Genomic DNA, 551,008 nt, shown 5'->3' with positions numbered 1-551,008 from the left:
TTATTATTATTATTATTATTATTATTATTATTATTATTATTATTATTATTATTATTATTATTATTATTATTATTATTATTATTATTATTATTATTATTATTATTATTATTATTATTATTATTATTATTATTATTATTATTATTATTATTATTATTATTATTATTATTATTATTATTATTATTATTATTATTATTATTATTATTATTATTATTATTATTATTATTATTATTATTATTATTATTATTATTATTATTATTATTATTATTATTATTATTATTATTATTATTATTATTATTATTATTATTATTATTATTATTATTATTATTATTATTATTATTATTATTATTATTATTATTATTATTATTATTATTATTATTATTATTATTATTATTATTATTATTATTATTATTATTATTATTATTATTATTATTATTATTATTATTATTATTATTATTATTATTATTATTATTATTATTATTATTATTATTATTATTATTATTATTATTATTATTATTATTATTATTATTATTATTATTATTATTATTATTATTATTATTATTATTATTATTATTATTATTATTATTATTATTATTATTATTATTATTATTATTATTATTATTATTATTATTATTATTATTATTATTATTATTATTATTATTATTATTATTATTATTATTATTATTATTATTATTATTATTATTATTATTATTATTATTATTATTATTATTATTATTATTATTATTATTATTATTATTATTATTATTATTATTATTATTATTATTATTATTATTATTATTATTATTATTATTATTATTATTATTATTATTATTATTATTATTATTATTATTATTATTATTATTATTATTATTATTATTATTATTATTATTATTATTATTATTATTATTATTATTATTATTATTATTATTATTATTATTATTATTATTATTATTATTATTATTATTATTATTATTATTATTATTATTATTATTATTATTATTATTATTATTATTATTATTATTATTATTATTATTATTATTATTATTATTATTATTATTATTATTATTATTATTATTATTATTATTATTATTATTATTATTATTATTATTATTATTATTATTATTATTATTATTATTATTATTATTATTATTATTATTATTATTATTATTATTATTATTATTATTATTATTATTATTATTATTATTATTATTATTATTATTATTATTATTATTATTATTATTATTATTATTATTATTATTATTATTATTATTATATTATTATTATTATTATTATTATTATTATTATTATTATTATTATTATTATTATTATTATTATTATTATTATTATTATTATTATTATTATTATTATTATTATTATTATTATTATTATTATTATTATTATTATTATTATTATTATTATTATTATTATTATTATTATTATTATTATTATTATTATTATTATTATTATTATTATTATTATTATTATTATTATTATTATTATTATTATTATTATTATTATTATTATTATTATTATTATTATTATTATTATTATTATTATTATTATTATTATTATTATTATTATTATTATTATTATTATTATTATTATTATTATTATTATTATTATTATTATTATTATTATTATTATTATTATTATTATTATTATTATTATTATTATTATTATTATTATTATTATTATTATTATTATTATTATTATTATTATTATTATTATTATTATTATTATTATTATTATTATTATTATTATTATTATTATTATTATTATTATTATTATTATTATTATTATTATTATTATTATTATTATTATTATTATTATTATTATTATTATTATTATTATTATTATTATTATTATTATTATTATTATTATTATTATTATTATTATTATTATTATTATTATTATTATTATTATTATTATTATTATTATTATTATTATTATTATTATTATTATTATTATTATTATTATTATTATTATTATTATTATTATTATTATTATTATTATTATTATTATTATTATTATTATTATTATTATTATTATTATTATTATTATTATTATTATTATTATTATTATTATTATTATTATTATTATTATTATTATTATTATTATTATTATTATTATTATTATTATTATTATTATTATTATTATTATTATTATTATTATTATTATTATTATTATTATTATTATTATTATTATTATTATTATTATTATTATTATTATTATTATTATTATTATTATTATTATTATTATTATTATTATTATTATTATTATTATTATTATTATTATTATTATTATTATTATTATTATTATTATTATTATTATTATTATTATTATTATTATTATTATTATTATTATTATTATTATTATTATTATTATTATTATTATTATTATTATTATTATTATTATTATTATTATTATTATTATTATTATTATTATTATTATTATTATTATTATTATTATTATTATTATTATTATTATTATTATTATTATTATTATTATTATTATTATTATTATTATTATTATTATTATTATTATTATTATTATTATTATTATTATTATTATTATTATTATTATTATTATTATTATTATTATTATTATTATTATTATTATTATTATTATTATTATTATTATTATTATTATTATTATTATTATTATTATTATTATTATTATTATTATTATTATTATTATTATTATTATTATTATTATTATTATTATTATTATTATTATTATTATTATTATTATTATTATTATTATTATTATTATTATTATTATTATTATTATTATTATTATTATTATTATTATTATTATTATTATTATTATTATTATTATTATTATTATTATTATTATTATTATTATTATTATTATTATTATTATTATTATTATTATTATTATTATTATTATTATTATTATTATTATTATTATTATTATTATTATTATTATTATTATTATTATTATTATTATTATTATTATTATTATTATTATTATTATTATTATTATTATTATTATTATTATTATTATTATTATTATTATTATTATTATTATTATTATTATTATTATTATTATTATTATTATTATTATTATTATTATTATTATTATTATTATTATTATTATTATTATTATTATTATTATTATTATTATTATTATTATTATTATTATTATTATTATTATTATTATTATTATTATTATTATTATTATTATTATTATTATTATTATTATTATTATTATTATTATTATTATTATTATTATTATTATTATTATTATTATTATTATTATTATTATTATTATTATTATTATTATTATTATTATTATTATTATTATTATTATTATTATTATTATTATTATTATTATTATTATTATTATTATTATTATTATTATTATTATTATTATTATTATTATTATTATTATTATTATTATTATTATTATTATTATTATTATTATTATTATTATTATTATTATTATTATTATTATTATTATTATTATTATTATTATTATTATTATTATTATTATTATTATTATTATTATTATTATTATTATTATTATTATTATTATTATTATTATTATTATTATTATTATTATTATTATTATTATTATTATTATTATTATTATTATTATTATTATTATTATTATTATTATTATTATTATTATTATTATTATTATTATTATTATTATTATTATTATTATTATTATTATTATTATTATTATTATTATTATTATTATTATTATTATTATTATTATTATTATTATTATTATTATTATTATTATTATTATTATTATTATTATTATTATTATTATTATTATTATTATTATTATTATTATTATTATTATTATTATTATTATTATTATTATTATTATTATTATTATTATTATTATTATTATTATTATTATTATTATTATTATTATTATTATTATTATTATTATTATTATTATTATTATTATTATTATTATTATTATTATTATTATTATTATTATTATTATTATTATTATTATTATTATTATTATTATTATTATTATTATTATTATTATTATTATTATTATTATTATTATTATTATTATTATTATTATTATTATTATTATTATTATTATTATTATTATTATTATTATTATTATTATTATTATTATTATTATTATTATTATTATTATTATTATTATTATTATTATTATTATTATTATTATTATTATTATTATTATTATTATTATTATTATTATTATTATTATTATTATTATTATTATTATTATTATTATTATTATTATTATTATTATTATTATTATTATTATTATTATTATTATTATTATTATTATTATTATTATTATTATTATTATTATTATTATTATTATTATTATTATTATTATTATTATTATTATTATTATTATTATTATTATTATTATTATTATTATTATTATTATTATTATTATTATTATTATTATTATTATTATTATTATTATTATTATTATTATTATTATTATTATTATTATTATTATTATTATTATTATTATTATTATTATTATTATTATTATTATTATTATTATTATTATTATTATTATTATTATTATTATTATTATTATTATTATTATTATTATTATTATTATTATTATTATTATTATTATTATTATTATTATTATTATTATTATTATTATTATTATTATTATTATTATTATTATTATTATTATTATTATTATTATTATTATTATTATTATTATTATTATTATTATTATTATTATTATTATTATTATTATTATTATTATTATTATTATTATTATTATTATTATTATTATTATTATTATTATTATTATTATTATTATTATTATTATTATTATTATTATTATTATTATTATTATTATTATTATTATTATTATTATTATTATTATTATTATTATTATTATTATTATTATTATTATTATTATTATTATTATTATTATTATTATTATTATTATTATTATTATTATTATTATTATTATTATTATTATTATTATTATTATTATTATTATTATTATTATTATTATATATTAAATTAATTATTATTACAAATAAATAACAAAATTAAATTATTCAACATTTCCATAGAAAAAAAGTGATTTTTATTCCTGAGGTTAACATATTATGGGTACAGTATCGAGGATATGAAATTTTAGTTGGGTATGTTACATACCATCGGAAAGTCTAATGTGTCTAGTTTCTCTGCGTAAGTTTAATTTTTAAGGTTTACACACAAATATGAACAAAATTAAAATAGTGCAAATTTAAAAACCTTTGTCTTGAGTTACAAAACATTTATTTTTTCGCATCCCACTAAGCGACCAAAAAGGTTTTAAATGAAAAGACCTAAGCTTTCTTTGGAGAAAAAAAAATTAATAAAAAAAAGAGTCCATTTTGGAAAAAAAAGTCAAAAAGGTTTTTGATTTTTCAAAAAAAAGTAAAAAATTGTATGTCTTGAGTTACAAAACATTTTTTTTATAGATATCCCACTCGCATCTCACTAAGCGACAAAAAGGGTGTTAAAGGAAAACACATAAGCTTTCTTCTGAGCAAAAAAAAAATAAAAAATTTGTCCATTTTTTTAAAAAAAGTCAACAAAGTTTTTGATTTTGCAAAAAAATTCAAAAATTTTAAATCTTGAGTTACAAAATATTTTTTTTGATAGATATCCCACTCGCATCCCACTAAGCGACCATATAGGTCGCTTAGGAAAAGACCTAAGCTTTCTTAAAAAAAATAAAAAAAAAAATAAAAAGGGCCCATTTTGAAAAAAAAAGTCAAAAATATTTTTGATTTAAAAAAAAAATCAAAAATATTTTATTAAATTTTTTTAATTTTTTTTTTCGAAAGATTGCATAAATAGCTATCTAAACTATTTGGGACACATTTTGCTAAGAACAATAGGTAATAAGTTATATGGATAAAAAAAAACACCTGTTTGGCCAAAATGTCAAATTTTGACCTCCTATAACTCAGAGAGTTCTTGACCGATCTTGTTGAAAAATGGTGTCCGAATTAATATCCAATAAAACTAATAAAAAAAAACACCTGTTTGGCCAAAATGTCAAATTTTGACCTCCTATAACTCAGAGAGTTCTTGACCGATCTTGTTGAAAAATGGTGTCCGAATTAATATCCAATAAAACTAACCTCCTATAACTCAGAGAGTTCTTGACCGATCTTGTTGAAAAATGGTGTCCGAATTAATATCCAATAAAACTAACAAATTTCATCGCGATCGGAAGACATCGATTTCAAAAGTTGGTTCACTTGACGTGAAATGCCCCACATATATAATATATATATTTTTCTCAAGTTTCATTAAAATCGGCCCAAAAGTATATAACATTTCGCTATCTTTCCATTAGAAATTCCAAATATTGAAAAACTTGACCTTTGACCATCACGATTTAAAGGTTAACGTTTTCCGATTTTAGTAACACTTTCAGAAGAAATTTAAAATTACCTATCATGAATTGGTTTTACTTAAAATTCATGACAGTCAGGAAATTGGGATCATTCGCCAAAATATGGCCAAAAAATTTGTTTTTCTCGAAAATCGCAAAATTCAAATCACAGGTACTGAAAAACTGTACTGGAGGTATTGACATAATTTTTTCATATTTTTAATCCCTATTATAATCTCAATAAATCCCAATATGATGATCAACAAATTCTGAAATTTGTTTAACAAAATTTTTAAAATTATAAAAATGAAGATTTGAAACTGCCGTTAAAAAATTAAATTTTATTGGTCATACTTGCGAATTGGTTAGCGGTATCTTACGAAGACAAAAGCTCATTCACAAATAAATACGGATATATTTTAGGTAGGGTTTTTATGCCGAGAATTCCCGGGAATTTTGCCAATTTTTCACTTCCCGATTCCCGGGATTTTTGGTCGTGATTTTCGGAAAATAAAACCTGATGAAATTACAAAGAAAACATGTTAGAACTCCATTTTTTTAAAGTGAAAAGTTTTTTTTACAGTTTTTCGTTTATATCTGGGAAATAATAGGTCACTTAATATTATTATTTAGTTGGGGTTTAACGAATTGACATTTAAAAAGACATATGGAAAACTGCACGATCTAGAAATAAAAGTGAATAATATTCAATGCCAAAATGGACCGGTGCGAATTATTCCACAAAACTCTAGTAGAATAAAGGATTAATTCCTTTTACTAAAATAAAATTTGTTTCAATTCATTTTGTAAATGATTAAAAGCTAAATAAAACTGAATGAGAAAAAACATTTTAACTCAAATTGAAGCTTTTAAAGGAAGCTAAAGAATTAGATATTGTGAATGGATTTATGAAATGAATTAAGTTCAAATTGAATTAATTAATACGAAGCTTTATATATAATGATTATAACACTAAGTTTTTATATGAAATTTTTCTATAATCACCCTTATCGTGGTTGGCGTAAACGTCATACGCCTACGACAGTTTCGTACTAGAATAAAGACACAGTTTGCATTTTATCTTTAATCTAGTACGAAACAGTCGTAGGCGTAAGACGTTTACGCCAACCACGATAAGGGTGAATATTCATAATTCACAGTATTATTATATACATTTTGTAGAATGTAGAAAAACATTTTCCCGTTTCCCGGGAATCAAAAAAGGTCGGGAAATTAAAAACCCTAATTTTAGGTAAAAATTACATTTTATTTTAATATTTCTCAAAATATTTTAATTTTTTCCCTAAATTTCTTGTTCAAGTGTAGACTTGTCAACCGTCCCGTTTTCGTCGGCACAGACCAGTTTTAGAGTCGAATGTCCCGTGTCCCGGCGATACTCTGAACGGGACGCCATTTGTCCCGTTTAAAAAAAACAACTTTTTCATTAATTCCCACAAAAAATATAAAAAAATCAAAAATTGGAAATACCGATAGACAAGGATGCTTTATTTTCTGAAATATAGTATTTTCTAAAAACTGAATATCACTATTTAACAATATACATAGGTACTTAGTGCATTAACTTCTATGTGTTTCAATAAACTCATTAGTAAACATTATTTAACTTTCATGAAAAATAAATGGCACGATACTCACTCTAGGATACTTGTACCTTTAGTTAAAGGTGAGTTGTTGAATTTATTACTTCAAATAATAAAAAGCTGATAAAAGCGATTAAAAATACAAATTTTAAATTATGGACTGAAATAGGTAAACTTTATTAAATAACCCGCTGCGCTTCGTTACTCCTACGTAGTAAAATATAAAAATTTTAAAGATTTTATAAACTATTTTTTTAATGAGGTGAAACAATTAGGTAAAATTATAAAAAATAAATTTTTAGATAAAGTTTGAAGAATCTCGCAATTTTAATTATCCAGATATTCAAAATTTACTATGTACTTTGAATGGAAAGTTTCACACCCACTGTTCCGATCTAGACCATTTTAGCTAAACTCTGTACAGTGATAAGAATTTGATTCATACAAAGTTTAAATACATTACAATTATAGTACTCCAGATATTCGAAATTAACTATATACTTTGTGTGGGAGGTGTCACTCCCACTAATCCAATCCCGACCATTTTACAGCCAAACTATGTAAAATGATAAGTGAGCTATCGGACAAAGTTTGAGGAATCTCGCAATTATAGTTCTGAATATATTTATTTTCCTTTGTGCGGCAGGTGACTTAAACCTTGTTCCGATTCTTCCCAATTTGGTTAAACTTCATGTCGTGATATAAAATTGATTCATATAAAGTTTGAAGAATTTCACAATTATAGTACTCCAGATATTTGAAAATAACTATTTACTTTAAAAAATTCAATCTCACCCATTTTCAGCCAATCTCCGTGTAGTGACAAGAATTTGATTCATACAAAGTTTAAATACTTTACAATTATAGTACTCCAGATATTCGAAATTAACTATTTACTTTGTATGAGAGATGCCACGCCCACTAACACAATAACATTTTCACCCAAAAAATTTAGAATAGTAAGGGTGATATTAGGGCAAAATTTTAAGACTTCCACAATTATAGTTTTCCAGATATTCGAAAATAACTATTTACTCCTGTATAAAGTTCGAAGACATTCACAATAATAGTTCTCCAGATTTTACACAATTAAAATTAATGTGTTATTGTTGATTTTAATAAATAAAATATGATAATAACACTGCTTCAAAATAACACTTTTTGTCAGAACTTGAAAAGCGACCTAATGGAGGTTGAATGCCTAGGTGAGGATAAAACCGTTTTCAAAATTTTGAGTTACATATTTTGAAACAAGTATTTTAGGGTAGGTAGTACTTCAATACCTCTAACTCAGACATTTTAAAACCGATTTCAAAATTTTAAAAAATTATGGATAGTTAAAAAATTAACCTTTCATTTTATGCATGCTACAATGCATAATCTAAGAATTTGTTTGAGTTATTAAAATAGTTAAATTTTTTTTATTTTTTTCGTAATTTTTCAAATTCTACAATAGTTATTTTAATTTTTTTCTATGAAAACCAAATTTTTTTTGCACAGTGCTTTAATGACAATTATATAGACAAAAAGGAGATATTACTTATTAAAATCGGTTTATATTTGCAAAAGATATTAAACTTTTTCGAAAAAAGTTCGAAAATATTTACCCTGTTTTTTTTACATTTATGTATATGCGCTGGGGGAGAAAATACTCAAAAAGGTATTAATGAAAAGTTGAATAACTTTTACAGTTTTCATCCGATTTGAATTTGTTTTATTAAGAACTTTTCTTTATACATTGATATAAATTTTTATAAGCTTTCATATCAAAATAAGCAATGAAAAGCGACTCAAATCAAAAAAGATCGTAACAAAAACAATACTTATAACTTACAAATGTATCAATAAATGCATGTCATTTTGAAGCGTAATAAGTTTTCTTTTCCAACACGTTAAAAAATAAAAATTGAACAAAAACTGACTGAGTTACAGATCGATAAGTTGAAAAAAATCACTGTAAACGGTTTTTTCAGAATAACTTCTGAATTTGAAGGTGTTTCTGAAATTTTTTGACACAATTTGTAATGTACTCAGCAAGTCCTATAACCCACACTAGGTAATTTTCCATGTTTTTTTCCATCGTTCTCTGATCATTTAGTGACACGTTAATGGTCTGGGGAATTTTTAATAACTTTAACATTTTCTAACCAATTTTTGTCATTTATATCTCATTACAACGACAATTACGTACGATTTATTTTATTTTTTCGATTATTTTGCATTCAATTGCAAAAGTAATTATTTAGTAGCAAAATTTTTACAAAAACAGAAAAATTTGCATTTTTTCCGAATTTTAGCGATAATACAGTTTGTGGGTAATTTTTACCCAAAGGAGAAATAGGGTTAATCTCCAAAAGATTTTTTTACTGTAATTTTCATTAATATAAATAAATCTACATATTTCTGTAAAATAATGCAGCGTGTTAAGGATTTTCAAAAATTTATTTCATATAAATAGTAAAATTTTGCACATTTAACTTTTAGACCTAAAGTCACAATAATCCGCCCGGCACTCTTTGAAATTCGAACAAACATTTTTTTCTAATGTACATACATATAACATAACATAAAATGGAAATTTTTTATTATTTCACTACTCGTAAATCCAAAAAATACACAATTTTATTAAACAATATATATAATTAATATGATTCAGTTTCAATTATTCACTCTCACTTTTTCGTCTATTTCAAAATCATTTAATATTTTGATTTTTTTTTAAACCACAAAAAAGACTTAAAACAGACCACTAAATTGAAATAATGAAAATGATGACCTTTGACATTTCAAAAAAATAACGCGCTTTTTTCATAAAACATTCCTTTACGTTTCCCCATTTTTAATGATAATAACGAATAGCGATGTAAAAATATTTTATATTTCGGTTATGATTACTCGATTCTCAAATGTTTTCAGTGATGTATTTTTCAGTATATGTATTATTACGAAATCTTTAAAATGATGCTTATTTAAGCTTATGGTATTTTTTATAAAAATTTTTATATTTTTATTTCCCGTAAACAAAAACCCAAATGTGTCTTCATTCCATGTTTGAGTGAACAAATTGATAAAGAAAAATTCGATATACATATAATTAAGAAAAAATATTCAGTAGTGTTGCATAATCTAATATACATCACTAAAAACTAATGCAATATGAAATATGAGAGTGTTTTGTTTTAACGAATACAAATTATGTTTTTAAATTTTTTTTTAATGTAAAAAAAATCGGTAAAACAAGAAGTTTCTTTCTGAATCTTCCCGAAATACTAGAACAGTTAAATTCGGCATAGTGACAGTACTAGTCGTATAATGCATTTTAACTTCTATCAGTAATTATAATTTTGGTGTGGGCTTTAATTATTTGCATTTTCCAAAAAAATATTTATAATTTGTTTTCGTATTTAGTAAACCGACATACAATTCGTGTCAAATCTACAACAAACAACAAAAATTACAACAAACAACTTAAATTAAATACATGGCCGTTTAACAAGGCCACCTTCAGCATTACGTGTGGTCATCAAATTGGTATATTAGAGAGGATTTTATTTTTCTTGAATTATTTTCAAAAAGTAAAGTGGAATATTTGTTTATTGTTTATTACTGAATACGATGGTGACATGTAGAGCAAATGATAACCATTTAACTACCACTTTACCAGCCACAGGGAACTAGTGTATTGTACAAGTAGTAATATAGCTAGTGTATGGTTTCCAATTGGTACTTTTCAAACTGCTGGGAACTTTTAACACAGTGAGTTAGAGGATTTAATTTCTATAGTGTTTAATTTAAGTAATGTTGAATTTAATTAATGTTTAATTCAATAAATGTGTAATTTAATTAATGTTTAATTTAAGAAAAGGGTTAATATTCTCATAATATGTAATAGTTAGGAGATAAGTATAGTTTAATTAGTTAGAATTTAATTTAGATAATTAGTAATAATTAGGTTAATTTAGATTAATTATTTAATTTGTTATATAAATTATGAAGACATAGCAATTAGTTATTTTAATATTGTTATTAAGGCCAAAAGTGTGCCTTCTCTTGGAGAGATTAATCTGATTTGGAGTTTTACAAATGGTTATGATGTTGTAGTTGGAACAGCAAATATTGTTTTGTAGATTTGATTTGTAATCAAAACCGCACAAGGACCTGATAATTTGTTCTTTTGTTTTAAGGTAAGGTGATGACAAAATCGTTTGGTCTGATTCGATTTTGTATCAGACATTAAAATGTGGCCTAGCTCCACAAACGAAATGTTCCTAATGGTATAAAGTAAAACGGGGTTTGTACTACACATCTATATATATAAAAGAGTAACGTTACTGACTCACTGACTGACTGACTGACTGACTGATTCATCATCGCACAGCCCAAACGACTGAAGCTAGAATCATGATTGCATTAGTTGTGGGTTCCTCCCTCCCCAAAACGATCCGATAAGAAGGGATTTTTGGAAATTCGAACGTTTAGGGGGCAAAAAAGGATAAAAACGGGTAAATTCGGTAACCTTATATCTTAAAAACTAATAAAGATACAAAAAAACTTAAAATTGCATGTTACTCCATTCAAAAAATAAGCTGACAGGTGTTTCGTACTTTTTCGAAATTCGAAACTTTTAGGGGAGAAAACGGGTAAAAACTGTATTTTGGTACTTTTTTGGCACCCTATGTATCTTTTAAACCAATAAACATAGAATTAAATTTTAAATCGTATTCTTTACTTATCAAAAAATAAAAAATACAAGTTGTGTACTTTTTGGAAATTCGAACCCTTAAGGGATAAAAATTGTGTTTATTTTTGGTACTTTTTCATAAAATATGTTTTTCTATAATTTGACATAGATATACGAATATTTTATTATGAGCTCCCACCACGTTACAGAAATTTATTTGAATAAAATTGTACCACCTCAATGGGGATAAAAAAGTTACCAAAAAGGGGATAAAATCGGGAAAATACATTATATTTGAAATTATTAAGCCAATTTTGATAATTTTTTTAACGTTGGTTCCTGGATTCATACAAAAATTAACTAACAGGGTGTTATTTGGAACTCGAGTACCAAGGTGTATATTGGGCCAAATCCGGGTAAATAGTTTGGTACTTTTTTTAAAACATATTTATTCTTGGGCACATTAACACAGATTTTAATATTTTGAGACATGCCTGTAGCATAAACAATTTTGGCAAAATGGAATATTTTTAAATTTCAAACTTGACGGGTGTTCAAGGAAGAAAGGGAAATTGGTACTTTTCTCCTAATGGTACTTTTTTAACATTTTAAATTATTTCAGTTATCGACATTAAAGTTAGCTGATATGTATCTGAGTGAAGTTAGTGTTAGGAATAGGGGATAATATTCATGTACCAAAATGTGTGAACTGAACATAGGTACTTTTTTGTTCTTCTAATGGTACTTTTTTGAAATTTCTATAACAATGGACTTAGATACATGAAATTAAACATATATGGTCCTAAGTGAGTGAGAATTCTAGGGGGAGACTTTTTGGTACTTTTTGTAATTTCTTCACCAATGAACCTAGAAACATGAAATAAAGCTTATACATAAACCGAGTGAGTGGGAAACTACAAGTGTGGGTACTTTTTCTATATTCTAATGGTACTTTTTGAATTTTCTATAATATAGTGGACCTAGAAATATGAAATTAAGCGTATATGGTCCTAAGTGAGTGAGAATTCAAGCGGATACCTCATGGTACTTTTTGTTTATTCTAATGGTACTTTTTTTAATTTTCTATAGCAATGGACTTAAAAACATCAAATTAAGCATACATGGTCCTAAGTGAGTTAGAATTCTAGGGGGAGACTTTTGGGTACTTTTTCTTTATTCGAATGGTACTTTTTGTAATTTCTTCTCCAATGAACCTAAAGCCATGAAATTAGGCTTCTATGGACCCGAGTGAGTGGGAAACCACAAGTGGGGGATTTTTGGTACTTTTTATATATTCTAATGGTATTTTTTTTGAATTTCCTATAATAATGGACATAGAGTTTCCAAAAAATCGAAGAATTTCAAAACCGCGATTTCGGTTTTAAAAAATTAAAAACCGATTGGTTTCGGTTTTGTGATAATTTATTAAATATTAAGTATTATAGAAACAAAATTAGTTGATAATATAGGAAATGATTACAAATCTAAAATTCAAACTTGACGGGTTAGTATGGTTTAGTGAATGCGAATTTAAAAGTGATAATCAATGGTACTATTTCCTTATTGCAATGGTACTTTTTGAATATTTTATAATAATAAACCTAAAAATTTAAAATTAGGAACACATTTTGCATTTTCTGTAATAATGGACCCAGAAATATGAAATTAGACATTTACAAATAGATTCACAAAGTGAGACTTGATAGTATTATTTCTTTCTTCTAATTGGGGTGGCGAAGCGCACCGGGTCAGCTAGTTTTATATATTAAAACTGAGTTTATGACTTACCAATCGTAAGGGCATACGACTGCGTAGGAAAGTTATAACTCTAAGAAGAGGTGTAAACTATAATCCTGCGACCATGGGGTTTAATAGGATCCTACTCCAATTATGTGGGGGCTCCTTGATATGCAAAGGCCATAAAATGTGTAACACAACTTATGTTAAATAAGTATACTGCTTATATCAAAAGAACTTCACAATACTTCACCAACTTTCCAATAATTTAATTAAATTTAATTTCATTTACTGTGAATTTCTATAATTGGGAATTTTCTTTTCTAGAAACTTCACTAGATATGTAAAAAGTTATAATATACATATTAGGGTGGCCCTTAATAAACGAAAGTTGGATTTTGGCCATTCTCACCCCCCAGTTTGGTGAACATTAGTAAAAAAATCATCCTGAAAAAATTTTAGGTAAATCGGTTGGGGTTAAGACGTGCCGCAAGCCCTCTGAAGTTTTGAGATGCATTTACAAGGGGAAAAATGCATTTTTTTCAGTTTTTGTAAAAATTTTGCCATTAAAAAATAACTTTTGTAATTTAATTTAAAAGAATCGAAATGTATACGTAATTGTCGTTCTAATGAGACATAAAAACCAGAAATTGGTCAACAAATTTTAAAGTTATTAAAAATTCGCCAGGCCATTAACGTGTATCAGGTCACTAGAACAAGAAATATAGGAACAAAATTAACATATTTTGAGAAATATTAAAATAAAAGCTCATTTTTACTTAAAATATGTCCATATATACTTGTATATGAGTTTTTGTCTTCGTAGGATACCGTTAACCTATTCTTAGGTATGAACAAAAAAATAAAAATTTTTTAACGGCAGTTTCAAAACTCCATTTTCAAATTTTTAAAAATTTTGTTAAACAAATTTCAAAATTTTTTGATAATAGGGAATAAAAATGTGAAAAAATTATGAAAATATCTCTTATAGTTTTTCCGTACCTGCGATTTAAATTTTGAAATTTTCGAGAAGAACCAATTTTTTGGCAATTTTTAGGCCAATGAGCTCTATTTCCTTACTCTTATGAATTTTAAGTAAAACCTATTGAGAATATTATGGTCCAGATATTTCTAAATATACTCTTTATTTTTAAATTTAAAATTTTTTTTTTTTGTTTTTTAAATTTTTTTTTTAAAAAAAAAATTCGGGTTAAAATTTTTTTCCCGATTTTGACCCATTGTAGGTCCAACTCACTATGGTCTTATATACGTCGTTGCAAATGTCTTTGAAATATCTATTATTAGATATCCATATTGTCTATATTAATGTCTTAGTAATCCAGATATAGGTAAAAAAATAGGTAAAAAATCGAGGTTGTCTTGGTTTTTTCCTCATATCTCAGCCATTTGTGGACCGATTTTGCTGATTTTAAATAGCAAAATTCTCGAAAGCATGTCTGACAGAATTATTGAAGATTTGGATCCCGAAGATATCTGGGGTCTTCAGAAAACTGATTTCAACAGACAGACAGACAGACAGACGGACATGGCTTAATCGACTCCGCTATCTATAAGGATCCAGAATATATATACTTTATAGGGTCGGAAATGAAAAATGTAGAAATTACAAACGGAATGACAAACTTATATATACCCTTCTCACGAAGCTGAAGGGTATAATAAGCTTTTATTTTAATATTTATCAAAATATGTTAATTTTGTTCCTACATTTCTTGTTCTAGTGGCCTGAGACACGTTAATGGCCTGGCGAATTTTTAATAACTTTAAAATTTTTTGACCAATTTCTGGTTTTTATGTCTCATTAGAACGACAATTGCGTACACATTTCGATTCTTTTAAAATAAATTACAAAAGTAATTTTTTTATGGCAAAATTTTTACAAAAACTGAAAAAAATGCATTTTTTCTCCTTGTAAATGCATCTCAAAACTTCAGAGGGCTTGCGGCGATTTACCTAAAATTTTTTCAGGATGATTTTTTTAATAATGTTCACCAAACTGGAGGGTGAACTTTCGTTTATCTTACTCCGTCACTTTCTCAACTAAAAATGTGGGTTTCAATTTCCACAAATGTTTAAAAGGCCATAAAATAAAGAATGTGAAGAATGCAAGGAATGTATATAAAAAAAATTTAGCCTTTACATTAGATTCAATATTAATTTACACTCGATTTTATTACGCATTTTAATATTAAGTGGTAGTATCAACTGGTAGGGTATTCAATCGATTAATTATTGGTAGGCATAATCTTTGTTTTTTTAATTATCTGAACAATTGATAAATAATAAGAGAGTTATGTATAGTAATTGAAAATTATATATAATTATCTTCATAATTGAAAATTGTTCAAATGATGAATAAACTGATTATATTATTTCAATTAAGCTGGCCACACACGGAATGATTTGTTCGCCTGATTTGTGATTGAAAATTTTCAATTACTTGTGATTTTGTTCGCGCACAGCCCCATTAACAAGTTGAACATGAACAAATCGGACTCACAAATCATCCGTGTGTGGCCAGCTTTTGTAATAAATCCTTCATAAATCATAAAAGATTTCAATTCTGTAAGTGAATCAAATGATCACTTGATAAAAGGCTAAATAATCGAAAGACTGTGGGAGCCATAAATTCACTAGCTTCAGTCGGCCGGGGAGGTTCGTGTCTTCCTACATTTAGTCTCAAAAGAACAGATATTATTTATATAGACTCCCGTGAAATTAATTTAACAAAATTAAAAGTGGACCACCATAACTATACATATCATAAGAAATTCCCCAATATAGTTAAATATGAGATAAACAAAGCAAGTCTGTGATAATGTTACCTATTATGTTAAGATTCCATGATGTTGTTTGGAATCTACGGCTCACAACCCGCGCCTGCCTATATTCTGTTGCCGAATCTGTGTGGTCAGAATCCCATAATAGATCTATCCTAACTTAGATTACACCATGAACGAAAACATTAAAGATTTTAAGAATTCATCGCAAATTTATTAATTTTAAAAATTATTCAACACATAAGGTGTATTAGAAAGTAAACAAAAAAAAATATTAACTAATATAATTTATAAAAAGTAATTAATAGTAAATAAGAATATATTAATAAATTTACAAATAACAAAAATAACGATAATATTTAATAATCCATTTGAATGATTCTGTTTTCAAAATATTTATGAGTCGAATAAATTTAAGAGAAGATCGGTTAAGAAACCAGAATTACAAAATTTAGAACAACAAAAAAGAAAATAATGAGAATATAAAGTTTTTTTCAATTGTTACAAGTTTTATGACTATTTAAATTTAAATTAACATTTTTCTGTTGTTCTCTTTTTCGTTTTCGTAAGTTTAGTTTCTCTTTAATATTTCTTCTTTTCTATATTTTATTTTCTATAACGACTTTGTTGTTTTTGTTATTTGCATGTTATTTTAGTTTCAAATTTTAATAAAATTCAGTTTAGTTTTTAAGAGAATATGCAAGAGTAGTAATTTTCATTGATTTAATATACAAATTATTAAGTTATTTTGAAACTCACCAACTAGATATGTCGTAGAGGCCTCTCGATTGTCATTAGATGGGATGTTGGACTAAATGATAATTAATGAAAATAAAATTCTTGCATATACGTACAATAATATCTATAGTATAATAAAGATATAATGAAGTTTAGGGTTTCCCTTTAGAGTTTAAGTTTTAGCAAAGTTATTTAACATACATTAAAATTTATGATATTAGGACAATATTTAATATCAAAACCAAAACTTAACACATAAGATAAATATTTACGTTAAAAAAATCTTTTTTTTAAAAAAAAACTTGTCTTAAATTAGTTTATAATTATGAAGCAAATGTTTAATTGGATTTTAGGTAGGCATGTATCAAACGGAATATTTTGTTACAATGTGCACTAGATGGATATTAGCACATGAAGAAAAATGTATAATAGTTTTAACAAAACTATTATCTCTTCTTGAAAATAATTAAAATAAAATGTGAAATTATAATGACTTTGGCTTCGAAATCATAACCAATTTGAAGATAGTTGAGGTTAGGTATTTGATATTTGTGCTTTTAGGTTATCGAACGTGCTTAAACTTCACTTTGGGATGGAAAATATATTGGACAATAGGATTATGAAAATTGTAGTTACGATATGCAAGAGTAAAATTTGTTTGCTGGCTATCATTTAGTCAAATTGTTAACGATGATAGACCAGCCAATGATTTACTAGCACTGTTGAATTTGGAAATATAAAAATTATCTAGTTTTGTCAAATAGAAATTAGCAAAACCGAACACCATTTGGTTACACAATGTTGAACTCCGGTAAAATGTATTTGGGATTACATAAATTTATGGGTAAATCTTATATCATGTGGTCTTTCAATATTACATAAGATTTACATCCAGTTTATAGATGGCTTTAACACTTCGTGTGCCTTTCAATTATTTGCAAGATCTTGGAGTTGACAGTAAATCTTTTAATTGTAACTTGATCACTTGTGTAGTTTTAAATGTAAATTTTTTTAATAGAAGTAAAGACGTCTAAATAGTTGCACAATCCGATGATAAAAAGAAAGAATTTTTGGAGTTTTACATTAACGAAAGCACGTTCGTGGCTAGTGTTGCTAAAACTTTTTTCACCAAACCTCAATGATTATTTTTTATAAAATAATTATTATAATCAGTAATTCTACCACAACATTTAACCCAGAGTTGGTCAAATAAGCTTTTCACTAGTTGATCACATTTGCTTATTAGTGAGAATTAAACATGTTTATAAACATTGTTTAATGTGCTCTCCACAGAAACATGTTTTTATATCATTATTGATATCCACTCTCCTGCATATGTTAATAACAAAGATAGATAAATACGAATGTTGATAAACAAATGCACAGTGCATCAATGGATATACAATTATTATAGAATTGTTTATTTAAATGCTTATGAAAAATATATTTTTTTTCATAATAAATATATAACAAATTTCATGTATAAATTCATAACAAATGTACTTTTATTGATATAATAATTTCATAAAAATCATAATAGAGTAATATTATTGAGTTAATTATAATAACTATTAAACATGCAAATTTTCTATATTTTGTAGAAGTTCTAATTAAATTTAAATTTAATTTGTATAAACTTGGAATAATAAGAAAAATCCGAAAAAAATTGTACTATAAAATCCTTAAGATTTTTTTCAAGAGTAATGTCTTGAGTTTGTTGAAAAATATTAAAAAAACAAATAATTTTGAATTTTGTCATAAACGTCTATTACAAAACCAAGTAATATTGAATCCTTGAATTGACAATATTATCTGGAAAAAAGAACGTTTATAATTTAAGATCTTTAGAATGAAATGTGCCGATAAGTTTGCCTTCCATATCTTCGAGTTTGTAATAGTGATTTCCAAGCTTTTCACGTACTTTGGCCTTAACAAACATAGGGGCAAATTTCGCATTAAAGCGTTTTTCGAAGTTGCTTTGCACATAATTTCTTCTCCATACTTCTTGACCTATTTTATATGTTTGGGGTCTGGTTCTCAAATTATAACGATCTCTGTTATGCTCGTATGCTTTTTTAATGTGTTTTTGCAAATCACGTCTAATTATTTGAAGGTTATCGTCCCTTGTAAGCTTATACGAGGGCTCATCCAAAAGTTTAAGTTTCCTCAATAGTGAGTAAGTAGATCCATGAGTTATCATGTCGAACCCATACAGGGCGTGATAGGGGGAAATTTGGATAGAGCTATGTATCGAATTTCTTAACGCACAGCTTATGGCACTTATGTTTTCGTCCCATCTGGTATGGTCACTTTTGAGATAGGCTCGAATTCCGGCAATCAACGAACGATTTACTCTCTCGGAAGCGTTAGATTGCGGCGAGTAAAACTCTGTATACACATGAGTAATTCCTAATGAGGTAAAAAGGCATTAAGGTCGTTGGCCTTAAATTGAGAGCCATTATCGCTCACAATAACCTCAGGCACTCCATAAGTGTGAAAGATTTGTCTTTCCAAGAAATCTTTGATAGCAGATGAGGTGAATTTTCGTAGGGGATGCAACCAGTGGAATTTAGACAGATGGTCTAAAACAATTAGTAAACCGATATTACCTGACTTACTACGAGGGTATGGGCCTAATAAATCGACATAAAGCCTTTGAAATGGACGTTCAGATATTACCTGCTTACCCATTTCTGGCTTCATTATGAAGTTTGGCGCTTTAGTCGATTTACACACCTCGCATTCTTTTACAAAATCTCGTACATCTTTCGACATACCGGGCCAGAAGAAAAATCTTTTCAGCAATTCTAATGTTTTACACATCCCTCCGTGAGATGTGGTTGTAGAGCTGTGATGGCTTAGAATTAATTCCCTTCTCATGTTGAGTGGAATCCAAAGTTTCCAAGATTTTCCCTCATTTTCCGCCACTCCATCATAATGTTGCGTCCTAATGTAAACAAATTCATCTACTATTTTGATATCAGGATATTTTTCTTGATTATCACTGATTTTCATACGCAAGTTTACGTAATCGTCGTCCTGAAAACAAGTAGAGGTAAGGTCAATTTTTGGGAGATCTTGTTCTAGGGAGGAAATTTCATCACTGGGAATGCTAGAGAGGGCATCCGGCACAACATTATCGCGACCTTTGCGATAGCTTACAGAGAACTTGAATGCTTGCAACTTTAGAGCCCATCTCGCTAGTCTGCCGCTTAAATTTGGTTGTCGCATGAGCCAAACAAGACTAGCGTGATCGGTGATCACTTCAAATTCCTGTAATTCCAGGTAACACCTAAAACGTTGGATGGCCTCTAAAGCTGCAAGACATTCGCGTTCCGTAACACTGTAGTTACGTTGTGCGGAATTGAGTTTCTTGCTCATAAAAGCGATCGGCCTCTCTAGTCCCTCTTCATCCATTTGAATCAAAACGGCCCCAATGCCATAATCACTGGCATCGCAATGAACGAAAAATTTCCTACTGAAATCTGGGTTTACGAGTACAGGTGCTGAGGTCAAAAGGGATTTTATTTTTTCAAAGGATGTTTGGGCCTCTGGAGTCCATACAAACTTTCTTTTTGATGACAGTGTCTCGGTAATGGGAAAGACTATGGTTGAAAAGTTTTCAATAAACCTCCTGTACCACCCCGCGATTCCTAAGAATCCTCTGACTTGTCTCAGATTGGAGGGTACAGGCCAATTCACAATCGCGCTTACCTTCTCAGGGTCAGTCGTAATTCCCCCGTCCCCTATTACGTAACCAAGGTATTTAACTCTAGTCACACAAAAGTGACTTTTGCTGACATTTAAAGTCAGATTTGCTTTTCTAAACTGACCGGCGACTCGCAATAAGACTTCCAAATGGTCTTCAAAGTTTTCCGACACAACTACCAAATCATCCAAGTATCCAAAAACATTATTCTTGAGATCGGCTGGCACAATATCATCCATAAGGCGGCACATGGTTTGCGGGGCATTACACAGCCCGAAAGGCATTACAACAAATTGGTATAATGGCCTTCCAGGTACTGTGAATGCCGTAATTGCCTTGGACTCTTTTGTTAACCCGATCTGCCAGTAGGCATCTTTCAGATCGATTTTCGAAATAATGTTTGCTTTTGGAAGACGTGAAAAAATTCCTTCTATGGAGGGCAGAGGATATGCATCCTTTTTTGTAACAGAATTAACCTTCCTAGCGTCCAGGCAAAGGCGTACCTTATTAGGTTTGATCACGAGCCTCATCGGAGAGCTCCAGGGTGAGGTTGAGGGTTCTATGACACCTAAGGACAACATGCGATCTATCTCAGAATACATAAGTTTTTCCACCGCCGGTGAGACGGGGTAAAATCGCTGCTTAATTGGTTTGGCATTGCCAATATCAATCTCATGTTGTATTAAACTGGTTCTACCAAGGCCCTTATTTTCGAAGTTTGGAAAAACTTCGATCACAGCTTTTAGTTGCTGTTGTTGACCTGGGGTCAATTTATAAAAATATTCATCAATTTTAGTATCACCTTTTTCACATAATCAGACGGACTTTTGGATATGTTGTTAGAGTTTTCGGACAAAATATTCGACGATGTAGATCTATCTAAGCTATGAATAAATGTGTCTAAAAGATCATCAGTGTCAGTTATATTGGGCAAAAGTTTAAATGTCTTACAAAAATCAATACCAAGTAATAATCTTTGGGATATTGCTGGTATAACAAAAAGGTTAATTTTGTGAGTTGTGTTTTTAAAAGTGACATCTACTCTAAGCCAACCTAAAACTTTTTGTGTCGTACCATCAGCAGTTTTTACTGTCGAGTTACATTTGAAGAAATTTACAGATTTTGAAGAACTTTGTAATGCTAAGTCTGCGCCAATGCAGCTTATACTTGCACCAGTATCGATTAGACCATACTCAGAGTAATTTAGAAAAAATACTTTTGCATAGTAACGTCCATCAATGGAATTATTAACTATGGCTGAGATTAAAAGTTTATTAACAGATTTACGACGTTTATAGTAATTTCTAAGCCTAATTGTAGAGCGTTTGGGAAGACGTATGGAATTCACTTCAGAAATATAAGAATCACTAAAAATTTCATTCCGCTTAGAAATATATAATTCCCATTTCTTATGCCATGGTGTTTTTGGGAAAATTAGTTTAGAAATATCAGTTTTACAGCTATTGTTTGAAGTAGAAACATCTTGTTTTAATATTGTATATTTCGAACATTCTTCATTATTTTTCATATCAGGGTTTAAGGATTTTTCTTGAAATTTATCAAAAACTAACTTATTCAATTTATCAGAATTCGGGGTAATATCAAGTTTTTCATCAAGGTTAATATTTGAATTATCTATTGCTCTTTCGGAGCATTGCTCCTGTAGTTTTTTGATGTTTTTTTAGCTATACATTTGGAACATTGTGGGCGATTTGTGTTTTTGGCTCCACAGCCGTAGCAAAAGATTGTTCGTTCCTCAAGGCAGTCTTGGTAATAATGACCAAACTGATCGCAGTTCCAGCATCGAGGGTTTGTTTCATCCCTTTGAACAGCATCAATTGCTGGTTCTTCTACTACGTCTAATGACATTTGTTGATCTTTAGCGAAATCAAGTTCAGCGATATGACGTTTGGGTGGAAATGGGTTTGAAGATCTAGCAGAGAAGTTTCTTCGCACATACTCATCATTTATGAAGCTTTCTCTCATCTGAACGAGTTTTCTGAGATGTGGAATCGAGTGAACTGGAATATATAGTAACTCGTGCCTTATTTCTGGTCTTAGGTTTCGAGTTATTATCTCTATTAATTTCATTTCAGAAAGAGGTGTTGGAAGCCTATCCATTATGGCAGAAAGAGCCTCGTAAAACATGTCAAAACTCTCTCCTGACTTTTGCTTACGATTTCTAAGCTCTTCGCGAATGTCAAACGACGATTTAAAATCTTTGTATTGGAATCGAATGGCCTCATTAAAATCAGACCAGTTAATAACGTCTACTTGCTTATGGTATCGCCAAAACCATTCCCTGGCTTTACCAGTAAGCAAAATATGGATGTTTTTACATATAATATTAAAATCTCCTTGAAAGTTATCTATTGTTAATGATTTTAACCTGTACAAAAATTCCTCAACTGTTAGACCAGTTGATGTGCCATCGAATTTAAGTCCCCAATTTTGGATGATCGAAGTTATCTTGTCGTTTTGATAGTTTGACCTATTTGAAGATGGGGAAAAGTATGAGTTTGGCAATGGATTATTATTAAATTGTGGAGTTTGAGAACTATTTCTCTCTTGTGAATTATTCATAAAAATTAGCCTATTTTGAACAACGTTCGGCTGCTGATTTCCTGCAGAAACATTTGGAACTATGTTCAGATTCTGTAATATTCTAGCAATACTATTTTCAATCATTCTGTTGATTTCCTGATAATGGATTGGATTATTTTGAGACACATTTGGTCCAGTATTGGACGATGCATTTTCCATTGGATTTTGTGTCGATAACTGATTATTTCCAGATGGGTTTGACGCAGTAACCGTATGTGTATTACCACCAAGGTTTAATGAAAGCGAAGGCGATGCTTCATTAAAAAGATTTCTTGAAAAACTACGTGTGTGATATTGTCTGGAAATGAAATTTGCTTTAAATCGGCCAATTGACAAGGCAGTCGACATATTGGACATTGACTGTCATTTGAAAGATGATTTTCTATACATGGTCGGTGAAAAATATGATTACAACTACCAATAATCAAACATTCTATTTTGCCATCAAGGCGTTCATTACAAATGCTACAAATCTCATTTGAAGTGGGTGCTATTATGGGAGCTTGAGAAGGTCCAGAAGCTAAAGATGGAGATGGATTTTGGAGCATATCTGATGCAGGAGGAGGAGTTCGTTCTAATGACATTGTTATCAAAAGATAAGAAACGCAGTGAAAATAAATATGTAGTATGTTCAAAAAAGTATATGGAAATCAAAATTCTCAAAATTCTAATTCAATCAATAAGTATGAAATCAGTATTTGAAATTTTACTTAAAAAAAAAATGTTTGTTTTATTTTTACAAATAATAATGAAAATTCTCTTCAAATATGTAATTATTATTATATTAAAGTCACTTGTATCTTAGTCAGTAGCATTTTACAGGAATTTCTAACAAATAATTGTTTTGCAAAATATATTATAGACACTGTTAATATTAAATTACTAGCTGACCCGGTGCGCTTCGCCACCCCAATTCGCAGAAAGAAATAGTACTATCAAGTCTCACTTTGTGAATCTAATTGTAAATGTCTAATTTCATATTTCTGGGTTATAGAAAATGCAAAATGTGTTCCTAATTTTAAATTTTTAGGTTTATTATTATAAAATATTCAAAAAGTACCATTGCAATAAGGAAATAGTACCATTGATTATCACTTTTAAATTCGCATTCACTAAACCATAACCCGTCAAGTTTGAATTTTAGATTTGTATATCATTTCCTATATTATCAACTAATTTTGTTTCTATAATACTTAAGATTTAATAAATTATTACAAAACCGAAACCGATCGGTTTTTAATTTTTTAAAACCGAAACCGCGGTTTTGAAATTCTTCGATTTTTTAGAAACTCTAGGTCCATTATTATAGGAAATTCAAAAAAGTACCATTAGAATATATAAAAAGTACCAAAAATCCCCCACTTGTGGTTTCCCACTCACTCGGGTCCATATAAGCTTAATTTCATGGCTTTAGGTTCATTGGTGTAGAAATTACAAAAAGTACCATTCGAATAAAGAAAAAGTACCAAAAAGTCTCCCCTAGAATTCTAACTCACTTAGGACCATGTATGCTTAATTTCATGTTTTTAAGTCCATTACTATAGAAAATTAAAAAAAGTACCATTAGAATAAACATAAAGTAACATGAAGTATCCGCTTGAATTTTCAATCACTTAGGACCATATACGCTTAATTTCATATTTCTAGGTCCATTATATTATAGAAAATACAAAAAGTACCATTAGAATATAGAAAAAGTACCAAAAAGCACCCACTTGTAGTTTCCCACTCACTCGGTTCCATATAAGATTTATTTCATGTTTCTAGGTTCATTGGTGAAGAAATTACAAAAAGTACCAATCGAATAATGAAAAAGTACCACAAAGTCTCCCCATAGAATTCTCACTTACTTAGGACCATATATGCTTAATTTCATGTTTCTAAGTTCATTGTTATAGAAAATTCAAAAAAGTACTATTAGAATAAACAAAAAGTACCAAAAAGTCTCCCCCTAGAATTCTCACTCACTTAGGACCATATATGCTTAACATCATATTTCTATGTCCATTATATTATAGAAAATTCAAAAAGTACCATTCGAATATAGAAAAAGTACCAAAAAGCAGTCACTTGTAGATTCTTACTCACTCCGGTCTTAATTTCATGTTTTTAGGTTCATTGGTGAAGAAATTACAAAAAGTACCATTCGAATAAAGAAAAAGTACCAAAAAGTCTCCCCCTAGAATTCTCACTCACTTAGGACCATATATGCTTAATTTCATGTCTCTAAGTCCATTGTTAAAGAAAATTCAAAAAAGTACCATTAGAATATAGAAAAAGGACCAAAAAGCCCACACTTGTGGTTTCCCACTCACTCGGTTGCATATAAGCATTATTTCATGTTTCTAGGTTCATTGGTGAAGAAATTACAAAAAGTACCAATCAAATAAAGAAAAAGTACCAAAAAGTCTCCCCCTAGAATTATCACTTACTTAGGACCATATATGCTTAATTTCATGTTTCTAAGTCCATAGTTATAGAAAATTCAAAAAGTACCATTAGAATAAAGAAAAAGTACCAAAAAGTCTCCCCCTAGAATTCTCACTCACTTATGACCATATATGCTTAATTTCATGTTTCTAAGTCCATAGTTATAGAAAATTCAAAAAAGTACCATTAGAATATAGAAAAAGTACCAAAAAACCCACACTTGTGGTTTTCCACTCACTCGGTTTATATATAAGCTTTATTTCATGTTTCTAGGTTCATTGGTGAAGAAATTACAAAAAGTACCATTCCAATAAAGCAAAAGTACCAAAAAGTCTCCCGCTAGAATTCTCACTCACTTAGGACCATATATGTTTAATTTCATGTTTCTAAGTCCATTATTATAGAAATTTCATAAAAGTACCATTAGATGAACAAAAAAGTACCTATAGTACAGTTCACACATTTTGGTACCTAAATATTATCCCCTATTCCTAACACTAACTTCACTCAAATAAATATCAGCTAACTTTAATGTCGATAACTGAAATAATTTAAAATTTTAAAAAAGTACCATTAGGAGAAAAGTACCAATTTCCCTTTTCTTACTTGAACACCCCTCAAGTTTGAAATTTAAAAATATTCCATTTTGCCAAAATTGTTTATGCTATAGGCATGTATCAAAATATTAAAATCTGTGTTAATGTGCCCAAGAATAAATATGTTTTAAAAAAAGTACCAAACTGTTTACCCGGATTTGGCCCAATATACACCTTGGTACTCGAGTTCCAAATAACACGCTGTTAGTTAATTTTTGTATGAATCCAGGAACCAACGTTAAAAAAAATTATCAAAATTGGCTTAATAATTTCAAATATAATGTATTTTCCCGATTTTATCCCCTTTTTGGTACCTTTTTTATCCCCATTGAGGTGGTACAATTTCATTCAAATAAATTTCTGTAACGTGGTGGGAGCTCATAATAAAATATTCGTATGTCTATGTCAAATTATAGAAAAACATATTTTATGAAAAAGTACCAAAAATTAACACAATTTTTATCCCTTAAGGGTTCGAATTTCCAAAAAGTACCAAACTTATATTTTTTATTTTTTGTTAATTAAAGAATACGATTTAAAATTTGTTTCTATGTTTATTGGTTTAAAAGATACATAGGGTGCAAAAAAAGTACCAAAATACAGTTTTTACCCGTTTTCTCCCCTAAAAGTTTCGAATTTCCAAAAAGTACGAAACACCTGTCAGCTTATTTTTTAAATGGAGTAACATGCTATTTTAAGTTTTTTTGTATCTTTATTAGTTTTGAAGATATAAGGTTACCGAATTTACCCGTTTTTACCCGTTTTTACCCCCTAAACGTTCGAATTTCCAAAAATACCTTCTTATCGGATCGTTTTGGGGAGGGAGGAACCCACAGTTAAAATTTCGTGATTCTAGCTTCAGCCGTTTGGGCTGTGCGATGATGAATCAGTCAGTCAGTCAGTCAGTAACGTTACTCTTTTATATACATATATAGATTATAATAAAAGAACAATTTAGAGGCAAAACGGTTAGTTTACTCAATCCTCAAGTACCTAAAGATCCTGTAGTGCATAAAAAGTTATTTATCACAACAATATAATAAAATCATTATCTATAATAGTTTGCTATTAATGAAATCTAAAAAAAATTACAATTCGGAACCGATCATGTACCAATATTATGGGACACTTTCGGCCCCACGTTGGGCGCCATTTTCTGTAATAAATCCTTCATAAATCATAAAAGATTTCAATTCTGTAAGTGAATCAAATGATCACTTGATAAAAGGCTAAATAATCGAAAGACTGTGGGAGCCATAAATTCACTAGCTTCAGTCGGCCGGGGAGGTTTGTGTCTTCCTACATTTAGTCTCAAAAAAACAGATATTATTTATATAGACTCCCGTGAAATTAATTTAACAAAATTAAAAGTGGACCACCATAACTATACATATCAAAAGAAATTCCCCAATATAGTTAAATATGAGATAAACAAAGCAAGTCTGTGATAATGTTACCTATTATGTTAAGATTCCATGATGTTGTTTGGAATCTACGGCTCACAACCCGCGCCTGCCTATATTCTGTTGCCGAATCTGTGTGGTCAGAATCCCATAATAGATCTATCCTAACTTAGATTACACCATGAATGAAAACATTAAAGATTTTAAGAATTCATCGCAAATTTATTAATTTTAAAAATTATTCAACCCATAAGGTGTATTAGAAAGTAAACAAAAAAAAAATATTAACTAATATAATTTATAAAAAGTAATTAATAGTAAATAAGAATATATTAATAAATTTACAAATAACAAAAATAACGATAATATTTAATAATCCATTTGAATGATTCTGTTTTCAAAATATTTATGAGTCGAATAAATTTAAGAGAAGATCGGTTAAGAAACCAGAATTACAAAATTTAGAACAACAAAAAAGAAAATAATGAGAATATAAAGTTTTTTTCAATTGTTACAAGTTTTATGACTATTTAAATTTAAATTAACATTTTTCTGTTGTTCTCTTTTTCGTTTTCGTAAGTTTAGTTTCTCTTTAATATTTCTTCTTTTCTATATTTTATTTTCTATAACGACTTTTGTTTTTTGTTATTTGCATGTTATTTTAGTTTCAAATTTTAATAAAATTCAGTTTAGTTTTTAAGAGAATATGCAAGAGTAGTAATTTTCATTGATTTAATATACAAATTATTAAGTTATTTTGAAACTCACCAACTTTAGATATGTCGTAGAGGCCTCTCGATTGTCATTAGATGGGATGTTGGACTAAATGATAATTAATGAAAATAAAATTCTTGCATATACGTACCATAATATCTATAGTATAATAAAGATATAATGAAGTTTAGGGTTTCCCTTTAGAGTTTAAGTTTTAGCAAAGTTATTTAACATACATTAAAATTTATGATATTAGGACAATATTTAATATCAAAACCAAAACTTAACACATAAGATAAATATTTACGTTAAAAAAAATCTTTTTTTAAAAAAAAAACTTGTCTTAAATTAGTTTATAATTATGAAGCAAATGTTTAATTGGATTTTAGGCATGGAATATTTTAGGAATATTTTGTTATAATGTGCACTAGATGGATATTAGCACACGAAGAAAAATGTATAATAGTTTTAACAAAACTATTATCTCTTCTTGAAAATAATTAAAATAAAATGTGAAATTATAATGACTTTGGCTTCGAAATCATAACCAATTTGAAGATAGTTGAGGTTAGGTATTTGATATTTGTGCTTTTAGGTTATCGAACGTGCTTAAACTTCACTTTGGGATGGAAAATATATTGGACAATAGGATTATGAAAATTGTAGTTACGATATGCAAGAGTAAAATTTGTTTGCTGGCTATCATTTAGTAAAATTGTTAACGATGATAGACCAGCCAACTGTTGAATTTGGAAATATAAAAATTATCTAGTTTTGTCAAATAGAAATTAGCAAAACCGAACACCATTTGGTTACACAATGTTGAACTCCGGTAAAATGTATTTGGGATTACATAAATTTATGGGTAAATCTTATATCATGTGGTCTTTCAATATTACATAAGATTTACATCCAGTTTATAGATGGCTTTAACACTTCGTGTGCCTTTCAATTATTTGCAAGATCTTGGAGTTGACAGTAAATCTTTTAATTGTAACTTGATCACTTGTGTAGTTTTAAATGTAAATTTTTTTAATAGAAGTAAAGACGTCTAAATAGTTGCACAATCCGATGATAAAAAGAAAGAATTTTTGGAGTTTTACATTAACGAAAGCACGTTCGTGGCTAGTGTTGCTAAAACTTTTTTCACCAAACCTCAATGATTATTTTTTATAAAATAATTATTATAATCAGTAATTCTACCACAACATTTAACCCAGAGTTGGTCAAATAAGCTTTTCACTAGTTGATCACATTTGCTTATTAGTGAGAATTAAACATGTTTATAAACATTGTTTAATGTGCTCTCCACAGAAACATGTTTTTATATCATTATTGATATCCACTCTCATGCATATGTTAATAACAAAGATAAATAAATACGAATGTTGATAAACAAATGCACAGTGCATCAATGGATATACAATTATTATAGAATTGTTTATTTAAATGCTTATGAAAAATATATTTTTTTCATAATAAATATATAACAAATTTCATGTATAAATTCATAACAAATGTACTTTTATTGATATAATAATTTCATAAAAATCATAATAGAGTAATATTATTGAGTTAATTATAATAACTATTAAACATGCAAATTTTCTATATTTTGTAGAAGTTCTAATTAAATTTAAATTTAATTTGTATAAACTTGGAATAATAAGAAAAATCCGAAAAAAAAATTGTACTATAAAATCCTTAAGATTTTTTTCAAGAGTAATAGTCTTGAGTTTGTTGAAAAATATTAAAAAAACAAATAATTTTGAATTTTGTCATAAACGTCTATTACACTTTAGACAAATAATTATTATAGTAAATTATTTTAATTTTCAATACTTGGACACCCTAACAATACCCACAGTAGTTAATGCATATGATTTTGTTTCTTATGAATTAAAACAAAATGCAAAAAATACTCAATGAGAAGATACAAAAAAAACTTTATTACCCCTGTCAGAGATGGATATGCCATTAAGTAAATTGTTATACTAACATAACAATTGACTGATATCATGCAAGCATGACAAAATACTTCTATTACTTAGTATGAAACATTCAATTTTGGCAATTAGATATAGAGTGATAAATTTTTAATACCTTTTTGAATAATTAGGTTTTCACCCATCACAAAACAGATATTAGTTAAGGAACACTGCAAACTAAAAGCTGAAAAGGGCGAAAGAGTTTCCTAATTTTTCTACTACTCTACATTTGATTCCAGTAGGAGCCCAAAAACGCAATGAAGTCTTTACTTTTGAATTGGCTCCCGTTTTCTGAAATTATGATCTCGGGGACACCAAAACAATCAAAAATGTTTTCCTTGAGATAGGATATCATAAGATTTGAATTCAATTTCTTAAGGGGTTTCAAGAATGAAAATTTACTAAAGTGGTCTAACTACGTGGGAAAGGTCCTATAAAATCCACGTACAACCTCTGAAATGGTCGGTCTGATTCGGGCATTTGGCCCATGGTAGGACGCAAAGTTCTGTTAGGAGTCTTGGAAGTGGTACATAATTCGCAACTAGCAACAAATCTCCGGAAATCTGCCACAATCCCTGGCCAATAGAAATACCTACGTATTCTCTCAAGGGTTTTGGCTATTCACCCGTGAGATGCTGTAGGTTGGTCATGCGAAGCAACTAAAACATCTTTTCGAAGTCCTTCGGGCACCAAAAGCTTCCAGGTGGAACAATTATCTTCCACTCCTATGTCAAAGTCCATCCGATGGTATATATTTCCCTATAACATTAAAATCAAGCAATTCAGATTTCAGATATTTCTCCCTTAATGAACTGTACTCATCAGAGTCGAAGAATTATTGGCAAAGAATCCACCTCTATTGCATCTACCAGTGGTTCCTCGGCATCAAAAGACCGCTAGGCCTTTTGATGCCGAGCGGTCTATATATATACCAACCCGCTAGGCCCAGAAATTGACGCAATTGCTTTTAAGTTTTGGGGACAGCGTAATCAGAAATTACCTTGACCTTGTCCCAAATATTTCACCTTACTCAATCCAAACTGACTCTTTTTGATGTTGATTGTGAGACCTTTTCTCAATAATGATGCGACGTGGAGAAGGTGTTCCTGCAGTGAATATGATACCACTAGTAGGTCGTCCAAATATACGAAAACTTGGGTTTTTAAATCGTAGGGTATCACCTTGTCCATCAATCGGCACATAGCTTGTGGGGCATTGCAGAGCCCAAAGAGCATCCTCACAAACTGATAAAGTGGCCGATTGGGGACAGTAAAGGCTGTTTTTGGACGGGATACTTTTGACAGACTAATCTGCCAAAAGACATCCTTTAGATCTACTTTTGGTATCACACTCACAGGAGGCTAGATTAATCCATATTTGGGATAGGCGTCCTTGACAGTAACCTCGTTTAATTTACGAGAGTCAAGACAGAATCTGATTTTCTCAGGTTTTATCAGCAGAACACCTGGCGAAGACCATGGCGAATTCTCACAAATCTCTATCACACCCAATTACAACATCCTGTCAATTTCTGTGCAAAGGAATTTTTCACTAGCTGGGGAGATAGGGTAATATCGTTGCTTTATCAATACCCGTATCAATAACATGTTCAATAAGATCGATAGAACCCAATCATTCTTTTTCAAACGAAGGAATGAAGTAATGGCAGCGTTTAGCTTTCGTTAATCAGATGGGGTCAATTTTAAAAAGTCAGAATCATCATCAATAATACTAATTTCACTAAAATTAGGTGTTTGCTGTACAGAAATTGATGTTTCTGTGTCTAAAGGAGTTAATATTTTGAAATCGAAAATACTCCAGAAATCTACTCCACAGATGATATCGTGTTTAAGGTTGGGAACTAATAAAAATTCAACTTGCTTCTTAATGTTGCCATACTGTACATCAAGAGAAATTGAACCTACGACCTGTTGATTCTGTCCATCGGCTATTTTAACATTTCCCAAGAATCTAATCAAACCTGGAGTCGATTTATTTAAAATTTGCTGACATAAACTTCCCGCTAGGCAAGACTTATTTGCTCCACTATCAAGCAATGATAAAAATGTTTTATTCAAAAGAGAAAGATTTACAAAGGGCCTGGTATCTGAACCATTATTAACTATCGATGCAACTACGAAATTTTTAAGTTGTTTTCTTCGCATCCAAAAATTTCGCATTATCATTGAAGATTTTAAAGGTTTCCCAGATGGAGTTGGATTCGAAAAGATTCTTGAGCGTACCTTTAAATAATGTTTGAGTCTTCCTTTCGTTCTTCCTTGCCTCCATTCTTAAGGTAGAAATGCTGTTAATATTCAAGTGCAGTAGCTCATGACTCAGATCTGTTCTCAAATTTCTAATAATAATTTCAACAAATTCTATTTCGCTAAGCGGAATCCTAAGTTTATCACTCAGGTTCATTATATTATTTAAAAATGAATCGAAACTTTCAGAATTTTTCAGTTTCCTACGACGCATGTCATCTTTCACATCGTAATCTGTGTTGGTATCCTTGAATTCTCTCCTAAGTGCATCACATAAATCAAACCATACTGGCGTGGTGTCTGTTTGACGATGGAATCTCCAAAACCACTTGAGAGCTTTGCCCTCAAAAAGAGAATGAACATATTCAACGAGCAAATCAAAATATAGATTACTAGAATATAGAATACTTTAAATGCCAATTATTAATAAGATTTGAAATTTGATGTAATGTAAGACGAGAATTATCAACATTTAATGGTATAGTTCCACTACGTCTATGTGCTTGTGAGGGTCTAAATGACTGATCAGGTCTAAAAGGATTGTCTTGTGGCCATTCTGGTGGAACGTTATGATCTGTATTTAACACTGATGAAGTTTTATTCTTCTATTTTCTAAATTCGGCACCTGTGCTCTGTTATTACCGACATTGGATTATTTATCGGATGATTGTTTCCTATATTAAGATTCTGAAACATTGTCTGTAATTCGTTAGGAATTATGGAGGTAAATTCTGCTCTAAAGGCATTAAGAGAATCTGAATTTATATTTTGAGTCTCTAACCATCTACGTAAACAAGGTGAATGAAAAAAGTGATTACACGCTGTAACAGTTTTGTGTTCTGAACCTAAATTCTCATTGCGGAAGTGGACCTTATATTGGGCTATGGTCAAATATGGACCGATATTTATAAAATCCTGCAGTATGATTTCTAAATATAAATTACGGATCTGTGTACTATTTTGTTTTGTTTTGATATTTTTTTAGATATTTATGTAGGTTTATGTGTTTTTCGGAAGTGGTCCTTATATGGGAGCTATAACCAATTATGGGCCGATCGTCATAGAATTAGGTACAGCGATTTTGGTATATATGGGGACTATTTATGATGAATTTAAACATTTATGCTTATTTAAGTGATTTTCGGAAGTGAACTTTATATGGGAGCTATGATCAAATATGGGCCGATCCACAGAAAATTTGGTGTTGGGATTTTTTAAGCTTGAAACTTATTTTTCCTGAAATTTGTGTGGATACTGCAATTTTGTGAGCATTTACAGACCATAGAACCATATTTCGGGAAGAAATTTGTATGGGGACTTGGAGAAATCATGGACCGATTCTTATAATTTTTACCAGAGTTAGTCCTTTTAACATAAAAATAACGGGTGTAAAATTTTAAGGTATTACCTGCAATATATTTGCACAAATAACAAAAACTATTTCAAAATTATCAAGTTTTTTAGGTTGTCTCACATTTTGGTTCATAACTCTGGTTCCACTGATCCGATTTTGCTGATTTTAAATACCAAACTGCTTAGGAGAACAATAAACATTTTTTTTGCAAGTCTATCAATTTTGTTTTTCTATTTTGGTCGTGAGCGTGTTTTACAGAGACAGACAGACGGACATGGCTCAATCGACTTAGAATTTCATAAGGATCAATAATATATATACTTTGTTGGCCCTCAGATGAATATTTCTCAATGTTACACACGGAATGACAAACTTATATATACACTCATTCACCACTAGAGTGCTTCAAGATTGTATGGACGAAAAAAATTTGCTAGGTACAGGCCGTCCCCCCTCTAGAATAGTTCTATGTAGTGTAGAAACACGTTGTGTACAATATTAGGATGATAGGATAACGTTAACAGGTGCCGCAACGACGCTGAAGTTTTGAGGTGAAAAACCTAATGCAAGCACTTACTGAGAATATTTCCTCTCTTAATCAAAATATGACTAACTTCATGTCATCCATGCAAAACACAATACAAGAGCTTCTGAGAGCACAGAACCAAATGATTCAAATTCTATTAACAAGAAAATGAATTTTTTGAAGATATGTTTCTGGAATGCAAATGGTTTAAACCAGCACAAATCGGAAATTTCCCATTTTATGTTAAATAAAAGCATCGATGTTATGTTAATTTCGGAGACACATCTTACAAATAGATATAACTTTAATATATCAGGATACTCATTTTATTACACAAACCATCCGGATGGTAAGGCACATGGCGGTACCGGTATCATAATTAGAAACCGATTGAGACACTATGCCCTAGATGCGTTTTCAAAGGATTATATGCAAGCAACATCTATTCGCCTTGAATACCCAGCTGGAGACTTAACTCTGAGCTCTATATATTGCCCACCACGTTTTTCGATGACCAAGGAGAAATTTGAAGAATTCTTTATAACACTAGGAGATCGGTTTCTGGCATGTGGAGACTACAATGCCAAACATACATATTGGGGTTCGCGATTGGTAAATCCCAGAGGTAGACAGCTGTATAAAGCTCTAGTTGATCGCAAAAATTGCTTAGATTTCGTGTCTCCTGGACACCCAACTTATTGGCCAACTGATCCTAGAAAAATTCCTGATCTAATAGACTTCGCCATATGCAGAAATATTATTCGGAATGCAATATCCACAGAAATATCCTATGATCTGTCTTCTGACCACTCTCCTGTAATTATTAATTATTGGGAGAGACCCAACATCCCAAGATTTCCTAAGGACTCTTTGTATTTTAACACAAATTGGCTAAAATATAGGAAATATATCAGCAGTCATATCCACACAAATCCTAATTTACAGTGTGAGGAAGACATAGATAGGACCGTCAATGACTTCACGTCATTGATTGTTTCGGCTCTGGAACACTCTAGGTGCCAGATCCCTCCAAAAACTAATACACCTATTTCAAGTTCGGATATTGAAAGACTTCTTCTCGAAAAGAGAAGACTCAGAAGAGAATGGCAACATAATAGATCACCTGCTGCAAAGCAGAGGCTGTCCGCAGCAGTACGTAAACTGAAAAGAGCCCTTCATTTAGAAGAGGATCGCATAAACGAAAATTATACTAAAAGTTTGACGAGTACAAAATACACAAATTTCTCTCTTTGGAAGGCAACGAGGAACATTAAGCCACCGGTAGAGGCACAAAGCGCTTTAAAAAAAGCTGACGGAACCTGGGCACGAAGTGCTATAGAAAAAGCCTCAGTATTTGCTGAACATTTAAGTGAAGTATTTCAACCCAACTCCACGGCAAATGAATTTGAACTAGAAGAACTGCCAGCTTCAACAATGGCTAATGCAGCCCAATTCGATATTAGTCCTGAGGATGTTAATAGAGTAATTAAAAATAAATTAGACTTGAAAAAATCACCGGGATATGATTTAATAACGCCATCAATGATTAAGAACCTACCAAATGTGGCAATAATTGTGCTATCTATATTGTTTAATGCGATCTTGAAACTAGGAATTTATCCAAAAAATTGGAAAATTTCTCAAATAATAATGATACCTAAACCGGGTAAAGATTTAACCCTGCCATCTTCTTATAGACCTATTAGCCTACTCCCTTGTTTGTCGAAGATATTCGGGAAAATATTCCAGGAAAAGATAATACCTTTTTTGAATGATGGAAACATTATCCCAGTACACCAATTTGGTTTCCGTGAACATCATGGCACCATTGAACAGGTCAATCGTTTAACTGGAGAGATTAGAAAATCTTTTGAATTAAAGAAATATTGTTCTGCCGTCTTTTTAGACGTTGCTCAGGCTTTTGACAAGGTATGGCATAAGGGTCTAGTACATAAAATCAAATGTTTACTACCACTATGTACTCATAAATTGCTGGAGTCTTATTTATCGAATAGACTTTTCAGAGTTAAGTACAATGATTATGTGACGAGAGAATACAAGATTGGAGCTGGCGTTCCACAGGCAAGTGTACTAGGACCTACGCTATATTTGATTTACACCTCCGACCTCCCTACGTGCGATAAACTAACAATTTCAACATTTGCTGATGATACCGCCATTATTAGCTCAGACGAAAACCCACTCATGGCATCTAGTCAACTGCAGAATTACCTCGTACGTGTGGAGTCATGGTTGAAAAACTGGCGAATAAAGGTAAATGAGCTGAAAAGTAAATATGACACTGAGGCATCTATTTACAAACAACAAAACAAAAATTGACAAACTTAAGAGTGATAATGTGGTCTATGAGATAAAATGTGACGGTAATGAAAGGGAGAGATGTAACTTGGTTTACATTGGTACGACAAAGAGAATGTTGGGGACGAGAGTTAATGAACACAAAACAGATATTGAAAAAGGAAAAATAACGACGGCATTATCTCTGCACGTAAAGGAGTGCAATCATAAGATGGATTTTGACAATATTAAGATATTGGACAGAGAACAAAAAGAGAACAAACGATACACTCTTGAAAGCTTAAGAATACAACAAAAAATACACAATACAATGAACACGAAAGAGGACAAGGATAATACAAAACTGCAATATTCCGCTGCAATATTTAATTATTAAATCAGTTGAAGTTCTGTGATATTAGTATTAAGTTTGACTTATAGTATATGTTTGTGTTGTAATGATTATTTATTTATTTATTAATTCTGTGTCGTGAAGTCCAGTTTTTTAAATAATAAGTTAATTGACAATGTAAACAATAGAATTTCGTAAGTTGAACTGTGATATCTTAAGTTTTTCAATGATTTATAATAAAATATTTATATGTTTTTGTCGCTAGAATTCAACAATAAAAGAAAACCCCTGAAGAAGTTTGAAACAAACAAACGAAACGTTGGGTAAATAATAATAAAAATGAAAATACTTTGATTTTTATTTACACATTTGGTAACAAATGATTGACCATAAATAGCCCGTAAGATTGGAATCTTAAAAACTAAAATTGTCAACATCATTGGTCATAAATAGAAAACTAGAAAATTAACTATCGGAGGGCCCGCCGAAGAGAGGAGGTGAAACGAAAAATAACATCATGACGACAAAAATAAGTATGGAAAGTTTCTTCGAGAAAATTAGGAACAAATACAACATTCATACTAGCAGCTTACTGAAGAAATATAGCAGAGAGATGGAGAGATTGGCTAAATTGATGGAGAGAACAACATTTTTACAAGAATGCAGACACATGGGAATCATACCAACACATGTAAGAAACAGTACAAGAACATTAAAACAATTAGTTACAACAAAAACATCACGGATAGACATAGAGAAAATAGAGACAAACTTACACGCAAAGTTATTGAACATAGAGATAAAAGATACACATACAAACACAACATATACAAGATCAGAGATCAGAAAGATTGAAAAGGAGATGAAAAATACACTTGACAAAATGGAACTTACGAAATTCAAGAACCAACAGTGGGATAAATTTTACAATATCAGATCGAGGATAAAACTTACACATTCAATGAAGATGACGAAATTGAAACACGAGAGGTTTGAGAAACTGAACCTCGTATACAATGACGACTGGTTTATTAACCACACGAGTATAGAGTTTGAAATGGAACATAAATGGTTATTATCACTGGGGAACAAGTTTGCAATACCAGTAGATAGAAAGAATTTCACACCTATACCGCTTATAGCTGACATGGAACAATGGGTTCAGGGTATAAAAGATGATACAGAAAAGGACATAACGCGATCGAAAATAGCGAACAGAATTGCATACTTCAAAAGGAATCTTAGGAATACGGAGAAAGATAAATTTATACTGAGTATATACGAGGTCACCAGGAACTTCATTAAGAAACACGAGAAGGACATAATTATAACTACGGCAGACAAGGGGAATAAAACTGTGATATTATATAGGAGAGATTATATGGAGAAAATGTACCAATTATTAGATGACAAGAGCACATACAGGAAAATTGAAATTGACCCAACAACTAGTCTTCAGAAAAGGAACAATAACTTAATTACACAATTGGGAAAAGATGGGTACATTACCAGATACGAGAAATTCAACATGACGACACAAGCGGCAGCAGCACCTGAGTTATATGGACTGCCAAAGATACACAAAGACGGAATACCACTTCGACCGATATCTGCATCCATGAAGGTACCGTGTTACAGTCTTTCGAAGTATATTGGAACAATTTTGAGGAATATTGTGTCGCCCAAATACAATATACAAAATTCAGTAGAATTAAAACGAAAACTGGAAAGCGTCTCATTGGAAAATGACGATATTATGGTCTCTTTCGACGTGGTATCATTATTCACTAATATACCGATTCACTTGGCTATAAGGAATATACTTGACAAATGGAAAACACTTAAGGAACACACGGCAATACCAAGGCAAACATTTTTGAAAATTCTTCAGTTTTGTTTAACTGATAATAACTATCTCACTTTTGACAATAAATTTTACCATCAAACATATGGTATGCCAATGGGAAACCCCCTATCGCCAACAATTGCAAATATTGTACTTGACACACTACTGGACGATGTAATTGACGAATTAAGGGCTAATAATATAGAGATTAAGTTTATCACTAAGTATGTGGATGACTTGTTTGCGATTATAAGGAAATCGGACGAAGAGAAGATATTAAAAACAATGAACGTTTATCACAATAAGATACAATTTACAATAGAACGCGAGAAGAATATGTCAATACCGTATCTGGACATCAATATCATCAAGGATAATGGAAGAATAAGGACAAATTGGTACACGAAACCCACATCTTCAGGTAGAATGGTTAACTTCAACTCTACACAACCATTGAAAATGAAGATAAGTACAGCGACGAATTTAATAAGGAAAGTATTACAGATAAGTGATGTTGAATACAGGAAAACCAATATTAATAGAATAAGAAAAATACTTACAAAGAATAGTTACCCAACATATATGACGAACAATTTAATCAACAAAGTACTAAAATATGAAAAACAGCAGAAAAATCCAAACACTGAGGAGGAAAAAGTTTTTTACAGTGTACCATTTATTCCCAAACTAACGGAGACAAAAACAATGAAGAGAATGATCACAGAGAAAACAACAACAATAGCTTACAAATCAAATATGACACTGAGGCATCTATTTACAAACAACAAAACAAAAATTGACAAACTTAAGAGTGATAATGTGGTCTATGAGATAAAATGTGACGGTAATGAAAGGGAGAGATGTAACTTGGTTTACATTGGTACGACAAAGAGAATGTTGGGGACGAGAGTTAATGAACACAAAACAGATATTGAAAAAGGAAAAATAACGACGGCATTATCTCTGCACGTAAAGGAGTGCAATCATAAGATGGATTTTGACAATATTAAGATATTGGACAGAGAACAAAAAGAGAACAAACGATACACTCTTGAAAGCTTAAGAATACAACAAAAAATACACAATACAATGAACACGAAAGAGGACAAGGATAATACAAAACTGCAATATTCCGCTGCAATATTTAATTATTAAATCAGTTGAAGTTCTGTGATATTAGTATTAAGTTTGACTTATAGTATATGTTTGTGTTGTAATGATTATTTATTTATTTATTAATTCTGTGTCGTGAAGTCCAGTTTTTTAAATAATAAGTTAATTGACAATGTAAACAATAGAATTTCGTAAGTTGAACTGTGATATCTTAAGTTTTTCAATGATTTATAATAAAATATTTATATGTTTTTGTCGCTAGAATTCAACAATAAAAGAAAACCCCTGAAGAAGTTTGAAACAAACAAACGAAACGTTGGGTAAATAATAATAAAAATGAAAATACTTTGATTTTTATTTACACATTTGGTAACAAATGATTGACCATAAATAGCCCGTAAGATTGGAATCTTAAAAACTAAAAAAAAAAAAAAAAAAAAAAAAAAAAAAAAAATAGTAAACATGTTATGTTCGCTCTAAGAAGAGGAAATTGCCCACCTGTCACACTCAACAACGTTAATATACCGCAGTCTGATTATGTCACCTACCTTGGTATTCATCTGGATAGACGGCTTACTTGGCGCCGACACATAGAAACCAAGAGACTTCACATGAAGTTAAAAGCCTCTAGCTTTCATTCGTTAATCAGTAACCAATCAAAATTAAGCCTTGAATATAAAGTCATCCTGTATAAGACCGTTTTAAAACCAATTTGGACATATGGAATTCAATTATGGGGAATGGCTAGCAACACCAGTATTGATCTTATACAGAGGGCCCAATCTAAAATTCTTAGGACCATGACGGGAGCACCATGGTACATAAGAAATGAAAACATCCACAGAGACCTAGAAGTGACATTGGTAAAGGAAGAGTTCAAGAAAGTCCGTGAGAAATATATTGTGAAGCTGCGAAACCATCCCAATACGCTTGCAAGACAACTTGTGCAGACCCAAACCCGATCCAGGCTCCGTAGAGCAGATCTACCACCCCGCTAAGATGAGTGACAGTTTACCATTATGGCTCTCTTGCTGAAGAGCAAATAGTTTTAATTTTAGTTATAAGATTTAAATACTTATTGTAAGGTCAAAATAGACAGATTCAATAAATCAATAAAGCGTTAAAAAAAAATTTACAAGGGGAAAAAATGCAATTTTTTCAGTTTTTGTAGAAATTTTGGCATTAAATAATTACTTTTGCAATTTCGTTTAAAAGAATCGAAATGTACACGTAAATGTCGTTCTAATAAGATATAAAAGACAAAAATTGGTTAAAAAATTTAAAGTTATTAACAAATCGCCAGGCCATTAACGTGTCTCAGGCAACTAGAACAAGAAATGTAGAAACAAAATTAACATATGTTGAGAAATATTAAAATAAAATTTTTACTTAAAATATATTCATATTTACTTGTATATGAGTTTTTGTCCTCGTAGGATACCGTTAACCTATTCGCAGGTATGACCAAAAAAATTTAATTTTTTTAACTGCAGTTTAAAAACTCCAATTTCAAATTTTTAAAAATTTTGTTCATCAAATTTCAAAATTTTTTGATCATCACATTGGGATTTATTGAGAACATAATAGGGAATAAAAATATGAAAAATGTATGAAAATACCTCCTATAGTTTTTCCGTACCTGCGATTTAAGTTTTGAGATTTTCCAGAAAAACTATTTTTTTGGCCATATTTTGGCGAATGAGTCGAATTTCTTTACTGTTATGATTTTTAAGCAAAAGCTATTCAGAATATTATATTCAAGGTAATTTTAAATATATCCTGAAAGTTTTACTAAAATCAGAAAACGTTAACCCTTAAACCGTGAAGGTCAAAGCTCAAATTTTTCAATATTTGGAATTTCTCATGGAAAGGTAGCGAAATGTTATATATATTTTCGGCCGATTTTGATGAAACTCAAGATAAATATAACACAAAGTCTAGTATTTACAAAGACAGCAGAAAAATTTTAATTAACCCTTAATAGCACTTGGGGTTAAAATGACCCCAAACTTCTAAAACCATAAACAAAATTTTCAATTTCAATAGTGGAAAAATTTAATTTTTTCCCCTTGTAAATACAACTCAAAACTTCAGCGTCGTTGCGGCACCTATCATCCTAATATTTTACACAACGTGTTTTTACAATACTTAGAACCATTCTAGAGGGGGGGACGGTCAAAATTCGCAATTTTATTTTTTTGGAGCACTCTATTCACTGTTAATCTGTTATCAATGTTAACCGTTTCATCACAAATGGTAGGAAAACGGAAACTGCATTTTGCAAAAGTCCAAATATGAAAAGTTAATTAAACATTGGAAAAAGCAAGTAGAAATAGATGTTATTGTTTTTAAAATTGGTATTAAAATTACAAAAAAATATCGACTTAACAAAGTCCAAGCTTTAAAGTGACAATAATAAAGTATTAGAGAAATTTCTTTCATATTACAGATATTGGTAAGTATTATAGCCTAAACATAATAATACACAAATTCCAAAAAAATCGCATATGAAAAATTATAGAAAAATTACAAATATATTAAGATAGATAAAGAAAATACAAATATGAAAGTGGAGGCTTTCTAAACATAAGGGTTTTGGTGGTATTTAATTGAAATGTCTTCGAATGATTTAATTTCTTTTTTTTTAATAAAAAATAGGTTTAATTTTTTTTAAATATTTCCATTTTCAGTTTCGACTTAAACTTTTCAAAATAAATTTTTTTTAATTATGTTTTGTATCAATTGTTTTTTAACTCAATTTTGAATGAAAATTAAGTGCTGTTTTTCTATAGCGAACGAGTACTTTGAGTGGAAATTTAACATGTGTTTTGTTATTGTAACAAAAACAAAATACATGTAAAACGTCCACTCAAAGCACTCGTTCGCTATAGAAAAACAGCACATTAGTTAAATTAATTTTTGGATAGCAAAATCTTTAGGTTTTTACCAATTTGACTATTATTATTTTTAAAAAAATCTTCAAAACCATTATTTATGTACAGAATTTTCTTAAAATGACCACAGACATGAAAAGCTGAGAAAATTTCCTTTTAAACAAGCCCTATTCCAGTGATACACATCAACAATTCAGCAATAGCAACGACAATAAGGAGTGAGATCGAAAAATTCTTAACATACATATATGTTTATAAAAAAGAAACCACTAAACTTACAGCTTTAATTTTTTTTTTATTTGATTGAAATTATTATTACAATTTACAAAAAAAAATATTTTTATAGTTTTAATCACTAGTGATGAAATTTTGAACCTTTTTCGGAAACCACTTTGCTCGAACATGTAGTCCATCTCCGTTTAAAATCTACCACACTTTTGGACACCTTTTTTGTACTCTTCAATTCTCTTTTAACAAGAGCCCAATATCTCTCCACTGGCCTTAGCTCCGGGCAGTTTGGAGGATTTGCCTCTCTTGGTACAAATACCACATTATTGTTCTTGTACCACTCAAGGGCTTGTTTGCCATAGTGACAGGATGCCAAGTCAGGCCAAAAATAAGTGGACACATTATGAAGTCTTATGAATGGAAGCAGCCTTTTTTGTAAACATTCCTTGATGTAAATTTCGGTATTTATAGAGCCCGTTGTAACAAATGAGTGGCTTCTTTTGCCGCAACTGCATATTGCTTGCCATACCAAGAACTTTCTGGGAAATTTTGTCTGCTTTTGGGTCCTAAACTTTTCTTCAACATTCCCTCGAGCATCAGCAACATAAAATTTTTGACCTGGAAGTTGCGAAAAATCTGCCAGAACATACGTTTCGTCATCCATTATGCAGCAAGAATATTTTTTTATAAAACTTGACTTCAATTTCCGTGCTCTGTTTTTGGCCTCTAAATTTTTAGTAGCGTTCCTGTCAGGAACTTTTTGAGCCTTGTATGTTTTTAAACCTGCATTAGCTTTAACTTTTCGTACCAAATAGTCCGAGCACTGAGCTAACCGGGCTGCTTTCCTACCGGATGTGTTGGGAGCTCTTTTGAAAATGCGTTCTATTTTTTTGGCTTTAGAAACATCATGTGGACCATTCCTTCTACCTGAACCAGGTTTTCTATCAACTGACAAGTTCTCCCGGTACTGTTTAATAACATTGGAAACAGTTTGACGGCAGACCTTTGTATGCTTGGCCAACTTTTTGTAAGACCAAGTTGGGTTTTGTTGAAAATATTTAATAATTTCAGTACGCACTTTTTTCTGGTCACTCATTTTAATCAGATTAACAAAAAAATTAATATAATTGACATTACACATAATAACTGACATGTTTTTCAAAGGTAACTTGATCAAAAAAAAATTCAAATAATACTTGGGTTAAAAAATGTAATGAAAAACGTGTGTTAAGAATTTTTCGATCTCACTCCTTATATGAATATTTCCAAAAAAGTAGCATTATTGTCAATGATCATGAGCACCAAATTTTCTAGTAAAAAGCCGGAAGCTCGATTTTGATTTTAGAACCATGGTTTCTTCGAGAAAAGTTCTTAGAATTTTCCGTAGATTACGAATTTGATATACGCTCAGTAGAACGAAAAAGCTAAATCTGAGCCTATTCGAACAGACTTAAGTGGTGGCAGTGTTACGTAATACCATTATCAATTTGTTTTAAAAGGTCTGTAGCGGCTGCTTGCAACATTAATTTGTTTATAAATATTTTTTTATCAGTAACATTACGGGTGTGTTTTTAAAGTACATCAAGCTAGTCCTATTGGATAGTAATTTGGATACAATTTTTCAACAAGATCGGCCAAGAATTCTCTGAGTTAGAAGGGTTGAAAACATGAAATTTTGGCCAAACTGTTGTTTTTTCTCATCCATGTAACTTATTACCTATTGTTCTTAGCAAAATTTTTCCCAAATAGTTTATATCTTTGATCTTTCATTGTTATGGATACAGTCAAAGTCGCTCGTGAAAAAAAGATATCACAGCGTTTTCCTTTGATGGCAGGACCAATAGTCCAGTCTCGATGGTTAACAAAAGTCAGCAGAATTTTGCGATTGTATGTAACAACTAACTCACCCTACGCCCTTCGAAATTTGAAATTTTTTATCAAAATTGCATTTTTGACCCACATGTTCTAAAATCCCAAAGCTGGGATCAGAAAACGGAAAGCAGCTTTGGAAACCCTGATGTGTTCCGTATTTATCCCCAAAGTATTTGCCCAGCCCCGAAGGAAATGTGGACCCTGTGATAAAAATTTTAAAAAATACCATTTTTGAGATTTGCGATCCAATTTTCAGGAATTGCGGGATACCCTTTGACTAGGGTTCCTACGCGGGAATATTGCTTTGTTATTTTTCTGGAAATCTTTGTCGGGAATTTTCGGGAATTTCTTCATCAGTTTTATTCTAAAAGTTAAAGTACACTGCGTTGCATTACTATAATTACACTTTATTTTTGATATTTCTCTTAAAGTTAGAACAATTTTTTTTAAACCTTTAATTATTTTTAAGAGTATATTAAGTGATCTCTTATTTTCTAAAATTTGAAATATCACTTAATTTTTTAAAGAGAGAAATTGTGAATTAATATTTTGTTAGTGTTTCATAACTATAATTACACTTTGTGATAAACGAAGGTGAATGGTAGACATGAAAATAAAACATTTATTTTTATTTTGCAATTTAAAACAATTTGAAATAAAATGCCGCGTGGTCCATATCTTAGCGATTTTGAAAAAGGTCACATTTCGGTATATTTAAAAAATGGTTTAAGTTTTCGAGAAATTGCTAGAAAAATCAACCGTTTACATGTGGTAGTCACAAATTTTGCCAAAAATCCGGGCCCTTATGGTAAAATGCAAGACAAGACTAGCGCAACTAAATTGCCTAGTGTGAAAGGGGTCTATAGTTATGAAACACTAAATAATTTTGTTATATTTTTTTAAATACAGTAATTTTGACTTACCTGCACAACCAACTTTGCACGATATTTTGTGCAGGTAAGTTAAAAGTGCCGTTCACATCAGTTAACTTAACTGCTCATTGATGCTGGTAAGTGCATTTAAGTTTACTGACCAAAAAAGCAGCTAACGGCATATAATTTACATGAAGTTTTGTGATGTTTCCCTTTAAATAACGACAAATTTGGTATTTTAACTACTTTTAAAATTATTAAGAAGTTTACGACAAAATTTTTTATTCAAAATCGTATTTTTCTTATTTTGTTTTGATTTAATTTTATATTAAGCAGCTAAATTAAATTTTTTTCATGAAAACCAGTAATAGCTTCCAAAAGTATTATGCTCTTATCTTAAATGTGCAGGTATGAACAATGCACTTAAATTAACGAAATTGTATGGAGTTTGATAAATAAATATACAAAACACAAGTTTTGTGCACTTATATGCAAAATACTCTTAAGTGAAAGGCAGGTAAGTCAATACTACTGTAGTATAATAAAGAAGAACTGAATTGTTTTATTATTATACCCTTCAGCTTCGTGAGAAGGATATATATAAGTTTGTCATTCCGTTTGTAATTTCTACATTTTTCATTTCCGACCCTATAAAGTATATATATTCTGGATCCTTATAGATAGCGGCGTCGATTAAGTCATGTCCGTCTGTCTGTCCGTCTGTCTGTTGAAATCAATTTTCTGAAGGCCCCAGATATCTCCGGGATCCAAATCTTCAACAATTCTGTCAGACATACTTTCGAGAATTTTGCTATTTAAAATCAGCAAAATCCGTCTATAAATAACGGAGATATGAGCAAAAATCCGAGACATCCTCTGAAAATTTCATCAAAAAACACAATGTATTGCATGCTTTGACAAAAAAGCAACAAAACGTATGTTTTTGGATGTGCATGCTTTTCGTATTTTGTTTTTTTTTGTTTTGTTTCTTTTGGCGTTGTTGTTGTTTTTTATACAACTAAACGTTTGTTTGGTTGTGTGTTGGTTTTTTTGACAAAACAGCAACAAATCGTATGTTTGGATATGCAAGCTTTGCGTATTTTGTTTTTCTTTTGTGTTTTGTTTCTTTTGGCGTTGTTGTTTTTTATACAATTAAACGTATGTTTGGATGTGTGTTGGTTTCATTGGCTTGCGTATTTTGTTTTTGTTTTTTCTTTTGGTGTTTTGTTTCGTTTGGCGTTGTTGTTTTTTGTGTTCTTGATAAATTTAGGATGCTGTACGCTGAAAGTGGGTAATGTACATACATATATGGGGCATTTCACGTCAAGTGAACCAACTTTTGAAATTGATGTCTTCCGATCGCGATGAAATTTGCACCAATGTTAGTTCTATTGGATATCCATTTTTCAACAAGATCGGTCAAGAACTCTCTGAGTTATAGGAGGTCAAAATTTGACATTTTGGCCAAACAGGTGTTTTTTTTTATCCATATAACTTATTACCTATTGTTCTTAGCAAAATGTGTCCCAAATAGTTTAGATAGCTATTTATGCAATCTTTCGAAAAAAAAAATTAAAAAAATTCAATAAAATATTTTTGATTTTTTTTTTTTTAAATCAAAAATATTTTTGACTTTTTTTTCAAAATGGGCCCTTTTTATTTTTTTTTTATTTTTTTAAGAAAGCTTAGGTCTTTTCCTAAGCGACCTATATGGTCGCTAAGTGGGATGCGAGTGGGATATCTATCAAAAAAAATATTTTGTAACTCAAGATTTAAAATTTTTTAATTTTTTTGCAAAATCAAAAACTTTGTTTACTTTTTTTAAAAAAATGGACCCATTTTTTAATTTTTTCTTTTTGACTTTTTTTTTCCAAAATGGACTCCTTTTTTATTAATTTTTTTTTCTCAAAAGAAAGCTTTGGTCTTTTCCTTTAAAACATTTTTGGTCGCTTAGTGGGATGCGAGTGGGATACCTATCAAAATAAATGTTTTTAAATTTGCACTATTTTAATTTTTTTCATATTTGTGTGTAAACCTTAAAAATTAAACTTACGCAGAGAAACTAGACACATTAGCCTTTCCGATGGTATGCAACATACCCAACTAAAATTTCATAGCCTCGATACTGTAATACCCATAATATGTTAACCTCAGGAATAAAAATCACTTTTTTTCTATGGAAATGTTGAATAATTTAATTTTGTTATTTATTTGTAATAATAATTAATTTAATATATAATAATAATAATAATAAAAAGATGAATAATTTAGTAAAATTTAATCATAATCACAATAGATCAATTTATATAATAACTATTTTTACACTTAATTTATGAAGTTTTTAAAGTAGATGCAGAAAACTTTTTTAATTTGAGTCTTCCATCGACAAGCGGTATGAAAGCATGGTATTGAGCAGTGCCATCGATTGTTACCGCAGCATCGAATCTGCTCTTTAGTGTTTTCAATGTTTCCTCATGATCCTCTTTGCTACTAAAAACTATTTTAGTTTCTTTACAATAATTCTTTGCCCAATGGAATAAAGCAGTCGCATCTAAGATGCGATCTTGATGAGAGCACTGGAGGCTATACTTCGCTGCATTTCTTTTGAGGTTTGCTCCAATACCATCACATGCTCCTTTACCATGAGCAGTAGGATGAAAATGCCACTCAGCTGGCATTCCAAAATCTTTTTCATGAGCTGTAAGATTTGCGAAGCTACTTTTGTTTTTAAAATGTTGACGAGCTCCGTCCGAAACGTAGTATACCTTTTCTACTGTAAATTTTGATTTTAGATAATTTAGTATTATCTTCTGGTACTCATAAACTGCAACGGTGTCATGTTTTAAATCGTCGGATATGACTGCCATACTTTTGTGTTCCAGGTTTTCTTCTTTCATGTAGTAAATAACTACTGTGAATATAGTTGCTTGGTCGTTATTGAAGTGGAATGCTTGTATGGAATCCTGAAGAACATATTTATAGTTCTCTGCGAAATCAAATGAAATAATGAATTCACCAGACTTCAAATGTGTTTTCAAGTCCTTGAAGAATGACCACTGCTCTTTGACTAAAAAGTCATGGGTTCTCAAATTTAGCAATCCTCTACACAGTTCTTCCACAAAATCATCCACATTTAAAATTATGGTTTTCAGTGTGCATCTTTCAGTCTGAAGCCAAGATTCAAATTTTAACTCCTCAATACATTCTCGATCAAAAGAGTTGATTAAATTTTCTTTGATGGATGTGGTTTCCGGGCAATTCGAACATTCACCTAAGTGGCAAGAAGTTGTAGCATTAGGGAACATAGTCAATTTAAGGTAATCGCGGTAATGGTGTAAATCTTCTGATGAATCATCTTTTAAGTAATTTAAGTTGATTTCCTTCAACATCAATTTAACATTTTCATGGTAAATACAAACACATACTGTGTGAGTTCCGCTGCTTCCTGCCAAAACGCAATGTTTTGGCCTCAGTTGTGTAAATTTTGTGAATCCAATTTTGACATCCTCGTATTCAGATTGAAATGTTGCGAATAATTCATTCAGGTTACAGAGAACCATTCTCTTCTGCATTTGAACTTTCTTGCCATCGATTCGTACAGACATCCAGTCTTTCATCCCTGGCATCAGGCGACTCATATCATCTCGCTGATAAAACTGAGTTATTAGAGATTTAGTATCGCACTCCAAAGTTTTTCCCTTCTTTTTGTTTGGGAGTGTGAGAATCCCATGCTCAGCAACCAATTGTTTAGCAATTCTTGGTTTTCGTTGAGACGTTTCAAACTCAGTCATTGTTTTTGCAGAACTCCATGTTCTTGGAGCAAGCGTGAGAAGTTGAATTCTTTCAGCTTCACTCTGTGACGTTTTGTATTTCTCTTTTATTTGTTCAAGAACTTCTACTGCATCCTTATGGTATTGGTTTCGACACTCATTCGTTGAATTTGAAAAGTTAGAATAACCATCATCATCAACAGTTCTGTCTTCATTCTCGGAATTACTTTTGTCTTCATCTGGAATAACTTCAACGCAAGGCTCATTACTATTCAAATTCGGTAATTCGTTCAACTTTCCAAACAGGTGTTTTTTTTTATCCATATAACTTATTACCTATTGTTCTTAGCAAAATGTGTCCCAAATAGTTTAGATAGCTATTTATGCAATCTTTCGAAAAAAAAAATTAAAAAAATTCAATAAAATATTTTTGATTTTTTTTTTTTTAAATCAAAAATATTTTTGACTTTTTTTTCAAAATGGGCCCTTTTTATTTTTTTTTTATTTTTTTAAGAAAGCTTAGGTCTTTTCCTAAGCGACCTATATGGTCGCTAAGTGGGATATCTATCAAAAAAAATATTTTGTAACTCAAGATTTAAAATTTTTTAATTTTTTTGCAAAATCAAAAACTTTGTTTACTTTTTTTAAAAAAATGGACCCATTTTTTAATTTTTTCTTTTTGACTTTTTTTTTCCAAAATGGACTCCTTTTTTATTAATTTTTTTTTCTCAAAAGAAAGCTTTGGTCTTTTCCTTTAAAACATTTTTGGTCGCTTAGTGGGATGCGAGTGGGATACCTATCAAAATAAATGTTTTTAAATTTGCACTATTTTAATTTTTTTCATATTTGTGTGTAAACCTTAAAAATTAAACTTACGCAGAGAAACTAGACACATTAGCCTTTCCGATGGTATGCAACATACCCAACTAAAATTTCATAGCCTCGATACTGTAATACCCATAATATGTTAACCTCAGGAATAAAAATCACTTTTTTTCTATGGAAATGTTGAATAATTTAATTTTGTTATTTATTTGTAATAATAATTAATTTAATATATAATAATAATAATAATAAAAAGATGAATAATTTAGTAAAATTTAATCATAATCACAATAGATCAATTTATATAATAACTATTTTTACACTTAATTTATGAAGTTTTTAAAGTAGATGCAGAAAACTTTTTTAATTTGAGTCTTCCATCGACAAGCGGTATGAAAGCATGGTATTGAGCAGTGCCATCGATTGTTACCGCAGCATCGAATCTGCTCTTTAGTGTTTTCAATGTTTCCTCATGATCCTCTTTGCTACTAAAAACTATTTTAGTTTCTTTACAATAATTCTTTGCCCAATGGAATAAAGCAGTCGCATCTAAGATGCGATCTTGATGAGAGCACTGGAGGCTATACTTCGCTGCATTTCTTTTGAGGTTTGCTCCAATACCATCACATGCTCCTTTACCATGAGCAGTAGGATGAAAATGCCACTCAGCTGGCATTCCAAAATCTTTTTCATGAGCTGTAAGATTTGCGAAGCTACTTTTGTTTTTAAAATGTTGACGAGCTCCGTCCGAAACGTAGTATACCTTTTCTACTGTAAATTTTGATTTTAGATAATTTAGTATTATCTTCTGGTACTCATAAACTGCAACGGTGTCATGTTTTAAATCGTCGGATATGACTGCCATACTTTTGTGTTCCAGGTTTTCTTCTTTCATGTAGTAAATAACTACTGTGAATATAGTTGCTTGGTCGTTATTGAAGTGGAATGCTTGTATGGAATCCTGAAGAACATATTTATAGTTCTCTGCGAAATCAAATGAAATAATGAATTCACCAGACTTCAAATGTGTTTTCAAGTCCTTGAAGAATGACCACTGCTCTTTGACTAAAAAGTCATGGGTTCTCAAATTTAGCAATCCTCTACACAGTTCTTCCACAAAATCATCCACATTTAAAATTATGGTTTTCAGTGTGCATCTTTCAGTCTGAAGCCAAGATTCAAATTTTAACTCCTCAATACATTCTCGATCAAAAGAGTTGATTAAATTTTCTTTGATGGATGTGGTTTCCGGGCAATTCGAACATTCACCTAAGTGGCAAGAAGTTGTAGCATTAGGGAACATAGTCAATTTAAGGTAATCGCGGTAATGGTGTAAATCTTCTGATGAATCATCTTTTAAGTAATTTAAGTTGATTTCCTTCAACATCAATTTAACATTTTCATGGTAAATACAAACACATACTGTGTGAGTTCCGCTGCTTCCTGCCAAAACGCAATGTTTTGGCCTCAGTTGTGTAAATTTTGTGAATCCAATTTTGACATCCTCGTATTCAGATTGAAATGTTGCGAATAATTCATTCAGGTTACAGAGAACCATTCTCTTCTGCATTTGAACTTTCTTGCCATCGATTCGTACAGACATCCAGTCTTTCATCCCTGGCATCAGGCGACTCATATCATCTCGCTGATAAAACTGAGTTATTAGAGATTTAGTATCGCACTCCAAAGTTTTTCCCTTCTTTTTGTTTGGGAGTGTGAGAATCCCATGCTCAGCAACCAATTGTTTAGCAATTCTTGGTTTTCGTTGAGACGTTTCAAACTCAGTCATTGTTTTTGCAGAACTCCATGTTCTTGGAGCAAGCGTGAGAAGTTGAATTCTTTCAGCTTCACTCTGTGACGTTTTGTATTTCTCTTTTATTTGTTCAAGAACTTCTACTGCATCCTTATGGTATTGGTTTCGACACTCATTCGTTGAATTTGAAAAGTTAGAATAACCATCATCATCAACAGTTCTGTCTTCATTCTCGGAATTACTTTTGTCTTCATCTGGAATAACTTCAACGCAAGGCTCATTACTATTCAAATTCGGTAATTCGTTCAACTTTCCGAGCTCTTTCCTGCATGATCCACAAATTTTCAATCATTTTGACAGCGTAGGGAAGTTTTTTAATAAGCCGTCGGAAATATTTCGCATATCTGATGATCTGTGCTTCATTTTGTTAAAGGGATTAAAACAAAAAGACGAATAAATTTCATTTTCAACCTTAGCCTTTTTAGAAGTCGTAGACATTTTGAATTTTGTAAGTATTTATGTAAATAACACACGTCTTAACTTTAACGCTGTTTCTAAAAAACTGATTTCCGTATGTCTTCAGAATGACAATAAATAGTTTTTTAAGATCATATAGGTAGTACGTTTTAATTAATGAGTCTAAAATCTTTTATTAGGGTCAAGAAGGGCTTACATACTAAAGTACCTAGTTTAACCAAATGTTACAAATAATAATAAAAATAAACCACCATATAAATAACCTACCTGTCAACTTCTACCTCTCCACCCACTTCTTAAAGTCAAATGTCATAAAATAATAAATAAACTGGTACTTCGGAGAAGGGCCATAAAATATTTCCACTTGATTCCAAAAATTTGTTTCTGGGGCACCTGATATTTTAACAATGAAAATCACGTGCGCTGAAAACTACCTCTAGGATTGACTAAAAAAGCCGCAAGATACAAAACTCAGACAAATTTTGGGGGTGGAAAATTAATAGCGGTCGGCCTCATATTGCTATTATCGGTCAGTTGTTGTGGTTTTTATTTTTAAGGTTTTAGAAACACTTACACACAAATATGAAAAAAATCAATTTAAAAACATTTGTCTTGAGTTACAAAACATTTATTTTGATAGATATCCCACTCGCATCCCACTAAGCGACCAAAAAGGTTTTAAAGGAAAAGACCTAAGCTTTCTTTTGAGAAAGAAAAAATTAATAAAAAAAGAGTCCATTTTTGAAAAAAAAAGTCAAAAATTGTATGTCTTGAGTTACAAAACATTTTTTTTATAGATATCCCACTCGCATCCCACTAAGCGACAAAAAGGGTGTTAAAGGAAAACACATAAGCTTTCTTCTGAGCAAAAAAAAAATTAAAAAATGGGTCCATTTTTTTAAAAAAAGTCAACAAAGTTTTTGATTTTGCAAAAAAATTCAAAAATTTTAAATCTTGAGTTACAAAATATTTATTTGATAGATATCCCACTCGCATCCCACTAAGCGACCATATAGGTCGCTTAGGAAAAGACCTAAGCTTTCTTAAAAAAAATAAAAAGGGCCCATTTTGAAAAAAAAAGTCAAAAATATTTTTGATTTAAAAAAAAAAAATCAAAAATATTTTATTAAATTTTTTTAATTTTTTTTTCGAAAGATTGCATAAATAGCTATCTAAACTATTTGGGACACATTTTGCTAAGAACAATAGGTAATAAGTTATATGGATAAAAAAAAACACCTGTTTGGCCAAAATGTCAAATTTTGACCTCCTATAACTCAGAGAGTTCTTGACCGATCTTGTTGAAAAATGGTGTCCGAATTACTATCCAATAGAACTAACATTGGTGCAAATTTCATCGCGATCGGAAGACATCGATTTCAAAAGTTGGTTCACTTGACTTGAAATGCCCCATATACTAATTATAAAAAATTATAATGCATCCACAACAAAGGTGAAGGGTATATAAGATTCGGCATAGGCGAATATAGCACTCTTACTTGTTTTTATATAATTTAATTTCATTCTTATTTCGGATATACAGGTAAAACTGTTGATATTTGTTTTAACTTGAGAAATTATACAAGAGTATATTATATTTATAGTTATGGGACGCAGTGTATTACGGTTGAAATAACCGAATTTTTTTTACTCAACAGAAAAATTTGGTTATTAAGAATGAATATAATTTAATGTTTATTCACAGAAAGAAAAAAGCACTTCTAAATTTAAGTTTATTTTGCTCAAATTTAGCCAGAATTGTGCTTAAAAATGTAAGTACGATTCATACTCATTTGTACTTACAACAAGTATAAACGGGATTGATTAAAAAAATCAAGCGGAAATTTTCTTAAAACAATAACGAAATTATTGAATTAAGTAAGAAAATCTTGTTCTAAGTACAAGTGAGAAGTTAAATCAAGTAGTTAATTCTTAAACTTCAAATTAAGAGTAAGTTAACTTGAAATAAGAAAAAAATTCTTATATTGATCCATAATAAAAAAAGAGCGGTATAAAATTTACTCTCTGAGCTGTTCTCAAAGTAATTTTCTACTCACGCTGTCGCACTGTGGGAAAAATTACCAATCTGGCTTATAAAAAATACAATAATTCTATGATATTTGCTAATGCATTCAACATTTTTCGATTGATATGTTAATTATGAAAATACAGGGCCTTAAATGTATGCAATGAATAAGTAGTACGTTCATGAGGGATTTTGGTTTCATGTTTCACCCAATGTATTATCAAAAGTTTTATTGCGCTATTGAACCTACACTTTATTTTTGGATAAAACAAATCTTAAAGATTTGTTGTAGTGAAAATGATTTTATTAATACCTTTTGCAATTAAATATATAAAAGTATATTTTTGTCAAAATTTCTTAATGTGAAAAGGGATTAGAATAAAGTACCCCTAATTGCAGCCAAACTAATTTTTGAATTTGAAACTGGACCTAATGAAGTAAGCCTGGACAAAAAATTGGCTGCCATCTGGCTCTGACACCAATATTTTTCAACGAACCCTGGCACTATTTACATTTGTAAATACGTTTAATTCAGTAATGCGCAGCCCATACCACAATTGTGGAAAATAAAATCACACGTATTCTTATTCTCTTACATTTTAGTAGTCGTTGTCAGCGTTGCCACTCATAAAATATTTCTCCTACCAAATTTCTAATTAAAAACTACCAAAACCTACCAAATTTAAAATATTTGATAAATGCTATATGAATTCGTTTCAAAATTAATAGTTAACTTAAAATTATATTATTGCTGCTATAAAATTATCCAGAGGAAGAATGATATTGAAGCAGAGTTTAACACATATTATTAGAAAATAAAAGTTTTGAGAGCCCTTTGGCATTTTTTGAACTCAACCCTACTAAATAAATACACATTTACCTGACTAAACTAAATATTTTAGAAAATGCTATCTTCATATTTTGCAAATATGTAGTTTTATTATTTTGGCTTAACATAAGTAGTTTTTTCGTTATTATATTAATTATTTTGTTCTTAAAAATACTTCTGTATTCAGAAATATCGTAGCCTACCAAAATACGACAAATATCGGAACAAACCAACCAAACTACCAAAAGTCAATTTGTTAACTTCAAACTACCAATTTTGGTCCAATTGGACCAAAGCGGCAACGCTGGTCGTTGTCCACTCAACGAGACAACTAGGAATACGCATGAGCACTGGTGTATGACTTTTTCTTTATTTTTTCAGTTTTTGTATTTGTGTGTTTGTACCCAGCGGGAAAAAATGATAGGACTTCAATTTGTTGGCCTTCTAAAAGGCATACTTACACATTCTAAAAGATCCGATACTCATTCCACCCTGCCTGCTCTTAGAAGGTGTTCAAAAAGCCCTATGAATCCTCTTCTACTAACAAGTGAGCTTGTTGGCTGCCAACAGACCATCATAAGTAGGCCTTCTCTCAGCCCTCTAACAGCAGCGAGTATGCAAGGCCTTGGCTCGCAATGACACGCCGTGTAAAATTGAAATGATTTTGCAATGCGGCAAAATGATTTTGCAAGTCCTTGTGTCTGCAAAATTAGGCATTTAGGAAGGCCTCTTTACTGCATCTTTTTCCCGCTGGGTAGGTGCACTGAATAAAATAAAGAATTGAATGTGTTGGTGAGAGTAAGTGTATTGGTGAGAGGATTTATTTTTGCGAACCTCTGGTTTAATTTCTTGTATAATACATTTAATTTCCTATATATTCATATTGTTAGGGATACTCAACCATTAGGGATACTGGTGTAGCCGTCCTTAACATCCACAGGCTTCAAATAACTGGGACCAAAACAGTGTTTAAAATTGAGATATTTACGTATATAAATAGGGTTAAACAAATATAACTTGTGGGCGATATTCAAGCGTTTGTTTTCTATAGGTTTTTGCCTGTTTTTTGAAAGTAAAATAAAAATTTTCGTTTGAATTTATATTGAAACGACAATAAAAAAACTAAAATTTGTTTTTGTTTTCAATATAAATTCCCAAATGGAATTTTTTTATTAAAACAGGCAGAGAAATTATTGTGCATCTGATTTTTAAGCAATTAATGTTTTTCCAACATATTATGGTCTTTTACTGTGTAATAAGGCTGTTTGTTTCTTACAGATAACAAAACGCGAGAAATTCCATCATAAACAAGAGGTTTTTTTCAATGAAAATTCATTATTTAAATAATTTATATTGCAAAAAGCTATTGCTATGACTTAATTAACATATAAAAAAAATGTTTTGTTTAGTTTTATTTAACAACAAATTCTGATTTATTTTGTTGAACTTTAATATCAAGAATAATTGTAATTTCCACTATAACCTTCCCTTTGGTGCACCCTGTAATGAAACAGGGTGTCTACAAATACAATATATTTAAAGATTACTCTATTAGCTATAATCGCTTCATACATTTCTTACTCCTCAGATCAATAGTTTAAATTTTAATCGTATATTTTAAACTTTAAAATATACGATTTTTAATAAGCTAGATTGATGAATTTTCCCACTGTGTGTCGGTTAGTTACATGAATAAACAAGCAATTTGCATCAGTCTGTTTTATGCGTTCCGTGTTGTATTGTTTTCGGTCTTTTGTGTTGTGTGAAATAAATATGAGTGAGGCAGAAGTGGTTCCGGACAAAGAAGTCACCCTCCTGCTTCTCAGGTAACATACAACAGCTTGCAATATTTGAAAGGTCAAAACATTAAGGAAGCAATACCTCCTCTTGGTCTTGGAATCGAATTTAGGAAGAAGCTTTTAAGTGGAAAAAATTCAGGTAAGCATTTAATAATACTGGGTTTGCAATTATAATTTAACAAATCTTAATCTTATTTTATAGTTTGGCATCGATGACGACACAATTTCTGTCCAATCCAAAGTTGACAACTGGCTAATTGAAGAATATGACTTCCGTGGCAAACGAGTTTTAAGTAATTTAATACTATAGTTAAATTGTACATTTCTTTTTATCTCATATTGCAAGTATTATTAAATATTAAATTTTAAAACAAAATAAAATTTATTAAAAATAAAAAATAATGTGTTTTTCTTAAATCGATCTTAGTTTGGCTTACATCAAGTACGAATTCGAGCTTATATCAATCCTATTTTTGGATTATATCAAGAACGAATTCGTGCTTAAATCTAGTTCAGAATTCTTGAAACAAGCTCATTTTGGGATTAATTCAATCTCGGACATTCTGAAATCAATCAGATTTTTGGATTATATCAACTATGTATTCGTGCTTAAAGGGAGCTAAAATTAAGATTTTTGGGCTTGATGAATCCGTACTTGAATCAAGTATTGTACTTGCTTTAAGAAAATCCGTACTTACCCTACTATTGACACCGCTCCGGATTGATTTAAGTACGGATTACTCAATTTTTTTTATGAGTGTGCTCTTAAAGGAATTATTAAGATGCCTAAGATTACAACTTTTAGGGATATTCAATGAATATTATTCATATTTAGAGAAAATAATAGTGGATATGAAAAATATTTCTAACTACGCATGTTTTATAGATTTAATATAGTCGCAATTCTTAAGTTTTTTAATTAAACAAAGAATTTATTGATTTTATACTCATTAAAACTACGACTGTGACAATACCGATAAAATGCCACTATTAAATTAGAAACCCTTATAAAGGCTGGACGAACATTGTACAACCAAATATAGTTATTTTATAAGTCAATTTATTAAAAAAAAATTCCCGGGAATGAAACGATTTTTTAATTTCCTCCCGGCAAAGAAAAAAGTCCGGGAAATTAGGAACCCTACCTTTGAGCTTTTGAGAAGTTTTTTTTTAATTTCTTATTTAGAATGACAAATTTTAATAACGTTGAAAATTTCATTGAGTTTTGTTAATAAATAAAGATATTTATTGATTTTCTAAAACTAAAATTTGTATCAAAATTTTAATAGGATTGCAAATATTAGTAACATTTTGATCCACATTTATTTCGAATTAATTTTTTTTGTTTAGAGAAGTTAATTTTCGGAATTCCTATAACTCGGAATTTATAAGAGATAAAAATCTTTGAAATCGGATGGGAAACCGAAAAATGTCACGTGTTTAAAAATTTTACATGTCGAAGGTATGCTACTTTGGGCTCCCATAGCGCCGCCCCTGGAGCGTTTGTAGGGTTTATTTTAATAACTTAAACTCGTCTTGTCTACGCTCACGTAAAATTTTATCTAGATCGGACCAGCCAGAAATGCCATATTCATTTCCAAAAAATTTTCATTCTGCCCACTGTGGCATCGGAAAACTTGAAATCATAGAGAGATTGTTAATAAATTTGTGCAAAATAATGCGTAGTTTGCTCACCTGGAAAATGTTTTGATGACAAATTTTTTCGATGACAAAAAAAGCCGTGCGTGAGAGATTCACAAACAAAATTTTGCATTTTCGTAACAACCTTTGGGATCTGTGAAAACTTAGAGCTTTTTTTCTAGTTTCCGCTCTATGTTTCTCTATGGCTCAGACTACGTTGACATGATTGACTTAGATGACGATAGCATTTTGTCTGAGCCTCCATTTACTACAAACATCCCCTACGAGCATTTGTTGGGATACATTGATTTTTATGATCCTCCGCTTCCTGATCTAGCAATACCGGTACATATTCAGGGAACTAAGCGATTTGTACAATTGCTTACAGTTTAAGCGTAAATCTTCATATATATTTAAGTGATCTGAAATTAAAATACTGTAATATAAACAATAGAATAAGAAAAACAATGGAGAGAGCGATAAGTAGCTAGTTACAAGTAACTTAACGAATAGCCACTCTCTCATTGAAAATATTGTAACACTCATAAAATTAGGCAGTTGCAATCGAAAAAGAAATCAAAAAGGTTGGTATATTACCAAACTAAATAAATTTGAAATTAAACCCCGAATCTAACCGCAGTTTCTTTTTATTATTTTGCATATAAAATGTTTGCGATTCGACACAAATATGAAACAGAATGCCACGAACGGATAGCAAAAATATATTTTATGTAAACTGCCGCTATAGGTCAATGTTTAATTTATTTACCCCCGGTTTCCCATATCTGTGCTCATAAAATGAGCACAGATATGGAAATCTGAGAAAATTTCCTTTTAAACAAGACCTCTTCCAGTGCACAGTGGGGCAGAATCGAATTTTTTTGGAAATAAATCTGGCATTTCTAAACGGCTGGTCCGATCGGGATGAAATTTGAATTGGGCGTAGCCAAGGAGTATTCGAGTTTAAGTTATTAAAATGGGCCCTAAATGGGCGCTATGGGGGCTCAAAGTAGGGTACCTTCGACATGTAAAATTTTTAAACACGTGCCATTTTTTTGTTTCCCATCCGATTTCAAAGAATTTTATATTTTTGGAAAGCGCTCGGCTAGATCTTGCGTGTGCTATTTATCTCTTATAATTTCCTAGTTATAGGCATTTCAAAAATTTTTAAATTTTGCCATACCTTGGTGCGCTTTTTTAAAAATATAGGGCGCACTTTTGGACCGAATGGACTCGAAGATTTCAAAAGATTTCAGAGCAATATCTATTACAAATCCAAAAATAACAGATTTTCAATTTAAAAATTCAAAAATAGTATATTTTTGCTGTTTTTTGGACAAAAAGGTGACAACTCTTTTTTTATTAAAAAACAACTTTCTTTAAGAACATATAACAATTTTATGTTTTTCTATAAAGTTTCTTTACGGAGAACATTTTGGTATAAAAAACATGTCCTATTTTACGAACATGTCGACCCTACGCCCTTTGGAAATTGACCTATTTGTTTCTATTAGATTCAAAAATATGCCACTTTAAAACTCCGTCCTTCAAAAATATTGCAGTTTTTCATACTAAATTTTTTTTATAAATTTTCTTAATATTTTATTCAACGCAAATCATTGGTTCTGACTCAGTCACATTAAGAAAATTTATACAAATTCTTTAGTATGAAAAAGTGCAATATTTTTGAAGGACAGTTTTAAAGTGGCATATTTTTGAATCTAATTGAGATATTGACTTGAAATTTGAAAGTTGAAATTTTGATAAAAAAAATAGGTCAATTTCCAAAGGGCATAGGGCCGACATGTTCGAAAAATAGGACATTTTTTTTATACCAATTCAAATTTCATCCCGATCGGACCAGCCGTTTAGAAATGCCAGATTTATTTCCAAAAAATTTCGATTCAGCCCCACTGTGCAGTGATACACATCAACAATTCACCAATAGCAATGACAATATATGAATAGCACCAAATTTTCCGGAAAAACCGGAAGCTCGATTTTGATTTTAGAACCATGGTTTCTTCGGGAAAAGTTCTTAGAATTTTCCGTAGATTACGAATTTGCTATACGCTTTATCACTTTTTTAGGGCCAGAACAAATTGACCCACCCTAATGTGCAACCTTTTTTAAAATTTAATTTGTCACGTTATATTTGAATTAAATTAAAAGTTCTAAAAAATTTGTTTCCAAAAACGCAGAAGTAATGATAGTAAATTTTTTGTCGTCACTAACGTGACTTTAGAATGTCAATGAAATCATGTAAAAAATTTTTCGTTTACAGATCATTATTTACTACTTTTGTATTTTTTAGGAGTTAATTATTGTTGTAGCTAATATTTTGTGGTAAGAGCACTTCCATTATCGCTCTTAACTGAAATCTCAACTTTACATTCCGTTTGATTATCATGGATTATTACGAATAAAAGTTTATACTCTTTAATTAAATAAAATGTAAGCATTTTTTCCTATAATAATGCATCAAATGGAAATGTTTGTCAACTTTTAATTTTTCTCTCACGGTTGACATCCCTGAAGGGTCTTTGGGGTCCGTCTTTAAAAAATAAACTCGAACACTCCTCTGCTCCGCCTATGTGAAACTTCAGCTAGTTGGAAATGACAGATTTATTTCCAAATTATAAAAATCAACATAAAATTTTAAACCGGGGTTACGAAATCCATCCGTAAAAATATTGCAATTAGAAAAAAATGCCGCGTAAACAGTGAATTAATTTTTTATTTGCGAATAGCTAATACCATGTTCACACGACGGCATTATTCGTCATTCACGCTCTCATTCGTCATTCAACCCCCAATAACGAACTGAATTACATGATTCGCCATACAAAATTTCAAGTGCGAATTACCTTGTTCGTACGTAATTCAGTTTGAATTACCTTATGAATTACGAACGAATGACTGTCATCTCTAATTTTTATCGATTATTTATGTATCAAAATCAGCTGTCCAAACAAAAATGTCAAAACAAAATAAAGAAAAATATTTTTGTATTAAATAAATAAATTAAAAAAAATAAAAAGTCTGATTAAATTTAAATTCATTTGTAGAAGTAGCAGCTCTGCCATTCTTTCAGCCCACACCTCTAATAAAGCCCGCTCGCTGCTCTGGTCCCACTTGCTTGCACTTTTTCTTTTTTCTAATAATGAAAATAATAATTAAATTATATTTGTTTAATTAATAATGCAACAATTTTATGTTTTTACTTACCTTTTTTATCCATTGCCAAATTACAAGTTTAAAATTCGCACCAAACAAACAAAATAAACAAAAAAAAACAAGTAAACAGAAGAAAAAAACAAGAAGAAGAAATAAATAAATGTCAAACTGAATTACGAATGTTGTCGTGTAAACAGGTTGATTCGCAATCGTAATTCAAAACGCGAATTAAGTAATTCAGACTGCCGTGGAAACATGGCATAACTCACGAAAACAATTCCTGATTAACGACACTATTTGCAAATAAGATATTAAGCATTGCCATATGTTTTAACGCTTTTAGTTTATTAAGACGTTTTTTAAATATTTCATTGCGTTTTTGAATTAATTGGATTGCAAGACGGACAAGAATTTTTGATTCTATAATTTTTACATTTAAAAAAATAAAAAATGTATCATATTGTATTCAATAAAAGAGCTACCAAATAATTACATTTTACCATCCGGCATCTCATAAAAAGAAGAATTTTCCGTAACTAATGTGACATATAAACAGTGAGTTAGTTAATTGCAAATAATTTTTATTTGCGAATAGGCTACGTATAAACGTAGTATATAAAAAACTTGGAAAAACTGGAAAAATATCCCAAAAACATTTTTTAAAAAAAAAAAAAAATCTTTACTTCTCAAAACACTAGCATGAACGCCTACAACCATATGGCAAGGTAACACTGGTTGTGTATTTTGGAAGTGAGGGTTTTACATAGAAGGACGTAGAATTTTATGGCGATCAATAATATACATATATGATGGATCTTAGATTTCGGAAGGCCAAATTTCACCTTATTTATTCAGTGTTCTTTAGTTGTATTCATGATATTTAAACAATTTTAAACATAACATATATTTTTTCAGAATCCCATACAGACGGATCGTATGTTGGAACTGATAATGAAACACCTTCTGTTGCTCCAAAATTTTTATCACGAGGTCATTTGTATAAAGTAATTGTCGGAGAAACAATTGAACTTCCTTGCAAAGTTCAAAATTTGGGATCATTTGTGCTATTGTGGAGAAAAGGATCATCAGTTTTAACAGCCGGCCATTTAAAAATAACAAGAGATGTTAGGTTTAAAATAGTTGGAGATTATAACCTACAAATTAATGGCGTAAAGACTCAGGATGCCGGTGATTACATCTGCCAACTGGGAGATCAAGAAAATAGAGATCAAGTTCATACGGTAGAAATACTAGGTAAGATACAAAATATTTCTTTATTATAAATTCAAAACTTTTATTTCTGCTTTCAAATATTTGTTTGCAATTTTTTAATATTTCTGCTTATTATACCCTTCACCTTCGTAAGAAGGGTATATATAAGTTTGTCATTCCGTTTGTAATTTCTACATTTTTCATTTCCGACCCTATAAAGTATATATATTCTGGATCCTTATAGATAGCGGAGTCGATATAGCCATGTCCGTCTGTTAGTTGAAATCAATTTTCTGAAGACCCCAGATATCTTCGGGATTCAAATCTTCAATAATTCTGTCAGACATGCTTTCGAGAAGTTTGCTATTGAAAATCAGCAAAATCCGTCTATAAATAACGAAGATATGACCAAAAATCCGAGACAACCTCTGAAAATTTCATCAAAAAAAGACAATTATTGCATGCTTTGACAAAAAAGCAACAAAACGTATGTTTGGAAGGGTGTTGGTTTCATTGCTTTGGTTATTTTGTTTTTTTTTTGACAAAAAAGCAACAAAAGGTATATTTGGATATGTGTTGGTTTCATTGCTTTGCGTATTTTTTTTTTGTGTTTTGTTTCGATTGGCGTTGTTGGTTTTTATACAACAAAACGTATGTTTGGATGTATGTTGGTTTTATTGCTTAGCGTATTACCGTTTGTAATATCTACATTTTTCATTTGCGACCCCATAAAGTATATATATTTTGGATCGTTATTAGGCTTGCCAGATTTGAAATTGTCAAAAAACTTACATCGAAGTTAAAAAAGCAGTACAATTGAGTAAAAAGAAGTACAATTGTTTATTTTCAAAATTTATTTAATTCAATAAATAAAAACTAACAAAAAATAGTTCGCAACAGTAACAATGAAGAACATAAAAAAAAGAGATCATAACTACATATTTCTATTTATTATAAAAAAATAACTTTATCGATTCAATGCCAAGACGATTAAAAGAAGTCATTAAAAAGATAGGCTACTCCACAAAATATTAAACTATTAAAAAAAACTATTTTCCTATTAAAAATTAGAAACTGTGTGAATATTTTTGTCCCCCTTAAAATCGAACTTCGAAACATTAGATAATTATTTTTCTGAAATGTGCCACCTTATGTTTAGTTTTTCCATATATTTCCATAAGTTATATGTAAATAAATATTTTTGTTGAAATCCGTACAAATGTTGGGTCCTTCGTTTAAAAAATATTGACGATTAAAGATAAATCTGAATGCTGTGTGAATATTTAAGTCCGGCACTGTACATATATACATTTTTAATTTTTGAAAATTATTGACTTTAAAATTTACTGATACATTTAAATAAATTATAAATATTTTTCACTTTTTTGTATTTGTTGTACAAATTAATTTTTACCTTTTTCGGTTTTTAAAAAATTGAAAAACTCAGTACAACTGTATTCAAAGATTGTTTTTATTATTAACTCGCTTTCCATTTTATATAAGTACTTATATTCGGTAAAAACTCTGCTCAGCGTTTCTTAAAAAGATAATCTTGCTGATTATTGCAACTGCTACATATACGTTAGGCTAAAAACCCATAGAAATTTTCATCCTGCTGTTGTTCAAATTTGTTGTTTAAGTTTACCTCTATAAAATTATGGTGAAAGTACAAAAAAGGTAGAAAAAAAGTACAAAAAGAAGTACAGATACTAAAAAGAAGTACATTTGCGTACTTCTTTAGGGGTTATGCAGTTAAAAGTACAAAAACTAAAAAAAAGTACGCGTACTGCTGAAAACAGTACGTCAAGCCTAATAGTTATAGATAGCGGAGTCGATATAGACATGTCCGTCTGTATGTTGAAATCAACCAAGGGTTATTAACAAGGTGAGTGCGTCCCGGCAACAAATACAACAATGCAAAAACAACAGGCAATTTGTTTTTGTTAAAATATACGGTAAATGGTAAAATAAATGTTTATAATGAGTTCTCATATGACCAGTGTTGCCACAACCTTCAAATATTTGTAACCAAGTTTGATTGAAAAAATAACCAAAATGCTAAAAAAAAGTTTATTACAGACGTCATGTTTTTAACTTTTTTTAAAAAAATATGAACAGAAGTATGTATGAAATTTAATTCTTTTTAATACATTTTAACAGGTTTTTATACTTCAAGATAAATTTTATGTCAAGATTTTAACATTTAGAATATTATGAAAATAAATTCTTAATAGCTGAAAAAATGCTAATGGGGGCCAGTGCGTTGCCCCACAAAGTTGGTCACCACGGTTCTCAATTTTTTTAAAAAATTGCCAAAAATCCATTTATGATCCGAATGAGCTGAAATTTTAAATATAAATAGTGCTTAAGAAGATCTACGGTTAGATGTTAGGTTATCTCTATTAGTTAAAGAGATATTTAGGTTTATTTATTTTTTTTTAATTTTGCTCGATCTTTTTATGGTTTTTTAGATGTGGCGGGCCTATATTGGCGATATAATGCTAAATAAAAATAACTTGGTAAGTTGGAACATGTAAAAAGTGCCGTATTTTTAAGGTTTTTCCCAAAAAGGCCTATTTTTTCTTTGTAAAAAAATTTTCTTCGGGACTATATACAATTTTTATATGATCCGTAAAGAGAATTTAATGCAAAAGCGTGTTACGCGCGTTTTATAATTACTCGATAAATTTCTTAAAACTTAAAGTCAATCGCATGTACATACATTAAATATTTTGGCTAGCTCTGCCCTCAGTGGCGTAGTTCTTGACCCAAGATTCATCGACGCGTAAACATAGAATATTAAATCCATGCCATTAGTAGTTGCCACATATAAACATCAAAAGTGCAAAAAAATATTAATAATAATTTTGTGTGACACAGACAAATTTTCAAATTGAAAATGAAGAAAAATACCGGCAGTAAGATGACGTGATGTTAATGTCATCTAGAGTGTACTTTTTCCCTCCCAATGATGACTACGCCTATGGTAACATAAACACTCGCTTTTTTATTTTTATTACCCCTTTCCTTAGAATCTTTCACTGATTACTCATACCAAACATTCTGATTAACCTTCGTATCTGTGGAAAAAAATTAGATTAGGCGAAATTCATTTCAATTCAGTTTTATTATAATAATTCATATGCAATTTCCGATAATACTTAAAAAAAGGACACTAATACTTAAAACAATTATTTTATGTATACAGTAGTTTTGACTTACCTGCCTTTCACTTAAGAGCATTTTGCATATAAGTGCACAAAACTAGTGTTTTGTATATTTATTTACCAAACTCCATACAAATTCGTTAATTTAAGTGCATTGTTCATACCTGCACATTTAAGGTTAGTGCATAATACTTTTGGAAGCTATTATAACTGGCCTTCATGAAAAAATTTCATTTAGCTGCTTAATATAAAATTAAATCAAAACAAAATAAGAAAAATACGATATTGAATAAAAAATTGTGTTGTAAACTTCTTAATAATTTTAAAAGTAGCTAAAATACCAAATTTGTCGTTATTTTTAAAGGGAAACATCACAAAACTTCATGTAAATTATTTGCCATTAGCTGCTTTTTTGGGCAGTAAACTTAAATGCACCTATGAGCATCAAAGAACAGGTAAGTTAACTGATGTTAACTGCCCTTTTAACTTACCTGCACAAAATATCGTGCAAACTGTGAAACTTTAATATAAATTTAATAAAAGTTGAAATATGTAATATATAAATTGCTTAATTTTAATATAATAACCTTACTTGTAAGAAAAACTATAATAATCCTGATAATTCTAATAATTCCGGAACTGGTTGGTTTTTATGTTGAAGCTACATGTAGCCGGAGCTTGATGATGTAAAGTTGACTTATATTACGGCAAAAAAAACGTGTTGTTGAGCTTAGGTGAGATTGATATATAGTTGTATACGATGTGGTCGATAATTATATAATGTGGATGATGTGGCGGTTATCAAGTTGATGGTTACAGATGAAGCACATGTTGTCAAAATTACACAATCTGATTAATTTACAATAACCAGTGCAATCATATTTCTTTTGCAATTTTAAGGCACATTGTCACTTGGTGAAATTTAGACATTCATGTGTCACAAGGCGAATTTATTCAAGGTGGAGTCAGTCAAACCATTTTTTTTTCGCTTTTTGTTTCTAACAACTGTCAAAGCTTGTTTTTATATTTAAATATCTACATATTCTAAGCTTATTAACAAAATATTTATTGTTTAAAAATAATAAATAAGTAAAGCCTTCAATATTTAATTATCTACACTATAATAACTTTAAATACTTATTTGTTTAATTTTTCATTTTGGTTTTTTGACATTTGTTAAGACCAGTCGTTGTTTTTGTAGAACTGACACCACCTTTTATGAATTCGCTTTGATGTGTCAGTTACAAACAAAATTGGCCCATAATCATAGTCAGAAATAAAGTATATTTTAATAGAAATAAAGTCGTCTTTACTTAAGAGTGGACTTTAGGTCTACCATAGACAAATTAAAGTATATTTTTGACGTTAAAGTCGACTGTAAATATAAAACATTCTGAAGCTATTATTAACTCATTTAACAACAGCATCAGCTGTTCGTCGCCATGTAAAATACTTCTGCAAAAAGTAAAAAAAATTAAGTTACAAGAATTTGGCAGAGATTTTGCAATTATTGAACAGTTATCAATAAAATTAGTACCAAAATATTCTAAATATGATATTAATCTTTTCCATTTTTCCACCACAAAAAACTTTTTTTCTTTAGTTGTCCCGGTTACTTTTATTGCTTACCTTTTTTGGTTTTTGTTTTAATTTTCTATGTCAGCTGTTCAGCGGTGCCACTTGTCAGTATTTTGTTGTATATTGTATGAAAGCATTTTCTACATTTGAGGTGGCACCCAGTTAAAGTCGGTTCAATTTAAAACATACTGGCGCATATTCATAAAGGATCACCAAGTATTAACTTTTTTAAGTACCTATTTAAGTTATTCACAATTGGTTACTTTCAGCACAATTAGTTACTTAATCATGGGTAAAGTTATAACTAAATGCCAACTACTAATACATTCAAAAAAAACAGCTGATTGATTTCATTTTAATACATGTATACAAAAAGAAAATAATCTAGAGATGTGTTTTTTTTTTGTCAACAACATTCTATTGAAAAATTTCATTCTACATAGCCTTATTTTAATTGATTTACATACAAACTATAACTATAAATTTTTTATGTACTTTTAGAGAACAAAAATAGTCTCTTAATAGCTTTATAAGCCTTTTAATTAATATACTGTAAATATTATCGATATTTTGTTTTCTCTATATGTCAAAGCAGTAACTAAGCTAGTTATGAATTGTGAATAAGATCTACAACTATCTATGAACTATTTTTTTATTTTCTGTTTTACTAGTTCCGACTTTAGTTATGATTTATGAATATGCCCCACTTTAATTTTGACTATAGTTGGGAAATAATATAAAGCGGGTTTTTAATTTAAAGTTGTTTTTAAAAAGAACCGACTTTAGTGTTTGACTATGATTATGGACAGACTTGGGCGTTGCCAATTACTTTTCAATTACCAATTACATTACATGTAATTGGTAATTGAAAAATACAAATTACCAATTACTAGCAATTAGTAATTGAAATTTGCCAATTACAAATCCAATTACATTTTGTAATTGGCAACCAACAAATACCAATTACAAGTAATTGATAATTGGCTTTTATCAATTACCAATTACTGTAATTAGTAATTGGTAAATGGCAATTACCAATTACATATAATTGGTAATTGGTAAAGTAATTGCAAGTAATTGATAAAAAAGTAATTCTAATTACATAAAAGGTAATTACATTTAAATTTTTTTCTAAATTTCTAAACAACATTAAATAATAACACTCTGCTACAAAATAACACTTTTTATCAGAACTTGAAAATCGGCCTAATGGGGGTTGTTAGGGCTAAGTTAGGCCATACTAAAACCGTTTTAAAAGATTTTGAAACACCCTCAAAATTTTGAGTTATTTTGAAAAAAACTGTTTAGGTTAGGTCCTAGTACTTTAGTACCTAAAGGCAAAGAATTAAGCTTTCATAAATTGTATATTTTATATAACACAGACAACAAAATCGAAAAAATTAGAGGCTTTTTAAACCACTACACAATTTTGATGTATTGTGGTTCCAGTAGTTATGGTCCAAACTTTAAATTCTATGGAAAAGTTTTTTTTTGTAAAATCGGGAATTTTTTTAGACGTTTCTCCACATAATTTATGATAACTCAAAAAGTATTAGTCCGATATTATAAAAATAAACTTAGAAACGTTTAAAGTTACATAACCTTTAATACGCTATTTATTGCGTTTTAATCGGCTCAGTAGTTTAGGAGTTATAATAACAAATTTAGCAAATTAGTTTGTTTTAAAAAAAATCGAAAACGGCAGAAATTGTTCAGATTTATTACCTTATCGCAAAGCCTCAATTAAGAGAATACACTTATTTTCAGAAAATTGTATTTTAAAATCGTCAATATTTTGATCGAGCTGTAAGTAATAACCCAGCAGTTAAGAAAGTAGTAAATCTATCCCTTATAGACTAATGTTTGATGACTTGATTGACTCCAATTGATATATTTTGGGTCATTTGACACGTATGTGCTATTTGTATTGCAGAGAGATGTCAATTAGTTACTTTATGCATCCCATGTAATCTAGCGTAATGACAATTGTCACTTAAATGCATCTTTTTTTTTTTTTTTTTTTATTATATTATATATTTTTTCCTTTATTCAAATTTTTCAAGTTTACAATTCACAAATTATGAGATTTTACATAAGTATTTCAACAATTAATAACAAATTAGCTTATCCTTATATAATCTATAAATTATATCATCTAAGTAATCTAAGTATTGCATTCATCTCTATGTAATACAAAGGATCAATTAACCCTCTGCTAGTTATGTAACTAGTTGTCATCCTAAATGATAGGTAAAATTACTAGTCTCATAGAACTGCTGGGAAATGACTGCGGTAAAACTTTGTATCTATGTGAAGTTACAAAATCGTTCAATAACGAAATCTTTTAAAAATTGAAATTGCAAATTGTAATGAAACAATATAACTCTAAACTTTTTTGAAGCGAAATGTTTTGAAATGATAATTTTCAATTGTTCATAGAAATGAAGAAGTTAGTCGACAACGTTTGGAGTTATTTCTATAACAAATTCGACAAATATGTTGCCCATTGACGAAAAAAAATTCTTTTTTTATTAAAAACTTGGATAATATGCACATAAATATGCAGTTTGAAATTAAATATAATTAAATATGCAAAAATATGCACTAACAAATCAATGCCATTTTACAGCAAAATATGCGATTCTAATAGATAATTAGTCTACATTTTATTTGGAAGTACTAGAAAAAACATGCATTTACATATTAATCCGCACCCTAATAATAATATGTTTGGATTCTATTATTTTGTTTTTTATTTTTTGTATATTGTGTAATGTACGAGTTATTTAATAATTACATTTTTGGTAATAAATACTTTAAAAGTAATCATTACACATTTTTTATCAATTACTTTCTATTTCAATTAATTTTTACCCATTACATGTAATTTGTGATTGACAATAACCCAATACCAATTACATGTAATTAGTAATTGGCAATAACCAACTACCAATTATATGTAATTGGCATTCACCAATTACAAATTACATTTAATTGGCAATTGGCATTTGCCAATTACAAATTACTTATAATTGGTAATTGGTTATTGCCAATTACCAATTACACGTAATTGGTCCTGTAATTAATTACAAAATGTAATTGGTAGTGCCCAAGTCTGATTATGGGCCATTGTATTTTTTTTAAATAAAAAGGAAAACAGACTTTTGTTCTTATAAAGTTTTTTCTTTAATTTAGTTGGTTTATTTTAGAATTAATACACATTAGTTATCTTTATATATATAATTCTTCTGTACGTGTGTTAGTAACTGAAATACTCCTTAACGGCTGGGCCCATGAAATTTGTTTTTGAGTGGGTCCCTGGATGGTTTAGATTTACAATTGACCTATATATGTATAATGGGCATGGCACCTACCATACAAAGTTAAAATTTATTATTGCATATCTGGATACTATTATAGTGGGAGTCTTCAAACTTTGTTTCAGCTATGGCAAAACAACGTTTGCAGGGACAGCTAGTAATTTATATAATTAAGGTAATAATTAGTTTTGTGTATTTTCTTTTAAGTAACTTTAACCTACCAATTCTATCAATTTAGTGTATTATTATATCTAAATTTATATCTAAAAAGTGTCCAGAGAGAAGATAATGTTTCCAATTCTGCTTCTGGAAATATTTTATTGCATTCCAGTTATGAAAACAGTATGCATATACTTATTTACATTAAAAATAAATAAAATAATGATACAACTTAACTTAATATGACTTTAATTAAAAATTACAATATTAAAAATTATATAAAATAAGTTTCGCTAATTAAATGGAATACGTATTTACATTTTTACAAAAAAATTCACTAGTTATTGCACTAACTCTATACCTTTAAAAAAACTTTATTTATTGATACACTTTTAACAAACACTTCAATTACAAATATAATTTAAATTAATCACTAATTATTTAATAAAACCTTATTTATCACTATTTAATTTGAACTTATGTTAAAACATACACTCTTTATTTAACACAACCGATGATTTTAAAATTCATAAATATACTGAGTATTGTCATAATCTTCTTCTTTCTTTTCAAATGTAAACAGTAAAAAGTCGGTATTAATGTAATTTGTTATTGTAAAATTTGTCACTGACCAAAAATAATATTCTTCTTGTTATCGCTGGCTGCGATGGTCGTCCATAAGGGGCGAATTTAACAACACCAAAAAAGACACAAACAATTTTAAATAATTTGCAGTAATGTGCGGTGCGTTTGTATATGTGCGTGCGTTTATTTCTATTAAAAATGATTAACATTAAAATAAAAGAAATACAAATTTAATTGCATCTACTTACCGCAGTGCTTTTCCCTTATGAACTGACTTTACTTTTAAATATTATTTTGTTTGGACCACTAGTTATTTATGTGTATTAACACATTAAAATTAACGGTACCAACTTAACGAAACAAAAGCACTGCAGTGAGATCAATGTAAAAAGGAACAACAACTAATACATAATCTTCACTAACAAATAGGTATATAAGACAAATAAACAAAACATTAAGGCGGCTCACAGGACGCCATATAAATTCAAATAAATATTTTAAATGAAATACAAAATTATACAATGACAAATAATAAAATAATAAAATTTCAGTTCGCTTATGAGCCATTCGGCGACATCCCCAACCCCGTGGATCGGCTACGATTCACTACTCCAAATCAAGGACAGCAAGTTTGGAAACAGGTCGCTTTAGTATTCCTGTACTAGTACGTACATCAGCACGACGAATAACACCATCTCTACCTTTAAACACCTCTTCCACTCTGCCTCGTTTCCAATCTCTACGGGACACGGCTGGATCGCAAATTAGAACGAAATCACCAATAGCAATAGGCTTCGTACGTTGACACCATTTGGAGCGTCTAGTCAACGTGGGCAAATATGACTTTATCCACCTGTTCCAGAAGTGATCACGTAGCTGACGGGAAATGCGCCACTGCTTTTTTAGTACAACAGGCTGTTCGTCTTTTGCTCCGGCAGGAGTTTGTGTTGTATTAGGGCAACCCAACAAAAAATGATAAGGCGTTAGTGGTTCTTCATCTTCGTGGCTCAACGGCAAGTGTGTCAACGGACGGGAATTCACAATATTTTCCGCTTCAATCAGGAAACTTTGCAGTGTGTGTTCACGAGGAGCGGATTCTTTCAAAGTTGACTGCAACACACGCTTTACACATTGGACCATCCGTTCCCATATACCACCTTCTGCAGGATTATGTGGATAATTAAACTGCCAGTCTATACCTTTAGATGTAAGTTCATCTTGAATTTGAGCCAAGATGAACCTCTTGCCAACTTTATCAGCACCAACAAAATTTGTACCATTATCGCTCCTCAGTCTTGTAGGCAGGCCACGTCGATTTATAAAATTGCGTATGGCAAGAATACACGCATCGGTTGACAAATCGAAAGCGACTTCCAAATGAATGGCTCTTATGGTCAGGCAAGTAAATAAGGCCACCCAGCGTTTTTCATGGCGACGACCAATGGTTACAATGAGTGGACCAAAATAGTCCAAACCAGTGTAGGAAAATGGACGAATATATGGCGTCAATCTGTCTTTTGGCAAAGAACCCATAAGTGGTGGCACCGGCAATGTACGACGAAATCTGTAAATAAAACAATTAGAAACACGCTTACGTAAAATTTTTCTAAGGCGGGGAATCCAAAATGATCTTCGAATTTCACAAACTGTAGCTTCAAAATTTTGATGTTTAATTTTTTCGTGTACATGGGCCACAAACAAATCGGTGACAGGATGAAACGACGGTAATATAATCGGACGTCTTATATCCAATGGTAACCAACTAGCTGCATCCACACGACCATAAACTCGAAGTAATGAATTTTCATCCATATATGGAGTCAGGGCATACAACTCACTACTTTTGAGCAAAGTACCTTCATTTTTAATAATTTCAATTTCAGCGCTAAATTTTTCTCGTTGGGCTTGACGGCAAAGACAAATGTCAGCACTTTTTAACTCTGCAGTAGTTAAACCATTTCCTTCTTCAGGACCAATCTTCTTTTGGCAACGATTTATAAAACGTAACACCCAGGCAATCGTACGTTTTAATTTCAAATATGATGAAAATCTATCGAATTCAAAAATAACAGGGGTATTTACCAGCAAAGCAAATTTGGGACGAAGTTCTTCAGAGTCTAGGCTACAAGTAGGTATTTCCTGCGTTTTTGGCCATTCATCTTCATATTCGTATAGAAATTTAGGTCCCGTAAACCAGCGGCAATCATCTGAAAAATTAACCTGGCTTTTCATTCTGGTAGTTTCATCGGCAACATTAAGATTTGTTGGCAGCCATCTCCAATCTGCTGGGCTAGTAGAATCAAGAATCTCAGTAATTCTATGGGCAACAAAAGGTTTATATCTTCGACTTTCAGATCCAATCCAACTAACTACCGTGGTTGAATCACTCCAGCAAACGATTCTTGATACCTTAATGGAATGTTCCTTCAAAATTGTACCCATCAAACGAGTACCCAATACAGCAGCCTGAAGTTCGAGCCGAGGAATACTCATCGCTTTCAGAGGAGCACATCTAGTTTTTGCAGCTACAAAAGTCACTTCAATTTTGTTATCAGCATTTATAGACCTCTAGTATGACACGGCACCAAATGCATCTTCACTAGCGTCGACAAAAACATGTAGTTCAAGGCGAGAAGGAACATCATTTCTAAAATAAAATCGAGGCACTTTAACATTGATGACATTTTGTAGCTCTTGGCGCCAATTATTCCACATCTCGTTTAATTCTCCGGGCAATGCATCATCCCATCGTATATTGTGTCTACAAACTTCACGCATCAGTAACTTTGCCGTTATCATATAGTAGCTCAGGAAACCAAGTGGATCAAAAACAGACATAACCACACTTAAAAGCTCGAGTTTTGTTGGACACCTCATACCTTCTATAACATCAGCATTCACGTTGTGGAACTTCAAATTGAACCTGAAAGTATCATCTTTAGGTTGCCAATACATACCAAGTATCTTCTCTGATTGTAGCTGGTTGACATCGCTGGAAAAATTCACCGGACTTTCCACTGTACCTTTAAGAGCCACAATTACTTTAGAAGAGTTCGATGAAAAATTACGTAGTTCAAACCCAGCTGATTTATGAATGTCGCGCACTTGTTTGGCAATCTCAATGGCCCTTGCTGGCGTCGGAAAACTATCCACAAAATCATCTACATAATGATGATCAACAATCGACTTCACTGCACGAGGATATTTATCACGATAGCTTAGGGCATTTGTTTCTTTGACATAATGGGCTACACAAGGCGAGCAAGCAGCACCAAAAGTCATGACTAGCATTTCATAAGAATCAGGTGGTTCTCCAGTGTCTTCGCGCCAAAGGAATCTTTGAGAGCATCTATCTACAGGAGCTACAATAACCTGGTGAAACATTTCTTTGATGTCTCCACACACTACTACAGCACCAACTCGAAAATTAAATAAAACGGATGGCAGAGGCTTATATTGCTGCTGGCAGAGGCTTTTAGCAGTTTAGAATTCAGGGAAACACCTTCAACAGTTGCGGCAGCATCAAACACTAAACGAATTTTTCCTGGCTTATTAGGATTAATCACTCCAAAATGCGGTAGATACCAAGTCCTGGGGCACAAATCAGCAGCTTCAATAGGCGACAATTTACGTACATACCTCTTGGACAAATAATCCTTCATAATGGATTTGTAGGCAGCACCAAATTCAGGACTTCTATTCATCTTTCGCTCAATACCAACAAGTCTATTTAGAGCCATGGAGTAGCTATCAGGCAACACAACATCATCTTCACTCCACAAGAGCCAAGTTTGGAATCTACCATCAATCTTAATTGTAGTTTCGTTCATAATTTTCCGAGCCCGTAAGTCAGCCTTTGATTCTATGACCGGCAATAACTTCACACCAAAATTCTCCGTTTCAAAATAATTTGCCACTAAGTCATAGAGTCTTTGCTCTGGCTGAACTGACAAAAGACACAAATTTTCGCTAGATTGCTTACCCATCATTTTCCCAAATACGACCCATCCTAATGGGGTGTTAGTAGCATATGGACCATTTTCATCCAGAGACACAATTTCATCAGGAAGTCCCAGATGACAATGATCCAATCCAATCAGAACTTTGGGAACAACATCATTATATAATTTAATGATTAAAATTGCCGGGCTTTTAGCCGGCAATTTTAAATTTGAAACTCCATATACGTTTCGCAATTCATATTTTCTCTGCTTACCAATTCCACTTACGTGCATATCAACCAGTGTTGCCGTTTCTTGCGATGCCTTACCAGCATACCAATTTAAATTCAATTGACTTTGATGCCCCTGAAGACCAAGTTTCTTCACCAAGGAGCTGTCCACCATAGTAACCGATGAACCTTCATCCAACAACGCATAGGTTTCAATTTTGTTACTGGGACCATAAAGCACAATTGGCACCACTCGGAACAACAACACACCATTATCTGCAGTTTTAGACACACAGCTAAGAACAGACTCATTTTCATTTGTGGAACCACTTGGAGCAGGCGACTCAGACGAAAGCGTATTATTTCCACCATCATTAATTTTGACATCATGTAATAATTTGTTATGTTTTCTTAGGTAACCATCTACGGGACACGTCTTTCGATAACGGCAAAATCTACTCGAATGTCCACTACCCAGACACGAAAAACATAACCTCATTTTTTTCACTTCACTCCAACGATTAGGCACACTTACGAACCAAATTTTCTACAATCAAATATTTTATGATTTGCCTGGCACATAGGGCATTCTTGTTGTTTACGTTGACCATCAGCAGCATGAAGGACAACTTTTTCTTTTTGGTTCATTATTTTGACGATTTCCACTTGTAGTTTGCACCATTCTTACCAAATCAGCAACATCTTTGAGCCATTTGCTAAAATCCAAAATAGTTGGGTATGGTTTTATTGTTGAGGCACAGCGGGCCCACTCCATTCGTTTACTCATTGGAAGCTTTCCGACCAATTCTTCCATTAATGTTGGATTAGCTAAATGCTGTTGTCCATTAGCAGTTTCCAAAAAGGCGGCAAGATTCCGCACTTTAACAGCAAAGGGCACAAGTTTATCCACAGCACTTTCACTAATGGGCGAAATTTCTTTCACTTGTTGTAGCTGGCAACGAATAAGCATCTCTGGGCGACCATATTGAAAACACAATTGTTCCATAACCATACTCACGTTATCTGCATGGATCAGCAACGACTTCACACATTCACGGGCATCACCCTTCAAAGCTTTTTAGAGCCTTAAACAATTTTCAAAATTATTATAATTATAAACAGCAGTCGATTGATTAAAAGCCGTTGAGAACATGGGCCAATCTTCAGGCGAGCCACTAAAATCCGGTAAATCATAAATTTTTCGATGCATCAATAACGAACCACCATTTTGAGACAATCGGAAATTTGGCGGCAACGGTTGACTTCCACACAAATTCGAAAAATTATTTTCATTGCAGCTTACCGAAGAAAATGGCGTACGACGTTCAGTGCAGTCAACGTTGGCTGAGGCAGAATTGTCAACGTTGACTTCGCTGGTACCCGTTACTGGCGGCGCCATATTGGATGGCTGTGGCATGGCGGCTGAAGAACCCGGCGTCGAATTAGCGTTTGTGGCAATCGACAACGCTCGCTGGGCATTTAACAACTGGGCCTGAAGAATGTTGATCTGACTTTAAAGGCCTTCCAAATTAAGCTGTGCAGAAGAGCTTAAATTATTTTCAGCAAAATTTTGTTGGTTATGTTCAACATTGGCAACTGTGGTAGCTATGGCATAAGTTGTTCCGGCGGCGGTGGAACTTGTAGGCACTCCGGCGACAGAAGGAGCAATTACAATTGGTTGATTTGTTGTGATGTCAATGGTACTTACGTTTTGTGGAGGCACTCCAGTGGCGGAGGGAGTCGAAGATGTTCCGGCGACATGGGAACTGGCAGGCAAAGAAGAAACTCCGGCGACCGATGGAGCCACTTGTTGAGAAACAATTTTTGTTCCGGCAGGCGAGGAACCACTACTAGGCTGGCTCATTGTTGACTGTAATCGCTGGCTTTTTCTTGCTGGGGAGCGATGCATTATGAACCACAAATAATCACAAGCGTTTCTCAAAGAGCACACAAAATCTCACAAAAATCACAGCAAATAAGCACCAAAATGTTTTAAATATATTTTTATTTGTTTCGGCAGAAAGGGAACCACTTTAAAATATTTCAGATTTAATTTTATTTGTTCCGGCAGACAAGGAACCACTTTAAATATTTTTAAAAAATGTATTTTATGTTCCGGCAGGCAAGGAACCACTTTATTTATTTCCAAATTAATTTGTATTTGTTCCGGCATACAAGGAACCACTTCGCACAAAAATTTAGCAAATATCAGCTCAAAAAGTGCGAAATAAAATTTGTTATCGCTGGCTGCGATGGTCGTCCATAAGGGGCGAATTTAACAACACCAAAAAAGACACAAACAATTTTAAATAATTTGCAGTAATGTGCGGTGCGTTTGTATATGTGCGTGCGTTTATTTCTATTAAAAATGATTAACATTAAAATAAAAGAAATACAAATTAAATTGCATCTACTTACCGCAGTGCTTTTCCCTTATGAACTGACTTTACTTTTAAATATTATTTTGTTTGGACCACTAGTTATTTATGTGTATAACACATTAAAATTAACGGTACCAACTTAACGAAACAAAAGCACTGCAGTGAGATCAATGTAAAAAGGAACAACAACTAATACATAATCGGCTCACAGGACGCCATATAAATTCAAATAAATATTTTAAATGAAATCCAAAATTATACAATGACAAATAATAAAATAATAAAGACAAATAATAAAATTTCAGCTCGCTTATGAGCCATTTGGCGACACTTCTGTATACTAAAATGGATCGTTTTTTTTATCATAATGTACTTTTTAATATTATCTATTAAGTTAATTTTTAGGGATCTTTGTTTGTAACAAAAATGTACTTTAAGGTGAGCATAATTCGATAGTAATGTAATTTGTTTTTTGTAAAATGTTTTTTATATGCTGAGTAACATTTTTGCGACACAAAAGAGACACATTTTAGTATATATATCGAAAATATAATTTCCAATTGCTGGCAGGGTTGTACAACTGCGATCGGCAGACATATCTTAGCAGTTCTAGGAGACAGTACCGAACTAGTGATTTTACCCATCATTTAGGGTGGGAGCTAGTTACTTCAATAGCCACGTAACTAGTCATTTTAACACGGGCATGTCCTAGGCAGGGGATCAATTGTCTCTTTTTGATTACAATGGGACTGTCTAATAGCTGGACCAAAGTAGGCAACGCATTGGATTCACATATTGGTTACATAGCGTCAGTTACCTTGCTAGCTTTGTAACTGGTTACTTGATCAGCTACATGACTAGTTATTTTAACATGTGCATGTCCTAAGAAGGGGGTCAATTGACCCTTTTGATTACAATGTGATTATCAGATAGCTGATCGAAAGTAGTCAATGCTTATGGTGGGTAAAATAAAGTGCAGTACAAAAAAAGTTTGAAGTGACTTCACCATAGGTTACTAAGAGGCAGTAAAGTGACTATTGAGTTCATTATATTTTACATGGGATATCAGTATACTTAAGCAAAAATAAAAATAAACCGTATGAGAATTATATTAACACAATTTGTAACAAAACCAGTTTGTACGAATTACTCACAAAATATTTAAAGTGACTACACTCTAGATTACTTAGATACACTTAAGTGACAATTGTCTTCACGCTAGATTACTTGGGATGCATAAAGTAACCAATTGTCTTCTCTCTGCACTACAAAGTGCACACACGTGTCAAATGTCCAAAATATATAAAATGGAGTCAGCCAAGTGATTAGACATTTGTGGCAATTACTGTCTTTAACCTTCGCTTTACCAATACCCACCCGGGTGACCACATCGATTTTATTGGTTTAATATTTTTTTTAATTTTGTTTCGATTTAAATGAAATTTGTACTCACTGAACAAATTCTAGAGTTCTATAGAATTTAATAGAACCATTTTAAACTTTTTATAAGGTTTTTTCAATTTTTTAAAATTTCGTTCGTCGCATATATTTATAGAAGTGTAGTGTCACCCGGGTGGGTATTGGTAAACCATGTACATAAAAAAACCTTTGGTAAAGCGAAGGTTAAGGCAGGGAAAGGCAAAACATGGGCGCCGCGTTTTTCATTTACTCTTCTCTTACGTACGTGTGCACACGCATTGTAGAGAAATAAACAACTTTTAATCAGTGTTGCCAACTTAGTGCTTTTCGCGCTATTTATGGTGCTTTATGAAACGTCATACGCGTAAATTTTTTCTTATTGTGCCTTTTTACGGGAAGGCACTTTATGGTGCTTTTCAAATTTCATTACAGTGCTTTCAGTGCTTTTTTTTAAGTGTAAAATTTACAACAACATATGGTAGCTTACTAAAAAAATTTAAAGAAATGCTGTGTGGCATCTTCAGAAAAACCAACGGTACTTTAAAATGTGATACAAAGAAGAAATGAAAAACAACAGCGCACAGTGGGGGATCTGGAAAAAAAAGTGGAAATAAATCTGTAACTTCTAAACGAATAGCCCGATTTTAATAAAATTTCCCATGGCTATAGAGGAGGTGTCGATAAGTTTAAGTTTTGCATTTGGGCTTAAACAACCAAGAGGGGGCCGAGCCACAATGCCCCAAAGTGGGCCACCTCGGGTATATCAAAAATTAAAAATGATGCCAAATTTTTGTTTGCGATCCGATTTTTATATATATGGAATGTACTAGACGAGATCTACAAAAAACATTGCTTTAGCCATATATTATCTCTTATAGTTTACGAGTTATTCGCATTTGAAAAGTAAAATTTTATTTTTTTTGCCTACCTTGGTCTGCCATTTTGCTAATAACGGATCCAATTCTTTCCCGATTTTCTTGAAGTATCTTTTTTTGAATTAACAACAAATAATCTTAAGAACGAATTGTTAAAAAATATCTACTGAGTCAAAAGTTATGTGCATTCAAACTTAAAAAAAATAAAAAATCGTTTTTTCGCCATTTTTTTTCGAAAAAAGTACCTACATTTAAATTATACAGAAAATGAGAAAAAATAAATAATGTGTTTATATTTTTCTGAAAGATAACATTTCGGAAAATATATAAAAAGCGTGGTCCAGAGCCTTCCGAAGTAGACCTATTTTTTATGTAAATTTCAACTTTAGACAACATATTCTAAAATCGCATAGCTGCTTTCAGAAAATTAAGACCAGTTTTGTATGTCCCAATCTGTTCTTCAATATCATGCAAAGGGATTTCATAGCCCCAAGCTTGGTACCTTCAATAGATCCAAAAATCAAAAAATCCCAATTTTGGGATTTTTGGAAAGTTTTTTGGGAATTGTGGAATTGTCATTAACAATTCACAAATATCTTTTTCACTTTTGGATTTGCATCGAACGTTTCTATATAAGTGTAAAATTTCATTAAAAACGATTCATAAACAAAACTTTTATTGCATTTAAAAATTTTAAATTTTCCAAAAAAATCAGCTATAATTTTTTATTCGCATATTTTTGAAAAAAGTCTTCAATAATTTTTTTAATTCTTAAAAATTTTGTACATTTTTGAAAAGAGGACATAATTTTCTACACGCTGATATATAATATGTATATCTTTTCTTTTCCGCTAGTCAAATTTATGGATTCAAAATCAACAACAAACTGAAAATTATAAAATCTTGCCGTTTTGTAATACAATTTATTGCACTGCCTTGCCGACTGCTGCATAACCAAATACCGGTGAACACTGCAAGATGAAGCTAATTACTGTGAGTAATGAGACTAGCGGAAAAGATCTCTTTGTAGATCTCGTCTAGTACATTCCATATATATAAAAATCTTTCAAATCGGATCGCAAACAAAAATTTGGCATCATTTTTAATTTTTGATATACCCGAGGTGCCCCACTTTGGGGCATTGTGGCTCGGCCCCCCCTTGGTTGTTTAAGCCCAAATTCAAAACTTAAACTTATCGACACCTCATCTATAGCCATGGGAAATTTATTAAAATCGGGGTATTCGTTTAGAAGTTACAGATTTATTTCCACTTTTTTTTTTCAGATCCCCCACTGTGCAGCGTTTGCAAAATAATAAAAAATATACATACATATAATAAATGTACATGCATATAAAATAAAAAATAAGAATCTTTGAATAATTTAAACAATTTAATTAACTTATATGTGTGCTTGTGTATATATCTATACATATACATATTTTTTATAATACACAAAAGTCTTTATATTGACAAGTATGTATGTATTTGTTTGCATTATTATTGATATTTGTGTTAATAAAAAAATATTTGTTGATGGACCGGTCACTTCAAAAATATATATAATATTTGTTGAAGATTTAAGTAACATTATATAAAACTTTTTTAATAAGGAATTTTGTATAAGGATCGTATACCAATGTACTTAAATTTGTTTTAATTATAAATCTTAATTTTATAAACTATACTATATAATATGAATTGTTTTCTTTTGTTTTGTAACTATATTTTATTAGTTTAACCATAATATTTACTTATCAAATAAAGAATAATAAAAAATAAAAGTTTTATAAACGATTTTTCTTACTAAAAAACGGTAGTGCCTTTTTACCCTTTTTAAGCTCAAAAAATACCCTTTTTTACGCGTTTTTTAATTTTTTGTGCGCCTTTTTATATACAATCGTTGGCAACACTGCTTTTAATCAGTCTAGCTCAAAGTAAATTGATAAAGTAGACTCAGTAGAACAGCTGACTATTTTTTTTACTTTGGTCTGATCTGTCAATTCACTTGTGGTTGCTGTGGCGAAAAATACAACAAGCCCAAAAGCAAAAACAACAACAGGCAACTTTGACAGCTCAGACCTTAAACCAAAAACAAAATTGCTTGTGGTTTTTGTAAATGTTGTATTTGTTGTAGTACTGTCGCTACTTTATTAATTTACTTTGGTCTAGCTCAGCGAAATGCAATGAGCTCTCAAATGAGCTCTCTTGTTTTTATTTTCACATGTACGCAAGCACACACATTGTATAAAAACAGTCAGTCTCGCATGAGCATTGATAGAAGCAGGTTGTGTTACGCTTTTATGCTTGTTTATTTCATTATTTCAGCTAGTTGTTTTTGTTTTTGCCAGAGAATAATTCTCAACTCATACAACTACAATATCTAAAAACTGTAGTGGTGTGAGTTTGCATTTCGCTGGTCTAGCTTGAGAACTCAAACAAGCAGGTTGTGTATCGTTTTTTTATCGCACAATTTAAAAATCAGCGTTGCCAGTGAAAAATAAAAATGTCCCAACTTTTAAAGATGTATGATGAACAATATGAGATTTTACATTTTTAATTGGGGAAAAGAGTCGAAAGTTTACTGGCAACACCGATTCGTGGTGAGAGCGGAGAGAGTGTATAACTACCCTGCAGTTCATTGCACTAGTTCCGCCACGTCGAATTCGTTGGCCACTAAGAACTACTACTAGTGAATTTTCAACCCACTCACAACGTTATTGACTGGTGAATTTAACACGGGGATGTCATTGCAAGTGGCCGATTGGCACACTCTGCATAACACTTCACTATTAAATTCTGTAGTGAAAATACTCCAGCATTTGCTGTTCACTAGCAACACTTGTAAAATAACTCATGTTCGTTTTTTAATTTCGGTTTCACATGTATAAGAAACACACATAGACGACGCCAGCGGGCGTTCTGCAGGAGACCAATGCTTTACATAAAATATTTTAAATGGAAAAAATTTGAAAATTTTTAGTACCGAGGGGACCAGGTCCATTCAAAATACGCCTATTTTTTTATGTAAAATTCAATTTTATGGCAAAAATTCTCAAATCGCATATTCGATATCAAAATATAGTAACCAATTTTAGATGGCCCAATATGTTTTTAATTGTTTTGTAAAGGGTTCCGATTTCTGTTCTGTGCCGTTCTGAATGCTGTTTTATTGCAGTTAGTTTTTCCGTAAGATCGTATCAGCTTTTTTTAAAATAATAACCAAAAAACCATCTTGGTGATTTTGTTACTATTTTTAGTGTTTTTTGTATTTAGACCTTCAACATATTATTGTGAACATTTTTATAAATACATACATATATTTTTTGTTAATGATTTAATTTAAACTAATTTTTTTAATTTATATTTGTTTTATTAAATTTCAATGTTTTTTTAAAAATTTTATATTTTTTATTCTTTTGTTAATAATAAATATTTCCCTTTCAAAAATGTTGGCACCACTGCTTTCATATTGTTGGCATTTTTGTGTATATAAAGAAAAAATAAATTTTTCTGAGAGCGGGGTTGAACACATAACCACTCGTTTTCTAGTCAAATGCTCTAACCACTAAACCACTGAGCTCTTATTTGTACTGCTCTCTAATTGTTATTAAGAATAACATGTGAGTCTACTCTCTTTTTTTGCATTTTCTACATCATCACTGTTGTTAGTTGTGCAAGTAGTAATATAGCAAGTGCAAGGTTTCCAATTGGCACTTTTCAAACTGCTGGGTAATACAATCGTAAAATGCAATAGTATAGGTTGCCTTTCCCTGCTTTAAGGGATACATTGACTACTTGCTTAACTGCTGGGATACTACTACATTTTGCACTTATATAAGTGTAAGAGCGAAAAAACAAGAAATGAGAAATAGTTGTACCAAAGACCAGCGTTGCCACAAAGAAAATATTTTTCCTACCAACATACACTCTAAAACCTACCAAATTCTGTCCTATACTACCAAAAATTTAATTTTAAATAAATATAAGCATTTGATTATACAGGGCAAAAAAATCATTTTGTTGCTATTACATGTGGGTTTGACATAATGCAATAAATCTGAACAATTTCTGCCGATTTCGATTTTTCATGATTTTTATAAAACAAAAAAATTGGATATTTTTATATGAAAAATATTTTTTTTTTCAAAATTCAGCCAATCGAAAGAAGAACCATACCTACTCAATTTTATGTATATCAAACAAAAAAGTAAAATATTGTGAAAATGAGCGAATTCACTTAATTGTGAATAAATTCGAAAATAATCGATTTTTAAATATCTCGTTAAGTTGCTATTATATTAGGGTTTGTCATAAATTATGTTTTCGTTCTGCAGCAGCATTATTTATGTGGGAGCAGTGATTTAATATTGTTTTGAAACATACAATGCAAAAACAGCTTCCATATTTCACTTGCAACCAATCAAAAAGTTGAATCCACTCACTCCTAAATTTCCGCTTCGTTTTGCAACTTTATTCACTACAAAAAAGTAAAATTATAGATATTTTATTCATATTTATTTTCTATCATTGCCGTTTGATGTTTGGTTTTCTCCATCAGCATCAATTGCCAGTCTTGGAGTTTTTGAAAGATATCTAAAAATACTACATATTTTAACTATTAAATAAAATTGTAAAAAAAAATAACTGTTTTACGGCCTTTTGTTTAAGAAATACAAGTGTTTGTTTACATTTAATTTGCACTGACACTATGATTTTGATGTTTTTCATTTAAATGCAAAGATGTTATACATTTAACGGCGTTAAGTTCAATATTCAGGGTTTCTAACTATTTTATTTCACACATGTTTTTTATTTGTTATCTTTAAATTTAAAAAATATTAATTGTATTTCCTACCAAAAAATTAAAAAAATTGAACAAACCAACCAAACTACCAATCGTTGTACTTGTAAATAAAATCTACCACTTTTAGTCCAATTGGTCCAAAGCGGCAACGCTGATACCAATACCCCGTTTCTGTAACTTGGGAGAAGTTTTCACATAGAAAAAAAATTAAAAATTCTAGTAGTCATGTAATGTTTAAACTGAATACATTAAAAGTACAGACACAGTAAACGATTTACTAATACTCGCCCTGTGTTTAACAAGAAGTTTATAAATGTTTCGAATGAAATGTTTCTCACATACAATACAGAAACGAGATACAGGGTCGGGGTTAAGGCCTAGTTAGTTTGTACGTTCCGTTCCGAATCAGCTGTTTTGTTTTTAGCATAGGGAAAGTTGTGTATGTCGTTAGTTTTTCTGTAACGTTGCCGTTCTGTTGCGGATGAATCTGTTGAAAACAGAATTTTCTCCGCAACGTTAAGTGACAGCTAAAACAGCTGATATCATATATACACAAAAATGCCAACAATATGAAAGCAGTGGTGCCAACATTTTTGAAAGGGAAATATTTATTATTAACAAAAGAATAAAAAATATAAAATTTTTAAAAAAACATTGAAATTTAATAAAACAAATATAAATTTCTATTAATGTATGTACTATGTATGTAAAAAAATTAGTTTAAATTAAATCATTAACAAAAAATATATGTATGTATTTATAAAAATGTTCACAATAATATGTTGAAGGTCTAAATACAAAAAACACTAAAAATAGTAACAAAATCACCAAGATGGTTTTTTGGTTATTATTTTAAAAAAAGCTGATACGATCTTACGGAAAAACTAACTGCAATAAAACAGCATTCAGAACGGCACAGAACAGAAATCGGAACCCTTTACAAAACAATTAAAAACATATTGGGCCATCTAAAATTGGTTACTATATTTTGATATCGAATTTGCGATTTGAGAATTTTTGCCATAAAATTGAATTTTACATAAAAAAATAGGCGTATTTTGAATGGACCTGGTCCCCTCGGTACTAAAAATTTTCAAATTTTTTTCCATTTAAAATATTTGATGTAAAGCATTGGTCTCCTGCAGAACGCCCGCTGGCGTCGTCTATGTGTGTTTCTTATACATGTGAAACCGAAATTAAAAAACGAACATGAGTTATTTTACAAGTGTTGCTAGTGAAGGATATTTCATAAGAAATTTGGTATTGTGAAAGAAAATATATATTGTGATATTTGGATCCATTTGTAAGGGCACTGCTACACGTTCAATATATATTGATCGCGATATTTATTGAACGTGTAGCATGCAGTATTGATGGATCGCGATCCAAATCGCAGAATAACCTAATTTTGCGTGATCCATTAGCGCACTGCTACCCAGCCGTTAATGAGGATTTCTGTTACTAACACACGTACAGAGGAATTATATACATATATAAAGATTCTTCTGTACGTGTGTTAGTAACTGAACTCCTCCTTAACGGCTAGGCCGATTTCGATGAAATTTGTTGTGTGTGTTTGAGTGGGTCCCTGGATGATTTAAATTCACAATTGACCTATATAGGTACAATGGGCAAGGCACCTCCCATACAAAGTAAAAATTTATTATTGCATATCTGGAGTACTATTATAGCGGGAGTCTTCAAACTTTGTGTGAGCTATGTCAGAACAACGTTTGCCACGACAGCTAGTTATTTATAAACAGAAAAAGTGACAAGAAATCGTAATTCTTTTTCTGTGGAAATCCGCAAAGTTTATCAGATTTGTCGTACAGAATTTTGTACTAGTATGAGTAAAACTATTAAAAAAACTAGTTTAATAATTTTATTTCTAAAGCCTAGTACTCTGTTCATATTTGCGAAAAATTATGGTTTTTTCATGCGAAAAATTTTATATGCTGTTTGACAGTTTTAATTTCGTGCGAAAGAAGTGCTGCTTATGTTATTTCGTGTGGAAAAATAAGGTTGCCAGGTGTATTTCACATGTTTTCCACAATAAAAACAGAGTACTGCTTTTGCGAAATTATTTCGCATATATTTCATTCCAAATATTTTATATGTAGTTTGACAGCATTTCGCACGGAATTTTGAACAGAGTACCTAGCTTAAAATAAAAATTTAGTTACTTACATTTAGATACCAATGTTTTATAACAGATTTTGACTTGTTGTCAAAATCCCTTAACCATAGACAACAACTAGATAGGTAACTGAGAGACAAAAACCAAGTCTGTTGTCAAAAACCTAATTCATGAGAATGTATTGCATGTATTTTGTTATTGTATCACCCGTATGTGTGAAAAGAGAGTAATTTTTCCATATATATTACTCTCTCCTTCCGTTCTATGTGTTTATTCTATGCCCTTAACCATAGAGAAACATAGAGCGGAAACCAAAAAAAATCTCAAACCTTGTATAAATTCGCCTTGATACGAGTGTTGTTTTTGTTTTCACATATTTTTTCCTACTAATACTTCTCACCACTTAGGTTTCTGACAACTGAGTTAGGTCCAGCATTGCCACTGAACAAATCTTATTCCTACCAAATTTTTGTCAAAAAACTACCAAAATCGTTTTAAACCTACCATTTTTTTAAAATCATATACATATGTCAAGAATAAAAAATAAGTTTTGATTTTATTAGACATACTTTCTGCCAGTTCTGCTGCTCTTATACCATTTACGTCATAAAAACGTGATATAAAATACAATTTTAAACTGTCCCATTGTTCTATAATTCTTGCAATAACACCTTCTAAAGATAACCATCTTGTTTGGCAAACACCTAATATTTTATGAGATTTTACAGAACAGTATTCCTGAAATTCTTTAAGCTCGTTAATTCTTTTGGGACTATGAGAGAAAAAAGTATATATATTACCACAAAGAAGCTCAATATTTGGCTCAATATATGCATAACTGGAGCAGAGTTGGAGTGAGTGACATGTGCACTTAATGTAAAACAAGTCAGTTTCATTAGTAAGTAACGTCACCAGTCATAACGTTAGCATCGTCTGTTACCAATCCGATCAAGTTTTTTAAAGGAACGTTATGTGTAGGGTTTTTATCCCGGTACAAATTTCCCGGGAATTTTGCCAATTTTTCACTACCCGATTCCCGGGATTTTTAGTCGGGAATCCCGGGAATTAAAAACTTACGAAAATACATTGAAAACAACTAAGAACTCCATTTGTTTCGCCAACAAACAGTGAAAAGTTTTTTTTACAGTTTTTTGCTTATATCTCGGCAATAATAGATCGCTTACTATTATTATTTATTTGTGGTTTTTCGTATGAAAATTTAAAAAGTGAATTCATTATTTATAGAATTTATTTCTTATTGAATCATTCTAATTTCTTTAAATTTCTTCTTCAAATCCATAACAAAATAGCTTCTCAAATTTATTAATTGATTAAATTTTTCTTCAATTCAAATCTAGTACAAAAAGGCTTAAGAAAATTTTTTTTCAATTAATATTGTAAATGATTTGATTTAACAAAAATTTAATCATTCAAAGTTTGAATAAATTCTGTTATTAATTAACTTTAAATTTAATTCAGTTTAAACAAAGGCTTTGGAATGAATCTAAAAAATTAAATATTAGGAATGGATTTATGGAATAAAAGGCTGACATTTTTCAATTTAATAATTATAACGCTAAGTTTTTATGAAATTTGGCTATAATATTCCTAATTTACAGTATCATTATATATTTCGGGTACCCGGGAATGTAGAAAAAAATTTCCCGATTCCCGGGAATCAAAAAAGGTTGGGAAATTAAAAACCCTAGTTATGTGCCGAAAAGAAATCTGTTATAAGTTGGAAAATTGAAACTGCATCTGCCTTAGTGATCTCTAATAATGCGATAAATCTATCTTGTAAATAAATACACAGAGAAAACAGATTCGTGATAGCAACCGAATTTGTTGCCAATCGAATGATACTATCTTAGTGGCCGAATTTTACAGTTGTGGCTACCATATTTTGGAAGGGGTAACTAAAGTTTGGTTGCCTCAACTGAAATTCTTCTTTATCAACTGACTTTTTGTTGTTAGAACTGAAAAATTCTATGTGTGCAACCGAATCATTCGATTGGAAACAAATTCGGTTGCTATCACGAATCTGTTTTCTCTGTGTACTTTTTGATCCAACCTACCAAAAATCAATTTAAACTACCTTCCTACCAAACGAAAAAAATCCTACCAAATTTGGTAGGAAAAACCCAAAGCGGCAACGCTACCAAAGACTATAAATCAGTGATGTTCAAAAATAAAAATGAAGATGTATTGGTGAGAGAGCTACCCAGAAAACATAATGTCAAACACTTAAAATAATAACAAAATGAAGAAAGTTTAGATTTAGGATTTTTGTCAAATAAAAGCAATTTATTAAATGAATGTAATTTAAATTTTAAGGAAATGAAAAAAATATACATTGTAAGTCCGAAATTCTCTTAAGTATTGTATTTATTTTTGACTTTGTTTTATTGCGTTCAATTGTAATTGAAACGCGTGTGTTTGCTATGCTTCGAACGAGAACAACCAACAACAATGCTTAATAAATTTCTGAAAAAATGACGATATTCCGCCATATGTGTTTCCTTCGCATGCTCAGCGATGAATGATCAAAAGTCTTTAAAAGAGCATAACAAATGTGTGTAAATTTTTCAAACAATTGTTGTATGGCGTGAACATCACTGCTATAAATATATAAAGATGTTGCACACAGTGTATTTAAAATTGACAAAATTTTATGCTTCTTATTGATGAGGGGGCTAGGTAACAGGGAAGCTAAATCTTCGTGCTCACTCTCATGTTTACTGAGAGAATTAAAGAGAACAAAAAGCACATACACATGTATATGGTACATTCCTATAAGCAATTGTGTGCATTGTTTTTATTTTTTCGTGAAAACACATTCATAACATTAAAAACTAAAAGAAGTTTTGTTTCTATACAATTTAGAGTTGTGTAGCTCATGAATGACCTAGTTCAATTGAACGATTCACTCAACTGAGCGAAGTGAATCATTCATCATACTGAGCGTTTTCAGCTCAGCACTGAGCGTTTTCAACTGAGCGGTTTCGTTTTATGCTCATGTTTCTTTCAGTACTCATGAAAGAGGTGCACAAGCACATTCATTTGTCATCTTCAATGTTTCACATGTTTCACTTTCAATTCTGTAACATTCTTTCGCTCACTGACATTGAAAAGTGAGTGAGTATTGTGTCATACAAAAATAAAACGATCATTCGAATGTAGGTTTGTTATGTATGTATATGATCGTATGCTGCCGCGTATATATTTTTGTTTCAAGAATTATTAGAGTTATTCAAATTGTTTTTGTTTTCATGAAGGAATTTTTATATGTGTGCTATTGAATGAATGTGAATTTATTTATGGTATGGTGATGTAGAATGAAATAAAGAAAGAGTATTGCTACAGTTTGTAAGTAAATTTCATAAAATAATAATGAAAAACGGAAATACATAATTGTTATTGTTAAAATAATAATTGTAATTGAAAGTATGTAATTAGTAAAAAAATACTATTTCAAAAATACAATATTGGGATTATATCTAACAAAACACATAACTAAGAAAATACAAAGTACTGATATTCTTAATTAAATTAGCAATATTATTTCAATCACTTTTTTTAGAAAACATATATCTTATGCACTTTTTTACTATACTGCTACATCAACAGGTTAATGTTGAAAATATACAAATTGTATCACAAAACTATTTTTCTTTCGTATTTTTAGTAGAAATTTTGTTGATCATATATGTATATACATATATAAGTTGTAATAGTCACGTAAAAAATATATATTTTGCCAATTGATAACTAACATTATGTAAATGGGAAAACATCCAAAAAAATGCAAGAATATTCATTTTGGTTTAGCTAAAATTTCATCAAAATATTTTTCCTTTTTCAAATTCCAGTTAATATCTTGAGTTTTTTTGGTAATTTTATTAATTTGTGGTAAAAGAATACCTTATAGTTAGTGAATGTTCTGCTTAACAAATATTGTCTAAACATTTGGTTAGCATCGGAAATTAGAAATAATACAAAATTAACTCTTTTTTCCGCAAAAATATTAGTTTAAATAAAATACAATTTGATTTTTTAAAATTTTAATCAATTATTTCACGCATAAATCTCTAATTGTCAAAAGACTGTGTGTTTTTACAACTAACAACAGAAATAATTGATTTAATTCACTACAAGCAATTCTCAAAATGAAATGGTCATTATACAACATACTGAGCTAAAAGAGCGACCTAGTTTATTTCAGTGAGCTGAGCTGAAAAGAGCGGTCACTTCACTGAGCTAATAAACCCAACTCTAATACAATTTATGTGCAAATAACCTGTGGAAAAGAAAATGTTACCGATTGTGTAGTTGTAGGGTAAGAATACGTGTTTTATTGTTGTAGAAATAAAACTATATCTATTCGCACCGAATTATAACGTTATTTTTATACTATTCAATTATGTATATATGTACTTACCATATATAATTTTATATTTTTGTATAGAATGAAGATGTAATAACACGATTTTTGTTTGCTTAGTATTTATTAAATTTATTTAGCAGTTTAATGTTTCAAAATTTTAACTTTTTCTATACTGGATAATTTGTATTTGTATGTTTCCCATGTGGAATGCTTCCGTGGTAAAATAAGAACTAGTAAATTAAGCATCTCCATTCTGTGTTTATAACATTCGTTATTCTCATCAAACCAAAAGGAATAAATTGTATTTTTGGTGCAACTTACTAATTGCTCAACAGCAAATGTTTTTATGCACAAACTTCCAAAGTCGGAATCTTTTGTATAATTTTTTGCATTGACAAATATTTCGGAAGGATATGACAAAATTTGCGCTGGTTTAATTATATCCACACGACATTTAACGCAACATATCCGTTGAGCTATGTAACCAACAAAATATCGACTTGATGTTAATTCTATTGGCACATTGTTGGAGGTAAAACAATCGGCGTCTTCATTAAAATATTCTTTATTTTCATCGTATATATCTGCGACATCTATTACAGGGGTATGGATACTTTCTGATATACTTCCAGTCCTTTCAGTATCTTCTAAAATTGTTTGAAACTCGATAGGTAAAAACATTGCATCGTCGTTTGCACAATTTGATGAGGTGCTAAACTGAGTCATTTTTAAAGATAATAACTTAGCTACTGCCATATTAAATTCATGAACCGATGGATTTTTGCAGTGTCCTTTGGCACGTATATATGAAAACAAGTTTTCTATGGGATCTTGGTTAAAATGGCTCGTTAGAATGCAGAGTAAATTTGAATTTTCTTCAAACAGTTCTTCCGATAAAGATAAAATTGCACTCGTTGTTTGAACTAGCCCGTTAATTGAAAATATTTTATTACCGTCATATTCAACCTGTTTCATGTAGGTAATCAGCTCTTGAAGTACTTGCCAAGATGTACTATTAAACTTTAAGCCACGTTTCAGGGGGTTGGAGTCGTTGAAGTGCCTGCTGTTTAAACAGTCAAAGTAACTGTCGAACTTTTTTATAAATGCACATGTTGAAGTGGCTACTGCTGATGAACTTCGTGTAAACTGTCGATTTTCATTAACAGATTGGATTGCAGCTGCTACTGAATTGCTAAGAGTTTGGACAGCTATGCCAACACGCATCTTTTGGAAACTATTTGCATTTATATGCACTGTTGTTAATTTTGTCATTTTTATCACTTTTCCATGCTCTAGCTCGAAAACTTCTCTAACAACATCGAACCGCGCTACTCCATGTGGTGTTTTAAAATCGCCCTTTATCAACGCATTTCTGATGGACTTAAAAATATGGGGAATATCGTACATTAAGTAAATTTTATCATTTTTATAAAGAAAATAAGGTTTATCAGTAGATCCGCCCAATATCTTGTATCATTTTCTGTTGGTAGGACCTTGGTCACACGTTAATCCACGCACATTTAATCCCATTTCCTTTAAAATATCCAAATTTAATACCACAAGAAGTAGCAGTAACAACATAATTTAAAACAAACTTCCAATTTTTTACAAGTCCTCTTATCATAAAAACGCAAACTTGGGAACCCATTTCATCCACTCGCTGATATCCAAGATCTACAACTCCATCTATAACATCTGCACAATTTTTGTATGTCAAGTTTCTTCTGATGGATACTTCATCAAAAATTAAAATGCATTCTCTCTCAAGAGGCTGCAGCTTTTGAACTATCGCTTTGAGTGCATTATATATGCATAAATTGTTGCCTGGCTGCAAATTCTTTATAATGCTCCATCTACTTAGAGACGATGGGCTTGGAAAGTTTAATTTTAATATGTTTCGTAAAAATAAGTATGTGGAAGTAGATCTATAATAAATACTTTGTGCAAAACTTATCTCATGATCATCCCAACGAGCAGTTGTTCCCCTATTTTGTTTTATAAGCATTTTACATAAAGTTTTTTCGTTTGAATTGATGTTTAATTTGTCAACTTCGGCTTCAATAGATTTTGTGTTCATTACTTTTTTTTTCTAATATTTTGACACTTCTTTTTAAACTTTCGTTTTTTTTCATTAAATTATTATTTTTTTGCGTCACAGCTTTAAGTTTTTTAAACATATTAAAATATTTCTTTCTATAAAATTCTTCATTTTTACAACTTTTTTGACAGTTTGTGCATAATGATGGTGATTCCGATCTCTTACGTTTACGTGGCGAAGATTTATATAAATATAAGTCAACATCCTCACTTTCGAAACTGTTTCCGTTTTCTTTACCTGTTTCCTCGTTTTTGTCGGTTAAATTCAAGGTTGGCACGGCACCTCGCTTCAAATATTTCTTTCCAATACAGTCTGGCGAAAAATGTCTTTCACATATGTATAATGTCCGTGATCTTTCTAGAAAACATTCGTCAAAATTGCAATTTTCTAACCATGCTTTAAGCAATATGGCGTCAAGATATGGGAAACGAAAGATTTTTAAGTTTGGAACACTTCTTTTGGATTTACCACAATGCGGTAAACAACACTTGGTGCCTGATAAAGACGATCTTTTTTTTTGTTTTCGCTATTAAATTCAACATTTCTTTGTCCTTCTTCGTTCATTATGATTTTAACTATTTATAATATTTGTTAAACTTTTTATTAGAGCGATTCACTACAATTTTTAAATTCACACTTTTTTATTCTATATCAAACACTACCTACATACGATTAACTCACTTTTACAAGAATACTAAAATAAATTACTTTTTGAACAGTTTCAAATGTAAACACAAAATGTGATGAGTTAAAATAACGGTAAATCAAAATCTGTATGTCTTTTTTCTATATTTTTACCATAGTAACCAAATGTAAATATAATTTGCAGCAACATTTATTTTAAAATAATGCTTAAAAATGACTACTAAATTTTAACATTTAATTATGGTATTTAATTAATGTATGTAATAATCAGGGAAACCAAAATATGCAAATGCATGGTTTTTCTGGTGAGTCTAATGAGCACATGGGTAAGATATTTACACGTTTCAGAACTATTTAAGAATTTTGGCATCGATTTGTTAGTGCATATTTTTGCATATTTTACCCTTAAATGCATATTTTTGCATATATTTGTCTTAAGAGCATATTTATGTCATATTTTTGCGTTTTTAGTACATATTTTACTGTTTAATAGCATATTTTGACTTTATCAAAAACATATTTTGTCTTACTTATTTTTCGCTGTTGTGTTACAGTTTTTACTTCATTTGTTTAAAATTCAAAATTGAAAAATAGATGTCTTTTTTTAATATAAAATAAGTGCTATTTAATAATAGCGTCATCCAAATATCAAATTTTAGTTCTAATTCAAACTTAACCGTTCTAAGTGTTAAAGAAGTATTGTGTTTTAAATTTGCTCCTATATCATCAGTTGATGTCGAAAGAACATTTTCTATGTATAAAAATGTTTTCAGATCCAATAGACAACGATTATTATTTGAAAATTTAAGTCAATATTTTGTAATTTATTGCAATAATAACCTTAATTGAAGAATTGACTTTATATTTATATAAAATATCATCAAAAAATACCTCTCGAAGCCTTTTCATAGCTTAAGTTCCTATTGTTTTTATGTTGTATTTATTTTTTGTTATACTTGTTTTAGTTCATGTTATTTTTGTTTATTTTATGTTACTTTACCTTTTTAGAAATGAATTGTATTGATTTTTTTAAAAAAAAAATCAATACAATTTTAAATTTTTAATTAAAAATTATGTAAAAGTTTGTTTTTTAAGAGCATATTTTTTAAATTTTAAGAGCATATTTTAAAGTTTTTACTGCATATTTAAAGCGCTTAAAACGCTTTTTTTAGAGCATATTTCCGGTTTCCCTGGTAATAATTAAGTGATTATTTTCATAATTTGCTAGTTTTATTTCTCTCTTAATATGTAATTCTAAAAATTTATATAATGAAGGTTTTTTATTTCGGTGCGAATCGATATAGTTTCATTTCTACAACAATAAACCACGTATTCTTACCCTACAATAACACAAACATTTTGTGAAAACAAAACTTCTTTTAGTTTGTTTGTTTTTGATTCGGCAATATACATCTGTATACATCAGTGATGTTCATCCCATACAACAATTGTTTAAAAAATTTAAACACATTTGTTACGCTCTTTTAAAGAGCATAATAAATGTCTCATTTTTTGAGAAATTCATAAGCATTGTTGTTGGTTGGTTTTTGGATGAAGCATAGCAAACACACGCGTTTCAATTACAATTGAACACAAAAAAACAAAGTTAAAAATAAATAAAAAATTTGAGAGTATTTCGGCCGTATAATGTATATTCTTTCATTTCCTTAAAATTTAAATTATATTCATTTAATAAATTGGTTTTATTTGACAAAAATTCTAAATCTAAACTTCCTTCATTTTGTTATTATTTTAAGTGTTTGAAATTATGTTTGCTGTGTAGCTCTCTCACCAATACATCTTCATTTTTATTTTTGAACATCACTGCCCAGCGGCGAAAAGAAGTAGTAAGCAGGCCTTCTGGAAGGCCTTATTTATCAGACACAAGGCCTCATTGCTCCATTCCATACTAATTACCTTTTAAAATTAAACATATTACAAATTATTTTAATTTGTTTATAATAAAAACTCGTAAAAAATTCACACAACGCACAACCGCTTTGTCAAAGAATTTAAGCAAAACTATTTTAAGTTTACTTCTTTTTTTCTTTTCACTTTTTGCATTTTTTTTTGTGTTTGTTGTTTTGTCTTTGGAATGTGATTTTTTAACGGTATTTTGTGCTTGTACTTTTTTTGTAGCAACAAAAAGAAGGGAGCAGGTAGGCCTTCCATAAGGTCTTCCTGAGAAGGCAAGCGAGCATGAGTACTGGATCTAAAAAAAGGTCTAGGAAGGTCTTACAGAAGGCCTTATAGCTGAAGGCCTCAAAAATTTCGCCGCTGGGTGGTATACATACATGCACACACGTATACACGCATATAAGAATGAATTGCTGAGAGATGAGAATAATACGTTCTCTGAGTATAATAAGTTCTCTGAGTACAATAAGTGGCAGTAGCCGCACTGCCAGCGACAAATTTGGCACTGGCAGTACAATGTATGGCCATGAATTAAATAAACAAGATTGCGACATCGGCAATTCCGTTATTTTAGTGTACTCTTTTTTCGTGACATCAACAGTGACCCTTTTCTTATGTTTTGAATGTAAAATACTTATTTTTTATAAGAAATTTCAAAACAAATAGTGACAAATAAATAAAAAAATTAATTAAAAATTAATATGTTAATTTTCATATAATACAATCAGTTTGGGTCACTGTTGACGTCACTGAGCTTAAGAGAGCCATGTCGCCATCTGTGTTTATTTCTTTATGATGTATGGCAGTGCAACATCTTTATATATTTATAGTCTTTGGTTGTACTCTCATCTTCACTACAAAACAGGCATGGAAAACTGAACATGTTAACCAAGGCGAATTTATACAAGGTGGAGTCAGTCAATCAGCTGATTACTCTTTTTTCGCTTGTTTGGTTCTAACACCTGTCAAAGCTTGTTTTTATACTTTATACGTTGCCGTTCTGTTGCGGATGAATCTGTTGAATAACAGAATTTTGTCCGCAACGTTAAGTGACAGCTAAAACAGCTGATATCATATACACACAAAAATGCTATCAATATGAAAGCAGTGGTGCCAACATTTTTGAAAGGGAAATATTTATTATTAAAAAAAAAAAATATAATATTTTCAAAAAACATTGAAATTTAATAAAATAAATTGTTTGTTACTTCTTCCAATGTAACAAACAATATATGTATGTATTTATAAAAATGTTCACAATAATATGTTGACGGTCTAATTTCAAAAATGTTGGCACCATTGCTTTCATATTGTTAGCATTTTTGTGTATATACTAGCTGACCCGGTGCGCTTCGCCACCCAATTAGAAGAAAAAAATAGTACTATCAAGTCTCACTTTGTGAATCTAATTGAAAATGTCTAATTTCATATTTCTGGGTCCATTATTATAGAAAATGCAAAATGTGTTTCTAATTTTAAATTTTTAGGTTTATTATTATAAAATATTCGAAAAGTACCATTGCAATAAGGAAATAGTACCATTGATTATCACTTTTAAATTCGCATTCACAAGTTTGAATTTTTGTATATCATTTCCTATATTATCAACTCATTTTGTTTCTATAATACTTAATATTTAATAAATTATCACAAAACCGAAACCGATCGGTTTTTAATTTTTTAAAACCGAAACCGTGGTTTTGAAATTCTTCGATTTTTTGGAAACTCTAGGTCCATTATTATAGGAAATTCAAAAAAGTACCCATGAGAATAAAGAAAAAGTACCACGAAGTATGCCCTTGAACCATATACCTCACTTGGGACCATATACGCCTAATTTCATATTTCTATGTCCATTATTAAAAAAAATTAAAAAGTACCATTATAATATATAAAAAGTACCAAAAATCCCCCACTTGTGGTTTCCCACTCACTCTGTTCATATAAGCTTTATTTCATGTTTCTAGGTTCATTGGTGAAAAAATTACAAAAAGTACCAATCGAATAAAGAAAAAGTACCAAAAAGTCTCCCCCTAGAATTCTCACTCACTTAGGACCATATATGCTTAATTTCATGTTTCTAAGTTTATTGTTATAGAAAATTCAAAAAAGTACCATTAGAATAAACAAAAAGTACCAAAAAGTCTCCCCCTAGAATTCTCACTCACTTAGGACCATATATGCATAACTTCATATTTCTATGTCCATTATTACAGAAAATTCAAAAAGTACCATTAGAATATAGAAAAAGTACCAAAAAGTCTCCCCCTAGACTTCTCACTCACTTAGGACCATATATGTTTAATTTCGTGTTTCTAAGTCCATTGTTATAGAAAATTCAAAAAAGTACCATTAGAATATAGAAAAAGTACCAAAAAGCAGCCACTTGTGGATTCCCACTCACTCTGGTGCATATAAGCTTTATTTCATGTTTCTATGTTCATTGTTGAAGAAATTACAAAAAGTACCAATCGAATAAAGAAAAAGTACCAAAAAGTCTCCCCCTAGAATTCTCACTTACTTAGGACCATATATGCTTAATTTCATGTCTCTAAGTCTATTGTTATAGAAAATTCCAAAAAGTACCATTAGAATATAGAAAAAGTACCAAAAAGAACACACTTGTAGTTTTTTACTCACTCGGTTCCATATAAGCTTTATTTCGTGTTTCTAGGTTCATTGGTGAAGAAATTACAAAAAGTACCAATCGAATAAAGAAAAAGTACCAAAAAGTCTCCCCCTAGAATTCTCACTCACTTAGGTCCATATATGTTTAATTTCATGTTTCTAAGTCCATTGTTATAGAAATTTCAAAAAAGTACCATTAGAAGAACAAAAAAGTACCTAAAGTTCAGTTCACACATTTTGGTACCTAAATATTATACCCTATTCCTAACACTAACTTCACTAAGATGCATATCAGCTAACTTTAATGTATATAAGTGTAATAATTAAAATATTAAAAAAGTACCATTAGGAAAAAAGTACCAATTTCCCTTTTCCTCCTTGAACACCCCTAAAGCTTGAAATTTAAAAATACTCCATTTTGCCAAAATTGTTTATGCTACAGACATGTCTCAAACGATTGAAATCTGTGTTAATGTGCCCAAGAAAAAATATGTTTTAAAAAAGTACCAAAATGTTTACCCGGATTTGGCCCAATATACACCTATTCACTCGAGTTCCAAATAACATCCTGTTAGTAATTTTTGTATGAATCCAATGTTAAAACAATTATCAAAATTGGCTTAATAATTTCAAATAAAATGTATTTTCCCGATTTTATCCCCTTTTCGGTACCTTTTTATCCCCATTGCGGTGGTAAAATTTTATTCAAATAAAAATCTGCATCGTGGTGGGAGCTCATAATAAAAAATTCGTATGTCTATGTCAAATTATAGAAAAACATATTTTATGAAAAAGTACCAAAAATAAACACAATTTTTATCCCTTAAGGGTTCGAATTTCCAAAAAGTACCAAACTTATATTTTTTATTTTTTGATAAGTAAAGAATGCGATTTAAAATTTGTTTATATGTTTATTGGTTTAAAAGATACATAGGGTGCAAAAAAAGTACCAAAATACAGTTTTTACCCGTTTTCTCCCCTAAATGTTTCGAATTTCGAAAAAGTACGAAACACCTGTCAGCTTATTTTTTAAATGGAGTAACATGCAATTTTAAGTTTTTTTGTATCTTTATTAGTTTTGAAGATATAAGGTTACCGAATTTACCCGTTTTTACCCTTTTTTACCCCCTAAACGTTCGAATTTCCAAAAATCCCTTCTTATCGGATCGTTTTGGGGGAGGGAGGAACCCATAGTTAAAATTTCGTGATTCTAGCTTCAGCCGTTTGGGCTGTGGGATGATGAATCAGTCAGTCAGTAACGTTACTCTTTTATATAGATATAGAGTAACTTCGGGTATTGTGGACTATGCGTCTAATGTGGACCAGTGTCTTTTTTCAGAAACTATTGAAGGTATGATAAAACTGATTTGTCGTACATTTTACAATTTGTTTGAAACGACAATTGCACATTTGCTTTCATGAGTTATTGATATGTTGACTTTTTATTCTTGTATTGAAATTAATGCGCCTGCTCAACATTTTTTTCGGCTCAAGTAAGAAACAAAATTTGGTACAGTTACTTGGTAGAATTTAATGTTTGGTTGTTTTATATAGTTAAAGTGGACACGTAGTTTTGCATATATTTGGTAAGAATTTAAGCACATTTAGATTGTTAGGTAAAAATAACTTTTTACCACTGTAACCCAAGTTCGTGTAATGTGGACCACTTAAATTACTTGATTATGTACTACTGGTCCATATTACCCGACAATAACTATGTACTTTGTAAGCAATTTATCTAAGCCAAGAACGCGACTTTTTAGTTTGTATTAATAAAAATATATTGAAATTAAATTTTTTAATCATTCATGATTAGCTGGTTCATGAATTTTATGTATTAAATACTAGTCCACATTACCCTCATATAGTGGTCCATATTACCCTCCAATTTTTTTAATGCTGATTTTTGGGTTCCTTAAAATATTTTCACATAAATTTTTTATCCTTTAATGGAAAAAATTTTCAACTGCAAAAACCATTAGAGAATACATTAGCTAATTTATTGCTTCACAACTCTTTTAATATCCATATATATTGTGGCCAAAATTTAGAAAAAACAAAACGGTAGTCCACATTACCCGAAGTTACTCTATATCTAGATGATATCAACTGCTTTAGCTGTCACTTAACGTTGCGGACAAAGTTCTGTTTTCAACAGATTCATCCGCAACAGAACGGCAACGTTACAGAAAAACTAACGACATACACAACTTTCCCAATGCTAAAAACAAAACAGCTGATTCGGAACGGAACGTACAAACCAAGGCGAATTTATACAAGGTGGAGTCAGTCAAACAGCTGATAATTTTTTTTTTTCGCTTTTTGGTTCTAACAACTGTCAAAGCTTGTTTTTATATTTAAATATCTACATATTCTAAGCTTATTAACAAAATATTTATTTTTTACATAAATAAGTAAAGCCCTCACTATTCAATTATCTACATTATATTAAGTTTAAATACTTATTTGTTTAATTTTTCATTTTGGTTTTTTGACATTTGTTAAGACCAATCGTTGTTTTTGTAGAACTGACACCACCTTGTATTAATTCGCCTTGGTACAAACTAATTAGGCCTTTACAAATCAAACACACGCATCAAGGCGTATTTAACCAGGTGGCAGCGTAACGCCAGGTGACTGTATTTTGCTCTACTCATGTTTACCTTCTGAAATGTCAAAAACTTGTTTACAAAATTTTTTAAATTTGTTATAAGAGTAAAAAGATTTATGTGCGTAACATATTTTAAAGTGCCAAAAAAAACTCTTTCATTTTAAAAAGTGTGTTTCTGTGAATTTTGTTTTTGACAGTAAGGTAAAAATGATTGTTGTTCTTGTATGTTGTAATTGTAGTAGTTACACTGCCACCTGGTTAATACATCTCGACACGCATACATAATTTATATGTATTTGAGTGCGTTTCGTTTATTTTTTTTATTTTTGATGTAGTTATTTTTTTTCAACATGCAATTGTGCAAGACTTGTTTTGTTTATTTGGTTAGTTTTCACTGAGCAGTCGTAGCACAAAGTATACAGAGGCGACACGGCAAAAAAAATATATTTGTCTCTTTCGCTCGAAACAATTTCAACTGGTTTGGTTTTGTGGTTATTTTTAAGCGCGTTTTTATGGTTTTCTTTTGGTTTTATGTTTTAGCGCGAAACACGATAGCAAAAACATAATGGCCCATAATCATAGTCAAAAATAAAGTACATTTTAAGAGAATTAAACTCGACTTTACTTAAGAGTGGACTTTATGTCTATCATAGACAAGTTAAAGTATATTTCTGAAGCTGAAGTCGACTCTAAATATAAAACTAGCTGAAGTTGTTTTTAACTGGTTTAACAACAGCATCATCTGTACTTCGCCGAGTAAAAAAGTTCGTCACAAAGTAAAAAATGTTTAAGTTACAAGATATTGGTAGAGATTTAGCAATTATTGAACAGTTATCAATAAAATTAGTACCAAAATATCGTAATTATGATATTAATCTTATCTTTTCCATTTTTCCACAACAAACAACTTTCTTTCTTTAGATGTCCCGGTTACTTTTATTGTATACGTTTTTTGAATTTTTTTTTTCAATTTGTATGTCAGCTGTTCAGCGTTGCCACTTGTCTGTTTTTTGTTGTATATTGTATGAGAACATTTTCTACATTTGCGGTGGCACTAGGGTTGCCAGACGGCCTGGAATGGCATGGATTGTCCAGTTTTTTGTGTCTTGTCCAGTTTCCAGCTAAAATATAATTTGTCCAGTTAAAAAATAATTTCTTTCATTTAGAAAAATATTTTTTGTATTAATTATATTTTTCATTAATACATACATATTATGTACAGAAAAAAAATTTTATAGTTATACAATTTTGAAATGTATAGTCAGTTGAATTTTTTCCGTACAGTGATTAGTATCTAGCCAGCAACCGACCGAGTAATATATTCTTGGCCAGCAGTAAATAGGTAAAAGTCATTTAAATTTGTTATAATGATGATGATGAATATATAGATGAAGGCAGAGTATGAAAACAAACAAAACAAAACGTTTGCAAAATGTACAAAACAAATCAAAATATTTATATTGTATTGTATATGAGCAAAAACAAAACAAAAACTTTTCAAGTGAAAGAGAGAGAGAGAGAGAAAACGAAACGATTATCTTTTCACTCATCTGCATTATTTAATTTACCTTTACAATCGTACATTTGAGTACAAAACAGATAGAGAAGCGTATTTTTTAATGGTTTTGTTTTTTTTTCGTACTGTGTTCTCTATTATAATGAGTAAATCAATTACCAAACGTTTGTTAAACGTTTTTTATCAGAATGTTTCAATATTGTTCTTACTCTTTTCTTTTCTAGGCGCGTACGTTTATATTAATGTACAGTTTGCGCTCATGAGCAAAAACAATACAAAACAATATGGGACAATTATTCTCATTGTTTATGTTTGGTTTTTGTTTTACTCACTGCAAAGAACAAAACAAAACGATAGCAAACGTTTCGATTTGTTTATTTCCGTACTCTGGATGAAGGTTTGTCAGAGGCATATTTGTATTTTATGTATAACGTAATGCATAAAGTTATTCCTGCATTATTATAGAACTGTACAATGAGCCATTTATCTCTCGAAACAAAAACTTTAAAATTCGAAGCAAATCAATTTTTAAAATTTGATATTACGTACTTAGAGCAATTATATGATTTCGGAGACGAATCACTTTACTTCAAAATTTCATTTTTAAATTTAAAACAATCACTTTTATCGTGGGATAACTTATCACAGCTTACAAAGTTTTAGAAATATCAAATATAATTGACGACACGTTGTACAATGACTTTTGCTGCATTCGAGAAGCCTTTGATAATTTGCCGCAAGATATTCCAATTGATATGATATGGTCTATCTAAATTCTATTAATTAATTACTCAAAGCGTATATGTTGTTTTGTTTAAGAAAATCATGCAATTGATGGTATGTTGTGTGAATTTTGGTTATTTTTGGAAGTAAAAGTTTAAAATTTGTATTCATACATATATGTACACACAAAAAATTAATCGAGGTATTATTAACTAAGCTTGCATAGGTAATTTCTTTTTATATAAAAATAAAAAACTAAGTTTTATTATCTATGCCAATATATAATTTTTATAATACATTTTACCTAAAATCTATGTTAATATAACAATTGGAATAAGGTATCATCTTCGAATTTATTTGTATAATGTTTTCTTTTTATTTTATTGACAATTGAAAATTTTCTTTTCTGGAAAAAGGTGTTTAAATTAATTTTAATAAAAAAAAATATTAATATAAATAAATTATTTTTTACCAAATAACACAAGAAACCGTTAATGCCAACAATCACATCAAGCAATACATCAACAGTTCTAGCAGTGATCAACCACCGATAAAACTAGATATAAATGTGCAGATATGCTGGTAAAGAAGAAACTTGTCTCATTACTCTGGTTCATTTGCTGTTGAATAATAAGACAGGAGAGTTGTCATTAAAAATTGCTACAATCAAAGACAATAATGCAGAATATCTGAAAAACAAATTGGTCCTGCTCTTCTATCAGATCATAATAAAATAATAGGAGTAGTGTTCTGTCGTCCGTCGCGTCTACACGCATTTTTATTTTGTCCTCAAATAAATGTCGTGATCCGTCCAATATTGATAATATGTACTTATATTCTAATGTGTCTGCGTCGAGTGTCGTCTGAAAATAAATAAATTAAAATATAAACAAAACTACATTAATTAATTACGAAAAAATAAATAAAACATCTTTAAAATATGCACAAACAAATATAAACAAAATTAAATACAACAAAAAAAATAACAATAAACAACAAATGCTTTAAAACAATTACAAATAATCCAACATAAAATCAACGAAAATAAACCGCTAAAATACACAAACAACAACCACAGCAAAACAATAAAAAATCAACAAAAAAAATATCCTCTCAGAGAACAGTGTTGATACAACAGCAATAGTGTTGGCACTACGGGCCTTTTCTCTGTCTCAATGACCAGATCAGGGCTTTTATGGCCTCTCGTCATTGTGTAATTATTTCCCTGTCCTAATTGTCCGTTTTTTCCTTAATCCTTAAATTTTTATGATATTTGTACAATTGTATTAATTGTTGTTTGACTGTTTGGTGACGAAGGTATAACACTGGTCACTAAACGAGTCTTAATAACAGCAATTAATATCATTGTTACTTATATCATAGAAATAGACACTTTATTTGAATTTTCTGAATATTGAAATGACAGGTAGCTTCCGGATTGACTTCTGCAATATACGGGGGTTACGATCGAATTTTTTCTCCTTTACGCCCATGTTTGTTTCCATCGGCCGGATGTTTTCGCCTTATGTGAAACGCAGGTATCTGAGAATGCTGATCCACAGGATTTTCAGATACCTGGGTATCACTTTCTATCGCTTTTTAACTTTCATCGGGGCATTGCATACGCAATGAAGTCGTGTACCAGTACCAGCAATCATTAGGTACGTATGATGTAGAATTTAACTGTCTCTGGGTTAAGTTCAAAATCAGGACACACTGTTTGCACTTCGGGTTTCTTTATAGAAGTCCAAATGCGGGAAGGGATATTACTATATCTAGCTTCGATGCCCTTTCCGATTCCATATCGAAGATTCTTGAGAGTTGTCCTAACTCTGAACTTCGTATCGTTTCACGACCAGCTACGAAACGTTCAACTTTTATTTACGAAAAGGCTCGTTGGGCTGAGCTCAACGAGTTCTTTCGGCATTTTAATTGGAAACTTTGTTTCTTAGACAATAGCGTCAATGCCACGGCGAAAATGGTGGAGAACATAATTATGATGGGGATGAAAAGCTTCATTCCATCTAAGAAAATTTCGATTAAAACTATGGAAAAATCCTGATTTAATCAGAAGTGCAAAATTCCAATCAGATCTAGAGAGGAAGCATCAGAATCTGGCGTAACAAAAAAAATGCCGAAACTGATTCGCTACGCAAAAGGGCGAGATCTTCGTGTGCCAAAGTGCTGAGGCGTGAAAAATCTCTACACGAGCAGCGCCTTCGAGCCAAAGTTCTTACTGCTCCCCGGGGCAGTAAGAGCTTTTGGTCATTCGTTAAAAGAATTAAGGATAATGCTAGTTCATCAATTCCTACACTTTTAAGGGATGACCAACCATTCACTGACCCGGTTGATAAAGCTAACCTTTTGGCTGAATTATTTTCAAATAATTCGAACTTACCGGAAAGCAATCAACCACTACCCGAGCTCGAAAGAGTATCAGTTACTATGCCGGATATATTCTTTCGCGCTCGCGCAGTTAAAAGGGTTTTAGCGGATCTCAACATAAATAAGTCTCCTGGGCCTGATGGTATACCAGCACTGGTCTTGAAGCAGTGTTCTTCGACGCTAGCTCGTCCATTAGCTAACCTTTTCAGCACTTTATACCGTGCCGGCAAATTTCCAGTATGTTGGAAGGTTGCTAATGTAACGCCAATTCCTAAAAAGGAAGAGGCTAACAACCCTGAAAATTATCGCCCAATAGCAATTTGTTCTGCACTTTCCAAAGTTATGGAGAGTATGGTTAACTACCATCTTGTGAAATATTTAGAGTCCAACAATTTACTCAGCGACCGGCAGTATGGCTTTCGTAGAGGACGCTCTACGGGAGACTTGCTAGCCTTCCTATCGGAAAAATGGTGTCGTTCCATACACCGTTTTGGCGAAAGTAAAGTGGTGGCTCTAGATATTTCTAAAGCGTTTGATAGAGTATGGCATGGTGCGCTTTTAGCAAAACTTATTGCTTTTGGTGTTGGTAATAACTTCTGTCGATTTATATCGAGCTTTCTCAGAGATCACACTATACGAAGTTGTTATAGATGGAATTTCATCAAACGAGTTCAAGATCAATTCAGGGGTACCGCAAGGCTCCGTCCTTTCTCCTACTCTATTTCTTATTTTTATAAACGACCTTCTACGTCAAACTTCCAACCCTATCTACTCGTTTGCAGATGACAGCAACATTTGCCATTCATATGCATTCAATTATAGACCAAGCCTGTCGGAGATTGGGGCAATGAGGCAAAATATGAATGATACGCTCAACCAAGATCTTGTGACAATCTCTGAATGGGGTTGTGCGAATAGAGTCGCTTTTAATGCGCGCAAGACTCAATGTTGTATGTTAACCCACAAACGCACAACAGATCATGTTGCTCCATCTGTTTTTATGGGTGGTGTAAATATTAAGGAATCAGAAGCTCTTGATGTTCTAGGCATGAGTATTCAGTAGGGTATTCAATCGATTAACCGTTAATCGGTTAACCGATTAATTTTGGACGGTTAACTGTTCGAATAATTTGAAATTGCCGATTTTCAAATAACAAATAAACCGATTAATTTGTGTCGATTAACCGAAATTCCTTTTTTTTGCACTTTAAATTTTTTTTTGTATTTATTTCTCCATTTGAATTCAAATTAAAATTAGATAGATTGTAGTATGGAACACTCATAGAGAAAACATTGAAATTTGGATTTGAAAAAGTTTTCATAAATTGAAATTTCATAAGAAAATTTTCTAAAACAAAAAATTAAATAAAATAAAAATATTTAATCAATTATACGATTTTATATAAAATAATTGTAAAATGTTTGATACCTCCTCTGGTATTCAATCTGGTGGAAGACCCCCGGACAATCTTGCAAAGACTTCATTAAATGTTAATGATAGCAACATTCAATTAACTGATAAATTGCAAGATCCCAAAGAAGTTCAACCAAATGTGACTGCAAATAATTCGACTGTTTTAAAAGGAGCCATTCGTAAATCATCTAAACATGAAAATGTAGATAATGAGGTTTCAAATATAGCCAAACTAAATGAGACATTAAATGTTAAATCATCTTCAATTATTGTTCATATTAACAATGAAACAAAAGGTATACATTTATTGGAATCAGACCCTGAAGCAATAGCAATTTCTCAAAAATCCATTGGATCAACTAAAGCAAACATTTTGGAAGTAATTCAACTCCCTAATTTTCAACAAAATAACGATATGGATATGGATTTTGACGTAAGTTCTTTTTCTGAAGAAGAATTTCTAAATATCAACAACAAGCGCCAAAAGCGATCTTTTAAAGGTGAAGTTAAAATTGATTTAGCTAATCTGAAAAAAGGGATATTATTTATAAAGATAGTATTAATCGTACTAATCGATACTCATTATTATGCGATTTAGACTTAGAACAAGAAAGTTTTGAAAATAAAACATCTAATAATAATAGTAAAACAAAAAATATAAATTTAGAAAATAATTTAAAAAATAGAAATTCATTTTGTCCACCAATATTCCTGCAAGGTGTTAACATAAAATCCCTCATTGATCAACTTAATTTATAAAACGTTGAATTCAAAATTCAAAATCAAAGTAAATTTAAAAGTAAACTGTTTCTTAAAGACGCATCAGTTCATGCTGCTATTGAGAGAAAAAGAAATCTCATCATATTCATACACTCCCAAAGAATTTAAACTTCAAATTATTGTTTGTAGAGGTCTATACCATAAATGTGATGAAAATGAAATAAAAATATATATTGATAAACTTGTTCCGGATACTATTGATTCGATCACAAAATTTTCAACTGATTATTCCAGAAAAAAAGGCATTGATACAGGTTTATTTTTAGTTACCCTTAAAGCGAATAGAAACATTAAGGAGATTTTAGGTATAAAGTATATACTAAATCAAGTAGTTTCTTGGGAGCGACCAAAGAAAAATACAAAGATACCACAATGTTGGAGGTGACAACAATGGGGTCACTTTTCAAAAAATTGTAATCGACCATATGCATGCTTGAAATGTGATAAAAATCATGCACCAGGCGAATGTTCTTTTGTTTTCGATAATGACGCACTTCCTTTTTGCGTAAATTGCAATACAAATGGTCATACATCCAATTATAAGGGTTGTCCAACATATAAAAGATTTTTGGCGTTAAGAGAAAAATCTATAAAAGAAAGAAAATATCGTTCAAATTTAGCTGCTGTCAATGTTGATAAGGAATTGTATTCAAATAATTTCACAACCAAAGGAAGAACATGCGCTAGTATGTTTAATTTGGAAAACCCTTCACAAAATATTTCAAAAAAAGCTCCCATTATTGAGCAATTTTTGGAAATTGCAAAACTATTATGTAATCCAGAACCTACTTCTCTGGAGGATAGAATAAAGATATTTTTAGAAAATTTTAGAAGTATGTCAAAGGATCAGGCCAAAAAAGAGTGCCTGAGTATAATGAAAGATGTTCAAAATGTATATGGTCCGTAGATCAATGAATTTATTGACTTATAACGTAGGATCGCTTGTAAATATAAGCAGGAAAATTGAACTTAGCAAGTTACTGGATCAATTTAATATTGATATTGCATTTTTGCAGGAATTGCATTTATCAAAGGACGTAGAGGTTTATTTAGATAATTTTATTGTTTTGAAAGATAATAGCACCTTAGGAGTCGGCTTTGCCATACATAAATCAGTCTCATATTTAAGAGTAGATATTCCAAATTTAAATTTTCAAAATTTATTTGTTGAAGTTAATATTTCTATTAATTGTAACAAGCAAAAAATTCTTTGTGGATCTATATATTTTCCAAGTAATTGCGGTCGTCAAATTATTTGTTCGGGTCTCTCTATAATATTAAATTTTTCCCAAAGTTATGATGGTTTAATCTTAGGTGGCGATTTAAATTCGAAGAACATAAGTTGGGGAGATTCAATAAACAACTTCAATGGCGAAGTTTTATTAAGTTGGCTTCAAAACTAATCATTTTCTCTCACTAGAAAATCATAAAGATTCTTATCCCACTTTTCCAGGTGGTTCTTCTCATTTAGATCACTTTATAATTAGTAGAGTATTCAGTCGATTAACCGTTAATCGGTTAACCGATTAATTTTGGACGGTTAACTGTTCGAATAATTTAAAATTGCCGATTTTCAAATAACAAATAAACCGATTAATTTGTGTCGATTAACCGAAATTCCTTTTTTTTTGCACTTTAAATTCAAATACAAATTTCAAATTAAAATTAGACATTTTTTGAACATCCAATAAACATGATTAGTGAGTATGTATAACAACTGACATACGTATTTAATTTACATGTCTTTAAACTTTGTTTGTATTTACATTTTTTGAAATGAGTCTTTTATCATAACTAAACGAAACTATTAAATTAATCAAAATCTAAAACAATCCCAAAAGGAATATTCTTTATCATGCTTTTGATTTCTGAAACATATACAATCAGCGAGAGAGTTTTTTCCAAGAAAAGTTTTATTAAATCTAAAGCAAAAATCATTTAAATTATATTCTTTTTATAAAAGTTTATTTCAGAAAATCTCACTAAAACCCTAAAAAACTCACACATCAATCAATTGCTGCAACAACGTCATAATTAAAAAAAAGTCGTTTCAAGAAAAACGTCTTTGAATGTTTTATGACATTTTACTATTTCTTAAATAAATTTTCAACAAATCATGCGATTTCAGAAATATAAATAGTAGATGTTAATATCTTTCTAATCTGTATTTAACCCAAATTTTTAATTGTGAAATATACACTCTCACACAAAAAATAATTGACTTTTTTGAAAACTGATAAAACTATATGAAAGATTATAGAACAGCGCATATTTTGTATTACTCAGTTCAATTGAGTTATGACGTTGTTGCTGCGATGTGTTTAAAAAATGATCTCAAATACCTTATTTGCCGTTTTTTATGTTTTTGTACACAAAATTCGTTGTTGTATTTTCAATTTAAAATGAAAATAGAAATTATTCGGTTAATCGAATAATTTTAAATTAACCGATTATTAACCGAATAAATCTAAACCTCGATTAATTATTTGCTCGATTAACCGATTAAACCAGAAACCCGATTAATTGAATATCCTAATAATTAGCAATAATATTATAGATTCTACTGATGACAACTATATCACTTCTACACTTCCAACTTTCTCTGACCATATTCCACTGAAATTACAAATTTTATTTACTGATTTTAATTTTTTAATTAAAAGTCCTGTAAATTTTGTATCATTTAGGAATACGGATTGGAATTTACATTATTTTTTACATTATTAGATCATTTTCCACCTAATACTAGAAAACTATCAAATGCACAATAAATTTTTTAACTAAAATTCATACTAAGACTTTCGAAAAAAGAGTAAAAAAATTCGTTGTTTCCGAAACGGTGAAGAAACTTTTCAAAATAAAATATAATTGGCAAAAAGACCTTAAAAGAATATTTTATCGAACTTTAAATAGAAAACACCCAGAATATTTACTAATTTCAAAACAAATCGAATTAATTAAAATAATTATTAAGGAACAAATAGAATTGGAACAAGCAACACTGTTTAGAGAAAAACTTAAAAAAATAACACCAGGTCCATTTGCTTTCAAAGAGATTTTCAAAATTATTGGAAATAAAAATCGTTCATTCGTTAAAGACATTCGTGTTAACAATATTCTAATTAATGATAAATATAAGAAATTAGAGGTTTTAAAAAATCACTTTTCGTCTGTTTACCAAGGATCACCACTTAATAGAGATACATCCATTATTGAGAAAACCATTATTGATACTATCTCACAAATTCCAAATCCTATTGTAATATTTGATAACAACTTTACATCATTAAATAATCAAGGAGATCGAAATTTTACGTCGCTAAATTCGGTTATAGAAAATACTAAATTAATGAATAACAAAAAATCTGCAGGTTTAGATAATATTTCAAATTATTTAATTAAAAAATTTCCAAAAAATGCTTTTGAGTATTTGACAATAATTTTTAACAATTGCATTAATAATTGTTATTTTCCTAAAGATTGGAAAATAGCCAAAATTATAGCAATACCAAAACAAAAGAATAATAATGATATTAATAATTTAAGACCGATTTCACTTTTATCAAATTTGGGGAAACTATTTGAAAAAATTATATCAATTTGGATTTAAAAAGGCAAATTCTACTACACACGCACTTTTGAAATTTGATAACGACGTAATACAGCTTCTTAGAAAACGTCAATGCACTGTTGCAATTTCCCTAGATATTGAAAAAGCTTTCGACAAAGCATATCATAATGGTATTTTATATAAAATGATTTCTATAGGTTTTAAAACACATCTCATAAAACTTTTTTGAAGATCGAAGATTTTGTATTGAAATTGAAAATACCATTTCAGAAGAAGGAATTGTAACTTGTGGAGTTCCACAAGGTTCAATTTTGGCACCACATTTATATAATATTTTTATTTTTATGACTCTCTTTTATATGCTCATGATGAATCACCAGTAGTTGCATTACAGCGTGTGTCGTCACATCTTGAGCATGTTAATGAATTCTATTCGTTTTGGGGAATTAAAATAAATATTTCGAAAAGTCATGCAATGTGCTTAAGAAACGCATCAGGAAAATGCAAGTATATTGTAGTGCCAGAAAGCAAAAGATTAAAATTATTTTTAAATGGTAACGAAATTCTTTTTAAGGATAATTTTAAATACCTTGGCATACATTTTAACAAGCTTGTAAAATTTAATAAACATGTTTCATATAATTTGGAAAAAGCTAATAGAGTCAAAGGAGCCTTTTCGAAATTATTTAATAGTAAATCTTTACCAATTAAAACTAAACTGCTTTTATATAAAGTTAGTATTCGACCATTACTTTTATATGCTTTTCCAATTTGGTTTAGTATATCTCCAACTTTTATGAAAAAATTGGAAATATTTGAAAGACATACATATATTAAGAAACAAATTATAAAACGCGTTTAAAAAGATTTTCAAATCGTTTTATATATGATAAGGCTTTAATACTACCTCTCTCCGATTATGCACTTAATATAATGAAACGTTTTATTGATAAATTGACAGATTTTGAAGGAAATATAATGATTATCTAGTGAAACTGATATTTTTAGTTTTTAGGTTTAGTTTTAAGTTTTCAGTTTATTTTAAATAGATTTCACTCTATTAATTAATGTAAGTGTCGGGAGCAAACACTGTACTACGTTCGTAACATTTACTTATTTATTTATTTAATTTAATCTTCATGGTTTAAGCAAGTGCATATGTTAATTTTATTATAATTAAAATAATCTATATATATAAAAGAGTAACGTGACTGACTGACTGACTGACTGACTGACTGACTGATTCATTCATCATCGCACAGCCCAAACCGCTAAAGCTAGAAACTTGAAATTCGGGTAATGGGTTCCTTTTACAATATGTAGATCCACTAAGAAGGGATTTTTGGAAATTCGGTCGTTAAGGGGGACAAATGGGGCAAAAACGGGTAAAACCTGTACCTCTATATCTCCAAAACAAATAAACTTAGAAATAATATTTTAAATGCGTCCGCCTGTAATCAAAAAAAGAGCCGACAGGTGTTTGGTACTTTTTTGAAATTCAAAATTCAAGTGGCCATATGGGGTAAAAATAGTCCCCGTAGAACCCTCTGTTAACATGTATATCTCCTACATAAATAAACATAGAAATATTATATTGAATGTATCTGGCTCAGATCAATAAAAACTAGAAATCTTTTTGGTACTTTTTTGAAATTCGAATTCCTAAGGCCTCAAAATTGTTTTCTTTTTTGGTACTTTTTTATCAAAATGTATTTTCTCACTAACAATTCCATGAACTATTATTTTCAAATAGTACGTATTACTAGGTACTTTTTTGAAAATTATTTCTTCACGGGGGACAAAAAACGGGATAAAAACGGAGATTTGATATTATTTATTCAATTTAAAAATAAAAAAAGATAAAATATTCTTCCAACCACACAAAAAAGAATCCACAACATGCTATTCGGAAGTCAAATACAAATGGGTAAAAAGGGCCAAATTTCAGTACACTTATATTGGTACTTTTTTGAAATTCATTTCTACTATTCTATTCAAGTAGTTTTATTTTTTTTTTTCAATAAAATTGTTTTGCCACCACTGAGATTCGAACCGATGTAGTTCGGCTACAGCTCAGTAGTCTAAACCCTTAGCCTACACCAGAATGTTTATTTTCATGTTTAGAATACTAATTTTATTTTAAAAGATATAGTTTTTCACCCTATTCACCATTAGTTGAATTCTAATGGTGTTGAAAATTCCAATAGTACAGACACAAACCTTAACCTTTTTTGTAAAAATTATTATTTTCACCTTATTCAATAAATTTAAAATTTATTCAACATACAGTTATATGAAATGTATATGGGAATTTATGAGGGAAAATATTAATAACAGTGTTGTAAATATAGTTGGTTTAATGCTATTTGAAATGTTATAGTTTTATTTGATAAAAAACTACAAAACAAATTATTTTGTTGAAATGTGAAACAAAACAAAAAATATTCATAAAAATATATTCATTAAAGCATTTCTCAAAAAAAATCAAATGTTTATTCCTATTCGCTAAAATAAGAATTTTGTTCTCGCAAAATTTAATAACAATTTCAGTAAATTAAGGTCCTCATTTTATAAAACAAAACGTTTGGAAGCGTAAGCAATTTGTATGAAGAATACTGGGAAAAAAGTTTAAAACTTATTTCCATAGAATTTTATTTTAACGTTTGTCGTTTCGTTTTATAAAATTAGACCCTAAAAAAATTAAAATGTAAAGCACTATGTGTATCTATGAGTAAATCATTATTTATACTCTATTTATCAAGTTTATAAAATCAACTTATATCTCACTCAAATGTAGTATTAGAAACTTTTTATAAATTTAAAAAACAGAATTTACGCAATATGTGTCTCTATGATTAAAACCTTATTCATATTCAATTTATCAAAAGATTATAAAACAAATTTAGGGCCTCATTTTATAAAACGCAACGACAAACGTTAAAATAAAATTCTATGGAAATAAGTTTTAAACTTTTTTCCCAGTATTCTTCATACAAATTGCTTACGCTTCCAAACGTTGAACAAATTTTGTATGAAAAAAATTCAAGTTTAAAACCTTATTACCAGTATTCTTCATACAAATTGCACGCTTTATAAAAAAAAACATTTTTTTAGATAATAACAAATAAATTTTCGCTTAAATAAAATCGTTTACACAAACATTTATTTAAATATTTTTATTTCGATGAATAGACAACACTATTTACATATAACCGTCAACTCATTTGAAAAAAAATAGTTGTGTAATAATAAGTGCTCAAATTTTATAAATTCAATTAAAAGAAAAAATTCTACGTTACTTAGAAATGTAAGTTTTTTAATTTCATATTCCATATATATATATTAATCTTCATTAAGTTTTATTACGTTTTTATCGTGTAAATAAAATGTATATGTACATACATTCACACCACAATTTTTAATGTCCTAATGTCCTTATTGTCATAATGTCCTAATATATTATGATAGTTTAAACAATTTTTGTTGTGTTTCAAACAATAATGTTCTAAACTAATAAGACTTTTTGAACTATGTTCATTGTTTTGTCATAAAATAACACTTTTTTTGAAGCACAACAACAATTTGTTTAAACTATCATAATATATTAGGACAATCAGACCGTTTGAATACCCCAAATATGTTGAAAGTGTGTTTAAAAAAATATTTTTACTGAAATTTGATTTCAACTATTGGGTATATGACTCAAAAATGTGGGATTTGCTATAGGTGGCGTATCTTTTGAACCCCTTTTTTAATTTTTAATAACTTTTATATCACTCTAAAGGGTATATATCTGTCATTCATCCTCGCTTAGTTATTGAACATTATGTGTAAACAACAAAGTTTTTTTTGTCGAATTTTGTGCCAACAAAGCGTCATATGTGGAAAGTTTTGCTTTACTTCTTTCATTTGAAAAACGTGCCGCAGAAGTACACATAGATCACCAAAGCTTATGGTGAACGTGTTCCATCGGTTTCAACGTGCAAGAGATGGTGCATGTTCAGAAGTGATGATTTTGAAACGGAAGGCCCTGGACAACCAAACAATTTGAAGACCAAGATTTGGAGGCATTAATCCGTGAATGTTGTTGTCAAACTCAACATGAGCTTGCAATATCATAGGGAGATACTCAAGAAGCAAAACGTTTGCAAGCAGCAGGATTTGTCAAAAAAAAAAGGCAATTTGGGTACCATACGAATCGAAGACGAGATACCTTGAAAAGCGATTTAGCATTTCCGAAATGACGTTTGAACTAACAGTTATTTAATAGTATTTTTGATTTTCATAAACATAGAAAATTCTAAAAGTTAGAATGTGAGTTTCTATGAGACTTAAAAACCAATTACTACTACTATTTATTATCTATCTTCTGGCTGTAATTTTTATTTTGGCTTAAACAATGGATGTAAATTGAGACAGTTGTAAATATACATATATGATTAAAGTAAGAATATTTATTGGTAATTGGTGAACACTTATTTGTCCATCTGAGTGTATGTACGACTGTTAGTTGAAATTAATTTTCCTAAGAAGATCAGAAAAATATTTTGTGCTTTTTCAAATATATTTTTGAATTATAGAATAAATGCAGAATCACACAAGATTCATCATCCAATCTTCTCCCATTTCCAAGAAATTTAGATTCATTCTCCAAATTAAATTTTCGTAAAAATTTAATTTCTCTGAACTCGCACTGTTAAAGGTTATGACCATGGACGATGGTAGACTAACAGCCTATCTATAAATTCCATCATGTTCCATCCGCCCATCTTTTCCCGTTTTCCTAGAATTCGGATTCAGCCTCCCAAGTATATTAAATTTTGATTTTGGTCAAAATTAAAAAATTATTATCAAAACTCGCTCTGTTAAATATTATGACCACAGATTATCATAGTGGGACAGTTTATCTATAAATACCAGCAAGTTCATTCCACCTATCTTCTCCCATTTCCAACAAATTTAGATTCATCCTCCAAAAACATTTTAATTTTCGAAAAATTTAATTTTCCCATCTTCTCCCGTTATACAGGATTTTAGATTCATCCTCCAAAAAATTTAAATTTTCGAAACATTTAAATTTCTCTATCAGAACTCGCACTGTTAAAGGTTATGACCACGGACCATGATAGACCATCTTCTCCCATTTCCAAGAAATTTAGATTCATCCTCAAACAAAATTTAAATTTTCGAAAAATTTAAATTTCTTTATCAGAACTCGCACTGTTAACGGTTATGCCACGGACCATGATAAACCAACACCCTACCTAAATATTCCAGCAAGATTCATCCGCCCATCTTCTACCATTTCCAAAAAATTTAAATTCTTCCTCCCAAAACTTGCACTGTTAAGGGTTATGACCATGGGTTATGATAGAAAAACACCTTGGCTATAAATTCAAGCAAGTTCCTTCTGCCCATCTTCTCCCGTTATAAAAGAATTTAGAATCATCCTCAAAAAAATTTAAATTTTCGAAAAATTTAAATTTCTCTAGCAGAACTCGCACTGTTAAAGGTTATGACCACGGACCATGATAGACCAACACCCTACCTAAATATTCCAGCAAGATTCCTCCGCCCATCTTCTCCCATTTCCAAGAAATTTAGATCATCCTCCCAAGAAATTTAAATTTCCGAAAAATTTTAATTTCTCTATCAAAACTCGCACTGTTAAGGGTTATGACCATGGGTTATGATAGAAAAACACCTTGGCTATAAATTCCAGCAAGTTCCATCTGCCCATCTTCTCCCGTTTTCCATGAATTTAGTTTCGTCCATCCATAATAATTAAATTTTAAAAATTCCGCAAAAGTATAAAACTATGTTTGACATTTATGATTTGACTTAGTTTTTGGAAAAAACGGGAGATTAGTTCCCGTTTCAATCATTAGTGGTACATTAGGTTCAACCGTGTGGTTATTATTCCATTTTGAATACACTTTCCTTGATTTACAATGTTTAACGGTGTCATGTAAACTTTTAAACATAACTCTGTTAACTCAACTGGTTTGTGTCTAGGGTTATAAATTTCGAAATTTAACTTCACACACATTATTAAATTAGTATATCTTTATCTATCTACTATTAATATTTGCAATTATTATTATGAATTTTCAATTACGCAAGCAGTTTTGAGATGCTTTAATACTTCAAAATATCATGGACTACAAACAATTGTAAGGTGTATTTACTTTACGCAATAATTAAAATTTCTATAATAAACATTTTAAAATAATTTACGTAGTTGTTTTGTTATTTCCACATTTTTTCGCTAACGAAGTAGCGGGTTGCATGCTAGTACTATATAATTTTAAGATTTTCAAAAAATTATTGTTATTTAAACTATATTATAAAATGTTGAAGTCTCAATAAATTTAATTAATTAAAATTAGATATTTTTTGAACATCCAATAAACATGTTTAGTGAGTATGTATAACAACTGACATATTTAATTTACATGTATTTGAAACTTTGTTTGTATTTACATGTATAGACGAAATTTTTTTTGAAATGAGTCTTTTATCATAACTGAACGAAACTATTAAATTAATCAATATCTAAAACAATCCAAAAAGGAATATTCTTGATTTCTCCAAAATATACAATCAGAGAGAGAGTTTTTTCCAAGAAAAGTTTTATTAAATCTAAAGAAAAAAATCGTTTAAATTATATTCTTTTTATAAAAGATTATTTCAGAAGATCTCACAAAAACTATAAAAAACTCACACATTGCTCATTTGCTGCAACAACGTCATAATTCAAAAAAAGTCGTTTCGAGAAAACCATCTTTGAATATTTTATGACATTTTACTATTTCTTAAATAAATTTTCAACAAGTCATGCGATTTCAGAAATTTAAATAGGAGATTTTAATATCTTTCTAACCCCCATTAACACGAAGTCTGGTTATGCCTTAACTAATAGTTATACTGTCGGTTAAAATTATTTTTATATGAAAACTGTCAGTATAACTATTAGTTAAAACATAACCAGACTTCGTGTTACTGGGGGTAACCTGTATTTAACCCAAATTTTTACTTATCAAATATACGAGAAAACATGAATTTTTACAATGTTTACAACAAAAGAACACCCTCACACAAAAAATAATTTATTTTTTTGATAACTGATAAAACTATATGAAAGATTATAGAACAGCGCATATTTTGTATTACTCAGTTCAATAAACACGGATTTTGAGTAATGATGTTGTTGCAGCAAATAGGCGATATGTTTACAAAAATGATCTCAAATACCTTATTTGCCATTTTTTATGTTTTTGTATACAAAATTCGTTGTTGTATTTTCAATTTGAAATGAAAATATAAATTATTCGGTTAATCGAATAATTTTAAATTAACCGATTATTAACCGATTAAATCTAAACCTCGATTAATTATTTGCTCGATTAACCGATTAAACCAGAAACCCGATTAATTGAATACCCTAGTATTCAGTGCGATGTCCGCTGGACAAAACACATTTTTCGAGTGTGGAAAGAAGCATTCAAGTGCCTTGGTTTTCTAAAACGGTGTAAGAAATACTTCACTCCATCTGATCTCCTTACTATTTACACCACTTATATCCGACCTAAAATGGAATACAACTCTCATGTGTGGGCCGGTGCTTCGAAGTCTATTTTGGAGTTACTCGACCACGTACAGGAGAGGGCGAAGATGCTTATCGGTGACAGTAGGGTATCCAGCTCTATTGACTCACTGGAACATCGTCGCAATGTGGGTTGTGTTTCACTGTTCTACCGATACTACAATGGTATGTGCTCTGCTGAAATTAGGGAACTTGTTCCCGAAACCCGTAGATCTTTACGCAACACACGCTCTTCGGCAAGGGCACATCAATTCGTTGTTGCCTGGACAGTAGATCGCACAACACATTACAGGGAAAATTCGTTCTTTAGCCGTACTGTCCGTATGTGGAATAAGCTTCCTCCTGAAGTATTTCCTGTCACTTTCAATATAGGAAAATTCAAATCAAATGTCCACAAACACTACTCCCTCTATCCTCCCTCCCATAACCTATTTTCCTAGTTCCAACACAATGCTTTGCATGAGTAGGGGTCATCCCCTGAGTTCTGGTCCAAGAAAAAAAAATATCTAAAATATACTTTTTTAATACCTATAATTTAATAAATATTATACACTATACAACACAATTTTATTGTTATTATTGTTAAATTTGCCCAATAAAATGGTAATTAATATAAGAAAGATAACATTCGTTACATTCATTTTATCGTTGATTTACCAAAAATTAAAATATGAATTAACATTGCCATCATTGTTAAATTTTAAAAGTTTTTAAGGTATTTTAACAAATTTTTTTGTTGATTTTTCGAACAAAGAAATTATCTAAAATATTTGTTATATTAACTAAAAAACTTTGTAAATGCCATTCTACCCTTGCACTTAGTTAAATTTATACTACATTTTTAGGAAATATAACCTATGGATTTTTTTGTGTGTAGTGAATCGTAATCTATATATATAAAAATGATATGGTCCATGTATGTAATGGCATCACGTGAGAACGGCTGGAGCGATTTGGCTGATTTTTTTTCACGAGAATTAAAAAATTCGGGGTAAAACTCTGATTTTTTTTTTCAGTACAGTCAACGGTAATAAAAAAGTATGCAGTACAAATTTACATATTTTATTTGCAAATAAATAAGAACAGGCAGGTGTATGTGGGTTGGAGAAACTTGAAGAACTAACATTAGTAAACAGCTACCGGGCCAAGCCGGGGAGGTCAACTAGTCAATAATAAAATTAATTTCGAATTTGTTGATGATACGTTGTTTTGGATTTAAGGTGACGATATGTACATATGTAGGACTGAATTTAATGTTTCTTTATATTTTATGTTATTTTTGTAAAAAAACTTAACTTAAATTTAACTTTTTTGAACTATAAGAGCATTTTTAAATTGTCCAGTTATTTTTTAAAAATCCAGTTAAATTTTTCTTATGGTCCAGTTATTTGACTTTTGTTACCTGGCAACCCTAGGTGGCACCCAGTTAAAGTCGGTTCAATTTAAAAAAATGCTTTATTTTTGACTATGGTTGTAAATTAATAAAAAAACAGGTTTTTATTTTAAAGTTGATTTTGAAAAGAACCGACTTTAGTGTTTGACTATGATTATGGTCCAATATGTTTATAAATTAATAAAACACACACACATTTAGAAACAATTAAAACTTTTTAAAACAAAACATTTTAAAAGTTTGCACAAAATTTATTTTCATTTTCTTTTGTTTTCTTGTTTTGTTTACAAAATAGCATTATATAGTGTTGTTTGTTTTAACGCACTGTCTGTATTAAACCGCAAATTTGTTTTCTCTTTCTATCGAAACAATTTAAAAAAAAAATGATTTTAGTGTTTTTGAACTGTCAAATTTGACACCTCTGTATACTTTGTGGTAGTAGTGTAAATACATATTATTGTCCGGTTTTATGAATTTCTTCATGTTGTGGTATATGAAGAGTTTTGCATGAGTAAAGACTATCGTCCGATTAATCGAATAATTTCTTACGAATAATTATTCGAACAATTTAAAAATGGCCATTTTTGAATAACGAATAATTCGAAAAATTTTATGTAAAAAATCGAATAAATGTTTATATATTTAAATTTAATAAATTGCTTAAAATTTTTCATAATTCGAAATTTAAATAAGTAACAATGACTCGCAAAAATTGTATTGTTTCTGAAATTCGACAAATAACTAATGACTGCAAGAAGTTACAATTCTAAAAACAAATCTTTCAAAATTTGTAACTTAGGACTTGAACCAATGAAAATAAAAGGTACGGAATAAAATATTTTTTATTTGGCTGGCGAAATATTAGAAGAATCGCAATTAGGGTTTTTATCCCGGGAATTCCCGGTACAAATTTCCCGGGAATTTTGCCAATTTTTCACTACCCGATTCCCGGGATTTTTAGTCGGGAATCCCTGGAATTAAAATCTGACGAAAATGCATAGAAAAAAAGTTAGAACTCTATTTTTTTCACCAAAAAACAGTGAAACGTTTTTTATAGTTTTTTGCTTATATCTCGGCAATAATAGGCCGTTTATTATTTATTTGGGGTTTTTCGTATGAAAATTTAAAAAGTGAATTTATTATTTATAGAATTTATTTCTTATTGAATCATTCTAATTTCTTTAAATTTCTTCTTCAAATCCATAACAAAATAGCTTCAAAAATTTATTGTGTTTAAATTTTTCTTCAATTCAAATCTAGTACAAAAAAGCTTAAGACAATTTTTTCAATTAATTTTGTAAATGATTTGATTTAACAAAAATTTAATCTTTGAAAGTTATTAATTATCTTTAAATCTAAAAAATTAAATACTAGGAATGGATTTATGGAATGAAAGGCTGACATTCTTTAATTACGGATTAAGATTTTAGTGAATTAAGCTCAAATTTTATTAATTAATTCGAAGCTCTAATATTTAATAATTATAACACTAAGTTTTTATATCAAATTTGGCTTTAATATTCCTAATCTATAGTATCATTATATATTTCGGGAATAGCCGGGTACCCGGGAATGTAGAAAAAAATTTCCCGATTCCCGGGAATCAAAAAAGGTCGGGAAATTAAAAACCCTAATCGCAATTAATAATCAAAATATTAACTTAGATTAAAGTAGAGTTGAATGTGATGGAGAATGTGATTTTGAAACGGTCATCGAAAGTGATATTGAGGATGACATTTATACTGATTACATTGAAATAGATGAAGGCACTGATCTTAAAATATATGTATATAAGTGATGTTATTTACCGCGCACGTAAGTGTTGCAAAATATTTAATAACTCGAATGATAAACACAAAAAACTAATTTTCTGTTGCAAGAAAACCATGGAGTTCGTCTTATACATGATTTTGAACATCGTTGAACATCTTTATCTAATATGATAATAAACTTTTTGCGTATTTGTAAATGCGTCAATCATGCACTGCCTGACTTTAAAAAATTAGCCACGATCACTGACAATGATATCAAACTTTGGACAGATTTCCTTTATTGTGTAATTCCCCAAGACCACTTTATTAAGCAAAGATTCGGCAACATTGATAGAGCTTGATGTATAATACAATTTGTTATAAATAATTTAGAAATAGTGAATAATTAATTTACTCAATTTAAAACCCAAATTAATGAACGACATAAAAAAGTTCTTAATACGTTTATATTGTATTTGAATTCAGGATCATGTCCAACTAGCTCAAATTTTTTAAAGCATAGCTCCAAAATGGAAACTAAAGGGTATGCTAGTCAATTGTTTGTAGATTGGTCGGGAGTTAATCTGATCAGAATATTTCTGATACAAATTTAATGATGGACTTTGTTTTCGAATGTTTTTTTAACATTATCAATACTTGAATTGTTAACATTAACGTTATTTTTGGTTTTTCTTTAACAATAAAATATTAAAAAACCGACATGAAAACTTCATTCTTAACTTTTTAAAAAAAATTTAAATTATTCGAATAATTCGATTAATTTTAAACGTGTGATCGAATTATTCGAACAAGTTAAAATCTCTTATTCGAATTATTCGTTTTATTCGAACAAGAGAAAAATCGAATAATATTTATAAATACATTAGTTTGTTGTTTTTTTTTTCAATACACAAACCTTCATCATTGTAGGTCTTGTATTTAGTATTTATTAGGGTATTCAATTAATCGGGTTTCTGGTTTAATCGGTTAATCGAGCAAATAATTAATCGAGGTTTAGATTTATTCGGTTAATAATCGGTTAATTTAAATTTATTCGATTAACCGAATAATTTATATTTTCATTTTAAATTGAAAATACAACAATGAATTTTGTGTACATAAACATAAAAAACAGCAAATAAGGTATTTAAGATCATTTTTATAAACATATCGCCTATTTGTTGCAACAACGTCAAAACTCAAAATCCGTGTTTTATGAACTGAGTAATACAAAATATACTGTTCTATAATCTTTCATATAGTTTCATCAGTTTTCAAAAAAGTCAACTATTTTTTGTGTGTGAGAGTTTTTTTTGTTGTAAACATCAAAATTAAAATTCATGTTTTCTAGTATAAGTATAAGATAAGTGAAAATTTGGTTAAATACAGATTAGAAAGATATTAACATCTACTGTTTATATTTCTGAAATCGCATGATTTGTTGAAAATTTATTTAAAAAATAGTAAAATGTCATAAAATATTCAAAGACGTTTTTCTCGAAACGACTTTTTTGAATTATGACGTTGTTGCAGCAAATGAGCGATGTGTGAGTTTTTTAGGGTTTTAGTTAGATCTTCTGCAATAATCTTTTATAAATATAATTTAATTTAAACGATTTTTTTCTTTAGATTTAATAAAACTTTTCTTGGAAAAAAACTCTCTCGCTGATTGTATATGTTGGAGAAATCAAAAGCATGATAAAGAATATTCCTTTTTGGATTGTTTTAGATTTTTATTAATTTAATAGTTTCGTTTAGTTATGATAAAAGACTCATTTCAAAAAAAAGTTACGTCTACACATCTAAATACAAACAAAGTTTCAAATACATACATGTAAATTAAATATGTCAGTTGTTATATATACACACTAATCATGTTTAAAAAATATCTAATTTTAATTTGAAATTTGTATTTGAATTGAAACGGAAAAATAAATACAAAAATGTGCAAAAAAAAGGAATTTCTGTTAATCGGTTAATCGACACAAATTCATCGGTTTATTTGTTATTTGAAAATCGGCAATTTCAAATTATTCGAACAGTTAACCGTCCAAAATTAATCGGTTAACCGATTAACGGTTAATCGATTGAATACCCTAGTATTTATATTAAGGTATCCCAGCGGCGACATTTTTGAGGCCTTCAGCTATAAGTCCTTCTGTAAGACCTTCCTGGACCTTTTTTTAGATCCAGTACTCATGCTCGCTTGCCTTCTCAGGAAGACCTTATGGAAGGCCTACCTGCTCCCTTCTTTTTGTTGCTACAAACGTAGTACAAGCAAGAAGAGAAAAAAAGAAGTAAACTTAAAATAGTTTTGCTTTAATTCTTGGACAAAGCGGTTGGAGAATTTTTTACTTGGTCATTATTGGATTTTATTATAAAAAAATTAAAATAAATAAGATATCGCTTAGGCCGGGTAAGTTATTAAATTTTAAACATAGTTTAGGCTTAATCAAATATACAATTTATTTAACAAAATTTATTTACAAAAGGCCTGAAAACAAGTCTGTGAAGAAGGCCTGCTACCAGGCCTGTTGAAGAAGGCCTTCTATCAGGCCTGTTAAAGAAGGCCTTGGCTGGCTAGGACATCGTGTGTAAAAAATGTATGAGTATGGAATGGGTCAATAAGTCCTTGTGTCTGCTAAATAAAGCCTTTCAGAGGGCCTGCTTACTACTTCTTTTCGCCGCTGGTATACTTTGGTGAAGGGTATACATACATACATACATTTTTTTTTTTAAAGAGAAATAACACTCAGGCAATTAATATGCCTATATATAATTGTGTTACTTTCTTTGGAAAGGGGATAGAGTGTAGAAAAAAAGGTGGTGAAAGGAGGAGAAAAGCTTTTTAATTGACAACTCTGCAACTGCGCGTTATGTTTGTTATTAGTGCAGGTTGCAGCGCATGTGGTGGTGAGACGGCGCATTAGTCAAGCCAATAACCTTTATTTAATTATTTTACTTCGGTGGCGTTTTTGTGTTATACCACCGAAGGAGGGCGCTGTGATAAATATTAGTTATTAATAAACTAATAATTGTTATAATTATGTTGTTGATTGGCAGCGGCTGGGAATCGAACCCAGGCCACAAATACCATATCATGCTTAATGATCAAACGCGCTAACCAATTAAGCCACAGCACCCTCAAATATACATACATAGTATATACTAATTATTATAAAAAATAATAATGCATCCACAACAAAGGTGAAGGGTGTATAAGATTCGGCATAGCCGAATATAGTACTCTTACTTGTTCAATGATGTATTTTATTACCACATCCCATTATTAGTATTGTTACGTTTTAACCTTTTCAAAACGCTGGTTTATTTCCTTTAAATAAACCGGATTGATTGCGTTTAGTAGTTTTAACAACTCTTTATTTATTTAAAATGAACAACAACATAATTAAATAGTCACTAAATGTTTTATTTTATACACGTTTATAAATTCTCAGAAATACAGACACACTTTATAATGTACACGAATTCACTTGAAAAACACAGCTCTCTTTAAGGCACTCAGTTGATGTTTATTCAAATAGCGTCTCTGATAAACTCACTAACGACTGCAACCTCTGCCACTATTTATAACACTGCCACCTGCACTCTAGATTGCTCTTTAACTGTCTAGAGCTTTCTAATACATACGCCATCTGTGGTGCTCTCTACAATGTTCTTTAACTGAATATTCGAATTCGAATATACGGTCGCAGCAAACAGCGTTGCCAACTTACGATCAATGGTCAACTGAAAGCTTTTATTCAATGTTAATAATGCCCACAGATATGTTACAGTTTGCTATTACAGCACTATTATTTGAAAGCATTATGCTACTTTTAAATCAGCCCTTAAAATCGTTATATTTGAATTCAAGTACAATTTCGTAACACTGCCCCCCGCTTAAGCCTGTTCGTCCCGAATAGGCATAGATTCACTTCTCCCATAGGTAGCTAGTCGTTCTAGATGTTCAACCTTAATTCCCGATATCGGTCTTCCACATTTCCATGTCGTCCAATTTCTTAACTATCCTATGTGGTCCTTTGCAGTGATTCGTTAATTTGGATGACAAACCCTTATTACGTTGTGAGCTATATCTGGTTTTCATTTGGTCATTTTTTATTTTAATTCGTCTCCGAACGAGTTCATGCATTTCTTTTTCTGCTGAAGTACCTTCACCCATCTTGGAACCCGGCCTGATGATTTTTTCTCTGCGGGACAGACAGGAACCATTCTGTCGTTGCACTGTTTAACGAGGGCCTCCATTGTTACATGGCCACTTCTCACATCCGCTGGTTCCAACACCAACAAACCATTGTCTATACAATCCTCCACATCCTCACGGGCCCATACCAAATCCTCTGACTGCGATGGCAACCTTTTGTGCTCAACAAAAACTAAGTTTCTTACTTGAGACTTGCTCTCATATCCGACGTCAAGGGGTATTTTAACATTTCGCCAATTCATGACTTTTTGTCCCATATCCAAAGTAATGCTGTGACTAATCATGAAGTCTGCACCAATGATTACTTCGTCCACAATATCGGCAACAACAAAGACAAGATTTACGCTAATACCACCAATAGTGAGTTTCACATTAACTTTACCATGGACAGCGGCAGGCTCTCCAGTAGCGGTGCGTAGACTTACATTGCAAATTGGTTCCATCGATTTATTTACTAAATTTGTTCTGATGATAGCCTGCGACACTCCCGTGTCCATAGTAAGGATGTGCTTCCGACCGTCGATGTACCCACTAGCAGTAAGATTGTTATTTTCCTGCTGCAGTACTGATATGGAGATGGTAGGGCCATCAGGTGTGGGTGTCAGATCCTGTCCCTCAGTGCAAGCTCGCTCTAAAGGTGGCTCCTGTAATGCTTGATGATTCACCAGCTGGTTATTTCTTGATGCTGAAACATATCTGATTCGCTTTATTGGTGCTCTGCAGTTTCGCTGAATATGACCCATTTTTCCACAGTTATAACACTTAACTTTGGCTTTAGTTTGTCTCTTACTTAAAGGCTTTAAAACTGCCTCTATTAATTCCTTTAATTCGTTGACCATACTTCTATCATTTTCAGCGACAACCTCGATTTTCCTCACATTACACACCTGGGGCTTTGAAATTATCTTTGCTGTTTCTTGTACCAGCGCGAATGAGACGGTTTCAAAGAATGATGACTTTGGTGTGGCACATACCGCATATTTTATCTCTCGATCGCGAATACCATTCACAAATGCCTCTATCTTCAAATCCTCCAAAATCGGATGGTTCTCCCCTGGATAAATAAGCTGTAGCAAACGCTCGATTTCCATCGCAAAATCTTGTAACGTCTCATTGGCATTCTGCACTCTACCACGCAATTCCATTCAGTATAATTCTTATTTATGTTCGCCACCGTACGTTGTAGCGCCTCCATTATGTCATCATAACAATTTCTGTTGCTCGCTGGCACGCTTTCAGTAACTACTGCTGCATTTCCTTTTAAGGCCAAAATCAACTCGATACCTTTTTCTTCATTGCTCCATAGGTTTCTCGTGGCAACTGTATCAAACTGGAACTTGAACACATTAAATGGTGTGGTGCCACCAAAACTAGGGGCCTTTATTCTACTAGAGGATTCTGGAATAATTCGTACCGGTCCATCTTGGCATTGAAGATTATTAACCTTTGTTTCTAGGTCATGCAGTTTTTGATCAACACCATTTTCTAAATCTGACACTTTCTTGTCAATACCATCCACTCTGCTGTTAAAAGCTTCAGACATTTCCTGAATTTTCTCGTCTGTGACTCTAGATGATTCTTGAAATTTCGCTACCATTTCAGCTAGGAGTTTCTCGTTGTTGACTTGAACTTCAGCTAATAATGTTTCATTATTGACTCTAGAAGTTTCTTGAACTTCAGCCTTAACTTCAAATAATAATTTCTCATTGTTGACTCTAGAAGTTTCTTGAACTTCAGTTAACAGCTTCTCGTTGTTTACTTGAGTTTTTTCTAAGATGGTTCTAGAATTTTCGTTCAATTTCGCTTCCAGGTTCTCGTTGTTGACTTTAGAAGTTTCTTGAACTTCAGCAAATTTCTTATTTGTTTCTTTGAATTTTTCCATCATAGCAGCAAACATAGTGCTTAAATCCATACTGCTTGTTGTTGCACGGGTAGAAACTTCCAATTCTTCTTTATACTCAAACTCGTCAGTTCCAATATCAATATCACGCCACTTGAATTCATGAGCCTCTTCAGCAATTCTGCTTTGTTACCTGCTGTTGGTAGCTCCAACTTACTCAATTCTTTCTTGAGTTGTTCAACTTTTAGTTCCTCAAACTTCATGCTTATTAATTTGCAATCCCTCTTCTAACACCAATTGTTACGTTTTAACCTTTTCAAAACGCTGGTTCAAATAAAAGCCGTTTAGTAGTTTGAAAATTGTAACAACTCTTTATTTATTTAAAATGTACAACAACAGAATTAAATAGTCACTCAATGTTTTGTTTTATACACGTTTATAAATTCTCAGAAATACAGACACACTTTATAATGTACACGAATTCACTTGAAAAACACAGCTCTCTTTAAGGCTGTTTATTCGAAAAGCGTCTCTGATAAACTCACTAACGACTGCAACCTCTGCCACTATTTATAACACTGCCATCTGCACTCTAGATTTCTCTTTAACTGTCTAGAAGTTTCTAATACATACGCCATCTGTGGTGTACTTTCTACAATGTTATTTAACTGAATATTCGAATTCGAATATACGGTCGCGGCAAACAGCGTTGCCAACTTACGATCAATGGTCAACTGAAAGCTTTTATGTTAATAATGCCAACAGATATCTTACAGTTTGCTATTACAGCACTGTTATTTGAAAGCATTAGGCTATTTTTAAATCAGTGTTAAAATCGTTATATTTGAATTCAAGTACAATTTCGTAACAGTATTATTAGTGTCTCAAAGTATTGTACCAGGTACAAAAATAGTCAAACCAAATGTTTCAAATTAAAACTATATTTGAATGAAAAACTAAAACATTAAATAAATATCTTCTGTTATGTTTTTAGCTTTTTAAAAAGTTGATTTATTTCCTTAAAATAAACCGTGTTCTTTTAATTGCAAATATAACCGATCAGTAGCTTAAAATTTGTAACAACACATATTGTTTATTTAAGTTTACAAAAAATTGCACTCTCTTTGAATATACACATTTCATAATGTCCAAGAATACAATACTAACAGCGCCTTTGATAAACTGACTGACTGCAATTTGCTGTTATATTAATAACAGTGCCATCTTCTAGGAGTTTCATGAATTATCTAGTGGACGCATGTTCTATTTCTAGAGCTTTCAGCGGCCTTTACTATAAGGAACTTTAACAATTAATGTTGGCAGCACTGTGCTGATAAGTAGAAGTATCAACTTATGACAATATATACAAAATATGGTGGATGTGGAATAACTTAAAGTTCCGAGAAAAGTTTATTGAAACGCACAGTTCTAAAGTTCATTAACAAGTGTTCTTCTTTATTATGATTTATCTTATTATTACTACGTTTATACGTAGCCTATTCGCAAATAAAAATTATTTGCAATTAAATAACTCTCTGTTTATATGTCACTTTGGTTACGGAAAATTATTGTTTTTATGTGATGCGGGATGGTAAAATTCAATCATTTGGTAGCAATGTTATTGAACAAAATATGATAATTTTTTTATTTTTTTAAATGCAAAAATAAAAGAATCCAAAATTCTTGTTTATCTTGCATCCAATTAATTCAAAAACGCAATGAAATATTTATAAAATCTCTTAATAGACTAACAGTCGTATGCAAAAAAACTTACAACTTGCTTACTAACCGTTGTTAAGCTAAATTTGATAAAAGTATATCCAAAAACGAAAATTAGCTTAAAACACCTGTAGTAAACCATTGTTAAATATATGAAATTTAATAATGGTTCAACCCTACTTTAAACCTATTTTAAGGAATTCTTTTTACTTTTTATCTTAAAAAAGAGGATTTTAAAGATAAATTTGGAATAACAGACGATACTATTGCAATTGCTAAACACAATTTCCACTCCGCTGGCGAATAAGTTCCATTTTAATAGTATATGATTTTGTTTGATATTCCTCCGGCAGTGAACATTGGCATTTTTGTCATTTACTTTTAACCTGCAACGCTATATAGTAATAAAATGTGTAAACATTGTGGAAGAAGGTCCACACAATCTAATATACCCACTCCGGAATTATAACTGTGTGGTTCCACATAGAAATTCATTAAATTTTGTTAAAATTTAAAAAAATTTCAATAAAAATAAATTAATAAATTATATAACAGTGCTGTTTATTTTATCACAGAATATTCGTCATTCGAATACTTTTAATAATAATTGAAATAAACTGTATAAAAAAGTTTGTACATTAATACATTTTAGCTTAATATAAATTTAGTAGAATCAGATATACATTTTTTCTCTAAAAATTAGTTGTTATCTTCAAAAATTTATTATTATTAAAAACAATCAATGAAAAAAAGAAAATTAACGAATATTTTATCCTAATTGAAAGCAACACTAACAACGAAAAAGGGGAAATAAATGAGAAGCATTGCCAGCTTAGACAAAAATCAGTACATTAGTTATTATGCCTTTAACAAACGTTTTTGCATACAATACTTTTATAAATGGGTTTTAAAGCTAAAATGTTCTTTAACAAAATTGTGTTTTAAATCTACAATAAGGTTTTTTTTTGCATAAGACTGTAAATACGTTGAAACATATGGCAATGTTTAAAATCTTAATTGCAAATTGTGTCGTTAATCAGGAATTGTTTACGTGAGTAAACAATTCCTGTAGTGCAGGGTTTGGCACTATACCTCCCTTTTTTAATAAAATTAATTTTTAGTTTCTAATTTTAGATATAACAATATTTAATAATAATATAAGTTAGGATACCTTCCCTTCTTTAAAAAAATTAAATGTTTGTCGATTTCAAATATATAACATATTAATAAGATATATTTTACTTATAATTATAAATATATAATAGGGGTGATCACTCTATTATTTATTATTTTAAAATTATTTTTATGAATTTTATTTTACTTAAAAGAAAATATATTTCAAAGTTTATTATAAATATATACAATGTGTATATTTATAAAATGTGTTACAAAAGTTTTGAAATTTGGTTTTTAATATGAATTGCAAACATTATAAAATTTTAATTTTTTATAATTCTATTCTTATGTACAATTTTTTCTTTCTTCGTTAAATTATTATAAATAGTAAAATTTACACCACTAATATTTTTCACAATGTATGGACCATCGTAAATACTTTGATGTTTTTCATAAGGTTCTTTTTTTAATAAAACACTGTCATTTACTTCTAGTGATATGGGATTCGTAAATCTGTCATAAAATCTTTTATTTCTTTCCTTGTGTTTGTCGATTAAGTTCCTTGCAAGAATATGAGTATTTTGTAATCTGTATCTAATTTCTTTGCTATAATTTCCTTTAAATACGCACGAATGTATTCATTAAATACGCGATGATTACGTTCTACGGTACCAATGCTTTGATGGTGATATGCTGTTGAAAAGGTTAAATCAATTTTTAGTAATTTACACAATTCAGTAAATACCTCATTCTTAAATTCCGTTCCCTGATCGGATCTTATTGTTTTCATATTTCCGTATACTAGAATAAAGTTCTCAAAAATTGCGCGTGCAACAGATTGTGCAGTTTTATCTGATATTGAAATAGTCACTAAGTATTTGGTCAAATCACACATTAGTGTAACCGCATATTTGTTACCATAAGTGGATACAGGTAGTGGACCTATGGTATCCATAATAACAACATCGAATGCCCTTACAGGTGTAGGGGTTAAAACTAATTTCTCAAGAGTGAGAGGTCTGGCTTTATTAATACTACATTCACGACAACTCCTTACGAATTTAGCTATATCCTTTGCCATTCCTTTCCAAAAATATTTAGTTCGAATCTTAGCATATAACTTTTTCTGGCCACAATGTCCGCCTAGGATTGGATCAATGTGGTATATATGTAGGGTTTGGGGTTTCCCGGATAATTTTATTTCCCGGGAAACGGGAATGAAAAATTTAATTTCCCGGGAATGCCGGAAACTTCATTTCAACTAGAAAAATAAGTAAAAAAGAATATTATTTTACAAAATTGTTTAATTTTATTAAAAGAAAATGAAAAACAATACATTACAATTCAATTCTTAAAATATTTGGAGATCATTTGTTACTATAAAATTAAATATTAGCGATAGCAAAAGAGCAATTAAGTATCACAAAATTTCATATAAATAAGGTTATATGTTCGTCAACAACTATTTTTTTAAAAAATTTAGTTTTCAAAATGCATTCAGTAAGTCATTTGACGATTTCTTATTTTAGTGGCAAAGTTTCCAGGCACCGAGAAAACTCATTCGTTTTACACAGGTTTTTTGCTACTTGCTTCAAATAAAGCTAAGTCCCGCCTAAATCGACTTTCAGCATTTGATTTTAAATGTTTAGGATTTTCTTTTTCAATATTGATTGAATAATCTAATTCGTTTTTTAAAATTTTGCTCCATTTGTATTTCGGAAACATCATCATCATCGCTTTGAACTGATGAGGGAACATTGCGGTGAAATAGGCTTAATGCTTCTACTGTATCCTTAATGGGGTTTAAAACCTCCACTAATATATGGAACAAGTCATTCATCAAACAGAGATGTTATATTTAAATGTATTAAAATATATTTAATTAATTTTAAATTTCCCGGTTTTCCCGGGAAAAACAATTAAATTTCCCGGAAATTCCCGTCAACAATTTTACGGGAATTCCCGGACCCCAAACCCTATATATATGCAATAACTTTTGTCTATCATTTTTATCAATAATAGTTTCGATTCTTTCTGTCAACATAATTTCAAAAGTTTTTAAAATTTTTTCACCATGATTCTTAAGGTCCTGAATTGAACAAAGTGTAAAGAGGGGGTCACCTTTAGACCACTCTACTACAAGGATTTTTTGATTGTTGGCCTCATTTTGCAGCCTCGAAAGCATATTTTCTAGACAAACAGTTTCGTTAACAATCTCGAAATCCAAGTACACTAATTTTTTAAATTTTCTAAACATGTTTATTCTTATTTTTGTGAGTTTTTTATTTTCATAAAATAATTCTGTTTTAATTTTTGGAACCTTCTTATCGAAGCTGTGTGAGAATTTGTCGTAGATTTTTAATGGATTGCATTCACTTAGTTGTTCTACATTATTTTTACTTTTATCTATTTTCCTAGACAGTGCTCGAGTTGTCATGGATAATATATTTTTACTTAAGTTTTTTAATTCATTCATTGAAATTCTAGACAATGCATCTGCACCTACATTCTCTTTACCTTTTATATTTTTTTACGAAATTGTACTTGAATTCAAATATAACGATTTTAACGGCTGATTTAAAAGTAGCATAATGCTTTCAAGTAACAGTGCTGTAAAACTGTAACATATCTGTGGGCATTGTTAAATAAAAGCTTTCAGTTGATTTGATTGTAAGTTGGCAACGCTGTATTCGAGTTCGAATAATCAGTTAAAGAACATTGTAGAAAGTACACCACAGATGGCGTATGATCTAGAATATTCGAACTTTGACAGTTAAAGAGCTTTCTAGATGGTAATGCAGTGTTATAAATAGTGGCAGAGGTTGCAGTCGTTAGTGAGTTGATCAGAGACGCTTTTCGAGAAAACATCATCTAAGTGCCTTAAAGTGTGTTGTGTTTGTTTTCAAAGTAAATTCGTGTACATTATAAATTGTGTCTGTAATTCTGAGAATTTATAAACGTGTATAAGAAAACATTGAGTGGCTATTTAATTCTGTTGTTGTTGTACATTTTAAATAAATAAAGAGTTGTTACAATTTTTAAACTACTAAACGGCTTTTATTTGCAATCAAAAGTATCCGGTTTATTTAAAGGAAATAAACCAGCGTTTTGAAAAGGTTAAAACGTAACAATTGGTGTCAGAAGTGGGATTGCAAATTAATAAGCATGAAGTTTGAAGAACTAAAAGTTGAACAACTCAAGAAAGAACTGAGTAAGTTGGAGTTACCAACAGCAGGTAATAAGGCGGAATTGCAGAAGAGGCTCATAGATGAATTTAAGCGCCGTGATATTGACATCGGTGCTTACGAATTCGAGTATAAGGAAGAAATGGAAGTTTCTACACGTTCAACAACAAGCAGCATGGATTTAAGCACAATGTTCGCGGCTATGATGGAAAAAATGGAAACAGCCAACGAGAAACTTCTGTCAGAAGTTAAAGCAGAAGTTCAAGAAACTTCTAAAGTAAACAACGAGAAACTTCTAGCTGACGTTCAAGAAACTTCTAGAGTCAACAACGAGAAACTTCTTGCCGACAATGAGAAACTTCGTGCTGAGGTTAAAGCTGAAGTCAAAGAAACTATCAAACACTTAGCTGAAATGGAAGCGAAACTTCAAGAATCCTCTAGAGCTACAGATGAAAAAATTCAGGAAATGTCTGAGGTTATTAACAGCAGAGTGGATATCGTTGACAAAAAGGTGTCCGAATTAGAGAGCGGCCTAGAAAAACAATCCCAAGATGTTGATAATAAATTTCTGGATCTGGAAATGAAAATTAATAATCTTCAATGCCAAGACGGACCGGTGCGAATTATTTCAGAAACATCGAGTAGAATAAAGGCTCCTAGTTTTGATGGCAGCACACCATTTAATGTTTTCAAGTTCCAGTTTGATACAGTTGCCAAGAGAAATGTATGGAGTAATGAAGAAAGAGCTATAGAATTGATTTTGGCCTTGAAAGGGAACGCAGCAATAGTTCTTGAAAGCGTACCAGCAAGTAACAGAAATAGCTATGATGACATAATGGTTGCTGTACAACGTAAGTATGGTGGAGAACACATGAAAGAAATATACCGAATGGAATTGCGTGATAGAGTACAAAAACCTAATGAGACGCTACAAGACTTTGCGGCAGAAATCGAACGTTTGATGCAGCTTACATATCCAGACGAAAACCATCCGTTATTGGACCATTTCAAGATTGAGGCATTTGTGAATGGGCTTCGTGACCCTGATGTAAAACATGCGGTTTATGCCACACGGAAGTCAACATTTGCGGAAACCGTTTCATTCGCGCTGGTACAAGAAACAGCAAAGATAATTTCAAAACCCCAGGTGTGTAATGTGCGGAAAATCGAGGTTGTCGCTGAAAATGATAGAAGTATGGTCAACGAATTAAAGGAATTAATAGAGGCAGTTTTAGAGGCATTAAGTAAGAGACAAACTAAAGTCAAAGTTAAATGTTATAACTGTGGAAAAATGGGTCACATTCAGCGAAACTGCAGAGCACCAATAAAGCGAATCAGATATGTTTCAGCATCAAGAAATAACCAGCTGGCGAATCATCAAGCATTACAGGAGCCACCTTTAAAGCGAGCTTGCACTGAGGGACAGGATCTGACACCCACACCTGATGGCCCTACCATCTCCATATCAGTACTGCAGCAGGAAAATAACAATCATACTGCTAGTGGGTACATCAACGGTCGGAAGCACATCCTTACTATGGACACGGGAGCGTCGCAGTCTATCATCAGAACAGATTTAGTAAAGAAATCGATGGAACCAATTTGCAATGTAAGTCTACGCACCGCTACTGGAGAGCCTGCTGTCCATGGTAAAGTTAATGTGAAACTAACTATTGGTGGTATTAGCGTAAATCATGTCTTTGTTGTTGCCGATATTGTGGACGAAGTAATCATTGGTGCAGACTTCATGATTAATCACAGCATTACTTTGGATATGGGACAAAAAGTCATGAATTGGCGAAATGTTAAAATACCCCTTGACGTCGGATATGAGAGCAAGTCTCAAGTAAGAAAGTTAGTTTTCGTTGAGCACAAAAGGTTGCCACCGCAGTCAGAGGATTTGGTGTGGGCCCGTGAGGAAGTGGAAGATTGTATAGACAATGGTTTGTTGGTGTTGGAACCAGCGGATGTGAGAAGTGGCCATGTAACAATGGAGGCCCTCGTTAAACAGTGCAACGTCAGAATGGTTCCTGTTGGAGAGATAGGTCTGTCCCGCAGAGAAAAGATCATCAGGCCGGGTTCCAAGATGGGTGAAGGTGCTTCAGCAGAAAAAGAAATGCATGAACTCGTACGGAGCCGAATTAAAATGATTTTTTTTTTTTTTTATTATTTGTATTTATTTACTGCAACTAGTTATATTTTCTTAAAAACTAACAAGCAATTTTCTTCAGTTTGTATAATTATTAGCATGCGAGTCATAGATAGGCTCGTGAATAAAAATAACTAATTTCCCACTAGGTCACTAGGCTTAATTCGCTTCAATCTTCGCCTTAGACCAACTGTATTATTGAGCTGAGAAGCTTCTGCATTTACATGTATTCTTATTCTGGAATTATGTTTTGCAGCCACGTTGTGTATTTCTTCCTTAACTGTTTTTAGACCTAGATCGCGATGAAGGTCTGAATTACGAATATACCATGGAGCATTTACTATACTCCTGAACACCTTATTTTGGAACTTTTGAATTTGGTCGATATATTTCTTGTTGGTGCAACCCCACAGTTGTATACCATATAGCCAGATTGGTTTTATTGATTGGTTATATATAAGTAATTTATTTTCTATTGATAGAACGCTTTTTCTACCAATTAACCATTTAAGTTTACGCCATTTAATATTTAATTCAACACATTTTTTCTTGACATGTTCATTCCATCTTAATTTTGCATCTAATGTCATTCCAAGATATTTGGCACTATTATAATATGGGATAGCTACACTTTCCATGTAGATAGGTAAGTTTGTTGTAGTTTTATTAGTGAAGTTAATATGAACTGATTTAGTGTTATTTAGTTTGATACGCCATTCCTTTGTCCAAACTGCTATTTCATTCATCGCATTTTGTAGGTTTATATTTGCAATAGTCTCCGTTTCGGCAACAGAAAGGATAGAAGTGTCATCAGCAAATGTTGCTACGGTTGTATTTGTTGGCACTGGTATATCTCTCGTGTATAAGAGATATAGCATTGGACCTAGTATGCTTCCTTGTGGGACACCAGTATTTATCTCTTTCAGATTAGAAAAAGCTTCCTCCTGCTTAACACGAAAATATCTACTCTCAAGGTAAGACTTTATAATTTCTACGTAAACAATTGGTAATAGTTCGTAGAGTTTATATAATAGACCAGAGTGCCACACTTTATCAAATGCTTTTGACACGTCTAGAAAAATAGCTGAACATATATTTTTATCTTCCATAGCCTTTTCAATCACATTTACAATGCGATGAACTTGGTCGATTGTTGAGTGACTATTCCGAAATCCAAATTGGTGAGTTGGTATAAGAAGCCTTTGTTCAATTATTGGTTTTAGACGTTTAAGAAATATAGTCTCAAAAAGTTTCGACAAGATAGGTAACAGCGAAATTGGCCTGTAGGAAGTAACTTCAGTCTCAGGTTTTCCAGGCTTTGGTATCATAATAACTTCAGCAACTTTCCACATGCTTGGTACATGTTGAAGGCTGAGACAGGCGTTGAAAATTTGGGATATTTTATCTAGGCAAATAAGTGGCAGATGCCTAAGCAGCTCCGATGTTAATAGGTCAAAGCCAGGACATTTTTTTAATTTCATATTAAATATTGCCTCTCGTATTTCATCTGTTGTGACGTTGTCTATTCTAACATTTTGATGAGCATGGTTATTTGTAACAATGTTATAATTTTCTAAATCATTTTCGTAGAATATATTTGAAAGATAATTTGAGAATAGTTCAGCTTTTTCGATATTCGTTTTCGCCCATTTTGAAGAATTAACTCTAATTGGAGAATTTCTATTTATTGGTCGGTCTATATTTTTTGCTGTTTTCCATAGCGAATATTCTGTGGATTTATCATTTGTAAGCTCTTTTAAATGTCTATTGAATGTTACATTTTTGAATTTCTTTATTGCTATACTTAGGTTGTGTGTAATATGATTTAGACGTGTTTTTTCTGTTGGTGATCTATTTTGCTGCCATCTTTTTCTAATTTTAGGTTTAAGAGAAATCATATTTCTTATATCTTTGGGATAACGATGAATTACAGTGCTACTATAAACAAGAGTGACAGGCAGATGACTGAATTTGTTTAGTTAATGTTTCAACTTCATTCTCAAGTTGTTCGATAGTGCTTGGATTTGAATTGTACTGAATAGTATTAGAGAGAATTGATTGGAAGTATTGCCAGTCTGTACATAAACATTCCTATTCCTCATATAGTGTTAGGAAAACGGGAGAGTGATCAGAATTGAGCTCAAATCCATCTTCTACTTTAATGCGATTTTTAGATATTTTTCTTATGATAAAAAAATCTATAAGATCAGGTTGCTTTCTTTGGTCTGTGGGCCAGTATGTGGGGTTTCTTGTTGTTATTACTTCACATCCAGTAGCTCTAGTAGCTTGAAGAAGTTCCTTTCCTTTAGTGGTTGTAAGGCGTGATCCCCAGTAAGTATGTTTTGCATTAAAATCCCCACCAATTACGGATCTTGAATCGTGCTTATCGATTAAAAGCTTGTATTTATCACATTTGATTTGATGACGTGGTGGACTGTATAAAGATGTAATTAAAATACTTTCGTTACCGGTATAAATTTTTATAGTTGTTGCTTGAAATTCGTCAGTTTGAAGATTTTCTTCCTGGTTATGCCTTATATTTTTCCTAACAATCACTGCACTTCCTCCTCTTGCAGTGTTGCTTGGATGAGTAGTATGGTATATTTCATAATTTCTAAATCTTATAATAGATTGTTTTGTGAAATGCGTCTCAGCAATTAAACATACATCTATTTTTTCCTCGTTTAGGACCACCTCTAATTCACATTGATGCTTTTGTAGTCCGTTTGCATTCCATAACATGACTTTTAAAAAATTTGCCATTTTTATGCATTTATATTTGTTTGCTCTAGAAGAACTAAGCGTTGTTCAATCGATTTAAAGAAATTTTCTTGCTTACTCAGTCGAGTTAGAATTTGTTCTAGAATGTCATTTGTGCTATCTGGTTGTTGAATTTTGGTAACCTCTGCGAAGGATTTTTGTTGCGAAGAGTTAGGAGCGTAAGTAGTTGCTTCTGTATTAAACGTTGCACGTTTGACGCTTGGGTTATTTGTGGGCAATATATCAGTATTGTTTTTGTTTCTGGATTTATTACGTAGTTTTTGTAGTTCCTTTGCTACAACACATCCTCGATATGTTGCTGGATGGTTTTCTCCACAGTTGCAGCATTTAGGATGTTCAATTTCAACATTGCATTCAATGAATAGATGTTTCCCGGCACATTTAACACATCTTGGTGGTTTATTGCAATAATTTTTAGTATGCCCAAAACCTTGACATTTTTTACATTGCGGTATCATTTTATGTTGTTTTATTGGCTCAATATTAACAACGGTATTGAGAATGTGTTTTATTTTATATACTTTAGAGATATCCTCTGACGAATCAAACGATAATATAAACATATTTAATGGCTATTTTGTTTTAAATTTATATTTGTTCATTGCTTCAATTATATTGAAACCCTGTGACTTTAAGTCATTAATAATGGAATTAGTATCACAGCTGTGATGTAAATTTTTTGCCATAACTTTAACTGGTCTTGTGTTTTTGTTTTCATAACTATACCATGAATATGAGGATTCTGATAAGGACTTTGTTAGGTTTCTGTAATCATCTATTTCGAAAACGTTAATTTTGTACGTACCACTACTAAGTAGCTTAACTTGAAATGAGTCTTTGACAGAATCTTTCAAAAACATATGTAAATTTTGAAAATTGTTTATATCAGATACCATTATAGGTGGGGGTCTGAGAGTTTGTTTAGGTTGCTCTTCGACGTTATTTTGTGGATTATTTAAATCACCAATATTTTTGCTGGTTGTTGCAGTATTATCAGCACCCTTCTTATTTTTATTTTGTTTACTTCTTTGTAAGATCCAATCGGTTTCACGGGCTAATTCGTCCTCGTCGGTCTCAAATTGGATATTTTCAACAGTTTCTGTATTTGATTTTGAAGTTCTAGGACCAGTAAAATCGGACAATTCAGAATTTAAGTTTTCTGCATTATAAGATTGTCGTAAAATATCGTTTTCTTGTTTTAGTTGGCCACAGTATAACTCTAATGTTTTAACTTTTTCATTCAGCTGTTTAACAACTCTTTCTAGCTCTTTTACTCTGTTCATTCGAAACATGCTCAAGCCCATATTGGGTGTATCCGAAACAACGTCAACATCGGCATTCATTCTCACGTAATTAATTGTTTATTGGGTATATTTTCAATGTATATAAAAGGTAGAAAATGTATTATTTTACTTTTATATATATATTTTTTTTTTATCGATAAAGCAGGGTGTTGATATAACACTGCTTGTATAAAATAACCAGTATTTGTTAAAAAGGAACAGCTGGTGTTTGTTTATTTTTCGTTTAGTTTTTTGTTTTAAATGCTGTCTCTGTCAGCGCAAATTCGCCTAATTTTGTTAATTTTGTTTGTTTTATATAAATTTTTCAAAATAATAAATCAATTTTTTTAAATAATAAGTGAACACATCGATAAACTATCATGGGCACTAGTACCGGAATTGAACCACTACCGACCAAGGGTATAATCAATGCGTGTGGACTGTTCTTTCTATGTTTAACAAGAGTTTGTTTATTAGCGATCGTAAGGTACGTCTTATATTCTTAATCACGGCGGAATTCTATCTATTAAAATGATAAATGACCAAATGAAAACCAGATATAGCTCACAAAGTAATAAGGGTTTGTCATCCAAATTAAGGAATCACTGCAAAGGACCACATAGGGCAGTTAAGAAATTGGACGACATGGTTTATAGAATACGGAAATGTGGAAGACTGATATCGGGAATTAAGGTCGTACATCTAGAACGACTAGCTGCATATGGGAGAAGTGAATCTATGCCTATTCGGGACGAACAGGCTTAAGCGGGGGGCAGTGTTACGAAATTGTACTTGAATTCAAATATAACGATTTTAACGGCTGATTTAAAAGTAGCATAATGCTTTCAAGTAACAGTGCTGTAAAACTGTAACATATCTGTGGGCATTGTTAAATAAAAGCTTTCAGTTGATTTGATTGTAAGTTGGCAACGCTGTATTCGAGTTCGAATAATCAGTTAAAGAACATTGTAGAAAGTACACCACAGATGGCGTATGATCTAGAATATTCGAACTTTGACAGTTAAAGAGCTTTCTAGATGGTAATGCAGTGTTATAAATAGTGGCAGAGGTTGCAGTCGTTAGTGAGTTGATCAGAGACGCTTTTCGAGAAAACATCATCTAAGTGCCTTAAAGTGTGTTGTGTTTGTTTTCAAAGTAAATTCGTGTACATTATAAATTGTGTCTGTAATTCTGAGAATTTATAAACGTGTATAAGAAAACATTGAGTGGCTATTTAATTCTGTTGTTGTTGTACATTTTAAATAAATAAAGAGTTGTTACAATTTTTAAACTACTAAACGGCTTTTATTTGCAATCAAAAGTATCCGGTTTATTTAAAGGAAATAAACCAGCGTTTTGAAAAGGTTAAAACTTAACAATATACTCGATAGTTAAGTTATATTCAGAAAGTTCCAATCTGATTCTTGTTAACTTGGACGTCGGATCTTTCATATTAAAAAGATATACTAAAGGTCGGTGATCTGAACGTACCTTGAAAAATGTACCATAGATATAGGGTCGGAAATAAGTAATTGCGAAATAAATTGACAATAGTTCAAGCTCTAATATGGGTTTCTTTTGCTCAGATTGATTAAATGCCTTTGATGCAAAGTAAATTGGCATATCGTTACCATTAATTTCCTGACTTAATATAGCTCCACAACCTGTCTTAGATGCATCAACTGTAATAATAAAAGGTTTACTAAAATCAGGGTATTGCAAAATTCTAGGCGATAGTAAATCACATTTTAGTTGATCAAAAGAGTGCTGTAACTGTTCACTCCAAATAAATGGAATATTCTATCTCATACTAATGTTTAAAGGAGCTGCTTTTGAAGCAAAATCAGGAATCCTATAATATATATAGGATTCCTATAATAATTGGCAAAAGCCACAAATCTAACCTCATCTTTATTAGTAGGTACTGGATAATTTTTTATCATTATGACCAAGAAATGTGACTTCTGGTCGAAAAAAGTTACATTTCTTAGGGTTTATCTTCAAATTATTTCTTCTTAAAACGTCAAATACATCCTTTAAATTTTGAATGTGGTGTTGTTTACTGCAGCCAATTATAATAACATCATCGACGTAAAGGAAAGCTTTATTGGGCGCAAGTCCGGAGAACGCAATGCTCATCATTCTTGAAAAGGAGTTTGGCGCAATATTAAGCTGAAAAGGTAAGACCTTCCAACGAAAAGCTCCTGTACTGGTGCTAAATGAGGTGATATCGCGCGAATCTGCGTGCAAAGAGATCTGGTGAAACCCAGAAAACAAATCTAAAATTGAAAAATATTTTGCACGTTCTAGATTGTCTAGAATGTCATCAATCCTAGGAAGCGGGAACTTGTCGGCAATAAGTTTTTTGTTTACAGCCCGATAATCAACACACATTCGGTAGGACTTTTTACCTTCAATTTCCTTTTTGGGTACTAATATTAGGGGACTGTTATAATTTGAACTACTTGGTTCAATCAAATCATTATTTAATAAATTCTGGACTTGCTTGTTGATTTCATCCCTTTGTGTATGCGCGAGTCTATAATTCTTAATATATACTGGACTAGAATCGGTCAGTCGTAATCTCTGTTGATAGCAGTTTGTGGTTGTCATTTTGTCATTTTTCAGAGCAAATATGTCAGCACATTGTTCGCAAATCGGCATCAAATCGTTCCTAACATCATCTGGCATTCGTTCCCTAAGTAGTGATCTTAACTCCGAAATTCGTTCATTATCTGGTTGAATTTTATCAATAGAATATATATAAAAATTCTCTAAACTTTCCGCCTTAATGTCATAACCTTGGATATACTTTATTTCGTTTGTTGTATTAACCACCCTCAACACTGGATTTTCAGAGTCAATAATACCTTTCCCTATAAATACACCACTCGATACCTCCTGAGAATCAACGAACATTGGTTCAAAGATGTTACTAAAATTAAAAATTCTGTATACCTCACATCTAGGTGGTATTATGCAAGAATAGTTCCGTGTCCCTTGTCGTAAAGGTATTTTAACTATTTTATTTTGAACATGGATAGATATCATCATACTTTCGTAATCTATTTTGCATTGGTTGTTTTTTAGAAAGTCCTTACCAAGAATACCATTTGAGGGGATATTAAAATCGTCATTAACTACGTGAAAGATTTGTGGAATCACATGATCTAATATACATAACTGAGTGCTAATTGTTCCAAGAGTTCTTATGGCAAATGTGGTTATTCCAGTAATACTTATTTTCTCATTCATATTCAGCAATATATTTCGATCTAAACAAGAAACTTTAATCAACGAAATGTCTGCTTGTGAATCTACTAGGAAAGTGTAAGGTGTATTTCTCTTAAATAAATATAATTCAATAAAATTAGCATAGTTTGGATTAAGACTATATACTGAATTGGAAATGTCGGATAGATTTAGTTTGAACTCTCTTCCCCCAACAACAAAGTTTGTTGAGGGGCTTCCACGTTTAAAGATCTAACAGAGGCTCTATTGCTGTTTAACCATCCTGAAAAATTACCTCGACTGGTGCCCCGATAATTGTTGTAATAGCCGTTACCCCTATTGTTACGATTGTTACCCTGATTAAAATTGCCACCGCGATAACCTCGACGGTTACCACCACGATAAGAATTATTGTCATGTGAGGATCTAAAATTATTCGCCCAATTTGAATTATTTCGGAAATTTCGATTATTAGATTGGACAGAACGAACCTTTTGTTATTTTCTTTCTGTTGCCTCTTCAACAACTAATTTTGCCACCACTTCCTTTGGGTCGGAAAAAACAGATGATGCAAGTATTGACTTCACTAAATCAGACCTTGCATTCAAACGCACATGCTTACAGTTTGCTCTATTGCCATTTCATGGGCCTTACTTCTTGTTATTCCTTCAATAACTAGCGATCGTTCAAGTGCGTCAGCGAGTTCCTCAGCCTGTTTCGCATATTCCGAATAATTATTTTGACATTCAGTGCCGCAATCTTTCCGGCAATAACTTTTGAGTTGTCCGGCTTAATTCGGCTTTTTAGAGAAAATTTAATATCGTTAATTGATTTAACATCTTCCGGTAAAGCTTTTCCTTCAAGCTTTGATTTAATGAAAGACAAAAGGGTAGATTCCAAATTGTCTTCCGTAAGCCCAACTATTAAATCAACTTTATCTAAGAAAGAGTCTAACACTAAAGGATTTCCGTCATAGTTATCCCTAATAATAGACGCGCACATACTAATGTAAGGCTTCTTTTGCTCAACTGTCGCCATTGTAATTTCAAACTCTAACTTTTTTCCTATCTATATCCTTAACAATTTTCGTATCATCGTATTCCGAATCACCTTCACTATCCGTCAGAACGTCTTTTTCTACTAATTCAAACAATTGTACATTCTCGGGTACTTTTATCCCACAGTTAAGCTTGCCAAAGCATCTAACCAACAGTTCTCGACAGTGTTTTATTTTGCTTAAAATTGATGCGTTATCAATATGTGATGTATTATTCAAATTTCTTTTTGTATATTCTAATATGGAATTGTAATTTTTGATTAGTAAATCTATGTATTCATTTATTTTTGTTTCCTTGTTTTGATATTGGTCTATTCTGTAATATTCGTTTTTTAACGTTATAAAATTTTTTAATCAATTCCATAAAATGTTCATGGTCAAATTCAGACATGAAGTAATCTTCTTTTTATTTGGCATAAGTAGTTATGATGTAATTTATATGTTCATAAAATAGAAGAAAAAAGGAAAAAAAAAATATTAAATTATTTTTGTTTTAACGAAGAATGCATAAAATTAGTTTAGAAACCTTTTATATGGTAAATAAAATTTAGTTTTACGTACATATTTTATTAATTTCAATTATTTTTTTTATTTTAAATTACAATGGTTTTTTTTTCAAATAAATTGCAGCTTCTACATGTCACTGGGAAATCCAATTTGGTAAAATTTATGTTTGTTTATTTCTATATTTTTCTGATCTTTATGAAATTAACATATGGGGGATTTCATGTCAAGTGAACCAACTTTTGAAATCGATGTCTTCCGATCGGGATGAAATTTGCACCAAGGTTAGCTCTATTGGATAGTAACTCAGACACAATTTTTCAACAACATCGGTCGAGAACTCTCTGAGTTATAGGGGGTAAAATTTTGACAATTTGGTCAAACAGGGGTTTTTTCTTATCCATGTAACTTATTACCTATTGTTCTTAGCAAAATGTGTTCCAAATAGTATAGATAGCTATTTCTTCGATCTTTCGAAAAAAAATATTTAAAAAAAAAAATAAAAAATTTTTAATATTTTTTTTCCGAAATCAAAAACTTTTTTGACTTTTTTTTAAAATACGCTATTTTTTTTTATTTTTTTTTTTTCTTAAAATAAAGTTTAGATATTTTCCTTGAACACCTACTTGGTCGCTTAGTGGGATGCGAGTGGGATATCTATCAAAATAAATATTTTGTAACTCAAAACATAAAATTTTGGACTTTTTTTGCAAAATCAAAAACTTTGTTGACTTTTTTTTTTCAAAATGGACCCTTTTTTAATCTTTTTTTTTAGGTCAAACAAAAGCTTAGATATTATCCTTGAAGACCCTTTTGGTCGCTTAGTGGGATGCGAGTGGGATATCTATCAAAATAAATATTTTTTAACTCAAGACTTACAATTTTTGACTTTTTTTTTTGCAAATACGATTTTTTTTCCAAATGGGCCCTTTTTTTAAAATTTTTTTTGTAGTCAAAAGAAAGCTTAGGTCCATTCCTTTAAGATATTTTTAGTCCCTTAGTGGGATGCGAGTAGGATATCTATCAAAATAAATATTTTGTAACGCAAGACATACAATTTTTTAATTTTTTTTTGCAAAATCAAAATTTTTTTCCAATATGGGCCCTTTTTTAATTTTTTTTTTTTGCTCAAAAGAAAGCCTAGGTCCATTCCTTTAAGATATTTTTAGTCCCTTAGTGGGATGCGAGTGGGATATCTATCAAAATAAATATTTTGTAACGCAAGACATACAATTTTTTAATTTTTTTTTGCAAAATCGAATATGGGACTTTTTTTAAAAAATTTTTTTTGCTCAAAAGAAAGCTTAGGTCTTTTCCTTTAAGACCTATTTTGTTACTTAGGAAGATGTGAGTAGGATATCTATTAAAATAAAAATGTTGTAACTCAAGACATTCAATTATTGACTTTTTTTTTGCAAATTCGAATTTTTTTTCAAAATGGGCCCTTTTTTAAAAATTTTTTTTTAGTTAAAAGAAAGCTTAGGTCCATTCCTTTAAGATATTTTAGGTCCCTTAGTGGGATACGAGTGGGATATCTATCAAAATAAATATTTTGTAACTCAAGATATACAATTTTTGATTTTTTGGCAAAATCAAAAACTTTTTTGACTTTTTTTTAAAATGGGCCCTTTTTGTAATTTTTTTTTTTGCTATAAAGAAAGCTTAGGCCTATTCCTTTAAGATGGTTTTGATCGCTTAGTGGGATGCGAGTGGGATATATATCAAAATAAATGTTTTGTAACTCAAGACATACAATTTTTGTGTTAAAACATTTATTTTGATAGATATCCCACTCGCATCCCACTAAGGGACTAAAAATATCTTAAAGGAATGGACCTAGGCTTTCTTTTGAGCAAAAAAAAAAAATTAAAAAAGGGCCCATATTGGAAAAAAATTTTGATTTTGCAAAAAAAAATTAAAAAATTGTATGTCTTGCGTTACAAAATATTTATTTTGATAGATATCCTACTCGCATCCCACTAAGGGACTAAAAATATCTTAAAGGAATGGACCTAAGCTTTCTTTTGACTACAAAAAAAATTTTAAAAAAAGGGCCCATTTGGAAAAAAAATCGTATTTGCAAAAAAAAAAGTCAAAAATTGTAAGTCTTGAGTTAAAAAATATTTATTTTGATAGATATCCCACTCGCATCCCACTAAGCGACCAAAAGGGTCTTCAAGGATAATATCTAAGCTTTTGTTTGACCTAAAAAAAAAGATTAAAAAAGGGTCCATTTTGAAAAAAAAAAGTCAACAAAGTTTTTGATTTTGCAAAAAAAGTCCAAAATTTTATGTTTTGAGTTACAAAATATTTATTTTGATAGATATCCCACTCGCATCCCACTAAGCGACCAAGTAGGTGTTCAAGGAAAATATCTAAACTTTATTTTAAGAAAAAAAAAAAAAATAAAAAAAAATAGCGTATTTTAAAAAAAAGTCAAAAAAGTTTTTGATTTCGGAAAAAAAATATTAAAACTTTTTTATTTTTTTTTTTAAATATTTTTTTTCGAAAGATCGAAGAAATAGCTATCTATACTATTTGGAACACATTTTGCTAAGAACAATAGGTAATAAGTTACATGGATAAGAAAAAACCCCTGTTTGACCAAATTGTCAAAATTTTACCCCCTATAACTCAGAGAGTTCTCGACCGATGTTGTTGAAAAATTGTGTCTGAGTTACTATCCAATAGAGCTAACCTTGGTGCAAATTTCATCCCGATCGGAAGACATCGATTTCAAAAGTTGGTTCACTTGACATGAAATCCCCCATATACATATCTATATATATATATATTTGTGATCTTTGTTATATTTGACATTTTCTTCTTTTAAGTTTCTCTTTAAAGTTACTTTCTCTTATTTTCTGTTGTTCCTTTTATCATTGTGTTTTTCTTTATCAATATTTTATAGGTTTCTTTTTGTTTTCCTCTCTTTTTTTGTTATATTTTTTTATTTTATTACCAGTTAGTTAAAATAATGATTTTTTTTTTTTTGTTAGTAGATTTAATTTGTTTTTTTTTAAACTTCTTTTCTCTTCATTTTATTTATTAAAATTTTCTTTATATAATGTGAAAGAATACAATTAACTTACACATGTACTTACATATATTAAGATATTATGATTATGCAATTATATAATGTATACTCATTATTATAAACAATAATTATATTTTATGAGTCATTTTTAATTTATATTAAGAAATAACAATATTCAATATTTATGTACATATTTTTTAGCTTATTTACTTAGAAATTTATATATTTAGTAATAAATATATAAAAGAAAAATTTAAATTTTTTGTATATATTAATAATTAATTATAGTTAATGATTAATTTATGAATTGTATTATATTAAAATCATATACGATATTATAAAAAAAATAAATTTGTAACAATTTTACATGCTAGGTATTAAAAATATTCTGCATAACTTCATGCCAACTAAGTAGATGTTGAATTTAGCTCGGGGTGTTTTGAGTAGGAAAAAAAACTGTACTTTATGTTAATAATGTTTCAAATTCTTTGTGATGTGTGTAACGGTTTATTTTTGTTTTTATTTAAATCTGTTTTTGTTAAATATTTTTGCACTGATCTTAATATATTTATGTAACGGCATTTTTTTGCATGTAGCTTGTTCTGAATTTCGTTTCTATATTTATAATATTACTATCTCATTTAATGTGCCTCAACGACCATCACGTCATTTTGTTCCATTATCAGTGAAATTTATTAGAGCGAACTTTGCCAATGCTGATCCAATAAGGAGAATGTGTATGGAATTTAATAAATTTTACATGTTAATTGATTTTTCATTAAGTAACAATATAATTAAAAACAACATTATTGCTTATTTGAATTCATAATTTTTATAATAAGTTTTTTTAATTACATTTATACAAATAATTGTTAATTGCCTGTAAGGATAATTTTCCATATGCTAATAAATAAATAAATTACTATTGATTGTTTTAGATTTAAATTAATATGATTTTCACTTTTTTTCGTTGCACTTTTTAATTTTGCGTCATATTTGTCTTTATTTGATTAATAAAATTTTGCAACATTAATTTTTTTTTATTAGTGTAATAAGGGATTTTGAACAATTTAATTTTATTACTTTTGTTCAAAAATTTAAAGTTTTCCAATTTTGTTTTATTAATGTATTTTTTATATTTTCTTTCATTTGTTAATTTTCTTTTTTCCCTTTACAATTTTCACAACGCACTTTAACATTTTTATATAGTTATATATACATATTATTATTTTTTATTTTTTTAGGCAGGATCGCCATGTAACTTAAAGTTCCGAGAAAAGTTTATTGAAACGCACAGTTCTAAAGTTCATTAACAAGTGTTCTTCTTTATTATGATTTATCTTATTATATTGTTATTGATTAGAGTATCATACAGAGAGAGTATATATCATAGAGAATTATACATAGAGACGAGACACTCTGATTTGTCAAACAAAAATACAACAAATCATATGCCTGATACAAAAACAAAATACATTGACTAGCATGTATTTTGTTGTTGCATGAGACAGGTTTTTGACAACAGACTTATACCATGTTCACACGACGGCATTATTCGTCATTCACGCTCTCATTCGTCATTCAACCCCCAATTACGAACTGAATTACATGATTCGCCATACAAAAATTTAAGTGCGAATTACCTTGTTAGTACGTAATTCAGTTTGAATTACCTTATGAATTACGAACGAATGACTGTCATCTCTAATTTTTATCGATTATTTATGTATCAAAATCAGCTGCCAAACAAAAATGTCAAAACAAAACAAAATAAAGAAAACGATTTTTGTATTAAATAAATAAATTAAAAGAAATAGTCTATAGTCTAAATTAATAGAAATAGAAAAAGTCTTATTATAGTTAAATTCATTTGTAGAAGTAGCAGCTCTGCCATTCTTTCAGCCCACACCACTAATAAAGCCCGCTCGCTGCCCTGGTCCCACTTGCTTGCACTTTTTCTTTTTTCTAATAATGAAAATAATAATTAAATTATATTTTTTTAATTAATAATGCTACAATTTTATGTTTTTACTTACCTTTTTTATCCATTGCCAAATTACAAATTTAAAATTCGCACCAAACAAACAAAATAAACAAAAAAACAAAACATGTAAACAGAAGAAGAAATAAATAAATGTCAAACTGAATTACGAATGTTGTCGTGTAAACAGGTTGATTCGCAATCGTAATTCAAAACACGAATTAAGTAATTCAGACTGCCGTGGAAACATGGCATTAAGGCTCCATTAGTCTTTGCGTTCTGTAACGTTTCTGTTTCCGTACGATCGTATCAGCTGTTTTTAAAATAATAACCAAAAAACCAACTTGGTGATTTTGTTACTATTTTTAGTGTTTTTTGTATTAGACCGTCAACATATTATTGTGAACATTTTTATAAATATATACATATAGTGTTTGTTAATGATTTAATTTAACCTAATTTTTTTACATATATTAGAAGAAGTTTATATTTATTTCAAGGACCCTAAATAATAATTATGTTAATTTTTCAGGTATTTAAAAATAATATATCAAGATAAGTACGTTAATAATTTGTTTGGCGTGAATACCACATATTGCAAATAAAAAACTGACATTGGTATATACGAATTAATCAAGTTGTTACATTTCAATTTCATTTTGTTAAAAATTGTTTTATATTGTTATAATAGTTTTTGTTATGTTATTGTTTGTTTTTAGTTAAATAACTCTTGCAACTACAACTCCTTTAGCGATATTAATTATGGTTTTGACTAGATCGTTTACTAGAAACAATGCACTTTTAGACCCGCTACAACCAGACTTAGCACCAGAATTAAATTCATCAATAACTAATGCAATTTAATATAAAACAAATAAATGATGACAGACAAATATCATCATCACAGACATGTGTCATCATTTATTTGTTTTATATTAAACTAGTTGACCGCCCCGGCTTCGCCCGGTAGCATTTACTAATGTTAGTTCATCAAGTTTCTCCAACCCCGCCTGTTCTTATTTATTTGCAAATAAAATATCTAAATTTGTACTGCATACTTTAGGGGCTTTTTTTTATTAGATTTGAGTGGACTCAAAAAACCATCTCTTTACAAACCATCTCCTGAAACCGATAATATAGAAGATAAATTAACTCTTGCTGACAAAATCTGGAATGTTTTAAGTAGTAAACAAGTACCTCATATTACTTCTAATTGTATTTCTACTATTAATCAAGAAAATGTTGAACATTTTTCAAAAATAACATCAGAAATTTGTAAAAATTCAGAAAAATTAAGTTAGAAGTTTTTGAACTTAGGAATTCTAGATCAAGAAAAAGGAGTTGTTCAAATTACCGCAGGTGCATGTGTATCTGTAGTACCTGTTACAAAATTCAAAAATTGTAAATCAAATACTGAATTACTTTTATCTGCAGCAAATGGTACAAATATTAAAACATTTGGAAATACAATTTTAAATGTAGATCAGTAATGCGCAGCCCATAGCACAATTGTGCAGAATCAAATCACACGTATTCTTATGCTCTTACATTTCAGTAGTCGTTGTCCACTCAACGAGACAACTAGGAATACGTATGAGCACCAGGGTTGTCAGATTTTTTTACCTCCATCGCCAAAAGCTGAACGAAAAATCGCCAAATTCGCCAAAATAATTTTGTTGAGATTTTATTGTAAAATACATACATACTAATTTTATGTATTATAAAGTCAATTTATTTCGGTTTAAATCTAGTGCATTAGTTAATAATATTAAATTGATATCAAGAGTATACATTGTATTAGAATTAAACTTTTTTAACATTTTATCTGTAGGCTGAAATGAATTGCAACAAAATTTATTAACATTCATATAACTTACTATTCTTATCAATGAATCTAAAAGTTCATATTGAAATCCCCTTTCTACGCAAGCGTTGCTGGTTGGTAAAATAAACATATTAAGAACGGCCAATGCTAGGTCTTTAAAGCGAAATGTGCCACCTGCATCTCAATAATTGTAAACTTGTGGCTAAAAATCTAACAAATTTTGTTGGAATTTCACCTTTAAAGATCTGAGTTCAATTGATATATGCTAATTTTGACCATTGTAATTCATATTCCCTTGTAGATACTTTTGGATTAAAAAATAAAGTTAATTAATTTTTAACTACCGAAAATTTCCATTTCATTTCAATATTGAACATTCATTCTGTACTTTAAAAAGAGTTATATTTTCTGGTAACCGTTTAAGCATTTCTTTTAAAAGCTTTTTAAGTACAAAAAACAATTTTCTTTTAAAATTTCTACATCATATTCCTTCGTTTTATATTTTGTAATTCCATTTCAAATTCTGTGCCAAAATCGATGGATTCCTGATTATAAAGAATCCGTCGAACCAATAGCCAATTTTAATGAGCATACTAATTTCCATTATTATTTAAAAATTACGGATTAAACATTTTAGAAGAAATAATTAATATTGTTGAAACTTTTTGATCATGTATGCTACCTGCATCCATATGATTAGATTATAAATGATTAATTTTATTAACTATTGGGTTAATAAATATCAAAAAAAATATTTCAAGAAAACAAATAATTTGTTAAAAAATCGCCAAATATATTGCCAACTAGTCTGTAACTCGCCATGTCGCCAATTGGAAATTTTGGTCGAAAAAGACAATGAAAAACGTTTGGCGAGAAATCGCCACATCTGACAGCCCTGATGAGCACTGGTGTACAGTGTTGCCACAACCTCAAAATTTTTGTAACCAAGTTTGTTTAAAAAAATAACCAAAATACTAAAAAAGTAACCAAAAAAAATTATTGGAAACGTCATGTTTTTATACTTAAGATAAATTTTATGTCAAGATTTCACCATTTACAATATTATGAAAATTAGTTCTTAATCACAAAATATTCAGAAAAATCTACCGGAATAATTTTTACTTAAATATAAATATATTTTTTTTTTACACAATTATTTTTACTGAATGTAAATCTTTTAATTTTTTTAAAATGTACTTCATGAAATAACTGACTTGAACATCTTGTGTTTGTTGATACCTGAGGTAATGTCGGGTTAAGGAGAAGAAAATTTTACATGATATTTTGTTGTTGGGCAAGAGTATTGCGCAACTAAATTGCCTAGTGTGAAAGGGGTCATAGCTTTTCAAATATTACACTTTTCTGTGGTATCTGCATGCAGCCTGTGACATATGATATTGGTAATTTGTATTAGAGTATTTTTAATAAAATCTAAACAAATAGCTAAGGTTGAATCTAACTAACTAAATATTATATTTAAACTTTCTTGTTCACATATTTTTAATTTTATTCAATTTAAGAATCGATCAGAGGAACAAAATTGACATTTTAATTTGCTGCAGCGAAAAATATAATTGATAATACGTATATGGACATTTATTTTTAAAACTTTATTTTTATGGGCAGCTCTTGTTTTTAAAATATCGCGGTTTTAATTTGTTTGGTTATTCTATTTGTTTCTTCTTATTGGTTAAATATTGCATAAATTGAAATAAATGTATAAATAAATCTGATACAAAAAAATAGTACTGTTTTTAATACTCTACTTTGATAAAAATTTTAAGATATTTTCACCAAAAACGCTGCATATCACGTAAATACAAAATTCAAATTTATATTGCTGTAGTTAGATTTAAATGTGTATTAAGCAGAGACATAACTGTTATAAGAAATATCTAAAAAAATTTAGCCATAACTGTTATATTGTATAAATAAATTTTTGTTTCTTTAAATAATAGTTATTCTCAATGAAAATAAGTTTTGCTTTTCAATAAGTGTTATTCATAATAAATATTTTTTTTCGTTGCTCATAACTTTTATTTTTGATTTTTATGTTTTTACGTTGCCTTATAAGAGTTATTCATAATAAATATTTTTTTACGTTACTCATTTTTTTTTTTTCTCAATTTTATTTTTTTATTTATTGTATCTTCATTCATGAACTAACAACAAGTACTTCAAATCTTATATCTAATAATTATAATTTAATTAGTCCAGCCAGTGCCGGACGAAAAATTGTTTATTCATTTAGCTTTTATTAAATTGGCATTCTTCCTTCTATTCTTTGGATTAGGTCTGCTGTGTCCCTCCTTCTTAACCGAGTGTGGCCACGGTTATTTAATATGTTGCGGGCCAGTGGGTTTGGGTGAATTTCAAGTTTTTTAAATATTTTTCTGCATTTTGCGTGATCTCAGTTTTTACAAGGGGCACGTTTAGATCTTTGTGTATATTCGCGTTTTTGATATACCAGGGGGCAACTGTGATCATTCTTAAAAACTTGTTTTGGCGTCTTTGGATCTTTTCAACATTTGACGCTGAGGCCGTGCCCCATAGCTGTATGCCATAACACCATATCGGTTTTATGATCATGTTGTAAAGTAGAAGTTTACAATCTAAACTAAGCGTAGAGTTTCTACCAATAAGCCAATTAATTTGAATTGATTTCAATTTCATTTGAATCAACTTTGCATCTATATGACTTTTCCAAGTAAGGCGACGATCGAGATGTATTCCGAGGTATTTCACTTCCGATTGTTGAATTATTGTTTGGTTATTGATATGAATAGGGGGGCATGATTCTCTACGCAATGTAAATGTTATATGGGTACATTTTTGCTCATTGACTTTAATTTTCCATTATTTTAACCATTTTTCTAATTCAAATATGTGATTTTGTAAGTAACGAGATGCTTCTTGAGGGTTTTCATGAATGCTTAGAATAGCAGTATCATCAGCAAATGTTGATGTATGAGTACGATTGTTAGTTGGGTGGCATGTCACAGTGTCCATTGACATAATGTCCATGGACATTATGTCACTCCAAAAGATGACATTATGTCCATGGACATTATGTCATTTTGATAGTGTCATAATGTCCATGTGTAAAGTGTCGTAAAGTCCATGGACATAATGACACTTTTGGAGTGACATAATGTCCATGATATTTAAAAAATAATTTAAGTATTTATGTTTTAATTTAACTTCTATCGAATTTACCGTTGTAAATTTAAAGTAGTAATAAGACGATAGCTGCGATTTTTAGTTATCTGTTATCTGAATTTTGTGGAGTTCAGACGTCACAAATTTAAAGTTTAAAAAAGTAAAAGTGTTAAAGTGTTAAAATGGGCAATGTAAAATATAAATATGAATTTAGGAATAAATTTGACAAAAAAAGAGAGTTCAATAAAAAATTTAAGAACTTTCACTTGAAAAAAATACTTTTTAATAATTTATTTACAAGAAAGGCTTTATTTAGCGAAGCCACCTGCCGCGTTCTATGGAGAAGAAAGTCCCTAAGAGCGGCCGTAGGCCGCTACGCAGAAAAACTTTATTTACAAAGACAAGTTTTTTGCACTCAGTAGCATGGCGAGCAACTATTCGGTATCGCAGAAAAAGGTATTTCTTATTGGCGACCTGCGGCCGCTTTTAGGGGCTTTCTCCTCCATGGAACGCAGCAGGCGGCTTCGCTACATGAAGTTTTCTAATATATGAAAATATAAACTGTTACTAGGATCAAAAATTTTATAAAAATTAGTTTGGACATTATGACACTTTCAAAAGTGTCATAATATCCATAAGAAAAGTGACATAGTGTCCATGGACATTATGACACTACCGAAATGACATAATGTCCATGGACATAATGTCACTTTATGGGGTGTCATAATGTCCATGGACATTATGTCAATGGACACTGTGACATGCCACCGTTAGTTGGCATATCAGACGAATATATCAAATATAAAAAGGGTCCCAGGATACTGCCTTGGGGGACTCCAGCTTCAATGGGTTGGGGACTACTTTAAAAGTCTCCTTCTTTAACCTTAAATGTTCGACCAGTTAAATACCTTTCCAATAGCTTATGTGTGTTTGCGGGTAAATTTTGACTCAGTTTGTATATTAAACCATCATGCCATACTTTATCAAACGCTTGAGAAATGTCAATAAAGAGAGCGGAACAATATTTCTTTTCCTCAAACGCTTTTCTTACAATATTTACAAGTCTATGGGTTTGTTCGATAGTACTGTGTTTTCTTCTAAAACCAAATTGATGATTCGGAATACAATTGTTTTCAATTAACATCGGGTACAACTTGTTCATAAGTTCTCAAATAGCTTTGATATATTGGACAATAGGCTTATTGGTCTGTATGATTCTACTTTTGTGTGATCATTTCCCGGCTTAGGTATCATGGTAACCAGTGAAACCTTCCATTCTGGAGGATAATATTCAAGGCGTAATATAGCATTAAAAATAAAAAGAATTATTTTTATTGCTATCCGGGGTAGCTCCATAAGCATCTTGTTACTGATTTTATAAATACCAGGTGCTTTCTTGGAGTTTAAATCAACAATAGCCTTTTCGATCTCTCGAATCTCAAAACGTAGGGGTACGACTGCTCCAAAATGGGGTACAACAGGTGGCAACTCAATTGCTTCATTTGATGTGTTCGGTGTAAATACGTTTTTCAAATGATTAACAAACAGATTCCCTTTTTCAGTAGCATTTCTTGCCCAACCACCACTTGAATTTCGCAAGGGGGGCTTACATATGACAGGTCTTTTAAGACTTTTTGTTGCTCGCCATAATGAGTAATCCGATTGCGGGGTTGCGTCCAGGCTTTCTAAATATTTATTCAATGATTCCATTTTTCGAAATTCCAAGAGCTTTTTAAGTCTTTTTATACAATCTTTAAGCTTCGATTTGAGTTGGTGTGATCTGTGCAATTGCCACTCTCTTCGAACTCTTCTTTTTTCATTTAAGAGCCGTTCGACATCTGCAGAATAAATTCTATTATATCTGATTTGTCGGGGGGTTTGGGTAGCATGTTGAGCAGCCAGTTTGAGATTTTTATCGAAATTGATAAGAGAGTGATCGATGTTTTCTGGTGTTCTTAGCGGTATGTTTTCCGAGCAATGTGTACTGAGGTATTTTTTATATTTGAGCCAATCAATTCTTGTGCCTGTCATCGCTAAAGTACCAGATACAATTTCTCGGGGGCTCAATAAAGTAACAATAGTGGGTGAGTGATCTGAAGATAGTTTCATCGAGGATTCAACTTGAATCATTTCTCCAGGGATATTTTTCATCACGCTAAAATCAATAACATCCGGTATTTTTCGTGGGTCAGTAGGCCAGTAGGTAGGTTGGCCGCTCGAAATCACATTCAAACCCATTTTAGAAATTGTATCAAACAAAACACGACCTTTAGGGGTAATCAGTCGTGATCCCCAGAATGTGTGCTTAGCATTATAATCGCCAGCAGCCAGGAAAAGGGGGCCTAGTGATTTAAAAAATCTATTATATTGACTTTCTGTAATTGAAAATCTAGGGGGTGAGTATATCGATGAAATCACTAAGTTTCGATGAAAATCTTCAAGACAGATTGTAGTAGCTTGAAGATAATCTTCGCAAAGATCACACATTAATTACTCATAACTTTTATTTTTGATTTATATTTTTTTACGTTGCCTAATAAGAGTTATTTATAATAAATATTTTTTTTCGTTACTCATAACTTTTATTTTCGATTTAACTTCACCTGAAGTATCTCCACTTCAACCAATATCCGATTTTCTGATTGACGAATCGACGAATCTAAATACGTCATCGTTGTTCGGAACATCAATTAGAGAACTTGAAGTGGAGTTATTAGCAGCTATAGCTGAAATAGAGTGTTTTAAACCTATGAGACTGGACGTAGAAGCCGATTTGTTGCAATGTTAGGAAGAGAAAAAGGATACTTTTGCAATTTTTAAATAAATTGGTTCATATTGTCTATGCACTGCCGGCTAAGTGGCTTTCTGTTGAAAGAGCATTTTCTGCTTTGCGTATTTTGTTGACTGAGAAAAGGTGCAACTTGGCGGACAATGCGTTTGCTAAAACATTGATTGTGAAACAAAATTCTTCATAATTAAAAAACACACAATAAAAAACTTCAATCTCATACCAAGCTTATTTTTTGCGACTTTAAAGGTTAAATTCAATGTATGTACTAATAAAATGCAACCAAGGTGGCGAAATAAACTTCTTTTGAGTTATGAGCAACGAAAAAAATATATTCTTTAGAATAACTCTTATTAGGCAACTTAAAAACATAAAAATCAAAAATAAAATTTATGAGCAACGTAAAAAATATAAATCGAAAATAAAAGTTATGAGCAACGTAAAAAATATATATTATGAATAACACTTATTAGACAACGTTAAAAAAATATGAATCGAAAATAAAAGTTATGAGCAACGAAAAAAAAAATTTATTATGAATAACTCTTATTTGAAAACGTTAAAATTATTCATTGATTTATGCCTAACATTTTCAGTCTCAAAAAATTGAATAACAGTTATTTTTGGTCTCTGGTATTAAGAAATAAGATCTAAGTACCTAAAAAATTAATTTAAAAAAAAAATTTTTTTTGGGATGTAAAATTTCTAACTTATATTTCTTTTTAATTCACTTTAATGTGCAGTATTAAATTTTTATTTAGGATTTTTTTTATTTTTTATTTATTTCGCCACCTTGGTTGCATTTTATTAGTACATACATTGAATTTAACCTTTAAAGTCGCAAAAAATAAGCTCGGTATGAGATTGAAGTTTTTTATTGTGTGTTTTTTAATTATGAAGAATTTTGTTTCACAATCAATGTTTTAGCAAACGCATTGTCCGCCAAGTTGCACCTTTTCTCAGTCAACAAAATACGCAAAGCAGAAAATGCTCTTTCAACAGAAAGCCGCTTAGCCGGCAGTGCATAGACAATATTAACCAATTTATATAAAAATTGCAAAAGTATCCTTTTTCTCTTCCTAACATTGCAACAAATCGGCTTCTACGTCCAGTCTCATAGGTTTAAAGCACTCTATTTCAGCTATAGCTGCTAATAACTCCACTTCAAGTTCTCTAATTGATGTTCCGAACAACGATGACGTATTTAGATTCGTCGATTCGTCAATCAGAAAATCGGATATTGGTTGAAGTGGAGATACTTCAGGTGAAGTTAAATCGAAAATAAAAGTTATGAGTAACGAAAAAAAATATTTATTATAAATAACTCTTATTAGGCAACGTAAAAAAATATAAATCAAAAATAAAAGTTATGAGTAATTAATGTGTGACCTTTGCGAAGATTATCTTTAAGCTACTACAATCTGTCTTGAAGATTTTCATCGAAACTTAGTGATTTCATCGATATACTCACCCCCTAGATTTTCAATTACAGAAAGTCAATATAATAGATTTTTTAAATCACTAGGCCCCCTTTTCCTGGCTGCTGGCGATTATAATGCTAAGCACACATTCTGGGGATCACGACTGATTACCCCTAAAGGTCGTGTTTTGTTTGATACAATTTCTAAAATGGGTTTGAATGTGATTTCGAGCGGCCAACCTACCTACTGGCCTACTGACCCACGAAAAATACCGGATGTTATTGATTTTAGCGTGATGAAAAATATCCCTGGAGAAATGATTCAAGTTGAATCCTCGATGAAACTATCTTCAGATCACTCACCCACTATTGTTACTTTATTGAGCCCCCGAGAAATTGTATCTGGTACTTTAGCGATGACAGGCACAAGAATTGATTGGCTCAAATATAAAAAATACCTCAGTACACATTGCTCGGAAAACATACCGCTAAGAACACCAGAAAACATCGATCACTCTCTTATCAATTTCGATAAAAATCTCAAACTGGCTGCTCAACATGCTACCCAAACCCCCCGACAAATCAGATATAATAGAATTTATTCTGCAGATGTCGAACGGCTCTTAAATGAAAAAAGAAGAGTTCGAAGAGAGTGGCAATTGCACAGATCACACCAACTCAAATCGAAGCTTAAAGATTGTATAAAAAGACTTAAAAAGCTCTTGGAATTTCGAAAAATGGAATCATTGAATAAATATTTAGAAAGCCTGGACGCAACCCCGCAATCGGATTACTCATTATGGCGAGCAACAAAAAGTCTTAAAAGACCTGTCATATGTAAGCCCCCCTTGCGAAATTCAAGTGGTGGTTGGGCAAGAAATGCTACTGAAAAAGGGAATCTGTTTGTTAATCATTTGAAAAACGTATTTACACCGAACACATCAAATGAAGCAATTGAGTTGCCACCTGTTGTACCCCATTTTGGAGCAGTCGTACCCCTACGTTTTGAGATTCGAGAGATCGAAAAGGCTATTGTTGATTTAAACTCCAAGAAAGCACCTGGTATTTATAAAATCAGTAACAAGATGCTTATGGAGCTACCCCGGATAGCAATAAAAATAATTCTTTTTATTTTTAATGCTATATTACGCCTTGAATATTATCCTCCAGAATGGAAGGTTTCACTGGTTACCATGATACCTAAGCCGGGAAATGATCACACAAAAGTAGAATCATACAGACCAATAAGCCTATTGTCCAATATATCAAAGCTATTTGAGAACTTATGAACAAGTTGTACCCGATGTTAATTGAAAACAATTGTATTCCGAATCATCAATTTGGTTTTAGAAGAAAACACAGTACTATCGAACAAACCCATAGACTTGTAAATATTGTAAGAAAAGCGTTTGAGGAAAAGAAATATTGTTCCGCTCTCTTTATTGACATTTCTCAAGCGTTTGATAAAGTATGGCATGATGGTTTAATATACAAACTGAGTCAAAATTTACCCGCAAACACACATAAGCTATTGGAAAGGTATTTAACTGGTCGAACATTTAAGGTTAAAGAAGGAGACTTTTTAAGTAGTCCCCAACCCATTGAAGCTGGAGTCCCCCAAGGCAGTATCCTGGGACCCTTTTTATATTTGATATATTCGTCTGATATGCCAACTAACGGTGGCATGTCACAGTGTCCATTGACATAATGTCCATGGACATTATGACACCCCATAAAGTGACATTATGTCCATGGACATTATGTCATTTCGGTAGTGTCATAATGTCCATGGACACTATGTCACTTTTCTTATGGATATTATGACACTTTTGAAAGTGTCATAATGTCCAAACTAATTTTTATAAAATTTTTGATCCTAGTAACAGTTTATATTTTCATATATTAGAAAACTTCATGTAGCGAAGCCGCCTGCTGCGTTCCATGGAGGAGAAAGCCCCTAAAAGCGGCCGCAGGTCGCCAATAAGAAATACCTTTTTCTGCGATACCGAATAGTTGCTCGCCATGCTACTGAGTGCAAAAAACTTGTCTTTGTAAATAAAGTTTTTCTGCGTAGCGGCCTACGGCCGCTCTTAGGGACTTTCTTCTCCATAGAACGCGGCAGGTGGCTTCGCTAAATAAAGCCTTTCTTGTAAATAAATTATTAAAAAGTATTTTTTTCAAGTGAAAGTTCTTAAATTTTTTATTGAACTCTTTTTTTTGTCAAATTTATTCCTAAATTCATATTTATATTTTACATTGCCCATTTTAACACTTTAACACTTTTACTTTTTTAAACTTTAAATTTGTGACGTCTGAACTCCACAAAATTCAGATAACAGATAACTAAAAATCGCAGCTATCGTCTTATTACTACTTTAAATTTACAACGGTAAATTCGATAGAAGTTAAATTAAAACATAAATACTTAAATTATTTTTTAAATATCATGGACATTATGTCACTCCAAAAGTGTCATTATGTCCATGGACTTTACGACACTTTACACATGGACATTATGACACTATCAAAATGACATAATGTCCATGGACATAATGTCATCTTTTGGAGTGACATAATGTCCATGGACATTATGTCAATGGACACTGTGACATGCCACCCAACTAACAATCGTACTCATACATCAACATTTGCTGATGATACTGCTATTCTAAGCATTCATGAAAACCCTCAAGAAGCATCTCGTTACTTACAAAATCACATATTTGAATTAGAAAAATGGTTAAAATAATGGAAAATTAAAGTCAATGAGCAAAAATGTACCCATATAACATTTACATTGCGTAGAGAATCATGCCCCCCTATTCATATCAATAACCAAACAATAATTCAACAATCGGAAGTGAAATACCTCGGAATACATCTCGATCGTCGCCTTACTTGGAAAAGTCATATAGATGCAAAGTTGATTCAAATGAAATTGAAATCAATTCAAATTAATTGGCTTATTGGTAGAAACTCTACGCTTAGTTTAGATTGTAAACTTCTACTTTACAACATGATCATAAAACCGATATGGTGTTATGGCATACAGCTATGGGGCACGGCCTCAGCGTCAAATGTTGAAAAGATCCAAAGACGCCAAAACAAGTTTTTAAGAATGATCACAGTTGCCCCCTGGTATATCAAAAACGCGAATATACACAAAGATCTAAACGTGCCCCTTGTAAAAACTGAGATCACGCAAAATGCAGAAAAATATTTAAAAAACTTGAAATTCACCCAAACCCACTGGCCCGCAACATATTAAATAACCGTGGCCACACTCGGTTAAGAAGGAGGGACACAGCAGACCTAATCCAAAGAATAGAAGGAAGAATGCCAATTTAATAAAAGCTAAATGAATAAACAATTTTTCGTCCGGCACTGGCTGGACTAATTAAATTATAATTATTAGATATAAGATTTGAAGTACTTGTTGTTAGTTCATGAATGAAGATACAATAAATAAAAAAATAAAATTGAGAAAAAAAAAAATGAGTAACGTAAAAAAATATTTATTATGAATAACTCTTATAAGGCAACGTAAAAACATAAAAATCAAAAATAAAAGTTATGAGCAACGAAAAAAAATATTTATTATGAATAACACTTATTGAAAAGCAAAACTTATTTTCATTGAGAATAACTATTATTTAAAGAAACAAAAATTTATTTATACAATATAACAGTTATGGCTAAATTTTTTTAGATATTTCTTATAACAGTTATGTCTCTGCTTAATACACATTTAAATCTAACTACAGCAATATAAATTTGAATTTTGTATTTACGTGATATGCAGCGTTTTTGGTGAAAATATCTTAAAATTTTTATCAAAGTAGAGTATTAAAAACAGTACTATTTTTTTGTATCAGATTTATTTATACATTTATTTCAATTTATGCAATATTTAACCAATAAGAAGAAACAAATAGAATAACCAAACAAATTAAAACCGCGATATTTTAAAAACAAGAGCTGCCCATAAAAATAAAGTTTTAAAAATAAATGTCCATATACGTATTATCAATTATATTTTTCGCTGCAGCAAATTAAAATGTCAATTTTGTTCCTCTGATCGATTCTTAAATTGAATAAAATTAAAAATATGTGAACAAGAAAGTTTAAATATAATATTTAGTTAGTTAGATTCAACCTTAGCTATTTGTTTAGATTTTATTAAAAATACTCTAATACAAATTACCAATATCATATGTCACAGGCTGCATGCAGATACCACAGAAAAGTGTAATATTTGAAAAGCTATGACCCCTTTCACACTAGGCAATTTAGTTGCGCAATACTCTTGCCCAACAACAAAATATCATGTAAAATTTTCTTCTCCTTAACCCGACATTACCTCAGGTATCAACAAACACAAGATGTTCAAGTCAGTTATTTCATGAAGTACATTTTAAAAAAATTAAAAGATTTACATTCAGTAAAAATAATTGTGTAAAAAAAAAATATATTTATATTTAAGTAAAAATTATTCCGGTAGATTTTTCTGAATATTTTGTGATTAAGAACTAATTTTCATAATATTTTAAATGGTGAAATCTTGACATAAAATTTATCTTAAGTATAAAAACATGACGTTTCCAATAATTTTTTTTTGGTTACTTTTTTAGTATTTTGGTTATTTTTTTAAACAAACTTGGTTACAAAAATTTTGAGGTTGTGGCAACACTGTACACCAGTGCTCATCAGGGCTGTCAGATGTGGCGATTTCTCGCCAAACGTTTTTCATTGTCTTTTTCGACCAAAATTTCCAATTGGCGACATGGCGAGTTACAGACTAGTTGGCAATATATTTGGCGATTTTTTAACAAATTATTTGTTTTCTTGAAATATTTTTTTTGATATTTATTAACCCAATAGTTAATAAAATTAATCATTTATAATCTAATCATATGGATGCAGGTAGCATACATGATCAAAAAGTTTCAACAATATTAATTATTTCTTCTAAATTGTTTAATCCGTAATTTTTAAATAATAATGGAAATTAGTATGCTCATTAAAATTGGCTATTGGTTCGACGGATTCTTTATAATCAGGAATCCATCGATTTTGGCACAGAATTTGAAATGGAATTACAAAATATAAAACGAAGGAATATGATGTAGAAATTTTAAAAGAAAATTGTTTTTTGTACTTAAAAAGCTTTTAAAAGAAATGCTTAAACGGTTACCAGAAAATATAACTCTTTTTAAAGTACAGAATGAATGTTCAATATTGAAATGAAATGGAAATTTTCGGTAGTTAAAAATTAATTAACTTTATTTTTTAATCCAAAAGTATCTACAAGGGAATATGAATTACAATGGTCAAAATTAGCATATATCAATTGAACTCAGATCTTTAAAGGTGAAATTCCAACAAAATTTAGAGGAAAAAGGTCAAAAAATCGGATATGTAAGTGAATATAAAAACGGCGATATTTCGAAAACGCGAGCAGACTGGAAAAAACAAGTTTAACATAGTACTGAGGTTCATCAACTCTTACAAAACGAAATTGAAATTTTCGGCACCAAAATGTCAGTTCCGCTGTGTAATTAAACCAATATTGGGAACGCATTTACATTCCTAAATCACAAAAATCGTAAATATCTTTTAAAAAAATTATTCGTTCTCAAATCTTTTGATATAATTTCAAAGAGCTTGAATTGCCAATCACGATAGATTGGCAATTCAAGTAGATTGCCAACCACGATAGATTGGCAATACACCTACAACAAGTAACACATTCATAGTCTTAGACTGAAAAAACATTCTATAACAAAATGTTTTGAAAAAAGTAACCAAAATGAAAAATAAATACACATCTACACATCAGGAATAAAAATAACCAATTTTGGTTATAAATAACCAAAACGGCAACACTGCTGGTGTATGACTTTTTCTTTATTTTTTCAGTTTTTGTATTTGTGTGTTTGTAGGCGCACTGAATAAACCCAGCGGGAAAAAGATGCAGTAAAGAGGCCTTCCTAAATGCCTCATTTTGCAGACACAAGGACTTGCAAAATCATTTTGCCGCATTGCAAAATCATTTTGCCGCATTGCAAAATCATTTCAATTTTACACGGCGTGTCATTGCGAGCCAAGGCCTTGCATACTCGCTGCTGTTAGAGGACTGAGAGAAGGCCTACTTATGATGGGCTGTTGGCAGCCAACAAGCTCACTTGTTATTAGAAGGGGATTCATAGGGCTTCTTGAGCACCTTCTAAGTGCAGGCAGGGTGGAATGAGTATCGGATCTTTTAGAATGTGTAAGTATGCCTTTTAGAAGGCCTACAAATTGAAGTCCTATCATTTTTTCCCGCTGGGAAATAATGAATTGAATGTGTTGGTGAGAGAATTTATTTTTGCGAATCTCTGATGTAGATATAGGATTAAGAAGCAGTGATGTTAAATTTTTAATTTCGATTACCGTACAGCCCTAAAAAAGTTACCGCTGTTTAGATAAAATTACCGTATCCAAAGTCTTGTACAAAAATTATAATATTTTCTTATTGAAACAGGTTTATTTTTATTATTCAATATATCGAGGGCCTATATTCAAAACTATATATCTTAAAGAACACAACTTTTCAGGAAAGCCAAAAAACTGTTTTTTCGCGTATTACTTGAGTTATTAAAATTCGGTATGCTACAATTATTATAGTAAAATTCATGTTCAGCATTCAAAAATTAGTAAGAAAACATGAGTTGCAAGAAGAAATTATTCAAAAAAAATATTTGAAAATTAATTGAAAAGATAGAGGCTTTGCATTCGGAAAAAATTAATTGTATAAGATAGAAATGAAAATAAAGCAGCAAAAAACAATATGTTTGTAAGAAATTCACACCATAGATGATAGATGTTTTATTGAACATTTTACCATCAAAAAGTAATTTTCGTGAATATTAAAGATAGAGGGTTTTGAATATAGGACCAAGTTTGTAAAACAGCAGAATGCCATTTTCATCAACATCTTTTATTTGGCTTATAAGCATAAATTCCTTATCAATTTCATTAAATTCATCCATTTGAACAGCTTCTGGGAAATGCAAAAAATACTATTTTTGCAATCAGTTTTTAATACTAATTTTTATATTGAAATATCCATACTTGAAAGATTACTTTACCGCCTAGATATATTTTGTCTAGCGGTAGTTGGTTATCATCATCCTCTAAATTTTATGATTATTTTAATGAGAAATGTGTATATCATATGTTAGGTGAAGCGCCCAAGCTCTTTGTATTCAATTTTAGATTATAAACGAAAAGCACAAGCATTTTTAAGAACAAATTCAATTATTTATTTCTTATACTTTTACGTTAAAATTCCTGAAATGCACATTAATTAATAAACTTATTTATTATTTTTCGTATGGAAACCAAGAGCTGAACTTCTTTATGATATTTCAAACACGATCTATCTGTATTTTATAATAAAAATGGCTTTTTATATGATTTAAAAATGATTCATTAAAATACCGCGTGGAAATATAAAATAATGCAATCCAAATATTTGCGAATGGGAATTAAGCGATAAGTAATAACTAAACAATAATACGGATAATCGATAATTAGTAATACATAGTAGCGATTAGACTGTGGCGCTAACACCCCCTGGTGTTTCCGCCCGGGACTGTAGATCCATAGGTCGGCTCAGATCCGGTTCGAAGGACCAGAATGTTAGGTGAAGCGCCCAAGCTCTTTGTATCCAATTGTAGATTATAAACGAAAAGCACATTATGGAAATATAATTTTTGGGATATAATTCTTAAAAATTTTAACTTTTTAAAATTACCGTACAAATGTAGAAATTACCTGCCTACCGTACGGTTAACATCACTGTTAAGAAGAGATTTTAATTTCCCATTTATTTTAGCTGATATTAGTACTACAATTATTGGAGCAAACTTTCTTGAACATTTCCATATTTTAGTTGATATGAAGAACAAACAACTACAAGTCTCGTTAACCAAATTAAGAACATGTCGTTTATCAGGATATAGTGATATATTATCTTTAAAAATTTTAGCTTCTGAGAATAAATTTACGAAACTGTTACAGAATTACCCGAAAATTGCATCAGATCCAAACTATACAAAAACAGTTGTTCACAATACTGTACATTAGGGTTGCCCCAAAATTTAAGTTGCGGATGTTCCCACCTAAAATGAAAATTTGATTCAAGACTACGTTTTGAATTTTTTTCGTCCTGGGGTCAATATTTGGCGAGCTGGATCAAAGGATAAAAAGGTTTTTTAGATTTTTTCCATATTTCTTCCAAAGGAAGTATATGTAAATTTGGTATCATATGAAAGGTCTTTGAGAGACGCATTCAATTGGTTAAAAGAAATTTAAAAAAAAAAATTTTTAATTAAAAAATTTTAAAAATTTTCGACAAAATTTTATTTTTTTTTAATTTTTTCATAGAATTTATTCAAATACATAGATGAAATTTCTTGATCATAAACATCATGTAATTTCACCGAAATGGTTTTTCTCGTTTTTTAAAATTCAGTCCAGTTCAATGTTTATTCAAATTTGTTTAAACCCAATTTCATCCCTATCTGACAATCTCTGTATACTCAATTCATAGTATATGTAATGGGCATCAAAATAACTCAAATTTTATAAGCTTTCCATCGATGTATAATTTCGTATACTTTTTTTTTGTTACACTACGAATATTTAAATTTAAGCTAAAACATTTACTATACATCGCGCTATAATGATTATTTTAATGTTATTCCTTTGGAATGTTGTTGTTAATTTTAAGTAACATGTGAAAAACTGCTTATTACATATATTTTTACATTGTTTAGTATATTGTTTGCTAAATGAGAAATATTAATTAACAGTTAAAACTTAAAAATATAAATTCATAGAAAATATTTTAATATTAATATAATTTTTTCATATATATTTATTTACAAATTCGTTTACATGAGTTTATTCTATTAGCAATATATGAAGGTCGATTTTTTTCGATTACTGATAGCATGGATTGACTGACAAAATGTACAAATCGTTCTGTATTTTGTGAATGACATAGAAAATCTGAAATTGGTAATATATTATTAAAATATCACGATTTTATACATAATACCTTAACCAAAGATAAAATAATTTTCTAGTAAAAAGTTTAATTTTATTATCGCGATTTTATGAGAATTTATAATGTTTTACCTGGAATATCTATAATGTTGCTTGAGTCGTTGTATTTCATTAATTGTTCTGTTGAGTAAAATTGAATGCAAGGGGGCTCTGTACGAATGACAATTAAAATTGAGTGTTGGAATTGTGAATTGACGAAGTATATAATAAATAATAAGTATATAATAAATATGTTAAATGTCACAAATATGTAAATTTATAATACTTATAGTTGTACTTAAAAGAGTACATCTATCAACGTTTTATTAAATTTGTTTATCAAAGTTGCTTATTATCTGTATTAAGATAGATTGCAATTTAAATAAACGCAAAAAAAATAAATAAATATGTAGTATGAAAACTATTTTTGTTATAAAAATGATTTGTTATTACATTTATTATCTCCCAACCTACACAATCATGTCTGATATGCCCTTTGAATTTTTCTTTAATAAAATTAAAATAAATAAAATTGGTATTGTTGACAACAGTGTTCTAAAATGTGTTATGTTGCAATGTATTATTTTCAATCAAAATGTAAAATTTTATGTTTTTGGTTGTTATGCCCTTTTGATTTTAAGGTGACCATATATAAGATTTTTTGTAAAAATTAAAAAAAAAAAAAAAAAGAGAAAAAATTTTCTCTTAAAATTTTACTAGTTGTCAATGATTTTATACAAATTCTTCATTACTTTAAAAATAAACGACAAAAAACAACAACATTCAAAAGCAAATTATTATTATTATGGAATAATGTTTTAGCTTAAATTTAAATATTCGTAGTGTAACAAAAGAAAAGTATACGAATTTATACATCGATGGATAGCTTATAAAATTTGAGTTATTTTGATGCCCATTACATATACTATGAATTGAGTACAGAGATTGTCAGATAGGGATGAAATTAGGTTTAAACAAATTTGAATAAACATTGAACTGGATTGAATTTTAAAAAACGAGAAAAACCATTTCGGTGAAATTACATGATGTTTATGATCAAGAAATTTCATCTATGTATTTGAATAAGTTCTATGAAAAAATTAAAAAAAACTAAAATTTTGTCGAAAATTTTTAAAATTTTTTAATTAAAAAATATTTTTTTTAAATTTCTTTTAACCAATTGAATGCGTCTCTCAAAGACCTTTCATATGATACCAAATTTACATATACTTCCTTTGGAAGAAATATGGAAAAAATGTAAAAAACCTCAAAAAAGGACCTTTTTATCCTTTGATCCAGCTCGCCAAATATTGACCCCAGGACGAAAAAATTTCAAAACGTAGTATTAGAATGAATCAGATTTTCATTTTAGGCGGGAACATCGATACCTTATTTTTTCTCCATACAAACGGGGCCACCCTACTGTACATAGAATTACAACCAACGGCACTTTACCTATATTAGCTATAGCTAAAAAAGAATTCGAATATCTAGTTAAAATCGGTGTTTGTCGACAGTCCATGTCTCATGTAGCTTCTCCGTTACATTTATTACCAAAGAAAGATCCGAATGATTGGAGACCTTGTGGCGACTATCGTCGATTGAATTGTGTCACAGTTCTCGATAGATACCCATTGCCAAATATACAGGATTTTAATTTAAAGACAATTTTCTAAAAAATTTATTCAAATTCCAGTTGCTAACGATGATATAGTTACGAAATTGTACTTGAATTCAAATATAACGATTTTAAGGGCTGATTTAAAAGTAGCATAATGCTTTCAAATAACAGTGCTGTAAAACTGTAACATATCTGTGGGCATTATTAAATAAAAGCTTTCAGTTGATTTGATCGTAAGTTGGCAACGCTGTATTCGATTTCGAATATTCAGTTAAAGAACATTGTAGAAAGTACACCACAGATGGCGTATGTATTAGAAACCTCTAGACAGTTAAAGAGAAATCTAGAGTGCAGATGGCAGTGTTATAAATAGTAGCAGAGGTTGCAGTCGTGAACAGTTTATCAGAGACGCTTTTCGAATAAACATCAACTAAGTGCCTTAAAGTGTGTTGTGTTTTTCAAGTAAATTCGTGTACATTATAAATTGTGTCTGGATTTCTGAGAATTTATAAACGTGTATAAAAAACATTGAGTGGCTATTTAATTCTGTGGTTGTTGTACATTTAGAATAAATACAGAGTTGTTACAATTTTTAAACTACTAAACGGCTTTTATTTGCAATCAAAGTATCCGGTTTATTTAAAGGAAATAAACCAAACGTTTTGAAAAGGTTAAAACGTAACAATATTAATAAAACCGCAATAACGACACCTTTCGGAATGTTTGAATTTGTCAGAATGCCTTTTGGTGTTTACATACATATATTGATGATATTTTAATTGCAAGTGCATATGAAGAGGAACATTTATATCATCTTAAAATAGTATTTGAACAACTTAATAAATTTGGCTTAAATATTAAACCTTCGAAATGTGTTTTTGGTCAAGAAGAGTTAGATTTTTTTAATTATCAAATTTCAAAAGACGGTACATTTTTAGTATATTTGAAAAACCGTTAACTCTAAAGAAACTTCAGAAATTTTTAGGGATGATTAATTATTACCACAGATGTATACCAAAACTTGCTAAGGATCTTATTCCTTTGCACAATTTAGTAACAGAAGGTAGTACAAATAAAGTAAACAATATCATGTGGACTAACGAAACAGAAGAAGCATTTAATATAGTTAAACAAAAATTTACTGAAAGGACTTTAATGAATCACTATAATAAAGACTCAAAAATTTCGTTAGCTGTCGATGCTTCAAGTGTAGCCTTAGGATCAGTATAGCAAAAATGTAATGGCAAACCATTTGGAACCATTGGCATACTTTTCTAGAAAATTAAGCTCTACAGAAAAGCGTTATTCTACTTTTGATCGGTAGCTATTGGGAATATACCTTTCTGTTAAACATTTTAAATACTTTTTAGAAGGCCATAAATATACAATCTTTACAGACCATAAACCTCTGACTTATATACTTGATTCGAAAACAGAAAGATCTCCACGTCAAACTAGACAAATGGAATATATAGCTCAATTCATTAATGACATTGAATATATAAAAGGCAAAGACAATTTCGTTGCAGATATGTTATCTAGATTACCAGAGGTAGATTTAATATCTCAAAGTATAATTAGTTTCGAAATTTTGAAAGAAAAACAGGAACAAGAAATTACAAATAACCTAATAGATTATAAATTTAAAAATAAATATAACATTAAAGAGATTGAAGTACCCGAAAAGAGATTTAAAATATACACAGCTTAGACCTTATATTCCAAATAGATTAAGAAAAATTGTGTTTGATAAAATGCATTCTCTTTCCCATCCGGGTTTTCGATCTTCTAGAAAAATTATACAAAGGAGATATTTTTGGCCCCTTATGAATAAAGACATTAAATTATGGATAAAAGAATGTATTTGTTGTCAGAAATTAAAAGTAACTGTTCATACAAAATTACCTACCGTAGAAATTGAGATACCAAAATGTAGATTTGAGCACATACACATGGATATTGTAGTTCCACTACCTGTTTCAAGAGGATATAAATATTTATTAACTATTATAGATAGAACGACGAGATGGCCAGAAGTTTTTCCATTATTCCTCGTTTTGGCATTCCACTGAAAATCACGGTAGATAGAGGTTTACAATTTACTTCCAGTTTATTTTCAGAACTATCCGAAATACTTGGAATACAGAAAATTCATACTTCAGCCTATCAAATGGTATGATAGAAAGATTCCATCGTCGACTTAAAACTTCTATAACAGCATCAAATGATCACATCAACTTCCAATAATTCTTCTTGGTTTACGAAATTCTGTTAAAGAAGACTTGAACTGTTCACCAGCAGAGATGGTACCCTCTACAAAACTGAAAGAACATTTTTCACAAAATCGTAATTTTATTTCACATCATGGTAACAATAGAAGTTATATTCCTTCTAATTTGATGAATTCCAACTATGTGTTTATCAAAGTTCATACACTGAAAGAAAAACCTTCGTAAATACAACGTTTTTCTACGTTATATTAATGATTTTGTTCTTGAAATCAGTCCGATTACCGGTGTCATTGCATTAACGAAAAATGTTTAATTAATCTCAAAATTTTCGTAAATATAATGAAATAATGTCATTAATATAGAATATATAAATAACGTCACCATACGTGTTTACAATGTCAAATATCATTAAACCAATGATACAATTTCGTCAATATAATGAAAGGGTTTCATTAAATTAATGAATTTCTTTCAATACTAATATGAAAAAAATCATTAATTTAACGATTTTGCATTAATAGTATAACGACATGTTTCATTGATGTTAAGAAACTTTATCATATATGCAATGAATGTTGACATTGGTTTAATGACATTGCTTCACTAATATAATTATATCCTACATTAATGGAACGATGTTTTTACATTTCAAAAATGAATTTTGTCATTGATTTTCCTACATTGTTTCGTAAATAGAATGTGCTCCTTCATTAATGAAATGAAATATATCATAAATATAATGATTATAAGACATTATATTAACAATATTAATCATTATTTTAATAAAAGGTTTCATTCCAAAAACGATTCCTTTCATAATAATAATGAACAAAAATAAGTTATTTATAATTACAATTTATTAGGATTTTAATCTAAATGTACATATGTATTAATACTTTTTATATTTAAATTCGATTTCAATATAAATACTTCGCATTTGTATAAATAAATACAAAAAATATAAGCGGTATTCACAATGTAGAGTACTTGGCCTAGCAAAAAAGCAGAAAAGCTATTTATTGACAAACATTTCAATTTCTAATGTATTTCGTTTTTATTTTTTTGATATTGTGCTCTTTTACTACATTACCAGGCCAAGTACTCTACATTGTGAATACCCCTAAAATGAAAAATATTTGAATATCAGTAAAAAAAATTTTCGCTGCAGGAAGACTGAGATAGTGACAAATGGTGATGAAACGTTTTTGGATTCCTGAGAGTCAGTCAAAATTTGTTGAGACATGTGTAATGTGTTTTTTGAGTTTCTTCATCTAAAAATAAAATTTAAACGTATTCTTTAATGGGTATCATAAATTTTCCTTTTGATGTATTAATAATAGCTTACCTTTCTTATGAGTCATTGATCCACTTGAATCGAAAACCACTTCCTCAATTGATTGAAATAAATCCTCCTCAATCCATTTTTGCACAAAAAACATTTCAAATTATTTATTACCAAATTAGATTTTGATCACAATTTCAACTTTTTATAAACAACAAATAAATCAATTATATTTTTAACACAACAACTCTTCACTTGTTGACTGTTTAAAATAAACTAAAATTAAATAAAAAGAAACTCTCAAAAACAGAAGATGATGCTATTTATGTTGTTGTTGTATTTTTTTAAACGTGCCACATTATGTTCCAACTCTATTTTATTTATCTTTGTGTCCATCAGCATCAACATTCTCTTGTGTCCCGTTAATTCTTTAAGAAACGTTCAATACAACGCAACTTTACGTTGTATTGATAACCGAATCGTTGTATTTACTATTATTATATTAAATACTTAATTTTTTTTTATTGAATGACGCATTACGTTAAATTAATGATAAAATCATTGTATTTACTACAAAATTTTCAAAATATGTTTGCCATAAAGTCCCGTTATGATTTGTTTGCAAAGAAATTCAATGACACATTACGTTGCATGGATTACAAGTTCATTAATTTAATGACATGGTTTCATTAAACGTTCGTCATAATTACGTGATTGTTAAAAAACTTGTTTAAAATATTAATTAAAATGACATAATTTTTGGCGTTTTTCGTCTCATTAATGACAATTTGTTATATTAGCAAAATAAAAAGAACTAAGCAATTTAAATATTAAAAACTACATTAATTCGATTCCTTTATATATAATTTTGTTTTATATAATTTATTTTTTTTATTTTTCAATATTTAATCCAAAAAAATGGAAAACAAAAAATTCATTATTGCTACGTAAATATTTCATTGAATTTTTAAGGGGTGCTGTATTTCATACAAATATTACTATATTTGCACAAAAACAATTAGGATTTGCCAATTAAACCTTTTTTATTCCAAAAAATTAATTTGGGACACATTCGTTATTCAATTTATACATTGAATCTCACGTTAAAGTTTTACGTAATATTAACGTAAAAAGTTTCGTAGCATCAATGACTCTACGAAATGCCAAAAAATACTCATTTTGCCTGAATCGTAATATTAACGTAATTTTCGTAAATACAACATAAAATTTCATATCATTAACGAAACTTTTCATTGCATTAACGTAAACAGGTTAACGTAAAAGTTTCATTGGGGTTACGAAGCGTTTTTCTTTCAGTGTAGGAAAATTGGATTGTATCCTTCGTTTGAAGGACCTTAAAAAGTTATAGATAAAAATGATAAATGTTTTAAAATTCAGAAAGGCGATTCTGTTATTTCCATATCAATTGATAATTGAAATCCCGCTTTTGTTAATATTAAAAGAGACCATAATGAAAATATTAATCAGACTGCGACAAAACCCAAAAAAGTTACATTCAATATAAACAATTTAATACAGAAGCATGTTTCTTCAACTGAAGGGGGAGTAGATATAGGGACTTGTTTATGAATACTTGTAATTATTTACTTTTTATTTTTTTGATCAAATTGGTTACTGATATTATTTTCTATGAGTTTAAAAAATATTTTATTTGATTAGATCATTATAAAAATTTGCTTGTTACTTGAACATTGTTAATTATAAAATAAATATATTATTTTAATCTTTGACCCAACATATTTCAAATATTTTAATCCTTGATCCTACAATATGTACATCAAATTCAATTTAATGTTTGGTAAAATCATCACTAAGTTTATAATGAATCAATATTAAGATTTAGCTTAACTTCTAGAATTATGCGGAATTTAATTTTTAATAGTTTCATTATGTGCAATTTATTCGGAAAAAGTTTTTCAGTAAACTCATTATCCTCTACTATTTAGAATCATTGTAATTCTTAAAAATATTAATCTAAAGAGGTTTGTATTGTAAATCAGCCGTTTAGGTTTCAAATCAGACCAGTAATGTGTATACAATGAATATAAAAAATGCACAAAAACAAAACATGAGATTTATTAATTTTAGTCCCAAATTTTAAAAACCGGTTAAGCGAGTGATAAACACCGGATAAACCGGTTAACCGAAAATCAACATTTTAAATTAACCGGTTTGAAAAAAAACCGAGATTTCGAAGAAAAACCGGATTTTCGGTTAACCGGTTTATAAACACTAGCTGTTGGTTTGAATTTCGTGCGAAAGAAGTACTGCTTATGTTATTTCGTGTGGAAATATAAGGTTGCCAGATTATTTCACATGTCTTCCACAATAAGAACAGAGTACAGCTTTTGCAAAATTATTTCGCATATATTTCATTCCAAGTAGTTTATATGTAGTTTGACAGCATTTCACGAAACTATAAAAAAATTATATATATTGAAAACTCTTAAAATTTCAACTTGGAAACTCCCTTAAACTATTAGATGGCAACAATAATTTTATTATTACACTATGGCAGCTTCTTTTCACGTGTGTGAACAATATTGACCCTCTGTTAGACCCCTTTCACACTAGGCAATTTAGTTGCGCAAGTCTCTTGTGTTTATAGATGCCAGAGGTAATGTCAGGTTAAGGTGAAGAAAATTTTTTATGCTGTTTTGTTGTTGGGCAAGAGACTTGCGCAACTAAATTGCCTAGTGTGAAAGGGGTCTTAATTTTCTCTAAAAGTTTTAAGTTATGTTTTGCCTTAGTTCTTCAAAATAAGTAGATTAATGCTAAAAAATAAAACTAAAATATCATGAATTAATTTTTACATAGTTTTATCGTGATGGCCAAAGCTAAAGCAGCACTTTTAAAACAAAACGTCATAAAAGATTTAGAAGAAGGAGTCTCAAATCGCGAGATTGCAAAAATATATAACGTATCACTCGGATTTGTGTGCAAAATAAAAAAATAAAGTAATATGCACATCATAAGCAATCAACCAGGTCGCCCAAAAAAGCTTTCGTTAGATGTCACTGCCAAAACCCTTCGAAGAAGCTTTAAAGCAGTGATGTTATATACTTTTTTAAGAAGTCTTTACGTAGCCCGAAAAAAATCCCTATTTTTCCCTACGCGCTCAAAAGATTGTCTCTACAAAAATCCCTACAGCTTTTAAATGATAATTCGTATATCAATGCAAATAATACCCTTTGTGTTTGATGTATTTTATATATATATGGGGGATTTAACGTCAAGTGAACCAACTTTTGAAACCAAGGTTAGTCCTATAGGATAGTAGTTTAGACACAATTTTTCAACAATATCGGTCTAGAACTCTCTGAAAATTTGACATTTTGGCCATACAGGTGTTATTTCTCATCCCTGTAACTAATTACCTATTGTTCATAGCAAATAATGTCCTAAATAATTTAGAACTATTTCTTCAATCTTTCGAAAAAAAATTAAAAAAAAAAATATTTTTGATTTTTTTTTTTCAAAATCAAAAATTTTTTTGAATTTTTTTCTCAAAAGAAAGCCTTGGTATTTTCCTCGAATAGCTTTTTGGTCGCTTAGTGGGATGCGAGTTGGATATCTATCAAAATAAATGTTTTGTAACTCAAAACATACAAACGTACATACAGTGAGCCTCAAAAGTGATTAAACACCAAAAATTATTTGATTTTTTTAAGATAATGAAAATCCTAAAATCTATCCATCGATTAAATTTTAAAAGTTTCGGTTTGATGCAGATTGAGTTGAATAATAGATTCAGTCCAGAAAAAAGAAGATTTAAGTCGGAATATAATGATTTTTATGATCTTAAAAAATCAAAAAATTCACTGGTCGAGGAGTCTGAAGAATACGAAGAGTTCATTCTGCTGAATATATGTATTATATTATATACATATAAATATAAAAAAAACAATATTTTACAAATCTACTATAAAATCAAAGCTGAAATGGCGGCAAGCGATCATTCAAAGACATTTGATATTTTGTAATATTGCCGAATCAAGAATTTTATTAGTATGTAGTCACAGATAACAAAAGGGATGCGAAATTAATATATTTTCCCACATTATTGAAAAGTCCCTACATTTTAATGATTTCAACAAATCTGTCATTTTTTCCCTACGGCCATTTTTTTAGCAGAAAATCCCTACGAATAGGGATTTTTCCCTACGTATAACATCACTGCTTTAAAGACAGTTAATTAGCGGTCAGAGCAAACGCCAAAAAAAAACACTTTTAAGTGAAAACAACCGCAGAAAAGGGTTTGAGTTTGCAAACAAATACGAAAATTTCTCGGTTAAAGATTGGATGCGTGCAACATGGTCTGATGAGACAATAATTAATCCGGTCAGACGGAAGGCAGTGGACAAAAGTGTTGGCGTAAAAGAGTGACATTTTTGTCAGACTTTAAAATTCGGTGGGGCCTCATTGTGGAAAAATGTGTACCACGGACTACAAACTATTCTCAAAGACTCATACATTCCCATTCTAGACATATTCGGTTTATATCCAGAACAGGACGACACCTTTGTGCTGGACAACGATCATAAGCATACTGCTATAATCCCAAAAAAATGGTTTGAGGAAAATGGGATAAAGCTTATGGATTGGCCTCCCCAGTCGACGGATTTGAACCATATAAAACACCTATGGTTCATTTTGAAAAGAAAAATGTTTGCTGAGAAAACCCCACCTAAGACTGTAGATGAACTCTGGGAGCGTGCCATTAAAGCTTGGAAAGAAATTGATCCGGAAATACTAACAAATCTTGTAAAGAGTATGCCAAAGAGAGTTAAGGCAGTAAAAAAAGCACATGGAGGACACACCAAATATTAGGATCCATAAGACGACGAGTTCTCCAACCGCGGTCATATTTGTTCACATTTGGAACTCTAAATTAATATCTGTATAAACATTATTGACACAGATTTTTTTAAGTTTTTTTATTTTCAAGTTATGTAGTTGTTATTGAATTGAAATAGCTGAAAAAGTTTAAATAAAAGTTAATAAAATAAAAATATCTGGCATATTTGTTAATTTGTATATTGATAATTTGGTGAACAATTTTGTCCCTTACTGTATATAAATAGGCCACACATTTTTTTGTGGTATGCACAATGCACAATATAAACAAATTTTTCAAAATTCTTTCCATAAAAGTGGTCGAATTCCCTTATTAAAATTAAAAGGCCAACATATATTTTAAAGAAATCTAATAAAAACAACCAGAATTTTTTACATTAATCAAGTTTAAATTTATTATTAAATTAAAAAAACCCCAAAAAAATCGTCTTATATAATTTCAACACAAAATATCGTGAAACTTTAATTTTTTAACCCTTAAATGCATGATTTTTACTTTTATTTTTCTATAAAGTATCAAATATTTAGTTGATTTTTATTTATTATATTTCATTTAGCTTTAGTTTGATTTAGAATTTTGTTAGCTGAAAGTTTTCGTACTCCATTTGATTTTTCTGAATTCGAATCTGAATTAGTATCAAGCTTATATTCGTCTAAAATTAAGTGGAACTGGAATGTAGACAATTGGCAACAATATGCTTTAAAGGGTTAAGAGTTATACGGGAATACAAAATTGTTTCTTTTGACCTTTAATTGATCTTCCCGTTTTAAACGCCAACAGTAATCACCTAGCATAGTTGTTTTCCATTGGCCTTTAAATCATTTTTGAGAGCAGATGGAAAAATACAAATGAGAATCTAGAAATTAAATTTTCAATAACATTCTGAAACACAACTTTTCATAAGCTCTAAACATGTCGTTAACTAGCTGCTCTACATTGTCGGCTCTGTTGTTCTCTAAAAATTCAGCTTTCAGCGATAACTAGGCATCAAGTTACTTATTAGTGAGCTTTCTATCAAAATGTGGATCTTTCATCAATGAATGTATTTATGGTCGCACAAATATTCCTTCTTTGAGTTTGCCATCACTTAACTTTGAAAATATTGTCTTTAAATTGTTCATCAAACCATTTTTATGTGGAGTAACGGTAAAATGACATTTTGAGCGTTGCGGCGACCACTTAGTTCAGTATTCATATTCATATAGATTTTCAATTAAATGTGAACAAATATGTCGACGTTATCGAATATTTATTTATTTAATAACTACATACATAATAATACAATTATTATAAAGTTCGATTTTTTTGAGCACTAGCATCTAAGGCCATCAACTCATATTTTAAAGATATCTTTAATTCTTCAAAATATGAGAAATTATAATAGTAAATAAATTATTTTTATTTTGTTTTTGTATATTTTTAAATGCTATAAGTTTTTTTTTCATAGTCTATAAGGAATTTTGTAATCCTATAGACTTTAAATAAATAAAAGAGTACTAAAACTGAAATTGTATTTTCTATTGAAGACATAAGGTCTGTTCATTTACTTTCCCAGTAAATACTTGCAACGGGAGAATAAAATCAAAATTTACAAAATTACTCTCTTAAATTCTCAAAAATAGTAGAAAGTAAATGAACGCTTTTCCAGTAACAATTGTTTTATACACATACAGCCCAATTATGAATAAAAATTCCGCGGGAGTTTTCTACATTTTCTCATTTTTCCTATTCAAATTCAATGGGAAAAACTCCCGGGGAACAAACTCCCGCGGAATTTTTAATTCATAATTGGGCTGATAATTTTCTTATTTTATTCCTTTTAAAATGTATAAATACTCACATTTTCTTTAATTTTATTGAAAATTCTTTTGTTTTGGCATTTTTTCACCACAAAAATAAAATTTTAAATAAATAAACAATAACACAAAACATATAAAATATAAGCTGCTAACTATTACGAGTTCAAAATAGAACTTGTAATAGTTTGCAACGAGAGAACACTCTCTAAAATTTATACGCTCTTGATTTTTTCTCTACTTGCTAGTTTTTGAGTTAATGAACGCTTTTCCAGTAACAATTGTTACTAACTAGTAACAACTTTTAGTTATTGAACATAGCTATAAATTATAGACTAATTATTACTACGTTTATACGTAGCCTATTCGCAAATAAAAATTATTTGCAATTAACTAACTCACTGTTTATATGTCACATTAGTTACGGAAAATTCTTGTTTTTATGAGATGCCGGATGGTAAAATGTAATTATTTGGTAGCTCTTTTATTGAATAAAATATGATACATTTTTTATTTTTTTAAATGTAAAAATTATAGAATCAAAAATTCTTGTCCGTCTTGTCAATCCAATTAATTCAAAAACGCAATGAAATATTTAAAAAACGTCTTAATAAACTAAAAGCGTTAAAACATATGGCAATGCTTAATATCTTATTTGCAAATAGTGTCGTTAATCAGGAATTGTTATCGTGAGTTAGCTATTCGCAAATAAAAAATTAATTCACTGTTTATGCGGCATTTTTTTCTAATTGCAATATTTATATTTGCGAATAAGCCGTGCGTATAAACGTAGTATATATTAATGAAGAGTTTCAACAAACAAAATTAATTTAAAAATGTGTGCACTGACTTTGAAATTTATCTTTTTCATTTTATATTATACTACTTTTAAAAATTGTACAAGTTACTCTTTATAAATGAAACATGAACAAAAATAATAAAATATGATTATAACTCGTTCTGAATGAAATGAAATTCATAAAAATTAAATATATGCAAAAAAAATAAGTCCGTAAAAAAATTAATTAAGTATTAAAAATGTTAACATTTGCATAATTTAATTTTTATTTATTTTTTAGTACCACCAACTCTTCGAGCTCTTCCACATAATGGACAAGTGACCGCCAGGAAGGGTAGTACTGTTACACTCGAATGTAAAGCATCCGGTAATCCGGTACCAACAATATATTGGTTTAAAAAGGATATGTTTTCTGGGCCTACACATCTGTCAGATAGCTCCACTTTAATTTTGGAAAATGTTGATAGACATCATGCAGGCATATATCAATGTTCAGCAGATAATGGAGTAAAGGAAAGAGTTTCAATGGATATTCAGCTCACAATATTATGTAAGTTGAACATATCCTAATAAATACATAATTTTAAGACAACATTATTCCTTAGAGTAAATTCGGGTAATGTGGTATACCTATTTTTTATTTGACTATAATTTTTAGAATCTTAATTCGATTGGAACAGTTTTCAACTGGTGTTTTACTACAAGTGTTAGGTTTACATCCATGAAAGTAAAAAAGTCTTTTATGATCAAGTTTCAGAGAAATTTGGGAAAAAGAGACAAAGCCCAAAAACAAGCCATTGAAAAAATTGGCGGGTAATGTGGTACACTAGGGTGGCCCTTAATAAACGAAAGTTGGATTTTGGCCATTCTCACCCTCCAGTTTGGTGAACATTAGCAAAAAAATCATCCTGAAAAAATTTTAGGTAAATCGGTTGGGGTTAAGACGTGCCGCAAGCCCTCTGAAGTTTTGAGATGCATTTACAAGGGGAAAAAATGCATTTTTTTCAGTTTTTGTAAAAATTTTGCCATTAAAAAATTACTTTTGTAATTTAATTTAAAAGAATCGAAATGTGTACGTAATTGTCGTTCTAATGAGATATAAAAAACAGAAATCGGTCAAAAAATGTTAAAGTTATTAAAAATTCGCCAGGCCATTAACGTGTCTCAGGCCACTAGAACATGAAATGTAGGAACAAAATTAACATATTTTGAGAAATATTAAAATAAAAGCTCATTTTTACTTAAAATATGTCCATATTTACTTGTATATGAGTTTTTGTCTTCGTAGGATACCGTTAACCTATTCTTAGGTATGAACAAAAAAATTTAATTTTTTTAACGGCAGTTTCAAAACTCCATTTTCAAATTTTTAAAAATTTTGTTAAACAAATTTCAGAATTTTTTGATCATCTCATTGGGATTTATTAAGAGTATAATAGGGAATAAAAATGTGAAAAAATTATGAAAATATCTCTTATAGTTTTTCCGTACCTGCGATTTAAATTTTGAAATTTTCGAGAAAAACCAATTATTTGGCAATTTTTAGGCCAATGAGCTCTATTTTCTTACTCTTATGAATTTTAAGCAAAACTTAATTAGAATATTATAGTCCAGATAATTCTAAATATACTCTGAAACTTTTACTAAAATCAAAAAACGTTAACCCTTAAATCGTGAAGGTCAAAGGTCAAATTTTTCAATATTTGGAATTTCTCTTGGAAAGATTTTGAAATGGTCGAATTGTTGTATATTTTTGGGCCGATTTTGATGAAATTTAACAAAAATATAACACAAAGCCTAGTATTTACAAAAGCAGCAGAAAAATTAAAATTAACCCTATATAGCACTTGGTGTTAAAATGACCCCAAACTTCTAAAACCATAAAAAATTATGATTTTAAAAGTTTGGTGTCATTTTAACCCCAAGTGCCATTAAGCGTTAATTTCCATTCTTGTGCTGTTATTATAAACCCTAGAGTTTATGTTATATTTTTGTTAAATTTCATCAAAATCGGCCCAAAAATATACAACATTTCGAACATTTCAAAATCTTTCCAAGAGAAATTCCAAATATTGAAAAATTTGACCTTTGACCTTCACGATTTAAGGGTTAACGTTTTTTGATTTTAGTAAAAGTTTCAGAGTATATTTAGAATTATCTGGACTATAATATTCTAATTAAGTTTTGCTTAAAATTCATAAGAGTAAGAAAATAGAGCTCATTGGCCTAAAAATTGCCAAATAATTGGTTTTTCTCGAAAATTTCAAAATTTAAATCGCAGGTACGGAAAAACTTTAAGAGATATTTTCATAATTTTTTCACATTTTTATTCCCTATTATACTCTTAATAAATCCCAATGAGATGATCAAAAAATTCTGAAATTTGTTTAACAAAATTTTTAAAAATTTGAAAATGGAGTTTTGAAACTGCCGTTAAAAAAATTAAATTTTTTTGTTCATACCTAAGAATAGGTTAACGGTATCCTACGAAGACAAAAACCATGTTCTTTTAATATTGTATACCGAACCGCATAACCGATACATAGTATTTTAATTTGTAAATGAGTTGCGTTTTATTTAAATCATCTTTAATGGATGCGGTTAAAGTTGGCGGCTTACCAAGCTTACCAGAAACTCCTCAATACATTATTCGCTTCGTAGGAGACATTGAATGATTGATGCGAAAAAAATTTATATTTGTTGTTTCTAACAGCTCAGATAGCGTTCTTCAAATCTTCCGCTGCCCATTTTCATACTTCACATTTCTTTGGCATATTATTTGCTTGAAATTCTTTAGCTATACCACATTAGCCGACCACGTGGTTTAGTGAAATTATTATAAAATTAAACATATACACTAAATATACTATATTGTTACATATGTTCTTCAATAGCAAAATATTCCCATTTGACTTTAAAATTAAATTAATGAAGTTTAAAACACCTGATTGTAGAAAAAAATTAATTTTTAACAGATCACAAAAAAAAGTCTACCATAAGATAATGCTGATTTTTTACTACTGACTATTTCCATGACCTGCAAAAATGAAGTAAACTCACCCAATGTGAATTTTCTGAGATCATAAAACTTTTAAGCTTGGTACCGCTACTCCTATGCTCTTAGTTTTAGAGAAAAGCAGCTATACCACATTACCCGAACTTACTCTATTATCTACAACAAATTGATGTAAATCTTGGATCCCATCATAAAATTGGGTAAAAATCTATATAAATAAAAATCAAATGTCGCACAGTGGTATGAGAATAAAAAAAGAGGGAAATAAATCTGTAACTTCTAAACTCTTACGCCGATTTGAATGAAATTTCACATGCGCAAAGAGGAAGTCGAGTTTAAGTTTTGTATTTGGACCTCATGACCGTACCAGGAACGGGACCAGGGGTTCCCAAAGTAGGACACCTCGGGTATGTTCAATTTTTAAAATGATCCAAATTTCGTTTGTGTTCCGATTTAAAAAAAAATTACACATACAGAATCTCCTCGTCGAGCACTACATAAAACCTTTTTTACCCACATTTTTACCCACCCTACACCAGTTTTTTGGTGACCGCGGTTCCAAATATTCTCCGATTTTATCCATTTTTCTTTTGTAGGATTAACAATAGATCTATATATCAAATAAAGAAAGAAGTGTTTAAAAATCATGACTGAGTCCAAAGTCATGCATTTGAATATAAAAAAAATTAAAAAAGGCGATTTTTCGCAATTTTTTCGGGAAAAAAGTACTTTTATTCTTTTTAAGTTATCTAAAAATTTTCTAAGAGGATGTATAATGAATTTGTACTTTTTGAAAAGCTAACTTTACGCCAAATATTTTGCATGAAAAAAACATTTATAATTTTTTATAAAAAATGCCTATTTTTTATGTAAAATTCAACTTTAGGGCAAAAATTCTCAAATCGCATACTCGATATCAAAATATAGTAACCAATTTTATAATTTTTCAAATGCAAATATTGCACTTTTTTTAATGCCATTTTGTAACCAATACTCCAAATTAACTAAGTCAGCTTTTTGTTTTTGGTAAATACTAAATTCCATTTGACAACACGCAGTCAAAGACATTGCATCGTAATTACTTAATAAATTTTGTTGAAAAGAGTGTATTGTTTTCAAATTTTCAATTGCATGTTTAAATAATTTCGCGAGTTATAAACAAGAAAGTGAAAATGGAGAACAATAAACTAAGTAAGTAAGTAATGTTTTTTGTTAAAAAATGTGATAAAATTGTTTAACTTGCTTGAAATAAATCCACTGCAATTGTTTTCAAAATGTAACTTCGTGGAAGCTTTTAAAATTTCGGCAAAGTTCGGCAGATTAAATGAAATCAGAAATGCATATATTGAAATGTTATAAACCAATTTTAATTTACTTATAATAGCCATTTTTAGCCGTTTTCGAATAATACTATCTTTTTTAGGTTATTATTTGAAATTTTGCTTAACGAAAATTCAAAAAAAGAAAAATTTTATGCCGTTTTCAAACATGTAGTGGACAAAATTGAAGTAAACATATTTTCAGATGAAGTGCAGAAGCATATAACAAAAACAATAATTTTGTTATACCCTACACCACCATAGTGGGGACGTTGTAATGGAAGCGGAGAAGACATATTTTTTAAGCTCCGAATTAATATTAAGCTGTACCTCAGATCCATTAATTTACACATCATTTTTAGATAGGCGCTTACAAAACCGGAAAAGTTCCACACTTCTGCCAGAAGTAATTCAACTGTTATGTTGCAGTGAACCCATGGAAGAATTTCACTTTAGCCACCAAGACAATGTAATTAATGAAAGCGAAGAGGACCTTATTGATTTTAATTTACAAAATGAATTAGATTTAAGCAATTACTAAAAGTTTTAGTATAATTAAAATAAATTAATGTATTAAGTTTGCATTAATGATTGTAAATGGGTTAATTTTTGGTCGTTAGTGGGTTAAATGCCATTTTTTTAATAGAATTATTCTTACTTTCGAAATTCTTTAAGGTTTTGGTTTGAATACCATGATTTTGTAGTCGTTATAAATTTAGCACAGAAAAAGTAGTCATTTAACCTATAGTGCACTGTGTGTCGTTCGTTGGTAATTGCATCAGCTGAGAACGGCAGGACCGATTCGGACAATTTTTTTTTTAAAATGTTCGTCTGCCAACTTAAGTTTTTATGGAAAGAAAAATAGGCCACGCCCACTTTTTTCGATTTATATAAAATTGGAAAACGGCTGCATCGATATAGCCAAGTTTTTCTTGGAATGTTCGTAGTAATCCAATTTATTCGATTTGGCTGCACCGATTTGGCTAATTTTTTGCTGAAATGTTCGTATCCAATTTAAGTTTTTACTGAAAGAAAAATTTAGCACGACCACCTTTTTTCGATATATCTAAAATCGCAGAGCACCAGCACTGATTTTGGTAATTTTTTTTGATGTTCTCAATTTTTTTTTTTTTTTATCATTTATTTATAGTATCTTCATTATTTAATGAACTAACAATAAGTGGTTCTTATATGTAATATTATTATTTAATTAGTCCAGCCAGTGCCGGACGAAAAAATTTTGTATTCATGGTTGTTTTGGTTAAATTGGCATTCTTCCTTCTAGGTTAGGTCTGCTGTGTCCCTACTTCTTAATCGAGTGTGGCCACGGTTATCTAATATGTTGCGAGCCATATTAGATAATTTTTTAAATATTAAATATTTAAATATTTTTGTATATTTTTCGAGATTTCAGTTTTTACAATGGGCACGTTTAGATCTTTGTGTATATTCGCGTTTTTGATATACCAGGGGGCAACTGTGATCATTCTTAGAAACTTGTTTTGGCGTCTTTGGATCTTTTCTACATTTGACGCTGAGGCCGTGCCCCATAACTGTATGCCATAACACCATATCGGTTTTATGATCATGTTATAAAGTAGAAGTTTACAATCTAAATTAAGCGTAGAGTTTCTGCCAATAAGCCAATTAATTTGAATTGATTTCAATTTCATTTGAGTCAACTTTGCATCTATATGACTTTTCCATGTAAGGCGACGATCAAGATGTATTCCGAGGTATTTCACTTCCGATTGTTGAATTATTGTTTGGTTATTGATATGAATAGGGGAGCATGATTCTCTACGCAATGTAAATGTTATGTGTGTACATTTTTGCTCGTTGACTTTAATTTTCCATTGTTTTAACCATTTTTCTAATTCAAATATGTGGTTTTGTAAGTAACGAGACGCTTCTTGAGGGTTTTCATGAATACTTAGAATACCAGTATCATCAGCAAATGTTGATATATGAGTGCGATTGTTAGTTGGCATATCAGACGAATATATCAAATATAAAAAAGGTCCCAGGATACTGCCTTGGGGGACTCCAGCTTCAATGGGTTGTGCAGTACTTAAAAAGTTTCCCTCTTTAACCTTAAATGTTCGACCAGTTAAATAGCTTTCCAACAGCTTATGTGTGTTTGCCGGTAAATTTTGACTCAATTTGTATATTAATCCAGCATGCCATACCTTATCAAACACTTGAGAGATGTCGATGAAGAGTGCAGAACAGTATTTCTTTTCTTCAAACGCTTTTCTCACAATATTTACAAGTCTATGGGTTTGTTCGATAGTACTGTGTTTTCTTCTAAATCCAAATTGATGATTCGGAATACAACTTGTTCATAAGTATCTTCTTAAATAGCTTTGATATATTAGACAATAGGCTGATGGGTCTGTATGATTCTACTTTTGTGTGATCTTTTCCCGGCTTGGGTATCATGGTAACCAGTGAAACCTTCCATTCTGGAGGATAATATTCAAGTCGTAATATAGCATTAAAAATAAAAGTAATTATTTTTATTGCTATCCGGGGTAGCTCCATAAGCATCTTGTTGCTGATCTTGTCCATACCAGGCGCTTTCTTGGGATTTAAATCAGCAATAGCATTTTCGATCTCTCGAATCTCAAAACGTAGGGGTACGGCTGCTCCAAAATAGGGTGCAACAGGTGGCAACTCAATTGCTTCGTTTGATGTGTTCGGTGTAAATACTTTTTTTAAATGATTAACAAACAGATTCCCTTTTTCAGTATCATTTCTTGCCCAACTACCACTTGAATTTCGCAAGGGGACTTACAATAACGGGTCTTTTAAGATTTTTTGTTGCTCGCCATAATGAGTAATCCGATTGCGGGGTTGCGTCCAGGCTTTCTAAATATTTATTCAATGATTCCATTTTTCGAAATTCCAAGAGCTTTTTAAGTCTTTTTATACAATCTTTAAGCTTCGATTTTAGTTGGGGGGATCTGTGCAATTGCCACTCTCTTCGAAATCTTCTTTTTTCATTTAAGAGCCGTTCGAAATCTTCAGAATTAATTCTATTATATCTGAATTGTCGGGGGGTTTGGTAGCATGTTGAGCAGCCAGTTTGAGATTTTTATCGAAATTGATAAGAGAGTGATCGATGTTTTCTGGTGTTCTTAGCGGTATGTTTTCCGAGCAATGTGTACTGAGGTATTTTTTATATTTGAGCCAATTTATTCTTGTGCCTGCCATCGCTAAATTACCAGTCGGGGATACAATTTCTAGGGGGCTCAATAAAGTAATAATAGTGGGTGAGTGATCTAAAGATAGTTCCAGCGAGGATTCAATTTGAATCATTTCTCTAGGGATATTTTTCATCACGCTAAAATCAATAACATCCGATATTTTTCGTGGGTCAGTAGGCCAGTAGGCCAGTAGGTAGGTTGGCCGCTCGAAATCACATTCAAACCCATTTTAGAAATTGTATCAAACAAAACACGACCTTTAGGGGTAATCAGTCGTGATCCCCAGAATGTGTGCTTAGCATTATAATCGCCAGCAGCCAGGAAAAGGGGGCCTAGTGATTTAAAAAATCTATTATATTGACTTTCTGTAATTGAAAATCTAGGGGGTGAGTATATCGATGAAATCACTAAGTTTCGATGAAAATCTTCAAGACAGATTGTAGTAGCTTGAAGATAATCTTCGCAAAGATCACACATTAATTACTCATAACTTTTATTTTTGATTTATATTTTTTTACGTTGCCTAATAAGAGTTATTTATAATAAATATTTTTTTTCGTTACTCATAACTTTTATTTTCGATTTAACTTCACCTGAAGTATCTCCACTTCAACCAATATCCGATTTTCTGATTGACGAATCGACGAATCTAAATACGTCATCGTTGTTCGGAACATCAATTAGAGAACTTGAAGTGGAGTTATTAGCAGCTATAGCTGAAATAGAGTGCTTTAAACCTATGAGACTGGACGTAGAAGCCGATTTGTTGCAATGTTAGGAAGAGAAAAAGGATACTTTTGCAATTTTTAAATAAATTGGTTCATATTGTCTATGCACTGCCGGCTAAGTGGCTTTCTGTTGAAAGAGCATTTTCTGCTTTGCGTATTTTGTTGACTGAGAAAAGGTGCAACTTGGCGGACAATGCGTTTGCTAAAACATTGATTGTGAAACAAAATTCTTCATAATTAAAAAACACACAATAAAAAACTTCAATCTCATACCAAGCTTGCTCGCATTATATGAAAAAACGTACAAATTTGTCAAAGCGGGCAAGGTTTGTGGAACTTCTGAGGAGTAAATAAAGGCTTTTTATATAAGTATTTGATACTGTTGAAAACATTATGACCTGAGGATTGATATTTTAGTAAAATTAAATAATTTTATAAAATTTTGGGACTTCATTTACCTTAAAAACTAAAAAAACGTTCATATGGTGATTTTCCACGAATACAAATATAAAATTTGATTTAATGTAAAATTTTAACGGTTAAAGATATCATAACAAAATTGGGAACTAATTTAGATCCAAATGTCCTTAAATTAATGACATTATAATTTTTGACATTTTTTATTTTCAAATACCGAAATTCCTAAAACGGGGAAAATGTGTTCCAAAAACTGAGTTTTTTTAGAAAAGTGCCTACTGTGACGCTATTTACCGTGTGATAGTAAAACAACTTTCTAAGTATTTAAACAACATATAGGGTTATACAAATACGCAACTTTTTCGAGGATCGGATCGAGCCTTTTTAGAATTTTTTACTGAAACTTAAATATTTTTTTTAAAATTGTCCAAGTTTGGATAGGTCTGGGGGATACTGTGTCCGCTTAAGTGAGCCCAATTTTACTTTACATGCTTTTGCATTAAGTTCTATTTCCGGAGCATAAAAAAATTGTAATATAGTCCCAAAGAAAATTTGTTTCTACAAAAGAAAAAATATAGGGACTTTTTTAGGAAAAATCGTAAAAAATTAGGCCCATTTTACATGTTCCAACTTTGGATGCGTGTAACTTTTTACGAGATAACTGTTACCAAGTTTTTTTTATTTTATTTAGAATTTTATTGCAATATAGCTGATATTTTGAAAAAAAAATTCGACCCTCCGTAGGGCCGCCATATCTAAAAAACAAAAAAAAATCGAGCAAAATTAAAAAAAAAAAAATAAATAAACCTAAATATATCTTCAACTGAAGGAGATAACCTACACATGTAAGCGTATTTTTTGTAGATCTTCTCAAGGACTATTTATATTTTAAATTTCAGCTCATTCGGATCATAACTGAATTTTTGGGGATTTTTTTAAAAATTTTGAGACCCGAGGTGACCAACTTTGAGGGGGCACAAACTGGCCCGTATTACCCCTAGGAAGCTGAACAAATGTAATTCAACTCAAAAACACCTCAGCTCTAACCATGTGAAATTTTGTAATAATATCTCCAATAGTTCCCGAGATACCGAATTATTTCCAAAAAAAAAAAGTTTCTAAACCACTGTGCGACATACCATTCGATTTTAAAAGCATTTGCAATGATAACTAACAAATCTCATTGCGATTGCTTCTCGCATTGTCAATTGTATGTCCCCTGTTCCCGTATCGGGTCACCATCAGCATTATTTGTTTACCCGCCAGACAACAAAATAAAAAATGTAGTGTATCATGAGCATTGCAATGAACGAAATTATGATATCACTGCAAAGCAATAGAAAAAATTATTTCTTTATTTTAATTGGTTACCTGAACAAGCAAAGGGTTAGAATTAGAGGCGAAACTGAGAGTAAAAATTATTCGTCTATCCCAACTACAAAATACATTGATTTACATCAGTGATGTTCAAAAATAAAAATGAAGATGTATTGGTGAGAGAGCTACCCAGCAAACATAACGCCAAACACTTAAAATAAGAACAAAATAAAGAATGTTTAGAGTTAGAATTTTTGCCAGATATAACCAATTTATTAAATGAATTTAATTTTAAGGAAATGAAAGAATATACATTATACGGCCGAAATTCTCTCAAATTTTTTATTTATTTTTGACTTTGTTGTTTTGTCTTCAATTGTAATTGAAATGCGTGTGTTTGCTATGCTTCGTCTAAAAACCAACCAACAACAATGCTTAATTTTTTTTTTTTTATTTCATATTTTATTTATTGTATCTTCACAAAATAATGTGAACTATCAATAATTTGTTCAAATCTTAAATCTAAATATTATTTTTATATTTACGTCCCACCACAGTTGGACGAAAAATTTTGTTTAATTTATAGATCCTATCATTAGCGCAGGTCTGTTGGATACCTTCTTCTTAGTCGGATGTAGCCATTACTTCTCATTAATGTTCGTGCAAGTGGGTTTGGGGTATCTATATGCTTTTTCCAGGTAAGACGTCGGTCTAGATGCAGACCTAGATATTTAACTTCAGTTTGTTGAGGTATTATATGATTATTTATTAGGATTGGAGGGCACGATTCTCTACGCAATGTGAATGTAAGATGTATACATTTTTGCTCCTTTACTTTTATTCTCCATTGTTTTAACCACCTTTCTATGTCGAGTATATGGTCTTGTAACAGTACAGATGCTTCTTATGGGTTTTCATGAATGGCTAGTATAGCTGTGTCATCAGCAAAAGTAGATATGTGGGTTCGACTGTTTGTAGGCATATCACAAGTATATAGCAAATATAGGAAGGGACCCAGTATACTTCCTTGGGGTACGCCTGCTTCAATAGGCTGTGGTGAACTTATGAAGTCTCCCTCTTTAAGAACGAACTTTCGATGACTTAAATAACTTTCTAGAAGCTTGTGTGTGTTCACTGGTAAATATTGTTTTATTTTTATCGATAATCCTTCATGCCATACTTTGTCGAAGGCTTGCGAAACGTCGATGAAGAGTGCAGAACAATATTTTTTATCTTCAAATGTCTTGGATATGATTTCTACCAACCTGTGAGTTTGTTCTATGGTGTTATGTTTTTCTCGAAATCCGAATTGATGAGTTGGAATACAATCAAAATGATTCACTATGATTAAAGCCGATAACTTGTGCATTAACAGTTTTTCGAATAGCTTTGATATATTTGACAATAGGCTAATGGGTCTATATGATTCTACTTTACTGTGATCTTTTCCCGGCTTAGGTATCATTGTAACTAAAGAAACCTTCCATTCTGGTGGATAATATTCAAGGCGTAATATAGCATTAAAAATAAATAGGATTATTCTTAATGCAATTTGGGGTAGCTCGAGGAGCATCTTGTTACTGATTTTATCAATACCAGGTGATTTTTTGGAGTTTAAATCAACAATAGCCTTGACAATCTCTGAAATCTCAAAACGAAGTGGTTCAGCTGCAGTAATATGGGGTAAAGTAGGTGGTAACTCTATTATGTCGTTTGACTCGTTTGGGGAAAATACATTCTTTAGATAACTAACAAACAGGTTTCCTTTTTCAGTATCGTTTCTCGCCCAGCCTCCACTAGAATTACGTAGAGGAGGTCTGCTCATAACAGGTCTTTTTAATTTTTTTGTAGCTCGCCATAGAGAGTAGTTTGAGTACTGGGTGGCATCTAAGTTCTCCAGATATTTATTAATCGATTCAGTTTTGCGTTTGTGAAGAAGCATACTGAGGCGTTTGCGACATTTTCTAAGCTCCGTTTTAAGTTGAGGGGATCTATAGAGTTGCCACTCTCGACGAACTCTTCTTTTTTCAGCTAATAACTGTTCAATGTCTGCAGAATAGAGTCTATTGTATCTTATTTGTTGGGTTATTTGAGTGGCGTATTCAACAGCAAGTTTTAAGTTTTGTTCAAAATTTTTGAGTGAGATATCGATATCTTCTGGTGTTCTTAGAGATATATTTTCTGTACTGTGTGTGCTAATATATTTTCTATATTTCAACCAATTTATTTTCGTGCTTGATATTGCAGAGTGACCAGTCGGGGATACTATTTCTAGGGGGTTCAATAGAATAACGAAGGTGGGTGAGTGATCCGAGGATAATTCTAATGAAGATTTAACCTGCATTAGTTCCATTGGTAAATTTTTTGTAACTGCAAAATCAATGACATCGGGTATTTTGCTTGGGTCAGTAGGCCAGTATGTTGGTTCTCCGCTCGACAGCACATTCAAATTCAATTTAGAAATTGTATTAAACAAAGCGCGACCTTTCGGGGTTACAAGTCTTGATCCCCAGTGAGTATGCTTAGCGTTATAATCGCCAGCTGCCAGGAATCGGGGTCCTAGTGATTCGTAAAAATTTTCATATTTGTTTTCAGTAATCGAAAACCTTGGAGGTGAATATATCGACGAAATTAATAGGTTTCTGTAGCAATCATCCAAACAGATTGTCGTAGCTTGAAGATAATCTTCACAAATATCACACATTGAATGGTGTTTGATACGGGTTTTAATTAGAGCCTCCACATGCTCTATCTCTTGGATCATTTGTGCCATAAAAAACATATCCATTTATCTTAAATAAACTTCTAGACGTCAAATGGGTTTCCGAAACTAACATTATATCAACTTCATGACTTTTTAGAAAATACTCGAGTTCGTTTTTATGTTGGCGAATGCCGTTTGCGTTCCAAAAACATATTCTTAGGCAGTTCATGGTCTGTTAAGCACAGCCTGCAATAACATTGATTGCATCTTAAGCATTTCTTGCATCATGTTACTCATTGAGTTTGTAAAGTTATTTACCGATTGCACAAGAGTTTCTATTGTAGATTCTAGTCTGGTAAAATTGAAAATTGGCGTTTGCTCTCTTACCTCTGGGTTCATATTTTGGTTTTGTGGTTGACGGACTTGCGTCTGAGTTTGGTTGTTTCTTAGTACATTAGCATATGTTTCTTTGTTGTCATATGTCTGTTGCAACGGGGGGTAGTTAAAATTGATGTTGTTTAATGGCTGAGCGGGGAAAATCTTCGGTTTATGGCTTTGTGATTTTTTAACAATTGAGTAGACAGGACAACCCCTGTAGTTCGCTGTGTGGTTACCTCCGCAATTGCTGCATTTTTTAATTTTAGGATCATTCTTGGATTTGTTACATTGGGATGTGTTATGCAACTCTCCACAAATAACACATACGGGTGGCAATTTGCAATATGCCTTGGTGTGTCCATATTCTTGGCAATTCATACATTGGACGGGGCCAAATCGTTTGTGTGGTTCTTCTACCGTAATTTTACGATGCAATAAGTACTTCAGGTTATATATGGGATGTGTTTCATTTTTTTTCAGGCTTATGTCACCAGGTTCAAGTTCAACACGGAAGAGTGGTTGGGGTTTTTTTTTTCGCGATTTCTAATGTTTATCACATTTTTTGTCTTAAAACCTTTATCTTCTTAGCTTTGCTTTATTTCGAGTGGTTCAACATTACAGGCAATACCCTTTATTACAACTTGTAGACCCTTGCTTCCTTTCAGCTGATAAGTGTAAAAACTTTTCTTTTGAGTTTCAAAATCTGTTACAACCTTTCTATAATCGTTTTCACTATTGACCTGTATTTTAGTTTCATGAATCGTGCCTTTCTTGATTGGGATAACGTTAAAAGAGTTCTCACCTATTAATGATATCAGGCTCTGAACCAGTGAGTTTGAATTATTTTCTCTCAAGTAAATTGGGGGTGGTTTTATAGAGGTAATTTTATTTACTGGTTCATCTGTTTCACATTCCAGAATAGAAAAACGATTTTCATTATTTAGTCTATCAGGTTCACTATCCTTATATAATTTAGCCAAGGGTGCTGCTTTCGAAGACTTGGGACTGTAACGAACCATATCTTAGTCGAGCCCTATCTCCTAGAAGAATGTGCTACTTTATACTCCGGCCGTGCTCAGGGATAATGGGGGATCTTTTATCTTCTTAGAGACAAGACAGTTCATTACTTTAAAAATAAAAATATTTAGTAGCAACAACCCCTAGAAACGACTACAAAAATATCAATTATAGAGACAGGAAAGAAAAATCTAAGATAGTAGGGAGTGTAAGTGAGTCTTGTTTGGAATAGATATTAGATGGTCTTTGTCCTATTCCAGTCTTAACCCTCCCATGACCTTTACTATTCAGTGTACATTTCTTGAATAGCCCAATATGCTTTCCTAAACACAACTGTCTACATGTTTCACGAAATAATTAAAAATAAATTTAGAAATCCATTATAAATGTTTATTCAATACAAAATTAATAAGTTATGTCTAGTATATTTAATAATCCTTTCATTTTAAATGTAAAAGAAATAACGAATCAAATGTGAAGAAAATTTAAGTAAATTTTAAACAAAATTTGCAAATTAGATTAGATTAATAATCAAAAGTATATATTTATAATGAAAATTAACAAGATATTGTAAAATTAATTAATATTTAAAACAAATATGTAAATTTAGAGATTTTTTGTTAAAAGGGAAATGAATGAAGGAATGAAATATTGTATAGATTAGTATAATATTTTGTTTAGTTTCTTTTTTTTTTATACATATATTTTTGAAATCAAATTTAAATATAATATTGTATATATTTTCTATTTCTTAAAAAAAAAATTGTTTTTCCAAACTCACCATTTAAAGTTCCCACGATGACTGCAGGCCTGTAGTCAGCATACTTAAGTTTACTTTAGATGGGTATTTTATTATCCGATATTTGAATTTTGATATTTGATTTCAAAGTGAATGCTATTTAGAATAGTGTTAATGTAGTGTAAAATTGTGAGTGTGTTTATGTTGTATGCATGTTAGTGTAAGTCTATAAGTATTCCTTTTACAATCAATTACATATATATAGTTATGGTAGTGATAAAAGTGATGTTAAAGAAATTAAAATTAAGATTATTTTATATTTAGTTATTCATTTAATTAATGTCCAATGTAGCTTATCTTTTAGGTTTGTTTATTTCTTTTTTTTTTCTTTTTAGTTGTGCTGTCCAAATTATATAGAAATGCCGATTTTAGGACCTCAGGGATTCTTCAATACTTAGATCTTGGTTTAGTGAGTTATTTCATCTTAATTATGCTAGTTAAAAGAAACCTTCTTTCCTTATTCTGCCCCACAAAGTTTTTATACTGCAACAAAATTTTTATAACACATCCACATTAACCCATGAACTTTCTTTTGGGACTGGAAAATTTGTTGGAGTGTTAGGATGCAGGATCAAAATTAGTCCTTAGACTTTGGTTTTGCAGTCAGGATTCGGGTTTTAGAAAGTATTCAACTCGTTCAAAAAAAATTTATTTATATTGAAGATCCGTGTTTAAAATTTTATTTATCGTAGATTTCACAATTTTCGCGTATTATATATTTTATTTTATTCAAAAAAAAATCACAAAATTTTCTTTTTTTTTCTTTTCGAAAATTGTTCTTCAATATTCTATTCTATTCTAAATTCAATTTTTTTTTCTTTAGACAATCAAATCAATTCCTCCCTTCTTTTCAAATATCAAAAAAAATGTTTCCTATAATTGGTATTATTTTTCACAAAGTATATTCAAGTTTAAGTGAATATTAGGCACGTCCTCACAAAACAGAAACAGTATAAAAACCCAAAAGTACGAAAGACTGGTTCTGTAAAGGGCGAAATTTTAAATCCTAAATTAATATCTGTCCACCGTGTATATGTTAGGTCCAGATGTCCTTTGCGTGGTATACTCCCTTATTTCCATTGTCCAAATCTTGTAACTCATAGTTAACATGTCCTACTTTACGAATAATCTTAGCTCGAATACCAACCGGAGCTAACTTAGAATTAAAATGTTCGATCTTTGAACTTTGAGTGAAATTTCTACGTATAACTTCTTGGCCGATTTCGTAATCTCTTGTGCGTGTTCTTAGATTGTACGTGCGTTCGTTTTTCTCATATGCCTTTCTCATATATTCACGTATTGAGTCCCGCATCAATGAAAAATCGTCCTGTCGTTCCAAACGTATATCCGAATCTGCTAAAAGGTCTAATTTTGCCAAAAGTCTATAGTCCTTACCATGTGTAACCATAGTCTGTCCAAATATTATCTGATATGGTGTTTTACCCAACGATTGGTGTACGCTATTTCTCAGAGCACAGTTAATACTGCTGATATACTGATCCCATTCTCGCTGATCTTTTCGAACATACGATCTCAAAGCCTCATTAATGGAACGGTTGACGCGTTCACTCGCATTAGTCTGAGGACTATACACAGAAGTTAGCATATGATTCACTCCATGTTTCTTAAGAAAATTTTCGAAATCTTTACATTTAAACTGGGATCCGTTATCTGACACCATTACCTCAGGTACCCCATAACTTAGAATTAAAATGTTCGATCTTTGAACTTTGAGTGAAATTTCTACGTATAACTTCTTGGCCGATTTCGTAATCTCTTGTGCGTGTTCTTAGATTGTACGTGCGTTCGTTTTTCTCATATGCCTTTCTCATATATTCACGTATTGAGTCCCGAATCAACGAAAAATCGTCCTGTCGTTCCAAACGTATATCCGAATCTGCTAAAAGGTCTAATTTTGCCAAAAGTCTATAGTCCTTACCATGTGTAACCATAGTCTGTCCAAATATTATCTGATATGGTGTTTTACCCAACGATTGGTGTACGCTATTTCTCAGAGCACAGTTAATACTGCTGATATACTGATCCCATTCTCGCTGATCTTTTCGAACATACGATCTCAAAGCCTCATTAATGGAATGAATAGGTCCTTAATAAATCGTCGGTACCAACCAGTCATCCCTAAAAATCTTCGTAAATGTCGTATTGATTTTGGTACCGGAAAGTCACATGGCCCTAACTTTGTCCACTTGTAGTGTCCCGTTTCCAACTACGTACCCTAGGTACTTCACCTTATTTAATGCAAAACAACTTTTCTTTATATTTATAGTTAAACCTGCTTTTCTCAGGTGAGTTGCCACCTCTAGTAAATGTGTCATGTGTTCGTCAAAGTTTTGTGAAACAATTAAAAGGTCATCTAAATAAACGAATACATGCGTCTTTAAATTGTACGGAATAACAACGTCCATAAGTCGGCACAACGTTTGCGGTGCCTTACAAAGTCCAAACGGCATTCTTGTAAACTGGTACAATGGCCTATTAGGGACTGTAAAAGCTGTCTTTGGTTTTGAGCTTTCCTCCAGTTTAATTTGCCAAAAAGCGTCTTTCAAATCTATTTTTGAAATGCAATAAACTGGAGGAAGTCTCGCAATATGTCCGTCAATGTTTGTTATCGGGTAAGCGTCCTTTTCTGTCACGGAGTTCAATTTTCTACTGTCGACACACATTCTTACTTTACCAGGCTTAACTACAACTACGGTTGGTGAAGACCAAGGAGAACTGGGTGCTTCTTCTATGACTCCTAGGGAAAGCATTCGATCTAACTCACCACACAACAACTTCTCAATAGCTGGAGAGATTGGGTAATAACGTTGTTTAATGGGCTTTGCGTCCCCGGTATTAATAGAATGCTCAATCAATGTTGTACACCCCAATCCTTCTATCTCAGAATTTGGAAACATAGCAATGATTTTATCTAGTCTTTGTCTCTGTTCATGTGTCAGTTGTAATTTGTCTGGATCATTTTCAGTACAGTCAATTTCACTAATAATTGGAGTCGAAATTTTCAATCCAAAAGTCGTATCCACAAATTATGTCCTGTTGTATAGTCGGTACTACAATAAACTGAAATAATTTAGTTTCTCCCTGAAATGTAACATTTAAAGAAACTGTACCTATAACGTTTTGTCTTTGTCCGTCCGCTGTTCGTACGTTGCCTATAATTTTGCGAAAATTACAATTGTTTTGAACTTCCGAAGATAAATTTCCACCGATCACACTTGTATTTGCTCCGCTATCCAACAAAGCGAAATAAAAATTATCATCAACTTTCAGTTTAGCATATGGCCTATTATCTAAATCTTTCTCAACTAGAGATGAAATAACAGAATTTTTAAAAATTTTAATTTGTCGATAATGTTCCCTAATTCTTTTGACAGATCTTAATTTTCTATTCGAATAAGAATTCTGGCCAAAGATTCTGGCACGAGCTTGATTATATTCCCTCAGTCGAACGTGATAAGGTCTCAATAATGGATGCACATGGTCAATATTATTGTTAGTAGTAGTCTTAATTTGATTCAAATTCGGTTCAATTGTCACGGATGCCCGCTCTATTTTCGACGGACATCCTTCAGTTCGTTTCCCGTCTTTCGGTTACAGTTCGCACATGTGGGTTTAAAAACGTCCTTAACTCCACACCCGTAGCAGAATATCCGTCTGGTTTCCATACAATCAAAATATGTATGTCCCAATTTGTCACAGTTCCAACACTTAATATTGTGTTGGACAGCGCAAACCTCATTGTCAATATCTGTCCTTTCAATATCATCCTTGTTTTCATCCCGTCCCTGATCGATCAACTCTGCAATTCGACCTCGTGTTGATTTACGTGACTCCACATGTAATTCCTTTACAAATCTCTCATGCTTTTTAACCTCGCGTCGAAGTTGAGAAACATTAGAAATTTCTAAATGAATCAACTAGTGGCGAATTTCACTTCTCAAGTTTCTTAGCAGAATTTCACATAAATCGCGATCTGATATTGGTGATTTTAATTTGTCAGTGAAAGAAGATATTGTGTCCAAGTATTCGTCAAAAGTCTCGTTCATTTTCTGTTTGCGTCGTCTAATGTCATCTAAAATATCAAAGTCGTTATAATCAACTTTGTACTTGTCACGTAAAGAGTTCGTCAATGCAATCCACTCAACATCATCATGTTCACGGTGATACCGCCAGAACCATTCTAAGGCTTTGCCTTCAAATAAACAGTGCGCATGATCACACAAGATTTCAAAGTCGCCATTCAAATTCTTGACAGTCAAAATATTTACACGATAAATAAACTCATCAACTGGCATCTGGTTATCATGACCACTAAATTTAATTCGCCAGTTTCGTATAATATTTAAAATCTTATCAGCCGAGAAATTGTTTTGTGAAACATTGTTGGTTGGTTGCGAAGAAGAGTTAGAATAAGTATTGGGTGAAACGTCAGGTGTTATATTATTATTAGGAATGTTTCCATTCATATTTTGGAACATATTTCGAAATTCATTAGAAATAAAACTTTGCATTTCTATGCGGAATGATTGTAAAGAATTTGCAACGATTTGTCTAAATCGAGAATCGTCTGTACTAGCCGGTTGAGAACTTTCAGGTTGATTAGGATTATCAGATCTAGTTTGATTTCCATTTCGTAGTGGTCGTTTTTCTTTAGGTCGTGCACCTTGGTTAGTTGGAGTCGTGTTCTCCTGATCTAAACTAACTGTAAAACTACAGTTTGATGGTTGGTCTAAATTATATACATTTTCTTGGCTTCTAGTCAAAACCATATTTAAACAAACAAAAGTTAATCAATTTATCATAAATTTTATTTCGTTACTCCATGTGACAATTGTAAAAATTAGAAAATCAATAATAAAATATAATAGAAACTCATCTTACACTCAAAACAAAAAAAAATAAAATACTAGAATTATTGTAAACCTTGAAGTAAGCACTAAAAAAAAAATATAACATTTAAGATAATGATCCTAACATCAAAGTTTACAAATAAAAAAAAATTAAAATAAAAATTTTGTTGCAAAATTGTGAGGGAATATCCGACATAATCAGTTATAAACATCTCAAACATTTGACTACAAAATATAATTTTGACAGAGAAAACCAAATGTAAATTTGACAAAAGTTCTGTGAGTGTAATCTCAAAATAATTCAAGAACCACAATCTCAAACATAAACAGTGCGCATGATCACACAAGATTTCAAAGTCGCCATTCAAATTCTTGACAGTCAAAATATTTACACGATAAATAAACTCATCAACTGGCATCTGGTTATCATGACCACTAAATTTAATTCGCCAGTTTCGTATAATATTTAAAATCTTATCAGCCGAGAAATTGTTTTGTGAAACATTGTTGGTTGGTTGCGAAGAAGAGTTAGAATAAGTATTGGGTGAAACGTCAGGTGTTATATTATTATTAGGAATGTTTCCATTCATATTTTGGAACATATTTCGAAATTCATTAGAAATAAAACTTTGCATTTCTATGCGGAATGATTGTAAAGAATTTGCAACGATTTGTCTAAATCGAGAATCGTCTGTACTAGCCGGTTGAGAACTTTCAGGTTGATTAGGATTATCAGATCTAGTTTGATTTCCATTTCGTAGTGGTCGTTTTTCTTTAGGTCGTGCACCTTGGTTAGTTGGAGTCGTGTTCTCCTGATCTAAACTAACTGTAAAACTACAGTTTGATGGTTGGTCTAAATTATATACATTTTCTTGGCTTCTAGTCAAAACCATATTTAAACAAACAAAAGTTAATCAATTTATCATAAATTTTATTTCGTTACTCCATGTGACAATTGTAAAAATTAGAAAATCAATAATAAAATATAATAGAAACTCATCTTACACTCAAAACAAAAAAAAATAAAATACTAGAATTATTGTAAACCTTGAAGTAAGCACTAAAAAAAAAATATAACATTTAAGATAATGATCCTAACATCAAAGTTTACAAATAAAAAAAAATTAAAATAAAAATTTTGTTGCAAAATTGTGAGGGAATATCCGACATAATCAGTTATAAACATCTCAAACATTTGACTACAAAATATAATTTTGACAGAGAAAACCAAATGTAAATTTGACAAAAGTTCTGTGAGTGTAATCTCAAAATAATTCAAGAACCACAATCTCAAACATAAACTTTGCCCAAGTAATTTCAATCTATATAATCATCAGGTACAAAATTGTAGACATAATCCAAAATTTTAAATCCAAATGAGTTCAATAGAGATTAAGAAAGATAGTGAAAATTACATTATGTAGTCGAAACCACGGAATAAGTAAAATTTGTATGGAACCTCAGCAGAGATAGACTTACACTAACATGCATACAACATAAACACACTCACAATTTTACACTACATTAACACTATTCTAAATAGCATTCACTTTGAAATCAAATATCAAAATTCAAATATCGGATAATAAAATACCCATCTAAAGTAAACTTAAGTATGCTGACTACAGGCCTGCAGTCATCGTGGGAACTTTAAATGGTGAGTTTGGAAAAACAATTTTTTTTTTAAGAAATAGAAAATATATACAATATTATATTTAAATTTGATTTCAAAAATATATGTATAAAAAAAAAGAAACTAAACAAAATATTATACTAATCTATACAATATTTCATTCCTTCATTCATTTCCCTTTTAACAAAAAATCTCTAAATTTACATATTTGTTTTAAATATTAATTAATTTTACAATATCTTGTTAATTTTCATTATAAATATATACTTTTGATTATTAATCTAATCTAATTTGCAAATTTTGTTTAAAATTTACTTAAATTTTCTTCACATTTGATTCGTTATTTCTTTTACATTTAAAATGAAAGGATTATTAAATATACTAGACATAACTTATTAATTTTGTATTGAATAATGGATTTCTAAATTTATTTTTAATTATTTCGTGAAACATGTAGACAGTTGTGTTTAGGAAAGCATATTGGGCTATTCAAGAAATGTACACTGAATAGTAAAGGTCATGGGAGGGTTAAGACTGGAATAGGACAAACACCATCTAATATCTATTCCAAACAAGACACTTTTCTTTCCTGTCTCTATAATTGATATTTTTGTAGTCGTTTCTAGGGGTTGTTGCTACTAAATATTTTTATTTTTAAAGTAATGAACTGTCTTGTCTCTAAGAAGATAAAAGATCCCCCCATTATCCCTGAGCACGGCCGGAGTATAAAGTAGCACATTCTTCTAGGAGATAGGGCTCGACTAAGATATGGTTCGTTACAGGACCTCGTGCCCTTTTTAATACTGTAACATACCGGTCCATTCCAACCTGTATTTGGGATTTGCTATCTTTATTTAATGGTTGACTAATCTTGGGTATTGCGCCGCTTAATGGGTTAATTTTAATTGTAGTCGGTGTGGTGGATTTCGTTTCTGAAGCTGATATTGCTAGCATACTTTCAGGCGTAAATAAAGTATTTGTATTTTTTGGTAACTCCAGATTAACAGCTGTTGGGTTTTCTTTTGTTTGACAATCATTAGTTGTTGACAATGCGGGGGAACAAGAACGAGCACGGTTAACAGGCTTGGCGGTTAAAAACAAGCTGTCATCTATTCTTCTGTTTGTTTTGTTTATATTTTTTTCATCTGCATTAACTGTTACGTATGCATTTCTGCCGTTTACACTCAACCTTCGCTCACTGTTTTCGTTTAAGAGACTCATTTAAGAGTAGTTGTAAACAATTTAGTTAACACTCTTGATCTTTATTTAATGTTAATGTCCAAAAAATTTTCAAAAAAGAAATAAAGAATTTTCTTTACTTATTTGTCTTTTAGTTTATGTTTTGATTTTTTTTTTATTTAATATTATTAAAATATAAGCGTCCTTTCGCGTTAATAAAAAGCAGGTGTAATTTATATTTATTTCCCGATAAAAACATTAGGATAACGAATTAACTCGGAGTAAAAAAAATAGAACATGTCCAATCTCTATCACAGTCGACATTAACAATGCATGAACATCACTGATTTACATCAGAGCCCGGCAACACATGCGATTGGTCAGTTGTTGCAAGAGCGAAAAATAAGAAAAGATACAAATTTATACTCTCATATTCACTACAACACAGGCATGGAAATTTTAATTTTGAAATGGTGGTACTTTAATTTTTTTTTATATTATATATTTTATTTACAATCTATTTTTACAATATTAAGTAAATTCTATAATACAAAATGTAACATTACATTAAAACTTAACATGCGTTAATAAGCCTATATAAAACTTAAAAACTCTTAGTATATGTAATATTAAAAAATATGTACATAATATAAAAATATATTTACAGCATTTTTAACTTTTATTTAATGATATTTATTTACATATTTACAGATATTTTTTTTTTTTATTTATTTTACATTATTTCCTATACGGGAGATCAAGAATATGAAATCTTTTTAATCTGTTAACCTCTTCTGTTTCATCTAATAAAGATATAGCTATGATATTCGAGTGATCACTCAGTCTTTTGAGATAACGTGTACTGAATTTTCTTATTTCATCAATAACAGGTGGTATATCTAAATCTTTATGAATTCTTTTATTGCTAACAAACCAAGGAGCTTTAACTATAATTCTCAAAGTTTTAGACTGATATCGTTGCAATATTTCTAAGTTAGAATTACTTGTTGTCCCCCATAATTGAATACCATATGTCCATACTGATTTTAAAATAGCCTTATAAATTAGTAACTTGTTCCGAAGGTTTAAAGCAGACTTATGTCCCAACAGCCAATACAATTTTTTCGTTAATATATTTAAGTGATTTTTTTTTGCTGTAATATGTTGCTTCCAAGTTATTCTTCTGTCAAGGTGCATACCTAAGTATTTAACGCTCTCTGATTTAGGAATTTGAGTATTATTAATAAAAACTGGTGGGCAATCTTTGTGTCTAAGGGTAAATGAAATAAAGTTCGACTTATCAGTGTTTATAGTGATTTTCCACTTCGCAAACCACTCTTGTAATAAATTGAGCTCGTTTTGAACATAAGATGAGGCTGTAATCGGTGATTCATCAGAAGCTGCTATTGTAGTTTTTTCATAAGTTGGCATGTCGGCTGTATAAATTGTGTATAATATTGGCCCCAGTACACTTCCTTGAGGTACACCTGCATAAATAAAACGTATTACAGAATTTTCATCACTCACTCTTACGTAAAACGATCTTTTCTCCAAATAAGATTTTAATAACAAATAAATAGGCGCTGGTAGTATTGTCTTGAGTTTGAAAAGCAAGCCTTGATGCCAGACTTTATCAAAAGCCTGTTTGACATCCAGAAACACTGCTGAGCAATATAACTTTCTTTCAAAAGCATCAGTAATTACATTAATTATACGGTGACATTGCTCAGGGGTGCCATGTTTGTGACGAAATCCAAATTGATAATCAGGTATTATATTTTGCCTTTCTAAGATTAGCGTTAGACGATTTGAAAAAATTCTCTCAAATATTTTCGAGAATAATGGCAGTAAACTAATTGGTCTATATGAGGAAACATTATTTTCGGGTTTGTTTGGCTTAGGAATCATAATAATTACTGCACATTTCCACTGTGTGGGATAGTGCGAAAGTCTCAAAATCGAGTTATATATTAATGTCAAATATATTACAGCTTTGTCCGATAAATTTTTAGCAACTATAGAGTCTATTTTGTCGTAGCCAGGTGACTTACTATTATTGAGCTTAGATATTTCATTTTTAACTTCTGTAATAGTACATGGTTTAATTGGTAAATCCATTTGACAAGGAGAATCTAGGAATTCTAAAATTTTGGTTTCATCAGGGGAATTTGTAGCTGGGAAAGATTCGAAAGTTTGCTCTAGGTGTTTAGAAAACAGCTCTGCTTTGCTTTTGCCTGATCTGGACCAAGTGCCATCATCCTTCTTTATAGGAACGTTTCTTTCAGCTGGCCTTTTCAAGTATTTTGTAGCTTTCCATAGGCTATGTGTGTTGTCACTTGCGGTATTGATTTTATGTAAGAACTTGGTGATTTCACTATTTTTCATATCATGTAATACTTTTTTCAAGTTGTTAGATGCACGATTGAAATTTGTTTTTTCAAGTGGATTTCTTGTTGTTTGCCATATTCTTCTTAACCTTCGTTTATGCAAAATCATATTTCTTATTTCTACTGATAATAAAAATTGCCTCTCATTGGTTTGTATTGGCTGTGGTGTTGATAGTAGCGCGGCTTCGTGAATAAGACATGTAAGATTTTCTAACACTGTATCTACATCGTGACCAGTTTGAATTTGGGTGTTAAGGTTTATATTTTTATCTAACCAATACTGGAAAGATCCAATGTCCGTTTTAGACGAAATAAGTTTTTGGTAAAGACATTTATTTTTCAAAACAGTATTGTAGGTTAATATAATTGGTGAGTGATCTGAGCTAAGATCGTAATTATCTTTAATGTTAAGTAGATGGTCTGGTACTCCAGAATATACAAAAAAATCTAGTAAATCAGGGATTCTACGTCTATCGCTTGGCCAGTAAGTTGGACTTCCAGTTGATATTGTTTTATAGTTGTTATTGCTTAAGCATCTGAAAAGTTCCCTTCCTTTCGGGTTAATAATTCTGGATCCCCACCAGGGGTGCTTAGCGTTGAAGTCTCCACCAACAATAAATCTAGTACCAAGTCCTTTAAAAAAGTTTTCATATTCTTGATATGTTATACTATGTCTAGGTGGGAAATATACTGAGAATATAGATATATTAGTGTTATTACAATTTATTAGAATTCCACTTCCTTGTATTGATTTTTTTATTACAGGATCTAGAACTTTGTATTTTAATGACGATCTTATTAAAATAGCTGAACCAGCATGAGCTTTGTTATTTGGGTGATTTGCTTCGATTAAGTCAAAATTTTTAATTTTGAAATAGGTTTTTGTTGTAAAGTGGGTTTCCGAAATTAATAATATATCAATAAAATTTATTTTAAGAAATGCTTCAATTTCTTTTGTGTGGTTGAAGGCGCCATTGGCGTTCCATGTTGCAATATTTAAATTTATTTGCATAATTTTGTAACAATAACAGTCATTAAGTTCATTAGTTTATCTAAAATAGCTTCCAATCTAGATAATACTACGCTAACATCGTTATTGCTTACGTTGCTTCTAACAGCTTGAGAATATGACATACGTTCAGTTTCATTGGGATTTGTATTGTTGTTATATTGCGAGCTTGATTGTGGTAAATCCAGTGGATTTGTTTGGAAACTTAAGGTTCTGGGTCTATCTCTTGAGTATGTTGGTTGTTTCTTGTGCACTAATTCTTGATAAATTCTACAGCCTTTATAACTAGTTGTATGGTTTTGCGAACAATGTACACATTTAGGGGGTGTGTTTATATCCTTTTTACATTCAGCAGTTGCATGATCATCCCCACATTTTACACACTTATAGGGCTTCTTACAATAAGTTTTGGTATGACCGAACTGCTGACAACGAAAGCACTGAACTAAATCATTTTGTTTTTTAGGGGGCTCTACAGAGACATTGTTAATAGTTAATAGTTTTTATAGTGTATATATCTTTATTATTTGTGTTTGGGTCCAAGTCTACTAAGAACATTTGCAGCGGATTTTTGGAAATTTTACTTTTAATGTGAAAATACTTCTTACTTGGTGTCCTAACAGCAAAAGTTCTGCTTTGATATCTTCAACTGGCGTTGTGTGATGTACTCCCTTAATGACTACTCTATATGCCCTTTCTTGCTTTAACTGATATGTATGATAAGAAATATTCTTAGAATCTAAATACTTTACAATTTTTCTATAAGAATCAATAGTTTTAATCATCAGCCTAACATGACCCTCTCTCATAGACTTATAGCTAAATTCGCTAGATGAAATTACTTTTGAAATAGATTTGGTCATCATACTTATGTTTTCCACATCAGGGATAATTAATGGTGGTGGTTTTGGCGGTTCCTTCTCATTCATATTTTCATCTTCATCATCTTCATCAACGTCCAGCCACTGGAATTGATTTGCTTTTGATGTACTTGGTTCGTCTGATAGTTTGTTTTTTTTGTGGAAGTGCATTTTTGGTGATTCAATATTCCGTCGTTTAGTTGATTTATTATTATCTGGTACTTGCTGCCAAATACCTTCGCTATCATCAGTATCATCCTCACACAACGTAGGCATGTTGTTGTAAACAAATATTTAAAGAATGTTTGGGTTTTGTTTGTTTTTCACTTCTTATTTTTTGTTATTACTTTTTTAATGTGTATCAAAATTGTTGTTATCAACAAATATTTAAAGAATGTTGGATGTTGTGTTGTTTTGATGTTATGTTTGTTGTTTTGATTTGTAAAGAAAAATAAAGCAGAGCTATTATTATGTACGTCTACTCACAACCGCGGTTTGGATAGAACTGGTACTTTAATTAAAAATAATATTTTTAAATTTAAAATTTCTGTTAGACTTCTTTACTTATATCGAATTAAGAAAGCATTTTAGATTGAAATAAGTTTATTTAGCAAAAGTTTATAATTCTAAAAACTTACACCATACGTTGATGTTAAGAAATATTAAGTTTTCCATGCCTGCATTAGTAATCTTCATGTACAAAAGCAAGAAACATGCGACAACACAACCTTCTTCAATGAACGCTCAAACGAGAATGAATGAGTTTTTAATACGTGTGAGTATGTTGTAGTAAATTTAGTAACGGCCGAAAAGCACGTGTGCATAGGTAATGCCTAGCTCTGATTTACATGAGTCAGCTAGTATATCATAAAAATAAGTAAAATTTGTCTAACTTACTAAGAAAATAAAATCGGTCCAGAACTCTATGAGTTAGAGGGGGTCAAAATTTGACATTTTGGTTAAACAGGTGTTTTTTCTCATCCATGTAACTTATTACCTATTGTTCTTAGCAAAATATGTACCAAATAGTTTAGATTGGTATTTCTACAATCTTTCGAAAAAAAAATTAAAAACAAGTTAGAGTACTATATTCGGCTATGCCGAATCTTAAATACCCTCCATCTAAATTTTGATGAAATTTATAAAATTACATTGGTATAAACACTCTTATATCCATGTTCAGTTTTTGTTGTTGGGACTTATCTCCGATTATGAAGATTGGTAGAATGTTAATGTAATAGTATTTTATATTGTTACGTTTTAACCTTTTCAAAACGTTAGTTTATTTCCTTTAAATAAACCGGATACTTTTGATTGCAAATAAAAGTCGTTTAGTAGTTTGAAAATGGTAACAAATCTTTATTTATTCAAATGTACAACAACAACAGAATTAAATAGTCACTCAATGTTTTTTATACACGTTTATAAATTCGCAGAAATACAGACACAATTTATAATGTACACGAAATCACTTGAAAAACACACTTTAAGGCACTCAGTTGATGTTTATTCGAAAAGCGTCTCTGATAAACTCACTAACGACTGCAACCTCTGCCACTATTTATAACACTGCATTACCATCTAGAAAGCTCTATTTTTACAATGTTCTTTAACTGAATATTCGAATTCGAATATACGGTCGCAGCAAACAACGTTGCCAACTTACGATCAATGGTCAACTGGAAGCTTTTATTTAATAATGCCCACAGATATGTTACAGTTTACTATTACAGCACTGTTATTTGAAAGCATTATGCTACTTTTAAATCAGCTCTTAAAATCGTTATATTTGAATTCAAGTAAAATTTCGTAACAATATATTGTTAGCAAAACTAGCAGTTTACACAGAAGATATTTTATTTCAAATGTATAAAAATGTTAACTAATTCAGCAATTTATAATTGAAATAACTAAGTACATATTCCTACTATTTTTAAAAGAGTCTATAATTTTATAATAGGATCAAAAGTGCTATTAACAATTTATATTATGTATAATGATAAATTAGCAGCTGTATATACACTGAATCAATTAAGTCTCCGTACAGACATACTCATAATATAAACTAGATATTTATGGTCACTTTTCAATACATATTTAAACCTTTTTTTAATTCATTTTATAAAAAATCTTATAAACTAGAAATCAACATAAAAAAACTACAAACATTTTCATTAAAAACATAAAAATTTACATAAATTCAATAATTGTACGAAAAGTATCACCAAAAAAGTCTCCGTACAGTTAACCGTTTTAAGGCAAGGAATCCCAATATTAATTTTAATTGAATTTAATATGTGGTAGGTCCTCCTTTCTGAGCAATTGCAGCATTTTAATGGCTGTGCATAGAATGGACCAGCTTTGTTGTTGTCAGGGAATCTATTTTATACCACTCTTCCATTATAACGGCTTTTAGCTGATCTTTTCTTGTTATATTGTGCTGCCGAACCTTTCTTTCCAAGTGATCCCATATATGCTCAATCGGGTTGAGATCAGGTGACTGAGCTGTGCGATTTAAGTGCTTAAGAACATTATAAATAAGACATTCCTTTACTAATCTAGAGGTGTGATTAGGATCGTTGTCTTGTTGGAAGCAATACAAACGTCCCAAGCCTAATTTTCCAGAACTTTGTTTTAAGTTTTCTTTTAATATATTAAGGTATGCATATTATACCATAGTGTTTCCAACAAAAATAAGTTATCCCACCCCAGATGAAGCCATGTAACCCCAAACAATAACGTTACCTCCTCCATGCTTTACGGTTAGCGTCAAATGCTTCGGATTCATTTCAGTATTTGGCTTTCTCCATAACATTTCTCTTTCATCAGAACCAAAAACATTCAATTTACTTTCATCGCTAAAAATAACTCGATCCCAAAATAAAAAAATCTTTATCAATATGCTCGATAGCGTAATCCAATCTCTTTTTCATGTTCACTTTTCGAACAAGGGGCTTCTTACGGCTTACTCGACCATTGTATCCATTTAGTTTAAGAGCGTTTCTTACAGTTTGGGGGTTTACCGTTAATTCATCACTAGTTTTCAAGTTTCCCGCAATTAAACATGCGTTAATTTTTGGATTACCTTCTACAAATCGTACAATTCTTCTCTCTAAGTGGTGATCTATTTTTCTTGGATGGTCAGTTCTTTGTTTATTTGCCATTGTTCCGGTTTTTTTGAACTGTTGAATAACGTACTGAATGGAAGAGCGTGGTCTTTTTACAATATCCTTGATTTCGGTTAGATTTTTTCCTTCATTTTGCAAGTTAATAATAATTTTCTTTCTATCCATTAAAGTTTGATTATTTTTGGATTCCCTGACAACAACAAAGCTGGTCCATTCCATGCACAGCCATTAAAATTAAGCAATTGCTTAGAAAGGAGGACCTACCACATATTAAATGCAATTAAGTTTAATATTGGGATTCCTAGCCTTAAAACGGTTAACTGTACGGAGACTTTTTTGGTGATACTTTTCGTACAATTATTGAATTTATGTAAATTTTTATGTTTTTAAGGAAAACGTTTGTATTTTTTTTATGTTGATTTCTAGTTTATAAGATTTTTTATAAAATGAATTAAAAAAAGTTTTAAATATGTATTGAAAAGTGACCATAAATTGCTAGTTTATATTATGAGTATGTCTGTACGGAGACTTAATTGATTCAGTGTATGTACACTACGTACAACGAGCTGCCAACTAGAATATCGTTTAGTCTTAGCAACAACTTAGCAAATTGTTCATGTATAGTAAACTTTTAAGTCATTGCTTACATTGTATTTCAAAAAAATGCTAGTAGTTTTTGACATTTATTATTTTCTGTTACATTTATTATTTTGTTATTTCCTTCCATATTAAAACAATTTATTTAAAAAAGTTAAACCAAAAAATGGAAAAACAAATAAGATCTGTAAATTGGTAACAGAATGAGAAGGTAAGTAATAAAGAGCTTCTGGTGGAATTTTTAGTCAATAACAATACTTTTTTTAGGATTTGTTATCAAAGCTCGCTTTGGATAAATTGGAAATTATAGAGGATGCAAGAATCGACACCAAACAAAAAGAAAAGTTATGCATGGAACGCGATTCACCAACTTTTTAATCAAGTGTCTGCGTAATTTCAAAACCAGTGGCGTAAAACCAAGTCTATGGCAAAGACAAATAACTCTGCTTTCATCAAGCAATCTAAGCAGACAGGTGCACAGTGGGGGATCTGAAAAAAAAGTGGAAATAAATCTGTAACTTCTAAACGAATAGCCCGATTTTAATAAAATTTCCCATGGCTATAGAGGAGGTGTCGATAAGTTTAAGTTTTGAATTTGGGCTTAAACAGCCAGGGGGGGCCGAGCCACAATGCCCCAAAGTGGGGCACCTCGGGTATATCAAAAATGAAAAATGATACCAAACTCTTGTTTGCGATCCGATTTGAAAGATTTTTATATATATGGAATGTACTACACGAGATCTACAAAAAACATTGCTTTAGCTATATATTATCTCTTATAGTTTACGAGTTATTCGCATTTGAAAAGTAAAATTTTATTTTTTTTGCCTACCTTGGTCTGCCATTTTGCTAATAACGGATCCAATTCTTTCCCGATTTTCTTGAAGTATCTTTTTTTGAATTAACAACAAATTTATTAATTAATAATCTTAAGAAAGAATTGTTAAAAAATATCTACTGAGTCAAAAGTTATGTGCATTCAAACTTAAAAAAAATAAAAAAGTCGTTTTTTCGCCATTTTTTTTTCGAAAAAAGTACCTACATTAATTTTAAATTATACAGAAAATGAGACAAAAATAAATGTGTTTATATTTTTCTGAAAGATAACATTTCGGGAAATATTATTTTTTTGTAGATCTAGTCTAGTACATTCCATATATATAAAAATCTTTCAAATCGGATCGCAAACAAAAATTTGGCATCATTTTTAATTTTTGATATACCCGAGGTGCCCCACTTTGGGGCATTGTGGCTTGGTTGTTTAAGCCCAAATTCAAATAAAATCGGGCTATTCGTTTAGAAGTTACAGATTTATTTCCACTTTTTTTTCAGATCCCCCACTATGAGGTGGTGGTCCAGCTCCTAAACCTTTAAATAGCGTTGAGGAAGAGTTAGTTTCACGACTTCCCAAGCATTTCGAAGTTGATAGTATATGTATGATAGCAATTCTCAGATAAATGAGACGATCTCAAAAAACATTCGTTTAAGCTCACTAAACGAGATTGTAAAATCGGACGATGAAATATATTTCATTGTGGATGTTACTCCAGTAAAGGTAACAAAGAGGACAGTAATAACGGACGATGAAATACTTTTCCCTGTGGATGATACACCAACAATGGAAACAAAGAGGCAGTTAGTTTCAAAAGAAAAGGAAGCATTAAATGCCAGTGTGAATCCGATAAAGAAAATTTTAAAAGAATAAAACTATTGGATTTGAACATTAAGAAGAAAGAATTGGAAATAAAATTTTTGGAGGAGGAACATATCCTAAGAATAGAAAAAATGAAGATTGAAATCGCAAATTGAAAGAAAAATAGTTTTTAATTTTAATTATTCAAATATTCAAGGAATATTTCTTTTGTACAATTATTTTTAACACAGAAACAAAGAACTTTGTTTTGGTTTTAAATGTAATTGAACGAATTGTTTTTCTTTTACTTAACCATCCAATTAGTACCCACTTTCCTGCCTTATTGTTGGTTTAGAACACAAAAAGACTGAACAATTTATTATTATATAATTTTACCTTTTTTATTTGTGAATTATTAATTCTGTTATTCTTTTAATACACTTTAAAAACAAAAACAAAGTATTTTATTAAAAATCGAGGAAACTTCGAAAGATTTAATAATTTTGCATAATGTTTTCAACAATATCAAATACTTATACAAAAAGCCTTTATTTACACCTTAGAAGTTCCACAACTGAGTTTTTTTAGAAAAGTGCCTACTGTGAAGTTATTTACTGTATGGTAGTAAAAATACTTAGTAGGTATTTAAGAAACATATGGGCTTATACAAACATGAAGCTTTTTCGTGGATCGGTGCTTTGCCTTTTTAGACTTTTTTACTCATACTGAAATTTTTCTTTTAAAATTGGCCAAGTTTGGATAGGACTGGGGGGTGGTATGTCCGCTGAAGTGAGCCAAATTTTTCTTTACACGCTTTTGCATTAAGTTATCTTTCCGGATAATATAAAAATTTTTTTCTACAAAAGAAAAAATATATGGGCTTTTTTGGGAAAAAACGTAAAAAATACTGCCCTTTTTACAAGTTCCAACTTTGGATGCGTATAACTTTTTATAGGGAAGAGATAACTGTTAGCAAGTTGTTTTTGTTTTATTTAGATTGACAATATAGCTGATATTTCAAAAATAAATTTCGACCCACCGTAGGCCCGCCATATCTAAAAAACCATAAAAAGATCGAGCAAAATTAAAAAAAAAATAAATCAATAAACCTGAATATCTCTTCAAATAATAGAAATAACCTACACTTGTAAGCGTAGTTTTTGTAGATCTTCTCAAGGACCATTTACATTCAAAATTTCAGCTCATTCGGGTCATAAATGGATTTTTGGCGATTTTTTTAATAAATTTGAGACCCGAGGTGACCAACTTTGAGGGGCTACGCAATGGCCCCCATTGGCCCAAGGAAGCTGAACAAACGTAAATCAACTCGAAAACACCTCAGCTCATACCGTAACAATATCTCCAATAGTTCCCAAGATACTGAATTATATCCAAAAAAAAATGTTTCTAAACCACTGTGCATTTCTCTTTGTTATATGCACTTTATTGTAAAGTTCTTCTTTTCTTGTTTTTGGATTCTGCACAGGTGTAAATAAATATTTGGTGCACTTATAACCTTCCCCATCCCCTATTAGTCGACACATAAACTCGCCATTCTCGAATCTCTCTTTAATTTTACTTTCATTAAATATTCTAGAGTCGTGTGTGCTTCCTCTCCAGCTGGCAACAATGTCGGTTATTTTTAATGATGCGTCACAAACAACCTTTGCAAATGTTTGTGTGTTCATGTAAATGATAAGGATTTACATTTAAAAAATAACTTTACTCATGAAATACCTGAATGTTAAGAGAGTGGTATCCCTTCCAATTGACAAACAATTGGGCATCGTCGCCACCCACAGCTTTCGTACGAATATGGGTGCAGTCAATAGCTCCTATAACATTCTTAAATCCAGAAATTTTTCTAAATTTCTCCATTTCCACGATTTGCTCTTCTACTAAGGTAGGCCAATATGCTTGGCCTATTTCGCAAACGCCTGGACAACCTTTGCGCAGATTATATTCATAGTAGATTGGGTGAAACCATGGTACTCAGCACAGTCATCTTGCACACTGTTACGGCCCCAGCATCTTAAAGCTCCTAGTACTTGAATGTGTGGAGAAATGCTACCGCCTTTCGTACCATTCCCTTTAAGGTCAGCCTCCACCATGTTTATCAATTTTCTCTAGTAAATCTATATTTACGACGAAAATCTTCTTCGTTATACTCCAAAAATGGGTTTCTCCTTTTTTTATAAATTTTTTTTTTGAGCGATAACGGACACTTAAATAATCCAATTCATCTAAAAGGTCTAAAGTTTCCATTTTTTAAATTTACACACAAACGTTTTTATTTTTATTTAAATAAATTATGACACAGAACAGGTGTTTTTCACAAGTTGGCGACTACTTAGCAACTGACTAAAGGCTCCATTAGTCTTTGCGTTCTGTAACGGTTCTGTTCTGTGACGTTCTGAATGCTGTTAGTTTTTCCGTAAGATCGTATCAGCTGTTTTTAAAATAATAACCAAAAAACCATCTTGGTGATTTTGTTACTATTTTTAGTGTTTTTTGTATTTAGATCTTCAACATATTATTGTGAACATTTTTATAAATACATACTTATATTTTTTGTTAATGATTTAATTTAAACTAATTTTTTTACATACATATTACATACATTAAAAGAAATTTATATTTATTTTATTAAATTTCAATGTTTTTTTGAAAATATTATATTTTTTATTCTTTTGTTAATAATAAATATTTCCCATTCAAAAATTATGGCACCACTGCTTTCATATTGTTGGCATTTTTGTGTATATATGATATCAGCTGTTTTAGCTGTCACTTAACGTTGCGGACAAAATTCTGTTTTCAACAGATTCATCCGCAACAGAACGGCAACGTTTCAGAAAAACTAACGACATACACAACTTTCCCTATGTTAAAAACAAAACAGCTGATTCGGAACGGAACGTACAAACTAACTAGGCCTTAACAAGAGTTTAGCAGTTTGCTATCTAATGTTTGTAAGTGCATTATAATTCAACTATATGCTAAATTCATGCCAATTTTTCATTATACATAAGGCTGTTAATAAATAATTGTTTAACATTACCGATTGGCTCAACATTTTCCTTTTTCATAACAAGTGAAGAAAAATAGTTTAAAACAAGTAAGATCTTATATACCCTTCACCTTTGTTGTGGATGCATTATTATTTTTTATAATTAGTATATATATACAGCATCCTAAATTTATCAAGAACACAAAAAACAACAACAACGCCGAACGAAACAGAACACCAAAAGAAAAAACAAAATACGCAAGGCAATGAAACCAACACACATCCAAACATACGTTTAATTGTATAAAAAACAACAACAACGCCAAAAGAAACAAAACACAAAAGAAAAACAAAATACGCAAAGCATGCACATTCAAACATACGATTTGTTGATTTTTTGTCAAAAAAACCAACACACAACCAAACAAAAGTTTAGTTGTATAAAAAACAACAACAACGCCAAAAGAAACAAAACACAAAAAAAACAAAATACGCAAAGCTTGCACATCCAAACATACGTTTTGTTGTTTTTTTGTCAAAAAAACCAACACACAACCAAACAAACGTTTAGTTGTTTAAAAAACAACAACAACGCCAAAAGAAACAAAACACAAAAAAAAAAACAAAATACGCAAAGCTTGCACATCCAACCATACGTTTTGTTGTTTTTTTGTCAAAGCATGCAATACATTGTGTTTTTTGATAAAATTTTCAGAGGTTGTCTCGGATTTTTGCTCATATCTCCGTTATTTATGGACGGATTTTGCTGATTTTAAATAGCAAAATTCTCGAAAGTATGTCTGACAGAATTGTTGAAGATTTGAATCCCGGAGATATCTGGGGCCTTCAGAAAATTGATTTCAACAGACAGACAGACAGACAGACAGACAGACAGACAGACAGACAGACAGACAGACAGACAGACAGACAGACAGACAGACAGACAGACAGACAGACAGACAGACAGACAGACAGACAGACGGACATGGCTTAATCGATTCCGCTATGAAACCTAAATATGATGGTATAGCAACTGAAATAATATAACAATTGTTAGAAAGACTAGTTTACTCAGAAGATATTTTATTTAAAATGTACAAACAATTTTATCTAATTCAGCAATTTATAATTACAATTCCTATTAGAACGTATGAAAATTAACAATTTATATACTTAATAATAAGTTAATACGTTTGGATCAACATTTTTCCTTTTTAACCTCAAATGAAACAGAGTACAAATATATTTGTATACCCTTTTTTGTACTCTGTTTCATTTGAGGTTAAAAAGGAAAAATGTTGATCCAAACGTATTAACTTATTATTAAGTATATAAATTGTTAATTTTCATACGTTCTAATAGGAATTGTAATTATAAATTGCTGAATTAGATAAAATTGTTTGTACATTTTAAATAAAATATCTTCTGAGTAAACTAGTCTTTCTAACAATTGTTATATTATTTCAGTTGTTATACAATCATATTTAGGTGGAGGGTATTTAAGATTCGGCACGGCCGAATATAGTACTCTTACTTGTTTTTTTTTTGCTTTTTAGTGTATAATACAAATTAATTGCTAAATTAAAAATTTACTTTCAATTGTAAAGACATAATTATGCATGTTTTCTTTCTTATAATTTGCGGGATTTTCGGGAATTCTTTAGCAAATCCCGAAACTCAAAATCAGTCCCGATAAGTATTTCTAGTCCAAAGTTATTAAAATAAACTTAGAATAGTTGAAATTTACATAATCTTTAATACGTTTATATATTGGGTTTCAATCGGCTCAGTAGTTTCGGAGTTATAATAACTAATTGAAGCAAAAAATATATTTTTTACGTGAAAATAGCTAATTGTTTTGTTTTAAAAAACTCATGAAAAATCGAAAACGAAAGAAATTGTTATACAGCAATAAACCAGAACAATTTCTGCAGTTTTCGATTTTTCATGAGTTTTTTAAAACAAAAAATTAGCTATTTTCACGTAACAAAAATATATGTTTTGATAAAATTTGTTATTATAACGCAATATACATATGTATATGTGAACAAACATTTTGATACCCTTCAGCTTCGTGAGAAGGGTAATTTCTACATTTTTCATTTCCGACCCTATAAAGAATATATATTCTGGATCCTTATAGATAGCGGAATCGATTAAGCCATGTCAGTCTGTCTGTCTGTCTGTCTGTTGAAATCAATTTTCTGAAGGCCCCAGATATCTCCGGGATCCAAATCTTCAACAATTCTGTCAGACATACTTTCGAGAATTTTGCTATTTAAAATCAGCAAAATCCGTCCATAAATAACGGAGATATGAGCAAAAATCCGAGACAACCTCTGAAAATTTCATCAAAAAACACAATGTATTGCATGCTTTGACAAAAAAACAACAAAACGTATGGTTGGATGTGCAAGCTTTGCGTATTTTGTTTTTTTTTTGTGTTTTGTTTCTTTTGGCGTTGTTGTTGTTTTTTATACAATTAAACGTATGTTTGGATGTGTGTTGGTTTCATTGCCTTGCGTATTTTGTTTTTTCTTTTGGTGTTCTGTTTCGTTCGGCGTTGTTGTTGTTTTTTGTGTTCTTGATAAATTTAGGATGCTGTATATATATACTAATTATAAAAAATAATAATGCATCCACAACAAAGGTGAAGGGTATATAAGATCTTACTTGTTTTAAACTATTTTTCTTCACTTGTTATGAAAAAGGAAAATGTTGAGCCAATCGGTAATGTTAAACAATTATTTATTAACAGCCTTATGTATAATGAAAAATTGGCATGAATTTAGCATATAGTTGAATTATAATGCACTTACAAACATTAGATAGCAAACTGCTAAACTCTTGTTAAGGCCTAGTTAGTTTGTACGTTCCGTTCCGAATCAGCTGTTTTGTTTTTAACATAGGGAAAGTTGTGTATGTCGTTAGTTTTTCTGAAACGTTGCCGTTCTGTTGCGGATGAATCTGTTGAAAACAGAATTTTGTCCGCAACGTTAAGTGACAGCTAAAACAGCTGATATCATATATACACAAAAATGCCAACAATATGAAAGCAGTGGTGCCATAATTTTTGAATGGGAAATATTTATTATTAACAAAAGAATAAAAAATATAATATTTTCAAAAAAACATTGAAATTTAATAAAATAAATATAAATTTCTTTTAATGTATGTAATATGTATGTAAAAAAATTAGTTTAAATTAAATCATTAACAAAAAATATATGTATGTATTTTTAAAAATGTTAACAATAATATGTTGAAGATCTAAATACAAAAAACACTAAAAATAGTAACAAAATCACCAAGATGGTTTTTTGGTTATTATTTTAAAAACAGCTGATACGATCTTACGGAAAAACTAACAGCATTCAGAACGTCACAGAACAGAACCGTTACAGAACGCAAAGACTAATGGAGCCTTTAGTCAGTTGCTAAGTAGTCGCCAACTTGTGAAAAACACCTGTTCTGTGTCATAATTTATTTAAATAAAAATAAAAACGTTTGTGTGTAAATTTAAAAAATGGAAACTTTAGACCTTTTAGAAAAAAAAATTTATAAAAAAAGGAGAAACCCATTTTTGGAGTATAACGAAGAAGATTTTCGTCGTAAATATAGATTTACTAGAGAAAATTGATAAACATGGTGGAGGCTGACCTTAAAGGGAATGGTACGAAAGGCGGTAGCATTTCTCCACACATTCAAGTACTAGGAGCTTTAAGATGCTGGGGCCGTAACAGTGTGCAAGATGACTGTGCTGAGTACCATGGTTTCACCCAATCTACTATGAATATAATCTGCGCAAAGGTTGTCCAGGCGTTTGCGAAATAGGCCAAGCATATTGGCCTACCTTAGTAGAAGAGCAAATCGTGGAAATGGAGAAATTTAGAAAAATTTCTGGATTTAAGAATGTTATAGGAGCTATTGACTGCACCCATATTCGTACGAAAGCTGTGGGTGGCGACGATGCCCAATTGTTTGTCAATTGGAAGGGATACCACTCTCTTAACATTCAGGTATTTCATGAGTAAAGTTATTTTTTAAATGTAAATCCTTATCATTTACATGAACACACAAACATTTGCAAAGGTTGTTTGTGACGCATCATTAAAAATAACCGACATTGTTGCCAGCTGGAGAGGAAGCACACACGACTCTAGAATATTTAATGAAAGTAAAATTAAAGAGAGATTCGAGAATGGCGAGTTTATGGGTCGACTAATAGGGGATGGGGAAGGTTATAAGTGCACCAAATATTTATTTACACCTGTGCAGAATCCAAAAACAAGAAAAGAAGAACTTTACAATAAAGTGCATATAACAAAGAGAAATGCACAGTGGTTTAGAAACATTTTTTTTTGGATATAATTCAGTATCTTGGGAACTATTGGAGATATTGTTACGGTATGAGCTGAGGTGTTTTCGAGTTGATTTACGTTTGTTCAGCTTCCTTGGGCCAATGGGGGCCATTGCGTAGCCCCTCAAAGTTGGTCACCTCGGGTCTCAAATTTATTAAAAAAATCGCCAAAAATCCATTTATGACCCGAATGAGCTGAAATTTTGAATGTAAATGGTCCTTGAGAAGATCTACAAAAACTACGCTTACAAGTGTAGGTTATTTCTATTATTTGAAGAGATATTCAGGTTTATTGATTTATTTTTTTTTTAATTTTGCACGATCTTTTTATGGTTTTTTAGATATGGCGGGCCTACGGTGGGTCGAAATTTATTTTTGAAATATCAGCTATATTGTCAATCTAAATAAAACAAAAACAACTTGCTAACAGTTATCTCTTCCCTATAAAAAGTTATACGCATCCAAAGTTGGAACTTGTAAAAAGGGCAGTATTTTTTACGTTTTTTCCCAAAAAAGCCCATATATTTTTTCTTTTGTAGAAAAAAATTTTTATATTATCCGGAAAGATAACTTAATGCAAAAGCGTGTAAAGAAAAATTTGGCTCACTTCAGCGGACATACCACCCCCCAGTCCTATCCAAACTTGGCCAATTTTAAAAGAAAAATTTCAGTATGAGTAAAAAAGTCTAAAAAGGCAAAGCACCGATCCACGAAAAAGCTTCATGTTTGTATAAGCCCATATGTTTCTTAAATACCTACTAAGTATTTTTACTACCATACAGTAAATAACTTCACAGTAGGCACTTTTCTAAAAAAACTCAGTTGTGGAACTTCTAAGGTGTAAATAAAGGCTTTTTGTATAAGTATTTGATATTGTTGAAAACATTATGCAAAATTATTAAATCTTTCGAAGTTTCCTCGATTTTTAATAAAATACTTTGTTTTTGTTTTTAAAGTGTATTAAAAGAATAACAGAATTAATAATTCACAAATAAAAAAGGTAAAATTATATAATAATAAATTGTTCAGTCTTTTTGTGTTCTAAACCAACAATAAGGCAGGAAAGTGGGTACTAATTGGATGGTTAAGTAAAAGAAAAACAATTCGTTCAATTACATTTAAAACCAAAACAAAGTTCTTTGTTTCTGTGTTAAAAATAATTGTACAAAAGAAATATTCCTTGAATATTTGAATAATTAAAATTAAAAACTATTTTTCTTTCAATTTGCGATTTCAATCTTCATTTTTTCTATTCTTAGGATATGTTCCTCCTCCAAAAATTTTATTTCCAATTCTTTCTTCTTAATGTTCAAATCCAATAGTTTTATTCTTTTAAAATTTTCTTTATCGGATTCACACTGGCATTTAATGCTTCCTTTTCTTTTGAAACTAACTGCCTCTTTGTTTCCATTGTTGGTGTATCATCCACAGGGAAAAGTATTTCATCGTCCGTTATTACTGTCCTCTTTGTTACCTTTACTGGAGTAACATCCACAATGAAATATATTTCATCGTCCGATTTTACAATCTCGTTTAGTGAGCTTAAACGAATGTTTTTTGAGATCGTCTCATTTATCTGAGAATTGCTATCATACATATACTATCAACTTCGAAATGCTTGGGAAGTCGTGAAACTAACTCTTCCTCAACGCTATTTAAAGGTTTAGGAGCTGGACCACCACCTCACAGTGGGGGATCTGAAAAAAAGTGGAAATAAATCTGTAACTTCTAAACGAATAGCCCGATTTTATTTGAATTTGGGCTTAAACAACCAAGCCACAATGCCCCAAAGTGGGGCACCTCGGGTATATCAAAAATTAAAAATGATGCCAAATTTTTGTTTGCGATCCGATTTGAAAGATTTTTATATATATGGAATGTACTAGACTAGATCTACAAAAAAATAATATTTCCCGAAATGTTATCTTTCAGAAAAATATAAACACATTTATTTTTGTCTCATTTTCTGTATAATTTAAAATTAATGTAGGTACTTTTTTCGAAAAAAAAATGGCGAAAAAACGACTTTTTTATTTTTTTTAAGTTTGAATGCACATAACTTTTGACTCAGTAGATATTTTTTAACAATTCTTTCTTAAGATTATTAATTAATAAATTTGTTGTTAATTCAAAAAAAGATACTTCAAGAAAATCGGGAAAGAATTGGATCCGTTATTAGCAAAATGGCAGACCAAGGTAGGCAAAAAAAATAAAATTTTACTTTTCAAATGCGAATAACTCGTAAACTATAAGAGATAATATATGGCTAAAGCAATGTTTTTTGTAGATCTCGTGTAGTACATTCCATATATATAAAAATCTTTCAAATCGGATCGCAAACAAGAGTTTGGTATCATTTTTCATTTTTGATATACCCGAGGTGCCCCACTTTGGGGCATTGTGGCTCGGCCCCCCTGGCTGTTTAAGCCCAAATTCAAAACTTAAACTTATCGACACCTCCTCTATAGCCATGGGAAATTTTATTAAAATCGGGCTATTCGTTTAGAAGTTACAGATTTATTTCCACTTTTTTTTCAGATCCCCCACTGTGCACCTGTCTGCTTAGATTGCTTGATGAAAGCAGAGTTATTTGTCTTTGCCATAGACTTGGTTTTACGCCACTGGTTTTGAAATTACGCAGACACTTGATTAAAAAGTTGGTGAATCGCGTTCCATGCATAACTTTTCTTTTTGTTTGGTGTCGATTCTTGCATCCTCTATAATTTCCAATTTATCCAAAGCGAGCTTTGATAACAAATCCTAAAAAAAGTATTGTTATTGACTAAAAATTCCACCAGAAGCTCTTTATTACTTACCTTCTCATTCTGTTACCAATTTACAGATCTTATTTGTTTTTCCATTTTTTGGTTTAACTTTTTTAAATAAATTGTTTTAATATGGAAGGAAATAACAAAATAATAAATGTAACAGAAAATAATAAATGTCAAAAACTACTAGCATTTTTTTGAAATACAATGTAAGCAATGACTTAAAAGTTTACTATACATGAACAATTTGCTAAGTTGTTGCTAAGACTAAACGATATTCTAGTTGGCAGCTCGTTGTACGTAGTGTACATACACTGAATCAATTAAGTCTCCGTACAGACATACTCATAATATAAACTAGCAATTTATGGTCACTTTTCAATACATATTTAAAACTTTTTTTAATTCATTTTATAAAAAATCTTATAAACTAGAAATCAACATAAAAAAAATACAAACGTTTTCCTTAAAAACATAAAAATTTACATAAATTCAATAATTGTACGAAAAGTATCACCAAAAAAGTCTCCGTACAGTTAACCGTTTTAAGGCTAGGAATCCCAATATTAAACTTAATTGCATTTAATATGTGGTAGGTCCTCCTTTCTAAGCAATTGCTTAATTTTAATGGCTGTGCATGGAATGGACCAGCTTTGTTGTTGTCAGGGAATCCAAAAATAAGCAAACTTTAATGGATAGAAAGAAAATTATTATTAACTTGCAAAATGAAGGAAAAAATCTAACCGAAATCAAGGATATTGTAAAAAGACCACGCTCTTCCATTCAGTACGTTATTCAACAGTTCAAAAAAACCGGAACAATGGCAAATAAACAAAGAACTGACCATCCAAGAAAAATAGATCACCACTTAGAGAGAAGAATTGTACGATTTGTAGAAGGTAATCCAAAAATTAACGCATGTTTAATTGCGGGAAACTTGAAAACTAGTGATGAATTAACGGTAAACCCCCAAACTGTAAGAAACGCTCTTAAACTAAATGGATACAATGGTCGAGTAAGCCGTAAGAAGCCCCTTGTTCGAAAAGTGAACATGAAAAAGAGATTGGATTACGCTATCGAGCATATTGATAAAGATTTTTTTATTTTGGGATCGAGTTATTTTTAGCGATGAAAGTAAATTGAATGTTTTTGGTTCTGATGAAAGAGAAATGTTATGGAGAAAGCCAAATACTGAAATGAATCCGAAGCATTTGACGCTAACCGTAAAGCATGGAGGAGGTAACGTTATTGTTTGGGGTTACATGGCTTCATCTGGGGTGGGATAACTTATTTTTGTTGGAAACACTATGGTATAATATGCATACCTTAATATATTAAAAGAAAACTTAAAACAAAGTTCTGGAAAATTAGGCTTGGGACGTTTGTATTGCTTCCAACAAGACAACGATCCTAATCACACCTCTAGATTAGTAAAGGAATGTCTTATTTATAATGTTCTTAAGCACTTAAATCGCACAGCTCAGTCACCTGATCTCAACCCGATTGAGCATATATGGGATCACTTGGAAAGAAAGGTTCGGCAGCACAATATAACAAGAAAAGATCAGCTAAAAGCCGTTATAATGGAAGAGTGGTATAAAATAGATTCCCTGACAACAACAAAGCTGGTCCATTCTATGCACAGCCATTAAAATGCTGCAATTGCTCAGAAAGGAGGACCTACCACATATTAAATTCAATTAAAATTAATATTGGGATTCCTTGCCTTAAAACGGTTAACTGTACGGAGACTTTTTTGGTGATACTTTTCGTACAATTATTGAATTTATGTAAATTTTTATGTTTTTAATGAAAATGTTTGTAGTTTTTTTATGTTGATTTCTAGTTTATAAGATTTTTTATAAAATGAATTAAAAAAAGGTTTAAATATGTATTGAAAAGTGACCATAAATATCTAGTTTATATTATGAGTATGTCTGTACGGAGACTTAATTGATTCAGTGTATATACAGCTGCTAATTTATCATTATACATAATATAAATTGTTAATAGCACTTTTGATCCTATTATAAAATTATAGACTCTTTTAAAAATAGTAGGAATATGTACTTAGTTATTTCAATTATAAATTGCTGAATTAGTTAACATTTTTATACATTTGAAATAAAATATCTTCTGTGTAAACTGCTAGTTTTGCTAACAATATATTGTTACGAAATTTTACTTGAATTCAAATATAACGATTTTAAGAGCTGATTTAAAAGTAGCATAATGCTTTCAAATAACAGTGCTGTAATAGTAAACTGTAACATATCTGTGGGCATTATTAAATAAAAGCTTCCAGTTGCAAGGTTGCCAACTTTTCAGCTCAGAAAATGGCTAGATTTTGAATTAAAAATGGCTAGAAATGGCTAAAACCCAAAATAACTGAATACAAGTTCATAAATATTACACATCTTACCCCCATTAACACGAAGTCTGGTTATGTGTTAACTAATAGTTATACTGACAGTTTTCAAAATTTACTCCCATTTTCTCAATCTCCGGTTATCGTTTTTCGTAACGATATACTTCCAATTAATAGAATCTTTGTATGAGAACTGTCAGTATATCACGATAAAAAATAACCAGAGATTGAGAAAATGGGGATTAAGATTGTAATATCAATATTTTTTTTCCTTTTTGACAAATTAAACAAATTTCTGGGCACTTACAATCAAAATCTGATCCATTAAGGAAATGCAAAATTGATTTTCGAATATGCCTGATGTGTTTGCTTTGTAAACAATTTCGAAGCCTGTTTTCATAAAATCAATAATATTCTCATCAAATCATCAACAGACGAATTTGTTTAAAAATACTGTTTCTTTGTCATTTGATAAAAAATACTGTTTTATTTTAAAAAAAATTCCACAATTTTTCAAGAAAAGTATAAAATAAAAAAGGCTAGGACAAAATAAAATGGCTAGATCTTCCGGCTAGATTTAATCTAGCCATTTTTTTATGGCTAAATGAAAATAAAATCGCTAGATCTAGCCGGAATATGGCTAAATTGGCAACCTTGTCCAGTTGACCATTGATCGTAAGTTGGCAACGTTGTTTGCTGCGACCGTATATTCGAATTCGAATATTCAGTTAAAGAACATTGTAAAAATAGAGCTTTCTAGATGGTAATGCAGTGTTATAAATAGTGGCAGAGGTTGCAGTCGTTAGTGAGTTTATCAGAGACGCTTTTCGAATAAACATCAACTGAGTGCCTTAAAGTGTGTTTTTCAAGTGAATTCGTGTACATTATAAATTGTGTCTGTATTTCTGCGAATTTATAAACGTGTATAAAAAACATTGAGTGACTATTTAATTCTGTTGTTGTGTACATTTGAATAAATAAAGAGTTGTTACCATTTTCAAACTTCATGAACTAGTTCAGTTCTAGTTCAGTTCGGACGTGTTTATTTTTAATCCGAGTTAACTCGTTATTTTAATGTATCTATCGGAAAATAAATATAAATATCACCTGTTTATTATTTACGCGAAAGGACGCTTTTTTTTTTTAAATAATATTATTAAATAAAAAAATCAAAACAACAACTAAAAGACAAATAAGTAAAAAAAAAATTCTTTATATTTTTTTTTCTTTTTTTGAACCTTTTTTGTGCATTGACTATTAAATAAAGATCAAGAGTGTTAACGAAAGTAATTACAAATACTCTTAAATGAGTCTCTTCAACGAAAACAGTGAGCGAAGGTTAAGTGTAAACGGCAGAAATGCATACGTTACAGTTAATGTAGACGAAAAAAATATAAACAAAACAAACAGAAGAATAGATGACAACTTGTTTTTAACAGCCAAACCTGTTAACCGCGCTCGTTCTTGTTCCCCCGCATTGACAACAACTAATGATTGTCAAACAAAAGAAAATTCAACTCAATCAGAAAATAAAAATATTTTATCTATGCCTGAAAGTATGCTAGCTATATCAGCTTCAGATACGAAATCCACCACACTAACTACAAATAAAATTAACCCATTAAGCGGCGCTGTACCCAAGATTATTCAACCATTAAATAATGAAAATAAATCCCAAATACAGGTTGGAATGGACAGGTATATTACAGTTTTAAAACGGGCACGAAGTCCCAAGTCCTCGAAAGCGGCACCCTTGGCCAAATTATATAAGGATAGTGAACCTCATAGACTAAACAATGAAAATCGTTTTTCTATTCTGGAATGTGAAACTAATGAACCAGTAAATAAAATCCATTCTACAAAACCACCCCCCATTTACTTGAGAGAAAATAATTCGAATCCACTGGTTCAGAGCCTGATCTCATTAATAGGAGAGAACTCTTTTTACGTAATCCCAATCAAGAAAGGCACGATTCATGAGACTAAAATACAGGTCAATAGTGAAAACGATTATAGAAAGGTTGTAACATATTTTAAAACTCAAAAGAAAAGTTTTTACACATATCAGCTGAAAGGAAGCAAGGGTCTACAAGTTGTAATAAAGGGTATTGACTGTAATGTTGAACCACTCGAAATAAAGCAAAGCTTAGAAGATAAAGGCTATAAGACAAAAAATGTGATAAATATTAGAAATCGCGAAAAAATACCCCAACCACTCTTCCGTGTTGAACTTGAACCCGGTGACATAAACCTGAAAAAAAATGAAACACATCCCATATATAACTTGAAGTACTTATTGCATCGTAAAATTACGGTAGAAGAACCACACAAACGATTTGGCCCCGTTCAATGTATGAATTGCCAAGAATATGGACACACCAAGGCATATTGCAAATTGCCACCAGTATGTGTCATTTGCGGGGAGTTGCATAACACATCCCAATGTAACAAATCTAAAGATGATCCTAAAATAAAAAAATGCAGCAATTGCGGAGGTAACCACACAGCAAACTACAGGGGTTGTCCTGTCTACTCAATTGTTAAAAAATCACAAAGCCAGAAACCAAAGATTTTCCCCACTCAGGCATTAAATAACATCAATTTGAACTACCCCCCGTTGCAACAGACATATGACAACAAAGTAACATATGCAAATGTACTTAGAAACAACCAAACTCAGCCGCAAGTCCGTCAACCCCAAAACGAAAATATGAACCCAGAGGTAAGAGAGCAAACGCCAATTTTCAATTTTACCCGACTAGAATCTACAATAGAAACTCTTGTGCAATCGGTAAATAACTTTACAAACTCAATGAGTAACATGATGCAAGAAATGCTTAAGATGCAATCAATGTTATTGCAGGCTGTGCTTAACAGACCATGAACTGCCTAAGAATATGTTTTTGGAATGCAAACGGCATACGCCAACACAAAAACGAACTCGAATATTTTTTAAGAAACCAACAAATTGATGTAATGCTGGTTTCTGAAACTCATTTGACGTCCAGAAGTTCCTTTCGAATAAATGGATATGTAATATATGACACCAAAGATCCCAGAGGTAGAGCATGCGGAGGCTCGGCAATTTTAATAAAAGCTCGAATAAAACACTACTTAATGTGTGATTTTTGCGAAGATTATCTTCAAGCTACTACAATCTGTCTTGAAGATTTTCATCGAAACTTAGTGATTTCATCGATATACTCACCCCCAAGATTCTCAATTACAGAAAGTCAATATAATAGATTTTTTAAATCACTAGGCCCCCGTTTCCTGGCTGCTGGCGATTATAATGCTAAGCACACATTCTGGGGATCACGACTGATTACCCCTAAAGGTCGTGTTTTGTTCGACTCAATTTCTAAAATGGGTTTGCATGTGCTTTCGAGCGGCCAACCTACTTACTGGCCTACTGACCCACGAAAAATACCGGATGTTATTGATTTTAGCGTGATGAAAAATATCCCTAGAGAAATGATTCAAATTGAATCCTCGCTGGAACTATCTTCAGATCACTCACCCACTATTATTACTTTATTGAGCCCCCTAGAAATTGTATCCCCGACTGGTAATTTAGCGATGGCAGGCACAAGAATAAATTGGCTCAAATATAAAAAATACCTCAGTACACATTGCTCGGAAAACATACCGCTAAGAACACCAGAAAACATCGATCACTCTCTTATCAATTTCGATAAAAATCTCAGAATGGCTGCTCAACATGCTACCCAAACACCCCGAAAATTCAGATATAATAGAATTAATTCTGCAGATGTCGAACGGCTCTTAAATGAAAAAAGAAGATTTCGAAGAGAGTGGCAATTGCACAGATCCCCCCAACTAAAATCGAAGCTTAAAGATTGTATAAAAAGACTTAAAAAGCTCTTGGAATTTCGAAAAATGAAATCATTGAATAAATATTTAGAAAGCCTGGACGCAACCCCACAATCGGATTACTCATTATGGCGAGCAACAAAAAATCTTAAAAGACCCGTTATATGTAAGTCCCCCTTGCGAAATTCAAGTGGTGGTTGGGCAAGAAATGATACTGAAAAAGGGAATCTGTTTGTTAATCATTTAAAAAAAGTATTTACACCGAACACATCAAACGAAGCAATTGAGTTGCCACCTGTTGCACCCTATTTTGCAGCAGCCGTACCCCTACGTTTTGAGATTCGAGAGATCGAAAATGCTATTGCTGATTTAAATCCCAAGAAAGCGCCTGGTATGGATAAGATCAGCAACAAGATGCTTATGGAGCTACCCCGGATAGCAATAAAAATAATTCTTTTTATTTTTAATGCTATATTACGACTTGAATATTATCCTCCAGAATGGAAGGTTTCACTGGTTACCATGATACCCAAGCCGGGAAAAGATCACACAAAAGTAGAATCATACAGACCCATCAGCCTATTGTCTAATATATCAAAGCTATTTGAGAAGATACTTATGAACAAGTTGTACCCGATGTTAACTGAAAACAATTGTATTCCGAATCATCAATTTGGATTTAGAAGAAAACACAGTACTATCGAACAAACCCATAGACTTGTAAATATGGTGAGAAAAGCGTTTGAAGAAAAGAAATACTGTTCTGCACTCTTCATCGACATCTCTCAAGCGTTTGATAAGGTATGGCATGCTGGATTAATACACAAATTGAGTCGAAATTTACCGGCAAACACACATAAGCTGTTGGAAAGCTATTTAACTGGTCGAACATTTAAGGTTAAAGAGGGAAACTTTTTAAGTACTGCACAACCCATTGAAGCTGGAGTCCCCCAAGGCAGTATCCTGGGACCTTTTTTATATTTGATATATTCGTCTGATATGCCAACTAACAATCGCACTCATACATCAACATTTGCTGATGATACTGCTATTCTAAGCATTCATGAAAACCCTCAAGAAGCTTCTCGTCACTTACAAAACCACATATTTGAATTAGAAAAATGGTTAAAACAATGGAAAATTAAAGTCAACGAGCAAAAATGTACACACATTACATTTACATTGCGTAGAGAATCATGCCCCCCTATTCATATCAATAACCAAACAATAATTCAACAATCGGAAGTGAAATACCTCGGAATACATCTCGATCGTCGCCTTACATGGAAAAGTCATATAGATGCAAAGTTGACTCAAATGAAATTGAAATCAATTCAAATTAATTGGCTTATTGGCAGAAACTCCACGCTTAGTTTAGATTGTAAACTTCAACTTTATAACATGATCATAAAACCGATATGGTGTTATGGCATACAGTTATGGGGCACGGCCTCAGCGTCAAATGTAGAAAAGATCCAAAGACGCCAAAACAAGTTTCTAAGAATGATCACAGTTGCCCCCTGGTATATCAAAAACGCGAATATACACAAAGATCTAAACGTGCCCATTGTAAAAACTGAAATCTCGAAAAACGTACAAAAATATTTAAAAAAACTTGAAGTTCACCCAAACCCGCTGGCCCGCAACATATTAGATAACCGTGGCCACACTCGATTAAGAAGGAGGGACACAGCAGACCTAATCTAGAAGGAAGAATGCCAATTTAACCAAAACAACCATGAACACAAAATTTTTTCGTCCGGCACTGGCTGGACTAATTAAATAATAATATTAGATATAAGATTTGAACCACTTATTGTTAGTTCATTAAATAATGAAGATACAATAAATAAATGATGAAAAAAAAAAAAAAAAAAAATTTCAAACTACTAAACGACTTTTATTTGCAATCAAAAGTATCCGGTTTATTTAAAGGAAATAAACTAACGTTTTGAAAAGGTTAAAACGTAACAATATAAAATACTATTACATTAACATTCTACCAATCTTCATAATCGGAGATAAGTCCCAACAACAAACACTGAACATGGATATAAGAGTGTTTATACCAATGTAATTTTATAAATTTCATCAAAATTTAGATGGAGGGTATTTAAGATTCGGCATAGCCGAATATAGTACTCTAACTTGTTTTTAATTTTTTTTTCGAAAGATTGTAGAAATACCAATCTAAACTATTTGGTACATATTTTGCTAAGAACAATAGGTAATAAGTTACATGGATGAGAAAAAACACCTGTTTAACCAAAATGTCAAATTTTGACCCCCTCTAACTCATAGAGTTCTGGACCGATTTTATTTTCTTAGTAAGTTAGACAAATTTTACTTATTTTTATGATATACTAGCTGACTCATGTAAATCAGAGCTAGGCATTACCTATGCACACGTGCTTTTCGGCCGTTACTAAATTTACTACAACATACTCACACGTATTAAAAACTCATTCATTCTCGTTTGAGCGTTCATTGAAGAAGGTTGTGTTGTCGCATGTTTCTTGCTTTTGTACATGAAGATTACTAATGCAGGCATGGAAAACTTAATATTTCTTAACATCAACGTATGGTGTAAGTTTTTAGAATTATAAACTTTTGCTAAATAAACTTATTTCAATCTAAAATGCTTTCTTAATTCGATATAAGTAAAGAAGTCTAACAGAAATTTTAAATTTAAAAATATTATTTTTAATTAAAGTACCAGTTCTATCCAAACCGCGGTTGTGAGTAGACGTACATAATAATAGCTCTGCTTTATTTTTCTTTACAAATCAAAACAACAAACATAACATCAAAACAACACAACATCCAACATTCTTTAAATATTTGTTGATAACAACAATTTTGATACACATTAAAAAAGTAATAACAAAAAATAAGAAGTGAAAAACAAACAAAACACCAAACATTCTTTAAATATTTGTTTACAACAACATGCCTACGTTGTGTGAGGATGATACTGATGATAGCGAAGGTATTTGGCAGCAAGTACCAGATAATAATAAATCAACTAAACGACGGAATATTGAATCACCAAAAATGCACTTCCACAAAAAAAACAAACTATCAGATGAACCAAGTACATCAAAAGCAAATCAGTTCCAGTGGCTGGACGTTGATGAAGATGATGAAGATGAAAATATGAATGAGAAGGAACCGCCAAAACCACCACCATTAATTATCCCTGATGTGGAAAACATAAGTATGATGACCAAATCTATTTCAAAAGTAATTTCATCTAGCGAATTTAGCTATAAGTCTATGAGAGAGGGTCATGTTAGGCTGATGATTAAAACTATTGATTCTTATAGAAAAATTGTAAAGTATTTAGATTCTAAGAATATTTCTTATCATACATATCAGTTAAAGCAAGAAAGGGCATATAGAGTAGTCATTAAGGGAGTACATCACACAACGCCAGTTGAAGATATCAAAGCAGAACTTTTGCTGTTAGGACACCAAGTAAGAAGTATTTTCACATTAAAAGTAAAATTTCCAAAAATCCGCTGCAAATGTTCTTAGTAGACTTGGACCCAAACACAAATAATAAAGATATATACACTATAAAAACTATTAACTATTAACAATGCCATCGTCTCTGTAGAGCCCCCTAAAAAACAAAATGATTTAGTTCAGTGCTTTCGTTGTCAGCAGTTCGGTCATACCAAAACTTATTGTAAGAAGCCCTATAAGTGTGTAAAATGTGGGGATGATCATGCAACTGCTGAATGTAAAAAGGATATAAACACACCCCCTAAATGTGTACATTGTTCGCAAAACCATACAACTAGTTATAAAGGCTGTAGAATTTATCAAGAATTAGTGCACAAGAAACAACCAACATACTCAAGAGATAGACCCAGAACCTTAAGTTTCCAAACAAATCCACTGGATTTACCACAATCAAGCTCGCAATATAACAACAATACAAATCCCAATGAAACTGAACGTATGTCATATTCTCAAGCTGTTAGAAGCAACGTAAGCAATAACGATGTTAGCGTAGTATTATCTAGATTGGAAGCTATTTTAGATAAACTAATGAACTTAATGACTGTTATTGTTACAAAATTATGCAAATAAATTTAAATATTGCAACATGGAACGCCAATGGCGCCTTCAACCACACAAAAGAAATTGAAGCATTTCTTAAAATAAATTTTATTGATATATTATTAATTTCGGAAACCCACTTTACAACAAAAACCTATTTCAAAATTAAAAATTTTGACTTAATCGAAGCAAATCACCCAAATAACAAAGCTCATGCTGGTTCAGCTATTTTAATAAGATCGTCATTAAAATACAAAGTTCTAGATCCTGTAATAAAAAAATCAATACAAGGAAGTGGAATTCTAATAAATTGTAATAACACTAATATATCTATATTCTCAGTATATTTCCCACCTAGACATAGTATAACATATCAAGAATATGAAAACTTTTTTAAAGGACTTGGTACTAGATTTATTGTTGGTGGAGACTTCAACGCTAAGCACCCCTGGTGGGGATCCAGAATTATTAACCCGAAAGGAAGGGAACTTTTCAGATGCTTAAGCAATAACAACTATAAAACAATATCAACTGGAAGTCCAACTTACTGGCCAAGCGATAGACGTAGAATCCCTGATTTACTAGATTTTTTTGTATATTCTGGAGTACCAGACCATCTACTTAACATTAAAGATAATTACGATCTTAGCTCAGATCACTCACCAATTATATTAACCTACAATACTGTTTTGAAAAATAAATGTCTTTACCAAAAACTTATTTCGTCTAAAACGGACATTGGATCTTTCCAGTATTGGTTAGATAAAAATATAAACCTTAACACCCAAATTCAAACTGGTCACGATGTAGATACAGTGTTAGAAAATCTTACATGTCTTATTCACGAAGCCGCGCTACTATCAACACCACAGCCAATACAAACCAATGAGAGGCAATTTTTATTATCAGTAGAAATAAGAAATATGATTTTGCATAAACGAAGGTTAAGAAGAATATGGCAAACAACAAGAAATCCACTTGAAAAAACAAATTTCAATCGTGCATCTAACAACTTGAAAAAAGTATTACATGATATGAAAAATAGTGAAATCACCAAGTTCTTACATAAAATCAATACCGCAAGTGACAACACACATAGCCTATGGAAAGCTACAAAATACTTGAAAAGGCCAGCTGAAAGAAACGTTCCTATAAAGAAGGATGATGGCACTTGGTCCAGATCAGGCAAAAGCAAAGCAGAGCTGTTTTCTAAACACCTAGAGCAAACTTTCGAATCTTTCCCAGCTACAAATTCCCCTGATGAAACCAAAATTTTAGAATTCCTAGATTCTCCTTGTCAAATGGATTTACCAATTAAACCATGTACTATTACAGAAGTTAAAAATGAAATATCTAAGCTCAATAATAGTAAGTCACCTGGCTACGACAAAATAGACTCTATAGTTGCTAAAAATTTATCGGACAAAGCTGTAATATATTTGACATTAATATATAACTCGATTTTGAGACTTTCGCACTATCCCACACAGTGGAAATGTGCAGTAATTATTATGATTCCTAAGCCAAACAAACCCGAAAATAATGTTTCCTCATATAGACCAATTAGTTTACTGCCATTATTCTCGAAAATATTTGAGAGAATTTTTTCAAATCGTCTAACGCTAATCTTAGAAAGGCAAAATATAATACCTGATTATCAATTTGGATTTCGTCACAAACATGGCACCCCTGAGCAATGTCACCGTATAATTAATGTAATTACTGATGCTTTTGAAAGAAAGTTATATTGCTCAGCAGTGTTTCTGGATGTCAAACAGGCTTTTGATAAAGTCTGGCATCAAGGCTTGCTTTTCAAACTCAAGACAATACTACCAGCGCCTATTTATTTGTTATTAAAATCTTATTTGGAGAAAAGATCGTTTTACGTAAGAGTGAGTGATGAAAATTCTGTAATACGTTTTATTTATGCAGGTGTACCTCAAGGAAGTGTACTGGGGCCAATATTATACACAATTTATACAGCCGACATGCCAACTTATGAAAAAACTACAATAGCAGCTTCTGATGAATCACCGATTACAGCCTCATCTTATGTTCAAAACGAGCTCAATTTATTACAAGAGTGGTTTGCGAAGTGGAAAATCACTATAAACACTGATAAGTCGAACTTTATTTCATTTACCCTTAGACACAAAGATTGCCCACCAGTTTTTATTAATAATACTCAAATTCCTAAATCAGAGAGCGTTAAATACTTAGGTATGCACCTTGACAGAAGAATAACTTGGAAGCAACATATTACAGCAAAAAAAAATCACTTAAATATATTAACGAAAAAATTGTATTGGCTGTTGGGACATAAGTCTGCTTTAAACCTTCGGAACAAGTTACTAATTTATAAGGCTATTTTAAAATCAGTATGGACATATGGTATTCAATTATGGGGGACAACAAGTAATTCTAACTTAGAAATATTGCAACGATATCAGTCTAAAACTTTGAGAATTATAGTTAATGCTCCTTGGTTTGTTAGCAATAAAAGAATTCATAAAGATTTAGATATACCACCTGTTATTGATGAAATAAGAAAATTCAGTACACGTTATCTCAAAAGACTGAGTGATCACTCGAATATCATAGCTATATCTTTATTAGATGAAACAGAAGAGGTTAACAGATTAAAAAGATTTCATATTCTTGATCTCCCGTATAGGAAATAATGTAAAATAAATAAAAAAAAAAAATATCTGTAAATATGTAAATAAATATCATTAAATAAAAGTTAAAAATGCTGTAAATATATTTTTATATTATGTACATATTTTTTAATATTACATATACTAAGAGTTTTTAAGTTTTATATAGGCTTATTAACGCATGTTAAGTTTTAATGTAATGTTACATTTTGTATTATAGAATTTACTTAATATTGTAAAAATAGATTGTAAATAAAATATATAATATAAAAAAAAATTAAAGTACCACCATTTCAAAATTAAAATTTCCATGCCTGTGTTGTAGTGAATATGAGAGTATAAATTTGTATCTTTTCTTATTTTTCGCTCTTGCAACAACTGACCAATCGCATGTGTTGCCGGGCTCTGATGTAAATCAGTGATGTTCATGCATTGTTAATGTCGACTGTGATAGAGATTGGACATGTTCTATTTTTTTTACTCCGAGTTAATTCGTTATCCTAATGTTTTTATCGGGAAATAAATATAAATTACACCTGCTTTTTATTAACGCGAAAGGACGCTTATATTTTAATAATATTAAATAAAAAAAAAATCAAAACATAAACTAAAAGACAAATAAGTAAAGAAAATTCTTTATTTCTTTTTTGAAAATTTTTTGGACATTAACACTAAATAAAGATCAAGAGTGTTAACTAAATTATTTACAACTACTCTTAAATGAGTCTCTTAAACGAAAACAGTGAGCGAAGGTTGAGTGTAAACGGCAGAAATGCATACGTAACAGTTAATGCAGATGAAAAAAATATAAACAAAACAAACAGAAGAATAGATGACAGCTTGTTTTTAACCGCCAAGCCTGTTAACCGTGCTCGTTCTTGTTCCCCCGCATTGTCAACAACTAATGATTGTCAAACAAAAGAAAACCCAACAGCTGTTAATCTGGAGTTACCAAAAAATACAAATACTTTATTTACGCCTGAAAGTATGCTAGCAATATCAGCTTCAGAAACGAAATCCACCACACCGACTACAATTAAAATTAACCCATTAAGCGGCGCAATACCCAAGATTAGTCAACCATTAAATAAAGATAGCAAATCCCAAATACAGGTTGGAATGGACCGGTATGTTACAGTATTAAAAAGGGCACGAGGTCCTGTAACGAACCATATCTTAGTCGAGCCCTATCTCCTAGAAGAATGTGCTACTTTATACTCCGGCCGTGCTCAGGGATAATGGGGGGATCTTTTATCTTCTTAGAGACAAGACAGTTCATTACTTTAAAAATAAAAATATTTAGTAGCAACAACCCCTAGAAACGACTACAAAAATATCAAGTGAGTCTTGTTTGGAATAGATATTAGATGGTGTTTGTCCTATTCCAGTCTTAACCCTCCCATGACCTTTACTATTCAGTGTACATTTCTTGAATAGCCCAATATGCTTTCCTAAACACAACTGTCTACATGTTTCACGAAATAATTAAAAATAAATTTAGAAATCCATTATAAATGTTTATTCAATACAAAATTAATAAGTTATGTCTAGTATATTTAATAATCCTTTCATTTTAAATGTAAAAGAAATAACGAATCAAATGTGAAGAAAATTTAAGTAAATTTTAAACAAAATTTGCAAATTAGATTAGATTAATAATCAAAAGTATATATTTATAATGAAAATTAACAAGATATTGTAAAATTAATTAATATTTAAAACAAATATGTAAATTTAGAGATTTTTTGTTAAAAGGGAAATGAATGAAGGAATGAAATATTGTATAGATTAGTATAATATTTTGTTTAGTTTCTTTTTTTTTTATACATATATTTTTGAAATCAAATTTAAATATAATATTGTATATATTTTCTATTTCTTAAAAAAAAAAATTGTTTTTCCAAACTCACCATTTAAAGTTCCCACGATGACTGCAGGCCTGTAGTCAGCATACTTAAGTTTACTTTAGATGGGTATTTTATTATCCGATATTTGAATTTTGATATTTGATTTCAAAGTGAATGCTATTTAGAATAGTGTTAATGTAGTGTAAAATTGTGAGTGTGTTTATGTTGTATGCATGTTAGTGTAAGTCTATCTCTGCTGAGGTTCCATACAAATTTTACTTATTCCGTGGTTTCGACTACATAATGTAATTTTCACTATCTTTCTTAATCTCTATTGAACTCATTTGGATTTAAAATTTTGGATTATGTCTACAATTTTGTACCTGATGATTATATAGATTGAAATTACTTGGGCAAAGTTTATGTTTGAGATTGTGGTTCTTGAATTATTTTGAGATTACACTCACAGAACTTTTGTCAAATTTACATTTGGTTTTCTCTGTCAAAATTATATTTTGTAGTCAAATGTTTGAGATGTTTATAACTGATTATGTCGGATATTCCCTCACAATTTTGCAACAAAATTTTTATTTTAATTTTTTTTTATTTGTAAACTTTGATGTTAGGATCATTATCTTAAATGTTATATTTTTTTTTAGTGCTTACTTCAAGGTTTACAATAATTCTAGTATTTTATTTTTTTTTTTTGTTTTGAGTGTAAGATGAGTTTCTATTATATTTTATTATTGCTTTTCTAATTTTTACAATTGTCACATGGAGTAACGAAATAAAATTTATGATAAATTGATTAACTTTTGTTTGTTTAAATATGGTTTTGACTAGAAGCCAAGAAAATGTATATAATTTAGACCAACCATCAAACTGTAGTTTTACAGTTAGTTTAGATCAGGAGAACACGACTCCAACTAACCAAGGTGCACGACCTAAAGAAAAACGACCACTACGAAATGGAAATCAAACTAGATCTGATAATCCTAATCAACCTGAAAGTTCTCAACCGGCTAGTACAGACGATTCTCGATTTAGACAAATCGTTGCAAATTCTTTACAATCATTCCGCATAGAAATGCAAAGTTTTATTTCTAATGAATTTCGAAATATGTTCCAAAATATGAATGGAAACATTCCTAATAATAATATAACACCTGACGTTTCACCCAATACTTATTCTAACTCTTCTTCGCAACCAACCAACAATGTTTCACAAAACAATTTCTCGGCTGATAAGATTTTAAATATTATACGAAACTGGCGAATTAAATTTAGTGGTCATGATAACCAGATGCCAGTTGATGAGTTTATTTATCGTGTAAATATTTTGACTGTCAAGAATTTGAATGGCGACTTTGAAATCTTGTGTGATCATGCGCACTGTTTATTTGAAGGCAAAGCCTTAGAATGGTTCTGGCGGTATCACCGTGAACATGATGATGTTGAGTGGATTGCATTGACGAACTCTTTACGTGACAAGTACAAAGTTGATTATAACGACTTTGATATTTTAGATGACATTAGACGACGCAAACAGAAAATGAACGAGACTTTTGACGAATACTTGGACACAATATCTTCTTTCACTGACAAATTAAAATCACCAATATCAGATCGCGATTTATGTGAAATTCTGCTAAGAAACTTGAGAAGTGAAATTCGCCACGAGTTGATTCATTTAGAAATTTCTAATGTTTCTCAACTTCGACGCGAGGTTAAAAAGCATGAGAGATTTGTAAAGGAATTACATGTGGAGTCACGTAAATCAACACGAGGTCGAATTGCAGAGTTGATCGATCAGGGACGGGATGAAAACAAGGATGATATTGAAAGGACAGATATTGACAATGAGGTTTGCGCTGTCCAACACAATATTAAGTGTTGGAACTGTGACAAATTGGGACATACATATTTTGATTGTATTGAAACCAGACGGATATTCTGCTACGGGTGTGGAGTTAAGGACGTTTTTAAACCCACATGTGCGAACTGTAACCGAAAGACGGGAAACGAACTGAAGGATGTCCATCGAAAATAGAGCGGGCATCCGTGACAATTGAACCGAATTTGAATCAAATTAAGACTACTACTAACAATAATATTGACCATGTGCATCCATTATTGAGACCTTATCACGTTCGACTGAGGGAATATAATCAAGCTCGTGCCAGAATCTTTGGCCAGAATTCTTATTCGAATAGAAAATTAAGATCTGTCAAAAGAATTAGGGAACATTATCGACAAATTAAAATTTTTAAAAATTCTGTTATTTCATCTCTAGTTGAGAAAGATTTAGATAATAGGCCATATGCTAAACTGAAAGTTGATGATAATTTTTATTTCGCTTTGTTGGATAGCGGAGCAAATACAAGTGTGATCGGTGGAAATTTATCTTCGGAAGTTCAAAACAATTGTAATTTTCGCAAAATTATAGGCAACGTACGAACAGCGGACGGACAAAGACAAAACGTTATAGGTACAGTTTCTTTAAATGTTACATTTCAGGGAGAAACTAAATTATTTCAGTTTATTGTAGTACCGACTATACAACAGGACATAATTTGTGGATACGACTTTTGGATTGAAAATTTCGACTCCAATTATTAGTGAAATTGACTGTACTGAAAATGATCCAGACAAATTACAACTGACACATGAACAGAGACAAAGACTTGATAAAATCATTGCTATGTTTCCAAATTCTGAGATAGAAGTATTGGGGTGTACAACATTGATTGAGCATTCTATTAATACCGGGGACGCAAAGCCCATTAAACAACGTTATTACCCAATCTCTCCAGCTATTGAGAAGTTGTTGTGTGGTGAGTTAGATCGAATGCTTTCCCTAGGAGTCATAGAAGAAGCACCCAGTTCTCCTTGGTCTTCACCAACCGTAGTTGTAGTTAAGCCTGGTAAAGTAAGAATGTGTGTCGACAGTAGAAAATTGAACTCCGTGACAGAAAAGGACGCTTACCCGATAACAAACATTGACGGACATATTGCGAGACTTCCTCCAGTTTATTGCATTTCAAAAATAGATTTGAAAGACGCTTTTTGGCAAATTAAACTGGAGGAAAGCTCAAAACCAAAGACAGCTTTTACAGTCCCTAATAGGCCATTGTACCAGTTTACAAGAATGCCGTTTGGACTTTGTAAGGCACCGCAAACGTTGTGCCGACTTATGGACGTTGTTATTCCGTACAATTTAAAGACGCATGTATTCGTTTATTTAGATGACCTTTTAATTGTTTCACAAAACTTTGACGAACACATGACACATTTACTAGAGGTGGCAACTCACCTGAGAAAAGCAGGTTTAACTATAAATATAAAGAAAAGTTGTTTTGCATTAAATAAGGTGAAGTACCTAGGGTACGTAGTTGGAAACGGGACACTACAAGTGGACGAGGACAAAGTTAGGGCCATACGTGACTTTCCGGTACCAAAATCAATACGACATTTACGAAGATTTTTAGGGATGACTGGTTGGTACCGACGATTTATTAAGGACTATTCTACTGTAGCATTTCCACTGACAGAACTTTTGACGAAAAAGAAAATTTTTGTTTGGACTGATTTGGCTCAAGAAGCTTTTAATGAACTGAAAACTAGATTGACATCTGCTCCATTACTGATCCACCCAAAATATAATAAACCTTTTGTACTCCAATGCGACGCAAGCACTTGTGGGGTTGGAGCAGTATTGGCTCAGGAAGACGAGAACGGAACAGAACAACCTATTGCCTATATGTCGCATAAATTGAACAAGGTTCAGCGAAACTACAGTATCACTGAACTTGAATGTTTGGCAGTCTTGATGGCAGTTAAGAAATTTAGACCGTATATTGAGGGCCAAGAATTCAAAATCGTCACGGATCACGCGAGCTTGAAGTGGCTTATGAATCAGCGCGATTTATCTGGGCGATTATCAAGGTGGTCTCTTAAGCTTCAGGGTTTCCATTTCTCTATAGAACATCGAAAGGGAAAGGACAATGTGGTCCCTGATGCGTTGTCTCGAGCTCATGAGGGTGCAGAATTTATAAATTCAATTGAAATTGAAAACGTTCCGACAATTGATCTTGACTCGGACGAATTTAACTCTGACGAATATGTTAAATTACGTGATTGTATTCAAAATTCTAGTTTACCGGACTTCAAAATTATTGACAAATATGTTTACAAAAGGACTGATTTTTCAAATGGTTTAACTGACGAATCAAATTCTTGGAAATTATTTGTTCCAACTAGACTTAGACAAAGTATCATTTATTCGGCGCACGATATTCCAAAATCTTCACACGGTGGAATTACAAAGACATTAGAACGCATTAGACGGTACTTTTATTGGCCGCGACTTGTAACTGACGTTAAGGACTATATTCAAAATTGCAACTTGTGTAAGACGTCTAAGACACCGACCACTATACTAAGGCCTCCACTAGGTCAGTTTGTTAAATCTGACAGACCATTTCAAAGACTGTATATTGACCTCATAGGACCTTTACCAAGGACAAAAGCTGGTAATATAGGGATATTGATAGTACTTGACCATTTCTCCAAATTCACGTTTCTGAAACCTTTAAGAAAATTTACATCCAAGGACATAATTAATTATTTACAAACGGAAATTTTTGATTGTTATGGGGTACCTGAGGTAATGGTGTCAGATAACGGATCCCAGTTTAAATGTAAAGATTTCGAAAATTTTCTTAAGAAACATGGAGTGAATCATATGCTAACTTCTGTGTATAGTCCTCAGACTAATGCGAGTGAACGCGTCAACCGTTCCATTAATGAGGCTTTGAGATCGTATGTTCGAAAAGATCAGCGAGAATGGGATCAGTATATCAGCAGTATTAACTGTGCTCTGAGAAATAGCGTACACCAATCGTTGGGTAAAACACCATATCAGATAATATTTGGACAGACTATGGTTACACATGGTAAGGACTATAGACTTTTGGCAAAATTAGACCTTTTAGCAGATTCGGATATACGTTTGGAACGACAGGACGATTTTTCGTTGATTCGGGACTCAATACGTGAATATATGAGAAAGGCATATGAGAAAAACGAACGCACGTACAATCTAAGAACACTCACAAGAGATTACGAAATCGGCCAAGAAGTTATACGTAGAAATTTCACTCAAAGTTCAAAGATCGAACATTTTAATTCTATGTTAGCTCCGGTTGGTATTCGAGCTAAGATTATTCGTAAAGTAGGACATGTTAACTATGAGTTACAAGATTTGGACAATGGAAATAAGGGAGTATACCACGCAAAGGACATTTGGACCTAACATATACACGGTGGACAGATATTAATTTAGGATTTAAAATTTCGCCCTTTACAGAACCAGTCTTTCGTACTTTTGGGTTTTTATACTGTTTCTGTTTTGTGAGGACGTGCCTAATATTCACTTAAACTTGAATATACTTTGTGAAAAATAATACAAATTATAGGAAACATTTTTTTTGAAAAGAAGGGAGGAATTGATTTGATTGTCTAAAGAAAAAAAAATTGAATTTAGAATAGAATATTGAAGAACAATTTTCGAAAAGAAAAAAAAAGAAAATTTTGTGATTTTTTTTTTAATAAAATAAAATATATAATACGCGAAAATTGTGAAATCTACGATAAATAAAATTTTAAACACGGATCTTCAATATAAATAAATTTTTTTTGAACGAGTTGAATACTTTCTAAAACCCGAATCCTGACTGCAAAACCAAAGTCTAAGGACTAATTTTGATCCTGCATCCTAACACTCCAACAAATTTTCCAGTCCCAAAAGAAAGTTCATGGGTTAATGTGGATGTGTTATAAAAATTTTGTTGCAGTATAAAAACTTTGTGGGGCAGAATAAGGAAAGAAGGTTTCTTTTAACTAGCATAATTAAGATGAAATAACTCACTAAACCAAGATCTAAGTATTGAAGAATCCCTGAGGTCCTAAAATCGGCATTTCTATATAATTTGGACAGCACAACTAAAAAGAAAAAAAAAAGAAATAAACAAACCTAAAAGATAAGCTACATTGGACATTAATTAAATGAATAACTAAATATAAAATAATCTTAATTTTAATTTCTTTAACATCACTTTTATCACTACCATAACTATATATATGTAATTGATTGTAAAAGGAATACTTATAGACTTACACTAACATGCATACAACATAAACACACTCACAATTTTACACTACATTAACACTATTCTAAATAGCATTCACTTTGAAATCAAATATCAAAATTCAAATATCGGATAATAAAATACCCATCTAAAGTAAACTTAAGTATGCTGACTACAGGCCTGCAGTCATCGTGGGAACTTTAAATGGTGAGTTTGGAAAAACAATTTTTTTTTTTAAGAAATAGAAAATATATACAATATTATATTTAAATTTGATTTCAAAAATATATGTATAAAAAAAAAAGAAACTAAACAAAATATTATACTAATCTATACAATATTTCATTCCTTCATTCATTTCCCTTTTAACAAAAAATCTCTAAATTTACATATTTGTTTTAAATATTAATTAATTTTACAATATCTTGTTAATTTTCATTATAAATATATACTTTTGATTATTAATCTAATCTAATTTGCAAATTTTGTTTAAAATTTACTTAAATTTTCTTCACATTTGATTCGTTATTTCTTTTACATTTAAAATGAAAGGATTATTAAATATACTAGACATAACTTATTAATTTTGTATTGAATAAACATTTATAATGGATTTCTAAATTTATTTTTAATTATTTCGTGAAACATGTAGACAGTTGTGTTTAGGAAAGCATATTGGGCTATTCAAGAAATGTACACTGAATAGTAAAGGTCATGGGAGGGTTAAGACTGGAATAGGACAAACACCATCTAATATCTATTCCAAACAAGACTCACTTACACTCCCTACTATCTTAGATTTTTCTTTCCTGTCTCTATAATTGATATTTTTGTAGTCGTTTCTAGGGGTTGTTGCTACTAAATATTTTTATTTTTAAAGTAATGAACTGTCTTGTCTCTAAGAAGATAAAAGATCCCCCATTATCCCTGAGCACGGCCGGAGTATAAAGTAGCACATTCTTCTAGGAGATAGGGCTCGACTAAGATATGGTTCGTTACAGTCCCAAGTCTTCGAAAGCAGCACCCTTGGCTAAATTATATAAGGATAGTGAACCTGATAGACTAAATAATGAAAATCGTTTTTCTATTCTGGAATGTGAAACAGATGAACCAGTAAATAAAATTACCTCTATAAAACCACCCCCAATTTACTTGAGAGAAAATAATTCAAACTCACTGGTTCAGAGCCTGATATCATTAATAGGTGAGAACTCTTTTTACGTTATCCCAATCAAGAAAGGCACGATTCATGAAACTAAAATACAGGTCAATAGTGAAAACGATTATAGAAAGGTTGTAACAGATTTTGAAACTCAAAAGAAAAGTTTTTACACTTATCAGCTGAAAGGAAGCAAGGGTCTACAAGTTGTAATAAAGGGTATTGCCTGTAATGTTGAACCACTCGAAATAAAGCAAAGCTAAGAAGATAAAGGTTTTAAGACAAAAAATGTGATAAACATTAGAAATCGCGAAAAAAAAACCCCAACCACTCTTCCGTGTTGAACTTGAACCCGGTGACATAAGCCTGAAAAAAAATGAAACACATCCCATATATAACCTGAAGTACTTATTGCATCGTAAAATTACGGTAGAAGAACCACATAAACGATTTGGCCCCGTCCAATGTATGAATTGCCAAGAATATGGACACACCAAGGCATATTGCAAATTGCCACCCGTATGTGTTATTTGTGGAGAGTTGCATAACACATCCCAATGTAACAAATCCAAGAATGATCCTAAAATTAAAAAATGCAGCAATTGCGGAGGTAACCACACAGCGAACTACAGGGGTTGTCCTGTCTACTCAATTGTTAAAAAATCACAAAGCCATAAACCGAAGATTTTCCCCGCTCAGCCATTAAACAACATCAATTTTAACTACCCCCCGTTGCAACAGACATATGACAACAAAGAAACATATGCTAATGTACTAAGAAACAACCAAACTCAGACGCAAGTCCGTCAACCACAAAACCAAAATATGAACCCAGAGGTAAGAGAGCAAACGCCAATTTTCAATTTTACCAGACTAGAATCTACAATAGAAACTCTTGTGCAATCGGTAAATAACTTTACAAACTCAATGAGTAACATGATGCAAGAAATGCTTAAGATGCAATCAATGTTATTGCAGGCTGTGCTTAACAGACCATGAACTGCCTAAGAATATGTTTTTGGAACGCAAACGGCATTCGCCAACATAAAAACGAACTCGAGTATTTTCTAAAAAGTCATGAAGTTGATATAATGTTAGTTTCGGAAACCCATTTGACGTCTAGAAGTTTATTTAAGATAAATGGATATGTTTTTTATGTGGAGTCACGTAAATCAACACGAGGTCGAATTGCAGAGTTGATCGATCAGGGACGGGATGAAAACAAGGATGATATTGAAAGGACAGATATTGACAATGAGGTTTGCGCTGTCCAACACAATATTAAGTGTTGGAACTGTGACAAATTGGGACATACATATTTTGATTGTATTGAAACCAGACGGATATTCTGCTACGGGTGTGGAGTTAAGGACGTTTTTAAACCCACATGTGCGAACTGTAACCGAAAGACGGGAAACGAACTGAAGGATGTCCGTCGAAAATAGAGCGGGCATCCGTGACAATTGAACCGAATTTGAATCAAATTAAGACTACTACTAACAATAATATTGACCATGTGCATCCATTATTGAGACCTTATCACGTTCGACTGAGGGAATATAATCAAGCTCGTGCCAGAATCTTTGGCCAGAATTCTTATTCGAATAGAAAATTAAGATCTGTCAAAAGAATTAGGGAACATTATCGACAAATTAAAATTTTTAAAAATTCTGTTATTTCATCTCTAGTTGAGAAAGATTTAGATAATAGGCCATATGCTAAACTGAAAGTTGATGATAATTTTTATTTCGCTTTGTTGGATAGCGGAGCAAATACAAGTGTGATCGGTGGAAATTTATCTTCGGAAATTCAAAACAATTGTAATTTTCGCAAAATTATAGGCAACGTACGAACAGCGGACGGACAAAGACAAAACGTTATAGATACAGTTTCTTTAAATGTTACATTTCAGGGAGAAACTAAATTATTTCAGTTTATTGTAGTACCGACTATACAACAGGACATAATTTGTGGATACGACTTTTGGATTGAAAATTTCGACTCCAATTATTAGTGAAATTGACTGTACTGAAAATGATCCAGACAAATTACAACTGACACATGAGTTTCTATTGTAGACTAGAATCTACAATAGAAACTCTTGTGCAATCGGTAAATAACTTTACAAACTCAATGAGTAACATGATGCAAGAAATGCTTAAGATGCAATCAATGTTATTGCAGGCTGTGCTTAACAGACCATGAACTGCCTAAGAATATGTTTTTGGAACGCAAACGGCATTCGCCAACATAAAAACGAACTCGAGTATTTTCTAAAAAGTCATGAAGTTGATATAATGTTAGTTTCGGAAACCCATTTGACGTCTAGAAGTTTATTTAAGATAAATGGATATGTTTTTTATGGCACAAATGATCCAAGAGATAGAGCATGTGGAGGCTCTAATTAAAACCCGTATCAAACACCATTCAATGTGTGATATTTGTGAAGATTATCTTCAAGCTACGACAATCTGTTTGGATGATTGCTACAGAAACCTATTAATTTCGTCGATATATTCACCTCCAAGGTTTTCGATTACTGAAAACAAATATGAAAATTTTTACGAATCACTAGGACCCCGATTCCTGGCAGCTGGCGATTATAACGCTAAGCATACTCACTGGGGATCAAGACTTGTAACCCCGAAAGGTCGCGCTTTGTTTAATACAATTTCTAAATTGAATTTGAATGTGCTGTCGAGCGGAGAACCAACATACTGGCCTACTGACCCAAGCAAAATACCCGATGTCATTGATTTTGCAGTTACAAAAAATTTACCAATGGAACTAATGCAGGTTAAATCTTCATTAGAATTATCCTCGGATCACTCACCCACCTTCGTTATTCTATTGAACCCCCTAGAAATAGTATCCCCGACTGGTCACTCTGCAATATCAAGCACGAAAATAAATTGGTTGAAATATAGAAAATATATTAGCACACACAGTACAGAAAATATATCTCTAAGAACACCAGAAGATATCGATATCTCACTCAAAAATTTTGAACAAAACTTAAAACTTGCTGTTGAACACGCCACTCAAATAACCCAACAAATAAGATACAATAGACTCTATTCTGCAGACATTGAACAGTTATTAGCTGAAAAAAGAAGAGTTCGTCGAGAGTGGCAACTCTATAGATCCCCTCAACTTAAAACGGAGCTTAGAAAATGTCGCAAACGCCTCAGTATGCTTCTTCACAAACGCAAAACTGAATCGATTAATAAATATCTGGAGAACTTAGATGCCACCCAGTACTCAAACTACTCTCTATGGCGAGCTACAAAAAAATTAAAAAGACCTGTTATGAGCAGACCTCCTCTACGTAATTCTAGTGGAGGCTGGGCGAGAAACGATACTGAAAAAGGAAACCTGTTTGTTAGTTATCTAAAGAATGTATTTTCCCCAAACGAGTCAAACGACATAATAGAGTTACCACCTACTTTACCCCATATTACTGCAGCTGAACCACTTCGTTTTGAGATTTCAGAGATTGTCAAGGCTATTGTTGATTTAAACTCCAAAAAATCACCTGGTATTGATAAAATCAGTAACAAGATGCTCCTCGAGCTACCCCAAATTGCATTAAGAATAATCCTATTTATTTTTAATGCTATATTACGCCTTGAATATTATCCACCAGAATGGAAGGTTTCTTTAGTTACAATGATACCTAAGCCGGGAAAAGATCACAGTAAAGTAGAATCATATAGACCCATTAGCCTATTGTCAAATATATCAAAGCTATTCGAAAAACTGTTAATGCACAAGTTATCGGCTTTAATCATAGTGAATCATTTTGATTGTATTCCAACTCATCAATTCGGATTTCGAGAAAAACATAACACCATAGAACAAACTCACAGGTTGGTAGAAATCATATCCAAGACATTTGAAGATAAAAAATATTGTTCTGCACTCTTCATCGACATTTCGCAAGCCTTCGACAAAGTATAGCATGAAGGATTATCGATAAAAATAAAACAATATTTACCAGTGAACACACACAAGCTTCTAGAAAGTTATTTAAGTCATCGAAAGTTCGTTCTTAAAGAGGGAGACTTCATAAGTTCACCACAGCCTATTGAAGCAGGCGTACCCCAAGGAAGTATACTGGGTCCCTTCCTATATTTGCTATATACTTGTGATATGCCTACAAACAGTCGAACCCACATATCTACTTTTGCTGATGACACAGCTATACTAGCCATTCATGAAAACCCATAAGAAGCATCTGTACTGTTACAAGACCATATACTCGACATAGAAAGGTGGTTAAAACAATGGAGAATAAAAGTAAACGAGCAAAAATGTATACATCTTACATTCACATTGCGTAGAGAATCGTGCCCTCCAATCCTAATAAATAATCATATAATACCTCAACAAACTGTAGTTAAATATCTAGGTCTGCATCTAGACCGACGTCTTACCTGGAAAAAGCATATAGATACCCCAAACCCACTTGCACGAACATTAATGAGAAGTAATGGCTACATCCGACTAAGAAGAAGGTATCCAACAGACCTGCGCTAATGATAGGATCTATAAATTAAACAAAATTTTTCGTCCAACTGTGGTGGGACGTAAATATAAAAATAATATTTAGATTTAAGATTTGAACAAATTATTGATAGTTCACATTATTTTGTGAAGATACAATAAATAAAATATGAAATAAAAAAAAAAAAATTAAGCATTGTTGTTGGTTGGTTTTTAGACGAAGCATAGCAAACACACGCGTTTCAATTACAATTGAAGACAAAACAACAAAGTCAAAAATAAATAAAAAATTTGAGAGAATTTCAGCCGTATAATGTATATTCTTTCATTTCCTTAAAATTAAATTCATTTAATAAATTGGTTATATCTGGCAAAAATTCTAACTCTAAACATTCTTTATTTTGTTCTTATTTTAAGTGTTTGGCGTTATGTTTGCTGGGTAGCTCTCTCACCAATACATCTTCATTTTTATTTTTGAACATCACTGATGTAAATCAATGTATTTTGTAGTTGGGATAGACGAATAATTTTTACTCTCAGTTTCGCCTCTAATTCTAACCCTTTGCTTGTTCAGGTAACCAATTAAAATAAAGAAATAATTTTTTCTATTGCTTTGCAGTGATATCATAATTTCGTTCATTGCAATGCTCATGATACACTACATTTTTTATTTTGTTGTCTGGCGGGTAAACAAATAATGCTGATGGTGACCCGATACTGAATAGTAAAGGTCATGGGAGGGTTAAGACAAACACCATCTAATATCTATTCCAAACAAGACTCACTTACACTCCCTACTATCTTAGATTTTTCTTTCCTGTCTCTATAATTGATATTTTTGTAGTCGTTTCTAGGGGTTGTTGCTACTAAATATTTTTATTTTTAAAGTAATGAACTGTCTTGTCTCTAAGAAGATAAAAGATCCCCCATTATCCCTGAGCACGGCCGGAGTATAAAGTAGCACATTCTTCTAGGAGATAGGGCTCGACTAAGATATGGTTCGTTACAGTCCCAAGTCTTCGAAAGCAGCACCCTTGGCTAAATTATATAAGGATAGTGAACCTGATAGACTAAATAATGAAAATCGTTTTTCTATTCTGGAATGTGAAACAGATGAACCAGTAAATAAAATTACCTCTATAAAACCACCCCCAATTTACTTGAGAGAAAATAATTCAAACTCACTGGTTCAGAGCCTGATATCATTAATAGGTGAGAACTCTTTTTACGTTATCCCAATCAAGAAAGGCACGATTCATGAAACTAAAATACAGGTCAATAGTGAAAACGATTATAGAAAGGTTGTAACAGATTTTGAAACTCAAAAGAAAAGTTTTTACACTTATCAGCTGAAAGGAAGCAAGGGTCTACAAGTTGTAATAAAGGGTATTGCCTGTAATGTTGAACCACTCGAAATAAAGCAAAGCTTAGAAGATAAAGGTTTTAAGACAAAAAATGTGATAAACATTAGAAATCGCGAAAAAAAAACCCCAACCACTCTTCCGTGTTGAACTTGAACCCGGTGACATAAGCCTGAAAAAAAATGAAACACATCCCATATATAACCTGAAGTACTTATTGCATCGTAAAATTACGGTAGACGAACCACATAAAGGATTTGGCCCCGTCCAATGTATGAATTGCCAAGAATATGGACACACCAAGGCATATTGCAAATTGCCACCCGTATGTGTTATTTGTGGAGAGTTGCATAACACATCCCAATGTAACAAATCCAAGAATGATCCTAAAATTAAAAAATGCAGCAATTGCGGAGGTAACCACACAGCGAACTACAGGGGTTGTCCTGTCTACTCAATTGTTAAAAAATCACAAAGCCATAAACCGAAGATTTTCCCCGCTCAGCCATTAAACAACATCAATTTTAACTACCCCCCGTTGCAACAGACATATGACAACAAAGAAACATATGCTAATGTACTAAGAAACAACCAAACTCAGACGCAAGTCCGTCAACCACAAAACCAAAATATGAACCCAGAGGTAAGAGAGCAAACGCCAATTTTCAATTTTACCAGACTAGAATCTACAATAGAAACTCTTGTGCAATCGGTAAATAACTTTACAAACTCAATGAGTAACATGATGCAAGAAATGCTTAAGATGCAATCAATGTTATTGCAGGCTGTGCTTAACAGACCATGAACTGCCTAAGAATATGTTTTTGGAACGCAAACGGCATTCGCCAACATAAAAACGAACTCGAGTATTTTCTAAAAAGTCATGAAGTTGATATAATGTTAGTTTCGGAAACCCATTTGACGTCTAGAAGTTTATTTAAGATAAATGGATATGTTTTTTATGGCACAAATGATCCAAGAGATAGAGCATGTGGAGGCTCTAATTAAAACCCGTATCAAACACCATTCAATGTGTGATATTTGTGAAGATTATCTTCAAGCTACGACAATCTGTTTGGATGATTGCTACAGAAACCTATTAATTTCGTCGATATATTCACCTCCAAGGTTTTCGATTACTGAAAACAAATATGAAAATTTTTACGAATCACTAGGACCCCGATTCCTGGCAGCTGGCGATTATAATGCTAAGCATACTCACTGGGGATCAAGACTTGTAACCCCGAAAGGTCGCGCTTTGTTTAACACAATTTCTAAATTGAATTTGAATGTGCTGTCGAGCGGAGAACCAACATACTGGCCTACTGACCCAAGCAAAATACCCGATGTCATTGATTTTGCAGTTACAAAAAATTTACCAATGGAACTAATGCAGGTTAAATCTTCATTAGAATTATCCTCGGATCACTCACCCACCTTCGTTATTCTATTGAACCCCCTAGAAATAGTATCCCCGACTGGTCACTCTGCAATATCAAGCACGAAAATAAATTGGTTGAAATATAGAAAATATATTAGCACACACAGTACAGAAAATATATCTCTAAGAACACCAGAAGATATCGATATCTCACTCAAAAATTTTGAACAAAACTTAAAACTTGCTGTTGAACACGCCACTCAAATAACCCAACAAATAAGATACAATAGACTCTATTCTGCAGACATTGAACAGTTATTAGCTGAAAAAAGAAGAGTTCGTCGAGAGTGGCAACTCTATAGATCCCCTCAACTTAAAACGGAGCTTAGAAAATGTCGCAAACGCCTCAGTATGCTTCTTCACAAACGCAAAACTGAATCGATTAATAAATATCTGGAGAACTTAGATGCCACCCAGTACTCAAACTACTCTCTATGGCGAGCTACAAAAAAATTAAAAAGACCTGTTATGAGCAGACCTCCTCTACGTAATTCTAGTGGAGGCTGGGCGAGAAACGATACTGAAAAAGGAAACCTGTTTGTTAGTTATCTAAAGAATGTATTTTCCCCAAACGAGACAAACGACATAATAGAGTTACCACCTACTTTACCCCATATTACTGCAGCTGAACCACTTCGTTTTGAGATTTCAGAGATTGTCAAGGCTATTGTTGATTTAAACTCCAAAAAATCACCTGGTATTGATAAAATCAGTAACAAGATGCTCCTCGAGCTACCCCAAATTGCATTAAGAATAATCCTATTTATTTTTAATGCTATATTACGCCTTAAATATTATCCACCAGAATGGAAGGTTTCTTTAGTTACAATGATACCTAAGCCGGGAAAAGATCACAGTAAAGTAGAATCATATAGACCCATTAGCCTATTGTCAAATATATCAAAGCTATTCGAAAAACTGTTAATGCACAAGTTATCGGCTTTAATCATAGTGAATCATTTTGATTGTATTCCAACTCATCAATTCGGATTTCGAGAAAAACATAACACCATAGAACAAACTCACAGGTTGGTAGAAATCATATCCAAGACATTTGAAGATAAAAAATATTGTTCTGCACTCTTCATCGACGTTTCGCAAGCCTTCGACAAAGTATAGCATGAAGGATTATCGATAAAAATAAAACAATATTTACCAGTGAACACACACAAGCTTCTAGAAAGTTATTTAAGTCATCGAAAGTTCGTTCTTAAAGAGGGAGACTTCATAAGTTCACCACAGCCTATTGAAGCAGGCGTACCCCAAGGAAGTATACTGGGTCCCTTCCTATATTTGCTATATACTTGTGATATGCCTACAAACAGTCGAACCCACATATCTACTTTTGCTGATGACACCGCTATACTAGCCATTCATGAAAACCCATAAGAAGCATCTGTACTGTTACAAGACCATATACTCGACATAGAAAGGTGGTTAAAACAATGGAGAATAAAAGTAAAGGAGCAAAAATGTATACATCTTACATTCACATTGCGTAGAGAATCGTGCCCTCCAATCCTAATAAATAATCATATAATACCTCAACAAACTGAAGTTAAATATCTAGGTCTGCATCTAGACCGACGTCTTACCTGGAAAAAGCATATAGATACCCCAAACCCACTTGCACGAACATTAATGAGAAGTAATGGCTACATCCGACTAAGAAGAAGGTATCCAACAGACCTGCGCTAATGATAGGATCTATAAATTAAACAAAATTTTTCGTCCAACTGTGGTGGGACGTAAATATAAAAATAATATTTAGATTTAAGATTTGAACAAATTATTATTTATTTATTTATTTAATAACTACATGATAATACAATTATTATAAAGTTATTTTTTTTTGAGCACTAGCATCTAAGGCCATCAGCTCATATTTTAAAGATGTGTTTTATAATTAAAATTACATTTTTAGTTTAAAATTATATGAAGTTTTGTTTATGGTATATTTTATATTATACTTATGTTGGTATTTTTTCTTTATTTTATTTGTAAGCAATTTTTAATCAAAATTTAGTTTAAAGCTTAAATTTTATTAAAAATATTTAATTCTTTTAAGAGTTTAATAAGGTTGCTAATATTTTCTTTTGAGATATCTGAGATTATGTTTTGTAGATTGTAATTATTTTTAATACATATTGATTTAATATAAATACATTCATTAACAATATGGTGCATTGAAATAGTTGACGTTCTACAGAATATACATTGAGGAGCAGATTTATTTTCCATGAGGTGTTGGTGTGTCAGCCGGCAATGGCCTAGTCGTATTCTTAGATATTTTTGGAAATGTGCCCTTGAAATGTCAGGTGGATAAGCAGATGAGATTCCGTCTGGATTGAATTGTTTGTAGAAGTGTGAATAGCTGTTCCATTCGTTTTTATGTTTATTGTGGAAGTATTTTTCGATTGCTGAGTATATAGAACTTTTGTTTTGAGTTTTATCCATAATAAGTGGTAATTTTAGTGCCTCTTTAGCAATTTTGTCTGCTGTTTCGTTTCCTTTTATATTTGCATGTCCAGGTATCCACATAATTTTTAATTTTTTTGGGAAACGAATTAGATTATCTCTGATTTCGCTGATGGTGTCGTTTGAATTAGTAATATTTTGTATTGCTGTTATACAGGATTTGGAATCAGTACAAATAACAAATTTAAAGCGTTGCTTTTTTACCCATAATATAGCTTTCAATATTGCTTGTGCTTCTGCATAGAATATTGGATTATTATGGTTAAGTAGTCCGTAACTAATGGTATTAAAGTTATTATCTACTACCGCGTAGGATACACCGCTAATGGATTTGGATCCATCAGTATAGCAAAATAGCCAGTCTTTAGTAGAGTATTCATGTTTTTTCTGATTGAATAGTGATATATAAACCTCTTGTGGGGTATAGTGTTTTTGCTGGGACATTAACGAAGTCTCTAAGCTTTCACTCAAAAGTAGCCAAGGTGGTCGTAGGCAGTTAAATTTGCTCTTTGGTGTTTGGTTTATATCTATTAGTTTTATATATTCAGTGATTCGTTGTACAGCTGATTTTAGTTTTTTGTTGCTTGATGTGTTTTGATTATAATTTAATATTTGGTTTTCTGATGGCATTAGTAGTTTTGTAGCCAGTTTTGTTGTATTTAATTGAATAAGATTATCCAGTGTTGGAAGACCTGTTTCCGTTAAAATATTACGTACTGGAGTAGATCTAAATGCTCCGATTGCAAATCTTGCAGCTGCATGGTATGTAGATTGGATTTTTTTCAATTCTGCTTTTGCAGAATGCCCGTATAATGGTAGACCGTATTCTATTTTTGATACTAATATTGATTTTATTATATTTATTGTTGTTTTTGGGTGAGTATTGCAATTCAGGTTAGTAATACATTTAATTAAATTTAGTCTTTGTTCCAATGCTGTTTTTAGATATTTTATATGTTCGCCCCATCTATATTTTTGGTCGAATACTAGACCCAAAATTTTAATTTTATCTACCGAGTTAATAATGTTTGATCGTATGTTTATAGCTGGAATAATGCATTGATGTTTACGACAAAAATGTATATTTAGTCTTTTCATAAGAGATTTTTGCACCATATTCATCACACCAGTTGTTTAGTTCAGAAAATAGATTATCAATTTTTACTTGATCTAAAGTTTTGTTATATTTGATTATAATACACAAATCGTCCGCATACATGCAATGATTAAATGTTGGGTGTTTAAGTAGAATTGAATTAATTTTTTCATAAGCAATGTGGAATAGGACGACGGATATTGGTGACCCCTGTGGTATACCGTTTTCAAGTGGAAATGTTTTTGAGAAGGTGTTATTTACTCTTACTCTAAATTGTCTGTTATTCAAAAAATTAAAGATATATCTGAGCATTTTGAAGCCGATTCGCCAATGTTTTAGCTGAGATATAATAGCGTGTACACCAATTCTATCGAAGGCTTTTTCGAAGTCCATTGATAGAATTGTTAAATGGTTGCCCGCGGAAAGAGATTTTGTGATTTGTTGATCTAAAAATAGTAAGGCGTCACTGGTACCCTTACGTGGTTTGAATGCTACTTGTTTCGGGTGTATAAGTTTGTTTTTTTGCAAGAACCAAGCTATTCTCCTAGCCATTATCTTTTCCATCAGTTTGCTTATACATGAGAGTAATGATATAGGTCTATATCCATTAAGTTTATTTTTATCTTTTCCAGGTTTTGGTAATGGAATTATAGTAGATATTTTCCAGTCTTGTGGAATGTGACCGGTGTTGAATATATTATTAAATATTTTTAATAATATTATTTTGCCTGCCATTGGCATATTCTTTAACATAGGATAATTTATTTTGTCGAATCCAGGGGTTGTTCCCTTTAAAGAATGTAAAGCTGAGTGCATTTCTATTAGTGATATATCACAGTCGATGAATTTGGCGGAGGCATGGGGGGTGTATTCAATTGAAGTGTTTATTCTGTTTTTGCTGTTTATAAAATTTTGATTGAAATTAATATTACTTGATTGAAAAGACCACTCTCTACCGAAGAGCACTGCTATTTCACCAGGATTTGTAAAATTATTATTTAGGTGTTCTATGCTATGTATTTTTTGCATATTATATTTTCCATAAAGTTTATTAACATTACTCCAGATTTTTTTAATTGATGAGTTTGGATTTATATCAGATGTAAATTCATAGAAGCTATCTTTTTTAGCTATTTTAGCGTGTTTTTTGAATAAGGCATTAGCTTTTCGGTATTCGATTTTGTTTTCCAACGTAGGGTTGTTTTTGAAGGTGTACCATCTATGTTGTTTATCTTTTCGGAGTATTGATAAGTTTTTGTTCCACCAATGAACTGGCTTGTGTTTAGATTTATTAAAACTTTTTGGTATTGATTCGTTAGCGGCAGCTATTATGATTTTTTTGAATATTGCAACGTCTTTATTACTATTATTGCTGAACGAAATGTTCTTTAACTTATTGTTTACTAAGTTTGTGTATTTCTGCCAATTTGCCAAAATTGTTTTAAATTTAAAAATTTTGGTAGGTGTATTATCAATAATAGCAATGTTCTTTTGGAATGCTATGTATATGGGGAAGTGATCACTTCCATGGAGTTGATTATCAATCTGCCATGTTAAGAAAGGTAATAAACTAGCTGAGGCTAGTGAAATATCTACATGTGTAAAAGTGGAGTGAGTAGAGTAGTGAGTAGGTTGTCCATTATTCAAAATTGTTAGGTTGGATTGTTGGTAAAATTTTTCGATTACTCTGCCTTTTGAATCAGTATTATTTGAACCCCAGATGGTATTGTGGGCATTAAAATCTCCCAGTACCAAAGTTGATGAATCAATATAGGTATATAATGTGTTAATATCTGAGTTTGATATGGATGTTGATGGTGGTATGTATATGGATATGATTTTAATTTTGATATCGGTTTCAATTGTTATGCCAACTGCATAGAAGCTTAGAATGAGGTTGTATGTGGAGTGTTGTAATGATTTTTTAACTAGAATTGCTACTCCACCCTTAGCGCGAGTGGAGTTTGTGTTTTGTACATAAAAGTCGTAATTTTGTAGTTTTATTGAATTATTTTTGAGGTGGGTTTCCTGTAAAGCTATCACGTCTGGTGATGAGTTTTTTATGAGAAGTTGTAGTTCATGTAAATTATTCTGGTATCCATTCATATTCCATTGAAGAATATTCAGGACCATATAAATATATTGAAATAAATATTCACCAGTGATATACAAATGTATATCAATGTGATACTTTATCTGGTATCCATATTGCTTGCTGGGTTAGTGTTATTGTCTGTTTTATTATTAAGAGTTGTTTTATTAGTTAATATTGGAGTATTATTAGTTGAGTTGTTTGTTGTATTCTTTATACGAGAAAAATTGTTTAGAGTTTGTTCTGTTGCTAATTTAAGAGAGTTGTTGCGTTGTAATATTGAATCTATTGTATTTGTTGAATTATAAGAGTTATTGTTCGGGTTTTGTTTTGATGCTTCTTTAGATATTGCTTCATTTGGTTGTTGTTTTATTTGAGCTATTCTTTTTCTACGTTTTTCCATTGCTTCTTCGAGAGATTCAATTGGTATTTCTGTAGTTATTGTCGTGTTATCATCATTTACTTTTTGTATAGCTTCATTAAATGAACAGTTGTTTGTAATTTTTATTTTAATAATTTCTTGTCTTTTCTTGATACTAGGGCATTTTTTGTTAAGTGCGCGATGTTCATGTTGACAATTTACACATTCTACCTTATCGCATGGTAAGGGGTCATGAGAGGCAGATGAACAGACTTCACATTTTGATTCGGATTTGCAGTGTTTTTTGGTATGCCCTAATTTGAAGCAATTTTTACATTGAATTGGTTGAGGAACATATGGGTTAACTTTTACATTTAAAAAACCAATTTTTATATCGTTAGGTAGTGTATAACGTTCAAATGAAAGTATTTGCAAGCAGGTGTTTGTTAATTGGCCATCTATAAATTTTTTAACTTTTTGACATTCGACAACTCCTTGATCTTTCAAACCATCTGTGATTTCTTCTTCTGTCAAATTCTTTAGTGCAGGTGAAAAAACAACACCTTTAGTTATGTTAAGAGTAGGATGTAGTATGGTTGTTACTGCACATACTCCTATTAGTTCTTTTGTTTTTAAGAATTTTTCAGTCTGCGTGTAATTTTTGGTTAATAATAGTAAATCACCATCACGAGTAAATGATATTTTTTCTAGTTTTTCTGCAGTTACTACTTCTAATGCTTTAGAAACTAAAAATATGTTGAAATCTTTAAGAGTTTTATCCGCTTTTTTACTTTTCATTATTATATATTTTGGATTGTAATTTTTTGATTTTTGGGTAGAATTCATAAAGGGGAAATCGTTAACATTATTTAAATTCACAATTGGGCTTTTTTTACGTCTTCTTTTTGGATTAGGGTCTGGATCTGGGTCCAGGGAGGCAAAATAGTTGCCCCCGGGCTTAGAAGTCATGTTTAAATAATTAATATTGACTCTATGAGTGTTTTATGTTCAATGCACTTATAACAGAGAAAAAGTTTAGTTGAGAGTAATTGTGTAAACAGAAACACTTGTAAAAAGGAACACTGATAATATATGCGGTTGTTTATCACTATACGTCTTTATTCAATGAGTATTTGTTTTTGAATGTGAACAAATTATTGATAGTTCACATTATTTTGTGAAGATACAATAAATAAAATATGAAATAAAAAAAAAAAAATTAAGCATTGTTGTTGGTTGGTTTTTAGACGAAGCATAGCAAACACACGCGTTTCAATTACAATTGAAGACAAAACAACAAAGTCAAAAATAAATAAAAAATTTGAGAGAATTTCAGCCGTATAATGTATATTCTTTCATTTCCTTAAAATTAAATTCATTTAATAAATTGGTTATATCTGGCAAAAATTCTAACTCTAAACATTCTTTATTTTGTTCTTATTTTAAGTGTTTGGCGTTATGTTTGCTGGGTAGCTCTCTCACCAATACATCTTCATTTTTATTTTTGAACATCACTGATGTAAATCAATGTATTTTGTAGTTGGGATAGACGAATAATTTTTACTCTCAGTTTCGCCTCTAATTCTAACCCTTTGCTTGTTCAGGTAACCAATTAAAATAAAGAAATAATTTTTTCTATTGCTTTGCAGTGATATCATAATTTCGTTCATTGCAATGCTCATGATACACTACATTTTTTATTTTGTTGTCTGGCGGGTAAACAAATAATGCTGATGGTGACCCGATACGGGAACAGGGGACATACAATTGACAATGCGAGAAGCAATCGCAATGAGATTTGTTAATTATCATTGCAAATGCTTTTAAAATCGAATGGTATGTCGCACAGTGGTTTAGAAACTTTTTTTTTTGGAAATAATTCGGTATCTCGGGAACTATTGGAGATATTATTACAAAATTTCACATGGTTAGAGCTGAGGTGTTTTTGAGTTGAATTACATTTGTTCAGCTTCCTAGGGGTAATACGGGCCAGTTTGTGCCCCCTCAAAGTTGGTCACCTCGGGTCTCAAAATTTTTAAAAAAATCCCCACAAATTCATTTATGATCCGAATGAGCTGAAATTTAAAATATAAATAGTCCTTGAGAAGATCTACAAAAAATACGCTTACATGTGTAGGTTATCTCCTTCAGTTGAAGATATATTTAGGTTTATTTATTTTTTTTTTTTTAATTTTGCTCGATTTTTTTTTGTTTTTTAGATATGGCGGCCCTACGGAGGGTCGAATTTTTTTTTCAAAATATCAGCTATATTGCAATAAAATTCTAAATAAAATAAAAAAAACTTGGTAACAGTTATCTCGTAAAAAGTTACACTCATCCAAAGTTGGAACATGTAAAATGGGCCTAATTTTTTACGATTTTTCCTAAAAAAGTCCCTATATTTTTTCTTTTGTAGAAACAAATTTTCTTTGGGACTATATACAATTTTTTTATGCTCCGGAAATAAAACTTAATGCAAAAGCATGCAAAGTAAAATTGGGCTCACTTAAGCGGACACAGTATCCCCCAGACCTATCCAAACTTGGACAATTTTAAAAAAAATATTTAAGTTTCAGTAAAAAATTCTAAAAAGGCAAAGCACCGATCCTCGAAAAAGTTGCGTATTTGTATAACCCTATATGTTGTTTAAATACTTAGAAAGTTGTTTTACTATCACACGGTAAATAGCGTCACATTAGGCACTTTTCTAAAAAAACTCAGTTTTTGGAACACATTTTCCCCGTTTTAGGAATTTCGGTATTTGAAAATAAAAAATGTCAAAAATTATAATGTCATTAATTTAAGGACATTTGGATCTAAATTAGTTCCCAATTTTGTTATGATATCTTTAACCGTTAAAATTTTACATTAAATCACATTTTATATTTTTATTCGTGGAAAATCACCATATGAACGTTTTTTTAGTTTTTAAGGTAAATGAAGTCCCAAAATTTTATAAAATTATTTAATTTTACTAAAATATCAATCCTCAGGTCATAATGTTTTCAACAGTATCAAATACTTATATAAAAAGCCTTTATTTACTCCTCAGAAGTTCCACAAACCTTGCCCGCTTTGACAAATTTGTACGTTTTTTCATATAATGCGTGCAAGCTTGGTATGAGATTGAAGTTTTTTATTGTGTGTTTTTTAATTATGAAGAATTTTGTTTCACAATCAATGTTTTAGCAAACGCATTGTCCGCCAAGTTGCACCTTTTCTCAGTCAACAAAATACGCAAAGCAGAAAATGCTCTTTCAACAGAAAGCCACTTAGCCGGCAGTGCATAGACAATATGGACCAATTTATTTAAAAATTGCAAAAGTATCCTTTTTCTCTTCCTAACATTGCAACAAATCGGCTTCTACGTCCAGTCTCATAGGTTTAAAGCACTCTATTTCAGCTATAGCTGCTAATAACTCCACTTCAAGTTCTCTAATTGATGTTCCGAACAACGATGACGTATTTAGATTCGTCGATTCGTCAATCAGAAAATCGGATATTGGTTGAAGTGGAGATACTTCAGGTGAAGTTAAATCGAAAATAAAAGTTATGAGTAACGAAAAAAAATATTTATTATAAATAACTCTTATTAGGCAACGTAAAAAAATATAAATCAAAAATAAAAGTTATGAGTAATTAATGTGTGATCTTTGCGAAGATTATCTTCAAGCTACTACAATCTGTCTTGAAGATTTTCATCGAAACTTAGTGATTTCATCGATATACTCACCCCCTAGATTTTCAATTACAGAAAGTCAATATAATAGATTTTTTAAATCACTAGGCCCCCTTTTCCTGGCTGCTGGCGATTATAATGCTAAGCACACATTCTGGGGATCACGACTGATTACCCCTAAAGGTCGTGTTTTGTTTGATACAATTTCTAAAATGGGTTTGAATGTGATTTCGAGCGGCCAACCTACCTACTGGCCTACTGGCCTACTGACCCACGAAAAATATCGGATGTTATTGATTTTAGCGTGATGAAAAATATCCCTAGAGAAATGATTCAAATTGAATCCTCGCTGGAACTATCTTTAGATCACTCACCCACTATTATTACTTTATTGAGCCCCCTAGAAATTGTATCCCCGACTGGTAATTTAGCGATGGCAGGCACAAGAATAAATTGGCTCAAATATAAAAAATACCTCAGTACACATTGCTCGGAAAACATACCGCTAAGAACACCAGAAAACATCGATCACTCTCTTATCAATTTCGATAAAAATCTCAAACTGGCTGCTCAACATGCTACCCAAACCCCCCGACAATTCAGATATAATAGAATTAATTCTGCAGATGTCGAACGGCTCTTAAATGAAAAAAGAAGATTTCGAAGAGAGTGGCAATTGCACAGATCCCCCCAACTAAAATCGAAGCTTAAAGATTGTATAAAAAGACTTAAAAAGCTCTTGGAATTTCGAAAAATGGAATCATTGAATAAATATTTGGAAAGCCTGGACGCAACCCCGCAATCGGATTACTCATTATGGCGAGCAACAAAAAATCTTAAAAGACCCGTTATTGTAAGTCCACCTTGCGAAATTCAAGTGGTAGTTGGGCAAGAAATGATACTGAAAAAGGGAATCTGTTTGTTAATCATTTAAAAAAAGTATTTACACCGAACACATCAAACGAAGCAATTGAGTTGCCACCTGTTGCACCCTATTTTGGAGCAGCCGTACCCCTACGTTTTGAGATTCGAGAGATCGAAAATGCTATTGCTGATTTAAATCCCAAGAAAGCGCCTGGTATGGACAAGATCAGCAACAAGATGCTTATGGAGCTACCCCGGATAGCAATAAAAATAATTACTTTTATTTTTAATGCTATATTACGACTTGAATATTATCCTCCAGAATGGAAGGTTTCACTGGTTACCATGATACCCAAGCCGGGAAAAGATCACACAAAAGTAGAATCATACAGACCCATCAGCCTATTGTCTAATATATCAAAGCTATTTAAGAAGATACTTATGAACAAGTTGTATTCCGAATTGTTATATTATTTCAGTTGTTATACCATCATATTTAGGTGGAGGGTATTTAATATTCGGCACGGCCGAATATAGTACTCTTACTTGTTATACCCTTCACCTTCGTGAGAAGGGTATATATAAGTTTGTCATTCCGTTTGTAATTTCTACATTTTTCATTTCCGACCCTATAAAGTATATATATTCTGGATCCTTATAGATAGCGGAGTCGATTAAGCCATGTCCGTCTGTCTGTCTGTCTGTCTGTCTGTCTGTCCGTCTGTCTGTCTGTCTGTTGAAATCAGTTTTCTGAAGACCCCAGATATCTTCGGGATCCAAATCTTCAATAATTCTGTCAGACATGCTTTCGAGAATTTTGCTATTTAAAATCAGCAAAATCGGTCCACAAATGGCTGAGATATGAGGAAAAAACCAAGACAACCTCGATTTTTGACCTATTTTTTTACCTATATCTGGATTACTAAGACATTAATATAGACAATATGGATATCTAATGATAGATATTTCAAAGACATTTGCAACGACGTATATAAGACCATAGTAAGTTGGACCTACAATGGGTCAAAATCGGGAAAAAAATTTTGAACCCGAATTTTTTTTAAAAAAAAAAAAAAATTAAAAAAAAAAAAAAAATTTTAAATTTAAAAAAAAAAAATTTTTTAAATTTAAAAAAAAAAATTTTTTAAATTTAAAAAAAAAAAAAAATTTTAAATGTAAAAAAAAAAAAATTTTTTTATTCCAAAAAATTCAAAAAGCAACTGGAAAAAAAATTAAATTTTGTTTACCTAAAAATATTTAAAATTTTGAAGTATAATTTGGTGAAGGGTATATAAGATTCGGCACAGCCGAATATAGCACTCTTACTTGTTTTTTTTTTGCTTTTTAGTGTATAATACAAATTAATTGCTAAATTAAAAATTTACTTTCAATTGTAAAGACATAATTATGCATGTTTTCTTTCTTATAATTTGCGGGATTTTCGGGAATTCTTTAGAATAGTTGAAATTTACATAATCTTTAATCCGTTTATATATTGGGTTTCAATCGGCTCAGTAGTTTCGGAGTTATAATAACAAATTGAAGCAAAAAATATATTTTTTACGTGAAAATAGCTAATTTTTTGTTTTAAAAAACTCATGAAAAATCGAAAACTGCAGAAATTGTTCTGTTTTATTGCTGTATAACAATTTCTTTCGTTTTCGATTTTTCATGAGTTTTTTAAAACAAAACAATTAGCTATTTTCACGTAAAAAATATATTTTTTGCTTCAATTTGTTATTATAACTCCGAAACTACTGAGCCGATTGAAACCCAATATATAAACGGATTAAAGATTATGTAAATTTCAACTATTCTAAGTTTATTTTAATAACTTTGGACTAGAAATACTAATCGGGACTGATTTTGAGTTTCGGGATTTGCTAAAGAATTCCCGAAAATCCCGCAAATTATAAGAAAGAAAACATGCATAATTATGTCTTTACAATTGAAAGTAAATTTTTAATTTAGCAATTAATTTGTATTATACACTAAAAAGCAAAAAAAAACAAGTAAGAGTACTATATTCGGCCGTGCCGAATCTTAAATACCCTCCACCTAAATATGATGGTATAACAACTGAAATAATATAACAATTGTTAGAAAGACTAGTTTACTCAGAAGATATTTTATTTAAAATGTACAAACAATTTTATCTAATTCAGCAATTTATAATTACAATTCCTATTAGAACGTATGAAAATTAACAATTTATATACTTAATAATAAGTTAATACGTTTGGATCAACATTTTTCCTTTTTAACCTCAAATGAAACAGAGTACAAACAAGTAAGAGTACTATATTCGGCCGTGCCGAATCTTAAATACCCTCCACCTAAGTATGATGGTATAACAACTGAAATAATATAACAATTGTCAGAAAGACTAGTTTACGCAGAAGATATTTTATTTCAAATGTACAAACAATTGTTTCTAATTCAGCAATTTATAACTAAAATTCCTGTTTGAACGTATGAATTTTAACAATTTATATACTCAATAATTAGTTAATACGTTTGGATCAACATTTTTCCCTTTTAAAATCAAGAGAAGAAACAGAGTATAAAAAAGGGTATACAAATATATTTAGACAAATTTCAAAATATTTGGTTGTGGGACTTATGTGGGAGCTATGACCTATTATTGTTCCGTTGTCATAAAATATTTTAACGTGATTTTTATGTATTTATATGAGAACTGTGGCCAATTATGGACCAATATTCACAAAATTCAGTATTATGATTTTTGAATACAAATTATTGATCTGTGTACTATTTTGGTTTAATATATGGATGCTATGACCTATTATGGTTCTAAGTATTTGAGGGCTATTTTTGTAGAATTTCATATAAACAACGCTGTTAACAAGTGTGGACTTTATATGGGAGCTATGCCGAATTATGGACCAATATTTAAAAAATCTTGTAGTACGATTCTTGGGTACAAATTACTGATCGGTGTAAAATTTTGGTTCAGTATAGATTTTTATGGATATTGTGCAGGTTAATGTGTTTTCCTGAAATGGATCTTATATGGAGGTTATGACCAATTATGGGCCTATCATCATAAAATTTGGTACATCGATTTTTGTATATATTGAATAAATTTGTTTTGAATTTCAACCTGATAACTATATTTCTAAGAAATTTATGAGGATATTAGTGATTTTCGGGAGTGGACCTTATATGGGAGCTATGGTTAAATATGGACCGATATTCACAAAATCCAGAAGTATGATTACTGGATACAAATTACTGATCTGTGTGTAATTTCTTTTTGATATCGATAGTTTTTAATATTTTTTAAGGTTAATATCTTTTTTCGGAAATGGGCCTTATAAGGGAGCTATGACCAATTATCGGCCAATCTGGATAAAATTTGGTACAGTGATATCCAGGGAAACCAAAATATGCAAATGCATGTTTTTTCTGGTGAGTCTAATGAGGACATGTATAAGATATTTACACGTTTCAGAACTATTTAAGAATTTTGGCGTCGATTTGTTAGTGCATATTTTTGCATATTTTACCCTTAAATGCATATTTTAGCATATATTTGTTTTAAGAGCATATTTATGTCATATTTTTGCGTTTTTAGAGCATATTTTACTGTTTAATAGCATATTTTCAGTTTATCAAAAACAAATTTTGTCTTACCTATTTTTCCTTGTTGTGTTACAGGTTTTTACTTCCTTTGTTTAAAATTCAAAATTGAAAAATAGATTGCTTTTTTTTATATAAAATAAGCACTATTTTAATAATAGCGCCATTTAAATATCAAATTTTAGTTCTAATTCAAACTTAACCGTTCTAAGTGTTAAAGAAATATTGTCTTTTAAATTTGCTCCTATAACATCAGTTGATGTGGAAATAACATTTTCTATGTATAAAAATTTAAGTCAATATTTTGTAATTTATTGCAATAATAACCTTAATTGAAGAAGTGAATTTATATTTATATAAAATATCATCAAAAAATACCTCTCGAGGCATTTTCATAGCTTATTGTTTTAATGTTGTATTTATTATACCCTTCACCTTCGTGAGAAGGGTATATATAAATTTGTCATTCCGTTTGTAATTTCTACATTTTTCATTTCCGACCCTATAAAGTATATTCTGGATCCTTATAGATAGCGGAGTCGATTAAGCCATGTCCGTCTGTCTGTCTGTTGAAATCAATTTTCTGATGACCCCAGATATCTTCGGGATCCAAATCTTCAATAATTCCGTCAGACATGCTTTCGAGAATTTTGCTATTTAAAATCAGCAAAATCGGTCCACAAATGGCTGAGATATGAGGAAAAAACCAAGACAACCTCGATTTTTGACCTATATCTGGATTACAGACAATATGGATATCTAATGATAGATACTTCAAAGACATTTGCAACGACATATATAAGACCATAGTAAGTTGGACCTACAATGGGTCAAAATCGTAAAAAAAAATTTTAACCCCATTTTTTTTTTTTTTTAAACAAATTTTAAATTAAAAAAAAAAATAGTTTTAAATAACAATCGAAAAAAAAATTTTTCCAAAAAATGAATAAAACAACTGGAAACAAAATTAAATTTTGTTTACCTAAAAATATTTAAAATTTTGAAGTATAATTTGAGGAAGGGTATATAAGATTCGGCACAGCCGAATATAGCACTCTTACTTGTTTTTTGTTATACTTGTTTTAGTTCATGTTATTTTTGTTTATTTTATGTTACTTTACCTTTTTAGAAATGAATTGTATTGATTTTTTTAAATAAAAGTATATTTTTTGGTTAAAAATTATGTAGAAGTTTGTTTTTTTAAGAGCATATTTTTTAAATTTTAAGAGCATATTTTAAAGTTTTTACTGCATATTTAAAGCGCTTAAAACGCTTTTTTTAGAGCATATTTCCGGTTTCCCTGGTGATATCTATATATATCAGTATTATTTTTGTCGAATTTTAGCATGGTAAAGGTATTTATAAGAGATTTATGAGTACTTAATTGATTTTTTGAAGTGGACCTTATATGGGGGCTATGGTCAAACATGGACCGATATTCACAAAATCTTGTAGTATGATTTCTAAATATAAATTATGGATCTGTGTGAAATTTTGTTTTGATATTGACATTTTTTAGATATTTATGTAGGTTATTGTGTTTTTCGGAAGTGGACCTTCTATGGGAGCTATAACCAATTATCGGCCGATCTTCATAGGATTAGGTCCAGCGATTTTGGTATATATGAAGATTATTTGTTTCGAATTTCAACTTGATAGCGATATTTATAAGACATTTATGCTTATTTAAGAGATTTTCGAAAGTGTACTTTATATGGGGGCTATGGTCAAATATGGGCCGATCCACGAAAAATTTTGTAATATAATTTTTTTTACCACGAAACTTATTTTTGCTGAATTTTAGATGGATATTCCTATTCTGTAGGCATTTATAGACAATAGAACCATATTTCGGGAAGAAATTTGTATGGGGGCTAGGAGAAATTATGGACCGATTCTTATAATTTTCACCAGAGTTACTCCTTTTATCATAAAAGTAACGAGTGCAAAATTTTATGATATTAGCTGCAATATATTTACAATAAATACCCAAAAATATGTGAAAATTATCAATTTTTTTTTGAGGTTGTCCCACATTTTAATTCATAACTTTGGTTCCACTGTACCGATTTTGCTGATTTTCAATACCAAACTGCTTAGGACAATAATAAACATTTTTCTTGCAACTATACTTAGTTTGTTTGCGTATTTTGGACGTGAGCGTGTTTTACACAGACGGACAGACGGACAGACAGACGGACATGGCTCAATCGACTTAGAATTTCATAAGGATCAATAATATATATACTTTGTTGGGTCTCAGATGAATATTTCTCAATGTTACACACGGAATGACAAACTTATATATACCCTCATTCACCACTGATGGTGGTGAAACAAATCTGTAACTTCTAAACCCTTAGTCCGATTTTAATGAAATTTCACATGCGCAAAGGGGAAGTGTTGTCGAGTTTAAGTCTGGACCTCAACATTTTTCCCTTTTAACCTCAAGTGAAGAAACAGAGTATAAAAAAGGGTATACAAATATATTTAGACAAATTTCAAAATATTTGGTTGTGGGACTTATGCGGGAGCTATGACCTATTATGATTCGATTGTCATAAAATATTTTTACGTGATTTTTATGTATTTATATGAGAGCTGTGGCCAATTATGGACCAATATTCACAAAATTCAGTATTATGATTTTTGAATACAAATTACTGATCTGTGTACTATTTTGGTTTAATATATGGATGCTATGACCTATTATGGTCCTAAGTATTTAAGGGCTATTTTTGTAGAATTTCATATAAACAACGCTATTAACAAGAGTGGATCATATGTGGGATCTATGCCGAATTATGCACCAATATTTAAAAAATCTTGTAGTACGATTCTTGGATACAAATTACTCATCGGTGTAAAATTTTGGTTGATTGTAGATTTTTATGGATATTTGTGCAGGGTAATGTGTTTTCCTGAAGAAGTTCTTATATGGAGGTTATGACCAATTATGGGCCTATCATCATAAAATTTGGTACATCGATTTTTGTATATATTGAATAAATTTGTTTTGAATTTCAACCTGATTACTATATTTGTAAGAAATGTATGAGGATATTAGTGATTTTCGGGAGTGGACCTTATATGGGAGCTATGGTTAAATATGGACCGATATTCACAAAATCCAGAAGTATGATTACTGGATTCAAATTACTGGATCTGTGCGTAATTTCATTTTGATATCGATATGTTTATAATACTTTTTAAGGTTAATATCTTTTTTCGGAAATGGGCCTTATAGGGGAGCTATGACCAATTATCGGGCAATCTGCATAAAATTTAGTACAGTGATATCTATATATATGAGTATAATTTTTGTCGAATTTTAGCATGATAAAGATATTTATAAGAGATATATGAGTACTTAACTGATTTTCGGAAGTGGACCTTATATGGGAGCTATGGTCAAATATGGACCGATATTCCCAAAATCCTGAAGTATGATTTCTAAATATAAATTAGATATTTGTATAAAATTTTGATATTGATATTTTTCAGATATTTATGTAGGTTAATAAGTTTTTTTTGGAAGTGGTCCTTATATGGGAGCTATAACCAATTATTGGCCGATCTTCATAGAATTTGGTACAGCGATTTTGGTATATATGGGGACTATTTGTGACGAATTTAAACTTAATAGCGATATTAACAAGACATTTATTCTTATTTAAGTGATTTTCGGAATTGAACTTTATATGGGGGTATGGTCAAATATGGGCCGATCCACAAAAAATTTGGTGTTGTGATTTTTTTAAGCACAAAACTTATTTTTTCTGAATTTTGTGTGGATACTGCAATTTGGTAGGCATTTACAGACCATAGAACTATATTTCGGGAAGAAATTTGTCATGGACCGATTCCTATAATTTTTACCAGAATTAGACCTTTTAATATAAAAATAATGTGTGTAAAATTTGATGGTATTATCTTCAATGTATTTGCACATATAATAACAATAACAATTTTAAAATGATCATGTTTTTTTTTTAGGTTGTCTCACATTTAGGTTCATAACTCTGGTTTCACTGAACCGATTTTGCTGACTTTCAATACCAAACTGCTTAGGAGAACAATAAACCTTTTTCTTGCAAGTTTAACCATTTTGTTTGTCTATTTTGGACGTGAGCGTGTTTTACACAGACAGACAGGCAGACGGACATGGCTCAATCGACTTAAAATTTCATAAGGATCAATAATATATATACTTTGTTGGGTCTCAGATGAATATTTCTCAATGTTACACACGGAATGACAAACTTATATATACCCTCATTCACCACTTATGGTGGTGGAGGGTATAAAAAAATAAATATAATTCATAAATAAAATACATACATTTGATTGCAATAAAATACTTGCATGAGTACATTATATACATACTGGAAAAAAACAGTACCTTAGTAAAAAAATTTTATTTTAAATAACTCCTTAAATACTATTGCATTTATGGTATCATCAGCCATTCTGGAACGAATTTTTTTTCCGAAATATATTGCTGACGAAAAACATCTTTCACATTGCCAAAACCGTTTGCAAATACTTATACCAAATCTGTTCTTTCAGAAATAAAATGATATATTTCTTTTGCAAGTGCAAATCTACATTATAATTTGGTTTCGATATAGTTATTTGGGTTTTTACATTTATTAATAATATCTTTTAGCTTTTGAGCAATCGAAATATTTTCATCTGAGATAAAATCAATTTCGTTTGAAGAGGATTTAAATTGAAAAAGGTGAAGAATTGATTTTCCAGAGCCCCACTCAAGGAAAACCAAAAATACCGCTTTCCTTTATAAACTATGTTTTCGGAGGCGTTGAGCTTTACAACTTTGGAGAATATCACTTTGCGATATTCGGGCATGTAGAATGTCAAAATACATGAAAAAGGCACACAAAAATTAAAATTTCCCCTAATTATTTATGGAAAACGGGATTTGGAAAATCCAGAAAATCCCGGGATTTAAAATTAAAAAATCCCGGGCATCGGGGTTTAAGAAATCCCGAAAACCACGGGATTTTCGGGAACGGGATTCCCCGTTTGGCATCTCTACATCGGACTAACCCTTTTTGAGTTATGATTAGGTCTATTCATTTACTTTCCCAGTAAATACTTGGAACGATGGAATAAAATCAAAATTACTCTCTTAAATTATCAAAAATAGTAAAAACTAAATGAACGATTTTCCAGTAACAATTGTTTTATACACACAATTTTCTTATTTTATTCCTTTTAAAATGAATAAATACCAGAGACCCAAAATAACGGGTTCACTTTCATTTCAATAGTAAATTCTCATTCACAGCCTGTTATCGCTGGCTGCGATGGTCGTCCATAAGGGGCGAATTTAACAACACCAAAAAAGACATAAACAATTTTAAATAATTTGCAGTAATGTGCGGTGCGACACGGTGCGTTTATTTCTATTAAAAAAGATTAACATTAAAATAAAAGAAATACAAATTAAATTGCATCTACTTACCGCAGTGCTTTTCCCTTATGAACTGACTTTACTTTTAAATATTATTTTGTTTGGACCACTAGTTATTTATGTGTATAACACATTAAAAATAACGGTACCAACTTGTAGTATACCGTACTGTACTCAATAAAAATGCTTTAGTTTATATTTTTTAATATTTATTTATAACAAGCTAAACGTCTTAATCTTATGCTAGTTGCTGAAGAAGTAAGTTAACTTAAGAACATCAATAGATGTCTACACTAAGAACCAGTATTAATGAAACCAGTATTTTTGTTAACGGTAATACTGGTATTGTTGTTTTTACCTTTTCAGTTTAGTACATTAAAATAAACGCAATGCGAAAACAAATTATTAGTAAACTAAATCAATGATAAAAAGTTACTTTAATGGAGTGAACTCTTTTTCTAATTAAATACACTACAATACCCCCAACATATTTTTTTTTTTTGCATCCATAAAAATTTTTACATTATATTGTGATTATTCAAAATTCATTAAAAAAATGTTTATGGATGAGAAAAAATAAACTTACAACATGTTGTACATATGTATATGAAAATAGTAGAGATAAATACAATATTTTTTTAACTTTTTTGTTTTCTCTGTCTTAAATTGTATTTACCTTTGTTAATGGTTTGACAATCTTCAGTTTGATTATTGCAGTTATTTGTACATTTGTTATTATTAGAATTAACAATTTCGTTTTCTTGATTTTTCATATTTTCGTTTACAATATTTTCTTGACTTTTATTATTTTTGTTTTCCAAACTTTTTTGATTTTCATTTTCATCTATACTGACGGGATAAAATTTTTGGAATGGATCTGATATGGTAGTCGGAATTTCTAAAGCATTAGGATTATTACAGGGTATTATTTGATTTGTATGTCTTTTCCATAATTTATTCGATTCCATTTTTACCAAATACGTTTGTCTTCCTAAAACTTTAAAAATTTTACCTTTCGACCATGAAACTTTACCCGGAACAGAATAATCTTTAACAATAACATTATCGTTTTTGTTATAAACTATTTTCTTAAAACCTTTATAATATTTTATTTGATTTTTCTGTTTTTCTTTTGCAAAGTTTTTAATATCGGATATTTTTATATTTTCAACTTTTCTTTTTGGATTAATAAGATCAAGTCTCGTTCGCAATTTCCTTTTGTTAAACATGAAATAAGCCGGAGAAACTGCAATAGTTGAGTGCGTTGTGTTTCTATAATCAAACAAAAAGCGACATAATGCACTATGGAATTCAGATAATGGCGTGTTATTCAAATTACGTTTTAAAGAATTTTTAATTATTTTAACTACATTTTCCGCCTGCCCGTTGGTAGCGGGATGTCCAACTGGTGTTGTGATTTGTTCAATTCCATTATTTCTTAAGAACTGTTTAAATTTATTTGAAACAAATGATGTACCGTTATCTGAAACCACACATTTTGGTAGTCCAAAACGAGCGAAAAGTTCACGTAAAACGGATATAACAGCATCACTTGTTGTATTTGTACCCATGTCAACACATTCAACCCATTTACTGGTACTATCAACAACCACTAAACACCACCGTTTCAAAAATGGACCAAAAAAGTCTATATGTATCCTGGACCATACTTCGTCGGTTCTAGGCCACGGAATTAATTCTTGTTGTGTTGGATTCGAACGAGTTAATAAACAAGATTCGCAAGATCTAACAATTTTTTCCAAATCCCTAGACTGCCCTGGCCACCAACAGCATTCACGAGCCATTGACTTCATTTTTACTATACCCATATGAGAAGCGTGTAAAAACTTTACTATTTTTGTTGTTAATTCTCCTGGTATAATCAAAAGATATCCCCAAAACAAGCAATTTTGTTCCTCTGATAATTCATTTCGTTTCAAAAAATATGGAAGAAGTTCAGACTCTGGACATTTTCTTGGCCAGCCCATTTTAATAAAGTTGTTAACTTTCTGCAATAATTTATCCTTCATCGTTATATTACCTATTACCTCAAAGTCCAAAAATTTATCTTCTTCATTAAAGCTAGCTAAATAATTAATGTACACGTTATCAGGAAATTCTTCCAAAAGGAATTTGGAATCGTTTGGATATCTAGAGAAATAGTCTGCGATATTACTTTTCGACTTAATATGACAAATATCAAATTGGTAACCTGATAAAGTTAAAGCAATGCGTTGTAATCTATTTGATGCCATTAATGGTATGCCCTTTTTTGGGTTAAATATGTGATGTAACGGTTTATTGTCAGTCACTAAGGTGAAATGTCGACCATAAACATAATGGTGAAACTTCTTAACGCCAAATAAAATAGCCACTGCTTCACGATCTAATTGCGAATATCTTTTTTCCGTATCCGTTAAAGATCTCGACGCAAATTCACTTGGTCTTTCATCAATTTGAGACAAAACTGCGCCCACACCCACTGGACTGGCATCTACCGTCAATCTGGTATTATAATTCACATTAAAATGTGCCAAACAATTATCAGCCAACAACAAAGATTTTAGGTGATCAACAGCCGTGGAACAACTATCGTTACAAACAAATTTGGTATCTGTTTTTAATAAATTGTGAAGTGGGTTAAGAAGTGTAGATACATCCGGTAAAAATCGTCTATAAAAGTTCACTACACCTAAAAAAGCTTGGAGTTGCTTTACATTTGTTGGATATGGAATATTAATAATTTCATCAATTTTTTCCGGATTCATGTGCAGTCCATTTTTGTCAATTATGTGACCTAAATATTGTATTTTTTTTAGAAAAAAATTCACACTTCTCCGACGCCAATTTAAACCCGGCAGCATTTAAAATGTTAAGAACACGCTTGAGTCTTTCAACATGTAATTTCCTATTAGGTGCGCTGATCAAAATGTCATCTAAAAACACGACAACTCCATCTAACCCTGCTAAAACATAATCCATAATCCTCTGGAATATAGCAGGAGCTGAAGCCAAACCATAAATTAATCTAGTGTACTGAAACAGACCCTTTGAAGTTGAAATAGTAGTATATTTCCTTGATTGTTCATCCAATTGAATTTGTTGGTAGGCCATGCTCAAATCTAATTTTGTAAATTCCTCCCCACCGTGCAATTTGGAAAAAATATCCTCAATACGAGGCAATGGGTATTTCTCAACAATTAAATACGGATTAAGGGTAACTTTAAAGTCCCCACAAATTCTAATTCCTCCATTTTTCTTCACGATGGGCACAATAGGAGTACCCCACTCACCTCCCTTAAACAACACTAAACTACCATCAAAAAGATTCTTAAATTCTCCAATAATTTGTTGTGCATTTACCATAGGTACCGAATAATTTAGGTTACCAATTTTAATTTCAAAATTTTTTAAAAAATTCCTACCCAACAATGGTGGGCCACCATTCTTAATTACAATAATAGGAATTACCTTAGTTTTATTTCCATATTTAACCTCGACGTTGCACGATCCTAAAGGAGTTATATCCATGCAATTATATGATTTCAATAACACATCCACCTTTTTGAGTTCATAGTTTAGAAAGAATGATTCATAAAAATTTTCAGAAATTACATTATTTTCCGAACCAGTATCCAATTCCATTTCAAACATTTTTTCGTTAACAAAAATTTTAATTTTAATAGGACCATCGTTATCACTAGTAATAGAGAATAAACTTAATTCATTGTTATCAATAAAATTAAAATTTTGAGTCTTACACATTTTTTTTAAATGACCTTTTTGCTTACACTGGTTGCATCTATAATTCTTGAACTTACAATTCTCACTCCTATGGTTGTAGTGCCCACAAACCTTGCACTGTTGTTGTGTTGCAGTTTTATCCTGGTATTGCTCCTTTTGTTGTTTCGTCTTATTTCTTTTAATAAAATGCAAATTTTCCTCCTTAATGTCCTCTATGACATCATATTGGTGCTTAGCATATTCCACATTGTTGGCGATTTCAACGACCTTTTCAAATGAGCTCTCCACAGACTCCAAAAAGATTTTATCACGGGCCGGACCCTTTTCCAACCCCATCACAAACTTATCTCGAATAGCCGTTTCTAAGTTAGCACCAAATTCACAATGTACAGCCAACGATCTAACACGGACCGCCCATTCATTTATAGTTTCCGTGGAAGATTTTGTAGCATTGTAAAATTTAAATCGCTCAGCAAACCCAGATGTAGCAGCCTTAAAATGCTTATTCATCACTGCCAAACACATGTCAAACGTTGTAACGACATCTTCAACTTTCGCCGGACTCACCAAATTTTGCAACAGCATATATGACGTTTCACATAACGATGTTAATAGGATGGCTTTTTTCTTTGGTTCATTCACTATTTCGTTTGCAATAAAAAACTGATCCAATTGGGTGTGGAATATAGCCCAATTATTTTGAGTGTGATCAAAATATGGTACTTTACCAATTATTGCTTGGGCCATTTCTTTTATTTAATATTATTTTATTATAAATAATGTACTTCTTTAATAATTTATAAAAAAAAACTATTTGCAATTTATCCTCGTCGCCACTGTAGTATACCGTACTGTACTCAATAAAAATGCTTTAGTTTATATTTTTATACCCTTCAGCTTCGTGAGAAGGGTATATATAAGTTTGTCATCCAAATCTTCAACAATTCTGTCAGACATACTTTCGAGAATTTTGCTATTTAAAATCAGCAAAATCCGTCCATAAATAACGGAGATATGAGCAAAAATCCGAGACAACCTCTGAAAATTTCATCAAAAAACACAATGTATTGCATGCTTTGACAAAAAAACAACAAAACGTATGGTTGGATGTGCAAGCTTTGCGTATTTTGTTTTTTTTTTGTGTTTTGTTTCTTTTGGCGTTGTTGTTGTTTTTTAAACAACTAAACGTTTGTTTGGTTGTGTGTTGGTTTTTTTGACAAAAAAACAACAAAACGTATGTTTGGATGTCTCTTGTCAATCAAAGCAAACAAGGTCTTTGAGGTTAACAGTGCCAAATTTTAATAGAAATATCAAAAAACAGAGAAAAAACAATTGACTATCACGCAATTTACAGGATGATTTTTTCATGTTTGCCCAGACGTCTGTTTTCATGCTTGTTGATGATTGTTGGTGCGCGGGTAGAGAAGAAAGGGGGTAAGAAAACAAACATGATTTCGGTTTTTCATGTTTCTTTTTGACATTCCTCTTTACACTCATTCGTATTCTTCTTATTATGTTTTATAATTTTTCGTTTGTTGAAGTGAAAACATCATTTATATTAGAAGAGAAATTTTTTTATACATACATATACAGTGTAAGACAAAAATGTGTAAATGATGGTCATATATTTACACTTTGTGACACCATTTTTAAAGTGCAATGTTTATAAAGAAACGTTTTGTGTTTTTTTAAACAATATTTATTAAGGATATTTTAGGACTAAATAAATAAAATATTTCCTTAATTATACTCCAGTAATCTAAAAAAAATAACTGCAACCCATTTACACACTTTTGGCGCAGATTACTAAAGTAACTTTTTTAGTACTTCGAATAACCTGCTTTCGCGTCAATGGCAGCCTGAATTCTGGAGGGCATACTCTCCACCAGTTTGCGACACTCTTCTTGCATTATAGATCCCTAGATATCATGGGAGCGCTCCTAGAGCTGAGTTGTGTTTCTAAATGCATTTTGATAATTATAAACGCGACGTTTTAGAATTCGCACCAAATTCTCAATCGGATTTAAATTCTGAGATTGTGGGAGTCAATCTAGCAATGTAATTTTGGCGGTTTTTAAAAAATTAAGCGTATTTTTAGACTTATGTTACTTATCGTTATCTTGTAGTATCACAGTGTTTTCAATTTGTCCACGCCAATCATTCAGACTATCCACATCTGTTGTCTTGATAATGTCTATATACATTTCTGCATTCATATTACTACCAATTTTATGGAGTTTTCCTACACCTTTCGCAGAAAAACAACCACAAAATGGCAATATTCCACCACCATATTTCATAGTCGTCATAAAATCACGGTCTTTTAATGGCGCATTTCGTTTTTGGTAGTCATATTTTGGTCCATCAGTTCTAAAATGGTTAATTTTCGATTCATCTGTACAGATAACTTTTTCCCAATCATCAAAGGTCCATTTCTTAAAATAATTTACAAATGTTAGTCGAAGAGACTTGTGTCTTTCAGTTAAAGAAGGTTTTTTAACAATCTTTATTGCATAAAAACCACATCTTTTGATTTCTCTAAGAGATGCACGTTTTGAAATCTTAATTTGGTAGCATGAAGATAGTTTTGGTTGTACCTCACGGGGACTATTTTCTTCTCCTGATGCAACTAGACGTTATACAGTGAGACCATCTTTTAACAATAGAACTGAATTCCGTCCACAAATTGGTGCTGGAAAAGCCAAACCTCATATATTCGCTATGTTCTCAACAGATTAAAAGAAATATTGAATTTGGTGGATATTTTTCGATGGGAGATACCATTTTTCAGCTGCTCGGTAACAGAATTTGCTACTTCGGTGATAATCTTCTTCATATTCAATATTCCTTAAAGAATTGTAAATTGTTAACTAGTAACATGTTTTAACTAACTGTCATTAATGAAATTGATTAAAATTGTTTTTTCTAAATAATAATAACAAGTTTATTTAACTTTAAAGAAAATGCGACAAAATTGTGTAATTCAGTTTTTAACTTTTTGATATCCTTTAAATGCCATTACTTGAAATTAATTTTTTTTGTATTGCTATACTTCACTAATCATGATCTTCATATTGTGTAAAAAATATTGTCAGATTGGTAAATGTTGAGCATAAAAATTCAAATTATAGATATTTCCAAATTTATTTACACATTTGTGTCTCGTACTGTATATATACATATATATAAAGAAAGAAATAAAAAAATCAAAAATATTTAATACTTACAGTCAGCGTCAAAAGAAAGTGTACAACTTGTTTTTACATTTAAAACGTTTTATTTACATATTAAAAAACAATTTTTTCTCCAGTTCTAGTATATTTAACAAAACACTTAATTGTTCTCTTGCAATATATAAACAAAAAACTAAACTATTTCAACTGCAACAAAAACAGTAACAACAAAACCAAAAATACTCCATTTTTAACGCGTCAGAAAAAAGTGTACACATTTAGAATTGCAATAAGATTTTTCTAGCTACATAAAAAAATATATTGTTATTCTTTATTTTTGCCTAGATTATAATTTTTTGTGGATCTTGCTGCTAGTCTCATGAGATTTTAAGATAGTAGCTTTTCTTGTTTGATCGCGAGAACTTTAAAACCAAAATGGGAAAACAAACTGCAATTGAAACAATAAAGTAAGTCATAAAATTTAAAAATGAAGGCAAATCGTCACGTGAAATCTCCTCTATAATAGGAAGAAGCCATAATACTGTAAAAAAATTATAGACAAACAAAAAAATTTTGATTTTAGAAGATCAGCAACGTGCCGGAACACCAAAACGCCTTAACAACCTTGAAATACGATCGATTGTGAGAGCAGTGAAGAAAGTATTCACAGTAAGTGCAGTAAAATTATGCGAAGAATTAACAAATTCGTCTGGAGTGGGAGTTAGTAACAGTACGGTTCGCCGAGCGCTACACCCAAATGATCTATATGGTGGAGTTCCGAGAGAATAACCCCACATTTCCAAACGAAATAAAGAGCGACTTCGAGAATTCGCAAACAGGTATAAAAACCAAGGAAATTGTTTTGGAATAATGTGATGTTTACGGACGAAAGCAAGTTTGAGATTTTCGGAAGTAAAAAAAGAAGTAAAATTTGGAGAAGCAAAAATCAAGAGTTCGACCAAAAAATGTACTATCCACCGTAAAGCATGGTGGTGGTTAGTTAATGGTGTGGGGGTGTATGGCGGCAATTGGCATGGGAAAACTCATTTTTATTGATAGTTTGATGAGCAAAACCGATTACCTAAACATTCTTATAGAAAATATGGAACCCATCATTAGAAAATTAAATCTAGACCGAACCTGGATCTTCCAACAGGACAACTATCCGAAGCATACTTCTTAACTTGTTAAAGAATGGCTGTTGTATCATACACCGAAACAACTGGAACAACCCCCATAGTCACCGAACATTAATTTCATTGAACATCTGTGGTAGCATTTGGACATACAGATCAGAAAATGAAATATTACCAGCAATGACTCTCTACACGAAATCCTGCAGGAAGAGTGGTTCAACATACCAACATCGGTGACATCAAAATTGGTAGAAACAATGCCAAGGAGGCTTGAAACTGTTTTAAAACCCAAAAGATGTCAAATAAAATACTAAACACGTTTTTACTTCTAATTTCCCTAAACTGTACACTTTCTTTTGACGCGTTAAAAATGGAGTATTTTTGGTTTTGTTGTTACTGTTTTTGTTGCAGTTGAACTAGTTTAGTTTTTTGTTTATATATTGCAAGAGAACAATTAAATGTGTTGTTAAATATACTACAACTGGAGAAGAAATACTTTTTTAATATGTAAATAAAATGTTTTAAATGTAAAAACAAGTTGTACACTTTCTTTAGACGCTGACTGTATATGAAAATGTGGACAAAAGAACTGGTTGAATTATTAATAAGATGTTTTCGCTTAAAAAAAATATTATGAATAAACAACTAAAGAGAATCAACAATTAAATGTCAAATACAAGACAAACATAATTTCATGTAAAAAATCACCGTGTAAATTTTTCATGATTTTTTGGAAGATTCTCAAAAGGGAATTCGAAAAAACAGACGTCTGAAAATTCTTAATGTAAATTGCGCCTATTGAAAGAATGTAATAAAATTAATAAAAGTGTTATTATTACATTATAAAATAGTTCATTTAAAAACAAAATATAAAAATATACAGTAAGAGGCATTTTTAAAGCAAACAAAAATTGTATAAACCGATTATAATAACCAATATTTTAATAAACTACAAATTGGTTGAAAAATAAGTAATTTGTAGTCAATTTAAAAGTCATGCAGAGATGGCCAATTAGCTACAGCCTATGACATGCCTATGTTCAAATAGTGAGTCGGCGACAAGGAAAAAAGTCACTTTATCAACTAGATGTGCTTATAAAAAACCAGTTTGAAGTTAATTAAAAATGAGTTTGAGTTCCTACAGGGTTTTTTTCTGTTGACCTGTGTAATTAATATTAATTAATTAATTGAAAATGTATTAATGACAAAATAAATTTCTTTGTTAATTATAGCGCCACCAGAAATTACCGTGGAAAAATCATGGGTTCATGCGGCAGAGGGTTATGACATTGAGTTGGTATGCGTCGTTCACGGAGACGTTAATTCAGAAGTATGCCTTATAATTATTATTTAATGTATAAAATTTATTGTTTATATTTATAATTTAATTATAATTTTAGATGCTCTGGTATCAGAACTCCTTTCTACTTGATCAGACAGACAGGCGTTCCATGTATCCAAGAGAAGACAGATATAGTCTTATTATAAGAAATTTCCAATCTTCAGATTTTGGAAACTACAGTTGTGTTGCTGACAATGCTCTTGGACGCACTAAAAAGTACATTGAAGTTTCAGGCCGACCTGGTCCTGCGGATTTTATATCGCCAGCATTAAGCGGTTCATTAGACCATTATAATCTTACATGGACTATTGAGTCAATTCCTCCACTTGAAGAAATAAAGCTTCTATACAGACGATTATTGGTTAGCTATTTTACTTATATATGAAGATCTATTAAACATTTTATTTTTCAGATGAACGAAACTTATCAACATCCTGGCAAATGGCATGAATATCATATTAAACCTACTGCAGTGCGTACTGACAGTACACATTATATAATGTCATATGTCATAAAAAATCTTGAACACAATGCCGTTTATGAGGCCATTGTACAAGCTAGAAACAAATACGGCTGGAATGAGGTAAGATCCGAAACTACATATTTGCATTAGGTTTCGTTTCGGAATTTTGAGTTTTGGAGTATCATAATCATACGTTTACAAAGTATGGTACATTCGACATGTAAAATTTTAACACGTACCATTTTTTAGGCATTTCAAAAATGAAAATATAAATTGTTTCCATTCCTTGGATCGCTTTTTTAAAAATATAGGTCACACTTTTGGAACGAACGGACTCGAATTTTTTTGTTAGTTAGACAACTAAATTACCAATAATATATAACAGATTTCAGAGCAATATCAGTTATGGATCCAAAAATAATCGATTTTCAATTTAGAAATTAAAAAAATAGTAAATTTTTTATGTTTTTTGGACGAAAAGATGAATTGCCTCTTTTAATATTAAAATATAATATAACAATATAATATATGTTGCGATAAAAATTTAATATATGGGTTTTTATATCAATACTACTAGAAAGCTTTACGGAACATACATATTTCCGTTTCTGCCATAAAATCAATTTCTTCTATATTTATTTTTACAAAGTTTCTAAATAAAATTCTACAAAATTTCTAAACAATATCTTTTGTTCTAGAAACGATATATATTATTTGCGATGATTTGCTTTGAAAATTTGTATTTAATTTGTTCATAGTTTTAAGTATATATGGGGGATTTCACGTCAAGTGAACCAACTTTTAAAATCGATGTCTTCCGATCGGGATGAAATTTACACCAAGGTTAGATCTATTGGATAGTAATTCAGACAATATCGGTCCAGAACTCTATGAGTTACAGGGGGTCAAAATTTGACATTTTGGCCAAACATGTGATTTTTCTCATCCATGTTACTTATTACCTATTGTTCTTAGCAAAATGTGTTCCAAATAGTTTAGATAGCTATTTCTTCAATCTTTCGAAAAAAAAATATTTAAAAAAAATGCGACCGTATATTCAAAGTTTGAATATTCTAGATCTTACTAATACATAAGCCATCTGTGGTGTACTTTCTACAATGTTCTTTAACTGAATATTCGAATTCGAATATACGGTCGCAGCAAACAGCGTTGCCAACTTACGATCAATTACAGCACTCTTATTTGAAAGCATTATGCTACTTTTAAATCAGCCCTTAAAATCGTTATATTTGAATTCAAGTACAATTTCGTAACAATTAAATCAGCCCTTAAAATCGTTATATTTGAATTCAATTACAATTTCGTAACACTGCCCCCCGCTTAAGCCTGTTCGTCCCGAATAGACATAGATTCACTTCTCCCATAGGCGGCTAGTCGTTCTAGATGTACGACCTTCATTTTAGAACTCGTGCTCTTTTCTTTCTGTATTCTGTACACCACGTCGTTTAATTTCTTAATCACCTTGTATGGTCCATCCCAATGGGTTTGTAGTTTGGGAGACAGTCCCTTCTTGCGTTGTGGGTTATACAGCAGTACAAGTTGGCCTTCATTAAATCCCTCAGAATTTGCTGCTCGATCGTATCTGGCTTTCATTTTGTCGCTGGTCATTTTTATTCGTCTGCGTACGAATTCGTGAAGTTCGTTAATGTCATCTTGCTCTTGGGAAGTGTTTTCATTATTTGATGTCTGTCTGTCCCGAAGACAATTTTTGCAGGTGTTTGAGAGGTCGAGTCATGAACAGCTGACCTGTATGCCAATAGAAATTTTGGTATGTGTTCATCCCAGTCCTTCTGGTGTGCACTGACCACTTTTCTTAAATATTCCTCCAGGGTTCGATTGAATCTTTCGACCATGCCATCAGATTGAGGATGCAGTGGCGTTGTTCTGGTTTTTCTTATTCCGTATAAATCCCACATTTCCTTGAATACGGCGGATTCAAAATTTCTACCCTGATCCGAGTGCAACTCCAGTGGAACACCATAGCGACACACCCAGTTGTTCACAAATACGCTTATAACCGTTTTAGCTTCCTGATTGGGTATTGCATATACCTCTGGCCATTTGCTGAAATAATCCATAACTACTAGAACGTAACGGTTTCCAGCATCACTGGCAGGGAAAGGGCCTGCTACATCCATCGCAATCCGCTCGAATGGCTTACCTGAGTTATACTGCTGAAGTTGTCCACGACTTGTTCTTACTGGGCCCTTTACTGCTATGCATTGTGGACAATTGACTACCCAATCGGCTACTGCTTGCTGACAACCCACCCAATAAAAACGTTGTTTTAGCTTCTCTAAGGTTTTTGTCACGCCAAGATGACCACCACTGGTACCGTCATGAAACTCTTTCATTACTTCGTTTATTTTAGAGGATGGTACAACAATTAGATTTGTCACTGTTTTACCGTCAGCTTTCCCATATGCGGTATAAGCAGCCATTTAACAATTGTAGACTATTCCATAGGGCCCAATATGATTTCATCAGTGGACTTTCGGGCGATATTTCATTGCGGGCTGGCCTTCTTCTTTTGCCGATATTATTTTTGATAGTATGGGGTCATTTCTCTGCAATACAGACCAATCTGCACTGGACTCTATATGTCTTAGTCGAACGTCAATGACACATTCCTTTTCCTCGGCTTTTGCGCAAAGCTTGTATTCCAGGTTGCAAGGCCGTCTTGAGAGCGCGTGCGCATTGCCGTGTTTCAAACCCTTCCGGTGTTCGATGCTAAAGTCATAGCTCTGAAGCCGCTCAATCCAACGAGCCAGCTGCCCTTCCGGTTGTTTAAATTGCAACAACCACCTGAGGGCAGAATGATCGGTTCTCAGTTGGAAGTGCTGACCATACAAATACTTGTGGAAATGCTTCACACACTCTAATACTGCCAGGAGTTCACGTCGCGTTACGCAGTAATTTCTCAAACCCTTCCGGTGTTCGATGCTAAAGTCATAGCTCTGAAGCCGCTCAATCCAACGAGCCAGCTGCCCTTCCGGTTGTTTAAAATGCAACAACCACCTGTGGGCAGAATGATCGGTTCTCAGTTGGAAGTGCTGACCATACAAATACTTGTGGAAATGCTTCACACACTCTAATACTGCCAGGAGTTCACGTCGCGTTACGCAGTAATTTCTCTCAGGCTTGGAAAGTATTCGGCTGTAGTAGCCTATGACCTTTTTCGTCCCGTTGATCACCTGCTAAAGCACACCGCCTATTCCGTATCCACTGGCATCGCTGTCTAGCACAAACTTCGCCCCTGGGATGGGATATGCCAAAATTGGCCTGTTCTTGAGATTCACTCCACAGGAACGCTCGCGACTTCTGCTTTAGCTCATGTAGGCTTGCGGCAACACTGGCAAAATTTGGTACAAATCGTCGGTAGTACGTGCAAAGGCCTAGAAAACTGCGCAATTCGTGAAGATTTCTCGGACGAGGTCAGTCCTTTACGGCTCGTATTTTATCCTCATCTGTTTATATGCCGTCTACTGTTACGTGATGCCCTAAATACTTAACTTCTTTCTGGAACAATGCAAATTTCTTTACGCTAAGTTTAAGTCCAGCCGCAGCTATTCGTTTAAGGACTTCTTCAAGGTTTTGCAAGTGTTCATCGAAAGACTTCCCCATGACAATTATGTCATCGAGGTACACCAAGCATGTCTTCCAGTGAACACATGTTCCATTAAACGCTCGAATGTGGCTGGAGCATTGCAGAGTCCAAAGGGCATCACATTAAACTGCCATAATCTATCACTAGCACTAAACGCAGTTTTCTCTTTGTCTTTTTCTTCAATCTCTACCTGCCAATATCCACTTTGCAAGTCCAATGTGGAGAACCATTTAGTTCCAGCTAATGTGTCCAGGGTGTCGTCAATTCTTGGTAGCGGGTAATTGGTAACGTCTCTCAGCTTTCTATAATCGACGCAAAACCTAGTGGTGCCGTCTTTCTTTTTAACTAACACAACAGGCGAGCTCCAAGGACTTGAAGATGGTTCGATTACTCCATCCCCCTCCATTTCGTTTTTAAGGCGAAGACCGTGGTATGTTTCTTCAGAAGCTGTTTGGCCTTATTTCTGTCGGGCGGCGCTAATCCTCCTACCCATTTCCCCACATATTCCGCTAGTAGCTCGTGTTCTTTGGTGGATTTATTGGCATGTTCCGGGTTTTTCTCGCAATTGATAACCTCTGCTGAAGTGCATCGACCTATTTCGGAATTTGGCTTAACCACAGGTTAAGCACTCTTACAGGAACTATTTTGTTGTTGCAGGGTTTAACGAGGGCTTTTGCTGTTATAAGATCACTTTTTATTTCTGCTGGTTCTACCACCCACAAACTGTTGTCCTCACAATCTCTCTCCATACAGTCCCATACTAAAGTTTCTGACTGTGGTGGTAGTCTCTGATGCTCGACGGTAACTAGCTTTCTTACTTGAGTCCTATTTTCATATCCGACGTCAAGGGGTATTTCCACATTTCGCCAAATCATAACTTTTTGTCCCATATCCAAAGTAATGCCGTGAGTAATCATGAAATCATCGGCAACAATAAATACATGATTGACGCTAACATTGGCAATGGTTACTTTCACATAGACAGTGGCTGGCTCCCCAGTAGATGTGCGCAGTCTTACCCCACGTAATGGTTCAATTGAGTCCTTCACTAAATCGGGCTTGACGATGGACTGCGACGCTCCTGTGTCTATAGTAAAAATGTGCTTCTGACCGTTGATGTATCCACTAAGATTGCTATTTTTCTGCTGCATTACTGATATGGAGATTGTAGGGCCCTCAGATGTGGGAGCTAGCTCTTGCCCCATAGTACTAGCTCGTTTTAGTTTAAAGGTGATTCTTGTGACGATTGATGATTTGTCGGCTGGTTGTTTCTTGGAGGCGAAACAGATCTGGTTCGTTTTCTCGGTGCTTTGCAGTTTCGTTTAATATGACCAGATTTACCGCAATTATAACATTTTACTCTGGCTTTGCTATGCTTCTCATTAAACGCCTCCAAGACCTTTTTTAATTCATCGACTATATTTCTCTCGTCTTCAGCAACAACCTCGATATTGCGCACCTTGCATATTTGAGGCTTTGAAATTATTTTCGCCGTTTCTTGCGCCAGTGCAAATGAGATTGTTTCAGCAAATGATGGTTTAGGTGTAGCACAAACCGCATGTTTTATTTCAGGATCGCGAATGCCATTGACGAATGCCTCTATCATGTTATGGTACAAAAATGGGTTGTTTTTCCCTGGATAAGTAAGCTGTAGCTAACGCTCGACTTCCAACGCAAAATCTTGTAGCGTCTCATTGGGTTTCTGCAATCTACTAGTTTTAAAGTTTTAAAGTTTTTATTATAAATTAATTTTCACAGATCCTCATGCCTTGACAACTTTTTACATACTTTTTAGATATGAGATTTACATACATGAGAGATAACGGCTTACAAAATTAAGTACAACTCATATAGAGTTGCCAGACTTATTACATGATTTCTTTTTTTTTCCTTTTTTCTTAATCAAACATATACTTTTTTGTACAACTCATATAGAGTTGCCAGACTTAATACATGATTTTTTTTTTCTTTTTTCTTAATCAAACATATACTTTTTTGGAGGTCGAACTGTTCTACCACTACGGGTTTTATATGGAGAACAAACTGTTAAAGGAGTTGGCAATATTTCTACATCAGTCGAATTTCTATGAGTGTTACAATCTTCAGGGTCACTCGCAGGTCCGTAACTGTCACAATCAGCTTCATGATAAACGGATGAATCAGACGACTCTCCTGCTGATTGATCGGTTACTTCGGATCTTATCCCTACATCATCACTACCACTACAATGACTATTGCCATGCCCAACCGATGGAAGTAGTTCGCATGGTGTATTACTAATAGGGTACTTGTAATTTGCAATATGATCTTCATATAGCAAATCACTTGTATCATAGTCATTGTTGCTGGTCGTATTTATAAACCGTCTGTTACGACGAAAATAATTATCAAAATTATCAGCTACAATATATGATCGATCATTAAATCTTCTCACAACTTTCCCATATTGTCAATCCTTAGAATTTTTCTTGAACATTATACGATCACCTGGATTCAAAACCGGCAATTGTCTGGCACTACGATCAAAGTATCTCTTTTGTACGCTCCTCTTATTTTCCAATTTCTCCTGGACAATTCTTTCATCCATAGTGTTACTCACCAATAGTTTACTAGAAATGGGCAAACGTGTTTTAATCTGTCGAGCAAAAAATAACTGAGCTGGAGAGATACCCATGCTGGCAACCGGAGTCGCGTTATATTCTAATAAATGATATTGAAACCTCTCAACCTCCGCAGCCTCGAAACAACGTTTCAAAATACCTTTAGCTATTGCCACCCCCTTTTCTGCCAATCCATTACTCTGAGGATACCGGGGACTGGAAAATACTAGTTCTATATTGTACTCATTGGCATACCGATCAAATTCCCTTGAGTTAAATGGATTATTATCGCCCCTCATCTGGGTCGGGTACCCATATTCACAAAATATTTCATCAAGGGCACTGATGCACTAACGAGCAGATTTCTGAACTAACCTCCTGGAACAAATGAAACCCGAATACGCGTCAATCAGAACTATGTAGGAATACCCAGCGTATTCATAAATGTCAGTACCCACTCTATGAAATGGATACTCTGGCACAGTATCCTGTACCAAGGGCTCCTTCTGATTGTTCCGTGTAAATTTCTCGCATATGCCACATCGCTTAACTATTTCCGTCAGGTCATTCGTCATACCCGGCCAGAAAAATTGGGTGCGCGCACGTGCTAATGTCTTCTCAATCCCCAGATGTGATTCATGCAACATCTTACAGATAGTCCTCTGCATGTTGGTTGGAATCACCAGGCGATGATCCTTGAGCAATAGGCCATCATCACCCCCGATAACTCCTCGCTCATATCCGAACTTTCCGGTAGAGGAGCACGCGACAAACAATCCGCAACTAATATCTGTTTTCCCGGCCTATATACAATGGACATACCCGGGTACTTGAGCAAATACATGAACATTCTACGAAGGCGAGGAGTCACATCATCAATGTCCCGTTTCATTAAAGGTTCCAGCGGCTTGTGGTCTGAATGCACAATAAATTCACGGCCATATAAAAAGTAATGGAATCGTTCACACGCAAACACGATAGCCAGTAGCTCCTTTTCGATTTGGGCCCATTTCTGCTCGTTCCTTGACAGAGTCCGAGACGCGTATGCTACAGGCATATCGTTTTGCAATAACACGCAAGGCCATCCTTTGACGCATCAGTCTGAATACAAATTGGTTGATCTGGGTCGTATAATGCTAAAATAGGGGTACTCGTTATAGACTCAGAAAGCTCCTTCAATTCCCTATCATGTTTATCCGACCAATTCCACTCAACGTCATTCCTGGACAGCTCACGTAAACCAGCCGTACGCCTCGACAAATTTGGGATAAACTTACCTAAGAATTTATACAACCCAAGGAGTCTCAAAACATCCCCCTTATTATTTGGTGTTGGCATATTAGTAATTGCCTCAATATAACATCTATCCGGTCTAACGCAGTTATTCGAAATGCTATATCCCATGAATTTTACCTCCCCTGTTCTATATTGTATCTTGCTGGGATTAAACTTAATGTTATTCTCCCGAGATCGTTCTAAAACAAGGGCAAGCGTTCTATAATGATCCTCATGATCCCAGTCCGCTATTGACATGTCGTCGAAATATATTTCGACACCAGGGATATCCCCAAATATTTGGACCATCCGACGTTGGAACATTTCCGGTGCACTATTTATGCCAAACCGATTCCACCTATAGCGACCAAATGGGGTCATAAATGTTGTTAAATCTGAGATTTGTCGGTCAAGTTGAACTTGCCAAAAACCGTTTCTTAAATCAAGCACGGTGAATACATGCTTGCCCGACAAACGACTTAAGATGTCCTCAGACCTCGGAATCAGAAAATGTTCCCTCTTAATGCACTTATTAACTGGCCTTGGGTCAAGACAAACACGCAGTGACCCGTTTGGCTTCTCCAAAATCTGAATGTTGTTGACCCAATTCGTTGGATAATCCACAGAACTAATGATTCCCCCTTTTTCCAGTTTAATCAACTCGGACCTTAGCTTATCATGTAGTGTCATAGGAATCCGTTTTCTATAGTGCAACACCGGAATAGAACCGGCCTTTAATACAATTGAGCAAGTACCAGGAAATTTTCCCACACCGTCAAAAATATCCTTCACCTTCTCTACAAACTCACTCACCCCAGAAGGAAATACACTAGCAACCCCAACTGAATTTATACGCCTTACCAAGTCAAACGACACACACGCCTCCAATCCCAGCAATGGCTCAAAATCCTCATCGACAAACATAAACTTTGCTACATGACCCGTACCACTTTCCTCATCAAAACACGTTAGCCTAACTTCACCATGAATGTTTATTGTATTAGAATTATAATCTGTAACTCTAATATTATTAATACGAGAAAAAGGAACATTTAACTTTTCTATAAAATTCATTGGTATGCAGTTAATATCTGCCCCCGTATCCAGTTTAAATTCAATTGGCAGATTTTGAATCAGGTATCGTTTTGTTAAAAAATTAAGACCAGTTTTGTATGTCCCAATCTGTTCTTCAATATCATGCAAAGGGATTTCATAGCCCCGAGCTTGGTACCTTCAATAGATGCAAAAATCGAAAAAATCCCAATTTTGGGATTTTTGAAAAGTTTTTTGGGAATTGTGGGATTCTCAATAACAAATCTAAATCCAAATTTTCACTTTTGCATTCCGACAAAAAATGTCTATATAATTGTAAAATTTAATTAAAAAATATTCATAAACCAAAAAGTTATAGCAGTTTAAAAATTTAAATTTTCCACAAAAAATAAAAAAAAAAAAATTATCTTTTTTTTTGCAAAAACTCTTCTATGAAGTTTTTAATTTTCAATATATTTAAACATTTTTGAAAAGAAGATGCAATTTCCAAAATATTGATGTAAATATGTCTACCTTATTTTGTCCACGTGTCACAGTAATGAACGAATGATTAACATGTCTAGTGAAATTTCATCACCAAGTTATTTTCTTCCATAACAACTTCAATGTTAGGTACTTATATAATACATAAGTACAAACATTAAGCGATTGCAACTCTTTTGATACCCTACCACCATAGTGGGGAGGGTATTATGCCTAACACCCACCTTAAAGTATACCGATCGACTTAGAATCACTTTCTGAGTCGATTAAGCGATGTCCGTCCGTCCGTCCGTCTGGTTGGCTGGCTGTCCATGTAAACCTTGTGCGCAGAGTACAGGTCGCAATTTTGAAGATATTTCGATGAAATTTGATACATATTATTTTTTCGGCTCAAGGACCAAGTCTATTGAAACTGGCTGAAATCGGTCCATTATTTCACCTAGCCCCCATACAAATGTCCTCCCGAAATTGGACTTTATCGGTCATAAATGTTTAATTTATATATGTATCTCCACAAATTCCGCTCCAAATAAGTTTTATATACACAAAATTCATGTCACCAAATTTTGTTACGATCGGTCCATAATTAGTCATAGCTCCCATATAGACCCGCTTCCGAAAATCACTTTAACGTGCATAAATCGCTTAAAAATGTTGGTAAACACACAAAATTCAACATATACACACACGACCTAATTTCATGGTGATCGGTCCATAATTGGTCATAGCCCCCATATAAGGCCCACTTCCGAAAATCACTCAAAAATATAAATTATTGAAATTTTAAAAGAAAATTTTTTTTTGCTCTTTTACTTAGTGTAGGGTATTATATGGTCGGGCTTGACCGACCATACTTTCTTACTTGTTTAACAATGAATCCCAGGTATAATATGAAATACCTGGGATATCCCTAAAACATATTTCATACATAATACTATTTTTTTACTACAGGTAATAGAACAGGTAGATTTCATAGCATACATTTCATGTGAAATATTTGATAAATAAACAATAAACTAAAGAAACAAGTAATGTTTTTTTATGAAAATATTTTTTATTTTTAAATTTATAATTAGCTTAATTTAGTAAAATAATCAGAAACAGAGCAATCCATATCTAAAAGATAAAGCAAATCTTTAAAGTCATGACTATTTTCAAACGTCAAACTTCTGTAGCAAATCCAACGTTTCCTCATAGATGATAAGACTGGATCTGATGATAAAATTAGATTATTCAAAATGTCTTCATTTTGAAATTGTCGAGAACACTTTCTGGAGCTGAACTGCTGAACATACTTGAAGTCCCTATTTCTCGATTCTTGGGGTTCTTCTGTAAGTTCTCCTAAGGGCAAAATATTATGTTCAATTATGATTTTTCCATGACATAATACTTTATGTACTGTTGGTGTCATTTCTTTCCAAGGGTACAACGATAATAGAAGTTTTGAAATTTCTGTGGAATACTCGCCAAATTTTGTTGCATTCACTTTGTGCTTAATATTTATTGCCATTAAAATAATATTGACTTTTTTCAGTAATTCCATATTAATTCCCGTTATATCTGAGGTTGTTTCAAAATCTTTGAAAAATCGTCTAGCTGTGTTTCCATCATTTGTGCTTCCATATCCTACGAGTGGTTTATCAATGATTAATCCAATCTGGTTTTTGAATTCTTCTTTTCTCCGTGGCTCTCATTTCCATCAGTTCTTCATTTTTATTTACTGATTTATTGATATTTTCTGGTATGCTTCTATATTTTAAATCATATGCCAGATGTAGAAAATGTTCAAGAAATCTTATACGGGCATGTAGAGGAGATATTCCGAATTTGAGCACTTCCTCGTTAATTGTTCATTCCTTGGATATATTCGAAAATTCCGATTTTTTTTCACCACATATGGAACAGTTCCAAGTAGATGATGTTCCTGTTATGGCGTTGCTGACTTTTACATCGATCATCGTTAGTTTCATATTAAAAGAAACGTTGAAGGAATATTGAGCTATTTGGATTGTAACGGTACCAAGTCTTTAATTTCAGATTCAATTAAGTTGATCAAATCTTGTGTCGTAATCTTTGTTTCTTTTGTATATTCGAAACATATTGGCCTACAAAAGGCTTTCGTTCCAGGAGTTGAATTAATCCATATATCCTCAAAACTAATTGATGGAGAATAACTGGCAGCATACTTCCGAATTCTTAATGGAACCAATGATGACATAAATACACTTTTATACTCTGATGATGTTTGACTCGATGTAGTTTGCTTATATTCCGAAAGTGATGATAAGCCATCACATCCCCACTTACAGATTAGTTGCAGATCATAAGTATTTATTTTGTTTAGCTGTTCTGTAGAAAAGTCGCAAGCAATCCTTAATGCTGTATTTTCGAGTAGAGTGGAGAGTCCAATTCTAGCTTTCCGATCAGTAACTTCAATAGGTGATGGTATAATACTCTTTTTCTTTTCCTGAATTGAGCCATATGATGGTAACACTTCAACTCCTTTTCCCAACAATGCCTTTCTTAAAGTTATATAATTATCACGGCTTAGTCCCAGCTGCAACATAAGCGCAATAGCCTCTTCTTCGGTAAAAGCAGTATTAGATGATGGTTTAGGTATGCTCTTAACAATTCGTTTTAATCGTCTAGGCGATGCATTCGGAAGAATATCAGCGATTTTAACAGCTTCCAAAGGCTGTTTTTCTTGCTTTAACATAGCCTTAAATGTATCCGAAACTTCCTCAGTAGACAGGGTTGATAGTGAATCCGATAACCGCTTTTTCTTTGATTTTGGGCACAATTCCATGTATTCCTTACGGGGAGCACCAAAGGCAGACCTCGACACATAAAATTCTATATTTTCATCCAACCAATCACAATATTTGGATTCAAATATCGTAGCAGAAAATTTTACGGTTTTCCATTTTATGTCAAAGGATTTAACAAACTTTTCGATTTTACATAATTCCGTTTTATCCACTTTATTATTATGCGTACTTTCGATAAATTTCAATATGAGGTTGACTTTATCTTGAAATTGATCAGTTTTATGTTTAAGTAAAATGGAGGACAACGTTTTTTTTTTTAATGTGATCGTCATCTTTAGCTAATTATAACGAATGTCAATTGTGGATTGAGTATGATAATATATTAATTATTCTTCATGAGTTTCATATAATAGGTTACCTGTAGTCAACGTTTATATAGGTGAAGGTATATTTGGAAATTTACCTGTTCTATTACCTGTAGTAAAAAAATAGTATTATGTATGAAATATGTTTTAGGGATATCCCAGGTATTTCATATTATACCTGGGATTCATTGTTAAAAAAGATTTGCAATCGCTTAATGTTTGTACTTATGTATTATATAAGTACCTAACATTGAAGTTGTTATGGAAGAAAATAACTTGGTGATGAAATTTCACTAGACATGTTAATCATTCGATCATTACTGTGACACGTGGACAAAATAAGGTAGACATATTATACATCAATATTTTGGAAATTGCATCTTCTTTTCAAAAATGTTTAAATATATTGAAAATTAAAAACTTCATAGAAGAGTTTTTGCAAAAAAAAAGATAAATTTTTTTTTTATTTTTTGTTGAAAATTTAAATTTTTAAACTGCTATAACTTTTTGGTTTATGAATATTTTTTAATTAAATTTTACAATTATATAGACATTTTTTTCGGAATGCAAAAGTGAAAATTTGGATTTAGATTTGTTATTGAGAATCCCACAATTCCCAAAAAACTTTTCAAAAATCCCAAAATTGGGATTTTTTTGATTTTTTTAGATATTTTTTAACTATTCTTTCTTAAGATTATTAATAAATTTGTTGTTAATTCAAAAAAAGATACTTCGAGAAAATCGGGAAAGAATTGGATCCGTTATTAGCAAAATGGCAGACCAAGGTAGGCAAAAAAAATAAAATTTTACTTTTCAAATGCGAATAACTCGTAAACTATAAGAGATAATATATGGCTAAAGCAATGTTTTTTGTAGATCTCGTCTAGTACATTCCATATATATAAAAATCTTTCAAATCGGATCGCAAACAAAAATTTGGCATCATTTTTAATTTTTGATATACCCGAGGTGCCCCACTTTGGGGCATTGTGGCTCGGCCCCCCCTTGGTTGTTTAAGCCCAAATTCAAAACTTAAACTTATCGACACCTCCTCTATAGCCATGGGAAATTTTATTAAAATCCGGCTATTCGTTTAGAAGTTACAGATTTATTTCCACTTTTTTTTCAGATCCCCCACTGTGCAGCGTTGCCAAATTACGATCAATGGTCAACTGAAAGCTTTTATTTAATAATGCCCACATATATGTTACAGTTTGCTATTACAGCACTGTTATTTGAAAGCATTATGCTACTTTTCAATCAGCCCTTAAAATCGTTATATTTGAATTCAAGTACAATTTCGTAGCAATATGTATATTTTTGGTTAGCAAAAACAAATGAAATTGTTTGTGTATAATATACAAAAAATTTACTACAAAAACATCATACATGCAAACAAATTGCAGCGTGAAACCCATAAACTGCAAACGATATGCGCAATGAAAAATTCAAACAATGAAAATATCTAAGACGCTAAAAGTACCATACGAAGTTGAAAAATTTAAAATATGACTGCTTTTACACATAGCAAGTTTACTTGAAGCAAGTCTCTTCGATTCCTTTTTAAACTTGCTCGACTGTTTACACACAGCAAGTCTGTTTTCAATTTTGTATGTCAAAACCTAATAGACGCCATAGTGAAAATGAGAAAACAAAAGAGAATTGAAGAGACTTGCCAGTACAAGCAAGTGTGTACCCCTCTTCTTTCTTCTTGCCTCTCTCTCCTATAAACTCTAGACTTGCGCAAGAAAACTTGCCCTGTGTAAAAGCAGACTATGAAATTGTGCGAAGATCAAAATGTTTAAAGCGAAAATATTTATTTTTAAAATATTTCCGCCACATATATGGTTTTGTTTTGCCGCATATAGTCATTGAGTAGAAAAATGTGAAAAAACTATGAAGTTGATTTGGGTGTACAAAATAAAAAATTGTATTGAAATGTGTGTTAATAAAGAATTTTAGTGCAATAAAATATAAGTTTTATTTTTTGAGGTATGTAATTCTATGTGAAATAATTTGTATGGGGAAAACAAATTACTTTAAAATTTTCTCCTTTACTAAGGTGCGAACTACTTTTTTTTGGGGAGAAAATGAATAATTATATTCACTCATCAAGCAAATATAATTATTGAGTTAATGATATATGAAGATAGAGAAAAGTAAAATGGGTTATTATTATTGTTAATATGTACATTAGAGTGCTCCAAGATTGTATGGACGAAAAAAACTTTCTAGGTACAGGCCGTCCCCCCCTCTAGAATTGTTCTATGTATTGTAGAAACACGTTGTGTAAAATATTAGGATGATAGGAAAACGTTAACTGGTGGCGCAACGACGCTGAAGTTTTGAGGTGCATTTACAAGGGGAAAATATGCAATTTTTTCAGTTTTTGTAAAATTTTTGCCATTAAATAATGACTTTTACAATTTAATTTAAAAGAATCGAAATGTGTACGTAATTGTTGTTATAATAAGATATAAAAGACAAAAATTGGTGAAAAAATGTTAAAGTTATTAAAAAATTATTAACCCTTAATAGCACTTGGGGTCCAAATGACCCTCAACTTTTAAAATCACGAAAAACACATTAATTTTGACCCCAAGTACTCTTAAGGGTTAATTTCCATTTTTGTACTGTTATTGTGAATACTAGACTTCATTTTATATTTTTCTTAAGTTTCATCAAAATCGGCTCAAAAATATATAATATTTCGCTATCTTTCCATGAGATATTCCAAATATTGAAAAAATTGACCTTTGACCTTCACGATTTAAGGGTTAAAGTTTTCCGATTTTAGTAAAACTTTCAGACTAAATTTAAAATTACCTGGACTATATTATTCTGAATAGCTTTTACTCAAAAATTACTACAGTAATGAAATTCTGGTCATTCCCCAAAATATGGCCAAAAAATTAGTTTTTCTCGAAAATCGCAAAATTTATATCGCAGGTACGGAAAAACTATAGGAGGTATTGACATACTTTTTTCACATTTTTATTCCCTATTATGTTGTCAATAAATCCCCATGTGATGATCAAAAAATTCTGAAATTTGTTTAACAAAATTTTTAAAAATTTGAAATTGGAGTTTTGAAACTGCCGTTAAAAAAATTTATTTTTTTTGGTCATACCTGCGAATAGGTTAACGGTATCCTACGAGGACAAAAACTCATATACAAGTAAATATGGATATATTTTAAGTAAAAATAAGCTTTTATTTTAATATTTCTCAAAATATGTTAATTTTGTTCATAAATTTCTTGTTCTAGTGGCCTGAGACACGTTAATGGCCTGGCGATTTTTTAATAACTTTAACATTTTTTCACCAATTTTTGTCTTTTATATCTTATTATAACGACAATTAGGTACACATTTCGATTCTTTTAAATTAAATTGTAAAAGTCATTATTTAATGGCAAAATTTTTACAAAAACTGAAAAAATTGCATATTTTCCCCTTGTAAATGCACCTCAAAACTTCAGCGTCGTTGCGCCACCAGTTAACGTTATCCTATCATCCTAATATTTTACACAATGTGTTTCTACAATACATAGAACAAATCTAGAAGGGGGGACGGTCAAAATTCGCAATTTTATTTTTTTGGAGCACTCTAATGTACATACATATATATTGAGACATATAAGTATGTACAATTGGTTGGTACTGTGCCGAATCTTATATACCCTTCACCAAATTATACTTTAAAATAAAAATTTTAAATATTTTTAGGTAAACTAAATTAAAATTTTTTTCCAGTTGTTTTTTCGAAATTGTTTTTTACATTTTTTTTTTTAAATTTTATCATTTTTTTTTTAATTTTAAAAAAAAAATTTTTTTAGTTTTTAAATTTTTTTTTTAATATTTAGTGAAAAAAAATTTTGGTGAAAAAAAAAATTCGGGTTAAAAAATATTTTTTCCTATTTTGACCCATTGTAGGTCCAACTTACTATGGTCTTATATACGTCATTGCGCAGGTCTTTGAAATATCTATCATTAGATATCCATATTGTCTATAATAATGATTTAGTAATCCAGATATGGGTCAAAAATAGGTCAAAAATCGAGGTTGTCCTGGTTTTTTCCAGGGTTTCGATATTCAGCTCTAGCAACATATTTCTTACATTTGACTATGCAATAAATATGAAATTATCTCATTTCATCACAATCAGCTAATATAAATATTCATACTGTTCGTTCGTATTACTATTAAAATTGCAATGCTAGTCTGCAATTTTTAGTAGCAAACACAATCCATTGCATATCCACCAAAATATATGTTCGTGCTTTAGTACCACACACAGTTTTTCTGTCGTGCTAATATTGCACTCCATTCGTTTTATTTTGTTGTGCTGGCAAACTTTTCTAGCAAAAATACACACTTCTGTAGTTGTGCTATAGCACAATTGACATTTCTGCAATTAATGCTATCAGTTGCTGTTCTTGATAAGTGCATAACAACATATCAGTAAACACACCCAATGTACAGTTGGGCAGAATCAAAATTTTTTTGAAATATATCTGGCATTTCTAAACCGCTGATCTGATCAGAATAAAATTTGACGCGGGCATAGCCAAGGAGTATTCGAGTTTAAATTATTGAAATGGGACCTACAAATGCCTCAGGGGCGGCGCTATGGGGGCTCAGAATAGGGTACCTTCGTCATGCAAAATTTTTAAACACGTGCCATTTTTTTGTTTCCCATTCGATTTCAAAGAGTTTTATATGTTTAGAAAGCGCTCGCCTATGTCTTGAAAAAATATGCTTGTGTGTGCTATTTATCTCTTATACTTTTCGAGTTATAGGCATTTCAAAATTGAAATTTTAAAATTTTGCCATACCTTGGTCCGCTTTTTTAAAAATATAGGTCGTACTTTTGTACCGAACGGGCTCGATTTTTTTTTGTTAGTTAGACAACTAAATTATCAGTAATATACAAAATATTTCAGAGTAATATCGATTATAGATCCAAAAATAAACGATTTTCAATTTAAGAATTCAAAAAATAGTAGATTTTTGCTGTTTTTTGGATGAAAAGGTGACTTAAATCTTTTTTATTAAAAAAAAACTTTCTTTAAGAACATATAACAATTTTATGTTTTTCTGTAAGGTAGCTTTACAGAGAACATTTTGATATAAAAAACATGTCCTATTTTTTGAACATGTTGCCCTTTCGTCCTTCGGAATTTGACCTATTTTTTGATAAAAATTTCAACTTTGGGCCACATGTTCTAAAATCCCAAAGTTGGGATCAAAAAACGGAAAGCAGCTTTAGAAACCTTGATTTGTTCCCTATTTATCCCCAAAGTATTTTCCCAGCCCCGAAGGAAATGTAGACCATATGGTTAAAATTGTAAAAAATACCATTTTCGGGATTTTCGCTTAAATTTTTAGGAATTGTGGGATTCCTTTTAACCTTTTGAAAAGTTTTTTTACACTTTGTAATTTGGAATGACAAATTTAAAAAACGTTGAAAATTTCATTGAGTTTTGCTAATAAATAAAGATTTTATTACAGATTACATATTTATTGAGTTTCTAAAACTAAAATTTTTATCAAAATTTTAATAGGATTGCAAATACATATTAGGAACAATTTGATCCACATTTATTCCGAACATTTGTTTTTCTTGTTTAGATATTTTAATTTTTGGTCTTACAAAAAAAATGCAAGTCAATATCTCAGTTAGATTCAAAAATATTTACACTAATGAATAATCGTTATTTCGTATTACATACTTGACAATAAAATAACTAGCAGCATCCAAATAGCCAAAAAACAAGAAATATCAATGCAACCATAGCAAAGCAACCAAAGAAATGTAAATTGCTGCCAGAGAAAATTGATAGCACAACAAAACAAAAACGAATGCTGACGCGCAATATTAGTTCGGCAAAAAAGTGTGTATGCTGCTATAGCACGAACATATATTTTGGTTGTTGTGCTACAATAACGAGTTGACAACTGGTTGTATCTGCTACTAGAAATTGCAAACTAACTTTGCAATTTGTATAGTAATATATGAATAGTAACAGCAATTTATATTAGCAGAGTTATACAAAATTATAATAGTAACTATATTTTTAGTATGCAGATTGATAAAAATGTATATTTACTGCAATTGACGGCTAATATAGTAGCAATTGTAAACCCTGGTTTTTTCCTTATATCTCAGCCATTTGTGGACCGATTTTCTCGATTTTAAGAATTTCGGAGATATTGATGTATCACTCGTGTATGTAAGTTATTTGGGGGCAAAGTTGATTTCAACACACAGACGGACAGACGGACATGGCTATATCGACTCCGCTATATATAACGATTCAGAATATATATACTTTGTGGGGTCGCAAATGAAAAATGTGTACATGCTAGACAATGTATTTTGTTGTTGTATCAGAAATATTATTTGTTGTATTTTTGTTTGACATATCGTCTCTATGGTGAAGGGTATAAAAAGGGGGTATAAATATATGCAACTGATGAGTTCTGTTGCTATGCAAGAAGTGACAAATTCAAAAGTTATTTTTCATAAGGAAACCTAATTTTGACTTCCAAAACCCGAAGATGTTTTGGAATTTCTTATGTATAGCTAACATACCGTTAGCAACATTATTCTAATCGTACTTAATTACTAATATTGTAGTTAATTATTATACTAAGAGCCAGTTTTTGACTTCGTATTTAAATATTAATTATATTTAAGTTCTATTTAAATGCGAAAATGAGTTTCTCAGTGCTTTTTTAAATGATACTTAAATGGCCGACGTTGGTCATTTAAATTCTATTTAAGTTTCATAAACTACCATATGTTTTTGACAGCTGACTTTTGTTGTTTGGTTTTTTTTCACTCTATTGTAGTAACAAAAAAAAAACAAACAACAGCGTCTTGCTAAAAAAAGCGTCTTGCAAAAACTAAACTTTTATTTCTTATTGGGCAAAATGTATCAATTTTTGTTTTGGTTGAACAGCTGTTTTAAGCAAAACTATCGATAAATTTTTGATATTTAGTAGTGCTACCATACTTTTATCTTATTTAAATAAGACAAATTATGTAGCACTGAAAAACTCAAACTGTATTTAAATACAACTTAATTTTAAGTTAAAATTAACTAAATACATATTTAAATAACAAGTCAAAAACTGGGCATAAATATTAAGGTAGTACTAATTTAACTTCATTTAAAATCTGGCAACCTCGTAATGAATAGATAAACTTTTCGTTGCTGGCTAAAATAATTTTCACAAAAATACCAAAAAAATCAAATAAAAATCTTGTTAATATTATTACTACTGCCAATTTTCGTTAACATAAAGTTATATTATTTGCAAAAATAATAATCTATGAATTGCGTTTGTTATTATAAAAAATAATAAGAAATACAAAAATCATAAATTTTGTCTGACATCATAACCTCATTCTACCGGCCTTTTATACGTTTGGTTGCTTCTACCGGCCTTTTGTTATTTTGGTTGCTGCTGCTGTTGTTGTTCGCTGTTTATTCACTATGCCATCTACTGATAGCCTCTCCTGTTCTCTGCAGTCTTGTGGTAAAAACATCACCAAGTCACAAGGCAGCATTTCCTGCATCCTTTGTGTTAATTGGTTTCATGCCAATTGTGTTGTTATCAGTACGGATCAGCTGGCGGCACTCGCTAAAGGTAGAGGTGCTCTTAACTACATATGTGATTCCTGCAAAGCCACCCGCGTAGATTCTGAATCATACTTTTCGTGAAGATTTAAGAAAGGGTCTTGCAGACATTCAAACCAAATTTGATGCTATATTGTCTGAAGTTAAACAGGAATTAAACTCTAAATTTACTGAACTCAAAAATGATATTGATAACTGCAACAAAATCCATAGATACATCAACGGCAAATAAAATTATTTTTCTGGAAGATCAAAATGAAGTTTTACGGAAGCGTCTTAATAGAGCAGATATATTAATAAATGGATTGCCTAAGTTTCAAGACAACATCAATGACCTTGTAATTAAAATTTTTGAAGAACTTAATGTGAATATGGATCCTAATGGTATAAACAACTGCTATTTTATAAATAATGGTAATACCGTCCTTGTCAAGTTAAATAATATATATAAACGTGATCTTATAATGCGAAATTATTTTAAAACAAGAAATTTATACCTTTCATCATTGATAGAAACGGATATAAATAAAAGAATATTTTTAAATGACCATGTAACGCCGAAAGTTGGAAAACTTCTTTATCTATGTCGTAAACTGCGCAGGGATAAACTCAGACAAGCCTAGAGTTAAAATAACATTAAAGGATGATATCATCAAAATACTTGATTCATCTGAATTTTTCTCATATTTCAAAATAAACAATGACGTTTTGTGATTTAGTTCCACACTCGAATTACACACATACTTTGGTCATTTTGATGAATCTCACTTTTTTTTAATATTTTATTTGTATGCAAACGAAACTGTATATTTCTTTTGGGGCTTTCACATTACTCTACAAGTCATTTGATAATACTTTAATTCAAAAAATTATTTTTTTTTTCCCAGTAGGGAATGTGGATACCCTATAGATATGTATTTTTGCTATATTTTTATTTGATTACTTTTTGATTTGTATCTTATATTTCAATCAACATAAAAACTTTGTTACTGATCACTTTTTTTACAAATCCTAGTTATACTTTACTTGGTAAAGTATAATCTAGGACTTCTTATTCCTAAGTTTTTGATTGTTATCAATCAAAAGCAGTTCATTTTTAACTATGTTACTACATAGTTTAAAAATGAACTTGGGATTGTATACATATATTTAGTAATACTCAAGCCTACTTATTTTTTTTATCTGGTATATTTTGTGAATTATTTAGCCAAGTGCCTTACATCAATAAATTTTATTGTTTTTGTTATTAATATTATTATAGAATGAATTCTAATAATCCTTTATTGGAAAATTTAGGTCCTATTGCTAATGATAACAGCGTTTTAAGGGAAAATTTTTTGAAATATAGTAATTGTTTTAATGTTGCACATGTAAATATACAAAGTCTTAATCCTTGTTTAAAAAATTCCAAATTCGATGAATTTAAATGTATTCTTGAAAATTCGTCAACAGATATACTAGCGGTATCTGAAACTTGGTTAAAACCACATATTTTAGATAATTCTATTCAGATACAAAACTACTACATTATAAGAAATTATCGTGAAGATATGAGGGGTGGGGGTGTTGCTTTTTACATTCGCAATGGATTATCGGTGAGAGTTATACTTCAAATTTCTGATCCGTTGAGCATAGAATGTCTGTTTATTGAAGTTGACGGCTATAATTCTAAAATTCTAATGGGTGTGGTTTATGCACCCCATGGCAATATTCAGTCATTGGAGCATCTACTAGGGGATATATGTTGCCGCTATAAGAATATTATCATTTTAGGAGATTTCAATAATAATCTATATGTTGAGTCTAAGGCTAATTTAGTTAGGAGCTTATGTTGTGCTAACAATCTGTCGTATATACATAATTTTATGCCCACCCATTTTGATATTCAACACTGTTCCACTTCCTTAATAGATTTAGCTTTTGTAAGTGATATTAATTTAGTTCAAAATTCAGGCCAATTCTTAGTACCTTCACTTTCACATCACACCTTCATTTTTGTATGTTTTGATGTTCCTCTCGTAACTAATGATGAAGTAAGAGAATATAAAGACTATAATAATATCAATTGGGTCAGAGTACAGAACATTATTTCACAAAATTTATGGAATGGAATTTTTTACACTAATAATGTGGAGGAACAAATGGATATATTATACCAACTTCTTAATTCTTTGCATGAATCAATTCCAATGAAGAAAGTACGAACATTTAATAATTTTAATTTTTGTAATATTTTGGAAGTGAAAGTGGCGAGAAACATGAGGGATTTGGCGTTTAAAGCGTTCAAGGAGAATATGAGTCGTGCTAATTGGGTAGTCTATTGCAAGTATCGTAATAAGGTTAAACGTCTATTGAGAAAACATAAGATGCTCTATTGGAGATCCAGATTTGAAAATTGTAGTAATAATAATTTGTGGACAATTGTCAATAGAAACCATACATATACAAATCCTTTTGAACAGCACGACCCTGAGACATTCAATGAGTATTTCACTTCATCACAGACTCGCTCTGATGATGCTCAACCGAATTTTGATGTTTTGCCTCAATTAGGGTTTGGGTTCAGGAGTATTGATAAGAATGAGCTTTTCCACGCCATTTCTAAAATTAGATCCAATGCTATAGGATTTGATGGGCTACCGCATAAATTCATTAAAGCCATATACCCTCATATTGAAAAATACCTCCTCCATATATTTAATACTATTATTGTTACCTCCACCTTCCCTAGTGTATGGAAGACGTCAAGAATATTGCCAATAAGAAAGAAAGGAAAGAGTGTTTGTCTCGATAACTATAGACCTATAAGTATTTTAAGCAGTTTGTCTAAAACATTGGAAATAATTTTAAAGGATCAAATGCTGGAGCATATTAACTCAAGGAGTTTGCTAAGTAGCTCCCATTTTGGATTTATATCTGGGGGTAGTACTGCTTCTTTGCTTCTGAATCTTACCGAAAATATACGTCAAAATATTAATTCAAATAAAATTTCTACTATGATATCACTCGTTTTAAGTAAACCGTTTGACACAGTTAATTATTGTGTTTTAATTGAGAAATTGGCCTCTAAATTTGATTTTTCTAAATCTTCGTGTAAATTATTATTTTCTTACATAAGTAACCGTAAACAGTTTGTTGGTACTGGGCTAATACGATCTACAATATCTGAGTGTCGAAGTGGCGTTCCTCAAGGATCAGTCCTTGGCCCTCTGCTCTTTTTAATCTACATCAACGACTTCGAGGATTTTATTGGTTCTCACTGCACAAGTTACTTATTCGCTGATGATATAAACTTACTTTTTTTTACTGAAATTCAATTTATCGATTGCCATGAAGTCACTATAAATTATACTTTATTACAAGCTGCAGAATGGGCATTTTATCATAGGCTGAAGTTTAATCCTTCTAAAACGAAGGCAATATGTTTTAGGGCATGTAATAATAACTTAATTAACTCTATGAATATTATATTTGGCGGTGTGCGCATACCTTTTGTTGACTCAATAATCTGTCTAGGTTTAACACTCGACAGAAGCCTGACTTTTGAGAAACATATATCCAATGTAAGTGCTAAAGTAAGTCTAGTGTTGCGATCATTATACACTTTAGATTATTACTTACCTATAAACATTAAAAACCAACTAGCTCATGCTCTTCTCATGACCCATATACGCTACTGTCTAGATATTTACAGCGGTACTTCAATATTAAATTTGAAACGAATAAAACTAATTTTTAACCGGATTATACGATATATTTATGGCCTTAGAATCTCTGACCATGTGTCTGATTATTCTGTAAATTTCCTAAACTGTTCTTTCATGTCTTTCCTTAAAATTGGAATTTTATTTACATTTTATAGAAGTATTGTTACTCAATCATCCCCATATCTATTACATCTCTTTAATTTTTCTCGATCTGCTCGGAATCCAACATTATTGTTGCCAAGAATTACTAACTCCACATTTGAAAAATCCTTTTTGGTACGAGTATGTAGGCTTTGGAATTCTTTGCCTCCTAATTTAAAGACGTTCAATTTTTCAAAGAGTACATTTAAACGGAATCTACTAGATTTTTTTGAGAGCTAAACTAGCATATTATTCAGTAAGGATTTTTGAATACTCTCATAATATTTTTGTTAAATACTCAATATCTATATAATATTTGTTACCTTTTGTTTTCCAATAAAGGCTTATTATATTTTTAATTTTTAGTTTAAGTTAGTTTTACTATTTTTACTTTTATTCATTATTTAATTGTAAAAATATTGTATTAATCGAATATGGCCCAATGGGCTCGATTATTTAAATAAAGAATGAAATAAAATGAAATGAAAAAAATACAATTCAATAATGTAGTACTTAATTGATATTGATTATTAAATATTGACAATTCATTTTAAAATAACAATTCATATAATATTTGCTTTTATATAAAATTCAATAGCTAACACAATTCATTTAATACAATTCATGGTAAAATTCATTCAATAATAAAATACAATTAATATTACAAAATTCAAATAATATTATTACATTGTTTTGATAAAAAAAATTCAAAAAAGTGATATTTAAAACTCTTTACGGCTGCCTCCCAAAGGCCGCCCATATGAGGAGCATGAGGTGGGATGAATTTCCATTCAAATCCGTATGTGATGTATTTCTGAGCTACATCTTGGGCACTATTTTTAACAAACGCAGAAAATTCTCGTTCAAGAGTTCTACTAGCTCCTAAGAAACTACCCTTTGGGGGAGCCCCCGCCTCCCGATGAAGCGAGCGAAAGCAGCTTGGAATGCCGCTGAGGATAACTCTGAACAAGGCTCTAAATGGATAGCTTTTGTGCTAAAACATACAAACACACTTACGTATCCTTTAGTTATTGGAGATTTCCTTAGAATCGATGTTTTGATCTCGAATGGTCCAGCAAAATCAATTCCTGTTACCTGGAAAGGAATCAATTCCTGTTACCCTGTTACCATTATTTGAGAACTTGGCTGTTGTTTATACATTATGCATCTTTTACACTTACGTATTATTCCTTTGATACGTGGTTTTAGTCTGAATATGAGAAATTCAGTTTGTATTATTCTGTATATTTGACCACAGTCAGCATGAAAGAGAAACTCATGCAAATGGTGTATAATTGCAAAATCGGGAGTTGCCGGGTAAAATAATGGGATAACGTTCACCATATGGTAGTGATGATTGGGCCAATCTACCATTTACTCTTAAAATTGAGTTCTTATCTATAAATGGATTTAGACGTTTTAATGGACTTTTGTTCGAAACATCTTTTGATTCATTTACGCATTTATATTCCTCATTATAAAATCTTTTTTGAGCTAAAACAATTAGTCGCGATTTTACAATTTTCATCTCATTTTGCGTCAAAGAGACTTCAGTATTTATGTCAACATTTTATCGCATTTTTTTTGTTGCATTATAGAAAAATCTAAAAATATAGCATATGACACGTAAAGCTCTACTGTATGATGAAAAATTGTCCAATATATCATTTTCCTCAATCTGAACATGTAGCGATTGTATTTCTTGTAAATGTAAATTGTAAATGTTGGGCTTTACAACCGCGTGTGCCTATATCAGCTGGATTATCATGTGTTGGGACATGTCACCATGTGACATCAGACACTAATTCGTGCATTCGTGCTGTTCTGTTCGCCACATATGTTTCCCACGATGAAGGTGGTTTTGATAACCATCCTAGTACTATCGCTGAGTCTGTCCATAAATATATTTCGCTATTACTGAAATTTATAGAGTTTTTTACATAATTAATTAAATTTGCTAAAAGCACTGCGCCATTAAGTTCTAAGCGCGGGAGGCACACAGTTTGTAAAGGAGCTCCTGTACTTTTTGCTACCAATAAATTTGTGAATGTGTTTTGAGTTTTTGTTTGGCACCGAATGTATACAGTAGCACAATATGCGGATTTCGATGCATCGCAGAATCCGTGAATTTGGATTGTGTCACTAGGCATAATTTGAATCCAACGAGGAATTGATATTAGTTCAACTTCAACTGAACTAGATCGTTCCAATTTTGTAGAGATTCAGCATTAATTTCTTCATCCCATTCTATACCGTCTAACCATAATTGCTGCATACATATTTTTGCTCTGATTATTATAGGAGCTAGCCATCCAGCTGGATCAAACAGTTTTGCGACATTAGATAGAACTTGGCGTTTTGTTATTTTCGTACAAGGACTTAGTGATGAGAAACTATAAGTAAATGTATCTGTGATTGCGTTCCACTTTATACCTATATCCTCTGTTGGTAAATCTGAAAGTAATTGAGCATCGTTTGCTGTTATCTTCTTGAGTAAAAATCCAGCAGATTTTAGAGTTTTAATTAGGTGATTTTGTGCATAACGAGTTTCTTCAATTGAATAACCACCAGTTAAAATGTCATCTACATAAATTTCGTACTTTAAAATTGATGATGCTTTGGGGAATTTGGCTTTTAAGTCTGAAGCGAGTTGATGTAACGTACGAATTGCTAGAAAGGGTGCACAATTTACTCCAAACGTTACTGCTTTCAATTCGAAATCTTTAATAGGGCCATTTTGTTCAGGTTGATATAAAATTCTCTGGAATGCTCTATCGTCTGGATGAACTAGTATTTGACGATACATTTTCTGTATGTCACCACTGAACACATATTTATATCTTCTCCAATTCAGAATTACAGTTATTAAATCGTTTTAAATTGTAGGACCAGTATACGAAACATCATTTAGCGAAAATTTGGATTTTGTTTTCCTAGAGGCATTGAACACAATTCACAATTTGTAGTTTTATGTTCTGGTCGCACGACTGCGTGATGGGGCAAATAAAAAGAACTATGTTTACCTTCTGAATTAATTTCGTTTGAGGTTGTTTCTTCCATGTGGTCGAGAGTTAAATACTCATCCAAAACAGCTTTATATTCAGTTTGCAATTCTTTATTCTTTCCTAAAGTTTTGTCCATACTGGCATATTGAGCGAGTGCGATGAATCTAGATGATCCTAAGAAAACCGATTCGGGATATTCCTTTTTGAATGGTAGCATTACCATATATCGTCCATCTTTGTTTCGAGTAGTTGTTTTAGTGTAAAATTGTTCAACAAATTCATCATCTTCGGATTTAAGGCGAGTTTTTGGTATTTCCTCTTGCTCCCAAAATTTCTTTAATAGTGTGCTGAGTTCTGAAGATTCTGATGTAGTGACAGCAGTTGTGAATGTTTGAACACTTTCCGTTTTCATCGGTCCACTAAACACCCATCCAAATATAGTTTTGTAAGCTGATGTTTGGCCACATATATTTTTCCTTATCCCTTCGAGGTTTAGACAATGTTCATAATCATTGCCAAGAATAAGATCAATTTGGGAAGATTTATTAAAATTCGGGTCTGCTAAATCCAATTTTCTAAGTTCTTCTGAATATGGGACATTAAACGTAACCGCTGGAATTGTTTTAGTAACATTTGATAAAACAATTGCCTTTATTGGGACTCTCAGATTGTATTTCCTCGCAAATAATGTAAAATTACACTCTTTTTTAGCTGATTGTTTTTAACTCCTATTCCAATAATTTCAAAATGTGAATTTCTATAAGGCAACTGTAACCGACTTCTTATTCTTTCTGTTATGAAGCTTCTTTGAGAGCCTGGATCTATTAAAGCTCTTATGTTGAAAATTTCGCCTTGATGCTCTATTTGCATTAAAGCAGTACGCAATAAAATGTTTTCGTTGCTAGTAGAGCAGTTTGCCTGAACACGTCTTGATGTAGTTGAAAGTTCATCTTTATAAGAATTATTTGGCTGTTCTGCTTGTGCATTTGTATTTTGAACATTATTTTTATTTTGGTTACCATTACCATTAGTTTGAGTATTTTCAGATGTTTTTTGTACATTTGATGATTTGTATGCAATATGCAATAATTAATGGTGATCTTTATTGCAGTAAAAACAAGTTCTCTTACTTTTACAATTTGCCGTAATATGTGAAGGACTTAAACAATTGTTATATATTTTATTCTTAAAAACATAATCAATTATTTGTTATGTTGAAAAATTTCTGAAATTGGAACAATTCCTTAAATAATGTTCATTATTACATAGCTTGCAATTTGTGTTTATGTTTTCCTGTGATGTATATTTTTGAATATTAGTTTTTTTTGTACTAGAAAGTGTAAAACTGTCTTTTGTGGTTTTAATGCTTGTTATTCGCTCTACCGCTTCGTATCTGTCAACTAAAAATTGTAACATTTGCGACCATTTTGGTAGTTCACGAGGGGAAGTCAGAGATTGTTCCTATAGTTCTAAAGTACAATCCGGTAATTTTGTTGATATTAAACGAATTAAAATGGGATCCCAACTATTTATTTCTACCCCTAGAGTTCTGAATGTTGCTAATGAGTCGTTTACTGAAGACTGTATTTTTCTTATGGACTCACTATCTTCATTAATTGCTGCTGGTATATCAAACAAGATTTTGATTTGGTTATCTACTAAAACTCGTTTTAACATTGGCATTTGTACTGTATCTAAGCGAATACTTTTAAGAATTTCAAAAATTTGCGATGTGCTCTGGACATATGCGTCATTACAAGCATCAAATTCTTCTCTTGCTTGGTTTTTAAATTCTTCATCAATTTCGTCATTTTGAGATAACATTACCTTTTGATAAGAAGTATCTACGTTTGTCCATCTTGCATCTATTTCTTTTAACCTTGCCTCCAATATAGATTCGTTTTGATCTTCTCTTCGGCTCTCATTCACCTTTCCACAATACTGAAGCAAATGTTCACAATCAAATTTAAAATAATCTTTGTAGGATGGATTAAATTAATTTTCTGTTTCTCGCGACATTTTGTTTGATAATTGTATTCGATATTGTATTTTATTCAAATAATTAGATTTCTGTGGTTATAGAGTAAAGGCTGGGTTAGCCGATGTAATGTAACCGTAATGTTGACTTAACGTAACACTTTAGTGCGATTATAGAACATTAAAAACGTGTCATATGTTTTTGACATAAACAAACAAATTTAAACAGCTGTTTGAAAGTGTTATCAACACAATTGTTTTAAATACTGTTCAAGCGATTTTATAATTTTTTTCTGCGATTTAAAAAAAAAAATATTAAACTTTTTTGGTAATAGTACTTACATATAAACCGTATTATTTACACATAATGGCCCATAATCATAGTCAGAAATAAAGTATATTTTAATAGAAATAAAGTCGTCTTTACTTAAGAGTGGACTTTAGGTCTACCATAGACAAGTTAAAGTATATTTTTGACGTTAAAGTCGACTGTAAATATAAAACAAGCTGAAGCTGTTATTAACTCATTTAACAACAGCATCAGCTGTTCCTTGCCACGTAAAAAAGTTCGGCAAAAAGTAAAAAAAATTAAGTTACAAGAATTTGGCAGAGATTTTGCAATTATTGAACAGTTATCAATAAAATTAGTACCAAAATATTCTAAATATGATATTAATCTTATCTTTTCCATTTTTCCACCACAAAAAACCTTTTTTCTTTAGTTGTCCCGGTTACTTTTATTGTTTACCTTTTTTGGTTTTTGTTTTAATTTTCTATGTCAGCTGTTCAGCGGTGCCACTTGTCTTTATTTTGTTGTATATTGTATGAAAACATTTTTTACATTTGAGGTGGCACCCAGTTAAAGTCAGTTCAATTTAAAACATACTTTAATTTTGACTATAGTTGGGAAATAATATAAAGCGGGTTTTTAATTTAAAGTTGTTTTTAAAAAGAACCGACTTTAGTGTTTGACTATGATTATGGGCCAATGTATTCATCATCATTGTGAAGTGCTGCGAAGTGACTTCATATATGTTTATATTAACCCATTAGGAGACAATTATAAATATTATTTATTACCTTGTCATACAGACTTTATTTATTAAAGGTCCGATAACATAAAAATTAATTAATATTGTATTGTACTTTATACTAAGGGCCATTATTACAACTTGCCTTTATGTTCGTAATAGTAATAGTTAACTTTAAGGGTACCTTTTTCTATTGCTTAAATTTTCACCTTTCACTATTTCGAACATAAAGGAAAGTTGTAATAATGGCCCTAATTTGTTAATTTAATTTGTCTATACAAAATATTAATTAAATATTTTCAAACTTATTACTTTCGACTATTATTAGTATACATTTTATAAATGCTTGTGTGAACTAATTTGTATAATAAGTAAATATTACCATAACAATAAAAAAATTTTGTTTTTAGTAAGAATTGTGCTAAATTTCCCAATTATTAATAAATTCACTGACATTTATTGTTGTGGGATATGCTAGTTCCTTTGTCCCCTTTTACAATGCAGAAATTGAAAGGCAGACATTTTTCTCATTCTCTTTTGAACTAACCTAAACCTGTGTAATACACACTGTACCTCTTCAACACCTCGCCATCAAACTTCGTCTGTCTACCTTTCAATTTCTGCATTGTAAACGTAGACTATGCGCATTTCACTGGTTGCTTAGGCCAGATCATCAGGAAGCCTTTTCCCAAAAGGCTTTAGAAAAACTAAAAATATTATACAAATCAAACTATAGAGTGAATGAGAATTACAGACACTCAAGCTTTTTTGTAAAAATATCAAAGCTTAAACAAAAAATCAACAATAAACAGTGAGTTTATCTTTTCTTGTTTTTTATTTATGTATATATATTATTGAAATATTTAAAACATTTTTAGAACATTGAAAATATTGTTAAGCGTTCTGAGCATAAGTATTTTTTATACAAGACTTTTAAAATCAACAAGTTGACAACACCGTTAGTAAATGTCACGTTGAAACGTAAAGAAATTCTGTTTTTAACAAGTTCAGACGTTACAGTTACGTTACATTTTGTCACTATAACTGCTTTAACTACTTTACACACAATAGAAACGATCAGCTGTTCCGTTCCGTTAAGGTTACATTACATTACAGTCGGCTAATCCACCCTTAAGAGTTTTAAATTATAATGTATTATATTGAGATATAAATTTTTTAGATGTGCAGTTAAAAATTTTCTAGTTTAGAACAAATTTTATTTTAAATTTTTAGAGAATAATTAAATTTGTATTTAATTAATTTTCAGTTTTTCGAAATATAATGTTATTTAATTATCGTACTAGACCTTGTAAGGCCCCTTTCACACTAGGCAATTTAGTTGCGCAAGTCTCTTGCCCAACAACGAAACAGCATGTAAAATTTCCTTCTCTTTAACCCGACATTACCTCTGGCATCTACAAACACAAGAGACTTGCGCAACTAAATTGCCTAGTGTGAAAGGGGTCTAACTAGTTTAAATGAAAACAAGATATAAATCCTATTTATTTTTTCACTTTAATTTGTATATTGTTAGAATTTTGTATTTAATATAAATTTGTTTGTACACAAATGGGAGCAGCGGTAAATTACAGTGTTTTATCTTCTCACGAAGGTGAAGGGTCCGTCTGTCTGTTGAAATCAATTTTCTGAAGACCCCAGATATCTTCGGGATCCAAATCTTCAATCGGTCCACAAATGGCTGAGATATGAGGAAAAAACCAAGACAACCTCGATTTTTGACCTATATCTGGATTACTAAGACATTAATATAGACAATATGGATATCTAATGATAGATATTTCAAAGACATTTGCAACGACATATATAAGACCATAGTAAGTTGGACCTACAATGGGTCAAAATCGTAAAAAAAAAATTTTAACCCGAATTTTTTTTTAACAAAAAAAAATTTTAAAATTTAAAAAAAAAATTGAAAATTTAAAAAAAAAAATTGAAAATTAAAAAAAAAAAAAATTTTAAATAACAATCGAAAAAATTTTTTTTCCAAAAAATGAAAAAAACAACTGGAAACAAAATTAAATTTAGTTTACCTAAAAATATTTAAAATTTTGAAGTATAATTTGGTGAAGGGTATATAAGATTCGGCACATCCGAATATAGCACTCTTATTTGTTTCTATATCCTTTTGTGATAGTTTAGCTATGGGGTAAAACACTGGATAGTTGTAATCTAGTAAAACAAAAGTAATAGAATATACACTTATAATTGCAAAAATAAGTTTTAATGAACCAATGAGATTGATAATGAAGCGGGTTAAACAATTATTAGTATGTAGACTAATATTTTCATCAATTTTAATTTCATTAAAATTTTGTGTACTATGTGGTATTCTGATTTTTAGAGAGACAGTTTTGTGAATTTATTTCAGAAATACCACTTAAGCGGTTAATTGTGAACAAATAGGAAGTTTATTCCGTAATCAATTTATTAAATTTTTCATTTAATTTGATTTTTAATGAAATTTGATTTTTAGAGAAAAATTATTTATATATATTAGGAATATATTGAAAATTTTAGATTATTTCATTTGCAAATTAAATTTATTTAAATTTGTTGAGATTAAAATTTTTCTTTTTGATTAAATTTATTTAGAGATTTTGTTTTATAAAAAATGTTCTGAATATTATGAATTTTAAATTTTATAAAATTCTAATTGAAATAATTTTTGAATTTTATTGTAAAAAAAATAACTTTACTTTTTAAATTGGTTTAGGAAAATGCATGTACATTTTACTGTATAAATTTACTTTGTATATTGGTTTAAAAAAATTGCTGGTTTCTTTTACTGTATAAAATTATACAACATAAATTTTCTTTGTAAATTGGTTTATAAAAATTGTAGGTACCTTTTACTGTATAAAATTATACAAAATAAACCATATGATTTCTGTTTAAAGAGCAAACAAATTTTTTAAGACATTTCATAATAATTGCTAATTCTGGAAAATGTTTGTGTTTTTTAATGTATTACAATAAATAAACTTGAATAAAGAAATTCAACTCAACAGTTTTTAATTGTAAATTTCAATTTCTTCTTTTGTCTACGTGTTATTCTCTTTGTTTGTTTATCTTCATTAAAGAGAGTGACAACGTTCCAACAAGTTTTTTATTTGTAAATTACTCAAGAGAACGCACTTAATGTTTTACCGGCGAATTTGCAAGCTAATATAGAGAGCGCACTTAACTTTTTTACCGACGAGAATGATTATAGGGCAGAGGTTCGCAAAAATAAATCCTCTCACCAATACACTTACTCTCACCAACACATTCAATTCTTTATTTTATTCAGTGCACCTACAAACGCACAAATACAAAAACTGAAAAAATAAAGAAAAAGTCATACACCAGTGCTCATGCGTATTCCTAGTTGTCTCGTTGAGTGGACAACGACTACTAAAATGTAAGAGCATAAGAATACGTGTGATTTTATTTTCCACAATTGTGGTATGGGCTGCGCATTACTGTTATAGGGTTATAAACATTTGAAAATTTTAAAGCAGTGATGTTCAAAAATAAAAATGAAGATGTATTAGTGAGAGAGCTAACCAGCAAACATAATGTCAAACACTTAAAATAAGAACAAAATAAAGAATGTTTAGATCAGAGGTTCGCAAAAATAAATCCTCTCACCAATACACTTACTCTCACCAACACATTCAATTCTTTATTTTATTCAGTGCACCTACAAACACACAAATACAAAAACTGAAAAAATAAAGAAAAAGTCATACACCAGTGCTCATGCGTATTCCTAGTTGTCTCGTTGAGTGGACAACGACTACTAAAATGTAAGAGCATAAGAATACGTGTGATTTGATTCTGCACAATTGTGCTATGGGCTGCGCATTTCTGGTTTAGATTTAGAATTTTTTCCAGATATAACCAATTTATTAAATGAATGTAATATAAATACGGCCTAAATTCTCTCAAATTGTTTATTTATTTTTGACTTTGTCTTTTTTGTGTTCAATCGTAATTGAAACGAGTGTGTTTGCTATGCTTCATCCATAAACCAACCAACAACAATGCTTAATGAATTTCTTTAAAAAAGAGGCATTTGTTACGCTCTTTAAAAGAGCACAACAAATGTGTGTACATTTTTTAAACAATTGTTGTATGGGGTGAACATCACTGTTTTAAAGTATTACTGAGATAAATGGTTAGTAGTTAAATATTGTATTAACTTTTGTTTCAAATATATTCATTATCGTGTAATGTACAATTCTCTTATTCTTCGATTACTTATATAGAATTGTAGTGTATAAAATTTTCCCTTCAAGTTTGTATTTTGTGTGGCTTATTATGCATTATGTATTCTTAATTAAGTTTTAAAATTCAAAATTTAAATACATATACGTTTTTAATTCTATTCTACTTATTAGGCAGAATAAACACCACATTCGCTATTTCCACTTCAAGTTTATGTTTTGTGTGGCTGCATATGTATTATTAGTTATGTTTTAGAATACATATACGTTTATACGTTTAAATACATATACGTTTTTAATTCTATTCTACTTATTATGCAGAATAAACACCACATTCGCTAATAAACATTATCGCAATATTATTTTACACGACTTGGAATTTTCAAATTTTCCGTTTTATCGTTGGGATTTTCGGGTATAAATAATCAGAAATTAGGGATATTGTCAACCGAAACTGCGAACCCTATATTTAGTGTAGACTTGCCACCTTTTGAAATTTCCAAAACGGGACACCACTAAATGATCGGAGAACGATGGAAAAAAACATGGAAAATGACCTAGCGTGGGTTATAGGACTTGCTGAGTACATTACAAATTGTGTCAAAAATTTCAGAAACACCTTCAAATTCAGAAGTTATTCTGAAAAAACCGTTTAGAGTGATGTTTTTCAACTTATCGATCTGTAACTCAGTCAGTTTTTGTTCAATTTTTATTTTTTTTAACGTGTTCGGAAAGATATCTTATTACGCTTTAAAATGACACGCATTTATTGATACATTTGTAAGTTATAAGTATGGTTTTTGTTACGATCTTTTTTGATTTGAGTCGCTTTTCATTGCTTATTTTGATATGAAATCTTATACAAATTTATATCAATGTATAAAGAAACTATTCTTAATAAAGCATGGTTTTAATTTTTCAAATCGGATGAAAACTGTAAAAGTTATTCAACTTTTCATTAATACCTTTTTGAGTATTTTCTCCCCCAGCGCATATACATAAATGTAAAAAAAAACAGGGTAAATATTTTTGAACTTTTTTCTAAAAAGTTTATTAACTTTTGCAAATATAAACCGATTTTAATAAGTAATATCTCCTTTTTGTCTATAAAGCACTGTGCAAAAAAAATTTGGTTTTCATAGAAAAAAATTAAAATAACTATTGTTGAATTTGAAAAATTACGAAAAAAAAATAAAAAAAAAATTTAACTTTTTTAATAACTTATACAATTTCTTAGATTATTTTTTAAAATTTTGAAATCGGTTTAAAAATGTCTGAGTTAGAGGTATTGAAGTACTACCTACCCTAAAACACTTGTTTCAAAATAACTCAAAATTTTGAGGGTGTTCAAAATCTTTGAAAACGGTTTTAGCATGTCCTCACCTAGGCATACAACCTCCATTAGGTCGCTTTTCAAGTTCTGACAAAATGTGTTATTTTGAAGCAGTGTTATTATCCTATTTTATTTATTAAAATCAACAATAACACATTAATTTTAATTGTGTAAAATCTGGAGTACTATTACTGTGAAAGTCTTCGAACTTTATACAGGAGTAAATAGTTATTTTCGAATATCTGGAGAACTATAATTGTGGAAGTCTTAAAATTTTGCCCTAATATCACCCTTACTATTCTACATTTTTTGGGTGAAAATGTTATTGTGTTAGTGGGCGTGACATCTCTCATACAAAGTAAATAGTTAATGTCGAATATCTGGAGTACTATAATTGTAAAGTATTTAAACTTTGTATGAATCAAATTCGTATCACTGTACAGAGTTTAGCTAAAATGGTCTTGATCGGAACAGTGGGTGTGAAACTTTCCATTCAAAGTACATAGTAAATTTTGAATATCTGGATAATTAAAATTGCGAGATTCTTCAAACTTTGTCTGAAAATTTATTTTTTATAATTTTACATAATTTGTTTCACCTCATTAAAAAAATAGTTTATAAAATCTTTAAAAAAATTTTATTTAATAAAGTTTACCTATTTCTGTCCATAATTTAAAATTTATATTTTTAATCGCTTTTATCAGCTTTTTTATTATTATTTGAAGTAATAAATTCGACAAACTCAGCTTTAACTAAAGGTACAAGCATCCTAGAGCGAGTATCGTGCCATTTATTTTTCATGAAAGTTAAATAATGTTTACTAATGAGTTTATTGAAACTCATAGAAGTTAATGCACTAAGTACCTATGTATATTGTTAAATAGCGATACTCAGTTTTTAGAAAATACTATATTTCAGAAAATAAAGCAGCATCCTTGTTTATCGGTATTTCCAATTTTTGATTTTTTTATATTTTTTGTGGTTTTTTTTTTAACGGGACAAATGGTGTCCCGTTCAGAGTATCACCGGGACACGGGACATTCGACTCTAAAACTGGTCTGTCCCGTCGAAAACGGGACGGTTGGCAAGTCTAATTTAGTGGACTGTATTTTGATCATTAAAGAGAATTTTGTACACAACACTTAAACAAATGAATATTTGGAAAAAATCAAATAAATTAATTTATTGTGAAAATGTTATTTATTTTTATATTATCATAATAATTTACATTATATTTTTTAACATTTTGTTTGTTCGCATAAATTAAATTTCACACATTAAATATTTGAGTGTAAAATTGATGTAGGTCAGTTTGTATAATATAAAGATTACTTACTTGAGACTTGATGAATATCTTACCTCAAGAGATATTCTTGACTCTCTTACCTCAAGAGATCTTAATTGATTTTGAGCCATGAATGAAATAAAGAAGATTACGACATCGACAATTCCTTTATTTTAGTGCACTCTTTTACTCTTTTTTCGTGACGTCAGCAATGATTGTTTTCTTATGTTTTGAATGTAAAATACTTACTCTTTATATGAAATTTCAAAACAAATAGTGAAAAATAAATAAAAAAATTAATTAAAAATTAAAATGTGGTGTGCAGTCAAAAATTGCAATAATAATAATAATAACTAGGATCGCCCGGTGGCCGAAATTCGAACACTTTTAAACGCTTTTTACCACTTTTATGGAAAGAATTTAAAAAAAATATGATGTTCTGCAAATCTAGAGAAAATGACCTTTTAAACCATATATGTTTCATCAATATTGGTGGACATTAACATACTTAAAAGTCTACCACAAAAAAACGTGTATCCTATTTATATATAAGATAATAATAAAAAATCAAAATCGTGAACTAAAATATAGCAAAAATATTGAAAATTAATAAAGTAAAATATGTCTAATAACATAAAACCTAAAATACATTTTATTTTATTAAACATAAATAACTTTTAAATATAATTATTGACTTTTCCATTATAAATCACATACAATTTTTGATATAATACAATCAGTTTTAGTCAATGTTGACGTCACTGAGCTTAAGAGAATTTTTTTAAGAGAGCGAAGGCGCAATCTTGTTTATTTCCAAGGCGAATTTATACAAGGTGGTGGTAGTTCTACAAAAACAACAAATGGTCTTAACAAATGTCAAAAAACAGAAATTAAAAATTAAACAAATATGTATTAAAACTAAATATAGTGTAGATAATTGAATAGTGAGGGCTTTACGTATTTATGCAAAATATAAATATTTTGTTAATTAGCTTAGAATATGTAGATATTGAAGTATAAAAACAAGCTTTGACAGTTGTTAGAACCAAACAAGCGAAAAAAGAGTAATCAGCTGATTGACTGACTCCACCTTGTATAAATTCGCCTTGTTTATTTCATTCATGATTTTGAGCCATGAATGAAATAAACAAGATTACGACATCGTCAATTCCGTTATTTTAGTGTACTCTTTTTTCGTGACGTCAGCAATGATTGTTTTCTTATGTTTTGAATGTAAAATACTTACTTTTTATATGAAATTTCAAAACAAATAGTGAAAAAAAAATAAAAAAAATTAATTAAAAATTAAAATTAAATGATTAAAATGAGAATTTTTTTAAGAGAGCGAAGGCGCAATCTTATTTATTTCATTCATGATTTTGAGCTTCTTTTGTTGTTGTGGTTGGGATGTTTAACCAGTTAAGTTTTTATGTTGTTTTCCTTTTTTATTTTTTGAGTGGGAGAGATGTAGAAACCAATTCTCTTGTTTCTGTTTTGTAGTTTTGTGGTTTTCACTTTTTTCTTATTTGATTTATTTGTAACTGTTATTTTTCTTTTATCTTAATTCTTATTTTCTCACTTTTTTTTCTTACAAATATATATGTATGCTTTGTGTTGAATATAAAAAAACAATTAGGGTATTCGTTTTGTTGCAAAATTAAAACAGTTAGAGTATCCGTTAAATTTTTAAAATATATAAATATATGTATATGCCTTTGGTAATATTAATTTTATTTGTATGTACATATATATGTATGATTTTATATATGGGGCATTTCATGTCAAGTGAACCAACTTTTGAAATCGATGTCTTCCGATCGGGATGAAATTTGCACCAAGGTTAGCTCTATTGGATAGTAACTCAGACACAATTTTTCAACAACATCGGTCGAGAACTCTCTGAGTTATAGGGGGTAAAATTTTGACAATTTGGTCAAACAGGGGTTTTTTCTTATCCATGTAACTTATTACCTATTGTTCTTAGCAAAATGTGTCCCAAATAGTATAGATAGCTATTTCTTCGATCTTTCGAAAAAAAATATTTTAAAAAAAAAATAAAAAAATTTTAATATTTTTTTTCCGAAATCAAAAACTTTTTTGACTTTTTTTTAAAATGGGTCCTTTTTTTTTTTTTTTTTTTTTTTCTTAAAATAAAGTTTAGATATTTTCCTTGAACACCTACTTGGTCGCTTAGTGGAATGCGAGTGGGATATCTATCAAAATAAATATTTTGTAACTCAAAACATAAAATTTTTGACTTTTTTTGCAAAATCAAAAACTTTGTTGACTTTTTTTTTTCAAAATGGACCCTTTTTTAATCTTTTTTTTTAGGTCAAACAAAAGCTTAGATATTATCCTTGAAGACCCTTTTGGTCGCTTAGTGGGATGCGAGTGGGATATCTATCAAAATAAATATGTTTTAACTCAAGACTTACAATTTTTGACTTTTTTTTTTGCAAATACGATTTTTTTTCCAAATGGGCCCTTTTTTTAAAATTTTTTTTGTAGTCAAAAGAAAGCTTAGGTCCATTCCTTTAAGATATTTTTAGTCCCTTAGTGGGATGCGAGTGGGATATCTATCAAAATAAATATTTTGTAACGCAAGACATACAATTTTTTAATTTTTTTTGCAAAATCAAAATTTTTTTCCAATATGGGCCCGTTTTTAATTTTTTTTTTGCTCAAAAGAAAGCCTAGGTCCATTCCTTTAAGATATTTTTAGTCCCTTAGTGGGATGCGAGTGGGATATCTATCAAAATAAATATTTTGTAACAATTTTTTAATTTTTTTTTGCAAAATCGAAATTTTTTTCCAATATGGGACTTTTTTTTAAAAATTTTTTTTGCTCAAAAGAAAGCTTAGGTCTTTTCCTTTAAGACCTATTTTGTCACTTAGGAAGATGTGAGTAGGATATCTATTAAAATAAAAATGTTGTAACTCAAGACATTCAATTATTGACTTTTTTTTTGCAAATTCGATTTTTTTTTTCAAAATGGGCCCTTTTTTAAAAATTTTTTTTTAGTCAAAAGAAAGCTTAGGTCCATTCCTTTAAGATATTTTAGGTCCCTTAGTGGGATACGAGTGGGATATCTATCAAAATAAATATTTTGTAACTCAAGATATACAATTTTTGATTTTTTGGCAAAATCAAAAACTTTTTTGACTTTTTTTTAAAATGGGCCCTTTTTGTAATTTTTTTTTTTTGCTATAAAGAAAGCTTAGGCCTATTCCTTTAAGATGGTTTTGATCGCTTAGTGGGATGCGAGTGGGATATATATCAAAATAAATGTTTTGTAACTCAAGACATACAATTTTTGTGTTAAAACATTTATTTTGATAGATATCCCACTCGCATCCCACTAAGGGACTAAAAATATCTTAAAGGAATGGACCTAGGCTTTCTTTTGAGCAAAAAAAAAAAATTAAAAAAGGGCCCATATTGGAAAAAAATTTTGATTTTGCAAAAAAAAATTAAAAAATTGTATGTCTTGCGTTACAAAATATTTATTTTGATAGATATCCCACTCGCATCCCACTAAGGGACTAAAAATATCTTAAAGGAATGGACCTAGGCTTTCTTTTGAGCAAAAAAAAAAATAAAAAAGGGCCCATATTGGAAAAATTTTTGATTTTGCAAAAAAAAATTAAAAAATTGTATGTCTTGCGTTACAAAATATTTATTTTGATAGATATCCCACTCGCATCCCACTAAGGGACTAAAAATATCTTAAAGGAATGGACCTAAGCTTTCTTTTGACTACAAAAGAAAAGTCAAAAATTGTAAGTCTTGAGTTAAAAAATATTTATTTTGATAGATATCCCACTCGCATCCCACTAAGCGACCAAAAGGGTCTTCAAGGATAATATCTAAGCTTTTGTTTGACCTAAAAAAAAGATTAAAAAAGGGTCCATTTTGAAAAAAAAAAAAAGTCAACAAAGTTTTTGATTTTGCAAAAAAAGTCAAAAATTTTATGTTTTGAGTTACAAAATATTTATTTTGATAGATATCCCACTCGCATTCCACTAAGCGACCAAGTAGGTGTTCAAGGAAAATATCTAAACTTTATTTTAAGAAAAAAAAAAAAAAAAAAAAAAAAAAGGACCCATTTTAAAAAAAAGTCAAAAAAGTTTTTGATTTCGGAAAAAAATATTAAAAATATTTTATTTTTTTTTTTAAATATTTTTTTCGAAAGATCGAAGAAATAGCTATCTATACTATTTGGGACACATTTTGCTAAGAACAATAGGTAATAAGTTACATGGATAAGAAAAAACCCCTGTTTGACCAAATTGTCAAAATTTTACCCCCTATAACTCAGAGAGTTCTCGACCGATGTTGTTGAAAAATTGTGTCTGAGTTACTATCCAATAGAGCTAACCTTGGTGCAAATTTCATCCCGATCGGAAGACATCGATTTCAAAAGTTGGTTCACTTGACATGAAATGCCCCATATATATAACTAGGTATGTATTTAATTATTTATATTTAGAATTTCTTCTTATATACATTTATACATATATATTTAACGGCACCTTTTTTTTATTTATTATATGTCCAGCAAAAACTTTACTTACTTAGTAAGCCAGCAAGTAACATTGAACATAGGTCTGGCGAACCACATTTTTTGGCCAAAACTCAAAACTCTTTTTCCTATATTTGTTGTTAGGATGTAGTAGCAAACACTTCAGATAAACAAAAAAAATATTTTGTTTTTGCAAACTTCAATTAACCGTTATTCTATGAAGGGAGAAAGTTCAATGTTTTAAGTGCAGTGGTAAACTGAAACACGTGGTGTAATTTTTTGTTTTCTTTGAGTCACATATTACACGAAAATAAATAAACTTTTTAAGTCAGTTAGTTATGGATATTAATGACGATGGAAAGTAGTTAAATTTTTAATAGTGAAATATTCAATAAAAATTATGGTAATAAGAAATTACATAAAAAACTTTCATAACCTAAAAATCAGTGATTTTAATTTTTTATAAAAAAAAATAGTATATAACTTATATAATTTCAACCGATTTCAACCAACCAAAAACGCACAAAATTACAGTGATATTTTGTGCTTACGAATCATCAATAACTTTCTGCTAGTTTTTGCTTATTTTGAAGAAATCAATTTTTGTTTCAGGATACTTTTACTTCAAAAATTGTGATTTACTCAGAATTTGGCAGAGTGGAAGTAAAAAACAAAAAAAAAATTAAATTATTTAAAACTTAAAAAAAATTATGTTTTTTGTTATTAATTGTATCATTTGTATGAATTTATGTATATAAGTGAATATTTTAGTTTTGGCCAAAAAAAGTGGGTCGCCAGACCTATGTGCATTGGAGCCAAGGCATAACTACTTATTATTTGACTGAAACACTACTTATCTTTGTTCGAGATTTTTAAAAAATTCATGGGTCAAGCTTACAAATGTACTTACAATCACTTGAGAAATAAGTAGTAAATTCACAACAAGAATATGTAGCTAAAAAAAACTCAAAAAATATTGCCTTGTGTGGGAATTGAACAGTCACATTATTTGCTTGTGTTTGATAGTCAAGCTGCTAACTCACTGCTCCATGTACGAGTTATTTTATTGGAAGTTAACAATAGTTTTAACATCAACATATAAATGAATATGATATGAACAAAAAAATTAATGGCTTTGACAAGTGGGTGGAACAGGTTAGTGGTTCACCTCCCGTTTTCCAGTCAAACAGACTAGATAGCTGTGCTAAATGCAAAAGTTCATTACCAGCCTGTATAAAAATAAGTACTTATTCTAGTAAATAAAATAATGTGCTGGGTAACCACCACTCCTTACAAAAGAATGCATGAAATAACTAGTTGTCATTACAAAAATTCACAAAATTTTTGCTGGGTGTATATGTTTTTATGTATTTATGTACAGTCAGCGTCTAAAGAAAGTGTACAACTTGTTTTTACATTTAAAACATTTTATTTACATATTAAAAAACTATTTGTTCTCCAGTTCTAGTATATTTAACAAAACATTTAATTCTCTTGCAATATATAAACAAAAAACTAAACTAGTTCAACTGCAACAAAAACAGTAACAACAAAACCAAAAATACTAAATTTTTAACGCGTCAAAAGAAAGTGTACAGTTTAGGGAAGTTAGAAGAAAACACGTGTTTAGTATTTTATTTGACATCTTTTGGGTTTTAAAACAGTTTCAAGCCTCCTTGGCATTGTTTCTACCAATTTTGATGTCACCGATGTTGGGATGTTGAACCACTCTTCCTGCAGGATTTCATGTAGAGAGTCATTGCTGGTAATATTTCATTTTCTGATCTGTCTGTCCAAATGCTACCACAGATGTTCAATGGGATTAATGTTCGGTGACTGTGGGGGTTGTTCCAATTGTTTCGGTGTATGATACAACAACCATTCTTTAACAAGTTAAGAAGTATGCTTCGGATAGTTGTCCTGTTGGAAGATCCAGGTTCGGTCTAGATTTAATTTTCTAATGATGGGTTCCATATTTTCTATAAGAATGTGTAGGTAATCGGTTTTGCTCATCAAACTATCAATAAATATGAGTTTTCCCATGTCACTTGCCGCCATACACCCCCACACCATCACCTAACCACCACCATGCTTTACGGTGGATAGTACATTTTTTGGTCGAACTCTTGATTTTTGCTTCTCCAAATTTTACTCCTTTTTTTACTTCCGAAAATCTCAAACTTGCTTTCGTCCGTAAACAGCACATTATTCCAAAACAATTTTCTTGGTTTTTATACCTATTTGCGAATTCTCGAAGTCGCTCTTTATTTCTTTTTGAAATGTGGGGTTATTCTCTCGGAACTCCACCATATAGAGCATTTGGGTGTAGCGCTCGGCGAACCGTACTGTTACTAACTCTCACTCCAGACGAATCTGTTAATTCTTCGCATAATTTTACTGCACTTACTGTGAATACTTTCTTCACTGCTCTCACAATCGATCGTATTTCAAGGTTGTTAAGGCGTTTTGGTGTTCCGGCACGTTGCTGATCTTCTAAAATTCTAAATTTTTTTGTTTGTCTATAATTTTTTTACAGTATTATGGCTTCTTCCTATTATAGAGGAGATTTCACGTGACGATTTGCCTTCATTTTTAAATTTTATGACTTACTTTCTTGTTTCAATTGCAGTTTGTTTTCCCATTTTGGTTTTAAAGTTCTCGCGATCAAACAAGAAAAGCTACTATCTTAAAATCTCATGAGACTAGCAGCAAGATCCACAAAAAATTATAATCTAGGCAAAAATAAAGAATCTATATATATAAAAGAGTAACGTTACTGACTGACTGACTGACTGATTCATCATCGCACAGCCCAAACGGCTGAAGCTAGAATCACGAAATTTTTACTGTGGGTTCCTCCCTCCCCAAAACGATCCGATAAGAAGGGATTTTTGGAAATTCGAACGTTTAGGGGGTAAAAAAGGGTAAAAACGGGTAAATTCGGTAACCTTATATCTTCAAAACTAATAAAGATACAAAAAAACTTAAAATAGCATGTTACTCCATTTAAAAAATAAGCTGACAGGTGTTTCTGTTTGGAAATTCGAAACGTTTAGGGGAGAAAACGGGTAAAAACTGTATTTTGGTACTTTTTTTGCACCCTATGTATCTTTTAAACCAATAAACATAGAAACAAATTTTAAATCGTATTCTTTAATTAACAAAAAATAAAAAATATAAGTTTGGTAGTTTTTGGAAATTCGAACCTTTAAGGGATAAAAATTGTGTTAATTTTTGGTACTTTTTCATAAAATATGTTTTTCTATAATTTGACATAGACATACGAATATTTTATTATGAGCTCCCACCACGTTACAGAAATTTATTTGAATGATATTGTACCACCTCAATGGGGATAAAAAAGGTACCAAAAAGGGGATAAAATCGGGAAAATACATATATTTGAAATTATTAAGCCAATTTTGATAATTTTTTTTAACGTTGGTTCCTGGATTCATACAAAAATTAACTAACAGCGTGTTATTTGGAACTCGAGTACCAAGGTGTATATTGGGCCAAATCCGGGTAAATAGTTTGGTACTTTTTTTAAAACATATTTATTCTTGGGCACATTAACACAGATTTTAATATTTTGATACATGCCTATAGCATAAACAATTTTGGCAAAATGGAATATTTTTAAATTTCAAACTTGAGGGGTGTTCAAGTAAGAAAAGGGAAATTGGTAATTTTCTCCTAATGGTACTTTTTTAAAATTTTAAATTATTTCAGTTATCGACATTAAAGTTAGCTGATATTTATTTGAGTGAAGTTAGTGTTAGGAATAGGGGATAATATTTAGGTACCAAAATGTGTGAACTGTACTATAGGTACTTTTTTGTTCATCTAATGGTACTTTTTTGAAATTTCTATAATAATGGACTTAGAAACATGAAATTAAACATATATGGTCCTAAGTGAGTGAGAATTCTAGCGGGAGACTTTTTGGTACTTTTTCTTTATTGGAATGGTACTTTTTGTAATTTCTTCACCAATGGACCTAGAAACATGAAATAAAGCTTATATATAAACCGAGTGAGTGGAAAACCACAAGTGTGGGTTTTTTGGTACTTTTTCTATATTCTAATGGTACTTTTTTGAATTTTCTATAACTATGGACTTTGAAACATGAAATTAAGCATATATGGTCATAAGTGAGTGAGAATTCTAGGGGAAGACTTTTTGGTACTTTTTCTTTATTCTAATGGTACTTTTTTGAATTTTCTATAACAATGAACTTAGAAACATGAAATTAAGCATATATGGTCCTAAGTAAGTGAGAATTCTATGGGGAGACTTTGTGGTACTTTTTCTTTATACGATTGGTACTTTTTGTAATTTCTTCACCAATGAACCTAGAAACATGAAATAAAGCTTATATGGAACCGAGTGAGTGGGAAACTACAAGTGGGTGCTTTTTGGTACTTTTTCTATATTCTAATGGTACTTTTTGAATTTTCTATAATATAATGGACCTAAATATGAAATTAAGCGTATATGGTCCTAAGTGATTGAAAATTCAAGCGGATACCTCTGGTACCTATTGTTTATTCTAATGGTACTTTTTTTTAATTTTCTATAGCAATGGACTTAAAAACATGAAATTAAGCATACATGGTCCTAAGTGAGTTAGAATTCTAGGGGAGACTTTTTGGTACTTTATTCGAATGGTACTTTTTGTAATTTCTTCACCAATGAACCTTGAAATATAAAATAAAGGTTATATGGACCAGAGTGAGTGGGAATCCGCAAGTGGCTGCTTTTTGGTACTTTTTCTATATTCTAATGGTACTTTTTTGAATTTTCTATAACAATGGACTTAGTAACACGAAATTAAACATATATGGTCCTAAGTGAGTGAGAAGTCTAGGGGGAGAATTTTTGGTACTTATTCTTTATTCAAATGGTACTTTTTGTAATTTCTTCACCAATGAACCTAGAAACATTAAATAAAGGTTATACGGACCCGAGTGGGTGAGCAACTATAAGTGGGTGCTTTTTGGTACTTTTTCTATATTCTAATGGTACTTTTTGAATTTTCTATAACATAATGGACATAGAAATATGAAATTAAGCGTATATGGTCCTAAGTGATTGAAAATTCAAGCGGATACCTCATGGTACCTTTTGTTTATTCTAATGGTACTTTTTTTTAATTTTCTATAGCAATGGACTTAAAAACATGAAATTAAGCATACATGGTCCTAAGTGAGTTAGAATTCTAGGGGAGACTGTTTGGTACTTTTTCTTTATTCGAATGGTACTTTTTGTAATTTCTACACCAATGAACCTAAAGCCATGAAATTAAGCTTATATGGACCCGAGTGAGTGGGAAACCACAAGTGGGGGATTTTTGGCACTTTTTATTTATCCTAATGGTACAAAATTAGTTGATAATATAGGAAATGATATACAAATCTACACAGAGAAAACAGATTCGTAATCACAACCGAATTTGTCGCCAATCGAATTTGGTCGGTTGCATGTACTATCATATAAATTGGTTGTAATTGCCGAATATTTCGATCACTAACAACATACTTTTAGAACACAAAACTGTATTTGTGACCGAATTTTCAATTAAAATCATCGAATTTTAGTACAAATATGGTACACGTAACCATTTAAAAAAATAATTCGGTTATAAAGACCGTAAATATTAGTATTATGGACCAATAAAAATAAATGTATTTATAAACATTTTCATAGAATTTTATGATTTATTTTATGTTTTTATTTGCATATAATATAAAAAACAAATTTCTAAGACATCCAAGACATGGAAACTGATGCTTATTGCATTTTTGATCGCATTTGATGTTGGAATGGATTTTTTGAGAGAATTCATTTTTTTTCTTGATGGTTGGACCGATATTGTCAATGGCACTATACTTCATTTACATATATATTGCTATATTAACAATCTGCACCGCAAACTTACAGATATAAGTGCGAAAGTTGTCGTAGACAACTTTCTGAAATAAAAGAAAGATGTTTCTAATATACAACATATTTTGTACGCAGAAATGGAACAAAACTTACATAAATAGTCCTAGGCAATTAGGAAATTAAATTTAATCCAGTTCCTTCTCCATTCACCGTAACAGAAGCAGCTTTGTCACATGTACGCATAAAGTGGGGAATATTTCATGATTCAAACCTATAACACTTTTAGGTTTTGCAGCTGATGTAGATCAGTGAATTCTGTATATTAACGCAAATTATTTTATATTTAAGCTGTTAAAAATATATCGTTTCAGAATTATTAGAAATTTATAAACAAATATAGTTTATTTAAAATTTTTATTTAAATGTGAAAATAATTTTTTCTAAAATGTCAAAACTAATCTACCATTTTTTCGATTGCTATCGCCGAATTTAATTTTCTTTTTTCACAACCGAATTTTAGAAATCATCATAATAGTAAAGTGATTACTGTAACTGAATATATAGTTTTATTAAAAAACATGATGATGATAATATTTATTTCGATTGCAATCATCAACATTTAGTTTAGAAAACTATTAGTCAGAATTAAATTCGTTTGTCTATTCCGAATCTGTTTATTATTTTCGATGAATGTATAAATTGGTTAATACAACTGATTTTACAATAATAGCACTACTAATTCCATTATGATTATGTTTTTATAGTCTTAAATACATATAATCTGGAGAGTTCATTAAATATTAATAATATCAATTAAAGTTCGGTATATATAACTACATTTTCATAATTGCAACCAATTTTTAACCAATCTGTTTTCTGTGTGTAAAATTCAAGCTTGACGGGTTATGGTTTAGTGAATGCGAATTTAAAAGTGATAATCAATGGTACTATTTTCTTATTGCAATGGTACTTTTTGAATATTTTATAATAATAAACATAAAAGTTTAAAATTAGGAACACATTTAGCATTTTCTATAATAATGGACCCAGAAATATGAAATTAGACATTTACAATTAGATTCACAAAGTGAGACTTGATAGTACTATTTCTTTCTTCTAATTGGGGTGGCGAAGCGCACCGGGTCAGCTAGTAACAATATATTTTTTTATGTAGCTAGAAAAATCTTATTGCAATTCTAAATGTTTACACCTTTTTCTGACGCGTTAAAAATGGAGTATTTTTGGGTTTGTTGTTACTGTTTTTGTTGCAGTTGAAATAGTTTAGTTTTTTGTTTATATATTGCAAGAGAACAATTAAGTGTTTTGTTAAATATACTAGAACTGGAGAAAAAATTGTTTTTTAATATGTAAGTAAAACGTTTTAAATGTAAAAACAACAAAAACATAACAATATATTTATATTTTTTTAAGTAAAATTTATCTTTTTTTTTAAACTTTTGTTATATGGGGCATTTCACGTCAAGTGAACCAACTTTTGAAATCGATGTCTTCCGATCGCGATGAAATTTGCACCAATGTTAGTTCTATTGGATAGTAATTCGGACACCATTTTTCAACAAGATCGGTCAAGAACTCTCTGAGTTATAGGAGGTCAAAATTTGACATTTTGGCCAAACAGGTGTTTTTTTTATCCATATAACTTATTACCTATTGTTCTTAGCAAAATGTGTCCCAAATAGTTTAGATAGCTATTTATGCAATCTTTCGAAAAAAAAAATTAAAAAAATTTAATAAAATATTTTTGATTTTTTTTTTTAAATCAAAAATATTTTTGACTTTTTTTTTCAAAATGGGCCCTTTTTATTTTTTTTTTTTATTTTTTTTAAGAAAGCTTAGGTCTTTTCCTAAGCGACCTATATGGTCGCTTAGTGGGATGCGAGTGGGATATCTATGAAAAAAAATATTTTGTAACTCAAGATTTAAAATTTTTGAATTTTTTTGCAAAATCAAAAACTTTGTTGACTTTTTTTAAAAAAATGGACCCATTTTTTATTTTTTAACACCCTTTTTGTCGCTTAGTGGGATGCGAGTGGGATATCTATAAAAAAAATGTTTTGTAACTCAAGACATACAATTTTTTTCTTTTTTTTGAAAAATCAAAAACCTTTTTGACTTTTTTTTTCCAAAATGGACTCTTTTTTTATTAATTTTTTTTTCTCAAAAGAAAGCTTAGGTCTTTTCCTTTAAAACCTTTTTGGCCGCTTAGTGGGATGCGAGTGGGATATCTATCAAAATAAATGTTTTGTAACTCAAGACAAAGGTTTTTAAATTTGCACTATTTTAATTTTTTTCATATTTGTGTGTAAACCTTAAAAATTAAACTTACGCAGAGAAACTAGACACATTAGCCTTTCCGATGGTATGTAACATACCCAACTAAAATTTCATAGCCTCGATACTGTAATACCCATAATATGTTAACCTCAGGAATAAAAATCACTTTTTTTCTATGGAAATGTTGAATAATTTAATTTTGTTATTTATTTGTAATAATAATTAATTTAATATATAATAATAATAATAATAATAAAAAGATGAATAATTTAGTAAAATTTAATCTTAATCACAATAGATCAATTTATATAATAACTATTTTTACACTTAATTTATGAAGTTTTTAAATTTTCAAATATCCATACTTTTATCCTCCTTATTTGTCACCTTTATTAGCTGCTTTTTTTTTGTCAATCCTTTCTTGGCGTTATTAGATTCAGCTACTGATTTCGCTGCTGGCTTCTTTTTTGGCTTTGGAAAGAAATCGCATTGAGTAGATGCAGAAAACTTTTTTAATTTGAGTCTTCCATCGACAAGCGGTATGAAAGCATGGTATTGAGCAGTGCCATCGATTGTTACCGCAGCATCGAATCTGCTCTTTAGTGTTTTCAATGTTTCCTCATGATCCTCTTTGCTACTAAAAACTATTTTAGTTTCTTTACAATAATTCTTTGCCCAATGGAATAAAGCAGTCGCATCTAAGATGCGATCTTGATGAGAGCACTGGAGGCTATACTTCGCTGCATTTCTTTTGAGGTTTGCTCCAATACCATCACATGCTCCTTTACCATGAGCAGTAGGATGAAAATGCCACTCAGCTGGCATTCCAAAATCTTTTTCATGAGCTGTAAGATTTGCGAAGCTACTTTTGTTTTTAAAATGTTGACGAGCTCCGTCCGAAACGTAGTATACCTTTTCTACTGTAAATTTTGATTTTAGATAATTTAGTATTATCTTCTGGTACTCATAAACTGCAACGGTGTCATGTTTTAAATCGTCGGATATGATTGCCATACTTTTGTGTTCCAGGTTTTCTTCTTTCATGTAGTAAATAACTACTGTGAATATAGTTGCTTGGTCGTTATTGAAGTGGAATGCTTGTATGGAATCCTGAAGAACATATTTATAGTTCTCTGCGAAATCAAATGAAATAATGAATTCACCAGACTTCAAATGTGTTTTCAAGTCCTTGAAGAATGACCACTGCTCTTTGACTAAAAAGTCATGGGTTCTCAAATTTAGCAATCCTCTACACAGTTCTTCCACAAAATCATCCACATTTAAAATTATGGTTTTCAGTGTGCACCTTTCAGTCTGAAGCCAAGATTCAAATTTTAACTCCTCAATACATTCTCGATCAAAAGAGTTGATTAAATTTTCTTTGATGGATGTGGTTTCCGGGCAATTCGAACATTCACCTAAGTGGCAAGAAGTTGTAGCATTAGGGCACATAGTCAATTTAAGGCAATCGCGGTAATGGTGTAAATCTTCTGATGAATCATCTTTTAAGTAATTTAAGTTGATTTCCTTCAACATCAATTTAACATTTTCATGGTAAATACAAACACATACTGTGTGAGTTCCGCTGCTTCCTACCAAAACGCAATGTTTTGGCCTCAGTTGTGTAAATTTTGTGAATCCAATTTTGACATCCTCGTATTCAGATTGAAATGTTGCGAATAATTCATTCAGGTTACAGAGAACCATTCTCTTCTGCATTTGAACTTTCTTGCCATCGATTCATACAGACATCCAGTCTTTCATCCCTGGCATCAGGCGACTCATATCATCTCGCTGATAAAACTGAGTTATTAGAGATTTAGTATCGCATTCCAAAGTTTTTCCCTTCTTTTTGTTTGGGAGTGTGAGAATCCCATGCTCAGCAACCAATTGTTTAGCAATTCTTGCTTTTCGTTGAGACGTTCCAAACTCAGTCATTGTTTTTCAGGACTCCATGTTCTTGGAGCAAGCGTGAGAAGTTGAATTCTTTCAGCTTCACTCTGTGACGTTTTGTATTTCTCTTTTATTTGTTCAAGAACTTCTACTGCATCCTTATGGTATTGGTTTCGACACTCATTCGTTGAATTTGAAAAGTTAGAATAACCATCATCATCAACAGTTCTGTCTTCATTCTCGGAATTACTTTTGTCTTCATCTGGAATAACTTCAACGCAAGGCTCATTACTATTCAAATTCGGTAATTCGTTCAACTTTCCGAGCTCTTTCCTGCATGATCCACAAATTTTCAATCGTTTTGACAGCGTAGGGAATTTTTTTAATAAGCCGTCGGAAATATTTCGCATATCTGATGATCTGTGCTTCATTTTGTTAAAGGGATTAAAACAAAAAGACGAATAAATTTCATTTTCAACCTTAGCCTTGTTAGAAGTCGTAGACATTTTGAATTTTGTAAGTATTTATGTAAATAACACACGTCTTAACTTTAACGCTGTTTCTAAAAAACTGATTTCCGTATGTCTTCAGAATGACAATAAATAGTTTTTTAAGATCATATAGGTAGTACGTTTTAATGAATGAGTCTAAAATCTTTTATTAGGGTCAAGAAGGGCTTACATACTAAAGTACCTAGTTTAACCAAATGTTACAAATAATAATAAAAATAAACCACCATATAAATAACCTACCTGTCAACTTCTACCTCTCCACCCACTTCTTAAAGTCAAATGTCATAAAATAATAAAAAAATGGTACTTCGGAGAAGGGCCATAAAATATTTCAACTTGATTCCAAAAATTTGTTTCTGGGGCACCTGATATTTTAACAATGAAAATCACGTGCGCTGAAAACTACCTCTAGGATTGACTAAAAAAAGCCGCAAGATACAAAACTCAGAAAAATTTTGGGGGTGGAAAATTAATAGCGGTCGGCCTCATATCGCACCCCTCCAGTGGCTATTATCGGTCAGTTGTTGTGGTTTTTATTTTTAAGGTTTTAGAAACACTTACACACAAATATGAAAAAAATCAATTTAAAAACATTTGTCTTGATTTACAAAACATTTATTTTGATAGATATCCCACTCGCATCCCACTAAGCGACCAAAAAGGTTTTAAAGGAAAAGACCTAAGCTTTCTTTTGAGAAAAAAAAAATTAATAAAAAAAGAGTCCATTTTGGAAAAAAAAAGTCAAAAAGGTTTTTGATTTTTCAAAAAAAAGTAAAAAATTGTATGTCTTGAGTTACAAAACATTTTTTTTATAGATATCCCACTCGCATCCCACTAAGCGACCATATAGGTCGCTTAGGAAAAGACCTAAGCTTTCTTAAAAAAAAATAAAAAAAAAATAAAAAGGGCCCATTTTGAAAAAAAGTCAAAAATATTTTTGATTTAAAAAAAAAAAAATTAAAAATATTTTATTAAATTTTTTTAATTTTTTTTTTCGAAAGATTGCATAAATAGCTATCTAAACTATTTGGGACACATTTTGCTAAGAACAATAGATAATAAGTTATATGGATAAAAAAAACACCTGTTTGGCCAAAATGTCAAATTTTGACCTCCTATAACTCAGAGAGTTCTTGACCGATCTTGTTGAAAAATGGTGTCCGAATCGCGATCGGAAGACATCGATTTCAAAAGTTGGTTCACTTGACGTGAAATGCCCCATATACATATGAATTTTAACGGAAACCTTTTTTTCATTTTACCGCACTTTTGTAAAAAAAAATTATTTTTAAAATTTTTCGTTTTTGGCAATATAAACGTTTTAACGGCACTTTTTTATTTTTTTTTAACCGGCACTTTTTGTTATATACAATTTTTATATTTTTTGTTTTCTTTGCCTTTTTTTGTTTTTCTTTTAACGGCGCTTTTTTATGGTACTTTCTACATTTACTGGCTTTTTAACCTTGAAATTTAAATTTTATTTTCATAAATTTCTTAATTTTCAATTTTATTCTTTTCTTTTTCCTAATTTTTTAACAGTTTTTTTAATCAATTTCTTATTTAACGTTTAATTTTTGTTAACTTTTTTTTCAAATTTTTTAATTCTTGTTCCGTTTTTCTCAATTTTCTATAATTTTTTCACTTTTTGTTTTTTAATTTCTTAATTTTTCACGTTACTATTAATTTTATGTTGTTGTTTTTTTTTTTGATTTTTTTTTAAATTTCTGTTAACTATTTCCATACATACTTTTATTTGCATATAATTTTTACTTTTTTAATTATTTTAACTTTTAACAATTCTTTTAATTTCTTATTTTTTTATTGATTTATTTTTTTTTTAACTTTTTGTTCAATTTTATTTTGACTTTATGTATTTTTTAAATTTTTTTTTCGTTTATTTAAACTTTATGTATGTATTTTCTAAATTTCACATTTCTTTTTTCACTTTTTGTTTCATTTTTCAATTTTTGTTATTTCAATTATTTTCACTTTATGTATTTATGTTTTGCCGACGGCTTTTTGTTAAATTTAACACTTTTACTTTTTAATTTGGGGTTTTGTACTTACAGCATCAACCTTTTGTTTGAACTAATGTAATTGAGCGTGAGAAATTTTTTATTACCTCATAATGTTGATCTAGTTGAGTTATTTTTATACCCTTCACCTTCGTGAGAAGGGTATATATAAGTTTGTCATTCCGTTTGTAATTTCGACAATATCCAAAATCCGTCCATAAAGAACGGAGATATGAGCAAAAATCCGAGACAACCTCTGAAAATTTCATCAAAAAACACAATGTATTGCATGCTTTGACAAAAAAGCAACAAAACGTATATTTGGATGTGCATGCTTTGCGTATTTTGTTTTTTTTTGTGTTTTGTTTCTTTTGGCGTTGTTGTTGTTTTTTATACAATTAAACGCATGTTTGGATGTGTGTTGGTTTCATTGCCTTGCGTATTTTGTTTTTGTTTTGTCTTTTGGTGTTTTGTTTCGTTTGGCGTTGTTGTTCTTTTTTGTGTTCTTGATAAATTTAGGATGCTGTACGCTGAAAGTGGCCAATGTACATACAGTCAGCGTCAAAAGAAAGTATACAACTTGTTTTTACATTTAAAACGTTTTATTTACATATTAAAAAACAATTTTTTCTCCAGTTCTAGTATATTTAACAAAACACTTAATTGTTATCTTGCAATATATAAACAAAAAACTAAACTATTTCAACTGCAACAAAAACAGTAACAACAAAACCAAAAATACTCCATTTTTAACGCGTCAGAAAAAAGTGTAAACATTTAGAATTGCAATAAGATTTTTCTAGCTACATAAAAAAAATATATTGTTATTCTTTATTTTTGCCTAGATTATAATTTTTTGTGGATCTTGCTGCTAGTCTCATGAGATTTTAAGATAGTAGCTTTTCTTGTTTGATCGCGAGAACTTTAAAACCAAAATGGGAAAACAAACTGCAATTGAAACAAGAAAGTAAGTCATAAAATTTAAAAATGAAGGCAAATCGTCACGTGAAATCTCCTCTATAATAGGAAGAAGCCATAATACTGTAAAAAAAAATTTAGAATTTTAGAAGATCAGCAACGTGCCGGAACACCAAATCGCCTTAACAACTTTGAAATACGATCGATTGTGAGAGCAGTGAAGAAAGTATTCACAGTAAGTGCAGTAAAATTATGCGAAGAATTAACAGATTCGTCTGGAGTGAGAGTTAGTAACAGTACGGTTCGCCGAGCGCTACACCCAAATGCTCTATATGGTGGAGTTCCGAGAGAATAACCCCACGTTTCCAAACGAAATAAAGAGCGACTTCGAGAATTCGCAAACAGGTATAAAAACCAAGAAAATTGTTTTGGAATAATGTGCTGTTTACGGACGAAAGCAAGTTTGAGATTTTCGGAAGTAAAAAAAGGAGTAAAATTTGGGGAATCAAAAATCAAGAGTTTGACCAAAAAGTGTACTATCCACCGTAAAGCATGGTGGTGGTTAGGTGATGGTGTGGGGGTGTATGGCGGCAAGTGGCATGGGAAAACTCATATTTATTGATAGTTTGATGACCATAACCGATTACCTAAACATTCTTATAGAAAATATGGAACCCATCATTAGAAAATTAAATCTAGACCGAACCTGGATCTTCCAACAGGACAACTATTCGAAGCATACTTCTTAACTTGTTAAAGAATGGTTGTTGTATCATACACCGAAACAACTGGAACAACCTCCACAGTCACCGAACATTAATCCCATTGAACATCTGTGGTAGCATTTGGACAGACAGATCAGAAAATGAAATATTACCAGCAATGACTCTCTACACGAAATCCTGCAGGAAGAGTGGTTCAACATGCCAACATCGGTGACATCAAAATTGGTAGAAACAATGCCAAGGAGGCTTGAAACTGTTTTAAAACCCAAAAGATGTACACTTTCTTTTGACGCGTTAAAAATGGAGTATTTTTGGTTTTGTTGTTACTGTTTTTGTTGCAGTTGAACTAGTTTAGTTTTTTGTTTATATATTGCAAGAGAACAATTAAATGTTTTGTTAAATATACTAGAACTGGAGAACAAATAGTTTTTTAATATGTAAATAAAATGTTTTAAATGTATAAACAAGTTGTACACTTTCTTTAGACGCTGACTTTACATATATACTAATTATAAAAAATAATGCATCCACAACAAAGGTGAAGGGTATATAAGATTCGGCATAGCCGAATATAGCACTCTTACTTGTTTTTTTTTGTTCTTCTTTGTTTGTGCTGACTTCTTTTGAGCTGAGGTGACCAGTTCAATTTTTGTTAAGGACCATAAAATAATTTGTATGGGGAAAACAAATTACTTTAAAATTTTCTCCTTTACTAAGGTGCGAACTACTTTTGTTTGGGGAGAAAATTAATAATTATATTCACTCATCAAGCTAATATAATTATTGAGTTAATGATATATGAAGATAGAAAATGGGTTATTATTATTGTTAATATGTACATATATATTCAGACATATAAGTATGTACAATTGGTTGGTTTTTTTTTACCAAATTATGAGACCAAAAAAAAGGGGGTGTAAATATATGCAACTGCATCATGATGAGTTCTGTTGCTATGCAAGAAGTGACAAATTCAAAAGTTATTTTTCATAAGGAAGCCTAATTTTGAATTCCAAAACCCGAAGATATTTTGGAATTTCTTATGTATAGCTAACATACCGTTAGCAACATTATTCTAATCGTACTTAATTACTAATATTGTAGTTAATTATTATGCTAAATATTAAGGTAGTACTTATTTAACTTCATTTAAAATCTGGCAACCTCGTAATGAATAGATAAACTTTTCCTTGCTGGCTAAAATAATTTTCACAAAAATACCAAAAAAATCAAATAAAAATCTTGTTAATATTATTACTACTGCCAATTTTCGTTAACATAAAGTTATATTATTTGCAAAAATAATAATCTATGAATTGCGTTTGTTATTATAAAAAATAATAAGAAATACAAAAATCATAAATTTTGTCTGACATCATAACCTCATTCTACCGGCATTTTATACGTTTGGTTGCTTCTACCGGCCTTTTGTTATTTTGGTTGCTGCTGCTGTTGTTGTTCGCTGTTTATTCACTATGCCATCTACTGATAGCCTCTCCTGTTCTCTGCAGTCTTGTGATAAAAACTTCATTTAAAATACAATTCAATAATGTAGTACTTTATTGATATTGATTATTAAAAATTGACAATTCATTTTAAAATAAAAATTCATATAATATTTGCTTTTATATAAAATTCAATAGCTAACACAATTCATTTAATACAATTCATGGTAAAATTCATTCAATAATAATATACAATTAATATTACAAAATTCAAATAATATTATTACATTGTTTTGATAAAAAAAATTCAATTATATATGGTTTAAACCGTAGTTTAAACAGTATGTATTGTGAAAGATAGCAGTGCAATGAAAATACATTAAATAAGATCCTGGACAAAGGTTAGCGGAGGATATTTTTGTATTTTTTGATTGATTGTTTGATTTTTTAATACGAATTCAAATGTATTCATGCTGGTGCTAATAGGAGTCCAGAAAAATTAGTAAGAAAAAAATAATTAGTAAGAAAAAAAATAATTTTGTATTAAAGCGGTTAAAAAAGGATAGACAATGCAACAACAAAATGTGACAACAACAGCCAATGAATACCATGTAATAATAAATATCAGGATATAAAAAGAAATAAAATGCAATGAATGCATTTTATGAATGAAATCAATCTATCATATAAAGTGTTGTTGTACATTCAAATATATCCTTTCGTAAAATTTGTAACAGGAGAACAAATAAAAAAATAAGCAGCATAGAAAATAATTGTGCAAGAACAATTTTAAGTGTATGATACATATATGTAAATGCAAAAAAGGCACAGGTATAAGTACAACAGGAACAAAAGGAAATTAACTGCAACAACATCAACTTAAACACACACAAGTAGGTACCCTGCAGTTCATTGCACTAGTTCCGCTACGTCGAATTCGTTGGCCACTAAGAACTACTAGTGAATTTTCAACCCACTCGCAATGTTATTGACTGGTGAATTTAACACGGGAATGTCATTGCAAGTGGCCGATTGGCACACTCTGCATAACACTTCACTATTAAATTCAATAGTGAAATACTCCAGCATTTGAGAAAAAAAGAAAAAATAAATTTTTCTGAGAGCGGGGTTGAACACATAACCTCTCGTTTTCTAGTCAAATGCTCTAACCACTAAACCACAGAGCTCTTATTTGTACTGCTCTCTAATTGTTATTAAGAATAACATGTGAGTCTACTCTCTATTTTTGCATTTTCTACATCATCACTGAGAATGAAAACACAAACGGCCACATTCAGCATTACATGTGGCCATCGAAGTGGTATATTTTAGAGGATTTTATTTTTATACCCTCCACCACCATAAGTGGTGAATGATGGTATATATAAGTTTGTCATTCCGTGTGTAACATTGAGAAATATTCATCTGAGATCCAACAAAGTATATATATTATTGATCCTTATGAAATTCTAAGTCGATTGAGCTATGTCCGTTAGGGTTCGAATAATCGAACAATCGACTATTTCCTGAAAAAAGTCGAAAAGTCGAAATCGACTTTTTGGTCGGAAAAAAGTCGAACAATCGATTATGTTATCTCAAAAGTCGAATAGTCGATAAAAGTCGAAAATAGTCGAAAAAAGTCGACTTTTTAGATTGTTAAAAAAATATTGCACTTGCATTTTTTGTAGTGTATGCTAATATAAGTAAATAATAAATAAATAAATGTTTATAAAATAAAGCTTTTTTCTACACAAAATTCTTACAACATTATTCTAACTATAAATTTAATTTTTATTCCTAAACTTTACAAAAGGCGCATCAATAAATGTAGAAACCATATATTTTTTACAAGAAATGGTAAAAAGTTGAAAAAAGTCAAAAATAGTCGGAAAGTCGAAAATAGTCGAAAAGTCGAAAAAAGTCGATTAACTAAAAAGTCGAAAGTTCGAAAAGTCGACTTTTCATTTTAAAAAACGGAAAAAGTCGAAAGATCGAAAAGTCGACTTTTTGTTTCAGCTATAGAACCCTAATGTCTGTCTGTCTGTGTAAAACACGCTCACGGTCAAAATAGCCAACGAACGTTAGTAAACTTGCAAGAAAATTGTTTATTGTTCTCCTAAGCAGTTTGGTATTAAAAATCAGCAAAATCGGTTAAGTGGAACCAGAGTTATGAACCAAAATCTAAGACAACCTAAAAAAAAACTTGATAATTTTAAAATTGTTTTTGTTATTTGTGCAAATATATTGCAGATAATACCATCAAATTTTACACACGTTATTTTTATGTTAAAAGGACTAACTCTGGTAAAAATTATAAGAATCGGTTCATGATTTCTCCTAGCCCCCATACAAATATCTTCACGAAATATGGTTCTATGGTCTGTAAATTCCAACCAAATTGCAGCATCTACACAAAATTCAGGAAAAATAATACTCGTGCATAAAAAAATCATAACACCAAATTATTTGTGGATCGGCCCATATTTGACCATAGCCCCCATATAAAGTTCACTTCCGAAAATCACTTAAATAAGCATAAATGTCTTATAAATATCGCTATTAAGTTGAAATTTGTCATAAATAGTCCGCATATATACCAAAATCGCTATACCTAATTCTATGAAGATGGGTCCATAATTGGTTATAGCTCCCATATAAGGACCACTTCCGAAAAACACATTAACCTACATAAATATCTAAAAAATATCAATATCAAAACAAAATTTTACACAAATCTCTAATTTATATTTAGAAATCATACTGCAGGATTTTGTGAATATCGGTCCATATTTGACCACAGCTCCCATATAAGGTCAAATAACGAAAATCAGTTAAGTACTCATAAATCTCTTATAAATACCTTTATCATGCTAAAATTCGACAAAAATAATAAGCATATACATAGAAATTACTGTACCAAATTTTACGCAGATTGGCCGATAATTGGTCATGTTCCCCTATAAGGCCTATTTCCGAAAAAGATATTAATCTTAATAAATATTTAAAACAAATCGATATCAAAATGAAATTACGCACAGATCAGTAATTTGTATCCAGCAATCATACTACTGTGAATATCGGTCCATATTTAACCATAGCTCCCATATAAGGTCCACTCCCGAAAATCACTAAACTCCTTACAAATTTCTTACAAATATATTTATCAGGTTGAAATTCGAAACAAATTTGTTCAATATTTACAAAAATCGATGTACCAAATGTTACGATGATAGGCCCATAATTGGCCATAGCCTCCATATAAGAACCACTTCGGAAAACACATTAACCTTCACAAATATCCAAAATAATCTGTACTGAACCAAAATTTTACACCGATCAGTAATTTTTATCCAAGAATCGTACTACAAGATTTTTTAAATATTGATCCATAAATCGTCAAAGCTCCCATATAAGGTCCACTCTTGTTAATGGCGTTGTTTATATGAAATTGTACAAAAATAGCACTCAAATACTTAGGTCCATAATAGGTCATAGGTTCCATATATTGAACCAAAATAGTACACAGATCAGTAATTTTTAAAATCATACTACTGAATTTTGTGAATATCGGTCCATATTTGGCAACAGCTCCCATATAAATACATAAAAATCACGTTAGAATATTTTATGACAATCGACTCATAATAGGTCATATCTCCCATACAAGTCCCACAACCAAATATCTTGAAATTTGTCTAAATATATTTGTATACCCTTTTTTATAATCTGTTTCTTCAGTGAAGAATCTTCACTTGATTAACTTATTATTAAGTATATAAATTGTTAAATTTCATACGTTCTACTAGGATTTTTAATTATAAATTGCTGAATTAGATCTGCGTAAACTAGTCTTACTAACAATTGTTATATTATTTCAGTTGTTATAACATCATATTTAGGTGGAGGGTATTTAAGATTCGGCACAGACGAATATAGTACTCTTACTTGTTCTTGAATTTATTTTCAAAAACTAAAGACAAATATCTGACTATTGTTTATTACTGAATATGCTGGTGAAATGTAGTGCAAATGATAACCATTTAATAGCTAGTGCAAGGTTTCCAATTGGCACACTTCGATGGCCACATGTAATGCTGAATGTGACCGTTTGTGTTTTCATTCTCAGTGATGATGTAGAAAATGCAAAAATAGAGAGTAGACTCACATGTTATTATTAATTACAATTAGAGAGCAGTACAAATAAGAGCTCTGTGGTTTAGTGGTTAGAGCATTTGACTAGAAAACGAGAGGTTATGTGTTCAACCCCGCTCTAAGAAAATTTTTTTTTTTCTTTTTTAATCAAATGCTGGAGTATTTTCACTATTGAATTTAATAGTGAAGTGTTATGCAGAGTGTTCCAATCGGCCACTTGCAATGGCATCCCCGTGTTAAATTCACCAGTCAATAACGTTGCGAGTGGGTTGAAAATTCACTAGTAGTAGTTCTTAGTGGCCAACGAATTCGACGTAGCGGAACTAGTGCAATGAACTGCAGGGGGGATAGAAAATGCAACAACCAGATTATGGAAGGACACATGCATGAAAGCAAGAATAATTTATCACTACAAATGAATACAAAGAGATTATAAATAACAGGAGATACGAAATTTAAGTGCACATGACAAAAATTGATCGATCTAAAAATAAACCAAAATGCGTAATAAAAAATGATCTGTAACGGTATTCCACAAAAATCAGTTCTACACAAACAATGCAATAATAATATCATCCGCTATCCTTTGCTCATAACCTTCTTGAATGTACTTTCACTGCATTTTTATTCTTCACAATACATATTTATACCCTACACCACCATAGTGGGGAGGGTATAATGCGTTTGTGCAGATGTTTGTAACGCCCAAAAATATTAGTCTAAAACCCAACTTAAAGTATACCGATCGACTTAGAATCACTTTCTGAGTCTATTAAACGATGTCCGTCCGTCTGGTCGGCTGGCTGGCTGCCCATGTAAACCATGTGCGCAGAGTACAGGTCGCAATTTTGAAGATATTTCGATGAAATTTGGTGCATATTATTTTTTCGGCTCAAGGACCAAGCCTATTGAAACTAGCTGAAATCGGTCCATTATTTCACCTAGCCCCCATACAAATGTCCTCCCGAAATTGGACTTTATCGGTCATAAATGTTTAATTTATATATGTATCTCCACAAATTCATGTCACCAAATTTTGTTACGATCGGTCCATAATTAGTCATAGCTCCCATATAGACCTGCTTCCGAAAATCACTTTAACGTGCATAAATCGCTTAAAAATGTTGGTATACTCACAAAATTCAACATAGTAAACTTTCATATAGACATACAGTGGTGGTCAAAACATATGCAACTAGCAAAAGAATTTTACAAACGTTGCTTAAATTAGTTTTAAAGGTAAACAAAAATATTAATTTGCTTATAATATTTTTTTATTAATGCTTTAAAAATAAGAATATGAAATGTAATTCAGAATTTTTTGCATTGAAAAGAAAAAAAAATAAAAAAAACTACGCATTGTTACGTTTTAACCTTTTCAAAACGCTGGTTTATTTCCTTTAAATAAACCGGATACTTTTGATTGCAAATAAAAGCCGTTTAGTAGTTTGAAAATTGTAACAACTCTTTATTTCTTTGAAATGTACAACAACAGAATTACAGACACAATTTATAATGTACATGAATCTACTTGAAAAACACAACACACTTTAAGGCACTCAGTTGATGTTTATTCGACAAGCGTCTCTGATAAACTCACTACTGCAACCTCTGCCATTTATAACACTGCCATCTGCACTCTAGATTGCTCTTTAACTGTCAAAGTTCGAATATTCTAGATCATACGCCATCTGTGGTGTACTTTCTAGAATGGTTTTTAACTGAATATTCGAATTCGAATACAGCGTTGCCAACTTACGATCAATGGTGAACTGAAAGCTTTTATTTAATAATGCCCACAGATATGTTACAGTTTGCTATTACAGCACTGTTATTTGAAAGCATTATGCTACTTTTAAATCAGCCCTTAAAATCGTTATATTTGAATTCAAGTACAATTTCGTAATACTGCCCCCCGCTTAAGCCTGTTCGTCCCGAATAGGCATAGATTCACTTCTCCCATAGGCGGCTAGTCGTTCTAGATGTACGATCTTCATTTTAGATCTCGGGCTCTTTTCTTTCTGTATTCTGTACACCACGTCGTTTAATTTCTTAATCACCTAGTATGGTCCATCCCAATGGGTTTGTAGTTTGGGAGACAGTCATTTCTTGCGTTGTGCGTTATACAGCAGTACAAGTTGGCCTTCATTAAATCCCTCAGAATTCGCTGCTCGATCATATCTGGCTTTCATTTTGTCGCTGGTCATTTTTATTCGTCTGCGTACGAATTCGTGAAGTTCAAGATGCAAGATGACCTTAATCTTGCTCTTGGGAAGTGTTTTCATTATTTGATGAGGGCTTAATACCGAATTCTAAATCACCAGGCAACTTGAGTTCTGTCTCGAAGACAATTTTTGCAGGTGTTCGAGAGGTCGAGTCATGAACAGCTGACCTGTATGCCAATAGAAATTTTGGTATGTGTTCATCCCAGTCCTTCTGGTGTGCACTGACCACTTTTCTTAAATATTCCTCCAGGGTGCGATTGAATCTTTCGACCATGCCATCAGATTGAGGATGCAGTGGCGTTGTTCTGGTTTTTCTTATTCCGTATAAATCGCACATTTCCTTGAATACGGCGGATTCAAAATTTCTACCCTGATCCGAGTGCAACTCCAGTGGAACACCATAGCGACACACCCAGTTGTTCACATATACGCTTATAACCGTTTTAGCTTCCTGATTGGGTATTGCATATACCTCTGGCCATTTGCTGAAATAATCCATAACTACTAGAACGTAACGGTTTCCAGCATCACTGGCAGGGAAAGGGCCTGCTACATCCATCGCAATCCGCTCGAATGGCGTACCTGAGTTATACTGCTGAAGTTGTCCACGACTTGTTCTTACTGGGCCCTTTACTGCTATGCATTGTGGACAATTGACTACCCAATCGGCTACTGCTTGCTGACAACCCACCCAATAAAAACGTTGTTTTAGCTTCTCACCACTGGTACCGTGAAACTCTTTCATTACTTCGTTTATTTTAGAGGATGGTAATACAACTGTTTTACCGTCAGCACTTTCCCATATGCGGTATAAGCAGCCATTTAACAATTGTAGACTATTCCATAGGGACAATATGATTTCATCAGTGGACTTTCGGCCGATATTTCATTGCGGGCTGGCCGGCAATGAAATATCGGGATTCACTCCACAGGAACGCTCGCGACTTCCGCGTTAGCTCATGTAGGCTTGCGGCAACACTGGCAAAATTCGGTACAAATCGTCGGTAGTACGTGCAAAGGCCTAGAAAACTGCGCAATTCGTGAAGATTTCTCGGACGAGGCCAGTCCTTTACGGCTCGTATTTTATCCTCATCTATTGATATGCCGTCTGCTGTTATGCGATGCCCTAAATACTTAACTTCTTTCTGGAACAATGCACATTTCTTTACGCTAAGTTTTAGTCCAGCCGCAGCTATTCGTTTAAGGACTTCTTTAAGGTTTTTCAAGTTTTCATCGAAAGACTTCCCCATGACAATTATGTCATCGAGGTACACCAAGCATGTCTTCCAGTGAAGACCTTTCAACACATGTTCCATTAAACGCTCGAATGTGGCTGGAGCACTGCAGAGTCCAAAGGGCATCACATTAAATTGCCATAATCCATCACTAGCACTAAACGCAGTTTTCTCTTTGTCTTTTTCTGCAATCTCTACTTGCCAATAACCACTTTGCAAGTCCAATGTGGAGAACCATTTTGTTCCAGCTAATGTGTCCAGGGTGTCGTCAATTCTTGGTAGCGGGTAGCTGTCTTTCTTGGTAACGTCGTTCAGCTTTCTATAATCGACGCAAAACCTAGTGCTGCCGTCTTTCATTTTAACTAACACAACAGGCGAGCTCCAAGGACTTGAAGATGGTTCGATTACTCTATCCCGCTCCATTTCATTAACCAGCTCCTTCACCTCACTTCGTTTTGGTAGAGGAATACTTCTGGGCGCCTGCTTTATGGGCCTCGCTTCGCCATTATTTATTTGATGCTTTACAACCTTGGCTTTGACTTTTTAAGGCGAAGACCGTGGTATGTTTCTTCAGAAGCTGTTTGGCCTTATTTCTGTCGGGCGCACTGTGGGAGAAATCAGCAATTTAGTGGCGCAAAATAAACAAAAAAAAATTTGGCATATTTGATTTATTTGATTTATTGTTATGTAGTTTCAATCTATAGTTGTTGCTGTACTTAAAAATATTTAACATTTATTAATAACTTCAGTGGTTTGGTATTGACAACTATTTAAATGTAAACAATTTTTCAGAAATTTTTTTTATGAAGAATTGTTTTCAAAGTTGTTATTAAGAGGGATAGTACAAGGTTTTCTTTAAATGGAATTTTTACTTTTTTTTATGTAGATGGAATATGAGGCTTGGAAAATCAGAAAAATAAAAATATATTTTCCGCTGTTTGTGATAACCAATAGCCATATTCTTATAGATTTTTTTTTTTTTACTTTTTGAATTTTCGGAAGGTTGCCAGTTACTAATGCTGTGAGATGCAGTCCTAATTTTTTTACCAATATCAAGGCTATATTATAGACTACATATGTTGAAAAATTTAGCTGAGAAAAAGTGCGAGGTGAATTTATATAATTTTTTTAAGAAATTATTATCGTTGGGACGATGTAAAATCTCGTTCCTTATTTTTTTAAGATTGTATATAAGAAGTGCTATTGGTAATTACATTATATAAAAATGAAATTTATGTAATTCTAACTACTTACAAGTTGCTAAAAACAAATGCCCATATACCAAATTTGACATAAAATTATGAGTCCTTTTAAATATGGTAGTGCTTTCTTTAGATTAAAAATATAACATTTGCAAAGCGTTTTATGTCAATATTAATATATTTGTTTTAACGCTGTGTTATATCCACATTGTCCAGAACTTCTTCTGAAAGCTATAAAAAAGTGGAACCGTTATCGAAAGATGTTATGCAACTTTTGTTGGATCCATTACTTCCTAGTGATTCATCAGACTCCAGTTTTTTGGTAACAGCGGGAAATCCCTCCATTCTCCATTCCGATTTTTGGTTGTTGCACAGTATAATTGTTATTCGTTTTTAAAAATAAACTTATTAATAAAACTAAAAAAAGTTTAATTTTATATGAATATTTCGACCTATGCCGGCAATAGTGTAAATGTCCAGAATATATAGATTTAAATAGTTACTTGCTATAAATAAAATTATTTATAAAATTTAAATTTTTTGAAAGATATATTAAAATAATTTCTTAGAATTGAAAATAATACAGAATTTCTTCCGAGGTAGTGTAGTTTAGCAGCCTCTCCCTCTCGTTCTACTAAAGTAGCAGTACCCATTTTGCATTACTTTATTAGCTTACCCCCTTGCCTGCAATATTTCCATATATATGAAATTAATTTGGCCAAGCGTTTAGAAGATACGAATTTAATTCCAATAAATTAGGGTTTTCTCCCACTGTGGGGCGGCGCCCATTCCTCCTACCCATTTCCCCACATATTCCGCTAGTAGCTCGTGCTCCTTGGTGGATTTATTGGCATGTTCCGGGTTTTTCTCGCAATTGATAACTGCCTCTGCTGAAGTGCATCGACCTATTTCGGAATTTGGCTTAACGACTTTTTCAGAGCTGGACAGGTTAAGCACTCTTACAGGAACTATTTTGTTGTTGCAGGGTTTAACGAGGGCTATTGCTGTTATAAGATCACTTTTTATTTCTGCTGGTTCTACCACCCACAAACTGTTGTCCTCACATTCTCCCTCCATACAGGCCCATACTAAAGTTTATGACTGTGGTGGTAGTCTCTGATGCTCGACGGTAACTAGCTTTCTTACTTGAGTCCTATTTTCATATCCGACGTCAAGGATTATTTCCACATTTCGCCAAATCATAACTTTTTGTCTCATATCCAAAGTAATGCCGTGAGTAATCATGAAATCAGCACCAATGATTACTTCGTCCACAATATCGGCAGCAATAAATACATGATTGACGCTAACATTGGCAATGGTTAATTTCACATTTACATTGGCTGGCTCCCCAGTAGCTGTGCGCAGATTTACCCCACTTAATGATTCAATTGAGTTCTTCACTAAATCGGGCTTGACGATGGACTGGAACGCTCCTGTGTCTATAGTAAAAATGTGCTTCTGACCGTTGATGTATCCACTAGCCGTAAGATTGCTATTTTTCTGCTGCATTACTGATATGGAGATTGTGGGTCAATCAGATGTGGGAGCTAGCTCTTGCCCCATAGTACTAGCTCGTTTTAGTTTAAAGGTGATTCTTGTGACGATTGATGATTTGACGGCTGGTTGTTTCTTGGAGGCGAAACAGATCTGGTTCGTTTCCTCGGTGCTTTGCAGTTTCGCTTAATATGACCAGATTTACCGCAATTATAACATTTTACTCTGGCTTTGCTATGCTTCTTATTAAACGCCTCCAAGACCTTTTTTAATTCGTCGACTATATTTCTCTCGTCTTCAGCAACAACCTCGATATTGCGCACCTTGCATATTTGCGGCTTTGAAATTATTTTCGCCGTTTCTTGCGCCAGTGCAAATGAGACTGTTTCAGCAAATGATGGTTTAGGAGTAGCACAAACCACATGTTTTATTTCAGGATCGCGAATGCCATTGACGAATGCCTCTATCTTGATATGGTCCAAAAATGGATTGTTTTCCCCTGGATAAGTGAGCTGTAGCAAACGCTCGATTTCCAACGCAAAATCTTGTAGTGTCTCATTAGCCTTCTGCACTCTGCCACGCAATTCCATTCGGTATAATTCTTTTTTATGTTCGCCACCGTACTTACGTTGTAGCGCCTCCATTATGTCATCATAACAATTTCTGTTGCTTGCTGGCACGCTTTCAAGAACTACTGCGGCATTCCCTTTTAAGGCCAATATCAATTCTATAGCTTTTTCTTCATTGTTCCACATGTTTCTAATGGCGACTGTATCAAACTGGAACTTGAAAACATTAAATGGTGTGCTGCCATCAAAACTAGGGGCCTTTATTCTGCTAGATGCTTCTGAAATAACTCGAACCGGTCCATCTTGGCATTGAAGATTATTAACTTTTATTTGCAGATCGTGCAGTTTATTGTCGACACCAATCTCTGAGTCGGAGAGTTTTTTATTGACGTCTATGGCTTGTATTTCTAAACAGCTTTCTAAGTCGGACACCTTTTTCTAAATGCCATCCACTCTGCTGTTTATAACTTCCGATATTTGCCGAAGCTTCTCGTCTGTCGCTCTAGAAGTTTCTTCAAATTTCATTTCCATTATTTTATTTTCTTCTTTAACTTCAGCAAGAAGTTTCTCGTTGTTTATTTTAGAAGTTTCTTGAAGTTCTTTAACTTCAGACAGAAGTTTCTCGTTGGCTGTTTCCATTTTTTCCATCATAGCCGCGAACATTGTGCTTAAATCCAAGCTGCTGGTTGTTGAACGTGTAGAAACTTCCATTTCTTCCTTATACTCGAATTCGTAAGCACCGATGTCAATATCACGGCGTTTAAATTCATCTATGAGCCTCTTCTGAAATTCCGCCTTATTGCCTGCTGTTGGTAACTCCAACTTACTCAGTTCTTTCTTGAGTTGTTCAACTTTTAGTTCTTCAAACTTCATGCTTATTAATTTGCAATCCCACTTCTGACACCAATTGTTACGTTTTAACCTTTTCAAAACGCTGGTTTATTTCCTTTAAATAAACCGGATACTTTGGTTTGAAATGTACAACAACAGAATTAAATAGCTTCAATGCTTCTCTTATACACGTTCACAAATTCTCAGAATAACCTTTGGGAAATTGCTAATAAAAGAATCGATCCCGAAAATTGCACTAATTCAAATATTATGTTTCAAGGATTGGTATGCTATTCCTGCATATTTTATTGGCAATTTGACAGCTTCACTGCTTTATCGATGTAAGGCCGTCATTGAAAATATAAGATTTGCCACCAAATATTATGTTTTATAGACATAAATGTTTTCGAAGCAATTAGTTGCATATGTTTTGGTCAATGAAATATCAACCCATACGTAGTTTTTTTAATTTTTTTCTTTTCAATGTAAAAAAATCTGAATTAAATTTCATACTCATATTTTTAAAGCATTAATAAAAAAATATTATAAGCAAATGAATATTTTTGTTTACCTTTAAAACTAATTTAAACAACGTTTGTAAAATTCTGTTGCTAGTTGCATATGTTTTGACCACCACTGTAAATCACATGACCTAATTTCATGATGATCGGTCCATAATTGGTCATAGCCCCCATAGAAGGCCCACTTCCGAAAATCACTCAAAAATATAAATTATTGAAATTTTAAAAGAAAAATGTTTTTGGTCTTTTACTTAGTGTAGGGTATTATACGGTCGGGCTTGACCGACCATACTTTCTTACTAGTTTTTTTTTAGCATTCTATACTTTTTTTTATTTTACTCCTGTTACAAACGCTCAGCCAATCATACTCATTTACATTTCAGATTGCACAAGTTGTTGTTGACTTTTTAATTTTCTACATTAACAATAAAGAAACAACAAAATGCAATTAATTGCAACGGTACTCCACCACATACCTTCGAATAGGTTACCGGTATCCTACGAAGACAAAACCTCATATTCAAGTAAATATGGATACATTTTAAGTAAAAATGTGCTTTTATTTTAATATTTCTCAAAATATGTTTATTTTGTTTCTACATTTCTTGTTCTAGTGGCCTGAGACACGTTAATGGCCTGGCGATTTTTTAATAACTTTAACATTTTTTAACCAATTTTTGTCTTTTATATCTTATTAGAACGACAATTACATGTACATTTCGATTCTTGTAAATTAAATTGCAAAAGAATTTATTTAATGCCAAAATTTTTACAAAAACTGAAAAAATTGCATTTTTCCCCTTGTAAATGCACCTCAAAACTTCAGCGTCGTTGCGGCACCAGTTAACGTTATCCTATCATCCTAATATTTTACACAACGTGTTTCTACAATACATAGAACCATTCTAGAGGGGGGGACGGCCTGTACCTAGAAAATTTTTATTGTCCATACAATCTTGGAGCATTCTAATGTACACACATACAGTAACCCGGAAAGTGTGTCTCCATAAGTAGTTTCAAGGTTTCGGTACTACTTTCAGTAAAGTTACCATCCGGTTTCATCAGGAATCCAGGCGTACCAGGATCTTTGGATAGTACCTTTCGTAGACGCGATGACTCCGTGGTATTCTCCAGTTCCTCACAGAAACGCTCCCAAGATTCCTTCTTTGCCCGTCTTGAAAGTGTTGAAGCTTTGACGATAATCGTCCCAGCTCAACAAGTCTTGGTCCCTCTTCGCCTTATTAAAAAGTTTTCTACATTCCTTCCTTAGCTGCATTAGTCTAGGATTCCACCATGGTTGCCGGAATTTCCTAGGTCCCTGCCGCTCCCTACACGAAGCATAGTAGGCTTCCCCATTTAGTCCATCCATTGCTGGAGGTGGTTGGTGTCCCTAAGATTACTGAATTTGACCCAGTCGGTTTTCCTAGGATTTCTAAAGGGTTTTTCCATATCCAGTGTAAGCTGTATCGTAAAAACTATCCTGTGGTGATCGGAGAATGAGCACTCGTGTGAAACTCTCCAATCAAGAATTCTAACTGAGTCAGTGTTCCCTATCAAAGTAATATAAATGACCTGCTCCCTGATCCATTGAAGAACGCTGGTCTATTACCCCTATTGCAAACACTTATGTTAGTAGATAGAAGGTATTGAAGTAAACACTCACCCCTGTCATTTATATCCGAGCTCCCCCACAGAGTATGATGGGCATTAGCATCGCATCCTATGATGAGATCATGGCCCCTTGTGTTACACCAGTCTACAAGTGTTCGTACGGCACGTGAGGGCAGATTAACTTCGTCGTATGGTAGGTACGCAGATGATATGATTAGGATTGGTAACCCTTGCCGCTCTAGCGCAACTACCGTTAAATCACCAGAACTGTAATTAGATAGAAGGAAAACCTTAATGTCTTTTCTGACCAAAATACTTTACCTTCAGGGGTCGGAGAAAGCAGCACATAGTTTCGTGACCGGACGCCTCGAACTTTACTGGCTACAAGCCAGGGTTCTTGGATTAAGGCCACGTGGCGCTTCTCCATTAAGCGCAGCAAATCGTCCGATGCTGCTTCGGAGTGGTGCAGATTAATCTGTACCACTCTCAGGCCGCTTGGGTTCATAACTGCGCTTCGCCGTGGGCAAGATCAACCGGAGTTGGTTTAGCCCGTACTTAATGACGCCTTGCGAAGAACGCAGGAGTCGGAGGAATTCTGAACCGATTTTGATCCAGAGATCCTTGCCTTCTCCTTTGTCCCTCGATCGTCCTCGTTCGATCGTCCAGTCCTCTGTGCCAAGTTCCTTGTTCTGACGCTTTATAAGTATTAGCGTGACTTCGTCCTCCAAAAGAAGATGAGGAACCCACACTCTCACCGTCGTACGAAAAGGTACTTGATCCAGTGGGACGATTTCGATTCTTGCATTGGGCTAGAGTTCGCCAACTCCTCGGTTATCTTGACACCCTATAACCATTTGGCGCTATCGAATGCAGTGAAGGAATCATCCTCACTGCATGCGAGTTCGTCAACTAGTGCCCGCAAGATCTTCTCCTCCAGCAGCCATCTGTCCGTAGTCATTTTCCCATCAGGTTGACTACGATCAATGGTGGCTACTTGTAGCTCAGGTGCTGATGTTAAGCTAGTTGATGGTTTCAGCCGCTTACCCGCAGACTCCTGCGCTTCACCTGACCTTGCCGCTTAATACTAGGCCTGCTTGCACGGGGATCTCGTGAGTCCAACGTCCTGACATACCGGAGAGAGCGTTTGTAGCCCGCCAACCTTTGCCTTGGTTTACCATAGGTAAGAAAAAAAGACTCTGCCGCTCAATGTGAGTCAGACGCATCCTGTATTTGAGTTTTTACCAAAAACATTCGGACTGACAGAACCAGATTGTACTTTCCAGCCGCCATTAACATGAGGAACAGACACCAGATGGTACGGTTATGTTGCTTAGATATCCCAACCACAGTCCCGGACCGACATCAAAAATGCAGACAGAGGAATTTGGTAGACGCCCTAACTAAGGGAACAGACGCTACCAGTTGAGGTCGTGATCGCGAAGATGGTCATTTACCCTACAGCCGCTCTTAACATAGAGGACAGACGCTGTGAGGTATGGGGAGGGTAGTTCTTAGATCACATCCTTAGGATGCTTAAGCCCATGCAAGGTGACCGAAGACTCAAGGTGACTACCCACAGCAGGGGAAAGATCACTTTTTGAAAACGATGAATATACAGCGTTCAGGAATTGCAGTAACGCATGACGAACACGTTGAACCACTTCCCATACGAACAACCCCCCTTACTAAAACAGAAATATATGAATCAATAAAAGCCCTAAAACAAAACAAAGCTGCCGGTGTTGATAACATCCCAGCAGAAATATTTAAAGCGGATCCCAATATGTTCTCTGAAATGCTTTACCCACTTTTTTAACGAAATATGGGATATGGAATGCTAGCCTATGGATATGTTGAAAGGCATCATAATTAAACTTCCAAAGAAGGGTGATAGGATAAGATGTGACAATTGGCGAGGTATAACGGATCTTCCAGCTGTGATGAAAATACTCATGAAAATAAGATTGGAGCGAATGATGACCCATATTAGTAACAAGTTGAGACCTGAGCAAGCCGGCTTCAGATCTGCCATGTCCTGTACGGACCAAATAAAAACGCTCCGAATAATCATAGAACAATCTCTGGAAATGCAATCACCCCAATACATGCTGTTTGTTGATTATGAAAAGGCATTTGACTCAATAAATAGAAACTGTGTTTGGGCTGAGCTAACCAACCTTGGCGTACCGGATAAAATAATACGCATGGTACGAACGAGTTACGATACATTTGAGTGCACCGTCTTACATAATGGTGAAATGTCTAGCCCATTTAAGACAACGTCTGGGGTTAGACAAGGGTGTTTACTATCACCGCTTCTGTTCGTAATTGTATTAGATGCTGTTGTTAAACGCTCAACTACAAATAGACCGAGGGGAATTATATGGGATCCCTTGAACCCGCAGATTCGATTAGTCTCTGGACTACGCAGATGATAAATGTGAGCTTTCCCACAGACGCACTGTGGGAAAAATTACCAATCTAGCTTACAAAAAATATTTTTTTTTTCAAATTTATAAACCTATAGCATAGAATAATTCTATGATAGTTGCTACTAAAAAATGCATTCAACATTTTTCGATACATTATTCATGTATGCAATGAATAAGTAGTACGTTCATGAGGGATTTTGGTTTCATGTTTCACCCAATGTTTTATCAAAAGTTTTATTGCGCTATTGAACCTACATTTTATTTTTGGATAAAACAAGTCCTAAAGATTACGAGGACCATGATTTGTAGTAGTGAAAATGATTTTAGTAATACCTTTTGCAATTAAATATATAAAAGTATATTTTTGTAAAAATTTCTTAATGTGAAAAGGGATTAGAAAAAAGTACCCCTAATTGCCGCCAAACTAATTTTTGAATTTGAAACTAGACCAAATGAAGTAAGCCTGGACAAAAAATTGGCTGCCACAAAGTAGAATTTTAAGCAATTGTTTAACCATCTGGCTCTGGCACCAATATTTTTCTACGAACCCTGGCACTACCCTGCCAACAATTACTATCCAAAAAGTGTCCCAAAGCGATGATATCGCTTTCTTATCGTAATAGTGTCACAGTGCGGGAGAAAACGTGCCACGCATATGATACCTACCAATTCTATCCATTTAGTGTATTATTATTATATCTAAATTTATGTCTAAAAAGTGTCCAGAGAGAAGATAATGTTTCCAATTCTGCTTCTTGCATTAAAATGGAAATATTTTATTGCATTCCAGTTATGAAAACACTATGCATATACTTATTTACATTAAATATAAATAAAATAATGATATAACTTAACTTAATACAACTTTAATTAAAAATTATATAAAATATGTTTCACTAATTTATTGGAATAAGTATTTAAATTTTTAAAAAAAATTCAATAGTTATTGCACTAACTCTATACCTTTAAAAAAAACTTTATTTATTGGTACACTTTTAACAAACACTTCAATTACAAATATAATTTAAATTAATCACTAATTATTTAATAAAACTTTATTTATCACTATTTAATTTAAACACACACTTTTTATTTAACACAACCGATGATTTTAAAATTCATAAATATACTGAGTATTGTCATGTTCTTCTTCTTTCTTTTAAAATGTAAACAGTAAAAAGTCGGTATTAATGTAATTTGTTATTGTAAAATTTGTCACTAACCAAAAATAATATTCTTTTGTATACTAAAATGGATCGTTTTTGTATCATAATGTACTTTTTAATATTATCTATTAAGTTAATTTTTAGGGATCTTTGTTTGTAACTAAAATGTACTTTAAGATGAGCATAATTCGATAGTAATGTAATTTGTTTTTGTAAAATGTTTTTTATATGCTGAGTAACATTTTTGCGACACAAAAGAGACACATTTTAGTATACATATCGAAAATATAACTTCCAATTGCTGGCAGGGTATTTACATTTGTAAATACGTTTAATTTCTTGTTTAATACATTTAATTTCCTATATAATCATATTGTTAGGGATACTCAACCATTAGGGATACTGGTGTAGCCGTCCTTAATTTCACCACAATAGGACTAGGACCAAAACAGTGTTTAAAATTGAGACATTTATATAGCGTTAAAAAATATAACTTGTGGGCGATATTCAAGTGTTTGTTTTTTATGGGTTTTTGCCTGTTTTTAGAAAGTAAAATAAAAATTTTCGTTTCGGAATTTATATTGAAACGACAATAAAAAAACTAAAATTTGTTTTTGTTTTCAATATAAATTCTGCATCTGATTTTTAAGCAATTAATGTTTTTCCAACATATCATGGTCTTTTACTGTTTAATAAGGCTGTTTGTTTCTTAGAGGTAACAAAACGCGAGAACCCCATCATAAGAGATTTTTTTCAAAATTATTCAATGAAAATTAATTTTTTAAAAAAATTTTATTGCATAATGCTTGTTGAGTTTTATTTAACAAAAAAATTCTGATTTATTTTGTTGAACTTTAATATCAAGAAAAATTGTAATTTCCACTAAAACCTTCATTTTGCATCCTGTAATGAAACAGGGTGTCTACAAATACAATAAGAAATGTATGAAGCTACAATTGCTTCATACATTTCTTACTCCTCCGATTAATAGTTTAAAATATACGATTTTTTATAAGCTAGATTGGTGATTTTTCCCACTGTGAGACGAGGGAATCAGAGAAAGTTGGGTTGAAAATTAATATCAATAAAACAAAAGAGATACGCATTAATGCAGAGTCAACGGAACCATTAACCATCGGCAATGACGTAATAGAAAGTGTAAGCGAGTTTCAATACCTAGGCAGCATGATATATATGAATGGGGGTGCCCTTCCCGATGACACGACAAGAATACGAAAAGCAAGAGGCGCTTTTGTCATGTTATCAAAAACTTGGAAATCAAACGAATACAGCAAAAATACCAAGTTAAACATATTTTCAGCATGTGTTATTATATGGATGTGAAACGTGACTTGTAACTAGAGTGTCCAAAAAACCGGCAAATTTTAAAAACCGGTTTCCGGTTTAACCGAAAAAGTGTGTTTTTGAAAAAACCGGTTTTGATTTTTATCTTTTAAAAAAACCGATTATCCGGTTTCGGTTTTTGTCTTCGAAAAAACCGGTTAACCGGTTTATATTAAATTGTTATTCAATATGAAAAATACGCTAATTTAAAGTTTTGGAATTCTTAATGCAATTGTCTTATATATTTTTCGAAATATTGCTAAATTCTACAATTTTCCATAAAATGAATCAATATTTTTAAAAATGGTATCAAAGTTTTACAAAAATATGTTTTTATACCCTTCAGCTTCGTGAGAAGGGTATATATAAGTTTGTCATTCCGTTTGTAATTTCTACATTTTTCATTTCCGACCCTATAAAGTATATATATTCTGGATCCTTATAGATAGCGGAGTCGATTAAGCCATGTCCGTCTGTCTGTCTGTCTGTCTGTCTGTCTGTCTGTCTGTCTGTCTGTCTGTCTGTCTGTCTGTCTGTCTGTCTGTCTGTCTGTCTGTCTGTCTGTCTGTCTGTCTGTCTGTCTGTCTGTCTGTCTGTCCGTCTGTCTGTCTGTTGAAATCAATTTTCTGAAGGCCCCAGATATCTCCGGGATCCAAATCTTCAACAATTCTGTCAGACATACTTTCGAGAATTTTGCTATTTAAAATCAGCAAAATCCGTCCATAAATAACGGAGATATGAGCAAAAATCCGAGACAACCTCTGAAAATTTCATCAAAAAACACAATGTATTGCATGCTTTGACAAAAAAACAACAAAACGTATGGTTGGATGTGCAAGCTATGCGTATTAAAGGCCTGCACAAGACAACATTTTGTAGAAAAATGTCTTACTTCAAAATTTGATGCTTTGTTTGTTGTGTCGACGCGCACATCGTGTTGTTCAATGTCATCGCGCCGCAAAAACCATGTTGTACCATGTCATCGCGCCGCGAAAACCGTGTTGTGCCATGTCATGTCTATAACTATTGATGATGCTGTTGTTATGTGTGGTAGCTTGAATTGAATTGATGTTAACAAGTGTCGCATTGTTAGGCAGAATAAAATTGCATAGCAGAATGAAATTGTACATAACTGCTGAACTGTGAAAATCTGAGAACTATTATTATTTAGCATTATATATTTTTTTTTAAATATTTAGAACAAATAATATAAGGATTTTTAAAAAATATAAATAATAAAGTGTAACACAGGAAAAAGAAATTCATAATTGGAATGAATTTTTTAATAAATATTATTAATCGAACATGAATTTTTTCCAAACTTTTTTTCATTCAGAATAAGAACATGTTCATAAATATTATTAATTTGTACATGAAGGAAATTTTTAATTTTTTTACACAAATTTGTTGCTATTTTATAATAAATTGCATTATGTAGTTCAAATATGTTTGTATAATATCCCAATATTGGCCAATATTTCTAAATGTATAGAAAAGTCTGAAACGTATACATATTTTCTCATTGTATAGCTGAAAATCATAAAAAAATTAAATATTTTCCAAGAAAAATTTCAAACATTTTTGAATAACATAAATATATACTAGAAAATTTAAATAATTTTGTTCAAGCCTTCTAGATTTTATTTGAAAACAAAAAATAGGAAAAAAAATTCTGTGAAGTTACGCAATAAATGCCCTACACTTTTTCTTCAAATCGTTGGGCAGTTGCTTTTGGATCATTTTCGTAGATTTATATTTTTGTAGCAATTATGCCGCGAACGATTCAGAGACACTTCATTAAATTTAAACACGTTTTTACAACGAGTATAATAAACACGTTTGTCTTTAATATAATTAAATATATTATAAACTTCACCGTTAAGGATTTATACATTAATTCAATTTTCTTTAATTAAACGCCGTCTAATAGGCCAATTGGCTTTGTTCATGAAGTTTTATTTTATTTAGCAATGTAATTATTAAATGTCCCGTTAATAATATTCGAGCGGTTGTACCTAAGTTAGGTAGTATTTAAAATATGTATGTGAAACACATTACATTTTTAATTCCATGAAAATTATTGGCATTTTATGGCTTATATTTCACGTATTTAGTGTTTATAAAAAACCGACTTTTTAAAAAACCGGTTTGTCGGTTAACCGAATATTGGGCTTTTTTAGAAAACCGGTTTTTCGGTTAACCGAAATCGAAAAAACCGGTTAAACCGGTTAACCGTCATATACATATATGTAGAAAACATAAAATGTCCAATAAAGTATATACAGCTTTAAAATTTGTAGTTTTTAGTAGTCAGGAATGGTTTATATTAAATACCTATGAATATACAGAAGTGCTAAGTCCATTTTATTTTGTAAAAATTTCAAAATTATTATCTCAGTCAAATGGAATTGAGTATAAATATGTTACTAAATATATAATATACTTGTTTTAATTATTGGTTTATTCATTAAATTTTTCTGATATGGAACAGAAAATGTAGCAAGTCCCAAAAAGGACCTATAAGATGCAAACGCACTTCTTCTTAGCTGTGATTATTTGTCATTATAAATCATACCAAATAATTAATAAAACTCCATTATCAGATTTCAAAATATTTCAAATTATGGATTTTGGAACGTTGTTAGTTCTGAAAAGGACTTTGTACACTAAGCTAACGATATGAATAATAAAATAAAATTTTAAGAACAAAACACACTAATGAAGTCAAATTGATTGAAAGAAGGTATGCATATCAAATTCAACTTGACGTTTGGTAAAATCATCACTAAGTTTATAATGAATCATTATTAAGATTTTGCTTAACTTCTAGAATTCTGCGGAATTTAATTTTTATAGTTTGATTATGTGCAATTTATTCTGAAAAAGTTTTTAAGTAAACTCATCGTCCTCTACTATTTAGAATCATTGTAATTCTTAAAAATATCAATCTAAATAGGTTTATATTGTAAATCAGCAGTTTAGGTTTCAAATCAGACCAATAATGTTTGTACAATGAATACAAAAAATGCACAAAACCATGAGATTTCTTAATTTTAAACCTAAATTTTAAAAACCGGTTAACCGAGCGATAAAAACCGGATAAACCGGTTAACCGAAAATCAACATTTTAAATTAACCGGTTCGCAAAAAACCGAGATTTCGAAGAAAAACCGGTTTTTCGGTTAACCGGTTAACCGGTTTATAAACACTACACGTATTCCTTTTTAAGTAATAATATAACAGGTAATATTACTAAATATTGTAAAATTTTCCAAAACAACATTGAAAAACCCATTGGTGTACTTTCGTATTTTTATTTTGACCTACTATACAATATAAATATAAATTTCAGTTGTATTTTTATAGTCAACTAGCTTGACTCGGTGCGCTTCGCTAGCCCTGTCGTAGTAAAAAAATATATAGCCTATTGACGCTTCCCAGTAAGGATCTATCTAGGTTCCAAATTTCAATAAAATCGGTTCAGCCGTTTAGGCGTGATGCTCAAACAAATAATCAAACCAACAAACTTACAAAGACATTTATATATTAATATAGATTTTTTCTTATTGCACACAATAAATACTACAAATGAATTGAAATCATCTCATATGATTTAAATGACTTGAAATTATTTTCCATGTCATCCATGCATCTGTTAATTTTTTTAATGTTGTGTGTGTTATGATGTTGTTAAAATGATGCTGCGTTTGTTTTTTGTTTTGATATACATTGCCTTTGCGTGTTGCTGTTAAGTAGGTAAAAGAACATAACATGACATGACAAAAGCATCATGTGGCAATTGTCTTCGTGTTAAACAATGCAGCTTGTGCAGGTCTTTAATGCGTATTTTGTTTTTTTTTGTGTTTTGTTTCTTTTGGCGTTGTTGTTGTTTTTTATACAACTAAACGTTTGTTTGGTTGTGTGTTGGTTTTTTTTGACAAAAAAACAACAAAACGTATGTTTGGATGTGCAAGCTTTGCGTATTTTGTTTTTTTTTGTGTTTTGTTTCTTTTGGCGTTGTTGTTGTTTTTTATACAACTAAACTTTTGTTTGGTTGTGTGTTGGTTTTTTTGACAAAAAATCAATGAATGTGCATGCTTTGCGTATTTTGTTTTTCTTTTGTGTTTTGTTTCTTTTGGCGTTGTTGTTGTTTTTTATACAATTAAACGTATGTTTGGATGTGTGTTGGTTTCATTGCCTTGCGTATTTTGTTTTTGTTTTTTCTTTTGGTGTTCTGTTTCGTTTGGCGTTGTTGTTGTTTTTTGTGTTCTTGATAAATTTAGGATGCTGTACGCTGAAAGTGGGCAATGTACATACATACCTACAGTGAGTGTCACTCAAAATCGTACAACATATTTTTTTTAACTATTATTAAATTATATAGGCAATAATAGGTGATTATATAAAAAATTAAAAGTCATTTTATTAATTGGAACAAAAAATATATATTTCAACAAAAAAGTTAACAAAACCTCAATTCGTTAAAAAAATATTGATGAAAATTAAAGAACATCACAAAATTCATATTTCACTTAAATTCGTACAATTATATTAAATTATAATTAAAACTTTAAAAATGAAAACAAATTTTAATATTAAATAATCCTAATACTTTGTAGGGTATCATTTGCTATTTTTTAGTGCCTTTACGATTTTAAATGAAGCGTTGATATTCTGGGCACTGACAGACTTACCCAATTTTTTTATTTGTGGATAAGGGCAATTAAAATTATACCCAATTTTCTGATAGGTAATAGCGCACACAATATAAAAATAGCATTTTAAAATATTTCCAAAACATCAACTTTCTAAAACTAATGAATAAAATTTGACTACGATGGTGTACGATTTTAAGTGACATTCACTGTATATACTTATTATAAAAAATAATAATGCATCCACAACAAAGGTGAAGGGTATATAAGATTCGGCATAGCCGAATATAGCACTCTTACTTGTTGAAAATATATTTCATTAAAACCGGTTAACCGTCTTACAAAAACCGGTTTTTCAAAAAACCGGAATGTTAAAGAAAACCGAAACCGGTCGAGTTTACAAAGATGAAAAAACCGGTTGACCGGTTTTCGGTTTTGGTTTTGGATACTCTACTTGTAACTGAAGAAATTAAGCGTAAAATGCAAGTTTTTACCAACAGATGCCTCCGCATCATACTTGGCTGGATAGGTCACACACTTAGAAGAGAAGATGACAACATATGCCAAAGAGCGCTAACATATAATCCCCAGGGTGCAAGAAGACGAGGAAGGCCGAACAACTCTTGGCGACGTTCAACATTAAACGAAATTAACAAGCTGTCTATTTTTAATGATAGAAAGATAGTTACTTGATAGCATTAAGAAGTATTGCAAATATCCGTTCCAGATGGAGATTTCTTATTGTGAGCCTATGCCCACAATGAGGTAGCTCTAAAATAATTTTAGAGCAAGGCTTATTACTATTATTAAATGTGAATCAAATTGGTCCTAATATTTCCTATTCAAATTTTGATATGTACTTATTTTAGTTTTAGAAACTCAATAAATATGTAATAAAATCTTTATTTATTAACAAAACTCAATGAAATTTTCAACGTTTTTTAAATTTGTCATTCTAAATAACAAAGTGTAAAAAAACTTGTCAAACTCCTAAAAATTGGAGCGAAAATTCCAAAACTGGTATTTTTACAATTTTGGCCATAGGGTTCCTTCGGGGCTGAGAAAATACTTTGGGGATAAATAGGGAACACATCAGGGTTTCAAAAGCTGCTTTCCGTTTTTTGATCCCAGCTTTGGGATTTTAGAACATTTGGAACAAAGTTGAAATTTTGACATATCGAAAAATGGGACATGTTTTTAATACCAGAATGTTTCCCGTAAAGATACCTTACAGAAAAATATAAAATTGTAATATGTTCTTAAAGAAAGTGTATTTTTAATAATAAAAGAGAAAATATACATTGAAAATCGTTTATTTTTGGATCCATAATTGATATTGCTCTGAAATCTTTTGTATGTTATTCGTAATTTAGTTGTCTAACTAACGAGTCCATTCGGTCCAAAAGTAAGACCTATATTTTTTAAAAAGGGGACCAAGGTTTGGCAAAATTTTAAAATTTAAATATTGAAATGCCTATAACTCGGAAATTATAAGAGATATATAGCACATGCAGGCATGTTTTTTCAAGACCTAGCCGAGCGCTTTCCAAAAATACAAAAAATCTTTGAAATAGGATGAGAAAAAAAATTGCACGTGTTTAAAAATTTTAAATGTCGAAGGTACCCTATTGTAGGGCCCATTTTAATAACTTAAACTCGAATACTCCTTGGCTACGTAAAATTTTATCCCGATCGGACCAGCCGTTTAGAAATACCAGATTTTTTTCCAAAAAATTTTGCCCTACTATGCAGCCGAAAAAAAAACTAAATTTCAAAATTCAGAAGAACGTAGAAATAACACAATACATGATTTTTGTATTGCAATAAAATTTTATGTTAATGACACCAGTCGTGTAGAAATGCCAGATTTATTTCCAAAATATTTTGATTCAGCTCCAGTGCGCACTGGACAAAGTAAAACTTGCTACAATTTAATTTTTTAGGTGTTTGGAAAATGTGGTATTTTGTAACTTAATGTAATTAATATTTAATAAATACCATACATAACAAATTTGTTTTCTGTATATTTTTAGATTAGCGACATTCATCAATTTTATACTAGGAATCACGATTTGCTGCTTGATCTAGATATGGAATATAAAATGGGTATATCGAACGGAGCAAATACTAGAATAAGTCTATTAAAGCTTCTCCTTTGTTTCGTATATTTTTCTCAAAATTTATTATATTTTTAAGATATTTAATTAGTAATGTAATTTAAATATATATACATATATTTTACTTTAATTATACAATGTGCCTTACATTAAGCATTTAGTTTTTGTTCTTTTTTATGTTTATTTTCACATTACCAACGAATTATGTACTATGTATTTTAGTAATTTTGGGCGAACAACTACCATCTACTACGTTTCCCCGTTATCAATAGATAATTAGCCTGTATTTAACACTATATACAACTGGAAGTCTTAATTTTAGAATTTCTGAATTAAAAATGTAACCAAAAAAGTTTTTAGTTAAATTTAACAACTATATTAAGACCGGTAAACAATAATTTTTTACTGTTAAGGGGTAAGGTAATCAATCAATGATTACAGTGGATTACTTAAAAACATACTATCTAATATAATGGCCTAAGAAGAATGTATTTAGTACACATCGCTAATTTAGTGCTGACAATCACAACATAAAATATTTGTGGGCGAACTAAAGCTACGTATACACGGTTGTCATATTCTTACAATATTGTCAGAACATGCTCATAAAATGGTTAACACAATCATGAGAACTTATGTTGAAACATATGGGTGTTAACCATTTATTGAACATTTGCTGACAATATTGTAAGAATATGACAACCGTGTATACGTAGCTTAACAAACTATTGTCTATTTGTTAATACTGGATATTTTAGGAATTTGTAGTTTCTCCACAAACAAAATTTGAATTAAGCATATAGAAAAGCTCGTATACAAAACAACGTAATTTAAAAATTTTCGAAATTCATATTTTGATTGAATTATAAAATTATTTAGTAGAATATGTACTTATTTGTAATATTATTTGTGAATCAGACATGTTTGGTATTGAAAATGGGAAAAATCGGTCTATGGACCAAAATGTGATATTTTAATTTTTGTTTCTTTAATTATATTGCAGATAATAGCATTGCGCACGTTATTCCTATGATTAATATACAAACTCTGTTGAAAAATAAATCAAAATACCATATTTTTTGTGGATCGGTTCATATTTGACCATAGCCCCCATATAAAGTCCACTTCCCAAAGTCACTTAAATAACCATTGAAATTCTACACAAATAATCCACCAAGGTTGGCTAACGTTACCGCTAAGCTATCGGTACCGAAGTAACTAAAATTACGATTACCGATATAATCCTAAATACCTACTACGTACCGTTACGGATATTCTATAAACAATTTGAAATAATAAAAATACAAATTTTTGATTTCAATAATTGAGTTACGGTATTTAAAATATAATAAATTACCAACTTTGTCAACTTATTTTAAATGGCGTTCTGAAACTGCCGTTAAAATTTTTTTATTTTTTTTAGTCATACCTGCCAATAGGTTAACGGTATCCTACGAAAACAAAAACTCGTATACATATGAACATGTAACTATAGATATATTTTAAGTAAAAATTAGCTTTTATTTTAATAATTCTCAAAATATGTTAATTTTTTTCCCACATTTCTTGTTCTAGTGGCCTGACACACGTTAATGGTCTGGGAATTTTTTAATAACTTTAACATTTTTAACAAGTTTTTGTATTTTATATCTCATTACAACGATAATTACGTATGAATTTCAATTATTTTATATTAAATTGCAAAAGTAATTATTTAATGGCAACATTTTTACAAAAAAAACTTCATGCTAATATTTTACTAAACGTGTTTCTACAATACATTGAACAATTCTAGAGGGGGTACGTTCAAAATTCGCAATTTTATTTTTTTGGAGCACTTTTGTACATACATATATTATATTTTTTTAAATTTTGACCAATTTTCGTGAAAATTATTTTTTTTGTATGGAGACACCCTGAAGGGTTGGAGATAGAAAGTAAGTTTGTTCTAGAGAAATAGTGGGGATACAAAAATAATGAAGGCTGCTCATATATTTTACCCCCTAGGGGTAATTCAGAGCCTCTTTCTATCCATTTTCCCCCAATTTCGTTCTCAGGAAATTTAGGCCTCGTGAGGCACTCCAATTTTTAACCGCTCGATCACACAAAACTGTCCTTCGTTTTTGAAAAATTTAAAATAAAAAACCTAACTGTGTATATTAGGGTGGCCCTTAATTAACGAAAGTTGGATTCTGGCCATTTTCACCCCCAGTTTATTGAACATTAGTAAAAAAATCATCCTGAATAATTTTAGGAAAATCGGTTGGGGTTAAGACGTACCACAAGCCCTCTGAAGTTTTGAGATGCATTTACAAGGGGGAAAATGCATTTTTTGCAGTTTTTGTAAAAATTTTGCCATTAAAAAATTACTTTTGTAATTTAATTTAAAAGAATAGAAATGTGTACGTAATTGTCGTTCTAATGAGACATAAAAAACAGAAATTGGTCAAAAAATGTTAAAGTTATTCAAAATTCGCCAGGCCATTACCGTATCTCAGGCAACTAGAACAAGAAATGTAGGAACAAAATTAACATATTTTGATAAATATTAAAATATAAAAGCTAATTTTTACTTAAAATATATCCATATTTACTTTATATATGAGTTTTTGTCTTCGTAGGATACCGTTAACTTATTCGCAGATATGACCAAAAAAAACAAATTTTTTAACGGCAGTTTCAAAACTCCATTTTAACATCTTTAAACATTTTGTTAAAGAAATTTCAGAATTTTTTTATCATCTCATTGGGATTTATTGAGAATATAATCTATATATATAAATAAAAATCAAATGTCATTCGTTGGTAATTGCATCAGTAGAGAATTTAGACAATTTTTTTTTAAATGTTGGTCATAGCCCAACTTAGGTTTTTACGGAATGAAAAATTGACCACACCCACTTTTACGCAAACTTTTTTCGATTTATCTAAAATCTGAAAACGGCTACATCGATTTGGCTAATTTTTTGTTTAAATGATCATGGTAATCCTATTTAAGTTTTTACTGAAAGAAAAATTGACCACGCCAATTTTTTTTCGATATATCTAAAACGCAGGACTCTAATTTTTTTTAATGTTCGCAATACATAGCCCGCAAAAGTTTTTACATAAATAAAAATTGTCCACGTCCACTTATTAAATACATCTGCAAAATACATCGGTCTGTGATCAATCAAATTTCAGACCAAAATTCTATTACTTATATAAAAACTCACAATAGCTTAAATCGATAATAACTTTTCCAATAAGCGTTTAATCCAGAAAAGGAGCTCGATCAGTGATCACTCATATTTCTGACCAAAAATCGAGTTTTTATATAAAAACTCAAAATATCTAAAATAGCTAATAACTTGGCCAATAAGCGTTTAATCAAGAAAAGCCAATAAGCGTTTAATCAAGAAAAGCAGCTCGATCTGTGATCACTCATATTTTTGACCAAAAATCGATTTTTTATATAAAAACTCAAAATATCTAAATTCGCTAATAACTTGGCCAATAAGCGTTTAATCAAGAAAAGTAGCGCGATCTGTGATCACTCATATTTCAGACCAAAATTCGATTACTTATATAAAAACTCAAAATATGAAGTTACATTGATTTACATGTATTCTGTTGTTGCAAGACTTTGGTTTTTGACAACAAACTTAGGTTCTTTGTCTCTCAGTAGCGCTTATATGTATATTTTATTCTATGTCTTAAATGAATAAAAATTATCATTCAATAATACGTTATTTTTCTTTTTAACTATTTTTACCATTTTTGCACAAATTCACAAATCGAACACCAGCATTTTTTTTTAACTTGGACAGGACAACGTCTGTCGGGTAAGCTAGTAGGGAATAAAATTATGAAATTATGAAAATGTCTCTCATAGTTTTTCCGTACCTGCCGTAAAACGTTAAACCTTAAATCGTGAAGGTCAAAGGTCAAATTTTTCAATATTTGGAATTTCTAATTTAAAGATATACAAATGTTATTTATTTTTGGGCCGATTTTTATGACATAAACTTTGGTATTTATAATAACAGCACAAGAATGGATATTAACCCTTGGGGTAAAAATGACCCCAAACTTTTAAAATCATAATTTTTTTTATCGTTTTAGAAGTTCGGGGTCATTTTAACCCCAAGTTCTATATAGGGTTAATTTTAAGTTTTCTGCTGTTTTTGTAAATACTAGGCTTTGTGTTATATTTTTGTTAAGTTTCATCAAAATCGGCCCAAAAATATATAACATTTCGCTATATTTCCAAATATTGAAAAATTTGACCTTTGACCTTCACGATTTAAGGTTTAACGTTTTCCAATTTTAGTAAAACTTTCAGAGTATATTTAGAATTATCTGGAATATAATATTCTGAATAGGTTTTACTTAAAATTTATAACAGTAAGGAAATAGAGCTCATTCGCCAAATAATTGGTTTTTCTCGAAAATTTCAAAATTTAAATCGCAGGTACGGAAGAACTATAAGAAATATTTTCATAATTTTTTCATATTTTTATTCTATTCTTTTAAATTAAATTGCAAAAGTAACTTTTTAATGGCAAAATTTTTACAAAAACTGAGAAAAATTCATTTTTTTCCCTTGTAAATGCATCTCAAAACTTCAGATGGTTTGCTGCACATCTTAATCCCAACCGATTTACCTAAAATTTTTTCAGGATGATTTTTTTTACAAATGTTCACCAAACTGGGGGGTGAGAATGGCCAAAATCCAACTTTCGTTAATTAAGGGCTACCCTAGTGAAATTTTATTAATATGTATTAGTGTACAAAACCACTTTGGAGTGTGGTGAGAGTGGTTTTGTTTTTTTGGAGTCCAAAGCAGGGAAAGGCAACCTATACTATTGCATTCTACGATTGTATTAGTTATACACTCTCTCCGCTCTCACCACGAATCGGTGTTGCCAGCAGTGTTACCATATGTCAAGTTTTCCATTTTTTTTCAAGGTTTTTGAGACGCAAAAAGTTTTATTTTTTTGGAAAATTGATATCAATAAGTTGAACCGATAATTTCAAAATGATAGTCCCCAAATTCATTCACTAAATGGGGAGATTGATTTGAATATATTGAAAGTGTCTCCAGCACTAAATTCACATAAATTATCTCAGTTTTATTACATATATGTACGAATTGGGTTTTGTAATTTTAGTATGTACTTAAAAAAGTTTTTTTGTTGAAAAAAAAAGTTTTTTTTTAGAAATAAAAAATTTTCTTCAAAAAATATATGGCAACACTGGTTGCTAGTAAACTTTCGTTTCTTTCCCCCAATTAAAAATGTAAAATCTCATATTGTTCATCATACATCTTTAAAAGTTGTGACATTTTTTTTTCACTGGCAACGCTGATTCTTAACTTGTGCGATAAAAAAAACGATACACAACCTGCTTGTTTGAGTTCTCAAGCTAGACTGCATAGACTAACATAGACCCGAATCAGCTGTTTTTAGGAATATAGCGGAAGCAAACAAAAAAAAATTTACGAAAAATTAACAAAAGAAAATGTATAATAAACCACGGTAGATTTAAAAGAGGGACAAACATATAAATTTATCTTTCTATATCTCGTCTCACACACTCATCGATTTTTTACTACATTTTATTTTTTCTCTCGCTCTAAGATCTCCCTTAATGGCGGAATTGAAAAAATGGTAAAAAAAAATGTAAACAAAACCATACGGTTCGAAATTACTATTTTGAAAGCTGTCAATGATTTCTTATCTGGGTATCTGTGCTAGACTGATTAAAAGTTGTTGATTTCTCTACAATGCGTGTGCACTAGGGTATTCAATTAATCGGGTTTCTGGTTTAATCGGTTAATCGAGCAAATAATTAATCGGGTTTTAATTTATTAGGTTAATTTAAAATTATTCGATTAACCGAATAATTTCTATTTTAATTTTGAATTGAAAATACAACAACGAATTTTGTATACAAAAACATAAAAAACAGCAAATAAGGTATTTGAGATAATTTTTGTAAACATATCGGCTAATTGCTGCAACAACGTCATAACTCAAAATCCTGGTGTTTTGAACTGAGTAATACAAAATATGCGCCGTTCTTTAGTCTTTCATATAGTTCTATCAGTTTTCAAAAAAGTCAATTATTTTTTGAGAGTGTTTTTTTGTTGTAAACATCAAAATTAAAATTCATGTTTTCTCGTATATTTGATAAGTAAAAATTTGGGTTAAATACAGATTAGAAAGATATTAACTCTACTATTTATATTTCTGAAATCGCATGATTTGTTAAAAATTTATTTAAGAAATAGTAAAATGTCATAAAACATTAAAAGAAGTTTTTCTCGAAACGACTTTTTTTTAATTATGACGTTGTTGCAGCAAATGAGTTGTTTAGGGTTTTAGTGAGATTTTTTATAATTTAAACATTATTTTTCCTTTGATTTAATAAAACTTTTCTTGTAAATAAACTCTTTCGCTGATTGCACATACATATGTATATGTTGAAGAAGCATGATAAAGAATATTCCTTTTTGGATTGTTTTAGATTTTGATTAATTTAATAGTTTCGTTTAGTTTTGATAAAAGACTCATTTCAAAAAAAAGTTTCGTCTATACATGTAAATACAAACAAAGTTTCAAAGCCATGTAATTTAAATATGTCAGTTACATATATACAAAAAATACAGAACAATTTTTTAAAGTCCAAAAAGAAGGAATTTCGGTTAATCGGTTAATCGACACAATTTAATCGGTTTATTTGTTATTTGAAATTCGGCAATTTTAAATTATTCGAACAGTTAACCGTTCAAAATTAATCGGTTAACCGATTAAGGGTTAATCGATTGAATACCCTAGTGTGCACACGTACTAAGAGAAGAGTAAATGAAAAACGCGGCGCCCATGTTTTGCCTTTCCCTGCTCCAAAGGCACACATATGTACATAGTTGTATAAAATCGAATAAAAATTATACTCATTTATTTATAAAAAAATGAATTCTTTAATTTAAACAGATTTTAATAATTGTAATGTGAGCTGTATCTATAAACGTTTGACAACACTTTTAGATTGTATTATTTCTCAAAATTTAAAAAAGTTTAATTTATTATGTATTAGAGTGTCCCTTAGAATTAAATTTTTGGAAATGTTGAGACGGTACCCCCTGAAAACTTGTGTAATGACATAAAATACCACCAAAAAAATTTTTAGCTTGTTCTAAGAAGGGCAAATACTAGACATCATGTTCTATTTTTCTTAAGTTGCATCAAAATCGGCCCAAAATATATAACATTTCGCTATTTTTCCATGAGAAATTCCAAATATTGAAAAATTTGACCTTCACGATTTAAGGGTTAAAGTTTTCCGATTTTAGTAAAACTTTCATACTGTATTTTAAATTACCTGCACTATATTATTCTGAATAGCTTTTACTTTAAAATCATAACAGTAAGGAAATTCGGCTCATTCTCCAAAATATACAAGTAAATATTGATATATTCTAAGCAAAAATAAACTTTTATTTTAATATTTCTCAAAATATGTTAATTTTGTTCCTACATTTCATGTTCTAGTGGCCTGAGACACGTTAATGGCCTGGCGATTTTTTAATAACTTTAAAATTTTTTAACCATTTTTTGTCTTTTATATCTTATTAGAGCGATAATTACGTACACATTTCGATTCTTTTAAATCAAATTGCAAAAGTAATTATTTAAAGGCAAAATTTTTACAAAAACTGTAAAAATGCATTTTTTTCCCTTGTAAATGCACTTCAAAACTAAATCGCTAAGTCGGCACAGGTTGCCCTTCTTAGAACAAGCTAAACATTTTTTTGGTGGTATTTTATGTCATTACACAAGTTTTCAGGGGGTACCGTCTCAACATTTCCAAAAATTTAATTCTAAGAGACACTCTAATACATATGTTATGTTTTCGTTCACTTTTTAAATAGAAATTTAAAATTCCTGTTAGAAATCTTGACATTTTTAATTTTCCGATTTTTTTGACGATTTTTAAAATTCGAAATGACGATATTTGTCATTTTTATCGGGATATTGACGATTTTTTCCCAAATTCATCTGGCAGCCCTGATCATAGCTCTTATGTTGATTATTTGCACATAAATTGTTTGACAACAAAGCACAATCAAGTAAAAAAATATCAAAAACCAGTTTTTAGCTTACAAAAACAACAAAAAAACATATACACACTTTGGATATCAAAAACCTGTTTTTAGCTAGAAAAAACAAAAAACACACACACTTTCGATCATGGCGTAATGATTATAAGGTGTATGCGTTACGGCAACAAATACAACAATACAAAAACAAATAACTTTTATAGTGTCAAAAACAACTGACATAATGTATACAAACTACAGCAAAAAAAAATTTTGACAAGATTGAAGTTGTAAACAAACTCGAGCAAAAAAATAATCAGCTGTGTGATTAATGTCACCTTGTATATCATTACACCATGCTTTCGATGGTAAAAACAGCAAACATATGTATGTATCAGTGTTGCCAATTTGACGCTTTTCGGGTATTTTCGTTACCCTTTTATTTTTTCCGAATACCCTTTTTTAAAAAAAGGTATTTTTTGACGCTTTTTCCATATTTTGTGGCGCTTTTGGTGCTTTTTGTTAAAACCATGTGATTTTGTAACAAATCAAACTTATAAAAGATCTGAGGGCTAATTACCGCAGTCGAACACGATCGAATACATATTCGAACTTTCGTTTTTTAATTTTTGGTATTCTTTTATTTGATATGGAATAAAATGTGTAGAAAATTATGATTGCGTTCGAAATTTTTTTTCGATTACGAGTGGGACAATTTGCGCCCTGAGTATTTTATTAAAATCGTTTTGATGATGATTATAAAAAACATGTATTTGAAAATGAAATTGTTTTTCTATAAAAAGTTATCCTAATTTTTATTTTTAATGAATAATTATTTTATTTTAAGATTTTGTTTACTTTGTTTAATAATAAAATAAACAATTTAATTACAAATTTAAACCTGCTTTTTATATATAAAGTTTTTTGCTTTTTATCCTTGTTTTGAGTGCCAATTTTATTACCCTTTTTACCCGTTTTTAATGTGTTATTTGCTAAGCGAAAAAATAAATTTTCAAAATTTTTTTTGTTAAAATTATACTTTTTTCTCTTCGCGTTTTTACTCTTTTTTTCGTAATTTTTTTTACCCTTTTTAACCGTTTTTACTATACACTTGACGCTTTTCTTAATTTCTAAAATGGCAACACTGGTATGTATTAATGCGTGTGGATTTTTGCTCTCTTCAGTTCTCTAAGTGTGAACACAAACCAACAACCAAAGTAAATTAATAAAGTAGACTCAGTAGAACAGCTGACTATTTTTTTTTACTTTGGTCTGAACTGTCAATTCACTTGTGGTTGTTGTGGCGAAAAATACAACAAGCACAAAAGCAAAAACAACAACAGGCAACTTTGACAGCTCAGACCTTAAACCAAAAACAAAATTGCTTGTGGTTTTTGTAAATGTTGTATTTGTTGTAGTACTGTCGCTACTTTATTAATTTACTTTGCCAACAACAAAATGTTGTATTGACTAGACTTTTGTCAGGATGGATAAATATTTATTGTTTATGGTCAAAATAGTGAACGACACGCACGTACTTGCAAGCTAACCAGTTCGGGAGTTATGGGCGGGGATCTTGTTACTATTTAGAGACCTAGTGTTCAATATCAAAAAAATTACGTGCGCTTTTAATGCCCTTATCAGGCCAACAAGAATATTATCATAAACTTTTATTTACATTGTCTAGTTTCTAATACAGCTAGATGTTGTTAGCTGTAGCCAACTATCCCTCCCATCCATGGTTTTTTTTATGGGCTATCAATTTAAAAAAAACCCCTAACACACCCTTTCCTTACTTACGACACTGAAGTTTTACATAAAAAAAATCACAACTTATTTCATCTTCATTATTTCATATATTATAAAAAAAATGTATAGAAAGATCATAATTAAGAGAGTGAGTAATAGTATAATAACCTTACATGTTGTAAGTAAGTAAGAATTTGTCTTAAAACAAACTAATAACAACGAAATTTTTAAGCTTTGCTTTTGTAGTATGTCACTCTTAACTGAGCGATTGTTTAATTCTCTTATTTAAAATAAAGCATGTGATAAAGAGTTCTTTGTTATAGCTCGATCAAAACAAAATAGAAATATGTTTATAATTACGTATTCTACGAGTACATTAATGATAATTTATTTAAAGGCAGTGACATATAAATATATATTTAAAAAAAATGTTCAAAGGTTTGACTTACATACATGAGTTGATTCCAGGGATGCTGAAGGCCTTCTGCTTTCTCGAGGAATTGACGATGTGTGTAAAGTTATTAATTTTTCAGAAATGTTAAATATATTTATATGCTAGTGTTATATGTATATAAGTTTATGTTAACATACTTTAGCAAAATTGAATTTACTCTTAAATAAAAATTAGATGTATACGAATAGTCTTAAAACTAGGATATTTGTAAGGTAGGTATTATTAAATACTGGGATTAGTTTATAAATCGGAAGTTAGACATTTTACTGGATGGAAATAATAAGTAAATGTAGATCGGGATTATTGTTAATAAAATAGGATATAAAAAGTTAGATTTGATAAGTTTTAGGTGTATTACTAGTGTTATATAAAATATATGTAAATCATTTTCTTTAGGTTTTCATTAATTTTCAATATATGTTTTACATAATATTTTATACATTTTATTTTAAAATTTATATAGGAAATTATTTAGTTGTCACATTAGGTAGATTTAAGAATAAAATGTTATAATTTGTGTTAGATAATTGTTGTAATTTAGTATATAAATGTAATCTTATTTAGTTTAATTGGAACTATGTGTTTTAGTTAGATATCTTTAGTTGTAGTATAAGTTATTTTTTTTTATATTGGTAATATAGTTGTCAATTCTGTTAGTTGAAGTATAGCCGGGAAATAGAAGTTGGATTTATCGTCAAGAATATGGATTTGTGGTTGGTTCGAAGGTTGACTAGTTGTTGTTTGATGTGCATATATCAGTTGAATCTGGACAGTTTTGATGTAATTCCAGGGTGTAATCAAAATTATATCTCTCGAGTGATGAAGTTTGATGCTGATTGACCATGTGGTCCACACACCAAAATGTCAGAAAGAAAACTCACCCGAGAGATTGTTGTGGAGCTACACATGGAAAACCCAATAGCAATTAGATTGGATTCCTTAATTTATTAGAATAATCATACAATTACCTTATGTTTAAATATATAAGATGAACAAAAAAATTCGGGATGAAATGTTCGGTCCTATTCCTTATGGAAATTATTTGGACACACTTCCGAAATAAATGATCAAAACTTTCGCACATAAATTTGTATAATATAGAATCTTGGATACAAATTTCTTTAATTTAATTTTTCTCAAACCACGTTGATTTTTTTTTCTTTTCTCTGATTTTAGCGATATCAAAAGTTTGTGTGTCTTATTTGGTGTTAAAAATGTAAAAGACCTGTTCCATCGATCATTACGACAGATCACACCACTTATTGCGTTTTAAATTATCTTAATTTTGACTTAACTTCTTTTTAAAAAAAAATTGAGTAAAAGCTTTAAGAAGAGTACATATGAATTGCTACACATATAGCTATCTCAAAAACCATGTATGCGACATATACATGATAACACCGAAATATACATGATGATAAGTTAGTGAAAAGTAAGTGTAAAAGAGAATAGCTGAAAATTGTCAACGTTGTATTTAATAGTATTCAGTTATAATGTAATAAATACATTTGGTACACTTTTGTGTAAATGCATACTAAAGAAAAGTACCAAAATATGATTAGACATGCAAAAATTTATTTTTAAGTAAAATAAGTACTTTTGTTTAAAATTAAACAAATAGAGATGTTACAAAACGGGTTTTGTTGAACTGATTTTTCAGTAAAACAAAAGCTGAAGACATTATTTTTCTATCATATAAGTATTACGTTCGAATGTCCTTTGCATGAAATTTACCTATATTTTTGCCTGACATATCTTGCAGTTGGTAGTAACACGACCCAATTTTCGCTATTACCTTTGCCTTTTCAAATTGGTTCGCCAATTTACTATTGAAGTGATCTACTGCTTTGGATTGGGCAAAATTTCTCCTGTAAACGGTTTGGCCAATTTCATAGTTCACTGGGCGAGACCTAAGGTTGTAAGTTCTAATATTACGTTCGTATGACTTTCGAAGACTTTCTCTGGCTTTTTCCCTGAGTAATTCGAGTTTTTCATCACTTTTCAAATTTATACTAGGGTCTTTTAATATGCCAATTTTTCTCAACAGAGTATAGGATCTCCCATTGGTTAACATATTTTGTCCAAATAGAAGGTAATATGGAGAAAAACCTGTACTTGTATGAACTGCACTTCTAAGAGCACAACAAATTGCAGACAATTTGTCATCCCAGTCTTTCTGAGAAGGTTTAATGTAGGCTCTTACTGCGGCTAATACCGAACGATTAACCCGCTCGCTAGCATTCGCCTGTGGGGAATAAATAGCTGTTAAATTGTGAAAGACTCCATATGTTTTTAAAAATTCCTTGAAAATATTAGACTTGAACTGGACTCCATTATCTGTAGTCACAGATTCCGGCACACCGAATATATGAAATATACGTTTTTCTAAAAATTCAACAATCACATTAGCAGTAAATTTCCTAACTGGTTCTAAAAAACAAAATTTAGACAAATGGTCTAAAACTATAATTATGCCTATGTTTCCTGTCGAAGATCTTGGATAAGGACCTAATAAGTCCAAGTATAAACGTTGAAAAACACGCTCCGACGTGGCTTGTTGTCCCATAGGAGGTCTTAGACACTGGTTAGGGGCCTTTGTCTGTTTGCAGGTTTCACAAGATTTTACATAATCCGAGACTTGTTTCGCCATTTTTGGCCAGTAGAAAAACTGTTTCAGTCTACTTAACGTTTTGTTTAAGCCACCATGAGAACATAATGGATGATCGTGTGCCCTTTGTATAAGGTCTTGTGTCAGTGCGGATGGAATCCACAATTTCCACGATAATTGTTCTTGCAATTCCTGACCGGAAGCATGCTCACATCTTCTGTATACAAAACCATCAACTATCTTTATGTCGGGAAAACGATCCAAATTTGGTTTAAGTTTATTTATTAATAATAAATATTCATCTGATTTAAATTCATTAGACTCCAAATCTATTTCTAAAGAATTATCTATTTCTTCTATATTAAATATTGGCATTTTAATTTCATCATTATTCTCAGAATACATTCTCGACAATGTATCGGGCACAACGTTTTGGCTTCCGTTACGATGGCTAATTTTAAAATTAAAACCTTGTAGTTTTAAAGCCCACCGCGCCAGTCGTCCGTGTAAGTCGGTCTGCTTCATGAGCCATTTTAAAGATGCATGGTCAGTTATTATTTCGAATTCTTGGCCTTCCACGTATGCACGAAATTTCTTGACTGCCATGACTGCAGCAAGACATTCTTGTTCCGACACCGAATAATTGACCTGAGCAGTTGTCAGCTTATGGCTCATGAAAGCTATCGGTACTTCGTCCAGTTCATCTGTCCTCTGTGCGAGTACTGCCCCAATCCCATATTTACTAGCATCGCACTGTATTGAAAATGGGCGTGAAAAGTCCGGGTTATGCAACACCGGAGCTGAAGATAGTGCACTTTTGAGATCATTAAATGAATTTTTGGAGTCTTCGGACCAAATAAACTGTTTAGATTTCTTTAACATATCGGTCAGGGGAGCTGTTAAAGAAGCAAAATTGCGGACAAAACGTCTATACCACCCACATATCCCTAGAAACCTTCGTAATTGACGGACGGACGTTGGTAACGGAAAGTTCTGAATTGCATGTACTTTGTCCGGGTCTGTTGTGATAATTCCATTGCCGATTATATGGCCTAAATATTTAACAGATTTGAGTAAGAACTTACTTTTCTCGATATTTATCGTAAGACTCGCTTTCCTTATATGAAGAGCAACTTCATGTAGCAAAATAATGTGATCGTCAAATGTTTCTGTCATTAAAAGGAGATCATCTAAATATACAAATACCTGTGTACGTAAATGTGCCGGTATGACCTTATCCATGAGTCTGGACATCGTTTGTGGCGCGTTACATAAGCCAAAGGGCATGGTCACGAACTGGTATAAAGGACGTCCAGGCACAGTAAAGGCTGTCTTTTCCTTTGACCGTTCATCCAATGGAATCTGCCAGAAAGCATCCTTAAGGTCAAGACTCGTAATGAATCTGGCCTTAGGGAGTCTACTGAGTATTCCATCAATCAACGGCAAAGGATAAGCATCTTTTACCGTGACACTGTTCACCTTACGTGCATCTAAACACAGTCGCACCTTCCCGGGCTTTTGTACTAGAGCCACAGGCGATGACCAAGGACTCTGGGATTCTTCGATGACCCCTAATTTAAGCATTCGGTCAATTTCAGCGGATAGCAATTTCTCAATTGCGGGTGAAACCGCAAAATAGCGCTGTTTGATTGGCTTATTATCTGTCGTATCTATCACGTGAGTCACAAGATTTGTTCGTCCAAGGCCCTCCTTAGAATATGATGGAAAAGAGTTTATGGCAGCATTAAGTCTTGCCTTTTGATCAGGGTTCACACTATGTACGTTATCATTAAAATCATTATCGTCTATTTCCGAGTTCTCGCCAAAGGTCATTGTATCCAAAAATAAGTCTTTTGCCAGGCCAAATGATTTGACAAAATCAACACCTAAGTATACATTTTGTTTTAAATTAGGAATAATCAAGAACGTTATCGGTTTTGATACGCCTCTAAAAAGTACATTGGTGGTAATACTACCTAACGTAGGGTGTTCAGTACCATCCGCAGTTCTTAAACAAAATTTAAATTTCTTATAGGGATGCCTATTTTGCTTTAAAAATTCAGTGGCGTAATCATTACCAAACACTGAGACCGTTGCACCGGTATCAATCATACCAACAACGTCTTCCTCAAAAATACGCACTGTGACAAAAGGCCGAATATCAAAATTGGGTTTTTGCGATATAATTGCAGAACATATATGTCGACGATTCTTTAAAACATTCTTCCAAAATTCACGTAATCTTCTAGTATTTCTTTTAGTTTTCTTGGCGGTAACATTAATACTAATTTCCTCATTAAAAATTCTCGTCCTAACTTTTTGGTACTCCTGTAATCTAATATGGTATGGTTTGAAATGTCTTGGTATATTATTTGATTCGAATGAATCGGAATTGGAAACATGGGAATTAAGACTTGTTTGACATGAAGTCGACTTTACATTTGTGTTGCTTTCGATTGGTATTGTTTGGGTTTGTACGGAGCTTGATAGTTTTTTGAAAACTTATTACATTTTGAGCAGTTTGGTTTAAAAATGTTTGGTGCTCCACACCCATAACAAAAAATTTTCCTGTCTGCTACACAGTCTTCAAAACGATGACTTTTTTCCGAACAGTTCCAACAGATAATCTCTTTAACTTCCTCAATATCAATCGGGGTATTTTCGCCTAAACACTCGTCAATTTCAGGAACAATTTTCCTAGAAATAAAACTTCTATTTGTCCTACGGTTGTCTAACTCTTCCTCAAGGATTTCATGTTTTCGAACATATTCTCTTAATTGAGATATAGAACTTATTTCGAAATACAACAATTCTTTCCTGACCTCGGGATTTAGATTACGCTTTAAAATTTCTATGAGTTCGAAGTCTGAAATAGGTGTTTGTAGCCTGTCCGTTATTTGTAAAATAGAGTCATAAAATGAATCAAATTTCTCACCTAATCTTTGTTTACGACGTCTGATTTGCTCATTTAGATCAAAATCAGTACGTCGATCACGAAACTGGTTTCTTAGTTCTATACACAATGTGTCCCAATCAAACCTTTGAGCAGTCCGGTGGAAGCGCCAGAACCAGTCTATAGCTTTGCCACAGAAAAGCAAGTGAACGTGACGACATAACACGTCAAAGTCTCCACGTAAACTTTGAATAGTAAGGGACTGCACCCTGTATATAAAATTGTCAACTGATAACCCTTCTTCATCTTGCCCACTAAACTTAAGATGCCAACCTGACATTATGTTTGAAATCTTTTCAGTGGTATATTCAAAGTTTTGATAAAGATTTTGGCGACTAAAATTTTGTCGATTAGAGTTATTTCTATTTGGAAAGTTTCTGCTATGACTCGTATTAGATATATTATCTTCGTTCTGAAAATTACGGTTTGGGTTAACTGGATTAACTGTACCAAAACTTGGCCTAAAGTTATTGTTTGAATTAAAATTCATGGAAGCTAACTGTGATCTAACAATCTCATTAATAAGGGTTTGTAATGTATTGTCATTTACATACTGATTACCTATGTTGGACTGTACATTTCGTGTATTTAAATTACCTTGAGAAATGTTCAACAAATTATCAACGGATGTTCTCCGATTAGGAGTTTGATAACCAAAATTGTGATTACGTTTAGGATTAAACCCCTGAGCCTGACTTTGATTTTTAACTTTTGGGATAGCACCATGGCTGGTATTATGATCGGTATTTGAAGAATTTGGTAAATTCTGACTCTCCGAACCTGACATGATATTATGCGGTTTAAGTTTTGTCTGTCTACAAGCTTTGCCACAAACACTGCAAGCTTGAGTTTCCTTAAGAACATTGATTATGCAGTCTTTATGAAAAATATGATTGCATGGAGTGGACACAACTACATCGTCAATCTCATAATCTTTGGTACATATGGAACATTTCTGTGAATTATTCACATCTAATGACGATAAATTTTCGTTGCTATGAACTAGCGACATTTTCAAATAAATTAAATCTTAAAGTTTTCTCAAAAACAAATTCATTTATGTGTAAAACTTCACTGTTTTCAGAAAGGTGGTGTGTAATTTATAAAAATCTAAAACAATATAAGACTGAAGTTTCGGCTTTGATAATCTGTGTAATGAAATTAAATGATATAATAATAATTATAAAAGTGGACGAATTGAGTGATGATTTTTCAACTTCAAAAGCGTAATTCCAAACATTTATTCTTATAAATAATAAAAAAAAATTCCATTGCAGATTAATCAATACCTAAAGTAAATTTCAAATAACTAGATCACTAACACTAAGGAATGAATATACTTCAGATATTATGGATTGTAAAAGAAAAACATTCTAACTACAATTATTCCATTTATGTCTAAAATTTCTTGCATTCTTGACCTATGTCAAATAAAACAATACACATTGTGATATAGCTGTAAAAAAAAATACTCTTTAAATAGATTTATGATAATTTTTGTTGGCTATTTTATACGTATGAAGATGGTTTGCATGTGAAGTCCCCAAAATAATTTTAAAAATAGATGTGTTAGAATTTTTATTTCTTTAAATTTTCGGACTATTTGGGGCCCCACGTTGGGCGCCATTTTTGTATTGACTAGACTTTTGTCAGGATGGATAAATATTTATTGTTTATGGTCAAAATAGTGAACGACACGCACGTACTTGCAAGCTAACCAGTTCGGGAGTTATGGGCGGGGATCTTGTTACTATTTAGAGACCTAGTGTTCAATATCAAAAAAATTACGTGCGCTTTTAATGCCCTTATCAGGCCAACAAGAATATTATCATAAACTTTTATTTACATTGTCTAGTTTCTAATACAGCTAGATGTTGTTAGCTGTAGCCAACTATCCCTCCCATCCATGGTTTTTTTTATGGGCTATCAATTTAAAAAAAACCCCTAACACACCCTTTCCTTACTTACGACACTGAAGTTTTACATAAAAAAAATCACAACTTATTTCATCTTCATTATTTCATATATTATAAAAAAAATGTATAGAAAGATCATAATTAAGAGAGTGAGTAATAGTATAATAACCTTACATGTTGTAAGTAAGTAAGAATTTGTCTTAAAACAAACTAATAACAACGAAATTTTTAAGCTTTGCTTTTGTAGTATGTCACTCTTAACTGAGCGATTGTTTAATTCTCTTATTTAAAATAAAGCATGTGATAAAGAGTTCTTTGTTATAGCTCGATCAAAACAAAATAGAAATATGTTTATAATTACGTATTCTACGAGTACATTAATGATAATTTATTTAAAGGCAGTGACATATAAATATATATTTAAAAAAAATGTTCAAAGGTTTGACTTACATACATGAGTTGATTCCAGGGATGCTGAAGGCCTTCTGCTTTCTCGAGGAATTGACGATGTGTGTAAAGTTATTAATTTTTCAGAAATGTTAAATATATTTATATGCTAGTGTTATATGTATATAAGTTTATGTTAACATACTTTAGCAAAATTGAATTTACTCTTAAATAAAAATTAGATGTATACGAATAGTCTTAAAACTAGCATATTTGTAAGGTAGGTATCATTAAATACTGGGATTAGTTTATAAATCGGAAGTTAGACATTTTACTGGATGGAAATAATAAGTAAATGTAGATCGGGATTATTGTTAATAAAATAGGATATAAAAAGTTAGATTTGATAAGTTTTAGGTGTATTACTAGTGTTATATAAAATATATGTAAATCATTTTCTTTAGGTTTTCATTAATTTTCAATATATGTTTTACATAATATTTTATACATTTTATTTTAAAATTTATATAGGAAATTATTTAGTTGTCACATTAGGTAGATTTAAGAATAAAATGTTATAATTTGTGTTAGATAATTGTTGTAATTTAGTATATAAATGTAATCTTATTTAGTTTAATTGGAACTATGTGTTTTAGTTAGATATCTTTAGTTGTAGTATAAGTTATTTTTTTTTATATTGGTAATATAGTTGTCAATTCTGTTAGTTGAAGTATAGCCGGGAAATAGAAGTTGGATTTATCGTCAAGAATATGGATTTGTGGTTGGTTCGAAGGTTGACTAGTTGTTGTTTGATGTGCATATATCAGTTGAATCTGGACAGTTTTGATGTAATTCCAGGGTGTAATCAAAATTATATCTCTCGAGTGATGAAGTTTGATGCTGATTGACCATGTGGTCCACACACCAAAATGTCAGAAAGAAAACTCACCCGAGAGATTGTTGTGGAGCTACACATGGAAAACCCAATAGCAATTAGATTGGATTCCTTAATTTATTAGAATAATCATACAATTACCTTATGTTTAAATATATAAGATGAACAAAAAAATTCGGGATGAAATGTTCGGTCCTATTCCTTATGGAAATTATTTGGACACACTTCCGAAATAAATGATCAAAACTTTCGCACATAAATTTGTATAATATAGAATCTTGGATACAAATTTCTTTAATTTAATTTTTCTCAAACCACGTTGATTTTTTTTTCTTTTCTCTGATTTTAGCGATATCAAAAGTTTGTGTGTCTTATTTGGTGTTAAAAATGTAAAAGACCTGTTCCATCGATCATTACGACAGATCACACCACTTATTGCGTTTTAAATTATCTTAATTTTGACTTAACTTCTTTTTAAAAAAAAATTGAGTAAAAGCTTTAAGAAGAGTACATATGAATTGCTACACATATAGCTATCTCAAAAACCATGTATGCGACATATACATGATAACACCGAAATATACATGATGATAAGTTAGTGAAAAGTAAGTGTAAAAGAGAATAGCTGAAAATTGTCAACGTTGTATTTAATAGTATTCAGTTATAATGTAATAAATACATTTGGTACACTTTTGTGTAAATGCATACTAAAGAAAAGTACCAAAATATGATTAGACATGCAAAAATTTATTTTTAAGTAAAATAAGTACTTTTGTTTAAAATTAAACAAATAGAGATGTTACAATGTCTTTGCAAAATTCTTGAGAGAAATTATATGAGAGCGGGTCGTAATGATACAACCATAGGGCACTGCTACACGTTCAATATATATTGTGATATTTGGATCGCGATCCATTTTATTGGATCACGCAAAATTAGGTTATTCTGCAATTTGGATCGCGATCTATCAATACTGCATGCTACACGTTCAATAAATATCGCCATACTGGATCGCGGTCAATATATATTGAACGTGTAGCAGTGCCCATAGAATAATATATCCATAGAAGCGTCACTGAGAGGGAAAAAAAACTAAGTCTGTTGTCAAAAAACTAAGTCGTGAGAATGTATTAGTACAAAGTTTTGAGATTGTGTTGGTGCCTTTTTAATTTTCACCAGACACACTGAGTTGTAAAAAAATGTTTAAATTTTAATTTATGTAAATTTACTTCTATTTTCAATACCAAAAATTGAAACTCTGTTCAATAAATTAAATTCCACCACAAATAAAATTAAGTGTCAAAAATTAATAAAAAATATTTTTTTTCGTTTGAGCAAAATTAACGTGTTTCGGAAATAAAATGTGCTGTAAATTGTTAAAAAGAATCATAAAATAGTGTATGGTTTACGTGGTAGTTCACTACGTGCGAACAATCAAGTAGAGTCGAAGGGACCCCGTGTTGATGAAAAAAAAAAAAATAGTGTATAGAAGTGTAATAAAGTGGTTCGGTCTGTATTTAGTCGGAAAATCAAAGGTAAAATTTCAAGTATTTTGATGTGTTAATTTCTCTCACAAGTATGTTGAATTCACAGGTGGCATGTCACAGTCAGTGTAGCCAGATGTGGGGATTTGTCCCCAAACTGGGGATTTCAAGATTTTTTTGGGGACAGAATTTCGTGGGGAGGGATTTGGGGATTTTAACAAAATTTGGGGATTTACATGCATTTTTGGGGATTTTACATTTTTAGACATTCTTTATTTAAATTTTATAGTGCTTGTATCGGTAATTAAAAATGTTAATTACATTTCTTCAGAATTTGACGAAAATGACAAAAATTTTAGATATGCATTTCGAGACTTTTTTTGCTCCCAGGCCACAATTTACTTTGATAATCTAAAAATTAAAAAAAGGTTTCAAAAAATGTTCACAGATGTTAAATTGTTTTAAATTCTTGCTAAAAATACAAAGCTGAATCATTCTCTAAGAGCTATTTTTTGAATTCGTATTTAAATATTAATTATCTTTATGTTCTATTTCAATGAGTTTTTCAGTGCTCTTTTAAATGGTACTTAAATGGCCAACGTTAGTTATTTAAAATTTATTTAAGTTTCATAAACTCCAAAGCAAAAACTCCACTTCCGATGCGGTGTCTTCTTTGTCCATTTTCTTACCAATAATTTTATTTTTTAATAAACTTTAATTTTTTTATTGGGTAAAACGTACAAATTTTTGTTTTGGTTGAACACCTGTTTTATGCAAAATTATCGATAATTGTTTGACATTTAGTAGTGCTACCATAATTCTATCATCATTTAAATAAGAAAAATTATATAGCACTGAAAAACTCGGCTGTGCCGAATCTTATATACCCTTCACCAAATTATACTTCAAAATAAAAATTTTAAATATTTTTAAGTAAACAAAATTAATTTTTATTTTTAAAAGTAGTTTTTTTTAAGGGTTTTTTTCTTTATTCATTACAAAAAATTCAAATTATAAATTATGCCTCAGCGCCTTAAAGGCTTTTTAGAGGCAACATTTTTTAAATTTTTTTTTTCAAATTGTTTTTTAAATTTAAATTTTTTTTTTAAATTTTTTTTTAATATTTAGTAAAAAAAAATTTGGTAAAAAAAAATCGGGTTAAAAAATATTTTTTCCGTTTTTGACCCTACAATGGGTCCAACATACTATGGTCATAGTAATCTAGATATAGGTCAAAAATAGAGGTTGTCCTGGTTTTTTCCTTATATCTGGACCGATTTTCTAGATTTTAAACAGCAACCGAGCCGGAAGAATTCCGGAGATATTGATGTATGAATCGGGTATGCAAGTTATTTGGGGGCTTCGGAAAGTTGATTTCTACAGATAGACAGTCAGACGGACATGGCTATAATCGAATACAGTATCCATCTTATATATCAATTGTATTGCAAATTAAGTTAAAGTTCTAAATTCGAATCTTAATTATGTACTAAAAGGTGAACTGAATTTACATTTTTTAAAAAAACATAATTTTTTGGGATAAAAAATTCAAACCCCTACATTTTAAAAATCGAATATTAAAAACTCTTGATTTCTCAAGGAGTCCTAAAAAATAATATCTTCTAAACAAGTTGTTCCAAAATCGATGAATCAACTTTTTGTAAAACGGACAATAGTAAAATTTTGTATTAACAATATAATATAAGTTTTTTTTTTAATTTTGTTTTTTAAAAATACATATAAACTTACGGGTACAAACTTGGGGATTTAAATTTTGAAATGGGGATTTTTTGGGGACATCGACTTTCAAATTGGGGACATGAGGTAAACTTTGTCTGGCAACACTGGTCACAGTGTCCATTGACCCCATAAAGCAGTCATGTTCACGCCATACAACAATTGTTTGAAAAATTTACACACATTTGTTATGCTCTTTTAAAAACTTTTGTTCATTCATCGCTGAGAATGCGAAGAAACCACATGTGACGGACTATCGCAATTTTTTTGCAGAAATTTATTAAGCATTGTTGTTGGTTGTTTTTGTTTGAAGCATAGCAAACACAAGCGTTTCAATTACAATTGAACACAATAAAACAAAGTCAAAAATAAATACAAAATTTAAGAGAATTTCGGACTTACAATGTATATTTTTTCATTTCCTTAAAATTTAAATTACATTCATTTAATAAATTGGTTTTATTTGACAAAAATTTTAAATCTAAACTTTCTTCATTTTGTTATTATTTTAAGTGTTTGACATTATGTTTGCTGGGTAGCTCTCTCACCAATACATCTTCATTTTTATTTTTGAACATCACTGCCATAAAGCAGACATCGGCAGAGAGTAGAATTGCCTTTGCACACTAACACCACTTTGCGTTTTTTGAGTAGCGCTCTCTGGCATTCAGTGCACTGATACAAAGGTTTGTAAGAATGACGTGTGAAAGAAAATAAAACCAGAGAGCTCTTAAGGTGGCTCTTTGCCGATGTCTGCCATAAAGTGACATTATGTCCATGGACATTATGTCATTTCGGTAGTGTCATAATGTCCATGGACACTATGTCACATTGCTTATGGATATTATGACACTTTTGAAAGTGTCATAAAGTCCAAAATTTTTTAGAAAAACTCATTTTTATAAAATTGTTGGAGCAAATCAAGATCCTGGTAACAGTTTGTACTTTCATATATTAGAAAACTTCATGTAGCGAAGCCGCCTGCCGCGTTCCATGGAGGAGAAAGCCCCTAAGTGCGGCTGCAGGACGCCAATAAGAAAAATCTTTTTCTGCGATACCGAATAGTTGCTCGCCATGCTACTGAGTGCAAAAAAAAACTTGTCTTTGCAAATATAGTTTTTCTGTATGGCGGCCTATGGCCGCTCTTAGGAACTATCTCCTCCATAGAACGCGACAGGCGGCTTCGCTAATAAAGCCTTTCTTGTAAATTAATTATTAAAATATATTTTTTTTAAGTGAAAGTTCTTAAATTTTTGATTGAGCTTTCTTTTTTTTGTTAAATTCATTCCTGAATTCATATTTATATTTTACATTACCCATTTTAACTTCTTTAACACTTTACCTTTTCTTAACTTTAAATTTGTGACGTCTGAACTCCATAAAATTCAGATAATAACTAAATATCGCAGCTTTCGTCTTATTACTACATTACTACTTTAAATTTACAACGGTAAATTCGATACAAGTTAAATTAAAACATAAATACTTAAATTATAATATCATGGACATTATATCACTCCAAAAGTGTCATTATGTCCATGGACTTTACGACACATTACACATGGACATTATGACACTACCGAAATGACATAATGTCCATGGACATAATATCATCTTTTGGAGTGACATAATGTCAATGGACATTATGTCAATGGACACTGTGACATGCCACCGAATTCACATATCACAAGTACGTGTGAAGAGAGGAATTATTGTTACTCTCAGTTGCGCCTCTAGTTGTACCCTATGGATACAACCCGCCATAAGAAATTTTGCTTCTACACAGTGTTGCCACAAACTTAAAATATTTGTAACCAAGTTTGATTAAAAAAATAACCAAAATGCTAAAAAAGTAACCAAAAAAAAAGTTTTTTTAAAAAAATATGAACAGTACACAGAAAGAATTACTGCTAAAATATTTTCTAACAATCGCCTGTCTGAAACTAATTTTATTTTCAATAAATATTTTTATAGATTCTATTAATATTTATGTTTGATTTTTATTTTAATACAACACTTGGGATAAAACAACATCACAAGCAAGTAAATATGTGTGTTTGTTGTTATCATGTGCATCTTACACACATTTAAATACTGTTTTAGATGTTTATTTATTACTTTTTTCTTTACTTAGCTTTTTCTTTCTTTATTTTCTTATTTGTAGTTTTTTTCTTTATTTTCCTATTTTTGTTTTCTTTTTTTTTCTGATATTATTTTTAAAAAACTTTTTTATTGGTTCTATTGGTTAGTTAACAATATTTATCGTTAAGAGATATTCCGAATTAAATTTTACCGATTATTTTCCTTAAAAATAGTCGGTAGATAACGAAATTTGTCGGTAGGTTAACGACAAATAAAATGTTCTAGTTAAGCCATAACGATAATTGTTTAGGAGTTAGTTTTGTAACATAAATATTCGAAATAAGTTTTTTTTTGAAAGTATGGTTGGTCAACTATTTTGTGTTAACATGGTTCAATTATCTTTTTAAGATAAATTTGGACATATATTTGGTCAATTCACAAGGTCTCTTGTCAGTCAAATTGTCATAATGTCCTAACATATCTCGTCTCGGCGGCTCCGCTTAACCGACTCTTAGGCATTCGGCGCAGGTCTCTGCTGGCTGGTTACGATAACATAATAAACATAGCATACATAGTAGTATTATTTTAGGACTTTTTTAGCTTGAAAAACAATAAAAACCACTGTGAATGACCAATTATATTTATTTTGAAAAGCAATACAAACCACTGTGAAATATTAGGACAATATGACATGATAAGAGACCTTGTGAATTGACCAGTTATATTAATTTTAGAAAATAGTATTCGAATTTTAAGAGCAACTTTTTTTTGGGGCATAATATCCATAAAGGTATTTATAGACGGCAATACTGAGTATTAATATTTGTCACAAATTCAAGTATCATAATACAATTTCATCGTCTAAACAAAAATTGTATTAGATTTTCAAAAAATACAAATGATTTTTTTGATTTACGGTCGGTATTCCAAAATTTTTTAAAACAATTCAAAAACTTTTTATTTTCATATGTATGAAAACAAAAATGTGAAGAAAATATAAAATACAAATAAAGTTAGCAGAAAAATATCAATCAACAAACAAATAAAATATTTGTAATACTATCGTGTATACAAGAAATGTATTTTTCGAAACGATTTTTTGAAATACCGAATGATTTCAATAATATTTTAAATTTGAAAGTTGTTAATACTCAGTATTGCCGTCTATAAATACCTTAATTAACATATTTCTGGAGTGTATATTGTTTATCCCTATATTCAAATTTCCTAGTAAGCATTTTAAACCATATTTGGCGATGTGATACGAGTATAAACTTATACAAGACCGTATTCTAAGAAGGAAATTCGTTGGAATTTGTCGACTGTCCTTATAACAACACATATCGAAATTCTGAATCAATGATCACTTGTGGTGGCATAGACATATGTATTACACTGGGTTACTTTTATTTTTAGAAAAAAACTCTTGTTCTTTTGTTTTCAGTAGGTTTCGCGAACATATTTGGGTGAGGTGATGCTTGATTTTTATATATAAATGCGATTATTTATTCCCACGACTACGAATTTATCTGCAAACACGAAAAAATAGTAAATATTTTTATAATTTTTTAATTTTAAAAATATTGACATTTATATTTTTAACTATATTCGTCGTTAAAATGTATTACCGAGAGATATCGTTAACTTCAAATAGTGAATATTAAATTCGTTAAAGCAACCGATATTTTTTGTTACTTAACGACATCGCACAGTGGTTCCGCCCATAGGCCAAAAATAAATAAAACGATCACAAAATATTTATACAAAATGCAAAAAAATTGTGTCTTAAATATCCAATCTTTTTAATGGCAAACCGGTTTTTACTGGAAAACTAACGGGACTTTTTAAAAATAAAATTGAAAGCATGAGCAAATATTCATTTGCAAAGCGCAGCTGAACGCTGGAAGAATAATTCAAAGCAAAAGTGCACTTCAAAACGGTCTTGCAATTGCAGTAGTCTACAAAATTAAATTATTTTCAATGGATTTTGAAGTTAAAGGTTTTTATTTTATCTTTTGAAAATAATAAAAACTAACTTGTGTTGTAATTCTTGTGAAATTAATGTTTTAGTTAACCTATATGTTTGTTACTTTTTTGTAAAACTTCATTATGTTTACTTAAAGTTTTAGTTGTGTTCCCCCAAGATTCCCCCGTAGGTTTCTTTTTCATTGTATTAATCTGATTCTTAAGATAATAAAAGTGCTGAAGTTAGTTGCGGAAATTTGCGGATGGGCGTGTAATCTGTAATATACTAACCCGCCCCACAGAAGAATGCTTCATACATTTTTTTGCAAAAAGTGTAAGGAGTGGTTGTAGAGCGCTGAAATTTGGCACAGATAATTATATAGACTAAATTAAAAAAAAAATTAAATTTTATCAAAAAAGTCCACGCCCACTGCCCATACAATCCAAATTGATTTTTTCGCATAATATTGTTTATATCCAAGCAAAAGTCTAGACATTTGGTACATACATTAATTGAAACCAAAAAGGAACACATGTCGAGTTTCAATAAAATCGGTCACGCCCACCGCCCACGAAACCCATACATAGATAAGAATTTTTTGGATATTTCGTTTATTATTCGACAAAAAATGTTAAGTTTTCATCCTGTTCCGAAAACTATTCTTTTTTTTAATCGAAACAAGACACTCCCACCTTTCATTTTATTAAAAAAGAGCTTGGGGGAAAGTGGGGCTACATTTTTTTTTCTCCATGGAAAATCAAAAATACAATAATAATTAGAGTCTTATAGATTTGGGCATGTCTTCTTAACGGTTTATGGTTTCCCCATAATTTTTTTTTACTGATGTTGAAATGTTATATTTTTCAAATATGTTAAAGGTAAATGGTATTATTAGGAAAATTATACCACTGAATTGCGTGAAAATATAAGTAAATTTTTGCTAACACCCTTGCATGGACTTTAGTTCAATTTTCTAAAAATAAAATAAAATAAATTTTTTCTTAAAACTATAAGTGTACATTTCATCTATAAACATTTCTCTACAAAATTGCATCATTTGACTGTTGAAATTAAGTGTTTGAAAAATTGACTTTTTGACACCAAAATCCCTCTGTGCACCGTCTTATTTTTGCATCGGTACATAAAAATCTGATCCATGGAGCTGAGGTAAGAAAGCTTGTAGTAGTGTCAATAGGTGAATTATCGGAGGAAGCAGCTGAAGCGAAAAATAAGCATATAAAACGTTTAGGTTGCAACATACCCGAAAAATATCGCGCAATGCTACAAATACAGAACTTCTAAATAGGCTGTTTTAAGTTCAGATCCATTTATTTCTGGAGGCCAAACTTACCAACAAAGAAAACAAGTAGTTTAAGTCAATGATTTTTAAATTTGATTAATATTTGATATATATTAATGCCCTATTTTACCTTACTACCTTATATTACTTAGTAATACCTCATATTGCATTATATAACTTTGTATAACTTTTTAATTTAGTTTTTTTTCAGTGTATAATTCAAATGAATTAAAATGGAATAAAAATTTACTTAAATTGTTTAAAACAAACAAATTTTCATACTGAAATATTTTATTTCAAAAATTCATAAAACAAATCTAAAAGCCAATTAACCCTTGAAAGATCAAAGGGCTACTGTGGTTACAGTTGTTAATATTTTTTCTTAAAAATTTGCAAACTTTAAGTTCTTCGGGCATGCTATGAGGTGACAAATTTTGAAGACCCCAGCTTTTTTAGTTTTGGAGATATTGATTATTGACCGCTTGTTCATATAAGGGAAACCACTGTGCATCGGTAGGAAAGTATAAATAGTTACAGAATTGCGGTACAGAAGTATGTATGAAATTTAATTTTTTTTAATACATTTTAGCAGGTTTTTATACTTCAAGATAAATTTTATGTCAAGATTTTAACATTTAGAATATTATGAAAATAAATTCTTAATAGCTGAAAAAATGCTAATGGGGGCCAGTGCGTTGGCCCTCAAAGTTGGTCACCACGGTTCTCAATTATTTTAAAAAATTGCCAAAAATCCATTTATGATCCGAATGAGCTGAAATTTAAAATATAAATAGTGCTTAAGAAGATCTACGCTTATATGTTAGGTTATCTCTATTAGTTGAAGAGATATTTAGGTTTATTTATTTTTTTTTTATTTTTGCTCGATCTTTTTATGGTTTTTTAGATGTGGCGGGATTACGGATGTTCGAAATTTTTTTTTAAAATATCACCTATATTGGCGATATAATGCTAAATAAAAATAACTTGGAAAGTTGGAACATGTAAAAAGTGCCGTATTTTTAAGGTTTTTCCCAAAAAGGCCTATTTTTTCTTTGTAAAAAAATTTTCGTCGGGACTATATACAATTTTTATATGATTCGTAAAGAGAATTTAATGCAAAAGCGTTGTTACGCGCGTTTTATAATTACTCGATAAATTTCTTAAAACTTAAAGTCAATCGCATGTACATACATTAAATATTTTGGCTAGCTCTGCCCTCAGTGGCGTAGTTCTTGACCCAAGATTCATCGACGCGTAAACATAGAATATTAAATCCATGCCATTAGTAGTTGCCACATATAAACATCAAAAGACCAAACAAAAATTAATAATAATTTTGTGTGACACAGTGGTGGACAAGATGGTGTTATTGAAAATGAAGAAAAATGCAGGCAGTAAGATGACGTGGTGTTAATGTCATCTAGAGTGTACCTTTTCCCTCCCTTTTCCCTCCATATACCACCCGGATATTGCACTTACAAACCAAACAACAAATGTGCACTTTTCCTTGTTGGTTTTCAGTAATTGTTGTTCAGTTGGTTCTGTAAATTTTACAGTTATGAACCTTAATATTTTTGAGTTTTATACGTTTTTTTATTATACCACTAAGAAAACACAAATTATTATTTTTTATGCCGTCTTTTAGACAATTTTTTATATTTCAATCTTTCATTACACTATTTTTCGTAAACAAATGTATGCATTATTGCCATACTTTCTACTGAATGCTTTGGTTAAGTAATCAAATGATGGTGAAACGTAAATCGGTAACCGTTGGTTAAATGGTCCCCGTTAAACAAACCGACAGTTAGTTAATTTTCCGGTTAAAATGAAATAATCGTACATTGTGAAAATGGCCGTAAGTAACTTTTCTTTATTCCATATTAACTTTTTCGTATTTAGTATTTTTGTTTAGACTTTAAGTTTGTACAAGTTAATATTGTGTTGTTATTTCACATTTATTTTTAAATATGTATATTCAGTTTTTTTTGTTTTCTTTATTAATTTGCACAACTTTAATTAATTATTTTGTTCCACATTTATTTCTAGAATTTTTTCTCACCCTCGTCTTTCATTTACCACTTACAAATCTCGACTGTCAACTAAACACTCGCTTATTTTATTTTTATTACCCCTTTCCTTAGAATCTTTCACTGATTACTCATACCAACCATTCTGATTAACCTTCGTTTCTGTGGAAAAAAATAGATTATGCGAAATTCATTTCAATTCAGTTTTATTATAATAATTCATATGCAATTCCCGATAATACTTAAAACAAAGGACACTAATATTTAAAACAATTATTTTATGTATATCTTCTGTGAAACTTTAATATAAATTTAATAAAAGTTGAAATATGTAATATATAAATTGCTTAATTTTAATATAATAACCTTACTTGTAAGAAAAACTATAATAATCCTGATAATCCTAATAATTCCGGAACTGGTTGGTTGTTATGTTGAAGCTACATGTAGCCGGAGCTTGATGATGTAAAGTTGACTTATATTACGGCAAAAAAAAAACGTGTTGTTGAGCTTAGCTGAGATTGATACATAGCTGGATACGATGTGGTCGATAACACTATGTAACAAATGAAGACTTTTGGAAAAACACAAGATCATGACAGTATAGGTTCGACTCTACTACCAAACCCTATACTCAGTTTGTCCATGTTGGTGACCGATTTTTTTTTATGGGCCCCCAAAGTTTCTGAAAATCAGTGGTGCCACTAAAAAAGGTGTCATCAGTTTTTGGTTTACAGCTAATTCAGTCTTTGTGATACGGCTTAACTTTATATGGCAATAATATAGCTAAGAGTCCGCCAAATATATTTTGTTAAAATTTTTTCCAAAAAATAGCTTTTTCGTGCGCTTTTGTTGAAAAAATATAGGAAGAAAAATAGTTTTTTTTTACTTTTTTTAGAATAACTTCCAGGGACTCCTAATTATACCCTTCACCTTCGTGAGAAGGGTATATATAAGTTTGTCATTCCGTTTGTAATTTCTACATTTTTCATTTCCGACCCTATAAAGTATATATATTCTGGATCCTTATAGATAGCGGAGTCGATTAAGCCATGTCTGTCTGTCTGTCTGTCCGTCTGTCTGTCTGTCTGTTGAAATCAGTTTTCTGAAGACCCCAGATATCTTCGGGATCCAAATCTTTAATAATTCTGTCAGACATGCTTTCGAGAATTTTGCTATTTAAAATCAGCAAAATCGGTCCACAAATGGCTGAGATATGAGGAAAAAACCAAGACAACCTCTATTTTTGACCTATTTTTTACCTATATCTGGATTACTAAGACATTAATATAGACAATATGGATATCTAATGATAGATATTTCAAAGACATTTGCAACGACGTATATAAGACCATAATAAGTTGGACCTACAATGGGTCAAAATCGGGAAAAAAAATTTTAACCCGAATTTTTTTTTCAAAAAAAAAAATTTAAAAAACAAAAAAAAAATTTTTTAAATTTAAAAAAAAAAAATTTTTAAATTTAAAAAAAAAAAAATTAAAATTTAAAAAAAAAAAAAATTTAAAATTTAAAAAAAAAAATTTAAAATAACAATCGAAAAATTTTTTTTCCAAAAAATTAAAAAAACAACTGGAAAAAAAAATAAATTTTGTTTACCTAAAAATATTTAAAATTTTGAAGTATAATTTGGTGAAGGGTATATAAGATTCGGCACAGCCGAATATAGCACTCTTACTTGTTTTTAAATAACAATATTTTGCAAAGTTGTAGCTACGGTAAATCTGAATAACTCTTGTGAACATATCAATGCAATCCGAACATATCTAGTCATTCTAAATAGCTGTCATAAATCACTTTGTAGCTTAAAAATTTTAGTTTTTTACTATTTTTTGACTCTAAAACTAAAATTTTTGTTAAAAATTTATATTCGAGTGTATATTTATCTATTGTGCTGGAATAACGAAGAATGGCCAAATCATTATCGGTATGATCCGGGCGCATCACTTTATCCAATCCTGATCACGCAAGACCGGCTTGATGCAAGATATAAAAAAACATTAAAATTTTTGAAACTTGGCAAGGTTTGTGGAGCTTCTGAAGAGTAAATATAAGCTCTTTATATAAAAGCTTTTTATATCGGTGGAAACCTTATGACTTGGAGATTGACATTTTATTTTGAATTGAATTAATTTTGTGTTCTTTCGGACGTATTTCACCTTAAAAACTAACAATATTATAAAATGTGATTTTCCATAAAGAAAAATAAAAACTTTAAATTAATGTAAAATTTGAACAGTTACAGATATCACAATAAAATTTGGAAGTAATATAGATCTAAATGTTCTTAAGTCAATGGCATCACTAATGTTGCCATTCTTTGTTTTCAAACATCGAAATTCCTAAAGCGGGGAAAATGTGTTCCAAAAACTGAGTTTTTTTTTTAGAAAATATCCCACTTTGGCGTTATTTACAGTATGATAGTAAAAACGTTTTGTATGTATATAAACAACACACAGGGTAATACAAATATGAAGAGGATCGGTGCTTTGCGTTTTTAGAATATTTTAATCAAATCTAAAAATTCGTTTCAAAATTGGCGAAGTTTGGATAGGTCTGGGGCAGACAATGTCCGCTTAAGTTAGTCAAACTTTACTTTATACGTTTTTGCATTAAGTTCTCTTTCCAGATCATAAAAAAATTTGTATAGTCCCGAAAAAAATTAGTTTTTTATAAAAGAAAAAATATAGGGACTTTTTTGGGAAAAAACTTAAAAAACACACGCATACAATGTTGAAATACCCAGCAAAAACTTTTCTTACAAATAAGCCGAAAAATAAGGGGAATTTGACGATTCAACTACTTATTTTTCTACTGTAATTATTTTTGTTCGCGATGTCCCAAAAGTAATCCTTTATATTTTGGACAGAAATAAGTTGTTTTGTTAGTAGAGTTATTTATAGAATTTTTATTTACACAAAAAAATATAAATAAAAAAAAATAAGTCGCAGACCCGATTCGAACCTGCAACCTTCTGTTTGGTAGTCTGCCGTCGTGCTCACTACACCACTGCTTAGTTATTTCATAGTGCATCAAATAATGGTTTTCGCACAGTAATGCAATATTCTTTTCTGTTTTTCTAAAAATAAACATGCAATAAAAAAAATGGGCAAATTGAAAAAAAGTAACAGTTTTTTTTGTTTTAATGGTTTATTTTGTTTTTTTAGACTTTACTACTTAAAAAGTAAGTTATTAAAAAATACATTATTAAAAAGACATTGTAGCCTTTGTAAGCGAAGTTTTTGCTGGGTATATAAAAAGATGCTTCAAGATGCTTTTGTAGGCCCATCATATATAAAATAAAAAAAAAAGATCGAGCAAAATTTAAAACAAAAAAATGAAACCTAAATATCTCTTGAACTAAAACATATAACCTACAGATAAAAACATATTTTTGTAGACCTTCTCAAGGACTATCTATATTTTAGATTTCAGCTCATTCGGATGGCTATTTGGCGATTTTTTTTTTAAATGTGTGACATTGAGGGTCCACTCACTGATCCCCATTCCGAACACCTCAGCCGAGTAAATAATACAGCACAACATAGAAGTGTGTACTTGATCATACTATTTTAACAAAAAATCTTTGTTTTAGCGTCGAAAAATAGTGAAAACGTAAATCGTTAAAAGGTTATTCGGGAATACAAAATAAGTATTTTAGTAAAATTGTTTTATGCTAAATTCCCAATTTTTAATTTGATAAATTCACTGAAATTTATTGTTGGGGGATAAGTTAGTTCCTATGCGCATTTCACTGGTTGCTTAGGCCAGATCATCAGGAAACCTTTTCCCAAAAGGCTTTAGAAAAACTAAAGATATTATACAAATAAAACTATAGTGTTTGAGAATTACAGACACTCAAGCTTTATTTGTAAAAATATCAAAGCTTAAACAAAACACCAACAATAAACCGTGATTTATCTTTTCTTACATTTCCTTACTAGGAGACCCTGGAAGTTATTCTAAAAAAAGTAAAAAAAAACAATTTTTCTTCCTATATTTTGTCACTTGGTGAAATTTAGACATTCATGTGTCACAAGGCGAATTTATACAAGGTGGAATCAGTCAAACAATTTTTTTTTTCGCTTTTTGGTTCTAACAACTGTCAAAGCTTGTTTTTATATTTAAATATCTACATATTCTAAGCTTATTAACAAAATATTTATTGTTTACATAAATAAGTAAAGCCCTCACTATTCAATTATCTACACTATATTAAGTTTAAATCAGTGATGTTCAAAAATAAAAATGAAGATGTATTGGTGAGAGAGCTACCCAGCAAACATAATGTCAAACACTTAAAATAATAACAAAATGAAGAAAGTTTAGATTTAGAATTTTTGTCAAATAAAACCAATTTATTAAATGAATGTAATTTAAATTTTAAGGAAATGAAAAAATATACATTGTAAGTCCGAAATTCTCTTAAATTTTGTATTTATTTTTGACTTTGTTTTATTGTGTTCAATTGTAATTGACACGCGTGTGTTTGCTATGCTTCAAACAAAAACAACCAACAACAATGCTTAATAAATTTCTGTAAAAAAAATACGATTGTCCGTCACATGTGTTTTCTTCGCATTCTCAGCGATGAATGAACAAAAGTTTTTAAAAGAGCATAACAAATGTGTGTAAATTGGTCTTAACAAATGTCAAAAAACCAAAATGAAAAATTAAACAAATAAGTATTTAAACTTAATATAGTGTAGATAATTGAATAGTGAGGGCTCTACTTATTTATGTAAACAATAAATATTTTGTTAATAAGCTTAGAATATGTAGATATTTAAATATAAAAACAAGCTTTGACAGTTGTTAGAACCAAAAAGCGAAAAAAAAAATGATCAGCTGTTTGACTGACTCCACCTTGTATAAATTCGCCTTGATCACTGGTTTAAATACTTATTTGTTTAATTTTTCATTTTGGTTTTTTGACATTTGTTAAGACCAATCTTTGTTTTTGTAGAACTGACACCACCTTGTATGAATTCGCCTTGGTCATGTAGAAGCAGTGTTGCCGTTTTGATTATTTATAACCAAAATAGGTTATTTTATTTATTTATTTTCCATTTTGGTTACTTTTTTCATAACATTTTGTTATAGACAGATTTTTCAATATTTAAATATACGATTCTAACGAGATCGAAAATTGAAAAATTTATACGTTTTTTCATATATTGCATGCAAAATGTATTACACCTAACTTTCTGTTAAGTCAGTATGTTTTTGAATTTAAAATTTACATTTGATATGTTAGTAACATTTTGCATGAAATGTATATGAAAAAAACGTACAAAATTTTCAAATGGGGCAAGGTTTGTGGAGCTTTTGAGGAGTACATAAAGGCTTTTCATATAAGTATTTGATATATATTAAATAATTTTATAAATTTTTGGGACGTCATTTACCTTAACTTATAATATGGTATTTATTAACATTAAATATTTTGTTAATAAGCTTAGAATATGTAGATATTTAAATATAAAAACAAGCTTTGACAGTTGCGACATGACGCGCATTCTATATGATTTATATTCTTTGGTAGTATGTATAACAAGCAGGGCAGTCAGATGTGGCGATTTTTCATTGCCTTTGGCGACCAACATTTCCAATTGGCGACATGGCGATTTACAGACTAGTTGGCGATTTTTTAACAAATTATTTGTTTATCTTGAAATAATTTCTTAGATATTTATTAATAATTTCTTATAAATTTATTAATAAAATTAATCATTTATAATCTGATCATATGAATGCAGGTAGCATACATGATCAAATAGTTTCAACAATAATAATTTTTTCTGCTAAAATGTGTAAGCTGTCATTTTTAAATAATAATGGAAATATTGATAATTTAATATGCTCATTAAAAATGGCTATTGGTTCGAAGGATTCTTTGGAATACGAAATCTATCGATTTTGGTACAGAATTTGAAATGGAATTACATAATATAAAAATGGAGGAATATGATGTAGAAATTTTAAAAGAAAATTGTTTTTTGTACTTAAAAATCTTTTAACACAAATTCTTAACTATCGCATTATCAAAGGATTTTTATGTACATGGTTTACCAATACCCACACGGGTGGTACTTCACTTTTTACATATAAGCGACGAACAAAATTTTAAAAAATCATAAAAAGTTTAAAATGATTTTAATAAATTCTACAGAACTCTAAAATTTGTTCAGTGAGTCTTAAATTCATTTAAATCGAAACAAAGTTAAAAAATATTAAACTACACAGAAAGAAAAAAGCACTTCTAAATTTAAGTTTATTTTACTCAAATTTAGCCAGAATTGTACTTAAAAATTTAAGTACGATTCATACTCATTTGTACTTAGAATAAGTTTAAACGGGATTGATTACAAAAATCAAGCGGAAATGTTCTTAAAACAAGAACGAAATTCTTGAATTAAGTAAGAAAATCTTGTTTTAAGTACAAGTGAGAAGTTAAATCAAGTAGTTAATTCTTAAACTTTTCTTGAAATAAGAAAAAAATTCTTATATTGATCCATAATAGAAAAAGAGCGGTATAAAATTTACTCTCTGAGCTGCTCTCAAAGTAATTTTCTACTCGCGCTGTCAGTTAGTTACATGAATAAACAAGCAATTTCATCAGTCTGTGTTGTGCGTTCCGTGTTGTTCTGTATTGTTTTCGGTCTTTTGTGTTGTGTGAAAAAATATGAGTGAGGCAGAAGTGGTTCCGTACAAAGAAGACACCTCCTGCTCCAGCTTCTCCAGGAGTTTCATCAGCCCAGTGTTTATGGGCATTTAAAAGGTAAGTCTATAATTTATTTATTATTGTGATTTATTTTTAAATAATACAGTTATTCTATTTATAAAACATAATACAGCAAGTCAATCGATAACTTTGGATAAGTTTATTTTTACATGTTTCCTTTTGGCTTACTATATTATGTTTTATAAATAGACTGTTGAATTTGCAACAAATTCTTTAAAAACAAAATAACGATACAACGTGGTATGTACGTACAATTTTTTTCAATAAGAAATATTTTTTCATTTGTACTAACACACACATACATACATATGTAGTTGCGCATATCGTTTAGAAGATTTTTTAAGACGCAAACAATAAAACTTGCACTTGTAAACAAATAATACAAGCATTTTGTTCTTAGTTTAAGAATTCTCGTGCTTGATGTTTGTGTATCTATAATATAGAGTCTATCCCAGCAGTTAAGCAAGTAGTCAATGTATCCCTTAAAGACAGTAATTGTCACAAATGTCTTATCACTTGGCTAACTCCAATTTATATATTTTGGTCATTTGACACGTGTGTGCACTTTGTAGTGCAGAGAGAAGACAATTGGTTACTTTATACATCCCAAGTAATCTAGCGTGACAATTGACACTTAAGTGTCTCTTAATAACCTATGGAGAAGTCACTTCATACTTTTTTTTGTACTGCACTTTATTTTACCCACCAGAAGCGTTGACTACTTTCGATCAGCTATCAGATAGTCACATTATATCAAAAGAGTCAATTGAACCCCTACTTAGTAGCTGATCAAGTAACCAGTTACAAAGCTAGTAAGGTAACTGACGCTATGTAACCAGTATGTGAATCTAATGCGTTGCCTACTTTGGACCAGCTATTAGACAGTCCCATTGTAATCAAAAAGAGACAATTGACCCCCTGCCTAGGACATGCCCGTGTTAAAATGACTAGTCACGTGGCTATCGAAGTAACTAGCTCCCACCCTAAAGGATGGGTAAAATCACTAGTTCGGTACTGTCTCCTCGAACTGCTGGGATATTATAGGCACACAACCACCTATATATGTATTTACATGTGCACAATTTCGAACGATCCTGTTAGCGTCGTTGTGTGCATTAGTATAAATAACTGCGTTTTGTCCATGAACTGATGGTATTTTTGTACCACAAATGAAAAATATGTTTCTTATTGCAAAAATACATGTACAGTCACTTAGAAAAAATATAAAAATAACTATACGATATTAATGATCTTTAATATCGAATAGTTAATATTATAAATGAATTTATAAATAATTTTCATATTATATCATTTGTTTGTACATTTTTAGCTTCTCAGGTAACATACAACAGCTTGCAATGTTGAAAACATTAAGGAAGCAATACCTCCTCTTGGTCTTCGAATCGAATTTAGGAAGAAGCTTTTAAGTGGACAAAATTCAGGTAAGAATTTAATAATACAGATTTTTGCAAATATAACTTAAAAAATCTTATTCTATAGTTTGGCGTCGATGACGACACAATTTCTGTTGAATCCAAAGTTGACAACTGGCTAACTGAAGAAGATGACTTCCGTGGCAAACGAGTTTTAAGCAAGGTAATAATTGTTAAATTGTATTAAATTTAAATTAAAAAAAAAAACAAAATAAAATTTATTAAAAATAAAAAATAATGTGTTTTTCTTAAATCAATCTTAGTTTGGCTTACATCAAGTACGAATTCGGGCTTAAAACAATCCTATTTTTGGATTATAGCAAGTACGAATTCGTGCTTAAATCTAGTTCAGAATTCTTGAAACAAGCTCATTTTGCGATTAATTCAATATCGGACATTCTTAAATCAATCCGATTTTTGGATTATATCAAGTACGAATTCGTGCTTAAATCTAGTTCAGAATTCTTGAAACAAGCTCATTTTCGGATTAATTCAATCTCGAACATTCTTAAATCAATCCGATTTTTGGATTATATCAAGTATGAATTCGTGCTTAAAACAAGTTTAGAATTCTTGAATCAAGCTCATTTTAAGATTAATTCAATCTGGGCCGTACTTAGGGAGAGTTAAATTTAAGATTTTTGGGCTTGATGAATCCGTACTTGAATCATGTATTATGTACTCGGTTTAAGAAAATCCGTACTTACCATACTACTGACACCGCTCCGGATTGATTTAAGTACGGATTACTCAATTTTTTTTATGAGTGTACTAAATCCGTAATGGTCACCCGGGTGGGTATTGGTAAAGCGAAGGTTAAACGGTTACCAGAAAATATAACTCTTTCTAAAGTATATAATGAATTTTCAATATTGAAATGGAATGAAAATTTTTGGTAGTTCAAAATTCATCAACTTTATTTTTAAATCCAAAAGTATCTGCAGGGGAATATGAATTGCAAATTATCATATATCAATCAGACTTAGATCTGATATTCCGACAAAATTTGTTAGATTAAAGACTTAACATTGGCCGTTCTAAATATGTTAATTTTACCAACCAGCAACGCTTGCGTAGAAAAGGTATTTTCTATTATGGCTTACGCCAAAACTCGTTTACGTAATAAAATTCAATATACAATTTTAGATTTGTAGTGCCACACTCAAAGGTTTACGATCTGGCAACGCCGTTATACTTTGACTTTTGACAACTCACTAATACATTGACACAGATTTGAATAAACGTCTGTTTCAACGGCGTCAGTAGATTTTCTAGTAGACTATTTTAGTGTGTAATCAGACACAAATGAATAAATAAATAAAACTTTAGTTATAGTAAAATTATAAGAACCTTTTTTTAATCTACGCACTAAATTGGTGACCACCGACAGCAGCGATGCCGAATGCTGATGGGAATACAACGCCAAGTGCAAATGAAGACGCCCCAGCACTACAAGTATCCCGAGTGGCCGTAAAACCTCCACCTTTTTGGAAACCCGACCCGAAGCTATGGTTTTTACAGGTGGAGGCACAATTTATGCGAGCTGGGATTACTACGGACGACTCGAAATATTATACGCTGGTGGCTGAAATCGATTCTTCGATATTAAAATGCGCAACTGATATAATATCAACGCCACCGACAGCCAGAAAATATGAAATTTTAAAATCGTTATGGCTGCGACAATTGCCAACACAGGTACAACAAATTTTGGCAACGGTAGAAGGTGACGTAAATGTTCTAGCAAAAAAGGCAGACTGTTTGACGGAGATACAATATCAACCGAAGGTGAACGTTGTCGACGAAAGCGGAAACATACACAAGGCCATAGCCGAATTAACGAGACGATTTCACCGCTTAGTGCAAGGCGACCGGGTTATCATACACCGGACCGACAACAACGATCACCTCTACGCAGAGGTTCCTCTCACCCACGTTCGTCTCGTTCACCATCGAACGAAATCTGTTGGTATCATCGAACATTCAAGGAAAGGGCAACTAAGTGCCGATCACATTGCAGCTTCCAGCACTACAAGTCCGTTTCGTCCTCCGTTTTCGACGGCAAACGACAAGGATTCGAAAGTACAATTCTACAATACAATTCTGCCAAAAAAAGAGTTTGACTATATGCTGGATCGCGGCATTTGCATACGGTCGAAGAGCCAATGGGCCAGCCCCTTACATCTGGCCAGGAAACCAAACGGGTCATGGCGCCCCTGCGGCGATTTTAGGCTACTGAACGCGAAAAAGATTCACAACAATTATCCAGTTCGTCACATACAGGATTTTGCGAGTGAACTTGATGGTAAGACAGTATTTTCTGTGATAGATTGCACGAAGGCATACCACCACATACCCGTAAACGCAGACGACGTTGCGAAGACGGCAGTTATAATGCCTTTCGGGTTGTTCGAATTTAAATATATGGTTTTCGGGTTAAGAAACGCCACGCAGACGTTCCAACGCTTTATGGACGATACTGTTAAGGGCCTTGATTTTGTTTTTCCGTATTTGGACGATGTTCTCTTGGCATCAACATCGGTGGAGGAACACTTAACCCACTTACGTCAAATCTTTGAAATTTATAGAGAGAAGGGATTGGTTACTAATATCGATAAATGTCAGTTGGGCCAATCCGAAGTGGAGTTTTTGGGACATGCGATTAACAGGAACGGTATTAGGCCACTATCTAGTAAAGTCGAGGCCATCATTAGTCGAAAAAGCCAGTGGAAGTACAAGATTTACGAAGTCTCTTAGGTGCCATAAATTTTTACAGACGCTTCGTGTCACACGCCGCCGAAATAGAACAACCTCTGCAGAGGATGATGGGCCCATGCATAAAACGCGACAGGACAAAATTAAAATGGTGTGCAGAAACTGAAGGTGCGTTTGAGAAGATAAAGGCTGAACTGGCGAACGCAACATTGCTAGCATTCCCTCATAGGGGGTCCGAAATTGCATTGATGGCAGACGCATCCGACAAAGCAATGGGAGCGGTACTACAACAGCGAGTTGAAGGCCATTGGCAACCTCTGGGATTTTTCTCGAAAAAATTTACCACAACGGATCAACGCTATAGTACGTACGATCGCGAACTCATGGCCATATACTCAGCGATTAAATATTTCCGGTTCTATTTGGAGGGTGCACAATTTACGGTGTTCACGGACCATAAACCATTGGTGCATGCTTTTGAACAGAGATGGGAACGCTTATCCCCACGAAAAACGTGACAATTGAATTTTATAAGCGAATTTTGTACGAATATCCAACATATTAGCGGTTCACAAAATATTGTAGCAGACGTTCTCTCACGAGTGGAAACATTACAAATACCAGCGACGATCGATTACAAATTACTTTTTGAGGAACAAACGAAATGCACCGAACTACGGAATCTTATGCAATCCGGTTCGACTTCACTTACTCTACGAAAGATAAAGGTACCGGACATCGATGTCGAAATCATATGCGACACATCAACTGAAAAAATACGCCCGTACATTCCTAAGACGTTACGTTCACTTGTTTTCGATACATTGCACGGTCTTTCACATCCTGGGGTAAAGGCATCGACGAAATTAATTTCTAGGAGCTTCGTTTGGAACAGGATGAATGCTGAGATTCGAACATTTGTGAAAATTTATCAACAATGAAATATCGATTTAGTTGGCCCGCTACCGATGTCGAACGGCTGTGCGTACTGTTTAACGTGTGTGGATAGGTACTCCCGATGGATCGGGGCCATACCGATCGCGGACATCACGGCCGAAACAGTGGCGAAAGCATTATTTAATAGTTGGATTAGTCGCTTCGGAGTACCTAAATTCATAACGACAGACCAAGGCCGGCAATTCGAGTGTAATCTTTTTGGCCACCTGTCGAAAATGTTGGGTACAAAAAAACACATTAGGACAACTCCATACCACCTCCAGGCAAACGGCCTCATAGAACGTCTTGAAGGCAGCGTTAAAGTGCCATGATGCTGATACAAACTGGACTAGAGCGACATCCGAAGACCTATACGATACGCGTCGGAACTAGGTCGAGAACAGTTTCTGTAGATAGACTGAAGCCAGCTTACGTCCATATGGAATTGTCGGAGTTGCAGGGAATTCATTACAAACCACGCAAGGTCAGATTTATGGACCAGCTTCCATATGCACCATACTGCAATGCTGGAAGGGGGCCACACTCAAAGGTTTACGATCTGGCAACTCCGTTATACTTTGACTTTTGACAACTCACTAATACATTGACACAGATTTGAATAATCGTCTGTTTCAACGGCGTCAGTAGATTTTCTAGTAGACTATTTTAGTGTGTAAGCAGACCAGTGTTGCCACCAAGAAAATTATAAACTACACATGCCTCATTCCTAAATTACACATACGAAAAAAAACTACACATGTAATTTTCGTGATCGTAATAGGAGAAATTGTCTAAAGGTGGTGCGAATACAAGATTTTTAAAACGTACATGAAGACAAAAGGTTTGTCACAGTGGACTATGGGATATTTGGGCCAAATACGATCACTTTAGTCACTAAAGTTTAGTGTCAATGGACAAAATGATGGACAATTTTCACTTGCGCAGATTAATTTATCCAGGAATTGGATATATGAAATTATTAGTGTACTTATCTAATTTAATGAATTCTTGAGATCAGTTAAATATGTCAATCCCAAAAAAGATTTTAACAAATATTAATCAATGTTCATTCGGAGATTGTTCCATTGAAAATTTTTAAAAATATATATTAAAAATTTAACAATATTTAAAAAAAACAAGTAAGAGTGCTATATTCGGCTATGCCGAATCTTATATACCCTTCACCTTTGTTGTGGATGCATTATTATTTTTTATAATTAGTATATAGGTATGTATGTACATTGCCCACTTTCAGCGTACAGCATCCTAAATTTATCAAGAACACAAAAAACAACAACAACGCCAAACGAAACAGAACACCAAAAGAAAAAACAAAAACAAAATACGCAAGGCAATGAAACCAACACACATCCAAACATACGTTTAATTGTATAAAAAACAACAACAACGCCAAAAGAAACAAAACACCAAAAAAAAAAACAAAATACGCAAAGCTTGCCATCCAACCATACGTTTTGTTGTTTTTTTGTCAAAAAAACCAACACACAACCAAACAAACGTTTAGTTGTATAAAAAACAACAACAACGCCAAAAGAAACAAAACACCAAAAAAAAAACAAAATACGCAAAGCTTGCCATCCAACCATACGTTTTGTTGCTTTTTTGTCAAAGCATGTGTTTTTTGATGAAATTTTCAGAGGTTGTCTCGGATTTTTGCTCATATCTCCGTTATTTATGGACGGATTTTGCTGATTTTAAATAGCAAAATTCTCGAAAGTATGTCTGACAGAATTGTTGAAGATTTGGATCCCGGATATATCTGGGGCCTTCAGAAAATTGATTTCAACAGACAGACAGACGGACAGACAGACAGACAGACAGACAGACAGACAGACAGACAGACAGACGGACATGGCTTAATCGACTCCGCTATCTATAAGGATCCAGAATATATATACTTTATAGGGTCGGAAATGAAAAATGTAGAAATTACAAACGGAATGACAAACTTATATATACCCTTCTCACGAAGCTGAAGGGTATAATAACACGTAAGTGATATTTATATTGATAGCAAAAACAAAATTTCGAAAATTTGTTTTTGAATTTGTTATATACAAAACAAAATCAAATTTTTAAAATTTTGGTGACGTGATTTACAAAATTAGGGCCTAAGTGCTTTGAAATCAGTTTTGTTTTCAGTTTCAAATAGGCTTAATTTAGACAAAGTTGAATATTTTTTACTATTTGTTTAAAAATTATAGCGAGGGAGAAAAATAGGAAAAAGTAAATGAACACTTTACCAGTAAAATCTTGTAAGTAAATAGATGTATAATTTATGTAACGTTTATATTTTTAAAATATTGCGAACAACATAACAATAATCTCCAAATTACTTATCGTATTTTTCTGCAAACCTTAATGTTAATTTAATTCAAACTTGATTCATATCTTCATACATATAGTTCCATTATACTGAGTACAATGTAATAAATATGAATACATTTAGAGATACTGGATTTGTTATTTATCAACTAAAATAGAGGATATAGCTACTTTCCTTCATATAAACGTACATATTTATTTTCAGTCCATTTTGAAATCTGAACAATACTAAAAATGATTGAAGACATACATTGACAATATACTTATTTTGGAAATAATTGGAATTTAAAATTACACATGAATTACACATTCATTCAATTACACATGGGCTACACATCCAAGTTAAAATTACACACAATATGTGTAATTACACATGAAGTGGCAACACTGAAGCAGACGCAAATGAATAAATAAACAAACTTTAGTTATAGTAAAATTATAAGATCGTGTTTTATTCTACGCACTAAAGATTCATTGATGAATCTTAATAAATTTTGTTGCAGTTCATTTCAGCCTACAGATAAAATGTTAAACAAGTTTAATTCTAATACAATGTATACTTTTGTTATGAAGTTAATATAAATAGAACTCAAAAAAATTATTTTGGCGATTTTTCGTTTAGCTTTTGGCGATGGAGGTAAAAAAAAATCTGACAACCCTGATAACAAGTAGCCCGACTCTCAATTTTTTCAAATTACTGTCTCTCATATACAAGGTTGCCAACTCTTCAGCTCAAAAAATGGCTAGATTTTGAATTAAAAATGGCTAGAAATGGCTAAAACCCAAAAATAACTGAATACAAATTCATAAATATTACATTTCTTGCCCCATTACCACGATTTCTGGTTATGTATTAACTAATAGTTATACTGACAGTTTTCAAAAATAATTTTTAACGACTTCGTGTTAATGGGGTTTAGCAGATACACCCCCACTTTCTCAATCTCCGGTTATCGTTTTTCGTAACGATTCCAATTAATAGAATTTTTGTATGCGAACTGTCAGTATATCGTCACGATAAAAAATAACCAGAGATTGAGGAAATGGGGATAAACATTGTAATACCAATATTTTTTTTTTCTTTTTGATAAATTAAACAAATAAAAAATACTGTTTTATTTTTTAAAAAATTTCAAAAATCTTCAAGAAAATTATAAAATAAAAAAGGCTAAGAAAAAATAAAATGGCTAGATCTTCCGGCTAGATTAAATCTAGCCATTTTTTTATGGCTAAATGAAAATAAAATCGCTAGATTTAGCCGGAAAATGGCTAAATTGGCAACCTTGCTCATATACGAGTACTATTTTGATTTCAGAGAAATGTAAACAAATTTATAGCTGTAAACCAGAGATGCGCAAAAATAAATCCTCTCACCAACATATTCAATTCTTTATTTTATTTAGGGCACCTACAAACACACAAATACAAAAACTGAAAAATAAAGAAAAAGTACACCAGTGCTCATACGTATTCCTAGTTGTCTCGTTGAGTGGACAATGACTACTAAAATGTAAGAGCATACGAATACGTGTGGTTTGATATTACATTCATGACAATTATGTAATAATTACACAATTGTCATGAATGAAATAAACAAGATTGCGCCTTCGCTCTCTTAAAAAAATTCTCTTAAGCTCAGTGACGTCAACATTGACTAAAACTGATTGTATTATATGAAAATTGTATGTGATTTATAATGGAAAAGTCAATAATTATATTTAAAAGTTATTTATGTTTAATAAAATAAAATGTATTTTAGGTTTTTTGTTATTAGACATATTTTACTTTATTAATTTTCAATATTTTGCAATATTTTAGTTCACGATTTTGATTTTTTATCATTATCATAAATAGGATACACGTTTTTTTGTGGTATACTTTTAAGTATGTTATTGTCCACCAATATTGATGAAACATATATGGTTTAAAAGGTCATTTTCGGTCAATTTCGGCCACCGGGCGATCCTAGTTATTATTATTGCAATTTTTGACTGCACACAACATTTTAATTTTTAATTAATTTTTTTATTTATTTTTTACTATTTGTTTTGAAATTTCATATAAAAAGTAAGTATTTTACATTCAAAACATAAGAAAACAATCATTGCTGACGTCACGAAAAAAGAGTAAAAGAGTACACTAAAATAACGGAATTGTCGATGTCGTAATCTTCTTTATTTCATTCATGCACAATTGTGCTATGGGCTGCGCCAGGGTTGTCAGATTTTTTTTACCTCCATCGCCAAAAGCTAAACAAAAATCGCCAAATATCGCCAAAATAATTTTTTGGAGATTTTATTGTAAAATATGTACATTAGACTTAAAAAATTTTTAACTCGATGTTCATGCTTTATACCTTGTTAGAAAGATAATTTTCTCTAGAAGCTTAGGTTAATTGCAAATGTTTAAAAAACAGTATTCAAATATGGATTTTTTTTAAGATATCGGAAAAAGTACCATTATTTACCCAATTTTACAACTTTCAATCGATTTCCGGCACGTGTTCCAGTTATCCGATTGCACTTAAATTTTGCAGTAGTTAGTTTTAGCTGCTAATGAACAAAATAAGACCCATCCAAAGCAAATCTATTTTTTAAGGGCATGTCTAATGTACATATGTACATTAGAGTGACAGCCGATTTTTTTTTTTAGATTTCAAAGAGTGCCGGGTGGAATATTGTGACACTAGGCCTATATGTTAAGTGCTGAAAATTTGAGCCGAATCGGGCAACGATTTCTGGACGCGCATCGAGGTCAAAGTTCAGATATATGCAAAATTATACTATTTATATGGAATAAATAGGTGAAACTCCTTAACTTTCTGCATTGTTTTCTATAAATATGTAGATTTATTTATATTAATGAATATTACATTAAATAAAATGAGTTTGGGTCAAAATGACCCAAAAACTGTACTATCGCCAAAATTAAAGAAAAATGTAAATTTTTCAGTTTTTGAAAAAATGTATCAACTAAATAAATACTTTTGCAATTGAATGCAAGAGAATCGAAATATGTACGTAATTATCGTTATAATGAGATATAAATGACAAAATTTGGTTAAAAAATTTTAAAGTTATTACAAATTCGCCAGACCATTAACGTGTTTCAGGCAAAAAAAAAAATTAACATATTTCCAGAAAAATTAAAATAAAAGCTAATTTTTATTTAAAATATATCCGTATTTACTTGTGTACGAGTTTTTGTCTTCGTAGGATATCGTTAACCTATTCGCAGGTGTGGCCAAAAAAAAATATTTTTTTTAACGGCCGTTTCGAATCTCCATTTTTAAATTTTTAAAAATTTGTTTAAACAAATTTCAAAATTTTTTGATCTTCACATTGGGATTTATTGAGATCAAAATAGGGAATAAAAATATGAAAGAATTATGTCAATACCTCTTACAGTTTTTCCGTACCTGCGATTTTGCGATTTTCAAGAAAAACTAATTTTTTGTCCATATTTAGGCGAATCAGCCCAATTTCCTTAATGTTATAATTTTTAAGTAAAACCTATTCATAATATTATAGTCCTTGTAATTTTAAATATGGTCTGAAAGTTTTACTAAAATCGGAAAACGCTAGCCCTTAAATCGTGAAGGTCAAAGGTCAAATTTTTCAATATTTGGATATATTTTTGGGCCGATTTTAATGAAACTTGAGCAAAATATAGATTGGGGTCTAACATTTACAACAACAGTGCAAAAATTGATTTAATCCTTTAAGAGCACTTGGGGTCAAAATGGCTGTGTTTTTCGTGATTTTAAAAGTTGTAATGCTACAAATTATAGGGTATGTTTCTTTAAGGTGGAAAAATAAAAAAAAACTTTATTGTATTCGATCACACTAGGAAGCCGTACGCATGTTCTAGATTACTAGCCAGTTCGGTAGTGGAGGGCAGGGATCTTGTTCCTGTGGACGACCTTTTATCTTCATTACAAAAAAAATAACATGCGTTTAAACCCTGATTCGTTACCTTAATCCAAAATACCTTCTCAATAATTACTAGACCTGTGATTATAGCTTAGATGTCGCTGCTATAAGCCTCAATACTCACCCATCCATGGTTTTTCAATGGCCAAAAGAAATGTTTAATTAGAAAAACCCCTAACACACCCTTACTTTACCAAAGACCTTAAAAGTTTCACATTGAAAAGATTACTAATTCATAATTAAATTATTTCAGTTTTATTCTCACTAACAAGATTTACTACATTTTTAAATTTCCATACAGTTTATAAATCTCTCATTAAAGAATATTTCATAATTAATTAATATATAAAAAAAAATTATTATGTCACTATAGGGTTAATTAGGTTTAAGAAAATAATTGTTTTGATAAAAACAAAAAAAATAATAATGTAAAGGTAAAAGAATAAGCAAACCAAATACTTATGGATAGAGATTAATAATATTCTCTTTCAGTGTAGAGACAGTAAAGTATTACTTTTGTTTTTCATTTATCTCCGAATATAAGTATAAGTTTTGTTATTATAATAAGTATATGTTTTGTTATTATAATCAAATCGAATTTATATAAAGTGGCCTCTTTGCTTTAAACATACATAAAATTTATAGTGAGAATGTCGAATGACATATAAAAAAATAAGAAAGAGAGAGATCACTTTTTTGCATTCGAATTGATTGTGATATTTTTATGAATAAAATTTATGAATGAAAAGAGTAAAACAAACTTACAAAAACAATTGTCCAACGCTGCATGAAGGCCTTCTGCATTAATTTTGATGACATTTGTTGATTGTTCTGTTTCTTTTGTGTTGATTATTTTTGTTTAGAGTAATTAATATAGGGTTAGCAGATATAAATATAAAATGTAGGGATATTATACAAATTAAGTTATATGTCAATTACGAAGAAAATACTTTTTCCTATGACAATATTTAATTTCATTATAAAATGTTGAAATAGTTTTAGTTTTAGAATAATTATAAGAATATGTTAAGTTTAAAATATTTTATAGTTAGTTTTAGAAATTTTGACGGTAATTAGGTGATTAGATTTGTAGTTGCAATAGTCTATAAGAATTGTGTTTTTGTTAGCATTTTAAGTTTAGCATATTTTAATTATTTTTAGAAGTTAGCATTTAGTTAATTTAGAAATTTCAAGGTTTTTAATAATTTTTGTTAGAATATTAGGTTTTGATATATTAAACTATGGAATTGAACTGGAGCTATAGATTAGTATTGTAGATTATTTGTTGTTTCATATATGTGTAAATTTCACTTGAAGTATTCTCAAAATGCTGGTTTAGTTGAATAAAATTGTTTTTGTACGTCTGGCAAATTTAGATTAGGTGTTAGAGATCGTAAAGATGTGTGACTGGTTTCTGACACGCTACTGGTCGGTCTCCCGCACTAGTGATCTCCCGAGTTACGTAACACGTATTAACAGCGAACACGTGTGGGTTTCTCATTGGACTAGTGTCCAATAATGCACTCGGGAGACTTTCTAAGAAATATTTTGGTGACGAATTTAGTTTTCCTATCGGATTTAAAAATAAATTACTTAAAAAGTCAATGTCGTGTGCATTTCAACAAAATTTCAATTACCTTTGCCTTCGGATTAGCTTTGGGAATGCTGACAGACTAATTATAAATATTACCAAGGGAAACTCCTTCAAAATTACAGATTTCTTCCCAAATCTCTGAGGTAAAATTTCAAATTTTGTAGCACTTAAAATTTTCAAGGCTCGTACTCTATGTTCCCTATTATTTTTAGAAAACGATAATTTAATTTAAGAAAACAGCAATTTTTATATAAAAATGGTTTACCTGTTTGAATAACGTGAATTTCGTCCAAAATTTTATAGAAGTTGGACTATAAAAGTCAATAATTTTAAATTTTATATACAATTATTCACTTTGAAATTAAATTATCACAAGAATATTATATAATTAAGCCACGTTTTACTTTTCCTATTACTAGGGCCACTTTTATTTAAATTGAACCTTTTAATTACGCAGTAAGATTTGAAAAGGCTGAAATTTTCCATATTCTACCCATTACAGCTGCGTAAAGTAAGTTTTATTCTTTCACTCTTTACTTTTACTTTATGCTAATAATGTAATATGCAATTATACTGCAATTTTTTTGTATTTATTCTCGTTCACTCTTATTGCAAGTATTATTATCGTAAGATACCTGTACTGTTCTATGTATAAAACATATAGTAAACATACATGGTAAAAAATTAGTGAGTAAAATCAAATACATGTAGAAAGTACTTTTTGGCGGTTACTCAACTACTTATGATATCATGGGGATGGCCTATCTAAATAGGGGGAAATTTCTGTAATCAACAATAAGAAAACGTACCACAAAAGGGAAAACAATTCATTCATGATATTTTCTTTTTATGAATGAATAATAAATATTCAATATTTGTGAAATTTCTCTTTAAAGATACGGTTAGTTATTTCAATCTTTATCAATGAGTAAATAAGAGTCAAGTTTATGCAAAACGAATAAAAATAAATGATACTAGTAATTAACCCTAAAATGTATCAAAATTTATATAATTGTAATTTAAGCGTTATTTTTTTTTCAGTTTAAAAAAATCATAAAATAAATACAAATGAATATGTTAAATTTTCTTGTTGCAAAAATGAATATTACAAAACAGGTTTTATGGACTTATTCCCAATAAGAACATAAAAGCTGAAGTCAACTTTTGATATCCTTAGCATGAAATTTTCCTATGTTTCGACCATTCATATCTTCTAATTCGTAGTAACATGAGCCGTGTTTCTTCACTACTTTGGCCTTTTCGAACTGAGGACCGAGTTTGCTGTTGAAATGTTCAATTGCTTTAGATTGGGCAAAATTACGTCGAAAGACAATTTGTCCTATTTCAAAATTTACAGGTCGAGAACGAAGGTTATATTGCCTGACATTTCGTTCGTATGACTTACGTATCCTTTCCTGAGCTTTATGTCTTGTTAATTCCAATTGTTCATCTTTTCTCAAGTCTGTATAAGGGTATTCTAATAAGTTTAAATTTCTAAGCAGTGAATACGATTTTCCGTTCATGAGCATATTTTGGCCGAAAAGTAGAAAGTATGGCGAAAAACCTGTGCTGACATGGACAGAGCTGCGTAAAGCACAACTGATTGCCGATAACTTTTCATCCCAGTCCTTTTGGGAGGGCTTTATGTACGCTCTTATAGCAGCCAGGACTGACCTATTTACTCTCTCACTGGCATTTGCCTGTGGCGAATAAATAGCAGTCAGATTATGGAAAATTCCATACGAATTAAGAAAATCTTTAAATAAATTTGATTTAAACTGTACACCGTTGTCAGTTGTTATGGTTTCGGGTACACCGAAAATATGGAAAATACGTTTCTCAAGAAACTCTACTATAACATTTGAAGTAAATTTACGAATCGGTTCAAGAAAATGGAATTTTGATAGGTGGTCCAGAACTATTATTATACCGGTGTTACCTGATGACGAACGAGGGTAAGGGCCCAGTAAATCCAAGTATAATTTTTGAAAAACTCTCACCGAACTAGCTTGTTGACCCATAGGAGGTCTTAAACATTTATTAGTGGCTTTTGTCTTTTTACAAATTTCACATGAAGAAACATATTCTGCAACATGCTTTGACATTTTAGGCCAAAAGAAGAACGTTTTTAATCGTCTGAGAGTTTTTCCTATACCCCCATGAGCGCATAAAGGATGGTCATGTGCTCTCTTGATAAGGTCTTGGGTCAAAGATTGAGGAACCCATAATTTCCAGGACATTTCCTCTTGTAAATCGTCTCCTGAGGCGTGTTCATGACGTTTATATATCAGATTACCAACTAGTTTGATATCTGGAAGATATTTTTGTTTACTTTTAAGCTTTTCGTACAAAGATATATATTCAGGTGACAAAAATTCTTTAGATTCTAGATCTATTTCTACAGAGCTATCAATTTCAGACACATAAATTTCATCTAATTCCTTATATTTGATTTCCTCGTTGTTTTCTGAATACATTCTAGATAATGTGTCTGGTACGATATTCTGGCTTCCTTTCCGATGATGTATGGTAAAATTAAAACCTTGCAATTTCAAAGCCCATCTTGCGAGTCGTCCGTGCAAGTCCGTCTGGTTCATGAGCCATTTAAGAGAAGCATGATCCGTTATTATTTCAAACTCGTGTCCCTCGACATAGGCTCTAAACTTCTTGACAGCCATAACAGCTGCAAGGCACTCTTGTTCTGAAACGGAATAATTCTTCTGTGCTGGTGTAAGTTTATGGCTCATGAATGCTATTGGTAGTTCGTCATTGTCGTCATTTCTCTGTGCGAGAACGGCCCCAATCCCATACTTGCTTGCATCACATTGTATCGAAAACGGACGGGAAAAATCTGGATTATGTAGAACAGGTGCGGAACAAAGGGAGTCTTTTAAGTTTTCGAAAGAAGTTTTTGCTTCTTCGGACCAGGAGAATTTTCTATTTTTCTGTAACATGTTGGTCAAAGGCGCTGTTACAGTTGCAAAGTTTCGGACAAACCGTCGATATCACCCACAAATACCTAAAAATCTTCTTAATTGTCGGACGGACGTTGGTAATGGGAAATCTTGAATAGCCTGTACTTTGTCCGGGTCTGTTTTAATTGTACCATATCCTATAATGTGCCCTAAATACTTGACATGCTTGAGAACAAACCTACTTTTCTCTATGTTTATAGTTAGATTAGCCTTTCTCATACAGAAAGCTACCTCATGAAGCAACAATATATGTTCTTCAAATGTTTCTGTAATAAGAAGCAGATCGTCCAGGTATATAAAAACTTTGGTCCTTAAGTGCGCAGGTACAACTTTGTCCATAAGCCTCGACATCGTTTGAGGAGCATTACATAAACCAAATGGCATAGTAACAAACTGGTATAAGGGACGCCCTGGTACGGTGAAAGCTGTCTTTTCCTTTGACCTTTCATCTAATGGAATTTGCCAGAAGGCGTCCTTAAGGTCAAGACTCGTAATGAATCTGGCCTTAGGGAGCCTACTGAGGATTCCATCGATCAAAGGCAAAGGATAAGCATCTTTCACCGTGACACTGTTAACTTTTCGGGCATCAAGGCACAATCTCACCTTACCCGGTTTGCGTACTAATGCCACTGGTGACGACCAAGGACTTTGCGACTCTTCTATTACCCCTAGCTGAAGCATACGATCTATTTCCGCAAATAAAAGTTGTTCAATTGCAGGCGAAACTGCAAAATATCGCTGCTTAATAGGTTTATTCTCTGCTGTGTCAATTGTATGAGATACAAGCGTAGTTCTTCCTAGTCCTTCTTTGGAAAAAGACGGAAATGAATTTATGGCTATATCTAATTTTTCCCTTTGGACACTATCTAAAATATGAACATTTTCATCGGTTTCTATTTCGCTCAAATTAACATCTATAGTATGAGATATATTTTCGGAAAATAAATCCTTAGCTAAGCCAAAAGCTCTGACAAAATCAGCGCCTAGATACAAATTTTGGGTCAGGTTTGGTATAATCAAAAAGTTTAAAAGTTTCGACATACCTCTAAAAATTACTGTGGTTTTAATACTACCTAGTGTAGGGTGATTTGTTCCATCTGCTGTTTTTAAATTTATCTGAAATTTTCTATAAGGATGTTTGTTTTCCTCTAAAAATCGTTTGGCATAATCTGACGAAAAACACGACACTGTGGCACCAGTATCAATCATGCCTACTACAGTCTCATTGAAAATTTTCACAGATGTAAATGGTCTTATATCATTTTCATTATTAGAAGAAACAACAGCAGAACAAAAATATTTCCGGTTTTTAATAACAGACTTCCAAAAATTTCTAAGTCTTCTAGTACTTCTTTTACTTTTCCTCACAATTTTCGATTCTAATATTTCTTCACAAAAAATTCTATTTTTAGCCTCTCTGTACTCTTGCAATCTAACGTGATACGGTTTCTTATATTTCGGAATAAAATTATCTACTAAAAATTCGTTGTTATTATTGTTGTTGGTGGAAAGAAATATATAATGTTCAAGCCCATCTGTTTGACATTCAGTTGTATTTAAATTTGAGTTGACTTGGATACTAACTGTTTTGGTTTCTGATTGTGTTGGTAGTTTTTTGGAAACTTGTTGCATTTAAAACAATTGGGTTTGAACACATTGGGTGTTCCGCAACCATAACAAAATACTTTTCGTTCAGCAACACAATCTTCGAAACGGTGGCCTTTTTGGGAACAGTTCCAGCAAGACAAATCCTTTATTTCCTCAATTTCTACACCTACATCAACATTATCTTCTAGAAATTCTGTCTCCAATTCGGACACAACTTTGCGAGGAACAAAAATTCTATTTGTTTTGTATTTATTCAGTTCATCCTCCAAAATCTCATGTTTCCTAACATATTCTCTTAGTTGAGAGATAGAATCAATATCAAAATGAATAAGTTCTTTACGAACATCTGGCCTCAAATTTCTTTTCAAAATTTCAATTAATTCAAAATCATTAATTGGGTGTTGTAAACGATCGGATATTTGTAAAACCGCATCATAAAAGGTATCAAATTTCTCGCCATTTCGTTGTTTTCTATTCCTAATTTGTTCTTTCAGGTCAAAGTCTGTTCTTCTGTCACGAAATTGATTTCTAAGTTCACTACATAAACTGGACCAATCTAGTCTTGTGGTATTTCGGTGGAACCGCCAGAACCAGTCGATAGCCTTTCCGCAAAATAACAAGTGAATATGCCTACATAAGAGATCAAAATCTCCTCGTAATCCTTGATTAGTGAGAGCTTGAACTCTATAAATGAAATTGTCGACGGACAAACCATCCTCTTCCTGTCCACTAAATTTCAAGTGCCAGCCAGAAATAATTGAAGAGACTTTATCAGTAGTGAGATCGTAACTTTGATTCATATTTGTGTTTCCATAACTTTGTCTACCGCTTAACCTTCTTAGGGAGTTATTGTTATTAAAATTTGTATTTCCTAAGCTCTCTCTGGAGTTTCCATGCTGATTCGCTCTACCGAAATTATTTCTGTTAGACCTGAAACTTTGATTTCTATTATTGTTATTAAAATTTCCAGTGTTTGGTCTATTACCGTGATTTGAATTTATATTTAAAGATTCTAACTGATTTCTTACCGCTTCATTTATTAAATTTTGAAGTGTATTATCACTCATATTATGGGGATCAAAATTTAGAAGTACATTCTGAGAATTGGTTGGGGAAAGATTAAGTATATTATCGCTAATTTCTTCATCATTATTCCGATTGAATGTAGACATTCGAGTCGTTTCGGATTCTAGTACATTGCGTCTGATATTCTTTCTAATTGTCTTAGGTATTGCACCTTTATTACTAACATTTGCATTAAAAGAATCTGGGTTAGAAGTGGCTTGGGTTTCACATTCTTTCAAAATATTATAAGACTTTAATTTGGTTTGTCTGCACGGTTTGCTACAGACAGGACAAGCTTGGGTTTCATTAAGAACTTTTGCTATGCAATTCTTGTGAAAAATATGGTCACATGGAGCAGAAACAACAATGTCATCTATTTCGTAATCTTTATCACATATGGTGCATTTACGTTTATTAATATGTTCAACTAGAGATGTCAGATTTTCGCTACTATGAACAAGAGACATTTTGTTATCCTTTTAATAACTTTAAAATATTATCAATATAAATTCTGTAAAACTTTTAATTTGATCTTTGGTAAAAGTGTGTGTTGTTTTTAATTATATACGATGTATATTGGTCCAATAATTAAATTGAGTTTTCGGTTATGATAAATTAAATAAGAAAATTGTATAGAAAATTTTGAACACAAAAGTGGACAACTGATGCCATTTAAGAGCGTTTGCTAAACAATTGTATTTCCAATGCTTTTATAATCAAACCACTAATTTAATTTTCTTATCAAATTATATCATGCCTAGAATATACTTTTTCCAAATAATTTGCCTAACATAAAGGAATAAATAAATATTTAAATCATAATGGATTGCAATGATGTTCATAACATCCAAATACAATATTTCCTAAAATGACAAATATATATTACATTCTTGGTCTTTAACCAAATAAACAGACAAACACAATGCCAATTAATGGATCGAGTAGATTCATATAGGTATATATTTTTCCTCCAAACTACGATGTTATTAAATAGAGGCACCTAAAACAGATTTCTGCCAGATGTTACTGCAGTTATTTATCAATATTTCGTATGCATTCTACTGTTTCGGGGGCCCCACGTTGGGCGCCATCTTCTGTAATGCTACAAATTATAGGGTATGTTTCTTTAAGGTGGAAAAATAAAAAAAAAATTTATTGTATTCGATCACACTAGGAAGCCGTACGCATGTTCTAGATTACTAGCCAGTTCGGTAGTGGAGGGCAGGGATCTTGTTCCTGTGGACGACCTTTTATCTTCATTACAAAAAAAATAACATGCGTTTAAACCCTGATTCGTTACCTTAATCCAAAATACCTTCTCAATAATTACTAGACCTGTGATTATAGCTTAGATGTCGCTGCTATAAGCCTCAATACTCACCCATCCATGGTTTTTCAATGGCCAAAAGAAATGTTTAATTAGAAAAACCCCTAACACACCCTTACTTTACCAAAGACCTTAAAAGTTTCACATTGAAAAGATTACTAATTCATAATTAAATTATTTCAGTTTTATTCTCACTAACAAGATTTACTACATTTTTAAATTTCCATACAGTTTATAAATCTCTCATTAAAGAATATTTCATAATTAATTAATATATAAAAAAAAATTATTATGTCACTATAGGGTTAATTAGGTTTAAGAAAATAATTGTTTTGATAAAAACAAAAAAAATAATAATGTAAAGGTAAAAGAATAAGCAAACCAAATACTTATGGATAGAGATTAATAATATTCTCTTTCAGTGTAGAGACAGTAAAGTATTACTTTTGTTTTTCATTTATCTCCGAATATAAGTATAAGTTTTGTTATTATAATAAGTATATGTTTTGTTATTATAATCAAATCGAATTTATATAAAGTGGCCTCTTTGCTTTAAACATACATAAAATTTATAGTGAGAATGTCGAATGACATATAAAAAAATAAGAAAGAGAGAGATCACTTTTTTGCATTCGAATTGATTGTGATATTTTTATGAATAAAATTTATGAATGAAAAGAGTAAAACAAACTTACAAAAACAATTGTCCAACGCTGCATGAAGGCCTTCTGCATTAATTTTGATGACATTTGTTGATTGTTCTGTTTCTTTTGTGTTGATTATTTTTGTTTAGAGTAATTAATATAGGGTTAGCAGATATAAATATAAAATGTAGGGATATTATACAAATTAAGTTATATGTCAATTACGAAGAAAATACTTTTTCCTATGACAATATTTAATTTCATTATAAAATGTTGAAATAGTTTTAGTTTTAGAATAATTATAAGAATATGTTAAGTTTAAAATATTTTATAGTTAGTTTTAGAAATTTTGACGGTAATTAGGTGATTAGATTTGTAGTTGCAATAGTCTATAAGAATTGTGTTTTTGTTAGCATTTTAAGTTTAGCATATTTTAATTATTTTTAGAAGTTAGCATTTAGTTAATTTAGAAATTTCAAGGTTTTTAATAATTTTTGTTAGAATATTAGGTTTTGATATATTAAACTATGGAATTGAACTGGAGCTATAGATTAGTATTGTAGATTATTTGTTGTTTCATATATGTGTAAATTTCACTTGAAGTATTCTCAAAATGCTGGTTTAGTTGAATAAAATTGTTTTTGTACGTCTGGCAAATTTAGATTAGGTGTTAGAGATCGTAAAGATGTGTGACTGGTTTCTGACACGCTACTGGTCGGTCTCCCGCACTAGTGATCTCCCGAGTTACGTAACACGTATTAACAGCGAACACGTGTGGGTTTCTCATTGGACTAGTGTCCAATAATGCACTCGGGAGACTTTCTAAGAAATATTTTGGTGACGAATTTAGTTTTCCTATCGGATTTAAAAATAAATTACTTAAAAAGTCAATGTCGTGTGCATTTCAACAAAATTTCAATTACCTTTGCCTTCGGATTAGCTTTGGGAATGCTGACAGACTAATTATAAATATTACCAAGGGAAACTCCTTCAAAATTACAGATTTCTTCCCAAATCTCTGAGGTAAAATTTCAAATTTTGTAGCACTTAAAATTTTCAAGGCTCGTACTCTATGTTCCCTATTATTTTTAGAAAACGATAATTTAATTTAAGAAAACAGCAATTTTTATATAAAAATGGTTTACCTGTTTGAATAACGTGAATTTCGTCCAAAATTTTATAGAAGTTGGACTATAAAAGTCAATAATTTTAAATTTTATATACAATTATTCACTTTGAAATTAAATTATCACAAGAATATTATATAATTAAGCCACGTTTTACTTTTCCTATTACTAGGGCCACTTTTATTTAAATTGAACCTTTTAATTACGCAGTAAGATTTGAAAAGGCTGAAATTTTCCATATTCTACCCATTACAGCTGCGTAAAGTAAGTTTTATTCTTTCACTCTTTACTTTTACTTTATGCTAATAATGTAATATGCAATTATACTGCAATTTTTTTGTATTTATTCTCGTTCACTCTTATTGCAAGTATTATTATCGTAAGATACCTGTACTGTTCTATGTATAAAACATATAGTAAACATACATGGTAAAAAATTAGTGAGTAAAATCAAATACATGTAGAAAGTACTTTTTGGCGGTTACTCAACTACTTATGATATCATGGGGATGGCCTATCTAAATAGGGGGAAATTTCTGTAATCAACAATAAGAAAACGTACCACAAAAGGGAAAACAATTCATTCATGATATTTTCTTTTTATGAATGAATAATAAATATTCAATATTTGTGAAATTTCTCTTTAAAGATACGGTTAGTTATTTCAATCTTTATCAATGAGTAAATAAGAGTCAAGTTTATGCAAAACGAATAAAAATAAATGATACTAGTAATTAACCCTAAAATGTATCAAAATTTATATAATTGTAATTTAAGCGTTATTTTTTTTTCAGTTTAAAAAAATCATAAAATAAATACAAATGAATATGTTAAATTTTCTTGTTGCAAAAATGAATATTACAAAGTTGAGGGTAATTTGGACCCCAAGTGCTGCTAAGGGTTAATTTCCATTTTTGTGCTGTTATTTTAAACTCTGGACTTTATGCAATACTTTCCTCAAGTTTCATTAAAATCGGCCCAAAAATATATAACATTTCACTATCTTTTCATTAGAAATTCCACATATTGAAAAATTTGACCTTTGACCTTCACGATTTTAAGGTTATCGTTTTCCGATTTTAGTAAAACTTTCAGACCATAATTAAAATTACCAGGATTACAAATTATGAATAAGTTTTACTTAAAATTTATAACATTAAAGAAATTGGGCTCTTTCGCCCAATTTTTTCTTGAAAATCGCAAAATTTAAATCGCAGGTACGGAAAAACTGTAAGAGGTATTGACATAATTTTTTCATATTTTTATTCCCTAATTTAATCACAATAAATGTGATGATCAAAAAATTCTGAAATTTGTTTAAGAAAATTTTTAAAAATTTGAAAATGGAGATTTGAAACAGCCGTTAAAAAAATAATTTTTTTGGCCACACCTGTGAATAGGTTAACGGTATCCGACAAAGACAAAAACACATACACAAGTAAATACGGATATATTTTAAATAAAAATTAGCTTATATTTTAATTTTTCTCGAAATATGTTAATTTTTTATCCTAAATTTTTTGTTCAAGTGGCCTGAAACACGTTAATGGTCTGACGAATTTGTAATAACTTTAACATTTTTTAACCAAATTTTGACATTTATATCTCATTACAACGACAATTACGTACACATTTCGATTCTTTTGCATTCAATTGTAAAATTATTTATTTAGTAGCAAAATTTTTAAAATATCTGAAAAATTTGCATTTTTTCCGAATTTAGGCGATAATAGAGTTTTTGGGTAATTTTGACCCAAAGGAGATGCAGGGTTAACTTCCAAAAATTTTTTTTAATGTAATATTCGTTAATATAAATAAATCTATACATTTCTAGAAAACATTGCAGAAATTTAACGAGTTTTACCTATTTATTCCATATAAACAGTAAAATTTGGCTCAAACTTTCAGCACTTAACTTTTAGGACTAGTGTCACAATATTCCACCCGGCACTCTTCAAAATTTTAACAAAAAATTTTTTCCATACAACTGATTGTTACTCTACTGTACATACTAATTTTATTTATTATAAAGTCAATTTATTTCGGTTTAAATCTAGTGAGTTAGTTTTTGAAGGATTTTAGGATTGTCTGTTTTATTTTATAAGTTCGTTAATGTTAGATAATAAATGTCCTGTTTTACCTATTTTTTGGGACCTCTTTTGTCCCCCGTGAACAAATAATTTTCAAAAAAGTACCTATTAATTATCAGTAATACGTACTATTTGAAAACAATACTTCATGGAATTTTTATTGAGAAAATACATTTTGATAAAAAAGTACCAAAAAAAAGAATACAATTTTTAGGCCTTAGGAATCGAATTTCAAAAAAGTACCAAAAAGATTTCTAGGCTTTATTGATCTAAGCCAGATGCATTTAATATAGTATTTCTATGTTTATTTATGTAGGAGATATACATGTTAACAGAGGGTTCTACGGGGACTATTTTTACCCCATATGGCCACTTGAATTTCAAAAAAGTATCAGACACCCGTGGGCTCTTTTTTTAATTAAAGGCGGACGCATTTAAAATATTATTTCAATGTTTATTTGTTTTGGAGATATAGAGGTACAGGTTTTACCCGTGTTTGCCCCCCTAAACGACCGAATTTCCAAAAATCCTTTCTTAGTGGATCTGCATGTTATAAAAGGAACCCATTTAACGAATTTCAAGTTTCTAGCTTTAGCCGTTTGGGCCGTGCGATGATGAATGAATCAGTCACGTTACTCTTTTATATATATAGATTGATATCAAGAGTATACATTGTATTAGAATTAAACTTTTTAACATTTTATCTGTAGGCTGAAATGAATTGCAACAAAATTTATTAACATTCATATAACTTACTATTCTTATCAATGAATCTAAAAGTTGTTATTGAAATTCCCTTTCTACACATGCGTTGCTGGTTGGTAAAATTAACATATTAAGAACGGCCAATGCTAGGTCTTTAAAGTGAAATGTTCCACCTGCATCTCAATAATTGTAAACTTGTGGCCAAAAATCTAACAAATTTTGTTGGAATTTCACCTTTAAAGACCTGTGTTCAATTGATATATGCTAATTTTGACCATTGTAATTCATATTCACCAGTCGATACTTTTGGATTGAAAAATAAAGTTAATGAATTTTTAACTACCGAAAATTTCCATTTCATTTCAATATTGAAAATTCATTATATACTGTTACGAAATTGTACTGTTCTATGTATAAAACATATAGTAAACATACATGGTAAAAAATTAGTGAGTAAAATCAAATACATGTAGAAAGTACTTTTTGGCGGTTACTCAACTACTTATGATATCATGGGGATGGCCTATCTAAATAGGGGGAAATTTCTGTAATCAACAATAAGAAAACGTACCACAAAAGGGAAAACAATTCATTCATGATATTTTCTTTTTATGAATGAATAATAAATATTCAATATTTGTGAAATTTCTCTTTAAAGATACGGTTAGTTATTTCAATCTTTATCAATGAGTAAATAAGAGTCAAGTTTATGCAAAACGAATAAAAATAAATGATACTAGTAATTAACCCTAAAATGTATCAAAATTTATATAATTGTAATTTAAGCGTTATTTTTTTTTCAGTTTAAAAAAATCATAAAATAAATACAAATGAATATGTTAAATTTTCTTGTTGCAAAAATGAATATTACAAAGTTGAGGGTAATTTGGACCCCAAGTGCTGCTAAGGGTTAATTTCCATTTTTGTGCTGTTATTTTAAACTCTGGACTTTATGCAATACTTTCCTCAAGTTTCATTAAAATCGGCCCAAAAATATATAACATTTCACTATCTTTTCATTAGAAATTCCACATATTGAAAAATTTGACCTTTGACCTTCACGATTTTAAGGTTATCGTTTTCCGATTTTAGTAAAACTTTCAGACCATAATTAAAATTACCAGGATTACAAATTATGAATAAGTTTTACTTAAAATTTATAACATTAAAGAAATTGGGCTCTTTCGCCCAATTTTTTCTTGAAAATCGCAAAATTTAAATCGCAGGTACGGAAAAACTGTAAGAGGTATTGACATAATTTTTTCATATTTTTATTCCCTAATTTAATCACAATAAATGTGATGATCAAAAAATTCTGAAATTTGTTTAAGAAAATTTTTAAAAATTTGAAAATGGAGATTTGAAACAGCCGTTAAAAAAATAATTTTTTTGGCCACACCTGTGAATAGGTTAACGGTATCCGACAAAGACAAAAACACATACACAAGTAAATACGGATATATTTTAAATAAAAATTAGCTTATATTTTAATTTTTCTCGAAATATGTTAATTTTTTATCCTAAATTTTTTGTTCAAGTGGCCTGAAACACGTTAATGGTCTGACGAATTTGTAATAACTTTAACATTTTTTAACCAAATTTTGACATTTATATCTCATTACAACGACAATTACGTACACATTTCGATTCTTTTGCATTCAATTGTAAAATTATTTATTTAGTAGCAAAATTTTTAAAATATCTGAAAAATTTGCATTTTTTCCGAATTTAGGCGATAATAGAGTTTTTGGGTAATTTTGACCCAAAGGAGATGCAGGGTTAACTTCCAAAAATTTTTTTTAATGTAATATTCGTTAATATAAATAAATCTATACATTTCTAGAAAACATTGCAGAAATTTAACGAGTTTTACCTATTTATTCCATATAAACAGTAAAATTTGGCTCAAACTTTCAGCACTTAACTTTTAGGACTAGTGTCACAATATTCCACCCGGCACTCTTCAAAATTTTAACAAAAAATTTTTTCCATACAACTGATTGTTACTCTACTGTACATACTAATTTTATTTATTATAAAGTCAATTTATTTCGGTTTAAATCTAGTGAGTTAGTTTTTGAAGGATTTTAGGATTGTCTGTTTTATTTTATAAGTTCGTTAATGTTAGATAATAAATGTCCTGTTTTACCTATTTTTTGGGACCTCTTTTGTCCCCCGTGAACAAATAATTTTCAAAAAAGTACCTATTAATTATCAGTAATACGTACTATTTGAAAACAATACTTCATGGAATTTTTATTGAGAAAATACATTTTGATAAAAAAGTACCAAAAAAAAGAATACAATTTTTAGGCCTTAGGAATCGAATTTCAAAAAAGTACCAAAAAGATTTCTAGGCTTTATTGATCTAAGCCAGATGCATTTAATATAGTATTTCTATGTTTATTTATGTAGGAGATATACATGTTAACAGAGGGTTCTACGGGGACTATTTTTACCCCATATGGCCACTTGAATTTCAAATTTCAAAAAAGTATCAGACACCCGTGGGCTCTTTTTTTAATTAAAGGCGGACGCATTTAAAATATTATTTCAATGTTTATTTGTTTTGGAGATATAGAGGTACAGGTTTTACCCGTGTTTGCCCCCCTAAACGACCGAATTTCCAAAAATCCTTTCTTAGTGGATCTGCATGTTATAAAAGGAACCCATTTAACGAATTTCAAGTTTCTAGCTTTAGCCGTTTGGGCCGTGCGATGATGAATGAATCAGTCACGTTACTCTTTTATATATATAGATTGATATCAAGAGTATACATTGTATTAGAATTAAACTTTTTAACATTTTATCTGTAGGCTGAAATGAATTGCAACAAAATTTATTAACATTCATATAACTTACTATTCTTATCAATGAATCTAAAAGTTGTTATTGAAATTCCCTTTCTACACATGCGTTGCTGGTTGGTAAAATTAACATATTAAGAACGGCCAATGCTAGGTCTTTAAAGTGAAATGTTCCACCTGCATCTCAATAATTGTAAACTTGTGGCCAAAAATCTAACAAATTTTGTTGGAATTTCACCTTTAAAGACCTGTGTTCAATTGATATATGCTAATTTTGACCATTGTAATTCATATTCACCAGTCGATACTTTTGGATTGAAAAATAAAGTTAATGAATTTTTAACTACCGAAAATTTCCATTTCATTTCAATATTGAAAATTCATTATATACTGTTACGAAATTGTACTTGAATTCAAATACAGGCAAATCCCGTTTTCAATGGTTACTTTCTTTAATAATAGCTGCTGTCATTTTATCTATAGTGGTTTAATTGCTTGTTTTCACAATATTGAATGAAAGATTTCGTTCGCATTCTAAGCGAAAGAAACCTGATTCCTTCACATAAACATGAAATTAAGGAATCCAAAATCAGTTTTCTTCCGCTTAGAATGATAAACTAAAAAAAAACTAAAAATTTAATGACATATGGAATAACAAACATTTTATGGTGGCTACGTTTTTCCTGTAAATTATCTTTACTCAAATTAAGTGGAATCTGGAATCTTCAAAATCGTGGATAATGCACCAAGCCATCCTCCAGAAGAACAATTAGTAAAAACTACTAAAGATATACAAATTTGGGCGATATTCATGCCTCCTAATGTCACACCGCTCATCCAACCTAGGGATCAAAACGACATAGTTAAATTCCAAAATAGAAAAAGTTGTCCAAAATTTAAAAAAAACATCTCGATATAACGAATTTTTCAATTTAACGAATGGGCCTGACAACATATCGTTCGTTATACCGGAATTTGCCTGTATAACGATTTTAAGGGCTGATTTAAAAGTAGCATAATGCTTTCAAATAACAGTGCTGTAATAGCAAACTGTAACATATCTGTGGGCATTATTAAATAAAAGCAGTTGACCATTGATCGTAAGTTGGCAACGCTGTATTCGAATTCGAATATACAGTTAAAGAACATTGTAGAAAGTACACCACAGATGGCGTATGTATTAGTAAGATCCAGAATATTCGAATTTTGACAGTTAAAGAACAATCTAGAGTGCAGATGGCAGTGTTATAAATAGTGGCAGAGGTTGCAGTAGTGAGTGAGTTTATCAGAGACATCAACTGAGTGCCTTATTTCTGCGAATTTATAAACGTGTTTTAAAAACACATTGAGTGACTATTTAATTCTGTTGTTGTACATTTGAATAAATAAAGAGTTGTTACCATTTTCAAACTACTAAACGGCTTTTATTTGCAATCAAAAGTATCCGGTTTATTTAAAGGAAATAAACTAACGTTTTGAAAAGGTTAGAACGTAACAATACTTTAAAAAGAGTTATATTTTCTGGTAACCGTTAAAGCATTTATTTTAAAAGCTTTTTAAGTACAAAAAACAATTTTATTTTAATATTTCTACATCATATTCCTCCATTTTTATATTTTGTAATTCCATTTCAAATTCTGTGCCAAAATCGATGGATTCCTGATTCCAAAGAATCCGTCGAACCAATAGCCAATTTTAATGAGTGTAATAATTTCCATTATTATTTAAAAACAAGTAAGAGTACTATATTCGGCCGTGCCGAATCTTAAATACCCTCCACCTAATGTACAAAAAATTGTATCTAATTCAGCAACTTATAATTGAAATTCTTATTAGAACGTATGAAATTTAACAATTTAACGATTAGTAGTTTGAAAATGGTAACAACTCTTTATTTATTTAAAATTGTACAACAACAACAGAATTAAATAGTCACTCAATGTTTTTTATACACGTTTGCAAATTCGCAGAAATACAGACACAATTTATAATGTACACGAATTTACTTGAAAAAAAAAACACAACACACTTTAAGGCACTCAGTTGATGTTTATTCGAAAAGCGTCTCTGATAAACTCACTAACGACTGCAACCTCTGCCACTATTTATAACACTGCCATCTGCACTCTAGATTGCTCTTTAACTGTCAAAGTTCGAATATTCTAGATCATACGCCATCTGTGGTGTACTTTCTACAATGTTCTTTAACTGAATTCAAACAGCGTTGCCAACTTACGATCAATGGTCAACTGAAAGCTTTTATTTAATAATGCCCACACTGTTATTTGAAAGCATTATGCTATTTTTAAATCAGCCCTTAAAATCGTTATATTTGAATTCAAGTACAATTTCGTAACAATATTATCATAGCGCCCCTGATCAATTATCGGTCAATCCGCATAAAATTTGGTACAGTGATTTCTATGTATATGAGTATTATTTTTGTCGAATTTTAGCATAATAAAGGTATTTATAAGAGATTTATGAGTACTTAACTGATTTTCGGAAGTGGACCTTATATGGGAGCTATGGTCAAATATGGACCAATATTCACAAAATCCTGTAGTATGATTTATAAATTTAAATTACGGATCTGTGTAAAATTTTGTTTTAATAACCTACTTATGTAGGTTATTGTGTTTTTCGGATATACATATATGGGAGCTATAACCAATTATCGACCGATCTTCGTAGAATTAGGTACAGCGATTGTTGTATATATGGGGACTATTAATGACGAATTTCAACTTAATAGCGATTTTTATAATAGCATATTTAAGTGATTTTCGGAAGTGAACTTTATATGGGGGCTATGGTGAAATATGGGCCGATCCACAAAAAATTTGGTGTTATGATTTTTTTAAGCACGAAACTAATTTTTCCCTAATTTTGTGGGGATATTGAAATTTTGTAGGCATTTACAGACCATAGAACCATATTTCGGGATAAAATTTGTATGGGCGCTAGGAGAAATCATGGACCGATTCTTATAATTTTTGCCAGAGTTAATCCTTTTAACATAAAAATAATGGCCCATAATCATAGTCAGAAATAAAGTACATTTTAAGAGAATTAAACTCGACTTTACTTAAGAGTGGACTTTAGGTCTATCATAGACAAGTTAAAGTATACTTCTGACGCTGAAGTCGACTCTAAATATAAAACTAGCTGAAGTTGTTTTTAACTCGTTTAACAACAGCATCAGCTGTTGTAGTAAAAAAGTTCGTCACAAAGTAAAAAATGTTTAAGTTACAAGATATTGGTAGAGATTTTGCAATTATTAAACAGTTATCAATAAAATTAGTACAAAAATATCGTAATTATCAGGTATGTTCTGCAAATTACATTTTATAAAAGTGGTTTGAAATCACATAAAAGGTGTTCTGTGCACATAATTTTGTGATTTTAAAACGTTCAACAAAGTCACTAATGTTTTCAAATCACTTGGTTATTTCTGCGGCTATTGCATGGAAAATATTTGTTCACACCAGTGAACAATAGAACATTTCCATCCCTGCTGCCATTTAACACCCCCACAAAACTGCAGCCAACTTCATTAACATACGAACGTCAGCGGCAGCTTTGCCTTTTTTTTGACTTCACTTCAAATTTAATATTGAGAGTAACAACAAGTGTGTGCACAACCAAACAAATCAACAAACTATCAACCCCTACAACAAAAATTAAGTGTATTTTGAATAAATTATAAACTTAAAACTAGTGTTAAAACTTAAAGCTAGTGTTAAAACTAAAACCTAGTGGTAAAACTTATAATTACCCTTAACCCTAAAAATAAATACTTAAATCTAACCTAAAATACTTACCCTATTTACTTATCTTATATACTAAAAACAAGGGTCAATAAACATATGAAATTATAACGTTTTGTAAAAAGAAAAGGAATAAGAGTTTTATTTACCCGCTACTTAATATATACCCTACCCTTTCTAAACCCGTAAAAACATTGGTCCTCACGAACCGTTAAAAAGTGAAGTGAAACAGTGATACAGTCCACAAATTAAAAAGAATAAATAAATAAATAGTATCTTATAAACTAAAAGATAAATTACCCTAAACATACATAAAAAGTGCTAACTAAAATAAACAAAACAAAAAATAGCAAATAAATAAAAACAATTTAAATAAATAACAATTATTGTTTACAAATAAATTAAATAATAACACAACAAAAAACAAAGTGCAAAACAATACAACACTACATACAAACATAAAAACAAATTGGTGTAAAAAAAAAAATTTAAATCAAAATTACAAAAAGTGCACGAACAAAAAGTTTTAAATAGTGTCAATAAATAAAAACATACCCTAAAATAATATATGTAAATAAAAATATTAAAATATAAGCACAAAATATAAAATAAAATTTTAAAGAAACAATTACATATAGCACACACAACATTTACAAAAACAAATACACAATAAAAATATTAACAAAATTAATAACATACAAAGTATTATCACAAAAAACAAAACAATAAGTTGCTAATATAAAAGCGACAACAAAATAACAAAACTCCAAAATAAATAAAACACACAAACAATATACACACGCTTAAACATACATACCAGACCCAGCTTACAATATTACAACAACAACACTACACACAATATCACCACACATCATAGCGGGAAGAAGAACAAAGAAGAAATTGAAAAACACAAGAGAGTATTTGATTTCTCTTGTGAAGGTTTGTACCCTACACCCAGCAAACAAAGTAAGTCTGTATTATTACAACTTACATTAAAATTATAATTTCCAATTTTTTGTGATAATTTTCGGCTTTATTTTTCAATCAATATTATATAAAAATATTTCAATACTCACCCATCAACCCAATTCAAAGTTTGTTCGAAATATTTTTGATATTGTTTTTAAAGAACAAATATTGCCTTTTAAGTTGTATAGCGTACACATATACACAAAAAATACCCTGTTGGAAAATTTGTCTGCTGGTACACATTTTTCTTTTGCTCAATAAAAGCATTAAAATTTTAGTTTATTCTAATAAACAAAAACATATTTATATTTTAATAAAATAAATTGTTTTATTTGTTGCTTGTTAGAAAATTAACCCGATCATGTCCGATTTAATATCTTTGGCCGCCGATTTAATGCGATATATCCAATTGGATTTAAAGTCATTTGATGACGATTATCGCTCTACCCCAGATAGTTCCCAATCTCTAGCCGCTTTAAAATTTAAAAAACGCGAGTTAAGCGAATTATGGTCAAAAATTTACCGTAAATATACTCAAATCAGGGAATCTTCTGATTTGATTGACCCAAAGAAGGCTGAAACCTGCTAAGAGTTTTTATAGAACAAGTATGATCTCTATAGATGAATCGACTGATAAATTTAATAAGGCCAGTGAAACCCGACCCACTTTACCCGAACCCCCACGACCCGATAATTCCGTTGCCTTCAATGTACCCCCATGTGATATGCCTACATTTGATGGAGATTTCAAGTGTTGGGCCTCTTTCAGAGATCTGTTTAAGGCCATTTATGGTAACAACACACGCTTAAGTGGAGTTGAAAAACTATTTTATCTGAAGCAAAAAACTAGCGGCGAAGCCAAAGAAATCGTTGACAATGCACCCTTAACGAATGAAGGCTTTCTCATTGCGTGGACCCAACTCGTTTCTCAATATGAGAATAGACGAATGCAAATTAACGCGCAATTAAAAACCCTTTTTAATTTACCCACAGTAAGCAACATGTGTAGTGCTGCTATAAGAAACCTTCAGAGAAAGATTAATTGTTGTATTGCGAATTTGAATTCGTTAGAGATTGATACGGACAATTGGGATCCTATCTTTATATATCTCTGCTCAACAAAACTACACAAAGAAACCAGAAGAGAATTTGAAAAAACGCTTCAGGATTGCGCAGAAATGCCGTCGTGGACGAATCTAGATGTGTTTTTAACAAACACATTTAAGGAACTGACATCAGTTAACGACTTTCTAGATTCGAATTCTAACCCTAACACACACCCAAAACCCAAACAGTTTCATGAAAACAAAAATCAATTTGACAGAAGAGGCAAAGCTTTTCACAATGTAACACATTCGGCAAATGATACTCACCCAAAAAATAACCCTCGTGAACGAAAATTCTCAAACCCAACCCAAAATAACCCAAATACCCTAAACACCCAAAATAAACCCGATGGGTCTTTTTGCAAACTATGCAAAAATAGTCATACCTTAAGAGAATGTTCATCGTTTTTTACAAATTCTATTAGGAAAATAGAATTTGTAAAAAAGAATGGAATGTGTTACAATTGTTTAGCTATTGCTCACGTCATAAAAGACTGCCGCAGCACATTTACATGTAGATATTGCGGTGGTAGACACAATACACTATTACACAAACCGAATTCAAACCTGAACCCAATAGTTGACGATAATCAACCGTCAACATCCCGAAACGCAGTACAGTCTTTCTCGACGCATACCCAATCAAACAAACCCATATTAGATGACAGAACAAAGTTATTAGGAACAGCAGTCCTTAATGTTGAAGTCCAGGGAGAATTATTCCCTGTAAGAGCTCTTATTGACCCAGCTTCAGACTTTTCATTCGTTTCCGATAAACTCAGACGTAAACTACACCTACCCACTACCCCAATTGTCGCTGAAATTTCTGGAATAAATGAAGTAGTTTCAGCAAGATCAAATAAACTTTGTGAAGTTTTATTAAGATCAAACACCCAAGATAAATTTAAATTGAACATCCAAGCAATTGTCGTAAAAACCCTTACAAAAAGCACAAACCCAATTGATCGCTTCTCTTGACTCTGCTGGTTTCCCTTTAAGAAAATGGATCTCAAATACGAGGGAATTGTTGAAAGATTTACCCGAAGAACACCTACTTGATGTGGATTTACTCAACCTTCCGGAATCAAATAATGCTAAAACGTTAGGTATTCGCTGGAATGCTAAGGAAGATACGTTTTTCTTTAATGTACCCTTAATTGAAAGAAAATCAGCATACACGAAGCGAACTGTGTTATCAGATATCGCTCGTCTTTTTGACCCAGCTGGTTGGTTAGCGCCAATTGTTATATCTGCCAAGATTATTATGCAGCAAATTTGGCAAGATAATACAGATTGGGATGAATGTCTTAACCCACTCACCCTTATAAAATGGCAAAAGTTTTTGCAGTTCTACGATAATATTAATCGAATTCGTATTCCAAGATGGATTAACTTTTCACCTTCAGCAAAAATTGAGTTTCATGGTTTTTCAGATGCTTCTGAAAAAGCATACTCTGCATGTTTATATGCAAGAGTTACACCCATAAACGGACCTAATTCCGTTACCCTACTCTTCGCTAAGACGAGAGTTGCGCCAATCAAAGTTATCTCGTTACCAAAACTTGAGCTTTGTGGTGCAGTGTTGTTGGCAAATATGACGCACAATTTGCTTATCCAACTCAACCTACCCCTACATCAGATGTATTTCTGGACCGACTCATCCATAGTCTTAGCTTGGCTCTGTAAACAACCCAATTCATGGAACACTTTTGTGGCAAATCGAGTTTCTACAATCATCCAAACAGTCGGTGTTGATAATTGGAACCATGTGGCGTCACACGATAACCCTGCTGATGTTGCTAGCCGAGGATGTAATGCTGATGAGTTGAAAGATGACACTTTATGGTGGAATGGACCATCGTGGTTGAAAGAATCTGCGTCACAGTGGCCAACAACAAATAAACCCTTTATAACTCAAGCTGAAGCTAAAATTAGTCAGTCGTTTACTACGACAGTTAATACCCACCCTTCCTTGGATAATACGAATACTGAAAACTCAGATATACTATCAAGATTTTCGAAATTTTCAAAAGCTCTTAGAGTAATGACATATGTCTATCGATTTTGTGATCGCGCATCATATATCCGAAAAAATACAATTCGAAATGATAGAGTTATTCTTGATCGAAATAACCCACAACTAGTCAATGATAGACTACGTTTGTTAGTAACCCACCCAAGTATTGAACTTGATGCGTCAGAGATCAAATCTACCCGTGATCGACTTATAATTCTTTGTCAGACAGAATATTTTAACAACGAATATAATTGTTTGAAGAGAAAATACCCTATACCCAACAAAAGTAACCTGCTTACCCTAACTCCATTTTTAGATTCTGCAAAGATAATGCGTGCAAATGGTCGTCTAGCAATTTCCAACAGTTTGTCCTATTCCGAAAGACACCCAATATTATTACCCTATAAAAGTGCATTTGCTAAACTACTAGTACAACACGTCCACCTAGTAACGCTGCATGGTGGAAATCAACTTATGTTGCGAATAATACGATCTGGATATTGGATCTTAAACTTAAAAATCTGATTAGTAGTGTTGTTAACAAATGCTCACCCTGCACAAGATATAGGAATAGACAAACGACCCAATTTATGGCGGCGTTGCCACCAGAAAGGACCCAAATAGATAAAGCCTTTACAAATATTGGAGTTGATTTTGCAGGACCATTTGACGTCAAAGCATACAATGGCAGAACTTGTAAAATAACGAAAGGTTACGTTTGTGTTTTTGTTTGCTTTGCAATAAAAGCTATTCACTTAGAGCCTACATCTGATTTGTCAACCCAAGCCTTTATGGCAGCTTTCGCTCGATTTTTTTCGAGACGGGGATGCCCTGTCGCTATTTACTCGGATAATGGAACAAATTTCATTGGAGCTAGCAAATTGTTAAAGAAAGAGCGACAGGAATTCATTAAACAATTAAAAGGTTCCGTTATATCTGCTAGCAGTTTCCAAAATTTGACGTGGCATTTCATACCCCCAGGAGCACCACACATGGGTGGTTTATGGGAAGCGGGAGTGAAAAGCTTTAAGGCCCATCTAAAGAAAATGAATACCATAAAGTACACATTTGAAGAGCTAGCCACACTCCTCGCGAGAATTGAAGGATGCCTGAATTCAAGACCCTTAAGTCCGTCAAGTGAGAACCCACAGGATCTTAACCCGTTAACCCCTGGGCACTTTTTAATTGGATCACCCATTTTAACCCCAGCAGAACTCGATGTATGCAATGAAAATATAACCCTGGCAAACAGATGGCAAAAGTTAAAAATTCAACATCACAACTTTTGTAGAAGATGGAAAGATGAATATCTTAAAGAGCTTCATAAGAGATATAAGTGGAAAAACCCTCAACGTCAAGTTGAAACAGATGACATTGTTATTATCAGACAGGACAATTTACCTCCAAACGAATGGTTACTCGGTCTAGTCATTAAAACATACACTGGCTCTGATGGACGAAACAGAGTAGTCGATATACGGACATCATCCGGAACTCTAACTCGACCAATAACAAAAGTTGTCATTTTACCCACTAGCTAGTTTAACACTTGTAGTATAACCCAAATAACATTAAGTTGTTTACTTACCCTTTTTTACCCATTTAACACACTTATCCACTTGTAACTATTATTCACCACTAACCCTTCACCCTCACAACCTAACCCACTAACACATTCATTGCACTTCATTCATGCATACATCATTTCTTTTACACAGAATATGGCACCCAACAACAACAAACGTGGAGGACGTTCCAACCGTTCTGGTAAACAACCTTCAAGGTCGCATAAACGAGAAGATTCTCGTCCCAAACCCAGCCGCAAAGATGACAACCATCAACCAAAACGTCATTTTGGTTGTGGTCTTTGTCAAGCTGATCACAGCTTGACAAACTGTAAAAAATTTCGCAAAATGAATTTGGCGATGAAATATAAAACCGCAGTAAAATTGCATTACTGCGTCAATTGTCTGGCCAGGAATTATCTGATAGGAAAATGCACCAACAAGTCCCGCTGTCAAAAGTGTAAAGGCAAACATCACACAACTCTACATGGTCCTGACAGAATCTTAAAAGATTTGCCCAAGCAACAGTCTCCACCGCCCGTAGCAGAAAGGACTATTGCTCCGATTCCTGCGCCACGAACTATTGTGATGCCAAATGTAGCAACCACTTTGCCAACGTCCCGAACCCAAACCATTGTACCTACGGTTGTAGTTCAGGTTGTGACTGACAAGTCGAAACAACTCATTAGAGCGCTCTTAAACCCAAGCCTAACTACCTCAAAAACAGGCATAGCGTTTGTGCGCGAATCAGCACTAAACCCATTTAAAGTGGATGAAAATGTATACGTGAAGGTCACAATATCACCCAACATGGCCTCCACAATACAATATGAAGTGTGCATGCAGGTCTCAAATGATCTGCCAAGAACCCCTTAAACCTCATGGATTGGACCCAGCCATAAAAGGGAAATTTTGCAGAATTTCTCTGGCCGACCCAGAATTTTATGCCAACTCACCCGTAGCCATGGAAATTGGTGGTGATTTATACACCACTATTTTACAACCAAATACTATCCATATTGATGGAGGCTCACTTATAGCGCAGGATTCAACCCTGGGTTGGCTAGTTATGGGATCCCTTACCAATTAAAAATATAATAAAGTATTTTACTATGTAATACCCTTTACTCTCTTTAACCCTATGTTGAACAAATGAAAATAATTGTTATCTTTCTTCACAGGTTGCCAGGCCCGGGAGGATGTTCACACCAGTGAACAATAGAACATTTCCATCCCTGCTGCCATTTAACACCCACACAAAACTGCAGCCAACTTCATTAACATACGAACGTCAGCGGCAGCTTTGTCAATAAACATATGAAATTATAACGTTTTGTAAAAAGAAAAGGAATAAGAGTTTTATTTTATTTACCCGCTACTTAATATATACCCTACCCTTTCTAAACCCGTAAAAACATTGGTCCTCACGAACCGTTAAAAAGTGAAGTGAAACAGTGATACAGTCCACAAATTAAAAAGAATAAATAAATAAATAGTATCTTATAAACTAAAAGATAAATTACCCTAAACATACATAAAAAGTGCTAACTAAAATAAACAAAACAAAAAATAGCAAATAAATAAAAACAATTTAAATAAATAACAATTATTGTTTACAAATAAATTAAATAATAACACAACAAAAAACAAAGTGCAAAACAATACAACACTACATACAAACATAAAAACAAATAGGTGTAAAAAAAAAAAATTTAAATCAAAATTACAAAAAGTGCACGAACAAAAAGTTTTAAATAGTGTCAATAAATAAAAACATACCCTAAAATAATATATGTAAATAAAAATATTAAAATATAAGCACAAAATATAAAATAAAATTTTAAAGAAACAATTACATATAGCACACACAACATTTACAAAAACAAATACACAATAAAACAAGTAAGAAAGTATGGTCGGTCAAGCCCGACCATATAATACCCTACACTAAGTAAAAGAGCAAAAACATTTTTCTTTTAAAATTTCAATAATTTATATTTTTGAGTGATTTTCGGAAGTGGGGTTATATGGGGGCTATGACCAATTATGGACCGATCACCATGAAATTAGGTCATGTGATTTATGTCTATATTAAAGTTAACTATGTTGAATTTTGTGTGTTTACCAACATTTTTAAGCGATTTATGCACGTTAAAGTGATTTTCAGAAGCGGGTCTATATGGGAGCTATGACTAATTATGGACCGATCGTAACAAAATTTGGTGACATGAATTTTGTGTATATAAAACTTATTTGGAGCGGAATTTGTGGAGATACATATATAAATTAAACATTTATGACCGATAAAGTCCAATTTCGGGAGGACATTCGTATGGGGGCTAGGTGAAATAGTGGACCGACTCAGAAAGTGATTCTAAGTCGATCGGTATACTTTAAGGTGGGTGTTAGACTAATATTTTTGGGCGTTACAAACATTTGCACAAACGCATAATACCCTCCCCACTATGGTGGTGTAGGGTATAAATATTAACAAAATTAATAACATACAAAGTATTATCACAAAAAACAAAACAATAAGTTGCTAATAAAAAAGCGACAACAAAATAACAAAACTCCAAAATAAATAAAACACACAAACAATATACACACGCTTAAACATACATACCAGACCCAGCTTACAATATTACAACAACAACACTACACACAATATCACCACACATCATAGCGGGAAGAAGAACAAAGAAGAAATTGAAAAACACAAGAGAGTATTTGATTTCTCTTGTGAAGGTTTGTACCCTACACCCAGCAAACAAAGTAAGTCTGTATTATTACAACTTACATTAAAATTATAATTTCCAATTTTTTGTGATAATTTTCGGCTTTATTTTTCAATCAATATTATATAAAAATATTTCAATACTCACCCATCAACCCAATTCAAAGTTTGTTTGAAATATTTTTGATATTGTTTTTAAAGAACAAATATTGCCTTTTAAGTTGTATAGCGTACACATATACACAAAAAATACCCTGTTGGAAAATTTGTCTGCTGGTACACATTTTTCTTTTGCTCAATAAAAGCATTAAAATTTTAGTTTATTCTAATAAACAAAAACATATTTATATTTTAATAAAATAAATTGTTTTATTTGTTGCTTGTTAGAAAATTAACCCGATCATGTCCGATTTAATATCTTTGGCCGCCGATTTAATGCGATATATCCAATTGGATTTAAAGTCATTTGATGACGATTATCGCTCTACCCCAGATAGTTCCCAATCTCTAGCCGCTTTAAAATTTAAAAAACGCGAGTTAAGCGAATTATGGTCAAAAATTGACCGTAAATATACTCAAATCAGGGAATCTTCTGATTTGATTGACCCAAAGAAGGCTGAAACCTGCTAAGAGTTTTTATAGAACAAGTATGATCTCTATAGATGAATCGACTGATAAATTTAATAAGGCCAGTGAAACCCGACCCACTTTACCTGAACCCCCACGACCCGATAATTCCGTTGCCTTCAATGTACCCCCATGTGATATGCCTACATTTGATGGAGATTTCAAGTGTTGGGCCTCTTTCAGAGATCTGTTTAAGGCCATTTATGGTAACAACACACGCTTAAGTGGAGTTGAAAAACTATTTTATCTGAAGCAAAAAACTAGCGGCGAAGCCAAAGAAATCGTTGACAATGCACCCTTAACGAATGAAGGCTTTCTCATTGCGTGGACCCAACTCGTTTCTCAATATGAGAATAGACGAATGCAAATTAACGCGCAATTAAAAACCCTTTTTAATTTACCCACAGTAAGCAACATGTGTAGTGCTGCTATAAGAAACCTTCAGAGAAAGATTAATTGTTGTATTGCGAATTTGAATTCGTTAGAGATTGATACGGACAATTGGGATCCTATCTTTATATATCTCTGCTCAACAAAACTACACAAAGAAACCAGAAGAGAATTTGAAAAAACGCTTCAGGATTGCGCAGAAATGCCGTCGTGGACGAATCTAGATGTGTTTTTAACAAACACATTTAAGGAACTGACATCAGTTAACGACTTTCTAGATTCGAATTCTAACCCTAACACACACCCAAAACCCAAACAGTTTCATGAAAACAAAAATCAATTTGACAGAAGAGGCAAAGCTTTTCACAATGTAACACATTCGGCAAATGATACTCACCCAAAAAATAACCCTCGTGAACGAAAATTCTCAAACCCAACCCAAAATAACCCAAATACCCTAAACACCCAAAATAAACCCGATGGGTCTTTTTGCAAACTATGCAAAAATAGTCATACCTTAAGAGAATGTTCATCGTTTTTTACAAATTCTATTAGGAAAATAGAATTTGTAAAAAAGAATGGAATGTGTTACAATTGTTTAGCTATTGCTCACGTCATAAAAGACTGCCGCAGCACATTTACATGTAGATATTGCGGTGGTAGACACAATACACTATTACACAAACCGAATTCAAACCTGAACCCAATAGTTGACGATAATCAACCGTCAACATCCCGAAACGCAGTACAGTCTTTCTCGACGCATACCCAATCAAACAAACCCATATTAGATGACAGAACAAAGTTATTAGGAACAGCAGTCCTTAATGTTGAAGTCCAGGGAGAATTATTCCCTGTAAGAGCTCTTATTGACCCAGCTTCAGACTTTTCATTCGTTTCCGATAAACTCAGACGTAAACTACACCTACCCACTACCCCAATTGTCGCTGAAATTTCTGGAATAAATGAAGTAGTTTCAGCAAGATCAAATAAACTTTGTGAAGTTTTATTAAGATCAAACACCCAAGATAAATTTAAATTGAACATCCAAGCAATTGTCGTAAAAACCCTTACAAAAAGCACAAACCCAATTGATCGCTTCTCTTGACTCTGCTGGTTTCCCTTTAAGAAAATGGATCTCAAATACGAGGGAATTGTTGAAAGATTTACCCGAAGAACACCTACTTGATGTGGATTTACTCAACCTTCCGGAATCAAGTAATGCTAAAACGTTAGGTATTCGCTGGAATGCTAAGGAAGATACGTTTTTCTTTAATGTACCCTTAATTGAAAGAAAATCAGCATACACGAAGCGAACTGTGTTATCAGATATCGCTCGTCTTTTTGACCCAGCTGGTTGGTTAGCGCCAATTGTTATATCTGCCAAGATTATTATGCAGCAAATTTGGCAAGATAATACAGATTGGGATGAATGTCTTAACCCACTCACCCTTATAAAATGGCAAAAGTTTTTGCAGTTCTACGATAATATTAATCGAATTCGTATTCCAAGATGGATTAACTTTTCACCTTCAGCAAAAATTGAGTTTCATGGTTTTTCAGATGCTTCTGAAAAAGCATACTCTGCATGTTTATATGCAAGAGTTACACCCATAAACGGACCTAATTCCGTTACCCTACTCTTCGCTAAGACGAGAGTTGCGCCAATCAAAGTTATCTCGTTACCAAAACTTGAGCTTTGTGGTGCAGTGTTGTTGGCAAATATGACGCACAATTTGCTTATCCAACTCAACCTACCCCTACATCAGATGTATTTCTGGACCGACTCATCCATAGTCTTAGCTTGGCTCTGTAAACAACCCAATTCATGGAACACTTTTGTGGCAAATCGAGTTTCTACAATCATCCAAACAGTCGGTGTTGATAATTGGAACCATGTGGCGTCACACGATAACCCTGCTGATGTTGCTAGCCGAGGATGTAATGCTGATGAGTTGAAAGATGACACTTTATGGTGGAATGGACCATCGTGGTTGAAAGAATCTGCGTCACAGTGGCCAACAACAAATAAACCCTTTATAACTCAAGCTGAAGCTAAAATTAGTCAGTCGTTTACTACGACAGTTAATACCCACCCTTCCTTGGATAATACGAATACTGAAAACTCAGATATACTATCAAGATTTTCGAAATTTTCAAAAGCTCTTAGAGTAATGACATATGTCTATCGATTTTGTGATCGCGCATCATATATCCGAAAAAATACAATTCGAAATGATAGAGTTATTCTTGATCGAAATAACCCACAACTAGTCAATGATAGACTACGTTTGTTAGTAACCCACCCAAGTATTGAACTTGATGCGTCAGAGATCAAATCTACCCGTGATCGACTTATAATTCTTTGTCAGACAGAATATTTTAACAACGAATATAATTGTTTGAAGAGAAAATACCCTATACCCAACAAAAGTAACCTGCTTACCCTAACTCCATTTTTAGATTCTGCAAAGATAATGCGTGCAAATGGTCGTCTAGCAATTTCCAACAGTTTGTCCTATTCCGAAAGACACCCAATATTATTACCCTATAAAAGTGCATTTGCTAAACTACTAGTACAACACGTCCACCTAGTAACGCTGCATGGTGGAAATCAACTTATGTTGCGAATAATCCGATCTGGATATTGGATCTTAAACTTAAAAATCTGATTAGTAGTGTTGTTAACAAATGCTCACCCTGCACAAGATATAGGAATAGACAAACGACCCAATTTATGGCGGCGTTGCCACCAGAAAGGACCCAAATAGATAAAGCCTTTACAAATATTGGAGTTGATTTTGCAGGACCATTTGACGTCAAAGCATACAATGGCAGAACTTGTAAAATAACGAAAGGTTACGTTTGTGTTTTTGTTTGCTTTGCAATAAAAGCTATTCACTTAGAGCCTACATCTGATTTGTCAACCCAAGCCTTTATGGCAGCTTTCGCTCGATTTTTTTCGAGACGGGGATGCCCTGTCGCTATTTACTCGGATAATGGAACAAATTTCATTGGAGCTAGCAAATTGTTAAAGAAAGAGCGACAGGAATTCATTAAACAATTAAAAGGTTCCGTTATATCTGCTAGCAGTTTCCAAAATTTGACGTGGCATTTCATACCCCCAGGAGCACCACACATGGGTGGTTTATGGGAAGCGGGAGTGAAAAGCTTTAAGGCCCATCTAAAGAAAATGAATACCATAAAGTACACATTTGAAGAGCTAGCCACACTCCTCGCGAGAATTGAAGGATGCCTGAATTCAAGACCCTTAAGTCCGTCAAGTGAGAACCCACAGGATCTTAACCCGTTAACCCCTGGACACTTTTTAATTGGATCACCCATTTTAACCCCAGCAGAACTCGATGTATGCAATGAAAATATAACCCTGGCAAACAGATGGCAAAAGTTAAAAATTCAACATCACAACTTTTGTAGAAGATGGAAAGATGAATATCTTAAAGAGCTTCATAAGAGATATAAGTGGAAAAACCCTCAACGTCAAGTTGAAACAGATGACATTGTTATTATCAGACAGGACAATTTACCTCCAAACGAATGGTTACTCGGTCTAGTCATTAAAACATACACTGGCTCTGATGGACGAAACAGAGTAGTCGATATACGGACATCATCCGGAACTCTAACTCGACCAATAACAAAAGTTGTCATTTTACCCACTAGCTAGTTTAACACTTGTAGTATAACCCAAATAACATTAAGTTGTTTACTTACCCTTTTTTACCCATTTAACAGACTTATCCACTTGTAACTATTATTCACCACTAACCCTTCACCCTCACAACCTAACCCACTAACACATTCATTGCACTTCATTCATGCATACATCATTTATTTTACACAGAATATGGCACCCAACAACAACAAACGTGGAGGACGTTCCAACCGTTCTGGTAAACAACCTTCAAGGTCGCATAAACGAGAAGATTCTCGTCCCAAACCCAGCCGCAAAGATGCCAACCATCAACCAAAACGTCATTTTGGTTGTGGTCTTTGTCAAGCTGATCACAGCTTGACAAACTGTAAAAAATTTCGCAAAATGAATTTGGCGATGAAATATAAAACCGCAGTAAAATTGCATTACTGCGTCAATTGTCTGGCCAGGAATTATCTGATAGGAAAATGCACCAACAAGTCCCGCTGTCAAAAGTGTAAAGGCAAACATCACACAACTCTACATGGTCCTGACAGAATCTTAAAAGATTTGCCCAAGCAACAGTCTCCACCGCCCGTAGCAGAAAGGACTATTGCTCCGATTCCTGCGCCACGAACTATTGTGATGCCAAATGTAGCAACCACTTTGCCAACGTCCCGAACCCAAACCATTGTACCTACGGTTGTAGTTCAGGTTGTGACTGACAAGTCGAAACAACTCATTAGAGCGCTCTTAAACCCAAGCCTAACTACCTCAAAAACAGGCATAGCGTTTGTGCGCGAATCAGCACTAAACCCATTTAAAGTGGATGAAAATGTATACGTGAAGGTCACAATATCACCCAACATGGCCTCCACAATACAATATGAAGTGTGCATGCAGGTCTCAAATGATCTGCCAAGAACCCCTTAAACCTCATGGATTGGACCCAGCCATAAAAGGGAAATTTTGCAGAATTTCTCTGGCCGACCCAGAATTTTATGCCAACTCACCCGTAGCCATGGAAATTGGTGGTGATTTATACACCACTATTTTACAACCAAATACTATCCATATTGATGGAGGCTCACTTATAGCGCAGGATTCAACCCTGGGTTGGCTAGTTATGGGATCCCTTACCAATTAAAAATATAATAAAGTATTTTACTATGTAATACCCTTTACTCTCTTTAACCCTATGTTGAACAAATGAAAATAATTGTTATCTTTCTTCACAGGTTGCCAGGCCCGGGAGGATGTTCACACCAGTGAACAATAGAACATTTCCATCCCTGCTGCCATTTAACACCCACACAAAACTGCAGCCAACTTCATTAACATACGAACGTCAGCGGCAGCTTTGCCTTTTTTTTTGACTTCACTTCAAATTTAATATTGAGAGTAACAACAAGTGTGTGCACAACCAAACAAATCAACAAACTATCAACCCCTACAACAAAAATTAAGTGTATTTTGAATAAATTATAAACTTAAAACTAGTGTTAAAACTTAAAGCTAGTGTTAAAACTAAAACCTAGTGGTAAAACTTATAATTACCCTTAACCCTAAAAATAAATACTTAAATCTAACCTAAAATACTTACCCTATTTACTTATCTTATATACTAAAAACAAGGGTCAATAAACATATGAAATTATAACGTTTTGTAAAAAGAAAAGGAATAAGAGTTTTATTTTATTTACCCGCTACTTAATATATACCCTACCCTTTCTAAACCCGTAAAAACAATATTAAAATAAATTATTTAAATAAATTAAACAATATGTCCTTTATTAATTTTCTTATAGAATTACTTGTTTTATTAAAAAAAACACTTAAAATTTAATAAAAATCTAGAGACACCTTTTCTGCTGTAAAAAGTTTATTTGCTTTTGTGATTTCTTTTGTGGTTTCAGGTTTGTTTTCAGTTGTCAGCTGTTTATGATTTTCGAAAATACATGGAAGCTTGCCAGACTAAAATTGTTTAATGTTTGTCTAAAATATGTTCAATATCTTTAAATTAATTATAGAATTCGTCATAAAATTTATAATATTTGTTAGATTATATTATAAGTTATCAATATGCGTTCAGATTTTTGCGCTAATTGAAAAAAAAAAGTAAGAGTGCTATATTCGGCTATGCCGAATCTTATATACCCTTCAACTTTGTTGTGGATGCATTATTAGTTTTTATAATTACTATATAAGTTACATTTTTATTTATTTAGATTTTCTTTTTTAAGTTACATCTGTAGTCTTTTACTGTTAAAATACAACTAAACTTAATTCTTAAACTAAACTTAAAGAAAAAATGCAATAGTCATCAAAATTGCTTAATCATCAATAATTTTATTTTATTGTTTAAAATTCAATTAATTGCAGACATAGTGTCAGCATAAATTGTATTTTAATATTTGGAACAAAATAACCGGACGTTGCAAATACAAAAAGGTTAACAACTTTTGTGTCGTTAACTCTTCCCCCTTTAAATCGATTGTCCTCAATCGTTTCTTTATTTTTTTCAAAAAAGTGGAAGTTTGTGTAACCTTGGAGGTTTCTCTGGAGCAATAAAAGTAATATGCGTTGGTTGTGGTAGGTTATCCATTTCAAATGGTTTATCTACTGTAGGCACTTGAGGTTCCCATACAATAGTTTTCTCTACCGTTTTGGTACAGATCCGTAGGAAAATAATTAAAAAAACAATAATTAAAAACATTCCAGAGATTGTCCATTCTCCAATTATAAGACGTTTTCTCACAGTTGTGATAATGTCTGTATTATTTATTTGGAGTTGGCTAAGTATCTCGAGAGACAAAAGGTTAATTCTACTTTTTTCAAAAGGAGTGGGTTGCATCATAGCTGGCACGGTTTGCAAGGGTGAAGCTTGCCAGTTGCTAAATGTTCTATTTGCAACTTTAATAGTTGTGTTATGAAATTTAATTAAAAATGTTCCCGAAATATTATATTCTTTTCCGTTTTCAAAAATTGACCCATTATAGTCATTTAAAATAATTATTCCCGAATCTATTTCCTCGATTAAAGGAATTTGATGACTATTACTTAAGATACAAGATGAATTCAAATTATTAATAAGTTTAGGAATACAATCAGTTTCCGTTATATTAAATATCTCTTTTTCTTCACAAATAGTTAAATTATTATAGTTTTTACATTTCTCTTTTATACCAAACATTTCGTTTTTATACCCTCCACCACCATAAGTGGTGAATGAGGGTATATATAAGTTTGTTTATTAAATAATATTTCCTTAGACTCTAAGTGTATTATTTTATCTTTCTTTTTTATTGGTCTTAAAATTAAGTTTTTATAATTTTCATTTTTTGTTAATGGAATTTTGACTAAATAAAATATTTCTTTTTTATTATTATTTATTATTGATACCTTTGAAAATTCTAATGCCTCTTCTGGGCTTGAAAAATTAATATTTTCTTCTATTAATGTTTTCATTGCAACTTTAATTTCTTTTTTACTTAATAAAAGTGGATTTACAATATTTATTCTTGCCCATAGAATGGCGCGTTCAATGTTTACTAATTCTTCCTTAACTAATCTTATTTTATTTTGTAAATTAATTACAATTTCTTTTTCTAGATATACATCTTTTTTTATTTGATTTGACATTGTTTTAACAATGTCAGATAAACTATTTAATCTTTTATTAAATGCTTCATTAATGAATACTTGCTTATTATTATTTTTATTTAGGTCAACAATATTACTAGCTAATATTTGGAAGTCGTTATGATCAGGACTTCCTGCTATGTATTTCCATACCGTTCCAATGGCGTCTATGGATCTTCTCTGTCGGTCTTTAGGGGTAGGGGTAAGGTCTTCTAGGATGTTAGCAGTTTGTGTTAATTCATGGATAAGGAGAGGATATTTGTTATGGGTTTTAGGGATGTTTTGGTCAATGAATGTTTGCACGTTGTTTATGAATTCTTCATACTCTTTAATTTTTATTACGTGAATTATTGTGAATGTTCCTTGTAGTATTTTAGCTGTTCCCTTATCGATAGTAATTATATGGGAGGATGAATAGTCAACTATTTCGATCTCCGCCTGAATGCAGATTAGCTGGATCCTGTAAAATAATTTACCTTTTAATATTGCTTTTATGCACTATTTTTCCTGAATTAGTTAAAATCGTAGTACCTCTATTTTCTTTTACTATTTCTTCTCTGTAACGAGGGGACAGTTTTGATCCTAATCTTTTGTTTATTTTAACATAGATCTTTTCACCTAAAGAATAGTTTTTAATTTTATCTCTATCTTTGTTATGATGCTCTAAATCTAAATGCTCTATTACTAATTTATTTTCTTTCATCTTCTATTTCTTTGGAATCTTTGTACTTCCTACCAAAAAATATTTCTATTGGCTTTTTCCTAGTAGTAGAGTGAATTGAGGAGTTATATTCGTAAATTGATTTTGTAAGTAAGTCATGAAATGAGGTGTGAAGTTTTTCTGTTTTTAAACATCTCATAATTTCCGAGAGAGTAGAATGGAACCTTTCTACTTGTCCATTAACAGAACTGCAATAAGGAGGTGTAGTATAAATATTTATTCCGAATTGATTTTGAAGCAAGAATTTTATTGTACCAGAATTTAGGGATTTTTTATTATCTATTACTATTGAATTAGGGACACCGAATGCTAAAATTAATTCTCTAAGAGGTTCTTTTATATCTTCTATTGCTCTTGATTTTAGAATTTTAGCTTGTGCGTATTTCTAAAATTTGTCAATAGCTGTAAGAACCAGATTTTTTTCGGTCGAGTAGATGTCGACATGAATTATCTCTCCTAGATTTTTTGGAATTGGTGTGACTTCTAAACTAGGTTTATTTGGATGCCGATCATATTTCTGTTCCTTACAAATTTTACAGGCTTTCGCTATTTTATTGGTTTTTTCTGTCATTTTGGGAAAATAATATTTTTGTTTAATTTGTTCTTTATTCTCTCTTCCATTCCGATGTGCTCTTTTATGTTCTGATATTATTATTTCTTCCTGTTCATTTTCATTTGTTATATCTTTTACTTGGCTTTGGGTAAATCTGACTTTAAAGTTTTTAAAGTGTTCAGGGTAAAATTCTTGTATAATTCCCATAATTGGTTCGCTTGTGAAAAGTCCGTTAATCACACTTGGGTTCAAGTATTTCCTTAGTACTGATATTAAGTCCTTTTTCGTATAATGGGGTTGTTTTATAACATGCCTGTGATATGTTGGAAAAGGGATTTCAAACACATATTTTTCCTGGTCGTCCACCAGTATGTAAATTTGATTTTTAAAAGCATTTATGGGACATTCTATAGCTGGTATTAAATTATGCGAAGAGCTTTCAGAACTATGTTGAGTTGCTGTCATGGAATTTATTTGTGGGGGTCTAGATAATGCATCAGCAACTACATTGGTTTTGCCTGGTTGGTATTTTAATTCATAATTATACTCTTCCAAGATGGCTTTCCATCTTTTCATTTTGCTGTTTGTATTTTTGCTGCTAAGAGCGAAAGTCAGCGGTTGATGGTCTGTAAAAATATTTATTTTCCTTGACCCATACAAATAATTTCTTAATGTGGTAAGTGCCCAAATTATAGCCAACATTTCTTTTTCATTTGTGGCGTAATGTTCTTCCGCCTTATTTAATGTTCTTGAAAGAAATGTTATTGGTTTGCCATCTTGTGATAAGACTGCACCAATTGCGTATTCGGAAGCATCTGTTGTTAAATCGAAGTCTTTTTCAAAATTCGGATGTGAAAGAATAATATCCTCTGAGGTCAATGAATTTTTAATTTTTTGAAAGGAGTCCTTTGCATCTTGATTTAGAAATATATTTTTATTTTTGGATGCGTTCTTAGATACGCGTCCATCTTCCCCTATTAAAAGGGATGTCAGGGGTTTAGCCAGTTTTGCATAGTCTTTTATAAAACGACGGTAATAGCCTGACATACCGAGGAAACTCTTTAAATCCTTTAAGGTCTTGGGTGGAGGTATGTTAGTTATAGCTTTTACTTTATCTGGGTTGGTTTTGATACCATTTATCCCTACGATAAATCCTAAAAATTCTATTTCTTGTTTTGCAAATTTACATTTATCGAGTTGAACTTTGAAATTTGCAGACTCTAATGTTTGGAAGATTTTATTTAAATTTTGAAAGTGATCTTCTTCATTCTTACCAAATATAATTATGTCATCTATATAGAATTCCTTAAGGCGAATTCCTTAATCCGAAAGGAAGTCGGACAAATTCAAATTTTCCATTATTAATGGAAAATGCTGTTTCCATTAATAATGGAAAAGTATTTATTTTCTCCCAGGTTTGATAAGACTTCATTTATTTCTGGAATTGGATAACGATCTGGCACAGTGACTGAGTTTAATTTTCTGTAATCTATCACCATTCTATACTTTCTTTCTCCCGATGCATCCATTTTTTTTTGGACGATCCAAACGGGTGCATTATATGGTGACTTTGATGGTCGAATTATTCCATCATTCAGAAGCTCAGTTATTTGTTTTTCTATTTCACTTTTTAGTGCCATAGGGTAGGGATAAGATTTCGAATAAACTGGTGAATCAGTAGTTGTTCTAATCTCTCCTTGAACTCGAGAGGTGTAGGTTAATTTATGGTTAGGTTCAGTAAACAAATTCGGATACGTGTGAATTGTTTCTTCTAGTTTTGATATTTGGGTTTTGCTTAAGTGGTTGGTTCTAAGTTCAATTTTATTTATTGCTTGGGAAGTGTGCTGATAAATTTTAATTCTCTTCACATTGTCTATTAACATGCACTGTTCTTTTATATGGATTATTGCATTAAGTTCTTCTAAGCTATCATGACCAAGAATGCCATGGAAAGATTTCAACGACGGCAAAATATAAAATTTTATTTTATGGTTTGGAATGTTAAAGAGATTTACTAATGTGTGGTGTGTAATTTTTATGTTGCCGGATATAGAATTCGCAAAAAAGGGTTTTTCATTTAGAATTGTTTTGGTTACCAGAGAAGGCAGAATGTAATTTTTATTAGAGCCTGTATCAATTAATATTTTCAATATTTGGCCATTCTCTGTTTTACATTTAAAATATGGAAGTGAAGAGTGGGCTAACCTAAAAAATGAATATCTGATAGATCTTCTGTGTGGGTATTTCCCTGTTCGCTTTCTTGTTGATAATAGTCTTGTATGTAATCTTGAAGACTTTCTTCTTGAATTACTTGTTGGTAATCATTTTCGTGACTATTAGAATTGTCGTTTTGGTTATATGACATATCATTAGAAGGAAGTTCTTCATTGACTCCTATGTGAAAGTTTCTTTGTAATTTACTATGTGGCATTGGGGTGTTTAGAGATGGTGGTGTAGGCCTTTTGCCATAAAATTGGTTCGTTTGACGAGGTCTATTTTGATAATTAATATTTTTGGACTGAATAGAATTATCGATGTCCATTGGTTCGGGTCTTTGTGGTTTTGGAGCTATAGGTCTTGGTGGTATGAAATTTTGATGAAAATATGGATTTTGTGGTTGGGGGTGTTGGAAGTGTTGTCGAGGCTGATTGTGTAATTGGAAATGTTGGTTAAAAGAATGTTGTTGGTTAAAATAAGGTGGTTGATATGACCTTTGATTATTCTGATATTGAAATGTATTCCATTGCCTTGCGTTATTAGGCTGTGATAGGGTAAGTTCAGGGTAAAATGGTACTCTATTTAAATTACTATTTCTTCTTGGTGGGGGTGGTGGTAATTGTTTTTGTGGTTTGATATTATGGTGATTTAAGGCGTATTCTGCTCTATAGTTTTGATTTTCTAACTTCAAGCATAAGTGCAATGCTTGTGGTAAATCTGATGGTTCGCGAATTCCCAATAATTTAGGTAAGTCTCCGTTGAGACCCCTTATGAAAGTGTCAAGGGCTTTATCGCGATATGTTTGTGTTAGTAATGTAACTGATTCCCTGCCTATATCCATGCATCCTATTTTATTAAGTATTAAAGACAGATGGGTATAGACTTCTTGATAAAAGCCTTGTATAGAGTTTTTGCCTTGAATTAACGAAGACATTTGGTACTCTAGTGTACCTAAATCACGTTTGTCCCCATAGTGAAGAGTTAAGCATTTAACAATACTCTTCCAATTAAGAGGAGTATTGTACGATTCTAGGGCTGCGTCCGCATTGCCTATGATTTTGTTACGGATAACACTTAGTATTCCGAAATATTTTGCAGTGCCTATAGAATTATCGTAAATTTCTAGGACTCTTTCTACACTTTTCCTCCAAGAATTGAATTCCGCAGGATATAATTCACTTTTTGTAACTTTTTATTTATTTCTTCAAATTATTTTATTTTCACTTATTAAAGCCTTTGCTTAAATATTATTTTTAATATTTTCTTAAATAGTAGATATTCTTAAATAATAACTTACATAAAAATGATGATACCCCACATCTTGCTACTGTCAGTTTTGGATTATTCCCTTTTGTTGCCTACTCGTGGTCCTCTGCTGAACCCAGTGTAACAATTGCTGTTTTGATCAATTCAGCGGTGATTTGTCCAGCGGTGAGCTACTTTAGGTCGGCTGGAATAACTTGCTAGTTGTATGTGTCCAACGATGAGCTTCTTGAGGTCTTGTGTTGAACTTGGAACAATTTGCTCGTTAAAAGGTATCCTTATTTTTTTCGCTCGGGCGCCAGTTACATTTTTATTTATTTAGATTTTCTTTTTTAAGTTACATCTGTAGTCTTTTACTGTTAAAATACAACTAAACTTAATTCTTAAACTAAACTTAATGAAAAAATGCAATAGTCATCAAAATTGCTTAATCATCAATAATTTTATTTTATTGTTTAAAATTCAATTAATTGCAGACATAGTGTCAGCATAAATTGAATTTTAATATTTGGAACAAAATAACCGGACGTTGCAAATACAAAAAGGTTAACAACTTTTGTGTCGTTAACTTATATGTATGTATGTACATTGCCCACTTTCAGCGTACATCATCCTAAATTTATCAAGAACATAAAAAACAACAACAACGCCAAGCGAAACAAAACAACAAAACAAAAAACAAAAACAAAATACGCAAGGCAATAAAACCAACACACATCCAAACATAAGTTTAATTGTATAAAAAACAACAACGCCAAAAGAAACAAAACACAAAAAAAAAATACGCAAAGAATGCACATCCAAACATACGTTTTGTTGCTTTTTTGTCAAAGCATGCAATACATTGTGTTTTTTGATGAAATTTTCAGAGGTTTTCTCGGATTTTTGCTCATATCTCCGTTATTTATGGACGGATTTTGCTGATTTTAAATAGCAAAATTCTCGAAAGTATGTCTGACAGAATTGTTGAAGATTTGGATCCCGGAGATATCTGGGGCCTTCAGAAAATTGATTTCAACAGACAGACGGACAGACAGACAGACGGACATGGCTTAATCGACTCCGCTATCTATAAGGATCCAGAATATATATACTTTATAGGGTCGGAAAATTATATTGTGGAAATTACAAACGGAATGACAAACTTATATATACCCTTCTCACGAAGGTGAAGGGTATAAAAATGCAACAAAGTTGAAGCAAGTGGTAACCAAAAGCAATTGTGTACTATGGCAGCTTTGCTGTTTTGTTTTCTTTTTGACATAGTGGTTGAGCTTGCGCCATAGTTTTTGCAAAATTTTTATAAAATGTAATTCCATTCTTTTTAATTCCATTAAAGATATAACAGAAGCTCTAGGAATTTTTTTTTATTTTCACTTTAATATTTCTACAAAATTATTTGCAAAACAAAACATTTAAAATAAACGAATCAGCTGTTTTCTTGTATTTTCAAAAATTTAAAATCACACCGAAAAATACAATAAAGGTAGGATCACACGATTGCCGCAATGCACCAATTATTGGTCTATTTTATACGTCAATCGTGTGATTTCACAACTCATTGGCTCATATGTCAAACCACAACAATATTGTGCTTATTTGGCCCAATCAAATGCAACACTGGTGCGGCAATCATGTGAATGCTTGATAGGCAACATGCACCAATAAAAAAGTTAAAAATACAACAATATTTATTGTGTTCTAGTGCGGCAATCAAAGAAGACAATTAGCGCCAATATTCATTTTTGTAAAAGAAATATTCTTTTTGTGAGCCACTCTTTGACCCACATACATCTTTTAACATTTCTTTATTAATTTTTTTATACGATAATTAAGGCCGACGCAATTTTCTTTTTTTATTTAACAAATAATTTTTTCACAATTAGATTTTTTTACATTTATGTTAACAAAACAAAATTTAACATCTAGACAACAGCTGTTTCTCTGAGTTGCCGCAAACTAGAACAATCGTGTGACTGGAATGCGACAATTATTGCCACTATATCGCTTTGCTGTCTGTTTCTACATTTGCGGTGGCACCCAGTAAAAGTCGGTTCAATTTAAAACATACTTTAATTTTGACTATGGTTGCAAATTAATAAAAAGCAGGTTTTTATTTTAAAGTTGTTTTTAAAAAGAACCGACTTTAGTGTTTGACTATGATTATGGGCCATTGTGTGTAAAATTTTATGGTATTATCTGCAATATATTTGCACAAATAAAAAAAACTATGTTAAAATTATCAAGTTTTTTTTAGGTTGTCTCACATTTTGGTTTATAACTCTGGTTCCACTGAACCGATTTTGCTGATTTTCAATACCAAACTGCTTAGGAGAACAATAAACATTTTTCTTGCAACCAATTTTGTTTGCCTATTTTGGACGTGAGCGTGTTTTACTCAGACAGACAGACGGACAGACAGATGGACATGGCTCAATTGACTTAGAATTTCATAAGGATCAATAATATATATACTTTGTTGGGTCTCAGATGAATATTTATCAATGTTACACACGGAATGACAAACTTATATATACCCTCATTCACCACTTATGGTGGTGGAGGGTATATGACGGCTTAAACATTTTAGAAGAAAAAATTAATATTGCTACTGCTAATATTGCTATGCTACCTGCAAGCATATGATAAGATTATAAATGATTAATTTTACTAACTATTGGGTTAATAAATATCCAAAAAAATATTTCAAGAAAAACAAATAATCTGTTAAAAAAATCGCCAAATATATCGCACTAGTCTGTAACTCGCCAAAAAATCGCCATGTCGCCTATTGGAAATTTTGGTCGCCAAAGCAATGAAAAATCGTGAGAAATCGCCACATCTGACACATCTGAACTTTGACAGTTAAAGAGCTTTCTAGATGGTAATGCAATGTTATAAATAGTGGGAGAGGTTGCAGTCGTGAGTGAGTTTATCAGAGACGCTTTTCGAATAAACATCATCTAAGTGCCTTAAAGTGTGTTGTGTTTTTCAAGTAAATTCGTGTACATTATAAATTGTGTCTGTAATTCTGAGAATTTATAAACGTGTATAAAAAACATTGAGTGGCTATTTAATTCTGTTGTTGTTGTACATTTTAAATAAATAAAGAGTTGTTACAATTTTTAAACTACTAAACGGCTTTTATTTGCAATCAAAGTATCCGGTTTATTTAAAGGAAATAAACCAAACGTTTTGAAAAGGTTAAAACGTAACAATTGGTGTCAGAAGTGGGATTGCAAATTAATAAGCATGAAGTTTGAGGAACTGAAAGTTGAACAACTCAAGAAGGAATTGAGTAAGTTGGAGCTACAAACAGCAGGTAACAAGGCATTGAGTGGCTATTTAATTCTGTTGTTGTTGTACATTTTAAATAAATAAAGAGTTGTTACAATTTTTAAACTACTAAACGGCTTTTATTTGCAATCAAAGTATCCGGTTTATTTAAAGGAAATAAACCAAACGTTTTGAAAAGGTTAAAACGTAACAATTGGTGTCAGAAGTGGGATTGCAAATTAATAAGCATGAAGTTTGAGGAACTGAAAGTTGAACAACTCAAGAAGGAATTGAGTAAGTTGGAGCTACAAACAGCAGGTAACAGAGGCTTATAGACGAATTCAAACGGCGTGATATTGACATCGGTGCTTACGAATTCGAGTATAAGGAAGAAATGGAAGTTTCTACACGTTCAACAACAAGCAGCATGGATTTAAGCACAATGTTCGCGGCTATGATGGAAAAAATGGAAACAGCCAACAAGAACCTGGAAGCGAAATTGAACGAAAATTCGAAACAGCTTGCGGAGGTTAAAACTGAACTTCTGTCTGAAGTTAGAAAAGTTCGAGAAATTTTTAAAGTAAATAACGAGAAGCTTCTAGCTGAACTTCGAGTAAACAACGAGAAGCTGTTAGCTGAAGTTAAAGAAACATTCAGAGTAAACAACGATTAACTTCTAACAAAACTTCAAGAATCTTCTAGAGCCACAGTTAAGAAAATTCAGAAAGTGTCTGATGTTATTAACAACAGTGTGGATGGTATTGATAAAAAGGTGTCGGACTTGAATAATGTTCAATGTCAAGAAGAGGCAGTTGTAGAGGCTTTATGTGAGAAACAATGTAATACCAAAATTAAATGTTATAACTGTGGTAAAATTGGTCATATTCAGCGAAACTGTTGAGCACCAAGAAAGCGAACCAGATATGTTTCACCATCAAGAAATAACCAGCTGGCGAATCATCAAGCATTACAGGAGCCACCTTTAAAAAGAGCTAGCACTGAGACAGACGATTTGGTATAGTCCCGTGAGGAAGTGGAGGATTGTATAGACAATGGTTTGTTGGTGTTGGAACCAGCGGATGTGAGAAGTGGCCATGTAACAATGGAGGCCCTCGTTGAACAGTGCAACGACGGAATGGTTCCTGTTGGAGTGCTTGGTCTGTCCCGCAGAGAAAAGATCACCAGGCCGGGTTCCAAGATGGGTGAAGGTGCTTCAGCAGAAAAAGAAATGCATGAACTCGTTCGGAGACGAATTAAAATGACAAATGACCAAATGAAAACCAGATATAGCTCACAACGTAATAAGGGTTTGTCATCCAAATTAAGGAATCACTGCAAAGGACTACATAGGGTAGTTAAGAAATTGGACGACATGGTTTATAGAATACGGAAATGTGGAAGATCGATATCGGGAATTAAAGTTGAACATCTGAAACGACTAGCTGCCTATGGGAGAAGTGAATCTATGCCTATTCGGGCCGAACAGGCTTAAGCGGGGGGCAGTGTTACGAAATTGTACTTGAATTCAAATATAACGATTTTAAGGGCTGATTTAAAAGTAGCATAATGCTACTTTTAAATAACAGTGCTGTAATGGCAGACTGTAACATATCTGTGGGCATTGTTAAATAAAAGCTTTCAGTTGATTTGATCGTAAGTTGGCAACGCTGTATTGGAATATTTAGTTAAAGAACATTGTAGAAAGTACACCACAGATGGCGTATGATCTAGAATATTCGTACTTTGACAGTTAAAGAGCTTTCTAGATGGTAATGCAGTGTTATAAATAGTGGCAGAGGTTGCAGTCGTGAGTGAGTTTATCAGAGACGCTTTTCGAATAAACATCACCTAAGTGCCTTAAATTGTGTTGTGTTTTTCAAGTAAATTCGTGTACATTATAAATTGTGTCTGTAATTCTGAGAATTTATAAACGTGCATAAAAAACATTGAGTGGCTATTTAATTCTGTTGTTTTTGTACATTTTAAAGAAATAAAGAGTTGTTACAATTTTTAAACTACTAAACGGCTTTTATTTGCAATCAAAGTATCCGGTTTATTTAAAGGAAATAAACCAAACGTTTTGAAAAGGTTAAAACGTAACAATATAAATAGGCCACACGTTTTTATGTGGTACACTTTTAAGTATGTTATTGTTCACCAATATTGATGAAACATACATGGTTTTAAAGGTTATTTACTCTAGATATGCACAATACGGATATAACTTTTGACATTTTTTGCAAATATGCAAATTGGCATAGCATAGTCGAATAGAGCATTAAAAAAATATGAAAAACCACGGTATTATTTTTTCGCGGTCGTTAAAAAGTTTACGTACCAAACGCAATAAAGTTTTTCATTAAATTTTTTTTGAAAAACAATGGCCCATAATCATAGTCAAACACTAAAGTCGGTTCTTTTTAAAAACAACTTTAAATTAAAAACCCGCTTTATATTATTTCCCAACTATAGTCAAAATTAAAGTATGTTTTAAATTGAACCGACTTTAACTGGGTGCCACCTCAAATGTAGAAAATGTTTTCATACAATATACAACAAAATACACACAAGTGGCACCGCTGAACAGCTGACATAGAAAATTAAAACAAAAAGTTTTTTGTGGTGGAAAAATGTAAAAGATAAGATTTATATCATATTTAGAATATTTTGGTACTAATTTTATTGATAACTGTTCAATAATTGCAAAATCTCTGCCAAAATCTTGTAACTTAATTTTTTTTACTTTTTGCAGAAGTGTTTTACATGGCGAAGAACAGCTGATGCTGTTGTTAAATGAGTTAATAACAGCTTGAGCTTGTTTTATATTTACAGTCGACTTTAACGTCAAAAATATACTTTAACTTGTCTATGGTAGACCTAAAGTCCACTCTTAAGTAAAGTCGACTTTATTTCTATTAAAATATACTTTATTTCTGACTATGATTATGGGACAATATATTTTATTATAATAAAAACTGCGGACATAATTCAAACGATAATTTTTAAATAAGGGAAGTATTAAGAAGGGAAGTAAATTATTTATATAATTTTTCAGAGAAAAAAAAATTGGTTTATTGTAGAAATTTTTGTTGGTGCGTGATGTTTTTGATTCCAAATGACCTAAAAAATATTTTCATTACTAATACAACATTGGCCATCACGTGGTGGTATGCCAAAAATTTTGCCAAATTAGTTATATACCTAATCCACAATTTAAAAAATTCGTTAACAATTTTTCCAATAAAAGTGGTAAAAAGCGTTTTAAAAGTGGTCGAGGGCCGACCACCAGGCGATCCTAGATTGTAACCAACTACCGCCTCTATCTTTGATATTCACGAAAACTACTTTTTGATGGTAAAATGTTCAATAAAACATCCTCTATCTTATCATTTTTATACATACACATTGAATATTTTGAGAAGAAACCCCCTCTAAATATCATAAAGTCCCCAATAATGCAAAATTTTAAAAACCAATATATAACCAAATAATTGTTGCAAACCGAATTTTAATAACTCAAGTAATACGCGAAAAAAAACAGTTTTTTGGCTTTCCTGAAAAGTTGTGTTTTTTAAGATAGAGAGTTTTGACTAAAGGCCCTCGATTATTGAATTATAAAAATAAACCTGTTTCAATAAGAAAATATTATTATTTTTGACAAAACTTTGGATACGGTAATTTTACTTAAAAAACGGTAATTTTTTTAGGGCTGTACGGTAATCGAAATTAAAAAGTTAACATCACTGCCTGGGCGCGGCTTTTTCATTTACTCTTCTCTTACGCATTGTAGAGAAATAAACAACTTTTAATCAGTCTAGCTTGAGAACCAGGGATGGTAAATGATTTTTTCTTTTGGTATCAAAATATCTTACTGAAAGTACTTTTTTGAACCCCAGGGTACTAAAACAATTGCTGAATTCACAAAACCCCTTGTATCGAGTGTATTATTGAATTCAAATACAATAGTGTAAGCTTGTTGTTTGAAATTTTCATACAAAAATTAAATACAATTATACACTTTTATTCTGTATGTTTTTAAAAAGTTGTATTGGTTTACAGCAGGGAAAGACAAAACATGGGCGCCGCGTTTTTCATTTACTCTTCTCTTACGTACGTGTGCACACGCATTGTAGAGAAATAAACAACTTTTAATCAGTCTAGCCACAAAGTATACCGAGGCGTCACGAGACAGAAAATAATATAGTTCTATATTTGTTTCATTTTTAGTAACTGCCCTTTTCATTTTGTTTTAGTCTTAATTTTCTGCCGCAATAATTCAATTTCTTTCCGATTTAGTTTGATGCAATCATTTATTTTTGTAATATTTCACTTTTAATTGCCATTGTACATGTGGAGTTTTATTTTGCAAATGTAGAAAACAACCACGTAAACAATACACACATTTTTATAATTTTCCATTTTAAAAAATTTTGTGCCACAGACTACGAAAAAATTGTCTTACAAATTTATTTGTTTGTTTTGTTCACATTTCTTTGTCTACCAAATTCGTGTTGTATATAGCGTTTTGCTTTAACACATCACTGATATTGTAGTACAAAATATATTGCTATCTCTTTTTATGAGAACTGATTTGGCGTTTTTTAAACGTCAAATTTGACACTTCTGTATATTCTGTGATCTAGCTTGAGAACTCAAACAAGCAGGTTGTGTATTGTTTTTTTATCGCACAATTTAAGAATCAGCGTTGCCAGTTAAAAAAAAATGTCCCAACTTTTAAAGATGTATGATGAACAATATTAGATTTTACATTTTTAATTGGGGAAAAGAGTCGAAAGATTACTGGCAACACCGATTCGTGGCTAGAGCGGAGAGATTGTATAACTAATACAATCGTAAAATGCAATGGTATAGGTTGCCTTTCCCTGGTTTAGAGCACTAATGCGCAGCCCATAGCACAATTGTGCACAAGGCGAATTAATACAAGGTGGTGTTAGTTCTACAAAAACAACGATTGGTCTTAACAAATGTCAAAAAACCAAAATGAAAAATTTAACAAATAAGTATTTAAACTTAATATAGTGTAGATAATTGAATAGTGAGGGCTTTACTTATTTATGTAAACAATAAATATTTTGTTAATAAGCTTAGAATATGTAGATATTTAAATATAAAAACAGGATTTGACAATTGTTAGAACCAAAAAGCGAAAAAAAAAATTATCAGCTGTTTGACTGACTCCACCTTGTATAAATTCGCCTTGATTGTGCAGATTCAAATCACACGTATTCTTATGCTCTTACATTTTAGTAGTCGTTGTTCACTCAACGAGACAACTAGGAATACGCATGATCACTGGTGTATGACTTTTTCTTTATTTTTTCAGTTTTTGTATTTGTGTGTTTGTAGGTGCACTGAACCCAGCGGGAAAAAGATGCAGTAAAGAGGCCTTCCTAAATGCCTCATTTTGCAGACACAAGGACTTGCAAAATCATTTTGCCGCATTGCAAAATCATTTCAATTTTACACGGCGTGTCATTGCGAGCCAAGGCCTTGCATACTCGCTACTGTTAGAGGGCTGAGAGAAGGCCTACTTATGATGGGCTGTTGGCAGCCAACAAGCTCACTTGATATTAGAAGGGGATTCATAGGGCTTCTTGAACACCTTCTAAGAGCAGGCAGGGTGGAATGAGTATCGGATCTTTTAGAATGTGTAAGTATGCCTTTTAGAAGGCCTAAAAATTGAAGTCCTATCATTTTTTCCCGCTGGGAATAAGATAAAGAATTGAATGTGTTGGTGAGAGTAAGTGTATTGGTGAGAGGATTTATTTTTGCGAACCTCTGGTTTAGAGCTATAAATTTCTCTGAGTACACATAGTACCCGTATATGTGAGAGAGTAATTTGAAAAAAAATGAGAGTCGGTCTACTTGTTATCAGGGCTGCCAGATGAATTTGGGAAAAAATCGTCAATATCCCGATAAAAAAGAAAAAAATCGTCATTTCGAATTTTAAAAATCGTCAAAAAATCGGAGAATGAAAAAGGTCAAGATTTCTAACAGGAATTTTAAATTTCTATTTAAAAAGTGAACGAAAACATCACATTTATCAAAAGAACATTTCTTAAAATTGAAGTTTATAAATAAGGGATCACTAAAATAAAAAAGTAAAGCTCAATTTAATTATAATATAAGGTTTCATTCAGAAGTTTTTTTAATTTTAAATAAAACACATAAAATAGAATTTAATGTCTAAATCTTTATTATGACCCGAAAGAACAATCTCTGACATTACTTTTTGAAGATAAATTCATTAAAATATAGCACCACGCTGTAGGTGGTCCATTCGGAAGGTAATAATTGAATGGGGTAATGTCATTATATTCTGAATAAATTTTGTCAAAATAGAAAAAGTTGCTTTCATGCAATAAGCATGTGTTGGTAAATTTGAAATTTTTGTTTATGTATGCGACATACAGACAATGCAGAGTATGAAAAATCAAAATAGTTTTGATTTTGAAATGAACTCATACTGCTGACAGTTGTTCAAATGAACAATATTATGAATTTTTGTATTTTTCTGAAAAATTTTGTTTTAAATTTGACGTTAGCTATTTAAGAAAATTAAAATATTTTTTGAAAACAAGAAAAAATTTTCAATGATGATTGATAGGTATGTAGTAAAATATCAATCACACACGTATGCGAAGTGTTCATCGGCAGTAGCTGTCAGCAGAATGTGTCTATGGGCCCCTTTAGAATTTTTCCTTTTTATTTCAGTAATTTATTTACAAAAATTGATTTAAAATCTAAAAATTTTAATTGACAAAATTCAAAATCTAAATATTACTTTTCATATTCACCAACAAAATGAGAAAATTCTTTAACTATTTCATAAAATTGTACCATATTTTCATAATGCAGAAAATCGTCATTTTCGAGAAAGAAATCGTCAAATTGCTATTTTTGAAACCAAAAATCGTCAAAATGACGACAAATCTGGCAGCTATGCTTGTTATACATACTACCAAGGCGAATTTATACAAGGTGGAGTCAGTCAAACAGCTGATAATTTTTTTTTTCGCTTTTTGGTTTTAACAGTTGTCAAAGCTTGTTTTTATATTTAAATATCTACATATTCTAATCGTATTAACAAAATATTTATTTTTTACATAAATAAGTAAAGCCCTCACTATACAATTATCTACACTACATTAAGTTTTAATACATATTTGTTTATTTTTTCATTTTTGTTTTTTTGACATTTGTTAAGACCAATTGTTGTATTTGTAGAACTGATAGCACCTTGTATAAATTCGCCTTGCATACTACCAGGCAAGGCGAATTTATACAAGGTGGAGTCAGTCAATCAGCTGATTACTCTTTTTTCGCTTGTTTGGTTCTAACTTCTGTCAAAGCTTGTTTTTATCAGGGTTTAATATTCAGCACCAAAATAAATAGCCTCATGTAACGACTGAACTGAAAAAAGTTTAAGTCTTCAATTTCAACAACTTGCTTACTGAAAACAGTTGACTGTGCACACACATTACAACAGCAAGCAGCAATCGATTTTGTTTTTTTCCAGCAGCCAAACGAATCAGCAGCCGCCATGTTTCAGTTTTCAACTCTACCGAACTGATTACACGACTTCAGCAGCAAAAACATTTCTGTGTGTGCTGCTTACGCATTGTCAGTTTCGAGTTTTGTTTTTCGTACTACGCAGCGTAACAAAAACTGCTAGCTCGACTGAATAGTACGACTGGCTAGTTTGGCTGGTTGGTTAGAATTTGTTTCTGTATACACTTTGTGAAGCTAAGTTGTATCGTATGGTTTTTGTGTTTACATTTCACAGAGAAAATTTAAGTATTGTTATTGTTAATAGAGATAAATGCAAAATTCTTGTTTTTTCAGAAAAAAATTTAATATGCATATATATATTCGATTAACATTAAATTTGATTTCATTACATTTATAAATTTCATAATTTTTCATTATTAAAAATTAAATTAATAAATAAAATTACTACATATCGATGGCTTAATATAAAAAAGGCGTAACTCGATTTTTTGTTAATTTACTGGAGAAGGAAAAAACTTAATAAAATCCATAAAATTTTAGACACAAGAAAAGTTTTAATGCAATTTTGAATAAAAAGACACTTCACATTTTATTTCTCATTTAAAATATATTTATTTTTATTTCAATGAAGTTATTTAATATACCCTTTTTACATTGATATTTTTGAAAAAAAAAATTAGTTACTCCTTTTTATATTAAGCCAACGATATGTATATTTTCATGTCTATTTTCATGGTATGTTCCCTACTTTTCTTCTACTATTCAATATATACAACTTTGCTTCAGCCACAAAAGAGATATTCCGTACGGTATACGAGATATAACCGTGCTAAAATATAGAAAAAGTGATAAAAATCTACCTTGAGCAGCCAACTTGACAAAACTAATGATACAGAAGTCCTTATTTTTGGGGCTACTTTCACGTGCAATTGTCAGAGTCCCAAAGCAATGGACTGAAAAATGTTGTACTGTGTTAGTCAATATAAAATATAATAAAAAATATCAATAATTATAACCTACACCACCATAGTGGGGAGGGTATTATGCGTTTGTGCAGATGTTTGTAACGCCCAAAAATATTAGTCTAACACCCACCTTAAAGTATACCGATCGACTTAGAATCACTTTCTGAGTCGATTATACGATGTCCGTCCGTCCGTCCGACCGTCTGGTTGGCTGGCTGGCTGTCCATGTAAACCTTGTGCGCAGAGTACAGGTCGCAATTTTGAAGATATTTCGATCAAATTTGGTACATATTACTTTTTCGGCCCAAGGACCAAGCCTATTGAAACTGGCTGAAATCGGTCCATTATTTCACCTAGCCCCCATACAAATGTCCTCCCGAATTAGGACTTTATCGGTCATAAATGTTTAATTTATATATGTATCTCCACAAATTCCGCTCCAAATAAGTTTTATATATACAAAATTCATGTCACCAAATTTTGTTACGATCGGTCCATAATTAGTCATAGCTCCCATATAGACCCGCTTCCGAAAATCACTTTAACGTGCATAAATCGCTTAAAAATGTTGGTATACACACAAAATTCAACATTGTTAACTTTAATATAGACATAAATCACACGACCTAATTTTATGGTGATATGTCCATAATTGGTCATAACTCCCATATAAGGCCCACTTCCGAAAATCACTCGAAAATATAAATTATTGATATTTTAAAAGAAAAATATTTTTACTTGGTGTAGGGTATTATATGGTCGGGCTTGACCGACCATACTTTCTTACTTGTTTTTTATTCTAAATTTATTAATTAATAATTTTATTAAATTTATTTTTTAGTATTTTTAATTAAGATATAATAAATATAAGAATTTCCTATTTATTTCTATTAACAATAATAACATTTAAATTTCCTCTGTGATATGTAAACACAAAAACCAAAAAATCATACGATTCAACCTAGCTTCATAAAGTGTGTGTTGTTGTACACACATTTTATACAACCAGCCAAACTAGCCAGTCGTACTATTCAGTCGAGCTAGCAGTTTTTGTTACGCTGCGTAGTACGAAAAACAAAACTCGAAACTGACAATGCGTAAGCAGCACACACAGAAATGTTTTTGCTGCTGAAGTCGTGTAATCAGTTCGGTAGAGTTGAAAACTGAAACATGGCGGCTGCTGATTCGTTTGGCTGCTGGAAAAAAACAAAATCGATTGCTGCTTGCTGTTGTAATGTGTGTGCACAGTCAACTGTTTTCAGTAACCATGTGATCAAAAACTGAAACTAGTTACTTTTTTTTAAGCATGAGACTGTAAAAAGTCAACTATTCAGTAAAATGCGACTGCTTTTAGTAGTTCTTCGAAACCCTGGTTTTTATACTTCAATATCTACAATTTGTTTGCATGTATGATGTTTTTGTAGTAATTTTTTTGTATATTATACACAAGCAATTTCATTTGTTTTTGCTAACCAAAAATATACATAGTTTTAAAAGTGAAAGTTTTAAAAATGAAAAATTTTCATTTTGTCTTCTAGCTGCAGCGTAAAATATTGTGTAAGGCAAAATATTTTTGGAAAAACTGCGACAAATATTTCTACCATGAAGCTTGTGCATGTATGGAATTCGTAAATAGTATATATATTTTTAGAATGTATACAATGAAATATTATCTTGTTAAATATTTGTTGCAGTTTTCATGTAAAATTATGATTTTTTTTGCAATTTTTTGACTAATATAGTAGTAATTTTAAACTTTACATACTACGCTTTCAAAAACATTCATACAATATACAAGGGGTGTTCACAAACTAATAAACAAAAATTGTATTTAATACAAGATACACGATACAAATTCAGTGAATTTTATAATATAAAACAAATTGAAATAACATAAAACAAATTGAGATCATAAGTAGTTGTAAATGTAAATACAAATATACAATTTTTATGTATTTTTAGATAATAATTTGGTGCAAACATTTAAATTGAAACAGCAAGTATTTGAAGATTTAAGTAAATCTTTGGTTTGAATAAGATTAGACAATGTTTTGCAATGAAGTTTGTTCCTTTCTTTTGTTTTTATAATGTTTTGAATTGAAAATACTCTTTCGACCTTATCCGATGAATGAGGTATTGACAAAATTCCAGTCATAATTCTAGAAATGTCAGAAAACATTAATTTTAACCTTTTAACGATAAATTTATTAAATTTATTTTGATTTTCTTGCGAAAACAATAAAGCAAGTTGTTTTATTTTAGTTTTTTCTTTACTCACTTACACACTACAGTTTGTGTCGGCAAGAAACCTACCAATTGTAGTAAGGAAATGTAAGAAAAGATAAAATCACTGTTTATTGTTGGTGTTTTGTTTAAGCTTTGATATTTTTACAAATAAAGCTTGAGTGTCTGTAATTCTCAATCACTCTATGGTTTTATTTGTATAATATCTTTAGTTTTTCAAAAGCCTTTTAGGAAAAGGTTTCCTGGTGATCTGGCCTAAGCAACCAGTGAAAAGCGCATAGGAACTAGCTTATCCCCCAACAATAAATTTCAGTGAATTTATCAATAAAATTGAGAATTTAGCATAAAAACAATTTTACTAAAATATTAATTCATTTAATTCGTTTTTAGTCGCGATACCTTTACCAAAAATTACATACATATATTTTCATTAGCTAAATGTTTAATTTCAATTATATCAGCCAATGCTATATATATAGTGTTAATTGACTCAAATGAGTTTTTTTCGTTTGGAAACATTTTCATTAAAAATATTAGTTGTTCCACTCAAAACATTTTCTGGAGAAAATTTGTTAAACTAGACCAGTGATGTTAACCGTACGGTAATTACCGTATTGTACGGTAATTTAGACCTCCGTACGGTAGGCAGGTAATTTCTACATTTGTACGGTAATTTTAAAAAGTTTAAATTTTTAAAAATGATATCCTAAACGTTATATTTCCATAATGTGTCTACATATAATGTACATATTTCTCATTAAAATAATCATAAAACTTTGAGGATGATGATAACCAACTACCACTAGACCAAATATATCTACGCGGTAAAGTAATCGCAAGTCTTTCAAGTATGGATATTTCAACATACAAATTAGTATTAAAAACTGATCGTAATAAATCCCCAATTGTTCGATACCAATATTTCTATAATGCCTTTAGTTTTGCATTTCCCAGAAGCTGTTGAAATGGATGAATTTAAATAAATAGATACGGAATTATTTGCCTTATATATTATAAGGCAAATAAATGATGTTGATAAAAATGGCATTCTGCTGTTTTACAAATATGGTCCTATATTCAAAACCCACTATCTTTGATATTCACGAAAATTACATTTTGATAGTAAAATGTTCAGTAAAACAGCCCTCATCTATGATGTGAATTTCTTACAAGCATATTGTTTTTTGCTATTTTATTTGCATTTTTGTTATTTCTCTATGTTATACAATTAATTTTTTCCGAATGCAAAAGTCTCTATCTTTTCAAATATTTTTTTTGGAATAATATCTTCTTGCAATTCATGTGTTCTTACTAATTTTTGAATGCTGAACATGAATTTTACATTTTTCAATCATTTAAAAAAATGAATTACCATGAAAATATTTTACCTATTTTGTTTTTGGAAAATATAATTTCCATGGCATAACAATTAATGGTTAAAGTTGGAGTTTGCTTAAAAAGTGTCTACTTTTAAAGTGTTTTTTATCTTATGTTGTATTATTAGCCGTTATCTAAATAAATCACGTTAAAAACTGACAGATGGCATAAATGAAATCAAAATAATTTAATTCTATTAAAATGCAAAATCCTCTATCTTTTCATTTTTATATACACATTGAATATTTTGAGAAGAAAAACCCTCTAGCATACCAAATTTTAATAACTCAAGTAATACGCGACAAAAAACAGTTTTTTGGCTTTCCTGAAAAGTTGGTTTTTTAAGATAGAGAGTTTTGAATATAGGCCCTCGATATATTGAATTATAAAAATAAACCTGTTTCAATAAGAAAATATTATTATTTTTGTACTAAACTTTGGATACGGTAATTTTACCTAAAAAACGGTAATTTTTTTAGGGCTGTACGGTAATCGAAATTAAAATGTTAACATCACTGAACTAGACCAAAATATCGTCATCGAAATCCAAACGTTCTCTTAAATTTTGACAAAATTTTTTCAGTTTTCTCTGAAATTATTTACAATGTCGGTATCAATATGATTTGTGCGTATCAAATGAGTCTCGGGAGTACCACGGTACTTTTGAACATCAAATAGTATCAAAAAAAGTACGATGGTATCAATTTTGCCAACCGATTTTTTATCGCACAATTTAACAATCAGCGTTGCCAGTGAAAAAAAAATGTTCCAACTTTTAAAGATGTATGATGAACCATAAAGAAATAAATGCAGATGGCTCTCTTAAAAAAATTCTCTTAAGCTCAGTGACCAAAACTGATTGTATTATATGAAAATTGTATGTGATTTAGAATGGAAAAGTCAATAATTATGTTTAAAAGCCATGGTAGGCGTTCATATTGTTCAGCTTACGATGATTTTCGTCAAACAACCCGAATGTGAACAAAAGAGCGTAATAGAGCGTAAAAATACACACAATTTATTCAGTTTCTTGATGTTGTTGTGGATCAGGGATGGTAAATGACTTTTTCTTTCGGTATCAAAATATTTTACTGATAGTACTTTTTTGAACCCCAGGGTACTAAAACAATTTTTATACCCTTCACCTTCGTGAGAAGGGTATATATAAGTTTGTCATTCCGTTTGTAATTTCTACATTTTTCATTTCCGACCCTATAAAGTATATATATTCTGGATCCTTATAGATAGCGGAGTCGATTAAGCCATGTCCGTCTGTCTGTCTGTCTGTCTGTCTGTCTGTCCGTCTGTCTGTCTGTCTGTCTGTCTGTTGAAATCAGTTTTCTGAAGACCCCAGATATCTTCGGGATCCAAATCTTCAATAATTCTGTCAGACATGCTTTCGAGAATTTTGCTATTTAAAATCAGCAAAATCGGTCCACAAATGGCTGAGATATGAGGAAAAAACCAAGACAACCTCGATTTTTGACCTATTTTTTTACCTATATCTGGATTACTAAGACGTTAATATAGACAATATGGATATCTAATGATAGATATTTCAAAGACATTTGCAACGACGTATATAAGACCATAGTAAGTTGGACCTACAATGGGTCAAAATCGGGAAAAAAATTTTGAACCCGAATTTTTTTTTTTTTTTAAAAATTGAAAAAACAAAAAAAAAAATTTTAAAATTTAAAAAAAAAATTTTTGTAAAATTTAAAAAAAAAAATTTTTTAAAATTTAACAAAAAAAAAATTTAAATTTAAAAAAAAAAAATTTAAAATAACAATCGAAAATTTTTTTTTTCAAAAAATTCAAAAAGCAACTGGAAAAAAAAATTTTGTTTACCTAAAAATATTTAAAATTTTATAATTTATATATATAATTTGGTGAAGGGTATATAAGATTCGGCACAGCCGAATATAGCACTCTTACTTGTTTTTTAATATTTATTAACAACAAAACAACAAGAAAAACGTATAACAATTCATTTAAAGCATAGAAATAATAATAACTTAAAATTTAATTTGGTTCTGTTTAATTATAATTATAACATTTTTGTTTATGAAATATTCTTTTATAATTCATATAGACATATTTTATAAAAACAAAAATTATATAAATAACATAAAACGAATTGAGATCATAAGTAGTTGTAAATGATAAATACAAATATACAATTTTTATGTATTTTTGGATAATAATTTGTTGCAAACATTTAAATTGAAACAGCAAGTATTTGAAGATTTAAGTAAATCTTTGGTTTGAATAAGATTAGACAATGTTTTGCAATGAAGTTTGTTCCTTTCTTTTGTTTTTATAATGTTTTGAATTGAAAATACTCTTTCCACATGAGCCGATGAAGGAGGTATAGACAAAATTCCAGTCATAATTCTAGAAATGTCAGAAAACTTGGCCCATAATCATAGTCAAACACTAAAGTCGGTTCTTTTTAAAAACAACTTTAAAATAAAAACCTGCATTTTATTAATTTACAACCATAGTCAAAATTAAAGCATGTTATAAATTGAACCGGCTTTAACTGGGTGCCACCGCAAATGTAGAAAATGTTTTCATACAATATACAACAAAAAACAGACAAGTGGCAAAGCTGAACAACTGACATAAAAAATTTAAAAAAAAATCCAAAAAACGTAAACAATAAAAGTAACCGGGACATCTAAAGAAAGTTGTTTGTTGTGGAAAAATGGAAAAGATAACATTAATATAATTACGATATTTTGGTACTAATTTTATTGATAACTTTTCAATAATTGCAAAATCTCTACCAATATCTTGTAACTTAAACATTTTTTACTTTGTGACGAACTTTTTTACTCGGCGAAGAACAGCTGATGCTGTTGTTAAACGAGTTAAAAACAACTTCAGCTAGTTTCATATTTAGAGTCGACTTCAGAGTCAGAAGTATACTTTAACTTGTATATGATAGACCTAAAGTCCACTCTTAAGTAAAGTCGGGTTTAATTCTCTTAAAATGTACTTTATTTTTGACTATGATTATGGGCTATTAATTTTAACCTTTTAACGATAAATTTATTAAATTTATTTTGATTTTCTTGCGAAAACAATAAAGCAAGTTGTTTTATTTTAGTTTTTTCTTTACTCACTACTTACACACTACAGTTTGTGTCGGCAAGAAACCTACCAAGGAAATGTAAGAAAAGATAAAATCACTGTTTATTGTTGGTGTTTTGTTTAAGCTTTGATATTTTTACAAATAAAGCTTGAGTGTCTGTAATTCTCAATCACTTTATGGTTTTATTTGTATAATATCTTTAGTTTTTCTAAAGACTTTTTATGATCTGGGCTAAGCAACCAGTGAAATACGCATAGGAACCAGCTTATCCCTCAACAATAAATTTCAGGGAATTTATGCATAAAAACAATTTTACTAAAATATTAATTCATTTAATTCGTTTAGTCGCGATACCTTTACCAAAAATCACATACATATATTTTCATTAGCTAAATGTTTAATTCCAATTATATTAGCCAATCCTCTATATTGCGTGTTAATTGACTCAAATGAGTTTTTTTCGTTTGGAAACATTTTCATTAAAAACGGAATAATACTATTAGTTTTTCCACTCAAAACATTTTCTGGAGAAAATTTGTTAAACTAGACCAAAATATCGTCATCGAAATCTAAACGTTCTCCTAAATTTCGCGTTCTCTTAAATTTTAACAAAACTTTTTATAAAATTTTTTGCAGTTTTCTCTGAAATTATTTACAATGTCGGCAGCGTTACCATATGTCAAGTTTTCCCTTTTTTTGCAAGGTTTTTGAGATGCAAAAAGTTTTATTTTTTTAAAAAAAAAGTTTTTTGGAAAATTGTAAATTTATGATATCAATAAGTTGAACCATTTATTTCAAAATGATGTTCCCAAATTCATTTACTAAGTGTCTCCACCACTAAATTCACATAAATTATCTCAGTCTAATAATATGTACGAATTGGGTTTTGTAATTTTAGTATGTATGTAGTTAAAAAAAGTTTTTTTGTTGAAATTTTTTTTTTTTTTTTAGAAATATAAAGTTGAACCTTGTTAGAAAGTTATACCTTGTTTTTCGAAAAATGTCCGATATACCCGCATATATATCGGGTACTATTTCCTTGCTCTTTAGGGGCCTTTAGTATTGCGATTTATATGAAGTCGTTAAAAACTGGGGTAATTTTGGGACATTTTTCGAAAAATGTCCGATATACCCGCATATATATCGGGTACTATTTATGCCAGCTACTTAAGTTACAGTTTGTTAGAAAGCTACAATCTCGTGCAATCCAAATATAAAAAAAATAGCTTCCTAGCTCTTTAGGGGCCTTTTATATGATTTGTGCGTATCAAATGAGTCTCGGGAGTACCACGGTACTTTTGAACATCAAATAGTATCAAAAAAAGTACGATGGTATCAATTTTGCCAACCCTGTTGTGGATATTTCATTTTTTACCCAAAAGAGCACACAAATTAAATGCCTCTTTTTGCCTACCAATGTTTAAAAGTTATTTATGTTTAATAAAATAAAATAAAATGTAGTTTAGGTTTTATGTTATTAGACATATTTTACTTTATTAATTTTCAATATTTTTGCTATATTTTAGTTCACGATTTTGATTTTTTATTATTATCTTATATATAAATAGGCCGCACGTTTATTTGTGGTACACTTTTGTGTATGTTATTGTCCACCAATATTGATGAACAGGACAACCAAAAATATGCCCTGTTATGTTTTATGCGCATAAAACATGCACTTAAAAACGAAAAATATGCTCTTAAAATATAAAAAATATGCACTTAAAAATAGTTGGTTATTGTTTGATTTCAAAATTTTATTAAAAAATATATATGAAGTAAATAAAATATTGAGCTCATAAATTAAAATTGGTTATTATAGGATTAAATATCGATTTTAGGGAATTTGGCACTACATGAAAATAGTTAGATTCAATTCATTTTATTATATTTAGCAATAAATTACTACGTGTATACTTAAGTTTTAAATTTTTTTAACTAAATCTTTGTTGTAGATTTCCGAGTTTCTTAGACAATCATAGTCAATTGATTTGTCCCATCTTTTAAACTACTTAATACTTCAAACTTTTTTTTAGTAATTAGTGGCATAATATTTTACATTCTCAATCCATGTGTCCCAATGTTTATAGGATCCCTACTGAGGATGTACCCAATAATTCTCCAAATGTTTCTATTCTATATAATGCTTTAAAAGCTTTTTTATCATTTGAATAATGTTTCAAAAACTCTGTGAATAGCGTGTAATTTTTTGGTAAAAAATTGCAATGGATTTTGGAGCATTCATCATGTATCTAGATTAACATTTGAATTCGTCTTCTAAAATTTAAATAGAATTATAAAAGAGCCTTACAATAGTGGAATGATTAGTTCTATTTAAGACTGCGGCAATTAAAAAAACTTTTTGTTCAAGTTTTATCACTGGGACTCAAAATACCGTGACATTTCCTATGTTTCTTCCTTTCTCATCCATTGTATCGTTTATCGATATCCACGTACAGTGGTGGTCAAAACATATGCAACCAGCAACAGAATTTTACAAAAGTTGTTTAAACTAGTTTAAGATGTAAACAAAAATATTCATTTGCTTATAATATTTTTTAATTAATGCTTTAAAAATAAGAATATGAAATTTAATTCAGAATTTTTTGCATTGAAAAGAAAAAAAATTTAAAAAACTACGTATGGGTTGATATTTCATTGGCCAAAACATATGCAACTAATTGCTTCTAAAACATTTCTGTCTATAAAACTTAATATTTCGTGGCAAATCCTATATTTTCAATGACGGCCTTACATCGGCAAGGCAGTGAAGCTATCAAATTGGCAATAAAATTTGCAGGAATAGCGTTCCAAGCATCTACCAATCCTTGAAACATAATATCTGAATTAGTGCAATTTTCGGGATCGATTCTTTGATTAACGATTTCCCAAATGTTCTCAATGGGATTTAGATCTGGTAATGGTGGTGGCCATTCCATTACCGAAACTCTTTCTTGTGCTAACCACGATTTAACAACATGTGAACAGTGCTTGGGGTCATTATCGTGCTGAATAACTCATCGAAGAGGCTTATTATCCTCAGAATTTGGAAGCATTACTCTTTCCAAGATGTCTCTATAGATAAATCCATCCATTATTTCATTAATTTAGAGCGATGGGCCAACTCCAGCAGCAGAAAAACAACCCCCAAACCATTACGTTGCATCCTGCATGCTTCACCGACGTTTTCCCTACGCGCAAAAACCGCTTATATCAAAACGTAATCAAAAGAAACGTTTGAAGTTTGCTATGGAGTATTTAAATTGGCCAGAAAACAAATGGACAACTGTCCTATTTAGCGACGAATCCGAATTTAATATCATCGGAAGTGATTTGATGTGTTACGTAAGACGACCACTTAACACGCGGCTTCAAGCACGATACTGCAAAAAGACACTGAAACATGGAGGATGCAACGTAATGGTATGGGGGCAGTTTTTCTGCTGCTGGAGTTGGCCCATCGCTCTAAATGAATGAAATAATGGATGGATTCATCTATAGAGACATCTTGGAAAGAGTAATGCTTCCAAATTCAGAGGATAATAAGCCTCTTCGATGAGTTATTCAGCACGATAGCGACCCCAAGCACTCTGCACATGTTGTTAAATCGTGGTTAGCACAAGAAAGAGTTTCGGTAATGGAATGGCCACCACCATTACCAGATCTAAATCCCATTAAGAACATTTGGGAAATCGTTAATCAAAGAATCGACCCCGAAAATTGTACTAATTCAGAGATTATGTTTCAAGGATTGGTAGATGCTTGTAACGCTATTCCTGCAAATTTTATTGCCAATTTGATAGCTTCACTGCCTTGCCGATGTAAGGCCGTCATTGAAAATATAGGATTTGCCACGAAATGTTGAGTTTTATAGACATAAATGCTTTAGAAGCAATTAGTTGCATATGTTTTGGCCAATGAAATATCAACCCATACGTAGTTTTTTAAATTTTTTTTCTTTTCAATGCAAAAAATTCTGAATTAAATTTCATATTCTTATTTTTAAAGCATTAATTAAAAAATATTATAAGCAAATGAATATTTTTGTTTACATCTTAAACTAGTTTAAACAACTTTTGTAAAATTCTGTTGCTGGTTGCATATGTTTTGACCACCACTGAATATACTTTTTTAACGATTTCTTAATAAATTTGTTTACAAGTTGTGTAAATATATCAACGGGTTTTGAACACGAGATTTTCGATAGATCTTAATATTCTGAACGTCTGTTGAATACTTGTTTAACATTAGTGGTAAACTATTAATGCCCAAACATAACTGTCTCAATCTTAAGCTGACTAAAATTCCTTCTTTTAAATGTATCCAAAAATTTTTTAAGAAGTTGCCCATAATAACATACAATTTTGGAATTTTCTTTTAATTCTTTACGTATTTTTACTATTTGTTAAATTTTAATATTTGTGTGTATATTTTTAATTTAATTGAAATATATGGAAACTAAGCTCCCTTAAATCAACGAAAACTCTATGAATATAAGTGATTATGGGTACTCTATTTTTTATTTAAGTAACTTAGGCCAATTATCATTGGACCTTAACAAAATAGTATATTATATAAGGAAAATAAAATAATGAAAAATAAAAGAAAATATCCAACAAAAATATGCAGTTATGAGTTAAATATGCTATAAAACGCAAAATATGCTAAAAATAAAGGGCAAAATATGCACTAACAAATCGATGCCAAAATTCTTAAAATTGTCTGAAACGGATAAATAACTATTTCATATGTTTATACGACGCACAGCAAAAAATATGATATTGCATATTTTTGGTTGCCCTGTTGATGAAACATATATGGTTTAAAAGGTTATTTTCTCTAGATTTGCAGAACATATTTTTTTTAAAATTCTTTCCATAAAAGTGGTAAAAAGCGTTTAAAAGTGGTCGAATTTCGGCCACCGGGCGATCCTAGTTATTATTATTGCAATTTTTTACTGCACACCACATTTTAATTTTTAATTAATTTTTTTATTTATTTTTCACTATTTGTTTTGAGATTTCATATAAAAAGTAAGTATTTTACATTCAAAACATAAGAAAAGGGTCACTGTTGACGTCACGAAAAAAGAGTACACTAAAATAACGGAATTGTCGATGTCGCAATCTTGTTTATTTCATTCATGATCATACATCTTTAAAAGCCCACGATCGGCAACTCCTATACACAGCCGTGCTGCCGTTTGGTTACATTTCTCGTAACTTTTCAACCCTCCACGTAACATGTATAATTTTCTTGTTTTGGACCTTATTTTCGTAACTTTTCAGCCCTACGTCTAAATAAAGTACAATATGAAAAATTGGTAAACATTTTTAGTACTTTAAATTCATATCAAGCCATGGATGTTTCTAAAACAATAGTGTGATTTATTTGTAATTTATATCATTTTGAAACAGACTCTGGAAATTCGAAAGATCATAGTATTGTACTCTTGAGATGGCTAATATCCAATTTTGAGCATTTGGAAGATTTCACCAGATGATACAACAATTGTAACTCTGTTTTTAGACACTTAAATAAGTCTGGAAAATATCGTATGTAATTAATGCAGCTGTCATTTCATTCACCTAGTGGCCTTAAAATCATACTAGAAGTTAGAAAATTTGAATTGAGGTATGATGAAAAATATCGCGTCATATTTTTGTTGAATCTCCAAAATGTTATATAAATTTCAAATTACCAACATTTCTTTTAATTAGACAACCATAACATTTTAAGATAGCTTTCATTGTTTAAACATCGGTATAACAAAAATATATTTGGAGTTCCTTTTATACACTCTAGAACTTTTAAACGATTTGAACAAAAACTTATTTCGCAACCAAAGTTAAAAAATTTATAATAACAATCGCAAGCAACAATTTAGAATTCAATGATATAAAAACAACCTCTTATTTTTAAATTAAATTAAACCTAAGCGCCATTCATTCGGGGGTAAATTATCTTGACGGATCACAACTAAATCTCCTACTTTCAAGTCCCTTTGTGGATATTTCCTTTAAAAGTCGAGTTTCATTTCTCATGAACTGGGACAAAGCACTATGTCGAGAATCTCCTAATGTCACTTCATTTTAAAATTCTCTACGAAAGGGGAGTGAAACTACATAGCGACCATCGGGGTTTCTATAAGTTGTAGTCCGGTAAAGCAAACAAATTTCTTCGCTTTCGGACCATCGTGTCGCTTGTGGAACTTCTTCAAGTTCCCAAAAACGAGCAAGTTGGGCGTTCAGCTCAACTTGGTTGCAAAACGTTGCAAGGGTATACATGGGTTCCGATTGAAATACCTCACCAGTTAGTATCCAACCGAAAACTGTTCTTTGGGCGATCAGGTTGCCATTTGGATGCTTTCTAACATCCGAGGTTAAAATTTTTGGATAAACATTTCCTCCAAATAGGATATCCATACGGGTACACATGACGTCGGTCATGGTAATATCAGGAAAACTAGAGTTTACGATATCTGTAAGGGTACACGAGGGCAACCGACCGGTAATTTTCTCAACTACATATGCGCAAATTTTAAGTTTGAAGCTGGGGTCTATCGGCGATCCGACAGAAATAATGCACATAGTAGAGGAATTTCCTGCCAAGCAATCCATCATACCAGTGACATTTGTCGATTGCACTGGAAATGTTGGTATAGAAAGCTTCCTTTGTAATCTCCTAGAGATAAAGGTGCCTTGCGAACCAGGGTCAACTAGCGCTCGAGCCGCACATCTGAGATCGTTCACATGGACTATACAAATAGCCGAGCCCAACAGGACTGTGGAATGGTGGTTAGGGCTCAAATGTGCGGCATACGTATGAACGTTTTGAGCCGTTGCAGAAGTTGAAGGGGTAAAATTAAGAGGGGGTTGATTTTGGGTGCTTGCTGGAATCGGGTTAACATTATAAGGGTGTTGTAATGGTACATTAGTACCTGAAGCTATAGGAAATTGGGTTGAAACTTGAGAATTTTGACCTTGCGGTCTTTCATCTCTATGAAGCAAAGAGTGATGCTTCTGTCTACACAAAGAACAAACATGAGTTCTTCTACAATTCTTAAAATCGTGAGAAGTCGCCAAGCAATTTGAACAACACCTAAGTCTCTTTACGGTTGACATTCTATCATCGACAGTCTGACTCAAGAAGTTTGGACAAAGTCTAAGGGGGTGTGAGCCTTGACAAAGGAAACAACGACAAACTGTGGAACTAGGGTTAGTTTTTGTCGCAAAACTTTGAACTTTTCTAGAGTCTTTAAATGATTTCTTAGGGGCATTAAAACTCGAGTTCTTTCATGGTAATGTGTTCGGGGTTTTGTTCATATTTTGAACTGGGTTAGACTGTCTTATATCAGAAATCGACTCAAGAGTTTTAAAATGAGCTGTCAAAAATGCGTCCATATCCTCCCACTTTGGAGATTTTGGACAAAGTTTCTTCGACTGTTCCCAGAGACTTAAAGTGTTTTCGGGTAACTTTGTAGCACTTTGTAACATAACGTGATAAAATATTTCCGGGGTAACTTCTAATAGTGAAAGATTCGTAATACAATCATTAAGAGTTCGTTGCAGATTTTTAATATTCGGGCCTGTTTCTTGGGTAATGGGTTTAATACTCAAAAGAGTTCGAAGCTGTTCATTTATAAGAGCATATTTGTTCTCATACGTATCAACTAACTTTTTCCATGCCACTGCATAGCCATCATTAGTTAATGGAACAGTTTGTATAACATCATGAGCAGCCTTTGCAGTTTTCTGCAGCAAATAGTACAATTTCTGCACAGGGGTTAAACGGGGGTTATTGCCATACACAGCTGAGAACATGTTACTGAATGAAGGCCAGTTCCTATAGTCACCATAGAAAATAGGGGTAGACAAAACTAATCTTTAAATAATTTAAAAATTTGAATTTTATCACGATTGTAGGGTTTGAAATACTGAGTAAAATCGAAAATCGACAAAAAACGAGTAATAGTTTCAAAAAATTCAAAAAAAATCTTAAAAAGATGACAAATTTCAAAAATATTTGGGTTAATAGGAATTCACAAAGCAAATTCCACAAAAATAATGGGTTAAATATGTAAAATATTAAATAAGAAAGTGAATTTACACGTTGTTCGTTTTTTCTCAAGATAAAAATATTCAAAAAAATTGGGTAAATAATTTGAACAACGATTTTCTATAGTGTAAATGCACTTTCAATATTAAAAAAGGTATAAAAAAATGTTTAATATACACTACTACTGCAAACGAATAAACGGTTACTCACTTTCGAATAAAATTAAATAATTAATTTTCACTAAAAATAATTATTTTTCAATTATATTTTACTCACGGGTTAAATTTTAATTTAAAATGCTCAATTAATTTATTTCCACGGGTTATATATCAAAAAAATTAGTTAAAAAGCACTTTAATACAACAAAATACACGGTAACCGGTTTATTCGCTCGATTAAAATATTGCAGCACTAGTGTAGGTGACAATATAAAGCAAAGAGAAAATAAAAAAACAACCAACAATTGCACTGTAACTTTTTTCAATGTTATTATTGTCTTATTACAAAAAATAACACACACACTCACTTTATATTGGGTTTGGGTATTAAAATTATATTTTTTATTATTATTTATTTAATATTATTAAAATATCACAAAATTATTTAATTTTTATTTTAATCGTGTGTCCGTCGGTTTTTGTTTACAATTAAAACTAGCGAGTAAAATGTTTTTCTTCTTTATTCTCTTTTGTGCTATATTCGTTTAGATCAACACAGTTGAGTAAAAAACGTATCACTATTAAAGCTTTTGTTAACAGCAGAGTTAACAGAGAATAAAGAAGCTGGGATTAAAAAACAACAAAAACACTGAAGTAAATAAAAATATCACTTTTAAATAAAAGCAAAACACGGGTAATAAGGGAATAAACACTGTGAATAAATATATGAAAAATCCACACAATATAAGAGTTTTTTATTTTATTTTTGGAGTTAAACACACGCGAAAAAAAATAAATTAAAGCAAGGGCAAAAAAGTGAGGAGAGAAAAAAAGGAATGTACTGAGTAGAGAAAAAAAATGGTTTGTGTTTTGCCGACGGCAAATTGCAATTTTTTAACAAGGGGTTTTTTAACTTCTTGGTTATTCTTTTGCTTATTATATAAACACTTTTTTATTGTCACTTTTTGTTTTATTCACTTTTAAATTGAATAACGTACCTTTTTCCGTAGGTTTTGTGGGTAAGGGGGATTTTAAGTAAAATATTTCCAAATGGTTTGGGGGAAAATTCCTGGGTTTTCACTGAAAATAAAAATATTTTCATGAAATATTTCAAGGCCTCGGGGGTTTCTATCCGGTTCGAAGGACCAAAATGTTTCCTTGAAATATTTCTCGAAAATATCGGGGTTTTTAAAAAATAAAAATACAATTAGTTTTTCGGGTTTTAAATAAAAATGGGGTTTTATTAAGTTTTTTCTTCGGGGGTTTATATTTTTTCTAGGTTTAAAGTAACAAAAAACTGAGAAAAAGATATGAGAAGCACCAAAGAGTAAAAACATAGAATCGCCAGTGAACAATAACTGACGATCTACACTGTGCGCATAAACACTTTTTATCGTTTGAAAAAATGTAGCTAGGAGATTAGCTCAATTTAGAAAAAACTGAATCAGAAAGATTTAGGCCCTAATTTTATAAATCACGTCACTAAAGTGATATTTATGTGCAAAGCAAAAACAACATTTCACAAATTTTAAAAATTTGTTTTTGTTTTGTGTACACAATTTTCAAATTATGAAAGGCAAATCAACGCTTGAATTTTTGTGCGTTTGTTTGGTTCAGAATTTGTACATAAAACAAAAACAAATTTTTGAAATGTGTTAAATGTTGTTTTTGCTTTGCACATAAATATCACTTTGGTGACGAGATTTACAAAATTATGGCCTTAGTGATTTATTAAATCAATTTCCTAATTTAAATAATATTATGCAAGCTTACATAAAGAATCTCTCCTCTACCATAAGTCCCTGATTTAAGTACTGACAAATTAAGTATACAATCTAGAGGATGTTATGTAGAGAATATTTAGCCAACTAAATCTTATAAAACAAGTAAGAGTGCTATATTCGGCTATGCCGAATCTTATATACCCTTCACCTTTGTTGTGGATGCATTATTATTTTTTATAATTAGTATATATGTAATACATATTATGTATGTACATTGCCCACTTTCAGCGTACAGCATCCTAAATTTATCAAGAACACAAAAAACAACAACAACGCCAAACGAAACAAAATACGCAAGCCAATGAAACCAACACACATCCAAACATACGTTTAATTGTATAAAAAACAACAACGCCAAAAGAAACAAAACACAAATGAAAAACAAAATACGCAAAGCATATGCTTCCATCCAAACATACGATTTGTTGCTTTTTTGACAAAAAAACCAACACACAACCAAACAAACGTTTAAAGGGGGGTCAGACGGCATGTATTGCTTGTGTTTTGTGCCATGTATTCGGACATTTTTCCATATGTAAACATATACATGCCGTGTGATCCATATGAAAATTTGTGTATGTAAAATACATGTGTATTACTCGTGACATTTTTGGCAATTAAAGGGGGGTCAGACGGCATGTATTGCTTGTGTTTTGTGCCATGTATTGGGACATTTTTCCATATGTAAACATATACATACCGTGTGATCCACATGAAACTTTGTGTATGTAAAATACATGTGTATTACTCGTGACATTTTTGGCAATTAGAGCATGTTCTATTTTCGTGTGTATAACAGTGTTGTATTTTCAAATACAACACTGTGTGAGTGCAAAATAAAAAAAACAAAACAAAAGCGAGTAAAGAAAAATCATAATAAAATAAGTTTCATTGCATTAAATATATTTATTGTGATTTAAAAATGTTTTAAATAAATATATTGTTAAAAACAATAAACTTATAAACTTATAGAGGTTATGTCACATGCAATTACATATGTACGTTTGAACGTGAAAATTATGAATCGTATGTATAATGTGAATTATGACATACACATGGAATTCCATATGTATCGAATACATGTCCCAATACACAAGCAATACATGCCGTCTGACCCCCCTATTAGAGCATATTCTATTTTCGTGTGTATAACAGAGTTGTATTTTGAAATACAACACTGTGTGAGTGCAAAATAAAAAAAACAAAAAAGAGTAAAGAAAAATCATAACAAAATAAATTTCATTGCATTAAATATATATATTGTGATTTAAAAATGTTTTAAATAAATATATTGTTAAAAACAACAAACATATAAACTAATAGAGGTTATGTCACATGCAATTACATATGTACGTTTGAACGTGGAAATTATGAATCACATGTATAACGTGAATTTTGACATACACATGGAATTCCATATGTATCGAATACATGTCCCAATACACAAGCAATACATGCCGTCTGACCCCCCTATTAGTTGTATAAAAAACAACAACAACGCCAAAAGAAACAAAACACAAAAAAAAACAAAATACGCATTGTTTGCTTTTTGTTGTTTTGTTGCTTTTTTGTCAAAAAAACCAACACGCAACCAAACAAACGTTTAATTGTATAAAAAACAACAACGCCAAAAGAAACAAAACACAAATGAAAAACAAAATACACAAAACTTGCACATCCAAACATACGTTTTGTTGTTTTTTTGTCAAAGCATGCAATACATTGTGTTTTTTGATGAAATTTTCAGAGGTTGTCTCGGATTTTTGCTCATATCTCCGTTATTTATGGACGGATTTTGCTGATTTTAAATAGCAAAATTCTCGAAAGTATGTCTGACAGAATTGTTGAAGATTTGGATCCCGGAGATATCTGGGGCCTTCAGAAAATTGATTTCAACAGACAGACAGACAGACAGACAGACAGACTATAAGGATCCAGAATATATATACTTTATAGGGTCGGAAATGAAAAATGTAGAAATTACAAACGGAATGACAAACTTATATATACCCTTCTCACGAAGCTGAAGGGTATAAAAACTGGGGCTGAATTACCACATTTGTGATCGAAATTATAATAAAATTTACTACATTTCTTAATCGATATCGAATGCCATAAACTCGAATAAGAAAATTACGATCAGTTTTACTCGATATCGAATTCGGTAATTCGAACTCTATATATATATGGGGCATTTCATGTCAAGTGAACCAACTTTTGAAATCGATGTCTTCCGATCGAGATGAAATTTGCACCAAGGTTAGCTCTATTGGATAGTAACTCAGACACAATTTTTCAACAACATCGGTCGAGAACTCTCTGAGTTATAGGGGGTAAAATTTTGACAATTTGGTCAAACAGGGGTTTTTTCTTATCCATGTAACTTATTACCTATTGTTCTTAGCAAAATGTGTCCCAAATAGTATAGATAGCTATTTCTTCGATCTTTCGAAAAAAAATATTAAAAAAAAAAAAAAATTTTAATATTTTTTTTCCGAAATCAAAAACTTTTATGACTTTTTTTTAAAATTTTTTCTCTTTTTTTTTTTTTTTTTTTTTTTTCTTAAAATAAAGTTTAGATATTTTCCTTGAACACCTACTTGGTCGCTTAGTGGGATGCGAGTGGGATATCTATCAAAATAAATATTTTGTAACTCAAAACATAAAATTTTTGACTTTTTTTGCAAAATCAAAAACTTTGTTGACTTTTTTTTTCAAAATGGACCCTTTTTTAATCTTTTTTTTTAGGTCAAACAAAAGCTTAGATATTATCCTTGAAGACCCTTTTGGTCGCTTAGTGGGATGCGAGTGGGATATCTATCAAAATAAATATTTTTTAACTCAAGACTTACAATTTTTGACTTTTTTTTTTGCAAATACGATTTTTTTTCCAAATGGGCCCTTTTTTTAAAATTTTTTTTGTAGTCAAAAGAAAGCTTAGGTCCATTCCTTTAAGATATTTTTAGTCCCTTAGTGGGATGCGAGTGGGATATCTATCAAAATAAATATTTTGTAACGCAAGACATACAATTTTTTAATTTTTTTTTGCAAAATCAAAATTTTTTTCCAATATGGGCCCTTTTTTAATTTTTTTTTTTGCTCAAAAGAAAGCCTAGGTCCATTCCTTTAAGATATTTTTAGTCCCTTAGTGGGATGCGAGTGGGATATCTATCAAAATAAATATTTTGTAACAATTTTTTAATTTTTTTTTTGCAAAATCGAAATTTTTTTCCAATATGGGACTTTTTTTTAAAAATTTTTTTTTGCTCAAAAGAAAGCTTAGGTCTTTTCCTTTAAGACCTATTTTGTCATTTAGGAAGATGTGAGTAGGATATCTATTAAAATAAAAATGTTGTAACTCAAGACATTCAATTATTGACTTTTTTTTTGCAAATTCGAATTTTTTTTCAAAATGGGCCCTTTTTTAAAAATTTTTTTTTAGTTAAAAGAAAGCTTAGGTCCATTCCTTTAAGATATTTTAGGTCCCTTAGTGGGATACGAGTGGGATATCTATCAAAATAAATATTTTGTAACTCAAGATATACAATTTTTGATTTTTTGGCAAAATCAAAAACTTTTTTGACTTTTTTTTTAAATGGGCCCTTTTTGTAATTTTTTTTTTTTGCTATAAAGAAAGCTTAGGCCTATTCCTTTAAGATGGTTTTGATCGCTTAGTGGGATGCGAGTGGGATATATATCAAAATAAATGTTTTGTAACTCAAGACATACAATTTTTGTGTTAAAACATTTATTTTGATAGATATCCCACTCGCATCCCACTAAGGGACTAAAAATATCTTAAAGGAATGGACCTAGGCTTTCTTTTGAGCAAAAAAAAAAATTAAAAAAGGGCCCATATTGGAAAAAAATTTTGATTTTGCAAAAAAAAAATTAAAAAATTGTATGTCTTGCGTTACAAAATATTTATTTTGATAGATATCCCACTCGCATCCCACTAAGGGACTAAAAATATCTTAAAGGAATGGACCTAAGCTCTCTTTTGACTACAAAAAAATTTAAAAAAAAGGGCCCATTTGGAAAAAAAATCGTATTTGCAAAAAAAAAGTCAAAAATTGTAAGTCTTGAGTTAAAAAATATTTATTTTGATAGATATCCCACTCGCATACCACTAAGCGACCAAAAGGGTCTTCAAGGATAATATCTAAGCTTTTGTTTGACCTAAAAAAAAGATTAAAAAAGGGTCCATTTTGGAAAAAAAAAGTCAACAAAGTTTTTGATTTTGCAAAAAAAGTCAAAAATTTTATGTTTTGAGTTACAAAATATTTATTTTGATAGATATCCCACTCGCATCCCACTAAGCGACCAAGTAGGTGTTCAAGGAAAATATCTAAACTTTATTTTAAGAAAAAAAAAAAAAAAAAAAAAGGACGCGTTTTAAAAAAAAGTCAAAAAAGTTTTTGATTTCGGAAAAAAAATATTAAAAATTTTTTATTTTTTTTTTTAAATATTTTTTTTCGAAAGATCGAAGAAATAGCTATTTATACTATTTGGGACACATTTTGCTAAGAACAATAGGTAATAAGTTACATGGATAAGAAAAAACCCCTGTTTGACCAAATTGTCAAAATTTTACCCCCTATAACTCAGAGAGTTCTAGACCGATGTTGTTGAAAAATTGTGTCTGAGTTACTATCCAATAGAGCTAACCTTGGTGCAAATTTCATCCCGATCGGAAGACATCGATTTCAAAAGTTGGTTCACTTGACATGAAATGCCCCATATATTAATCGGTTGACTACGGGCTAAATTATTATTGTTAGTTATATTTTATTAAACCTAATTATATACAGTGGGGAGCTCAAATGAGTACATGTTTCTATTTTGTGCACTTCTTATGGAATAAAAATAAAACTAATAAAGCAAATCCAAAAATTTTTTCTGTCATGTATTTTATGTCTAATATGTAACAAAATTAATTACAATTCAAAACAAAAAACATTCAGTTCTAAATAAAAAAACAGACAAAACTAAAATAACTCGCATGTACTCAATTTTGCACCCCACAATAATTTTAGGGAAGAATTTCATTTTTTAAAAAAATTTTCAAAATCCTTTATTACTTAAATAAAATTTTACACGCATTGGCATATTTTCTATAAATTTTTCATTAACTTTTTTTGGAATACTCTCTCTCTCGTGCTAAATCCGCTGTTAAAGCTCGTACAAATTGGTAGGAGTTAATCGGTATTGTTTCAACCGCCAATTCACGATTCACTAAAAATTCTCAATAGGATTGAACTCAAGACATTGAGCTGATAACTGCATTAATAAGAAATTTTTCTAGGAACACCATTCTTTACGATTTTTGACGTGTGTATTGGGTCACCATCCTATTGAAAAATTACTTCTTCTGCAGGATTTCCTCTTTTATATACAAATACGTGATGATGAGACTACAAAATCGGTATGGTGAGTCTGCAAAATACGCAGATGGTTTTCTTTTCCCATTATTTCATTGATTCTTTGCATTGGTCCAAGGTGGCACGATATAAAGCAACCCCATATCATTACCGTGTTTTACTGTTTCCTTACTGTGTCACCAAATTTGAAAAAATCGGCGAAATAATGAGTTAAGAAGACTATCTGCGTATATTGAAGACTAATCATACCGAATTTATAGACTTGCCATTCCGATTTTGTAGATAAGAGCGCCAATCATGTCGAAGAAGTTATTTTACAGCAGGACGGCGAATTAAAGCACTCATCAAAAACTTTGAAAAATGGTTTAGTGAGCAAAATTTCTACCGAAATAGTGTCCAGTTCGATATACCGACCTCAATACGTAATCATCTTTGTCTTTTTCACATTCGTCTTTTGACTTTGTAGATTATAACGCTTATCCCGCAGAAGAAGTAATTTTTCAATAGGATGGCGACCCAATACACACGTCAAAAATCGTAAAGAATGGTGTTCCTAGAAAAATTTCTTATTAATGCAGTTATCAGCTCAATGTCTTGAGTTCAATCCTATTGAGAATTTTTAGTGAATCGTGAATTGGCGGTTGAATCAATACCGATTAACTCCTACCAATTTGTACGAGCTTTAACAGCGGATTTAGCACGAGAGAGAGAGTATTCCAAAAAAAGTTAATGAAAAATTTATAGAAAATATGCCAATGCGTGTAAAATTTTATTTAAGTAATAAAGGATTTTGAAAATTTTTTTAAAAAATGCAATTCTCCCCTAAGGTTATTGTGGGGTGCAAAATTGAGTACATGCGAGTTATTTTAGTTTTGTCTGTTTTTTTTATTTAGAACTGGATGTTTATTGTTTGAATTGTAATTCATTTTGTTACATATTAAACATTATTGACTTTTTTTTTGCAAATTCGAATTTTTTTTCAAAATGGGCCCTTTTTTAAAAATTTTTTTTTAGTTAAAAGAAAGCTTAGGTCCATTCCTTTAAGATATTTTAGGTCCCTTAGTGGGATACGAGTGGGATATCTATCAAAATAAATATTTTGTAACTCAAGATATACAATTTTTGATTTTTTGGCAAAATCAAAAACTTTTTTGACTTTTTTTTTAAATGGGCCCTTTTTGTAATTTTTTTTTTTTGCTATAAAGAAAGCTTAGGCCTATTCCTTTAAGATGGTTTTGATCGCTTAGTGGGATGCGAGTGGGATATATATCAAAATAAATGTTTTGTAACTCAAGACATACAATTTTTGTGTTAAAACATTTATTTTGATAGATATCCCACTCGCATCCCACTAAGGGACTAAAAATATCTTAAAGGAATGGACCTAGGCTTTCTTTTGAGCAAAAAAAAAAATTAAAAAGGGCCCATATTGGAAACAAATTTTGATTTTGCAAAAAAAAAATTAAAAAATTGTATGTCTTGCGTTACAAAATATTTATTTTGATAGATATCCCACTCGCATCCCACTAAGGGACTAAAAATATCTTAAAGGAATGGACCTAAGCTCTCTTTTGACTACAAAAAAAATTTTAAAAAAAGGGCCCATTTGGAAAAAAAATCGTATTTGCAAAAAAAAAGTCAAAAATTGTAAGTCTTGAGTTAAAAAATATTTATTTTGATAGATATCCCACTCGCATCCCACTAAGCGACCAAAAGGGTCTTCAAGGATAATATCTAAGCTTTTGTTTGACCTAAAAAAAAGATTAAAAAAGGGTCCATTTTGGAAAAAAAAAGTCAACAAAGTTTTTGATTTTGCAAAAAAAGTCAAAAATTTTATGTTTTGAGTTACAAAATATTTATTTTGATAGATATCCCACTCGCATCCCACTAAGCGACCAAGTAGGTGTTCAAGGAAAATATCTAAACTTTATTTTAAGAAAAAAAAAAAAAAAAAAAAAAGGACGCATTTTAAAAAAAAGTCAAAAAAGTTTTTGATTTCGGAAAAAAAATATTAAAAATTTTATATTTTTTTTTTTAAATATTTTTTTTCGAAAGATCGAAGAAATAGCTATCTATACTATTTGGGACACATTTTGCTAAGAACAATAGGTAATAAGTTACATGGATAAGAAAAAACCCCTGTTTGACCAAATTGTCAAAATTTTACCCCCTATAACTCAGAGAGTTCTAGACCGATGTTGTTGAAAAATTGTGTCTGAGTTACTATCCAATAGAGCTAACCTTGGTGCAAATTTCATCCCGATCGGAAGACATCGATTTCAAAAGTTGGTTCACTTGACATGAAATGCCCCATATATTAATCGGTTGACTACGGGCTAAATTATTATTGTTAGTTATATTTTATTAAACCTAATTATATACATATATGCCCAATTCATAATTGGTGTCGTGGCGTTGTATCGTTGTATGTCGTAATTTTTTTTATTAATGTTTTGTTTTTGTTTCGAAAAATTAGTTTGAAAAATATTTATGACATACAATGCTACAACACTACGACATCAATTGTGAATTGGGCAATAGTATTTATTTTGGAAAATTCGTAAATGTAACTTTTTATGAAAAAATTTAACTTTTAATGAAAAAATTTAACTTTTAATGAGACTTTTCCCAAGCTACCCATGGCAACACTGATACACAGCGCATTTTGGCCGTTACTTAATTTACACAGATTACCAGTGTTGCCGTTTTGGTTACCATTTTGGTTATTTTTTTAATCAAACTTGGTTACAAATATTTTGAGGTTGTGGCAACACTGCAGACTACTCACACGCATAAAAATCACAATTCAGTCATATGAGCTGTCACAGAAAAAGGTTGTGTTGTCGCTCGTTTCTTGCTTTTATTTTTGAATAAATGTTAATGCAGAGGTGGATAATTCATATTATTGTTGTACCTTTTTTAGCATCTACACTACATATTAAGCAGTATTTAGAATTATAAACCATTTTTAATGTTTTTTCTCTCACCTTAAATGGGTTTTTAGAAGTTTCTTGTAAATTATTATTTTTTCATACACAATAATTGCTAGACAAAAAGTTTAATTAAGATGTATATTCTTAAAAAATATTACAAATCAATTTTAACATTTATTTTCCCCATAAATAAATATGAGCAAAGAAACCAAAAAAATATTTACTACATTTGAACTAAAACAGTATTATTTTTGTTCCAGATTAGTAATATATCTAAATTTCAGTTTTCCATGCCTGTCTTGTAGTGAAGATGAGAGTACCACTATTTCTCATTTCTTGTATTTTCGCTCTTACACTTATACAAGTGCAAAATATAGTAGTATCCCAGCGGGAAAAAGATCCAGTAAAGAGGCCTTCCTAAAGGCCTTCTTTTGCAGACACAAGGACTTCTAGCCGCATTGCAAAATCATTTCAATTTTACACTGCGTGTCATTGCTAGCCAAGGCCTTGCACACTCGCTGCTGTTAGAGGGCTGAGTAAAGGCCTACTTAGGAAGGGCTACTAGAAGGCCTACTTTGCAAGGGCTTCTAGAAGGCCTAATTGGGCAGAGCTATTAGAAGGTCTACTTTGGAAGGGCTATTCGAAGGGCTACTTATGCCTGCACAAAACCATATTACATTTTTCGAAAAATGTCCCAAAATTACCCCAGTTTTTAACGACTTCATATAAATCGCAATTCTAAAGACCCCTAAAGAGCTAGAAAGCTAATTGGATTGCATGAGATTGTAGCTTTCTAACAAGGTATAACTTAAGTAGCTAGCATAAATAGTACCCGATATATATGCGGGTATATCGGACATTTTTCGAAAAATGTCCCAAAATTACCGCAGTTTTTAACGACTTCATATAAATCGCAATTCTAAAGGCCCCTAAAGTGCTAGGAAGCTAATTTTTATATTTGGATTGCATGAGATTGTGGCTTTCTAACAAGGTATAAGTAGCTAGCATAAATAGTACCCGATATATATGCGGGTATATCGGACATTTTTTGCAAAATGTCCCAAACTTAAGTAGCTAGCATAAATAGTACCCGATATATATGCGGGTATATTGGACATTTTTTGAAAAATATCCCAAAATTACCCCAGTTTTTAACGACTTCATATAAATCGCAATTCTAAAGGCCCCTAAAGTGCTAGGAAGCTAATTTTTATATTTGGATTGCATGAAATTGTAGCTTTCTAACAAGGTATAACTTAAGTAGCTAGCATAAACAGTACCCGATATATATGCGGGTATATCGGACATTTTTCGAAAAATGTCCCAAAATTACCCCAGTTTTTAACGCCTTCATATAAATCGCAATTCTAAAGGCCCCTAAAGAGCTAGAAATCTAATTTTTTTTATATTTGGATTGCATGAGATTGTGGCTTTCTAACAAGGTATAAGTAGCTAGCATAAATAGTACCCGATATATATGCGGGTATATCGGACATTTTTTGCAAAATGTCCCAAACTTAAGTAACTGGCATAAACAGTACCCGATATATATGCGGGTATATCGGACATTTTTCGAAAAATGTCCCAAAATTACCCAGTTTTTAACGACTTCACATAAATCGCAATTTTAAAAGGCCCTAAAGAGCTAGGAAGCTAAATGTTTCTATATTTGGATTGCATGAGATTGTAGCTTTCTATCCAGGTATAACTTAAGTAGCTAGCATAAACACTACCCGATATATATGCGGGTATATCGGACATTTTTGGAAAAATGTCCCAAAATTACCCAGTTTTTAACGACTTCATATAAATCGCCCCTAAAGTGCTAGGAAGCTAATTTTTTTATATTTGGATGGCATGAGATTGTAGCTTTCTAATCAGGTATAACTTAAGTAGCTAGCATAAACAGTACCCGATATATATGCGGCTATATCGGACATTTTTAGAAAAATGACCCAAAATTACCCCAGTTTTTAACGACTTCATATAAATCGCCCCTAAAGTGCTAGAAAGCTAATTTTTTATATTTGGATTGCATGAGATTGTAGCTTTCTAACAAGGTATAACTTAAGTAGCTAGCATAAACAGCTCCCGATAAATATGCGGGTATATGGGACATTTTTCGAAAAATGTCCCAAAATTACCCAGTTTTTAACGACTTCATATAAATCGCAATTTTAAAAGGACCTAAAGAGCTAGGAAGCTAAATTTTTTATAGTTGGATTGCATGAGATTGTAGCTTTCTAACAAGGTATAACTTAAGTAGGTAGCATCAACAGTACCCGATATATATGCGGGTATATCGGATATTTTTCGAAATATGTCCCAAAATTACCCAGTTTTTAACGACTTCATATAAATCGCAATTTTAAAAGGCCCTAAAGAGCTATGAAGCTAAACGTTTTTATATTTGGATTGCATGAGATTGTAGCTTTCTAACAAGGTATAACTTAAGTAGCTAGCATAAACAGTACCCGATATATATGCGGGTATATCGGACATTTTTGGAAAAATGTCCCAAAATTACCCAAAAGGTATAACTTAACTAGCTAGCATAAACAGTACCCGATATATATGCGGGTATATCGGACATTTTTCGAAAAATGTCCCAAAATTACCCCAGTTTTTAACGACTTCATATAAATCGCAATTTTAAAAGGCCCTAAAGAGCTAGGAAGCTAATTTTTTTATATTTGGATTGCATGAGATTGTAGCTTTCTAACAAGGCAATTTTAAAAGGCCCTAAAGAGCTAGGAAGCTAAATGTTTTTATATTTGGATTGCATGAGATTGTAGCTTTCTAACAAGGCATGAGATTGTAGCTTTCTAACAAGGTATAACTTAAGTAGCTAGCATAAACAGTACCCGATATATATGCGGGTATATCGGACATTTTTCGAAAAATGTCCCAAAATTACTCAGTTTTTAACGACTTCATATAAATCGCCCCTAATGTGCTAGGAAGCTAATTTTATTATATTTGGATTGCATGAGATTGTAGCTTTCTAACAAGGTATAACTTAAGTAGGTAGCATAAACAGCTCCCGATAAATATGCGGGTATATCGGACATTTTTCGAAAAATGTCCCAAAATTACCCCAGTTTTTAACGACTTCATATAAATCGCAATTTTAAAAGGCCCTAAAGAGCTAGGAAGCTAATTTTTTTATATTTAGATTGCATGAGATTGTAGCTTTCTAACAAGGCAATTTTAAAAGGCCCTAAAGAGCTAGGAAGCTAAATGTTTTTATATTTGGATTGCATGAGATTGTAGCTTTCTAACAAGGCATGAGATTGTAGCTTTCTAAGAAGGTATAACTTAAGTAGCTAGCATAAACAGTACCCGATATATATGCGGGTATATCGGACATTTTTCGAAAAATGTCCCAAAATTACTCAGTTTTTAACGACTTCATATAAATCGCCCCTAAAATGCTAGGAAGCTAATTTTTTTATATTTGGATTGCATGAGATTGTAGCTTTCTAACAAGGCATGAGATTGTAGCTTTCTAACAAGGTATAACTTAAGTAGCTAGCATAAACAGTACCCGATATATATGCGGGTATATCGGACATTTTTCGAAAAATGTCCCAAAATTACTCAGTTTTTAACGACTTCATATAAATCGCCCCTAATGTGCTAGGAAGCTAATTTTATTATATTTGGATTGCATGAGATTGTAGCTTTCTAACAAGGTATAACTTAAGTAGGTAGCATAAACAGCTCCCGATAAATATGCGGGTATATCGGACATTTTTCGAAAAATGTCCCAAAATTACCCCAGTTTTTAACGACTTCATATAAATCGCAATTTTAAAAGGCCCTAAAGAGCTAGGAAGCTAATTTTTTTATATTTAGATTGCATGAGATTGTAGCTTTCTAACAAGGCAATTTTAAAAGGCCCTAAAGAGCTAGGAAGCTAAATGTTTTTATATTTGGATTGCATGAGATTGTAGCTTTCTAACAAGGCATGAGATTGTAGCTTTCTAAGAAGGTATAACTTAAGTAGCTAGCATAAACAGTACCCGATATATATGCGGGTATATCGGACATTTTTCGAAAAATGTCCCAAAATTACTCAGTTTTTAACGACTTCATATAAATCGCCCCTAAAATGCTAGGAAGCTAATTTTTTTATATTTGGATTGCATGAGATTGTAGCTTTCTAACAAGGTATAACTTAAGTAGGTAGCATAAACAGCTCCCGATAAATATGCGGGTATATCGGACATTTTTCGAAAAATGTCCCAAAATTACCCCAGTTTTTAACGACTTCATATAAATCGCAATTTTAAAAGGCCCTAAAGAGCTAGGAAGCTAAATGTTTTTATATTTGGATTGCATGAGATTGTAGCTTTCTAACAAGGCATGAGATTGTAGCTTTCTAAGAAGGTATAACTTAAGTAGCTAGCATAAATAGTACCCGATATATATGCGGGTATATCGGACATTTTTCGAAAAATGTCCCAAAATTACTCAGTTTTTAACGACTTCATATAAATCGCCCCTAAAGAGCTAGGAAGCTAATTTTTTTATATTTGGATTGCATGAGATTGTAGCTTTCTAACAAGGTATAACTTAAGTAGGTAGCATAAACAGCTCCCGATAAATATGCGGGTATATCGGACATTTTTCGAAAAATGTCCCAAAATTACCCCAGTTTTTAACGACTTCATATAAATCGCAATTTTAAAAGGCCCTAAAGAGCTAGGAAGCTAAATTTTTTATATTTGGATTGTATGAGATTGTAGCTTTCTAACAAGGCATAACTTAAGTAGCTAGCATAAACAGTACCCGATATATATGCGGGTATATCGGACATTTTTCGAAAAATGTCCCTAAATTACCCCAGTTTTTAACGACTTCATATAAATCGCAATTTTAAAAGGCCCTAAAGAGCTAGGAACCTAATTTTTTTTTAGTTGGATTGCATGAGATTGTAGCTTTCTAACAAGGTATAACTTAAGTAGGTGGCATAAACAGTACCCGATATATATGCGGGTATATCGGACATTTTTCGAAAAATGTCCCAAAATTACCCAGTTTTTAACGACTTCATATAAATCGCAATTTTAAAAGGCCCTAAAGAGCTAGGAAGCTAAACGTTTTTATATTTGGATTGCATGAGATTGTAGCTTTCTAACAAGGTATAACTTAAGTAGCTATCATAAACAGTACCCGATATATATGCGGGTATATCGGACATTTTTCGAAAAATGTCCCAAAATTACTCAGTTTTTAACGACTTCATATAAATCGCCCCTAATGTGCTAGGAAGCTAATTTTATTATATTTGGATTGCATGAGATTGTAGCTTTCTAACAAGGTATAACTTAAGTAGGTAGCATAAACAGCTCCCGATAAATATGCGGGTATATCGGACATTTTTCGAAAAATGTCCCAAAATTACCCCAGTTTTTAACGACTTCATATAAATCGCAATTTTAAAAGGCCCTAAAGAGCTAGGAAGCTAATTTTTTTATATTTAGATTGCATGAGATTGTAGCTTTCTAACAAGGCAATTTTAAAAGGCCCTAAAGAGCTAGGAAGCTAAATGTTTTTATATTTGGATTGCATGAGATTGTAGCTTTCTAACAAGGCATGAGATTGTAGCTTTCTAAGAAGGTATAACTTAAGTAGCTAGCATAAACAGTACCCGATATATATGCGGGTATATCGGACATTTTTCGAAAAATGTTCCAAAATTACTCAGTTTTTAACGACTTCATATAAATCGCTAGGAAGCACTTGTTAGAAAGCATGAGATTGTAGCTTTCTAACAAGGTATAACTTAAGTAGGTAGCGTAAACAGCTCCCGATAAATATGCGGGTATATCGGACATTTTTCGAAAAATGTCCCAAAATTACCCCAGTTTTTAACGACTTCATATAAATCGCAATTTTAAAAGGCCCTAAAGAGCTAGGAAGCTAAATTTTTTATATTTGGATTGTATGAGATTGTAGCTTTCTAACAAGGCATAACTTAAGTAGCTAGCATAAACAGTACCCGATATATATGCGGGTATATCGGACATTTTTCGAAAAATGTCCCAAAATTACCCCAGTTTTTAACGACTTCATATAAATCGCAATTTTAAAAGGCCCTAAAGAGCTAGGAACCTAAATTTTTTTTAGTTGGATTGCATGATATTGTAGCTTTCTAACAAGGTATAACTTAAGTAGGTGGCATAAACAGTACCCGATATATATGCGGGTATATCGGACATTTTTCGAAAAATGTCCCAAAATTACCCAGTTTTTAACGACTTCATATAAATCGCAATTTTAAAAGGCCCTAAAGAGCTAGGAAGCTAAACGTTTTTATATTTGGATTGCATGAGATTGTAGCTTTCTAGCCAGGTATAACTTAAGTAGCTAGCATAAACAGTACCCGATATATATGCGGGTATATCGGACATTTTTCGAAAAATGTTCCAAAATTACTCAGTTTTTAACGACTTCATATAAATCGCTAGGAAGCACTTGTTAGAAAGCATGAGATTGTAGCTTTCTAAGAAGGTATAACTTAAGTAGCTAGCATAAACAGTACCCGATATATATGCGGGTATATCGGACATTTTTCGAAAAATGTCCCAAAATTACTCAGTTTTTAACGACTTCATATAAATCGCCCCTAAAGTGCTAGGAAGCTAATTTTTTTATATTTGAATTGCATGAGATTGTAGCTTTCTAACAAGGTATAACTTAAGTAGGTAGCATAAACAGCTCCCGATAAATATGCGGGTATATCGGACATTTTTCGAAAAATGTCCCAAAATTACCCCAGTTTTTAACGACTTCATATAAATCGCAATTTTAAAAGGCCCTAAAGAGCTAGGAAGCTAAATGTTTTTATATTTGGATTGCATGAGATTGTAGCTTTCTAACAAGGCATGAGATTGTAGCTTTCTAAGAAGGTATAACTTAAGTAGCTAGCATAAACAGTACCCGATATATATGCGGGTATATCGGACATTTTTCGAAAAATGTCCCAAAATTACTCAGTTTTTAACGACTTCATATAAATCGCCCCTAAAGTGCTAGGAAGCTAATTTTTTTATATTTGGATTGCATGAGATTGTAGCTTTCTAACAAGGTATAACTTAAGTAGGTAGCATAAACAGCTCCCGATAAATATGCGGGTATATCGGACATTTTTCGAAAAATGTCCCAAAATTACCCCAGTTTTTAACGACTTCATATAAATCGCAATTTTAAAAGGCCCTAAAGAGCTAGGAAGCTAAATTTTTTATATTTGGATTGTATGAGATTGTAGCTTTCTAACAAGGCATAACTTAAGTAGCTAGCATAAACAGTACCCGATATATATGCGGGTATATCGGACATTTTTCGAAAAATGTCCCAAAATTACCCCAGTTTTTAACGACTTCATATAAATCGCAATTTTAAAAGGCCCTAAAGAGCTAGGAACCTAATTTTTTTTTAGTTGGATTGCATGAGATTGTAGCTTTCTAACAAGGTATAACTTAAGTAGGTGGCATAAACAGTACCCGATATATATGCGGGTATATCGGACATTTTTCGAAAAATGTCCCAAAATTACCCAGTTTTTAACGACTTCATATAAATCGCAATTTTAAAAGGCCCTAAAGAGCTAGGAAGCTAAACGTTTTTATATTTGGATTGCATGAGATTGTAGCTTTCTAACAAGGTATAACTTAAGTAGCTAGCATAAACAGTACCCGATATATATGCGGGTATATCGGACATTTTTCGAAAAATGTCCCAAAATTACTCAGTTTTTAACGACTTCATATAAATCGCCCCTAATGTGCTAGGAAGCTAATTTTATTATATTTGGATTGCATGAGATTGTAGCTTTCTAACAAGGTATAACTTAAGTAGGTAGCATAAACAGCTCCCGATAAATATGCGGGTATATCGGACATTTTTCGAAAAATGTCCCAAAATTACCCCAGTTTTTAACGACTTCATATAAATCGCAATTTTAAAAGGCCCTAAAGAGCTAGGAAGCTAATTTTTTTATATTTAGATTGCATGAGATTGTAGCTTTCTAACAAGGCAATTTTAAAAGGCCCTAAAGAGCTAGGAAGCTAAATGTTTTTATATTTGGATTGCATGAGATTGTAGCTTTCTAACAAGGCATGAGATTGTAGCTTTCTAAGAAGGTATAACTTAAGTAGCTAGCATAAACAGTACCCGATATATATGCGGGTATATCGGACATTTTTCGAAAAATGTTCCAAAATTACTCAGTTTTTAACGACTTCATATAAATCGCTAGGAAGCACTTGTTAGAAAGCATGAGATTGTAGCTTTCTAACAAGGCATAACTTAAGTAGCTAGCATAAACAGTACCCGATATATATGCGGGTATATCGGACATTTTTCGAAAAATGTCCCAAAATTACCCCAGTTTTTAACGACTTCATATAAATCGCAATTTTAAAAGGCCCTAAAGAGCTAGGAATCTAAGTTTTTTTTAGTTGGATTGCATGATATTGTAGCTTTCTAACAAGGTATAACTTAAGTAGGTGGCATAAACAGTACCCGATATATATGCGGATATATCGGACATTTTTCGAAAAATGTCCCAAAATTACCCAGTTTTTAACGACTTCATATAAATCGCAATTTTAAAAGGCCCTAAAGAGCTAGGAAGCTAAACGTTTTTATATTTGGATTGCATGAGATTGTAGCTTTCTATCCAGGTATAACTTAAGTAGCTAGCATAAACAGTACCCGATATATATGCGGGTATATCGGACATTTTTCGAAAAATGTCCCAAAATTACTCAGTTTTTAACGACTTCATATAAATCGCTAGGAAGCACTTGTTAGAAAGCATGAGATTGTAGCTTTCTAAGAAGGTATAACTTAAGTAGCTAGCATAAACAGTACCCGATATATATGCGGGTATATCGGACATTTTTCGAAAAATGTCCCAAAATTACTCAGTTTTTAACGACTTCATATAAATCGCCCCTAAAGTGCTAGGAAGCTAATTTTTTTATATTTGGATTGCATGAGATTGTAGCTTTCTAACAAGGTATAACTTAAGTAGGTAGCATAAACAGCTCCCGATAAATATGCGGGTATATCGGACATTTTTCGAAAAATGTCCCAAAATTACCCCAGTTTTTAACGACTTCATATAAATCGCAATTTTAAAAGGCCCTAAAGAGCTAGGAAGCTAAATTTTTTATATTTGGATTGTATGAGATTGTAGCTTTCTAACAAGGCATAACTTAAGTAGCTAGCATAAACAGTACCCGATATATATGCGGGTATATCGGACATTTTTCGAAAAATGTCCCAAAATTACCCCAGTTTTTAACGACTTCATATAAATCGCAATTTTAAAAGGCCCTAAAGAGCTAGGAAGCTAAACGTTTTTATATTTGGATTGCATGAGATTGTAGCTTTCTATCCAGGTATAACTTAAGTAGCTAGCATAAACAGTACCCGATATATATGCGGGTATATCGGACATTTTTCGAAAAATGTCCCAAAATTACCCAGTTTTTAACGACTTCATATAAATCGCCCCTAAAGTGCTAGGAAGCTAATTTTTTTATATTTGGATGGCATGAGATTGTAGCTTTCTAACCAGGTATAACTTAAGTAGCTAGCGTAAACAGTACCCGATATATATGCGGGTATATCGGACATTTTTAGAAAAATTACCCAAAATTACCCCAGTTTTTAACGACTTTATATAAATCGCCCCTAAAGTGCTAGAAAGCTAATTTTTTATATTTGGATTGCATGAGATTGTAGCTTTCTAACAAGGTATAACTTAAGTAGGTAGCATAAACAGCTCCCGATAAATATGAGGGTATATCGGACATTTTTCGAAAAATGTCCCAAAATTACCCCAGTTTTTAACGACTTCATATAAATCGCAATTTTAAAAGGCCCTAAAGAGCTAGGAAGCTACATTTTTTATATTTGGATTGCATGAGATCGTAGCTTTCTAACAAGGTATAACTTAAGTAGCTAGCATAAACAGCTCCCGATAAATATGCGGGTATATGGGACATTTTTCGAAAAATGTCCCAAAATTACCCAGTTTTTAACGACTTCATATAAATCGCAATTTTAAAAGGACCTAAAGAGGTAGGAAGCTAAATTTTTTATAGTTGGATTGCATGAGATTGTAGCTTTCTAACAAGGTATAACTTCAGTAGGTAGCATCAACAGTACCCGATATATATGCGGGTATATCGGATATTTTTCGAAATATGTCCCAAAATTACCCAGTTTTTAACGACTTCATATAAATCGCAATTTTAAAAGGCCCTAAAGAGCTAGGAAGCTAAACGTTTTTATATTTGGATTGCATGAGATTGTAGCTTTCTAACAAGGCATGAGATTGTAGCTTTCTAACAAGGTATAACTTAAGTAGCTAGCATAAACAGTACCCGATATATATGCGGGTATATCGGACATTTTTGGAAAAATGTCCCAAAATTACCCAAAAGGTATAACTTAACTAGCTAGCATAAACAGTACCCGATATATATGCGGGTATATCGGACATTTTTCGAAAAATTTCCCAAAATTACCCCAGTTTTTAACGACTTCATATAAATCGCAATTTTAAAAGGCCCTAAAGAGCTAGGAAGCTAATTTTTTTATATTTGGATTGCATGAGATTGTAGCTTTCTAACAAGGCAATTTTAAAAGGCCCTAAAGAGCTAGGAAGCTAAATGTTTTTATATTTGGATTGCATGAGATTGTAGCTTTCTAACAAGGCATGAGATTGTAGCTTTCTAACAAGGTATAATTTAAGTAGCTAGCATAAACAGTACCCGATATATATGCGGGTATATCGGACATTTTTCGAAAAATGTCCCAAAATTACTCAGTTTTTAACGACTTCATATAAATCGCCCCTAATGTGCTAGGAAGCTAATTTTTTTATATTTGGATTGCATGATATTGTAGCTTTCTAACAAGGTATAACTTAAGTAGGTAGCATAAACAGCTCCCGATAAATATGCGGGTATATCGGACATTTTTCGATATACCCGCCAGTTTTTAACGACTTCATATAAATCGCAATTTTAAAAGGCCCTAAAGAGCTAGGAAGCTAATTTTTTTATATTTAGATTGCATGAGATTGTAGCTTTCTAACAAGGCAATTTTAAAAGGCCCTAAAGAGCTAGGAAGCTAAATGTTTTTATATTTGGATTGCATGAGATTGTAGCTTTCTAACAAGGTATAACTTAAGTAGGTAGCATAAACAGCTCCCGATAAATATGCGGGTATATCGGACATTTTTCGAAAAATGTCCCAAAATTACCCCAGTTTTTAACGACTTCATATAAATCGCAATTTTAAAAGGCCCTAAAGAGCTAGGAAGCTAAATGTTTTTATATTTGGATTGCATGAGATTGTAGCTTTCTAACAAGGCATGAGATTGTAGCTTTCTAAGAAGGTATAACTTAAGTAGCTAGCATAAACAGTACCCGATATATATGCGGGTATATCGGACATTTTTCGAAAAATGTCCCAAAATTACTCAGTTTTTAACGACTTCATATAAATCGCCCCTAAAGTGCTAGGAAGCTAATTTTTTTATATTTGGATTGCATGAGATTGTAGCTTTCTAACAAGGTATAACTTAAGTAGGTAGCATAAACAGCTCCCGATAAATATGCGGGTATATCGGACATTTTTCGAAAAATGTCCCAAAATTACCCCAGTTTTTAACGACTTCATATAAATCGCAATTTTAAAAGGCCCTAAAGAGCTAGGAAGCTAAATTTTTTATATTTGGATTGTATGAGATTGTAGCTTTCTAACAAGGCATAACTTAAGTAGCTAGCATAAACAGTACCCGATATATATGCCTGTATATCGGACATTTTTGGAAAAATGTCCCAAAATTACCCAGTTTTTAACGACTTCATATAAATCGCCCCTAAAGTGCTAGGAAGCTAATTTTTTTATATTTGGATGGCATGAGATTGTAGCTTTTTTCGAAAAATGTCCCAAAATTACCCAGTTTTTAACGACTTCATATAAATCGCAATTTTAAAAGGACCTAAAGAGCTAGGAAGCTAAATTTTTTATAGTTGGATTGCATGAGATTGTAGCTTTCTAACAAGGTATAACTTCAGTAGGTAGCATCAACAGTACCCGATATATATGCGGGTATATCGGATATTTTTCGAAATATGTCCCAAAATTACCCAGTTTTTAACGACTTCATATAAATCGCAATTTTAAAAGGCCCTAAAGAGCTAGGAAGCTAAACGTTTTTATATTTGGATTGCATGAGATTGTAGCTTTCTAACAAGGCCTGAGATTGTAGCTTTCTAACAAGGTATAACTTAAGTAGCTAGCATAAACAGTACCCGATATATATGCGGGTATATCGGACATTTTTGGAAAAATGTCCCAAAATTACCCAAAAGGTATAACTTAACTAGCTAGCATAAACAGTACCCGATATATATGCGGGTATATCGGACATTTTTCGAAAAATTTCCCAAAATTACCCCAGTTTTTAAGACTTCATATAAATCGCAATTTTAAAAGGCCCTAAAGAGCTAGGAAGCTAAACGTTTTTATATTTGGATTGCATGAGATTGTAGCTTTCTATCCAGGTATAACTTAAGTAGCTAGCATAAACAGTACCCGATATATATGCGGGTATATCGGACATTTTTGGAAAAATGTCCCAAAATTACCCAGTTTTTAACGACTTCATATAAATCGCCCCTAAAGTGCTAGGAAGCTAATTTTTTTATATTTGGATGGCATGAGATTGTAGCTTTTTTCGAAAAATGTCCCAAAATTACCCAGTTTTTAACGACTTCATATAAATCGCAATTTTAAAAGGACCTAAAGAGCTAGGAAGCTAAATTTTTTATAGTTGGATTGCATGAGATTGTAGCTTTCTAACAAGGTATAACTTCAGTAGGTAGCATCAACAGTACCCGATATATATGCGGGTATATCGGATATTTTTCGAAATATGTCCCAAAATTACCCAGTTTTTAACGACTTCATATAAATCGCAATTTTAAAAGGCCCTAAAGAGCTAGGAAGCTAAACGTTTTTATATTTGGATTGCATGAGATTGTAGCTTTCTAACAAGGCATGAGATTGTAGCTTTCTAACAAGGTATAACTTAAGTAGCTAGCATAAACCGTACCCGATATATATGCGGGTATATCGGACATTTTTGGTAAAATGTCCCAAAATTACCCAAAAGGTATAACTTAACTAGCTAGCATAAACAGTACCCGATATATATGCGGGTATATCGGACATTTTTCGAAAAATTTCCCAAAATTACCCCAGTTTTTAACGACTTCATATAAATCGCAATTTTAAAAGGCCCTAAAGAGCTAGGAAGCTAATTTTTTATATTTGGATTGCATGAGATTGTAGCTTTCTAACAAGGCAATTTTAAAAGGCCCTAAAGAGCTAGGAAGCTAAATGTTTTTATATTTGGATTGCATGAGATTGTAGCTTTCTAACAAGGCATGAGATTGTAGCTTTCTAACAAGGTATAACTTAAGTAGCTAGCATAAACCGTACCCGATATATATGCGGGTATATCGGACATTTTTGGTAAAATGTCCCAAAATTACCCAAAAGGTATAACTTAAGTAGCTAGCATAAACAGTACCCGATATATATGCGGGTATATCGGACATTTTTCGAAAAATGTCCCAAAATTACCCAGTTTTTAACGACTTCATATAAATCACAATTTTAAAAGGCCCTAAAGAGCTAGGAAGCTAAATGTTTTTATATTTGGATTGCATGAGATTGTAGCTTTCTAACAACGCATGAGATTGTAGCTTTCTAACAAGGTATAACTTAAGTAGCTAGCATAAACAGTACCCGATATATATGCGGGTATATCGGACATTTTTCGAAAAATGTCCCAAAATTACCCAGTTTTTAATTTTAAAAGGCCCTAAAGAGCTAGGAAGCTAAATGTTTTTATATTTGGATTGCATGAGATTGTAGCTTTCTAACAAGGCATGAGATTGTAGCTTTCTAACAAGGTATAACTTAAGTAGCTAGCATAAACAGTACCCGATATAATATGTCCCAAAATTACCCAGTTTTTAACGACTTCATATAAATCGCAATTTTAAAAGGCCCTAAAGAGCTAGGAAGCTAAATGTTTTTATATTTGGATTGCATGAGATTGTAGCTTTCTAACAACGCATGAGATTGTAGCTTTCTAACAAGGTATAACTTAAGTAGCTAGCATAAACAGTACCCGATATATATGCGGGTATATCGGACATTTTTCGAAAAATGTCCCAAAATTACCCAGTTTTTAATTTTAAAAGGCCCTAAAGAGCTAGGAAGCTAAATGTTTTTATATTTGGATTGCATGAGATTGTAGCTTTCTAACAACGCATGAGATTGTAGCTTTCTAACAAGGTATAACTTAAGTAGCTAGCATAAACAGTACCCGATATATATGCGGGTATATCGGACATTTTTCGAAAAATGTCCCAAAATTACCCAGTTTTTAATTTTAAAAGGCCCTAAAGAGCTAGGAAGCTAAATGTTTTTATATTTGGATTGCATGAGATTGTAGCTTTCTAACAAGGCATGAGATTGTAGCTTTCTAACAAGGTATAACTTAAGTAGCTAGCATAAACAGTACCCGATATAATATGTCCCAAAATTACCCAGTTTTTAACGACTTCATATAAATCGCAATTTTAAAAGGCCCTAAAGAGCTAGGAAGCTAAATGTTTTTATATTTGGATTGCATGAGATTGTAGCTTTCTAACAACGCATGAGATTGTAGCTTTCTAACAAGGTATAACTTAAGTAGCTAGCATAAACAGTACCCGATATATATGCGGGTATATCGGACATTTTTCGAAAAATGTCCCAAAATTACCCAGTTTTTAATTTTAAAAGGCCCTAAAGAGCTAGGAAGCTAAATGTTTTTATATTTGGATTGCATGAGATTGTAGCTTTCTAACAACGCATGAGATTGTAGCTTTCTAACAAGGTATAACTTAAGTAGCTAGCATAAACAGTACCCGATATATATGCGGGTATATCGGACATTTTTCGAAAAATGTCCCAAAATTACCCCAGTTTTTAACGACTTCATATAAATCGCAATTTTAAAAGGCCCTAAAGAGCTAGGAAGCTAAATTTTTTATATTTGGATTGCATGAGATTGTAGCTTTCTAACAAGGTATAACTTAAGTAGCTAGCATAAACAGCTCCCGATAAATATGCGGGTATATCGGACATTTTTCGAAAAATGTCCCAAAATTACCCAGTTTTTAACGACTTCATATAAATCGCAATTTTAAAAGGACGTAAAGAGCTAGGAAGCTAAATTTAGTTGGATTGCATGAGATTGTAGCTTTCTAACAAGGCATGAGATTGTAGCTTTCTAACAAGGTATAACTTAAGTAGCTAGCATAAAGAGTACCCGATATATATGCGGACATTTTTAGAAAAATGTCCCAAAATTACCCCAGTTTTTAACGACTTCATATAAATCGCCCCTAAAGCGCTAGAAAGCTAATTTTTTTATATTTGGATTGCATGAGATTGTAGCTTTCTAACAAGGTATAACTTAAGTAGGTAGCATAAACAGCTGCCGATATATATGCGGGTATATCGGACATTTTTCGAAAAATGTCCCAAAATTACCCCAGTTTTTAACGACTTCATATAAATCGCAATTTTAAAAGGCCCTAAAGAGCTAGGAAGCTAATTTTTTTATATTTGGATTGCATGAGATTGTAGCTTTCTAACAAGGTATAACTTAAGTAGCTGGCATAAACAGTACCCGATATATATGCGGGTATATCGGACATTTTTCGAAAAATGTCCCAAAATTACCCAGTTTTTAACGACTTCATATAAATCGCAATTTTAAAAGGCCCTAAAGAGCTAGGAAGCTAAATGTTTTTATATTTGGATTGCATGAGATTGTAGCTTTCCAACAAGGCATGAGATTGTAGCTTTCTAACAAGGTATAACTTAAGTAGCTAGCATAAACAGTACCCGATATATATGCGGGTATATCGGACATTTTTCGAAAAATGTCCCAAAATTACCCAGTTTTTAACGACTTCATATAAATCGCAATTTTAAAAGGCCCTAAAGAGCTAGAAAGCTAATTTTTTTATATTTGGATTGCATGAGATTGTAGCTTTCTAACAAGGTATAACTTAAGTAGGTAGCATAAACAGCTGCCGATATATATGCGGGTATATCGGACATTTTTCGAAAAATGTCCCAAAATTACCCCAGTTTTTAACGACTTCATATAAATCGCAATTCTAAAGGCCCCTAAAGTGCTAGGAAGCTATTTTTTTATATTTGGATGGCATGAGATTGTAGCTTTCTAACAAGGTATAACTTAAGTACCTAGCATAAACAGTACCCGATATATATGCGGGTATATCGGACATTTTTCGAAAAATGTCCCAAAATTACCCCAGTTTTTAACGACTTCATATAAATCGCAATTTTAAAAGGCCCTAAAGAGCTAGGAAGCTAAATGTTTTTATATTTGGATTGCATGAGATTGTAGCTTTCCAACAAGGCATGAGATTGTAGCTTTCTAACAAGGTATAACTTAAGTAGCTAGCATAAGCAGTACCCGATATATATGCGGGTATATCGGACATTTTTCGAAAAATGTCCCAAAATTACCCAGTTTTTAACGACTTCATAAATCATAAATCGCAATTTTAAAAGGCCCTAAAGAGCTGGGAAGCTAAATGTTTTTATATTTGGATTGCATGAGATTGTAGCTTTCTAACAACGCATGAGATTGTAGCTTTCTAACAAGGTATAACTTAAGTAGCTAGCATAAACAGTACCCGATATATATGCGGGTATATCGGATATTTTTCGAAAAATGTCCAAAATTACCCAGTTTTTAACGACTTCATATAAATCGCAATTTTAAAAGGCCCTAAAGAGCTAGGAAGCTAAACGTCTTTATATTTAGATTGCATGAGATTGTAGCTTTCTAACAACGCATGAGATTGTAGCTTTCTAACAAGTTATAACTTAAGTAGCTAGCATAAACAGTACCCGATATATATGCGGGTATATCGGACATTTTTCGAAAAATGTCCCAAAATTACCCAGTTTTTAACGACTTCATAAATCATAAATCGCAATTTTAAAAGGCCCTAAAGAGCTGGGAAGCTAAATGTTTTTATATTTGGATTGCATGAGATTGTAGCTTTCTAACAACGCATGAGATTGTAGCTTTCTAACAAGGTATAACTTAAGTAGCTAGCATAAACAGTACCCGATATATATGCGGGTATATCGGACATTTTTCGAAAAATGTCCAAAATTACCCAGTTTTTAACGACTTCATATAAATCGCAATTTTAAAAGGCCCTAAAGAGCTAGGAAGCTAAATGTCTTTATATTTAGATTGCATGAGATTGTAGCTTTCTAACAAGGTATAACTTAAGTAGCTGGCATAAACAGTACCCGATATATATGCGGGTATATCGGACATTTTTCGAAAAATGTCCCAAAATTACCCAGTTTTTAACGACTTTATATAAATCGCAATTTTAAAAGGCCCTAAAGAGCTAGGAAGCTAAATGTTTTTATATTTGGATTGCATGAGATTGTAGCTTTCCAACAAGGCATGAGATTGTAGCTTTCTAACAAGGTATAACTTAAGTAGCTAGCATAAACAGTACCCGATATATATGCGGGTATATCGGACATTTTTCGAAAAATGTCCCAAAATTACCCCAGTTTTTAACGACTTCATATAAATCGCAATTTTAAAAGGCCCTAAAGGGCTAGGAAGCTAAATTTTTTATATTTGGATTGCATGAGATTGTAGCTTTCTAACAAGGTATAACTTAAGTAGCTAGCATAAACAGTACCCGATATATATGCGGGTATATCGGACATTTTTCGAAAAATGTCCCAAAATTACCCAGTTTTTAATTTTAAAAGGCCCTAAAGAGCTAGGAAGCTAAATGTTTTTATATTTGGATTGCATGAGATTGTAGCTTTCTAACAACGCATGAGATTGTAGCTTTCTAACAAGGTATAACTTAAGTAGCTAGCATAAACAGTACCCGATATATATGCGGGTATATCGGACATTTTTAGAAAAATGTCCCAAAATTACCCCAGTTTTTAACGACTTCATATAAATCGCCCCTAAAGTGCTAGAAAGCTACTTCATATAAATCGCAATTTTAAAAGGACGTAAAGAGCTGGGAAGCTAAATTTTTTATATTTGGATTGCATGAGATTGTAGCTTTCTAACAAGGTATAACTTAAGTAGGTAGCATAAACAGCTCCCGATATATATGCGGGTATATCGGACATTTTTCGAAAAATGTCCCAAAATTACCCCAGTTTTTAACGACTTCATATAAATCGCAATTTTAAAAGGCCCTAAAGAGCTAGGAAGCTAATTTTTTTATATTTGGATTGCATGAGATTGTAGCTTTCTAACAAGGTATAACTTAAGTAGCTGGCATAAACAGTACCCGATATATATGCGGGTATATCGGACATTTTTCGAAAAATGTCCCAAAATTACCCAGTTTTTAACGACTTCATATAAATCGCAATTTTAAAAGGCCCTAAAGAGCTAGGAAGCTAAATGTTTTTATATTTGGATTGCATGAGATTGTAGCTTTCCAACAAGGCATGAGATTGTAGCTTTCTAACAAGGTATAACTTAAGTAGCTAGCATAAACAGTACCCGATATATATGCGGGTATATCGGACATTTTTCGAAAAATGTCCCAAAATTACCCAGTTTTTAACGACTTCATATAAATCGCAATTTTAAAAGGCCCTAAAGAGCTAGAAAGCTAATTTTTTTATATTTGGATTGCATGAGATTGTAGCTTTCTAACAAGGTATAACTTAAGTAGGTAGCATAAACAGCTCCCGATATATATGCGGGTATATCGGACATTTTTCGAAAAATGTCCCAAAATTACCCCAGTTTTTAACGACTTCATATAAATCGCAATTTTAAAAGGCCCTAAAGAGCTAGGAAGCTAAATGTTTTTATATTTGGATTGCATGAGATTATAGCTTTCCAACAAGGCATGAGATTGTAGCTTTCTAACAAGGTATAACTTAAGTAGCTAGCATAAACAGTACCCGATATATATACGGGTATATCGGACATTTTTCGAAAAATGTCCCAAAATTACCCAGTTTTTAACGACTTCATATAAATCGCAATTTTAAAAGGCCCTAAAGAGCTAGGAAGCTAAATGTTTTTATATTTTTCGAAAAATGTCCCAAAATTACCCAGTTTTTAATTTTAAAAGGCCCTAAAGAGCTAGGAAGCTAAATGTTTTTATATTTGGATTGCATGAGATTGTAGCTTTCTAACAACGCATGAGATTGTAGCTTTCTAACAAGGTATAACTTAAGTAGCTAGCATAAACAGCTCCCGATAAATATGCGGGTATATCGGACATTTTTCGAAAAATGTCCCAAAATTACCCAGTTTTTAACGACTTCATATAAATCGCAATTTTAAAAGGACGTAAAGAGCTAGGAAGCTAAATTTTTTATAGTTGGATTGCATGAGATTGTAGCTTTCTAACAAGGCATGAGATTGTAGCTTTCTAACAAGGTATAACTTAAGTAGCTAGCATAAAGAGTACCCGATATATATGCGGGTATATCGGACATTTTTAGAAAAATGTCCCAAAATTACCCCAGTTTTTAACGACTTCATATAAATCGCCCCTAAAGTGCTAGAAAGCTACTTCATATAAATCGCAATTTTAAAAGGACGTAAAGAGCTAGGAAGCTAAATTTTTTATATTTGGATTGCATGAGATTGTAGCTCTCTAACAAGGTATAACTTAAGTAGGTAGCATAAACAGCTCCCGATATATATGCGGGTATATCGGACATTTTTCGAAAAATGTCCCAAAATTACCCCAGTTTTTAACGACTTCATATAAATCGCAATTTTAAAAGGCCCTAAAGAGCTAGGAAGCTAATTTTTTTATATTTGGATTGCATGAGATTGTAGCTTTCTAACAAGGTATAACTTAAGTAGCTGGCATAAACAGTACCCGATATATATGCGGGTATATCGGACATTTTTCGAAAAATGTCCCAAAATTACCCAGTTTTTAACGACTTCATATAAATCGCAATTTTAAAAGGCCCTAAAGAGCTAGGAAGCTAAATGTTTTTATATTTGGATTGCATGAGATTGTAGCTTTCCAACAAGGCATGAGATTGTAGCTTTCTAACAAGGTATAACTTAAGTAGCTAGCATAAACAGTACCCGATATATATGCGGGTATATCGGACATTTTTCGAAAAATGTCCCAAAATTACCCAGTTTTTAACGACTTCATATAAATCGCAATTTTAAAAGGCCCTAAAGAGCTAGGAAGCTAAATGTTTTTATATTTGGATTGCATGAGATTGTAGCTTTCTAACAACGCATGAGATTGTAGCTTTCTAACAAGGTATAACTTAAGTAGCTAGCATAAACAGTACCCGATATATATGCGGGTATATCGGACATTTTTCGAAAAATGTCCCAAAATTACCCAGTTTTTAACGACTTCATAAATCATAAATCGCAATTTTAAAAGGTCCTAAAGAGCTGGGAAGCTAAGTGTTTTTATATTTGGATTGCATGAGATTGTAGCTTTCTAACAACGCATGAGATTGTAGCTTTCTAACAAGGTATAACTTAAGTAGCTAGCATAAACAGTACCCGATATATATGCGGGTATATCGGACATTTTTCGAAAAATGTCCAAAATTACCCAGTTTTTAACGAGTTCATATAAATCGCAATTTTAAAAGGCCCTAAAGAGCTAGGAAGCTAAACGTCTTTATATTTAGATTGCATGAGATTGTAGCTTTCTAACAAGGCATGATATTGTAGCTTTCTAACAAGGTATAACTTAAGTAGCTAGCATAAACAGTACCCGATATATATGCGGGTATATCGGACATTTTTGGAAAAATGTCCCAAAATTACCCAGTTTTTAACGACTTCATATAAATCGCAATTTTAAAAGGCCCTAAAGAGCTAGGAAGCTAAATGTTTTTATATTTGGATTGCATGAGATTGTAGCTTTCCAACAAGGCATGAGATTGTAGCTTTCTAACAAGGTATAACTTAAGTAGCTAGCATAAACAGTACCCGATATATATGCGGGTATATCGGACATTTTTCGAAAAATGTCCCAAAATTACCCAGTTTTTAACGACTTCATATAAATCGCAATTTTAAAAGGCCCTAAAGAGCTAGAAAGCTAATTTTTTTATATTTGGATTGCATGAGATTGTAGCTTTCTAACAAGGTATAACTTAAGTAGGTAGCATAAACAGCTCCCGATATATATGCGGGTATATCGGACATTTTTCGAAAAATGTCCCAAAATTACCCCAGTTTTTAACGACTTCATATAAATCGCAATTTTAAAAGGCCCTAAAGAGCTAGGAAGCTAAATGTTTTTATATTTGGATTGCATGAGATTATAGCTTTCCAACAAGGCATGAGATTGTAGCTTTCTAACAAGGTATAACTTAAGTAGCTAGCATAAACAGTACCCGATATATATACGGGTATATCGGACATTTTTCGAAAAATGTCCCAAAATTACCCAGTTTTTAACGACTTCATATAAATCGCAATTTTAAAAGGCCCTAAAGAGCTAGGAAGCTAAATGTTTTTATATTTTTCGAAAAATGTCCCAAAATTACCCAGTTTTTAATTTTAAAAGGCCCTAAAGAGCTAGGAAGCTAAATGTTTTTATATTTGGATTGCATGAGATTGTAGCTTTCTAACAACGCATGAGATTGTAGCTTTCTAACAAGGTATAACTTAAGTAGCTAGCATAAACAGCTCCCGATAAATATGCGGGTATATCGGACATTTTTCGAAAAATGTCCCAAAATTACCCAGTTTTTAACGACTTCATATAAATCGCAATTTTAAAAGGACGTAAAGAGCTAGGAAGCTAAATTTTTTATAGTTGGATTGCATGAGATTGTAGCTTTCTAACAAGGCATGAGATTGTAGCTTTCTAACAAGGTATAACTTAAGTAGCTAGCATAAAGAGTACCCGATATATATGCGGGTATATCGGACATTTTTAGAAAAATGTCCCAAAATTACCCCAGTTTTTAACGACTTCATATAAATCGCCCCTAAAGTGCTAGAAAGCTACTTCATATAAATCGCAATTTTAAAAGGACGTAAAGAGCTAGGAAGCTAAATTTTTTATATTTGGATTGCATGAGATTGTAGCTCTCTAACAAGGTATAACTTAAGTAGGTAGCATAAACAGCTCCCGATATATATGCGGGTATATCGGACATTTTTCGAAAAATGTCCCAAAATTACCCCAGTTTTTAACGACTTCATATAAATCGCAATTTTAAAAGGCCCTAAAGAGCTAGGAAGCTAATTTTTTTATATTTGGATTGCATGAGATTGTAGCTTTCTAACAAGGTATAACTTAAGTAGCTGGCATAAACAGTACCCGATATATATGCGGGTATATCGGACATTTTTCGAAAAATGTCCCAAAATTACCCAGTTTTTAACGACTTCATATAAATCGCAATTTTAAAAGGCCCTAAAGAGCTAGGAAGCTAAATGTTTTTATATTTGGATTGCATGAGATTGTAGCTTTCCAACAAGGCATGAGATTGTAGCTTTCTAACAAGGTATAACTTAAGTAGCTAGCATAAACAGTACCCGATATATATGCGGGTATATCGGACATTTTTCGAAAAATGTCCCAAAATTACCCAGTTTTTAACGACTTCATATAAATCGCAATTTTAAAAGGCCCTAAAGAGCTAGGAAGCTAAATGTTTTTATATTTGGATTGCATGAGATTGTAGCTTTCTAACAACGCATGAGATTGTAGCTTTCTAACAAGGTATAACTTAAGTAGCTAGCATAAACAGTACCCGATATATATGCGGGTATATCGGACATTTTTCGAAAAATGTCCCAAAATTACCCAGTTTTTAACGACTTCATAAATCATAAATCGCAATTTTAAAAGGTCCTAAAGAGCTGGGAAGCTAAGTGTTTTTATATTTGGATTGCATGAGATTGTAGCTTTCTAACAACGCATGAGATTGTAGCTTTCTAACAAGGTATAACTTAAGTAGCTAGCATAAACAGTACCCGATATATATGCGGGTATATCGGACATTTTTGGAAAAATGTCCCAAAATTACCCAGTTTTTAACGACTTCATATAAATCGCAATTTTAAAAGGCCCTAAAGAGCTAGGAAGCTAAATTTTTTATATTTGGATTATACGAGATTGTAGCTTTCTAACAAGGCATAACTTAAGTAGCTAGGTATATCGGACATTTTTCGAAAAGTGTCCCAAAAGTACCCCAGTTTTTAACGACTTCATATAAATCGCAATTTTAAAAGGCCCTAAAGAGCTAGGAAGCTAAATTTTTTTATATTTGGATGGCATGAGATTGTAGCTTTCTAACAAGGTATAACTTAAGTAGCTAGCATAAACAGTACCCGATATATATGCGGGTATATCGGACATTTTTCGAAAAATGTCCCAAAATTACCCCAGTTTTTAACGACTTCATATAAATCGCGATTTTGAAAGGCCCTAAAGAGCTAGGAAGCTAAATTTTTTATATTTGGATTGTATGAGATTGTAGCTTCTAGCAAGGTATAACTTAAGTAGCTAGCATAAACAGTACCCGATATATATGTGGGTATATCGGACATTTTTCGAAAAATGTCCCAAAATTACCCCAGTTTTTAACGACTTCATATAAATCGCAATTTTAAAAGGCCCTAAAGAGCTAGGAAGCTAATTTTTTTATATTTGGATTGCATGAGATTGTAGCTTTCTAACAAGGTATAACTTAAGTAGCTGGCATAAACAGTACCCGATATATATGCGGGTATATCGGACATTTTTCGAAAAATGTCCCAAAATTACCCAGTTTTTAACGACTTCATATAAATCGCAATTTTAAAAGGCCCTAAAGAGCTAGGAAGCTAAATGTTTTTATATTTGGATTGCATGAGATTGTAGCTTTCCAACAAGGCATGAGATTGTAGCTTTCTAACAAGGTATAACTTAAGTAGCTAGCATAAACAGTACCCGATATATATGCGGGTATATCGGACATTTTTCGAAAAATGTCCCAAAATTACCCAGTTTTTAACGACTTCATATAAATCGCAATTTTAAAAGGCCCTAAAGAGCTAGGAAGCTAAATGTTTTTATATTTGGATTGCATGAGATTGTAGCTTTCTAACAACGCATGAGATTGTAGCTTTCTAACAAGGTATAACTTAAGTAGCTAGCATAAACAGTACCCGATATATATGCGGGTATATCGGACATTTTTCGAAAAATGTCCCAAAATTACCCAGTTTTTAACGACTTCATAAATCATAAATCGCAATTTTAAAAGGTCCTAAAGAGCTGGGAAGCTAAGTGTTTTTATATTTGGATTGCATGAGATTGTAGCTTTCTAACAACGCATGAGATTGTAGCTTTCTAACAAGGTATAACTTAAGTAGCTAGCATAAACAGTACCCGATATATATGCGGGTATATCGGACATTTTTCGAAAAATGTCCAAAATTACCCAGTTTTTAACGAGTTCATATAAATCGCAATTTTAAAAGGCCCTAAAGAGCTAGGAAGCTAAACGTCTTTATATTTAGATTGCATGAGATTGTAGCTTTCTAACAAGGCATGATATTGTAGCTTTCTAACAAGGTATAACTTAAGTAGCTAGCATAAACAGTACCCGATATATATGCGGGTATATCGGACATTTTTGGAAAAATGTCCCATAATTACCCAGTTTTTAACGACTTCATATAAATCGCAATTTTAAAAGGCCCTAAAGAGCTAGGAAGCTAAATTTTTTATATTTGGATTATACGAGATTGTAGCTTTCTAACAAGGCATAACTTAAGTAGCTAGGTATATCGGACATTTTTCGAAAAGTGTCCCAAAAGTACCCCAGTTTTTAACGACTTCATATAAATCGCAATTTTAAAAGGCCCTAAAGAGCTAGGAAGCTAAATTTTTTTATATTTGGATGGCATGAGATTGTAGCTTTCTAACAAGGTATAACTTAAGTAGCTAGCATAAACAGTACCCGATATATATGCGGGTATATCGGACATTTTTCGAAAAATGTCCCAAAATTACCCCAGTTTTTAACGACTTCATATAAATCGCAATTTTAAAAGGCCCTAAAGAGCTAGGAAGCTAAATTTTTTATATTTGGATTGTATGAGATTGTAGCTTTCTAACAAGGCATAACTTAAGTAGCTAGCATAAACAGTACCCGATATATATGCGGGTATATCGGACATTTTTCGAAAAATGTCCCAAAATTACCCAGTTTTTAACGACTTCATATAAATCGCAATTTTAAAAGGCCCTAAAGAGCTAGAAGCTAAATTTTTTTATATTTGGATGGCATGAGATTGTAGCTTTCTAACAAGGTACAACTTAAGTAGCTAGCATAAACAGTACCCGATATATATGCGGGTATATCGGACATTTGTCGAAAAATGTCCCAAAATTACCCCAGTTTTTAACGACTTCATATAAATCGCAATTCTAAAGGCCCCTAAAGTGCTAGGAAGCTATTTTTTTATATTTGGATGGCATGAGATTGTAGCTTTCTAACAAGGTATAACTTAAGTAGCTAGCATAAACAGTACCCGATATATATGCGGGTATATCGGACATTTTTCGAAAAATGTCCCAAAATTACCCCAGTTTTTAACGACTTCATATAAATCGCAATTTTGAAAGGCCCTAAAGAGCTAGGAAGCTATTTTTTTATATTTGGATGGCATGAGATTGTAGCTTTCTAACAAGGTATAACTTAAGTAGCTAGCATAAACAGTACCCGATATATATTTGGGTATATCGGACATTTTTCGAAAAATGTCCCAAAATTACCCCAGTTTTTAACGACTTTATATAAATCGCAATTCTAAAGGCCCCTAAAATGCTAGGAAGCTAAATTTTTTTATATTTGGATTGCACGAGATTGTAGCTTTCTAAAAAGGTATAACTTAAGTAGCTGGCATAAACAGTACCCGATATATATGCGGGTATATCGGACATTTTTCGAAAAATGTCTCAAAATTACCCCAGTTTTTAACGACTTCATATAAATCGCAATTTTAAAAGGCCCTAAAGAGCTAGGAAGCTAAATTTTTTTTAGTTGGATTGCATGAGATTGTAGCTTTCTAAAAAGGTATAACTTAAGTAGCTGGCATAAACAGTACCCGATATATATGCGGGTATATCGGACATTTTTCGAAAAATGTCTCAAAATTACCCCAGTTTTTAACGACTTCATATAAATCGCAATTTTAAAAGGCCCTAAAGAGCTAGGAAGCTAAATTTTTTTTAGTTGGATTGCATGAGATTGTAGCTTTCTAACAAGGCATGAGATTGTAGCTTTCTAACAAGGTATAACTTAAGTAGCTAGCATAAACAGTACCCGATATATATGCGGGTATATCGGACATTTTTGGAAAAATGTCCCAAAATTACCCAGTTTTTAACGACTTCATATAAATCGCAATTTTAAAAGGCCCTAAAGAGCTAGGAAGCTAAATTTTTTATATTTGGATTGTATGAGATTGTAGCGTTCTAACAAGGCATAACTTAAGTAGCTAGCACAAACAGTACCCGATATATATGCGGGTATATCGGACATTTTTCGAAATCGCAATTTTAAAAGGCCCTAAAGAGCTAGGAAGCTAAATTTTTTTTAGTTGGATTGCATGAGGTTGTAGCTTTCTAACAAGGCATGAGATTGTAGCTTTCTAACAAGGTATAACTTAAGTAGCTAGCATAAGCAGTACCCGATATATATGCGGGTATATCGGACATTTTTCGAAAAATGTCCCAAAATTACCCCAGTTTTTAACGACTTCATATAAATCGCAATTTTAAAAGGCCCTAAAGAGCTAGGAAGCTAATTTTTTTATATTTGGATTGCATGAGATTGTAGCTTTCTAACAAGGTATAACTTAAGTAGGTAGCATAAACAGCTCCCGATAAATATGCGGGTATATCGGACATTTATCGAAAAATGTCCCAAAATTACCCCAGTTTTTAACGACTTCATATAAATTGCAATTTTAAAAGGCCCTAAAGAGCTAGGAAGCTAAATTTTTTTTAGTTGGATTGCATGAGATTGTAGCTTTCTAACAAGGCATGAGATTGTAGCTTTCTAACAAGGTATAACTTAAGTAGCTAGCATAAACAGTACCCGATATATATGCGGGTATATCGGACATTTTTGGAAAAATGTCCCAAAATTACCCAGTTTTTAACGACTTCATATAAATCGCAATTTTAAAAGGCCCTAAAGAGCTAGGAAGCTAAATTTTTTATATTTGGATTGTATGAGATTGTAGCTTTCTAACAAGGCATAACTTAAGTAGCTAGCACAAACAGTACCCGATATATATGCGGGTATATCGGACATTTTTCGAAAAATGTCCCAAAATTACCCCAGTTTTTAACGACTTCATATAAATCGCAATTTTAAAAGGCCCTAAAGAGCTAGGAAGCTAATTTTTTTATATTTGGATTGCATGAGATTGTAGCTTTCTAACAAGGTATAACTTAAGTAGCTGGCATAAACGGTACCCGATATATATGCGGGTATATCGGACATTTTTCAAAAAAAATTTCCCAAAATTACCCAGTTTTTAACGACTTCATATAAATCGCAATTTTAAAAGGCCCTAAAGAGCTAGGAAGCTAAATGTTTTTATATTTGGATTGCATGAGATTGTAGCTTTCTAACAACGCATGAGATTGCAGCTTTCTAACAAGGTATAACTTAAGTAGCTAGCATAAACAGTACCCGATAGATATGCGGGTAATCGGACATTTTTCGAAAAATGTCCCAAAATTACCCAGTTTTTAACGACTTCATATAAATCGCAATTTTAAAAGGCCCTAAAGAGCTAGGAAGCTAAATTTTTTTATATTTGGATTGTATGAGATTGTAGCTTTCTAACAAGGTATAACTTAAGTAGGTAGCATAAACAGCTCCCGATAAATATGCGGGTATATCGGACATTTTTCGAAAAATGTCCCAAAACTACCCCAGTTTTTAACGACTTCATATAAATTGCAATTTTAAAAGGCCCTAAAGAGCTAGGAAGCTAAATTTTTTATATTTGGATTGTATGAGATTGTAGCTTTCTAACAAGGCATAACTTAAGTAGCTAGCCTAAACAGTACCCGATATATATGCGGGTATATCGGACATTTTTCGAAAAATGTCCCAAAATTACCCCAGTTTTTAACGACTTCATATAAATCGCAATTTTAAAAGGCCCTAAAGAGCTAGGAAGCTAAATTTTTTTTAGTTGGATTGCATGAGATTGTAGCTTTCTAACAAGGCATGAGATTGTAGCTTTCTAACAAGGTATAACTTAAGTAGCTAGCATAAACAGTACCCGATATATATGCGGGTATATCGGACATTTTTGGAAAAATGTCCCAAAATTACCCAGTTTTTAACGACTTCATATAAATCGCAATTTTAAAAGGCCCTAAAGAGCTAGGAAGCTAAATTTTTTATATTTGGATTGTATGAGATTGTAGCGTTCTAACAAGGCATAACTTAAGTAGCTAGCACAAACAGTACCCGATATATATGCGGGTATATCGGACATTTTTCGAAATCGCAATTTTAAAAGGCCCTAAAGAGCTAGGAAGCTAAATTTTTTTTAGTTGGATTGCATGAGGTTGTAGCTTTCTAACAAGGCATGAGATTGTAGCTTTCTAACAAGGTATAACTTAAGTAGCTGGCATAAACAGTACCCGATATATATGCGGGTATATCGGACATTTTTCGAAAAATGTCCCAAAATTACCCCAGTTTTTAACGACTTCATATAAATCGCAATTTTGAAAGGCCGTAAAGAGCTAGGAAGCTAAATTTTTTATATATGGATTGCATGAGATTGTGGCTTTCTAACAAGGTATAACTTAAGTAGCTAGCGTAAACAGTACCCGATATATATGTGGGTATATCGGACATTTTTCGAAAAATGTCCCAAAATTACCCCAGTTTTTAACGACTTCATATAAATCGCAATTCTAAAGGCCCTAAAATGCTAGGAAGCTAAATTTTTTTATATTTGGATTGCACGAGATTGTAGCTTTCTAAAAAGGTATAACTTAACTAGCTAGCATAAGCAGTACCCGATATATATGCGGGTATATCGGACATTTTTCGAAAAATGTCCCAAAATTACCCCAGTTTTTAACGACTTCATATAAATCGCAATTTTAAAAGGCCCTAAAGAGCTAGGAAGCTAATTTTTTTATATTTGGATTGCATGAGATTGTAGCTTTCTAACAAGGTATAACTTAAGTAGGTAGCATAAACAGCTCCCGATAAATATGCGGGTATATCGGACATTTATCGAAAAATGTCCCAAAATTACCCCAGTTTTTAACGACTTCATATAAATTGCAATTTTAAAAGGCCCTAAAGAGCTAGGAAGCTAAATTTTTTTTAGTTGGATTGCATGAGATTGTAGCTTTCTAACAAGGCATGAGATTGTAGCTTTCTAACAAGGTATAACTTAAGTAGCTGGCATAAACGGTACCCGATATATATGCGGGTATATCGGACATTTTTCAAAAAAAATTTCCCAAAATTACCCAGTTTTTAACGACTTCATATAAATCGCAATTTTAAAAGGCCCTAAAGAGCTAGGAAGCTAAATGTTTTTATATTTGGATTGCATGAGATTGTAGCTTTCTAACAACGCATGAGATTGCAGCTTTCTAACAAGGTATAACTTAAGTAGCTAGCATAAACAGTACCCGATAGATATGCGGGTAATCGGACATTTTTCGAAAAATGTCCCAAAATTACCCAGTTTTTAACGACTTCATATAAATCGCAATTTTAAAAGGCCCTAAAGAGCTAGGAAGCTAAATTTTTTTATATTTGGATTGTATGAGATTGTAGCTTTCTAACAAGGTATAACTTAAGTAGGTAGCATAAACAGCTCCCGATAAATATGCGGGTATATCGGACATTTTTCGAAAAATGTCCCAAAACTACCCCAGTTTTTAACGACTTCATATAAATTGCAATTTTAAAAGGCCCTAAAGAGCTAGGAAGCTAAATTTTTTATATTTGGATTGTATGAGATTGTAGCTTTCTAACAAGGCATAACTTAAGTAGCTAGCCTAAACAGTACCCGATATATATGCGGGTATATCGGACATTTTTCGAAAAATGTCCCAAAATTACCCCAGTTTTTAACGACTTCATATAAATCGCAATTTTAAAAGGCCCTAAAGAGCTAGGAAGCTAAATTTTTTTTAGTTGGATTGCATGAGATTGTAGCTTTCTAACAAGGCATGAGATTGTAGCTTTCTAACAAGGTATAACTTAAGTAGCTAGCATAAACAGTACCCGATATATATGCGGGTATATCGGACATTTTTGGAAAAATGTCCCAAAATTACCCAGTTTTTAACGACTTCATATAAATCGCAATTTTAAAAGGCCCTAAAGAGCTAGGAAGCTAAATTTTTTATATTTGGATTGTATGAGATTGTAGCTTTCTAACAAGGCATAACTTAAGTAGCTAGCATAAACAGTAGCCGATATATATGCGGGTATATCGGACATTTTTCGAAATCGCAATTTTAAAAGGCCCTAAAGAGCTAGGAAGCTAAATTTTTTTTAGTTGGATTGCATGAGGTTGTAGCTTTCTAACAAGGCATGAGATTGTAGCTTTCTAACAAGGTATAACTTAAGTAGCTGGCATAAACAGTACCCGATATATATGCGGGTATATCGGACATTTTTCGAAAAATGTCCCAAAATTACCCCAGTTTTTAACGACTTCATATAAATCGCAATTTTGAAATGCCGTAAAGAGCTAGGAAGCTAAATTTTTTATATTTGGATTGTATGCGATTGTAGTTTTCTAACAAGGCATAACTTAAGTAGCTAGCATAAACAGTACCCGATATATATGCGGGTATATCGGACATTTTTCGAAATCGCAATTTTAAAAGGCCCTAAAGAGCTAGGAAGCTAAATTTTTTTTAGTTGGATTGCATGAGGTTGTAGCTTTCTAACAAGGCATGAGATTGTAGCTTTCTAACAAGGTATAACTTAAGTAGCTGGCATAAACAGTACCCGATATATATGCGGGTATATCGGACATTTTTCGAAAAATGTCCCAAAATTACCCCAGTTTTTAACGACTTCATATAAATCGCAATTTTAAAAGGCCCTAAAGAGCTAGGAAGCTAAATGTTTTTATATTTGGATTGCACGAGATTGTAGCTTTCTAAAAAGGTATAACTTAAGTAGCTGGCATAAACAGTACCCGATATATATGCGGGTATATCGGACATTTTTCGAAAAATGTCCCAAAATTACCCAGTTTTTAACGACTTCATATAAATCGCAATTTTAAAAGGCCCTAAAGAGCTAGGAAGCTAAATGTTTTTATATTTGGATTGCATGAGATTGTAGCTTTCTAACAACGCACGAGATTGCAGCTTTCTAACAAGGTATAACTTAAGTAGCTAGCATAAACAGTACCCGATAGATATGCGGGTAATCGGACATTTTTCGAAAAATGTCCCAAAATTACCCAGTTTTTAACGACTTCAGATAAATCGCAATTTTAAAAGGCCCTAAAGAGCTAGGAAGCTAAATTTTTTTATATTTTTTTATATATCGGACATTTTTCGAAAAATGTCCCAAAATTACCCAGTTTTTAACGACTTCATATAAATCGCAATTTTAAAAGGCCCTAAAGAGCTAGGAAGCTAAATGTTTTTATATTTGGATTGCATGAGATTGTAGCTTTCTATCAAGGCATGAGATTGTAGCTTTCTAACAAGGTATAACTTAAGTAGCTAGCATAAACAGTACCCGATATATATGCAGGTATATCGGACATTTTTCGAAAAATGTCCCAAAATTACCCCAGTTTTTAACGACTTCATATAAATCGCAATTTTGAAAGGCCGTAAAGAGCTAGGAAGCTAAATTTTTTATATTTGGATTGTATGAGATTGTAGTTTTCTAACAAGGCATAACTTAAGTAGCTAGCATAAACAGTACCCGATATATATGCGGGTATATCGGACATTTTTCGAAATCGCAATTTTAAAAGGCCCTAAAGAGCTAGGAAGCTAAATTTTTTTTAGTTGGATTGCATGAGGTTGTAGCTTTCTAACAAGGCATGAGATTGTAGCTTTCTAACAAGGTATAACTTAAGTAGCTGGCATAAACAGTACCCGATATATATGCGGGTATATCGGACATTTTTCGAAAAATGTCCCAAAATTACCCCAGTTTTTAACGACTTCATATAAATCGCAATTTTGAAAGGCCGTAAAGAGCTAGGAAGCTAAATTTTTTATATATGGATTGCATGAGATTGTAGCTTTCTAACAACGCACGAGATTGCAGCTTTCTAACAAGGTATAACTTAAGTAGCTAGCATAAACAGTACCCGATAGATATGCGGGTAATCGGACATTTTTCGAAAAATGTCCCAAAATTACCCAGTTTTTAACGACTTCATATAAATCGCAATTTTAAAAGGCCCTAAAGAGCTAGGAAGCTAAATTTTTTTATATTTTTTTATATATCGGACATTTTTCGAAAAATGTCCCAAAATTACCCAGTTTTTAACGACTTCATATAAATCGCAATTTTAAAAGGCCCTAAAGAGCTAGGAAGCTAAATGTTTTTATATTTGGATTGCATGAGATTGTAGCTTTCTATCAAGGCATGAGATTGTAGCTTTCTAACAAGGTATAACTTAAGTAGCTAGCATAAACAGTACCCGATATATATGCTGGTATATCGGACATTTTTCGAAAAATGTCCCAAAATTACCCAGTTTTTGACGACTTCATATAAATCGCAATTTTAAAAGGCCCTAAAGAGCTAGGAAGCTAAATTTTTTTATATTTGGATTGCATGAGATTGTAGCTTTCTAACAAGGTATAACTTAAGTAGGTAGCATAAACAGCTCCCGATAAATATGCGGGTATATCGGACATTTTTCGAAAAATGTCCCAAAATTACCCCAGTTTTTAATGACTTCATATAAATAGCAATTTTAAAAGGCCCTAAAGAGCTAGGAAGCTAAATTTTTTTTAGTTGGATTGCATGAGATTGTAGCTTTCTAACAAGGCATGAGATTGTAGCTTTCTAACAAGGTATAACTTAAGTAGCTAGCATAAACAGTACCCGATATATATGCGGGTATATCGGACATTTTTGGAAAAATGTTCCAAAATTACCCAGTTTTTAACGACTTCATATAAATCGCAATTTTAAAAGGCCCTAAAGAGCTAGGAAGCTAAATTTTTTATATTTGGATTGTATGAGATTGTAGCTTTCTAACAAGGCATAACTTAAGTAGCTAGCATAAACAGTACCCGATATATATGCGGGTATATCGGACATTTTTCGAAAAATGTCCCAAAATTACCCCAGTTTTTAACGACTTCATATAAATCGCAATTTTGAAAGGCCGTAAAGAGCTAGGAAGCTAAATTTTTTATATATGGATTGCATGAGATTGTGGCTTTCTAACAGGGTATAACTTAAGTAGCTAGCTTAAACAGTACCCGATATATATGTGGGTATATCGGACATTTTTCGAAAAATGTCCCAAAATTACCCCAGTTTTTAACGACTTCATATAAATCGCAATTCTAAAGGCCCCTAAAATGCTAGGAAGCTAAATTTTTTTATATTTGGATTGCACGAGATTGTAGCTTTCTAAAAAGGTATAACTTAAATAGCTAGCATAAACAGTACCCGATATATATGCGGGTATATCGGACATTTTTCGAAAAATGTCCCAAAATTACCCCAGTTTTTAACGACTTCATATAAATCGCAATTTTAAAAGGCCCTAAAGAGCTAGGAAGCTAATTTTTTTATATTTGGATTGCATGAGATTGTAGCTTTCTAACAAGGTATAACTTAAGTAGCTGGCATAAACAGTACCCGATATATATGCGGGTATATCGGACATTTTTCGAAAAATGTCCCAAAATTACCCAGTTTTTAACGACTTCATATAAATCGCAATTTTAAAAGGCCCTAAAAAGCTAGGAAGCTAAATGTTTTTATATTTGGATTGCATGAGATTGTAGCTTTCTAACAAGGCATGAGGTTGTAGCTTTCTAACAAGGTATAACTTAAGTAGCTGGCATAAACAGTACCCGATATATATGCGGGTATATCGGACATTTTTCGAAAAATGTCCCAAAATTACCCAGTTTTTAACGACTTCATATAAATCGCAATTTTAAAAGGCCCTAAAAAGCTAGGAAGCTAAATGTTTTTATATTTGGATTGCATGAGATTGTAGCTTTCTAACAAGGCATGAGGTTGTAGCTTTCTAACAAGGTATAACTTAAGTAGCTAGCATAAACAGTACCCGATAGATATGCGGGTAATCGGACATTTTTCGAAAAATGTCCCAAAATTACCCCAGTTTTTAACGACTTTATATAAATCGCAATTCTAAAGGCCCCTAAAATGCTAGGAAGCTAAATTTTTTTATATTTGGATTGCACGAGATTGTAGCTTTCTAAAAAGGTATAACTTAACTAGCTAGCATAAACAGTACCCGATATATATGCGGGTATATCGGACATTTTTCGAAAAATGTCCCAAAATTACCCCAGTTTTTAACGACTTCATATAAATCGCAATTTTAAAAGGCCCTAAAGAGCTAGGAACCTAAATTTTTTTTAGTTGGATTGCATGAGGTTGAAGCTTTCTAACAAGGCATGAGATTGTAGCTTTCTAACAAGGTATAACTTAAGTAGCTGGCATAAACAGTTCCCGATATATATGCGGGTATATCGGACATTTTTCGAAAAATGTCCCAAAATTACCCCAGTTTTTAACGACTTCATATAAATCGCAATTTTGAAAGGCCGTAAAGAGCTAGGAAGCTAAATTTTTTATATTTGGATTGCATGAGATTGTGGCTTTCTAACAAGGTATAACTTAAGTAGCTAGCATAAACAGTACCCGATATATATGTGGGTATATCGGACATTTTTCGAAAAATGTCCCAAAATTACCCCAGTTTTTAACGACTTCATATAAATCGCAATTCTAAAGGCCCCTAAAATGCTAGGAAGCTAAATTTTTTTATATTTGGATTGCACTAAAATGCTAGGAAGCTAAATTTTTTATATTTGGATTGCACGAGATTGTAGCTTTCTAAAAAGGTATAACTTAACTAGCTAGCATAAACAGTACCCGATATATATGCGGGTATATCGGACATTTTTCGAAAAATGTCCCAAAATTACCCCAGTTTTTACCGACTTCATATAAATCGCAATTTTAAAAGGCCCTAAAGAGCTAGGAAGCTAATTTTGAAAGGCCGTAAAGAGCTAGGAAGCTAAATTTTTTATATTTGGATTGCATGAGATTGTGGCTTTCTAACAAGGTATAACTTATGTAGCTAGCATAAACAGTACCCGATATATATGTGGGTATATCGGACATTTTTCGAAAAATGTCCCAAAATTACCCCAGTTTTTAACGACTTCATATAAATCGCAATTCTAAAGGCCCCTAAAATGCTAGGAAGCTAAATTTTTTTATATTTGGATTGCACTAAAATGCTAGGAAGCTAAATTTTTTTATATTTGGATTGCATGAGATTGTGGCTTTCTAACAAGGTATAACTTAAGTAGCTAGCATAAACAGTACCCGATATATATGTGGGTATATCGGACATTTTTCGAAAAATGTCCCAAAATTACCCCAGTTTTTAACGACTTCATATAAATCGCAATTTTAAAAGGCCCTAAAGAGCTAGGAAGCTAATTTTGAAAGGCCGTAAAGAGCTAGGAAGCTAAATTTTTTATATTTGGATTGCATGAGATTGTGGCTTTCTAACAAGGTATAACTTATGTAGCTAGCATAAACAGTACCCGATATATATGTGGGTATATCGGACATTTTTCGAAAAATGTCCCAAAATTACCCCAGTTTTTAACGACTTCATATAAATCGCAATTCTAAAGGCCCCTAAAATGCTAGGAAGCTAAATTTTTTTATATTTGGATTGCACTAAAATGCTAGGAAGCTAAATTTTTTTATATTTGGATTGCATGAGATTGTGGCTTTCTAACAAGGTATAACTTAAGTAGCTAGCATAAACAGTACCCGATATATATGTGGGTATATCGGACATTTTTCGAAAAATGTCCCAAAATTACCCCAGTTTTTAACGACTTCATATAAATCGCAATTTTAAAAGGCCCTAAAGAGCTAGGAAGCTAAGTTTTTAACGAGTTCATATAAATCGCAATTTTAAAAGGCCCTAAAGAGCTAGTAAGCTAAATTTTTTTATATTTTTTTATATATCGGACATTTTTCGAAAAATGTCCCAAAATTACCCAGTTTTTAACGACTTCATATAAATCGCAATTTTAAAAGGCCCTAAAGAGCTAGGAAGCTAAATGTTTTTATATTTGGATTGCATGAGATTGTAGCTTTCTAACAAGGCATGAGATTTTAGCTTTCTAACAAGGTATAACTTAAGTAGCTAGCATAAACAGTACCCGATATATATGCAGGTATATCGGACATTTTTCGAAAAATGTCCCAAAATTACCCAGTTTTTGACGACTTCATATAAATCGCAATTTTAAAAGGCCATAAAGAGCTAGGAAGCTAAGTTTTTATGTTTGGATTGCATGAGATTGTAGCTTTCTAACAAGGTATAACTTAGGTAGCTAGCATAAACAGTACCCGATATATATGCAGGTATATCGGACATTTTTCGAAAAATGTCCCAAAATTACCCCAGTTTTTAACGACTTCATATAAATCGCAATTTTAAAAGGCCCTATAGAGGTAGGAAGCAAATTTTTTTTATATTTGGATTGCATGATATTGTAGCTTTCTAACAAGGTATAACTTAAGTAGCTAGCATAAATAGTACCCGATATATATGCGGGTATATCGGACATTTTTCGAAAAATGTTACAAAATTACCCCAGTTTTTAACGACTTCATATAAATCGCAATTAGCTAGGAAGCTATTTTTTATATTTGGATGGCATGAGATTGTAGCTTTCTAACAAGGTATAACTTAAGTAGCTAGCATAAATAGTACCCGATATATATGCGGGTATATCGGAAATTTTTCGAAAAATGTTACAAAATTACCCCAGTTTTTAACGACTTCATATAAATCGATGGCATGAGATTGTAGCTTTCTAACAAGGTATAACTTAAGTAGCTAGCATAAATAGTACCCGATATATATGCGGGTATATCGGACATTTTTCGAAAAATGTTACAAAATTACCCCAGTTTTTAACGACTTCATATAAATCGCAATTAGCTAGGAAGCTATTTTTTTATATTTGGATGGCATGATATTGTAGCTTTCTAACAAGGTATAACTTAAGTAGCTAGCATAAATAGTACCCGATATATATGCGGGTATATCGGAAATTTTTCGAAAAATGTTACAAAATTACCCCAGTTTTTAACGACTTCATATAAATCGCAATTTTAAAAGGCCCAAAAGAGCCCCAGTTTTTAACGACTTTATATAAATCGCAATTTTAAAAGGCCCTAAAGAGGTAGGAAGCTAAATTTGTTTATATTTGGATTGCATGAGATTGTAGCTTTCTAACAAGGTATAACTTAAGTAGCTAGCATAAATAGTACCCGACATATATGCGGGTATATCGGACATTTTTCGAAAAATGTCCCAAAATTAGCCCAGTTTTTAACGACTTCATATAAATCGCAATTAGCTAGGAAGCTATTTTTTTTTATATTTGGATTGCATGAGATTGTAGCTTTCTAACAAGGTATAACTTAACTAGCTAGCATAAACAGTACCCGATATATTTATTTATTTATTTATTTATTATTTATTAGCCTATGGAAAATTATCCTTACAGGCAATTAACAATTATTTGTATAAATGTAATTAAAAAAACTTATTATAAAAATTATGAATTCAAAGAAGCAATAATGTTGTTTTTAATTATATTGTTACTTAATGAAAAATCAATTAACATGTAAAATTTATTAAATTCCATACACATTCTCCTTATTGGATCAGCATTGGCAAAGTTCGCTCTAATAAATTTCACTGATAATGGAACAAAATGACGTGATGGTCGTTGAGGCACATTAAATGAGATATTTTGGATTAAAAAACCGGAACTTACACTACCATTGATTATGTTGCAAATAAATGAAATGTTTAACATTGATCTTCGGCTCTTCAGGGTTGGAAGTTTAATTAAAGCCAACCTTGCAGAATATGAAGGTAGATTTATTGGGTTGAAATTTAATCCACGAAGACAAAAGAGTAGGAACTGTTTTTGTACAGATTCAATAGCGTCAGAATGCTTTTTATATATAGGGTCCCATATTACGGATCCGTATTCCAGGATAGGTCTTACCAGGGATGTGTATAGAGATTTAGTGGCATAAGTGGCTTAAAAATATTTTAACGTTGTCTGCATACATTAAGACATTGGAACCACGAATAACTTGAGGAAGGTCATTTATAAACAGTGAGAAAAGAAGAGGACCAAGATGACTGCCCTGTGGTATACCAGATGATACCTTTATATTTTTAGAACGAATATTCTTAAAAAGTACAGCTTTTATTCTATTTGTTAAATACGAGAAAATCCACTGTAATGTACTGTTGGAAAACCCCAATAAACAAAGTTTCTTTCTCAAAAGCATATGATTGACTTTGTCAAAAGCTTTGCTGAAGTCTGTATATATCACATCTATTTGCTGATGTTGAAGAAATCCGTGATAAATTTCGGATGTTAGGTGAAGAAGATTTGTTGTAGTTGAGCATCCTTTCTGAAAGCCATGTTGATAAGGAGATATTAAAGTTGAGACTTGATAGCATAATTGTTCAGTTATGATTTTCTCGAATAATTTGGGTATTATACTTAATTTAGCAATACCTCGGTAGTTTTTAATATCAGACTTATTTCCTGATTTAAATAATGGAACAATAAAAGAATCCTTCCAGACGTTAGGAAAATTACAACTCTTTATTGATTTGTTAAATAAATACGTAAGAGGGATAGCAATATTGTCAGCACAATTGATTAAAATACTGCTGGGGATTTTATCAGGACCAAAATTATGCGAAAATTTTAGTTTCTTTAATTCCATGGTTATATTACAAACATCGATAAGGTGTATAGATACTGATTGATTTGAAGATATCGTATATGGGTAGTCAGCAGAATCATTATAAGTTGCATTTGAATAAGTTGTTGAGAAAAAATCCGCAAATAGATTGCTTATAACTGCATCATCACTAGATTCATTTTGGTTAAACTTCATAGATGAGGGGAAGCCAGTTGATTTTCTTTTGGAGTTGACAAATTTGAAAAACGATTTAGGATTACGTTTAAAATTGTATTTAACTTTGTTTATATAATTATTGTAACACGATTTACTGAGCAGAGTGTACTCAGCTCGACAAACGGAGTACTTGAGGTAAAAAAGATGAGAACCAGTTTGTTTAAATTTTTTGTAAAATTTATTTTTCTTATTTTTAACTTGAACCAGCTGTTTATTATTCCACGGTGGACCAGACAGATTTGTATATATTTGTTTTGGAACACATAAATCCAAGAATGAATTTAATTTATTGTAAAAAGCTTCAGTCATTTGCTCAACATCTGTATAGTACGAAAATATATTGTACCAGTTTGTATTGTTAAGGAGTTCATTCAACATATTATAATTGGTACGATTGAACGAAAAAACCTTTTTACTTTCATCAGGTGAAGTCAAGAGCGATTTATATATTATTGGCGCTCTTAGCTCAATTGTAGGATGGTAGCAATCTTCTGGAGTTGTAATTGGGGATGAGCGATTGATGAATGAATTAGTCACATCGTTTACGAATATTAGGTCCAACATTTTTGAATATTTATTTGTAATGCCATTAATTTGAAATAGACTTGAGTCATATAATATATTAAAAAACTCATCAAACTTCGAATTTTGCCTTGTTTGGACAAAATATTTATCATCTGGCAAATGATTCCAAGCTACTGATGGCAGATTAAAGTCTCCAAAGACAAAAATAGCGTCGTTATTATGAAGGGAGCGGCCAATAGAACTAATAATTTCAGCATGTTTGATGTATGTTATTTGTGGAGAAGATGGCGGAATGTAGGAACATGTAATAAATATTTTATATCCATTTACTTTTACTGATACTGATATAAATTCTATGTCTTGTGGAAATTCGAAATCTACAAGTTCAGATGAAAAATTAGAAGAAACTGCGATAAGGACACCACCACCTGTGGACTTGCTGACACGATCACGACGAAAAATATTAAATTTGTTACAAAGTATTTCGGTATTTAAAAAATTTTCATTTAGCCATGTTTCTGTTAATACTAAAATATGTTGATCAATGTTAAAGCTTTCTATATAAAGGGATGATAGTTTTGTTCTCAAACCACGAACATTTTGATAAACGATAGACATGAAGTCATTAGTTGGAATTAGTTTTTTGGAGCAACAAATTCACGTTGTCGAAGTACCGCGATATTTTGTGGCCTAGGTCTGTAAATATATTCACGAACAAGTGTATTTATAGGCCAGAAATTCGGATCAACTAAGGTTTTAAAAATATCAATGGAAACAGTAATTTTAAATGATGAGATAGATCTGGGTTGGGGAAAGTTAAACTTTTGTATTGAAATATCAGCTTCATTTCCAATTATATTTTTCACGTAGTAGTCAACAGATTCAGTTGTAGTATCGTTTGCCAAGCGGGAAATAAATATTGTTTTTTTAGGAGGACGTTTTCATTATTTAGCAGTTGTGGAGGATTGTAAGAAGTATTATTTTTTATATTAGCAGTATTTAAAACAGCATCTGCATAACTTAATTGTAAATTATTACAATTTAATTTGGGAGCATTCGAGGATGGGAAATTGCAATCAGTTGGTACAGATGGATCGGAATTACTAGGTACAGATGGATCAGAATTACTAGGCGGTCCAGAAACAGAAGTAGAAGGTTGCTCATCACGTTTTTCCTTATTTGCGTTTCTTGCGGATTTGCTGCGTTTAGGAGAAGATTGAGGCGGGGACTTAAGATTATCTAATGATTTATAATCATCAAACAAATTGCCATATTCTGATATACGATCATTTAACTTATTAGCATCGTCTTGAAGTTCCATAAATTTCTTCTTAGTATCTTGGAAAAAACGGTAATAATTCACACCAAGTTTCCTACAGCTTTCGCAACACCAGTGTAGTCCATTATTTTTCATAATTGCTTCAGCAACTAGGCCAGATAATCCACTACATTTAAAGTGGCAAAATTCATGGCAGAGCACAGTGGATAGAAATTCATATCCAGGAGGACAAACGTTATATCTCGTGAACTAAATATGCTACATCAGTAAAATTTTAGACATATATTAGTAAAATAAACTGCTATCGAATAATAAAAAAGATTTCATATGAAGAAGCAATTTTTTTTTATTTAATTTAGATAATTCAAAAGTATATTAAAAAAAAAATTATAAAAAATTTAATTTTTAAGTATTAAAATTATTTTGATAAGACATAAATTTTTTTTGGAAATTACATATTATATCAACTACATTTCATATTTAGCAAAAATAGTTAAAAGGAGATACTTATAACTAGTTAATATATAGGCACATTTTAAAAATTTTCGAACAGGTTTCTTACTTTACCCTCTTCGATTTTGATGAAATTCGGTAGATGCATTCTTTGTATAAATACGAAATTTAGAGTTCTCCAATATTTACAAATTCATTGTGGTTTTGATTTTATCGAGGTTCAAAGTTCATATTGTTTAAGTTTTTTTTATATTGTCCTTATATTATATCTGTAATATTTAAAATAAAAAATTGTCCAACTATAACCCATATGCATTAATTAGAGACTAAAATAATTAAAATTTTAGAAATATGTTAGAAAATATACAATACAAAAGTTAATGCTTTTAAAAAAACCATACAAACATGAACTTTGAACCTCGAATAAATCTAAACCATAAAGAATTTGGAAATTTTAAAGAACTTTAAATTGCTTATGCATATGAAGAATGTGTGTACCAACTTAGTTTATTTATTCAAACTTTAACAAATTTTTTACATCTGAACTTAAAATACCATGCTTTGATTTTTGATTAATAGTCTGTGTAGTAAATCTGTGTTTGTATCTTGTCGCGATGTCTTTCGTGTAAAATTTTCCCGGATTTTTCTATTGTCTTTATTTCTAGCTTCTTGAGCCTCTTCTGACAATTGCCCTATAGGAAGTAAACATGAACGGATGACCTCTTGCCTGCCATTTCTTAAATTTTAGTCTGTATGCGATGTGCAACAAGCATTCCATAAATCGAATTCGACAATGTAATGGGGATAATCCTATCTTCATTAAGCCCTGATTTCGGTGTGTATTATTGGCTAGTGCTATCATGTCGTTCATCGTTTTTGGAGTTGCTCCACATATATAACATGTTTGCTGAGAACTAAATTCTGACAAAGAATTACATACTTTTCCGTCAATCATGCACAATATCATAATTGCGTTTACATTAAAACTATGGTCTCCTGATATTACCACTGTAGGAAGAAGGCTATCAATCTGGATTTCTGGATATTTTCTACATTTTCTCTTAGAATTTGGTATTGATGTTTTGATAAATTTGCGTCTACAAATGTGGCCAATGCTTGGTCTGGTGTTAACCCACATGGTTTTTCTGGTGGTAACCCACATGGGGTTTCACTGCAAATTCTTGCCCTTTTTAGTACAGTGCCTATTTTTGGAGAACCTTCTGCTAATTCTTTCAAAATATTTGCGGAATCTCGCTTACCATCTCTCCTCAATATCATTTCCGTAGCTAAAAATAATGTGTTTTTTGACATGTTGTCTGCGAGTTCTTTTGCTCTTCGCTTTTTTGTTTTTGAAGACACGTGCCTAAATTCAATATCAATACTAGCGGATTTACTAGTGGAAGGTTCTAAATTTAGACTATATTTTGAAAAATCAATTTCTGTATTTAGCCATTTGGTATAAGATATCATAAACTGGTCCATTACTCTGTGGCACTTATTCCACTTAATTGCAAATTTATAGGCCATATTCTTTAAAAAAGTTTTCACCTTTGCAAAGTCTAAATCCTTTTCTAATATATCGACTATGGAATTCATAAATTCAGGAATATTTTTTTTACATTCTAACCATTTTAAAAAAATTGTATGTATTGACAATGCTTTACTCATTTTCAAATATCCTAGAAAATGCAAAAAATTTGCAAGATATATTTCTTTATTCAGAAAGAGCACATTTCAACGTTACTTACCTATTACTTCATTAACCTGAAATCCGCTGAACTTTAGAACTTTTCTTCCAATAAAATTGAAACAACTTTTGTTAAAATAAAAACTTGAAAACGCGATTTACAAATGCTCGTAAATATTTTGTGTGACATATAAGTCAAAGATGTTTGATTATATCAAACCGTACATAAAAATGCTTCGTATCGATATAAGTTTTATGAAAATCCGTTATGCAGTTCCTATTTTATGCAATATTTAATATACTTAACAATTTAAAAAATAAAATATGTTTTATAAAGTCAACTTTGAATATCGTTTTTTATCTAATGGTATATATTTGCATCAATTTGGTAATAATTTTGATTTAAGCATAGGGTTACGTATTACATTGCAAAAATTCAGCATCATCTGGCGACTTTCTTATTTTTCTATTTGTCCTTCTAGTTTATTCGATTCGATCCAGTGTGCAGAGCCAACACACAATCATTCTTTCTTCTTCACTTTTAATATTGCAATTTTTTACTAAATAGGCCATACTCAAAAAATGATTTTATATTATTTATTTTGCACAGTGTAAAAAAATATATATATATCTGGCAACCTTTAATTTGAGAATGAGGATGACACTTGTTTATTAATCACGTTGTTGTTGTATTTATGTTGATGAGTGTAAGTAAACGATAATGATATTTGTTCTTGTAAAATTTGTTTATGTTTGATTCTTTTCTTTATTGCTTTATTCTTATAAGAATTTATGTATTTTAATTAGATAAATAGTTTATAAAATTAAACAGTTATTAATAATGTAACTGAGTAAATGAAAATATCGAGATGTAGCAAATTTAACACAGATTTTTTCAATAACAGTCACTGAATTTAATTGTTTATAGTTTATAAGATTAATTAGAAAATTACGGAGCAGTTTTATTATGCGGTATAAACGGTTTGATAGCCGCAGTTTGTTGTATGCGGGTATATCGGACATTGCGGGTATATCGGACATTTTTCGAAAAATGTCCCAAAATTACCCCAGTTTATAACGACTTCATATAAATCGCAATTAGCTAGGAAGCTATTTTTTTATATTTGGATGGCATGAGATTGTAGCTTTCTAAGAAGGTATAACTTAAGTAGCTAGCATAAACAGTACCCGATATATATGCGGGTATATCGGACATTTTTCGAAAAATGTCCCAAAATTACCCCAGTTTTTAACGACTTCATATAAATCGCAATTTTAAAAGGCCCAAAAGAGCTAGGAAGCTAAATTTTTATATATCTTAAGTAGCTAGCATAAATAGTATCCGATATATATGCGGGTATATCGGACATTTTTCGAAAAATGTCCCAAAATTACCCCAGTTTTTAACGACTTCATATAAATCGCAATTAGCTAGGAAGCTATTTTTTTATATTTGGATGGCATGAGATTGTAGCTTTCTAAGAAGGTATAACTTAAGTAGCTAGCATAAATAGTACCCGACATATATGCGGGTATATCGGACATTTTTCGAAAAAAGTTACAAAATTACCCCAGTTTTTAACGACTTTTTCTATATTTGGATTGCATGAGATTGTAGCTTTCTAACAAGGTATAACTTAAGTAGCTACCATAAATAGTACCCGATGTATATGCGGGTATATCGGACATTTTTCGAAAAGTGTCCCAAAATTACCCCAGTTTTTAACGACTTCATATAAATCGCAATTAGCTAGGAAGCTATTTTTTTATATTTGGATGGCATGAGATTGTAGCTTTCTAAGAAGGTATAACTTAAGTAGCTAGCATAAATAGTACCCGACATATATGCGGGTATATCGGACATTTTTCGAAAAATGTTACAAAATTACCCCAGTTTTTAACGACTTTTTCTATATTTGGATTGCATGAGATTGTAGCTTTCTAACAAGGTATAACTTAAGTAGCTACCATAAATAGTACCCGATATATATGCGGGTATATCGGACATTTTTCGAAAAATGTTACAAAATTACCCCAGTTTTTAACGACTTCATATAAATCGCAATTAGCTAGGAAGCTAATTTTTTTATATTTGGATTGCATGAGATTGTAGCTTTCTAACAAGGTATAACTTAACTAGCTAGCATAAACAGTACCCGATATATATGCGGGTATATCGGACATTTTTCGAAAAATGTCCCAAAATTACGCCAGTTTTTAACGACTTCATATATATCGCAATTTTAAAAGGCCCTAAAGAGATAGGAAGCTAAATTTTTTATATTTGGATTGCATGAGATTGTAGCTTTCTAACAAGGTATAACTTAGGTAGCTAACATAAACAGTACCCGATATATATGCGGGTATATCGGACCTTTTTAGTATAAATAGTACCCGACATATATGCGGGTATATCGGACATTTTTCGAAAAATGTTACAAAATTACCCCAGTTTTTAACGACTTTTTCTATATTTGGATTGCATGAGATTGTAGCTTTCTAACAAGGTATAACTTAAGTAGCTAGCATAAATAGTACCCGATATATATGCGGGTATATCGGACATTTTTCGAAAAATGTTACAAAATTACCCCAGTTTTTAACGACTTCATATAAATCGCAATTAGCTAGGAAGCTATTTTTTTTATATTTGGATTGCATGAGATTGTAGCTTTCTAACAAGGTATAACTTAACAAGCTTGCATAAACAGTACCCGATATATATGCGGGTATATCGGACATTTTTCGAAAAATGTCCCAAAATTACCCCAGTTTTTAACAACTTCATATAAATCGCAATTTTAAAAGGCCTTAAAGAGGTAGGAAGCTAAATTTTTTTATATTTGGATGGCATGAGATTGTAGCTTTCTAACAAGGTATAACTTAAGTAGCTAGCATAAATGGTACCCGATATATATGCGGGTATATCGGACATTTTTCGAAAAATGTCCCAAAATTACCCCAGTTTTTAACGACTTCATATAAATCGCAATTAGCTAGGAAGCTAATTTTTTTATATTTGGATTACATGAGATTGTAGCTTTCTAACAAGCTAGCATAAATAGTACCTGATATATATGCGGGTATATCGGACATTTTTCGAAAAATGTTACAAAATTACCCCAGTTTTTAACGACTTCATATAAATCGCAATTAGCTAGGAAGCTAATTTTTTTTATATTTGGATTGCATGAGATTGTAGCTTTCTAACAAGCTATAACTTAACTAGCTAGCATAAACCGTACCCGATATATATGCGGGTATATTGGACATTTTTCGAAAAATGTCCCAAAATTACCCCAGTTTTTAACGACTTCATATAAATCGCAATTTTAAAAGGCCCTAAAGAGATAGGAAGCTAATTTTTTTATATTTGGATTGCATGAGATTGTAGCTTTCTAACAAGGTATAACTTAGGTACCTAGCATAAACAGTACCCGACATATATGCGGGTATATCGGACATTTTTCGAAAAATGTTACAAAATTACCCCAGTTTTTAACGACTTTTTCTATATTTGGATTGCATGAGATTGTAGCTTTCTAACAAGGTATAACTTAACTAGCTAGCATAAACAGTACCCGATATATATGCGGGTATATCGGACATTTTTCGAAAAATGTCCCAAAATTACCCCAGTTTTTAACGACTTCATATAAATCGCAATTTTAAAAGGCCCTAAAGAGGTAGAAAGCTAAATTTTTTTATATTTGGATGGCATGAGACTTTAGCTTTCTAACAAGGTATAACTTAAGTAGCTAGCATAAATAGTACCCGACATATATGCGGGTATATCGGACATTTTTCGAAAAATGTTACAAAATTACCCCAGTTTTTAACGACTTCATATAAATCGCAATGTTATGTTTGGATTGCATGAGATTGTAGCTTTCTAACAAGGTATAACTTAAGTATCTAGCATAAATAGTACCCGATATATATGCAGGTATATCGGACATTTTTCGAAAAATGTCCCAAAATTACCCCAGTTTTTAACGACTTCATATAAATCGCAATTTTAAAAGGCCCTATAGAGGTAGGAAGCTAAATTTTTTTATATTTGGATGGCATGAGATTGTAATTTTCTAACAAGGTATAACTTAAGTAGCTAGCATAAATGGTACCCGATATATATGCGGGTATATCGGACATTTTTCGAAAAATGTCCCAAAATTACCCCAGTTTTTAACGACTTCATATAAATCGCAATTTTAAATGGCCCTAAAGAGGTAGGAAGCTAAATTTTTTTATATTTGGATGGCATGAGATTGTAGCTTTCTAACAAGGTATAACTTAAGTAGCTAGCATAAATGGTACCCGATATATATGCGGGTATATCGGACATTTTTCGAAAAATGTCCCAAAATTACCCCAGTTTTTAACGACTTCATATAAATCGCAATTCTAAAGGCCCCTAAAGAGCTAGAAAGCTAAATTTTCTATATTTGAGATTGTAGCTTTCTAACAAGGTATAACTTAAGTAGCTAGCATAAATAGTACCTGATATATATGCGGGTATATCGGACATTTTTCGAAAAATGTTACAAAATTACCCCAGTTTTTAACGACTTCATATAAATCGCAATTAGCTAGGAAGCTAATTTTTTTTATATTTGGATTACATGAGATTGTAGCTTTCTAACAAGCTAGCATAAATAGTACCTGATATATATGCGGGTATATCGGACATTTTTCGAAAAATGTTACAAAATTACCCCAGTTTTTAACGACTTCATATAAATCGCAATTAGCTAGGAAGCTAATTTTTTTATATTTGGAAGTTATAACAAGGTATAACTTAACTAGCTAGCATAAACCGTACCCGATATATATGCGGGTATATTGGACATTTTTCGAAAAATGTCCCAAAATTACCCCAGTTTTTAACGACTTCATATAAATCACAATTTTAAAAGGCCCTAAAGAGGTAGGAAGCTAAATTTTTTTATATTTGGATGGCATGAGATTTTAGCTTTCTAACAAGGTATAACTTAAGTAGCTAGCATAAACCGTACCCGATATATATGCGGGTATATTGGACATTTTTCGAAAAATGTCCCAAAATTACCCCAGTTTTTAACGACTTCATATAAATCACAATTTTAAAAGGCCCTAAAGAGGTAGGAAGCTAAATTTTTTTATATTTGGATGGCATGAGATTTTAGCTTTCTAACAAGGTATAACTTAAGTAGCTAGCATAAACCGTACCCGATATATATGCGGGTATATTGGACATTTTTCGAAAAATGTCCCAAAATTACCCCAGTTTTTAACGACTTCATATAAATCGCAATTTTAAAAGGCCCTAAAGAGATAGGAAGCTAATTTTTTTATATTTGGATTGCATGAGATTGTAGCTTTCTAACAAGGTATAACTTAGGTAGCTAGCATAAACAGTACCCGATATATATGCGGGTATATCGGACATTTTTCGAAAAATGTCCCAAAATTACCCCAGTTTTTAACGACTTCATATAAATCGCAATTTTAAAAGGCCCTAAAGAGATAGGAAGCTAATTGTTTTATATTTGGATTGCATGAGATTGTAGCTTTCTAACAAGGTATAACTTAGGTAGCTAGCATAAACAGTACCCGATATATATGCGGGTATATCGGACCTTTTTAGCATAAATAGTACCCGACATATATGCGGGTATATCGGACATTTTTCGAAAAATGTTACAAAATTACCCCAGTTTTTAACGACTTTTTCTATATTTGGATTGCATGAGATTGTAGCTTTCTAACAAGGTATAATTTAAGTAGCTAGCATAAACATTACCCGATATATATGCAGGTATATCGGACATTTTTCGAAAAATGTCCCAAAATTACCCCAGTTTTTAACGACTTCATATAAATCGCAATTTTAAAAGGCCCAAAAAGCTAGGAAGCTAAATTTTTCTATATTTGGATTGCATGAGATTGTAGCTTTCTAACAAGGTATAACTTAAGTAGCTAGCATAAACAGTACCCGATATATATGCGGGTATATCGGACATTTTTCGAAAAATGTTACAAAATTACCCCAGTTTTTAACGACTTCATATAAATCGCAATTTTAAAAGGCCCTATAGAGGTAGGAAGCAAATTTTTTCTATATTTGGATTGCATGAGATTGTAGCTTTCTAACAAGGTATAACTTAAGTAGCTAGCATAAATAGTACCCGATATATATGCGGGTATATCGGACATTTTTCGAAAAATGTTACAAAATTACCCCAGTTTTTAACGACTTCATATAAATCGCAATTTTAAAAGGCCCAAAAAAGCAAGGAAGCTAAATTTTTTTATATTTGGACGGCATGAGATTTTAGCTTTCTAACAAGGTATAACTTAAGTAGCTAGCATAAACAGTACCCGATATATATGCGGGTATATCGGACATTTTTCGAAAAATGTTACAAAACTACCCCAGTTTTTAACGACTTCATATAAATCGCAATTTTAAAAGGCCCTAAAGAGCTAGGAAGCTAAGTTTTTATGTTTGGATTGCATGAGATTGTAGCTTTCTAACAAGGTATAACTAAGGTAGCTAGCGTAAACATTACCCGATATATATGCAGGTATATCGGACATTTTTCGAAAAATGTCCCAAAATTACCCCAGTTTTTAACGACTTCATATAAATCGCAATTTTAAAAGGCCCAAAAAGCTAGGAAGCTAAATTTTTCTATATTTGGATTGCATGAGATTGTAGCTTTCTAACAAGGTATAACTTAAGTAGCTAGCATAAACAGTACCCGATATATATGCGGGTATATCGGACATTTTTCGAAAAATGTTACAAAATTACCCCAGTTTTTAACGACTTCATATGAAGCTAATTTCTCTAATCATAGAAGCTAATTTTTTTATATTTGGATGGCATGAGATTTTAGCTTTCTAACAAGGTATAACTTAAGTAGCTAGCATAAATAGTACCCGACATATATGCGGGTATATCGGACATTTTTCGAAAAATGTTACAAAATTACACCAGTTTTTAATGAGTTCATATAAATCGCAATTTTAAAAGGCCCTAAAGAGCTAGAAAGCTAAATTTTCTATATTTGGATTGCATGAGATTGTAGCTTTCTAACAAGGTATAACTTAAGTAGCTAGCATAAATAGTACCCGATATATATGCGGGTATATCGGACATTTTTCGAAAAATGTTACAAAATTACCCCAGTTTTTAACGACTTCATATAAATCGCAATTAGCTAGGAAGCTAATTTTTTTTATATTTGGAGTGCATGAGATTGTAGCTTTCTAATAAGGTATAACTTAACTAGCTAGCATAAATAGTACCCGATATATATGCGGGTATATCGGACATTTTTCGAAAAATGTTACAAAATTACCCCAGTTTTTAACGACTTCATATAAATCGCAATTAGCTAGGAAGCTAATTTTTTTTATATTTGGAGTGCATGAGATTGTAGCTTTCTAACAAGGTATAACTTAACTAGCTAGCATAAACCGTACCCGATATATATGCGGGTATATTGGACATTTTTCGAAAAATGTCCCAAAATTACCCCAGTTTTTAACGACTTCATATAAATCGCAATTTTAAAAGGCCCTAAAGAGGTAGGAAGCTAAATTTTTTTATATTTGGATTGTATGAGATTGTAGCTTTCTAAAAAGGTATAACTTAAGTAGCTAGCATAAACAGTACCCGATATATATGCGGGTATATCGGACATTTTTCGAAAAATGTCCCAAAATTACCGAGTTTTTAACGACTTCGTATAAATCGCAATTTTAAAAGGCCCTGAAGAGGTAGGAAGCTAATTGTTTTTATATTTGGATTGCATGAGATTGTAGCTTTCTAACAAGGTCTAACTTAACTAGCTAGCATAAACCGTACCCGATATATATGCGGGTATATTGGACATTTTTCGAAAAATGTCCCAAAATTACCCCAATTTTTAACGACTTCATATAAATCGCAATTTTAAAAGGCCCTAAAGAGGTAGGAAGCTAATTTTTTTTATATTTGGATGGCATGAGATTTTAGCTTTCTAACAAGGTATAACTTAAGTAGCTAGCATAAATAGTACCCGACATATATGCGGGTATATCGGACATTTTTCGAAAAATGTTACAAAATTACCCCAGTTTTTAATGAGTTCATATAAATCGCAATTTTAAAAGGCCCTAAAGAGCTAGAAAGCTAAATTTTCTATATTTGGATTGCATGAGATTGTAGCTTTCTAACAAGGTATAACTTAAGTAGCTAGCATAAATAGTACCCGATATATATGCGGGTATATCGGACATTTTTCGAAAAATGTTACAAAATTACCCCAGTTTTTAACGACTTCATATAAATCGCAATTAGCTAGGAAGCTAATTTTTTTTATATTTGGAGTGCATGAGATTGTAGCTTTCTAATAAGGTATAACTTAACTAGCTAGCATAAATAGTACCCGATATATATGCGGGTATATCGGACATTTTTCGAAAAATGTTACAAAATTACCCCAGTTTTTAACGACTTCATATAAATCGCAATTAGCTAGGAAGCTAATTTTTTTTATATTTGGAGTGCATGAGATTGTAGCTTTCTAACAAGGTATAACTTAACTAGCTAGCATAAACCGTACCCGATATATATGCGGGTATATTGGACATTTTTCGAAAAATCTCCCAAAATTACCCCAGTTTTTAACGACTTCATATAAATCGCAATTTTAAAAGGCCCTAAAGAGGTAGGAAGCTAAATTTTTTTATATTTGGATTGTATGAGATTGTAGCTTTCTAAAAAGGTATAACTTAAGTAGCTAGCATAAACAGTACCCGATATATATGCGGGTATATCGGACATTTTTCGAAAAATGTCCCAAAATTACCCAGTTTTTAACGACTTCGTATAAATCGCAATTTTAAAAGGCCCTGAAGAGGTAGGAAGCTAATTGTTTTTATATTTGGATTGCATGAGATTGTAGCTTTCTAACAAGGTCTAACTTAACTAGCTAGCATAAACCGTACCCGATATATATGCGGGTATATTGGACATTTTTCGAAAAATGTCCCAAAATTACCCCAATTTTTAACGACTTCATATAAATCGCAATTTTAAAAGGCCCTAAAGAGGTAGGAAGCTAATTTTTTTTATATTTGGATGGCATGAGATTTTAGCTTTCTAACAAGGTATAACTTAAGTAGCTAGCATAAATAGTACCGGACATATATGCGGGTATATCGGACATTTTTCGAAAAATGTTACAAAATTACCCCAGTTTTTAACGACTTCATATAAATCGCAATTTTAAAAGGCCCTAAAGAGCTAAGAAGCTAAGTTTTTATGTTTGGATTGCATGAGATTGTAGCTTTCTAACAAGGTATAACTTAGGTAGCTAGCATAAACATTACCCGATATATATGCGGGTATATCGGACATTTTTCGAAAAATGTTACAAAATTACCCCAGTTTTTAACGACTTCATATGAAGCTAATTTCTCTAATCATAGGAAGCTAATTTTTTTATATTTGGATGGCATGAGATTTTAACTTTCTAACAAGGTATAACTTAAGTAGCTAGCATAAATAGTACCCGACATATATGCGGGTATATCGGACATTTTTCGAAAAATGTTACAAAATTACCCCAGTTTTTAATGAGTTCATATAAATCGCAATTTTAAAAGGCCCTAAAGAGCTAGAAAGCTAAATTTTCTATATTTGGATTGCATGAGATTGTAGCTTTCTAACAAGGTATAACTTAAGTAGCTAGCATAAATAGTACCCGATATATATGCGGATATATCGGACATTTTTCGAAAAATGTTACAAAATTACCCCAGTTTTTAACGACTTCATATAAATCGCAATTAGCTAGGAAGCTAATTTTTTTTATATTTGGAGTGCATGAGATTGTAGCTTTCTAACAAGGTATAACTTAACTAGCTAGCATAAACCGTACCCGATATATATGCGGGTATATTGGACATTTTTCGAAAAATGTCCCAAAATTACCCCAGTTTTTAACGACTTCATATAAATCGCAATTTTAAAAGGCCCTAAAGAGGTAGGAAGCTAATTTTTTTATATTTGGATGGCATGAGATTTTAGCTTTCTAACAAGGTATAACTTAAGTAGCTAGCATAAATAGTACCGGACATATATGCGGGTATATCGGACATTTTTCGAAAAATGTTACAAAATTACCCCAGTTTTTAACGACTTCATATAAATCGCAATTTTAAAAGGCCCTAAAGAGCTAGGAAGCTAAGTTTTTATGTTTGGATTGCATGAGATTGTGGCTTTCTAACAAGGTATAACTTAGGTAGCTAGCATAAACATTACCCGATATATATGCGGGTATATCGGACCTTTTTAGCATAAATAGTACCCTACATATATGCGGGTATATCGGACATTTTTCGAAAAATGTTACAAAATTACCCCAGTTTTTAACGACTTTTTCTATATTTGGATTGCATGAGATTATAGCTTTCTAACAAGGTATAACTTAAGTAGCTAGCAGAAACATTACCCGATATATATGCAGGTATATCGGACATTTTTCGAAAAATGTCCCAAAATTACCCCAGTTTTTGACGACTTCATATAAATCGCAATTTTAAAAGGCCCAAAAAAGCTAGGAAGCTAAATTTTTCTATATTTGGATTGCATGAGATTGTAGCTTTCTAACAAGGTATAACTTAAGTAGCTAGCATTAACAGTACCCGATATACATGCGGGTATATCGGACATTTTTCGAAAAATGTTACAAAATTACCCCAGTTTTTAACGACTTCATATGAAGCTAATTTCTCTAATCATAGGAAGCTAATTTTTTTATATTTGGATGGCATGAGATTTTAGCTTTCTAACAAGGTATAACTTAAGTAGCTAGCATAAATAGTACCCGACATATATGCGGGTATATCGGACATTTTTCGAAAAATGTTACAAAATTACCCCAGTTTTTAATGAGTTCATATAAATCACAATTTTAAAAGGCCCTAAAGAGCTAGAAAGCTAAATTTTCTATATTTGGATTGCATGAGATTGTAGCTTTCTAACAAGGTATAACTTAAGTAGCTAGCATAAATAGTACCCGATATATATGCGGATATATCGGACATTTTTCGAAAAATGTTACAAAATTACCCCAGTTTTTAACGACTTCATATAAATCGCAATTAGCTAGGAAGCTAATTTTTTTTATATTTGGAGTGCATGAGATTGTAGCTTTCTAACAAGGTATAACTTAACTAGCTAGCATAAACCGTACCCGATATATATGCGGGTATATTGGACATTTTTCGAAAAATCTCCCAAAATTACCCCAGTTTTTAACGACTTCATATAAATCGCAATTTTAAAAGGCCCTAAAGAGGTAGGAAGCTAAATTTTTTTATATTTGGATTGCACGAGATTGTAGCTTTCTAAAAAGGTATAACTTAAGTAGCTAGCATAAACAGTACCTGATATATATGCGGGTATATCGGACATTTTTCGAAAAATGTCCCAAAATTACCCAGTTTTTAACGACTTCGTATAAATCGCAATTTTAAAAGGCCCTGAAGAGGTAGGAAGCTAATTGTTTTTATATTTGGATTGCATGAGATTGTAGCTTTCTAACAAGGTCTAACTTAACTAGCTAGCATAAACCGTACCCAATATATATGCGGATATATCGGACATTTTTCGAAAAATGTTACAAAATTACCCCAGTTTTTAACGACTTCATATAAATCGCAATTAGCTAGGAAGCTAATTTTTTTTATATTTGGAGTGCATGAGATTGTAGCTTTCTAACAAGGTATAACTTAAGTAGCTAGCATAAACCGTACCCGATATATATGCGGGTATATTGGACATTTTTCGAAAAATCTCCCAAAATTACCCCAGTTTTTAACGACTTCATATAAATCGCAATTTTAAAAGGCCCTAAAGAGGTAGGAAGCTAATTGTTTTTATATTTGGATTGCATGAGATTGTAGCTTTCTAACAAGGTCTAACTTAACTAGCTAGCATAAACCGTACCCGATATATATGCGGGTATATTGGACATTTTTCGAAAAATGTCCCAAAATTACCCCAATTTTTAACGACTTCATATAAATCGCAATTTTAAAAGGCCCTAAAGAGGTAGGAAGCTAATTTTTTTTATATTTGGATGGCATGAGATTTTAGCTTTCTAACAAGGTATAACTTAAGTAGCTAGCATAAATAGTGCCGGGCATATATGCGGGTATATCGGACATTTTTCGAAAAATGTTACAAAATTACCCCAGTTTTTAACGACTTCATATAAATCGCAATTTTAAAAGGCCCTAAAGAGCTAGGAAGCTAAGTTTTTATGTTTGGATTGCATGAGATTGTAGCTTTCTAACAAGGTATAACTTAGGTAGCTAGCATAAACATTACCCGATATATATGCAGGTATATCGGACATTTTTCGAAAAATGTCCCAAAATTACCCCAGTTTTTAACGACTTCATATAAATCACAATTTTAAAAGGCCTAAAAAAGCTAGGAAGCTAAATTTTTTTATATTTGGATTGCATGAGATTGTACCTTTCTAACAAGGTATAACTTAAGTAGCTAGCATAAACAGTACCCGATATATATGCGGGTATATCGGACATTTTTCGAAAAATGTTACAAAATTACCCCAGTTTTTAACGACTTCATATGAAGCTAATTTCTCTAATCATAGGAGGCTAATTTTTTTATATTTGGATGGCATGAGATTTTAGCTTTCTAACAAGGTATAACTTAAGTAGCTAGCATAAATAGTACCCGACATATATGCGGGTATATCGGACATTTTTCGAAAAATGTTACAAAATTACCCCAGTTTTTAACGACTTCATATAAATCGCAATTTTAAAAGGCCCTAAAGAGCTAGGAAGCTAAATTTTTTTATATTTGGATTGCATGAGATTGTAGCTTTCTAACAAAGCATAACTTAAGTAGCTAGCATAAATGGTACCGGATATATATGCGGGTATATCGGACATTTTTCGAAAAATGTCCCAAAATTACCCCAGTTTTTAACGACTTCATATAAATGGCAATTCTAAAGGCCGCTAAAGAGCTAGAAAGCTAAATTTATATTTGGATTGCATGAGATTGTAGCTTTCTAACAAGGTATAACTTAAGTAGCTAGCATAAATAGTACCCGATATATATGCGGGTATATCGGACATTTTTCGAAAAATGTTACAAAATTAACCCAGTTTTTAACGACTTCATATAAATCGCAATTAGCTAGGAAGCTAATTTTTTTTATATTTGGATTGCATGAGATTGTAGCTTTCTAACAAGGTATAACTTAAGTAGCTAGCATAAACAGTACCCGATATATATGCGGGTATATCGGACATTTTTCGAAAAATGTCCCAAAATTACCCAGTTTTTAACGACTTCATATAAATCGCAATTTTAAAGGCCCCTAAAGAGCTAGAAAGCTAAATTTTCTATATTTGGATTGCATGAGATTGTAGCTTTCTAACAAGGTATAATTTAAGTAGCTAGCATAAATAGTACCCGATATATATGCGGGTATATCGGACATTTTTCGAAAAATGTTACAAAATTACCCCAGTTTTTAACGACTTCATATAAATCGCAATTAGCTAGGAAGCTAATTTTTTTTATATTTGGATTGCATGAGATTGTAGCTTTCTAACAAGGTATAACTTAACTAGCTAGCATAAACCGTACCCGATATATATGCGGGTATATTGGACATTTTTCGAAAAATGTCCCAAAATTACCCCAGTTTTTAACGACTTCATATAAATCGCAATTTTAAAAGGCCCTAAAGAGGTAGGAAGCTAAATTTTTTTATATTTGGATGGCATGAGATTTTAGCTTTCTAACAAGGTATAACTTAAGTAGCTAGCGTAAATAGTACCCGACATATATGCGGGTATATCGGACATTTTTCGAAAAATGTTACAAAATTACCCCAGTTTTTAACGACTTCATATAAATCGCAATTTTAAAAGGTCCTATAGAGGTAGGAAGCAATTTTTTTTATATTTGGATTGCATGAGATTGTAGCTTTCTAACAAGGTATAACTTAACTAGCTAGCATAAACCGTACCCGATATATATGCGGGTATATTGGACATTTTTCGAAAAATGTCCCAAAATTACCCCAGTTTTTAACGACTTCATATAAATCGCAATTTTAAAAGGCCCTAAAGAGGTAGGAAGCTAAATTTTTTTATATTTGGATGGCATGAGATTTTAGCTTTCTAACAAGGTATAACTTAAGTAGCTAGCGTAAATAGTACCCGACATATATGCGGGTATATCGGACATTTTTCGAAAAATGTTACAAAATTACCCCAGTTTTTAACGACTTCATATAAATCGCAATTTTAAAAGGCCCTAAAGAGCTAGGAAGCTAAGTTTTTATGTTTGGATTGCATGAGATTGTAGCTTTCTAACAAGGTATAACTTAGGTAGCTAGCATAAACAGTACCCGATATATATGCAGGTATATCGAACATTTTTCGAAAAATGTCCCAAAATTACCCCAGTTTTTAACGACTTCATATAAATCGCAATTTTAAAAGGTCCTATAGAGGTAGGAAGCAATTTTTTTTATATTTGGATTGCATGAGATTGTAGCTTTCTAACAAGGTATAACTTAACTAGCTAGCATAAACCGTACCCGATATATATGCGGGTATATTGGACATTTTTCGAAAAATGTCCCAAAATTACCCCAGTTTTTAACGACTTCATATAAATCGCAATTTTAAAAGGCCCTAAAGAGGTAGGAAGCTAAATTTTCTATATTTGGATTGCATGAGATTGTAGCTTTCTAACAAGGTATAATTTAAGTAGCTAGCATAAATAGTACCCGATATATATGCGGGTATATCGGAC

General features: G+C 31.1%; 5 protein-coding genes across 5 annotated transcripts; 2 read left to right on the top strand and 3 right to left on the bottom strand.

The window, feature by feature from the left end:
• Positions 1-1,903: 1,903 nt before the first annotated feature.
• Positions 1,904-2,740, bottom strand: LOC135953107 (probable serine/threonine-protein kinase clkA; the record flags this gene model as incomplete). The annotated part of the gene is made up of 1 exon (XM_065502785.1): positions 1,904-2,740. A coding segment is annotated over one exon (837 nt), but the record flags the coding sequence as incomplete, so codon positions are not given.
• A 1,641-nt stretch (positions 2,741-4,381) lies between these two features.
• Positions 4,382-4,894, bottom strand: LOC135953108 (myb-like protein D; the record flags this gene model as incomplete). The annotated part of the gene is made up of 1 exon (XM_065502786.1): positions 4,382-4,894. A coding segment is annotated over one exon (513 nt), but the record flags the coding sequence as incomplete, so codon positions are not given.
• Positions 4,895-19,773: 14,879 nt separating this feature from the next.
• Positions 19,774-20,145, bottom strand: LOC135955618 (uncharacterized). Its single transcript, XM_065505976.1, has one exon. The coding sequence runs from the start codon at positions 20,143-20,145 to the stop codon at positions 19,774-19,776; it is 372 nt and encodes a 123-aa protein (XP_065362048.1).
• A 19,005-nt stretch (positions 20,146-39,150) lies between these two features.
• Positions 39,151-41,184, top strand: LOC135955617 (uncharacterized). The gene has a single exon (XM_065505975.1). It carries the CDS (start codon positions 39,151-39,153, stop codon positions 41,182-41,184), a length of 2,034 nt encoding a protein of 677 aa, XP_065362047.1.
• A 22,930-nt stretch (positions 41,185-64,114) lies between these two features.
• On the top strand, positions 64,115-367,191 carry LOC135955616 (limbic system-associated membrane protein). Its single transcript, XM_065505973.1, has 7 exons — positions 64,115-64,169; positions 64,221-64,559; positions 183,818-184,087; positions 284,162-284,259; positions 284,330-284,632; positions 284,684-284,854; positions 366,952-367,191. The coding sequence occupies exons 1-7, from the start codon at positions 64,115-64,117 to the stop codon at positions 367,111-367,113; spliced, it is 1,398 nt and encodes a 465-aa protein (XP_065362045.1). The 3' UTR covers positions 367,114-367,191.
• The last annotated feature ends 183,817 nt before the right edge of the window (positions 367,192-551,008 follow it).

This window comes from Calliphora vicina, chromosome 3 (assembly GCF_958450345.1).
Source record: "Calliphora vicina chromosome 3, idCalVici1.1, whole genome shotgun sequence".
Classification (NCBI taxonomy): domain Eukaryota; kingdom Metazoa; phylum Arthropoda; class Insecta; order Diptera; family Calliphoridae; genus Calliphora; species Calliphora vicina.
This window is presented reverse-complemented; position numbering and strand designations above follow the sequence as displayed.

What these genes read in the sequence shown, in the direction of transcription:
- LOC135955618 (XM_065505976.1), bottom strand. Translation starts at nt 20,145, where the DNA reads ATGATAACTCATGGATCTACTTACTCACTATTGAGGAAACTTAAACTT.
- LOC135955617 (XM_065505975.1), top strand. Translation starts at nt 39,151, where the DNA reads ATGACGAAATTGAAACACGAGAGGTTTGAGAAACTGAACCTCGTATAC.
- LOC135955616 (XM_065505973.1), top strand. Translation starts at nt 64,115, where the DNA reads ATGGATCTTAGATTTCGGAAGGCCAAATTTCACCTTATTTATTCAGTG. An exon ending in TATTTATTCAGTGTTCTTTA is followed by an intron (nt 64,170 to 64,220) that starts GTTGTATTCATG and finishes ATATTTTTTCAG; the next exon opens with AATCCCATACAGACGGATCG. An exon ending in TATTCAGCTCACAATATTAT is followed by an intron (nt 184,088 to 284,161) that starts GTAAGTTGAACA and finishes TGTTAATTATAG; the next exon opens with CGCCACCAGAAATTACCGTG.